General features: G+C 43.3%; 5 protein-coding genes, 1 long non-coding RNA gene and 1 pseudogene across 19 annotated transcripts in view; 4 read left to right on the top strand and 3 right to left on the bottom strand.

The window, feature by feature from the left end:
• The first annotated feature begins 99,570 nt into the window (after positions 1-99,570).
• FLT1 (fms related receptor tyrosine kinase 1) lies at positions 99,571-277,115 on the top strand. Of its 3 annotated transcripts, XM_060080177.1 has the most exons (30): positions 99,571-100,027; positions 127,482-127,578; positions 127,966-128,198; positions 151,584-151,708; positions 155,521-155,683; positions 155,790-155,926; positions 158,560-158,734; positions 159,734-159,851; positions 161,958-162,127; positions 162,480-162,639; positions 184,120-184,234; positions 192,678-192,786; positions 199,332-199,640; positions 204,308-204,454; positions 224,143-224,274; positions 234,840-234,946; positions 240,841-240,973; positions 245,836-245,940; positions 249,351-249,464; positions 250,917-251,005; positions 255,179-255,335; positions 255,768-255,865; positions 256,598-256,720; positions 258,687-258,798; positions 260,316-260,415; positions 266,065-266,170; positions 266,449-266,591; positions 268,465-268,549; positions 270,114-270,208; positions 273,022-277,097. In XM_060080177.1, exons 1-30 carry the CDS (start codon positions 99,964-99,966, stop codon positions 273,221-273,223), a joined length of 4,023 nt encoding a protein of 1,340 aa, XP_059936160.1. In that variant the 5' UTR covers positions 99,571-99,963; the 3' UTR covers positions 273,224-277,097. The 3 variants fall into 3 exon arrangements, with proteins under 3 accessions (XP_059936160.1, XP_059936161.1, XP_059936162.1); XM_060080178.1 differs by lacking the exon at positions 270,114-270,208 and having other exon boundaries at positions 99,572-100,027; positions 273,022-273,123; XM_060080179.1 differs by lacking the exons at positions 99,571-100,027; positions 127,482-127,578; positions 127,966-128,198; ... (5 more) ...; positions 161,958-162,127; positions 184,120-184,234 and having other exon boundaries at positions 162,549-162,639; positions 273,022-277,115.
• Positions 277,116-280,636: 3,521 nt separating this feature from the next.
• Positions 280,637-401,120, bottom strand: PAN3 (poly(A) specific ribonuclease subunit PAN3). Of its 12 annotated transcripts, none has more exons than XM_060080320.1 (21): positions 400,227-401,119; positions 388,741-388,862; positions 387,895-387,961; positions 385,998-386,068; positions 371,219-371,380; positions 348,783-348,933; positions 316,853-317,100; positions 315,683-315,739; positions 314,372-314,476; positions 313,497-313,554; positions 306,411-306,569; positions 305,734-305,850; positions 305,545-305,646; positions 302,001-302,166; positions 300,815-300,905; positions 296,186-296,325; positions 293,536-293,665; positions 292,731-292,795; positions 286,848-286,986; positions 283,452-283,581; positions 280,637-282,518 (listed from the first exon to the last, which is right to left on the bottom strand). In XM_060080320.1, exons 1-21 carry the CDS (start codon positions 400,654-400,656, stop codon positions 282,424-282,426), a joined length of 2,805 nt encoding a protein of 934 aa, XP_059936303.1. In that variant the 5' UTR covers positions 400,657-401,119; the 3' UTR covers positions 280,637-282,423. The 12 variants fall into 12 exon arrangements, with proteins under 12 accessions (XP_059936303.1, XP_059936302.1, XP_059936311.1 ...); XM_060080319.1 differs by having other exon boundaries at positions 306,411-306,572; positions 400,227-401,118; XM_060080328.1 differs by lacking the exon at positions 400,227-401,119 and adding an exon at positions 399,815-399,836 and having other exon boundaries at positions 306,411-306,572.
• Positions 401,121-401,438: 318 nt separating this feature from the next.
• On the top strand, positions 401,439-510,200 carry FLT3 (fms related receptor tyrosine kinase 3). The gene is made up of 25 exons (XM_060080300.1): positions 401,439-401,482; positions 401,882-402,048; positions 460,786-460,907; positions 466,398-466,600; positions 469,241-469,356; positions 473,107-473,236; positions 475,177-475,304; positions 475,630-475,769; positions 475,866-476,019; positions 477,024-477,192; positions 486,275-486,378; positions 487,070-487,178; positions 487,445-487,623; positions 488,622-488,728; positions 488,815-488,947; positions 489,037-489,141; positions 492,677-492,787; positions 493,801-493,954; positions 495,753-495,835; positions 497,835-497,962; positions 501,144-501,266; positions 503,102-503,213; positions 503,529-503,628; positions 504,097-504,202; positions 510,065-510,200. Exons 1-25 carry the CDS (start codon positions 401,439-401,441, stop codon positions 510,185-510,187), a joined length of 3,150 nt encoding a protein of 1,049 aa, XP_059936283.1. The 3' UTR covers positions 510,188-510,200.
• LOC132477766 (large ribosomal subunit protein eL29-like) lies at positions 499,396-500,988 on the bottom strand (annotated as a pseudogene).
• Positions 510,201-534,126: 23,926 nt separating the features above from the next.
• On the top strand, positions 534,127-539,522 carry CDX2 (caudal type homeobox 2). The gene is made up of 3 exons (XM_060080067.1): positions 534,127-534,664; positions 538,185-538,330; positions 539,292-539,522. The coding sequence occupies exons 1-3, from the start codon at positions 534,127-534,129 to the stop codon at positions 539,520-539,522; spliced, it is 915 nt and encodes a 304-aa protein (XP_059936050.1).
• Positions 539,523-546,713: 7,191 nt separating this feature from the next.
• LOC132477512 (uncharacterized) lies at positions 546,714-558,944 on the top strand. The gene is made up of 3 exons (XR_009530279.1): positions 546,714-547,014; positions 548,277-548,442; positions 557,379-558,944. It is a non-coding gene; the product is annotated as an uncharacterized LOC132477512 (long non-coding RNA).
• Positions 558,945-575,730: 16,786 nt separating this feature from the next.
• PDX1 (pancreatic and duodenal homeobox 1) overlaps positions 575,731-576,716 on the bottom strand; it is a 4,408-nt gene continuing 3,422 nt past the window's right edge. Inside the window, exon 2 of the mRNA XM_060080075.1 lies at positions 575,731-576,176. Within this exon, the coding sequence (XP_059936058.1) occupies positions 575,731-576,176 (446 nt within the window). The remainder of the gene's footprint in view (positions 576,177-576,716) is intronic.

Genomic DNA, 576,716 nt, shown 5'->3' with positions numbered 1-576,716 from the left:
AATGACTTCTTATTACTACATTGTGTTACTAAAGCTCACTCTATGAAGTTACTTTCATACCAGATAAATCCAGTATCCTCTACTCACTAGTAGTGTCTGGTACTGCACTAAATGTTTTTTGTGGATTCATTTGGCATGATTGTTATGGAGATTGGATGAGATGACCTCTCCATTTTACAGATGAACAAACTGACGCTGAGTGAGATCAAGTAACTGGCCCAAGGTTACACAGCTAATGGCAGAGACAAGCCATGAAAGCAAGCAGTAGGATTCTGAAGGCTTCACTCCTGACCACTGTACCGTAAACGCCCCCTCCTCCTAGCCCATCATGGTGGCAGCTGAACGCAGGCACAGACTGAAACTCAAATTCGAGTTAGATTTGACCCCAAATCAGTGTATTTTGAAATCAGATGACAGCAACCGCCCCATGTTTTTCTCCTGGATTGGGATCAATCCAGACATGAGTATAAGGACCAACTACGGTGGGAGGAAAGTCTTTGACAAGGAATCCATGTCCCACGAGGCTCGAAAGTGACTGAGGGCAGCTCGCCTCCCTAGGAAGGGGCCTGGCGCTAAAAGGAAGTTGTGTCTAACAAGGGAACGTCTGGAATTTTTCATGAAAAATGGCAGCCCACCCCTGGGAAATCTGTGTCATGTTCCATCTCTCCAAGACACAGATGAGATGCGCAGCGCTCCCACTGAAACAAGTACTGACAGGAATTCTGGGGGCAGGAAGAATAGCAGCGTCCACCATAGAGATCAAGATATGCCTCCAAAAACAACAGGTCGTGATTCATTCACTTGCAACGTGAAGGACACGCAGGGATGTTTTGGCTGTTAATGCCTGGCCTCACCATCCAGCTCCTACGGTGGGAACTCATCAGATCGCTCTGTGTGGCCTCCCACACTATCGCAGCCCTCATCCAAGGATATATGGAACTCGTTATGATGACGAACTCAAGTCCTGCTAAGGGTGGCAGGTTCCCTGAGAAGACCTTTAAAAGGAGCAACGTGGGCTTTCCCATCTCTCTCTCTGTTCCTCTTAGATTCTCTAAAGAAGAAATCAAAGAGACCGAAAGCAGGAAGTCGCCTTTATCCTGTGATCTCACTACATCCCACTTGGTGCTTCAGTGCCCCAAAGGGAGGCCTCTTCCCTGAAGTGATAAGAAAGATGCTTTTTGGAAGATCTGAGTGGCCGTTGGAGCTTAAGGCGGTCTTGTCAGCAGGATGTCGGCTGCTTGATCAGGGGCTTAAATCATAATCTCCAGGAGACTCCTGTGGCTAAAACTCTAAAGAGTTGACATGAGGGCAAAACAATTGAGGAATTCATCCTGCAGATTGGAGGAAAACAAGCGGATGCCTGGGAGATGCTGGGGCCAGTTCCCTTACAGCATCATGAAAGACTTCAACACCAGATTAGATATCCTTCCTGCCCTGTAACTTACTTTCTGGATTTTCTGTGAGAACACTGACATCTTTATCAGGCAAGAGGGACACAGGAGCATCAGTCCCTCAGAGGAAAGAGAGCCCATGAAAACACATCAGGATTAAAACAGATCAGGACAAGCCTTAATGGTGAAAACAAGACCTGCCTGTATCTGGTCCAAAGGGAGAGTCGGTTCGCGTGCAGCTTGTGGCACCACAATTCAGGGCTGATTGCCAGAAATCCTGTCACTGGTCCTCACGACCCACGGCATGAACTCCACGTATTTGAGAGCACGATGTTGTTGATATGCTTATTGTGAATATGTTGGTAAGAAACTGACGGCCAGTAGTTAATGTCAGGAAGCCAGATCTCCTTTTCAAACACAGCACCATGTTTTTATTTGTTTGTTTGTTTGTTTTTGTTTTTGTTTTTATGTGGTTCCACTGTTCCTCAGCAGCAGAAAAAGTATTTGGTTGAGAGTTGAGAAACCTGGGTCTGGTTTTGGTTTTGCCACCAACTGGATGAGCCTGTGCAATGCCTTGGGCCAAACACAATGGAAGATATAAAGATGAACAAGCCAAGGCAGCTGCCCTAAAGGAACTTGCATCCAAACTGAGGAGACAGGCAGATAAAAACCTGAAGGAGAGAGGGAGGGGGGAATGATAGATGCTCAAATGAAGTCCGAAGTGTTAAGATAATGCAAAGAAGGGAGAGATTAATTTCAACTGGGCAAGGCGCTTATGGGCATATAGGGAGGGCATTCTAGGTGGAGGAGATAACATTTTTTAAAAACCCACAATGAGATACCACCACCCACCCATTAGGATGGCTGCTATCAAAAAGTAGCTGGTGAGGGGCTTCCCTGGTGGTGCAGTGGTTGAGAGACCACCTGCCGATGCAGGGGACACGGGTTCGTGCCCCGGTCCAGGAAGATCCCACATGCCACGGAGCGGCTGGGCCTGTGAGCCATGGCCGCTGAGCCTGCGCGTCCAGAGCCTGTGCCCCGCAACGGGAGGGGCCAGAACGGTGAGAGGCCCGCGTACCAAAAAAAAAAAAAAAAAAAAATTGGTTATAAGATGGTAAGTTTTATGTTATGTGTATTTCGCCACAAAAAAGGCCCCAAAACAACAACAAAAACAAACAAGAGGCAGAGTGAATTTAAAGGGAAGGAAGAGTCTGGGAGCAGAGGCCTTAGGAGATGGACCGACAGGTAAAAGCAAATCAGGTCTGAGTCAGCATGAGCCACATCTTTTGCTCCGTGTTGTGCAACAGTGAGAGGGGAGAGGATGAAAAGAAGAAATTCCGACCAGGTGATCTCTGGGGAGAAACAGCTGTGTCTTGAAAATTACACAATAAACATCAATGGTCATGTTTAGTATAAATAAACGTGATGCTCTTTTGCTGTAAATATGGTATTTGGAACTCTCCCAAAGTCGTACCTGTTACTGAAGTTGGAGAGAAGCAGAAAGAGTCTTATTCCAAGTTAGAAAAGTCCCGTAAAAGCTGTGCCCCTTACCCATCACCCCAGACAAACATCTTTCTATCTGTATCAGGTGAGGATCCCAGGAAGCACATCGAAATCAGGATAATTAGAGGAGGGCTGAGTAAAGGAGCCCTTTACAAAGATGTGGATGGGGAATCACCAAGGATGGAGCGGTATTGTAGAGCAAGCAGTAGAGGTCGTTCCCATCCCTAGACCTGTAGAGTCAGGGAACGGGGTAGTTACTGGGTCAAGAAGGAATGAGTCACACGGCTCAGAGACTGTCCTGAGAGGTACAGTGACCTTTGGTGCACGGATGCAGCCAGTCCTAGGCAATCTCACAGGGAGGGAACCTGGGGAAAACAATACCCTTAACTCACTCCTCTTAAGTGAGTCTGGGTTTCTCCTTGGCCGAGGCCCAGCTGGAAGCCAGAGGTTAAGAAACCCATCTCTCTAATGGTATTCATTAGAGACACATCTAACGGATGTGTCCCTCTAACCTTAACAAATGCCAGCATCCCCTGGAAGGCTTGGCAAAGCACAGATTGCTGGACCCCACCCCAAAGCTTCTAATTCAGTAGGTCTAAGGTGGGGCTTGAGAATTTGCATGTTTAACAAGTTCCCAGGTGCTACTGATGCTGCTCATTTGGGGACCACATTGGAAACAAGCCCACACAGGTGGGCCTCCAGCAACAAATGGAGGAAGCCAGGTGAAGAAGGTGTCTGGGACGACAAGCAACCTGTTGAATGTAGTTAAACGTGTTCCCGGACCTCATGTTAAGTCTGCAAGCTTTGCAGGCCTCTGTTTCCTTGCCTATGAAGTGAGAGAGACCTGTACGCTCCCTTTTAGAGCATCCTGTGCTCCCACGGACACCAGGCTGCAGAACTGATTCCACGTTCTTTGGGTGACCACGAAGGCTGCTTTTGTTACAGGTGAGGCAGTTTCTCTCTCCGTAAACTGTCTAGTGGTGGAGTGCAGTTCACCGAGAGTGAGATGAGTTGTGTGGTGGAGTCTTACATATGTTTCGTACTTGTTTTTCCTGTTGGATGTAACACTGTTTGGGAAAGGATGTAAACATTTGACTTTTCCACAATATTTCCTTACAGATGAAAAGAGCTGTTCACTCCATCAGATAAACTATCTTCCAAAGTCGGGAGGCCCTGTTTGATTTGTGTAAAATCAGGCATCAAGGCGATCGTTTTAAATATAGCAGGAGAATGCACCTACTTAACAAAAGCCCAGTCAGTTTGTACTAATTTTGCCTATGAAATTACTGTACGCTATTTTGCCTATAAAATACTTTTCTCTTTTCAAGAGCTAATTTGTTAAAACCAAAAGACACCAGTTGTCCTCCTGGTCATAGGTGGCCCTGCACGTGTGAGACACGTATGTGCTTGAATGTTTACGTGTCTCCTTGTGGGTGTTTGTTTTTGTGTCCTGGATATTTGCAGTCATGCAGATGATAGATGGGCACGGCTGAAAGGGGCTGGAACATTCCCATCTGTTCCTGGGTTCCCGTTTTGTCTTCATTCAGTTTTTCAAAAGACATTTCTTAAATTCTTATGCAATGGCTGGTTAAAAATAGACTCCTTCTCAGCAGTTAGAAACTGCCACTTCCAGGCATCTTCATCTTTTGAACAATCATTTTACTTTCTTCTCAGGGTGTCTCTGACCCAGAAATTTAAGCTGCTCTTAAATTACTGATTCATGTATTCATTCACTCATTTGTGGCTAGGAAGTCAATCCATTTCTAAGTCATGGGGAAGAAGGCCGTTGGGAAATTTGTGTCCCAATTCCGACAAATAGAAGAGTGTCAGGTTTCTTCAGGGTAGATTTTTCACTGGGAGATTTCAGGGGCCTGGACCTGGGGAATAGCCTTTTCCTCCAACCTGTTTCATTCATTCAGCAAATTTTATTGAGCACCTACTGGGTCTGGAAGGCTGTATTGCTGTGCTGTTTGGGCTCCTGGTGAAGCAGACATAGATGTGTGTGTGCAGCATCATAATACAAGGTGATGAGTTCTTCCAATAGACTTTTTTTTTAACATCTTTATTGGAGTATAATTGCTTTACATCCAATAGACTTTGAAGGTCCCTGCAGAAAGGGACTGAGTTGGTCATTTCATAACTATATCCCCAGTTGCCTAGCACATACTGAGTGCTCAACAAATGTGTTCTGACTGGGTGCAGTTATAGAAAAATAAACCAAGAGCTGTGGAAGCACGGAGGAGGTACTGATGAATCCTGCCTAGGAGTCCAGGACAAATCCCAGCTCATCAGGAGAAGGGAGAACACCCTCACCCCTGCTTCCTAGGAGGCCTTTGAGCAGCCCGCATTCTATCTTTAAATGTTCTATTTGTTTTCTATATCTGTGAGTATGTTTGTATTTTGCTATATACACTTGTTTGTATTATTTTTTAGATACATAAGTGATACAGTATCTGCCTTTCTCTGACTTATTTCACAAAGTATAATATTCTCTAGGTCCATCCATGTTGCTCCAAATGGCAGAATTTCATTTGCTTTATGGCTGAGTAATATTCCATTGTGTATATATGTGTACACACCACATCTTCTTTATCCAGCTGTATGTTGATGGACACTTGGTTTGCTTCCATCCCTTGGCTATTGTAAATAATGCTGCTATGAACATTGGGGTGCATGTATCTTTTCAAATTAGTGTTTTCATTTTCTTTTGATAGATACCCAGGAGTGGAGTTGCTGGATCATCTGGTAGTTCTATTTTTAGTTTTTTGAGCAACCTCCATACTGTTTTCCATAGTGGCTGCTCCAATTTACATTCCCACCAACAGTGTAGGAGGATTCCCTTTTCTCCACATCCTCACCAAAGTTTGTTATTTGTGGCCTTTTTGATGATAGCCATTCTGACAGGAGTAGGTGGTATCTCACTGTGGTTTTGATTTACATTTCTCTTGATGATTAGCGATGTTGAGCATCTTTTCATGTGCCTGTTGGCCATCTGTATGTCTTCTTTGGAAAAATGTCTGTTCAGGTCTTCTGCCCATTTTTTGATTGGGTTTTTTGTTTTTTTGTTTTTGAGTTGTATGAGCTGTTTATATATTTTAGATATTAACCCCTTGTTGGTCATTTAATTTGCAAATATTTCCTCCCATTCCCATGGATGTCTTTTTGTTTTGTCAATGGTTTCCTTTGCTGTGTAAAAGCTTTTAAGTTGGGCTTCCCTGGTGGCGCAGTGGTTGAGAGTCCGTCTGCTGATGCAAGGGACGTGGGTTCGTGCTCCAGTACGGGAAGATCCCACATGTCGTGGAGCAGCTAGGCCGCTGAGCCTGCGCGTCCGGAGCCTGTGCTCCGCAACGGGAGAGGCCACAACAGTGAGAGGCCCGCGTACCGCAAAAAAAAAAAAAAAAAAAAAAAAAAAGCTTTTAAGTTTAATTATGTCCATTTGTTTATTTTTGCTTTTATATCTTTTGCCTTAGGAGACAGATCCAAAGAAATATTGGTACAATTTATGTCAAAGAATGTTCTGCCTATGTTCTCTTCTAGGAGTTTATGGCTTCAAGTCTTATATTTAGGTCTTTAATCCATCTCGATTTTATTTTTGCATATGGTATGAGGAAATGATCTAATCTCATTCTTTTATATGTCCAGTTTTCCCAGCACCACTTATTGAAGAGACTGTCTTTTCTCCATTGCATATTCTTGCCTCCTTTGTTGTAGATTAATTGGCCATGGACCATAGCTGTGTGGGTTTATTTCTGGTTTCTCTACTTTGTTTCATTGATCTATGTGTCTGTTTTTGTGGAATCTAAAAATAAAACAAACAGATGTATAAAACAAAACAGAAACAGACTCACAGACATAGACATCAAGCTAGTGGTTGCCAATGGGGAGAGGGAGGTGGGAAGGGCAAGATAGGGGTGTGGGATTAAGAGATACAAACTACTATGCATAAAATAGATAAGCAATAGGATATATTATACAGCACAGGGAAACATATCCACTGTTTTGTAATAACTTTTTTTAAACATCTTTATTGGAGTATAATTGCTTTACAGTGTTAACAAAGTGAGTCAGCTATGCGTAAACATATATCCCCATATCCCCTTCCTCTTGCATCTCCCTCCCACCTTCCCTATCCTACCCCTCTAGGTGGTCACAAAGCACTGAGCTGATCTCCCACTAGCCATGCAGCTGCTTCCCACTAGCTATCTACTTTACATTTGGTAGTGTATATATGTCCATGCCACTCTCTCACTTTGTCCCAGCTTACCCTTCCCCCTCCCTGTGTCCTCAAGTCCATTCTCTACCTCTGTGGCTTTATTCCTGGCCTGCCCCTAGGTTCTTCAGAACCATTTTTTTTTAGAGTCCATATATATGTGTTAGCATATGGTATTTGTTTTTCTCTTTCTGACTTACTTCACTCTGTATGACAATCTCTAGGTCCATCCACCTCACTACAAATAACTCAATTTTGTTTCTTTTTATGGCTGAGTAATATTCCATTGTATATATGTGCCACATCTTCTGTATCCATTCATCTCCCGATGGACACTTAGGTGGTTTCCATATCCTGGCTATTGTAAATAGAGATGCAATGAACATTTTGATACATGACTCTTTTTGAATTATGGTTTTCTCAGGGTATATGCCCAGTAGTGGGATTGCTGGGTCCTATGGTAGTTCTATTTGTAGTTTTTTAAGGAACATCCATACTGCTCTCCATAGTGGCTGTATCAATTTACATTCCCACCAACAGTGCAAGAGGGTTCTGTTTTCTCCACACCCTCTCCAGCATTTATTGTTTGTAGATTTTTTGATGATGGCCATTCTGACTGGTGTGAGGTGATACATCATTGTAGTTTTGATTTGCATTTCTCTAACGATTAATGATGTTGAGCATTCTTTCATGTGTTTGTTGGCAATATGTATATCTTCTTTGGAGAAATGTCTGTTTAGGTCTTCTGCCCATTTTTGGACTGGGTTGTTTGTTTTTTTGTTATTGAGCTGCATGAGCTGCTTGTAAATTTTGGAGATTAATCCTTTGTCAGTTGCTTCATTTGCAAATATTTTCTCCCATTCTGAGGGTTGTCTTTTCGTCTTGTTTATGGTTTCCTTTTCTGTGCAAAAGCTTTTAAGTTTCATTAGGTCCCATTTGTTTATTTTTGTTTTTATTTCCATTTCTTTAGGAGGTGGGTCAAAAAGGATCTTTCTGTGATTTATGTCATAGAGTGTTCTGCCTGTGTTTTCCTCTAAGAGTTTTATAGTGTCTGGACTTCCATGTACGTCTTTAATCCATTTTGAGTTTATTTTTGTGTGTGGTGTTAGGGAGTGTTCTAATTTCATTCTTTTACATGTAGCTGCCCAGTTTTCCCAGCACCACTTATTGAAGAGGCTGTCTTTTCTCCATTGTATATTCTGGCCTCCTTTATCAAAAATAAGATGACCATATGTGTGTGGGTTTATCTCTGGGCTTTCTATCCTGTTCCATTGATCTATATTTCTGTTTTTGTGCCAGTACCCTATAGTCTTGATTACTGTAGCTTTGTAGTATAGTCTGAAGTCAGGAAGTCTGATTCCTCCAGCTCTTTTAATTTCCCTCAAGACTGCTTTGGCTATTTGGGGTCTTTTGTGTTTCCATACAAATTGTGCAATTTTTTGTCTAGTTCTGTGAAAAATGCCATTGGTAGTTTGATATGGATTGCATTGAATCTGTAGATTGCTTTGTGTAGTATAGTCATTTTCACCATGTTGAATCTTCCAATCCAAGAACATGGTATATCTCTCCAACAGTTTGTATCGTCTTTAATTTCTTTCATCAGTGTCTTATAGTTTTCTGCATACAGGTCTTTTGTCTCCTTCAGTAGGTTTATTCCTAGGTATTTTATTCTTGTTGTTGCAATGGTAAATGGGAGCATTTCCTTAATTTCTTTTTCAGATTTTTCATCATTAGTGTATAGGAATGCAAGGGATTTCTGTGCATTAATTTTGTGTCCTGCTACTTTACCAGATTCATTGATTAGCTCTAGTAGTTTTCTGGTAGCATCTTTAGGATTCTCTATGTGTAATATCATGTCGTCTGCAAACAGTGACAGTTTTACTTCTTCTTTTCCAATTTGTATTCCTTTTATTTCTTTTTCTTCTCTGATTGCTGTGACTAAAACTTCCAAAACTATGTTGAATATTAGTGGTGAGAGTGGGCAACCTTGCCTTGTTCCTGATCTTAGAGGAAACAGTTTCAGTTTTTCACCACTGAGAACGATGTTGGCTGTGGGTTTGTCATATAAGGCCTTTATTATGTTGAGGTAAGTTCCCTCTATGCCTACTTTCTGGAGGGTTTTTGCCATAAATGGGTGTGTAATAACTTTTAATTGAGTGTAATCTATAAAAATACTGAATCACCTGAAACTCCTGAAATTGCTGAATCACAATGTAATATTGTAAGTCAACTATTCTTCAGTTTTAAAAAAGGTTCTGGGACTTCCCTGGTGGTCCAGTGGTTAAGACTCTGTGCTCCCAATGCAGGGGGCACAGGTTTGATCCCTGGTCAGGGAGCTAAGATCCCGCATGCCACATGGCACAGCCAATAAATTTAAAAAAATAAAATAAAATAATTTTTAAATCCTCAAAAGAAAAGGTTCTATTTATTTTGACAAACAAAATAGGCAAACAAAACAAGCCCGGATTCTGTTCTAAATATATTACTTCAAGCTGTCAAGGTAACAGCCTGAAAATGTCTTTACACTTTTCCATGTAAATTTTGCTCTTTGACAAGTTTCACCTGACTCTAGGGTGGCAGTGGTAGACTCAAGCCTCCTTTCTTATAACTTCAAAATTCACTCATTGTGATCGGAAGGGACCAGAGTGTTACCTTTCTGGAGAGAGTAGAGAAGGTACTAAACCAGCTGCTGTTCCTGCCTGCCTGCTTCTTCTTCTTCTTTTTTTTGGGGGGGGGGGGCAGCATCGGGTCTTCATTGCGGCACGCGGGCTTCTCTCTGGTTATGGCGTGTGGGTTTTCTGTCCCTAGTTGTAGCACGCGGGCTCCAGAGAATGTGGGCTCTGTAGTTTGCGGTACGCAGGCTCTCTAGTTGAGGTGCTCAGGCTCAGTAGTTGTGGCTCATAGGCTTAGTTGCCCTGCAGCATGTGGGATCTTAGTTCCCCAATCCAGGATCGAACCTGCGTCCCCTGCATTGGAAGGTGGATTCTTTACCACTGGACCAGCAGGGAAGTCCCATGCCTGCCTGCTTCTTATTCCCTTGTTATTTTTCCTTGGGAGTGGGGTGAGGGTGGGACAGAATATTTGGAGATGCAAGTGAACATGGTGAAAAGAACCATAAAGCCAGACATTTTATTTAAATAGGAAGAAAAAGAAAACTCCCAGTAGATTTACAGTCTTCCAGGAATTGCCCAATTCTGCATTAGGGAGGCAGGGCATTCTGTTCAGTTAATGGTGGGTCAGGGTGGGGATGGATGAGGTGAGAGGAGAGAGAAACTTTGTCTATTGGTCTCTTCTCTTGCTCTGACCTATCACAGGCTGAAATAAACTAAGGGACTGGTGGTTCCTGGACCCGTTTTACCACCTCTCGAGAGCCAATGGTTACATTTTCAGGAATTTTGCAAATTGGTTGATAAACCCATCCATTATTACGATTAAGCATACAAAACTTACAGTTAAATAAATTATATTAAAAACAAAGGTATGAAATGTGCAAAACTTGTAACTTCCTAATTATTTTACTACATTTTACCGTTTGTTAAGCTTTTGAGATGATTTACAGCTATTATATCTCTATAATGGAAATACCATATGATGACATATTATCACTTGTCTCTTTTCCAAGGCTACATTCAGTGATCTCATGTTGGTAGCTAGAAATTGTCCATGGTGGGAGTGTTTACACCAGAGAAATTGGCAAAGCGCTGCAAAACAGGGCTTTTTTCCCCCCACTAGAGAGTCAGTTGATAAATATTTACTAGCACACTAATGCAAGGTACCCTTTGAAGTTTCTTAGGCATAGACTGGCTTAAGTTTCCATAGGCCTTGGGGAGCTGTGGGCAATCCAGCGCAGCGATCTCTGATGAAAGGACAGGTTTCCTGAGCAATGCTTGCTGGACCATAATCTTAGGTCTATCACTTGCAGCCCAATTATTCTGTACTGGGGCATCATATCATTCTGTGGATGGAAATATACAATTATATAATCAAATAGAATATAATTCAGAATAAATTTTCAGCAGCTTTATTGAGATATAATTCACATTCCATACAATTCACCCATGTCAAGTGTACAGGTCAATGATTTTTTTAGCATATTCACAGAGTTGTGCAACCATCACCACAATCAATTTAGGAACATGTTGCTCACCTTCTGTGCCCATTAGAGGTTAGTCCCATTTCACCTCAGTCTTCTCTCTCCCATCCTAGCCCTAAGCAACCACCAATTCCCTTTCTTTCTCTATAGATCTGGGCATTTCATATAAATGACATTATACAATAGGTGGGCTTTCGAGACTGGCTTTTTGTACATAACAGTGTCTTCAAGGTTTGTCCAAGTAGTTCCATCTATCAGTATTTCATTCCTTTTTATTGCTGAATAATATTCCACTGTGTGGATAGACTACATTTATTTATACTTTCCTCAGTTAATGGCTATTTGGGTTGTTTCCACTTTTTACCTCCTCTAAATAATGCTGCTATGAACATTCGTGTACAAGATTTTTTGTGGACATACGTTTCCCTTTCTCTTGGGTGTACACATACCTGGGAGTGGAATTGCTGAGTTGTATGGTAACTCTACATTTAACAATTTGAGGAACTGCCAAACTGTTTTCCAAAAAGGCTATGCCGTTTTACATTCTCAACAGCAGTGTATGAGGGTTCCACTTCCCCACATCCTCCCTAACACATTACTGTCTGTCTTTTTTATATCAGCCATCCTAGTGGATGTGAAATGGGATTTCGTTGTGGTTGTGATTTGCTTTTCCCTAATGACTGATGATTTTGAGCATATTTTGTTGCTTGTCAGCCATTTGTGTATCTTCTTTGGAGAAATTTCTATTCAGATTGTTTTGCCCGTTTTAAATTGAGTTATTTGTCTTTTTATTATTGAGTTGTAAGATTTCTGGATACAAGTCCCACCTGAGATATGTGATTTGCAAATATTTTATTCCATGGTGTGGGTTGTCCTTCCACTTTCTTGATGTCCCTTGAATCACACACTTTTTTTAAATTTTGATGAAGTCCAATTTATTTTTTTTTCTTTTGTTGTTGGGCTTTTGATGTTATATCTAAGAAGGCTTTGCCTAACCCAGCTCCATGAAGAGTTACTCCTATGTTCTCTTCTAAGAGTTTTATAGTTTTAGCTCTTACATTTAGACCTCTGATACATTTGGAGTTAATTTTTGTGTGCAGGATAAGGAATGGGTTCAGCTTCATTCTTTTGCACGTGGATATCCAGTTGTCCCAGCACCATGTGTTGGAAAGAATCGTCTTTCTGTGTTGGACAGGCTTGGCATGGAATAGATGTTTAGGTGTCATCTTACACTTCCACTTGATGCTACCCCAATTCCTTTAAACATCTGTTTATCTTCTTTCATCGTTTCTGGCCCCATAGTTCAGGCACCATGGCCAGACCCTCCCACAGGTGATCTGTCTTAACATGGGCACTAGTGTATCTACAACCCAAAGAGAAGCCACCCTCTAATCTCCATGTGTATTAGTCAGGATAGACCACGCACTGTAACAAACACCCTCCCATGCATCTCAGTGGCCCAACACAATAAAGGTTTCCTTCTCCCTCTCATCCCATCCATTGTGAGTTGCTGGCAGGGGGAGGCATCCACACAGTCACTCAGGACCCAGGTTCTTTCCATCTGGTGCTTCTGTGCCCCTGTGGCCTCTTAATCCTTTTCCAGGTTGGAGGAGCTTGTGGGAGCTTGTGATACGCATCACTCCTGCCCACTTTCCATTCCCCAAAATTCAGTCACATCACCCAAGTGGCTGCAAGGGAAACAGAAATCAGACTTACGGTTTGCTGGGAGGAAAAGGAGACAGAATTTGGTGAACACACAGCAGTCTTCCATACCATCAATTTTAAGAATCGTGTGTAGCTGTGTGTTTACTTCTAACTTCTGTCCAGAACCATCCACTTCCAACCTCCTTCTTCCACTTTTGGTGATAGGGGAACATCTCTCCTCTCTGGAGGCTCACATTCAAGTCAGTGAGCCTGTGTGGAGGGAAGTTGCTGGTTTGAAGAAAGGTGAAGGTCTGTGTGAGCAGAAGAGAGGAGCAGAAGTGATGGGAGATGCAGTAGGACCTGAGATATAGGAGGGAGGGAGCTGATTTCCTGAAGCATGAGCTAAAGGGGATCTGAAACCTACATAAAGGCAAATCCTTGGGCACTGGGTATGCTAAGGTTACATTCTGCCTTTATGAACTTGGATCTAGCAAATGTCCATTGATTGAATGTCATAAATGTCAGACCGAGGGCTCATGAACAAATGTAGCATGAAGACAGAGGAGGTTTCGCCTCTTCAGAAAGAACTCCTGGGAATTAAATTTTATAGCCCTCTGATCCAACTGTCCTTTTGTCTCCTATTCATATGAATCACCACTTTTTCCTTGTCTCTACTATATTCTTCTGCTGAAACTCAAAACCTTTCTGTGACTTTGCCATTAATGGGAATGAAGAAGAGGCAGCCACACTGCTCCCAAAGGAGTCATGTATTTTATTTTATGTTTTAAAACTATTTATTATTTATTTTGGCTGCACTGGGTCTTAGTTGCGGCATATGGGCTTCTTAGCTGCGGCATGCGTGTGGGATCTAGTTCCCCGACCAGGGATTGAACCCAGGCCCCCTGCATTGGGAGCATGGAGTCTTACCCACTGGACCACCAGGGACGTCCCCAGAGGAGTTGTTTGAAAAATGAAGAGAATTTAGGTCTCTCCTTAAGCCATCTGCTGTCCAAGTTAATGAGTCCCAATCACTTTGGCTTTGGAGTGGCCCCAAGTCCCCTGCCCCTCACTCTAGGTTAGGGCCCTGAGCGTGAGCCAATGCCCATGGAAACAGTTTTGCACCCTCTGCAGAGGCTCACACTGCTACGAGCTCCTCAGGAGCCTCACCCACGGATGCCACCCGTCTCTTGTTATGGGTCAGTGATTTACTCCTTCCCTACTGATCTTGAATAATGTAGGCTGTGGTTGGGTGTCTCCTTTCCTCTACAGCAAGATCCTCTCTGTCCTTTGAACTCTTTCTCAGGACACACCCCTTACCTGAAACACTCCTTCACGTCTAGCTCAAAACCCCCCTCCTACCACTATACAAATAATTCCAAAATGAGACCTGTCTCTCAAAGCCTTTCCCAATAAGCTGGACCGAGGTGGTGATTTCCTACCCCACTCCGCACCCCCCTCCAACACCCATCTTGTCTGGACTTGCTCTGCACACAACCACACCGAAAACTCTTGCACCATTCCCTTATTCATCCCATTTCACTAATTAACACACTTGTTATTTGTCTTGGGCTGGTTGGCCCAGTCGTAGCTGTTAGTCTGAATCAGTGAGTTCCATCTGACACTGGAAGCTTTTAGAAGGGATCTTTGCATCCTTGTTTATAGCTGCTAATAATCACGTTCTGCTTTCAGGTCAATGATGCTTGATTCAGGTAAAAGATCCTTGATTCGGATTCGGGCCGAATACACGAAACATCAGAACTGAAGTGATGCCTTTAACTCCCATAGTTCGTATGTTAACTAAAGGAAGGAAAAGGAAAGCTGAGTGAAACCAGCATTTATTAAGACCCTTTGTCGTGTGCCCTGCTCTGTGTTTGGTGCTTTAAACATAGCGTCTTAGGGATTCTCACCTGAACCCAATACGGAATGTATCATTGTCCTCATTCTTTAGACGAGGCTCAGAGAGGCTACGCAGTGCACATAAAATCAAACCATAAGTTCTGGAACCAATATGCAAATCCATATCTGTTCAAATTTCTGTTCTTATGGCCACCCTAAGCATGTATAGCAGGTATTATTATTCACCTTACTTGCTTAGAATACAGAGCCTCAGAACTTCCTCTAAATGTATATGTTGATCACAAGGGAGAGAGGATGACAGTGAAAATCCATCTTTTCTACTAGAAGATTAATTCCAAATATATACTCTGCTGATGATGCGTGAGTGTTATAGTTTCATTTAGGTGCAAGAAAGATAGCAAGTGTAATGAAATGTGTATAGACATTGCATTTTCCCATATGTTAGTTCTAAATAGTATTTTCAGAGAAAAAAGGCCCTATGGATCCTAAGAACAAATTTAGGACCCAATTCTTTTCTACATGATGGTTAAAATGGATTGCTCTGGGGAAAGGTAACAGGCTACCATGTATGGACTAAAAAGCCGTTAAAGAGTCCTTTCTTTGCACACTGCTGGGCTTGTCAAGTTGTTTTGCAGCCTATAGCAGTGGACCCAGGGAGTGTACAGGGGTGAGAAAAGGGTTTTAGGAAAGATTCTATTAAGGCCACAGTGAAAGGATTTTGGCTTCCTGATTATCAGCAACTGAGGGCACACTCAGGACGTGTAGATGAAGTGTATTTTATTCCTGGTGAGGCTGTTTCTGTCATTGGTCATGTCTTTTCCTCCCAGGTCCACTTCCCTCTCAAACACCAGTTGGGAGGGTGGAGAGGTGAGGGGTCAGAGGACATGGAGCAATAACAACTCTTCTGACCTATTCCTTATGATTTCACCCTCAGATTTTCAAATTCTAAAAAATGTACTTGTTATTTTAAAGTTAAAATGATCTGAAACACTTAAGCTATCATTAAATTTTACATGCAGCATGAATGAATTTAGACCTTTTCTTGATAGCAAGTTTCGATAGGAAAACAGGAGGACATTGGCCAAGGACGGGGTCGTATAATGTGTGTATGTGGGTGTGGGCTCGTTTACATGGTGGAGGAAGAATCCCCAGCAGCACGAAAAGGCAGGTCCCAACGTACATTTGCTTTTCAAACCATTGCTCGAATCACATTGCCAGTATCCCATTAGTCAAAGCAAGTTGCATGGCCAAACTCAGAGTCAACATGAGAGGGAGCTATGCAAGGCCATATGGGTTCTGGAAGATGTGAGTCCTTAGGGGTCATTTCTGTAGCAATCTACCACACCATGCTTTACAGAATATGCTACATTGTGTTTCATGCTCTTTGTATGAGTGCCTTTTTATTTTGGAATCATGGGTTCTTAGTGTGCCTTGATGACCCTGGCAGCCAGCCTCGAAAATGGTCTCCAGTGATTCTTGTTACCTGGTTTCGATGTCCCTGTGTACCCCCTACACTGAATAGAGTGACCTGCATAACCAATAGGATATTGTGGCAATGAGAGTGTGTGACTGTGAAGGCAAGGTCAGAAAAGACCTTGCAGCTCTGTCTTGCTTACTTGGATCACTTGCTTCGGGAAAGTCATTCACCATGTTGTGAGGACACTCAATCGGTCGTGTGAAGAGGTCCACAGGATGAGTAACTGAGGCCTCCTACCAACACCCAACACTGACTTCCCAGTCACATAGGCGAGTTATCTTAGAAGCAGAGCCTCTGGCCCTACTCGAGCGTTCAGATTAGACTCTGCCCCAGCTGCTATCTTACAAGAGACCCTGAGCAAGAACCACCAGTGAAACCTTTCCCAAATTCCCGACCCACAGCAAGTATGAGATAAGAAATATTCATTGTTGTTTTCAGCCACTGAGTTTTGGGATCGTTTGTAATGTAGCAGTCGGTAACTAATACAATTACCAGCTAGCTTTATTTAGAGAAGAGTTAAAAGGTCTGAATTAATCTCTGTCATATTTTGATTACATAGAAAAGTTAAATTTATTTGTCTTAGATACCAAGCTTCCCTAAAGGTGAAATATAATTTGCCTTGTAGATAAAGGATATTTTAAATAAAAATTAAATTAATAACTGAAATTTACATCTTGTGCCAAACATGTCTAGCATCATGAAATGTATAGTTCCCTCTAGAAAATGAAAGTAGCAAACCTTTGCTTTACTTTTATGCAAAAGAGATATATTTTAAATTATAGGGAGCTAAGGAATTTAGCTGAAACAGTGTGGCCATGGGGACTTCTAAACTTTCTTCAAGCAAATCCTAGATATAAATATGGCTTGTGGGGATTCCCTTGGGAAATCCCCTAAATCCTACGCTACTGCTCAGTACATGATGTGCTCGCGATAAACAGCGTTGAGTCATTGGAGATTTAGGCAATAAGGCGTGGTATTGCTTTTCCCTCCTCCTCTGTCTCCACCTTCTTTTACAGTGTCAGGAAATGCATATACACATGCAAAATGGTCTTCAGAATTATAAAACTTGCCCCTATCTTAAAAGCTTTGGCTTTCAAATACCTGAACCATACAGTTTCACCTTCTTTATCTACAACAAAATGCAATTCACCTGACCTCTTCCTTCCAGGTACTGTCATAGCCATTAAAACGTAGCCTAACCTTGGAGGGCACAACAACAGAATTTATACCATAGACTTACTTTGATCGTACTATTAATGGTACAACCTCTTCCCCCATTTTATGTCTCTTTCTGTTTTTTCTTATGCTGCGTTTGAGAGAAATCCACCTTTTGTATCTCCAGTATCCTTTCTCCTCTTCTGTAGAGACTTCTAAATCTTGAGAAATTAAAAATCCAGTTAAGATATTTGTGGCTAAGTAACATAGATGAAATATAATCTTAATTATCTTACCCTAACTTTAGAACAGTCATACCTGTGTTTTCTTTTTAAGCTTCTGCAGCTTCATTTTAAATGTTTTTTTTTTTAGTTTTTTTTGTTTGTTTGTTTTTCTGAGCTGTTTTCTTTACTTTTGGTCTGGAAGCTACACATTCTGCACCTTCGGAGCTACTCTTTTCCTCTTTTCCCTGTTCTGACTTCAGGGAAGCTGGATACTTCAACTTTGTCCTGTTATTTTTCTTTGAGGGTGCCTTGGGGTTCAGTAATCTCTAGTTCGGAGCCCTCAGGTGTAAGGTGGGTCTGGATCTTTTCGTTTTACAGGTGCTCTGGCTGCTTCCTTATTGGACTCTTCATTCAGCCTTTCTTTTTTTCTTCTGCAGCACTATCATTCGTCCCATTTTACTTTAGCTACATCTATTTAAATATTAAGTAAATAACTCACTGGCCATTCTTACAACTAGAATGGGCTTCTTTTCACTGTCTTAGGGAATATACTAGGTTTTCTTGGTGCCTCTTCTGTAGATTATTAAGAAACTAAAAGGGTTCCCAAAAGTTTGTTACTGTTTATAACACTAAATTTTTTGTTTTTTTTCTTTTTAAGATCTGGACTTACCTAAATAACTTCTGCTGCTTGTTCTTTTGTTTCAAATTCCACAAAGGCAAATCCCACTGGACCTCCAGTAGACTTATAATATGGTATATTTATATAAAGAACATTGCTACATTTCCCAAATACTCTTCAATTCAGCTGTGATTCACATTTGTTTGGAAAGTAGTTCCTATGATAGATTAGAAGCAGTGTTAAATATGTAAGGACTTAGTAATCAACTATACCCCAATAAAATTTTTTTTTCCTTTTTTTTTTCTTTTCTGTGGTACGCGGGCCTCTCACAGTTGTGGCTTCTCCCGTTGCGGAGCACGGACTCCGGACCTGCAGGCCCAGCGGTCATGGCTCACGGGCCCAGCCGCTCCGTGACATGTGGGATGTTCCTGGACCGGGGCACGAACACATGTCCCCTGCATCGGCAGGCGGACTCTCAACCACTGCGCCACCAGGGAAGCCCCAATAAAATATTTTAAAAAATATGTAAGGAGGGCTTCCCTGGTGGTGCAGTGGTTGAGAGTCCGCCTGCCGATGCAGGGGACACAGGTTCGTGCCCCGGTCCAGGAGGATCCCACATGCCGCGGAGCGGCTGGGCCCGTGAGCCATGGCTGCTGGGCCTGCACGTCCAGAGCCTGTGCTCTGCAACGGGAGAGACCACAACAGTGAGAGGCCCGAGTACCGCAAAAAAAAAAAATAATAATAAGGACTTAGTAAGTATGTAGATTAAGCTTTTCACAAATCCTGTATCTTAGAAGGGAAATAAATTTTAACTTGAATATTAAATATATATAGTCTACATCTATACCCATATCTATCTTTATCATATATATACATACATATCTACCATATGCATATACGTACACATCTGTCTCCTAACCTGGCAAATATTTTTAGTGTCTGTTTGGGTTTTTTTGATATTTATTTGGGTCTTAGTTGTGGCACACAGGATCTTCGTTGCGGCATGTGGCATCTTTTTAGTTGAGGCATGAGGGATCTCTAGTTGTGGCATGCAAGATCTTTAGTTGTGGCATGTGGGCTTTTAGTTGCAGCGTGTGGGATCTAGTTTCCTGACCAGAGATCTAACCCGGGCCCCCTGCATTGGGAGCATGGAGTCTTAACCACTGGACCACCAGGGAAGTCCCCTTTAGTGTTTTATTATAAGTAGTACATGGAGATTAAGAACTCAACTTTCAGAGTCAAATGGAGGTGGAGTTTATGAATAAAGGAATCCTGGTTCCTTCATTTACTAAAGTAACTTCTCTGAATTTTGGTTGCCTCAACTCTCATCGGAGATAATAATGCAGACAATGCAGGATTGTTGTGGAGATTATGTGAGGTAACATCTACAAGGTACTTAGCCTTGTACCTGTGCTAATCAGTGGTATCTGCCGTTCTCTTCTTTGCTGGCTATGCTATGTTTTTTGACTCTTCCATGTGCATTAGTTTTGTGCTAGGAAAGATGCTTTCAGAGTAAGAAATTTATTCAGGTATTGTGCTGATGATCTGATACTAACTTTATGCTCCTGGGCACAATTACAACTCTTTCTATCTGTAAAATATGCCCCCCAAGTTGAAATATTTAATAATTAGAGATTCTTTCATAAAACATAGTCATTTAAAAAACCAAGCTTGGGGCTTCCCTCGTGGCACAGTGGTTAAGAATCCACCTGCCAATGCAGGGGACATGGGTTCGAGCCCTTGTCCAGGAAGATCCCACGTGCTGTGGAGCAACTAAGCCTGTGCACCACAACTACTGAGCCTGCGCTCTAGAGCCCACGAGCTACAGCTACTGAGCCTGTGTGCCACAACTCCTGAAGCCCGCGTGCCTAGAGCCCGTGCTCCACAAGAGAAGCCACCACAATGAGAAGCCCGTGCACCACAACAAAGAGTAGCCCCGCTCGCTGCAACTAGAGAAAGCCCACACACAGTAACGAGGACCCAATGCAGCCAAAAATAAAAATGAATAAATAAATTATTTAATTTAAAAAAAAGAAACCCAAGCTTATTCCAGTTGCCAGTTCTATGCATCACATGGAATCCAGACTCTCCCTACTTGGAATACTTGGGCAGGTAGAACTTATTTGCAGGCTCAGTCTGGCCATATCTTACATGGAGCTTTTTATCATATATTTATTCATTCAAGAAATGAAGGAGAGAAACACCAAGAAAATCAATGATAAAGAGTGGATATGCCCAACCTGATCCCAACCACAGCCCCAGTTTTGTCTTCTGTCTACAAGTTGCCCAAACATTGTCTAATGCCACCTGGATGTGGAGAAAAGAGCAAGAGAGGTGGCCAGGAGCAGGTGTGCCACTTGGGAAGCTGTATTTCCTCCATTTGACACAGAAAGGATACAAGGATTACCTGTGGGTTTTGTAGGCAGCTCAGTAGATGGCCAGACTTAAGCTTTCTTCAGGTACCTACCTAGGGTGGCTGTGGTGCAGACTGTGGCTGGGAGAGCCCACACTTGAGCTGGAGCCTGACCTCCATGCTAGGGAAGGTGTGGCAGAGAAGGCCAGCTGATGGCTCGTCTGGAGACCCCACAGATGTGTTCCAGAAGGCCCAGCATGCGGACCCTGCCACACAAATGGCTAGGCTGTGTGGAGAGGGAGGAGGCTGCCCTGCCCACCCTGCTCCATCCCCTGTCTGGACCCAGCAGGCCAGGTGCAGGGGAGAGGGAGAGAGAGAGAGGGTTTGCAGACCGTAGCCCCATCCCCTATACTGTACTGCTGGGGGAAGAGTAGAAAAGCTTTGAGTGGACTATAAGGTTAATATTTTTAAAAGAAAACTTTTAATTATGGAAAATGTCAGACATAAAGATAGACTGGAAAAGAATAGAGTAATGGCTCCCATCAACCAGCTTCATTGACTATAAGCTCACAGCCAATCTTATTTCCCCTATACCTTCCAACTTCCCCACCCCAAATTATTTTGAAGCAAGTCCCAGCTATTATACTATTTCACCCATAAATATTTTAGTATCTGTCTCCAGAAGATAAGGGCTTAAAAATAACCATTAGATTCCTAAACATTCTCAAACATTCCCTGATTGTGTCATACATTTTTATGGTTTATTTGAATCAACATCCAAATAACTCCATGCATTGCAATTGGTTTTTTGTCTTTTAAGACTCTCTTAATCTATGGTTTCCTCCTTCTTCTACTTTTTTTTTCTTTGCAATTTATTTATTAAAGAAACTCCACTGCTTTTCCTGTAGAGTTTCCCACAGTCTGGATTTTGCTGATTGCTTCCATGTGATGTTGTGTAGCATGTCCCTCTGTTCCTGCATTTTATGTAAATTGGTCATTAAACCCAGAGGCTTGATCAGACTTAAATGGGTTTGATTTTTTGGCAAGACTTTTTCATAGGTGATGGTGTATTCCTCCTCAGGAGGACTGTAATATCCAATTGTCTCTTTCTCTTTTTTTAACATATGAAACTTACCGTCTTAACCATTTTTAAGTGTACGGTTTAGGAGTGTTAAGTACATTCACACTGGTGCACAGCCAATCTCCAGAATTTTTTCATCATACAAAACGGAACCTCATGCCCATTAAATAACAACTCTCCACCCCACTCCCCCCAGCCCCTGGCAATCAGCATTCCACTTTCTCTCTCTATGAATTTGACTACTCTAGACATCTCATTTTCTTATTTTAAAAGGCTGGACTCAGATCCCAGAGGAGATTTATGTGTGAAGGATCCTACAGAAGAACAGCCAGGCTGCACAGAGAATGTGTAAGCACAGGCTGGCAAGACGTAGACGAGGGGACGTCCGGCTAAGTAAGAGCAGCATTTTGGGAATCCAGGGATAAAACAGAGACCACTGAGTAAATGGGATGCTTTCAGCTTGCAGCTGCCCCGGTAATGAGACAGGGAAAGCCAAGGACAGACTGGGAGAGGAGTTAGATTCCAATGTCCCACACAGAAGAACTAGCCAGTGGCTGTTGGAACACTTTAAGGAGCAGAGACATGCAGGCTGGCTTCAGCAGCAGCTGGAAAAGACTCAGCTGAGAGGGCTCAGCTTAATCAGCCGTTCCATTCAAACAGAGACTGAATGGTGAAAGAGCAGGTCGAAGTCCAAGACAAATGTTTCTTCCCATCCTGACTTGAAAGAGGACGCGTTGCTGGGGCCTGATGGTATGGCTCCAGGCAGTCCCTCTGTTTTCCAATAAGTGCTCGGTCCTCCTACAGCTGATAGCCAGGGAGGCAGGGCCGGGTGGCCCTTTCAAAAGAGAGGCTGCATCCAGCACACTGAGGCCAATCCTTCAAAAGGCTTGAAGAGTATCTGAAGTGCAGGTGCCCAATGTTGCAACCAAAGTCTCAGATTTTCCAATCCTGGTGCAATAACCTGGGAAGCACAACTGAGTTCCTTGGTTACTTCCTTAAAATCCTGTATGAAGGGGAGGTGGTGACCGGAGAATTCATTTGTTCATTCTGTGTACTCATATGGGAATGCTAATGTATGAATTTTAGCCACCACAACAAATGACTAACATTCAGTGTTGCAGACTGTTTTTTTCTTTCTTTTTTTTAATGAAGTATAATTTACATACAGTATCAGATTAGTATATCATTGATTCGATATTTATGTACATTTCAAAATCGTCACCATACAGAGTTATTACAATATTACTGACTATATTCCTTATGCTACTCATTCCATCCCCGTGACTTGTTTACTTTACAAGACTTTTAAATTTTTCATTTCTAGCGACTTACCCAGTTTCTCATCCCAATCATGCCACCTACTAGCTGTATGGCCATGGCCAAGTCATTCAACGTCTATGAGGAAAAGAAATAATACCTACCCTACAGAATTGTTTTATTAAGTGAAATTGTATATGTGAAGTTAATTTATTAACTGCATATTACCAAAAGTTTAGATTTTTTTTATCCTTAAAAAAATACATTTTATCAAATTATCAATAAAGTCCTCCAACAGCTTCCCATTACCCTAGAATAAGATTTAACCTCCTTACCTGGCCTAAGAGTGTATGTGATTTGGCCCCTGCCTAATTCTCTCGCCTCATTCTTTACCACCCCCTTGCTCACTTTCATACACAGATTCTCACCACACTGAACTAACTGACTTCTGTTCCTTAGTCATTCCAATATTGTTGCTGCCTCAGGGACTTTGCATGTGCTCTCCCTCCCACCTGGAAGGCTTTTCCTGTGGCTTGAGTCTCCTCCCCAGTCTGCTCTCAACTCGAATATAATTTCATCTGATCGTTCATCATATCTAATGCTGTCCCCTGACCTGTGGACAGTCTCTATCACAGTAAATGATTTTCTTTTTGAAATGATCTCTCTCTTATTTATGTATGTTTTACTTATCATTTATGTTCCCTACCAAAAGGGACGTAAAGACTAGAACTTTGTCTTCTGTATATCTCATCTAGAATAGTGCCTGGCTCATAGAAGGATTTTAATAAATATTTGTAGGACAAACTAATTACTGCTAGGGAAATTCTTTATTTAGACTTCTAAGTAGTGTCATTCATGGAAGCAAAATACATTTCAAACTTAATAATTTTATATCACAAAGAATCTGATTCTTCAAGCCTATACATATATATATATTTTTTTAATCAATTATATTTGTACCAAACATGTTAATTTGTAATCTACTTTTTTATCAATGGCACTGAATGTTTCTTTTACAACATCATTTTTCACAGTGACATGTGGATGTACCATAGTTTATTTAACCAATTCCCTGTGGTGTGCATATTGAGAAATGCTGGGTTAAAGGGCCACTGACAAATATCCCAAATTTCCCCCCAGAAAGACTGTGCCAATTTACATTCCTACAAAAGTGTAAAAGAGATCCATTTTCCTGAATGCCTTCCAATACTAAATTTATCATTAGTAAAACAAAACAAAATGTTTGCTAATTTGATAAGTGAAAAAAGTATCCCACTGTTGCTTTAGTTTGCACTTCTTTAATTACTTGAGTGTTTGAACTGGTTTTCTTTGCCTTTTTATCATGTTGTATTTCTTCCCGTATGAATTGTTGCACCGTTTGTGTGTGTGTTGGGGTGGAGGGTAGTTCGTTGTTCTTGTTGCTGATTTTCTATTGTAATGTTCATCTTTTGATTTGCAAGAGCTCTTTTTATGTTAAGGCAATTAACCTTAGTCACAAATTACAAATATTTTCCCAATATGTTGCTTGATTTCTAATTTTCATTTGGGGCCTGAGGCCATATAAATCTCTAGCTAGGTTTGTATCCTGGAACCTAAGCCAGCCAGGAGGGAAAGTTTACCTCAGTGATATCTAAGTCCCAGCCTAGGAGGCCGGGGTCCCTGGATAACACCAGGCCAGGCCAGGGAGTCTGAGATGTCAAAATAATTCAGGATGAAAGATTCCCAGGACAACCTCTAGAACAACTCGCTCTGTTTACTTACTGGTGGGCTTATGGACTACCCTCTGCCTCTGACCCAAGGTATTTAAAATTTAAAATAATAACTCTTAAAGATCCCAAGGAATGAAGCTATAATGGTGAAATAACAAGGAGTAGATATTTTTAAAAAGTTTTTTCCTAACTATCTTATTCACTTTTTTCTATAAAGCAGTCTTCCTTTGCCTTCTTATCAAGCCAATGTGCACTAGAGGCCAGATCTGGGGGGCAGACGTTCCTGGTGAGAAATATTTGGGAGTGTGTGTGTGTGTGTGTGTAAGGGTGTAGGGGAGGACATCACCTTCCATCTCCTAATTAACATGTTTTTTAATGAATTTATTTATTTATTTATTTTGGCTGCGTTGGGTCTTCATTGCTGCATGCGGGCTTTCTCTAGTTGCGGCAAGTGGAGGCTACTCTTCGTTGCAGTGCGCGGGCTTCTCATTGCGGTGGCTTCTCTTGTTGTGGAGCACGGGCTCTAGGCACGCGGGCTTCAGTAGTTGTGGCACATGGGCTTCAGTAGTTGTGGCTCGCGGGCTCTAGAGGGGAGGCTCAGTAGTTGTGGCACACGGGCTTAGCTGCTCTGCAGCATGTGGGATCTTCCCAGGCCAGGGCTCATACCCATGTACCCTGCATTGGCAGGTGGATTCTTAACCACTGTGCCACCAGGGAAGTCCTTTTTTTGTTTGTTTGTTTGTTTGTTTCTTTATCATCTAGTTGTGGCACATGGGCTCAGGGCGAACGGGCTCAGTTGCTCCACAGCATGTGGGATCTTCCCGGACCAGGGATCAAACCTACATCCCCTGCATTGGCAGGAGGACTCATAACCACTGTACCACCACGGAAGTCTGAAAATGATCATTTTTGATAAAATGCTTTTCCAATAAATACATACTGAAGTGAATGTCCCTCACCCAGGTGAAGCAGCCTCTCTGTGTAGCATGATTGTTAAACCCCACTGCCCATCATTTTTTTGGGCGGGGGTACGCAGGCCTCTCACCATTGTGGCCTCTGCCATTGCAGAGCACAGGCTCCGTACGTGCAGGCTCAGCAGCCATGGCTCACTGGCCCAGCCACTCCGCGACATGTGGGATCCCCCCGGACCGGGGCACGAACCCGTGTCCCCTGCATCGACAGGCGGACTCTCAACCACTGCGCCACTAGGGAAGCCCCCCCACTGCCCATCTTTTGTCCAAAACTTCTGGAAGACAAGTGAACCTCTCCTTGTTCCAATCAAACTCCTCTTGGGGTATAAACCTCCCTCTCTCATCCTGTCACCCATGGACAGCACTCCCGCTGCCCTGTTTTGAGCTCTTGGGACTAAATCCCCTCTGAGCCGTCCCACCTCTGGACTAAATGAAGGTTACCGCAGCCTTGACCTCCCACCCACCCAGCCCAGGGCTTACGTTCCCAAACTTCTCCCTGGCCCGCTTCCTTTGTAACCTTGTATTCATGTCTGTTGGTTCTGCTTTGTGTCAAGAGTGTCACAGAAGGGGGTAGAAGATGAGGTATAAGGTGCCGGGCAGGAGGAATGTGAGAAAATAAATAGCTAAGGCCCAGGAGTGATACTCCACCAGGTCAGATTCTGATTTCCTCTGCTCTCCGAGGTCTCACTGACGTTCCAGGGAACCCCTGGCTGCTTGGCGGGGGTCTTTCTAGGGCAGAAAACCTGGTGGCGTCAGCAAGATGAGACCTAGTGTGGTGAGGGACTGTGGCCTTTTCAGCTGCATGAAAACACCTCGGGGGCAGCGTCTCAGGCTAAATATGGTTCCCTTCCTGAGGCGTGTAGCAAGAGTCATCAGTGCTTCATAAACAGGGCGACATAAATGCTCGACATGCATGTTTTATTAAGAACGTGTGCTATGGCAGAGGCTGAAGTTTACTGTGTGCCAAGTATGCCACATAAATCCCCATCCTCACTATTCTGTTAACACGCTACATCCAGCTGTTTTAGGCTTGTTGTTGGATTTGCTAGTGTGCATCTATGAAGCTGGAACAGTGCTTCAGAACGCCAGACTTGTCATTAATCTATCTTTCCTTAATCACAAGGAGTTATTTAAAAATACAGATAGTATTCACTGTCCATGCTCCATTCCCTCCTTTTACTTGTCATTTCCTATAGAATCCAGCCCATCAGCCCCTGTTCATTAGGTATAAATGTGTTTCCAGTTGTGGCTCAGCAAAAACCTAATTCCAGCTGTTCGTTTGCTACTTCATTGGCTGTCGCTTGTGCCCTGGGGCACTGTGGCCTTATTTTTTTTTTTCAAGGTAAAATGAGCTATGTTTTGTGCGCTCATATTTCTCTTTTAGCAGACACATAGCAGGACTCCTGGAAGAGATACACAGGGACCTGCTGGAGCTTCTCTATTATACAAAGCTGTTCAGATCCCACAGAGCCGAAGGTTTCAGAACAATTTCGAAAGTGAAACGAACCTTACCCTCAATTGTACAAAACACAACTTCCCGTAGCAGGAATCAGAACCGAAACCACCTGCCGTCACACACAACATCAATTCAAAAGTATTTTATTGAGAAACTACTATGTGCAGATCATTAGTTGCAATTCGGAGGAATGTCAATTCGTAGAGATTGAGATTAGTAGACATTGGCAGGAAAAGAAAACCATTTTCCAATGTTCATCCTTCATATAAGCAGGTTCTACCTTTCTCAAGTTCTTTAGAATAGGAATAACCTCATAAGGGATAGTCCACAAATATTTCCCCAGTCAGCCTGCCCTGCTCCCTGGGTTTCTTAGCTGATCCTCTCATCTTTAGGGTCTGTCCAGGCCTGGAGAAAGAAACACCAAGAGGAAGAAGAAACTCAGGCTCAGAGCAGAGCGCCTGCCACCAGAACCTCATCCAATTCCCCATTTTGCGTATTCTTTCCTCATTTCCTTTGTACATTTTCCCTTAATCTCTTGCGTGTTTTCCACCCCCTGGCATTTCTAACAACTCTACCCCTCTCCCTGCCAAGAACATCGTCAGTATTTACAAAGTTTGCTGATAATGCCACAAGGGAAATTAGATTATAACAGAGTATCATCTGACAAACCAAGAGATTTCAAAACCCTAGCCAGCCAGACTCTCTTCTTAGAAATAATGTTTGTTATGATGTATTTTATGATCTCTTGGAGTTTATAGTATTGGGATTTGACTTGTAATTGCCCTGGAATTAAGTTCTGTTAATTCCAGGGCAGAACGGAACTTGTGGTATCAAGTTCTGTTTTATACTGTAGATTCCAGAAAACCAAAGACCACAATATATGGTTTTGGTGGCCTGCTTCGAAGAGTGACACAGGCACTTAGGTGCTAAATGCACGCTATTGGAGGATACGGTCCATGGGAAATTGGCTTAAGATAACCTTTATTCACCCATGTCTTGGTGGGTTAGTATAAGGAACGGTATAGGGAAAAGGTACTTTCATTTATTTGTTAACATATTTAATATGTGCTGTTTTTTGTAGAGAGATTTAGTACATAGCACTTAAGATGCAGAGCAGTCTGCTAGGACCTGAACGGGAGCCAATCCAAATGTCCTGGTCTCTGCACTCATGTGCCGGATTCACAATGGAGTCAACGCCAGGGGCTCAGACCCCGCAATGTCGGGCAGAATGCGACTTGTATAAATGACAGGGCTGGGAGGGGCCCCCTTCAGCTGGTGTGAGGAGGGCCAGCTATGCGGTTAAGGAGGCACGTGTCCAGGCCGAAGGCAGCGGAGAGGTGAGCAGAGGAGGCCCACGGCTGCCGAGGCCGGGCCTCAGGTGAGGCTGGAGGGAGGGCCCGGTGAGAGGGCAGGACAGGAGAGGAACACAGACAGGAGAGCCGACACAGGACTTGCCTGGTGACCTGTTGCAGAACGCGAGGATGAGGGAGACGGAAAAGCTTACTGGGCTCCGCTCATAGTAATAATAATATCCATAACAAGGGCCCTTTTTTTTTTTTTTTTTTTTGCGATACGCGGGCCTCTCACTGCTGTGGCCTCTCCCGTTGCGGAGCACAGGCTCCGGACGTGCAGGCTCAGCGGCCATGGCTCACGGGCCCAGCCGCTCCGCGGCACGTGGGATCTTCCCGGATCGGGGTACGAACCCGTGTCCCCTGCATCGGCAGGCAGACTCTCAACCACTGCGCCACCAGGGAAGTCCAGCAAGGATTCTTTATTGAACCTTTCCTATATACCAGGCACTTCACTTTCCATATATCAAGGCTAAGGGAATCCTGCTGCAGCCCCAGTTTACAGATCAGGACATTGAGGCCCTGGTCTCCTGGTTACTACATGTCTAAGCTGGGATTGAGCCTGGCAGGTCTGATCCAAGGCCGTGTCTTCTTCACTACGTCACGTTGCCAAGTGACTGTGCATGTGGTGGCTTCTGAGCGACACCGCCCTGTGTTATGGCTGTTTGTTTACACGCCAGTCTATTCAGCCTTTTATGAATTCTGCCCAGCGATTTGGTTTCTGCAATGTTGCTGGCTCTCGGTGTTTGCCTGGCAAACAGCCTGAGCATAGAGCAGCTGCCCCCGTGTTGAGTCAATGCTGATGTTCACTTAACTGAGAATCCCCGGTGAGCATCAGCTCACACAATACGCTTCCTATCTTTTCCCAAGCAAGCCCGGGAGGCCTTGGGGTGCCCGGATTCCACACCCTGATTTCGCATCGCGGTTCTCACATCCCATGAGCTGAGCACTGGGTGTTGATGGGGCTGGAGCCCTGGCTGCCGGACCCAGGCAGAAGCTCTTTTCTCTCCGTTCTGACTCCCAGGCTGCAACTGGTGTGAGGGCTTCCCTTTCTGTCTGTGGAGTGGACAGCGCCCACCAGGAACCCCTAGTGGACCCCCGCACAGGTGGGCCCTCTGAGGTGGCCGGGCCCTCACCGCTTGGGGGATGCATGTCTCCTCGTGCCTGCATGGCTTCTCTATCCTCAGGCAGCACCTGGCCTGCTGCGTCTCCTGGGTGCTGGAACAGAGCGCATCCATACCACCGTCACTGCATAATCCATCTCCCCCTGAACGGGAGCTCCTTGAGGGTTGAACTGTTTCTAATTTAGCTGAAAACCACAGTCCCGGCACAGGATTTGGCACTTAGTGACATTCCATACATATTTGCTGGCAAAACAAGACTGGAGTGTCGGGTGAGGTAAAGGGACATGCTTGCAGGCTGTTTGGATCTGGGCCACGAGAACTCTGGGGGGAATTCAGGCCCAGGGATGGAACTTTGCAAACACAAATATTGAGAGGATATCTGAACCACTGAAGAGAAAGCGGGTGAGAAAACAAGAGTCAGGACATCCCAGGACGATTCAGAGAGGGGAACGGACATGCAAACATTTCTGAATTTTTAGATTTGAAGGATTCCAAATAGAGGACAGCTGCAGGGCAAGGACAGGCTTTGTTTTCTAGAGAAGTTTAGTTAGAGCCGCACTGAACACATTTGCTGGAGACCTAGAAATACAAAATGAGTTTGAAGCCATATGAGTCAACACTGGGGGGAAGGGGAAGTAATATTTGAGCTCCCATTTGACCCCTGACTTTTCCTGTGCCTCTTTTTTTTGTTTGTTTGTTTTTGTTTTTTCTTTGGCCACACCACACAGCATGCGGATCTTAGTTCCCCAACCAGGGATCGAACCCTTGCCCCCTGCAGTGCAAGCTCGGAGTCCTAACCACTGGACCGCCAGGGAAGTCCCTCCTGTGCCTCTTTTTATCATCATCCTAATAACTCGGGGAGGTGATTTTGTTACTCTCATTTTAAAGACAAGCCAATTTAGTCTCAGAGAAATTGAACCATTACCCAGCATCACTGAACGTGAAGTCTGGTACTCCAGGCTTCAAATGGCTCCGTGCTCCTCTCTTTAAGCTCCCTTCAGCTGTCCGCCCATCCCTGGGAGCTGCTAAAGAAATCCAATCTCAGTTCAGCCCAGAAAAGAGATAGGACTTCGAAGTCCCTTGGAGCGGGGTGGGTAGGGAGGGTGGGAGGTTGGCTCAAGAAGGAGGGGATATGGGGATATATGTATACATAAAGCTGATTCACTTTGTTACACGGCAGAAACTAACACAACACTGTAAAGTAATTCTACTCCAATAAAGATTTTTTTAAAAAGTCTCTTGGGGATATAACCTCCTCTGCTCTTAGGTCAAATGCTTTCTTTTCATTATCAAAGCGATCTCGGCTTCTGAGTCTGTGTTTCCAGCCCCAGCAGACGGCTCTGTCGGCCCACAGAAGGTTCGTGCCTATGTTTTCCTGGCTCCATTGGACTCTCACTTTGCATATCCTGCTTCTTATCTTCTGCTCTTTAACAAGTGGCCTCTTTTTTTAATTAATTAATTTATTTTTGGATGTGTTGGGTGTTCGTTGCTGCGTGCGGGCTTTCTCTAGTTGCGGCGAGCGGGGGCTACTCTTCATTGCGTGGGCTTCTCATTGTGGTGGCTTCTCTTGTTGCAGAGCATGGGCTCTAGGCATGTGGGCTTCAGTAGTTGTGGTGTGTGGGCTCAGTTGCTGTGGCTCGTGGGCTCTAGAGCGCAGGCTCAGTAGTTGTGGCACACGGGCTTAGTTGCTCTGCGGCATGTGGGATCTTCCCAGACCAGGGCTCAAACCCGTGTCCCCTGCATTGGCAGGCGGATTCTTAACCACTGCGCCATCAGGGAAGCCCATAAGTGGTCTCTTGACCTTTCTCCAATTCTCTTGCATCTTGAGGGTGAAGCTATCAAAAAAAAAAAAAAAAAGACTCACTTATTTAAGCCATATAAAAACCTCCTAGAGTAAAGCAAATGCCTTTTATGAATAATCATATTAAAAAAGGAATTAATTTTATGGGATAATAAGTGCTGACATTGCTGGCCTGGGGATAACATAATAATCATGCACACACGCCCTAACCAAGGGGCACCATGGAGAGGGACGGCGACAGAAAGCCAGCGGCATCCCAGTACTGCTCGCAGCGCATGTGACAAACAGAGCTTGTCGCTAACCAGGGAAGCTCACGGGAATTGTGGTGTCCTGGGTTCTTAGTGAGGGTTCATCACTTCGACACTTTTGTTCCTGGACCTCTGGTGTCATTGCCAAGAAATCATTGCCAAATCCATTGTCGAGAAGCTTTTGGCCTATGTTTTCTTCTAAGAGTTTTAGGTCTTACACGTAGGTCTTGATCCATCTTGAGTTAATTTTTTAAATTAATTTATTTATTTTTAATTTATTTTATTTTATTATTTATTTTCGGCTGCGTTGGGCCTTCATTGCTGCGTGCGGGCTTTCTCTAGTTGCAGAGAGTGATTGCTACTCTTCATTGCAGTGCGAGGGCTTCTCATTGCCGTGGCTTCTCTTGTTGAGGAGCACAGGCTCTAGGCGTGTGGGCTTCAGTAGTTGTGGCACACGGGCTCAGTAGTTGCGGCTCACTGGCTCTAGAGCACAGGCTCAGTAGTTGTGGTGCATGGGCTTAGTTGCTCCTCAGCATGTGGGATCTTCCCGGACCAGGGCTCGAACCCATGTCCCCTGCATTGGCAGGCGGATTCTTTATTTATTATTTTTTTTGCGGTACGCGGGCCCCTCACTGTTGTGGCCTCTCCCGTTGTGGAACGCAGGCTCAGCGGCCATGGCTCATGGGCCCAGCCGCTCTGCGGCATGTGGGATCTTCCCGGACCGGGGTACGAACCCGTGTCCCCTGCATCGGCAGGCAGACTCTCAACCACTGCGCCACCAGGGAAGCCCCAGCAGGCGAATTCTTAACCACTGAGCCACCAGGGAAGACCCTTGTGTTAATTTTTGTATATGGAGTTAGATAAGGGTTCAATTTCATTCTTTTGCCTGTGGATATCCAGTTTTCCCAGCACCGTTTGCTGAAAAGACTGTCCTTTCCCCATTAAACGGTCTTGACACCCTTGTCGAAAATCATTTGACCATAAATGTGAGGGTTTACTTCTGGGCTCTCTCTAATTTTTCTTTTTCACCTCTACTGATTGGAAAATACAGCATCCTGTTTCTAATTCTTTAGTGGTTCTCAACCTGGAGTGTGTACCGAATGTCCAAGAAAACTTCCCAACAATACACAGGCTGGGCTCCTGAACCCAGAGTTTCTGGCTCAGCAGCTCTGAGGTGGGGCCTGAGAATTTGCATTTCTAATAAAGTTTGCAAATGATGTTGAAAATGCTTTCACTTTAAGAACCACTGTTTCAGGGCTTCCCTGGTGGCGCAGTGGTTGAGAGTACGCCTGCCAATGCAGGGGACACGGGTTCGTGCCCCGGTCCGGGAAGATCCCACATGCCGCGGAGCGGCTGGGCCCATGAACCATGGCCGCTGAGCCTGCGCGTCCGGAGCCTGTGCTCTGCAACAGGAGAGGCCACAACAGTGAGAGGCCTGCATACCGCAAAAAAAAAAAAAAAAGTAAAAAAAAGAACCACTGTTTCAGAGCAAAGATTTGTTAACTTTAGGGATTCAAGATATCTCTGAGTTTCTGATGAAAACTATTAATCACCTCCCTCCCCAAACTACACGTACCCATCAAATTGTGCATTCAGTTTTTGGAATTTGTAGTCCTTCCACCCAGTCCATGGATTCCCTTGGAATCCCGGTGGACCTCCAGTTAAGATCCTCTCCTTTAGAGGCTGGGTGTTTTATTGGGGGAAACGCTGGTATCAGGACACAGGCTCTGCAGTCTTAGAATGCTGCGATAACCTGAGCGTGCAACTCAGTTCATTCATTGATTGATTCCAACCCATTCATTCCATTTAGTGAGTAAATATTTCCTGAGCACTTAGCACGTGGCAAGCATCGTGTTAGGCACTGAGGAGAAAGTCCAGCCTCCACGGGGGGCACATATGTGGTGAGCAGCAGAGATGTGGACCCACAGGCAATGACGCCCCTCGTGGTCAGCACAGCCTCAGCAGAGGGACAGGTTAGTAAAGGCAGTCCCAAACGCTTCCGCCCCAGGCCCTATCAAGTCCGAGGGGCAACTCCTCCTATTTTGCGGGTCGAAGCTGATAGTCCAGCTTCCAAGTTGTGTGCTTCCCACAGCCCTCGTTCTGGAGTGTGTGTGGTTCCTTCTCCATTTGATCTTAGTGTCATGGGGCCAGATAAAGGAGGCACTCAAACAAGAGGGTCATGGAGGGACTTCCCTGGTGGTCCAGTGGTTAAGACTCCACGTTTCCACTGCAGGGGGTACAGGTTCAGTCCATGGTGGGGGAACTAGGATCCCATGTGCCACAGGGCGCGGCCAAAAAAAAAATTAAAAAATTTTTTTTTTAAAAAGGAGGTCGGGCTTCCCTGGTGGCACAGTGGTTGAGAATCCGCCTGCTGATTCAGGGGACGTGGGTTCGTGCCCCGGTCCGGGAAGATCCCACATGCCGCGGAGCGGCTGGGCCCGTGAGCCATGGCCACTGAGCCTGCACGTCCGGAGCCTGTGCTCCGCAGCAGGAGAGGCCACAACAGTGAGAGGCCCGTGTACCGGAAAAAAAAAAAGGAGGGGGGTGGTTATGGAGTTTCCCAGAGAAAGTGAAACCAAGACCCCATTGATGAACATAGACCAAGGGACATGGGGAGGGGGTAAATGTGTTCTGGGCAGTGAGAACAGTGTGTCAGAAGTCCTAACAGTAAAAGCCAGGTGAAAGCATTTGGGCTTTTTTTTTCCCTAAAAAGGGGATGTGAGCCCCTGAAGGATTTTAAGGAGGGGAGGGAAGAGGCAGGGCTGAGATCATGGACAGGTGTGACCAGTGCGGTTGCACAGGACGTGCACTTAGAAGGGTGCGGTTCGATGCTCTGTAGTTGCTGTCTTGGAATCCTTAAGAAATTTATCTTCGACTTTGTGTTCTGTAAATAAATGGACAACAGAGCGTGTCGGGGGGGGCTTGGAGCCTCTGCTCACATGCGGTCCCACCTCTTCACCCCTCCCTGTCTCCCAGCATGAGTTCTTGCCCACCTGCTCCCTGTCTCTTGGTGGGCCCGCCCTGCCTGACTCCCCTTCCGCATCCCTGCCCCCCCATGGCTCGTGTCCTCCACCTGGGGAGATGAGGGCAGGAGACCCTTCTTCCGCCGTCACCCTCCACCCCTGGCGGGGGCCTCGCTGCACACGTGTGAGAGCTTGGGTGCAGGTTCGTAGCATCTCAAGGCAGAGCGAGGCACTGGCACCCCACCTCGGGCTGGCAGCCCCACGGGCACTCTGTGGGCAGCCCAGATGGGCGTCTTGCCTGCCCTTGATCTGAGTACCAAGTACGTCCCAGCGTGGATGTCGCAACCCATTGGGGGTCACCATGGGCCATGGGTTGGGATAGCAGAGTCTGTGGGAAGAGGAGATTAACCTCCCAGCCCCAGGCTGGGGCCCTGCATTACCCTGGGCCCGGCAAGAGCTTTTAATTTCGTGAAGATGAACCCAGCTGCGACGTCAATGCTGTAGGAGCAGTGGGAATGCGCCAGGGAGCGGGAGAGGGGCCAGAACACAGGAGCCGCAGGGGAGTGACTGCACTGCCAGGGAGGCGCCCGAGGGTAGGAGTGCCCGGTGCAATGACATGGCTGCTGAACGGCAGCGATGGAGAGGAAGGAGTCAGGTGACCTGACTTCCAACTAGAGCAACGAGGAGAGGATGCTGTAATCCAGTCGTACGAGGAGGAAGACAGGACAAGGTGTGAGTGTGGGAAAGGGACGTGGTGGGAAAAGTGGGGATTCTGTTTTGGGCACAAGGGTTTGGGTTGTGTATGAACATGCAGCTGCCTTTGGGGTGTGTGAATCAGAAGTGAGGTCCAAGTTGAAGCATAGATTTAGGCATCGTCCGCGTACAGAGGATGATGAGGAATATGGGGCGTGTGTTCCCAACAAGAGGATTTTTCCAGGTTGCAGTTTGACCAAAAGGAGAGGGATGATCTTCTCTCTTCTCAGGTGGAGGCAGCTCATCCCTCCCCTTACCCGGCCCAGAGGAAGAGGTAAATGCCTGAGGGTTTTCCTATCTCCCTTTTGCCACGTTCAGGCCACCGTCCTCTACCTTCCCACAAAGAGGCTGATGTCCTTCACGGGGGCCATCCTCCACGACCCCTGTGGTCACCTGTCAGCTCTCACATCTGTTGAGAGTTTCTCTAAACTCACAGCGTGACCTCCACCTCCTGGGTTCTTGTAAATGATCCACTCAGCCCTCTGGCCTCGCAATACCTTGATTTTTCACGGCTCCGAAGCCCTTCCCGACGGCGGTACTCCGGCCGCCACACCTGTGGGCGGCTCCCCATCACCCTAACTCAGGAGCTATGAGACCTGCAGGGGGAGAGAGGGGGCCACGTGATTTCAATCTGAGCGGGGGAGTGGGGGAAGGGTATCTGGGGGATGGGCTGGAAGGAGCCCCGGGGAGAGTGAGGGCTAGGCAGGAGCTCAGGGATCCAGTCCTGAAGTCCAGACTTGATCCAGAAGGTTCTCACCTGAGTCACATGATCAGATCTGTGCTGTTAAAGGATTCCCGGGTTCTGTTTGGAAGTCAGGCAGCATCCTGGAAAGACTGAATGGAGGTGGGAGGCGGTGTGGAGAACGGGGGTGGGGGCAGTGGGCAATGGAGACCCTAGGGGAACGGAATCAGCAGTCCCCAGTGACTGACCGAGTACCCGATATGAGAAAGAGCTGGGCATCCGCGGGGAAGGTGCCCAGTTTGGGTGGGGGGCTCTTCACCAAGACAGGGCTGCAAGGATACCAGCTTCATGCTATCAGTCTCTCCTCAATCCACTGTCAGTGGGGTCTTATCTCCAGCACCACACTGCGTGTGCTGTTATCAAGGCCCCCAGTAACTGCCAACACGACAGTCCAACAGCAAGCCCAGGTTCTGATCTCACTTCTCAGGGGCACTGACTTTTACTGGCCACCCTGACCGATACTGGACAGAAACACCACAAACGTATCCACCATGTACCAGCCAACCCATCGCCTCCCTCCTCAAACCCACCGTTGTCTTGTATTCCCTTTGGAGCAAGGTACCCACTCGGGAACCACGATCCCATCAGAGCTCTGCGGGTCCCTCTTGTTCACCCCCCTCATCTCACGGGTCATGAACTCCTGTAGATTCCATCTCCCAAACGTGTTTTAAATCGGAGCCTCCTCTTCGTTCACAAAGCCGCCCTCCGGGTTCAGGCCCTCATCACTTCTCACCAGATTTCCGCCTTCCTTCCTCCTCTCCCTGCCCTCCAGTGCTTGCGCTCCACCCTGCCACCTGAATTATTTGTTTCGAATGAGAATCTGATTCTGTCCTGCCCTGGTTAGAATCTTTCAATGATTTTTTTTTTTTATAGCTTTCAAGACAAAATTCAGATGCCTTAGCTCAGCACACATACCTCTTCCTGATCGGACTCTTTAGCATCATCTCTTGACTCTTCCTCACACCTCAGCTACATAGAATCCTCTCCGTCCTCTGACCTCGTCATGCGCTTCCCTGCCTCTGTGTCTGTTACGATCCTCCTGGCTTGGAAAGTGTTTCCCACAGCTTTTCATCTAAAACCTAAATTCCATTTGACACCTACTTGTCTTTCCAAATTCAGCTCGAGTCTCAATGATCCAGAAGCCTTCTCTGAGTTAAATGCCTCTCTTCTGGGCCCCTGTGTCACTGAGGTATCCCTCTGTCACAGAGCTTACCAACAGCGCTATCTAATAGTTACTTACCTGTCTGCTTCTCTCTTAAGCTAGTTTTGTCCCCTCCACATCAAATGTAGCATCTGGCATATAGTAGGTGATAAATAATCAACTGTGTGGCAGGGTTGCTAACTCATGCCTGGCACCCTTTGATGTGTGGACAGAAACGTAATGACTTTGGTCTATAAATAACCTTATTTTCTCGGGCTGCCATCAAACGGTTATGGGGAAATTTTTAAGTGGATGCCTGATATGGGTTAAGGCTTTGTGCATCTGATCATTTAAATTATTTCCTTGGGGGCTTCCCTGGTGGCACAGTGGTTGAGAGTCCGCCTGCCGATGCAGGGGACACAGGTTCATGCCCCGGTCCGGGGAGATCCCACATGCCACGGAGCGGCTGGGCCCGTGAGACATGGCCGCTGAACCTGCGCATCCAGAGCCTGTGCTCCGCAACGGGAGAGGCCACAGCAGTGAGAGGCCCGCGTACTGCAAAAAAAAAAAAAAAAAAAAAGAAAAAAAAAAATTTCCTTGGGTCATGTTTTTGCTCCTCTTGCTCGGTGTCTCAGATCACCTTCCCTTCCCCCGGCTTCTTTCCCCAAGATGGCATCTGCTGTTTGGGGGAGGGATGTGTGGCTTATTTGTCCCATGAGACTGGGGGTAGGGGGTCCCCTGGATCCCTGGAGATATGCACACTGTGGCGTCCACTGGCCTGTGGTTAAAGTGCCTGTCTGGGAGCTATGGGATTAGACTCCAGGCTCTGTCTCCAGACTTGACCTGTGTAAGAGCCCTTTCCGTGACTGTAGCATTAACGGGGGTGGGGGGAGATGCAGAAGGACTGATGTCTTGAGAGGAGCGCTGGCCTCTTGCTTTGATGTCAGCTGAAGATACTTCTTAGCCTCCAGTGGCACCTGGCGAGGTTGCACCATTTCTCTACAACTGACAAGGAGAAGGTCCTTCATGCCAGGCAAGGAACTTTCCAGAGGCCTGGCTAGCTGCTTCTTCCTCTCTCGTTAACAGGGCACACAGTCAGAGTGGATTCTTCCTGGAGAGTCCTGCTCTGGACCAGCTGTCATCGGTGGACAGGGCAGGCAAGGGTGGGATGAAAAATCCAAGGAAGGAGTTCCTGGTCTCAATACTTCTAATGCTCTTCAAACAGCTACTTCCCATTAATGATGGGGATTAGGCAGCTGATAATTCCCTGTCTTTCTAATGTGAATCTTCCTAAAGGAGGGTAGTTGAATAAATTAATTTAAAAAGTGAAAATAAAATAAATAAAAAGTCCTTCGTCTGCGCGGTTGTCGCTTGCCCCGCTTACCCCTGGGCCTGAAGTCTGCTGCCTGGAGAATTCCTGACGTGCCCTTTTGCTACGGGCAGTGACCCTAGTGGTACCTCCAATGGACTCGATCTCCCCGTGTTTCCCATTGACTGCAGACACCTGAGTATCCTCCATAGGCAAGGTCAGGGGGTGCAATTCCCAAAACTCAGTCACTGAGCCTTTTGCCAGCGCTTCCCACGATACTTTCTTCCTCTCGGCCTCTCTTCTAAATATTCCAAACAGGAAGTATTTTGTCGGGCCTTATCTTCTGTGCGTTTGGGTTATTACGAGTGTGCTGAGGTTGACGGTGCCCTCTGAAAGCGGCTCTGCTTCCCCCAGAACTGTGACTCTGCCGCCCCTGATAGGACGCAGCGTCCCCGGTAGGAAGTCAGCCCAGCAACAGTGCGTGTGCTACTGTGCCCCCAGCGGTGTTTAATCTGTATAAGAAACACCAAAAACTTCCTGTTCCCAGGGGAAAGGATTTCACCTAACCTTCCCAATAAAATGTAGTAAATAGAGGTGTGAGTCATTTCATTGAGGGCCCTGAAGAAAGGGTCAATGAATAAAGACTTTTGTGAGTCATGCTGCCAGAAGAGAACCATCTAAAAGCGAGTTTCCACAAAGGTGATCTGGGATATGCGTTGAACATTTCCTCTTCCTTTAGAACATGTGTCAGAGGAAGTTCACAGCTCTGGTGTGCATGGCGCTGTGGGTGAACACCTGTTCCCGGGCCCATTGTTTACACCTTCATCCTTGTGGTTCCCTGTCTCGTGTGGGTCCAGGATCGCGTTGGAGCATCGTTTCATTCTTTGATTCTTTCTTGGTCCTGTAATGAGGCCCAGATTACCCCCTGCATCCCACCTCTGTGTGCCCGCCTCATCACACACGCATGACACATTAGGACTCGGTCATTAAAACCTGTTTTGGCACCAAAGAGAGGAAGACCCAGAAATAATGGGGAAGTTTTGAAAGATACACATGTATCTGAGGCTAGAACTAATCTTGGAACAGGCCTTGGATCTGCATCCAGAGATTGTCTGGGCCATATCTAGAAGGATGAAAATGCTGGAGTTCAGAAGAAAGGAAGAGAGAGAAGAGGGGGTGGAGGCTGAGAGAGGGACATTGCTCAAGTAGGAGAAGGATGCACTGGGACAAGGAGAGTGGAGCCAGAGCCTAGGAAAGAGCAGAAGTGCTGCAGAACTGGGGGTGGGGAGTAAAGAGGAGAAGGTGGCCAGGGCCCCTGCAAGCTGTGTCTCTCTCTGGGTGGATGCAGGTCAGGCGGACTGCGTTTGCCCAGAGTCCCACACTCAGGTCCTGCACTTGGTTTAATGCTCCGATGTCACCTCCTTGAAATTCTGAAACGGGGGCCTCTCATTTTTATTTTGCGTCCCACAAGCAACACAGCCAGTCCTGGGTGGGAACACTGAGGGTTTTGTCTGCACGGGGCAGAACAAACAGCCCTGATTCGCCAGGGACTGACCTCTTTCCTATCTGTCTGGTGAGCCGGGAAAGGGGAGCTCCTCCGCAGTTACCGTTCAAGGAAGTTCAAGGGCAACATTCAATTAGCAAAAAGATGCTTGAGAAAGATGCTGCTTAAAGTTTTATGTCATATCAAGGGCCTTCTGGCAGTACAGGATGACTATGCTGATGGTAGAATCTACCTTCAGTCTAGATTTGAATAGGTCATTTTTAAGAATTCCAGTAAGTACATCCTTTGCAGAAAAAATCCCCCAAAGAAATATTAACACGGTCTCTTTTTTTTTTTTTTTTTTTTTTTTTGCGGTATGCGGGCCTCTCACTGCTGTGGCCTCTCCCGTTGCAGAGCACAGGCTCCGGACGTGCAGGCTTAGCGGCCATGCCTCACAGGCCCAGCCGGTCCGCGGCATGTGGGATCTTCCCGGACCAGGGATTGAACCCATGTCCCCCACATCGGCAGGTGGATTCTTGACCACTGCGCCACCAGGGAAGTCCCTTCTGCTCCTTTTCTAGTGAAATCTAGAAACAGTAGAGTAATGATAAACTCACTCATACTAAAGTGTGAATGGTTGCTACCATTGTTTGAATGGGCTATCTGAACAAGTGTATTTATATTTTAATAGAGGATACAGGAATGGTGTACAACCGTGGCATTCCCAGAATTAAGGAATGCCATAGAGATGTATAGGGGAGGGAGGTGGGGGGAGAAGAGACATTTCAGGTAGAAAGGACCGTGCTTTAAAAACAAGAATCGTTCCTCTTTTGAATAAAATAACTGCTCAGTTGGGAGGGGGCATTCTCATAGGAACTGCCATACTTTTTCTTCCTTTTTACATGCCCCAGATGAACTCGGTGTACATTGGGAGAGACAGAGAAAGAGAGACAGAAAGAGACACAGAGAAAGGGCGGAGGCAAGCAATACAGGAATCTGAGGTGACTGATCCAACAGAAAAATCACATCTGAACTTCACACCCTCAGCGATGGCTCTGTTCTCTTCTCAAAGGAGGACATGGCCAGGCCTTCACATATCAGGGAATCAAGGCAGGGGGGCCCTCATGGCGGTCTGACCACACAGTTGGACTCTCCCCACCTTGGTCTGCTCCAACAGCCAGACCTACATTTTAAATCAGTCTTTGGCTTGCCTTGCATCCCCAAGGTATAAGGTGTCAAGACAAGTCATCCTCTTGGCTTTGAAGGAAGTCGCCTCGCCCAGCTGGCAATCGACCAACCAAGCAGTATTTACTGAGCCTTTCTTACACCCAAGGTCTCGGAGCAGTGTCAGGGAGGGACACGAAGAGAAAGAAAAGGAGCTAGCAACCCAGCAGGGGAATTAAGACACAGGCATACAAAGGGTAACAAATCCGGAGGAACAGAATCAGAGGGCTCTAGCCTCTGTTGAGGAAGAGGTCTCATCACCACCACTATCTTTAGAAAGCAGTAGAATTTACTGTGCCGGAGGTTATGCTGAAGAGCTAAAGTGAAAAGGTTCCAGATTTCCACTCATCCTAAGGTCAGATTTTGCATATTACCTCAGGGAGTGTCACAAGGTTACTTTCAAATTACCCAAGCAAGTAAATCACTTTAATCCACAATATAACATACATGCATATTTTGTACGTGTGTATTTACTTTCAAATTATCCAAGCAAGTAAATCACTTTAATACACAGTACAACACATATGCACACTTCGTGTGTGTGTGTGTGTGTGTGTGTGCACCCATGAGGAAATACCTCTTTACCCCCAATAAGAGTATTTTTTTTGGCTGACATTGTCTCTTAAGACATTAAGAATCTTTAGTTTGGGGGCTTCCCTGGTGGCGCAGTGGTTGAGAGTCCGCCTGCCGATGCGGGGGACATGGGTTCGTGCCCCGGTCCGGGAGGATCCCACATGCCGCGGAGCGGCTGGGCCCGTGAGCCATGGCCGCTGAGCCTGCGCGTCCAGAGCCTGTGCTCCACAACGGGAGAGGCCACAACAGTGAGAGGCCCGCATACTGCAAAAAAAAAAAAAAAAAAAGAATCTTTACTTTGTAATTATTGAACTTTATACTCCATACATTTATCTACATTTCTCTATACATATATGTATGTATATGCACCGTGCAGAGCAGTTATTAATCAAGGTAGCGATCATTATTATTATTTTAGATTTTCATCCTTTCACCAAGAGGGGAGCGACTCCCCTTAGGAAAAGGTAATACCTGCCTTGCAGTCCCTGCGGCAGCGTCCATGTGGAGTTTAAACGCTATCCTCTAGTTTCTCCCTCTTCATATTTCCACTACTGTCCCTCTACCCTCCCTCTTCTCAGGTGCTGTACTTTTCCCCCCACCTCATATGGTTCTCTTTTTTTTTGTTTCTGTTTACATCTTTTATCAGGGATGAGAACAGGAGGCTGAGAATATGTGCATGGAGGGTGGGGTGGGAGGGGATCTGGAGGGAAAGGAAGCTTTGGAAAGCTGAACCCTGACTCTGGCCTTGGGACCTGGCCGGGGGGAACCCAGTGGCTGCTCCAACATTAGCCTTAGGGTACCTTTAAGCTCATTTGACCTTCAGTTTTCTTAAGGTCATCAGTAGTCCCAGGGCCATCACCTGACCATTGAATGGGAGTTTCAGTTCAAAAACTCAGAGATGCAATGCTGTCTGTATAACTTAATTTTTTTAGACTGAATTTAATTTTGTTTCTTGCACCCCTATTCTGTTGGTGGTAAAAATGTAATCACTTCAGAGTAAACTGATTTGGGATTTCCTTTCTTTCTTTCTTTCTTTCTTCTTTCCTCCCTGCCTTCCTTCCTTTCTTTCTGGCTGCATTGGGTCTAGTTGCGGCGAGCGGGGGCTATTCTTCGTTGCGATGCACGGGCTTCTCATTGTGGTGGCTTCTCTTGTTGTGGAGCACGGGCTCTAAGCGCACAGGCTTCAGTAGTTGTGGTGCACGGGCTTAGTTGTCCCGCGGCATTTGGGATCTTCCCGGACCAGGGCTTGAACCCATGTTTCCTGCATTGGCAGGCGGATTCTTAACCACTGCACCACCAGGGAAGTCCTAGGATTTTCTTGATTGATTTAGTGTTCCCTCCCTACCCATGTACCTGGGGATAGGTCTGAGTTCAAGGGTGCTAACATGCCACGTCTTCAAGGAATCAGACCCCTGGTTATCATCATCTACTCATGCTGGCATCTGCCAAGATGCTCCCTCTTTCACAAAGTCCCCGGTTGTTGTCATCTCCCAACGTTGGCATTGGCTGCGATAATCATGTTTCTTATGGTCTCTGTTAGTGAGTCCATGTGGGTCATGCTTAGCCCTCATCTGCAGGTTTACTGATTCTCTCAGGTATCTCTTTGCCTCTCTCCAGGAAGGAGAGATGGCAAATATTTGGATGCAACACTCTAGGGATAGAGGACACTTGGTGGGGCTGTCTTAAATCTTATCCATGCAGATTGGCCAGGCTGCTGTTTTTACCTTATTGCTGCTCTACCCTACCAGCATGAGAGAGCCTCACCACCAAACCCAGTATCCTTGATATGGAAGGATATCTGTGTCTACAATCCCCTGACATACCTAGGGATTCTTTCATCCCCTGCCTCTCCCCTCCCTCTGATGTCTTCTCCCCTGCCCCCCCATATTTGGTCTGGATGATTCCTTTGGAGTGTAAAAACCCATTCTCATCTGATTATTCATTCTCCTAACTACGTCATTTATGGTACAAATGTTATATGCCCTAAGTCCTTCAAGATCTTGTTTTTTTTGAGACTCAAAACCCTTTTCTTTTATCTCATCTCTGCTATGAGACTCCAGATCTATTTTGAAATACAAAAGCTGAGTATGGCTTTACTTGTTCTCTCTACATTTCTGCTCTAACCTCTCAACGCTGAGGATGTGAAAACAGAGCCTCTTACTATTGTCTGATTGGACTGCAGGGGGGTCACAGAAAATACCAGAGAGATAAAAACACAGACAAAGCCATTGAACAAGATGACGCCTTCACACCATAGTGATGTTGAGAACTGCTTGCTGGATGAATGCACAGTGGATGCTAATCAAAAGGAAACATTTAGGGCTTCCCTGGTGGCACAGTGGTTGAGAGTCCACCTGCCGATGCAGGGGACACAGATTTGTGCCCCGGTCTGGGAGGATCCCACGTGCCGCGGAGCAGCTGGGCCCATGAGCCATGGCTGCTGAGCCTGCGCGTCCGGAGCCTGTGCTCCGCAGCGGGAGAGGCCACAACAGTGAGAGGCCCGCGTACCGCAAAAAAAAAAAAAAAAAAAAAAAAGGAAACATTTAAATTAATATATGAAAGGTCAACAGTGCTTTGAAGCAACCTCTACCAAAAATTCTAATTTGACTGCTTTATACTGAATGCAAGAGTTTCCACCTGTGTTTGCTCATTTAATCTCCTTAGATCTCTTTTTTAATTTAATATTTTTAGAAGGGAAAACTGAGGCCCAAAGAAGTTAAGCAACCTGCCTGAAGGACCCTATGGTGTGGGGCGGAGTAACAAAAGGGACCAGGTGTGGTTTGGCACAGAGCGGCAGATAAGAGAAACAGTATGAGATAAGCATGGAGGTTCAAAGGCTCTCTCAAAGCCGGAAGAACTTACCTGCCTCAAATCTTTGCATTGTCCTGCTCCACGCTTCTGTCCAAGAGTTGTATATTATTTCATTGCTTCATACACATCATTTTTATGCATGTTATCTAAAGCATTTTGAGAAATCTAATAAATTTTGTCTAGTCAGGAAAGTTTAGTTTTATTTCAACTTTTTCTCTAAAGGATTTAATTCAACCCAAAAGGACTTTTTTCACTAGATTCGTTTGGTTCAGGGAAAAAAAAAAGCAAAATCTGGAAATGAGAAGATAGCTCAAACATATCTACTAAATTGTGAGTACTGAAAATCATTTAAAAAAAAGAGAGAGAGAACAGGGACCCAGAAAATTTCCTGGTTCCCAATCCAGAACCCCTCCCATGACATCACACACCCAGAGCGGGTGGAAGAAAAGTTGGATTGGAGTTGAAAGTTATTACGCTGAGGTAAATCCCTTGGCTGGGCTGCCGGCCTCATCAGAGCAGCAGTGTTGATAGAGTGATATTTTTGTATTTTGGCAGTAGGGCCACTTGCCTTTGTCTGGGTTCTGTGTGCCAGTTTTCCCATAGCAACTCCATTTCATTCCCAGGGCTCCGTCTATAATCAAGCCATGTTTGAACTCCAAGTCACACCAAAATGAAGCCTTCTGGATGAGAAAGTGTGACGTTATAGAAGACGGAGCTGGGCAGCCAGACGCCCAGGAGACATTCCGGGGGCTGTGACCTCCTCCATGCTGGCCTCACCAACACCAATCAACCATGTAGGCAAGTTCCTCAAGCTGCTTGGTCCAGAAGGAAAGTTGAGATCAAATTCAGTCCTGAACTTAACTTCTCTATCGTGTACTAAAATAAGCTTCTTCTGTGACCTTCAGATTGACCCAGAATCCAGCCATCTTCTCGCAAACTCGGCACAGTCCCGGAGGGTAGAGGGGGAGATGGACAATCCTGAAGACTCTTTCTTGGTCAAAGGTGGGTCTGAGCCGGGGCACTGGGGAGATTCTTGGACTTGCTCTAACTCCACACTGGTGTAGCCCCAAGCACTTCTGGTGACCCCAGGTTAGCCCTACTCACCTTAACTTCCTGTTAAATTGTGTGCCTTCTGTCAGGGCAGACCTAAGAATAGAGTATATCCACTGAGATGTTTGATGGAAATCTGCCAGCCCCAGGCAGAGCTGACTCCAAATGCATCCACATGAGACAGATCGATCAGCGGGGAGCCTGATTTAAGAGAGCAGGATTGTGGCTTCTTGGCTAGGTTGGGGTGTCTTGCACGAGGAAGGGAAGGCCGCGTTTGCCAGGAGGCTAAGTGATTTGATCAAGAGAGCTTTCAGCTGGAGCGGAAGAGGAAGAAACGCTCCGGTAAACTGGTGGAACCAGTTGCTGTGGAAATGAAGGAGGAAGTATTCCCCCTCCCTAAGTCAGAGGAAGAATGAGCGCAGGAGGGGCCTCTGGTGACTCCCAGGCGGGGCGGAAGCCAAAACCACGCCTGGGAGCCGGTGGGGATGCTGTGTCAGTGCCCAGAGCAAGCAGAAGGGATTCCAGGCCATAAGACAGGACGGCCACCACAGCCTCATGGGTGTCACTGGCGATTGTGGGAGAGCCCTGTGGCATGCTGGCAGAACCGCGTTCAGTTCAGTGACCCACGGGAGGGGCCGACCACAGAGCATGACAAGAGCTCCCATCATGGGCACCTCAGAATGCACCTGGCCGCGGTGGAACTGTCCTCCTCTTCCTGATCTCCTATGTTCCTTATCTTGGGAATTGCGCCTACGCACCCTCAGTCCCTAAGCCAGGAATCAGAGGTCTCCTTTTCCCCTGATGGCATAGCTGATCAGTCACTGTGATCCACGACAGCTCTTTAATCTCTCCTCTACATCCTCAAAGCCATCTCCCTTCTTTCCAGACCTCATCCTTTTTTGCCCGGCCACTGTCCCAGCTTCCCAGGAGGTCCTCTGGTCCCCAGTTCACCACACTCTTGTTGGAGAAATCTTACCGAAATGTAAAAGCGATCATCATGTCCCTGCAGCTTAAAACCCTTCGCAGGCTCCTCATTGCCTTCAGGGTGAAATACACAAGGCCTTGGCACGGCGTTCAAGGCTTTTCACGATTCCATCCCTGCCTATCCCTCCAGGCTCACTTCTTATCTCTGCCGCGGATGCTCTGGTCATTTTTTTTTTTTTTTTTTTTTTTGGCAGCACTGTGCCACCGCATGTGGGATCTCAGTTCCCCAACCAGGTATGGAACCTGCACCCCCTACAGTGGAAGTGTGGAGTCTTAACCACTGGATTGCCAGGGAAGTCCCTGCTCTGGTCATTCTGAATGGTATGCCATGTCCTCTCCTGCCTCTGCATTTGCTCTCACCCCTGCCTGGTGTCTTTCCGTCCCCCACCCCACCGCTCAAAGTCTAAAATGCCTGTGGTCCTTCAGGACTCCGTTCATGTGCCGCATCCCCCAGTCTGGGTTGGAAACCCCTCCTCCGGGCTCCCCAGCCTCCTGGTTTACCTTTGCAGGCGCTTGTGCATTATACACAAGACTCTTGGCCTTTGGCAGCCCTTGTGGACGTGAGGATGTTGGTACGGACGCCCAGTCATGTGTTTTCAGCGCAGGTCCCTGCAGTACAAACTAAGTTCTCCTTGATGACCACTTTTCACTGGGAGACAAACCCTTAGTCACTCCCAGGTGCTGTTTCAGTGCCCACAAGTCCAGCTGCGGCAGGAACTGGGCTTTGGGCCAGGCTCCTCTGTAGCCAAGTGGCCAACAGGGCTTCCAGGATGGCAGTGAATTAGTCAGACTTCCCCATGGTCATCGGCAGCCTCAGAACAATGCACATCATCTGACCCCCAGGAGGAGAGCCTGGCCTGGGAAACTCACTGCTTGGCCAACCAGGTTTCTTCTTCCTGGTTCATCTGGTAAACCATCACAAGCCACTCCTTCCCAGGAGTGAGTTGGGGGACAGAGAGAAGTCAGATGGGTTCCTCCTTCATTTCCTTCCTGGAAAGTAGAGTGGGAAGGACCACTCTTCTGGGGAAACATGAGGAGTAGGAATAAATGTGTCCCCAACACACCTAGGTTCCAAGGGCCTAGATTTTACCCTCCTTAATCTCTGTATCCCTGGGCTTCATCATGGTGCCTAGCACATAGTAGTTGCTTAATAAGTGTTTGCTGAATAATAGAATACATGACAGATAGTTACTTGTGCGGTAAAGAGGTTGAGAAGGTGGGGCTCTAAAATCTGATTGCCTGGGTTCAAAATCAGGCTCTGTCACTTACTGTGTGACCCAGAGCAAACTGCTTCACCTGCTGTGATTATTTCAAAATGAATATAATAACAGTACCTATTTTTTAGGGTTGTGAGAACTAAACGGTTTCATGTATGTAAACCAATAAGACAAGGGCTTAGTATATAGTAAATGCTCATTTTGGTGTCAGTTTCTTGGAAGGGGTGTTGCAGATGAGATGCAAGTTGGTCCCAAAGCCAGGCAGTCAAGGAAGAACTCTTCTTAGTAAAAGGGAGAAAGAAATATGATGAAATATACATGTAAACATATACATGTATGCAGGTATATAGGTATGAGTGTAAATACATATGTAATCAGATTTTTAATACTCTGAGACTACGTCCTTTCTGCTATTTTGATATTAAAATGTCCTGTATTTCATGAAATAATCATGATAGTCAATGGTAACTGTTGTTTTTACAGTCTTGACAAACGAAAATCTATATGGCTCCCCCAGGTGCGTTTTGAAATGTTCCCGGTCTGTGAGTACAAAAGCCGGGGGAATACTTGGTTGCTGGCCGGAGCGGGGAGGGGGTCTCTCACTCATGATGTTGCAGAGTTGATGACAGTGGTTCCCAACCTAGCTGCACAATTAGCATCGGCTGGGGAGTTTTTTGTTTTTGTTTTTTAAAAAGCACATACTGTTCCCTGGGTCTGGCCCCCAGGGGTTCTAATGCAATAGGTCTGGATGCCAGGACTTCAAAAGTTGGCCAAGGAGAGCCAGGTGAGTGAGCTGGGACTACGAGCCAGACAACAGCCATTTATTTCCTTTTGCTGTTCTCTAATCAAATACATGCTCCTTTTTCTTTATTATTCCCAGGGTGGAAAATGGACCAAATAAAAACAAACAGGAGTGGGAAGTGGCAGAGAATGCAAAGAAAAAGTTTCAAAACATCTACCTTATAACTGATTAGCATTTTGAAACCATATCTCATCAACCACTTTCTCTCTTTATATACCACCTAGGTTTAGGAATCCCTTGATTCCAAATGACGTTTGATAAAGTCTCATTCTCTGCCTTCTTATTTCATCAGTAAACAACTTTTCATAAAAACAATAAAACAATACAAAAAGCACATCTCTCAAAATATTGCCAAAGAGTCTTTGGTATTTCTCTTCATGCCATGATTATGACATCATCCAAGACATTTGGTCACCCAGAAATGTCCTTCCTCTCCGCTTTTAAAATGCCTTGTATATTAAGATACATTTCTAATTATATTTCAGATAAGAGCCAGATGTTTTGAACATTTTTCTTTGAAATCTCTTCCTGAGTCTTGTTTAACAGCTCTGAGGAGGGGGTGGCATTTTGTCTCACCCTTCCCTCTTTCTGTTTATTTCCCAAAGATTTTAACATACTCACATATTTTTCCTGGGAATTTGTAAATTTGCCTGTAACAGAAAAGTGTTGACATCAATGGACCCTTCACAGCCTCAACTGTGAGGATGAAGACAAAGAGCGTTAATTTCGCAGGGCGTGTCATCACTAGGATTCCCTGTAACATTCTCAGAGTCAGAAAATAGCTTTGTGGCTGATCCCACCCCCGCTCTGTGTGGAACCCTGGTTTTCACCTTTCTTGTAAATGTCACAGGCCTGCTTCCTTTTAACACGGGCTCTAACTCAGGCCGTATCTTGCCTCAAGCATGAACACGGCGCCTGTCACAGGGAGGTGCAACATAATACAGAACGATTAGCCTCAGCTTAGAATACAAATTTCTTTCTCTCCTGGGATCTTGCCAAATCCCTACTGGCTGGAGATCACATGTTGGTCTAGATCAAGTTCCCACACCATGAACTATATTGAGCCTGAGGTTCTTACCTGCCAGGGCGGCCATGGCTGGGGTCTGAGAGTGAAGGGTGTCCAGCTAAGGAGAGAAGAATAGATATTGATGCTTCCGGCGTTTTCAAAGGTCAAGCCCGCTGCTGTGCTTCTCACCCCCAAGCAAGGTCGCTGAAAGGAGCACAAGATCAGGCAAAGGGATGGGAACCCCGTGGCCCTGGCCATGCTTGTCAGTTACTCCATCCAGAGGCGTTGTCCCGGAGGTGGGTCTGGAGAAGACGTTTACTGTGGCCTTTTCCTTTACTCACAGTAGCTGCCTGCAGAGGAAGGGTTCCGGAGGCTCAGTATTCTCTGCTCCCCTGGCTGGTGTACAGAGCAGGGGTGCTGGTCAAGTCTGGCGGTATTTTTCTCAGGGGGTGTGCTGGTACCAAGTGCAGTATGGCCCCCAGGGTATTTTCCATCTTCATCTTCTGCCTGGATCCCTCTTCCCCACGTCTTGCCGTGACTGGGATTTGAGACCCAGGTCAAATGCCAGCTCTGCAGGGCAGCTCCCCAGCCCCACTCAGCTGGTGGCTCCGCACCACTTACTCACGTCTCTCTTTGCACCTCATCCGTTGTAATGCAATTTTGGTTCATGGCTGTGACCTCACTGGGTTGTGGACTCCTCAAGGGTGAGGACAGTACATTTTCTTTGTGTCCCCTGGCCTAGCACAGGGACCAGCTCCTGGAAGAGGTGACGTATTTTCTCGGGGAGGGAGGGGTGGGGAGGGAGAACACATGGAGTCCTGGTGAGCCTGCCCCTCACTGAGCAGCCACCCTGCGTGGTGGGAGATGAGAAACACGTTACTGCCCATTCTCACCTGCTTGACCCTTTAAAGATGCAAGTGTTTTTCCTGAGTGTGATTCTGTGTCATGGACCCCAAACACAAGGCAACTACTTCTTTTGGTGTCAACAGAAGACACAGTGATCCCTTCCAATGCCAAAGGCAGGACTGGCTGTTAGGCTAAGAGAGGAGAGAACACTAATTTATGGGCAACTTAAAAGATTTTCTAGTGTAGTTCTGACTATTTATGAGTTTGGCCTGACATGTTCATTTGGGAACTCAATCCCACTATAAATAGTGATTGAATAAAAGCCTCTTTTCCTTTTTAGATTTGATGAACTGGGAAGGCAGGAGTGGGGGACAGACCAGAAAACTTTACTTACTGTCTTCTTTCTCTAGGGGAAAACAACAGAAGTAACAATAACGATACTCTAAATACATGAAAATTGTTTATTTAAAACATACAACCCTGCACAGGATGGTACTTTATCAGATATGGCAGGGTGGGATGCTGATGAAAACAGTCAGAACACATTCTTGCTACATACCTCCCAGCAGCAGGGGCCTTCCATCCTCTTTTTTTTTTCTTTAAACCGATCCTGCCTCAGGTTTATTTATACTAATAGCACAGGAGAAGACCAGCCCCCTCAGCCGCCCAGGGGTCAAACCAGTCCTTCCATGCTCACAGTGGCAGAAAAGACCTCTGCTCTGAGCCTTTGTAGGGCACTGGACACCTTTGGGAGCTGGAGCTGGAGCAGGAGCTGGAGCTGGAGCTGGAGCAGGAGCTAGAGCTGGAGCTGGAGTAGGAGCTGGAGCTGGAGCTGGAGCAGGAGCTGGAGCAGGAAGAGGAGCTGGAGCAGGAAGAGGAGCTGGAGCTGGAGCAGGAACAGGAGCTGGAGCTGGATTTGTAGCTGGAGCTGGAGCTGGAGCAGGAACAGGAGCTGGAGCTGGAGCAGGAACAGGAGCTGGAGCTGGAACAGGAGCAGGAGCAGGAAGAGGAGCTGGAGCTGGAGCAGGAAGAGGAGCTAGAGCAGGAGCTGGAGCTGGAGCTGGAGCTGGAGCAGGAACAGGAGCTGGAGCTGGAGCAGGAAGAGGAGTTGGAGCAGGAACTGGAGCTGGAGCTGGAGCTGGAGCAGGAACAGAAGCTGGAGCTGGAGCAGAACACGGAGCTGGGAGCTGGAGCAGGAGCTAAGCTGGAGCAGGAGCTAAGCTAGAACAGGAGCTGGAAGCAGGAGCTAAGCAGGAACCAGAGTTGGAGCAGGAGCTGAAGCTGGAGCAGGAGCTGGAGCAGGAACAGGAGCTGGAGCTGAAGCAGGAACAGGAGCTGGAGCAGGAGCTGGAGCTGGAGCAGGAGCTGGAGCTGGAGCAGGAAGAGGAGCTGGAGCTGAAGCAGGAACAGGAGCTGGAGGAGGAGCTGGAGCTGGAGCAGGAAGAGGAGCTGGAGCTGGAGCTGGAGCTGGAGCTGGAGCAGGAAGAGGAGCTGGAGCTGGAGCTGGAGCTGGAGCTGGAGCTGGAGCTGCAGTCCAGTCTTGGTTTGAGCCTTGTTCTTGCACTTTGCCTGCAGAGCCTGAGCCCCGATGCAGGCACAAGCATGCTTCCTGAGCTTGGGGTGGGCAAGGTAGGTAAGCTGGTTGAGCTTGTGGTTGATGCCTTTTGTGATCTTGTGCTTGGCCTCCTTGCGCTTTACAAGGGCCTGACAGCCTCAGCGCCTGCCCTCATGGCCTTGGCGTTGTTGGCCTGCATCTTCCTCAGGCCCGTGTTGTTGTGCTTCTCGGCAAAGTGCGTGTTCCTCAGGAACTCGGGGCCCAGCCCCTTAAGAGGTTCACATCTTCATGGTTGGGGTTCTTGATGCATTTCCAGGATGGGCTGTGCGTGCTGTGGTTCTTGGACTTGGCCGTGTCTGCACTGATGTCCAAAGTGCCTGGGACCAAAGAGAAAGAGGGAGACCACCAGGAGGTCCTCAACACTAAAGCAAACTTTGTTCCATGAACTTGTGTGTTAGTATAACTGAGGGCATTTGGTGCTCTTCAGATTTGCTTCCATTATCAGCAGTTTACAACCTCCCAGAGATGCTAAGGGATTGTGCCAGGATGTTTCCCCCCAAAAAAGGACTTTACCAAACTATCTCTACCCCCCCAAATTGTTTCCTTGGGCTCAATTTCCTTTTCTTCATTTGTTCCTCCATTCAACCAATGTTTACCGAACACCTGATACGAATATAGCTCGCTTAACCCTGCATGCACAGGTGTAAACAAGTCTCACAGGGTTCCTGAACTCATGGAGCTTACGGTGTGCAGGGGAGATGGACCTTAATTACAAGAATTACACTAGAGAACGAGGAGGGTGCTGTTAGGAAGATGGGGTGTTCTACAAGGATCACATGAAGCCCCCTTTCCCCCACTGAGTTTCTTTTATACCGTGGACAAAATGATATGCCCCTTGCAGAGTATGTGGGGTTTTTGTTTTGTTTTGTTTTTTGTAATGCTTACTAAGTGTAAAATATCTAACAAGTGCCAATCAATTTTACTATCATGTAAGAGCCAGTTTTTTTTTTTTGAAATGGAAATGTTGGCCTTTATCTTGGATTCTATAAAAGAACAATAGCTCTAAGAATTTAAGGAAGGATCATATCCATTTGTAATTCAAAGGTGTGACTAATCAGAACAGTCTTCTCAGGGTTCCAGCGGTGAGTAGAATCTTTCTTTGTTCTTCATCTGAGTCTCCAGTTTTTAAAATCCTTTTATCTATTCGCAAATTAGAAAGGCTAAATTGAGAAAACAGTGTAAACATTTGTAACGTGTAGTTGTGCCCGCTGCCAGTAAGTTAATGCACTGAATAGTTCATCAGAAAAATAGGCCCAATAGCTGCTTTTCTCCTCCACTTTATTAACTAGCTAACAACCAGCAGGTGAAAAAGTATCTGACAGGACCCTTGATTCTCTCTGCCTGTGCGGAAGGTGTGGTGATGTTCCAGCACGAATAAATGTGGTGGGGGGTTGGGCGGGTGCGTGACCACAACGAAGGCCACCCTTCCAGTCTGGCCGCCTCTCGTGATGCTGTGCTGCCCGGTCACGCCCAGAAGGAAGGTGCTGCCCCCAGGTCTGGACGGTGCCGCGGTGTTAGGTCCGCGGTGTTAAGATGCTTGTATGATTTAACATCACGCGTCCTTCGGGACAGCGCAGTGGGGTTGCTGGTTTCACTTCCTGGCTTTGGCTTTCATATCATGTAAATATCGACTGTTCATTCCCGCCCCACTCCCAGCCCAATTCCGTGATCGCTGCAGAGTCTAATGGGGGGACTTGGTTCTCTCTTCATGACGAGGAAGATGCATTTTCCAATCGACTTTTCTGAGGCTGTGTCTCTAGCCTGTGAACTTCACAGGTGTTTCTCAGTTTCATCGCTCAAGAGGGCTGGAGGTGGGTATTTCCCTTCCCCAGGTTGGTCAGGCTCTGGTTACCTAGGTTTCCCCTGAGGGCAGGCCTTGTTAAAAAGCACAGAGGACTCCGGGTGTATTTCAGCCTCATTCCTTTCCGCCTCCTCCTGCCAGAAGCAGCGCCGGGGGCTTTTCTCTGATATTCTCTAGGAGAACCGGGTAGAGCTCTGGGGACTAAAACTCCCCAATGCGTGGAGGCCCCCGGATGCCTCGGTGTCCCAGGAGTTTTCATCCCTCAGACTCGTCTTCACCGAGGCGCCGGCAGCTCGTACATTACAGCTCAGGTTTTCCACCCCAGCGCGGGTTCCCGAGAAAGTGTCTGCTGGGGGCTTCTGCTCAGGTAAGTTGTGATTCTCTGTGTCTGCCTCGGCGTATTTCCAATTTGGGGAGTGTAGCGGCTTCCCTGCATTCCCACTTCTCGTTCAGATTTAAGCAGAGCAGTTGATTTTTCGGTGTGTTCGGTTTTTTACTTGTTAGCATGGAGTGGGGTCTTTTAAGCCTTACATGCTGGGCGGGAAACCAAATGTCTCCAGGGGATTTTTCTCCTGCCTCTTGTAGCCGAAATCCGGCCTCTGTACCCTGGTACCGAATTGACTCTGAGACAGTTTTGGGTGAAGCAGAAAAGAATAGCTTTATTGCTTTGCCAGGCAAAGGGTGCCACAGTGGGCTAATGCCTTCAAAACTGTGTGTCCCACCTGGGAGGGATTAGTGAGTTGTTTTATAGTAATGGTTCAAAGAGGGTGTGATCAGTTCGTGGACATTCTGAGTGGTTGCTGGTGACCTTAGTGGGAGTCTGCATCGTCAACCTTCAGGTTCCGACCCGTCTGGGGTCACGTGCTTGTGGGCAGTAGACAGTTAAGGTCTTTCACCTGGTGGGGTTTCAGTATCTGCAAAATAACTCAAAGGTACTGTTCTGTGTGTCACTTGAGGGAGAAGAGGGACCCTGCCCCAAGGCTGCACTATTGTCTCTTGCCTGCTCCTGGAATCCCCTCCCTTCTCTGATTAGCAACGGTTTGAACCTACCCTCAGGGAGGCTGAATGAAGCCTATTTCCTGCAAACAAGAAAATGGGGACACGAAAAGACTTTTGTTTTTGTGCCCAGGAGCCCCACACAGTTCTGCTCTGTTTCACTGTCCACAAAGCGCTCTGAATAGACACGAGAATTTGAATAACTGAAACTTGGTAGTGCACTTCAGATAGTCTTCGCGATCTTCATGGTTCAGAAGAACTTTCTAGAAAAAGTGAATTGCGTACTTGCGAAGGGACTAAGTCCTGCGGGGTTTTGGCAGAGATGAAGTCTCAGATCATGGGGGTGGGAAGCCTTACTCCTGGTTGAGCCTTACACTGACTCGTATCTTAATTCCAGCTTGGTGTGACGAGGATGCCACATTACCAGTCCCCCAGTTTGGGGAGTTAGGATTTTCCCTTCTACCCCTCTAGGCCACCAAACCCCAAATTCAAGTTCTCATGGATTGCATGTGTCCTCAGGGCAAAAGCAGCTGCAAGATTCACTGAATCCTCCAGGCCCCTCTTTCCTACAGATTTCAACCTAGTAAATTCCTTACGATTGTATCTGAGCTTTTAAGAAGGTTTTATAAAAATGTACTTTACCCAGCAGTTTTAGTTGTTTTCCGTGGGAGGGCTCTTTTCAAGTAACCTATCGCACCCTGTTCCCGGAAAGGAAGGATACCTTGTTTGATTTTTGTAGTACAATTTATCCACCTGAAGTTTTCCTCCTTACTCTTGCTTACTATCTGAGGACTCCAACAAGATTATCCTCCCTTACATTCTGTCTTGATCACTTGTGTATCTTCAAGGCTTGACAAGTGTGCCTGGCACATGGTAGGCATCGAATAAATGACTGTGAAAGATAATAATGATAATAACAGTGAAATAATAATAGAAAAGACCTTAAACATGGGATGCATGCAGCATCTTAGCTGTCACCTCTGCACCAATCTCTGCTTTTCCAAATCATCTGACACGTGCTGGGAGATTTAACTTCCTGGAGCACCACGTGCTCTCAGCTTAAAATAGCTCCCCATTGCCTTTCCCATGGAGACCATATTTCTTAGCCTGGTATCCATATGAGTCTGGCCATAAACTAATTTTTTTTCTTTTTGTGTCCTGTGTTCTCCCCAAACCAGTCTACTTGGCATTTCCCAAACATGCCACGCATCTTCGCTCTCGTAATTCCTCTGCCTTGGCTGCTCTTCCCATTACCTCTTTGGGGATTGACATGTGCACACTGCTATATGTAAAGCAGACAGCCAACAAAGACCTACTGTAGAGCACAGGGAACTCTGCTCTATGCTCTGTAATAACCTACATGGGAGAAGAATTTGAAAAAGAACAGATATATGTAGAGGTATAACTGAATCACTTGCTGTACACCTGACACTAATGTAGCATTGTTAATCAACTACACTCCAGTATAAAACAAAAATTAAACAAACTCACTATTCCTGTGACACATCATTCAAATTACACTGCCTCTAAGCTTTCTTCTCTTGTTCCCTGGCAAGCAACAGTGCCCCTTTCTCTAAACCCCCAGAGTGTTTTGGGGTCTTCCTTATATCTCATCACATGTGCTTTGCATTACAACTACTTGTAACGTATTTACATGGATTAACGCTTCCCCCAAAACATTGATGGTGCAGACACTCAATAAATGTAAATAGAAAAATGGATCGTCAAAACAGGCTGAGATTGTGGATCTCAAACATTATCAAAACAAGGGAATCTGTCCACCACAGCCAGAAATACCTTATCTGTCAGGCTCTTAGAGATTTCTGAATATGGTTAAGTGGGGTCAGGAAGTAGCCATGCCCATGGTCATGTTATTTAAAATGATTATTCTGTAATTGTTGGACACCTTTTACAGAATGGTTGGGGACCTGGTGTGCTTTTTTTAAAAAGAAATTCTAAAGCATGTGGAGAATTTCATCAGAGGACTCTGTGTTGAAGGAAAATAAAACTAAAAGTTACTGCTAGTGACACCCACACCAAATTGACTCATCTTTTCTATCAGCTGTTCCTGTAACCTGTTGAATTTCTCATTTGTATTATTACTCCACTAAATGCCACCACCCTGGAAAACAGGAACCCAAGATAGCGTTTCTCTTGTTTCTAGAGGCTAGGTTCTAAAGATGGAAAATTCCAGGTTATAAAATTGGGCATTTAAAATCCTGTCTTCAACATAATATATTTTTTCCTCTGAAATAGGAGTTGGCAGCTGTGTTACCAATTATATTAGTGCAACAAACAGATTGCATTATCGTATTTGGTTGACTACTAAGAGTCTTCTAAGTCTCGGAATTCCCTGGTGGTCCAGTGGTTAGGACTCAGCGCTCTCACAGGCGAGGGCCTGGGTTCAATCCCTGGTCGGGGAAGTAAAATTCCACAAGCTGCACGGCACTGCCCCCCCCCAAAAAAAAAGACTCTTCTAAGTCAGAAAAATACTTGTGGTGGATGTATTCCCTCTGGTACTCTTTCAAAAGACTTACAGAAACATTAGGACTACTGCTAGATGTATTCTGACTAATACCAGTACATGAATCAAGAATATTTGATTGGTTAATGTTTCGTTTTTGGTTTTTTGGGTTTTTTTAAATTTAATTTTTATTCTATATTGGAGTATAGTTGATTTACAATGTTGTATTAGTTTCAGGTGTACAGCAAAGTGATTCAGTTATACATATACATATATCCATTCTTTTTCAGATTCTTTTCCCATATAGGTTATTACAGAATATTGAGTAGAGTTTCCTGTGCTATACAGTAGGTCCTTGTTGATTGTCTATTTTATATGTAGTAGTGTGTATATGTCAATCCCAAACTCCTAATTTATCCCTCCCCCTCCCCCCTTTCCCCTTTGGTAACCATAAGTTTGATTTCTATGTCTGTGAGTCTGTTTCTGTTTTGTAAATAAGTTCATTTGTATCATACTTTTAGATTACACATATAAGTGATATCATATGATATTTGTCTTTCCCTGTCTGACTTACTTCACTTAGTATAATAATCTCTAGGTCCATCCATGTTGCTGTCAATGGCATTATTTCATTCTTTTTTATGGCTGAGTAATATTCCATTGTATATATGTACCACATCTTCTTTATCCATTCCTCTGTCGATGGACATTTAGGTTGCTTCCATGTCTTGGCTATTGTAAATAGTGCTGCAGTGAACCTAGGGGTGCATGTATCTTTTCAAATTATGGTTTTCTCCAGATATACGCCTAGGAGTGGGATTGCTGGATCATATGGTAGATCTATTTTTAGTTTTTGAAGGAACCTCCATACTGTTCTCCATAGCAGTTGTACCAATTTACATTCCCACCAACAATGTAGGAGGGTTTCGATTGGCTAATGTGTTTAAACCTCCCTTTTGTTTAGGAGAAAAGTTGGAGGAATCAAAGAAAACCCCCTTGGAAGTAGTATGTTTTGAGTTAATCTGACAACTAAGGGAAAACAAATGCTATAAAAGAAACAGTCTTACATATCACAAATGGACAGCTTTAGGAGAAGAAAGCCAAAAAGGACATACAAAAGATATTTGAAATGAAATTTCAGAAAGAAAAACTCTCTAAGGCAGGAATGTCTTCGGCCCAGAAATTTAAACTGGGTGCCAGGAATCTGGACAAGAACCCAGGAGGTCCGAAGTGAAGGAATTAAGGGCTCAGTGACTGGGGGTTGCTGAATGATACTTGAGAGAATTTCAGTCTGCTTAGAGGTTAACTCAGGTTAATACCTCACAGGATCTCAAGTCTGGCGTCTTGTTGATAATGTTGGAGGTATATTGGTGTGGAATTTGTGGTACCCAAACAAGGGCGCGTGACTCAAAGCCACTCTTAACCACAGCCGCTGCCAGAAATCCAAGCCTCTGCTCACCCAGAATCACACCCGCAGACTGCTCTGCGCAGCCCCCATCAGACCCAGTCCCCAGCCAGGCCTCCTCTCCAAGCTTCTACCGCCGCCGAGGACCCTCCACTTTGCCCTCAGCAGACCCCTCAGCCCTGCCCCGCTCCTTCACAAGCACCTGGCGTCTCTCTGTCTCTGCCTGTGAAAAGCAACACACACACACACACACACACACACACACACACACACACACACACACACACACACACACACACACACACACACACACACACACACACACACACACACACACACACACACACACACACACACACACACACACACACACACACACACACACACACACACACACACACACACACACACACACACACCCTCTCCCTCTATCCCTCCCTCCCATCCTGAAGTTTACCTCCCGGCTGCCTCTCTGCCTGGCCACTCAACTCGTCCAGCATTTTTGGCCTCTTTCAGCGTTTGTGGAGATGACACATCCATGACGCTGGCCTCTCAGACCCTGATTCCTCAACAGACCAAGCGTCTGGGGAGCGGCCACCCGCCCCTGGGTTAGGGCAGCATAACTCCTCTGGGCTCTGACCCTACGTCCCTCTCACCCATCACCCCTCCCTGGCTCTCTGCTCCTGTTCAGACGCCCCCACAGGATCCTTAACTCCACCGGCACTAGCATCCTCTGGACGTGCACTGGGAAGGGGCTTCCCTCCTAATGGGGACCTTGCCATCCTTCCCCCAACTCACCCCCCACCCCCGCCTTCTCACCTCCCTTTTGTCCTGAACCAATGCTCTCCTTCTCCTCCTCAGGACCCCTCCCAGTACGCTTTATGCTGGAGATGGGTCTCCCTCATTCCTCAGAGTCAGTTGTTATATTTTCAGGGATTCTGCAAACTCTTTGACATTTTGCTGGTGACTTGGAATTGGCTGTGCAGAGACTATTTACACCCATACAGATGAAGGTTTCGGTTTCCAAAGGGGGTTTTGTTAAACATCTGTCAGCTCATCGCTGGTTTAGCCTGCATCCTCTTGCCGCTACCGATGACACGTTTCTCTGCTACCCGCCCCTCCCCCCGACACTTTTGCCCTCGTTTGAGCAAAACTTCTTGAGAGCTGCCCACGGTGTGACTTCCTCTCAGCCATTCACTCCTCAAGCCCACTCCAACCTTGCTTGTGTCCCTGTGAGAGCCGCCGAACTCCTCCAGATTACCAATCCAGGGGATACTTGCTCTGGTTTTGTCTGGCTTGACCTTTGCATCCATCTTCCCTACCCGCGTCCTCCTCTTCAAGCACGTGCTTCTCCCGGCTCCTCTGATGCTGCACTTTTCTGAGTTTTGCTGCTGCTTCTCTTGCTGTTCTTCTGCAGAATCGATTGCAGGCTTCTCCCTGTTTCCCTTAGACACATGCATGCCTCCTAAATGCTGGCTTCCAGCGTGGCTCTAGGCGCTCTCCTCTCCTCTGCCCTTTCTCCCCGCGTGACCCCCTCCTGTCTCATGACTTGCATGCTAAGCATTCCCAAAAGGATTCCTCAGACCGCTCCAGCCTCCCGACTGCTCGTCTCACTGCCCATTGACGACCCCGCTGGGAGGCATGTTTTGCTTTAAAGGTGATGTGTCCTAAGGGCACCTCTGGATTCCTTCAGCCCTGGTAAACCAGTGCCTCTCCCAGTCTCCGCATCTCAGTGACTGGTGGCACGGTTCAGCCATCTGCTCAAGCTGGAAACGTGGCCACCAGCCAGGATCCCTCCCTCATGCTCACCGCCCACGCCCGAGGCATCGGCAGGGCCTGTTGTTTCTACTTACGTCTCAGCCCCAGCCTCTCTCCACACAATGTTCTGAGTCACCCGCACGCCTCGCCTGTCTGTGCCCAGTGACCTCCTTACTGGCTTCATTTCCACTGCTGCCCGTGCTTAAGATCCTCTCCGCAAAACAGCCAGAGTAAACTTTTAAGAAAGAAAATCCTGGAAACTAAAACGGCTTTTTGGCCTAAATGGGAAGGAAATCCAAAAAAGAGGAGATATATGTATATATATGGCTGATTCACTCTGCTGTACAGCAGAAACTAACACAACGTTGTTAAGCAACTCTTCTCCAATAAAAATAAATTTTTAAAAAGTTGAAAGGAAAGAAAAATAAGCATATTTCAAATGCTTAAAAAAGTAAAATGGATTTTAACAACTTCAGGGATACACGGAAAAATAATTATTTCACTATGGAAATTGTCAATTGCAAAAAAAAAAAAAAGTATACAAAATTAACTACAGGGCTTCCCTGGTGGCGCAGTGGTTGAGAGTCTGCCTGCCAATGCAGGGGACGCGGGTTCGTGCCCCGGTCCGGGAGGATCCCGCATGCCATGGAGCGGCTGGGCCCATGAGCCATGGCCGCTGAGGCTGTGCTCCACAACGGGAGAGGCCACAACAGTGAGAGGCCCGCGTACCGCAAAAAAAAAAAAAAAAAAAAAAAAAAATTAACTACAAATACAACATTTTTAAAAATAAATTTTATTTATTTATTTATTTTTGCTGCGTTGGGTCTTCGTTGCTGCACACAGGCTTTCTCTAGTTGTGGCGATTGGGGTCTACCCTTTGTTGTGATGCGCTGGCTTCTCATTGCGGTGGCTTCTCTTGTTGCGGAGCATGGGCTCTAGGCACGTGGGCTTCAGTAGTTGTGGTGCACGGGCTCAGTGGTTGTGTCTCACAGGCTCTAGAGCGCAGGCTCAGTAGTTGTGGCTCATGGGCTCTAGAGCGCAAGCTCAAAGCGGTGGCGCACGGGCTTAGTTGCTCCGCGGCATGTAGGATCTTCCTGGACCAGGGCTTGAACTCGTTTCCCCTGCATTGGCAGGCAGACTCTTAACCATTGTGCCACCAGGGAAGTCCCAATATTTTCAGTTGCGTAGAAATGAACAAGTTTACATAAGATTTCAAGGGAGGGGGGTGGGAGGGAGGCTCAAGAGGGAGGGGATATATGTATACATATATCCCTAGCTATATTCACTTTGTTGTATAGCAGAAACTAACAACATTGTAAAGCAATTATACTCCAATAAAAAAAAAAAAAACGATTTCAAGAGAGAACATATAACAGAAAACTTGGACAGAAATTCATTTGATGGAAATTATTCATCTTTTAAATTGATAGAATTTGCATAGGTACCGTTTTATCTCCTTTCATTTAAAGAAATAATTTCTGTTACAATAATTTAGCTTTGAAATTGTAGCTGCCATTTTAAAAACAGCAGTACATGCAAGCAGAATTTCCAGATTCAAAGCTTAACAGGATTTTTGCCAAAGGTCACCAAAGCCTTTTGCATATAAGCTATCAAAATAAAGCTCCTGAATAAAAGAACTGCCTGAAATGATCTAATCAAATAAAAATTGTTCAACTAATGTTCATCCTTTGCTAGGATATAAAAAGAAAATTAAAATCTCAGAATGGTTTCATATACCTATGGACTTTGGTCAATTTACTTTTAAAAACAAACCAGCTACCCTCCTTAGCCTTTCCTGTACTAGCCTGGAAGTTTAAATGGCTTTTAACAATTTCAAGGATACATGGAAAAGTGATTCTCTTACCCTTGCTATTGTCAATCATTTTTCTTTTGAACTTGCAGAAGTTTCCCTATTAACACGAGAGACTCCAGAATCAAATAATCTTTTAAAAATGGAAAACAGATTGCTTTATCACAATGCCTAAAACCTTCTCATTACATCTCAGATAAGATCCATGTGGCTTTCCTACGAGGCCCTGCGTGCTCTGGCCTTTACCTTTCTCTCAACTTTATCCCATCCTCCTTCTTCTGGAACTCCACCAGCACCAGGCACACTGGCTTCCTCTGGGTCCCTGAGACACTCTCTACTTTTCCAGTTAGTGGTGGTGGTGGATGTGGTGGGGAGTTTTGGTTTTGCCTCAGGGCCTTTGCACAAGCTCTTTCCTCTGTCCAGGGACACATTCCCGTCCACCTTCTGCTGACTGCATCTCATCTTTCAGGGTTTATCCCAAATACACACCACCTTCCCGGAAAAGCCTGGCAGGCAGAGGGTCTTGTAGAGCAACATGAGCAGATAGGCAAATAGTCAGCAAATCATCTCTCTTTAAAAGTGAATCAGGGACTTCCCTGGCGGTCCAGTGGTTAGGAGTCCGCGATTCCACTGCAAGGGTCCTGGGTTGGATTCCTGGTCGGGGAACTAGGATCCCACAAGCCGTGCGGCGCAGCAAAAAAAAAAAAAAAAGTAAATCAATATCTTAAATTTCCTGTCTGGTTGGTAAAGTAACACTTCCCGTCTTGTCTCTTCATCAATTCCTTGAGGGGTGGCTTTGGCTGAGCACTCTGGGGACAGTGGTCATTGGCAGAGAAGCTCTGTGGGATCAGCTCACATTCTTTCAGCTGCCAGGGCCTTGCTAGCGTGTGCTTGGTCTTTCCAAGCTCTGCTTTCTCCCCTTGACATGTGTCAGTCAAGCCCCCTCTCTTGGGTCAGGTTCCCTGCAAGCAGATGGAATTCTCGTACAAGTGGTAGCTTGGGAGAGTGCTGGTAGGAGGGGTTTGTAGGGAGGTGAGTGAAATAGGAGAGGGGAGGGGGGCAACTAAGAAAAGATGTGGTTTCAGCTGAAGTCTCACCTCAGCCTCACCCCACAGACGCTCTGGAACATGCATGGCAGCAACGAGTTGGCCTCCTTGAAGCAGGGGGTCCAGTCTCCTTTTGAAGCAAGACGGATAAAACACAGAATGGGAGGAAATATTGAAAACCGTATATCTAATCAGGGGTTAATATCCAGAATATATAAAAAAAGAACTTCTACAACTCAACAACAAAAACAGCCCAATTTAAAAGTGAGCAAAGGACTGAATAGACATTTCTCCAAAGAAGATACACAAATGGCCAATAAGCCCATGAAAAGATGCTCAACATCACTGATCATGAGGGAAATGCCAATCAAACCATAGTAAGAGGCCACCTCACACCCATTAGGATGGCTACTATAAAAACCGTCAACAAAACAAAACCAAAACCAGAAAATAACAAGTATTAGCAAGGACTTGGAAAAATTGGAACCCTTGTGCACTGTTGCTAGGAATGTAAAATGGTGCAGCCACTGTGGAAAACATTTGGCAGTTCCTCAAGTAATTAGAAATAGAATTACCATGTGATCCAGCAGTTCCATTTCTGGATGTAGGAGGTATATAGATGTATAGATATTCAACAGAATTGGAAGCAGGGTCTTGAAGGGATATTTGTACAGCCATGTTCACAGCAGCATTATTCACAAGAGCCAAAAGCTGGAAGCAACCCAAGTGTCTATTGATGGATGAATGGATAAAGAAAATATGGTATATACATGCAGTTGAATATTATGGAGCCTTAAGGGAAGGGAATCCTGACACATGCCATGACATGGATGACCCTTGAGTACATTGTGTTCAGTGCAATAAGCCAGTCACAAAAGGATAAATACCATATGATCCCACTTATATGAAGTACCTAGAGTTGTCAGGTTCACAGAGACAGAAAGTACAGTGGTGGTTACCAGGCACTGGGGCAAGAGCAGGGAGTGGGGAGTTGCTATTTCATGGGGACAGAGTTTCAATTTTGCAAGATGGATAGAGTTCTGGAGACTAGTTGACTATCAAAGTGAATGTACCTAACATTACTGAACCATACGCTTAAAATGGTTTACATGATTTTAAAAAGGAATCCTGTGATATTGGTAGAGAAAAAAAGGTTGCAAAGTAGCAGGTCTATAAATACAAATTGGCATATTTTCTTAAAGCCAGCTGTACTCTTACAGTAATTAGTAGTAGTGTATTGTTTAAATTGGGGGGTGTTTTATTATCTATTCTGTAATAAATTTTAAAAGACAATTGCTAGATTAGAAACGTAGAAGGAGATTTCGATCCTTCGGGGTGGCATTTGCATTTTTAGAATCCTCAGCTGCCCTACAATGGGAATTTCTCCTGGGTGCAGTGCATCCAGCCCAGCCTTGCCCATGTAGACCTTCCAAACAACATTTGCATGTTTCAATATTGGCTTGGCTACTGGGTGTTTCCTGAATGAATGTCCCAATTCCAGATGAAAAAGACTTCCTCAGAAAGCTGACTTCATCCTGGGGGTTCCTCCTCAGGTGTCACATGGAGCAGGCGGGTTCCTTGGACAGAGAGCAGGGTAACTTGGAGAGAACCAGAACACTTACTCTTTTCCAATTTCACTTCTGTACAATCTGACTTCGTTGAAAACCAGAACTTCCATAGAGACTCATTTATCCATTCAACATTTATTGAATGCCATCTCCCTGCAAGCCACCTGAAAATAACTATTAAAAATAAGGACAGAGATTTCCTGAGTCCATTTTATTGAGGTATAACTTACATACAGTAAAATTCACCCTTCCAGGTGTACAGTTCTGTGAGTTGACAAATGTATATCGCATAGCCACCACCACAATCAAGATATAGGATATTTCTATCATCCCAAAGAGGTCTCTTGTGCCCCTTTGTAAACAAGCCCTCCCCTCACCTCCAGGACCTGGCAACCACTCATCTGAATTTTGTCCCTATAGTTCTGCCTTTTCCAATGTCAAGTAAATGAAATCACACAGTATGTAGCTTTTGTGTCTGGCTTCTTTCACTTAGTGTAATGCTTTTGAAATTCATATTGTTTCCTTATCAGTCCTTCATTCCTTTTTATTACTGGGTAGTATTCCATGTCTGGATGTACCACAGCTTATTTATCCATTCACTGGCTGATGGACATTTGGATTGTTTCTAGTTTTCAGCATGATGAATAAGGCTGCCACAAACATTTGCATATGGGTCTTTGTGTGGACATAAGTTTTCGTCTCTCTTAGATTAATACCTGGGAGTGGGATTGCTGGGTCATTTGGAGAGTGTATGTTTAAATGAATAAGAAACTGCCCAGATGTTTTTTAAAACAGCTTTTAGAAACACTAAACTCAACACTAAACTTCTAAAACACTTTTGCATTCCTACCAGCAATATATACAAGTTCAGGTTGTTCTGCATCCCTGCCGACCAGACAAAGCTTTTCGCAAATATCAGCACCTTAATTACTTCACACCTGCAGTAATCATGTTCATTATATCATCAGCAATATGTGGCTGTATCAGCAATATGTGGCTGTATCAGCAATATGTAGCTGTATCTTTAAACTTCTCACTCTCTAAGCGGGGGTTCAGAAATATACACTGCTTGGTTGTTTCCACGATGCATATTTGTCTTTATAAAATAGTAATATAAAAGTGCCTTAATGATCTCATTTGGTTTAAGAAATTACAGCAAGACAGAGTTAGCCCTTTAACAAAATAGAAATAGACAAATAATAGAATAGTACATGCTCAGTGTTAGAAGGGATCTTAAAAGCCTTCTCTCCAGCCCCACCCTTGTCCCCACCCCCACGGGACGCTTGAATCCATCCTACTGTGTTCCTGGCAAGGGGCCATCCAGGTTCGGCTGTAATCAGTTCTCTCTCAGGTATCTCCCTCTCCACTGCCCTCCCCACCCCCATAGCAACCAGGAGTCTGACTGTCACCAGAAGACACGGTCAGCAGAAATTGTGTCCCCTGTGGACAGTCACCCTTGCTTCAGGGCTCTTCAGCTCATTGGTCTCGTTTGGGGAATGGCTGCTGACATGATTCCAATACCTATTTTTCTTTTTTCACCTTCAGGATCCCTCTTCCAATCTCCTGGTGAGAATGGAGCCCCATGAAGGGGGCCTGGTTTAGGGGGGCAGAGACTTTGGCATTCTTGATGTTCCACCTCTTGTTTGTCCCAACGCCCCAGTCCGATCCCTGTTTTTATCTGATGTCTCTCTAAATATTTGAAAGCAGCTCTCACGGCTCCTAAAGGGCTTGCCTCGCATCCTGACTAAACGTCACCAGTTCTCTCAACCATCCTCACACACTGGGATTTTGAGTGTCCCATCCCTCCCTCTCCTGTCAGTCAGTGGATCTGGCCGGGTCTGATATCTTCCCAGACCAGGGAGCTCAGCACTGAGCCCAGAGCTCAATGGGTCCAGCGAACATGGAGGAGATTCTGATCCAGAGCCTTTACTTTTAATTCAGTTGAAGGTCACATTCAGTTTTTTAAGAGGTCTCTGGTGCTTCCCACTGAATTTACCAGCAGCTACAGTCTGTGTGGCTGGCTAATTACTCATATCTTCCCCAATCTGTATCTGCAGAATCAAACTCTGGGGGACTCAAGAGAGGGACCATACATGTTCTCATTATAGATTTACACATTGCCCCATTTCCTAGGGCTTTGGGTGACCCTGATGTTAAAATCAATTATGTTTACTATCTCAACTTTGTGTCACCTCCACATTGGATAAGCAGGTCTACAATACCTTTGTTCAACAATGAATATTTGTTGAGCAGCTACTATGTTCTGGGCACCCAGCCAGGCACTGGAAATACAAAGATGTATTGAACGGGGCCACTCTCTAGAGGTGCTCACGGTCCACAGTAGATGACCATGTTGTATACTACAGTGAAAGTTTCCCATAGGACCCCATCAGCATAGTCATCAGAACACCAGGCCTTCTGTCTTCAACCAGCCACTGATACATCTGCTTGCACCAGCATCCAACCCAGATGGCTCCATTTCCCCAAGCAGCTGGCATGAGAAAGCTTGAAGAACATCTAGAAGTCTGGATACACTGTGTCTGTACCTCATTGCTGAGTTAGGGGTCAGAGCGTTCAGAGGGACCAGGACATCAGTCTTCTATGAATGGGATTTAGTGAGTGGCCAGCCCACACTCTCACCACACCCCTCTGTCCTCCTCCCATTTTCCCTAATCTCAAAACATGACATAAACTTTTTCACATGGTTGTAAAGATTACTGAAAAGACAAAAGAGTATGCAGTGGGTAATAAGCTCCTGGAGTGGTCCAGCTTACATCAACAGGTAAATAATAGGCGTGGAGTAATGAATGAAATTGTATTTTAGGTCTAACCCTTATTCCAAAGTAATAAATCTCGTAATGCAATTTGGGCAGTGTCTAAGAGCCTGATGGAAATATGGGCCTGGAGCTGGACTTTTAAAGAGGTTCTGCTTGGGCCGTGGAGACTGGCAGTCTAGGTGCTACCTGACTTTTTGCAGGAAGAGGGGAGGAGAGAAGAGGCCCAGTGCCTTAGCACTGACTTTCAGAGGCCTGGACCTGGCTCCCTCACAGAAGGCAAAAGACTGCCTTGGGCACTCACATTCCAAGTGGGAGAAAGGTGAACCCTTTAAGTGTGCTTTTTTTTTTTTTTTTTTTAGCTTATTGAATTATTTATTTTATTTTATTCTATTTTATTTTATTGGAGTATAGTTGATTTACAATGTGTTAGTTTCAGGTGTACAGCAAAGTGATTCAGTTATACATATACATATATTCATTGTTTTTCAGATTCTTTACCCATATAGGTTACTACAGAATATTAAGTAGAGTTCCCTGTGCTATACAGTAGGTCCTTGTTGGTTATCTATTTTATATATAGTAGTGTGTGTATGCTAATCCCAAGCTCCTAATTTACCCCTCCCCCCAACATTTCCCCCTTTGGTAACCGTTGTTTGTTTTTGAAGTCTGTGAGTCTGTTGCTGTTTTGTAAATTAAGTTCATCTGTATCATTTTAAAAATCAGATTCCACATATAAGTGATATCATATATTTATCTTGCTCTTTATGATTTATTTCACTTAGCATGTTAATCTCTAGTTGCATCCCTGTTGCTGCAAATGGCATTATTTCATTATTTTTTATGGCTGAGTAATATTCCATTGTATATGTGTACCACATCTTCTTTATCCATTCCTCTGTCGATGGACATTTAGGTTTCTTCCATGTCCTAGCTATTGTAAATAGTGCAGCGATGAACATTGGGGTGCCTGTATCTTTTCAAAGTATGGTTTTCTCTGGATATATGCCTAGGATGGGATTGCTGTAGGTGTGCATTTTTAACAGCCATTTAATTGTACCCATGCAGCATTTGTAGTTCTCTGGTCTGGGTTTTGTTCTCATTTCAATTCCCTGGCCCCCATGCCCTCACCTCTGATCTGTTTACAAGAAATCAAGATGGAACCACAGATGTGAGGGTGGTTTCTGTAGCTGACAGCTCTGATCCCGAGGAGCAAACCTTTGGAAAAGAGTCGTTTCCTCAGGAAATTCTTCTTTGGCCTCCTCCTCCAGAAAACCCGTGGCATCTCAACCCCTGCTCTAGAAAGGTTTCCTAGGGTGCCCAGGAAACACGCTCCTTAGCCAGAAAGTGACAATTGCCAGTCGGTTTAAAGAACAACGTTTGCACCGTGTATGGTTTATTTTGCTTTTTTTTTTTCCCTTCGTTTCCACTGGAAGAAACCCCTACCGGGGAGGGCAGGGGGAAGGGCGCTGCATCTGATTTCTCTTCGGCCAAGGCTGGGGGAACTCTTTTCGTTCTGTTGTTTACTTACTTCTCCCAGCGTTTTTTGTTCAGCCCCGGGGGAAGCTGCGCCGCGGCTCCTCAGATGTTATTTATCTTTTCCTGCTAGGGACTTGTGACAGTCCAGGGTGTTGTGTATCCTGTGAGATTGTTTATCGCCCAGCCCATGCGGTGGCCGGAGCTGCCTTCTCACCAGCACTTCACGTCCCCAAACCCGGGGCTACGTGAGCGGGCGAAGGGCGGGGAGGTTACGTTTGGGCGCTGGCATGAACCCGCGTCCTCTGGAGCAACGTGTCCTCAGGCAGAGGCTCTGACCCCGGGGCGCCCAGGTGAAATTAACCAGACAGCCGCGTGTCTGCAAAAGTCACCGCCGCGCCGTCCAGCCGGGGGCCAGCCGGGGGCCGGCCGGGGGCCACCCAGAGGCGCAGCGCCCCGGAGCCGGGCCAGGCGCGCGCGGGGAGCTCTCTGACCCGAGTCGCCAGTGGGTCAGCCCTGCCCAGGGGCTCAGCTCTCGAGGGACATTGTACGTGAGAGGCCGCCCCTCAGCCTCGCCGGCCCCCTTGGCCGCTGGGCTTGCTCCGTGTAGAGTCACCCTTGGCTCAGGTCACGGGAGGAACACGGTTGGCACCGGGTGGGGTCGAGGATTGGGAACTTTCGGTTCTGCCCGTGACCCAGGCCGGTGGCAGGTTTGAAATGCGCCCGTAGGGTGGCTTTGGGCGGAGTCTTGCCTTTTCCTTTCTCCTTTCCATTTCTATCCTTTTGTCTTCCGTTTTCTTTTTCTTTTTTGTCCCCTGGGCGCCTTGGAGGGCTAGGTGTCTCTAGCCATCGCTGGGAGCGCGCGCCGCGGACGCGAAGGCAGGACAGAAAGGGGCAGCGCCCGTCTCTAGCAGCCTGACCATCCTTATACCGCACACACACGCGCACACACACACATGCACACTCACACTTACGGGGAGAGATCAAACGCGCACGGCAGCCCGAAGTCTGTTTTCTCAGGCGTCCTTCCCCCATCACCACATTGTTAGCGGGACAATGGGCTCCTGTGTCAGTCTTGTTGGCACCAGTTTTGTACGATGCAGGAAACAGCATTTCCTCTCGGCGCTGGAAAATTAACTTGGATCGTGCTTTTCCCTTTTTATGGAGAATCCACACACACCCCGGGAAACCCGAGCTCCCGGAGAGGGGAAGGAGCGGCAGCAGTAGACATCCCACAGTCCCGCCCGGGTCCGTCCCTTTCCCGCTCCGGCTCCGGGTCACCCGCCAAAGGAGGAAACTCCCGGCGCTGAACAATGAGATGGGGCTGGATGTCTCAACGGTGACCCTCCCGCTGGGGCTATCAGGACCCACTGTGCCAAGGCTCGCTGCCCTCCTGCGCCCCTTCTGTTTGGAAGGGGAAATTGGCAGAAGGGGACCCCGGCTCTGGAGGCACCGGCAGTCTGCTCCAAGCTGTGCAAGCTTGGGCCATGGGACGAGGTGCCTAGGTGGTCCCAAAATGCACAAAACGGAACAATTGTTAGGCCCATAAAAAGTCTCGTAAACATGATCCTAGTCCACTTGGTATTTCATCTCACTCTGCCCTGCATTCTGTATTGTTCCTTGGAGTAGCACTAGATTGCAAAACCAAGGAGGCGGTGTGCGGTGGGGTCTCCTTTGCCTGCGTTTATCACTCTAAATGTCACTAACCATGCAGACATTTGTGCCTCTCTTTGCTACTCCAGCTGCCACTGCCTCCCACTGTTCATATTTGTAGACTGGGAATACTAACAGCTGGCTACCGAACGTACCCGTAGAATCTATATGTGTACGTAATTCACATGCTCTTCTCTGCACAGCATGCTTGTGTATGCACACTCGAAGAACACGTACTACAGTGTGCATTTTAGTGACTGCAATACCACTACCATCTGGCTCTCCTCTACCCTGCTGTTGATGATCCTCTGTAGAGAAGGAAATGGAAACTCCATTTCAAATCCGTGGCGGGTATACCTCTGCCTCTCGTTAATCTTCTTTTGTAGCAAACTCTTCTAACATTGGATGTGACTTTAATTTTTGAACATGTTATTCCTCATCGAACTTTAAACTCTCCATTTTAAAAAATAGACTTTATTTTTTATTTTTTTTATTTTTTTTTGCTGTACGCGGGCCTCTCACCGCTGTGGCCTCTCCCGTTGCGGAGCACAGGCTCCGGACACACAGGCTCCGCGGCCATGGCTCGCGGGCCCAGCCGCTCCGCGGCATGTGGGATCTTCCGGGATCGGGGCACGAACCCGTGTCCCCTGCATCGGCAGGCGGACTCTCAACCACTGCGCCACCAGGGAAGCCCTAGACTTTATTTTTTAAATCAGGTTTAGCTTCACAGCAAAATTGAGCAGAAAGTACAGGGTTTCCCATACACCCCCTCCCCCGATGCGGTACAGACTCCCCCCCACCAGAGTGGTACCTTTGTTACAGTCGATGAACTTAGATTGACACATCATGATCACCCAAAGTCCACGGCTTACATTACGGTTCACTCACGGTGTTGTACAGTCAATGGGTCTGGATCCATGTATAACCACATGTATCTACCATGATAGTATCATACAGAGTAGTTTTACCACCCTAAAAATCCTCTGTGGTCCATCTGTTCACCCCTTGAACCCCTCATTTTTTGAGGGGTTAAGATCAAAATAGAGAATGTGGAGAAAGCGCCTTGAGGACTTTCTAGCCTATGGCAGCAGGATATGAATAAGAGTTATTGGAACTATTGATCTATTGGTGGCCCTGTCTTCTAACCCTCCAGGTTTCAATCTGCTCTTTTCCTGATCACCCATGTCCATCTCTTCCTCCTCCTCCAGCTGCAAGAGTTAATGATCTGTAAAACAATACTTCAATATTTAAATCTTCTAGGGAAGCACTAAAAGGAACCTTTGGGACTCTTTGTAATGTGAAAATCATCCTCTAATTGCTTTGCTCCTGGTTACTTCAGCTCTTACTATCCTCTGAGGTGAGCCAGGGCTGAAAGCCAAGGCTGCTTAATGCTTCTTGAATGAATGAATGCTTGACTGTACATTCTATTTTTCGTTTACATGTTATTTTATTTATAAGCTTAGAAAAGCGATTATAGCTTGCGGTCTACAGGAATAAATTTGGGGAGAAATAGACGGGGTGATCCCTAAAATGGGTGCATCCTAAACGCTCAACACACACTCTTTAATAATGAAGTTGGCCTGCTCCTATAGTTAGCCAAGAGTGGGGGAGACTTAGTGTGCAAAAAGCCCTGTGGTGCTGTGAGTTCACTTCTTAGGAGGGTCCTTGTGGCTTTTGCAGAATGCTTACTGCCCCCGAGAGCCTCATTGCTGTGGCTTTTTGATAGAGTGTGTGCCACTCTGAGTTGACCCTATTGTGGTTATTTTTCTTTTGATTTATGTGATCCCATTAGACTGTGAGCCCCTTAAAGGATCATCCTGATTCTGCAGGTCTATCACTGTTTCCTGCACCTAGAAACACATCAATAAATGTCTGACCATGACAATGAGAATAAGACAGTGACCCGTGTAAAACGAATGCAGAGGTCAAAAGTCATCGTGTAGCAAATTAGATGATGTCTAATGCCCTCCAGTGGCAGTTGTCCAATGGCATTCCATGGATGTGCTTCAAGGGACCAGTGGAGAAGGGAAGTTTCTAGGGACACTTCTCCTAGAGTGCTTTTATATTTGAGGTCCTACTGCTCAGGACAGTTTTGCAAACATCCCCCTTAGAAGAATGGCAGCAGCAGACAAAGGCAGATTGCCATCCCAGACCTATTAACGGAGGAAACATTGAAGGTTGAACTTTCCCCATCACCAACCCTGAAAACACCTTTCAGAATATGCTCTATATTCTACGAACCAGAAAGAAAATTTTTCAGAAAAGAAATGCTCAGAACTTGGAGAGAATGAGGAAGGTTTTAATCCTCTATCCTCTTGGATAGAAATAGTTGCCTGGGCCCAGCAGCTCTGATTTCTCAGGTTCCACTGGTCCACACGCTGTTGGGCTGTGGGCGTTTCCACCTTACTTTTTTGCTGTCGGCAGAAAGCAGGTGGCTCCCTCCTCCCACCCGCCCAGTCTTCTCAGAATTAGCCCGAATTTAAGCTAAACAAGTCGGGCTGGTTGAGTTGTGGATGTCTTTGAAAACCTCCAGCTGGGAGGATTTCAGGGCTCCTTGAGCGGCAAATGCAGAATGGTTGTCTTCCAATGGGCTGTTCATGTTGGCTTAACTCGTGTAGGTAACTATAGATGAATCTTTTCTTTTCTTCATGGATTACTGAAACATATCAGTCGAGCCGTTCCTTGGCTTTCCACTAAACTGAGTCTATGTGAAAGAAATTGATTCAGGGAGTTCACACAAGGCCTCTCTCGCTTTGTGAAGCAGCCTGCCTCGGCCTTCCACTTCCCACTCTGTTCCTGGGCTTTGGATCTGGTCCTCCCTAACCTGGTCTCCTGCCTGTGTCTAGGACGGTTGCCAGGTCCCTTTTCCCCAACTCGGGTCCCGAGGCTGGGACCTGGTCGAGAGCCCCTTGCCTACTCCTTCCTATGAAGTGTGTCCAGCCCGATTTCCCCCTGTGGTGCTCTCCCCACGTATCCAGGCATCCTTTTCCTTCATGCTGGGCTCCTTCCTTTATTGCTGATTAATTTCCTGGGCTTGGACTAAAGATGACTATAACCTGTGGACGCCCCTCTCACGTGAGCACCCATGGCAGGGTCGACTCTCCCGGCCTCTGCACCCCTCCTTGGAGCAGGGCCCTCCTCCTCTTCACTTGCTTCAGTTTATTGCAAGTATCCGACTGCACCCAGTGACAGCTGAAAACCTTTCTGAAAGGAGGCAGGTGTAAACTTTTAAAAGATTAATAGAGAGTCATCGTTATGACATCTGAAGAAAAACAGAAACGTGAATCACAGCAAGATTTGAGATACCCAGTGATGTTTGCAATCACCTTGCAGGTTTCAGTCTGCAAGGCTAGATTCCAGGTCTTTTTATTCTCTCCTGGATATTCTGCTCGCATCTTCAGCAAGCTGCCACCTGGTGAGCAGTGGTGACTTAGATTTTCAAATGGTTAGATTCGTCCACCATAAGAGCCAGTGAATCCAAGGGCATAGCATGGCTTGAATGAATTACGCATGTGAAAGAAGATGCCTTTAATATAGAAACTGTTGGTGTAGTGAGCATTCTTTTAAAATCTTAAACGTGAATCTTAAAGAGCAATATGATGACCCCCTGTTGGCAATAAGCTTTCATTTCTAAATGGCTCCACCCTGTCCTAAGTAGTTTGGGATCTAGAAGTTAATTTAAACTTATTGTATTCCTTATAGCATGATTTAACTAAATAAAACTTCTGGATAAAACATGGTAATAAATGAAATTCAGTGAGTCACCAATCTTCAGCTGCGTTCACACCCTGGTCTTATGTGAATACTTGAGTTGAAAACACCTTTTAACTCACCTGTAACCTTTCAGCCCTGTACCTACCTCCTACCAGCCTCTTCCCTTGTGTTAACTCCCAGTTATAATAACAGCAAGGCTGTTCTTCCCCAGGATAGATGGAACCTTTGCTATAAAAATGCCTCCTCTGGGGCTTCCCTGGTGGCACAGTGGTTGAGAGTCCGCCTGCCGATGCAGGGGACGCGGGTTCGTGCCCTGGTCCGGGAAGATCCCACATGCCGCAGAGCAGCTGGGCCCGTGAGCCATGGCCGCTGAGCCTGCGCGTCCGGAGCCTGTGCTCCGCAATGGGAGAGGCCACAGCAGTGAGAGGCCCGCGTACCGCAAAAAAAAAAAGAAAAAGAAAAAAGCCTCCTCTGCTTCTCCCTCTTGCCCTCTTTGTTTTCCTCCCAAAAGCTCTGAATGAAGAAAGAGAAAGGATGAAATGGCACGTGCAGTATGGCCACCTGGTTGTCTTCTTTCTAATCAAAAGAAGAATTTAGGGCTTCCCTGGTGGCGCAGTGGTTAAGAATCCGCCTGCCAATGTAGGGGACACAGGTTCAAGCCCTGGTCTGGAAAGATCCCACATGCCGCAGAGCAACTAAGCCTGTGCGCCACAACTACTGAGCCTGCTCTCTAGAGCCCGTGAGCCACAACTACTGAGCCCACGTGCCACAACTAATGAAGCCCACGCGCCTAGAGCCCGTGCTCCGCAACAAGAGAAACCACCGCCACGAGAGGCCTGCGCGCTGCAAGGAAGAGTAGCCCCTGCTCGCCGCAACTAGAAAAAAGAAAGCCCGCGTGCAGCAACAAAGACCCAACACAGCCCAAAATAACTTAATTAATTAATTAATTTTAAAAAAGAAGAATTTACACAGGGAACTATATTCAATATCCTGTGATAAACCATAATGGAAAAGAACATGAAAAAGAGTATATATATGTATTACTGAGTCACTTTGTTTTACAGCAGAAATTAACACAGCATTGTAAATCAACTATACTTCAATAAAATTTTTTTTAAAAAGAAGAATTTACATTTTGGCCACCTTTCTTAACCAGGCTCTTTGCCAAGTTAAGAACTTTGAAGCCAAAGTTCACGTTCAGGCATCCGATATGCCGAGGCACCCCTCTTCTCACATGCATGCATGCATGCTCACACACACACACATACACACGCATGCATACCTGTCACCCAGCCTAGGGCAAACCAATCCACAGGCTTGACTGAGCCAACAAGACACAGTCTCTTGACAGTTTAAATCATGAAGAGTTACAGGCAGAGAAGATTGACATTTGAGTCATGTCAGTGGGGAAGCCCCGCTGGGTACATCCAGCGGGCTGAGTCTGGTGCAAAGCACCTCAATGCCTCTCCCGTACTATTGCCCCAAGAGGCAAGCAGTTTCATCCCTGTTTTACAAATGAGGAAACTGAGGCTCAGCGCAGTTTTGTCCCTTGCCAGGATCACACTGCTCTTCCCTTCAGAGGTAGCCAGCTTCCTCACTCCCTGGTGGGCAAGAGAGGAAGATCCAGGCTCCCCTTGCTGAAGCCAGCTTTTCTTGGGCCCCACGAGATCTCAACTCCTACCACCCTCACTTCCTTTGCCCCCCCTTTTTTAACATGATCAAGTCATTTTGGTCTCAAGAGCGTCTGAAGCCTGCTTTGCATCTCAGGAACTAAGTATTCTTTTACATTCTCCTAATTTTATAGGTGAAAACGTTAAGTGAATTTAGGAAAGGACCTTATGAAAGGCAGGAGGTTCAGAAAAGGAAATTCCTGAGATAAACGCGAAGGTAACTGTTGCGAACACAGTGGAATTGGTATGAAAAAGACCATGAATCTGGATTACTTCTGTGTCACAGTACGTGTGCTCTACACACAGTGCAGCTCTGTCTGTGGTGGGATTGTTTTCCTTAAGTTGCTAAATTAATCATCACTTTTAGGTTAATTTTTTTCCTCTTTTCATTTCTGAGACTTCCCACGTATGCCCTCTAATTTTTTTTTAAATGCATAATGGCATTTCGTGACTTTTAATTGTATGGTAGTAATATCTAGTTGTACTTCTTTGGCAGACACTGGGAAATATTGAACAAAATTAGGCCTCAGAGTTCTGTGGATGCTAAAAATAGTGAAGAGTCAAGTTTGCAATACTCAAAAATTAGTGAGTCAAGAAGACGAAAGTTCACTTTTAAAAAATAAGTTTAAAATTTTTAATAGGTTAAAAAGTGTTTATAGGTTTAAAATTTTTTTAATAAGCTTTATTTTCTTAGAGCAGTTTTAGGGTCGTGGCAAAATTGAGTGGAAATTATAGAGTTCCCACTACCCTACCCTGCCCCCGCACCATGAGCATCCCCCGCCAGGTGGTACATTTGTTACAACTCATGAACCTACACTGACACATCATCATCACCCAAGTCCATAGTTTACATTAGGGTTCATTCTTGATGTTGTACATTCTGTGGGTTTAGACAAATGGATAAGGACATGTAGCCACCACCGTAGTATCACACACAGTAGTTTCACTGCCCCTAGAATTCTCTGGTCTCCACTCTTCATTGCTTCCTCCCCATAACCCCTGGCAACCACTGATCTCTTTACTGTCTCCATAGTTTTGCCTTTTCCAGAACGTCATATAGTTGGAGCCATACAGTACGTAGCCTTTTCACATTGGCTTCTTTCACTTAGTAAATGTTCATTTTTTTAAACCAGCGAAAGAATCTCTTCCTATCAGGCTCCTGTCTATGTATTTTGCTTCCAAAGCTTGTTCTGATTGCTTTCTTCTGCCCTCCGATGGCTGGACGCATATACCTACCTCACCCTTAGTGTCCCTGGGACGTTACCTCAAGAGCATTGAAATGGCACAGCTTTCTATCTTTAATTATATACAGTTTGATGGGACATTCATAATCAAAACACACTCTTGCCTGCACACCAAAAAAGGATGACAGGGACCCGCTAAGGGGGCGTTTGGGAGGTATGTCTGGGGGCCAGGGTACAGCAGACTCACTACTGCCGTTCCAGAATGATGAGTAATTTGTAAAAATAGTTCTGCCTGACATGCAAATAGAACCTGTGCTGAAAAATGCTGCCTATGCTCTCTAGATTCATTTAGTTAGAAAGTATTTTATTTATCTATTATACCCTGAAGAAAACTACTATAACATTTTTATTGTCTTAGATCTTGGCCTCAAAGATTTGAAAGCAGTTCTCCACCACAACAACTAGTGGCCCAAACCCCAGGTTACCTTAGGACTTCATGATTTAGTAGGATTGCAAAGCCGCCACGGGGTCCAGGGCCTCTTTGTCCAAGGAGCTGGACCCTTCAAACAGGGGTTCCCAGACACACACAGATGGTGGAGCTCCTGACTGTCACATAGTTCTTAGGGAGCACCGTGAAAAACATGCTAAATTAAACAATAAGTTAAAGAATGATGATGGTGATGGTCGTCATAGTTAACATTTATTGAGGGCTTACTATACGTCACTCATGGTTCTACTTGTTTTGAAGTTTATCCCATATAGTTCCCCCAGTGAGGTAATACTGCGCTACTATGATTATCCCCATTTACAGAGGAGGAAACTGAGGCTCAGAGAGGTTAAGGAATTTGTATCAGGCAGTGGCAGATGTGGTTTTGTGGGCCGCATGTATATGCAGTTTTAGAGGCCCCCTTTAAGAAAAGGAATACAAACACATGAAAATAAATTGAGACAGGCCCTTGGGTGAGGGGTCCAGAAGCTTAAGCTTCCCATATGATGGGCCTCTGGCCCAAGACCACCAACTAGGAAAGGAGAGAACCAGAGTGGAATCTAGGCAGCCTGGCACCAAAGATCAGGACTTTACCTCTATGAACACGCAATGTTAGGCTAAAGTTTCATGCCATCTCAGACTAGCTTATTATGTAGCTAGGTGAAAAGAGGTGTCAAAGTTATGAGAAAGAGTTGATATAAAATTTTTAAGGAGAGAGAAAGTTCCTATTAACTTTGTATTTTGTGCAAATTTCTGCTCAAAATCTCGTCCAATTCCTGAGTGCCAGAGTTTCACAAAAACATAGTTTATAAATCTTGACCTAAATGATTCAAGAGAAAACACATCCTGTTTCTTTTTTTTTTAGATGTTGGGGGTAGGAGTTTATTAATTAATTTATTTATTTTTGCTGTGTTGGGTCTTCGTTTCTGTGCGAGGGCTTTCTCCAGTTGTGGCAAGCAGGGGCCACTCTTCATTGCAGTGCGCGGGCCTCTCACTATCGCGGCCTCTCTTGTTGCAGAGCACAGACTCCAGACGCGCAGGCTCAGTAGTTGTGGCTCACGGGCTTAGTTGCTCCGTGGCATGTGGGATCCTCCCAGACCAGGGCTCGAACCCGTGTCCCCTGCATTAGCAGGCAGATTCTCAACCAGTGCGCCCCCAGGGAAGCCCCCTGTTTCTTTTTTAATGTCCAAATTTCTACAAGTTTTTAGGATTATACTCTTACGTAGAAAAATATTTTTAAATTCCCCAAATGTTATCATTTTCTATGTAGTGTGTAATCCTAAAATATATAGTAATTTGGACATTTAAAATATTATTTAAATTGAATGCCAATTTAAACTGAACACCAAGTTCAATAAAGAGTGTTATGGGGGTAATAAAAAGAAGGGAGAGGGAAATGGAATTGGGAAGATTTTTAAAGTGAATAGTATGTATATAGATGTTCATTGTATTATTCTTTTTACCCTTTTTTAAAAATTGAGATGTAATTGATGTATAACATTGTATTAGTTTCAGTTGTACAACCTAATGATTCGATGTTTGTGAAATGATCTCCACCCTAAGTCTGGTTAACATCCATCACCACACATAGTTACAAAAAATTTTTTTCTTGTGATGAGACATTTTAGGATCTATTCTGCTAACAACTTTCAAATAGGCAGTACAGTATTGTTAGCTATAATCACCATGCTGTACACTACATCCTCATGACTTATTTATCATATAACTGGAAGTTTGTACCCTTTGATCCCCTTTACCCATTTCTGGCAACCACCAATCTGTTCTCTGTATCTACGAGCTTGGTTTTTGTTTTTTAGATTCTACATATAAGTGAGGTCCTACAGTATTTGTCTTTCTCTGACTAATTTCACTTAGCATAATGCCCTCAGGGTCCATCCATGTTGTCACAAATGGCAAGGTTTCATTTTTTATGGTTGAGTAATATTCCACGTAGTATATATACCATATTATCTTTATCCATTCATGTACCAATGGACACTTAAGTTGTTCCCATATTTTGGCTATTACAAATCATGCTGCAATGCACATGGGGTGTGCAGATATCTTTTCAAATTAGTATTTTTGTTTTCTTCAAATAAATACCCAGAAGTGGAAATTGCTGGATCATATGGTAGTTCTATTTTTAATTTTTTGAGGATGGTATTGTCTGCATGTGGGCACTTTAATTCCTATGTGAGACCAAAGCAGGAGAGATGTATTTTGTTCAAAATTTAAATTTCCTTGACATATTATCTGATGTAACTTATCTGGTCAGTTTGTTTGGACAAACTCAGCTTTATTTGACATGACTTTATTTGACTCCTAGGATAGACGAGATCTTGGTATTCTGTACAAGTTGATGTAATATCCTAATGTACTTCAGGGTATTCTGGGCATAAAATGGAAGAGGTATTCGCAAAGGCCCTTAAGGGGCTGGGGAAGGAAAGTGAATACTGTCTGCATTGGACCTGAAAGTGGACAGGGACCAGGTATCTTCAGGGTTCATGAGTCGTCAGCTGTAAGTTCATTTGAGTAGCAGACCTGACGTGTATTTGAGGTCAAAATCCTACCATGTGTTAAAAAAATTACCATGTTAATAAGAGTATTCATCTGCTTGAAAAGACAAATGACCTAAAAAAAAAAGAAAAAAGTAGGCTCAGTTTTCTTTCCCTGTAAATTATGCCTATAGAGTTCTTGATTTGGTGTCAAGCATGTAAATGGTTGTTTTCATTGTTATCCCTAACATACTTTGCTATGGAAATACCTTTGAAAATATGCCTATACAACCGTTCAGAGCAAGGCATCCCATATGTTTACTACCAATGCAGAGCATTGATGTTTTATGGGACGGGCAGACCTATCTGTGGGATGGGCTGGATTGAGCTGGGCTCCCTCTGCTGCTTTTCTCATTAAGAACCAGGCCCTGGGGCTTCCCTGGTGGCGCAGTGGTTGAGAGTCCTTCTGCCGATGCAGGGGACATGGGTTCGTGCCCCGGTCCGGGAAGATCCCACATGCCGCGGAGCGGCTGGGCCCGTGAGCCATGGCCGCTGAGCCTGCGCGTCCGGAGCCTGTGCTCCGCAACAGGAGAGGCCACAACAGTGAGAGGCCCACATACCGCAAAAAAAAAAAGAAAAGAAAAGAAAAGAACCAGGCCCTGAAAAGTTTGTGCTGGGAGAGTTGGTGATGTGGAGATATACACTGCTGGTTCCCGAAAGCCGTGTGCCCTCCCCTCCCATCACGTGGTCCATTTTGATATCTTATGTTCCCCTTCAAGATAACACTTCATAGTTTTTGTAGCTTGATTTGGGATTAAAGTGTTGAGAGTGGGATTACTTTGAGTTGCTCAGTGGTGTATAGTCTAAGAGAAATAGCCCTCCAGGCTCTATACTGCCGGACTGGCCTTGGTCATAACATTTCAACCTTCAAGTTTCATGGTGAAGACATGATGGGAAAAGTCCATCCCACCTATTCGCAGCTTTATGGGTTTGAATCATGTCCCCATCACCTTCTTTCCAGCTGGAGGCATCTCTAGTGTCTCAGCCCATCCTCAGGGCCAACAGAGCTAGCTGGTTGACGAGTGTAGTTACCCTTCTGTGCAGGGCTGGCTACATAATTTGCAGGGCCCAGTGTAAAATGAAAATGTAGAACCCCTTTCCAAAAAGTATTAAGAATTTTAGGATGGCTACAGCAGAGCATTAAACCAAATATGGGCCCTTCCAAACGTGGGGCCCTGTACAGCTGCATGATTTTGCCCTCTGAAGTGGCCCTGCTCCTATGGACTTTCCTCTGATGCTTATACCTTTTGGGGGGCTTATTAACAGAGTTATTGATGATGGTAGTTCAAGTGAAAAATCATGTTTTTCAGCAGTGATAAATCCAGACTTTCTGTGTTGTTGTTGTTTTATTAATTCAAATACGTTTTCTGGTATTTTTGTCTTTCTGAGCCAATCAATGGCAATTAAAAAAATCTGAGTACATATTTTTCTATCCTCTTTATCATTTTACAGTGGAATGTTCTCTAAATTATCTCTAAGAATCCATAGCCTTTAAAATTATGGATACCGGGCTTCCCTGGTGGCGCAGTGGTTGAGAGTCCGCCTGCCGATGCAGGGGACACGGGTTCGTGCCCCGGTCCGGGAAGATCCCACATGCCGCGGAGTGGCTGGGCCCGTGAGCCATGGCCGCTGAGCCTGCGCGCCCGGAGCCTGTGCTCCGTAATGGGAGAGGCCACAACAGTGAGAGGCCCGCGTACCGAAAAAAAAAAAAAAATTATGGATACCAAAATTAGACACAATATTCAGATATGCCATGAAGGCTGACAGGCGTTCAAGACAGTGGAATTGATCAATCAATATGATTGCAACATCAAAATGTCTGATTTTTCTTTTTTTGATTTGCTGATATTCTATTTAGAATTTCTGGATCTACTGTTCATAAGTGAAACCAGTTATAGCTTTAATTCTGACATGTTCCTTTTTTGTTTTTGGAGTCAAGGTTATGGTAACCTTATAAAACAAATTTGATAGATTTCATACCTCTTCTCTTGATCAGTTTTATGAGATAGAGATGATCTCGTTCTTGAAGATTTATTAAAATGTACCTGGAACTAATGTGATTATACATATTTTGGGGATGGGGGTAGGTGGGAAGGAGATGGATTGGGGGGGCATTAATTCAGGCTTTTTAATGGTTATTGATCTATTTGAGTTTCCTAATTTTTCTTCTTAAGAAGTTTTAGTTGTTTAAAATTTTGAATTAAAAATAAAGAAAAACAAGAATCCAAAATTCTCTCACCATTTTTAATATTTTGATACATATATTCAACTATTTTTGAGAAAAAAGTCACCATGATAATTTGTCAGGATAATCCATGCAGAAAGTATAAAGATGAAAGTTATTTTTAAAGTTACTCCAAACCTCACCATTAAGAAATAACCATCCTGGGCTTCCCTGGTGGCGCAGTGGTTGAGAGTCCGCCTGCCAATGCAGGGGACACGGGTTCGTGCCCCTATCCCGGAGGATCCCACGTGCCGCGGAGCGGCTGGGCCCGCGAGCCATGGCCGCGGAGCCTGTGTGTCCGGAGCCTGTGCTCCGCAACGGGAGAGGCCACAGCAGTGAGAGGCCCGTGTACAGCAAAAAAAAAAAAAAAGAAATAACCATCCTTAATAAGTCAACCTTTTTTCCAGACAATTTTCCTTTTTTTTTTTTTTTAATTTATTTATTTGGCTACGCTGGTTCTTAGTTGTGGCATGCGAACTCTTAGTTGCAGCATGCCTGTGGGATCTACTTCCCTGACCAGGGATCAGAACCCATGCCCCCTGCATTGGGAGCGTGAAGTCTTAACCACTGGACCACCAGGGAAGTCCCCACACAATTTTCAATGCATTACAGACAGAGGCTGGATGGGTGATGAGTGGATGAATGGATATTTATAAATGCTATTTTTAGATAGATAGATAGGAATATTTATAAATACTGTTAGTTTTACTTGAATTTATTCAAAGAAAAAAGAAATTAAAGTAAAACTGAATTGCAGATGAGAGAGATTAATTTCTTCAGGTTTTCTCAAAAGTTAAGAACAGAATCTTTTTTTAATTAAGGTATTCGATCCATTGTGTTTTTTTTTTTTTTTTTTTTTTTTTTGCGGTACGCGGGCCTCTCACTGTTGTGGCCCCTCCCATTGCGGACCACAGGCTCCGGATGCGCAGGCTCAGCGGCCATGGCTCACGGGCCCAGCTGCTCCGTGGCACGTGGGATCTTCCCAGACCGGGGCACGAACCCATGTCCCCTGCATCGGCAGGCGGATTCTCAACCACTGCGCCACCAGGGAAGCCCTCCATTGTGTTTTTTAAATTACATTAAAAACTTTGTAGGTAGCATCAATGGACCCCCTGCCATGAGAGCAGATGACAATAATATCTTACTTCCTGCCACTCTCTTCCCCTCCTGATTTTTGCCCCAATTCACAACATTTACATTCTACTAAGTAGCATAATTCTCAGAGTTGTTTAGTATGTATGTATGTATATATGTGTGTGTATATATATACACACTATATATATACACACATATATATATGTCTTAAGTGGATTTAGTGTTTATCTTAAATCTTTTTACTGTGGTTTCCTCATTCCCGAGTTTTTATATTTGATTACTTTTTTTAATGGGCTGGATTTATTGTCAAGTCATATGGCTTTTCCATGAAGAGTCCTGGCATTGTGTTCCCCAAATTCTTCCATGTTTGAGAAACGTCTGCCTCTGCCTTTCTACTTCAAAAACATCCTGGCCTGGTCTAGTATCCTTTCCCATAGAACTCAGCCTGTTGTCTTCTCTCAATGAGGGAGAAGTGTGTGGCCAGTCTAATTTCTCTCCCTTATAAGTAATTTGCTTTTTGGCCTGAATACCTGATAAATTCTTCCTTTATCCTTAAAGTTCAATAGTTTAATTAGAAGTTGTCTCCTTGGTATTATATTGTATTATGTTTTCCTGGAACACGATTTGTTCTTTTGATCTGCAGAGTCAGTTCTTTCACAGAAATTTTTTTTTTTTTTTTTTTTTTTTTTTTTGCCGTACGCGGGCCTCTCACAGCGGTGGCCTCTCCCGTTGCAGAGCACAGGCTCCGGACACACAGGCTCAGCGGCTATGGTTCACGGGCCCAGCCGCTCCGCGGCATGTGGGATCTTCCCGGACCGGGGCACGAACCCGTGTCCCCTGCATCGGCAGGCGGACTCTCAACCACTGCGCCACCAGGGAAGCCCTTTCAAAGAATTTTTGTTCCATATTAAATAAATATTCTTTTTAATTTTTAGATTCTTTACTTCAGGGACATCAATTGTCTTAAGTTGGCATAACTTAACCTTTATTCCATTTCTATTAGTGTCTCATTAGTTGCTTTCATTTCTTTGTCTTTTTCATATATGTTAGTTCAAATAACTCATGACTTTCCTTTATGTCAGTAATTAGATTCTCAGTGGTATCTGTCTGTTCTTTCTGTTCCTAATTTATATGTTTATTATGTCATGATGTTGTTTGGGAGTTCCACTGGTTTCCTTGTGTCTGCAAACTCTTTTTAAATTTCATTTTGTTGTTTCAATACATTAGGATGGGCTAGGTTCTGCTACAGTAATTAGTTAACTAAAAATTCCCAGTGGCTTATCACATATAGGTTTATTTTTTTTTCATGCAAAGTCAGCTGAGGGCTCACCGTTTTCCAGCATAGCTCCTTTCTAAGAGATAACTCAGAGCCCAAGATATTTTCATCTTCTTTTTCCTTCCAGTTTTATTGAGATGTCATTGACGTACAGCGTTGTATAAGTTTAAGTGTGCAGCACAGTGATTTGACTTACATACATCATGATGTGATGACCACAGTAAGTTTAGTGATTGAACATCCATCATCTCATATTGATACAACAGAAATAGAAAAAATATATATTTTTTCCTTGTGTTGAGAACTCTTAGCATTTATTCTCCAATATACTTGCATCTTAAAGCTATACCACCGGCTTCTAAGTTGCCGTGGCAGGAGAAATGACAGCATAAAAAACTCCCACCTGCTGACCTGGAATTTTCTGGAATTGGCCTGAAATTGTCACACACCACTTACATTTATTTCTAGAATCTACACTTTTTGCACAGAACTAGTCAGATGGTTAGCATTAAGCACAAGGAAGGCAGAGAAATGCACAATGGCTATATGCGCAGGAAGAAGAAAACGACACAAGATTCGGTAAACACGTAGCATTATCTCTGCCCCATTTACCATAACATCCTTGAGCTCTTGTTTTACTGAATCCGTGGGTTTTTAAAAAGTTATTCTCTAGTGTAAAGAGATCAGGATGAGTTTTCTTCATTCATTTGAGTTGTCTCCGAACTTAAGTTCTTCACCAGTCTCGTGCTGCTCTGTCTGCTTCCTTCTTCCTTCTCTTCCTCTTTCTTTACTTCTTTTATTCCCCCCCTTGTTGTATATTTGCATAGTTGTCATGCTGGGGTTTTGTTTGTTTTTTTTCACCTTAAGCAATTCTGTCCAGACCTTCTATTTTCTCTGATACAATATGGGGGACTTTTTTTTTTTTTTACTTCTTTAACACTGTCTAAAAACAGTGTTTCTTCTCCAAATAATAGTTTGTGGTTGAGCATTTCATGTTATATTTTTAAAACAGGAATGAGGGGATGGTGGGAAGGGAAGAGTTTATCTGTGGTGATAAGTAGGATTTGTTGGCCCATGTGGTCCTTTGCTGTCTTCTGAGATTTTGTTTAGATGCTCATGCAGAATTCCAAAGACCCCAGGAGGATGTTCTCAGGTCTGGGACTCCTTGTGATGTGCTCCTTTGTTTGTCTATTGCTGCTATTTGTCAGACAGAAGAGCTAAAAGATGAAGACACCCACGCAGCTTGGTCCTCTCCAGTGGGTATTCGTGGTGGGTAGAGTAAGCATTCCTAGGGTCTCTCTGCTCACTGACAGGGTTTGGGTAGAGGGTGGGATGAGAAGTCTAGCCTTGCTGTGCTGCTCAGCCCTGCTCCAGAGTTTCCTGTCTCCTTGGCTACTAATATTTGAAGCGTATGTCATTAAGCTGTGGTTCCATCCTTGCCTCTTTGCCATTAATGCAGATCTGGGGGATGGTTTTCATGATTTCTTTTCTTTAGGTATTAAGCAAGGGAAATTCTTAGATACGAATCTCATCTGTCATTTTTAACCTTTAGTCCAATTTTGTAATTTTTTTCTATAGGTAATTGTCAAACTCATCTAAGTTTTCAAAGTGATGTGCATACTTTAGTTCAGAGTTTTGTTATGATTTTTTAAAGTTCTGGACTGTATCTGTCGATTTAGCTCTGCTGTGTGGCCCCTTTGTCACTACTAATATTGTTTATTTTTGTTTCTTCTCTCCTTTTTTCCTTATCACTCCTGCTAAAGAGTTATCTAGCTTTTGGCTTCAAAATAATAATAACAATAGAAATTCTACAAAAGTTTAAGACGTGTTCTCTATTCTTAGTGAACTTTTAACAAAGGTATGAACATTAGGAAATTAAGATTTAAATTTAATATTATTGACTAGAAGGTAAAATTGTAGTTTTAAGAATTAAGAAAGCTGGGGAGTTCCCTGGTGGTCTAGAGGTTAGCATTCGGTTCTTTCACTGCCGTGGCCCAGGTTCAATCCCTGGTTGGGGAAGTGAGATCCCACAAGCTGCGCGGTGCAGGCCAAAAAAAAAAAAAAAAAAAAACAACTAAGAAAGCAGTCAGGTAGGAGTAGTTTATTAACCTGCTTGGGTGGGCTGCCCTAACAAAGCACCACAGACTGGGCGGCTTAAACAACGTAAATTTCTTTTCTCTCAGTTCTGGAGGCTGGAAGTCCAAGACCAAGATTGTGTAGATGGCCATCTTCTCTCCCTGTGCCTTTACATGGTCTTCTTCTCTGTACCTGTCTGTGTTCAAATTTTCTCTTCTTATAAGGACACCACTTATATTGGATTAGGGCCCCCTCTAATGACCTCATTTAGCTTTAATTAAATAACCCTATCTCCAACTACAGTCACATGCTGAGACACTGTAAGTTAGGACTTCAGCATATGAATTTTGGAGGGACACAGTTAAGCCCATAACAAATAAATCAGGAGAGACTTTTGTAGTGGTTAGGATATAGGCTAAGAGATTCAAAAATATAGTGGCAAAAAAAATGTTATTTTTTCTCATGAAACAATCTAGAAGAATTAGGTGGTACAGGGCTTCTTCATTGTCATCCAGAGACCCAAGTCCCTCCTGGCTGTTGCCCCATCGTCTTCTAGAGAATTGGTCTCATCTCATGTTTGGAACTTGGTCGGCATTCAATGAGCACTTCTGGAATAAAAGAAGGAATGAATGAATGACATGGTGTGTTCTGGGGCAAGGAAAGGACTAGCTTAAAGGAAGTAAGAATCTTGATAGAAATAAATAAGCAGAAAACATGATGAAATATATATGTCTGACCAGATTTGAAGAGGCCTTAAAAGCCAAATGATACTCCAATAAAGATGTTAAAAAAAAAAAATCCAAAGGGAACTCACAGGGTATTGGAATTAAAAGGGATGAAGCAAATTCAACTCACTCATTTTATACAAATGAGGAAACTGAGGCTCAAGAAAGTGAATTAATTTACCCACATGGCTAAGTCATGCTATCCAGGATTCTAATTCAGTTCTTCTGATTCCAAGTTAAGGCTACTAGGAGGTATATGGATACTCTGTGGTTTTTTACATGGGAAGGACATGATGTATGCTGTGCTTTAGGAAGGCCAATTTTTATGGCTCTAAATGTGTCGTTCATCAATGACTATCCATATACTCACGGTGGCTGACATTGATTTTGCTCACACATAGGATAATTTCTGTCCTCTTGGTTGCTAACAGATCCCTGATCTTGTTCCGGTTGGTGGGAGAGAAAGAGATTCTTTGTTCTAGGAGACAGTGCCCTGCCCTGTGTGTGTGGTGGGGATGGGGATAGGGTGGCAGGGAATTCATCATGATTGTTCTAAGCCAATCATGTTAATTTCACTCCCCTTTGCCGATGATTGGTCTAACAGTTGACAGGTGACCCAGTCTGGCCAATGAGACATAAAGGAGATTTTGCTGGGTAGTTCCTGGGAGAGTTTTTCTCACCTCATAGATAGATAGAACCCAGCAAGGAGAAGACCTCTTTGCCCCACTCACTGCCTTGAATGTAGTTGCATAAGTCACCTTGTAACCATAAAGCAACATCAGAGATGGCAGGGCAGACAGACTGAGACCGCCTGCCTGGGTACTTTGCAACACTGTGGAATTGCTGCATCTGACCTGGAACTGCCTTCTCCAGACTAAGGGGTAATTGTTACTTTAATTAACTTTAGTCCTTATTGCTTAAGTCACTTGTAGTCAAGTATGCTGTTACTTGTAACCAAAAGCATGCCTAACTAGTATATTCATTATATTTGCTTTTTAAACAAGCACTTAAATGCCTAAAAACATCCTTGCAGTTCCCAATAGTTTCTCAACAAGAACGTACAGGATAAAATGCAGAACTGTACGTTCTAGAGGTGTGCAGGGGAGAGGGGCCTGGTTGACTGGCGTGCTCAGGGGAGACTTCATGGTACATGTGGCACTTAGACCAGGATGTGCACAGCAGGTGAGAGCTGAACAGGCAGGAGAGGGTGTCAGGTGCCTCAAGGAGAGGTAGCAGATCCCAGCATGAGCCGAGGATGACAAGTCTTTCACATGCCTTAGGGGACGGGATTGCAGTCTGCATTTAAATGCCTGCCGGAGTGTTACCAGCCTCCCGGGTCCCACGGAAAGCTGTGCTCTCAGTCTTCCAGGAAACCCTGTGGATGGTGGTTAATGGTGCCAGGCACGTGAGGAGGTGGGAAGCTCTGCAGCGGAGAAGCACCTATACAGTCTCCTTTCACCCCAAATCTAGGCTGTGCTCTTCACTGCGTGGGGTCCGTGTCTTCCTACTATACCTTCCTCCTGACACTGAGATCTTTGTCTCCTTTTGTGGTCATTCTTAATTTTGTTTATATATTTATTTTTTAAAATTTATTTACTGTTGGCCATGCACCAAGGGCATGAGGGATCTTAGTTCCCGACCAGGGATCAAACCCGTGCACCCTGCAGTGGAAGCACTGAGTTCTAACCACTGGACTGCCAGGGAATTCCCTGGTCATTCTTTTTTTTTTTTTTTTTTGCAATACGCGGGCCTCTCACCGCTGTGGCCTCTCCCGTTGCGGAGCACAGGCTCTGGACGTGCAGGCTCAGTGGCCATGGCTCACGGGCCCAGCCGCTCCGTGGCATGTGGGATCTTCCCGGACCGGGGCACGAACCCGTGTCCCCTGCATCGGCAGGCGGACTCTCAACCACTGCGCCACCAGGGAAGCCCCCCTGGTCATTCTTAATTTTAGTATCAGGGGACCAGGCCAATGGTCAGGAAATTTCCTTCACGGCCCTAGAGGGTTCTCTTAAGCTAACGGCGCTCCTGGTGTCCTGTTGCAAACTTCCCAGTTTCTAGGTGTGGTCAGGCTCCTAAAATCACCTAACAGTATCAATGATGACAAATAACAAAACCATGTTTTTCAAGTGATTCTTCATCTGTGAGGCATGACACCATGGCTGTAGAGGGAAACCCGGTCTCTTGTATGCATGTGTCATTGACTGAGTCCTGTGGCCTTAGCTGGATGCATCACTCAGTACTTTGAGGTTTCATTTTCTTCATTTATAAGGAGTGAATCATTGGGGCTTTTCTAAACTGAATTCATATAAGGGGTTGTTAATTACAGCTGCTGTTCTTTCTAGATACTGACATCACAGGATTCCTTCTTCATCCTCCTCCACCATTTTTACAGTGGGGGATTTTTAAGTCCAGAGAACAAATAAGCAAAGGCAAAAGCAAGCTGTAGCTTGCCTGCCAAGCAGGAGGAATGGTGGTCACAGGAGGGCCAGGCAGGCCAGCAGCCTTTTTGTTAAGTCCTTTACCTATGGATTCTTCCCGGTCCTTGAGTTCTGCCAGATCTTGTGGGATGACTGAACGGGGAGGGGGTGGGGAACATCCGGTGGGCTCGGGAGGGGACCACATCTGCTGTTACCCTAGCTGAGCCTTTCATGTGATCCTGATAACAGTTACAGCCAATTTCAGCTCTGCTGATGGCAGGTAAAGGAAGCTTTTATCCACACGTGTGGAATGCTGCAGGGCGACACTGGGCCCCCAAAGACCAGCTCCGTGGTGGTAGCGATGATTAGTGAGAAACTCAGGAAGGGAGATCTTGGGACAAGAGGAGGTTGGGGAGGCCTTCTCTAAGATGTGTCTCCCATCACTGCCAACCTTCGTGGATCAAGGTTTTTGCCTGTTAAAGGAGCAGGTTTTCCTATAGAAAGCTTAGGGTTTTACACCGGAACTTCAGTAGCAGAGGCCCATGGAGAGAGGGGATGGGCAGCTGGACCAGGGCAGGGTGGAGAGGAAAGGGAGCAGTGGAACCTGACATACAAGCTGGTCCCTGCAGGCATGGCTATGAGATGCAACAGTTACTCAGCAGACGGCCATCTGAGGATGGGGCCAGCAACTGGAGGCTGTCAGCATTAGAAGACACTTGAAATCAGACAAGAGGCAGGGTCTCAAACGATGCCCTAGGGTAAGGGGAAGTGGCTGTCCTCTAGGGACAAGGCTCGTAGGTGTAGACAGTGTGGTGGGCCATTTGAGGCCCAGTCCCGTGGGAGATCTGGAGCTTGAGGGCAGAAGTGTGGTCCACCCCCTGGGGGTAGGTAGGGGAGGACCAGTTAGGGATAGTGCAGGGGGCATGCCAAAGAAACATGACTAATGTCACAAGAGCTAACACTTACTCAGTGTTATAAATACACTATTACAAACGCTTTTCTGGATTTCTCTTTTAATCCTCACAACAGCCCATCAGTCCTGCTGATGTCCCAGGATAAGGGACTGGGGCCCAAGGAGGTTAGGTGGGTTTGCTCAGGGTCATCTATCCAGCAGGAGACAGAGAGCCCCTGGCCGGCTGGCCCTAGAGGCTGCACACATCCCCCCAGACTAGCAGAAGTGCTTTGCTCTCTGCTTTACGTTGCTTTCTGAGTGCAGGTGACCTCCTGCTCAAAGGTGGTGATCTTGACCTAACTGAGATCTGAGCTGACCTGCAGACAGATCCTTCTTCTTCCACTGAGTTATCAGATCATTTCATGATGATCCAGGGGATGAAGCAATGGGTCTTTAGGAACCAGCTCTCTCCTCCTCTATGATAAGCTTGGCATTAACAGACCAGAAGAGCTGAGGGGATTCTGGGGGTGGGAGTGGAGTCTAAACCATAAGCCCAAGGAGGTCCTGCAGATTCAGGTTCATTGTGGGCAAAGCACATCACCTCTCTGCCTGTTTCCTTAAAGTGAGATCAAGTGGTTGGACGTGGTCATCTCTGAGGTTCATTTGTACATTAATATTTTATGATTCTATGTGTTATCTTCCCCAGTCAGTCTTCTGGAATCTTTCTTTGTCCAACCTTAGACACTTCTTCATATGTTCTAGAAAAAATATCTTGCAGTATTGCCTTTCTGTTCCTAAATTGCCTAGGATGCTTGCCAACAAATCCTGTTTCATTTTGTTTTTTTAAAAACACATAGTTTTTAAGTTCTTTATATCATGAGAGGATTAAGCATGGGTTTCTATCCTTCCCCCCTCAGTTTCATTTCCTTTAGGTAATGGTCACCCACAACAATTTCTAAATAAATATGATGGAGGAGAAAAGAGATTTTCAAAGCTTGCGCATTTCTCTCCTCTCCATCATATACAGAATATTTTCCTGGATTCTCCTTTTAAAAAATATTCCTATTTTCTTTATTTTTCCTTCTTGATCTTGTTCCTGCTTATCTGTGTTACTTCTGAATACAGCAGTACTTTTCGAACCAAGTGTAGTTTTTAAACCATCAGTTTCCCTTGTGACTGCTTTGCACCTATTCATACCTCTTATCAACGAACATTGGATTTGCTGGAAACTTGTCCTCTTGACTGTCAGTGAAACCAAAGCTCTGGTCACCAGGTAACATTCACTGTCCTCCTTTTCTCTCTAGCTTCACTTTTTTTTAGACTCAGAGCCTAAAATTTACTTTGGGTTGATAGTTTGCATTTTTCAGTTTTAGACTAGGAAAGAAAAATGTATTTTATGAAGAAAACATTTTAAACATATACCTAAGAAGAAAGAAATATATATAAATTACATACCCATGATTCAGCTTCAATATTATCAACATAGGGCCTATCTCGTTTCATCTTTACTCCTTTTGGATACTTTTGAAGCACATCTCAGACATTTTATCACTTTATCTGTGATTACTTCAGGATGTGAAGAAAGGGAAGTCTATTTAAATAATAAACTATGTTTTTTAAATTAAATAACTTAAACTATTATTTATTATTAAATTATTATTATTATTTGGCTGGGTTTTAAATTTCATCAAGAAAAACCACCCTAGTATTTGACTTGTTGCTTTGGACATTGATCTGTTTTATGTCCAAAACCAAGATTTGTTTATCATATCTTGGCATCAACTTTTTTTCTCTTATAGAGACAAACGGGGTATACTCCAAAATACAGAGACAGTGATTCTGATATTTTTTATAGGTATTCTGAAGAAATTTTTAGTATAAAATTATAGAAACAAAGTTATTTAGCAGTTTAACATTAGTGGAAAGCAGCTTAATGATGTCATGTCTTTCTCAGAAGCAATGTTCTCAGTTTAGCCAGAACTTGATTTTATGGAATATTATTTTTTCAACAGAAAAAAAACCCCTAAAGCCACTTATTAAACTCAAGTCTTCCCTCCACAGTTGGATTAGGTGAGCTTGGGGGTCTAACTTTCTTACAAAATGACATATTTGCTAGATTTTGCGTCTGGTGTCAGATTTGCCAGTTTGCATCTTTGAAAGTTACAGGGCCACGTCCCTGCATTCTGGCTGACTGCTGGTTCAGATGGGCCTGTGGTCCAGGGCAGAGAGTGACTGGGCGCCTCCCTGACTTCTGCTGCTGCTGATACGCATGAAAAGGCATCTGGGAGGAGTCTGGAAGAGATCAGGAAGGAAAGGGATGGTCTTTCACGGAAGCGGCCAGCAGACCTGCCCAGAGGCTGTGTCTGGGTATGGCGGAACTCTGGATGAAGGAAGGGCTGAAGGTGGAGAGCTCTGCTGCTCAGCCCTGCTTACTCAGACATGGGAATCCAACTCATGGCATTTAATAAACTTCCTAGTCACAGCCCAGCCGTTACATAAAACTCAGACGTTATGAGTATATAAATTTGGGTCCAGTGTTAGGGTACAGCAATCCGATGATGACTTTCTACTTCCTTAAAATGTCTGGACCTGAGCCAGGCGATCACTTTTAAACCCTGTCTTGGCTCAAGGAGGAAAATAAAGTAGGCTGCTTTCCCCACTCACCTGAAGCTGGCTGAAACCAACAAGTCCTTCCCCTCCTCTCCCAGCAGCCTCCCCATCCTGGCAATGCTCAGTGATCTTAGAGTCCTCCCTGGAACCTTGGGGCTCTCCTGGTCTCCTCTGTCTCCCTCACCTCAGCCCCAGTGTTAATTTCTCTCTCCATCCCTTCTCCGAACTACTAACCAGAGCCACCTGCCCTCTTGCTCTCTCCTTCCCATCATTGTTCCAGTTCTATCCTATCGCCGCTTAATAGTTTGTTTCTTCCCAAATTTATTTAATAGTTTATTCCTTTCATTTGTCTTACTTCCCTTTAGTCCCCTATATGCTAGTCTAACCATCCTAAACCATCCTTTCCTAGGACTGGCAGGATGAAACACATTTCAATTTACCTACCAAGTAGTCAAGGTCCCTCAGCCTTACCTGCTGAAATTTGCCTCGCGGTTCCCTGACACCCTCCCTCCTCCACTGGCCGCCCCTGCCCCTCACACGTCCCCCCACCCCCAGAGCGGGCTGGTTTTGTTCCCTTCGCTCCTTGTCAGAATGCCCTCCCCTCTCTGCCCACACAAATCTGTTACTACCTTCAAAACCGTTTCCCGGGCCTCCCTGGTGGCGCAAGTGGTTGAGAGTCCGCCTGCCGATGCAGGGGATACGGGTTCGTGCCCCGGTCCGGGAGGATCCCATATGCCGCGGAGCGGCTGGGCCGGTGAGCCATGGCCGCTGAGCCTGCGCGTCCGGAGCCTGTGCTCCGCAACGGGAGAGGCCACAACAGTGAGAGGCCCGCGTACCGCAAAAAAAAAAAAAAAACAAACCGTTTCCCAATTCAGTGAGGAACAGTTCCTTTCAGTACTCACAACTGTATCTTGTTCTTGCTCTGGAACTGTTTTAATTGCAGTAGAATTGTTTCCTAATGTTTCATGGAGTCTGGCCTTCTCACATAAACGGTAAGGCTTTCTAGAGCAATAATTATATCTTCTATTCTACCGTCTTCAATAAGACTGGCCCTGGGTTGCGTATGGGTACAAAAAAAAATGTTTACTGAATGAGAGAATACATTTTTCTGGATTTTGTGCCACACGACACAAAACTTTTCCTTCCGATTGCTTAGCTAGGTCACTGTTGGATGAAGCTGGTGCAAGTCTCAAGTGAGGCAAGAATATTGACTCTGTGTGTGTGTGTGTGTGTGTGTGTGTAAAAGGGGCTTGGAGGGAGGAGAGGAATGGCTACCGAGCGTCTGGATGAGCCTAACTGACTAAAAAACATTCCAATGTCAAATTAAATGCATTTGGGGATTATATGTAATGGTGCAATTGAAATGTCCGGCAGTAGGATAACATTTGACAGCTATTAAATATAATAATTACAAAGGCTATATAGAAACAGAAAATTACAAGCACTCTCTAAGAAAATGACTAACATGAAGTACACCAAAGAGATCTCGGTGGGTTTATACAGATGATGGGGTTATGATTCATCCTCCAGCCCTCTCCCCATCTTTGCAACTGTCTAAAATGTTTTATAACTAAAAGAGTGTATTAAAAGTAATGTCATATTTTTTAATAAGAGTAAAAGTCAATAGCTGACAGTTATAGGCTGAGATAAAATTAACCTTTGGCAAAAGTTGTTAATTCTATTGATTAGATGACCACTGTACAGACTTCCTTAGCCAGCTACTTTTCCTTTAGGTATTAGTCCCTTCTCTGTTTTGCTTTTTCTCCTGCCCCAATCTTCTCTAATTATCTCCGTCTGGGCTTTAAAAAAAAACTTTCCTAAAATACCTTGAATAAAACTCACCTGTCTTATTACCTCTTGCTAGGACCATCAATTATTCCTGAATAATGACATGGTCTATGGTAACAAGCTAATATGCAGCCTCCCATGGTGATGATGCATGACACATCCATCAGGCGTCAGAGATAATGACACAAAGAATGCTTTGGTTTGCTTCATGTCTGCTGATTCCTCTCTCCCTTCCTCCTTCCCTCCCTCCCTTCTTTCTTTCCTTCCGTCCTTCCTTTATTCATTTATTCAGCTCTGCCCTGGTCAGTGATTTTGATGATGATGATGCAGAAGGCATATGTATCGTATTTTTGGGTAATCTGAAGCAGGACATATAGAAAATGCACTGAATTTTCCATATGCCAGAAGGATTTCAACAGGCCAGAAAGATGGACTAAATCAAACAAGAAATTTAATAGGAGTGGGTATAAGGGTCTGCAAGTTGGGTCACATCCAAAGCTGTGGTTGTCCAGTATAGCCAGATCACAGCTCCTGTGAAAAAGCCTCAGGGCTTTTAACCAACAGTGAGTTCCACAAGCATCCAGGGTACAAAGTGGCCCACAGAAAGGGCTCCTTTGATCTTAGGCTGCAGTAACAGAAGTATAGTATCCATGTCACAGTTCCTACGGAGGAGGTGCAGGGCTCACCAGGAGACCAGAGCTAGGAGACTGCCTCAGAAAGAAGCTGAAAGCCCGAATCAATCAAAACGAGATAAATGGCTGCAGCACCAACCTATGTGAGAAGCAGGTAGTCAGGGATGGAGTGAAGCACATGGGGCCAAAACAAGAGGAGTGAGCACGTCCATGGGGGCAGGCAAGGAACTCCATCAGAACCGATCAGCCCTGGAGAAATGGAACTGGGGGGGTGCCTGGCTGGTGAACTCAGCAGAGCTTGCCCAAGGAGGACTGTGAGCATGTGCGACTCAGATCTAGGAGCCTGAACTGTCAGGCGGAGATGTGCTGGGAACTGTTGTTTCCATAGAACACAGAAGGGTTTTATAAAGTCATTTGGTTCTTGTAACCAACCATACATATTTATGCTATGCAGTGTGTAGCCGTGGAGTATAGTTTTTCTTTGCTCTGAAGCCACCTAACCCATGTGGGGACGAAGTCCTGATTGAGACCTGGTGACTGCAAGCAGATCGGCTCTACCCTTGGTCCACCGTAGGAAGATGAGGCCCTGGGTTCCCTCCTGTCTCTCACAGGGATGCTCCCACACTATTGTTCAGTCTTGAATATTAAAGCTGTTGGTTTTACCAACAGTGTGCCTCTGAATAGGGGCTAGAAAGAATCCTCAAGAGAATGTTTGTAGCTGATAACAAGAGAGAATGTCTGGTTTTGCAGGAGATGAAACGTTCTTTTGTATGTGAGCAGGAAGCAAGCAGATAGTCTATTTCAATAGCTTTTTATACCCACCAGGCATGTTGAAATTGATCTTTTCCATCACTGTTATCTATAAAAGCCCTTTCGTTAGTGATTTAGTTGGAAGGGTGCTGTAGCCCATTCTTGCTCAAAGGTATTATCTCTTTTTTTTGGGGGGTGGGGGCTTGAGAACCATACCTTTACTTCCCACTAGTTTAGCTTAGATATTCATTTATCTAAATGCTAATATTTATCTGAGCTAAAATGAAATTAAGAACAAAACCTTGTGAGAACTTGTAGCATCTTGAGTTCTTTGTTAGGAGGCTAATGCAACTAACAAAGTAAGAAGTAAAGAAATTGCTGACTATAATTAAAACCCACAACTTTTCGAAAGAATAGTTGGGAATTTCTGGAAGACCACTGTTAATGCAGAATGATTTTGGTGTAAATTAAGTTAGATTCGACCGGGACTCTTTTAACCTTAAATAGTTGAGCAATATGCTAGTATTGTTTTTTTCTTCAATTTTATTTATTTTAAAAATAAATAAATTTATTTATTTATCTTTGGCTGCGTTGGGTCTTCCTTGCTGTGCACGGGTTGCAGCGAGCAGGGGCTACTCTTCGTTGTGGTGCACGTGCTTCAGTAGTTGTGGCACACGGGCTCAGTAGTTGTGGCTCATCACCTCTAGAGCGCAGGCTCAGTAGTTGTGGCGCTCAGGCTTGCTTGCTCTGCTGCATGTGGGATCTTCCTAGACCAGGGCTCGAACATGTGTCCCCTGCATGGGCAGGCGGATTCTTAGCCACTGCGCCAGCACGGAAGTCCCTATACTAGGATTGTTGATGGACGTCTGAGGTCATGAAGATTGTTTCAGCTAACCATCAGATACCCGTTGTGGCTTCACAAGTAACCTCGATGCAGAGTCATGTCTGACAGCCGGTACGTGAAGTGTTGTCTCTCAGATAGCATTGGCAGGGTTGTAGTAAACTTTTGTGGACTGTACTATGGACCGTTTTCCCCCAGGGTCAGCTAAGTGTCTCCCCTAAGAAGCGCTCCTGCGTTCTCGGACGGACCACCTCTTCTCTGTGCCCATCGTGAACCCAGGCTCCCTCCAGCACTGGGATCCTCACACTGTAATGTCGTGGCCTCTTTACGCGTCCACCTCCTCTCCAGACTCTAAGCCCGCTTCTTGGGAGAGAGCATGGGAGGGACAAGCAGCTCTGAAGTGAGGCAGGGGGGACACCTCGTTTCTAAGGGTGTGTCCCAGACTGTGACCGAGGCTGGGGGACCAGTTGTGAGTAAGATCCGCTGTCAGGGCTCTAACCCTGAGATACATAATTAACCAACTGTTCGCGGACTGATGCTTCGGTTTTGAAGGAATCAAGCTTGGGAGTAGGAGGAGCCCTAGAAAAGGTGGAGAAGCCCGCAGGCGCGCAAAGGCTCCGCGTGGTCTCACTCTCCTCGGAGCCGCGTGGGGCTGCCACTCCCGAGCCCCAGCGCCAGGTGGGCGGACGCGCTGTTCCTGCGTGGGGCTCCCAGCGGCGGGGACCTGTCCTGGCCCTGCCGCCCAGAGGTGTGGCAACTCCGGGTTGCCTAACCTTCCCCGGCGGGAGGCAGTCCAGTCCTTCAGGAAGAGTCCGCTGGCCCAGTGTTTAGGAGCCATCACGTTCCTTTTTATCGTGGCCATCTGACATTTTGCAGTAGAACTATTTTTCAAACCAGCGGTATTTACAGGGACAAGACTGGGCTGCTCCGTGGAGCCTAGGACGATATCAGCCTTTGAGGTAATGGACACATAATTGGGGAACGAGGTGGAATTAGTGTCATCGCAAATGATCTAGTACCTCATGTTAATTTCCCGGGGTTTTGTTCGGAGGGCAGTGGAGTCACTCATCTTGCGTAGCAAGCAGCCATCAGAAGGATTCTTTTCGAGCATTTAGGAAATAAAGTTCAAGTGCTCGGCCTTTAAAAGTTGCAGGAGCAGCTTCATGTCCCAGCTTTTTAAAAGGTATCATGATGTTATTGCTTGTTTTGCTTCTAGGAAGCCGAGGGTTTAGGAAGTGACTTGGGCGGGTGCATCTGTGAGGTCGAAAAAGACACAGACGCGCTCCCCAGAGACCTGAGCGGCTTCGCTGTCTTCCCGAAGGTGCCAGCCAAGCGTCCGGTCCCCGCGGGCGCTCCTGGCGCAGTCCCCTGTGCCGAGGGTGTCCGGCGCCTTCCTAGACGTCTGGGCACAGTTGGGAGAGTCGCGGGGCGGCGGGACAGCGCGGGAAGAGCAAGGAAGGAGGGAGGGAGCCGGCCTGCGCCTCGCCCCTCCGTGCCAAGGACACCGTCGCGGAGGCGCGGCCAGCTTCCCAGGGTCGGACTTTCCGCCCCGGGGGCCGGGCGGTGGAGGTCCAGCCCCGTCCCCTTCCCAGCTTCGGGCGGCCCCCAGGGCTGAGTAAGCCGGGCGGAGGGAGGCTGCAGGGATTTCCTGAGAGCTAAAGGAGGAGGAGGGGACCGGGACAGGAGCCGGGAGCAAGGACCGTGAACCTGCCCGGCGGCGCTCCGGGGCCGCGCCGCCCGCGCCTCCCCACGCGCGCTCCCTCCCCGCCCCCGCGCCCGGCGGCCCCCGCCCCCTCCCGAGCCGTAGGGAATCAGGTCCCGGAGGAAGAGGGTAGGTGGGGAGGCGGATGAGGGGTGGGGGACCCCTTGACGTCACTGGAAGGAGGTGCCGGGGTAGGAAGTGGGCTGGGGAAAGGTTATAAATCGCCCCCGCCCTCGCCTCCTCTTAATCGAGGTCCGCTGGAGGCTCGGAGCCCGCGGGATCAGCACTCCTCGCGGCTCCTCCCCGGCGGCGGCGGCGGCGGCGGCTCGGAGCGGGCTCCGGGGCTGGAACGCAACGGCCGGAGGACGCCGGGCTGCGAGGATTACCGGGGGAAGTGGTTGTCTCTCGGCTGGAGCCGCGGAGAGGGGCGCTCGGGGCGGAGGGCCGGAGCGAGAGGACACAGGCTCGGGCGGCTGCGGCGGGCGCCCGCGAGGAGCGCGGGCACCGGACGAGCAGGCCGCGTCGCGCTCACCATGGTCAGCTGCTGGGACACCGGGGCCCTGCTCTGCGCGCTGCTCGGCGGTCTGCTTCTCACAGGTGAGGCGCGGCCGGGGCCGGAGGCCGGCGCGGGGCTGGCGGGGGCAGGGGCGCAGCCCGGGGGGCCGGGTGCGCGCGGGGAGCGAGCTCGGAGGGAACCGGGGACACTAGTTGCAGTGGGCACGCCTGGGGCCGTGACGCCCTTTCTCCGCCGCCGGGCGGTCGGGCTGGGCTCCTCGGAGAGCAGCTGGCTGGGGTCCGCGAGCATCGCCGCGCTCGGGTCCGCGCTGGGGCTGCCCCTTGCGGCTGGAGTCGCTGATCCTCGCTGCCTGGCCACCTCCCCCAAGCCGGGGCCCCCCACCCAGGTTCTGGGCTCGGGAAGTGCCGCGCACCTGGACCTGCCTGACACCCAGTGCCTGCTCTCAGGTGGCCTGGCCGGGTCCGCGAGGCCCCCGGATCAGCGGCTCCTAGGACGCCCGCGTGGCTGCCCGCGGGCTGGGCTGAGGCCCGGCCTCGGCGATGTCGGGCACGGGCCGCGACGTCGCGCCTCCCGAGGGAAGGAGGTGAGCCCCTTTGGAGGGGATCGCGTGCCGGGCGGGAGCACACACATCCCTGAAGATGGCAAGAGCTGGTATCCTTCGACCCACTCTGGGCCCCCGAGCTCGCGTGTCCGGGGAACGTTCCGCCAGCGTCCTCTCCTCCCTCCCCCCTCCCGCTCCCCGCTCGCCGGCCGCTGGGCCTCAGCGCTGGGCGCGCATCCATCCGAGTGGAGCCTCTGCCCCGGGTCCAGCCCAGGTCGCCGACCTGAGTGACCTTGACCGACGAGGGCAGTCGAGGACCCAAATCCCGTTAAGTTTCAGAATTGCAAGCCTAGCCTTTAAGTTCCGAGAGAAGAAAGGGCAAATGATTTGGACCAAAAGGTGTGGTTTGAGGAATCGGTGAGGTGCGCGCCTTTGCTGGGCGTTAGGGACACTGGCGGCAGAACCTTCAGGGACCAGTAGGTTGTACCTGGTTAGTGTGGCCGTGGCCTCCACCGAGACGCCAAAACCCGAGGGCATTTAGGGACTCGGACTTGCTTTTTCTGCTCAGCGGGGCTCAGTGGCCAAGCCCCCTGGTTTAGTCCCCCTGGGCGCAGAGGGCCAGATTTTGGAGCGCCTGTCTCTTAAGCGTCGTGGAGGAAAGGTAAAATATGAAATAAAATACAGTAACGTATGTTATTGCAAAGATCCCTGGGTAGGAAAGTCCGTAGGGTTGAGCATATTTTTTTTAAATGCTTGTTAAACTCAAAAGTCAGTAACAAATGTTCCTTCTCAGTGGGAAGACTAATTAAAACACCTGTTTCTTAATAACAAGTAATAGTTCCACTTGGATGAAGCTGTTAAACCGAGAGGCAAGGCGAATTCGTACTAAATTGGAGAGAACTCGCTCTAAGTTGGAAATGTTGCTAAAATAACTATACGAAGTGAAGTACTGCTTTTCTGTTTCAAAACTACATTTGGGGGTTTGAAAAGTCATGTGTTTTGAAATACAATTGCTTGGAGCATTTAAGTAACTTGCTGAAGTCCATCGTCTATTATGTGAAAGTAAATCTAGGTAAATTACTGTGAATCCAGAACATGGAGGGGAAAGTATACGCTTTATTGGATTTTCTGCTTCACACGTAGACATCTTTATTTTGTTTCAAAAACTAGCAAAGTATAGTTCTGTTCGTGGTTCAAAGCAACTTACATCCGTGGAAGCTTTTCAGAAACGCGAGTGAGATCCTCTTATGATTCCTCCTAGATTTTATTTAAATGAGGCAGAAATCTTGGAACTCTTTTGTGATTTTTAAAAAAATGTTTTACGTGTGTTATAGGGAGAAAGCAAGACAAACATTGGCAAGGTGAGAACCTCTTCACCTGCCGGTTTAGGGAATGTTCTATCAGCTGTTTGGGGTCTGTAATCGCCAATCTAAACCACAGGCTTCTGCCGCGGGTTAACAGCTGCGTCACAGTAAAACAATCAAGTACCTGCTTTCTAAGCTGCGTCAGCGCTTTCAGACTGAACGAGGGGCTGCATGTCTGGGGAGTGGTGTCTAGATAGGGGCCAAGTTTCTGCCCTGTGGATTTATGAGGAGTTCAGCTTGCACCCATCACGGGCCAGCTCTGCTCACTGTTGGGTGCTATATAATTTTATGAGTTATTAATATTACGTGTGCGTTCACTGAGGTATAAAATAATCAGAGGTTCAGTAATACAAAAAGATGATGCCTTTCCCCATAAAGAGTATATTTACCTTCTTCTAAATACCCTGGGAAATAAAAACACTCCAATATTCACGTGCTTCCAAGTCCTCTATATTGCAATCTCTTCCCCTAAAAAGGATACTAGTCTTCCTTTCTCCAGCTCAAAGTCTCGTTTTCTTATTTTAAGGCAGCACACCCTCGATGAAAGCCGCACACCCTTTTTGTCTGCCCCCCTTTTTCTAGAGTTTTTGAGCAGCTGACATGTACAGTTTGCTATTGCTAATCGGAAGTGCTTCACTTGCAAATTTTGTGAGTGGAGTTAATTAATGATATAAAGTTAAATCAAAAGTGTACATGACAATGATCCCCATTTCCAAAATGAATGTACTAAATCTCTCAAAATCAAGCTAATTTCGCATAACAGTTTGTCTTTTCTCCAAGGTTTATAAAGCCACACTTTGGGTTGTGTTTTTCCGGAATTGTACGTTTGAAATGTTAATTCCGTAGCACGTTTGGTGGTCCACGTAGTTTTCCAAATGATGGATCACACTGCAGATAAATTGTAGGTGGTCACCTACTCTAGTTCCTCAATATTTTGACCGTATTTATTTATTTATTAAGTTTTTTCTGTCCCTGTTGAAAATTCTATAATAGGCTATCCAGTTTCTTTTCTAGGGAGCACTAAGTGGGTTTTGTGTATTCACATGTAAAATTCAGACGTTAGAATAGATGGTTATTTCTAGGGGCCTTTCCCAACTCTAAAATTCAATGAATGATTCCAAGAAACAGACTGAACACAGTGTCTGTTTTTCTCCCTCCCTTAACTGCATTTGCCTATAGAGTGGATGACCAGCCCTGTGATGCCAGAGCCGGGGCTGAAAGGAGGCTGAGCTGGCTTTCCCCTGCTGTCAGTAATCACGGTGGACTTTCTTTTTCACTAGTACAACACACCTAATTCCAACCGATTCGCTTGCTCTTTATCGGGTTGCAAGAACTAAGCTGTTAGAGGATGCCCAAGCCAGGATGAATCATGATCTTGGGCTTTTTTTTTTTTTTTTTTTTTTAACTAACAGAATGTGTAACTCTATGAAATAGACTCTATTTCATAACTCTAGTTCCATGGTCTCTTCTAAGGAGACCGGTCATTTAAAACCTGTTTGTATTTCTTGTTTTTTTCAGTTAATGCTTACTAGTTGCAAATAATACTTATTTGTTCCCCAAGTAACTTAAGTCTAAAAGAGTTTTCGATTTCAACAAGAATACTAAACCTCTTATTTAAACTGGAACTTATTTTATATGACTTTTTAGAACAGACCAAATAATCACTTTGTTTTTACCAAAACTATTTAGATATTTTAAATCTCCTTTGAATGTATATAATATAGAAGTTGAAAATGATATATCGCCTCCCAAAATGGTTTTATATCCACCAAAAAAAAAAGGTAATATCCTTGAGGAAGGTTACCCAGTAGATCACCAAGTTATGACTGATGTTTACTCTGGCTTGAGAATTCTGCAAAGCAAGAACAAATAATAGAGTAAATAGCTTCTGTAGTGCTTTAAATTGAGATGTGCATGCGAGTTGAGTGTGAGAGAGTGGAGAGTGAGGGAAGTTCTCTTGGCACCCGGGTGTTAAACGCAGAGCTTTCTGGTGTTAGGGTCTTGGTTCAATTGTACGGTCAGGAGTGTGTTGGATAGCAAGTGAATATCATAATTTTTCAGAGCATTTGTCATTGTGGCTAGAGGAGGAAGGACATTTGAAATAACACCAGGTTTAATTTTTAAGTAAAAATATGTCATTAGGAATGGTTAAAAACATCAGAAGCATTGGTTGCATTTGGTTGAAAACGATCTACAAGAACAGTCCATTCTGTTCCATTGGGCTCAGTACACTGGGGAGGCTTGTAAGGAATGACAAGAGCTCCTGCCAGATGCTTTCCAGGATCATTGTTGATTCCTCACACTCTTGGGTGCCTTGGAAATTGCATGCTGCTGATGACAGTACTGGATTTTATACCAGATTGAGGAAGGGGAAGGAAACGGGAGAAATGGGGGGTGATGGAGGGAGGGCTTGAAAGGAGAGCCTCTGGTTTAGTATCTGGGACTGCAGGGGGGTTTCATTAAGGAAATGGTTCCATTGAGTCTGCTGAAGATAGTGGACTAGATTTCCTGCATTGCTGCTGGGGCGGATGTCGGGGGATGTCAAGAATTCCTGGGGATTTCCCATCAGTCTTGGTAAAGCTGGATGCCTAAGAGCCATGTCTGATTATTGCTCCTTTCCTTGATTTTGTGCTCCTTGAGAGAATTGATCTCATTGCACAGACACATACACTGTGAGCGCTAGATGAAACCTCAGGGATCTAATCTACTCATTTCAGAGACGAGCAGTTCAGTGATTTTTTTTTTTCAAGCTCAGCAGCTGGCTGGTGGCAGACCCAGGAACAGAACCTGATGTTCATCCTGCAGAGAACATTTCTTCTTCGTTTTTGTATTTCCTCTACCCCAAACAGAGTAGAGATGTTAAAATATTGGTTGAATAACATTATTGCAGAGCTAAAATTTCATCTTAAATGCTGGCATTTAATCTTATTTCTCATTTTATTGAATATATTTAAGAGTCTTCTTTCCCACCATCAGTACACGAATAAGTTTTTCTTACACACATAAAACTAGGACCATATGAACATATTGTAGTGGTAGATATGTGTTTATATGCTCTTCTGTGAAAAAATCTATTTAAACTGCCTTTTTAAACATAATATGTTGTTCGTATTTTAATGCATCATCATTAATTTTTTACAACAGTCTTTTCAATAACTGCATAGCATTTCATGGTATGGCTATGCCATAATTTATTAAACCCAACTGGCATCTTTTTTTTAATATGAAAAAACTTTAAAGCCCATAAGGGGTATAATTAGGAATATCAAAATGATGGCTGCTTAGTAATATACTGAGAGATTTGGGGAGAGAACTAATTTTTCTTGTGAACAGTCGGAATCCTCCTTTTGAATGGCTGCAGCTTAAATAGTTGTGGCTTACGGTACTAGCTTCATCTATTCCCACTTCCCTCCACATACCCTGTGTCCCAGCCACACAAACTCTACCGCCGTCAAAGCAATAGCTCACCATTCTTTAGATGGGCCTTGCACTTTTCATGCTGTTTGTCTGCCTGCAAGACCCTTTTTCTCCCTCTGAATCTTTTCTTCCCGTGTCTTCAAAATTCAGCTTAGAAATCACCAGCTCCACGAGCTCCTCCTTAGAGCCCCAGACAGAATGACTGGTTTCTTCTACTCCTGTATGTCGCCTCCTCTTATAGCCCCTATATGGGTCCCTGTGGGTCCCTCCTCCCGTTCTTCTCACCTTGCATTGTTAGTATTCTGTCTATGTGGCTGCCCTCCCTCTTTGGGGAGGAGAGCCCGTGTCTTAACTGCTCTTACATCCCTGGCACCTACTGTCATGCCTGGCATGGAAGCTCTCAGTAAAGGTTGGAATGAATGAATGATGTAGCCACACTGTCCTTTCAAAGAAGAAGTCTTTCCGGGCCAGATATGACTTTATTCCAGGTTATTAGTTACTCTCGCCTGTCCATCGGGCCTCAGTTAGAGTGGATTCCTTAAAGAGGCTGTTTCTCAACAGAGAATATTTGTCCTCTGCCACGAGTGGCTAAGATCTAGGAAATCAGCTATGATTTCCAGCTCTGAGATACCCATGTCTTGTGATCCCCTCCTGTTTGGTCATGATGATTCCCTGGGGCTTCTGGGCCAGCAAAGCTAGGCTTGGGTCCGTGCAACATTTCTGTCCGAACCGTCTATCGGTATGGGGCCAGGCCCGTCACCTTTACTCCGCAGGGCTTTATACCATTTTTAGTGCTCTTAGATTTTATGCTTTGACTTATCCTCTCATAGACTCAAACCTGAGTCATTGGGTGCTGGGCTGTGTGGCAAATCTGAATGAGGGGGAGATACTCAGAGTCAAGACTCTGCTTTAATAGGAGCCTTGTTACAGGACCAGGCTAGTTGCTTGATTTCCTTCTTCCTTAGAATAGGTTCTCCTTAACTATTCATGCAAATAGATTCTTCTGGCAGGACCAGCCTACTAGGTGTGAAACATGTTCTGAAAAATCGGAACCCCCGATCCAGCCTCGAGCTGGTACCTCCCTTCCCCTACTCCCATCCCCAGCCCCAAACTTTGCACATGCTTCTCAAAGTGTGGTCCATGGCTCAGCATCCCCTGGCAACTTAACCAGTCAGGGCCTGTATATTAATAAGGTCCCCAGATGTGTTTTTGCACATTAAAAAATTGAGAAGCGCTGATTGCAGTAAAGGATTCTTAGCTCTGGTGTCAGGGTCTAGATCGTCTTCACCAGCATCCTAGTGATGACCTTGACCTGTGTGACCAAGGGACTAGACCTGGGCCAGCCAGGAGCTTCTTTCCGGCTCCCATACTGTTCTTGTGCCCTGTCTTCTGCTGGGACACCTGTGACCTGCTTCAAGACTTTTTTTTTTAAAACAAAATCTTAGACTTCGCTTGGACCTATAGTTAAAGCATACAGAGGTTGAGGTCTTGAAGAATACCGCGGTTCACCAAACCATGGGTCTTAGAAAATAGGGACCTGGTGAAAAATAGTACAATAAAAATGGCATTAAACAGATAGGTTTTAACCATAAATAAAAGTTTTACAAAGCATTTGCTTCCAAAACAAAGTCACTTGGTATAAAAACCAGGGAGGTGAGCATCCTTCTCTGTAATCTGTTGTCAGGGCGGCACCAGTGTTTCATCACGCTGTCCTGCCGCTGATGACACATTTTCTGTGCTTCTTGCTAGCTTGAAATTTAATGCACTTGCCTTCTTCCTCGTCTTATTATCGCAAATCTTGGCAAATGCTTTTGTCTTTTCACAGGTTACCACAGTGCTTATGGGTACTTTTTCTCAGCCTGGTCTTCTATCCTTCTGTTGAGCAGGTGGAGTGTGACTGCATTTCCTTTCAAACCACAGACCCTCCCACGTGGTCACCACAAGCAAAGCTATAACAATGATTAGGTTCTTTTGTGAAAGGAGGCCTGAAGTGAACCTTGGATAAATGAAAAGCCTTGTCTTCTGTTATATGCAAATATGAAACCACTTGTGCTCAAGGCCACCTTTGGCGGCCTTGATTAGTAATTAGTCTGCCAACTGAGTTCTGTGAAACCCTTTGCTTCTCTCCAAGGTCCCCAGCTTTGGTTCTACATTAGAACCATCTGGGGGGCTTTATTTCTAGAATCCTCTTGCCCTGGCTGCACTTCAGATCATGAGTTTTTGAGTGGGACCGAGGCATCATTCTTTTAAAGCCGCCAGGTGATTCCAATGGGCGGCGAGGTTACGGAACCTTTTTATCATATATCCAAACCACCTGGAGAGCTTGCGCTGCAGCACTGGGCCCGCCCCAGAGTTTCTGATGCAGTAGGCCTGGGATGGGTCCCAGAATTTGCATTTCTAACAAGACCCCAGGTGGTGCTGAGGCACGGATGCAGAGACCACTGCTTTCAGAGCCCCTGACCCTGGGCTCCACTGAGAGGCCTGGCTACCTGGGAGGCATCCGTCCTGGGGCCAATCTGGAAAAGGCACGAAATTAAATCATTACTAGACATCTAACAAGGTGGAGGAAACTGTATCTGTGAGGAAGAAAGGAACTCTTCCTCTCTTAGAATGAGAGGAATTCTGGGATAAAGTGCTTGGTATAGGCGGGCCTGTTTTGCAGAGCAGGGTGTGTGAGTTAGGAGCCAGAACTGGATTGCTGGTCTAGACAGGAAAGGTCGTAGTGGTCCTCCTTCCCTGCCTCACGCTGTGGAGCGCTCAGCCTTTCCTCTCTAGAAGTGTGGGCACATGACTACAGAGTCCTTTGGGAAGGTGCCATGCTACTGACCTGTCGCGGGCACCCACGCGCCTCTGGTCCAGCCCGGCTACCCTTCAGTAAGCCCTCTGCGAAGCTCTCGGAAGCTTTATCTTTCCCTCCCTGACCAAGCCTCTGTAGCTGGATTCCTCTGCTGGGGTCAGCGTCCCCACTTGGATGGCTGACTTCCACCTGTCGGAGCAGCATGGCTCTGCTGACTTCTGGGGATACGCCAGGGGTCTGTCGCCCTTGGTGAGCAAGTCGCTGCCACGTTGGAGACAGGGCTGGCCTCTCACTGGGCAGAATCGTGGTGCTGGGACCCTTCTCGTGAAACGCCGGGTGCCCCTTCCCTGAGAGCATCTCGGGGTACCTATAGGGCGTTGAAGGCCTCATATTGTGTGAGCTCTATTTGGACGCTTTCATGTTCAGATACAGAAAGAGCATATCCTTCACGCACGGCTGAATCAGTGCTTCTCAAACCTGAGTCGTGGTAGCATTTGTATCTGTCATCTCCTGCCACATGATAGGCTGCCTCAAAACGCAGTGGCCTACGAGGAGAACTCATTATGTCTCATGAGTCTGTGGGTTAGAAATCTGGACGCTGCTCAGCTGGGTGGTTTGCTTTGGGCCTCACCTGGGTCGCACATGCAGCTGTAGTCCCCTGGCTTTGCCCCTGGGACCGCGGCACTGGCCGTCGGGGGAGCCCACCCACTGCAGGCGGCCTTTTGCCCCCCAGCCGCCTAGCCCCCACCTCCTTACTGGGGGCAGGGGCCGCCTGAGAGGACAACAGTGGGTGTCTTAAGGCCTTTTGAACTCTTGCAGCATCACCTATGCCAAATTGGGACGGTCAGAGCAGTCCTAACTCAGAGTGGGGCGTGGCGAAAGAGATTCTCTCCAGGCGGGCTCGTTTCTTGAGGTACACACTGCTGTTTAGTACTAAACCTTTCTTTTCTTTTCTTTTTCTTTCTTTCTGGCCGTGCCACACGGCACGTGAGATCTTAGCCCCCCGACCAGGGATCGAACCTGTGCCCCTTGCATTGGAAGCACGGGGTCTTAACCACCGGACCTCCAGGGAAGTCCCTAACCTTTCTTTTCAGTTTAGATTTTGAAAAGATTCTGGAGTTTGGCCAAGAAAATGATAGTGAATAATGCCTTGGCCCTTCTTAACCTGTGAGCTAAAGACAGCTGGTCTAGTGGAAGAGCTTCCTATTCGTAACTCTGTTGATTAGCGGACAGAGGCCACAGTGAAGGTGGCTGCCAGGCTCTCAAGAACACCATGGCGGGCCTCCCTGGTGGCGCAAGTGGTTGAGAGTCCGCCTGCCGATGCAGGGGATACGGGTTCGTGCCCCGGTCTGGGAGGATCCCATATGCCGCGGAGCGGCTGGGCCCGTGAGCCATGGCCGCTGAGCCTGCGCGTCCGGAGCCTGCGCGTCCGGAGCCTGTGCTCCGCAACGGGGGAGGCCACAACAGTGAGAGGCCCGCATACCGCAAAAAAAAAAAAAAAGAACACCATGGCACCGGCATGAAGCGGGGGACAGCTGACCCTCAGATTGCGAGTGTAGGCAGTGGGCAGCTTCTTGGGGCTTAGATCAGAGGATCTCTGAGCATCTTCTGGGGGATGTGGTGAGGCTGTAAGTGTTTGGGGGGACGGGGTGGAGAGAAAGGAGGCAACTAACGCTTACGGATCGTCAGGACTTAGATTTATACATAGTATGTTGCTCAGTCCCAAGAGGTAGGTACAGTACTCTTATATTTGAGGAAACTGAGGCTTGGGTAAATTAAATACTTTCCCTAAGATCACAGAGTACCTAAGTATTTAGATAAATTAAATACTTTCCCTAAACCGGAATTATTTCCATCTGGTTCCGTCAGACTCCAAACCTCCCTCCTCTTACCATGCCTTAGAACCTAAGGGAAAGGAGAGAAGGGAGGGAGCATGGGTGAGAGTGTGCTGGTCTTTCCCTTCTTTCTAAACCGTTCTATCCTTGGAGCTTTGCCGCTTCCAAAGAATGTGAGACTCCACTGCAACTCTGGCCTCAAATGGCCTTGGGAGATTCCACTGCTGTGTGTGGCAGACACCATTAAAGGCTCCATTAAGACAGAATTTTCATCATGTGGGTTTTCTTATCATGGGTATTCAAGGCCCTTCCAAAAAACTCAAGTCAGAGAAGGAGCTCCAAAACCATTAAGAGCGTGACTTTATATAGGCTTCCAGGCTCTCCCACATGGGGCTTCGGATGAATTGAGCCTGCACGGGAGGGCGGATGAGGCCACAAAGGTACTTTGATTCTGGAAGAGGTCTCATCAGGTAGGTCCCCCGACAGGCTGGGCTGCCCTCTGCCAGGTTGTTTCTGGGAATCAAATGTCTACTTCTCTGTGCGCCTTTTAGATCCCAGAAGCCACAGTGGCCTGGAGCTTTTTCTTAATGAAGCTGGAGTAAAGGGGTGGACCCTGGTGCTTCATGAACTGGGGTGGGAGAGGACTCTGTCCTCCGGGGAAGGGGGAGGGATGTGCATACCCGGCGCTGTGAACCTCTTCCGAACCAGCCAGCGTGCACGCTTTTAACTTTCTTTTATGAATGGAAACCCCGAGGGTCCCATTCTTACCAAGTGACCAGGCCAGGGTGGAAACTTAGGTCTTTCTGATTTTGAAATCAGTACGCTTTCCACCAACATTTATCCAAAAGATCTTGAATGATAAAATCTAGGAATTCAGGAAAACCAAGGAGTTTGGTTTTCAGGGTTTAGAATACAAAGTTATTATGCCCCTGAGAAAAAGACTGCTGTCCAAGGGCATTGTCCTAGAGGGAGCGCCCATTGGTCTGGGATGGTCAGGAACACAGTCTCTGCTTTCCCTGTTTGACGGATAGTCCTTGTACAGTTAACAAAAATGGAAGCATTTCTTGAAGGCCTATTTGCTCTTTGCTAGATCATTCCCTTCAGGCATTCAAACGTACAAGAAGTCAAGAAAGAGAAAAAAGCATTTTATTTCTTCCTTGATCCTTACCTGGAGAGGGATAGTTTTTTTTAAATGGAAGTATAGTTGATCTACAATGTTGTGTTAATTTCTGCTGTACAGCAAAGTGACTCAGTTATACATATGTATACATTCTTTTTTATATTCTTTTCCATTATGGTTTATCACAGGATATTGAATGTTGTTTTCTGTGCTATACAGTAGGACCTTGTTGTTTATCCATTCTATATATACTAGTTTGCATCTGCTAATCTCAAATTCCCAATCCCTCCTTCCCCTGACCCCCCATCCCCCTTGGCAACCACAAGTCTGTTCTCTCTGTCTGTGAGTCTGTTTCTGTTTCGTAGATAAGTTCTTTTGTGTCATATTTTAGATTCCACATATAAGTGATACCATATGATATTTGTCTTTCTCTTTCTGACTTACTTCACTTAGTATGATAATCTCTAAGTCCATCCATGTTGCTACAAATGGCATTATTTCATTCCTTTTTTATGGCTGAGTAGTAGTCCATTGCATATATGTACCACATCTTCTTTATGCATTCATCTGCTGATGGACATTTAGGTTGCTTCCATGTCTTGGTTATTGTAAATAGTGCTGCTATGAACATAGGGGTACGTGTATCTTTTTGAATTATAGTTTTGTCTGGATATATGCCCAGGAGTGGGATTGCTGGATCATATGGTAGCTCTATTTTTACTTTTTTGAGGAACCTCCATACTGCTTTCCGTAGTGGCTGTACCAACTTACATTCCCAGCAACAGTGTAGGAGGGTTCCCTTTTCTCCACATTGAGAGGGATATTTTTTGATACCAGAATATGGCCATGTTTATCTGAATCTGAGAAAAATGCTGTTTTGCCACCTATAGAGGAGTTTTATCTTTTGTTCCAAGGAAACAGTAGAAAGTGTGGTCAAAGGGATACATGGCTTGGATGAAAGTTGTAAGGAGTGGTTATATATATATACAGTTTGAGTTTTATGATTGTTTTCTTTTTCTAAGTTGGCATTAGAGAAACCAAAAATATATGTAAACAGATGGAAAGGCAGTGATATATTAGAGGGGATTGCAAACAAACAGTTTTAAAAGGCAATGTAAACTTGTGTTATAGCATTTTGTCTATGATGAATGGTATTTTCTTTTTGGAAAACTCTGTTTAACTCTTTTCTACTTAATGTCTCCTGCTGGGTCAGATTTTTTTTTTTTTTTTTGGATCAGATTTTTGTTCTCTGTTGTTATTTGGAAATTTTTATAGCTTTGAAATCTCCATAGGGAATTCTGCTAGAACTAGAGAAGAAGGAAAAAAAAAAAAAAAGCATGGGAATTGAGTCATTGTATTGACCTAGAATGGACTTTGTGTACCTACAACTTCTTGGGGGTTAGGGAATATTTGACACACATCATTGGTGTACACATTAGAAGTGTTCTACCACTCACTCCCCTACCCCATTCCCTGTCCTCAGAGCTGGTAAATGAAAAATACCTTAAGTTCAGTATTTGCCACACAAAGTCACTTAAAAATGCAGGAAACTCTCATGAATGCTAACTTTCAAGAATTTCTAGTTTGCTTTAGCCCTTTTGGACTGGTCATTAAACTTAGTGATTCTACATCTGGGTAGGTGTCTTTTTAGGAGTAATAAAATTCTAAAGTGTGGAAATAGAGTTGTTGTTGTTGATTTTCAGTGTGCTTCATGGTGCAAGCAGATGGGCATGGGGTTGCTTTGCTGGAATAATTCACTCACCATTTTGGAAGAGTGTTAAGTAGAAACTTGGGAGGGGAAATGTCTTTTGAGAAATATGTTTTCTGACAGTGTTTTGGAATGCTGTATCTTCTGTGATTTCACGAGGGAAAGCATGGGCTGTATTGAATTTAATTCTCGTGATGTCAGTTTCATAACCAGTCATCATTCCAGGTTTATGTTCAACCTCTAGCATGAGTTCAGGCATGCTTGGAAGACCCTTTTATTTTAGAGCATTTTTAACATATTCACTTAAAAAGTGCTCAAGCAATTATCAATTAACCTATTATATTTTATTTCCAGATGGAAACATGGTTGTATCTATCGTGCTCTGTATTGACCATTGAGTGTCTTATTTTGTGATGTTAACTGTGAATTTTACTGAAATGACTCAACTATGTTAGTGAAGAATTCGTGACTCCCTGTACTCAGAAACGTGTCCTTTAAAAACAAAGTGTACCTAGCTTTGAGGTGATCTCTGTTTGTTGACTTAGATAATCTTGAACACGTGGTGGTATTCACCTAATCTGCTTGGTGACTCATGTCCTAAGGGGCCTCTCAGGACTGAAAGCCCTTCAAGAGGAAGGGCTGGTTTCTGCCCTGTCTTCACAGCTGTGAATCCAGGACAGTGCCTGGCATATAGTAGTCACTCAATAAATGCTGGTTGAACTGACTAGAGCTGTATCCTAGACGTCCCTCTGGGTCTCAGAGGCCTTTTAGGAATCTTGGTTCCATATTGGTTCGATACTGTGCGGGTATAGTGGAGGAGATTGGCAGAAATACGTCCAAGAGCTGGCAGGAATCCTCCCCACACATCTGAAGTGTTGTGTTCCTTCCTTCTGGGCCATTCTCTGGCTCCAATGACCCCTTTCTTATCCTTGGCTGAGCTGCCGTGTTCTCCTGATTCAAGTCTAGACTCAGAATTCAGATCTAAGCTGCCTGGCCACTACAGAAATGGCTCCCAAGAGATATTTCCTTTAGATGGACCCTCCTTCTGGGATACATTTAGCTGGTCAAGGTTCCCAAACAGCACAGAAGAAAGACAGTTGATTGGGAACCTTAATTTGTAGGTACAGCAACGCAGCCTAAACATATCAGGTGATGTTATTATTGCTGCAGTTGTGTTCGCCTTCTTGGATAAGAACATTTGCTTTGAAAACCATTTCCCCTTGGCTCTGGACCATCCATGGTGTAGGCTAGGAAGAGGAGAGAAGAGGAGGCACAAGTTAAGTCCTGGCTAGGACTGATCACATCTGATCATTTTCTTTTATTCCCCTCATTCTGTATCTATCCCTCTTCCATGATTTCAAAAAGCATAGTGTGGGACTTCCCTGGTGGCACAGTGGTTAAGAATCCGCCTGCCAATGCAGGGGATACAGGTTTGAGCCCTGGTTCAGGAAGATCCCACATGCTGCAGAGCAACTAAGCCCGTGCGCCACAACTACTGAGACTGCGATCTAGAGCCCATGAGCCACAACTACTGAAGCCCGTGTGACTAGAGCCTGTGCTCCGCAACAAGAGAAGCCACCGCAATGAGAAGTCCGGGCACCACAACAAAGAGTAGCCCCCGCTCGCTGCAACTAGAGAAAGCCTGTGCGAAGCAATGAAGACCCAACGCAGCCAAAAATAAACAATTAAATAAATTTATATTAAAAAAAAAAAGGCACAGTGTGACCTAGGCATATCTTCTAGTGAATGTTCACTTGCAGCTTTTTTTCCATAATAGCAACTGAAGTCAGGTAGACCCCAGACTTCAAAAAAAAAATTATCTGTATCTATATCTATCTATCTATCTATCTATCTATCTATCTATCTATCTATGCAAACCAAGGCATTGGAAAGAAACAATAGAGGTCTCTCAGCAAAGAGATCAAGGAAAGCAGAGCTGTAGAAGCAAGAGAATTAAGAGTAGCTGATAAAAGAAAACAGTTGTTTGCAAAGTAAAGTTGGGTTTTAGAGGGTTTGCAGATTTGAAGGAGAGAGAAACAGACCCTGGTGTTTCCTTCAGCAAACACACGCTCATTCTTCAGGTCTTACCTTCAGCATCATTCTTCTGAGAGAACGTCCTTCACTCCCTGGGCTGGGTTCCTCCCCTCCTCCCCACGCCTGGTACACTTCCCTCTGATCACCCACTAACATAATGTAATTTGTCACTTGTATAAAAACTAATTTATAAATGTAATATTACATCTGTCTATATATACTTATCTGTTGTCCAGCCTAAGTTATAAACCCTTCAAAGAAGCGATCTTGTTTGTCTTGTTTATTATTGTATCCTTCTGTTAGAATATGTTTGAAATATTAAACGGAAGAATAAATGCTGAGGTTACTGAGCAGAGAGGGCACCAAGGTGAGGGGGTGAGAGGAAGGGGTGGTGTCAGGAATGGAGTAGGGAAAAGGCCAGGATTGGCTGGCAGTAAAAGAGAGAAGAAGGATAGGTAAATGAGGGTGATGCATTCCCAGCCTCCTGGAAGCACGGGTGGGAGTCCAACCCTTAACCCACTCTCTTCATCACTCTCATCTCGGGGTTGGTGGTTTCACTTTGTGGGGACAGCTCCAGTATTGGGGACCTTACTAACTCTCTTCGCAGTGCTTCCTTCTGCTTTTTTTGTGTGTGTGTGGTACGCGGGCCTCTCACTGTTGTGGCCTCTCCCATTGCGGAGCACAGCCTCTGGACACGCAGGCCCAGCGGCCATGGCTCACGGGCCCAGCCGCTCCGCAGCATGTGGGATCTTCCCGGACCGGGGCACGAACCTGCGTGCCCTGCATAGGCAGGCGGACTCTCAACCACTGCGCCACCGGGGAGACCCCCTTCTGCTTTTATGTAACTTCTACTTCTCGGTTTTGGTCTTGTCCTCCAGAATGAGCTGATCCATAAGTTATTTTATTTTATTTTTATTATTTATTCATTTATTTATTTATTTATTTTTGCAGTACGCGGGCCTCTCACTGTTGTGGCCTTTCCCGTTGCAGAGCACAGGCTCCGGATGCGCAGGCCCAGCGGCCATGGCTCACGGGCCCAGCCGCTCCGCGGCATGTGGGATCCTCCCAGCCCAGGGCTCGAACCCACATCCCCTGAATCGGCAGGCAGATTCTCAACCACTGTGCCACCAGGGAAGCCCCCATAAGTTATTTTAAAGCCTGTGAGCTCGATGGCCAACTGATAACAGAAATTGGTGTTTGGTTTTATTTTTTCTTCCATCTGATATATGATATCCTGGATGATATTAAAAATGCTAATTCTATAATAGATTAATGAAACTGTGTGAGTAAAAATGACCCGAGAATTAAAACCAATATTCTCCAGGTTTTGGGTGCAAATTACTTTAAAGTCTGTCATGGATATTTGTAAGGAAGACCTGAATATCACATACTGAAGTGACTGAAAAAAACCTTCAGTCAATTATTTCTTTAAAAATTGAGATAGTTCTGGTGGCAGCATACTGCTTTTAATTGGTTCCTTTCCCTTCCAGAAGCCTGGCTCTCAGCAAAACTTGTATAACATTAATTCCATCTAAGAATTTACAAACTTAAAAAAAAAATCTTAAAAAAAAAAATCTTAGGAAGGCCAGCTATTACCATATTTACTGTGTAAGTTAAGTGAGTCTAAAGAAAACATGAAAATTAAAGCAAAGCAGAATTTAAAAGAACTGTTCCGTCAACACACCCATCCCATTGTGTGTGCAGGATTAATCTCCAAAATATGTGTAATGAAAAGCAGTTGTATTCCAAATTGTTTAATTTAGAAGGAAACTGATTTTGACAATAGAAACACAATGGTCAAGGACAGTGTTTAATGAGCCTTAGAAAGTATGCTAACGCAGCTTTCAAAACCTCAATTCCCCTATGATGGATAACTTTATTGCACACTCTTGGCTATTTAAATCTCAGGGGTCAGAGGATTTGTATATGTTATTGGTAACAAAGACGGAGATCTCTCAGCTTTCAGTGAGTGAATTTATAAGGCACCTCCTTTACAGACAGTCTAAAGTACTCCGGGAGAATGTGTTCTTTGTAGTTTGGACTACAGAAACTCTATCAGAATAAGCTTGAAATTAACATCAGGACTTTATCACACTCAGCCTTCCAATCTCATTTTATTTCTCCCGTATTTTTATATGCACAGCAAGTGGGGTTGTGTCCTTATTTGTAATAGGTTAGAAAGTTGAAGAATATACAATATAAAAAGAATTGACGAAACTTTGAGTTAGGGATAATAACGTTTTCATCCTTGTCTTGCATGGATAGCTAGAGTTTAAGGTACACGCTTTCCTGCCTGCCTACTTGCCAGCCTTTCTTCATTTTATGGTACAAAATTTTTAAGGCATAATGTTGGATTCGAAATTAAAACTTGGGCATGATAAATTTTTTTTTTTTTTTTTCCGGTACGCGGGCCTCTCACTGTTGTGGCCTCTCCCGCTGCGGAACACAGGCTCCGGACGCGCAGGCTCAGCGGCCATGGCTCACGGGCCCAGCCGCTCCGCGGCATGTGGGATCTTCCCGGCCCGGGGCACGAACCCGCGTCCCCTGCATCGGCAGGCGGACTGTCAACCACTGCGCCACCAGGGAAGCCCTGGCATGATAACTATTTTTTATGGTTACTTAATAGCATTCCAACATACAGCCCCACGATATATTCAGTTTTTTCCAGAAAGAATTGTGTGTGAACCTGAGGATTATCATTGTTACATGACAGGTTATACTCAATGTCTCAACTAAAATTTAAAAGTTCTAATTCCCGTTCTTATACTTTAGCCATTCTATGGCAACAAGCTCCTTTATTGAATCGATGAAATATTTCCCAGGTCTTCTCTGTGATGCTTTCCTTCCTAAAGGAACCCAGAGGGATCCATGTAAATAACATGAATTCCAGGGCCCTGCTGTCATTGTCTCCATAGATGCCCGGAACTTTGGCATTGAACAGTGATACGCACAGAGTATGTGGTCAAATGTTTTGTGGTAGAACAAAGCATAATCCTAATGCCACGTAGAATAGGGAAGACTTGAGATTTTAAATTGTGGGTTGCCTACATACTGTCCTATGCTTCCAGACGAGTGATTGATGGTTTAAAAAGAATACAGAGGATACCTTTGGCTGAACCGAAACTTGTAATCCTAAACAATTCAGAGGATAGAAGGTTAATATTAGGGCAGTTCAAACATTTTATCAATACGACTTCTATGCCTAATGATGCAAATTGCTCCAAATGCTAGGATGCACCGATTGATGAAAGATGAACAGCAGCAGAAAAACCCTGGTTGCTTCCAGTAAACCAAGTGTTTGTATATTGCATGTGTGTTGATTGAATCTCTGCGGAGTGTTCTTTTTTTTCAGGTGTTTATAACCTGAAAGTTAATGTACTCTGGCCTGAAATAACTTGTAAATCGACATGAATGATAGGATAGCGCTGCTGGTGGTTATAAGCCCTTCCGTGTGGGGTGTCATCAGGTCCAGTTTCCCCACAGTCCTCTGAACAGTAACATTGGATAAGAACAGGGCCTCCCTGGTGGCGCAAGTGGTTGAGAGTCCGCCTGCCGATGCAGGGGATACGGGTTCGTGCCCCGGTCTGGGAGGATCCCATATGCCGCGGAGCGGCTGGGCCCGTGAGCCATGGCCGCTGAGCCTGCGCGTCCCGAGCCTGTGCTCCGCGACGGGGGAGGCCACAACAGTGAGAGGCCCGCATACCGCAAAAAAAAAAAAAAAAAGAAAAAAAAAGAACAGAGGATGGTAGGGTGTCTGCTTCACATGTAGTGCGTTTTCCTGCTACTGGCAGAGAAACAGCCGTGCCGAGCCCTCCCTAATACCCAAAACCTTCCTCTTTGCGTTTTTACGGTATAAAGTGCACTGGTTCTGTTCATCTCCTTTTGTGTAAGCCGAGGAAAGCCTACCGTCTTCTCCACTGAATGCTTTGTGAGCTATGTCTCGTGCCCTGTCAACCAGATCTTGACCCTTGCTCCAAGCCGCTCAGATAACTCCCTTGACATTGTATGGTAAATTGAAATGACATCTTGTTAGACAGTTCTATGGAGGTGGCTTGTGAACTCATTCAATAAAAGGACATCGGTGTGGGAGTGTAGAGCATTTGAGGGGTAAAAAGGTAACTCCTCAGTCGGCAGGAGATTTCTCACTGACCAACCTTAATTAACTCTGATGTCACATGAAAAGGAGCTGTTCCTGGGTACAGGTCACTTGGAGGGTAGGCTCCTGATGGTAGCCGGTGACAGGCCCGATGATAAATGAACGTGCCCTGTTAAACCATGACCCTCCGAGAAGCCAGTGTCAAGGAAAAAGCTCAGAGAGGTACCCTGAAGACGTGCCCCTCATACACGTTGACAGTAGGAATGCCGATGTCAGCAGAGGACTTTTCTCTTGGTAAACATCTTAAACCACACAGATTTTTTTACTTTTCAATAACCTGTATAGAGTTTAAGGAAAAATGAGTGAAGTCCATCACCCATGCCTGGATGGAACCAAGACCATGGTCACTTCAGGGGCTAATACCATGGCGTCCTCTGTGTGCTGCACTGGAAAGCTGTTGGTGGATTTTGTTGACTGACAAAGTGTGAATTGTAAGCTTTAACACGAGCAAATGATTCAAGTAAACATATGTTTAGGGCTGTGCCACCTGTCCCTGCTGAAATTAAGCAATTTGTTCACTTGTTTTTTTACGCCTGAATTCAAGACATAAATACTATATAAATGACTTTTAAATTTTCTCTTAAGGCATGGAGATCAGGTGCTTCCTAGTTTGGATCTGATGACTTGGGGATTACTTGGGATAGCAGAAACTCTGAAGCAAGAAACCAGTGAATTCTTTTTTGTGGGTCCCTTTGATAATAAAAAGATGAGAAAGAAAATAGCAAGTCTCTGGGATTAGCAATTTGCCACAAATTAGGTGTATTCCTGCTGGAAGCAGCTACCTAACCATTCCGACCTTTGTGGACCCGGGACCAAGAGTACAGTTATCATAATCTAAAATATCCTACATCTGTCCATCTAGAAGTCACAATCTTATCTCCACAAGGGATTAATCAGCAGTGAGTCAGAGCTTCATGCTGTTGCCGAGTACATGTCAGTTTCTGAGTCCAAGCGTGGAAAGAGGTTTCCCTGTGTCTGAGAGAATGTACATGCCCCCTCTCATTTCTAAACCCACCTTCCACCACTCCTAAAACAAACTTCCCAGGGAGGAAGGCATGTTCCCTGTAGGCAGCAATGTATGTGTGCATGTCTTTACGTAAACATGCTTTCATTTCTCTAGATCCTTCCTTGATTTAAGGCCAGTTCTGGGAGGAAAATAACATTTAAAAAACTAACGTCGCCTCTCATTGTGGGACTTGCTTGAGTTACGCTGCTATCATACAAACTCCCATGGCTTTCCCACCTTTGATTTAGTCTGCTGGTAGACGGAACAGGAGCTCTCTGGTCTTTCCCCATCATGCTAGAAGTGAGAGAAAAATGTACGTTATCATGTCTTCAAGTAGAGCGTGGTGCCTGTCCCCCGGGTTGGTGGTGTAATCTTCATTTTAAGAGAGTCATTCTAACCGAACTGTTCAGTTATAAGGGACCCTTCATATTATCTGACAAATACTTTAATAGAGGCACAACACAGAAGTTAAGACCAAGAGTTAACTTCTTATTAAGTATTAGAGCCCTGTAGGCATTAGCACCTCAAACAAAAGTTTTGGAAGTTTCTGGAAATTTGGTTCATTTGCATTCTTAACCTTTTTCCCACCCTTGCCACCAACCAAAAAGATTCCATGAGGTTTAGTCTATGAGACTTAAGCTTTTAATAAGCTACATCTTGAGGAAAGAAAGTCTTCTTTCATTATGAATTATGTTTAATTAACCTCACACAACCTTGGTAAAGACTCGGGGTCTTAACATCAAATTTTAGAAACATGATACTTGGGGATTTATATTTAGATAAAGAGGTCATTTATCATGTAGGATTATGTACTATTGAAAACGTGGTATGTAAAATCAAAGACAGATGCCTCTCATTTGAAAGAGACCTAATATACAAAGCTTTGCATTAAAACCAAATCCATTAGAAATCAATAATTTTAATATTAAAGGAAATACCGAAGATTTCTTCCAAGAGCTCTAGCAACATAATTTTTACGTGACTCAATTTGTTAAAATTACAATTTAAATAGGTAAAATTCAAAATATGCAATTGGAAGTGATTTTAAATTAACATTAAATTTAAAAGATTGCAATTTGGGGGAACAGTGAGTTTTTTGCAATATGTTTGTAAATCTTTTAATACATAAATAATGTGTTATTGAACACGAAGTAAAAATTCTCTAACATCAGCCTTCTAAAGCTTTAAGCTGGAGAAACAGCTAAAAGTATAAAAATCTGACACTGATGAGGTTGTATGTACTACGACAAAGTTCAAAATAGCTCAATATGCAACTTAACTCTGATTATTTTAGTCATAAGGTTTGTTTTTAAAACAGCTTTATTGAGATAAAATTCACATACCACGAAACTCACCATTTTAAATTGTATAAGTCAGTGATTTTTAGTATATTCACAAGAGTTGTACAACCATCATCACTATCTAATATTAGAACATTTTCACCCCCAAAAGAAACTCCTGTTGTTACTCACTTCTGTTCTTTCTCCTCCAAGCCCCTGCCAACCACTACTCTTAATTTTCTTTCTTATGGATTTGCCTGTTCTGCGCATGTCATATAAATGGAATCATACAACACGTGGCCTTTTGTGACTAGCTTCTTTTTGGTTTTTAAACAAGAGAATATTATTTTCTCATGGTTCTGGAAGCTGGAAGTCTAAGCTCAAGGTGTCATCAGTTTGGGTTTCTCCTGAGGCGTCTCTCCATGGCTTGTAGACACCTGTCTTCTCTCTGTGTTCCTACATGGCCTTACCTCTGTGTGCACTAGCAGTGTTTTCCAGGGTCATCTATGTTGTAGCATATATCCATACTTCATTTCTTTTTCTTGCCAAATAATATTCCATCGTATGGATCGACTACCTTTGTTTATCCACCCATCATTTGGGTCGTTTCCACTTTTTGGCTATCACAGATAATGCCACTACAGACATTTGTGTACAAGTTTTTATTTGGACATATATGTTTTTGGTTCTCTTGGGTAGATACCTAGGAGTGGAATTGCTGAGCCATCTGCTTAACTCTATGTTTAACCATTGGAAGAACTGCAATCTGTTTTCCAAAGCAGTTGGACCATCTTACAATACTACCAGCAACATATGAGGGCTCCTGTTTTCTCACCTCCTCATCAGCACTTGTTCTTGTCTTTTTTATTGAAGCTATCCTAGTGGGTGTGAAGTTGGTATCTCACTGTGCTTTTGACTTGCATTTTCCTGGTGGCTAATGATGTCCAGCATCTTTTCATGTGCTTGCTGGCCATTTATATGTCTTCTTTGGGAAAATGTCTATTCAGATACTCTGTCAATTTTTTAAATGGGTTATTTGTTCTTCCAGTAGTTGTAAGTATTTTAAAATGTGATTTCTAACTTGTACATTGTTATTAATCACTGCGGATTTCAGAATCACTGACTTTTTAGGCCAGAAGGAATTGTAAAAATCTTAAGTCCAGCCTCCTCTGTTGGCAGATGAAGAATCTGAGGCTTAAGGTGACTGGCTCATGGCCACAGCAGAGCCAGTTAGTAGCAGAGCTGGGGAGATTCATGATTCCCAATCAAAAATAGAAAAACATAGCTGTTTCATGATTCCTGTTTGAATAAGGCCCCTTTCTTACAGAGAACAGCCCTTTGATTTCAATATAGTAGGGGTGAGGGGGTGTCATCTAGAAGGAAGAGGGGCTAACGACCTTGTCTTGAAGTTACATTTAACAGGTAGAACACTATTATTATTCAGATCAATAAAAAAGGCAGTTTTCTAAAGATAACTTTTAGTCAAACTTTATATAAGAGCCTGCTCTCAGTCTTAAAAGTGATGGGCCAGGCTGTCTGGTTCATAATGACCTATGGTGGGTGTCCTCTCTCTTAGTGTCCATCATGGTAGCTTTGAAGAGGTTTGAAGAAAGAACCTCAATCATTCGGGCTTTGATTTGGTTGCAAAATAAAGCCTTTTTTATTTACTTGGAATTTTACTCACGCTTCCCATTGAGGTCACAGAAAGCATTCCATTTCGCCCAATGAAGTACGGGTGGGAAATGTAGAGCAGTATCTTAGAACAGTCTATGTGTGGGCTTCCTCCCAGAGGTTCATCATGTGGGGAGAGAAGGGGTGTTTGTTTAAGAGCCATAAGGCTCTGTTCGCTTTCTACCTACCCAACAATACAGAACAGACAACGAGGGAAAATATTCAGACAAGCACAGTACAGAGTGTCATTGTTCAGTCAGTAAGTTCACGTACACATATTGGCTTTTTAATTCTCTTAGCCCACTGTGCTTGACCTTAATAGTTTTTCCTAATACAGAAGCATGTGATAAAGCCCATTTTCATAGTCTACACTTAGTTTGTTTTTGTTTTGGATTCTACATGTAAGTGAGATGATACCGAATTTGTCTTTCTGTGACTTATTTCACTTAGCAAAATGTCATCAAGGTCCATCCATGTTGATGCAAGTGGCAAGACTTCATTCTTTTTTATGGCTGAATAGTATCCCATTGTGTATATATACCACATCTTTATTCATCCATCGATGGACACTTAGTCTTGACTACTGTAAATAATGCTGCAGTGAACATGTGAATGCATATCTTTTCGAGTAAGTGTTTTCGTTTCCTTCAGATAAATACCTAGAAGTGGAATTGCTGGATCATGTGATAGTTCTATTTGTAACCTTTTGAGAAATATCCATTCTGTTTTCTGTAGTGGCTGCACCAATTTACATTCCCACCAACAGTACACAAGGATTCCTTTTTCTCCACACCCTCCCCAATTCTTGTTAATTTCTTGTTTTTTTGATAATAGTCATTCTATGTGTGACGTGATATCTCATTGTGGTTTTGATTTGCATTTCCCTGATGATTAATCATGTTGAGTATCTTTACATGTACCTGTTGACAGTCTGTCTTTGGGGAAAATGTCTGTTCAGATCCTCTGCCCATTTTGAAAATTGGATGGTTTGGTTTTGTCCCATTGAGTTGTATGTGGGTTTTTAAAATATATATTTTGATTATCAACCCCTTATCAGGCATATGATTTGCAAATATTTTCTCCCATTCAGTAGACTGCCTTTTCATGTTGATTGCATTGAGTTTTTTGTTTGGTTTTATTTAAATAGTAATTTTCCTCGTATAAGGAGATCTCTTTGACCCTCATGATTCTATCGTAGTTGACTTTGATGAAAACAATAGTTCATGGACCACCTAGTTTCCTGAGGGGACAATGATTCTTTTAAACGAGACTTTTAGGCTACCATGGCAAACAGTGGAAAGTTCTGATCCCCATCTGAGCTTCACAATGGGGGATCATTGTTAAGTTGTAGCACTCCACCCTTCAAAATGAAGTATCCTGTGGATTTATTTCTAAGTGGACAATGTGACTCTGAGCTACTCATGAGTCGAGCAAACAGAGTTGCTCATGGTGGGAAGAAGATATCAGATCTTGGATGTATGCATATTCACATCCTTATACACATCACCACCGAGATGGAGAAAGTGTCTGACACGCAGGAGACACTCAAAAAGTGTTAAATATTCATTACGCAAGTGGGTGTATGGGCATTAAACTGTTTCAAAGAAGTGTTTCAAGGCCTAATGACATTTCAGAGCAGTTGAGGAATAAATATCTCACTTTCCTTTTTCTTTATTAGTTTTCCTGTTAAACTGTAGTCTTGGTACTTCCGTTCATCTTTATGAGATTCTAGTTTCCTATTAACTGAAGGATGTGATGTCCCAAAGTGTCCAGTTACTTCGAAATGCTGTTTCCTGATACCTGTCCTTTCCTTTCTTTCAATCAACTACTTTTATCTAGCTTCCTTGTTCCAAGGGCAAAATTCATGATGTCAGCAGAGACAAATTCGATAGCAAAATATTTTTCTCAATATTTATCCCCCTAAGCTTTCCAATAATCCTATTTTTCTCTCATTGTCTTATTTAACCACTCAGTTAGGTGGTTTTCTTTTGGTTGGAGGCTGGAGTGGGGACTGCAGAGAGGGATGTGCAGTTGGCATATTTTTTGAGGGATATTCTCTACATGACACATCTCTTTCTGCTGGGATCTGGGTGGTTCTCTCAAGGTTTAAGATCCTCTCTGACAAGGGTCAGGAGTACTGGTGTTCTAGGGCACTGATAGAGAAAGAGTCACACAATTTGGAAACCAAAATAGCAACAAAAAAAGTGAAAAAAGTAGGAATCACCTCATACCAGGGAAGGAAGGCATCTTCCCCTTGGCCTCTCCTGGATGGGAAAACTCATTATGTGCACACAAACCACAGAGATACCTGCAAGTATTGCCAGAATTTTCCACAGGAAGCTTGGGGTGGACCTTTTCCAACCCACGAACAATTGCTCAGTTAAATCCCTGGAGTTCCATGCCACAAAGAAGGGCAGAGACTATTCTGGCCTGGAGACTTTTCAGGGCAGGCGTTAGTAACTGCTGGCTGTGGCCTTTGAAAGACATAGTGTTCTCCTGGATCACTGATTTTGAGCTACCCTGTTACTTCAGAAAACTCATAAACATGAGGAAGGTACAGAATTCTTCTTTAGGTACCTGAATGGGTCGACTTGTTCTGTGAGGTTATTTGATAGAACAAGGGGAGCTCGATGAAACGGTCATTCGAATTTAAATTTAGCTAATATTGAGCCATTTGCTCCAATCATAATTTGATACCAGGGCCTATTGTATATAAAAGTGACTTTCAAAATATTAATATCATCAGCAACACCAGCAAAGCAGATAATGTTCATCTAACATCTTTTCAGTTACATACCCAGCAAAACGTTCTCTGATGGGAGTGGGGGAGGGGAGTGATTCTGCTAGGTGTCGGTGACAGGGGCATCTGTCTGCCACATGCCAGGTGGTGTGCCCGCCCCCCAGACAACAGAGCACCAAGTCCCCATGCTGTGCCTGTGGACTTTGTGGCTCACACGTGAGGATGCCAAGGAGAAGCACATCCAGTAATGCCGAGGCACGCCGGCAGGAGGTGGAGAGATTAAGCTTCCAGGGCAGATCTTTCACTGAGTCTAGTTTTCTTTGCGATATTTGGACCTGAGAGAAACACTAGGGAGCATTGCTAGACTTCCCCGTGGAGTCTGACACGTGCAGGTCTGTGGTCTAAGATCCCAGTCTTCTGCTTTGGATTCCAGTTTGGAAACGTATTTTTTATGTAGAAAATATTCCCTAAGATCGGTTCTGCATACATAACTTCCCTGCTTCCAAGAATATCTTTTCTCCCTCCTGCTGACCCTTACCCCTGCTAATCCTGAGCCCCATCTCCTGCTTCTACCAGGAGTTGGGGGAGAGCAGGGGATGAGGGGAGAGCTCCTGATCAGAGACCTCTTCTGCTAAGTCGAGAGCTTCAGCAGAGACTGAACCTCTACGGCACCAATGGCTCAAAGAATTGTGGGTCTGGGGCTTCCCTGGTGGCTCAGTGTTTGAGAGTCCACCTGCTGATGCAGGGGACACGGGTTCGAGCCCCGGTCCGGGAAGATCCCACATGCCGCGGAGCGGCTGGGCCCGTGAGCCATGGCCGCTGAGCCTGCGCGTCCGGAGCCTGTGCTCTGCAACGGGAGAGGCCACAACAGTGAGAGGCCCGCGTACCGCAAAAAAAAAAAAAAAAAAGAATTGTGGGTCTGGGGATGTCAGAAATGGACAGAGAACCAAAGTTATGCAGTCCAGTCTGCCGTCTTACAGATAAGAGAACTGAGATCTGGAGAAGGTGATCTGGCCAGGGTCTCATAGCTGGTCCCCAGGATGGATACTGTGTTGTATGCAGATATTGTGTCATATGGAGATACTGTGTTTTATGGAGATATTGTGTCGTGAGGAGATACTGTGTCATGAGGAGATATTGTGTCATAGGGAGATGTGTTGATTTTAGCACACTTTTGCATAGCTGATCTCATTGTCTCACAACCATCCCCATGAAATATACTTGTCAAATGTCACGTAGGAGCAGACAGTTCCCTCTTTTCTCTTCCATTGTAGAAGGAAGTTGGAGATTATGTAAGACAAACCAAGTGGCTTCTAAAACTGATTTTGATTCTATAATTAGTTTTCCAAATGAGGAAACCAGTTCAGAAAGAGAAATGACTCGCCTAGAATATTATGGCTCAACTAATGACTGAAGTATGTCTAGAATCCAGGAAAAGTTCCATGCCTTGTATTCAGGAAGAAGATCAGACGGGCCTGTATAACCAGATGACCCATGTTGGTAGTTCAGTATTAGAAATATATTTTGGATGACATTGACCTTTAATCCTGAGAGTTTTTAAGTAGTTACTATATATTTTAATACGGTTGCACTTTGAATCATGATTGAATTTATTAGTGTTCTAAATTAATGGGCTTTTGAATATGATTTAGATCATTTGGCATAGTAGGATATACAATATTCATGAGCAAGAAGTCTTGGAATAGAAAAAATTTGTGAATTAAAATAAATTTGTATCAGATGTACCGTTTTGCCTATGCAAGTAAGTTAAAGATGAAAAGTTACCTTTTATGGAAAGATACACCTTTTAAAAAAAGATGAGAGGGCAATTTGCAAATAACACATTTCAAAAACTTTTTTTCCAGGATGTAGTTCAGGTTCAAAATTAAAAGGTCCTGAGCTGAGTTTAAAAGGCACCCAGCACGTGATACAAGCAGGCCAGACGCTGTATCTCAAATGCAGGTGAGTGACCGTGTTGGTTTGGGGACAATCTGATTGCTCTTCCTTAGGCAGAATCACTCCCTAGGAGAGTAGAAAGGTGGCCCCCCAGAGTAGACAGGTAGACGTCAGTGGTCTTCCGTCATCTGCCAAGTGCAAACCTCATGCATCCAGCTTCCCCTGGAGGGTGATTCATTCATCCATGGGATGGGAGGGAATTACTCACTCACAGGGAATCAGGGGAAGGGATGCCCCGAACATTTTGAGTTGTTTAAAGGCTTTTCTAAATGTGTTACTTTTCTGTAAAGGAAATGACTGTACTTAAGAAAAGACATCAGGATAGAAATGACAGCTTCAGAACGGGCCCCAGCCATGACTGACTGTGTTTTGTTTTCTTACCTGTGATTGCAGAGGGGAAGGGGCCCATTCATGGTCTTTGCCTGCAACAGTGAGTAAGGAAAGCCAAAGCCGGAGGCTGAGCATAACTAAATCTGCCTGTGGAAGGAGTGGCAAGCAGTTCTGCAGTACTTTGACCTTGAACGGGGCTCAGGCAAACCACACTGGCTTCTACAGCTGCAAATATCTCTCTACACCTGCTTCCAAGAAAAAGAAAGCAGAATCTACAATCTACATATTTATTAATGGTAAGACGTCCACTTTCTACATTCTCTTTGCTATAACTTTGCAGTGGGTCATAAAGCCACCTGATCCATTGGAAAGGGAGCTTTCCTAGTGACTGTGAAAGAAGTGGGCCAGGAAAGAGAGCCTACCCTAGCTGTTGAAACTTGTGGAGTGTGTTTTCCTGTATTTCCTGAGTGTCAGTTTCAACCAGAATTTTCAAGGACCAGTCAGTCAGTTGCATGCTCCCTTAAGGGAGAGACTCTTGTCTATTTTGTTCACCACTGTATCCATGGCACCTAGAATACTGTCTGGCACATCGTGGGATGAATAAATGAATGGCAGGCTTTTAGTTCTATTTCTTAATGATTGAGAAGCCCAAAATACAAGATTTTTGTCCTTTAACACAACTGCATTCTCTGATAGGTTGAAATTGTAAAATACTGTCCTATACTAAATTCATAAGCGTAATGTTGGTAATGTCACTTGAAGGTTACAAAATTAATTCCAGTTAATGATACTGTGTTATTTCATGTTCACAAAGCGAGTATTATAAAGATATAAGAGCAGGCACATGCCATTGCATAGTGAAAAGGGCGAAAGACAAAAAATGAATCATGTTCTGGTTATAATTTTTATAGTATAATTTTTTAGTTTTTTTGCTTCCTTAGAAAATGAAGAAATGAAATAATATTCAGAGGGAAGAAATATAAAATCCTTAAAGAAACATAAAGGGGCAGTAGAAATGGATCCCTGGAAGGAATAATAAGGAAGATGACTTGTCACTTTGTTCTTCCTTGTTTTCTTCCAGCCAGTTTCCAAAACTTGCGCAAGACTCTAGCCTTAGAGCTAGAGCTCTCACACATAGAGCAAAATCAGTAGGCACCTCAGGCACAAACTCAAGTTAAAAAAACAAAACAACCAACCATCAGTATCAGTAGCCTAAACACACATCCTGGGTCTTCCTCCCGGCGAGTTAAAGAACTGGGTCTTTGCATTGAAGGCAGCACCATAGACTTACATTCTGGCTGGAATCTTTTTTGAAATAAGGCAACTAGACAGTGTTTTACCTGAGCATAATGGGTCATTTTCCAGATTCAGGGTTAGTCTTAGACACAGTAGAACAGTAGTGTGATATTGGCAGTAACATACTAGCTCGTATCAGCCTGCTTTGACTGAGCCACTTTTCTATCCTGCTCCGCCAAACTCCTGTTTGTACATTTTGCACTTTTCCGGGGGGAGGGGGCGGGGTGGGCAGAGAACTGGAGGAGGCAACAACTTGCTAATTGATCGCCATCATAGGAATGCAACCAGCCCACTTAAAAATAAGAGGAGGAAGGAGGCCAGGGATCTTGGCTTGGAGAAGGCAGAGCTTGCCTTCTCCAAGAGGGAAGAGAGGGCGGGGTGGGGGGGGGAGCAGGATTAAAGGGAGAGACACAGACACAACGTGTGCCAGTGGCGATGGAAAAAGTCATGTGCTCAGACATCTGTTCTCTTTTTCTAGCTCCACATAGTAGGTTATGTTCTTCCTGGTGCTTGTGGAGGAAAGAAAATGCTTTTATTTCTGTCTCTCTAGGGGAAATGGGGGGGAAATTCATTTATACTAAAATTCTTATAAAACTTTCTCCTGTGGGTTTATTGGTCTGACCTTCCGAATCAAACACTTAAATGAGTAAAAGAAGACCATTTCTCTTTTTTTTCCCCTAAGAAATAACATTCGGTTATTTTCATCTTTCGCTCCTACATTACTCAGTGGGCCTCCTGGGTTATGGAGCCAGTAGGTAGGTGTGCAGAACCTGTCAACTTCAACCCCCTTTGAAAACAGAAGAGAAACTTAGCTGTTTAGAATTATCTCCACTTCCACTATACAATAGAGCAGATCTGGCAAGTAACGATCACTTTGGGTGTCACATCAATAGTCATTCTAAGCTCTGTGAGGGCAAGGTCCATGTCTGCCTTAATTACTTTTATCTGCAAAGTGCCTCCTGGGTACAGTGCCTGGCTCATAGCAAGACTTCAGTAATATTTGTCAGAGGAATACACGCAGCGATTAACAGGGCTGTGTGGAATACGCTGTTGAAATTGACAGTGAGGATGAATTTCAGGCCAAGCAGGAAAGAGCGGCATCACTAATTATCACTGTCTGGTATGAGGCTGGAGGGGGCGGTGAGTACTGGCCGTGGGGTCATGTATGTATCATGTCTGCTCTGTGGTAGTAGCCCACAAACATTAGCATAAAGGTACAAGTCCTCGTATCTCAAAACTCCCGCACAATTTGGTTGGGTAGAAGGAAATTCTCTATTTCAAAGACTCTGTTCTTGGAGACGGAAGGATATCAAAATGCACTGATTGTGTTTCCTAGGGCGTTATTATTGGAATACTATGAATATTATATGTGTTCATTGGGAAAATCTTTATGAGACGTGACTTTTAAATAGCCCTAATAACAAAAGATATTTGAATCAGTAATAGTGACCATAAGAGAGCACCTGAATGTTCTTTGTTTGTCAGTTAATTTGGTTAGCAGATATTTAGGGAACACTTGCTAGGGGCCTGTACCTGTACTGCTCTGAATAGTAACACGGATTTTGTTGCCTCTTTCCCAGTAGAGTGATACTGGTCTCATAATCACACTTTACTAAAATCCAAGTTAGCTATGATATAATTCATTAAGCAGCTGTAACTTTTCCAAGTATCCTAACATTTTATGCATTTCCTATTTTCATTCTTTTATTAATTTTGTGTCTGAGAAGATTTGGTCTCAGGCTTCCATTCTTATTGAATATTTACAACATTACAGGTTTAATTTTATTCAGGGGCACAAAACTGGTCTGGTTTCTTGTGACTCAGGATTGTCTATGGGACTAATAACTCCAACCAGTTCCTAATACACAGCTGTGACTACTTACTAGGTGTCAACTGGTTATCACTTATTTATTATTGTTGAATGTTTACTTTAGAACATGTTATTGTTTGTACGATTTCTGCCCCCTGGTAAGCATCTGCAGATGTGTTGGCGTTTCATTTTGGTTTTCTATAATGATGAGAAACACTATTAGACACCTCTTTAGAAAAGGCATAGATTTGTAGTCTGATAGGGTTCTGAGAAAAAGAATCAGGGCTGTACAGCTTTGTCTGCATGATACCAAACCGTGCATGTGGATTATAAGCGAACTATTATTTAGATGGTTCCCACCTGAGCACTGATTTGGACATAACATCTGATATGTATATGTAATGTACAGAAAAATCAATATCACGACTTTATCATTACAGCTTGTAGAAATCTACCAAACCTCTGACATAATGCATTAATTTCAATTTATTTACTCAAGTAAATAAATTATCAATTTAATTACTCAAGTAACTACATTTAACTACTTTACTTTAAAAACCGAAATATAACTACTTTAAAAACCAAAACATAAAACAGAAGCAATATTGTAACAAATTCAATAAAGACTTTAAAAATGGTCCACATCAAAAAAAATTCTTAAAAAGAAAGATCAAGCCAAGGGTATATCAGGAGAGGAAGATGATTGTCTTAGAATCAGTGTAATTTAGTGAGACAAGGCTCTACTTGGCTGTGGGACCTGGGATTTAAATTACTGGTAAATTTAAATTACTGGTAAGTTTAAATTTCCCTTAATATAATAACTTCTTACATTCGTGGTTTCTTTTCATTTAAACAAGTGGTTTTATTTACATTATGCTGTTCGATTCTCACAACGATCCCGTGAAGCTTTCTTCTCTCCATTTTACAAGCCAAGGGCCTAAAATCCACTTCACTTGAGGCCACATGGGGAGCGACGGAAAAGGGTTAGCAATGGAGTAAGGTGGTCAGACTTTCCCCTTCAGATTCTCAGTGGCGGGAGGAGACCGGAGGGGGCAAGACTGAGGCAGGAACACCAGGTAGGGCTGCTGCCAAGGTCACCGTTGTCATAGCTGTGGGAAAGGACAGAAGGTGATGGATTGCAGGGATGCAATCCACCTTGGTGAGCTGGAGGGTCGTGGTGGAAGGGAGGAGGGAAAGTGACCCTTGAGTTCTGTAGGGGCACCTGGGCACTGGTCCCAGGTCCCATAGCCAAGTAGAGCCTTGTCTCACTAAATTACACTGATTCTAAGACAATCATCTTCCTCTCCTGATACACCCTTGGCTTGATCTTTTTTTTTTTTTTAAGAATTTTTTTTGATGTGGACCGTTTTTAAAGTTTTATTGAATTTGTTACAACACTGCTTCTGTTTTTATGTTTTGGTTTTTTGGCCGCAAGGCATGTGGGATCTTAGTTCCCCAACCAGGGATCGAACCTGCACCCCCTGCATTGGAAGGCAAAGTCTTAACCACTGGACCGCCAGGAAATTCCCACCCTTGGCTTGATCTTGACAAATGGCTGTTGAATGAGAGTAACTGAAAAATGCTACATACATTTTTAAAAAATTGCTTTTGGGAAAATGAGTGGAATACCCCAGCAATTATAGCTACAAAATTCTGGGTCATAAGGAAAAACAAAAAGTACTCCTCGATGCTTTACTAATTACAAAACAAAAAGATGTTAGCTGAATGGTAATGCCAGGGCTACTTAGGTAGTGTTCATCCGCCTTGCAGAGAAAAAGGAACACATTTGCATTTCTTTTCTGACCTTTTGGTATAGACAAGAAATTGGCTCCAGATCAGCCTTTCTAAGTTAGAGGATTTCATTGCAATTAGTATTTTAATATATGAGTTTTGCCTGGTAAAGCAAGGAAACTAACCAGAAGAGATTTTAATGGCATCTCCAAAGTATTTAATACTTTGTCAGTGTCTCTAATTTGGTTAAGAAGACCTTGAACTTAGCCTGTTGAGTTCCCCATGCTTTGAAGTCAGCCTATACCCTTCCCCTCTCCAGGTCCAAGACTTTCAGGGCTCTTTAAGTATAATGTCTTCTCTTGAAGCGTTATAATTGAAAAGGGAAAGAAAAATGGGAGTCTGCGCTGTGGTTGAGTGGATATCTTCTAGTTCTTCCCTGTAAAAGAAACTCATCTCTTCTGCTTCTCTTTACTTGGTTGTTTTTCTCTCTACGCCTATTAAAGCAAATGGGTTGGAGCATTTTCACAACAGATTTTCCTTCCTTTGGTTCTCCTTTATGTATAAAATGAATGAGATTTGCATAGTAGCTTAATTTCAGGTAGAAAAATGATCAGACACACTGCGTATGTAATTGAAAAGTAGTAGAAATTCTAACAACCCAGATATCCTGGGAGAGAATGATCATTGTGCCTTCACATAAACGTATTTAGTGGGAAAAAGCTCTGCGTGGCTAGGGGATCTCCAACAAGTAAAAATACTAAAGGTGCAGATATTCTGAAAAGGATTCAACATACTCACTTGTTCAACACATCAGGTTTTCCTGAAGGGCTTTTACATAACTCTCTGAGATAAACCACTTTGGTATTATTTCTTCCATTTTATGTATGAGAAAACAGCAGCTGTGACCTGCTCAAGACAGAGCGAATAAAATGACAAGCCAGGATGAGAATCCAGGTCAGATCCCAAGGTTAAGACTGTTTCCGCTATGCTACAGTTTCAGCTATTGACTTCAAACTATGAACCAACTGTTAATCTTTGACAGTATACATTATACAGTTATTACATTCTTTTAAATTTCAAATTCAATGTTTTTTTCTTTCTTTTGAGGAATGGTAGGTTACATTGGTTTCAGAGTGTTTTTCTGAGTGATAGGCCTTACAGAAACAAATCCCGATCCCAGAGAGCTTTGTGTGGTTGCCTGATGGGGTCAGAACTTGTTTGGGCACACACTCTTTCACTGCTGCGTTCCAGCTCACGTGGCAAGGGAAAGAGACATCATTCTGTTTACCAGGATGAGCAGGGCTCTGAAAAATCCCGACCATCAATGGGCTGTGAAATCAAATTAGTGGTCTGTCATCAGCATTAAAAAAAAATAAAGCAGGGGAATTCCCTGGCGGTCTAGTGGTTAGGACTCCGCGCTTTCACTGCCGGGGGCCTGGTTTGGATTCCTGTTTGGGGAACTAGGATCCCGCAAGCTGCGGGGCACCCGCGGCCCCCCCCCCCAAAAAAGCAGAATAAAATGGAAAATATCCAAGTATATTGCAGAAAGTAAGGGTAAACATTTAGTGTTTAAATCTTTTGTTTCCATTTTATAAAATATGCAACATACATACATTATACTCACATATATGTAAAATACATATGAGTGTGTGTATGTGTTTAATGGGTCTGAAGTGAAATGTATTTCTTATTGTGGAACTCAGTACAGTAAGTTAAAAAGTTTCAATCTTATTAAAGTGTAAACAGGTAAACTTATTAAAATTTTAACAGGTTGAGACAGGTCATTTCTGTACTTTGTGTTTAAGAAAACAGCACCAGTCTTAAGCACCATGGTGTTTTTTGCACGCCACTCCTGAAACAGAGGCCTGGCGAGAACGTGGTCGTGGAAATAACCCCTCTCCTCGAGTTGATGTGGCTACAACCCATCATAAAATGTGTGGGTTTATGCAGTACACACTCCTCACATTCCTGACATGGGGTTTCCCAAATAGGTGTGACCCAGGAGGTGCGGTCAGCAGATGGCGTCCGTCTGTAGACATGGGTCACACACCTGCCGCCCGCAGGGCCCTCCCGTTCTGTGGAAGGTACGAAGAGCACAGTTGCGGCATCTTAGGCTTTTGGAGGCCCCTGGTTCCTTTCTAGGACCATGACTTAAAATAGATCTATGAGGATTTTAAAAGGTGCAGGTTGAACTTCTAAAAAGAATAGCTATTGCCCAGAAGCGGGTCTTTCCAGGGAGTGAAGAGGGCGCCTCTAATGGTCCTTACTGAGCCCCGCAGTAGAACTTACTGAGGTTGTGTGGATCGTTCTGCTCCAACACCACCTCCACTGGACTCCTACCTGGGTCCAGTGCACCACGGGGCGTGCATAGGGTGCTGGGGCAGCATTGCTTCACTGGGTAGTGGCTGAGCAGTGGTTGCCTGTTGCCCAGTTGCCACAGCGTGTGGCAAGTCCAATCAGCACGGCCATGAAACAAGCAGGGACGTTGAGGAAGAGAGGAGCGATCTGCAGATGTACTCAGAGTTTCCCCATCTGCACTTTTTCCCGGGTGGTGATAACAGTTCTAAGGTAGGGATGCACAAAGGGTGTCAGACCCCCAGCCCAAAGTGAGAGGAGGTCTCTGTGCTTTCAGTTGCATCACTGGCTGCCTTGTCAACACGCCACCTTCCATGCAGGTCAGAACCATGATGGGGAGAGAGAGAGAGGCTGAACAGATTCTCAAAGCCTCTGAAACATTTTCAGTGGCATCATTGTTGTATTTTTGTGGGAGAAACTTTCAAGAGAAACTATTTTTTTCCATTCATCAAAATTCTCCTCTGAGGAAAAGCAGGCTAAAACAGTTGACATTTTGTAGGAAGAAAACAAACAACAAAGAAACGGACTTAAAAAAAAGAAAGACCACTTAGCCATAGGTTGGCCAAGTTCTTTAGGTCTGGATTGCTTAGCACATTTATGATATTATCTGTTATTGCTTGGTTACTGTCCAGGGTCTTCTCTGGTTTTAAAAGTCAGTTTCAACAGGTACTCATCACCCCTCCCGCTGCCCATTGGAAAAGCTGCTCCCCTCACCTCCCCTACTCACTTCATCTCTATCCTCAATGCATGGCTTCTTCCACTTACTTTCTGAAACCTCTGCTTATTCTAGCACGAATACTCGCGTAAGAATTGCTTCCCAGAGTTTTGGTCTCAGGGACTAAGCCTGATACTGCTTGAGCCCAGAGTTGTTGAGAAGAAAGTGTACTAGACACCTTGTACCCCCAGGAAGCAGCCAATGCAGACAGGTTGGGTGGTAGATCTTCTTTGCCATCCTTCTCACATCATTGCCTGATGTATCTGCCCAGGAGACAGATGAACACGTTGGGGTGAACAGAGTTTGGACTCTCAGCCTTTGGATTACGCGTCTGGAAGCCCAGGTGGGTTTCCTAAAGTAGCAGCAGTTTGAGGCTGACCTGTATTTGCAGAATGCTACTTCACACGATCCTCTGTAAAGAATTCCTAGGAATTCTCTGGCCTCTCTGCATACAGCTTCATCAGACATCTAATACAAGGTCAGGTTTTGCTGGATTTTTTTTTTTTTTTTTTTTTTTGCATTTTGATGAAGTTGTGAAAAAGAGGAAACAAATATTGCTAGGATTTAAAATAGACACTGACGACATGGTTGGTTGGCGTTTTCCTTGGGAAACAGACCCCTCTATAGCCTGGTGCTGTGCTTCCTCTAAGGCTGAGGCATGAAGGAGACTATCCTGTCCATCACGGGGCGGGGGTGGGGATGGAGAACAGCTGATTAGGACCACAGGGCAAGAGTTTAGAGAAGAGGGACTTAACTCTTGTCCATTCGCCTTCCAGCTACGTGAAACTTTCATGGAAGACACTCTTGACATCTTGAGCCCTGGCGTTTCACATTCCCCTTCTAGAGACATTTTTGTCATTAGACACCAGGGGACCGTGAGGATAGGAGACATTTACACGTGGTTGGGACAGAAGCCGCTTGTGGTGGCGGATTTGTTGGAAGTCGGGAGTGTCGCAGCTTCTTTCTTTTTTTTTTTTTTTCTTTTTGCGGTATGCGGGCCTCTCACTGTTGTGGCCTCTCCCGTTGCGGAGCACAGGCTCCGGATGCGCAGGCTCAGCAGCCATGGCTCACGGGCCCAGCCGCTCCGCGGCATATGGGATCCTCCCAGACCGGGGCACGAACCCATATCCCCTGTATCGGCAGGCGGACTCTTAACCACTGCGCCACCAGGGAGGCCCGCAGCTTCTTTCTTTAGCCCTTGCCCCAAGCCCTGTGTTCACCTAGCGTGTTCCTAGGAGTTTCACCCTTAGCCCTTGGTGGTACCTGCCAATTAAATGTCCGGGGTCATTCCTTCAGAGAGAGCGTTTCCCGACACTCTCTAGGCTCCATACCAAAAAAATGTGGCGTGCCAGCTCTTGACAGCCACACAGCAGAGCTTTGCTCGCTGTAACACTATTCTGTGTCACCAGGCATTGAGTACAACTACATAAATCCTCAAAAATAATCAGAATGAACATACTCTTGACTGAGCCACTTGGACACAACCCAAGACCAGGAAAAATTAGTGACTGAGATAGAATTATGAAATCTCAAGATGGCGGTGAAGTCGAAATAAACATCCAATAAAATCGACCATATCCTCTCATTTTCCGCCCCACAGACAGAAAGTGTGAAAGACTGTCCATCAAAACTTTATGGGTTTGGGCTTCCCTGGTGGCGCAGTGGTTGAGAGTCCGCCTGCCGATGCAGGGGACACAGGTTCATGCCCCGGTCCGGAAAGATCCCACATGCCACGGAGCAGCTGGGCCCATGAGCCATGGCCGCTGAGCCTGCGCGTCCGGAGCCTGTGCTCCACGGCGGGAGAGGCCACAACAGTGAGAGGCCCGCGTACCGCAAAAAAAAAAAACAAAAAAAAACACTTTATGGGTTTTAAGGATTTTTAAAAAATCTCCTTCGTGTAATTTTTTTTTAAGAAAAATGAGCAAGGGACTTTTTCAGGAGAAATCCCCTCAAGCTGAAAAGGCTTTAAGTTTCTGACATTTCATAACTTTCTCTAACAACGGTAATGAAATGCCAGCCCCGCCTAGAGACAAGGAGGTGCCCTAGTTTTGATCTCTGTGGTCCTTGCAGTTTGGACACTCTTTAGTTTTCCTTTACTGTTTAAAATATTTGTTGTTTTGGCATCCAGTGCATTTTTGCTGGGTTGTGTGGGCAGTCATCTTGGCTCACTGACTGTGCTATTCACGGTTGGTGACTTCCTAGTGCAATCAATGCCCTCTCTTCCATCCTTCATCAAATATCAATTAATATGTTTTTTATTTTATTTTATATTGGAGTATAGTTGATGTACAATGTTGTTAGTTTCAGGTGTACAGCAAAGTGATTCATTTATACCTATATCTGTTCTTTTTCAAATTCTTTTCCCATTTAGATTACAGAATATTGAGTAGAGTTCCCTGTGCTCTACAGTAAGTCCTTGTTGATTATCTATTTTATACATAGTAGTGTGTACGTAAATAAGCTATATCTGAGACAACATGATCCAGGGTTCAAATTAGATTCAATCCCTGTTCTGATACATGAGAAGGCTTTGTCTTTGTACAGATTCCTTAATAACAGTTCACTCTTAGGTCTCACTGTGTGCTAGATGCTATCCTAGGCACCTGTATTGGTTAACGATTTCATTCTCATAACAACCTTAGGAAGCAGCGCTATCAGTTTCATCTCCTTTTCACAGAGAGGTTGAGTAACTGCTCATCTAACTACTCATGTAACTAGTACGCAGTGGAGAAGGCAGCAGCCCCCTTTCCCATCAGGAGTTTACATATACAAAGTGCTTAGTTTTAGTGTCTGGCGTGTCGTATGCACTGCCTACCTGTTCCTGCTGCTACTGTTGCTACCGTTACCATCTTCTGAGCCTCGGTTTCCTCATTTGTAAAACCAGAAGAGTGGTACTTTGTGCATTTGTCAGGAGATTCAGTGAGGTAATATCCATAGCACTGTGCCTACACTTATAGGGGGACCAGTCAATAGTAGTTACCATGGTGACAGGCACTGCGCTGGGCAGAGGAGGAAGTACAAAGATGATCCCCTTAACTGTCAAGGGTCTACAATTAGTGATACAAATAAAATAGTTTACAGCTAGCCGTATTGTAAAGCACTATGGGAAGAGAGAAGGAAGAGGGGCCTGGACCGAGGATGCTCTGCCGGGGACACCCCACCCCTCCCCACCCCTCCCCCACTCTTCTGCACCAGCGTTCTGGCACTTATTTTTCAGGTCTTGAGTTAAACAACACCCGTCCTGGGAAGCTCCTCAGGCCCCCCAGTCTAGGTTTGACCCCCTCCTCACGTAGGACTCACCTGTTCTGTGAGGAACAGCACCGACTGTCTTGCTCACCCTAATGGCTCCAGCCAAGTAGGAGGTGCTCACAGGTGTTTGCTAAATGAAACAAACATGAGGTTTTTTTGTTTTTTGGTGGGTTTTTTTTTTTGCGTTACGCGGGCCTCTCACTGCTGTGGCCTCTCCCATTGCGAAGCACAGGCTCCGGACGCGCAGGCTCAGCGGCCATGGCTCACGGGCCCAGCCGCTCCGCGGCACGTGGGATCCTCCCGGACCGGGGCACGAACCCGTGTCCCCTGCACCGGCAGGTGGACTCTCAACCACTGCGCCACCAGGGAAGCCCAAACATGAGGTTTTAAAATTTATATTAGTCTCACCTGGCCTCCTGGGCGTTAATGAGGAAACGAAGGGCACACGGAGCAAAGGAGCCAAATCGGGGGCAAAGATGCACATGTCACGTGACAGAATCACTGTCCAAAAAATGTTCAACTGACTAGAACTGTGACCTGGGATTAACCAAATGAGATTTGACAGGCAGAAGTGTAAAGGACTGTATTTGGCTTGCAAAGCCCGCTCACCACTGTAGGACTACGAGGAGGCTGCGGGAGGTGGCGTCTGCGACAACACATGCGAGAAAGACTTCAGGCGTCTAGTTGACGCCACGTTCACCAAGAAAAGGAACCCAGCCCTGAACTGCATTAACAAATCGATGGGGTTCAGGAGAAAGGTGGTGCTAGTCATGTTCAGTTTACATTTCAAGAGGGACAATGAAGACAGGAATTCCGAGCAAATTCCTTAACCTGTCCCCCAAACTTCATTTTCCTCATCTGTAAAATGGGTACCTGCCTCACCGGGTTGTGGGTGTTAAGTAATTTGACGGTTTTCTTATTTTCACTGGCAAGGAACAACTAAAGGAACAGAAATGTTTAAAAAAGTAAAGAATTAGGTGGGAAAATAGGAGACATGAGTGTGTGATTGTCTCCTTCAAAGTTTTCCTATGTGGGAAAGCGATTAAGCTTCATCTTTATAATCCTAGATGGCAGAGCTACTATTTAAGAATGAAAGAAGTCAAGACAGGCAGATTTCAGCTCGATGTAAGAAAACACTGTCTAACGTCTAAAGCTATCCAACAGTGGAACGACCTGTCTTGGGAGGTGGTGAGTTCCCCGTGCGTCTAGGTTTTCAAGCACAGCACAGGTGCTCACTTGGTGGGATTGGATAAGCTGATGCCCCAAGGCCTTTCCACTGTTGAGATGTGGGTAGGGCCTAGTGTGCACCTCTATCATTTATTGATCCCTGGCTGAGGTTCATTACCATACATCATCTCATTTCATCCTTGAAACCCAACGGGAAAAATTCTATTATCAGTCTCCTTCTACAGGAAAGTTGAAGAAATTTAATACCACATTCAAGTTTGGGTACTTTGTGTAAGCTCCCAAGTCAAGCTTCGGACCCAGGTCTGGTTGACTCTGAGGTGCCTGCTCTTGGCAACACGGTCTTGCTGAGCTTCCCCACCCATGACTCCCTTGGAACTTTGTGGGGGGGGCCATGGAGGGCAGTGATGGGCTGCAGACTGGAAGTGTGCGGGCCAGATGCAGCTGACATACGTTTTGATTGGCAGGCGTAGTGCTTTTCGCTGCCAGTAGTTAATAATTGGAGGAGTTCACATAAAAATCTGATTTCCTACTCATCTTTAAAAACTGGAAACTCGAGCCACGCTGGCCTGTATTCCCACTTGGCAACAGCTGGCTGCACAAGCAGGGGCTGCCCCTTCCAGACGTGGCCTCACATTCTCAACAGGCCACCCCCCCTACCGCCTCGCGTACGGCTACCCCGCCCCCTTTGCCTTCCCTGCCTCTCCCCCCGCCCCCCCGGAGGGATGTCAGTGTGCTGCTCCCAGTGTGGACATTTCACGTGCATGCATAACCAATCACAGGTTTGGGGGCAGGAAAGTGCCTGTCACATTTTCTAGAGGAAATTGAGCCCCAGAGCGTCGCAGGGTGGCAGTGCCTGACCTCAACAGAACCCTGGTTCCCGACTCCTACAGTGCATGACCCTGGAGGGAATGTTCTCCTGATGGGCAGCTGCCCTCTAGGAGAACCTGTGTCCCAGCGAGCAAGCACCCCCCTGCACTGGAGGATGACTGTCCGCTTGGAAGGACTTCCATCTCTAGGCTCCATAGGACAGGACTTTCTCTGGTTTGTCTGCTCTTGGTCCTGAGGTGGTCACAGAGGCCCCCCTAAAGGACCCCCAGCACCTTACAGCAGAGAGAGCTAAGCAGAGGGTCCAATGACTCAGGCTTGATGTTCATAGTGAGAATTTCTTACCAGTCTGTCATTTCCTATTTCTGAGCTCCTGCCAGAAGATCCCATGTTGTCCCTGTCTCGGTGCCATCTTCCCTTCCCTCCATGCTTCCTTCCTTCCATCCCATTGGTCGGGTATTTGAAGGTGTAGTTGTCACTCCCAAGTCATTCAGGAGGGTCAGGGCTGGATTTTGGTGTGGTGGAGAGAGGATGGTCTAGGACCAGGACACCTGAATGCAGGTGTGGCTCAGCCATTTGTACTATTCCTGTGCTTGTGGGAAGGTCTCTCCTTCTCTCTGGGGCTCAGTTTCCTCTTCTACAACATGAGAGTCAGTGTTGGGGTATCATATGAGTCCCTTAACAGTTTTACAGTTTTATGATTCAGAGGCAGAGCTGGGAATGATAGAACTTGGGACATGGCCCCACACCTTGGCAGTAGAAGAAGGAGTTGTGGTTGTCCGTCAGAGCTGCTTGCTTTCTCCTTTCCTTTCTCCTTTATTTCTGTCTCATTTGCTTCCTTCCTCCCGTCTTTCCTTCCTTCATCCATCCATCCATCCATCCATCCTTCCATTCCTTCTCCCCTCTCTTCCTTCTTACCTTCCTGCCTAGCTTTCTCTTTTTCTTTCTTTTCTTTTGAGGTGCTTTAATTGATCAAGATGAAGATCTGACTGATAACTGGGATAACTCACTAGGAAATGCTGTGTGGACCATAATACTCAGATACACCAGGCAAGTAGTAACCTCCCAGCTGAATGAAGGCAGAGATGTTTCACTATGCTCCCTGCTGACCTGGGGCTGCCAAGGGGAACTAAACTACATGTTTACAATCAAAATGACTTTGTCACAGGAGAAAATTCCTTTTTTTGTGTGAGTGGCCTCCTCGAATGCAAACGGGAATGGGAGAGAAAGGTTGAAAAGACCCAGAAGGTAAGGAGTTTGCACTGGATGATCTTCAGGAAAAGTTCCAGCTCAGGAAACAGTGGGTCACCATTTCTGAGAAAGAGCCCAAAGTTCTGTTTTCTTTCAAAATAAGCTTTTTGAGATACCATTCACATACCATACAATTCAGCTTTTTAAATTGTACAATTTAATTTTCTTTAGCACACGGACAGACATGTAGCCATTACCACATCACCAGTGTTCACATATATGTGCTGGCTTCTTTCACTCAGCATAATGTTTTGAGGTTCATCTGTGCTGTACCATGTATCAGCACTTCATTTATTTTTTTAATTGGGGTATAATTGTTTCATAATGTTGTTAGTTTCTACTGTACAGCGAAGTGAAGTGGAGTTCCCTGTGCTATACAGCAGGTTCTCATCAGCACTTCATTTTTTTAAATTTCCAAATAATATTCCACTGTATTGTATGGGTCTCCCACGTTTTAGCTATACATTTATCCGTAGATGGACATTTGAATTGTTTCCATCTTTTGACTATTATGAATAATGTTGCAATAAACATTCGTTATACAAGTTTTTGTGTGTATATAAGTTTTTATTCTCTAGGGTAGATACCGAGGGGAGGAAATGCCAGGTCATAATGGTAACTGTATGCTTAACGATGTGAAGAACTGCCAGACTGTTTTCCAAAGTGGCTGCACCATTTTACATTCCCACCAGCAGCTTATGAGGGTTCCAGTTTCTCTAAATTCTCACCAATAATTGTTATCATTTCTTTCTGTTGTAGCCATCCTAGTGCATATGAGGCAGTATCTCATTGTGGATTCGATGTGCATTTCCCTGATGGCTTGGGATGCTGAGCATCTTTTCATGTGCTCATTGATTATTTGTACATCTTCTCTGAAGAAATGTCTATTCAGATCCCTTTTCCATTTTTTAAATTGGGTTATTTGTCTTTGTTACTGAGTTGTAAGAGTTCTTCAACTTTTTGTTGTTAATATGTATTAATATATTTTATATAGTTATATATTATAAATATATATTTTATACTCTAGGCATATAATTTAGAGATATGTATTAAGATACATATATCTATGTCTAGATTTTAATGTATTCTAGATATATAAATATATATTCTAGATACAAATCTCTTATCAGATAGATACTTTTCAAATATTTTCTCGCATTCTGGGCATTCTCTTTTCACTTTCTTGGTAGTATTCTTTGAAGCACAAAAGTTTTAAATTTTGATGAAGTCCAATTGATCTATTTTTTTCTTTTGTTGCTTGTATCATATATAAGAATCCAGTGCCAAATCTGAGATCATGAAGATTACCTCTGTGCTTTCTTTTAAGAGTTTTACAATTTTACCTCTTAAACTTAATCCTTTGATACATTTTGAGTTCATATTTATATATGGTGTGACGTAGAAGTCCAATTCTATTTTGCACATGGAGTTGCCCTAGCACCATTTGTTGAAAAGACAGATCTTTCCCCATTGAATGGTCTTGACAGCCTTGTCGAAAACCAACTGACCATGGACTCGTGGGCTTATTTCTGGACTCTTAGTCTACCCCGTTGATCTATATGTCTGTCTTTATGCCAGTACAATCCTGTCTTAATCATTGTTGTTTATAGTTTTAGTAGTAACTCTTGAAATTGAGAAGAGCAAGTCCTCAGACTTTGTTCTTTTTCAAGATTGTTTTGGCACTTCTGGATCCCTTTCAATTCTGAATTTTAGAATCAGCTTGTCAATTTCTACAAAGAAGTCAGCTGGCATTCTGATAGGGATTGTGTGGAATCTACAGATCAATTTGAGGAGCACTGCCATCTTAACAATATTAAGTCTTCCAATTCACGAACATTGGAGATTTTTCCAGTTTTTTAGATCCTTAATTTCTTTCCACAACATTTTGCAGTTTTCAAAGCATAAGTTTCACACTTCTTTTGTTAAGTATATTCCTAAGTGTTTTATTCTTTTTGACGCTATTTTAAATGAATTTTTAAAATTTTATTTTCAGATTGTTCATTGCAAGTACATAGAGGTACATAATTCTTTTTTGTATGTTGATCTTGAATCCTGAAATCTGCTGAATTCATTTACTAGTTCCAATTGATAGTTTTTTAGTAGATTCCTTAGGATTTTCTATATACAAATCATGTCATTTGAATATAGAGAAAATGTATTCCTTTCAAATCTGGGTGCCCTTTATTTCTTTTCCTTGCCTAATTGCACTGGCTGGAATGTTTATTGCAGCAGTTTTCATAATAGCCATTATAGCCATTGAACCCCTAATGCAATGTTGAATAGAAGTGGTGAGAGTGGACAACCTTGTCTTGTACCTAATCCTAGGGGGAAAGCATCCAGTATTTAACCATTAAGTGTGATGTTAGCTGTTAGGTTTTTTTGGTGTATGCCCTTTATCAGATTGAGGAAGTTCCTTTCTATTCCTAGTTTGTTGACTGTGTTTATCATGAAAGGGGTTTGGATTTTGTCAAATGCTTTTTCTGCACCTTGTGAAATGATCATATAGGTTTTTTTATTGTATTGATATGGTATATTAATGACACTGATTTTTGGAGGTTAAACGAACCTTGCATTCCTGGAACAAATCCCACTTGGTTATGGTACATAATTCTTTTATATGTAATGAGTTTGTTAGGAATTTGTTGAGTTTTTTGCATCCACATTCATAAAAGATATTGACCTGTAGTTTCCTTGTGATGTCTTTGGTTTTGGTATCAGGGTAATACTGGCCTCATAAAATGAATTGGGAAGTTTTCCCTTCTGTTCTATTTTTTAAGAAAAGTTTGTGAAGAATTGGTATTATTTCTTTAAATGTCTGATAGAATCCACTTGCCATCTGGGCCTGGGTTTTTCTTTGTAGACAGTGTTTTGATTACTAATTTAATCTCTTTACTTACAGGTGTATTCAGGTTGTTTCTTGCTGAGCTAGTTTCAGTAGTTTTTGTCTTTCTAGGAACTTGTCCATTTCATCTGGTATCTAATTTATTGGCATACAGTTATACTATTCCTTTATAATGCTTTTTTTATTTTAGTAATGTTCGTAGTAATATCTACAGTTTCTTTTCTGATTTTTTTAGTTTGTCTTTTCTCTTGGCTTGTCTGGCAAAAGGTTTGTCAATTGTGTTTGTCTTTTCAAAAAACTAGCTTTTGGTTTCATGGAATTTTTTCTATTGTTTTTCTGTTCTCTGGTTTGCTAATTTCCACTCTAATCTTTATTATTATTTCCTCCCTTCTCTTTTCTTTAGGTTTAGGTTGCTGTTCCTTATCTAGAGTTCTAAGGTAGAAGATAGTTATTGACTTGAAATCTCTCTCCCTTTTTCAACATAGGCATACCGCTGTAAATTTCCCTGTAAACATTGTTTTAGCTCCATCCCATAAGTTTTGGTATGTTGTGTCTTTATTTTCATTCTCTAAGTATTTTCTAATTTTCCTTTTGATTTCTTTTTTGATTCATTAGATACTTAGGAGTGTGTTATTTAATTTCCAAATATTTGTGAGTTTCTCAAGTTTCTTTCACTTATTGGTTTCTAATGTCATTCCACTGTAGTTTAGAGAACATACTTTGTGTTATTTATATCCTTTTAAATTTATTGAAGTTTGTTTTATGACCTAGTATGTAGTTTATCCTGGGGAATGTTCCATGTGCACTTGAGAAGAATGTATATCCTGCTGTGATGGGTGGAATGTTCTGTTTATATCTGTTAAGTCTAGTTGGTTATGTGTTGTTCAAGTCCTCTCTTTCCTTTTCAATCATCTGTCTAGTTGTTCTGTCCATTATTGTAAGTAAGATATTGAAATCTTCATCTGTTATTGTTGAATTTTCTATTTTTCTTCAATTCTGTCAGTTTTTCCTTCATGTATTTTGGCACTCTGTTGTTAGTTGCATATATATATTTATAATTATTGTATCTTCCTGCTGGATTGACCCTATAATTACTACAAAATGCCCTCTTTATCTCTAGTAACATACTTTGTTTTAAAGTTTATTTCATCTAATATTAGTATAGCTATTTCAGCTTTCTTGTGGTTGCTCCAAAGCTCTTTTTTGAATTCTCAAAAGCTTTGATGGGCAATGAAAGTCAAGAAGAAATTGCCTCCTTTCTTTCTTTCTTTCTTTTTTTTTTTTGCTCATATTTCAAATGAACTATTTCACTAGTCAACAAACTGTCCTTGAGCACTAGGAATGGTCCACAACACAAAGACTTGCGCGATGTGAAAACTCTCATGTCTAGGTAGAATCCTTTTCATGGGATTGGTTAATTAGTTTCTTATCTTCTTCACTTCGTCCTCAATAAATTAAAATCACATCCTCCTTGAAAATAACTAGAAGTCCTCCTGACCAGGACTTATAGGTAAGGAAAATGAAATTAAAGGGAAAGGAAATCAAGAAAAAGTTTATGAAAATCATGGGAATGAACAAGTGCTAGGAAACAAGATGTTTACTCTTGAACTCCTCTTCAAGTCTGAAAAGCTCCCTAAAATCCTTGGGTCATTCACTTGCTCCAAACCCAGTAGAAGAACTCCCAGGCGATGCCATTGGGAAGTGGAGTGGCATGAGGATTGCCGTGCTGGGGCCTCTGTGTCTGCGTGCCCTGATGTGCCAGAGTGATGACAGATTTTAAAAGGAAAAAACATGTAATACCATTCTGAACAAGGATCCCTGTTTGATCTTTCCTTTCCCTATGTCCTAGCCTGCTTGTTGTCCTGAAAGATGACAGCCCAGCTACTCCCACTGGATGAGAAAACCTCATATTCTGTGCCAGTTTCCTGTCACTGCTTTGAGTTCTAAGAGTTCAGAGAGGGGAGGGTGGCATGACCTCCCCGTCGCTGGTGTTGGCATGAGTCCCTGGTGACAGTGTGTCTGCACCGCGGGTACACCGGCAATCTCTGGAGCAGCTCTTCCTCACTCTTTCAACAGCCAGCCAATTTGGTCTCAGGAAACCACTCTGCAGCGCTGGCTGGGTTTGGAAGTCATTTTTAATTCTGTGACAAAGACAAATGCGTCCTTTGGGAGTAGTAAGTGGTTTTACTGGTGATATTAATGGAACCTTGACCTCTTCTGTAACTGTGGTCCTACAAAACAAAAAATGTTTGTATTATAATATGTCAGGCAAGTTCATTCTTAGCCCTTCCTTGAAACAAATTGCAGAGGAAATATACTATTAATAAGCCTGGAGAATATTCTGTGTGTGGGTGTATGGGTGTGTATCTACAGGCATAAGCTCATTTGCAAACATAGCGGATTTAAAATGCCACGATTAACTGTGCTACAGATGATGTGTTTTGAATTGTGCTGGGATGGACACAAATCATTGAAGTTCTGATATTTCTGAACAGTGGGCCCAGTGCTAAAATTGGTATTGGCTTTTAAAGGCCAGTAGCTATCATGAAATTCAAGTGTTTGAGGGATCCAAAGTGAGCAAGGGAAAGGCACAATTCAAAGGCACGTTGCATTAGCCGCTTCTATTTTCATTTGGGGTTGGCATTCATAGGCCTAAAAATGACTGCGCTGAGGTCTACTGTTTCCTGCAGGAACTTTTTATGCCCGTGTCCTTTGTTGAAAATGGTTGCTTAAGGAGACAGTAAATTAAATGTGAAGGATTTACCGTTTGGTTACGTGAATTAAACCATTTCCTGGTGTTTGTGTTTACCTTGGGACTCACAAAGGAGACAAAAATATAGACTCACAGGAGGAAGGAAAGGAATGATCAAGTCCCAATAGTCCCTGCCTGGATGTCTAGCTCAGCAATTTTATTCAGGGGAGGAATTTCGTGCTGATAAGTGAATCTTTGTCTCTGTATAATTAACTTTTCCTCTCTCCAGATGCTACACCCACTGAGCCTTCCTAACAGACATGTAGCTACAAATGCGGTAGTTAATGTCTCCTTCTAGTATACTGGGCAAAACCGCAGTAAATCAAATACAAAATGTATAGTTTTCCTCAAGTAAAACTGGATGGTGCTTTAGAATTTGAGACTTAAAGGCAATAATTTTGAATCTTATTATAAAATAATACATGATCATCCTAGAAAATCTGACAAATACAGAAGGTAAATAAGAAAATAATAACGACCCATAACACTCAAAGATAATCATTGCTAACATGTTAGTGTATTCATTTTGCCTTTTTTCTATGCCATTATATGAATATAGATTTGTACTTTTTATAGTTTAGATCATGAGTATGATTTAGGATTTTCATATATCCTAACCGCCCTCTCTCCGTAAGTCCAAATCTCTCATAAGAAGAAGAAAATTAACGGCTAACACATACATAGTATTGTACTGTCTGCCAGGTACCATTCTAAGCACTTTACATGTATGAATTCATGTCACCTTCATAGTAACCCTTTGGGGCAGATGTTACAAACGGGGCACAGAGGGTAGAATGGTTTTCCCACAGGCTCACAGCTAGGAAGGGATGGAGCTAGGATTTGAACCCCGGTTATAAAGTGTGTGTGGTTTTTTTTTTTTTTTGGCCACACCTTGCGGCTTTCCGGGACCAGGGATTGAACCCGCGCCCTCAGCGGCAGTGAAAGCGCAGAGTCCTAACCACTGGACAGCCAGGGAATTCTCCTAAAGTGTGTGCTCTTAACCAAGATCTGTTGCCTCCCCGCTACCCATCCATCCCGACTCTGAGCCTCATGCTGGGCCCATCTCAAAGCCTGCCCCCACCCCAGCCCTGTCCCTCGGTGAGCGACCTCTCAGAATTCCTGCAACACTGGGTAGTGTGGCATAGCACATGGGAACTGAGACAATCATCCTATCTCTGAAAAACAGTTGCCACGAAGGCCCTTCCTATGATGGGGGGAGGCGGGCCCAGTGATGAGGGGATGGGGGCAGGGAAGGAGCCCTGGGCTGGAGCTCAGGAGAAACTGGCCTCTGGGCCTGGCTCTGTTCACAGGGAGACAAGGCACTATAACCTGTTTACGCTTCTGTTTTCTCATCTGTAAAATGACAGGGTTGGAGAGCAATTCATTCATGTGTTCATTCACTTAATACACATGAGGCAGAGATGAATACCGTCTGTTTCCTCTCCTAGGAATTCATCATCCCATGTGTAGCCAGAGAAGAAGTGTTATAAGTGCTGTAAGACGAGAGTCCTGGGGATGTTGGCAAAGCCGCTGAGACGGGCTGGGGCGCAGACGGTAGAAGCAGGAAGGGCTGGCCCAGCGAGGCTTCCCAGACGACCAGTAGGGATCTGTGTCTCAGGGCATCCAAGATAGGCTGTGGCGATCGGTCTCTCTAGGGCCCCCTCTAGTGTATGTCACGCTTTCTCACCTTCAGCAGGCTACAGCGTTGTCACTTCTGGGGGGGCGGCGGGGAGGAGGGTTTAAAACTACAGAGCTTTATTGTCTCACATTCTAGAAACTCAAGATGGCACCAGGGCCATGCTCCCTCTGAAGCCTGTAGGGGATCCTTCTTTGGCTCTCCTTACCTTCTGGGGGTGGCGATCCTTGGCAGCCGGCGATCCTTGACCTGCAGCTGCATCGCTCCCCTTCTGCTTTGTCCCCACGTGGCGTTCTCCCTGTATGTCTGTCCTCACGTGGCCGTCGTCTTATATGGACACCAGGCATATTGGATTAGGGTCCCACCCTACTTAACTGAAGTAATTCTATTGGCAGTGACCCTATTTGACTCAAATGAGGTCACATTCTGAAGTACTGGGGGGGTAGAACATATCATTTTGGGGGCGGGGACAAAGTTCAATCCATAACAATGTCTGCAGCCCCCATTTAGTCCAGGCAGCCATGGCCTCCTTCATGCTCTTGTTTTTCTCCACTTCGTTCTCCATTCGGCATCCAGGATGAGCTTCCTAAACCACAGCAAGCAGGTGAGGGTCCAGACAGAGAGTCCTCACAGGACTTCTCTCCACCTGGGCACAGAAGGCTGGAGCCAAGGGGAGAAGCTGAGAGCACAGTATCTCCTGAAGGGATCGTTGTCAGTGGCATCCCAAGGGCAAGGGCACAGTGGACTGTGAGAATGTTTCTGAAAGGATGCTCATTCCGGTCCCTAGAGGTATTGCAGGGAAGCCGCTCGGGTGGTTTGAGTCCTTCTGACCCCTGAGACTGGCAAAATTCTGTCAACTGAAAACAAGTGCACAACATGAGAGTTGTGAATTAAGTTTCATCTGGGGCAAAAATGAGGACTATAGCCCGGGAGGCAGCATTTCAGAGAGCTCTGAGAAACAGCTCCAAAGAGACAGGGGAGAAGGTGGGTATATATATGATTTTGGTGTGAAGAGGGAGTACCTGTGACCAAGCACATACTTTTTGCGGAAGCCTGCCTCTAGTCAGGAGGAGCAGACGTCACCCTGAAGAATTTTAGTGCTTTTCTAGATACAAGGAGATGCAAAAATTGGGCTCATAAAATATCTAACTATCTGAAGACCTGTTCTGCCAGTTTTCCCCAGAGCACAGAGCGCCTCATTCCTGATCTCCACCCTGAGCTCCTTTCAGGTGGTGTTGAAGTTCAGCAGCTGCAGCGGCTCATGATTTAATCCTTGTAAAGGTAGATGGCAAGTGCCAGTTTGTGGTCGGCAATGCCGTACTTTTAAGGGTGGTCTCTCGGTGATTAGGTAAAGCCCTTTCCAGACCTCTTTGTGTCACTTCCGCACGCTTTGCTGTTCGTAGATGTGCAGCGCCTGCTAAACAAACGGATGTCACATACACGTGAAATAAACGCGGTATTCGCACTGCTGCTCCTGCCTTTAGCCCGCCCCCTCCCCCGAAGTAGCTCGGACCTTCTCATCTTATTAGTGTGCCATTAAGCTCTAGAAAACAGCGAAGGCATGTGCTTCTGTCATTCAAATGCTAATCCTCTCTCCAACTTGACACCTCAGCTTGCTGCTATCCGCTGTCATCTGTGCTCCTAAGACAGAGGGCCCTTGTACCCGCCCCCTCTGACTTCTTACAAAGGCTCTGGAGGGCGCTTCCTGAGGCACTTAGCATAGCTGTGGAAAGCAGTTTATGCAGAATATTCACCTTTACTGTTCCCCCCACCCGCCAGGTCACAATTGCAAAGTAAGGCATCAGGGCTCCCTGATGGAAGGAAGGCTAAGACCTGAATAAGGAATTCGGTTTTCTTAGAGAAACAGAAACACAGAGCGCCAGATTCTAAGAGAAGAATGTGGATTTATGGGTTACCTGAAAGGAGAATGATGGAACTGCTGGTGCCCAATGCTGCCTTGCCAGCTGCAGTGTCTGCATGTTCATAATACAATCATTTATGTTTATGTGTTTTCATTTTCTTCTTGTTCAGATACAGGTAGACCTTTCTTAGAGATGCACAGTGAAATCCCGGAAATTGTAAATATGACCGAAGGGAAGGAGGTCGTCATCCCCTGCCGGGTTACATCCCCCAACATCACTGTTACTTTAAAAAAGGTAAAACTGAGCAGTGCTCCTCTCACAAGATTTTTACTGCAAGGGAGCATACTGAATTTTGAGTTGTTTTCTGTCTCTGGAATAGTTATCTAAGAGACATTTCGGCTTTCTCGGCGGACTTTTCTGTAACAGCTTTTTACTATGTAAGTGTTAGGCGTTATACCCCTGCGTGTACTTAAAGGGACTAAAAGGATAATGTCTTGAGCATAAATCTGTGTGAATAATGAAAGAGCTACAATCATGAAAATTTTTATGTATTGCCACAAATTCGAATGTCTGTAAATGTCAGAAAAACCAATTCTATCGTGTATACAAATTAATAATGCAGATTTTTGCTGAAGGAAGAACTGTCAGGCAGGGTACCTGACTCGCCAGGCATTTAAGAGCTCTCGCTTTGGTTTGAGTTGGGACGTTCCTTGTAACAAAAGGCTTATCTTCCGATGGGCATCCAAATTTAACCTCTTAGGGGAAAAAAAAAGCTATAAATGAGATTTTCTTCATATTATGTTATATAATTGTGCATGTAGAGAAGGAAAAAGATCCAGAGTGAAATCTAATAAAACCCCTAAAATGTGACATGCCAGCTGCAGTAACTTTAGGCCTGTGCTGAGTCTGAGAGTTGGATAAAAACTTCCCACATGGAAAACTCCAGTGGCTCCTGAGAGCTTAGAGCTTTCAGAGGAAAAGTGCAGGCTGTCCCCAGGCAGCACCGAGCACTGCCCATCACGCAGAGGTAGGGACTCAGCAAGGGTTTGGTGGTGATGGTCCTCAAGTTGAATGAGTTCAGAGTGATTTTCAGTATCACCTGTTGACCCTGAATCCTGAAATGTGATGAGGTGTCTCCCTGTCTCCTCCCCTTGCATTCACTCCCCCAAGTTGTTGATTTAAATCTTCAATATAGTCCATCAGTGACAGGTCTCGGCTTCCATCACAACTGGGTGTCATCGCCAGGAAATATAAAATTGTAGTATGTTGGAGCTGGAAATGCCAGCAGGGTCAAACTCACTTGGTGGAAGAAAAAACTGAGGTTCCCAGGGAGTTCCAGGGATGTCCAGGCCACAGGCCACACTGGGCATTGGAGCCCGTGTCCTGTCTTCTAACTCCATGTTCCTGCCATCCTTTGCTAACGGTTTAGTTTGCATAGGAGGCGGGGCAGAGTGGTTCAGAGCCGGGGCTGGGGCCACACCACCTGGATTCTTTCTGCACCCCCCACCCCCCGCCACTACCACTTAACCCGCTGGAGAATGGGCAAGTTATCAGACCTCCCTCCCTGCACATCAGAGTCCTCACTGGAGAGATGGGAGAGGTTACAGGGAACCTGTATAGCCTTACTGGTAGAGCCTTACTGAACCTGTATAGCCTTACAGTAGCCTTACTGTTAGGAAGGCTACCTGAGGTGCTCGGAAGGCCCTTAGGATCATGCCTGGCACAGGCAAGGCCTGTTCAAGGATTAGCTGTTCACGTTACGTATCCAACAGTTTAATGCCCAATAATCAATTTATTATCATGGTGTTTTCCATAGCCTGGCATTACCCCTCTGAGTCCGAGATGATAATTGGTCTGTGACTAATATGGAACAAACCATGAGGATATGAAACTTCTCTTTTCACGCACACCCCTTGCCTTTTCGCCCTAATGCAGATCGCTTGTCTGTTGGAGGAACTTTCCCAGACTCCCACCTGCAAACATTTTGGGAGGGAAAGCTTATCTTCTGTGTTTTCCCACCCAGATCTATAATACAAAAAAAAAAAAGGGAGAGAAGCATAACAGTCTAACCAGGATTTTGGTTTATCACATATATTTTGAAAATATTCTAACCTGTTACACATATATGCTGACATGAAATTAACAGAAGATCGTTTTCTCTCACTGTCCTTTCTCTTCTAACTTGCTGCTCCCGCCTTCTCCCATGCCTGCTTCAGCAGAGCCCCGGTCAGCTGGAGACAAGCCTCCCTGTTCAGCATTGTCTCCAGACTGCCCATCCGTCTGCCTCTTTATGACACACACACCGCCACAGCTGATGAGCTTTGTAGTCTTTTGCTATTTTAGCTCTTGTCAGCTAGAAATAAAGTGACTTTGTCAGTGAACTACAACTAGTGGCAGTAATGGATAGAGTAAGAGAAACACTTCAGAGGAAAATTTAATGTATTTTTAAGTTGTGCAGACCAAGTCCGTCAGCCAACCTTTCTTGTAGGTTCAGTATGTGGTTGTTTTCACATGTTTTTAAAGCATCCCAGATTTCAATCCCTGACTTATATTTTTCTGAGTTTTTCCTTTAATAGTTTGCACCAGGTTAGAAGGTTCTTTCCCCCACCACCACCACGGAATGCAGGGCATTCCTAAGTTTACAGGTAGCATCCTAATTTACTAAAACATGAAATGCATCCTTTAATTGCTTTCAGTTCTTCATAAACAGGATGCAATTCATGTCAAACCCACGTAACGCTCTGGTAACATACACCAATGCAGACATATTCACTGGGAGAGGCAACTAGTGCTTTTGGAATAGAAATCTCTGCCATCAGATCACAAATCCCAGTCAGATTCACTCCTTCCACAAGCAATATATATAAAGGATATTGTGGATAGAGTGATGTAAGGTGTGTGCTCTTTTTAAAGAAGAGAGAAAGGATTTGAAACTTCTTTATGGCAGTTAATGCTATGAATCTTTATAATCTGTTGTGAGGAGGTGATCTGATTTTTTTTCCCCCTTTTCCAGCTGGGGATGAAAGCAGTTGTCAGACCACTGCCCCTGGAGTTGGCTGCCAATCTGGCATCAGGGGAATTTGGCTGGGCTGCTCTATGAGACAGTGGCCCTTTACAAAGTCTAATCCCAAGGTGGAAGGTGTAAATTAAGTCCTTGATACATAGGAGAAGGCATAAGCAGAGAATCAGATCGTGGGCTCTTTACTTCTGCTCGGCCTCACTGTGTTTGGGAATACTTCTAGGGATTTGCGAGCACTTCATTCATAACTCTCTGGCCTCACATCCGTTTTCGGCTCTCTTCATGGTCAGGAGCCTCTGCTTCTGGGCGCCTCCCTTCCAGGTGCAGAGTCAGTACCCTCAGTCTTCCCCAGAGGGATAACCCCAGTGAGTGCCAAGTTAATGCTATGAATCTTGGGGGACCAGGAATTATGTACAGTCCTTTTTTTTTTTTTTTTTTGTCTTTTGCGGTACGCGGGCCCCTCACTGTTGTGGTCTCTCCTGTTGCGGAGCAAAGGCTCTGGACGCGCAGGCCCAGCCGCTCCGCGGCATGTGGGATCTTCCCGGACCAGGCCATGAACCCGTGTCCCCTGCATCGGCAGGCGGACTCTCAACCACTGCGCCACCAGGGAAGCCCTGTACAGTCCTTTTAAGACAGCCACCTCTAACAAATCATGCAAAATGAGAGGACAAGGTATGGCTTGTTAAAAGCTCCTGATGATGAGACCAAGAGGATAACCTGGCAGCCCTAATGGAAAAAATCCTAATTAATTTTCTATTGAGTATCAGACCAGTTTATTACAGAGATTCCCAGAGGCCAAAGTGATACGGGCACTCCCGCTAGAATTCTGACATGACCACTAGGTCTACCCTAGGTGGGTGCAGCTTGTTGCTAAGACTAATAACAAACTATCCTGCTTACTATAATTTGTCATAGTTAATGTATCGTTTCCTACATGCAAAGAAAACTAAACCAATTATGACAACCTGGAGTTTTTGCCTGCACTATTCTTAGTTGCGGTAAAAATTACATTTTCACAAACTATGAGGGAATCTCTTATCACAGCGCTAATACGATTTTGTGAAAGCATGTTTCTTCTTTTTTCCAGTTTCCATTTGATACTCTGATCCCTGATGGAAAAAGAATAACGTGGGACAGTAGGAAGGGCTTTATAATATCAAATGCAACATACAAAGAAATAGGGCTTCTGACCTGTGAAACAACAGTCAACGGACATGAGTACAAGACAAACTATCTCACGCTTCGACAAAGTAAGTGATGTTCCGAAAGCATGAGCATAAGCCAGAATACTCAAGGGTTTATCTGCTTGATGAAACGTTGATTTTTTTTTAAAAATGTGATTTCTTATGCTTGCAGCCAACACAATCACAGACGTCCAAATAAGCACGCCAAGCCCAGTCAGATTACTTAGAGGTCATGCTCTCACCCTCAACTGCACGGCCACCACTCCCTTGAACACAAGAGTTCAGATGACCTGGAGTTACCCTGGGGAAGTGAGTGACCTACTTTTCTATTTCTTCTATAGGACAGTGTTTAGTTTTAGCAAGTGAAATGCTAAACTGAGTTTTTGAAGTGGGAAAAGGCAGAATATTCTGACTCCTCTGGTAGTTCAAGTCAATCAAGAAGCTTTGGGTTTGGTGTGGGTGCTTCCCTTGCCTGACATTTCATGAGTGTGATAGGCAGAGATACGGTCTTTTGATGTCTGGAGGTTTTGTTTTGAAGTGTATAGGCTGGTATTTCTATTGCATGATTCTGGGTGGAAAAGGGGATTGTTTCATCCTTGGAAATGATTCTCTGGGATTTAGAGATGAGAGAGAAATTTATCACTACATGCCAGGCAGGGACTATCTTTTGTAAAACAACAACAAAAAGTTGTCGTCAGCGCATTAATTTAAGAGACTGGCAGACAGGCAGGCACCTGATGGGAGCATGTTTGGAAAAGATAATACAACCCAGCCATCCAATATTCCACTTGTTAAGTGACAAAGGAGCAATTCTGTCCTTCAGAAAAATGAGAAGGATGAAGGCTGAGTTAGGTTCCCATTCAGATTAAACATCCTTGCAAACAATCATTGTTTTAAAAACGTATAGGCGGGGAATCTCGGATAAACTGTTAAGAAACATCTGACGGTGGTTCCAGCCCCATTTCTTGTATGTCTGTATGATTCATGTGGCATATCCCAGGTAAATCACTTGTTACGTCATTCAGATGGCCCAATCATGAAGTTAGCTTATGATTAAATTATGTATGTGTAATTAAGATTAATGCATCAGTCCCGAGCTTTTTTTTTTTAATTGAGGTATAGTTGATTTACAGTGTTATCCTAGTTTCAGGTGTACAACATAGTGATGCAACATTTTTACAGATTATACACTATTTACAGGTATTAGAAAATATTGGGCTATATTCCCTGTGCTGTACAATATATACATTTCTTGCTATGAAAACAGAACAACGTAGCAACAAAACGGTACCACAAGTGCCCTGTAGGGACACATTGACTCATCAGTCATAAGGTGTTTTCTAGAAAATGGTATTGTTTCGTTGAAATAAAAATGCTACTACTTGTAGTAATATATTCTGGGTTTTGATGGAAGTCATATACTCTTAATACATGGAAAGAGGGAAGAAACTTGTACCCTGTCAGTGTTGCTACTCTAAGTGAGAGTGTGGTAATACATCTGCTGAGTGCCCATAACCTTCGAAAATGGTGCTGTGTGGAACCTGCTGTGATGGAAGTGGTCCAAAACGCTAACCACTAGCCACCTATGCCTAATAGCACGTGGAATGTGGCTTGCAGGACTAAGGAACCGAATTTTAAATTTTGTTTCATTTTAATTTAAATAGCCACATGTGGCTGCTGGATGATGCTGATGGCCCTGTTCTGAAACCCAGGGGGAGTTGTAGGGGTACCAAGGCAGAAACAATACCAATGTTACTCGAACCCGAGAAAGGAAAGCCTTCTCAAAGGGAGAAGGGCGAAGTTATAGCGACGTGAACAGAGTTGCCGAAGGTCCCTCAGTCTTTCGTGTAGGGCACGGAGTCTCTGATTTTTGATGGCAATGATCGATGTCTTCTCTGTGGTCGCTGCTGAGAATGGAGAAAATGGCGTAACATGTGTCTGTTCCAACAGGGCAGTAAAAGGACAGGTGGGTAGAATTTATCCAGCATGGCATACAGGAGAGCTAAGTTCAAGACCCAGAGATTAGTTTGGCCAGCTTCCAGAGTCTTTTTCCATGCCTCCTCACGGGGACGAACTGAGAGGAGGAAATAACATATTATGTGTTATAAAATGCAATGCTTAAAAAAAAAAAAAAAAGAAAGAAAAGAAAGGAAGGAACAATGAAAGGAAAAGGCACAGTGACCTCATCTTCGCAAAGCCAGGAGTGGGTCATTGTGGCCAGTTTAATACCGCTGAGCCTGAGGCCTGCAAACATGGGACAGCACCCCACCCCACCCCCCAGATCGCTGGCTAAACTTGTTGATGGCTTTGCAGGCCCCCAGACCCATTTAGTGGTATTTAGCAGATATTGGCAAGCCTTGCTCAAATAGGGAAATAATGAAACTAGGATCATTACGCCTTAATAGGTGTAGCCAGGAGTCATAATCTTTCCCTTCATTTCTAAAAGGAAGCAAAAGAAAACTCACGTGGTGATTTATTAAGAGAAACCCTGTGATTAATCCAGATACTAATCATGGCCCGAGTCTGTGTGTGATGCCACTGCCTAGAGAACAGGTCACTGGTTAGAGAGGTAGGTGCTAGAGGGCAGAGTTAGATTTGTACTCAGAAGACCCAAGTTCCCAGGCTACATTGGCCAGTGTTTCTGATGCTTCAATTTCTTCATCTACAATAAGGGCAATAACCCTGCCAATCTCCCTGGCTTGTGAGAAACTGTTGCGATATTTTGTGTGAAAGCCCATTTGAGGAAAACGAAGTGCTAAGTCAGTGATGCCACGGCACATGTTGGAAACACATCGAGACAGAGGTGTCGGTTCTGAGCATCTCGCTCTGGGTGGGTTTGCCTCTTAGTGTAAAATATTAGTCTGAGGAATCATCTGAGAAATGCTGTAACTCTGAGCGCAAACAATGACTCCTTCTACATTTGTTACACGTTTTCTTTCTAGATAAATAAGAGAGCCTCTATAAGGCAACGAATTGACCGACGCAATTCCCGTAACAATGTATTCTACAGCATTCTTGTTATCAACAAAGTGCAGAACAAAGACAAAGGACTGTACATTTGTCATGTGAAAAGCGGCCCGTCATTGAAATCTGTTAACACCTCAGTGCATATATATGGTAAGCAACCCATGCTCTGCTTTCTAATCATTGCAGGATTGGAGGGTTCTATTAAAAAAAAAAAAAAAAAAAAGTAAATTTTCTTTTGGCCAAGAGGTACACTGTCATGAACAAATACAACTTTGTCCCCCTCCGCCCCCCTGCCAAAGAGCAAATCACATTAATTGTTCTTTAAATGTAATACTTTTGCACTGGCTAGAGAATCTTTTCCTTACAAATTTATTGTGGCTAATAAGTCAGGTATTAGAATCTATATGAAATTCTTTATTTAGTGTTGCATATAAACAAAACAGAAAAATACAGTCCGTTTTACCTTCATTTTCTGGGAGAAATTTCTCAGGCACTACTGATTCAGAGAAAAAGAGGCTGTGATAAATTATTTAGAATTGATGCTCTTTCATCTCTGGTTTTATGCTCATGAAATCCTAATAGTTTTGCTTAGTTCCAGTAGGCAAATTCTGTAAAGAAAATACTTCACCCTCTTTAGAATCTTTAATAAACCTTATTTATTTCTACCACTGAAAAGAAAAACTTGTAAGGAACAGAAGCTAGGGGACCGTTCTATCAACGGCCTTTGATATTCTTTTGACTTTCTCCAGTTGATGTCTTATATCAAATTAGTTATTTTAGAAGGGCGTGGAACAACCTTCTCCCATGGTATTCACATTGGCCGGGTAGATTTTTAGAAGTATCTTTATACTTTTTTTTGTTGTTTCAATATAGGTGTTTAAGGTGTTTTACTTCTGTTGCCCTGCCCCTGGGTTTTTATATCCCTGGGACCATTTGATTTTGCAAGTATTAAACCAGTTAGAGTACTTCTAAGTGATTTTATTCGCTGATCAGCATTTGGGCTCACCGATGGCCTTGATCATAATTCAGCTCTATTTATTCATTGGTTGCACCCTCCTTGAATGAGGCAGCGTGTTGGCGTTTTTCGGTTTTCTTTTGTTTACATAAATGTAGTCTTTTCTAATGGATTTATCACTTCTCTTTTCGAAGATAAAGCGTTCATCACAGTGAAACCTCGACAGCAGCAGGTGTTTGAGACTGTAGCTGGCACGCGGTCTTATCGGCTCTCTGTGAAAGTGAAGGCGTTTCCCTCGCCAGAAGTTGTATGGTAGGATCACAGTTCTGTTCCTAGCAGCTTAAGATATGCTTTGTCAGTAGGAAGATGCAGGACCCCAGTGACTTGAATTCCTGAAAAGAAACAAAAATCAAGATAAGCTTCCCAGACAGCAGTGAAGAACTAAGAACTTGGGCTGGTTTCTGGGCTGGGAGGGGAGTGGGTGGGAAGGAAAATAATATAAATAACAGGCTGGAGCAAGGGATTCGTTTTCTGGGCGCTCATTTCAGTGTAGTCTTCACTCCCTGAGACTAAATTTGTGCCTCTCTAAACCTTCCTGTGATGTCAGCGTCCTCTGAATGGATTATGTTGAGCAACGATTAGGAAGCATCTCTAGTGTGTAACATGCTCTATTAACCCTGAAGAAGTGGGCCCTTGTGATGAGGATAATAATTCTCTTCTTATCGAAAAATAATTCTTTGAGATACAGCTGGGCTGAAAGTTCCAGTCTTGTTTTAAAATTAAACAAACATTAATAGAGACAAGACTTATTCATTGGCAGGGATGCACTCATGGCCCTACTTGAACTAATTAAGGGTTTTTTGGCTCGAAGTTTGCAAATTCAGAAACTCTTTAAGCGGTCTTTTTTAATGCGAGCCCAATACCTGCTGTAAAACAATGTAATCTGTTGATAATCTGCAATCATTTTGTTAAATCATTTTGAAACGCCAGGATCTTTGGCTCAAGCCACCACATTCTAAACAAAGGGTACAAAACTGATTAGGAAAACAACCCATACGATATAGAATCTCAACCATAGCTTGTTTTGCTTTCAGTATCATATGGCTGTAGCATTTGTTTTCAGTTTCCTCAGATCGTTAATAGGGAATTAAAGAGAAAATGAGACTTTGTGCTATACCCCTTCATGCTGTCGCAGTAGAAAGGAGATGTTTTTGTTTGTTTCATAGGAAATTTACTATTAAACTTTTTAGATATTATGAATGTACATTATTCCTGAATAGGAATTGAATTGCTCTGGGAAGTACATTCCCTCTTTCAGTATCTGAGAGTATCCCCAACTGTTCAACACTGCTCATTTCTTCAGTAGCTAAGTAGCAAGGACCTAAAACAAACCAAAAATATCAACCCATTTTGGAAAATACTGACTTGTTTAGAGGAAATAATTTCAAGGATACTAAAATGGGATTCGTAATCACAAAATAGAGCATAGGCATTTTAGCTGCTTTGGAACTGAGACCCACTAGTAATGGGAATTTGTTTGCATGACTAAGTAATACAAGCATGACTATGAACCAGTGCCGTTCCTAATATTACAGCTTTATGCAGAACACAGTAAATTCCTACTAACAGATGAAAAATGCCCATTGAAAGAACTGTCATTTAATGAAATCATAGAATTTTACAGTAAAAGAGATCTTTGAGAAACTCGGGGAAACTGAGGCTCAGATGGATAAGTTCAAGGCACACAGTGGGAGAGCCAGGGCAACCTTCCAAGCCCGACTCTCCGTTCTGTATGCAGCTGCATGGTATCTAGGCATTAAGTCTGTCGCTGCAGTTTAAAAAAATTCTTTTTAAGTTCATACCTTTTGTTTGAGTTCTTTGCCTTCACTTTTCTTCCCCAGGGGAAAGAACCTTGATAATCTTGGTTTCACTCTAGCTTATGAAAGGGCAACTGGTGTGACCATTTATATAACTAATAAGAACTCCACATGAGGCCACAATAGGAAAATCTATTTTTATTTTTATCTGGAGAAGTGATCTAGTTGATCTGACTCACAATGACCCTTGTATTGCTGATGGAGCCTCATGGAGAACTCTGAAAAACATCTCAGATGGAATCAGCCTGTGCTTCTGGGTTTATACTTAAGTCACAGTGGTGACCAGTGTCCGTGGGGGTACATTAAACCGTCACTTGTCTTTCTTTTGGCTTACTTCTTTGCCAATCAGCATGAAGTGTTTCCCAGTCTAAAAAATCCCACTGGGCTTTACTAAAAAGTCAGTGTCTAAATGTTTTAAATGAATATTGAGGATCCAAGGCTCAAGATGTCTAAACTGGATCTCACATCCTTAAACGGCAACGTTAAGGTGATACTGGAGAGGCAATGTGAAATGACTGACTGATCGTGCCCTTCACCACAGGTTAAAAGATGGGTTACCAGCCACTGAGAAATCTGCCCGCTATTTGGTTCGTGGCTATTCGTTAATCATCAAAGATGTGACTGCCGAAGATGCAGGGGATTATACAATCTTGCTGGGTCTAAAGCAGTCAAATGTGTTCAAAAACCTCACTGCCACTCTAATTGTCAATGGTAAGTTCACTGTTCAGACTTTCTTTTAGTTCTGGTGGGGGTGAAATTTGTGTCAAAAGTCAGTGTAACAAAGAAAGCAACATTTTAAAAAAATTGTTTTAAAAACCACTTATTCCCCATCTCAACTATTTCACGGTTGCTTGTTTTCTTCCATAAGCAATATGATTTTCTTTCTATCATGGTGGTCGGAATGTACATACTCTTTTCAGTTGGCATTAGAGTGACAGGTCCGAGGGTTCTGTCCATGCGTGTTTCCCTGACAGCAACCCCAGCGAGAATGGGGTCCTTCGCTGTGGTCCAGGAGGGAGTCATGAGAACGGCTCTTGACCTCTGTCCTATTTTCTCCTTTCAGTGAAACCCCAGATTTATGAAAAGGCCGTATCATCGTTTCCATACCCGACTCTGTACCCACTGGGCAGCCGACAAATCCTGACTTGCACCATTTACGGTATCCCTCAACCTACCATCACGTGGTTCTGGCATCCCTGTAACCATAATCATTCCAAAGCAAGGTAGGGACAGTTCGTTGCTTGAGTAACTTTCGAATACTTTTTGACACCTGGACTCAAGGGTCTTATGGGAGCTGGCAGGTGGTACGTGCGGTCCACTGGGGCCAGAGGCTTTCCTGCCTTGGGAAAAGGTAGGCAATATATCTACTCTTCTTCCTTACCCATGTCTAACCGTTTCATAGTTTTTCTCTCCAGCTTACAGTTTAAGGCTAGGAACACAGGGACAGAATGGAGGTCACCCTGTGAGCCATTCTTTGGAACTCAGGTTGGAACTCGCCTCTCTTGCTTTCCAACCGAGGACACCCAGACTTTGGCCCCACCACTGCATCAGTTACACTGGTCTCCCCGTTTCCCACTCTGTAAGCACCGAGTTTGGCATCAGATCTTCCCACTGCTGAAGATCATTACCTTTCCTAGGCTCTGAGCGTGCTCCTTCCTCTGTCGGAAATGAGCTTCCATGCATTTTCTGCTTCCTAAGAGGTCCTCCTCTGTCTTTCCGGGCTCAACAATGCCGTCACCTTCCCCACCCTCCAGACTTCTCATTCAGGCCCCCTTCTCCCTCTCAGCATGAACAGCACTTCGCTGACACCACTATCACGTCACAAGGTGTGCATACACTTGTCTTTTCTCTAAGCGAGGAGCTGATTCACACCTCTCTGTCTTTAGGGGCTGGCACCGTGTCTGGCACACACAGAAGCTCAGGGTGTATCTGCTGAATGAATTCAGCCCTGCCCTTGGTTAACTGTGCAGTGTTTCCTGTTGATGACCGAGCCCTGTTTGTTTGTTGTTTTCCATTACTGTTTAGTCTAGAGGACTGATACTAATGATAGTTCACAGGAGCAAATTTGAAGGACAGGAATAGAATTGGTAGGTGCAACTATCAGTCTATCTTACTATCAAGTAAGATAGTATTGAGACTGCTCAAGAATTATCATTAGGCCAAATATTTTCTTTATTGCTTTTAATTCCACTAGCAGAGTGGTTGGGAGAATTACAGTTTGTTTTAATTAGCTTGATAAAAAAGAAATGTGACGTAATTCTGGCACAAACAGAAGAGGCTATTTGGTTTTCTAGATTCTTCTTGCAATTTCAACTTGTCTTCATCGTGTGTTTTAGTATTTTAAGGCATATCATTCTGATCGTGAAAGTTACTGGTAAGTTGTGGAATTCCTGAGTAGTAGCTATTTCCACACACCTGATTTCTCATCTGAGTGAATCATTTGCTAAGAACAGAAATATCTTGAATTTGCTAAGAATATGCATATCTTGAATACCTTCTTTACCACTGTGATCGTTCAACCCCAAAGAAAGTGAGATCTACTGAGATTTTATATTATTTATTTTGCTGATTTGGAGATGGACATCCATATTTATGGACTTGTCCCTTTAAGTATTTGTGCTAACGTAACTTGCAAATAAATTTAAAATAACTAACTTAAGCTGTTAGGTTTGGATAAAGGTATAGAGTTGAATTTTTATGGAATAACAGCCTTTTTAAGGTATTCTTAAGTTTTGTTTTGACAATAGCAAATCTAAAATTTGAGTTCTGTTTGGGATTAGAGCTAGTAACTCTGAGAAAATAACAATTATGAATGATAGAACATAATATTATAAAGTTAGATTTGAATAATGCTAATAAAATATGGTTTGGGGAATGAGGTCAGCTGGAGCGAAACTTTGTAAACGTTACATCTCTCCTTCTGATTTCTTTGTGGTGTATGGGATCCTTCTCCCATGTTACAGAGTAAGCTTTCCGAGGCATGGAAAGATAGCGTATTCCTCTTGGAATTCTCTCAAAATTCAGAGCAGTACCTTACATCTTCAGTAGATGTTTGTTGGCCATTTGACTTATTCTCTTAATGTTAAAGGCATTCTTTCTTTTTCTTTCTTTTTTAACCTATCACAAGACAGATCAGAAATGAAAGCTTTAACTCTTTCAGTGGTGATTCAAATTGTTGCTTGAAATCATCTTCAGGAAATGTGCATATCCCTAAGAAGCTCTCATTTTTAAAGTCAGTAGACTGAGTAGCTTACCTGTGTCAGGTCCAGATTTGATGCTTGGTGGTTAAATCAGTACATTTAACGCAGAAATATTTTCAGAAAGATACATGGGACCTTTGTGCACTAGAAAGCAAATAGGAGAATTTGATTTTACCCTGCAGAGAGATAAAAGCTCAAACTGACAGGTAAATAATGAAGCCCTCGTTTACTACTAAAATTTTTCAAATATGTCTTTATATAAATCTATTTTACATACTTAATTTCAGTTGCAGACAGGAATTTTAGTGACATGAATAAGGGATGTTCAATTCCATGAATTTTAAAAATCTTACTTATTCTGGGTTACATAGTACGTATTTGCAGAGTGGTATCTGCGCATCATTGTCAAAAGAGACTAGGTGATTAATATATACACATTACTCTTGAATATGTAGAATAGTTCTTGGTATTTAAATTTGAGGCTCTAGTTAAGGGATCTATCTATATAAGGACCACAACCAAAGCATTAGTTTTGAGGTTAGAAGGTATATGTTTTCAGTAGCTCAAAATTATTAATTGGTTTAATATGGCCCACTGGTTAATGGGTCTAAAGTAAAGACGTTCAGACTTAAATTGTATAGTTTTCTGGAATCCAATAAATATATTTTTTTAAAACGATCAGAACTGCTCAACTAGTTCATCTTTGTGGGTATTAAGAGCCATAAATAAATTTAACGGAAACTTCCTCCTTTTTTAAAAAGAACATAACTCAGCAGCTTACCACATTTTTAAACTGTGGTTTCTGATTTACCTAGAATTTGTTCTCATAAAACATTAAGAATAAGGGTGGGGGAGGGGTGGTTACTTTTAAACTCATGTATGTAATGAGCTGAGGGGAAATAAAGCAGAATCTTTCCCTCCTTTTACTTTTCTGCAGATGTGGGTGGTAAAGTAGTAGAAGTAGACTATTTCTTTTGAATTTTTAAAAACATGAAAATAAGTTATTAATTTTCTCATGCTTAGCAGCTGGCAGCGACTCCTTAAATAGATTGTCCTAAACTTGCCCCACGTCAGCCTGAGCATAAACCCAGGGAGCACACAGAAGGATGGTGAACTTACAGTACCTTTCACATGTGTGTAGTTTACAGCTTCTGTTCATATGAAATAGAGGTAATTCCATATACTTCATAGAGAGAATATGAGCATCCAGTGAGGCAATGTATTTGGGAAAGGTACAGAGTGCCATGGACGTAATGCAAGGTTGTAATAATTATTGCTAGCATTAGGGTAAATGTCTCTCAATAAAGCTCTGAAACTTTTAAGGAACTTGAAAAGAATTTTCTGCCTACTGTAGACCTAGTTTCACAACAGTGAGAAATGTTTACCTAATATTTCTGAGAAGTGAACACAAACTGTGGAAAGTAAAATGTAATTTTGCCGTGTCTTAGAAATAGAAATCTCTAGTAGGTCTGGGTTATAGAATTGAGGAAAATGGAATTTATGATTTTTCAGAAGAAGAAAAAAGAAAACGGCCATGTAGATGAGCTAGGCAAAAGTGAGAAGAAGCTCAAGTGTATCAAGGGGGAATAAAGTGACTCCCCAGTTGGGTGGCCCGCCCCATTCATTTGTTTCCCGCCATAGGAGGAAGTGGTTCTGACCTGTGGGTTGGCCGAGGCTGGGATAGGGCAGAGCAGGACGTGAGCGAGCTGACCCCTGCTCGGGGAGCCCACGCTAGCCTTCGAGAAATTCACCTCCCCCTGCATTTTGAAGAACTAAGTAGGACTACTAACCGCCCACGCAGTGAGCTGGTCTTGATCTCATGGTCCTGGATAAGCTTTGCCACAGTGCTGGTCCAGTCTCACAGGAAACCTTATTCGGATAAGGTTGCCCACTCAACGGAGGATGGCCTGTAAAGGAACAAGGAACAGTATTAGAGTCTTTGGGAGGGGCCCCTCTTTAGGGACTGGAAGAGAGATGGATTTGAGGAACCCAGGAGGAATGGGGAAAGGGCAGTCTGGTTCTTTTCTATAAGGAGGTTTAAGGCCGGCAGTTTGGGTTTTAGAACAGACATTCTTTAGATCACGGGCTATTTTAATTCCCTCTCCCCATCTAACCATCACAAATTATCACTTCCAGGTCATAAATAAATTACAGTGATAGAGTTGCATATATTATTTTTTATATATATAAATTTATTTTTGGCTGCGTTGCTGCGTGCGGGCTTTTCTCTAGCTGCGGCGTGCAGGCTTCTCATTGCAGTGGCTTCTCTTGTTGTGGAGCACGGGCTCTAGGCGCGTGGGCTTCAGTAATTGTGGCTCGCAGGCTCTATTGCGCAGGCTCAGTAGTTGTGGCGCACGGGCTTAGTTGCTCCGCAGCCTGTGGGATCTTCCCAGACCAGGGCTTGAACCTGTGTCCCCTGCATTGGCAGGTAGATTCTTAACCACTGTGCCACCAGGGAAGTCCCTATATCATCGTTCTTTAATGGAAAAAATGTTAGGTGTATTAGATTCTTTGTGTAAGTCTCATTTCCTTCATCCACTATCTGTGATGACCAATAAAAATAGGTAGAGAGAAATCTGCTACTTCTCCCGTGTTGACATTGCCCATATCTTACAGTGCATTTTGCACATGGTCAGTATTCAGTCTGAATATACTGTCAACCGTCTATTATCACACAGATATTGATTGGGCACCAACCATGTGCCAAACAAAGACACGTAACATTTGTGTTTAGAATTTGTTTAATTACGTAAAGTCAGATCTATTTGGTGATTATTTATCCTCTCTCTATACGGACCTGCAGGATCTCTCTTCCACAGCCTCAGGGATAGAGACCTGGGAATCAAGGAAATGGGTTCTATTCTTGGCCCAGTCCCTGACTTCTGTGTGACCTTGGCCAGTTATTTAATCTGGGCTTCAATTTCCCCTTCTGTGAATGGTAACTGCCGTGCTTCCCCTTTCCTATAATACCCACTGAGTAACGAGTGAAGTGAGAAATTCACTTAAAATTACGTCTTCTTTCAAAGAAGCTTGAAATGGTTTCCTAGTTGTTGCACACTGTTTTCCTTCTGCTTCTTACACATTATAAAGCCACTGGACCTGAGGATTAACTCTGACGCTCAGGGCCAAATTAACAGAAACGAAACAACTGCTGAAAACAGAGTGGTCATAAGAAACGTCTTACTTGTGATTACGTATTCCGTGGCACAGAACTGACGCAGTAAATGTCAATAATCACCCATTAAGGGAAAAAATGCAGCAGCTCTTCCACCACTGGTGCCAATCCCTATTTTCCTCAGTGTCAACCTGGACGACCTCTGTCAGTTTGGGTCCAGCCCATACAGACCGAGGCATTATCATTCTTTGCCCCGTTAGCCCTAAAGCTTTGCTTGACTCACTTGGTGTTTTGCCAGTGAACCCCTTCAGAATGCAAAAAAACCTGTAGCTGGATTCTCACCTCAGGGAAGGTGGAGGGACTGGCGTATTCTTTATTACTTTCTTAGCTAAAATTGTGGGTTTGCTAAGAAAAGCCTAATAGGCATCCATGGAATCTCAAGGACCTGCTTCCAAAACCCTATAAAGTAAATCAGATTTTGGAGTCTCAAATAATTATGGGTTTAGACGTTTGATAGAAAATAATATTCCCTGTAATGACACTGTAAATCAACTAGACTTCAATCAAAAAAAGAAAAAGGAAAGAGAGAGAGAGAAAATAACATTCCCTGCCTCACACTTTGATTCCCCATTTCTGGAACACTTCCTTTGCTCAGCATGAGTGTGAGGAGACCACTCCAGGACTAAGTGTGCCAGGAGTTTCTGTGGGGGAGGGGTGGCAGGGGGTGGCCGACAAAATAAGGGAGGACAGGGGCATCTAGGAACTCCCAGAAGTTGCCTAATTGCATTTCTCTATTGTTTACGTCACCAAATTGGCAAAGAAAGGAAGGCCTGAATCATTAGGGATGTGTTAGGTCCAGATCATTTGAGGGAGACACAGTTTTGTGCATCAGTGGGGTTTGTAAAATTAACAGGGCAAAAACAAAACAATTGCTAATGGTAGTAGTTAATGAGAAATGTATTCAAGGACCCAAATTTAATTGACTACCAGCGTGAACGTCTACTCTTTCTATGCTGAAACAGTTTTGTATTGGATTTTCTGTCTACAAAATGAAAGTTTTACCAATTTTAGCATTGAAAAAGTCAACATCTCCTGGGGGCTAGAGGTAGGTCAATGTCTGAGGGAAGCTGTAATTTAAGCAGACCTTTTCTTTTGGAAATATGACCACAGTCTATACGTTTTAATATTTAGCACGCTCCTTTTAAGCATACGTACAATTTGTGTCCACGTCTCGTGTGTGTATGGGTATGCAGACTCAAACCAGGCAGGCTCCAGAGAATTTTAACTTGCCACATGCAAAACCCTGAATCAAAACGGGGACTTTGAAGATGACCACTTCCCCCCAAGCCCACTTGAGCAGGACTTTGAGCTTAAACAAACAACGGAGCAAATCTGGCCATCTCCGGGAAGCTTTCATCACAAGCCAAAAGTGACTGCTCACTTGCTAATGGGAAACGTCTTGCGTTCTGTTATATAATTACGAGATGAGGAAGTGCTTGCCACCCCGTGTGAGTACTCTGACAACAGCCCTTATTAAGACTTCATGCAAAGACCTGAGAACAGAGAGCGAGCTCGTTTGCCAGATGCCTCTTTGCCACTTTTCTACACTTTGCGAGATTTCTTCCTCTTTTCCCACTCTTCGTAGGAATTCAGGGAGTCCGATGAATAATTGTTCCTAATTAACTGTCTCCTGTAATTCCTATCAAACGTATCATTATGTGCTTAAATTAAACCAAAAGGCTGAATCATAGGAAGTCCATGCTGGATGGTTTTTAGAGGGATCTTTTGAGCAAAGTTCAGTGTAGTTTCCCAGGATTAGGAGGACCAGAAGGAAGTGGCACACAATTTGGGAAGATTGGCAGAACCTCTCCTACTGTCTTTGGCCCATATTCACAGATTTTTAAAAATTGAAGGGGCATTTTCATGACTGAATCTAGAAACTCCTGTCCTGACACAAGATCCTTAGTCATACATAAAGAGGAGAAATCACTTGTAAAACATGCACCTCTCCTTGGAAAACTGCATTTTAGTTATATCTCTATTGGCTTGGGAGACTGTTCCTTGAAATATGGACCTTAGTCTGTGGTTTATCATGTAACTTCACTGCCTTTGTAGGTGAAAAAGCAGAACCTGGTGGATTGGAGTAGAAGGAAAGGTGTGATGGATTTAGACTCTGGCCCAGGTAGTGCTTCATAATGAGCTTCAATACTTGCTTCTTCATACCTTCTCTAGAAGCCTTATGGGATGTTTGGTCACCTTGAATGCAGTTGACTACTTCATGATAATAGCTGTAAGAGACTTCATCAACCAGCCCTTTCTAGTGCCAACGTTGCGCGCATCCCTTTCCACATTATCCCTAATCTGGGCAGCAATTCTACATCATGGCCATAATTTCCCCATAAGGAAACTGAAGCTCAGAAAGTTATTTCTCAGGTGTTTACAGATCGTGGAGTAAGAGAGGCTAGGTAGGTTGGCATTTCAGAAGGTTACTATTCATTGGTGACCCATGGGACTCCTCAAGTGGATCGCCGTGGGCTCCCCGAGAAAGGAACCGAAATCCCCGAGGGGACAGGGTTAGGAGAGCACTGGCCTCACTTCTTGGGTTTACTCTTGTCCCCAGTGATCACAGAGTCCACTGGCTGAGTTAGAGTTGAACTGGGGCTGGAGAAGGAGGTTAGCGGCAGTTGGGGGAATTTGACTCCCATAGGACCGTCTCTTCGGGAGCCAGGGATGATGAGCTGCTGGTTCAGGCCCCAAACCTGCAGGTGGGAGGAGACCCTCTGAGGGGCTAGAAAGCCCAAGGGGATGAGCGAGCCTAAATAGGACCAACCTCAGGAGGACAGCAAGTCAAACAGTTAATTTGGCGCTTTTCCTATGGCCACTTTCCTCTCTGTGACTTTCCCACCATGCAGGCGTTTTTGATCTCTTGCAGGGAAGTCCCATTCCCTCTCATTCATTGTTCAGGATTAATTTTCTGGGTCAGGATTCAGCAAGCACTCAGCCCTCCAGGGGCCTCACAGAGCTCATGGAAGACTGATGAAAGGAGATGAAGGAGAAAGAGGGAGAGCTTACAGCTGATGAGTGCGTGAAACGGGCACACGGAGGCTGCAAACCTCAGCCTCAGTGTGGCTGGATCTAGTCACTCTGAACGATTCATTCGCTTAGAATTTAAGACATTTTGGGGGATTCCTTGGTGGCACAGTGATTGAGAATCTGCCTGCTAATGCAGGGGACACGGGTTCGAGCCCTGGTCTGGGAGGATCCCACATGCCGCGGAGAAACTGGGCCTGTGAGCCACAACTACTGAGCCTGCGCGTCTGGAGCCTGTGCTCCACAACAAGAGAGGCCGCCATAAGTAAGAGGCCCACGCACCACGATGAAGAGTGGCCCCCGCTTGCCAACTAGAGAAAGCCCTCGCACAGAAACGAAGACGCAACACAGCAAAAATAAACTCCTACCCCCAACATTTTCTTTAAAAAAAAAAAAAAAAAAGAATTTAAGACATTTTAAATATCGTATGATATCACGGAATCTAAAAAAAATCATACAAATGAACTTGTTTACAAAACAGAAATAGAGTCACAGATGTAGAAAACAAACGTATGGTTACCAGTGGGGAAAGGGGGAGGGATAAATTGGGAGATTGGGATTGACATATACACACTAGTATGTATAAAATAGATAACTAATAAAAACCTACTGTATAGCACAGGGAACTCTACTCAATACTCTGTAATGACCTGTATGGGAAAAGAATCTATAAAAGAGTGAATGTATGTATATGTATAACCGATTCACTTTGCTGTACAGCAGAAACGAACACAACACTGTAAATCAACTATACTCCAAGAAAAGTTTTTAAAAATTAAGAAAAAAGAGTTTAAGACATTTTAGAGGTTAAAAAAAAAGCTTGTTTTAGAGATGAGAAACTGAGGCTCAAAGATAATTATCCCTCACCTCACAGCTAGATAATGGCAAGCCCAGGACTAGACCCAAGTCTTGGAGTTCTGTTATTCCTGTTTATTCTTATTTCCACCACGACATTATAGAGTCCCCATGGGAAGTGCTTATAATCTGGTTGAATAAGCGAACCAACATGGTTTCAGTGGATGGCAGATGGTGAGCACTGCGGTTAAGGGGGAGCACTGTGGAGAGGGGAGATCTGGGTCCTAAAGGTGCTGGGAGGTCAGATGGAAAGGGGGAGGGACAGATGTGATAGAGGGACACGGGGAGAGGATGGTGGAGGAGTTGCTTGGAGGGTCACTGGCTGGCTCACTGGGATGAGGGAGGATCAAAACCAAATCTGGAAAGGGTGCTTCGGACCTGACGTAGACTTTCTTGAATGGGGGCTAAATAATTTGCCAGCCAGTCCTTCTGCTTGAGCTCGCCTTCCCTGGCCAGTGCCCCAGTACCCTGCTCTCTGGTTAGCAGGGTTCCCCGCCCCCCGCCGCCATTGTGCTTACAGCGTGATGGACTTGTACAGACTCGGGGGTGGGGCTCTTTCTCCTGTCCTCGGCCCGTGTTATGTGCACTGCAGCTCTGAAGCTCGCCTTCTAGGTCAGAAGGTCAAAGGCTCAGGTTTTCACTCAGGCCTTTTAAAAAGTTGTACAGCTGCTTATTATCCCATTTTTCTTAGGCCTTTCATGTTCCATACGCCTTGTCCTCAGCACTGAAAACCACATGAGATGATCATGGATTGCTACCTTATTGAGAAATCCTCTTTTGTGAGTGTGACAAAGTCTTTGGATAAGTAAGGTGAGGAAAACGAAAATGGGTGTTTAGAAGCTACTTAGCACCAAACAGAAGGTTATGGCCAAGTTAGAAGACTGCAGGGCCTAGGGTTTCTATTTTTATTTTCCTTAGAGCTGAAACTTTTTAAGTACCTGTCTCTAGGATAAGTGCTTAATCTGTGCTTTAGATGTATCATCTCATTTAATTCTAACAGAACTTCTACGACGCAGGGGACTATGGTACTACCATTTCCTAGATGAGGCACAGAGAGTTCCAAAGACCTTGTTAGGAACAAGTCCGTCACGCTGTAAGCGCAGTGGGTGGCCGGGGATGGGACCCTGGTAACCAGAGAGCAGGGTACCGGGGCACTGGCCAGGGAAGGCGAGCTCAAGCAGAAGGACTGGCTGGCATATTATTTAGCCCCCATTCAAGAAAGTCTACGTCAGGTCCGAAGCACCCTTTCCAGATTTGGTTTTGATTCTCCCTCATCCCAGCGAGCCAGCCAGTGACTCTCCAAGCATGTCACCACCCAGCACTTCATCTGTCACTGTGAGGCTTGGTGTTGTAGCAACTATGTAGACATTAAGTCGGATCATTTTTGGTCAAAAGCTCATGATCCAGAAAGCAAATATGCTTTGAGAAGCCTGTGTGATGACATCAAGAGCCACTTTTAAAAGGCATGAGGATGCAGAAAGGCCGTATAGTCTAGAGTTTAAGGCCGTGGGCTCTGGAGCCTGAATCCCGGCTCTGCCGCCTACTGCCGCCTACCAGCTGGGTGATTCTGGGCCAAGTAAACCACCTCTCTGGGTCCGAGTTTCCTGATCGGTACAATCGAGGTAAAAGCACTGACATCCTAAGGTTGTTTAGGGGAATTAAATGAGATGATATATATGAAGTACATAGCCCAGTGGTACTTAGCCCAAGTCTGTTTGCTAAAAGTTTTCCAATATTTTTGGTTGCTCTGGGGCCGCCCACTGCAAAGCTACTTCCCTCTGAAGTAGCATCAGATACACACAGGTATCCTGTGAACGCTGACAATCTGACAAAACGATCCATGCTGTCGGGTTCATGTTCTCCCAGGAAGTATGCTTGCATCTTTGGACAGGCCTTCTGACTATGGTGATTTACAGCAAAGAAATTAAGATGGGACCAGAAGTGATAGAATCTTCAGGTTATGTAGGAAGTTAGAGGAGCTGTAATATCCTGGACCTACTTGCATTTCTGAATTCTGCCTCAGCTATTCAAACCCTCATTGACCCACGTACTGTCCGGCCTACTGTAGCGCATGGGCTCTGGACATTTTACTTGCTTGTGCTCAGTTGTCTTCGGATATTTTTCCATGCATGTGACTTATCTCTTCAATAACCATATCCTCAATAATGGAAGGAAATAAATCTTGCACTTCTTTCAGAGGACATGATTCTACTTCTTAAATGGAACGTGTGTGAACAAATTAATTTTTATTTGAATCAAACAGTGCTAGTAATTGCCTAGCAAATGGTGCTAGTAATTGAAGACAAGAGAAGACCACTGCTGGTTAGTTATTTTCTGTTAGCCCAGAAGGTGCTTCTCCACATGTCAGCATCAGTGCTTGAGTTGAAACTGTCCACCACGATCAACTCGTCAGAGGCTGTGATGGGTTCATCCCAGGTCATTCATACTCCTCGCTGGGAACGGACAGCCCTGATGATGGTGACACAGCGCCTGGTTGAGGCGGGATGTGTGAGGTCACTGGAGGGTCAGCAGGGTCCCCTTTTTCAGCACGTTTGAGGTGAGTGACGGATGGCAGGGTTGGCACCCACGTGAGCTCGAGTCCATATCTAACGCGTCATCGGGATTCGCTCTGCTCGTCAGGCCGTAGCTGAGCGAGGACACGTGTGCGCTTCTGCTTCCCCGGGTCGTTAGACGAAGCCCTGAGGTTCTGATGATGAATAAGACCCAGTCCCCACTCTTAAGTAGCTCTCAATCTGGTCAGATAATCACGGCTAACATGAGTGACATGTCTGCCGTGGACCAGGCACTGTGCCGAGCATGCTACCCCAATGAACTCACTTAGCATTCACCAGCATGTTTGATGATGCACAGAGACCTTCTCTGAATTATTTCCCTTCTCTTTTTTTAATCCCTATAAGAAAACTGGTAAGACGTGGTAATGGGGCTTTGCTTCCTTTGAGTTGGCAATGTTAAAAACACATCCGTGCCCAGAGAATTCGAGGTGGTTCATAGAAAAGTACAATTAATAATTTAACAAATCTGGATGAAAATGGGGTAAGACAGAGATAGGGCCCACATGCTTTACATGTTAGCTGTCAAGAGAGAGAAAGAGACATGTAATAGACATTTGCGAGAAGGGGCCCATAAGATAAAAGCGTAGCAGGAGAAGTACAACTTCTCAGGGAGCTAAGATCCAAGCAGAATGACTTCTCCTCTCACCCTCTGTGTGCTGTAGTCTTAGCAGACGAACCCTTCAACCACATTTCTAGTACAGAGAGTGTCACAGGACTGGTAATCACCACCTCCCCCCCTGGTGACCGGTGGCATGACACCAATGTAGAATTTATTAAAAGTGATTCTGTGGGCTGACATGACCCAGTGATTTCAGAACTATGCAAGGGACTAAAAAGACTGTTAAGTCCTCTGATCAATTCCCTCGGACGATGATTCTCCCAACCTTGCCATCCAGCGTTCCATAACCAGACGGTTGCAAAACCATGATCTGAGCTCAGGTCTGACTAGCTCTAGAATTTCTGCTAAATGGGATTCCCTACCCCCACCCCGAAGGCCTTCTGGACCTTTCCGTACTGACCACCGTGTTAATAAGTAATAGGCGAACAAAACGTAACCATAGCTTGAAATATGCTTCACTGAGCGACTGGAGTTAATACCTTAAGACTCCTTGCATGTGTTAAAGGATGTTATTTGTAGCCACTCCTAACATTTCCCTGAAGGTTTTTTTATTTATCGAATCACCCTTCCTCTGCTGACCAGCCTTTCACTAGGGCAGAAAAATGAATGAAGAAAATGGATGGCCTCTCCGAGGCTCCTATCTGGGTGTAACCGAGTAGGTACCCACCCTTTGGTCTCCTAGTCACCCGGTGTGGGGTTGTCGGGATGCCTTGGCCCAGATTCCCTAAAAGAGAGCGAGTCAGGGGCGGGGGAGTCTCTGGGGCTCTTGGGGGAGGTGAGCAGGAGAGAGAGGAGGAAGGAAAGCAGAGGCTGGGAAGACAGGCCTTGTTCTGAGTGTGAATGGACCGCGGGGCCCTCGAGAGCAGGAAGCGGCGCAGGCCAAGACGCTCACGGAAAAGCTCTTATCTAAACAGAGGTGGCCAGGACGCTGGATCACCTCCACCATTGTCCCAGGAGCTGACCCCAGCCTTCAGTCCCCGAAAAGCCTTCTCCACTCCCCCGTCGCCATTCAGACAAGAAGTAGTTTTCAGTATGGGCTCCAAGGCGTCACGAGGTCTCTCCCTGGGCAAGAAGTCACCGCCCCTACCAACAAAATCCCCCCAGCCTGACCCTGTGACCAGCCTGGAGGCCCAGGCCCTTTTCCTGGAGCAAAAGGGGCAGGAACCATTCTGTCTAAACACGCCTTTTTCTGCCAGCATCCTCTGCTCTGTATTGTTTTATTTGTTTTAAGAGAATGTGAGAGGAGGGGAAAAGATAGTGTTGCAGGTTCTATTAATCTGATGGCTCAGACACACGATCACTAATGTTTTGACACGACACACGCAGGAGCGCAGGAAAGTTTACACGAGGCCCTTCTGCAGGATGGCGCACGGTGATGCGGAGCTGCCCGGTCGTGCCCTCTGGCACGGTTCCAGGTGGTCTTTTTTTTTTTTCTCTCTCCACTTTTTTTTTAAAGATGTTTTACAGCCTCGATTTGCTCTCTATAACTGCTCTCCCCCTTTGTTTCCTCCCTTGAAATGATTCAATATTCTTTTTTTTTTTTTTTTTTTTTGCGGTACACGGGCCCCTCACTGTTGTGGCCTCTCCCGTTGCGGAGCACAGGCTCCGGACGCGCAGGCTCAGCGGCCATGGCTCACGGGCCCAGCCGCTCCACGGCACGTGGGATCCTCCCGGACCGGGGCACGAACCCGTGTCCCCTGCATGGGCAGGCGGACTCTCAACCACTGCGCCACCAGGGAAGCCCGATTCAATATTCTTTACAAACAGATTCTAATCACAGTGAGCAGTGCAGTCGAATCCCATCACATGGAGTAGCAGAGTCCACACAAGTCCTCAGCTTTCATCATCCAAAAAAGAGAGAGAGGGAGATTATTCTGTGTCTTGGGACTTTGTAGAACTTTCTAGAGCCTCTTTTCCTCCGCCAAACTAAATGTGCTTCACCTATACTTTAATGTATGTACACCTTCCTTCCCAGGCGATGGCGCGGGCTCAGGTAGGCAACCATTGGGTGTAGGGCCCGGCTCACGACTGCGCACCTCCCGCAGAGGCCCCTCAAAACCAGCTGCTGCTATCAGTGTATCGGCACTCCTAACAAAGTAGGCTTCGTTCATCTCAGAATGTGTTTAGGAATCATTGCAGACGACAGGTTTAAGTTACCAGGGGGAAAAAAGATTGTAATAAAAGTTGGCTCTTTTATTTTCTTGCGAGATGTTTTCTAGTGCTGAAATTCATCAGCCAGCAGAAGGCCAAGATTTCGTATAATTTTAGCATTAAAACTCTGTAATGATGAGAACCCACCAGAATTTATGTAAAAAATGTCATGATAAAATATTCTCCTGCTCCCTCCCCCCTCCCCCAGAGGACCAGGGGCTACTTCTACTTCCTGAAAGCCAATAGTTTCCTTCTCTGGGTGTCTGTACCCGTTGGCTTCAGAGGAACCCCGGAGGTTCCTAACACGTGACTCTGAAGCACGGTGGTAAAGGTTTGGGTGGGGTGGTGGTCTTTGGAAGCAGAATTCATGCCGTGTGATGGACGAGCTCTGGTGTGGCAGCAAGAGTTAGGAATATCTGGGTTCTGATTGCAGATCTGTCTGCTACTTTCTCTATGAATATGAGCAAGACATTGGATTTTCATGAGTCTCAGTTTCCTTCTTGGTAAAGGGAGTTGTGCAATGGGGGTCGTGATACCTGCTTCACTGGGTGACCCGTGAGAACTAGTGGAGCTTACACGTGTGTAGCTGCTACCCCAAGTCTGGTACGTTAAAAGCAGCCCAGTAACAACTGGTTTCCCTTCAGCCAACCAAGAGCCCAATTTAGCAGAACAGAGATTTTGAAAGAAAGGTCAGCCTAACGTCATTTATCACAGGGTGAAAGGGGATCCTTCACCTCTTAAGATTCAGGTGGTAGAGGAGACCTTCTGGGATTGGGGTGGCTATTCAACTTGCTAGAAACCATTTGTGAAATGAGACTCTTACACTGGATAACTCCAGGAGTCCTAGGTCCCATAACACAGGTACGTCCTAGCACTAAATGGGCAACTTCTAGAAAGGCCGAGTGAAGGGTTGAACCATCTCAACCTGGTTCTTCAGAGAGTCTGTTGTTTTTCTCCCATGGGGGCCACTCCAGAGAAAACACAGACACTAGCCATCCATGGCTAAAGGGCACCTCTCCCCTCTGATTCCACCAGCTGCAACAATCCATCCTTTAAAGGAAGTGCCAGCTCTGCTTTTTGGGTTGGGGCAGGGGAAAGAAAGGCAGGAGGACTGCAGAAAGTGTGAAGATCAGAACTGTTCAAATCCAGCACCTAAGGAAAAGCACAGGTGAACACAAGAGGGTACCTATGGGTGCACGCTCTGCGTTGTATTCCCTGTGATGGGTTTGTAAAGGTGAATGGAACCTGAGGTCAGAAATCATGGGGTGACAAATGGAATGTAAATGGTCGTTGCAGACCATGCACACAGTGGGCACTCAGTACACTTGGGTTGGGTATCATGAGAGCTGTTTGCCAAATCTTGGGAGGAAGTCAGCCAGGTTATGCAAAAAGGGCTAAAAAAAAGACATTCAATCCCCATTGCAGTAATGGTATCTGTGTAGTGAATATTTGAGAAGCCTTTTCTCCCTATATACAAAGAAGCACTGAAGTATAACAATTTCTTTTTATGATGATGATAGAACACGGATATTATGTTACATACAGCATACAGGTTAAGTGCACAGACTCTGGAATAAGCCAGAACTGATTACAAATTCCGCCTCTGCCACCTACTAGCCCTTTAGCCTTGGGTAATTTACTTAACCTCCTTAATCCTCAATTTCCTTGTCCATTAGATGGGGGATGATAATACCTACTCTTCAGGATGTTGTAGAGATCAGTGTGATAGTGTGCATGAATCACCTAACACAGTACCTAGCGCATAGAAAGTATAATCCTTATCATAGTAGAATGTAATATTGCATAGTGTCTACCGTAATTATTACAGCCTATGGCTTGCCTGTTGGGACTGGCAGTCAAAATTGCCAAGACTCTAGGTTGGATCCCAGTGTTGGCTTTGCCTTTCTCTGTGGCTCCAAACTGTGTTTGGTCACAAAGGAGCCAGATACTTACGAGTGTGCAGGGAACAGGGCAAACCCATCAGCTCTACAGGGAAAAACCCAGAGCATGTAGGTCAGTAATGTCATCTGCATCCATGGAGGGTGGTGTTTCCCCACTATGTGTCGAGCAAAGCAGCCTGGTAACTTGGACCAGATGGGAGAGCCCCACAGATGTCTCCTACTTGGGAGTCAAACAGACAGACATGTCACATGGAGGGTCCCGGCTCCATGTGTTGGATCCATAATTGCCTGCTTTCTTTTAATTTTATTTATATCAATCTCTAGTCCAAAACTAATTTGTTTCAGCTCCAGGGCAATCGACAATGGAGTACACTCTTACCCCGGAAATTTTTTTTTCCTCTGGATGGTTATAAATACCTCCACGCTATTGTACTTGGCATGCTGTATGCAAATAGAGGTCAGAGTCCTAAAGCTCATTAGGAAAGGGATGGGGGGCTTGGAGCACAGAGAGGACAGCATGGAGCTGAAGCTGATAACAGTGGCCTTGTCCAGAATAGTGCCTGGGAGCTTTCTTATCTCCCTTTGGCAGGAGGTGCTGAGGACTTCCTGTGCGAAATCAGGAGCGAACGCTGCTTTCCTCTTGTTGTTCGGCTTCCTCCCCCCTCAAGACGGTTCCCAGCACAGCGATTATCTTTGCATCTTCAAACATGGCACAATCTACTTCCTGAAGAGCTTGATGTATTCTTAAGGGCTCAGGCAAATTCCCCTCCCCCTACCTCTCGTTTCAAGTGCTGTTATAGAGTCAGCCCCCTAAACGACATTCTATTTTTAAGGTTCCAGTGACAAAGAGGGAAAAATCACAGTCCCCAATATGGAAAATAGCCACAGAACCTGTCCTTTTCCATTTGGAGGACCTTGAAGCAACTCTAGTTTCCAGGCCGGGGCTTGTGCCGACAGTAGCTGCCCTTAGAGGGACGGGCGGGGGGTCGGGGGTGTATGTTGGCAGCCCGAGTGAACTCAGGCAGCCGACTGCGTTTCCCTCGGGAAATGCCTCGACTTGCTTCACTCTAACATATTTCTTTGCATTTCCTGACAACCAAGAGTTTGAAATTAAGACCTTTGTCTAAGGCCTCCCTTATCTTTTTCACTTCTTTGGGGAAAAAGGAATGAAATTACAGGCTTCTCTTTCAGATACGAGAGAACTTCAGCTCTTGGATGTCACAATACCAAGTACCTGTGTAACGTGTGTACATGTCACAGGTGTACACATATGTAACAACCCCCCATATACATGTTATATATATCCACAGACACAGACACACACGTTATATAAACCTATATGTGTACCCCATGTGTGTGAAAGATCTGAGATTAGACAGTAGTTCAAGGTATAGATGTTACGAAAGGTAGGACAAAATAACTTATTTTAATGATAAAGTTTTAAGGTCATGATATATTTCAAGTAAAGGAGAAAGTATAATTTCTCTTTGGTTCAGTTCCTTCTACTAATCAATAAGTTAAAATGTTCCCTTTTTTTAACCTGATGATTATAAGGAATAGCTAGTCAAAAATCGCAGAAATTCCTTAAGGAATGGTTTGTCCTTATGAATTCATTTTTATTTTAAATCTTATAATTTCACTGTAAAAACGGACATCTTAAAAACATTTGGAGACGGGCTTCCCTGGTGGCACAGTGGTTGAGAGTCCGCCTGCCGATGCAGGGGACACGGGTTCATGCCCCGGTCCGGGAAGATCCCACGTGCCACAGAGCGGCTGGGCCCGTGAGCCATGGCCGCTGAGCCTGCGCGTCCGGAGCCTGTGCTCTGCAGCGGGAGAGGCCACAACAGTGAGAGGCCCGTGCACCGCAAAAAAAAAAAAAAAAAAAAGAAAGGAAAAAAAAATTTGGAGAAATCTGATATATGGGCCAGATACAAACCACACTGTGGAATTACTGCTAATTCTGTTAGGTATGATCATGGCATTGTTGTTATTAGAAAACGTGCATAATTTTTAGACATGCACTAAATATGTGAGGCAAAATGACATGCTGTCTGCGATTTGCTTTACAGTATTTCTCAAAAGAAAAAGTAAAAAGAAATAAGGGATAGATGAAACAAATGTGGCAAACTCTTGGTAATTAGTAAGTCTGGGTGATGGGTATATGGGGGTTTATTATACTATGACTCTACTCATCAGTATGTTTGAAAATAATAAACAGTTAAAACCAATGAAAACTCTTACTAGAAACCACACATCAGTACCTCACGCCTGTATGTTTACAAATGTTTGTGGGGTGCCAGTTACATGCTTGGCCTTGGCGTAACTATGAAGACAGAGTGATCCCGTAGAGGTGGCCCGTGTTCCTTGTAGCTGCTTGCTCAGTGGGGCCTCAGAAGCACTGAATGCAAACTTAGAAACTGGTGAATGCTCTGGGGGAGAGGACATTATATGGCAGTGTGCCCCCCCAGGAGGGGAGACCACCCCAGAAGACTCCCTAGTTTCACATGCTGGAGTCCTTTCTCAGCTTGAGGACCAGACAGGAATAATTACAGAACTTTTTTTTTTTTTCTGATCATCACAATCCCTTCTCTCTTAACTTTTCTCTCACTTATTTCATCCTCTCACTTTCTTCTCACATAAAGTAGCCAAGGGCAACAATGACTTAAGAGCAACCACGCATTCTTTCTGGCTTGAAAATCTCCAGAATCTGCCCAAGACATGTACAGATTAGAGCCCAGCCAGCTGTCTGCTCACCACAAATTCTAAGCCAGAAGGAAGGAATATGAAGTGACACCATGAAAAGTTCACAGTGCAAGTAATCATACAAATAACCACTTCCCTGCCTTACAAGGTCCTCACTCTTTAGGCTGGGAGGTAGGAGGAAAGACTGCATCCAGAAGAGAGATACAGAAATGAACAGCATCAATCCATAAGGCGATCAGAAAGCAGCAAAGGCCATGAGGTGCCTGCAGGCACTCAGGCCAGTTCCTACGCGCACGTGTCTCTTAAGCTACCCAGTCTGGCAGGGAAACACCTTGGGAACCCACAGATGTTTTTTTTGAGGCACATAAAATAGCTCTTTGTATATTTGCATCATGTCCCCCCCCAAAATCCATATTTAAATCTCAAAGCCTGCTTTAAATGAATCAGCACTGGGGACTTCCCTGGAGGTCCAGTGGTTAAGACTCTGCACTCCCAATGCAGGGTGCCTGGGTTCCATCCCTGGTCAGGGAACTAGATCCCACATGCCACAACTAAAGATCCCGCCTGGCACAGCCAAATAAAAAAAAAAAAAAAAGAAAGAAATCAGTGTTCATTTTGTCATAAGTGGTAGAAAGCAAATCACCTGCAGTGTCCACTTACTGTGCACCTGCGTTTGTCATACGTGATGGTATAGAGCTAGGCTCTGGGCAGTTGACTACCTGTTGGAGCAGAACGTGCAAATGGAAATCATAGCACAAGTTAAGGTGGTCTAGCTACAGGTTCATCAAGTGGTTCTGATCCTGTGCACCGTAAGGGCTCACAGTGATCAGAATAAGCTGCTTGGAGGAGATCGGGCCGGTGGTGAGGGGCATCGGGGCAGGCGTAACTGGTGAGTGAAGATGAAGGGATCAGGTGTGTACACCCCGAGCCACAGGAAGAATAGTTCCTCGCTTTTCTAGGGTGTCTTTAATTTACAAAACCTCTGCCATTAAATTAGGTCATTTAACACATGTATAATCCCATGAGATTAACAGGGCAGGTATAATTTTATTTGTATGTTTCAGAGGAGAAAACTGTCATACAGCTAGAAGTCAGGGCAGCTCTAGGACTCAAGTCTTCTTTGAAGTAGCTGAACCAAACTGTGGTTTGCCTGTGAGGAAACGTGTCTGTAGCGGTAAGGTTGAAAAGGCAGGTGGGGAATGGACTTTGGATGGCCTTGACTCAGTCAGGAAGCCTGGGCTTTCTTCAATACAGTTGTTGAAGCTTTTGGAGCAAACAGGATTCCACTAAAACCCCAAATGCTCAGGGTGTTGGTCTGGTAGCAGTTTGTGGGTGTTGGCTTGGGAAAAGGCACGTTGAAATACTACTGCACTGCCTGGGTCAGAGTGGATGTAAGTGTCCTTTTTGTTGTTTGGATTTTTTTATTCATGTAGAACCTAGGATACACGAAACATAATAAATGATCCAAGTGACGACAAAAACACGACGGTCCAAAACCTATGGGACGCGGCAAAAGCAGTCCTAAGAGGGAAGTTTATTGCAATTACAGTCTTACCTCAGGAAACCAGAAAAATCTCAAATAAACAACCTAACCTTACACCTAAAGCAGCTAGAGAAAGAGGAACAAACAAAACCCAAAGTCCGTAGAAGGAAAGAAATCATAGAGATCACAGCAGAAGTAAATGAAACAGAGATGAAGAAACATAATAAATGATCAATAGATATTTACACCAATGATTTAGGTAGTAAATGGACAGGCACCTACTGATAATCAGGTGTTTGAAAGAACATACTTTCGGATATAGGTTGGAATCTCTCTTTAAAATGGTACTCCTCCAGCTAGTTTAAACAGTAAGAGAGGGAGATTTCGTGGACTTTTAGAAGCAAAAAAGATCTTAAACAACTTCAACACACATATTCTATAATTAAACACTTGAGGCCTGAGATGTTAAACAGCTTGCCATGATACTCCAAAACTTGAAAAGAAATAAGACTGGATTTAATAGCTGCTCCATGATGTGTGTTTCCATATACACTTAATCAGCCCTGGAAAAAATTAGCTGTATAATGGAATATTCTCATTAAATGCCAGCCTTTTATAGCTGTGAAATGCTGTTATCTCCTTGAGGTTTACATTCATTAACATAACTTCCGTGTTTGCATGTTTCTTCCACTAGGAACTAATTAAAATCTAGATACTAGATTTTTTAATTTATGCATTTTTATCTAGTATTTAACATTTAGAACAGGAAGGATATATGGAGATACACCGGTGTGGGTTTTTTTGTTTTGTTTTGTTTTGTTTTTTGCAGATCAGGCAAAATCTGTCTGCTGTTTTTAAGTTTTGAGGATGGATATTGGGGGGGAGGAATCTAAGGAAAAGAAGAAAATTGTGACTTTGTTATCTGAGGACTAATGGTTTTCATTTCACCGGTCACCATGGGCTAGACCATGCTGCAAAGCAACATAGTGATGGCTTACTTTTTTTAAAAATAGGTATGACTTTTGCTCCAATAATGAAGAGTCCTTTATCCTGGATCCTGACAGCACCATAGGAAACAGAATTGAGAGCATCACTCAGCGCACGGCAGTCTTAGAAGGAAAGAATAAGGTACTGTTTGTTACAATGAGCATATTGGGGATATTTCTTCTAGAAGCACACACTTGGCTCCCAGTTCTGGGTTTATTAGAGCCAGAAGGAATTCAAATGCTCAAGCAAAAATTCAGAGAGAAGAAAAGCACTAGTGTGTCTTTACGGAGCGATGCACTGAGGCTATTCAAACTGCTGTATACACCCAACTGAGCACCCGTCCCGAAGGAGTGAGTCCTTGGTCTTAATGGAAGAGGTAGAAATGCCTCTTGAACATCAAACTGGTCCACCTCAGTGGTTCTCAATTCTGGCTGCAGAGTAGTACACTTTACCAATTATTATTACATGTGAATCTTCAGCGTGGAGCCCAGGGTTCACAAAAGCTCCCTGGGAGATTCTAGCATAACCAGAACTGAGAACCTCTGACATAAATAAAGTGAGAGGTCAGTAAGCAAAAGCTAGTACAAAACTTTAGGCTAAAATGGAATGTTTCCATTTCACAAAATAACTTGTTTTCCCCTCTGTTTTCGCATGGGCGAAGCCTAAGTTGGGGTATACAAACACACACAGTGTATCAGATTCCCTGACTGAAGAAAGGCAAATCAAAACCACCATGAGGTATCACCTCACACCTGTCAGAATGGCTATTGTCAGAAAGACAAGGAATAACAAATGATGGTGAGGATGTGCAGAACCCCTTGGGCACCATTGGTGGGAATATAATTGGTGCAGCCACTATGGAAAGCAGTACGGGGGTTCCTTTAAAAATTAAAAATATAACTACCATATGATTCAGCAATTCCACTTCTGGGTATTTGTCTGAAGAAGACAAAAACACTAACTCAAAAGATATAGGTACCCACGTGTTCACTGCAGCATTATTCACAACAGCCAAGATATGGAAACAACCTAAGTGTCCATCAACAGATGAATGGATGCAGAAAATGTGGTCTATATACACAGTGGAATATTATTCAGCCATAAAAAAGAATGAAAGCTTGCCATTTGTGACAACATGGACAGACCTTAAGGGCATTATGCTAAATGAAATAAGTCCGACAGAGAAAGACAGATACTGTATGATCTCACTTATATGTGGACGAAAACAAATAAATAAGAAAACAAGCTCATAGATTGGTGGTTGCCAGAGGCAGGAGGTAGGCAAGATGGATGAAGGGGGTTAAGAGGTACAAATTTCCAATTCATATAATATATAAATAAGCCATTGGGACGCCATATACAGCATTGCGGCGAGAGTTAATACTGCTGAATTGCACACTTAAAAGTTGCTAAGAGACTAGATCTTAAAAATTCCCATCACAAGAAAGAAAAACCTTTGTACTGCGTGTGGTGATATATGTTAACTAGACATATTGTAGTGATCATTTTGCAATATATACAAATGTTGAAACTAATATAATGTTATTTGTCAATTATGCCTCAGTTTTAAAAATAAGTTTCCCTGACCTCGTCAGGGTCTAGGAGCCTCTTTTCTGCTCTTGGACATATTTTCTCCACTCCCTTAACCTCAACACTAGCTGATACCTTGTGAACCAGGCAAATCTCAGCAGATCTCAGACCTGGTGGTTTTCTTCTCTGTCGAATCAGTGAAAAATGCAACTCCAAAATCTGCTATTATCAGGCACAGGGGTAGTGATGCTTTAAGAAAGAAAAAAAAAAAAATCACATCACCCCTTGCTAGAATATCTACTTCTACATGCATATCTTGATTTGGAGTCGTCTGTTAATATGGGTATTATCTGCTTAAGCGTGGTCATGCTTATTTATCTGTTCAGCTATATTTGCATTTGAAGGCAACAAAATAGATGGCATCATTCTCCGTGTAGGACTTCATAATAACAAATAGCATCTGAATTCTTCCTGATGGAAAACTTTTGGACATGCGCTTATGTCAACATCATTTCTTTGGTGGGCCAGAGTGGCTATCTCCATTTTTTTTTTTTTTTAATTTATTTATTTATTTATTTATTTATTTATTTTATTAGTTTCTGCTTTATAACAAAGTGAATCAGTCATACATATACATCTGTTCCCACATCCCCTCCCTCATGCATCTCCCTCCCTCCCACCCTCCCCATCCCTCCCCTCCAGGCAGTCACAAAGCACCGAGCTGATCTCCCTGTGCTCTGCGGCTGCTTCCCACTATCTATCTACCTTACGTTTGGTAGTGTATATATGTCCATGCCTCTCTTTCGCTTTGTCACAGCTTACCCTTCCCCCTCCCCATATCCTCAAGTCCATTCTCAAGTAGGTCTGTGTCTTTATTCCCGTTTTACCCCTAGGTTCTTCATGACATTTTTTTTCTTATATTCCATATATATGTGTTAGTATACGGTATTTGTCTTTCTCTTTCTGACTTACTTCACTCTGTATGACAGACTCTAGGTCTATCCACCTCATTACAAATAGCTCAGTTTCGTTTCTTTTTATGGCTGAGTAATATTCCATTGTATATATGTGCCACATCTTCTTTATCCATTCATCCGATGATGGACACTTAGGTTGTTTCCAGCTGAGGTGATAAGATGATTAACTCCAAGTCACGCAGCTTAAAAGTGGCACATGAGAAGCTCAAACCAAAGTCTTCATTGCCAAAACCCAGGGCTCTGCCAACTAAGCCAATACAGAAATTAGTTAAGATGGTGATGGCTTGCATGATAATATCAGCAATCACTTGTCAAGGATTCAGGAAAAGTTTTTCTAACCACTGCAGTAAGCTGTAGGTGGCTTACAACTCTTTTTCTCAAATGCAAACAAACTGTAGTTTAAAACATTCCAAGATGTGTAGCTATTGATGAGACAGTTTAATGAAATACTTAGAAAAGAGAAAATTCTGTAAACTCAGAAGTTTGAGTGACACTACATTTTTGATAAAAAAGGAAATTGCCTCAGAGTAGAAAGAAAGTTAGTTGTCACAAAGTACTAGAAAATTTCAAGATGCCCTTGACTGTGCCAATTCATTTTGCCTTTCCCTGACCCTATCAGATGCTTGTACTGTTAACTGTTGGATATTAAAACACGAATTTATGAGCTTAATTCCAAAGAACTTCTAGTCCGGTTTGTGGTATTCTAGCCGCAAAAAAACATACAATAGAAAATAGAAAATGAAAAAGCTAGGTTATGTTTCTGATTAGCCTGAACCATGAAGTAGCCACCTGCCTCCATGACAAAACCTGGGTGAGATAAAGAATCTTCCCTGATTTTTTCCATGTGTGCTTGAAACGAATTTATTGTCTTGTACTTCTGTAGTTACACCAACTTTTTAAACAGAGACCTCCAGACACAGGTGGCCCTTGGGCCATCCAACCTGCAGAGCATGGGTTAAGGTCTCCCCTTTCTGTTGTGTGTAACCATGTGCAAATCAGTTCACCTCTCGGAACCTGAGTTCTCTCCTCCAAAAAATGGAGCTCCTAACATAGGACCTATCTTGTTTGCCTGTTTTCAAGATGATTGTCTTATATTCCCTAATGCAATCCCCCAAATTGATTGTGAGCATATGCAATAAAGACTACTTATTAAACAATTGTGTTGAAAAAACTTTTAATACTCCTTCTAAACGAAGTATGTGTATATACACACACACACACACACACACACACATATACATATCCTAGTAGTGACTGTAACAAATTAGACTTTGAGTTATTAATTTCATGTCCTAAATTTAGAAGACTTTACTAATTTTGCTTTTAGCATCTATTAATATATCTTTGTGTGTGTGTGTGTGTGTGTGAAAAACATCTTTCAGATGACAGATGGAAGTTTTGCTATCTCAGAATTCTTTGCATTGTTATTTCCTTTACAATTAAAACTGCTTTTCTATTCTGTTCAAGTTAAGAAAGCAAATGAAAGTCCCAGCTTAGAGCACACAGATGCTTTTCCCCACAGTCATATAGTCGGTGTGCCCGGGACCCTGCTCGAGCCATCAGTGGAGCGAGGTCCTGTTGGAGCACCTGCTGCCTTTCAGGGACTTGCTTCCCCCCGCGCCCCACCCCCCGTTGTGTTTTGTTTTGTTTAACCCAAGGGAGGGTGCACGAGACAATAAAATGCAGTCTCCTTATGGCCAGGTTTTGGCCCAGATCTGTGAGAAATGAAGTCATCAATTGGAGTTGCTAATGGCAAACGTGGAGCTTTGGTATGGTTTCAGTGGGTTTGCCAGACTTTGTAGACTTGGGGCAGGAAGTAGAAGGAGCCACACAGGAAATGCGTTTCACAGCATTAATTCTGTGAGGCTGGAGGATCATGACAATTTAACATCTTAGCAACATCTCCACTGAAATCGTTTTGAGGTTTAATTGAGAAATGTGTGTACCGTAAAAGACACGTCCATGACCCGAAGCATGGATGCCTCATCCCGGGAGTACAGCCTGGGTTCCGCTCTCCCACACACTCCCCGACCTTGTCCACCTTCTCAGGTTCTATTTCCCATCAGTTGGCTCAAATGCACCACCCTAGGATCATTTTAGATTCTTCCCTGACCTTTACATATCTGCTTTTATTTCTCCCTGAAACACTTCAAAGGAAACTGTAATAGAAACATCCGAGAATAAAATCTGTATATAGATTTTTTTTAAAGGCGGGTACTGGAAATTAGGCTGAATTACACATCATCCCATCCATTCTGTTCCATGAGGTTCAAACCACATTCCAGCAGTGAATCACTAATGCTTAGCGAAAGGAAAGGAAGGAAGGAGTATGAATAACTTCCAAATTTACAGTACCTGACGACAGTGTTCCCCAGCGTTCCTGGGTCCTACAGAAGAACCCAGAGAATGGATTTTAAGGGTCTGTTTGTAATATCTTAATCCTTGAGGTCCTCGCAGGGAAAACAGAGGCACCCAAAGTGTGGGTTCAGAACTAAAAAAACTGTGGCAAATGGAAACTAATTCTAGAATGGATACAAGCAGACAGCCTTGGGAATTTCTTTTGGTGTACCTTATAAAATATATGATGATAATTTCAAACACGCTACAGCTCAAATTCTTGAGTTTGAAATACTTTCTCTTTTCAAGTATTAAGTTGATATTTGCTGTTCCAACTGGTATGTTATTTCCATTTTTTCCCTCTTGAAACAATAGGATTTGGTCATGACCGCCGGGGATCAGATTTGTCCCCTTAACCCAAGAGGCTTCTGTCCTGTGAGAAGTTCTCTTGTGTCCAAACTACACCCACCTCCAACTCACACTTGACCTCCCTTTTCTGACTCTGTAGTTTATACTTCAAGTGTCATAGTTTTTTCATGAAAATAATTTATAGCTTAAAAATATACTCTAGAAAAATAAAAGTCCTCTAGAAATCAGATCATTTTGAATAACGTTGCTCACAGGATGTAAGTTCCAGCTTATTTTAAAATTTTCTTCTCTAATTATAACTTGTCCATTATCAATCATATTTTCAAACCATATAACACTGTATCAGCTTGCAACTTGTATAAAATACTAAAAAAAACTAGTATTTCTGTACACAGTAGCATTGAGCTTGTTGTAGTGACCATGTCCGCTCATTAAAGGAGGTATTCTCGAGAGAAAATCCAACTCCAAGCAGAGACAGAACTCTACCAATAGATCCGTACTATTAGAATCAAAGGCTTTGAAGGTGGCAAGCAGCAGTTTCGTGTAGATGAAGAGCACAGGCACTGGCGTCAGACAAACCTGGGCATAACTGCTGCTCGGGGCTGTCTTTGGTACCATGGATCTTAGAGTGAATCACTTAACCTCTATAGCCTCAGTTGCCTCTTCTGTAGAACAAGTAATACACCCACGTCACTGGGCTCCAGGGAGGATTAATTCAATGAGGTAATGCCTCACACACTGTCTGGCGCACAGCAAGGGTAACGTAAAGGTACCCAGAAACAAAGAAATAATGTAAGCTCCCATCCATGTCATTTTCTAGTTCAATTTTAATAGAAACTTGGGAGAGGTGAGTTCTGGGGCAGGCTCTGCTGGAGGTAAGGGGTCAGTCTTGGAAGAGGTCATTCAGGCAAAATAAGAGATTCAGATGCATCTGTTATCTCCATGGTTCATCGTGTGGCCTGGATTCACTTCACTTCTGTGGACCTCAGTCTTATTCTCTGATTATACAGAAATCCTGAGCTATCTGTTTTCGGAGTGTTGGAAAATGGCTACAGCCCTCCCCCGGTTGCCTGCACAGGCCTTAACTATGGCAGATGTGCACATCTGTATTGACTTGCCCTTGCCCCGAAACCCAGTTCTGGTTCTCAGTTGCCCGGCTCTCAGTGAAATCAAAATAATTTTAATAGAAATCCACATGCAACTTTCAGATTCAGGTAATCGTTCATAATTTCAAATGTTCAAGCCAAACAGAAGTGAGTTGTTCTCTTATTTACTGAGCAGCAATACATCTGAGAATCTAAATAAGGCTCTGCTGAGGCCCTTTAGGATAAACATTGAGCGCTAACTTCGTAAGGAAAGCTGTGCTTGAGCTGAGAGGCAAACAGCAGAGGGGCTGTGAGGTCTCCATGACTGTTACCCTTCTGACCCTGTTCATGCTGCTTTCAAGCATCTGAGCTCATCTCCTGAGAAAATTACAGGAGTCAGAGTCTCACTTGGTGATCTCTCCTGTCCTTCCACCTCTCACCTACAAGCTTCTCTTCTAGCTACTTTTTCCTCCACAACTCTGAAGTGGTGGGTGCAATAATTAAACAGCCATCCAGAATTTTTTTATTCCTCGCCTCTTATAATGATTAGTAATCCAAATAGAGAAGGGAGACACCTGAGCTCTCTCTCATCCTCTCTCCACTGGTTATTTGCCTTTGTGAGAGTGTTTCTCTGTAAAAGAGAGAATAATATATACTTGGGCTTCAAGTAGGGAAATCCTTCCCTGTGACCTCGAAGTAGTCCTTCAAGTTAAGAATAAGGGTTGTGTCATACTCCCCTCCGTCCCCTTTACGACGTCTGGGTGATGCCTTAACAAATAATCAGTATCTGCTACATTGAATGAAAATGCCACAAATTGGCAGACACTCATTTCCCAGAATTTCAGTAATACACAGAGGATATGTGGGTAGATGTACTTAAACAGATCTAACAAACAGAAAAGGAATCATCCTGAAATATCAACTGTACTGTAGTGGAAATTACAGAGAATTTGGAGCAATGAAGTTGCTGGCTAAAAAAACTAGGAGTATATCTTTTAGTCTGCCTGATCTGTAAAGACAGACATACTTTAATTTCTTGTAAGGGATATGAGAATACGAGTAAAGTGCCTACCGTATAACTTAGCAACTTAGAAAAATGTTAGGACCCTTTGTAGAATTTGTGTTACTGTCTTAGAAAGCCCGCTGTCACAGTTCAGCCTCTCTGTACGTATCACGTTAACCTGTAAGTGACCGGATCGCTCTCCTCCAGCCAGGACACCCCATTAGTCTGGAAGCATCAGCACAGCCTCTACAATTTCAGAGCTTATGACCAGTCCTTTGTGTCCTAGGAGATAGGCTGCAACGATTTATAAGTAACCGGATCAACCTTTTTTTGTAATTTTAAATATGAAAAACTTACTAGCTGTTTCATTTTTTTTTCATGTATAGTATGCATTACTTTTTTGAAAGGTTGGGTTAAATTTTAAAATTCTCAACAATTCATTTCCTACTACTAATTGTTATTTTTAAAAGCAGACAGCCATGCAAATCTTTAAGCTGTATAAATTTGTGGTTCTTTTTTTTGAGACATTACCTTTTGCAACATCATAGTTTGGAAAGTGCTTTCAAGTTCACATAGTTTTGACTCCTCCTGCCTCTTTAAGAGCTCATCTGCCAAAGAGCAGCACTAAAACCTAGGGAAATGACGTTGCTGTGTGAATCCATAATTTATATCTTCATTTTCTAGAGTAGGGATTGACAGACTGAAAAATTAAGTGATTTACAAACACCCGCAAGAGTCTTAGGGAGTTTCCGCCCCTCCGTCTGCACTATTAGGGCTGCAGTGCCACGTCCCAGAAAAGAAATGGTTCAGCCAGCCTTTCTCCTCTGTCCTTGCTCACTTAACACACCGGTTACAGAACCAGACGGCAAAGAAGGCTCCTGTTACCAAGTGCTGTTCGTGATCACAGGTCATCGAAACAAAAGGGAAGGCTTGGACCTCCCCCTCTCGTTGGCGTGGCCCTGACCACCTCATAGGGTAGGACGTGCTGTCCCGCATCTGGGCTTCAGGTCTGTAATTGTTACGCCAGCAGCACGAGATAAATAAGCCTGAAGCCCTCATATGAGTCGGATGTCATAGCCCCCGGTCTCCTGAGGACCTGCTTTCCTGTTGTTTTTCCATTCTTGCTGAGGCTCAGCAAGGGGAGAGTTTCTGGTAACCACCACGTGTGCAGTTCTACCTCTGTGGAGGCAGTGGAATAGCCAGATCCTGTCCCCCTCAGAAACATCTCAGGGGGTGTCCAGTGGTTCTTCGTCCTGTCGCTAAAGTTGCCTTTTCTTTTGCAGACGGCTAGCACCTTGGCTGTGGCTGACTCTAGAATTTCTGGAATCTACAGTTGCATGGCTGCCAATAAAGTAGGGACTGTGGAAAGAAACATAAACTTTTACATCACAGGTAAGCCACATGTCCTATATTCATGAAGACAGCCCAGTGACCTCAAGTCTCTCTTCCAATCTTGTTTGCTTTGAGTGCACTTAAGTGACTTTTATTTTTTTAAAAAAACATTCCATAGACTCGTCCAACTTTGAGTACCTTCATCCTTGCTCTCAGGAATAGTTTTCTACAGCATCATTGGGTCATTGGGTCTCCTAAAGAGTTATTTCCCTGAATTCCCTTTTAGAGCTATTTGTGTACGTCTCTTTCCTAGGCTTAATTGTGAATCTGGGATCTTGTCATGTTCATTTTTGAACACCCTACAGTCTCCAGCACAGGGCCTGGCACACAGTCGTTGTTCAATAATAGTCAAGGAAAACAATTATAATACATGGGATGACATCTTTGTAACCCAAGAGGCGAGTTGTTTCACAACTTTTTTTTTTAATTGATGTTATCGTTGATTTACAGTGTTGTGTTAATTTCTGCTGTACAGCAAATGTTTCACAACTGAATTTCAGCTTTTTGGCACATGAGGCTCTCCTAAAGAAATCTGAACCTGAGCTTGGTTGACCATTCTTAGTGTACTATTTTTTGGTAGCATTTCAGAATTTTTAACCTTAAATATGATGGTGTCTGCAAATCTTATAACTTCCAAGGTACACAAATGGCACTCCCTATGTCCCTCCATGGGTACAGGAAGGAAGTAAGTAGCTCAAAGTATAAAAACAATTGCCTGGCTCCACACTCCCCCAATTTTCTGAAAAAAACCTGGGCAGTTGGCCAACTCTCTGGAAACTTCACACTGCCTGGGGCAGGCTGTAGCAGTTGCCTTGAGTTCTCCAGAAAGAAATAGGTATGTCCAATTTCATGAGAAGTATGGGTTGCCAGATCACAGGGAGCCTTCTGGCAAGTTAGCTGACCCTCAGAGAAGCTGTGCCAGGGGAGAGATCCTTGGGTAGGTTCGCACAGAATGTCAGAGCCAGAAGAGACTTTTAGGGGGCTATAATTTGACATTATAGCCCTGCATTTTCCAGATGAGGAAATGGGGTTTAGAGAGGTGGAGAGGCACACGGGAGAGCCTCTGAAAACCAAGTCAGTCCCTATACCCTCAATATTCGAGAAGCGGAGATAAAATCATCTTTGCGTTCATTCCAAATAGGAAAAGGCCTTTTTTTAGAGAAGGATTCAGAGAGCAGTTTCACACATACTGATTCTTTAATCAACCTCAGATGATTTAGACTAATTAAGTTCAAAGGTTTGTGTTGTCCTTTATATTTGGGGGGGAAACAAGCTAACCCTAACCATCCAAGTCCACGGCCACTGTCTCTGTGATTTAGAGTACAAAAGATTGAGCCATTCCTGTTCTATTCTTTTTTTTTTTTTTTTTTTTTTTTTTGCGGTACGCGGGCCTCTCACTGCTGTGGCCTCTCCCGTTGCGGAGCACAGGCTCCGGACGCGCAGGCTCAGCGGCCACGGCTCACGGGCCCAGCCGCTCCGCGGCACGTGGGATCCTCCCAGACCGGGGCACGAACCCGCGCCCCCTGCATTGGCAGGCAGACTCTCAACCACTGCGCCACCAAGGAAGCCCCTCCTGTTCTATTCTTAATATTCAATACATTTGTACAAGTTTAATGAGCACCAACTATTAAACAGGACAGTTCAACTCTGTGTTGAGGGTTCAAAGAGATAGCAAGGAAGGCCCTGTCTTTCTAAGAAGACAGTTTGAACACTGGACACAAAGAAGAAATGTCACCTGTATCCTAGTATCAAAAGGACTGAGCAGAAGTAATGTGACAGATGAATTTACCAATGCTAAGCCAATTCCACCAATAAAAATATGTCAGCCACATACATAAGCTAACATTTTCTAGTGACCATTTTTTTTAAAAGTAAAAAGAAAAAAGTGAAATTCATTTTATTTCACCTAACAGATCCCATGTTATCATTTTAACATGTCATCAGTATTTTTAAAAATATTACATCGCTTCGGTTTTTAAAATCAGGATTGAAATAAGATAAAACTAATTGAATGAAATTCAGTTCAGTCACACTGACCATACTTTCAAGGCTCAGTAACCACAGGTAGCCCTGTATTGTACAGTGTTGCTCTAAGCCTCTGAGAAGGAAGCGGGACTTGAGGTAGTCCTGTGGGTAGAAAGAAGAGGACAGGCTGGCCCTGGCATTTTCAGAATCAAAGCAAGAAGACCAACAGAGGCCCACAGACTATACGTCTAACCACTTACAAGTTCTAAATCACATGGACAAGCTGTGAAATATGTTTTAGCCTCTGGTGGACAAAGATACTTTCATGATGACTGGGAAAGTCAGGCACAAATCTAGAGTTCTGGGACTACACAGACAGTGACAGTGACAGTGCCTGGCGGTGCAGGAGAAGCCCACCCCCTGATCACCCTGCTTCCCCTCCACTCCTGGCTCGGCCCTCATGGTAAGGGGCCGTATACTCCTGGGGATGGTCTCCCCAGGCCACACCTCCAAACTCTGTCCATCCCTCCCCCAAACAGTCTCCCTGGGCCCTATAAGTGTGCAGACTGACCGAGCGAAGGGGGAAGAGGTCTGAGACAGTCTGGAAGCAGACTTGGGATCATCTTTACAGGGAATTCTGGGGCCCCAGGGGCCCCACGAAAGATAAAGAGTGGGGGTAGCACAGGCTCTGTGTGGGCAGCCCCCCCCGCTAGACTCTCTCCATTGTGGGGAGGGGTACAGCCTGAACAGAGAGCCCCCTTGCCTGGGTCTGAAGGCAGTACTGGGAGAGGATGCCCTGACTGAGGGCACATCCTGCTCGTTTCCCTCACGATATGAGTCCCAGGAAGGTTCATCGATGCCCATTATTCACTGCAGCACCAACATCCAGCCCCCCCACCCCGAGTGTTTCATGGCTCCGGCCTGTATCTGTGCACAGCACGGCTGCTGCAGGGGCCCCAGCAGATACAGCTGCTCACGTGCGGAACTCAGGCAGAAGCCCCCCTTCACCTCCCACCATGTCGTCCAGTTTATAATCACGGAGTGCTTGATACCTTTCCTCATCCATCGAAAGGAGCGATGGGAATTCTATTTCCAACATACCTAACTCGAAGCTCACGACATTTCTCCTCCAGAAATTTAAGGGTTTTAATCTTAAAACGGAGCACAAACTCATCCAATCAAGTCCCCATTGCCCAGAATATAATTCTAAATTCTTTGCTCCCTGTTTTGAAAAATTCTAGTCTTGATGGGTAATCATAGATTACTTACATTCATTATTTCTAAAACTCTTCTCTTTTTCTTACTCAAATCTCTGTCTTGAGATTTAGCCTCACTAGAGATGAGACTAAATATTCTTAGGAATGTTGCAGCTTACATGACGATTTTCTGAAAAATGAATGTGTATTTATTTGTTCCATGCTTATACTCGACCTAGTGCAGGTCATGGTTTAAAAGAGCTGTCTACAATTTAACTGCTCAGAATCGAAAGATCTAGATTTGGATCCGTACTGATCCTCACTTCAACCATGCTGCCCCTCCTTTAAAATACAGTAACAACAGAGCTGCCTTCTGAACTGATGTGAACCAGTTTGCTATGGCCAGCAGCATCCTCCACGGCTCCTACTCCAACTCTGCCATTCACTTGTCCATAGTGTCTATTTGAAACGAGCAGAACTTTCTAGTCACCACTCACTTTTTCAGAGAATGCTATTTCTGTTCTCTAGTTGAAGTAAAGCCTTTATTTCCACCTGACAAAGGAGATACCTTTCATCCTTTTAATTTCTGTGCTTCTCTCTTTCATGAACTTAATTCACACGTTTGATCCAGTCAAGCCAAGATGTCCACCCCCAAATGGGCACCTCTGTAAATACATTACCCTTTCACCTAACCCTGGGTGGGATGTCTCCTGAGCAAGGGTGGCGTCTTCTCCACAACATCTAAGACGCCGTGGATGTGATTGTGTGTTAGATGGATGAGTATTAGTTGGTGCTACTGATGACTGGGCTGAATCTGCAACAGATCCTTAAGTGTGGGAATATTTCTTGTTTTCATTTTGAGGGTTAGAAGGCAATGCTTTCTTCGGTCTGTTTTTGTACTCAGGCTAAAAAAAATCGACATGAATTAAGGGAAAAATCCCTCTGGATTCATTACCTAGTCTAGGACATCTTATTTAGAACCTTCCATGGATCAGAATAGTGGAGGGGCTATACTGAGAAATAGATCATTTCTAAGTGCCATCTGACAACATAAACCAAATTAGCCTCCTAACAGTGTCCCCATATGAGAAACGGACCTGAAAACGGATTCGATTCTTTCTTTTCCTCTGTGTGTGTTTTTGCTGTTTTGCTGGCACTCAGCATGACTATGGGTGTGTTAGCAATTACTGAGGGTCAAACAGGAACAGCACTGCCTTATCTCCCTGGTTTCCCAATGTCACTAAATGCATTTTATTTTGAGATTCCTGGTGGTGCTTGGCAAAGATAAACAAAATCTTCCACCAGGAAACCTGTGAGCTATTTCCACAGGAAGTTTCAAATCACTAAAGTAAATAGAAACTCTCTACATGATCTCAGTGGTGTTACTTGGGACCCACTTGGGTTCTGACTACCAGGATGGAACTTCGTAAATGGAAGCCTACAGTCTTTTAAGAACTAATTTGATTGCAACCAGGGCACAAGACTCCTGCCCTAGTATCTGGGTAAAAGTTGATGGCTGATGTTTTACTCCTCATGCTTGGAAAGTGTCCCAAATATAAAAAGATGCTGAATTAGGGGGGCTATTTCTGACACCTCATTGTTATGTTAAAAAACTGTGGTCAGCTGCTTGTCTCTTCTGGCACATTCTTAGGTTTTCATTTTAGAAGCAGGAGAACTTCCACTGGCCTCCCCTTTCTCCAGTCATTGACAGCTTCATAAACCACTGCTACTCCCCGCTCCCAGGTTTCAGATGAATACTTTGGCATTTCTTCAGACGTGACACTTTATAATAAAGCCAAAGCCCAGAAAAATCAGAAAAACAAGCAAAGTGAGATTTAGGAAAGAGTTGATACGATATCTAATTTTGGACTATTGTCCCCTTAAGGTTTAAAGGTTTCTTTATAGCTTTGTGTGCAAAGGATAATAATAATAATAGCAGAACATAGCGCTTTTCATCTTCAAAGTTCTTTGTGAAATGTTGGCCCCAGTTCTTTGCTCAAGTACAGATATGCCGCTAGTCACAAGCGATGGGAGGGTTTTGAGAGCAGGCCAGTTCAGGGCTAGTAACGACCAGTGGTATTCTACAATCGTCTGGTGAGGTGGTCCAAAAGGAGACCAAGGAACGCTCAGGGCAGAAGCTAAATGATGGTCCAGGTTAAGAAAGCTGAGGAGGGGCGAGCTCGTGAGGTGTGGCTAGAGGCACCAAGAAGATGGAGAAGAAGGCTACCTGGGAATGACACTGGAGAAAATGACTTGCAGTGATGCAGTCCTTTTAGGAAAAGGTTTAATATGTTTTTTAAGAGCAGATTTGATTTAGGAACCTTCTGCGCCCACTTTGGAATCTAGCAACTCTTCTAGATTAGTTGTCCGCATTTTCAGAAGAAATCTTGCTCTTTGGGCTTCCCTGGTGGCGCAGTGGTTGAGAGTCCGCCTGCCGATGCAGGGGACACGGGTTCGTGCCCCGGGCCGGGAAGATCCCACATGCTGCGGAGCGGCTGGGCCCGTGAGCCATGGCCGCTGAGCCTGCACGTCCGGAGCCTGTGCTCCGCAACGGGAGAGGCCACAACAGTGAGAGGCCCGCGTACCGCAAAAAAAAAAAAAAAAAAAAAGAAATCTTGCTGTTTTATGTCTGAGTAGAGCAGTCACCATAAAAGGGGACCTGAGCAAGGACCCCTTGGTGCCAGCAAAGAGCAGGGAAGTGATGGGCCAGCAGCAGGAGGAGGATGCCATCAGTCCAGAGTTTAGGAGTAAAGTGTTAACTGGAGTCTCCTACGCAGACCTGGGACCTCCTGTTCTCAATTGTTCACAACTTAGTTAAATAAGTTTGGCTATCAAAGCACCTGTGGTTTCTAGTACAGACTCCTCTTAGAGTCCTTCATTATTTGCCCACTTACCAGGAGGAGTTCTGCACATGATAAAGCAATGGGTTATCATCCCAAGTTGTAAAAAAAAAAAAAAAAAAAAAAAACATTCCTTTTTTTTGTGTGTGTGTGGTACGCGGGCCTCTCACTGCTGTGGCCTCTCCCGTTGCGGAGCACAGGCTCCGGACGCGCAGGCTCAGCGGCCACGGCTCACGGGCCCAGCCGCTCCGCGGCATGTGGGATCTTCCTGGACCGGGGCACGAACCCGTGCACCCTGCATCGGCAGGCGGACTCTCAACCACTGTGCCACCAGGGCAGCCCCCCTGCCTCGCTTCTGATGGAACGAACTGAGTTGGTTCCTACCCGCCATGTCTGATCCGTTCCCCTTTAAAAAAAAAAAAAAGATAAATACCATCCTTTTAACGTTGATGCTGAATTTGTGTAGGAACAATCCTTAAGATCCTTGACTATCTTAGACACTGATGTTCCTATGCACTCAAGTCCTTTGTTCTTTTTTTTCCAGATGTGCCCAATGGATTCCATGTTAACTTGGAAACAATGCCTACGGAAGGAGAGGACCTGAAACTGTCTTGCACAGTTAACAAGTTCTTATACAGAGACATTACCTGGATTTTGCTGCGGACAGTGAATAACCGAACCATGCAGCACGGCATCAGCAAGCAAAAAATGGCCATCACGAAAGAGTACTCCGTGACACTCAACCTCCTCATCAAGAATGTTTCCCTGGAAGATTCGGGCACCTATGCCTGCCGCGCCAGGAACATGTACACAGGGGAAGAAATCCTCCAGAAGAAAGAAGTGACCATTAGAGGTGAGCACTGCAACAAAAAGGCTGTTTTCTCTCGGATCTCCAAATTTAAAAGCACAAGGAATGATTGTACCTCACAAAGTGATGTAAAACATTAAAGGACTCATTGCAAAGTAACAGTCGTGTCATATCATCTTGATTTATTGTCACTGTTGCTCATTGTCCGGCTCAGAGGAGAAGCTCCTCCCAAAATGAGTTTGGCCATGATAGGAGTAACATGGCGCCCCTGGGACCCCCAGCTGTGGGCGCCCCGTTCAGGCTGAGGGGTCCGCCCTCTGGGGCCGACCTGGTGCACGTTTGGATTTGGAGGATCCCTGCAGTGCATTCTCTGTGTTTCGCTCTTTGCTGTCTTCTCCTGCCTGATAGACGACAACTCGGGACTGATCCTTTCCTTCCACTTTAATGCCCGCCTCTTTGTATGTTTATGTTTCCAAGCTGCCAACCCTGAATAATTTAAACAAATGCTGGTGTCTGCCAAAGATGGACATGAATCAGTTCATTGGCCAGCTCAGAATGAGGACAGTTGCATTGGAGACTCTGACGGACCTCTGCCGGGTTTTATTTCGTACTGTTTCATCTGCTCTTGATTTGTAAATAGCACCTGGATGATAGCAAGTTATAATGCTTATTTATTTGAAGATGCTTTTTTTTTATATATATTAAGCACATTAATTTTAAACTGGAGCGTCTAAGATGGGCCCCAGAGGTGCAAGGTGTTGGTGTCATTCAGAGGTATTAAAAGCTTTATCACAGTATGAATTACAAAAGTCCACCCAGATCGAGCCCAGTTCTCTCCTGCAATCCCAGTAGCTAGTCAACAAGTCCAGTGGGTTTTCTCCTCACTGCCTTTGAGTGGACTACACAGCCATTGACAGCACCTGAACAAAAGTGGATCATGCCTTTGTTTTTCATATTTTTGTCCCTGGTTAAAGAACTTTATCCTGTCCAAATGGATGGCATTCAACTGTGTACCATGATCAGTTTATCAAGGAAATAAAGGCTCTTGTGACCAGAGGTTTAATGCATTCTTCTAAATGTCAATCTCAAATTTGTCCATTTAAAAAAAAGTCCACTTTCCCCATATGCAAATTTAATAGGATTTTTTTTTTCCTGGGGATTCATGGCAAAACTATAGACATAGAATTCAGAGTCATTTTAAAATGCACCCCATTTTCCAATCCAGAGAGATTTGTAATCTCTTGTTTTCAGCTTGCATTTGAGGGGAAAGTAACTTTTTCACCAATTTCATACGCATTGTTCTGTTGTTTTCATTTGTGATTGATCATTACATGTGACTTGCCTGAACTATTGGAAAACAAACTATAATGACCAAAATAGCCATGGCTGAGAACACAGTGGCTGGGCTGTTCAGTAGGAGGTGACAATATGATAGCTTTTCAGGCTTGGGAACTCACCAGACTGTTTCCTCCTTTAGGTAACAGACTCTGTCCCACGGCTAAACTTGTCTTTCACGTGGGAATTGCTTTTGTCAAATGTGAAGGAGTAAACAATAGCATTTCCCCAGAATGCCACGTTTATGGAGCCCCAAATGCTCTGAAAACAATTAGTAACCTGGAAGTTGTCAGCCCAAAGGAAAGAATAATCAATTGTATCTGGAAATTTTACCTATGGCTCTTTTGCCTGGCGTCTTTGTTCATTATAAGTCAGTGTGTTCCTTCAGGAAACTGCCATAGTACCAGAGGACTTGGGGGGGCGGGAGGCTCAATTTTTACTAAAGCTGAAAAAGCAAATGAAATGGTTTAGGGAGTACTTTGGAAAAACATGGTGAAATGGACATGCAAAACCTATCCTTTCCTAGGGAGGGGAGGGGTTTAGTAGTTACAGAAGATGATTTGAAGTACTTCCGAGAGAGAGTATTTGAAGAATTCCATAGAGTAATGAATCCTTCCAGAGAGCTTCAAAAAGGAAAAGAAAGGACTGGGTGGGTTTTGATTTTTGTTAGTTAGTCTTCGGGGTGTGGTGTAAGGGAAGGATAACGGGAAAAAGAGAAAGAACCAAGAGCCTGCTATGGAGAATGACTGAGGTGGGGTAGAGGGCGTGAGGCTGGTTCCTCGGTCCCCTTTCCAAATGGAGAATCGGAGCTACGTATTTGTGGGACCTGGCAGATCTCTTGGGCTCGAATGCCGAGACGTGAAAGGACCTGGTGGGGAGCCATCTTTGGCTGTTGACAACCAGCAGAAATAGTCCGTTCATTCTGATTTTCTCAGTTTGAAAGCTCCACTTTGTTAAACTTTGGAAAGCAGCTATTTCCATCAAATAACTTAGGTTTAAAAATATGGGTTCAACGTACCTTTCCTATTTAAAATGCCAAAATAGATGACTATAAAGTGGGAATTGATTAAAAAACAATTCCTTGGTTGATTGGTCATTTTGAAACTTGCCAAAAATGAGAACTTTTTTTTTTTTTCCCCAGAAATGGGTACAAAGAAAAAATCATCATACTGTATGTTTCAGACATGTTTATATGAACTTTGTATTTCATTGAGAATCCCCTGTTCATTCTGCAGCCTTCTGGCTGCTTCTCTTGTCTGAAGTTTGTGTAGTACAGAGAGGGCCTTTGGGAGTTCTGCGTGACGTTTATGTTAAAATAAGATGCTCTCTTTTATATAAGCATTGTTTTCAAGTACACCTGTCAGGGAAGCCAAATCCTGTCTGTGTTGATGATGTTACAGTTTGTAGCTATGAAAGTAATTCGGGTGTGGTAGGCCATGTATTCAGACTTCCTTCTTCTGATAAGACCTATGGACAATGATAGATTATTTTATCATATTTAATGCCTGGGAAACAGTCAATGTGCCAGAGGAAGCTATTACAAGTATAACTCAGTGAACTGGGTCTGTTCTGAGTTTTAAATGAGGTGTATCAAAGTTGGCTGTAAAAGATGCTAAATAGTAATATGATACTGTTCTTTATTCTCTTGTCATGTTTCACTGATATGTCTGGGGTCTTGACTGTGTAAAAATGTCAAAATTGTAATGATCAAGCATGTAAGAATTATCAAAATGGAAGATCTTGATACATGGCTGCGTTTTCAATTAGGGAAAACTATTTGACAGACCGGACAGAATGTAAACCCAGAACTATTAAAATGGGTCTGCCGGGGTGGGGGGGCGCAAGATAAGACTAGGAAAGCTACACTGAAACAGGCCAAAGGATTGTTGCTATCACGCATTTCACACTATATTTGACGAGTTTATAAATTAGCACTCCTTCAAGTCTGTTTTGCCTTCAGATTGCATTTTGTATAAAATGTGAAAAGACTAATGATAAGCTATGGAAATCAAAATTGAATGAGAAATCTGTTTCTCCTAACAGATAGTCACCCTGCCATGTCATGCTATGTCAACATGTTCTCAAAGTCATATGGTAATATAATTCTTAACCTGAGATTTCTCAATTGCTTTAATGAATGCTAATCCTGAGAGTTTCCCTGCAGGAATAAAAACAGAAAGGTTTGGGGACTCGGCAGAATCCTGCAGGGACATGGAATCAAAGCCATTGCAAGGTGTCATCTCTTAGAGCGTTGTAATCACTCCTAAGCTGCTTTCACAGTGTTAGTACAATAAGATGAGGAATGGTCAGAGAAAGCTCAGACTGTGTAATTGAAACCAGTGACGCAGAATGTGTAAGTGATGCCAAAACTATTTTGATTTCTCTTCCAGGATTTACAACAAGGTGGGGGGTAAGGATGACTTGAGTGGGGGGAAAGATTTCAGGAGTTGTCTTTACTCTTTGACCGTGGAAGCTTGAGTTACCAATCCAGCACCTGCCCAACTAGAATGTATCCGCATCAGCAGGACTGATTCCATAAAAATAGAGACACGTACTCACGGGGGCCTTGGGGGACTGCTGTCCTTCTGTGAGATTTTAATGTTGTAATGTATTGCATCCTGATGTATCAAAGCCATTTTGTTGTACTATATTGGTTGGCATTTTATTAAAATAAATTGTATCATATTTGTATGTTTTAAGAGAAAGTAATATAAAATACAATATTTGTACTATTATATAGTGCAAAAACTACCAATCTGTGCCTCTGCCTCTTGAATTAATCCTTTGTTCGCTTGCATGTGGGAAGGGATTGGAGCAAAGAGATATATCAATAAAGCTTTCAAAGTTCAAGAAATTCTCCCACTTGGTCTGCTGCCTTACAGTTTAGGTTACTGACAGCTGAGTGACACAAACATGCCCTCACATGTTAATAAAACACAAAAATACAAAATTCGATTAGCTCATTACTATAACTCTCTGTATTTATGTAAAAACTCACTACAAGCCTATATCCAAAATCATGTCTGTTTCCTTTCTAGTTCCTAAAATATCATGCAAAATCCTTAGGTTTTAGAAAAAGCTTCTCTCAAAGAAAGGAAGGAAACTAGTTGGCCAGGCAAAAACCTTGATACTGAAATCTAAAAATACAGAGTTGAGTTCTTGATTTTCCTCTGTGTTCTAACAGATTTCAATTTATTGTAGTAACTTAATAAAGAGGAAGCAGTATGCTAACCATAGAGGAGAAATTGAGGGAATAAAATATGAATGAAAACTTACAGTTTTGCTGTTTTCCTCTCTATTTTTAAAATGTTGATATGCATATATAATAAAAGAATAAAATTGACGAGTAGTAACAATTCCCTTTCTTTATTCACTAGATCAGGAAGCACCCTACCTCCTACGAAACCTCAGTGATCACACCGTGGCCATCAGCAGTTCTACGACTTTAGATTGTCATGCTAACGGTGTCCCAGAGCCTCAGATAACCTGGTTTAAAAACAACCACAAAATACAACAAGAACCTGGTAAGAGATTTTTTTTCCTTGTGTTTACTCTTTCTCCTCACCCTCTTCTTCCCTTAAAATTCCTATCACGTCCTTTCAGGATGTCTAGAACTACTTGCTGATAGACCTGCAAAAATGAATTGGGCTCTGGCTCATGCTTATATCACTTCCAGTGAGGGATACTGGAGTCAGTTCTTACACAGACCATATTCCTACCCCTACGGAAAGATCCTTCCAGAATCTGCTTTAAATCATGCGTTCAGGGAATTCCCTGGCGGTCCAGTGGTTAAGACTGCCAGGGCCTGGGTTCGATCCCTCATTGGGGAACTAAGATCCTACAAGTCACGTGGCAAAAAAAAAAAAATCGTGCATTCAGAAAGAAACGGTAAGAGCCCCTCAGAAAATGTTTCAGTTCATCTTGACAGCAGTGAAGAGTGAGGCATTAGTTCCTTGATTTGAGGTATAGCAGAGCTTTGAACGCCTGGCATAGATGAAGTTCAGAGTAGATTTTTAGTCTCCTTAGTTCACTTTATAACAATTTCAGTGATTTGGTAAAAAGAAGAATATTTTAAATTACATTTTATAATACTGGTAAAAAAAAGATCTAAATTAATGGTCGTGTTGATTGTCTTTCAACAAAAAAATATATTTAATACCAACTACACTTAAATCTGCAAGTATAAACACTATTGTGTGCCTCATGATTCCATGGTTAAATAAGAGTAAAATGAACTTAGTTATAATTTTGATTAGTAATTACATTTATATTAAAGATAAACTTGCCATTTATTTGCAACATCCCGACAACCTAAATCAAATAACCAGCAATATGGAGTCATCCTTCAATGCGAATCCTCAAAATGAAATCTCCATTTGAGTTTGATGCACAGAAAAAGGCTGTGGTAGAGCATCTCCCATTTTAACATATCTACAAATATCTCAGAAAGGCCTTACACTAAGCAGGTCCAAAACTGATCCCATCACATGATTTTCCTCCTCTTATACAGACATCATGTATCCATCATCCACAGTAGAGGTGGTCCCTCTCTTTCCCCCTCTTCCTCTAATCCATCAGGCTGAGCAGGTTGTACCTACGAAATGTGAACTGTGTCTCAAATCCATCCTTTCCTCTGCTTGCTTCTTGTCAGTCTCCTAGTTCAGGTACTCACTGTCTATGTCCTGGACATCTGCAGGAGTCTCCTCACTGGTCTCCCTACCTCTCTTTTCTCCCTTTGCATCTGTTTTCCACACAACTAAAATGGCCCAGCCCTGTTCCAAGTCTTCAAGTCTTCCACTGGCTCTCCATCACAGGACCCAGTTCAAGCATCTGACAAAGAAGGCCTTCAACAACAGGCCCTGCCTACTTCTTACATCTGAATGCTCCCCAGCCTTGAACTTTATTTGCATTCTAACAATTGCCAAACTCTTGTAGCTCGCGGCACATGTTATGCTGCTTCAGCCCCTATGCTTTTTTTGTTCCTGTGTCCCCTCTGCCTGGAGTACCTTCCCTTCATGGAATGCCGACCCATCCCTTAAGACACTGGGTGTTTTCCCTCCTGAAAGCCTTACTCAACCCCTGCAAAGAGGAGGCAGGTCCTCCGTGAGTCTTTTTTTTTTTTTTTTTTTTTTTGTGGTACGCGGGCCTCTCACTGTTGGGGCCTCCCCCGTTGCGGAGCACAGGCTCCGGACGCGCAGGCTCAGCGGCCATGGCTCACGGGCCCAGCCGCTCCGCGGCATGTGGGATCTTCCCGGACCGGGGCACGAACCTGCGTCCCCTGCATCGGCAGGCGGACTCTCAACCACTGCGCCACCAGGGGAGCCCTCCGTGAGTCTTTATTATCTAGGCGTATTTCTATTCTCTCTTACTGAGTTGTTTTATAAGTCACCGGTTCATGCGAGTCTGTATTATCTATGCATATTGCTACTGCCCTCTTCCTGTATTGTATCGTGAGTTCACGCGTATGCTTTCTTCCTCTGTGTTTATCATCATATCACGGCCTCATCCTGAGTACAGTGTATCTTCATGTTATTTGTATCTTGTCTTTTTGTCCTCAAAACCTGGCATAGTGCTTGGCAATCAATAAATGTTTCGTGAATGAATGAATGAATGGTTTTCATAAAATCTGATTCTGTCCTTAGCAAGTTCACTTGGTAGCACAAATGCCTAGACTCTGGGGGAGGAGAGAGGCTGCGCCGTAGAATTTTTAAAGCTAAAGGGCCCTTTGGAATATCTTTAGTTCCATGTGAAGAAGAGAAAATGGAGGTGCAAAGAGGTAAAGTGATTTGCCCAAGATGACACACTATTAAGAAAGGTAGTTTCATAGAAAATTCAGCCCTTGAAGGATTCTAGCAAAATAAAAGGATGAATGAATGTGAATAAATAATAGCTTGGGAAACAAGGTCTGTAATATGGTCCCCTTAGAGATTCAGAGTTCATGTTAGTATATTAAAGACCCAAAGAAGTCCTATACTGAAAAAATCAGGTAAACTGTGCTTTTAAGTTCTGTATTCCCCAAACTGACTTGATCACAAAATATATTTTGTGAAATGTCATAAGATATTGGATGGTTCTTTGAAAGTAGTAAATTTGACTTAAATTCAGTTTTTGTGCTTTGGATATGGATTCAAGAATTACAGTTGAACCAATTTGAAAGCTCATGACTGTTCTGGGATGAGAGGGAGAGACCAGGGAGTTACTATAAATGGAAAAATATTATGAAGTGTTGGGTGGGTTTGCATCCTAGCATTGTCCCCTCATGGGTCAGAGAATTTGGGCGACTCACTTATCTTTACCCTCTGAGCCTGTATTTCCTTATTTATAAAACTGAGATAATACCACAGAGGAATGTGGTATGGTTACAATGAGTTAATATAACTGAGCTGACCCATAGACATGGTTTAGTAAATACTATCTTCCCACCCACCTCAACTGTATAGAAATTGGCCCACGAACTGTCAGAATCTGTTGGAAGGTATCAGAGGGTTAATTAATAAGTCAGCTCAAATGTCAAACGACTCTAAATCTAACAGAGATGTCCTCCTCACAGCTTTCTTTGATCTTCTGAGGGCCAAAAGAAGAACACCTAAAAAGAGTTTTATATAAATTCTTATATAAAACCTTTCCTAAATATCATTCTAATATGCTATTATTAGCATTTATTGAGTTCCGCTCTAGTAAATTGTCAGTTTTCTCTCTCTCTCTCTGTTCCCTTTATTCACTCTTTAAAACTACTATAGTTTTTTTTGGAAAGGAATTTCTTAATTTTCTGGAGATAATCTCTTTCTTACATGTATTTATATGGTATTTGTAAAGTTTCATATGTAAGACTCCTATTTGAGGTGGCAGATTAAGCAGCCAATGCAACACCCTGTATGACTGTGACCCTTTTGTCCGTGTGTGTAGATACCTTCAAAAATACCACTTCTTTTATGGTTGCTTCTTTTTTCAAATCTATAAGTGAAGATTACAGATAACCAAAGTGATCATCCTTAATTAACTCACTGGTTGTTCCAAAGCTGATATGGAAAAACATCAAGATCACAGGCTGAAAAAGACTGAAAACTAGCTCGTTATAACCTAAGCCTTTGGAAAGCTCAACTGAGTTTTTAAAACCTGAGAATAAACTGTACATCCTTTGGAGACTTGAGATGCATCTTTTTATATGAAGCCTGGCAACTCAAAAAGAACCTATATACTGAGAGTATTTTGGTCACCTTGGATCATTGATAGGATCTGGCCCATTATCATTGTTTTTGGTAAATGACAACTTACTCAATTCCAAAGAAAACAGAGAAGAGAGTTAATGCTCTGGACAAGTGGCGATCAAACACCTGCTGAGAGAATTTAGGGGAGGGGAACTTCTTCTCTCCCTTCTCATTTCCTTTCAGGAAGACCTTTCTGTGGGGGCAGAGCCATTCTAGAGAAGAAATGCAATTTCTAGAAAGTTCTATGAAAGCCAAATAGTAAGTTCTTGGGACAAGGGACATCAAGCAGGGACAGAAGAGGTCCTAAGCATGCAGCCCAGGGAAGCACATGCTCAGCGGGGGAGGAAGCCCCCTCCCCAGGGCACCCACGGGCGGACTCCCTACTGCCAGCCACACAACCCAGCACACCTGCAGGCTTCCCAGGGCCTCGACTGCATGGCCCAACCCTGCTAACTCCCATCCACCCCCGTGACTTCCACCACAGCCTGCACTGGCTCGTTTTCTCCCCCAGCCTCTGGCCAAAGGAGCCTCCTTTCACATCCCAGAGCACATAATCCTTCCTTCTCTCTGATGTCCGCATTTTTCTTTTTCTTACAATCTGTGTCACGTCGTAGGGCACATCACTTAGCTGTTCTCTGGTTTGATGTATGCCCGTTAAAACCTTTGAAGATAGATATACTATCTTCATAGGTTTTCTTTATCGAAAATAATAATAAAAATGTACTGAGCACTCACCAGGTACCCAGGACCTGTTAGGAGTTTTACAAATGTCTCGTTTATTGATACTTTCCACGACTGTCATCTGAGGTAGGTACTGTTTTCAGCTGCATTTCCGGGTCTGTTTTGACTTTGCACACTCTTGTTAGGTGCCCAGTACTATTCTAAGCTCTTTACTAAAATTAATTTGTTTACTCCTCCTAACAATTCTATGAGGTTTGCTAAATTATCGTGCCTGTTTGGCAGGCTATGGGATGAGGAAGCAGAAACATAAGGGAAATAAGTGGCTCTAGGTCATAGGGTTAGTGGGTAGCAGACCAAGGTTTAAACCAGAAGAGCAACTCTGAAGCCTGGGCTCTGAACGCAGAGCACGTGGAGCTAAACGCTAGTTCCCATCACTCAGAAGAGAACAGACACTAGTTTTAAATGACCTCATGGGCATTAACAAGCATTTAAAGCAATGAATATTTTCTCATTTGCAACCCTTAGATATTAAGCTATAAAAACTATAGTTTATTTTTTAATTTTTATTTTTAAAAATGTAAAGCATAGGGCTTCCCTGGTAGCACGGTGGTTGAGAGTCCACCTGCTGATGCAGGGGACACGGGTTCGTGCCCCGGTCTGGGAAGATCCCACATGCCGCGGAGCGGCTGGGCCCGTGAGCCATGGCCGCTGAGCCTGCGTGTCCGGAGCCTGTGCTCCGCAACGGGAGAGGCCACAACAGTGAGAGGCCCGCGTACCGCCAAAAAAAAAAAAAAAAATGTAAAGCATATTAAAATATTCAAAGCATTTTAAAGAAGTGGACATGCCATATAAAAAATTAAAAATTATTTTGAACCAAAATCCAGTTAGTTTTAAAAGGTCCAGAGTTCATTCCGTATCAGCCCCACAGTCTTTTATTCATTCAGGAGACATCATTAAGGCACTGTTTTGTGTCTGGTGCTGTGCAAGGCTCTGCAAATACAGCAGTGAACAAGAAAATGAAAATCTGAATAAGCAAATATCTAAGGTAATCAGTTAGTGTATGTCTTTAAGTGAACACAGCTTCTTCAGGCAGCAGCCACGTGTGTCCTAACTTACTATCATCAGGACAGTGGGCACCAGAGTTAATGAGCCTAAAATTGGAATAAGGTGAATTAATAAATGGGACAGGTGGAAAATGTGGCTCCATCACAGGATTAAAAGATCTTTAATACATGAGATAATTGAAAAAATACATCCTTTGTACTTTAATTTTCCTGCTTCAACACTGAGCGTACAGTAGGTTCTCAATCATTCATTTTTAGTGGAATACATAGAATGGAAGAGAGATAAAGAGGAAATAAGAGGAAATACGCAAAGAGTGATAAAAGGTAGGAGAACCTCCAGATTAGACCCAAGTAAAGAAGAACTGGGAACAACCAGGAGGGACTGATAGGGTGCAAAGTGTTGAAAGAGGGAGGTGACTTGAGACATGTTTACTTTGAAGAGACAGGTTAAAAGAGAACGGAGCCACTAACGTGAGTATAATATAAAGGACCAGACATGAAAGGAAATGCGAGAGAACCAGTACCAGAAAAGCACCACGAGAGCTCTAAGTTGGAGACAAATTCCATGACAGTGGCTGCTTTGAGGATGGTTTGATTCTTAGGGGTAGACAGACAGGGAAGCTCCTTTAAGAAACATTCTTTCTGTTAGGCTAACCATTTTAAGGATTTGCACCCAGACTTGGAACAATGGAATAAAGTCACCCTGGAGAACATCTGACTCCCCGGAGTGTCTTCATAACTCCTCCAGCCACTTGCCCAAGGGACTGGCAGTTCCCCCAAAATGATCAAAAAAGTCACCTTTCTAGCTCACACTCTTCCCAGATTCTCCAGTGAGGTCCTAAAATGTGTAAAGCTGTGACAGAGCTGAGTAAGCACAGCAAGTGGGGCTGTTGGCCACTGAGTTCGTAGTGACACTGTAAGGAATCAAGATCAGTTTGCAAGGCAGAGGTGGCAGGAGGTGGGTCCAGCTTAGGTCTACACTGATGCATGCACAAACCATCTCCCAGATGGGGGTACAGAGAAAACGGGGTTCCTGACAAAAGCCATTAAACTGCTGAAAAAAGTAAACCCTTCTCTGAAAATATCTCAGAGAACAGAAGGCGATACTGACCTGAGATGTTTTTAGTAAAGCCCAAGAAACCATCATTGAAATTTCTAGAACAGCAAGACATTTTCAGAATATTTTAAGATTAAAGCAGTAGGGTTGGAACCACAAAGAATTTAGGAAGAATGAATTCCGTCTCGAAAGAATGAATTCCGTCTCACTCTCAATGTTCCTTCCTAAGTGAGATCTTGGTCCCTAGGACTATTTATCTAAGGATCTGAAAGGGGCATCTTTCCTGTCCTCACTGTGTCACTGACACCAAATATCTGTACCTGTAAGCGCATATTCAGATCAAGGTGACCTGCCGTCCTAGTACCTGGGGGACAGAATTACACCTGAAGTAATTCTGTAAAGTGGTTTTCGTAGATCTGAGAAAGATCCTGAGGAAGAGCAGGGGAGAAAGATCAGTGAGGATGTCGATGCCCCGGGATGATAAACGACCGTCACTCTCAGGCTATTTTTGCGTGATTTCCTAGAATAATAAAATTCAGAAATGTCAATTAACCTTTTGCAAAACTTGAATAGTAATTGCCTTTTCTTTCTCATGAAATGTACCCTTATGGTGCAAAATGGATTAAGAGACGCTGCAGGAAAGAAATGAGTCTAAGCATCCCAGGTACACACACTGCAGGAAAGAAACGAGTCTAAGCATCCCAGGTACACACACTGCAGGAAAGAAATGAGTCTAAGCATCCCAGGTACACACACTGCAGGAAAGAAGTGAGTCTAAGCACCCCAGGTACACACAGGGCAGGAAAGAAATGAGTCTAAGCATCCCAGGTACACACACTGCAGGAAAGAAATGAGTCTAAACATCCCAGGTACACACACTGCAGGAAAGAAGTGAGTCTAAGCATCCCAGGTACACACACTGCAGGAAAGAAACAAGTCTAAGCATCCCAGGTGCACACAGGGCAGCACAGGGGGAGCTGAGTGGGCTGCTGTTTATCACTCCCACTGAGGCAATGTGCTCACGTGATCGGCTCATCAGCCAATCACGTCATCCCTTCCTCTTCCATCTGTGTCTTTAAGGTAAGGGGTTCTAGGTACCCAGACCAAGAAGGGCCAAGCTTCACCAGTAGATACCCCAGTAGCTCTTCATCCAGAGCTCTTCTGCCAGAATATCTCAAGGTTTAGTTGTATCTCAGAACAACATAAGCATGAAGGACACCCTGAACAGAGCATAGAACCGAGGCTCAGCTCTTTTCTAAGGATAAACTTCCATTTAGAAGGTGAGGGGAAAGGAGTGGAGCTAAGGGGGGATTGGAGTTGGGGTAAGAGCAGGGAAAACAGTTCATTGGTTGGCACTGCCAGAGTTCAGAGCTACCAGCCCAACCCAGACAAGAGGACCCCCGACCCTAACCACAGCTCTAACCTGCTGAAAAACTGGAGAATTACTTCCTGCGATTACTTGCTAATGTTTGCCTGGTTTGGTGGGACTGACGCATGTAGGGCAGTGGAGCTGTAGGGTTTACATCCAGAAAAGTAACCCGTGAGTAGAGGCCCATTTTGTACTGGAAATCAGTGGAAGTTATTTATGGAGACTCAATCCTGACACCCCCAAATCTCTCTCTTTATCGTCAAGTTCCACCGTATTTAGGTCTTACATGTACATACATAGCATCATATCACATCCTAATGCTTTGCCCAAAGAAAACTACTTGGATGCCTTTTCCAGCCTATTATCCTCATCCCCATTCAGCCCAGAGAAGCCTCCCGAAAGCTGTCAGCCACAGCAAGACCCAGCTGAGGGATCACACATAAGCCAGCACAGACTCGTTCATAGAAACAACAAGGTCCCCTGCAAATTGTCTACGTTTGGTTGGGTGCCTTTTTAGAAGCCCTCTTGAATGTTCAAATGAAAAATTTAGAACGTAAGAAATGGGAGAGAACTTGTAAATGTGGGCATCGCTTTAGAAAGATCCTCTCCCTTTTTAAAAAAAAAATTGTGGGGCCTCCCTGGTGGCGCAAGTGGTTGAGAGTCCGCCTGCCGATGCAGGGAACACGAGTTCGTGCCCCGGTCTGGGAGGATCCCATATGCCGCGGAGCGGCTGGGCCCGTGAGCCATGGCCGCTGGGCCTGCGCGTCCGGAGCCTGTGCTCCGCAACGGGAGAGGCCACAACAGTGAGAGGCCCGCATACCGCAAAAAAAAAAAAAAAAAAAAAAAAAAAATTGTGGCAAAATACACATAAATGTTACCATTTTACCCATTAAAAGTGCACAATTCAGTGACAGTAAGTATTTTCACAATGTTCTGCAACCATCACCAGTATCTAGTTTCAGGACTTTTGCATCACCTCAAACGAAAACCTCATACCCCTTAAGGCTTTTCCCTTCTGACTGTGAATTAACCTCCTCTTTGACCTTTTCTGTGACCTCTTTGACACATGGAACTGTACTTTGAGCATGGCCATGACCAGCAGCTTGTTTTGTCTGAAGAGCAGTCGATGTTGGAGAGACCAGGAGCAGAGAAAAAGGAAGGGAGAGCGAGAAGAACAAAGAAGAGAGAAATAAAGATGGATGGGGATGGGGGAGGGGGAGGGCAGACTCTCCCAGGAGTCTTCCCAGAGACCAGCAGGGGCTGTGCCCTGTCCAAAGTCACTAACTCCAAAACTAAGAGCCATGGTCTGGGCTCTTGGAGTGGAAGGGGGTCTCCGTCCCCAATCCACCATTTCCTGCTTACACCGAAGCCTGGGTGACTAAAGAAAGAAAACTCAGACACTACCTGGCTAAGTTTTCTCCTCCATCTCTTGGCAAAATAATGAGATGAGGTTTTTCTATCTCACAAGTTCAACATTTGCATGGAAACCCCTCCTGCCCCCAAGGACAAACTTGAAACAGCTTAACCAGGATCTAAAGTGACACGTAGCAATGCAGCTGGGGTCACCACTCTGCCCAGTTCAATTAAGGAAAATATGCCAACAAATACACTCTCAGATAAGCTAATCTGTGAACTCAGCCCATCATTTGCATGACTAAATCGCTGCTGAAAAAGTTAAATCAAGTTCATTCCTCCTCCACCCACATTCAATCAAAACTTGATTTTTGCATAATTTGCTACTAAGATCTCTCTCCCTCCCTCTCCCTCATCTCCTGAAGGAATAGGTTTTGGTTTGTCCTTTTATTGCTTTAACCCACAACTGTAAATTGTTGTGAAGCATAGATCTGCTTTTCTTCAAAAATAGTTTATCATTCTATACATAGTCAATATTATAAAGTTTTGCAAATATATAAGTATTTGGACCCACAGAGCTTTTAAAGTTTCATTCAGTGGCTCTTTATTGATGGTAAAGAGGCCTACAATTTCATTATTAAAACTACTGTTATTTATTTTAATTAAATAAGTAATACATGAGTACATTTTCATTTTAAAAGCTCACATAGTACCAAAATAGAATAAGCTATAAAAATTTCCCTTATGGGGAATTAACACATAACTGTTTCACGTGTATTTCATCAAAGATTTTTCCATTTTTTACCCACATATGTGTATATATGCAAATGTGGGGCACAGATATATGTGAGGCAAATGATAGATGGGGTTCATTCATTCATTCAACAGCTGTTTACAGAAAGCCAGCTCTGTGCCAGGAATATAACTAGGTGCTGGAAACAAAACAGGGACCTTGAATTTCCACTCTAATGGAAAAGTACAGGTAATAAATTTAACAAACAAAACTACAAGCCTATAGCATACAATCAGTTAGTACTAACTACTGTGATGAACAAAATAAGGTAATGGATTACAGTGGGGCTATATGGGAAAGCCAGCATCTCTAAGATAAGGTTGAGTTGAGTTCATACTCCGTGTTTTATGACTTGCTTTTATCACAATATATCCTGGAGATCTTTCTATGCCTGTACATATTGTCTGCCTCATTTTTTTAAGCAGGCATACACTATAACATAGTATGTGTTCCCACAATTTATTTAGCTATTCTCCTAACGATGGAAAAATACCTTCTTGACTTTAACCTCTTGTGCAGTGCCATATTATTTCCTGCCTTAAAATGGTCATACATAGAAACGCTACTTTACTATCCACCAGAAGGGAACTTCAGGTGAATAGCTGTATCCTGCAGTACAAATTCATCCAACCTCATGGAAGGGGCTACGGCCAATCTGAACAAACCACAAGAATTTACTGGGGCGGGATGAGCGCATGTGTGTATATTACGTGTGTGCACACACGCACGTGTTTATAACTTATAGACATAAATAGTGAATAGCTGAGGTCTTACAGCCAATAACCGTAGCGTTAGCACCACTTGACATGTTTTTTAAGTGCCCAAATCATCTTGAACTACTTCATTGGAGCAACAGTAAAGTTCAGTGAAACGGCAAAAAAAAATGCTTTTCACTTTTAAGTGTTTAGAAATACATGTGTTTTTGGCATAGTTTCAAGGTGCTCACTTCAACCACAACCCCTTCAATTCAACTGGTTTACAATTTCTTAAGAGCTTTTAAATCTATTCTGTTATCATAACCCACTTTTGGAAGTTAAACTAGTAAAGCAACAGACGTTATCTCAAATGAAAGAACCTTTGTTTATGGCTTTTCCCTTATTCAGTGGTTGCATGGAGAGGAATATCATACAGCTTTTTCATCACTGTCCTTAATCTCATTCTTTTCTAAGAGCTTCTCTTCTTTCTCTTTTTCAAGGCTATAGAGCAAACAGTCTCACCACAGATCACATCGCCCATCAGATCCCCTTTAGACCATATGTTTTAAACATCTCACAACTCTCGTCCAACTTAGCACATTATTATAAGGCTGCTTTTCACCATGTCTCAGATTATTCCATACTTTACCAACTTTTTTTTTCTTACATCTGTAAAGGCTTTGCCACAAGGCTTGATCTTAGAGTGAAATTCTCAATAAAGAAGGAAGAAGCTGCATGGTGACCATTTGAAAACATAGGACTCATTCATCTTTTTAGTGCTATTTGGTGAGCCCATCATTCTTCATTTCCGAATTTTGTCAGCCTTTTAAATTTACTAAGCTTGGATTTCTCTTCCCCATAGTTTTCCAACCTCCAAAGTTTGACTGGATATGCACTATCTCCTTTGTGTTGTTTGTGGGAAATCAGTCAGACAACCTATCGCTAGTTTTCTTGGGTCACCTTTAACCATCCTGAATCCATATTTTCGCTCTTCTGATCCTTAATTCAGATACAGCTCTCAGCTAATGAATTCCTTTAAGAACTGCCAATCTAAAGGTATGATTATTTACTGTGTGCCTAGAACTGTATACATCATCATCATAGCTACCATTTATTGAAAACTTATCATATGCCAACTTCAAAGCATTTATCATTTAGTTGGTGAGCCAAGACTATCATAACAAAAACTACTTTTTTTTCCTAAACATAACACTCATTCCCTACCATGAGCCAGACATTTTGTTATATTCTAAAGAAAAGGGAAATGAGTAAAACTTAGTCCTTACCTTTGAAAAACTTACACATAACAGGTACAAAGTCAATTCAAAAAATATGCAACATGAATGGCATAAAATTCCATCAGATACAAATTAGCACCTCTGACTGAGGTGATCAAGGGAGGCTTCAGGGAGGAAGTGTCATTTGAATTGGACTTTGATGGGTGAAGAAGAGTTTTGATCACGATAAACTGTAAGTTTCCATGGGAATTGTCATCATTTTTGTGGTTGGAAATTATTTAGGTGATCCTTCTGGAAGGAAGCAGGCCTACAATTAAATTACCTCAGCAACACAAAGCAGAGCATCACGTTTATGAGTTCTACTTGTTAGTTCTAATAACTAACACCCAAAGGGGAAAGACGAAATTCAGATAAAGTGACTCTTCAAAGAACCCAATACGATATGGGGATATATGTATATGTATAGCTGATTCACTTTGTTATACAGCAGAAACTAACACACCACTGTAAAGCAATTATACGTCAAAAAAGATGTTTAAAAAAAAAAAAAAGAACCCAATGCCATTTTGCATAATAACAAAAATTACAACGTTATCAAGGAATAAATATAACTGAAGAGCAATATATTTAAAGAGAAAATCCTAAAGCTATCAAATGACGTGAAAGATGACCTAAGTAATGCAAAGATATTTGGTATTCTTAGTTGGGAATATTTATTATCAAGTTGAACCATTTTTGAGCCATTTTATAGGTCGAAATATTGACAATTTCATGTTTCGACCTAAAAATAAATATGACAATTTCCCCCAAATTGTTACATAAATTCAGTGGAACTCCCATCAACATTCCAACAGTGCTTTTTACAGAATTTGACAAGCTAAACCTGAAATCCATATTGAAGTGTAAAGGTCCAAGACAATTTTGAAAAAGGGACCATCTCACACTAAATATTAAGATGTGTTATCAAGCAATCATAACTTAAGTTAATCATGGTTTAACTCATGTGGGACAGATAAATAGGTCATTGTGAACAAATAGAGAGCCTAAAAACAGAACCACAGATATATGGGAACTTAGTAACTGACAGAGCTGGCACCAGAACTCAGTGGGGAAAGAACAGATTATTCTGTAAGTGAAGCTGGCGTAATTGGCTATTTATACAGTAAAAGTTAGATTCTTACCTCACGCAACAAACATACCCTTCTCCCAAAGAAAATCTACATGTATTAAACACCTAAGTGAGAAAAGGCAAAATTCTTTAATCAGATTTTTGGGGGAAGAAAGTATATAAGGGGAATGAATGGTTTATGATATCAGAATAGGAAATATTTCTTTAACAAGTAACAAAAAGCACAAAGGATAATAGAAAGATTGATAAATTTGACTTTGCATTAAGATTCTAAAAGCTTTTGTATTAAAAATTCACCATAGGGGCTTCCCTGGTGGCGCAGTGGTTGAGAGTCCGCCTGCCGATGCAGGGGACGCGGGTTCGTGCCCTGGTCCGGGAGGATCCCACATGCCACGGGGCGGCTGGGCCCATGAGCCATGGCCGCTGAGCCTGCACGTCCGGAGCCTGTGCTCCGCAACGGGAGAGGCCACAGCAGTGAGAGGCCCACGTAACGCTTAAAAAAATAAAAATAAAATAAAATTCACCATAAACAAAGTTTCAAAGGTTCATAGAATGGGCAAGACTTGTAACATATTTAACCAACAAGGGCTCAGGATCCCAAACATGTAAAGAACCCTAAAATCATTGAGAACAAAACAAATAGGCTAATAGGAAAATGTGCAAAGGACACAAACAGGCAATTCACAGGAAAAGAAGCCTGAATGGCCAACCAAAATGGAGAAAGATGTTCCACCTAACTAGTAATCAGGGATGTCATTTCACACCCAAAATTTTGCCATCAATTAAAACACCTGATAACACCAAATATTGGTGAGTAAAGGGAAAGGGGAGCACTTACTCATTGCTGGTTAAAATGTAAACTGGCATATTTTGGAAGACAATTTTGTAATACTTGGTAGAGTTGAAAATGGGTATATCCTATAACCCAGTACAAGGAGATACTGTATAACAAGGTACACATAGTTGAATCAGATGTGCATTGTGGCCTTCTTTGTAACATCAAAAAAACGTAGAAACTACCTAACTACCCTATAGGAGAGAAGTGGATTTAAAAAAAAAAATCTGTGGCTTTTTAATACAGTGGAATATTATATATCAGTGAAGTGAACTCCATCTACATGTGTCAACAAGAATATTAAAACACTGTTGAATAGAAAAAAGTCCAAGTTAAAAAAGGATATGTACCATATGACACAATTTATTTGGAATTTTAAAATCCACGAGCTTTGGAGAGAGGGAGGAGGAGGGGGAAAGTATCTATAAATTTTTGCAGCAACGTGGGTGGACCTAGAGATTGTCATACTGAGTGAAGTAAGTCAGACAGAGAAAGACAAACATCATATGATATTGCTTATGAGGAATCTAAAAAAATGGTACAAATGAACTTATTTACAAAACAGTAATAGAGTCACAGATGTAGAAAACAAACTTATGGTTACCAATGGGGAAAGGGGGGAGGGATAAATTGGGAGACTGGGATTGACATATACACACTAGTATGTATAAAATAGATATCTAATAAGAACCTACTGTGTAGCACAGGGAACTCTACTCAATACTCTGTAATGACATATATGGGAAAAGAATCTTAAAGAGTGGATATATGTATAACTGAATCATTTTGCTGTACAGCAGAAACTAACACAACACTGTAAATCAACTATACGCCAATAAAAATTTAAAAATTAACACTTCCATAAAAAGAGAGAGGGGTCTAAAGCAAATATGGCAAAATGCTGACATCTGGCTATCTTAACGGTGAGCCACATGGGTTATATTTTTTCTGCACTCTTAAAATCTTTGAAATTACAATGAAAAAATTCAAAACTAAAAAGAGAGCCCTCCTTAAAAGGTGAGCTCCACGGTAGACCAGAGCCTGTATCATAGTGAACAGGTTGCATCAAGGTAGCAACAGGTTAAGGCACTAAAGAAGCTAGGGGACGGACTTCCCTGATGGTCCAGTAGTTAAGACTTCACCTTCCAATGCAGGGGATGTGGGTTTGATCTCTGGTTGGGGAGTTAAGATCCCACGTGCCTCGTGGCCAAAAAACCAAAACATAAAACAAAAGCAATATTGTAACAAATTCAATAAAGACTTAAAAAAAAAAAGAAATATAGTTGTCTCCCCTCGTTTAAGTATGGGCAGAAGATTTGATGAATGGGGAAAAAAAATAAGGGGAGTGACTGGCCTGTTTATGTGAGAAGGGAAATAAGTAGCGAGAGCAGAGAATGAGAGAAGTGTGATGAGGTTTCTCAGGGGTCTGATGATGACGTATCCAGGTCTGTGCCTTTGTTGATGTGCAGACTGAGGCCAAGTCAGAAAGAAGCGCTGTGCTTGTTCGTTTTGGACACTCTCTCACCCCATCTCTCCTCCGCGTGATGGGAAGAGGGAACTGAGCCAGATGATGTCAGCTCATCAGCATCCCTGGCACCATCCTCTCACCTCTACAATTACACATCTGTCTCCTTGGGTGAAATCCAAGTCCTTTGACTTTATTTGATCATGCCGTTAGCCTTCATTTGGGATCTGAGTGATAGAAACTTGGTTGAGGTTCAGGTCCGCTGCAGTGGAGACCACTGTGGGTAGCCAGATCGCTGCTCTTCTAAACGTTCATTGCCCCGATCACCCACTCACCAGCCACACTTTCACTTTCTGGGAGCGCCACTTATACCCTATCTTGCACTTTTCAAAGCTTCAAAGCTCTCACTGAAATTATTTCTGTTGATCTTCATAGCAATACCATGAAATAGATAAAGCAGGGTTTTTTTGTTTGTTTGTTTTACAGATGGGGAAACTGCCCCAAAGGGATTAAATGATCTAGCCAAGGTTACAGGGCAGAGCTCTCATGTTTTTTCCAGAACCAGCCTGGACTCATCTCTGTCTATTCCTGGATGCAATAAAGCACCAATTTCTGTGGCTTGTTTCTACAAAGTGTCTGTTTCCATGTCTCCCCCCTCCACTTCCTTTCCCACCATCCACACTTGGAGCCTCATCACTCCTTGCCTGAATTACCACTGTGGAGCTGGACTTCCAGATACCACTTTTGCCTCGTTCCAGTCCATCCTGCATTCTCCTTCTAGACTAAACTTCCTTAAACATTGCTCTCGTTAGGTCATTTCCCTCAAAAATCCTTGTGACCCTCTCTTTCCTTCTCCACTGAATGGAAACTCCTCAGCTAGGATTTCAAAGCTCTCCTGAAGCCGAACTCACCTTTTCCAGTCGACTACTCAAAACAGGTGCTTTGAAAATAAAAATGGCTAAGAAACACATGAAAGAATGTTCCAAAAAAATACAAATTAAGGCAACCATCATTTTACTCTATCAAATCAACAACGTTTTGTGTTTTCTGTTTTTTAGATGCTACTGCTCAGTCCTGGTAGGAAAGTGATAAAATAGTCTCTTATCCTCTGCTGGTAGAAGCTTTAATTGGTATTATCTTTTTGGAGGGCAGTTTGATTATATGAATCAAGAGCTTTTGACCTAATAGATCTGTTTCTGGAAATCTCTCCTAAGGAAATAATCTGAAATTCAGAAAAATCTTTATGCTTAAAGATGTCATTGCACTAATATTTATAGCTATGAGCAATTAGATATAACCTAATACCAATCATTAGGGTACATACATATGATGAATGATTATATTCAAAGCATGTAAGAACATGGGGAATAACTTATGCTATGATACTGAGGGGGGGGTCAGTATGTAAATTTGTATAAGCATTAGGAGAAATCTTACCAACATTTCACTACTGGACTTGTTTCCTCTCTCCCAGCACACTATTTCACACCTTCTTCTCTCGCTTCAAACCTCCAAAATTACTTCCTCCTCAATTTCAACAGATGAGTACCTCTTGTTTATTGAGAAAATGTATCACCAAATTGTCCAGTCTATGTCCCTTTACGCTCTGCCGTTCTTCCTGTTAAAATGAATGAACTATCCCGACTCCTATCCAAGGCCAGTTCAGCCACTGAGTTCCATCCCCTCTCACTTCTTTAAGAATCCACTGCTGGTACTGTTCCTTCTGTTCGTTCTCTCTCTCTCTCTCTCTCTCCCCCTCCCTCTCTCCATAAACATGCTGTAAAGTTTCACATTTCAAAAACGAGTTCATTCCTTGACCTCGTGCTGGCCTCCAGCTACCCTCCTGAAAGTAACCCCCTAACCATCTCTCCTCCATCCCCTCCTGTCTCTAAGTGACAGTCATCATGCTTTTGTTCCCAGATGTCACTGAAACGGCTCATTGCCAAACCCAGTGGTTTGTCATCTCCCTTCTTCGTAGTCTCTCCGCTGCACAGAACGTAGCTCATCACTCTTCTCCATCATGAGCTCTTTCCTTGGTTCTAGGAATCACGCTCTCCTGGTTTTCTTGCAACCTCCCAGGCTACTCTTTCTCAATCCCTGCTGCTTCCTCTTTCTCTGATTTCCCGGGGCTCAGCCTTCAGGCCAGCTGTCGTCTCTCTCCGGACTCACTTCCCATGAGCTTTGTTTCCATTCCCCTGGCTTGCCATGCCTCCCGAATGTTGAGTTCGTGCAGCCGGCTCTAACCCCTACCTCCTCCCTGGGCCCCCAGTGAAACCTCACGAAACAGAACAGAACTCTTGATTTTTCTCCCTCAAACCTGCTCCCCCCGCCAGGAGAGGTACCACCACCCTCCCAGCTGTTCAAACTATCAACCCTGAAGTCAGACTTTTATTACTTTTTTTCCTGTACCACATGCTAACCCATAAGCAAGCCTTCAAAAGATCCCCAGCGCCCCCAATCCCTACCACTTCCTACAAACACAGTCACCCCAGGACAAAGCCACTGTATCTTTCCCTAAACAAGCTCCTTCCTGCCCCACGGGCTTTATATTTGTTACGCCCTGTGCCTAGAATGCCCTTTTCCAGGTCCTCACCTGCTCACCCCACATCCCAGGTCTCTGCTCAAAACGTCACATGCTCAGAGTCTCCTCAAAACAGCCCATCTAAGGTAGCTTCTTCACCCTCCTTAACTTGTGACCTCCTTAACCTGGTCTATTTCTTTCACAAACATTATGGCTACTTGAAATGACATTCTTTATTGGTACTTCTCCCAAACTATAATTTAAGCCCTTTGCAGGCAAGGACTCATGTGCCTTGCTTATTACCGTATCACCAGCGTCTAGACTAGTGTCCAGTACACAGCGGACCTCAAAAATAGCCATTATATCAATGAACAAGCTGTGTAAAAAAGGCCACTTTAAAAAGACTAAAGGAGAACTGACCGGGGGTGAGATTGTACGTTTGTCTGTCTTTTCACATTTTCTTTATGCTTTCCAATATTTCTCAAGTTTTCTATATCAGATATAGTTTTTTATAATCAGGAGAATACAAACTATTTCAACTAACAAAATACAGCCTCTGGTCTGGTCGGGCTCAATTTATTCCGGAACAAGCACTTGGTGCGTGTTCATTTCAGGGTCATGCCTTTTCTCAATGGCCCCCCTTCTCCCACACCTCTGATAACCTGACCTCAACTCAAGGCCCATATACTCCATGACACCTTCCCTGAGTGGTCTATTCTTACTGAGCGCCTCCCCGGCCACACTTTACATTTGATTGGGTCCCCTGGGCTACATGTACTTATTCTCATGCATGAAGCATTTTCTGTTTGCTGGTTTTGTGTGTGTGTGTGTGTGTGTGTGTGTGTCTCTCTCTCTCTCTCTCTCGCGGTGGGGAGAGAGAATGTATGTATGATGTGTTTGGTATGAGTTGATTGTCCCTCCTCGACAGACACAGTGCCTTAGCCTGCCCCTCCCTACCCGCCCAAGTCTTTGCCACAGACTAAAGCAGAGTCAGTACTCAAATACATGGGGACAGTCCTTGCTATTGAAGTGACTGGGTCTGGAAGCCGGGTGTTCCTTCCCTCACACCGGCTCCACAGTAATACTTAAACCTGCATTTACTGAGCACCTACTATGTGCTGGGCAGTTGCTATTCATTTTCCCATTGATTGAGTAGGAACTGCTTTCACTGTCATCTTAAGACTGAGGAAACTGAAACAGAAAGGTGAAGTAACTGGCCTAAAGTGACAGAGGTGTGCTGCTGAGGCCTCGATTAAAGCCCAGCCCAAGCTCTTTACCACTGGGACCAACGAAACGGGATTGGCTTTGACCTCTGAGCCACGAATGTGCTTTTTCCATCAAACTGCACGCTCTTGGTTGAGTCCCTTAACCTCCCCAGACCTCAGTGTCCACGTCTGAAAGATGGAGACGATAACCCCTTACGGGGTGGCTGTCGAGATAGGAATGGGGTGTCGGTCGTGCCTGGCACACGGCGGGCATTGAGGAAACGGTAGTTATTATTATTATTATTATTAGACATGCTACCTCCTTGATATGTGCTCTTTCAAGTTGGGGGCGGTAGCCCCATCTCGTTTCTTTCTGGCCTGGGTCAGATCAGCATCTCCAAAGTAGGGGCTCAGAGCTATAGAAGGTACTATGAAAAAGCCTGGAGGAGGGAAAACAAATCCGCAGCCCCGGCCCAGGTGAACCAGAGCTTGGATTTCCTCGTCTGAAGGCATACTGATAGGAAGAGGGTTGTGTTACAGAAGTGGCTGTTTTGGTTTGTCATCCAGGCTCACTAATCTAAACATCTCTCACTCCCCAGGAATTATTTTAGGACCAGGAAGCAGCACGCTGTTTATTGAAAGAGTCACGGAAGAGGATGAAGGTGTCTATCACTGCAAAGCCACCAACCAGAAGGGGTCCGCGGAGAGTTCAGCATACCTCACCGTGCAAGGTAAACAACTGCTCCAGAAAGCGGGAGAAGCTGCTCAGACACCTATTTCCCTGTTTGTTGAACCTTCCACCTCCCAGTGTCCCGCTGCCCCTCCAGTCTATTCCTTTCCCTGACCTCCTTTTCCCCCTCCCCGTCCCGCTGGGAAGGCCTGGCTGGTCCCCCTCCTGGCGAGGCTGAAGGTGAGGACACAGGCCACCGTCGGAACACAGTCTCCGTAGGGGACAGTAGTTCCCGGAAGACAGGAGAGCCAGCCGCTGCCAGAGCCATGACACTGACCCACAGAGAATGACCAGAGTGGCCACACCTGTGAGAAAGAAATCCAAGAAGGCAGAAGATGGGTGTAGAGAGAAAAAAAACCCACACTGGAAATTATCCATTCTTTTTCCAATTCCCACCAGTTACACATATGCTGGCTCTTCCCACCGTTTTCGTAAACTGGTTTTTTAACACGAAATAGGCTGCAAAATACTATCAGAGAGAAGCAACACATAATAAACAGACCACATGGAAGAAAAATATTCCAAGGGCTTCCTCAGACAGTTTTGTTGAGCAGCAAAACCTAAAGAGGCCTAATCTGACCGTGGACTCTGGCCATGTGGCTTCCATTTAGAACAGAGATTAGACCTCAATTTCAATTCTCCAAAGCCAAAAATCATCCCAGAAAACATAACATTTATAGCACCATCAAGTCTTCGAATTGGTGCCTCTTAGATGTATACACATCTATGGCTCGCTGAGGTTTTACATGAAGAGATGGCATTTCTTCAGTAGCCTATTTGCAAAGGCTCCCCAGTAGACTTCAGAATACCTAAGAATTTCTGAAGGAAATCTTGCAGCGGTTCCTGGTCACCATTATCCTCACCCCAGCGCACCTGGTCCTCCACATGCCTCTCCTCCAGCCTCAGCTCTCATCCCCCTCACACGCCCCAGGCCCCCCACGTGGACTAAACCGGAACACACCGCACTCCCCCTGGTCCTCTGCCCTTTACACGTCATTTTCCTTTTGTCTGAACAGCCTTCCTTCCCAACTTGTTCCCCCCCAGAAAATCCTACTCCCACCTTTTATTTTTTATCTTTTTTACTGAAGTACAGTTAATTTACATTGTGTTAGTTTTGAGTGTACAGCAAAGTGATTCAGTTATACATTATACATATTCTTTTTCAGATTCTTTTCCTTTAGAGGTTATTACCAGATATTGAGTATAGTTCCCTGTGCTCTACCGTGGGTCCTTGTTTACCTGTTTTATATATAGTAATCCTACTCATCTTTTAAAATTCACTTTCGCTCTTGGGTCACTTTCTCTACACCTCATCCCTCGTGTCTCACCACCATGCCCCCTGAACCCCGTGCCCCCACAGCACTTGGCATGGACCTTTAATACAACGCTCAGCGTTGTGCATTATTCACTTTTCTGGTCCAGATCACTCGAGAAATGTTCGTTGGATTAATCTCTTTAAAAACCACCAGTGAATGTCTGAAAAAAGAAACACATCACTATGTTGTTGAGGGCATTAGAGAGAAGCCGTATTAAATTAAGGCAACCACTTATACATTTGCCCAGGACTCTGCAGGATATGGACGTGCAAGTCACGATCCCTCACCTCTCTGTGTTTTGAAAACCTAGTGGGAAGGTGATTAAGGGGAACCGTTAGAACCAGATCAATAAACATTTTGAGCTCCTCCTGTGGGTAAGACAGAAACCCTAGTTTGTATAAAACAGACCACGCAGTGCTGCTGATAAGGGCTAAAGGACTTCCTAGAGGCCAAAAATGATATGGCGAGTGACTTGACCTCTGAAGGAGGCCTTGCAGGATGTCGGACTGGCCAAGTGGATGGGGCAGGAAAGAAGACAGCGAGTTCTGTGGCAGTTCTGGACCTCCCACACTGCTATCTCCCTTGGCAATGACAGTGTCTAAACAATTCTAACCATTTCCTACTGGCTAGTCCTTTGAATTTTCTGAGGAATTGGTACTTCTGTTTTTAAATTTATCTTACTGAAGTATAGTTGATTGACGATGTGGTGTTAATCCTACCATACAGCAAAGTGATTCAGTTATACGTATACATTCTTTTTCATATTCTTGTCCATTTTGCTTTATCACAGGATATTGAATATAGTGCCCTGTGCTCTACAGTAGGACCCTGTTGATTATCCATTCTCTACATAATAGTTTGCATCTGCTGACCCCAAACGCCCAATCCATCCCCCCCCGACCCCAAGGAATTGGTACTTTTGATTCATGACCTCTTTTTCCTCACGGGGCATTAATCTTCAATATCACTTAGAGAAATGGTCTAATCTACAAGGTAGCTGCAGACACTATATATACGACTCCTTCTTTTCACCCACTGTTGCCCCCAACAGCCCTGTTTTAAGCTCTTGTGTCTGCTTTTTGTAGTTTTTCTGCCGTCTCCTCCTTTGCTCTCTTTTGTAAATTTTTCTCTGCTCTCAGCGTGATGGCTGTATCCAGCCTCTCTGCTGAAAAACTGTAGTTGGCTGAGAAATTACCTGATCAGCCATCATCAAACCACACATGAAATATCTGTACCTATTTCTAAGAGAAGCATAAACAAACGAAGCCATATCCTAATACGGTAATGATAAAACAGTGCAAGGAAATGAGGATGTTTAGTCTAAAAGTGAGTCCACTTGGGGAGGACAGGATTGTTTTCTTCAAATATTTAAAGGGCTTTCAGACAGAGGAGATGTTGGCCTCATTCTCTGACTCACCAGAAAAGATAACCAGAACCAAGGAAGGGAGATGGTGGTAAAATTTCAAAGAGGCAGGTTTCAGCTCCACATAAAGATAGAATTTTGAATAGGAAGAATTTCTGAAAGTTGACAGTATGTGCATCTTGTGAATGAGACGCAGTATCTTGAACAGAAGTACTTTGGGCTCATTGAATAAAAATTTCATCCTTGGATGCTGTTCAGAATGGTTAAAGGCAGTACCTGCCTAATGATCTCATCACTGAAATTAGATTCTTGCTTCTGGAGTCTAAATCATTTATTCTTCTCACTCTGGTGGCTGTGAATTAGGTGAATCAAGCTTTAGACTTGGGCTTCTCTGGTGGCACAGTGGTTAAGGATCCGCCTGCCAATGCAGGGGACACGGGTTCAAGCCCTGGTCTGGGAAGATCCCACATGCCGCGGAGCAACTAAGCCCGTGTGCCACAACTACTGAGCCTGCGCTCTAGAGCCCGTGCTCCACAACTACTGAAGCCTGCGCGCCTAGAGCCCGTTCTCCACAAGCACGGCAATGAGAAGCCTGCGCACCACAATGAAGAGTAGCCCCCGCTCGCCACAACTAGAGAGAGCCAGCGTGCAGCAACAAAGACCCTTCACAGACAAAAATAAATAAATAAATTTATAGAAAAAAGTAAAAGAGCTTTAGACTTAATTTCCTAATATATGCAGTATAGACGCTTCACACTGACCTATCTTGTCAGGTTGAGTTTAGGAAGTGAAACCAGGGAAATAAGTTGTGTCTGTGGCTATGTTTAACATATTTAAAGAGGTTCACAAATTAGCCAGGAAGGAAACTGTCTGCTCTTTTTATTTCCTTTGAAAAAGGATTCTTATACTCATAGATAAAACAATGTGTTATTTTTGTATCTGAAAAGGATGAGCGGACTGGGGAATCAAAGTGGCTTCTTTAAATAATCACAGGTCTTGTTTGGTTTGGACTGCTCAGGAGCACACGTGGAGTGCTCAGAGGGGAAGTTCTAATATTAAAAACAACAGCAACAAAACTGTAACTAACCAAAATAATTTCGGAAATTAACATAGCACGCTATAGCCTGTGGAACTCAACGGGACTGTTACAGTGCAATGGTGGCACATTTTCATCCAAGGATTTAAAATCAACTATACTTTATCATTATTAGTAATAACCACTGTGTGTGTGTGTGTGTATATATATTCTTCTAACAGATTTAGGCTTTGCTCTTGAAATAATAGCAAAGCATTATAATAGCATTTATAATCACACAGGAGAAAGCAACTTGAAGCATAGTTACCATTTTTAACATTTTTTTGAGGAAGACTGATGGCTGCAAAAATCATGGGAAGCACAGGACTGCCTCAGGGCAGTCTGAATACTTCAAATGGCACCACAGGTGTGATTTGTAAATTTTGTGCCACAATAATCGCACATTAACACGTTTCAGGAAAGGACTCACATGGCAGGAAGGATACACTATGTTCTTTAACATCTTTAACAAAGTCCCAAGAGTAAAGAGTAAGAAAAGCTCAGAAGGGACTTGTCTTGGGTGTCCAGCCTTTTCTCATCACGCTTGGCCAGTGCTGAGTTTGCATCTCACCTTTCTGAGCCTCCTCTGATCTCTGACTGCCCCTACCTTAGCTCCTCTCTTCTTAAAGCCTGCGTGCCGCCAGTCCTCTCCCCCTGGCTCTCCTGGCACTAGGGAGGATGTGATAACCTAATTGACACGAAGATGTTGGTGACTGATGTCACTCCTCTCGTGGGTGTTGGCAGTTCAGAAGGGTTTCCCCAGGAGAGAACAGAGAGAGACCGACAGCTGAGCAGGCAGCTCACTAATTTCACATGGGAGGGCTGGGGGCGGGATGTGCGTGCCTTTGTAATTAAACCCAAGCAATGACATAAAGTTGGCCTTGATCAAGAATGCAAAAAATGGTGATGGAATTCGATTACAACATCTTATGCTTGTTGACCGTGTGGTCCACTGTTTTAAGCACATAACATGCATTAGCCTCCTTCAATCCAATGAGGGTTTTTTTTTTCCTCCTTACAAGTGAGAATCCGAGGCCCCGAGAGGGTTAGGACCCTGTCCAGGGTTACAAAGCTCGGAAGAGGCAGTGCTGAGAGAACTGGATCCCTGTTTAACCACTCTGCTCTCCTGCCTCTCAGCCTGGTGGGGAAGAGGCCCCACTCTGAAGCCAGGTGCGTCCCTGCTCGTGAGCCGTGCAACCTTGGACAAATGACTTCCCTCCTGGAGCCTCAGTTTGCTCATCTGCAAAATGGGTGTGAATAATGGCATACCAACCTTATAGGGTTGTTGCAAGGATTAACACATTTAACACCATATCTGGCATATGATAAAAACCTCTTCAATATTAGCTAACACTATTGTTTGTTAATATGATAAACCAAATTCCATTTCAACAAAACTTTCTGTATTATAGTTTTTCTAGACTTAGCCAGTAGGTCACACAAATGGTGTTCTGGACCACAAAATTCCTATTTGACCTAAGGATTTAACTTCCTGTGATAAAAATGTATTACAGAACTGATAGGATAGCAATTTTCAGTATCTTTACTTAAAATTACTCTTGAAATGTACTTCAGATTTAATCCGAATAGAGTATGCCTACAATCACTGTCCTTAAGAAGGATTCCAAGTTGATGGCTGTACACGAATCTATGTAGGTTCCTATAAACCTTCATAAATAGTATGAAGGCCAATTTTACTGTCCAATAAACCTTAGAGACTTACATAATAAGGTTAACTGGATTACTGGTTACTAGATGTTAAATGAAAGGAGGTAGCATTGCGTGACTGGCTCACATGGGAGGCCAGGTCTAGGTGTACTGATTAATTTTCTTTTCATCCATATATATTTATTGAGACTTTCACTAGGCCAGTGCTCAAGACGCAAAATGAACAAGAAACACACCCTCTTCTGTGTCCTAATAGCTTCATGGGCAGTAAACCCACATATACAGTTACCTCAAATTAAAACAATTCCAGAACCAGAGAATAACTCCTAAGCCAGGCTGCAGCGTCAGGCCAATTTCTCAGGGAAAGTAACGCAGTTGTTTGTAGAAAATGATCAGTACTTGGGTCAAAGTCTGATTTGTTTTAGAAGGAAAAGACAAATTGTGTTATATGAAATATGTTTGGATGAAGAAAACGATCTTGCACTTGAAGTCCAGAAAGTAATAAGAATGGAAAAAAAGGAAAAGGCGGGCGTTGGGGGGAGGCCTTCAAAGTAACAGCTCACACTGGCTTTAACCATCTCCCCGTAAGGTGGGGTGCTCTTGTCACTTCCACGTTTTAGGGATGAGAAAGCTGGGGCACAGAGTCCTTGGCCTCAGACATAGCTGCTTGTAGGGTCACATAAAGACCTCCTTTTCTGCAGTTAAGGAAGGCCCTGGGGCCAGGGACCCTGGTCTTTTGCTTGGGGAATTTCCCCAACTTCCTGGGAGGCACCACCCAGTTATACTGCACGAGCTGAGCTGCCTGATCCTGTTGCCTGTTGACTCAGGTAGTCTGGTACCACTCAGAGCCACATGTCAGGGCTGGTGTGATGTTGCCACAACACACAGCCCGGGCCCCATGCAGACAGAGCTGCCATCGCTAGCAGAAAGGCCCAGGACAGGACGGCAAGACACCGCCCAGCTGTACAGACTCCAGACAAGGCGCACCATCTTCAGAAATCAGCCCCTCCTCTGTCTGCCACCTGCCCTTCCTATCCCAGCAGGGATGGGATGAAGCCTGGGAGGGTAACTGACATGGAATGTTCTGGAGAGCCAGGTCAGCAACCTGAAATAAGAGGTACAAATACCTGACCTTTTCGAAACAGCCACCTTCTTGTCATCATGCCGTATAAAGATACCCTTGTACCATGTCCTGGTCTCTCACACACATCAGACGGGAGGGACGGCCCTGAGATCCAGTGCTAACTCCTATTATTGTCAAATCCCACCCACGTTCCACTGGCCTCCTTTGCCTGCCGTCTGCAGCTGGGCTATTTCATGCACCGACTTCATCAGCTGACACCAGCGAGGTGAAGCCGGGTGTAGTCCGGCCAGCGTGTGGATGTCTGACCTCTGAAAACACATCCAAGAGCTGGATGGGAAGAGATGCTGCTGACTTAAATTAATCTATAGCAGACTGTCCTAGTAGTTACTTTCCAAATAAAGATGGAGATCAAGTTATCAGACAAGATAGAGGTAGAGCCTAGATACTACATCTTACAAAATGAGTTTAGTTCTCGGTCAACCGTAATAGAACATGAAATAGACCTTTCCCTTCTCATTAATGTTCATCTTGAAGATGTTTTTAATGAGATGATTCCTTAAATGCCTAAGTGCACACAAACACATTTGCTCCCACTGCAAGGAATTCTGCCTGAGTAAGGACCGTGGAATTACTTCGGGGGGTCAACTTCCTGCCCCGGGGAATGCAGTGGGAAAGTTCCCACAATGAGATGGGGTCTCTCCCAGGGCATTCCGTGCAGGAGGCCTCTGCAGAGGCTTTACGCAGACAGTGCCGCGTCTTAAGATGCTCTCAGCATCTCCAGGAGCCCAAGGCCACTGTGCCCTGAGCAGGTCCCAATCAGTTTTTCAGTTCCACAAAACGTATTTGTAGCATAAGCAAAGAAATGTGTGCGTGCGTGCATGTGTGAATACAGCAAGGCAACATTAAACCTCTTACTGTGGGGGAGGAAATCCAAACTCACAAACTTGCGCTTACAGTTTTCCCATCAAGAGGACATACTGAGAGAAAAGGCAGTCATACTTTGAAACTTCTCAGTCTCAGGAGATTCAGGGGAAAAGTGACCACAAGATGCCAAAGCAGCCAATGAATCCAAATTCATTCACGCACTCACTCACCCAGCACTTTCAGGATGCCTACCTGCTACGTGCCAGGCACTCTTCTCCACACCAGAGATGCAACAGTGAACGAGAGGACCTACGTTCTACTGCTTTACGCAGCGCTTTGAACACACCCGTCAGTTCATACCTGAACACCAGACTGTGAGCTCCATTCCATGCCCTTTCACTTACCACCGTACACCAGCACTCAGAACAGAGCCTGGGACACGGGTGATGTTCCGTATATTTATCAGATGAATATACCTGAAAGGGAATTTGGCTCAGAACCCTTTGAAAGCTTCATGAAACTCTCTGGAGACAAAGCAAAGTATGATTTATCCACTTATTCACCCAGTTCGGTGAGTGGGGATAGAAAGATGAATAAGGTGTGGCCTCAGCCCTGGGAAGCCTACATCCCAGTAGAGAAATGGCTAAGGCCAAAGCACAGAGGTGCAGAAGGGCTGGTCTATTTACAAAACTACAAGTATTTTGATGTAGAGCACGTGGGCGGGCACAGCAGGAGACGAGGCTGAAGAAACAGGCAAGGTTGGGCACAGAGGACCTAAGGGCTTGGGCCTCTATCCTGACGGGGCTGAGGGTGGGTAGCAATGGTGGAATTTAAGGAGCCCCAGGATGGAATCCATGATTTGGCAAAAGATCACGGGCTGGAGCGGAGGAGAGACTGGGGACTCCAGGCTGGTTAGGAAGCTGATGCGGTCATTCCGGGGGACTTAGGGGGCCTTGACTTAGGTGGTGATCACGCGGAAGGACAGGCGGTGACAATTTCATGAGCCATGGAAGCAGAATAAGCAGGACTTGGGGATGGGCTGAAAAGAGAGAAGAAGCCAGATTCGCCCCTAGCCGTGGTGAGGACAATGGCCACAGGAAGTGTAGGTATGTGGTGGCTGAACGGAGAAGAGAGAAGAGGAAAGTGGCTTCGGTTTTAGCTTGTGTATTTGCTACTGTTGAGGGCAGACAACCTTCACTGGCTGCAGCTGCCCACAGCACAGAGTTGAAACCACAGGGATGCTCACAATTCTCTGTGGTCTGGTCCCGTCCTGCAATCTTGCATTATACTCCGTCAGTGCCCTCTTGTTTCCCAGTTCTGGGCCTTCACACATACCCTTCCCTCTGCCTATAATGCCCTGCCCTGCCTTCATCCCTGTAGGTCAAAATCCATTTCAAATGTCACCTCTCCCAAAAGGCGTCAGAGTTCCTCATCTCCAAACTCTTTGTACCTAGTTTCTTTGTATTTGCCTTAGCCTCCTGTTTAGGTTGTGAGTGAGCTGGAGAGGGACAGCAGCTTTCCCTTATTCACCTTCCCATCTCCTTGCCTGGGGCAGGACTCAGCACGTCTTTGTTGAGCTAAAACAAAGAGCTGGGACTTCCCTGGTGGCACAGTGGTTAAGACTCTGTGCTCCCAACGCAGGGGACCCGGGTTCACTCCCTGGTCAGGGAACTAGATCCCACATGCATGCCGCAACTAAGAGTTCTCATGCCACAACTAAGGACCCTGCCTGCCGCAACCAAGACCTGGTGCAGCCAAATAAATAAGTAAATAAATATTTTTTTAAAAAAACCCCAAAGAGCCCACCAGATGAAACTGTCATCCATGAAATGGGGATATTCTTGCCCCTACTTCATCGGGCATGTGTGAGGACTTTGCACATAAGAAGTGCTCAATAAAAAGTATCATCATCCACATCACCATTTCTTTTTCTTTTCTTTTGGCTGGGCGGCGCAGCACGCAGGATCTTAGTTCCCCGACCAGGGACTGAATCCCCGCCCTGTGCAGTGGAAGCGTGGAGTCCTAACCACTGGACTGCCAGGGAAGTCCCTCACCATTTCTAAAAGGAATAAGTTTCACTTGATCTTGGCCTAACTTAATACTAAGACTCTGTCTCCTTTTAATGAAGTTCAGGGAAAGGAACGTCACTTTAGAGCTCCTGGGAAAGTGTCCACTGGAATCAGGAAGCAGGGAACCACGGTTCTGGCCCACTGGAGCATTCCTTTACAAATCCCCAAAACTGTCCTCTCTGGAAGCTTCTCTTGGATCCTTTGGGTCTTTTCGGTCATGGAGAAACAGTGCTCGGCTTTTGATCTGTGTGATTCTGGGAAATAAGGTGATTGGGAAGAACTGGCTCTAGCTGGTACCTCTGCTGAGCTCGGCCCTGCAGGCCGCCTGTTGAGAAGCCCCAGACGCGAACAGCGGGACTGCTGAGCGCTGGCCTGGCTGCTCCAAAAGGAGTGAGCAGGCAACTGTGACAGTCCTGGGGTTTTATTTCTATTTTTAAAACCCACTTTGGGGCCTCCCTGGTGGCGCAAGTGGTTAAGAGTCCGCCTGCCGATGCAGGGGACGCGGGTTTGTGCCCCGGTCCGGGAAGATCCCACATGCCGCGGAGCGGCTGGGCCCGTGAGCCATGGCCGCTGAGCCTGCGTGTCCAGAGCCTGTGCTCCGCAACGGGAGAGGCCACAACAGTGAGAGGACAGCGTACCACAAAAAAAAAAAAAAAAAAAAAAAAAAAAACCCACTTTGAAGAATTTTGTGAGTCCCCAGGGACACTTATGTCTTTTTTTTTTTTTTCTTTTTCTTTAGAATGTCCTCTAAAACCCATTAGGGAGATCTCACACAGTCCAGATTTAGCGCTGCAGTGAGGTTTTGTTCCTGCCTCAATGTTTTTGCCCATTGTTAATTTCTCCTCTATTTCTGGGATTGTTTGCAAACTCGACAGCAAAATTTCTGGAAAGTCTTTTCATTTCCATGTAAGTTTATGATGATAATATCATGGACCCTGCCTGACTGAGAAAGTAAGAGGCTCTGTCCTGGAAGCCGATTCCTGCGCCAGGCAGCCGATTCCTGTGCCAGGCAGCCGATTGCATCCTGTGATGAAGCATTCCAGGTCACCGACCTTCTTCTGTCAAATCACAGACCCGGAGTTTGCGAGTTGCTGTTTAGCGCCCTCTTGGTGTTTTTATCTCTCCAGGAACCTCAGACAAGTCTAATCTGGAGCTGATCACTCTGACATGTACCTGTGTGGCTGCAACCCTCTTCTGGCTCCTGTTAACTCTCTTTATCCGAAAACTGAAAAGGGTAAGAACATTTCAGATGAAATTCTATGCTCCTTTTTGCATAGTCTTCCCAAATGCCTAGCAGCGCCGTTGGTGTAGTGACGTCATGCAAAGTGCCCACCAGAATGCCTGCCTGATGTCCAGAGCAGGCCCTGAACAGACGGCAGACCCTCTTCCTCCCCTCCTCTTCCTCCCTCTGGCCTGGTGAACACGGCAAATGCATTATTAAAATGTCTCTTGCGGGCTTCCCTGGTGGCGCAGTGGTTGAGAGTCTGCCTGCTGATGCAGGGGACACGGGTTCGTGCCCTGGTCCAGGAAGATCCCACATGCCGCAGAGCGGCTGGGCCCGTGAGCCATGGCCACTGAGCCTGCGTGTCTAGGGCCTGTGCTCTGCAGTGGGAGAGCCCACAGCAGTGAGAGGCCCGTGTACCGCAAAAACAAAAACAAACAAACAAAAAAACGTCTCTTGGGACTTCCCTGTGGTCCAGCGGTTAAGACTCCGCACTTCCACTGTAGGGGGCGCGGGTTCGATCCCTGGTCGGGGAACTAAGATCCTGCATGCCACACAGCCAAAAAAAAAAAAAGGTATCTCAACCCTAACGTGGGGTGTTCAGAACAAAAGCTAGAGCAATGAACAGATGACTATTTCCCAGACACAGAAGAGACATTTTTGATATAAAAAAGTCTTTCAATTAAATTCAACATGAGACCTGGGAAGCATTCATGTTCTTAACCTCACTCTCTGCTAAGAACCAAAAGGGAAAAAGCAAAATAAAGGCCCACCTGTCTTATCTCTGCTGTTCCATACTCTTTGCGCCCCATGATAAAATTAAGTTCTTTAGAGGGTGAGGCTCAGGTTGGAATTCAGGACCTCAGATTCCTATCATTGGGTCTGTAGCACAGTTTGCTTCTCTGAAGTTTAGTGGAGGAAAGAGCCAACCTTACTCACTCATTCATTCATGGCGCAAATATTTCCCGTGTGCCTGCTCGGGGCAGAGTGCCAGACCCTGTGTAGGGACCTCTGATAACAATGCAGAGCAAATGCTACAAAGCCGACTAAACAACACATAATGGAGGGGGAGTCTGCAGTCAGAGAGACAGTACACGTCTGGAGCTGGAGCAAGCAGAGGGGACCCAGTGAAGAGGAGAGGCTGACCCGGCGAAGAGGTGGGGATGAGAGACAAGGGGGCGCAGGAAAGCAGAGGCTGCAGTGGCTGCCCAGGCAGGGCCCTGTAAGCTGCGGGAAGGAACTCCCTCTGGTTTAGAAGTGAGAGGAAGCCTTCAAGGGGTGAGGTTAAGCAAAGGTGGGTGATGGCAAGGGTGAGAGATCTGTGTCTGGAAAGATGATTTCAGCTGTATGAGGAGAAAGGACCAGAGTGGGCAAGAGTGAATAGAGAAGAACCTGGCAGAAGACCTTGGTAGTCCAAGTCAGAAGTGATGGTCACGGGACTTCCTGGGTGGCGCAGTGGTTAAGACTTCCACACTCCCGACGCAGGGGGCCCAGGTTCGAAACCTGGTCAGGGAACTAGATCCCACATACCGCAACTAAGGAGCCCACGAGCTGCAACTAAAGACCCAGTGCAACCAAATAAATAAATATTAAAAAAAAAAAAGAGAGAGGGACTTTCCTGGTGGCGCAGTGGGCAGGGGACATGGGTTCTAGCCCTGGTCCAGGAATATCCCACATGCCACGGAGCAACTAAGCCCATGTGCCACAACTACTGAGCTTGCGCTCTAGAGCCCGTGAGCCACAACTACTGAAGCCCACATGCCACAACTATGGAAAATCGCATGCCTAGAGCCCATACTCCGCAACAAGAGAAGCCACCACGATGAGAAGCACGCGCACCTCAACGAAGAGTAGTAGCCCCCGCTCGCCGCAACTAGAGAAAGCCCACTCACAGCAACGAAGACCCAATGCAGCCAAAAATAAATAAATAATTTAACTAAAAAAAAAAAGAAATGATGGTCGCTTAGTCTAAATGATTAGAGTCAAGAGATATTTGGGAGATAAAAATCAACAGGACTTGGAAGGTATCAAGGCCTCCTCAATTTCTAGAGATGTATTAGCCCTTATTAGAAAGCTTTTTTTTTTTTTTTTTTGGCTGCACCACAGGGCATGTGGGATCCTAGTTCCCCAAGCAGGGATTGAACCCACGCCCCCCGCAGTGGAAGTGCGGAGTCCCAACCACTGGACCACCAGGGAAGTCCCTATTAGCCCTTATTAATGTGCCAGGTCTTTGTGGCACCTTGTGGGACGTTTGTTATGTTGTATCTCAGTTAATCCTTTAAAAAACACAAAGATGTAACTATATTATTATTCCCATTTTATAGAGAGGGAAACTGAGGCTTGGAAAGGTAAAGTAACTTGCCCAAAGTCACTAAGCTAGTTAGAGTCAGAGCTGAGTTTTGACCCAGGTTGTTTGACCTTAGACTTGCTATTCAGAAGCAGGAAGGTGTACTCTACAGTGTCGGTATGTGGGATGGCAGCCCTCCTCCACGGTGAGTAAGTAACCTCAGGCTTTTGTTGTATGGAGTGAGTGGCTTGGAGACGTGACAATGAAGGCCACTGCTTTCGAAGGAAAGGAAAGTTAAACAATGGGGTTTTGAAAGGGGAGGTACATCATATAGGGAAGCAGAACTAACAAAAGCAAAACTTGCCAAATCTGTAAGGGAGGTGCAAAGACTACAGAGTTCAAAGGAGGAGAGGGGGAGAAAAACTTCAGAGAAAGCCCAGCTTAGAGACACACTTTGAAGGCTGTGGCTGGAAGAAAAGCAGCAGAAAGACACAGCCCACCTGAACTCCTGTCCACTCCCCAGGTTAGGGGAGGAGTCTGGTTACCTTGCATAGAGGAGCCTAGTGGAAATAGAACTGGAAAGGCAAACTGGGACTAAATGGAAGAGGTCCTTTGTATTTCTAAAAATTTAGGAAATTTTAATGTCAATAAAAGGATGAGAGGGCTTCCCTGGTGGCGCAGTGGTTGAGAGTCCGCCTGCCGATGCAGGGGACGCGGGTTCGTGCCCCGGTGTGGGAAGATCCCACATGCCGCGGAGTGGCTGGGCCCGTGAGCCATGGCCGCTGAGCCTGCGCGTCCGGAGCCTGTGCTCTGCAACGGGAGAGGCCACAACAGTAAGAGGCCCATGTACCACAAAAAAAAAAAAAAAAAAGGATGAGAGCAAGAAGGTATCATATCAGTAACCGGATGACTATAGAATTCGAGAAGTAATTGGTTGTAGGAGGTGAGGAGGAGCAAGGTGTCAGGAATTATTTCCAGACGATTTCTCCAACCTCAGAGTAAATCCTCGCTGATAAGGGCTGGATTTTCTTTTTTTTTTTTAATAAATTTATTTTTTTTTGGCTGCGTTGGGTCTTCGTTGCGATGTGCGTGCTTCTCATTGCAGTGGCTTCTCTTGTTGCAGAGCACAGGCTCCAGGCATGCGGGCTTCAGTAGTTGTGGCACGCAGGCTTAGTTGCTCCGCGGCATGTGGGATCCTCCCGGACCAGGGCTTGAACCCACGTCCCCTGCCTTGGCAGGCGGATTCTTAACCACTGAGCCACCAGGGAAGCCCTGTATTTTCTCTTTTTATCCTCACCCTGCCTAGGCCAGTGTTACAACTTAAAGCTAACATTTATTCATACTTCCTATACTCCAGGCCGTACTTGCTTTACGTGGACTATTTCATTTGATATTCACAGCAACCCTATGAGATAAGTACCATTATCATCACTATTTTACAGGCAAGGAAACTAGCCTTAAAAAGGTTAAGCACCTTCCCCAAGGTTATATGCTGGTCCGATTCGAATCCAGCCTGTCAAATTCAGAGCCTGGACTCTGAAGCACCTGGCAGTGCAATTTCTATGCCAAGCACCTAGTGGCTGCTCGGCGTTAATGTCAATTGAAGGAATAAATATTTGTCAACCGAGATTCTACTTTCATACTTGTCTCAAAGCCCCTCCTGAAGTCTTGTTGGGTGTTGCCTCTCATCCGCCTTATTGAGATGAAGCACAGATTCCACAGGTGCCATGTGGGAAGACCACCTTCATGGCCTGCTGCCTTGCCTCCGTCACCCCTGCCCACCTTCCCTCACTTCCTGCAGGACCCAGGCTGTCCCTGGCTGGGCTCCAGCGCTTCCTGTGCTCTTGGAAGACTGGAGACCGTTTCTCATGGCCGTGGCTATAGCAGACATTGAAAGCTTGAGTCAGAAAACCTCTTCCAGCAGTGAGCACTAATGAACACCCAGCACCCTAGTGTAGGAACTTATATGCCTCTCTAGCCGCACAGCCTCGCACGAGCGTCTGACAGGCTGGGGCCCTCCAGTCTAACACCGCTGGCAATCGCAGTTCGTGAGAAACGTGCTCCCTATCTTTCTCCATTTTCCCCTCTTCGTGAAGGCCAGGCAAATCTTCCTGCCTTGAGCTATCTGTCACACATTTTAGTGATAATTTTTGTGAGAAAGAGACAGATTGCAAGTGATGGATGAGGTGAGCTGTGACAGCCCAGAACAGGGTGAGTCAGGGCCAAAGAATGTGGGCGGGTGTGAAATCGGGTGGATGGAGAGGTTCATCTTCTCTACTGAACTCTGATCCTGTTTAGGGAAGTGCATGAAAGGAAGGGCCTGAAACTCATTTAAATGGAGGGTACATAACTTCTAGGCAAGAGTTATCAAAACCTAGCATATATAGGCAAACATATTTCCCGTCTGTCCTGCCCACAGAAATGCAGTCAATTCTACAGTTAATTAATATTAACAGGGCATCACCCATTAATGTGAACCTAAGACACTAAATATAAAACCAGTTAGTTACGCATGATCTGAAATAAAGGGTGTTTTCCCGGCTTAATTTGCATTACCAAGATAAAACAAGCACTAGAAGGTAGATGCCACCTTATTTATTTGACCAGTGGCCAAAAGAACTTGGAATGTGACTGTGTGTAAGTCTTACCCCTTGGCCTTTGAAATAATCAACTTCTACTTCTTATTGAAGATAAATCTTTTTGTACATTTTTCCTTTTTTATTTTTATCTTTTTCCTGCGTCTGAGTAACAGTAATGTATGGTAAATATGAACTTGCAATATATTGAATAAGTTTGCATTTTACATGAATTTTAACATAAATATTTCAAATTCAAACTGAACAGTTTGGAGGAATCCAATACATCTGAACAGGGACTCACAAAATTTTGGTCACCAGGAAACTTGTGTAGCCTACTTGTTGGTGGATTCCTTTATTTCATTCTTTCAGAAGTGCTGACTTTTCAGTGTTTGTTAAGTGCTGAGCTCAGAACCCTTTTTCTTAAACTCCTCCAGGAAAATCTTATACTAATCTCACTATAGTCTTTTCAGGTTGCTGCAGCCACTAAGGGGCCAGGCCTTCTGAGTTTATTTAAACACTTCACGTGAAATGTGCCTCTCAACCATCCCAGGGATCCTGGGTTTACTTTGCCACCTCCGGCCTTTCTTGCAAATGTAGAAAAGCCACAGTCATGGAGCCCGCTGTTGACTCATCTGTCGTGTGTATTCCTGCATGTGGAGAATGGTCATGGAAAGCTATCTTTAGTCACAGTTTGGAATGATTTTATTAAAATGCCTTGCATTTTTTCAGAGGACTATTGCTTGGTTAAGAACAAGCAATAGGATCACAGCAGAATCTGAGTGCATTTGGCCTGAGACAGGACGGTGGAGCGGGTGCCGCAGAAATGCATCGTGGGAACAGTAAGGGGTTGCTTGATGAAAAGTGCACGCTCACGTGTGATGTGTCTATGTGTATGCAGAGGGTCCTTCCTGTTCCCCACCACGTGGTTTCAACCCAACGAACCAAAATAGCAGCCGATGTTGCCAAGTGTGGTTTCTTGAATATCTGGGTTTTTAAAGTTGTTTCCTTCTTGGTGACTTTGAGATCTCTTTATTTCTCAGTCTTCTTCTGAGATTAAAACTGACTACCTATCGATTATCGTGGACCCAGATGAAGTGCCCCTGGATGAGCAGTGCGAACGGCTCCCTTACGACGCCAGCAAGTGGGAGTTTGCCCGGGAGAGACTTAAACTGGGTAAAGTATTTGTACCATAGACTCCTAAACCCATAACCGAGCACCTACTACTTGCAAAGCACTGCGCTTTGAGGGACGCAGAAGTCGACTAGACTTGGGATTCTACCCTCCAGCTGCTCACAAACCAGCAAGGGAGATGGACACAGAGACAGAGAATTCTCTAGAATCCTAAGACAGAAGGTCAAGGGGACAAGGCAGCACCTGTTAATTCTTTCAACAATTATTAAGCACCTTCGCCGAGCAGCAGATGCTTGTCTAGGTGCTGGGGATGCAAAAGTGTTTGAGTGTCCCCTCGAAGGGACAAGGACACAGCTGTAAAAGCCGATGAGTGGAGGAGAAGGGGAGAGCTTAGTTCCAGCAGAGTCTTATAAGTACAGACACTCTTAAATAATGAAATTTTTGTGGATGAGAAATTGGTGACGTAGAACACAATTCAGGATGAGGAGATGCAGTAAAACCAAATATATGGTGAAAGGGTTGGTGCTCCGCAAGGCTGAGGATCAAACGCCCTCTGCACGAACCTATAAATTACATGCTTTGAATTTCCCGGGGTGTTTGAAATGTCCACACAGAGAAAAAAGCCCTTGGGGGTCATTTACGTGTCATTTATGAAGAGGGAGGATTGCTGTTTCCTAGGTAACAGGGACGCTGTAAACACCGGGCCAACGTGCTTTCTCTCCAGCTTACCCCCAATCTCCTCCAGCTCAGACAGCACAATGCAAATTAACCTCCAGCCCACGGTGCTACAAAACCACAGGAGCCTCAGATACTCTTGCCCAGATATTTGGATGGTGGCTTCTGAAAGTTTTCCACTCTCTCGTGTGTGTGCCAGAATCATTAATATTTGGAACTAAAAAAAGAGATCATGGAGCCAGTGGAGCTTGCTGCCCGAAGAGCCTGTTGTTCCAATTCACTCACATGGTCCCCCCTCCTCCACATGCAGACTATATTGGGGTAGGGGTGTGAGGGGACAGAGAGGGAGAAATGGCTTTTCTTGTTCTCTTGGGCCTTGAAATGATTCCACTTACATTTCTCCCTCCATGAGAAAGAAGACTTGGCCCCAAGAGTGCCTGCTGTTTGGCTTGGGGAAGAAAATTAGAAATCAGTAAAAGGCTGGAGAGACAGGCGAAAGCCAGCAATGGATGCCGACTGGGGGTGGGGGGAATCAACTAAATTTAGAGTAGTTCAGGGCAGGTGGCACACTAGATGAGTTCCTTCTGCAAGTCTAAATTATATGGCAGCTGGCCCAGCCCACCCCGCCAGTGACCTTGGCAGGGAACATGGGATAGTTTTCCCACAACCGTAAGCCATTCTCAGGCCACATTGCTTTCTCCAGAGTTATTAGTCACAAGCAGACATGCATCTTTCTGTATAGGAAACACGAGCTTTCTGTCCCATTTCTTCATTCCTTGGCCTAGTACCATTGTGATCCTTGACGGCACATCAAGGGAGAATGCTAACCCTTCTACCAGAATTCCCCTGGGGCCCTGTGAGTTTAGCGAATCCCATTTCAGAAGAGTCTCCTTGTTGAAGATCTTTTGGTTCTTTTCCTTCCTGGAGCTGCCAGATGCTATGATTTGGCTAATGTACGTGTGAGTGTCTTTGACGGATGAGGGTGAGTGGGTCAAATCAGCTAACTCTGCCTTTCAACACAGAGTGTGGCTGCAAGGGCCAGAGGAGTCCTTGTCCTACTCCATGGCCTGAGATTTATTTGGCTTAAAAAACAAATACATGGGCTTCCCTGGTGGCGCAGTGGTTGAGAGTCTGCCTGCCGATGCAGGGGACATGGGTTCGTGCCCCGGTCTGGGAAAATCCCACATGCCGCGGAGCGGCTGGGCCCGTGAGCCATGGCCGCTGAGCCTGCGCGTCCAGAGCCTGTGCTCCGCAACGGGAGAGGCCACAACAGTGAGAGGCCCGCGTACCGCAAAAAAAAAAAAAAAAAAAACATGACAGAAAGTAATCTGAAGTAACGTCTGGCAACTGAAAGTAATCAAAATTATGTCTGGATGGATGAAGAGGAAAAGCTGGTTTGATGGGCAGAGTTACAGTGGGTTGGAAATGTAGAGAAATACACAGACCGAACGGCTTCTGATTTCAGCTGAGTGTACTCTGGGTTACGACTCGCAGCCCTGGTGACAGAAGTCAGAACTGATAGCACCTGATAGACAGAGTGAGAGTTTAGGTCAAAGGTGTTGCTACCATTGAAATTCCTGAAACCCAGAAAGAAAAAAACCCTGTTTTGTTAGAGATGCCTCACTCAACCTGGGCGAGAATTCCGCTTCTATGCATTTATCACAGAAGCTGGGATAATGCCTGACAGTGCATCTTCCCATTGGAAAGTAAAGTCAGGATTACCTAAGGTGGGAAACCACACATGGAGTGTGGAATGTGGCAAGTGGATGGTGCTGCCTAGGGTAAGAGGAGCCCTGGATGCCCAAGAGGGACTCAGCCCCAGGCTGCCCTGCACTCTCCCCAGTGTCCCAGGGACCCTGGCCAGTCACTCTTGGAGGAGATTCCAATATCCTCTCGTGGTATGACAATGACGTAGCACTTTTCCAAGTTAGTGGCATTTAGGTGACACCAAGGAGGATTTTAAGGGAAAAGAAGGATCAGGCAAGATGGAGTCCGGTGTGACGGGGCTCCCCTGGCCCTGGAACTGCAGATCTGCCCAAGGATCGCAACTGCGCCAGATAATTAAAGAGGCCGTAATGGCTTCGGGCCGTGCTCGAGGGGGCAGTCAGCTTCCAAGAGAATAAATGAAAAGACAGGGAAGCCTAGTGAGTACTAGCGGCTTCTCCCTGGTCAAAGCAAAGTCCCCAAACACTTGTCAAAATAAAGTGATTTGTGTGGTGGCTAAGAAGGGAACGCATGGGGGCTGAAGCTGTGGAAAGGAAAAGGATGTCGCCTGCCCCAAGCGAGCAGGGGTCTGTGGACCCCGTGGAGAGCTGTCCCAAGACAGAGATGCTCTTCATCTGTCTCAGACTCAGGACACTTTTCGTATTAGATGGTAGAAGGCAGTGCAGGAGAAAAGGTGTTCTTTTACCCTACAAAAGCAAGGGATAAGCCTCTCACCAAAGCGCACCGATGTTTACAATCTGGAGAAGGTATCTGCCAGTGTTCTTTCTATACGTGATTTCAGGGTCCACCGGAGGCTCTTTTATTTAAACGAGAACTCCTGACCTTGCTATTTCTTGGATGCTTTTATCTGAAGAAGGGAGCAGAGACTCTATCCCTGTCCATGGAGCCTGTGCTCTGGGAGGAGGACCTGATCAGCCACGACAGGTGCACATGTGACCAGGGGAAGCGTGTCGCGTCACCCGTGTCTCCTCCTAACGCAGAGCGCGTCCCCGTGAGACCCAGGCGGGGAGACGCCGCTGATGTCACTGGGGACGGAGCTCTCCCCACCTCCTCACTGGACGTGACCTCGGGTGGGGGTGGGGGAGCTGCACATAGAAGTATAAAGCTTCTAATAGGATGAGGGAGCAGGAAAGCTTCACTACCAATTTTCTAGGAATCTTAAAACACAAACAACAAACTGTGTCCTTTGGGGGAAGGGACTGGCATCTGAGAAAGATAGGAAAGAAGGAAGGGAGGAAAGCTCACTGAAGGCACGTTATCAGAACAGTCTGAGCAAGAGGACTTGGTTGGAACTGGAGGCTCTGTGTGGAAGTAACACTCTCCCCACCAGGACTTACTTTTGACCAGAGGCATTTTGTTGGCTTTCCCACAACCCCCCACCTGCCGCCAGAAGAACCAAAAAAAAAGGCGACTTCTTAGGCTCACTCTTTATTCTGCCGTATCACACTTGAGTGTGCAGTTTCTCTAGGTTGTACTCAGCAACCTGTTTCCTGATGGAGCAGAAGGGAAGCCCTGATAGAAAAGGTGGCGGAGGTGTTCTGGGGGCAGGGGTGGTCCCTCCTCATCTCTGTGCACCGTTCAGGTGTGCAACTCACGGGCTCCTCTGGTTACCCGGGACTGCGTGAGACGTGCCGTCAGCATCTCACAAATTCCCAAATGCAACTCTTCATTCTGCACTAATACACGGGGGACCCAGATGCACCAGGCACCAGGCCAAGTTCTGGGAAGATTCAGACATGGTCATTGCCCCTTTGAGTGAAGTTGTCTCATTCAAGGGTGAGAAAAAAAAAAGTGTTTAACAGTCATTACGACATAACATACCGGGTACCGTGAATGAGACCTCACTTTGTTATTGCATCTGGCAACCACCTCTCTGTGGTTGAAACAAATTACTACCAGTGGTTGATAGGCCCATGTTTGGAACCGTGAAGGTGTATAATCATCATGTAAAGACACGTTGGAAATACTGGGAATATCTTGCCTGGCAAGGAAGTCTGAGAAATGACTTAATTATTTTTTGGTAGCTCTGAAGCATCATTATAACCAACAGCAGTAACCCCCCTTCTCAATTTCCTCCCTTTGCTGAAAACAGATCAGAAGAAATAAGCGTACGTGGCAAGAAAAGGGGCTTAGGTTAAACATAGGGAAATTTTTGTGGTAATAACCTTATTAAACAATGGAAAAGACCACTCAGGATGTGGTAGCCTCTCCCCACAAGAAGGACTTTGTAAAAGAGGACACTGGCCATCCACCTGCACCAAATGCCTCCTAGGGGCCTAGCCTAGCTGTGAAGGGTGAGGACAACGCAGAAGCACAATAAAGAGTGGAAAGGAAGACACCCCAGAGATGTGTCCTGACCCTTTTGGGGTCAGTTCATTGGAGATTCCATTCAGAGCTACATGCCACACATACACACACAGGGAAAAGGCCCTTTCTTTCTGAAAAAACACTTAAACTCACCCTGCTGGCTTGGCAAACAAACCAACGTCTTCTTTTCATTGTAGGCAAATCACTTGGAAGAGGGGCTTTTGGAAAAGTGGTCCAAGCATCTGCATTTGGCATTAAGAAATCACCTACATGCCGGACGGTGGCTGTAAAAATGCTGAAAGGTATGGATGGTGTAAGTTTGGCTTTCAGCTCACCCATTACGTTCCCTAAATGCTAGCACGAGTTGGGTGTGACCTAGGAACAGACAGAAGCCATTTCTGCTCTGGCCACAAAACTTGCTTCTGCTGGAAGCCCCTTGACCTCCGGAGCTTTAGATGATACCAGCAAGAGCTCAGAATAAACCTTGTAAAGGAAACAGTCCAGCATTATCCATGGGAAAATGATTTCCGTCTCCTCGGAGATCTTTCTCCTACCACATCTCAGATTTTTCTAGACTACCGGGACTCAAGCCCACAGGAACCACAGATACGGAGTTTTGGAATGATCCACTATGGCGTTATGACGGCAACTTAGCTGTACGGCATAAATCTCAAAGGCTTAGCTGGGGCTGGACCTCACTGTAAAGTAAGAATATGAAGCTAGAACAGTTGAGTTGATCAGAACTTCTGGCTATTTTATAGTGTCAAGTCCCACCCATTAAACATTTCCTCTTTAGAAATAAAAACAAAACAAAACCGAAAACAACAAACTATCTTCCTATGTTGAAGATACTATCACCCTGTGAAGCACTGGGAGGTAGGGCCGAAGCACACGGTGATTTACGACCAGCACCCTTAGACAGAGTGAAAATGAAAAATGACTGAAAGTCACGTCAACCAAACATCGCCAAGACTCATAGGTCCTTTAAAGCATAGAAAATGCTTCACTGTGATGAAATTGTCATGTTACTTCAATGCATTTTGAGCTTCCCAAACCAAAAAGAACCAGGACTAAAAACCCAAAGGGCAATTTTCAGCTTTCCAAAGTCTCTAAGATATTGCCAGGGGATTTTGAGGCATAGAAAGCTATGCGCCCAACCAAGTACGTAGCTAGCAAAGGCTCCAGCAGAAAGGCCCATGTGCTGAGGGAGACTTCAAAGCCTTCATTTTCATCCAGCAGTGACACCGTCATTGTAAAAAGTCCCATGTAATAATATTTTCCACGTCAAAAGGCTGTTGAGTGAAGGCTCTGATAAAACTCTGCAACGAACCTGACAGTTCTACTCTGAAAGTAGCCAGGAAAAGAGCTTTGCATCCACAAAGCAGGCCTTGTTCAATGTCAACTACCCAGATGATGGTGGGCATCTCTGTGAGAATACCTGTAGTCCAGCACCCCCCATACCCCACCTCCCACCCAGATTCTAAAGAGAAGAGGCATCAACGTGTCTTCTATGTGAGAAAGCACCAGACTAGGTACTTTACTTTAGTAGCTTGAACCGCATGAAGTTGCCACTTTTCTTATTTTTCTCTCTACAGCCTTTGTGAGGTAGATATTATTATCCCAACTTGCAGATGAAGAAACATGGCCCAGAAAGGTTAAACAGCCTCTGCAAGGCCACACAGCTTAGCAGTGCAAAAAGAAGGGTTTGGGTGCAAGGCTCTTCCCCCCCCACCCCCACACCTCAGTGCTACAGAAGGGCTGCAGAGGCCCAGCCTCCTAGAAATAATCCATTGCTCCAAAATCCTGAAAATGATCCTGGCCTGTGTTCTGGAGGCAAGCTAGTATATCCAGCCTTGAGATGAGTTGAAACTAAATCTGGAAGCATCTGTTTCCTCAGCTAGTTTTGTCTCCCTGCTTACTACCACACACCATCTCTAGGAGAGGCAAGTGGGCTGCCCATGCTTGTCTACTGTGGGTCCAAGATAACCCAATGGCCCTGCCTATAAATGGAACAGTGTGAGCAAAAGAACCTGGTTTTCCCTCTGTGCTAAAGGGGCATTAATGCGTGGAGGGATGAACTTGAGGGGGAAATTCTGACTGGCAATTTTTTTTTTTTAAAGGGCCAGAGAATGTGTTCTATGCAATACAGAAATAGGGTGTGTAGTATCTGTATAAATGCTTATCTTTTTTTTTTTTAAGCCATCAGACTTGATTGAAAAAGACTGCCAAATCACCCACTATATAACATTCCTAAAAAACTATTTTCATTCAAGCTTTCTTGTTTAAACTGGTTGGCCATCTGTTTCTAGGAGAAACTGGAAAGGCAGAATGTCAAACAAAGGCCATGAGTCAGAAGCTCTTTCAAAGTGCCCTTGAGCAAAACCTTTAACCTTTTTGGGCCTTAAGCCCATGTCTGAAATGAGAAGAGTACTCATGCTGTTTATTTGTCTAACAAATATTTGTTGAGCATCTGTTGTGAGCCAATCCCAATCCCACTGGGAGGCTTCTAGAGTTTATCTGGTTATTATTAACAAATGATTTGTGCTTATGAAATACCATGTTGGTATCTACCACAATGTGAAATGCACATCCTTCACATGCACAAATGCAATGTGAAATGCACGACCCATTTCCAGGACTGTCCTGCAGAAATACTTGCACATGGGTACAAAGATCACAGGCTGTTTATTCCAGCATATTTGTAATGGCAAAAACAAAAACAAAACAAAACTGTAGACAGTCTAAATGTCAGGAATGCCATTAATCAATTTAAAAGAATGGGGAAAGTCTATGACATTTAAAAGGGGGAAAAAAGCAAATTATATATATCAAATTTGCTTTTATATTTTTATATATGATCCCATTTATGTAAACGAAAAAGACCTTTGATTGGGTACATATATCTATAAATGTGTAGAAAAAGCTCTGAAACTCTAAATGATTAACAGTGGTTACTGCTAAAAAGGTGAGTTGTGGTGGCTTTCACTTTTCACTCTATAAACATCATATTGTTGAAATAGTTTACAGCAAGCTTATGACTTTTTTTTTTACTTGTAAACATAATTAAAAATTTTTAAATGCCTTAGAAGTTAACCAATAAGAACAAACAGACAAGACAAACTTAATTTAGGCTTTAGACTCTGCTAATTCTTAGATTGACATTGTTTATCTCTGAGAATGAAGTTGAAGTCAGATGCTTATGGATCCTCATGACTTAGAGATAACCCTGCAGACTCCGGAGAGGAAAAGGTTATAGAGAGAAAATAACACACGGCAAAGATGTTTACAGAAGTGGCCATTCTGCCCTCACAGGCCCCTTTGTAACTTCTCAAAGCGGGGGAAGTGAGAAAAAGAGGTGAGGTGTGGGATCATCCCCTGCCTGCAAAGTTCTTGCTGGGCCTGGTTCTGACGCAAGGAAGCCTTTGGTGCCCAGCTCCAAGGCAGCACGTCACTGAACAGGACGAGGTCCACCTAGAGGAAACGTCCAGTGACTCACCCCACCACCGCTCTGCGCCTCACTGTAACCAGGACCGTTTTGGCTCAAGAGGGTGGGAGGAATGAATACAGGCTGGAGGCTGGCCCTTCTGCAGACTGTGGAGAAGCCAACGCAGTAAGGGCTGAGCACTGCCTAACGCAGAGGGCAGGAGGGCCGCCCCAGAGGAGGGAGCCCCACTGTCCTGTTGCCTTGACTCTCCCCTTGCTCCTTACACAGAGGGGGCCACGGCCAGTGAGTACAAGGCCCTGATGACCGAGCTCAAGATCTTGACCCACATCGGCCACCACCTGAACGTCGTCAACCTGCTGGGAGCCTGCACCAAGCAAGGAGGTAAAGGGGAAGGGAGGGCCTGGCCCTCTCCCGGCTCACACGGCCTGGGCGAGCTCCCTGCCCCGAGGCCCTTCTCCCCACACTGCTTCTCCCCCACCTCCTGGCACATGGCCTGGTAATAGCCCAGAGGAAGCAGCCTGTCTGCTGATGGAAGGTGCTCCCATCCTGGAAGTGCCTTCCCTGGATACTTAGCTTAAAGGTTCTGAACAAAAGGACTCCCTCTGAGACCTCCTTCCACAGGCTCGAGGTCAAGTGCAGGGCGTTTTTCTCATGATGACTTGGGACGAGTATGACGGGAGCCAAGGTAAATGCACAGAAGGTTAGCGTCCCTTGAAGCTTCATCCAGAGGAAGGAATCACTCCTGACAGGGTCCCAGGAGGAGGTGTGTGTGTGTGGGGGACACGGCCTTCGGACAGGCCGTACCCACAGGGCCGAGTGCAGGGACAGGGTGTATTCTGACTGAGGACTCGCAGACCTTCCCATCCTCCCCTAGGGTGCCTTTAGTACTCCCAGCATGCCCCAGGACAGGGCCCACATGCAGAAGCCTCTCCGGGGCCACTTCCGCTTTGACCTAGAACCGGAAGTTGTCCTTCCCCTGTGGGCCTAGAGCCCAGCGGGTGAGCGGTGGGGATGGCGCCTTCGGGGAGCCCAGGGGACCCGCAGTGCAGCTCGGGGGTTTCCTTTCCAACCCTCTTGCCTCTTTTGACTAGGGGTCGCCAGACGATGGCCGGTCAGCCTGGGAGCTTTTACTTTGACCGTTTTTAGTAGTTGGGTGGAGTGGGGGGGGAAGAGGAATATTCTGTGACATGGGAAAACGACATGCAACTCAAATTTGTGCGTTCCTGAAGTTGGATCGGAGCGCGGTCACTCATTTGGTTGTACTGTCGTCTACAGGTGCTTCCCGGTCACAAAGGCAGAGCTGAGTAGTCGTGTGGCCTACAAGCCTGAAATAGCTACCGTCTCTCTTTCTTTATGAGTCTGCTGATCCCTGCTTTAGACCTTACAAGCCCTGGGGCAACCTCCATGCAGACACCCCCAGGTGGCCATGCAGCTGGGGGTCAGGCCAGACAGGACCAGGGAGGGAGGGGCTGGTGTGACAGTGTCCTGAGGCCAAGGGGCCAAGAGGGTGGCTGGCAGTTAGAGGTCGAGCCCTGACCTTGGCCCTTCCCTGCCCCTCCCCACAGTTCTTTCTCTCCTACTCTTTTTTTTCTGCTTCTTCCCCAGTCCGACCCCCCACCAATTGTCTCCTTTCCCTTTTGTATTTTTTTTAAACCCCTTCTCAGGTCCAGCTGAAAACAAAAACAAAAACAAAAAACTCTCTCACCCCCAAGTTGCATCCCCCAGACCCCGCTAATATAAAAACAAGTTGGTTTGAGGTTTCTCAGGCCCACTGATGGCTGGCAGATGGCTGGCTGGCTTGGTGTGGCTGAGCATGTGTTGTTTTGGCTGCAGGGCCTCTGATGGTGATCGTGGAATATTGCAAACACGGAAATCTATCCAACTATCTCAAGAGCAAACGGGCCTTATTCTTTCTCAACAAGGTAAGGAACTTAGGGGTTGGAGGTTTTTCAAGACAGCAGTGAGTTTCCATTTAGGCTGTAGCAGCATAAAGCAAGAGAAAATATTTTTTCCATTGCCAACTAAAGAATGTCACTAGCCATCCATCCAGCTCTGCAAGGATTTGAGTCATGAGCCACTGCAGTCGCTGACCTTTAACACACCCTGAAAGGAGTTCAGGGGCGGAGATCAGGAATGAGGCGCTCTGGGAAAACTAGCAGAACAGGCCTTCAGATAGTTACATATTTTCAGGAGAAAATTTTTTTTTTTTTTGGAACCTGGATTCTTGCATCTTCTCATACTTAGAAAAGCCCCGAAACCATTAACTAAGATGTCTGTTCTGCGTAACTAGCCGCAACCTTCTGCCAAGATGTGTGCTTGGTTGCACGTCCCCCCTTCACCAACATCACGTATATGCTGACCTCCCCCCCACCTCTTCAGAGCAGTTTCTCAGAGCTCTCTGAGAGGCTGCTCCCGGGCCACAGTCCTCAGAAAGACACTGAATAAACCCAACTCACAGCTTTTACGTTGTGCATTTTTTTCAGTCGACACCATTAATGACTGAGCTTAAAACACAATCTCTGCTTTTTTCCTTAAAAAAATTTTTTTTCTTTCCACGCTAATATATCACACTCTTTTTGAGGTGAGCACAGAGAATATTCAAGCCCACTGTATGCAGTGATAATTAGAGATTAACATTTACTAGCCATCTACGTAAATATCAAATCATCTTGATAAATTTCTCTGTCTCCTTCTCTCTCCATAGATACTCAGACATGCACAAAGCACTTAGTCACTCATTTCTTTTTTTTTTTTTTTTTTTTAATTAATTATTTATTTATTTATGGCTGTGTTGGGTCTTCGTTTCTGTGCGAGGGCTTTCTCTAGTTGCGGCAAGTGGGGGCCACTCCTCATCGCGGTGCGCGGGCCTCTCACTATCGCGGCCTCTCTTGTTGCGGAGCACAGGCTCCAGACGCACAGGCTCAGCAATTGTGGCTCACGGGGCCAGCTGCTCCGTGGCATGTGGGATCTTCCCAGACCAGGGCTCGAACCCGTGTCCCCTGCATTGGCAGGCGGACTCTCAACCACTGCGCCACCAGGGAAGCCCAGTCACTCATTTCTTAAAAGATGACGGCAAGCGTAATTGTTTCCATTGATTAGATTAGAGAAATTAGGACTCAGTCAACCGAGAGACTTTATAGTCGACAATAGAACAGTGATGGGGCCAGAGAAATCATTTTCTTCCCTCCCTACTGCCTTTTCTCCCACTTCCCCACGCCTTCACCACCCAAGTCACCCCTATACACATACTGAACCAGCCTTACCCACTAAAATAAAGCTATGTAATAAAAGGAACACAAGGGTCTAAGTCCTGAAGGCAAACAAAGTTTAAAAGGGATTACTGAGTGAAGGAGAGTTTAATAAACCTTCACCAACGTGACCTATTTCACCAATGTTGTGTCCTTCTCTGGACTAGAGAAGCCCACGAGACAATGATTTGACATAATTAACCTGTAATCAGCAGTGTAGGTGATGAATCCATGTAGCATGGTGGTTTAAGCGCTCAGACTCCAGGATCAGACTGCCTGGGTTTAAATCCTATCTCTGCCACTCAAGAAATCTGGGACCTTGGGCAAGTTACTCAGTCTCTCTCGGTTTCAGTTTCCTCATTTATTAAATGGAGATAATAATAGAACCCAACTGACGGAATTGTTGAATCAAATTCTGTTCATCACTCCATAAATGTTAATTATCATCATCATTGATCCACTGAGATAGAAAGATTGGGTGAGTCTGACTTACCGCCACTGATGTATGTGATCTGTATGACGGATAAGGTGTACGACACCCAAGAACGATGCCCATCTCTGTCATGCGAGTGAGATTCTCACGTGGCAGACAAAGAAGACCCACCGGACAGCTGGCCCATCCTCTCAGCCTCTGATCCAACCAGAGACACAGGTTTTCTACCAGACTGGCAACATATACGCAAGAACACACTTCCCTATTTTAAACCATGCCCTCTAATAATGAGACTCTTGAAGCTCAAAGGGATCTTTGTGACCAGCTAGCCTACACGCTCACATTACAGATGTGCCCAGAAAAGTCAAGTGACTGGCCTTAAGGACACACAAGACAAGAGGTGAAGTCGAGGAGAAAACCCAGCTCTCCTGACTCCCCCTGCAATGCTTTTTCCATGCACTGCACTGGGTAAAGAGGGGGAAAAAAACATAAGAAAAAGTGGAGAGTGGAGCCCTGGGCTGAGAGCAGTACAAATTCTCCTCAGTCCTGAAATCCTGGGAAGCTTCAGGAAGAACTAATCCAGCAAGAATACCCCAGGGACCCTGGCAGGATGGAACGTTTGGGTTCGTGCGTCCTTTGTTTGAAGAGCTTGCTTCCTTCTCTGGCTAAATTTAATGATTCACCTCCCTCTTGGTGGAGCTTAGTGTTTTCGTGGAAAACACATGGCTGTATTTCATATTTGGAACCTAAAGGAAAAACCAAACGGCTAAACAGAAATGGGATATTTTATTTTCCAAGTAAATTCACTAGGATCTTTAAATATTATTTGTAATAAATTCACTGTATTCTGTCAGAGTCCCAAAAGTTCAGTAAATCAACATTTACCAGAAATGGTTACCAATAAGCAAAACTAAATATATACTGTTGATTGGGAGTCAGGAAGGGGTGAAGGGGTCTGAGTTACGGTCCTTGGAGTCACGCCAAAGACTCGAGCCCTTTTCACCCCAGCATCTTTGCCAGCCCCCTTCCGCTGCTGCCTTCTGTCCTGGGAAGGGTCTTGTGGAAAATAAAATTTCTGTCCCCCGCTGAGCAGAATCAAGTCTAACTGCCTCGGGGACACATAATAACCAAGAGTTACGATCTCCACCTCCACTCAGGTGGGTCCCCTGGACGGCAGTCGGGGTTCCCTCTGACTCCCCTTCTGCGGCACAGGAGGGTCTCTTTTCGGGGGGCAGGAGCCGGGGACCCTCCCCGCTTCCAGGGTTTGTCAGGCTGAAGCAGCCTCCACTGTCCTCTGCTTGCTCCCACGGCGCCCTCTAGTGGAGGGACCATTCCCACTTTGTGACACTTCCAGGAAAAGCCAAGGAAGGATGGAGAGTCTGGTGAATCCCAAGCCCTGCCCCAGCGGGCAGGTGGATCGGGGGACACCACTGAACCCCAGTCCCTCTCCGACCCTGTCTGGCACTGCCATCTAGCAGGACTGAGCTAGGTACTCGGTCGAGTCATGAAGCCACTGGGAGTGCTGTTTCTGGTGTCACAGTGATGAGGTGAATTACGAAAAGGTGATAAAAATCTTTTCTGGTTCCACCCAGAATCACCAACTCCTTTCCCGTGAGTCAAAACATAATAAGATGATAGAGCTTTTCCGATGAGAAAAAGGAAACCCAGAAAAGCAAGGTGGTTTGTTCAGGATCACATGGTCAATGAAAGAGCCAGATACACACCAGGGCTTATAGAGGCCCAGTCCAGGGTGAAAGGCCTTTTCTACCTTTGTTAGCATTAAACTATATCTTTGTTCTGAATGGAGGGGAGAAAAGGAAACATTCATGCTCCCTCCTTCTCCAAGGAAACCAGAGAAATTGGTAACTGCAGCCTTCTCTTATTACTCCTCCCAGGGATTACAAAGGCCCCGAGTTGACTGGGGATCCTTTTCTGTCATCCCATATCATCTTTCACAAGATGGCGCACGGCATGGAAAAGTGCTCAAGGGCATAGATTGGAGTTGGCCGAACCTGGGTTCAAGCTTTGCCATTTACTAGCTGCATGTGACTTTGATTACCTGACTTCTCTGAATGTATTCCTCCGTGTATTACAAGCAAGAACCACTTCATAAAATTGTTGGACAGATTAAAAGAGAAAATGTACCAAAGATTCGTAGTGTACTGGCTCACACCGAGTAAGCGCTCGGTAAAGAGAAGCTGCTGTGGATATTCCTCTATCCTACCCAAGTCACTGTCACGGAGCCCAGTCAAGAGCAGAATAGACTCCACAACCCCAGGGGAAGCCAGGCTACTCATTTACTATCCATTGTGTCGGATGACATTCTCCTAATGCAGGCGAGTGCCAGCTTGAGGGACCAGTCTCCCCGTTCCTGTTCTGTCCCTTTCATCTGTGTCTTTGTTGGTCTGTTAAAGGATGCAGCCTTACACGTGGAGCCTAAGAAAGAGAAAATGGAGCCAGACCTGGAGCAGGGCGAGAAACAAAGACTAGATAGTGTCACCAGCAGCGAGAGCTTCGCAAGCTCCGGGTTTCAGGAAGAGAAAAGTCTGAGCGATGCTGAGGAAGAGGAGGGTAGGCATTAATTCCTTCCTGTCCTACAGTCTGAGATATTTTTACAGCATACTGTGCATCTCTGAAATTTTTTTCTTATTTATCACCCTAATAAACATCCGTGGGAGACTCGAAGCGTAATGTCCTGGGGAGATAAGATTTGAATTTAGATTATTTACAGAGTTACTAATTTTGACAGGGAACCGTCCAATTGTCTCCCCTCCGGCCTTTCTGTCTTAATGGATCATCCCCTGCCCCCCATGCTTGGGCAAAATGGGCTGGAGGCCTGGAAAAATCTCGGATATTCATGTTGAAACTCAAAAATGCTCTCGAAAATGAACTCTGATCTACTTGTTGGTTTGTTTCGTGTTTTGCTAACATTGTTCCAATAAACTGGGATTTGGTGGCATAACAAGAGCCATTACACACAGTTACGGTTTTAATGCTTTCCAGATTCTGACGATTTCTACAAGCAGCCCATCACTATGGAAGATCTGATTTCTTACAGTTTTCAAGTGGCCAGAGGCATGGAGTTTCTGTCTTCCAGAAAGGTCAGCCTCACTCTTTACTGTTTTGCTTCTTCACCAGGCCTGGTCGTGTGGATGTTCACATGGGCAAACACACACCTGTGCTATAAATCCACTTTTCCTCGTATTTGCTTGTATGTGTGTCCTTCAATGTAGAGTGAACTTCACAACACACGACCTAATTTATCCTGATATGAGTGAGGAAGTTGGAGAACAGTGACTCTTGGGTACCAGCAGGTAGAACTTAATCCCAGGGGAAAAGTTCGCCAGGTTTCAGACTAGATGAACCTGGACCCTGTGCTCCACAACGTCGTCTGGCGTGTTTTCAGAGCTGGCCAGACTCTCAGAGGACACGACTCCATGGGAGGGCATCTATTAATACATCCCAGGGGGGTCCTCCCAGGAAACTCCAGCTAGATCATGATCTGATCTCAGCAGCTCAGGATAAAAGGTTTTGGGGAAGTTGTGCTCCCTGGGAGAGCCCGATGGCCGGCTCTGTTTCCCCGATGCTGTCCTGCAACACAGTAGCAAAGGGGATTCGGGGCCTTTCTTGACTTGGGGGCCTCCGGGGGTCTGTATTGGTAGAGAAGCGCTTCCCGTTTGGGGCAACGCCGCATGTATCGGGAGCCGCTCCCTTCACGTAAAGGAAGCGTGCAAAATGGATCCCCGAGTTCAGAGGGAGAACCCAGAGAAGGCGCAGGAAATCAGCCGATGAGATCGAGGACGTGCACTGATCACGCCGCTGTTTTATTCTAGTGCATTCATCGGGACCTAGCAGCACGAAATATACTGCTGTCTGAGAACAACGTGGTGAAGATCTGCGATTTTGGCCTTGCCCGGGATATTTATAAGAACCCCGATTACGTGAGAAAAGGAGATGTAAGTCAGTCGGACGTTTCTGGGGCTCATGTAGGCCCGATCGTTTCCAAACCACAGACCAAGGCCCTCGGCAGAGGTCGCTGAAAACCAGCACGCGCTTTCTGTGGAGACGAACGGTCCGCGTGCACCGTGGACCCGAGGGCCCTCGCACGGGGCTCCGGGAGGCCACGGTCCCCTCCTCCTGTCCTTCCCCTGTCCCTGCTCGGCTCCTGTCCTTCGGGCCCGGAGCGCTGTGCAGTGGGCCCCGCGGGGACCACAGCGTCCCTTCCCCTTTGACCCCTGGGGGAGCTCCCTGGGCCGCTGGAAAGAACAGCCTGGACTCTTCCCCTCAGATAAACCCGGGTGATGGATTCAGCAGGTGCACACATCTCAGGAAGGGCGGAGGCAGGCGTCAGGATGACCTTGCCGGGGAGGAAATGGCGTCCCTCCCGGGTTTGCCTTCAGACCCAGCAAGGTTGCCAGCTCACACGGGCCTCCCCCCCCGGCCTGTTTCTGAACATAGTGTTAGTTTTGCTTTTGCGGGTGACCTCCTGTGCCCGCTCTTCTCTGGCCTTTACCCTGAAGGCTTAATGAAGCCTGCGTCTGGGCTCTGACGACTACTCCACAGTCGTGGTTCTCAAACTTGAGCGAGCACACACATCACCTGGAGAGCCTGTTGAGCTCAAAGTCTTGGGTGGAGCCTGAGAATGTGCCTCAGCCGGTCCCAGGGCTACACTTTGAGAACCACTTCTCCACAGTGTTTTTCCTTTTTTTTTTTTTTTTTTTTCTTGCCGCACTGCGAGGCACGTGGGATCTTAGTTCCCTGGCCAGGGATCGAATCTTCACCCCCTGCTGGAAGCACGGTGTCTTAACTGCTGGACCACCATGGAAGTCCAACTCTTTCTTTCTTTCTTTTATTTATTAATTTTTTGGCTGCGTTGGGTCTTTATTGCTGCACACGGGCTTTCTCTAGCTGTGACGAGCGGGGGCTGTTCTTCGTTGCAATAAGTGGGCTCCTTCTCATTGCGGTGGCTTCTCCTGTTGCAGAGCATGGGCTCTAGGCACGCACGCGGGGTCAGTAGTTGTGGCTCGCGGGCTCTAGAGCGCAGGCTCAGTAGTTGCGGCGCACGGGCTTAGCTGCTCCGCTGCATGTGGGATCTTCCCGGACCAGGGCTCAAACCCGTGTCCCCTGCATTGGCAGGTGGATTCTTAACCACTGTGCCACCAGGGAAGCCCAGCCCCACTGTTTCTTTTTATAAAAGGAAAACAACAAGCTTTCCTTGAGAGCCCCGATTTGCAAAGATAGCATCTACCCATGTGTCAGTCTGTGCTTCTTTTCTGTCCATCCGTGTCTCTTTCAGCCTCTCCCTGGCCCTCCCCCCTCTTTTTCTCTGTCTCTCCACTAGCCCAGGCTCCCTGTCAATCCCCATCCCTCTGAAGTGTCCGGGCCTAACTCACTGGAGTTCCTGCTTGAACACCAGCCACATGGCGTCCTGAATACTGTCCATCAACTTCCTTCTTTCTGGTGCCTTTGCCGACTCCCCCCATTCAATCACCTTTTAAATCCTGTCTTTTTTTCTTTTTTTAATAGGAACGCCTTTCCAAATCCTTGTTAAGAAAAATTCCAGGAAATTATCGATTTTCAGGATGCCTCCTACTTCAGATCACTCTTTCCCAGGTCCCTGTAGACTGTGAGCTGTTGTGGGGAGAAGGATTTCTTACAGAGTCGGAGTCAGGACATGCTGGGCTCATAGGAAGGGCTTACTGAACAACTGTTGCCATCACAGGAATCGGTATAGCACACAACTCTCCCTCTTTCAGCGTTAGCACTGCATGTTATGAGTTTCCTCCATGCTGGGAAACCATAGCTGCTCTAGGAAATGACTTACAGGCCAAATGTTATCTGGGAGGTGACCCCATGGGCACATGGGTTGAACGTGCTTTGTGGTCACGTCCTCCTGCTCAAGGCCCCCTTGCCCTTTTCCAGACTCGACTTCCTCTGAAATGGATGGCTCCCGAATCCATCTTTGACAAAATCTACAGCACCAAGAGCGACGTGTGGTCTTACGGAGTTCTGCTGTGGGAAATCTTCTCCTTAGGTAAATCTGGGGGCAGGACGAGAGCAGACAGGCCAGAACCGAACGCCCGCCCCCTCCGCCGAGTGTCCACGGGCAGATCAGCATCTAAAACCCACGTAGGCTCAGGCGAGTGGTGTGTGCCCATGCGCCTGGGCCGCAAAGATGTTCGTAGGGCCGTGAATGAGGTCTGACCAGGGTGAGATCTGCAGTCAGGCTTATCTTCAGCCAGGCTGGCTACTCCTTCCCTGTCCTTGGCCCCCTTCTTCTAATTCCTCAACCTCCCAGATTCCTAACGCCCATTCCTCTTCCCTCCCCACGTCCTCGCTCCCCGCAGAATTTCCCAGGAAAGACCCAACAAACACAGGTCCACCCGTGCCTCTGACGTCAGCACAGCCAGCCCCAGACACTGGTTTCTGCAGCATGAGCGGCAGGAACGCTGGTTGTATTCACCTTGCTTCCACCAACACCCACTGCGGTGGCCGGAAGCCTTGTCCAAGGCGCCCGAGCACACAAGTGCACCTGGAGCCCCCATCTGCTTGCAGACATGCACCGATGCTCCGAGGCCTCCCAAACACTGGGTCTAGCCAAGAGTCTTTCGGACTTTGCCAGAAACTTGCCTTGCAGAGCAAATAAAAAGTCACCCAGTAACATCCCTGGTTTCCTGTAATGTGTGAAAACCATTCCCCTGCTTTCGATGACAGGCACCTGTTGCTTCCAGTCTTTGAAAGCAGCTTGGCGGCCACAGTGGCCCCGCGGTGACACACGGCCAGCACTGCACGCCGCCCAGCTGCTTCCTCCTGACAGCAATCACTCGAAAGTGCAGACAAACAAATGCTGAGACAGACTAGGTTCGAGGTCCGGAACAGGGCAGATCGGGAGGGCTGCTACCCCCGAGCCCTACCTCAGCCACCAGTCCCTCCGAGAGGGACGGTTACGTGCGATCCTGCCCAGGAAAACTGGCAACAGGCAGAGTCCCGGCTCCTCTGGGCCCCCTGCAAGCCCCGCCCCACAGCAGCCAGCCCAGTCCCGCAGCTCCTGGCCCCCTTCCCTCGGGCCCCTCACGGCAACCGCTCCCCCAGTGCTGTGCGAACCTTACACGAGGGTAGTGAGTTAAAGACATTCTCAATGAGGTGTGAGTGAGCCCCCAGTGACCGCCTCCGAGTCTACTGGCTTGTTAAAAAGCAGCTCATTAACTCAAGGAATGAGTCTCTAAATGATGGGCTTTCTCTAGGGTTCCTTGTAGGGAGAGGGGAGGGACCCCTCAGGTGCCACCCTTTCTCCTGACCCAACAGACCAGAGCAGCCATGGGAACGGCCTGCGGGCATCTGACACCCAGCACCAGGGCGCCAAGCAGCCAAGCCTATCGCCAGCAAGGATCTGCTGAGCTGCCCTGGGGCGTGCGCTGTGCACTGAGGTCCATTCCCATCACGGGGAGTTCACTACCCAGCCCTCACCTGGAAAGGAGGAAAGAGACAGGGAATTGCCCCCCGGGGCGTTTCGTGCCCTGAGGCCATAACGTGCCCTGTGTTCTGGTACAGGTGGGTCCCCGTACCCGGGTGTGCAGATGGACGAGGACTTCTGCAGCCGCCTGAAGGACGGCATGAGGATGCGGGCCCCGGAGTACGCCACGCCCGAAATGTGAGTCCCTGTCACCTCCAGCCCACGGCTCCCCCCCGCCAAGCCGCCTCAGGAAGGGGACATGCTGCTGACGTTCAGAGCCCCCGTCCTGGGAGATGCAGAAGGCTCTCCTTACTCCAGGGTCACCCCTGCCGAGCCCCCTGGGGCCCAGCCGTGCCGGGAGCACATTCCAGAAGCGAGGCGTCACGTCCTGGACCCGTCCCTACCTAGGGCTTCTCTCCACCCCCGACGTAGCTGGGAGCCGAGGTTAGGAACGCAGCTTCTAGCTAGGAGGCCGGGCACCACTGAACAGCCCGCCCGGGAAGTGGAGGCCAGACCCCGTGCCTGCTCACAAAGTGGGCCCACGGGCTCCGCAGCTGACCGGCCCTCCAGCCACACCCGGGACCCCGGGGGGCTGGCTGGAGTGTAGGGGGAGACGTGGAGGAGAGGAAGGGGGGTCCGGACTGGGTAGGAGCCCTGCTCCCCAGAGGCCCGCGTGGGCAGCGAGGCACCTTCAGCCTGTGCGGAGCCGGGGCTGCTGCTGGCGGAGGCCCCTCCACTCGGACCCGTGGCTCTAGGAGGACGGGAGGCCCGCGGTGAGGGCTGTCCACCTTGGACAAATGCTCGCTCGCCTCTCTCTGACTCTGTCTTCCTGACGCTCTGTGGGTGTTTTGCCCTGAGGCCTGGGCAGGAAGGTGATGATCCCGGCAGTTCTGTCAGGCTGCTAGACCAGGACTCGCCCCCCGTCCACGCTCGCGGTGGTACCACCTTTGCCGAACCGACAGGGGGCCCTCCCCCACCCACCCGCACAACTTGGGGCCGTGAGGAGCCCCTCGATGGCCTTTGGGAGGAGTCGGAGGGAACGAAGGAGGTGTGCGCTTGGCCAAAGTGCCCTCTCCTTCCTCCACGACCCAGAGACAAGCTAGGTCAGACCCGGGACCAGGAGGACAGGGGGCTCGGGCCACGGAGACGGGGCTGGCGAGCGGCCTGAGTGCAGAGGGGAGAAGGGACCCGGCCTTCTTAGTCGTACATGGTGTCCTTGCCAGCAAAGCACAAGGCCCTTCTGAGAGCTGGAGACACGGCTAGATTAGCCCCAGGCCTGCGCTGGACTGGAGAGAGATTTTAAAGGCAGGAGAGTTCTTAATTGCTCACTGCTTTTACGTGGTGGAGAGGGGCAAACACCAGGAGGTCTGGTTTAAAATGAGATGACTTTGCACTTTACAGTTTTCTAAGTGTTTTCCCCCTGCCACGGTCTCGTATGAAGATCCCAGCCCGCTTGAGGGGCAGGCAGACGGGAATTTTCACCTGAATTGGATGAGTGATGAAACTAAGCCTCTGAGAAGTCTCGTGATTTGTCAGCTAAGTAGAAAGGAGACAGATTTAAAGGCGGTCCTCTGGACTGAGCTCCCTAGATCACAGGACTGTTAAATTAGGAATATACCCCATGTTCCTTAGAAGAAATGTCTCTCTAATATGTCCACTCATGCTTTGAATTAAATATTTCCTTTGACTTTTCATATAATCTGAAAATCACAAGAGCAAGTTCCCAGTGACTAACAGTAATAATTGCAGTCATTAACAGCATTTAATATTTATTAGTTATTTAGTGCTTATTAAGCATCAGGCACTGTCTTAAGCACTTTAACCTATTAATTTACCTCATTCTCATAACAACCCTATAAAGTGGCTGCTGTTATTATCTCTGCCTTACAGATGAGAAAACCAAGGCACAGGACACCTAAGTGATTTGCCACTTTGCCAATTAGTTAAGCAAACCGAGTCTGAGTCCAGAGCCCCCAACACCACGCTACACACCTGCAGGGTGTGTTTCCAATTCTTATCCAGGTTCCGGTCCAAAACAACTCACATCAACTTTGGGCCCAAAACTCACTTGGACTTTATCAAACCTTCAAGTCTTTATATAAGGTAGCACTTGTACCCCAGCCCATAGAAAGAAGGATGGTTCCTCAGTTCTAGGGAGTTTATTTTAGAAACTATAAAAAGAAAGAAGCAGCTTTGTGAACTGTTTGTTGAGAAGTCCAGAATTCAAACCTCCAGCGTCTGAAAGCTGATGGAGTCATTTCCTTCTTGTTGTTCCAGCAGCGGGAAGGCCCCGGTGAGGAGGAAGGGCTGCTCTCAGAACGAGGGCTCTGTGACCTGAACTTGGTCTCAGTGGGCGTGTGCCCTTGGGAGCGTGGGTGATAGCTTGGAAAGGAGGCTTTTCGCACAGTCCCCTCACCCCCGGCTTGTTTTCTAGAAGGGCTGTGGGGTTGGGTGTAACTGATGTCTCTTCTCTTTATTCAACCTGTTTACTTAGTGATGTAAAACGGTTTAACGTGAGTCACTCATTCCTCGCCCAGAGCCTGTTTAATCAGATGTCTTTCAATAAGGGAAGAAATAATGAATGTTTTGATTTTTTTTTTCTTTCCCTTTGGTGTTTGAGATGATTTGCACTGAGTTTTAGGCAAGAGGAGTGGAAACCAGAAGTCAGAAACCAAGAATCAAAATAAAAAACAGCAAGAGTCGCAGGTGGTCCCTTCGGCTGGTTTCAGCAGAGAGGCACCTGGGAGAATCCTGCTCACAGGCCTTGCATTTCCCCCACCAGCTGCCTCTCAGCAGTGAAGTGATGCTGGTCGGGATAAGCCTGGGGCCCCTGCTTGACCAAATGCTCCCTACTCTCAGCACCCCTCCTTTTTTTTTTTTTTTTTTTTTTTTGCAGTACGCAGGCCTCTCACTGCTGTGGCCTCTCCCGTTGCGGAGCACAGGCTCCGGACGCGCAGGCTCCGCGGCATGTGGGATCCTCCCGGACCGGGGCACGAACCCGTGTCCCCTGCATCGGCAGGCGGACTCTCAACCACTGTGCCACCAGGGGAGCCCCCCACCTCTTTTTTTTTTTTTTTTTTGCCTGGTTCAAGCTTTTCTTGCTTTGGCTGCCTTGATATAGAACATCTGTGTATGTATTTACTGTTCTTCCAATGGCCTCTGAGAAATCTGTTTCTTGCTAGAGGCAAGGGAGCCTTAGACAAGGTAAGGCAGACACAGGCCAGCCTCTGCCACAGCCCATGCCCCTGGGATGAGGATCCCAGACTCGAGTCTCGTGACCACCTGCCTCTGTAGCGTGCATTTTTGTACCTATCTCAATAAATTAGTAAGATGTGTAAACGGACCTTAATATGAGATCCGCAGGGGACTGTCTTATGCTACTCTAGCCCTTTGGTCACTAGCAGGCTGGCCCGGGTTGCCTGGATGGAGCATGTGCCTTGAGCCCTCACTCTAAGGCGCTGCTCGTCAGGGAGAGTTAAGGGACCTGTCCTGTGTCCCCCAGAGAGCAGCGATGACAGCCCAGAGTCCCAGCCTCCTTGGTGTCTATAAGTTGAGCCCCAATGCAGTGGTACCTGACACCGGCCCACATAGCACACTCACCCAAGGGCCCTCACTGCTCTTAGAACAAGTCAACCCACAGCCCGCCCCTGGGATTTAGGTCAAACAGGTCCAGTAGATGAGACACAGGTGGGAGGGATCCAGAATTATCTTCGGAAAAGAGTCTGGACCCAGAAGTTTGGACAAATGGAGGAAAGTTAGCAATTCAGACATGTGATCTGTATGAACTCCTGTCCATCCCTAAACAAAGACTTAAGTACCCAGCAAGCAGATATCCTATCAGAAAGGAGGACCTCAGCTCCACCAGCCAACTATGAGGAGAGTTTGCTTGTGAAGACCAGTGCCCGTGGAAAGTTCTGAAGACCAGGTGGTGCTCCCACCCCCTTGGGTACCTAGAACTTTATCCTGGGGTTAAATCGGAGCCTTTGGACACACACACCGCACTGTTCTGCCTCTTAGAATTGTTTTTACTGAATGGTATTTTTTGCCATTGAGACTTTGGCCAGCATTGAAAGACAATGCACAAGACCATCCCACGACGTCGTGATTACCCGGATGACAATGATGCAGTTGCGAGGTGTCTACAAGAACCTCCTTTCAGATTTCAGTTCTGGGAATAGCCGTACTTCTCCCAAGTAGCTGGCTTATTGTTAGCTTCCGGCTCATGTGCCTCATTTAACTGGTTATTCCTTCCTTTCACCAGCTGCCTGGAAGCTTAGAGCACTGCCTCTGTCAGACGACTCAAGATCATGGCATACACTGTGCGTGTTCACTGCCTGCAGTTTCACCTTTTTTCACTGTTATTTTTATATCCTTCCTGATACTCTGCTTTTCTTTCTTTCTTTTTTTTTTTAACCTTCCTATATTCTTCCTGTCTGTCAGCCACCTCATAGACTTTGACACAAACTAGGGACAGCCTTCAGAGACGCTCGGGGCTGTGGGTGCCGCCTGCAGGCTCACCTCTGAGAGGTGACAGCAAGGCCGCGTCACCTCGGGCGCATCCTGGCGGCGCCCAGGTCCCAGCCGTGTCTGCAGTCTGCCTGAGGAATCAGGGATTCACGGAAGGAGCGGCATGTTCTCCTCTAGGAGATTCAGTCTGACTTCCTTCAGCAGACATTTGCCGAGTGCGCACAGGCAGGCCCTGGGTTAGGTGAGGGGTCTGGAGAGGAGGTCCCTGCCCGCGCAGGGCTCCCGGCCGGGTTCTGACCCAGATCCAGAGCCCAGGCCCATTCAGATTTTGATCCCACCTGGTCAGAGTCCTCTCTAGTCTAGGGGATCTCCCGAGAGAAGAGACGACTTACAATCCACATCTCGAGGAGAACAAAGAGCGCAAAGAGAATAGCTCCTTAAGCCAGTGTGTGTACAGATGCCTGGCAGGTGGTTTGCCCAGAAGGAGCAGGTAGAGACCTCCACTCCCTGCAGACGTGACTGAGAGAGGAGCCCGATACCCTTCGGACTAAAATGTCAGGAGCATCACAGAGGAACCCTGTTGACATTTAAATCCCGGGACAAGAGTCGGCTTCTGGGACACTAAGACAAATGGTTTCCTATCCAGAAGCCAGCCTGTGCTTTTGCCTTGTGTGGGGAGAGGCCAGTCTGTAATGGTGACTTTGAAATGCCGGGGGTGGGGCCATCAGCCACGCGGAAGGAACTAGCATACGGCCCGAGGAGCTCCCCACACTCTGTGTGGACGTCCACCTTTTGGAAGTGATGTGGGTCGTGTACACAGTGCCTCCCCCTGCCCACCTCCACTGCTGAGCTCGACAAGGCAACTGTGAGGGGTGAGACATCCCATGTGCTCATGCAGGAGCCCAGGGCAGCCTTCATCCCAGCCTGAGAAGGTCCTAAGACTGCAGACTATTCACCCGTGGATATTTGTGTCTATATCCACTTCCCACCTTTAAGGACACTGTCCTGCTTTGCACAGTGAGGGGAGGACATGATACTTCATGGCCGAGTGACCACTGGCGTTTCCCCCCAGACAGCTCGGCTTCACTCAGAGCTCAGCACGCCCTCCCCACAGCAGCCTGGGTCGTCATGGGCTCCGGGGGGTTGGTTTGAGAGTCTGCCTGTGTAGACGTGTTTTCCACTACCAGCAGGACCTGGCCCGAGCAGCCTTTTTATGTGTCGTGGCTGCGTACCCACATCTAAAAGTGGAGCAAACACTACATACTACGAGAAGCATCATCTTTATACCCGTGACAACACCCATCCCTTGGCCAGTGTGTAGGGCAGTCTATGTACTCCCCACTGCTCCCCAGCAACCTCTGCTGTGCTTTCACCCAACAGCTACCAGATCATGTTGGACTGCTGGCACAAAGACCCAAAAGAAAGGCCAAGATTTGCAGAACTTGTGGAAAAACTAGGCGACTTGCTTCAAGCCAATGTACAACAGGTAAATTTATCTAGAATATCAGGCCAGATGCCTTCAATATAAGTCAAGGGAGTGTCTTGTTTGTCTGTTATTTTAATGGCTATTAATAGCTGAGCTCATCAGTAAAGGAAAACACTGTGTGTGGGGGGGTGTGGGTGTGTGTGGGCGTGTGTGTGCAGACTTATCTTCCCCAAACACAATCAAGATTGTGGAAATGACATAGTTGAACTGAAACAGTGTCCCACAGAAACAGGCTGAAGTAGAAAAGCATGCGACTAGACCTGTCTTTGGTGTTTTAGGATGGCAAAGACTACATCCCACTCAATGCCATACTGACAGGAAACAGTGGGTTTACGTACTCAACTCCTGCCTTCTCAGAGGACTTCTTCAAGGAAGATATTTCTGCTCCAAAGTTTAATTCAGGAAGTTCTGATAATGTCAGGTAAGATCTTTCTTCCCCAAACTTCATTTTTAAAATTTTCAAACATAAAAAAAGCCCACCTCCTAAACCCAAACACACATTTTACCTTATTTTGTCTATGTACTCTATACGTGTGTATGTGTGTATTTTTCTTTTTGCCAAACCTTTTGAAAAAGGGCATAAGGCACTGTAACACCTTCCCTCTAAATACTTTGGAATACATCTTGTAAGGGATATTCTTCTGTGCCACCACACCAAAAATTATCACACCAAAGAAAATTGATAATCCCTTCATACTATTAAATTTTCAAATTTCCATTATTTTCCCCCAATATCTAATGTACCTTTTTAAAAAGCATCACCCAATCAAGAACACTTTGCATTTTCTTTCATTTCTTTAGTCTATCTTATTCTAGAAGAACTCCTCTTTTGTTCCCCCCAATGACCTTGACCCTTTTTCATGATACCTTCCATAAAATGCAACAAACTGGATTTGTTTTCTTACCTGACAAACTAAGGTACCTCTCGTTAGCCTAGAGGAAATTGGAGAAGGTGTAAGGGAAGGAAGATGTACTGAGCAGCCGTGCTGGGTGGGGTCAGCACCTCAGTCCCAGCAGTGACACGTGTGTCACACACACTCAGTGCTGATGGTTAGACACGTGCTGTGTGGGCTGGCACCATGCTGGGCTGTTTGCATACATCACCTCCTTTAATGCTCAAACCAATCCTATGAAGTATTCCTGTTATACAAGTGGGGACATTAAAGCTCCATAGAGGACAGCTCGCCAAAACTGTGCGGCTCGAAAGCCGCAGAATAGCACTTCTAACCCAGGTGTTCTGACACTCCCTCCCTGTCCCCGTGTAGTCAGGACTCGTTTCAGGACTTTTAGACCATCCTGTGGGCCTTCTAGCATTTTTGTCTGCAGTCGGTACACTCCTAGGGCTCCAACCTCAGCTCAGCCAAGCTTGGCAGGTGACTAGGGAAGAGCTGGAAAGACGGATGGTCTGGGATAGGCCTGGAAGAAGTCCAGTGGCCGGCCCAGATTTGCGGCACTGGGTCACAGGTCAGCGGCACGATTCATACTTCACAACCAGCCCAGATGAGTCATCCATTGTTTTAAAGATGAGAAAAGTAAGCGTGGATTAAATAAATTAGCAGGGGCGGATTGGGTCAGACCTGGGGAGGAAGGTGTCAAAGTTACACGGGCCCTTCCAGTCTGTTGCTTAGCCTTGGGCCCAATAGGGAGCTTGCCTAAGAGATGGGGCCTTCTCAGTGGTGACAGGGCCTCAGGTGAGGGGGCGCACAGTGGGTCCCTCTGCCGGCCCCTCCTAACAGATCAACCAAAGCTCAGCAGGCAGTCACAGGGAGCTCATCCAAATACCAACCCTTCCTCCCGATCTGTGATCGCAAAACTGGATACACAAGACTAGCCCTGGTGCTTGATTATGCCACTGAATCAGCTGTGTGACCCTGACGGGTCATGTCCTTTCAGAAGTAGCAGCTGTACACGATGAAGCCACATCACCTCTCTGGGCATCATTTCCCATTTCTTTGTAACATGGGTGTTTAGACCAGATGACGACTCAGGTCTCTTCTCAGCCCGACACCATCTGGTTCCACGGGGGACCAGAGGCCTGACCACTACCACGTCTCTCAAGGGTCCCTCTGGGGTTTTGCCCAAAACTATGCAACGTGGATTACCAACCACGGGAGAAAGTAGCACCACTGTCCGGATTCCCAGGGAAACAGCCAGAGAATTGCAGCCTCAAGAGGGATGAGGTGACTCCTAGTATCTGGGTTCACCTCAGCTGGGATGTGGTGCCCATGGTCTCCTGACTAATCAACACTGGATGCATTTTCCTGTCTTGATTATTCTTTCTGCTTCTTCTTTAGATATGTAAATGCTTTCAATTTCATCAGCCTGGAAAAAATCAAAACCTTTGAAGAACTTTCACCAAATGCCACCTCCATGCTTGACGTAAGTAACGGAAGTAACCTACTCAGGCACCCCATCCAAACACAAACTCCGGTCGTCTGGTGGCTCTAGGTCTACGGGGGCCAGTAATCAGTAGTGGCTGGAATGACCATTTCAGGGGGGCTGAGAACAAGACATAGAATACACAGAGCTAATTTGAAAGTAATTCTGTAGTTTGAAGATGAGCCAGGATTCACTCCAGGGCCCATGTCCTTGCCTGGGCGTAACTCAGTCCCCTAGGAAACCTCACTGTGTGTTTCTAGCTTCTTGGCCATCAGTGATGGAACCTTGCTTTCAGAGCATTAGAGGAACTCAAAGCTGTGTGAGTGGCCGCACCTTCGTGGTGCGACAGAGAGCCTTCTCCCACGAGCAGCTCTGAGATCCTGGAAGAACCTCCTAGGCCTCTGCTTCCTCCCACGAAGGTTCCAGAGCTGAACAGCCCTGTTCCCACCCAACCACGCAGGGCAAAGTGATCCGTACAGCCCAGCAAACAAGAGGCCTCAACCAGCTTGTCCCTTTAAAAGATCTGGGATGTGGGGCTGAGAGAATAAGGGGAGGAGAAGGAGGGCTGGACAAGAGACACGGCCGCCGCTGCATCTCAGGGCCGCTCATGGAGTCGTGACCCAACAAAGGCCTATAAAACCTACTGTGGTGTGAAGGTGATGACCACAAACAGCGTGGCCTTGAGACCTAGCACAGTCACCGCTGAAAAACACCAAAACCTTCCAAACACACCAGAGAAAGAGGAAAAGATTATTTAAACACCAAAAAAAAAATTACAAATAAGCTGGTGAATACAAAGGCAAAGTGGCTGGAAATTTTGGTTTGCTGCTTAGAGACACTGGTTTTAAGTCCAAGGAAACGATATAAAACAAAACATGGAAGGCTTCTTTGACCCTCAGCCCTGCCCACCTGAGTACCTCGGGAACTGGGGCAGGCCCCTTGCTGAGGCTCCTTTACTGACGGATAGTTAAGGACACAGAGCCACGGGGGGACTCAGGGTGGCAGCAACCACGTGTCGGGTCCACTCACCGGAAACGCCGTGTTAACAGTCAGGAGGACCCTGCATAAAACTCAGTGCTAAATACGAACCAACAAGGAAACAGAATGGCTGGAAACCATCACACAGGAGGGCCTAAAAATTCTGTAGAATCTTCAAGAAAAATTAAACCGGGTCTTTATAATTTCTTTATAATTTCTCAGAGTCTTTACATATCATTGCCAAGTCGTCCGCCCAACCATCCTTAATATATTTAAGCAATCATTTGCATAAAAGTTGACTAGGAAAAACGCTCACCTGGTACCCGCAGTTTTCCCTTTTGTTTACATTTGCTTTCTTCACCGTCAGGAGAAAGGGCCTCAGTCACTGGGCACAGGGATTTCTTGTGACTGACAAAGTTCAGACTTGCCGATATGGAGACAATGCTGTGTCTTCACAGGCAGGGAGTGTGGAAGATGAGGCCAGAGCCTGGAGTGACCTTAGATGCGCATCCCAGCATCACACCCCGATTGGCATGGGCCCCTCCAGGTCAAGCAAGAGGTGTAACCTTTTCCTTCTCCCCTTCAGGACTACCAGCTGGACAGTGGCACCCTGCTGGCCTCTCCCTTGCTAAAGCGCTTCACCTGGGCCGAGAGTAAACCCAAGGCCTCACTGAAGACTGAGTAAGGACGCTGGGGGGCTTTGACCAGTTCCCGGAGGGGCGAGAAGGAAGATGCCGGGGGAGGGGGTTTCATGGCGATACTTGAGGGCTACCTGCCGTCCTAGACCGTAGTGTCCAGGCCGTGCAGAAAGCACTTTTTCCTCCCCAGAAGGACAGGAAAGAGGGCATAAAATCAGACACCTGAGCGCCATGTTCTGGGAAGGAAGACTGGGATTTAAGAGAAAACAGAACTTGCTTCACGGGCAAGGACAGGCAGTCCAAGCCCATGAAGCACAGCCCCTCGGGGGAAAGGAGCCCGATGTCTCCAACTGTCAACAGTGCGCAGTCAGAGGGAGACCTGCTCACAGGGGCGGGGAGGGGACGCGCACCCCTCACCATCCCGGGCCGGTAGCAGCGGCACAGGAAGGGCCCAACTACTGCCGTCCAGTCCTAAGACTCGCCCTCCTGACACCCCAACCCTTCCAAGGGAGTGCTCATGTCCTGCGGACCCTGGCGTTCCTTCCTCCACACAGCGGCCAGTGGCAACGCCGTCGGAAAACCTGGGCTCTCGCTGGACCTTCCAGGGCCCTGCTTCCCTCGGTGCTCGTCTCTGCTCAGGGACAGTGCTGGACAGGGCAAGGCCGGGCCTACCAGGCTTGCCTTCCCTTCCCGGTTCAAACGCCTGCCCCTGACTCACCCGCAGGCGGAACCGTTCTGCTCCCCTTTTACCTAAATCAGGGCTCTGCTGACTTAAAGAGCCAGAGGGTAAACAGCGGCTCACCTCTGCCACTTACAGAAGCAGCCGTCCACGGTACACGAGCAAGGAGCTGCAGCTGTGTCCGGCCACCTCTCCCTACAGAAGCAGGCAGCCGCGGCCAGGGAGCACAGGAAAATATGCTTAACCTCATTAGTCATCGGGGAGATGCAAGGCACGTGAGACAACCCTGCCCGCCTGCCCGCATGGCTGGAATCAGAGTCAGTGCTGGCGGGGAGATGGAGCAATTAGAGCCCTGTATGCTCGCTGGTAGGAACATGAAACAGTGCAGCCACTTTGGAAAACAGTCTAGCAGTTCCTCAGAAGGCTAAATAGAGTTAAGTCTAGGAACCAGCAGTTCAACTCCGTAGGTATATACCCCACGGAAATGAAAACTTACGTCAACAAATGTTCATAGCAGCATTATTCATAATAACCAAAGGAAGAAACAACTCGAATGTCTATCAGTTGGCGAATGGATAACTAAAATGCATATATCTGTACAATAGAAGGAGATTTGTCAATCAAAAGTATGAGGTACCGATACACGCTACAACATGGATGAACCTTGAGTTAAGTGAAAAGAGCCGGTCACGAAACAGTACGATTCCATGTATATGAAATGCCCAGAATAGCCATCTGTGAATATAACAACCATTGGGCTACATGCTTTAAATAGGTAAATCGCATAATAAGTTATATGTCAATAAATCTGTTGCTTAAAACAAACAAAACACAAACAGGTGGCCAGCGCACGGCTAGTTTGCTGGCCCTGATCCAAGTAAGTCAAAGGGTGGCCACAGACGCCTCTGAGCGATGGGGCCCACAGCGCATCAACCCCAGGGAGCTGGAGGGCCGGGAACGTTGGGGCCGAACACCTGCGCACGCGTGTCCTCTGCGGCGCCCCCCCCAGGGGCCCAGAGCCGCGTGCCGGGCAGCTCAGGGGACACCGCGGGGAGTGAGGGGAGAAGCGGGACCCACGCGCTTTTGTTTCCTGCTTTAAAACACTTCCAGAAACACTTTGAAACACTTTCCTGTGTGAAAAAAGGAAAACCACCCATAGCACCCTCTACTCGGAGACTAAAATGTAGAACATGGATCAAAGGCTGGGCGCGCTAATGCAGAGCCAATCAAACAACGTCGTGGCTCCCGGGGTTCTCATTCGCATCCCAGCTGTTAAGCCCACCAAACACGGGAGGACAAGAGAAGCTCCGATGCCCGGCGCGGCGTCCTGGGCTCCACGCGACGCACGGAAGCCAGCAGCCAGTCCCCTCCCCCGTCACCCTTGCCGTGATACACCGCCCTAACTGGACACGCCTCTCCTCTGGAGCACAAACAGGAGAGGGAGACGGACGGCTGGGCTCACCTTTCTGTAGGACGTTCTAGTAGTTTCTCCAGGCGGCTGTAGCAAACTTCCACAAACTCGGTGGCTCGACACAGGAGTTCCGGAGGCCGGACGTCCAAGATCAACGTGTCACAGGGCTGCGCTCCCTCGGGAGGCCTCGGGGAGGACCGTGCCTCGCCTCCTCCAGCGGTGCTGCTGACCCCGAGTCTCCTCGGCCCCACCTTCCCGCCCCTCCTGCGTGCGCCGTGACGCCCCCCCAACCTCCGCCTCTCTTATAAGGACGCTTGTGATTGTGCTTGAGGCCCACCTGGGGGACGCAGGCCAGGCGCCGCCTCCGCAAATCCTTTAGCTCAATCGCAGATCTTGCCGTGTAAAGTGCTATTCACAGGTTCTAGGGATTCGACTTGAATATTTACGGGGCTGGGGAGCGTCTCTGAGCCAATCACAGGAGTAGGGGAGGGCTGGACCCAAGCCTGCGGGCTATTTTCCACCAGCAGTTCTGGGTTTGCCTTAACTAATGCTACCCTCGGCCCCGGCCCGCCGGCGGAATGACCCCCAGCTGGTGGCAGAGAGGCTGTGCGCAGCTCCAGAGACCCGGGCAGAGGGCGAGGTGGGACTCCACAGCCATGAACCCCAGGGCGGCTATGAGCAAACGACCCACCAAGGGGTGGACTTGAGTGTGCTCAAGAAATCAACTTTGTACGGTTGATTTTTTTCCTTTCTTTTCTTTCTTTAGCTTGAGAGTAACCAGTACAAGTAAGGAGTCGGGCCTTTCTGACCTCAGCAGACCCGCGTTCTGCCATGCCAGCTGTGGGCACCTCAGCAGAGGCCGGCGCAGATTCACCTATGACCCCTCGGAGCTGGAGAGGAAGATTTCGTGCTGCTCCCCCCCGCCGGACTACAACTCCGTGGTCCCGTACTCCACCGCACCCGTCTAGAGCCCCACTCAGCACAGGCTTCTTTCTAGAACCACGTGTGTATTTATACCCCAAGAAAAGTAGCTTCTGCCAGTATTATGCATATATAAATCGACACCTTTTTCTTTCCACAGAAGCCAGCGGCTTTTGTGTGACTGTTAATAGTGCTTTGTCTCTTTTGACTAACAAGAATGTAACCCCAGATAGAGGAATAGTGACAAGCCAAGAGCACCACTGCCAACCCTCGCGGGACTCAGAGGGTAGGAGAAAGCCTTCCTCAGCCCCAGGACTCGCCTCTCCTCTCCGGGACCCCAGGCCCGCCGGGCTCCGGGTGGATGAGGACACACACCTGTCACCGGCCTGTGCTGCAAAGGCGTGGCTCTGGGGCCCTGCAGCAGCTGACACGGCCTGGGAGGAGGAGGGGAGAGAGGAAGAGAACAGGACAGGGCGCAGGGACGGAGTGGGATGGGGACAGTGCCACCGGGTCCACGTTCGAGAACCAGCTGGGAAGCAGACAGGTCAGGGGGTGGGCGGTGAGCGGAGGCCAAAAAAGGCCAAACGTAGTTTTTGAAACGACCAAGCACATTGCACCACCTCAGCTATGGGACGGGTTCTGTGCCTCTTCCCAGACGGGGCACGGCTTTCGTCTCCAGCGCTGAGTGGAGCTCGAAGCCAAGCCCGTCCCCGCGCCGGCCCCCCAGCAGGACACGCTGACCCCGCCCCCTGAGCTGGGCGGGGCGGGGGGTGCCGGGTGGGGGGGGTCGCCTCTCCCCACGCGCCGCTCCCAGGAAGCTCAGCCCAGTGAGTCTGGTCGCCACGTTTTCAAAGATACTGTCAGAGTCCATCTGGAGTATTAACATCTAGTCAAGACACTTAACTCGGTTTTTGGTATTAACCTGTTTCGTACAGTTAGTTATAAAAGGAAGCTGAGGAGAAGGAAAACAGTCTCGTGGAGGTTTACTCTAGACCCAAACTAGGATAGATGGAGAAAAAAAGAGAAGGCGGAGTGAAAACCCCATCTCCACGCCAACCAGACCAACTCCCGAAAACCATGGCGACCCGAGGACACAAGTCAACCAGGTGTCCTTCTTATTCGGTGGAGACCCTACCCACGCTCACCTCTTAGACAGAAGAGCATTGACCAATGTCTACTAAGCACTTTATGCTCCTTGAGGAAAAAGGTGGTATGTAATTTATGCAAGATACTTCTAGAATTGGGACTCAGGATACTAGTTAATGAGCCGACAATAGGAGAAAAGCCTCTTTTCATCTACTTCGGGCCTTGCCTTGGGTCTGAGGATGATGGAGATAGGGAGACAGGGTACAAAAGGGTGCCTACTTCTCAGGGTCCAGAGGCCCTGGACCCCTCACTGGCTCTGCGTGATGCTGCGTGTTTAGGATGTGCACACCTTCTGGGGCCAGTTGGAGCCAGACAGGCCACAAGGAATCACGGCTCCTGGAAGAGAAGAGGACGCTTCCCTTCTTAACTCTAGAACCTGAGACGGAAGCGATAGACGGGCCTGTGCTTCCTGCCCCGTGTCCCACAGTCTTGCTTCAAGGCTCTTCGTATGAAGAGATGGGAGAGCTGGAACGTCCCCAGCAAGACGTAGTCGGCTGCTTCCGGGGGCGGGGACTCTGCTGGAGGAGCCTCTGGCCAGCCTCCAGCAAGAGCCACGTGCAGACAGAACCGGGCCAGGGCCAGGAGAGGGGCGCCTTCCTCCTCCTCTTCTTCACAAGCCCAAGAGCACCTGTGAGCCCTGGCAACCGTAGAAATCAGGTAACCAGGAGGAGGTCAAACAGGGAAATTACAAGAAGACCACAGTCGATTCTCCTGTTTTCTCACATCAGTTAAGGATCCAGCAGTTAGTGAAAACAAAGAAAAACCTTAGCTATACATATAATGTCTTGATTTCAATCATCTAACTCTTAATCATTAAGAGGCCTTAGTAATACCATCTTTCCAAAAGACAAAGAACACGTTAGACTATGTTAATCCGGCTTCCTCAGAGACTCGGGTCTGTCCATCAGTCCGGTTTTATCTGGAGTCTTTTAACATAGAACGAAAACTGGAAGCTGGGAGGAATGAGTGTATCCAGTGGTGAAGGGCTTGTCCCAGACGGGTTCGTTGAAACAGCACTGAAAATGCAATCACTAGCGGACTGATGGTATTATTAGACCCATTTGACATTTCCAACAGAAATGGCTGGCCTGAACAGTGAGGGGACAAGCACTCCCTCTCAGGACTTGTGAGATCACGGACACGGAGCAGCATGGGTAGGAGGGGACGGGAACCACGCGCGAGCCGGTATCTAGCTGGTCTAAGAGTGACGCTCAGGCCCGTGGAGCAAGTGGGTCCAAACCCTGAGAAGGTGACCTCGGCCTTCTGGCTGCGCCTCGCTTCCCAGCCCCTAAGAATGCCACACAGGAAACAACCACATGTCGGCCCCTTTTAACTGATCAAAGGAGCGTGTCTTTGACCGACAGTGGTAGTAACTATATGTATATTTGTGTGTGTGTGTGTGTGTGTGTGTGTGTGTGTTTTGTGCAGAACTATTTAAGGAAACTGGAATTTTAAAGTTACTTTTATACAAACCAAGAATATATGCTGCAGATATATAAGTAAGACAGAATCTCGTCCTACATCTCTAGTCACTATGAATGTACTTTGTATGCTATCTTCATATAATAAAATTAACTTACAAAAACATCCATATATTTTCCATTTTGCGTATAAATGAAAAAAGGGGTCTTGGTTTCCCTGGGCGGGGGAGTGGACAGGTGCTCTGGGAGAGCTCATGAAATACCAATTACTAATCCGGCACAAGAAACAGAAAGCGAGCGCCACTGAAGACGAGGCACGGAACTTCTACCAGTCCACAGATGGCTGCTCTGAACAATCGAGACACTGCGAACAGTAAATCAACATCAAAATATAAAATGAAAACGATCACAAGGAAAATGTACAGACAGCGCGAGTGCTGGCTGCAGACCAAAGTCCCCTCAATTAAAAGAGGCAGGCTTTCCCGAACACTAACATTACCATAATCACAGAATGTGTGTGTGTGTGTGTGTGCACATGCGTGTGGGTGTATATTTGTGTATTAGAGGTTGTGTGCTGGGAACCATATGAAATAACTAGGCAAAGACACGAGAGCTTCCCTAAGAAAAGGACACTAGCTACGTATTCTTCAACTTTGTTTTGTGGATCATCACATCCTAGAAAGAGGAACCATTCAGGTAATCACTGATAGACACAGAACAAGTGACCAACACACTGTCGTAGAAAGCGGTCATATCATCACCGTCCTAATAACATCATGAGCAAACCAGATTGGAGAAACACTTGCAGGGAAAACAGGCCTACTTTTTTTGGGACAAGGCGAGAAAAAGGGGTAAATGAATGACTAATCTCAATAAATTTGTGGTTATTAGCTGAAGAGGGCAAGAAGCATTTTATCTTCGAGAATCTGAAATCCTTTAAAAATGTTACTGGTTTTCTTAACACAATAGTCACTAATTTAGGCAAAGGATTTGAAGAATGCTCAAGGAATTGGTGTCACGTCATCGTTTAGACGTTTTCTCATGACTCTAGAAACTTATTGTACATTTGGGAACTGAGTTTTTTCTTTCGTCCAGCAGCAGGATAGCCCAGTAAGGTTTATTGGACTTCTCAGTGTTAAACGTATTAGCAGACTTTCGGATTTCAACAGGCCAGGAAATATTTCAGAAATATCCTGGGTCCCAACACAGGAATGACTATAGCCTTCTGTTTTTTGAACTAAAGACATTTAAGAGAGAAAACAAAACAAAGTAACCCCCCAAACCCACTAGATGCCACTGATGTTCTATTTCTTGATCTGGGTGTGGTAAATAGGTACGTTCACTTCATGATCATTCACTGAGCTGTACCCTTACGTGCAAACGCGTGTGTGTATGCTTTTCTTCAATAAAGGATTATTAAAATGAAAAAAAACCCTGATTGATTACCACAACTTTTCAGAGAGGAAAAACCCATTTTAAAAAGAGTAAGGGCTTAGACTCAAACACAGCAACTGAATTGTATGTGCCAGGAACTATTCCAAGTGGTTTAGAGAAATAAATGCATTTAATTTTCAAAGCAACCCAATGCAACAGGCACCATCAGTATACCCTTCACATCAATGGGACAACCGGAGGAGTCACGAGAACTTCAAACTCCCATCACATCTGCCCACCTACCAGCAGCTGCACCCACTCTGCCCTCCCGACTCAGAGCACCTGGGGTACACGCAGCCCCTCCCTCTCCCCAAGGCCATTGCTCCAGCAACTCACCACCACTCACCCCTGCCCGTCTTCCCTTTTCCACTGGATCACACGAACACGCTAGTACCTCTCCCATCTGGCAAAACCAAAAACCCTCCATCCCTGCTTTTCCCCTCCAGCTACCACCCCATTTCTCTTTTCCTCTTCACGGCAAAATTCCTTGAAAGAGCTGTTTCTGGTTCCTGTCCTCCCACTCACTGAAAAGGAGCTGCCCCATGGGGAGCTTATCCAGGACGCCATGTCGCTCAACTCAGTGGCCATTTTCAGTCTCCGTCTTAACACCTTGACCCTTATTCCTGGAAACACCTTGATTCTAGGACATCACAGATTTTTCTTCCCACCTCACTGGTCATTTCTGCCTCATACTGGCTTTCTTTTCTCTGATCCTTGAACAGTGTTCCAGGAACCCCAGGGCTCTGCCCCTGGACCTTTCTGCTTCTCAGTCTATACTAACTCTCTTCATGCTCTCAATCAACCTCAAGGCTTGAAATGACATCTATATGATAATGACTTGCAAATTACATGTATAGGCCAGATCTCTCCCCCTAACCTCCAAACTCTTATGTGAGTGCTAAACCAACATCTCTTGATGCTGGAGCAGATTGTATTTTCCAAAAAATAGCTGCAACAATACCTCCCATCCCACATGAGCTTTGGCAGCGTCCTTGTCACTTCCCCATCCAATTCCTCTCCCCTGGAATCAGAGCGGGCTTTGTGACTCGTCAGCAACAGAATGTGCCAGAAGTGACCCTGCATGATTCCGAGGCCAGGTCAGAAAAGATCATGCAGCCTCCACCCGAGGTCACTCATTCTCCAACCGGTCCCACCAGACACGCAGTAGCCAGAGCTGGAGAAGCCTAAGCCTCACGGAGAGGCCACGAGTTGGTGCCTCCATTGACTGGCCCCAGCTGAGTCCAGTTCATGACCTTCAGTTCAGGTGCCAGGTCGGGTGATTGCAGCCCCCGTCCCCCTGGCACTGGAGTTTTCCCTGCTGAGGTCCAACATAATGGGTAGAGCTAAGCCATCCCTGCTGTGCCCTGTCCTAATTCCTGACCCACGGAATCCATGAGTTAAAATGGGGGTTGTTTTACGCCACTGAAGTTTACGGCCCGTCGTCACAAAACAGTAAAAAACCAGAACAAACGTGTACTAAACATCTTAAACAGGCTCCAGACCAAATTCCCAACTGTCTTTCCTCACTTCCCCGTGCCAACCCCCTCCCTTCCTCCCTCCCTCCAAAAACCCCTTTGCTTCTACAATCATCCCTTTCAATTCAGTAGAATCCTCCATCCTGTCAATATTGGGCCCAAATCTTCACAGTCATTTTGAGTCCTCTCTTCTTTCTTACTCCACGTCCTAGAAATCATAAATCAGGACATGCTCTTGGCTCTACCTTTAAAATATATTCAGAATCCAGTTGCTTCCCACTGCCTCTACAGCTATCGCCCCGTCCCCCTACCCCAAACCCCCTAACTAGCAGCCCGGTGATCCTTTTAAATGCTGTGCTATGCTATTCCTGCTCACAATCCTCCTCGAAGCTTCCCCTACAGGAGTAAAAGCCAAAGCGGTCTTGGAATGGTCTACAAGACACTCCACCTCCCTTCCCCATTACCCTTTCTGACCTCAGTTCCTGACGATTCTACTCTGGCCATGGGAGCCTGCTTGCCGTGCCTCAAGACACTCCCCGCACATTCCCCGGCCTGGAATTCTTTTCCCTCAGACATCTGCATGACTGGCTCCTTCTCTTCAAGTCTTTGCTCAAACACAACCTTCTCAGGGAGACCTACTACCCAGATCGTCCCATTTGAAATTCTACCATCACCCAACTCCCCACACCTAGAGTTGCAAGATGAAACACAGGATGGCTAATTAAATCTGAATTTCAGATAAACAAATGATCCTATGTCCCATGCAATACTTGAGACACACTCATGCTAAAAAGAAAATTATCCACTGTTTATCTGAAATTCAAATTCAATTTTGTGTTGTCTATTTTAATTTGCTAAATCTGGCAACCCTATCCACGTCCTTTACCCTACTTTCCTTTCTTTCCATAACCATTACTACCTCTTAACTACTATATACTCCTTTTCCCTGATAGGATGAAAGCTCTCTAAGAGCAGAAATATTTGTCTGTGTGGTCAGAGTGCCGTTGGTTCTTAGAACAATGCCTGACACATAACAGGCATTCAATAAATACAGGCAGACCTCACAGATGCTGCTTTTTCTACAGACTGAAGGTCTGCGGCATCCCTGCATCAAGGAAGGTCTACAGGCACTGTTTTTCCAACGGCAACTGCTCACTCACTTCAGGGCTCTGTGTCACGTTTTGGGAATTCTCTTAGTATTTCAAACTTTTTCATTATTACTATATTTGTTATAGTGATCAGGAACCTCTGACGTTACTATTGCAAGATTACAACTTGCTGAAGGCTTACATAATGGCAATATTTTAAAATTAAGGTATATACTTTTTTTTAGACATAATGCTATTGCACACCTAATAGACTGCAGTATAGTGTAAACATAACTTTTGTACGCACCGGAAAACCAAAACTTCATGTGACTCACTTTATTGCAATGTTCACTTTATTGCAATGGTCTGGAACTGAACCCACAATATCTGAGGTAGGCCTATATTTAATGAATGAATACCTAGTTTCAACAAATATTACCATTTTGCCATATTTTCCTTTTCTACCCTTCTATTCGGAATGATGTTTCTGGGGGTGGTGGTGGAGAGGAACCTTCACCTATATAGTAAATTAACCGAGTCTGAATCAAAGACTAGCTAGATGTCATTCCTTTCATATAAGTACGTCCTCTCTCCTAAACTACACTGTATGCCGTGTACTATTTAGAAACATTTCAGTGTAACTGAACATTTTGTAAAGAACAAGTACTTAAAATACTTATCTGCATTTTTAGTGCCTAGAACAGATCCAAGTTAGGCATTTAACAGATATGTGGTAAATTAACAAATAAATCTGCCACCATTTTATCCAAAGACCAAAAATTCCTCCAAAACACATATGAAACGTTTGGCCTTTTAAGTCCCAATCATAAAACAAACATCATCTTGTTAAGTGAACTGGTAGCAAAAAAAAAAAAAAAAGGACCATCTTCTCTCTGTAATTCTTTATTAAAAATACTGCTGTACACATAGAGACTGAAAACAGGATTAAAGATGAAAAACCCACATTGGGATCATGACATTAGAACTTAACATACTGGTGCTTTTCAGGGAAGTTGTTGACATCCATATCACAGAACCAAGGTCAAAAGCAAAATACAAAGGTACCCTCAAAAATATTTACAATGAAGTAAATACATTAACAGATTTCAAAATAGGTAACAAAAAACTGAAATGACCAACGTCACATGATTTCAAGGGTTGTCCTTTCTGTGCTTGTATCTGTCATAACAGGAAGGTGTGGAAGTTTATATCCTTCATTTGAGTACTTTCAGATATTAAAATCTTCCTATGGATTAAAAAGACTAACTGTTAAGACAACCTGTTAAATGGAATTACACTATGGAAAAGAGGGCTCCCCCAAAAAACACCTAAGCAGAACTAAGAGTTCTATTGAAAACCATTCCCAATAAAAACTAAATGAAAAATAAATATAAAACAAAGCTTAAAAAAATACGTATTACCTGACACCAACTGTTTTCTGGCTGACAATATTTACTCATGAAAACATATCAGCTGTCTACCTTTTTATTCAAACCAAGTCCTGAGGTTACTAGGGGCTGAAGCAAGCTAGCATTTACGATGCAAACACTCTTGGGTTTGTGATCTGAGCCGGCCTCGCAGAGGGAAGTTTGCTGGTCCACACAGAGTGAGAAAATCAAGCCCTATTTTACCCCTGCCCTTCCTTAGCTTTTGCAAAACATTGGTCCACAAATTAAATTTTCAAAAAGTTCCCAGACCCCGAAACTAAAATAGATGATCCCCTTTCATTTTCAAAGAAAACAATATTGGAAAAAATCTCCAGCCCGCTTATAAATTAAGCATTTCATATTTCTTCTAGAATACAAGTAGTTCTTTTTTGTACAAAAGAATTACAATATGATTTGTCAAAAAACATATAAAAAGACAGCTGCTCTTTGTCAAATACATGAGCTAATAATGATAAAAGACTTTTGCATGTTAATGTCTCCAAGTTCCTGTTCCTTTTACATAAAAAAAGAACATTATGGTGGCAAATGTTAATTATCCTTTGAATATTGAGCACTATGTTCTTTTAAAATCCATCCTGATCAAATGCAATAACTGATTTTCTTTTTAACTCAACAACTGATGCTACCAAATGTGGACTCAAACACACTTGTTAAAACATGTAAAGCGTGTCTCTAGTCTTCAAAGATTTTGGGTGAAGAGGTGCTTTTTCTTGATGCAAATCTCAAGGCAGAGAAAATCATTTTAAAGCTTATAAAAAGTGGACAGAGAAATATTAAAAACTTCTCTGAAAACTACAAATATGTATAGTTATTAAAATTGAAGACTGTAACATCAGTTGCAAGTGCTTGGAAGTCTTTCCTGACCTTTTGAGTTTCCACATTTTCTTCATAGTTGCATGATGAGCACCCAGTGCTAGCAAAACATTCAGTGCTGGGAAAGGAGATAGAGTCTTCATTACTGTTTTTTATGAAAGAAAATTCCTATGTATTTGGCAGTCTTCAGTATCAAAGTATAGGTATTTCATTAACTAGAAATTCCATGAATACCCAAGTTTGGCGACAACTGCACGTCCAAATGTTAAGAAAGTTAAGAGGAGGAAAATTCCAGACTTTTGAGACTGACTTATTCAGGAATATCCCACATAGTTATTATCAAAAGCACTATTACTTTGGGCTAAGCAGTGACTGCAAAGGCACAGCAGATTGTTTTCCCTCCAGATTCAGGCTGTAACACTTCAGAAAGCTCCTGACGCCAGACCACCGCTGTGTTTAGTTCGTCTTCTGAACAGTGTCTCTGTATCTGTATCCAGTGTAAAGTACCATAATAAAGCTGTGGTTCAAAGAACAGAACTTTATACAAAAAAGCAAACTGGAAAAAACCTAAAGCAATATACTCCTGAACTTCAGGCCTTTAACACAATTTCTTATTTTTTTTCTGTTAAAAAATGGCATAAATGTAAATGTATCTGATTAGCAGGGAAACAAACGCCTTTTAAAAAAAAGGCTCTGGTTGAATTTGGAGCAAAGAGCTCTGTGTGCTCCTTCAGTTCCTGTTCATCTAACCCTCATTCAGAAAGGATTTAAATCAGCTAACAGGGGAATTCATACCCAACAAGTCACTGAAATTTTTGTGTGTTCTTAAAAATAAAACAAAACAAAACACACACACAAAAAAATCTCAAGCTGAACTAACAGTGGGTGGCATACAGAGCTTGCATACAATAATACTCTTACAAGAATTATGCACTATACTGTACTTCCATGAAATCATTTACCTGGTCCCTTATGTTATTCAGGGCAACCCATCCCCAAAAGAGCAAATTCTGCACCCCTCAGTGACAAAAATGCTGCCCAGCCTTGTTTCCCAAAAACCTCCTTGCAAATAGTTTCCCTTAATAAGTATACAATGTGGCAAAAGTTCAAAGATCAGAAAAAAGTCTTTAAAAAATTAAAATTAGTGCATATACAAGTGGAAAAAACAAAAGCTGGAACATCATTCCCCTAACGGTGCTCCTTAATCTAAAATAAACTCTTCACAGGTGTGGCCCACCGGCAGCCACAGCTCAAGGATAAGTGAAACATTCTTCCTTTCAAGTAACAGCGCACCTGACCCAAGTGCAAGCAGCTCTGCTCATCTTCTGCTTGTTTCCCAAACGTGAAATGAGATGATGAGAACAGTTCAGCTGTAGTGCAATTTGCTATTGGTTAATAAAATCCTCGGCCATATCCCGCCTGTTTTTTTTAAGCAAATACTACAACTGACCATTTGCAGCTGCAATCAGTTCTTGAAAAGTATTTTCAAAGCATCGCTTTAAGTCACTGTAAGTCACCACAAGTACACTCTTCTCATCTCTGGAAATGAGGCTTATTTTTTCTGGCACACCAGCATCTAACTGAAACAGACAGAAACACAACATATGAAGTTCAAGCCTATTTTAGGACAACATTTGCAACAGTGATATACGAAATATTTTTTTAAATGTTGTCACATTCCCCTCTAGATATTCATAAATATTTTGCACACACTTTTCAACTCAGATGCGTTTTTAAAAAACATTGTCCTAGGGACTTTCCTGGTGGCACAGTGGATGAGAGAATCCGCCTGCCAGTGCAGGGGACACGGGTTCAAGCCCTGGTCTGGGAAGATCCCACATGCTGCAGAGCAACTAAGCCCGTGCACTAGAACTACTGAGCCTGCACGCCTAGAGCCCGCGAGCCACAACTACCGAAGCCCGCGCGCCTAGAGCCCGTGCTCCGCAACAAGAGAAGCCACCGCAATGAGAAGCCCCCGCTCGACACAGAACACTGCCCTAGGGACTTCCCTGGTGGTCCAGTGGTTAAGACTCTGCACTCCCACTGCAGGGGGCGTGGGTTTGACCCCTGGGTGGGGTACTAAGATCCCACATGCAGCGCAGCGTGGCCAAAAAATAAATAAAACACATGCAAAAGTCATTTTTAAAAAAATTTAAAGAAACATTGCCCTATGTTGCTGCCTATTTTATTTTAAAACTTTATTATTATTATTTTTATTGGAGTATAGTTGCTTTACAATGTTGTGTTAGTTTCTGCTGTACAACAAAGTGAATCAGCTTTAAGTATACATATATCCCCATATCCCCTCCCTCTTGGACCTCCCTCCCACCCTCCCACCCCCAATCCCACCCCTCTAGGTCGTCTCAGAGTGCCAAGCTGAGCTCCCTGCGCTATACAGCAGGCTCTCATTAGCTATCTATTTTACACATGGTGGTGTGAATATGTCAATCCTAGTCTCCCAATTCATCTGTCACGTTTAACATTTGTGTATATTATATTCCATCCAGTTGATACTCCATAATTCAATTATTCCCTCAACATCTTCCAATTCCTTGGTATCATGAACTACAGTGAAATGAACATATCTGGCTACTTAATTTTTTTCTTCTATAGAATTACTTCCCTAGGAGAAACACTTAAAAGTATAAATACTGAATCAACAAGTATGGGTAATTTTATAGCTTAATACATACAGCCAAATTGCTTCCCAAAGGACATCGAACACCACGGATTTATGAGTTGTACCAATTTACCAGTAACTCCATATCAAATGAGTGCCTTGCTATTTTAATTTACATTTTTTATTAATGTTACCAAACATTTTCATACATTTACTTTTGTTATTTCCATCTGTGTGAATGCCAGTATATAATCTTTAACAAATCCTTATCTATCAGGATTTGGCAATAATATTTTAATGAGGTCTTTATAAAACATAAGTATGAATCCTGAGTCCATCTAATAACTTCTCGTTAGGATGTTCACTTTACTTTTGTTAATTTTCAATGTACATATTTCCTTTTTTCAATAATTCATTAAAATACGTTTAAAACTAATTCTGAAGGCACAACCTTTCAAATCATTTTACCATCTAATTTCTGTCATCATTTCCACCAAAATAATCTATGTAAAAATTTAATTTTTTTTTTTTTTGGTGGTATGCGGGCCTCTCACCGCTGCGGCCTCTCCCGTCGCAGAGCACAGGCTCAGCGGCCATGGCTCACAGGCCCAGCCGCTCTTCGGCATGTGGGATCTTCCCAGACGGGGGCACGAACCCGTGTCCCCTGCATCGGCAGGTGGACTCCAAACCGCTGCGCCAGAAGGGAAGCCCCCAAAATTTAATTTTTATATCATCAACATGGCCATCCATCCCTTTTAATTCATTACACACCTTCCAAACTTAAAAAATTGTCACATATTCAGATTTGGGATAAATTTTATTTACTCCTATTTTATGAAATGAAACAGAATTTTCTTAAAATTTTCAGTTATCCTAATATTCATTAAATAATCTTCATTTAAGATGTCTGTCCATGGCTTATTTCCACAGGATCCACCTGTCAGTGTTTATTCTAGTTCTACATATTTTTAATTACTGGTGCTTTGATACTATGGATACTGTTTTCTAAAATCTGGTAGAATTATTCTCCACTCGTTGCTCTTATGAAAAATGTTTTCCCCTTAAGGGAAAAGGGCAAATGAATATACAAATTGTACCAGGTTAGCTCAATGATAACATACAGTCTTGTTCTGTCTTAATGTAGGTTATTGACAATACTCTCTAAAGAGTTTTAAGGAGATTCAAACACGGCAAAGTAGTGCTTAAAAATAAAACACCACCATGTTTTACCTGAAGGGTTAGCACACTGTACGCCAACAGCTCTAAATCACCGTAGGTATTTTCTCCTCTAGTCCTTGTAATTTAGGGACAGTTTAGACCAGGGGTCAGCAAATGTTTGCTATAAAGGGCCAGATAGTAAGTGTTTTAAATTTCAGGGCCATATAACAACACAAGCCTCTGTCTCATATTCTTCTTAGTTGTTTTTGCTTTTACAATCCTTTAAAAATGTAAAAACTATTCTTAGCTTGTAGGCTGTACAAAAACAGGCAAAAGGATTTGGATCACAGGCCAGTTTGCCAACCCCTGATTTAGATATAAACCTATACACAAAGGCTAGGATATACTTCTGGAGACCCATTCTCTCTGTAATTCCCAGTGATTCATAAGGAAAATGCACTCCTCCCTTCCTCCATAAATCGCATCTCTTCTGGCCCTTTCAAAAACACAAAGCTCACCTCTCAAAATTATGATACATCTCTACCTACTCACTTCATCTAATCACTTCTAATTACCCATTTATCACAGCTGGGTCTAGTGATATGCCCAGTACTGCGTTTTCACTATTATTAACACTTGATTAACACCCACAGCTGAGAGCACATGAACTAAGAACATGCAGGACTCACAATGACTGAGAAGAAAGGAATTCAACTTTTAAAAAATATTCAAACACAAAATACTGCTTTGTTTGTTATAACAAACTACACTTGGTAAATAAAAGAGAGTGGGGCAGGGGTGTGGGAGGCAGTCCTTTTGTGACATTTTATCACAGCAGAAAGATCCACAATGAAGAATTCTGAAATTATTCATGTAGGCATTAAAAAAAATCCTCCCATTCTAAAAATTGTTATTAAGTAGGTACACCTAATAATTATTAATAAAATGTCTTATATACTATAGCAGACTACATCTTAATTTCTTAAGTCTCTTAGTATTTGTAGAAGATGCAGCTCTATAAATTGTAGGTAACAGCATTGTGATCTTAAAAGTCCAGATACAAATTACCTTGTTAAGACAAGAAATGATATGACTGAGGTCAATCCAAGGAGCGCCCGCTTCTGTCACCTGATGAAAAAGATGATCCCTAAAGAGTTTCAACAGATAACGGTCTCCAGTCTCCGACCAGGTAGGATCCTTCTGAAACCTGGGGGAAGGTAATATTTTACCTCAATAACTCATGTTGTATACCACAGGGCTATATGTTTATACTTCAGACTCAAAACTAGTTTAATTTTTTTGTTTCCTACAATAAATCAGAAAGTAGGGTTTGTGTGTAGTTTTTTTTAATCAAATTTTATGTCCAGATTGCCCATAGATTTTTTAAAACTAATCTCACTGAACATGAAAGTATATGAATACCACTTGCCACTTCTCAAGGCAATCACCCCCCTTACACATTCCTATTTTATAATCACTTCCTTATTTAGGGCCCTACCATTAGATAAAATGAGGAAGAAAGCGAATGTCTTCAGATATCTTTAGAAATAGGTTGAAAGAGATTATCCTTTTCCTCCTCCACCCTGAGGTCATAGGGTAGAGAGAGATGGTCAGATAGGTGTTCTGCTTTGCTGGGAGCATAAAACAGGGAAATGTTTATGAAGCAAAAGGGGGGTAGACTCTGGTTTCCTACCATCATGGGATGATGTGAAAAGTGAGCTGCTAAGAACTGGAAAACGGACCAGATGATCACTGTTTAAGTTTTCAGTGACCCATGGAACTTACAGGCTAGTGGGGAAAACAGACCTTCAAATAGTAATTGCTTATTTAGAGAATGCTGTTAAGAAGAAGGGATATGGTAGAGAACAGAAACCTGAATTCACCTGGGAAAGCAAGGAAGGCTTCCTAGGGAAGGAGTGGATGCTCTTCCCAAAGAAGAGTGCCCCTTAGTCGGAGGTATCAGGATTTGCAAAGGACAGAGCAAGGGGCACTTCAGAACCTTAGGAAAGGTCAGTGGAGCTGCACGGGGTTGGGGGAGAGAAGAGAAGGGAAGAGCGAGAGCAGAACCGGAGGGGTGCAGAGTAAGGACAAGGAGGGGTAAGAGGAAAGCCAGGCAGAGGCAGCGCTAGAGGGGAGGAGGACATTAAAAGGCAAGAAACACATCTGAAGCAAGGATAAAAGGGAGAGGTCAGACCATGCAGCCTTAGATCACATTTAAAAATTAGATCTGCACTCTGAGAACAAGGAGGGGGAAGCCCACCACAGTCATGTATCTGGGTTCATACAACAAACGGAAGGTGGAAGATCCTTTTCTGGAGAAGCTGACCTACCCAAGGGAAATACTGACATTTGGAAGTCTACCAACAACAAACAAACACCATACGTTAACAACATCATGCTGCTTTATCACACATTCTATTATATAATCCCTGCCTCCACAAGGAGCTTCCCACTAGCTTTTAAGGATGTCATTTTTAATATGAATGAACAGCCAAGGATCAGAAATCCTTTGCAGAATAAGACAAAACAAAGCAAACTGTTGTTTCCTATGAGATATTGCAGGGAACAGAATAAAAGTTAAATAAATTAAAAAAAAAAACCCACTCACTAAAAATCTGTAATTGACAGCCTCAGAGAAAAGGAATTAAATGCTATAAGACAGAAACATTTAGAAAGCAGAAAGTTGTTGAAAATTTAAAATATGATAGCAGAAATTCAAAAATTCAGAGGATTAGGAAAAAACCTTTTAATTTTAGACAAAATTGAGATTACTGCCTAGAAAGCAAAACAAAAAGATACAATACAGAAAATAGAAGAGAATATTAGAAAATCAATTGCAAAGGCCTAACAGCTAAGCAATGGGAGTTCCAGAAAGAGAGAAGAAAAGTTTTCAAAGAAACAATAAGACAACTTCCAAGAACTAAAAGACATAAATTCCCAAGATTAAAATGCCCACCTGTTGATTCACCAGACTGAATCAAAAACCCACACACACCACAGCACATCGTTGTGAATTTCTGCACATCAGTGTTTAAAAAAAAAAAAAAATCCTAAAAGCATGGGGAGTGGAGAAGGATTTGGAAAGAAAATGGCTTTGAGTCTGTCTGGAAGTTAAAAGACAATGGAGCGACGCTTCAAATTCTGAAAGAAAACTATCATTATTATTACTTAACTATGTACTACAGGTACTAGCTAACACAATCACTCAAGAGGAATCAAAAGTATAGAAATTAGAAGGGAGGAAGTATACTATCATTATGTGAAGACAAAACTATATGCCTGGGAAACACAAAAGAATTTACTGAAAAACTATCCAAACACTAATGTACCAAGGTTCAAAATTTATAGAAATCAATCATTTTCACATACAACAATAACAAGGAGTCTAAGAAGACAGAATGGGGGGAAATTCCCATTTATAATAGCAACAAGAAAAAATACCTAAGAACAAACTTAGTGTGCTATAATTATATGAAGAACAATGTAAACACTGAAAAGCACTAAAGCAGACATCAGCAATACAACCACATGTCATTATCTTGGTTAAGATAACTCCACATCTAAAAACACAAATGCTCCTTAAGTTTACTAATAAACTTAATAAAAATACCATCAGGTTAAAAAAAATTTTTTTAACTCAACAAGCTGATTCTAGAATTTATACAGAAAATTTAAGTTTTAGGAAAACAACAAAAAACAATAAAATGGAGATAAGAAAGAGCTAACACTACTAGATTTTAAAATGTCAACATCATGATAGTGTGAAAGAGGTGCCGCCTTAATAAACCAGTGGAAAAAGCTAGACTAGTCCATAAACAGTTTCTGGACCACTGGGTAGTCAGTCGTCTGGGGGTTGGGGGTGGGGTGAGCTGGATTCGTACCTTACATCCTATATAAATTCTGAATATATAAAAAACTTTAACAGGAAAAAATTGAAACCTTAAGTATTCCAGAAGGAACTACAAGATTATCCCTTCACAATCTTAGAATAGAAATACCTTCTAACTTTGAAGGTAGAAATACCTTCTAACTTATGACTCAAAATCCAAAAGTACAAAAGAAGTTTGATCAATTAGACTACCATAAAAATGTCTACATGTGAAAAAATTAAGCAGAGTCAAAAGAAAAATGACAAACTTCAAAGAAAATGATCACAAGGGGTACATCTCTCTGGCTCCTGTACATCAAGAAGACAGACAATCCAACTGAAAATAAAAATGGGCAAAGGATCTGGAGAGACAGAAAAGGAAATATAAATGAATCAAAAAGATAGGCAACATGCTCATTATGAGTAAATACCAAAAACACCTGCACTGAGATTCAACGTCTCATCTATCAGTTTGTCAAAAATCGAATTTTTTTTTTTTTTTTTTGCGGTACGCGGGCCTCTCACTGTTGTGGCCTCTCCCGTTGTGGAGCACAGGCTCCGGACGCGCAGGCTCAGCGGCCATGGCTCACGGGCCCAGCCGCTCCACGGCGTGTGGGATCTTCCCGGACCGGGGCACAAACCCGTGTCCCCTGCATCGGCAGGTGGACTCTCAACCACTGCGCCACCAGGGAAGCCCCAAAAATCGAAATTTTGAAAGAAGTGTTGTTGGTGAAAGACTCTCATGCACTGTGCCTGGTAAACCCGTCTAAGGGCCATCATTACAGTCACAAATTACAACCGGTGCTGACCTAACGATCACAGTCGAACTCGTATTTGTGCACACACTAAATTAAGTATGTGTAAGTCAGTCCCTGCAGAATTGCTTATACTAGCAAAAGGCTGAAAACAACTCAAATGCCCATCAATAAGGAACTGGAGAAATAAATTACAGTGTATCTACAGGACGGACTATTACATGGCCATAAATTATGAGGAAGCACAGCACAGTGGTTAAGAGCATGGACTCTGGGACCACCATTCTGTCTGGATTCGAATCCTGACTCATATGTGACCTTGAACAAGGTTTTTAACCTCTCTATGCCTCAATTTCTCTGTTAAAAGGGAATACTAACAGTACCCAGCACCACAGGGCTGTTAGGAGGATTAAGTTAGGTCATATCTGGTAACTATTGAGAATAGTGTTGAGCATACGCTAAACACATCTAAAGAGAAAGATTTCCAAAATATATTGTTATGAGAAAAAAGCAACAAACAGAACACTGAACATGGTTTACAATTTGTAGATAGTTAGAAGTGGGGGGAGAGGGGTGATAAGAATACACAGTTGTAACTTGGGAAATACGTGCAAGAGACTAATAGAAGACTGGTGGGAGGAACTGGGGAGACTGGGGGTGTCAGGTATGAAAGATTTTTTATTTTCCACTGCAAACCCTTTTCTACTTTTTAAGAAACTGGTTCACATAAAATCTATTCAAAAGATTTAATTAATAAAAAGAATTTTCCGAGGACAATCTGGAATTATATGCCCAATCGTACTATCAATAAAGTATTAAAGTAGAATAAAGATATTTTCAGACTTTCAAAGACTCAAAAAACTCACCTTTCTCAGGAAGGTACTGAAGGCTGTGCTTCATTAAATCAAAAGAATAAACCAAGGAAAAAAGCAAGAAACGGGGTAAGCAACACAAAGGGAGAGACAACGAGAACAGCACAGGGAAGCTCAGGTTCTAAGTGAGAGTGTGAGCAGGCTTGAAGCCAAGGAGCCCAGAGAGAAACAAAGGGCAGAGGCTCCAGGCGCAATTTCTCTAAGGGGAGGAAAAAAGGGGAACTGAAAGGTTACCTATTTTTGACCATATGGAAAGGTATTTTAGAACTCTGGCAGAGAGTCTGGAATGAACTGGTGGTAAATATTTTTTCACTTGTTTAGTTTTCTATATAAGACAATAATTAGCATCAGGAAAACAAAAATCTAAAAACAAAATACAAAAGAAAGGAAATAACAGCCATGATTTACTATGCAAGGCAGCTACGAACAATATTTACCTTGTTTTAACAATGCCAACACTGAATAAAGATTTATCTCAAAATTCATGGGTTAAGCGGTACAATGTGTGTGTACTTAGTTAAGGGAAGGGGGTATGAGAGAGAAAGCCTCATCTTCCACAGGACAAAGTCATTAGCTGAGTTACAAATTGAAGAAAAATTTAAACACTGAAGGAAAAATCAAGGAACAGCACTCTAAGCATATACTTTTTTAAATAAAAGAGATAAATGCCAGAAAGAAGCAGCTAAAAGTCTTTTTTAAATGGTTCAACATATAGTCATGTTCTCTTCCTGGAAAAATCATCAGGGAAAATGCTAATTGAATCTTTTAACTTTGAAGAACGCTACGTGAAATGAACTTAAACTTGGTGGTCAAAACATTCTCCCAAGCAATGATATTTATCTGTCACCTATCTCTATTAACAGAGGTAACCATCCTGAAATGCAACTTATACTACAGTCCCAACAGCTGCACTACTGTTCTACCTGTCTTGGACAGGTAGAACGCACAAACACCAAACTTGCTTCTTTCTTGAACATATGGTTAACTTACAAACAAGGCAGAACTAAACAACAAATAATGTAAGATGGTGATGCCTTTCCAGTGTCACTGATACGACAGCTAGAAATAATGCACTTTAGCAGAAGAACGGCTAGAAACATCTGACGTATCTAATCTGACCAAGGTAACCTGAACTGAACAGGCTTCAGAAAGGAGACAGGGAAGAAGCAGTACTGACAGGAAGAAAAGGCACCCTCGTGTGCAAACCACAACAGAGATTTCTAACACAAGTGTATTTTCTGTTCGCATGTGTGTGTGTGAAATCCCTAAGGACAACCACAACATATGCTGTGGTTAAAAAAACACACCCTAATGGCTAACAATAGGCTTGAGGTCACTTTACATGAGAATTTTTCTTTTTCCAAATAAAACCAGTAAGAACAAGGTATACTCATTCTTGTTACGCAAAATAGTGCCCTTGATTGAAAACACATTGTAAAATACTGTAAATCCTTACTCCGGCCTCTCATTGATTGTTCCCAATTTTGCTAGAAGCCTAAACAGTCTTCCATTTTGAACCTCCTATAAAACATTTTGAAAAGAGAGAGAATATTAATGTTCCAGCTAACTGAATATAAAAGCAAATGTTTACAAAACTGGTATCCTGTACCAATATTACCTTTAAACAATAAATCTTAATATCCCCACCTTCTGGTTATACTTTTGAATACAACATGTCCATTTCATTCAATAGTAATACTCAAGAAGATTATGCAGCTGTCCATTTTTTCTTTCTTTTTTAAAAATTGTATTGGATTATAATTGATGTACAATGTTGCGATAGTTTCAGGTGCACAGCCAAGTGATTCAGTTCTACATACACATATATCCATTCTTTTTCAGGTTCTTTTCTCGTACAGGTTATCACAGAACTCAGAGTAGAGTTCCCTGTGCTCTACAGCGGGTCCCTGTTGGTTATCTGTCTTATATATACACAGTAGTGTGTGTGTGGTAATCGCAAGTTTGTGATGTATTCCTTGCCCCCTACAGATGTCCATTTTTAAGAATTATTAAAGTAATTCACATTAAAAAAAAAATCAAGATTGTGTCTCATGACTGTAGCAAAGCCGCAAACAAAAAAGAACAAAACAAATGCCCAGAGGACCTAAGAAATCAAAATACGGAACACTAAGTTTGGACAAAAATATCTGCAAACAATCTTAGCCAGCTGTGTACCATATTCAGCACAGTAATTACTGTTTTATATCTATTGATACACACAGATGCAGGTGTGTACACACTCCTTTAACTACACACTTTACCTTTGCAAGGTCTTCCTCTATGACATCATTTCTCATTTGAGCAGCATCCAATTGAGTATAAAATCGAGCACCAATCATGGGCATGATGTCATTTACACTTCGCATCCTGTTTTGGTCAGTCAACAAATATCTAACCAAAATAGAGAAGGATCACTTGAATGCCAACCACGCAATTCACAAAACAACACAACCCCCAAGCACACGGGCACTGCTGCCGCCAGCATGTTAGTGTGCACAACTTCGAAAAAAATTTTTTCATGCAAGTGGAGTTCATTTTTAAAGCTTAGTGATTATATTTCTTTCCTCTGGAAAGCTTTAAGAGCCAACGGAAAAAACTGTAAAAATGTCTCTTTCTCTAAATGTTTTACTATTATGAAAATGAGAAGGGAAAGCTGGGTAGAGTTAGACTTACCATATTTCCATTCTCAAACCCTTCTTTACAACAGTGGGAGATGAAAAGATTGTTACAAATATTTTGGGAGGGGTGAAATGGGGGTGATTGTAGGTGGGGAAATTTTTCCATTGCTCTTCAAAAATAGTTTTTGAAACTAAAACTAGGTCTTCCATTTTGATAAGTTAAACAAGCCTCAGCTTTTTAGGAAGCTGTCTCCTGCTCTGTGACCTCATTTACCACCTGTCATGGTGTATTTATTTCTGAGAAATCTTCATGCACTAACACACATCAGAAAAGACCAAATCAATTTCTTCTATCATTATAACTAAGGCAGAAAAATATTACACGTTTCAACAGGCCACCTGTCAGAATACAATGATTGTCAATCATCTGTTATTATTTATTCTGATAGGTAAGCCATGTCCTAACCATTCTCACCAAAGCAGCCTCCTAATCTTTCATTCTCTGCTTATGTTCGACCTTATTTTCTCCATAGGACTTATCACTATCTGCAAACATCTTACTTGTTTATGTTTATTAAGTCTTCCCCATTATAATGGGTGGAAGCTCCAGAAGACGGGGAATTTTGTTCATCTTATTCAGAAGTGTCTTCAGCATCTGACATACAGTAGGCATTCTTTTGTTGAATAAAGGAACAGTTATAAACTCATGTGGATAATCTATGTCTTAGCTATTCATCTGTAATTACTGACATATTTGTATCTAACTATGTGTAGTATATGTATACTAACTATGTATAAGCTATGTGACTTCTGGGAAGTTGCTTTACATCTTCAAGCCTCAGTTTTGACATGTCTAAAATGGAGCTAATAATGGTACCTAATTTATAGGGTTATTGGGAGAATTAGGTGAATTAATTCATATCAATCAGTTCAAAAGTGCATGATACATTGTTTACTACTCTGTATATTTTAGCTATTGGTTAGTATGAAAGTATGACCTTTTTGTTTATTCATTTTTTATTAAGGAACATTTCATAACATTTGTAGAAGGAAAGAGAATTATATGATGAATCCTCATGTACCCATTACCCAGTTTCAATAATTATTAACTTATGGCCAATTTATTATATTTATATCCTTTACTCTCACTTTTTTAAAAAAGGAAAATTATAACTTGAGATTATTTAAGACATCCTAGGTATTGTAAGCTACAGCTAGATATCACTGCTGTGATAATATATGAAACAAATATTTCTATTTAAAAGAGAAATCAACTTATTTGATTATTAAAAGGAACCAGGTAACCACTGGCTTCCAGTGCCGTCACCTGCAGGACACTTAGGCCAGTGTAACAAAGCACAGGTGGGCAGCCCCATCCTCCATCCCTCAATTCCATACCACAGGGCTAGTCCAAAAAGAAACTGGATCATCCAGGGTTACACAGAAAGATCAGAAGGAACAGCTGGAAGCTAAAAGAGACTGAAAAGGATCAATAAGCTCTAATTGCTTCTAGAACATCATAGAAAAAAATTTCAAAAGAGACTTCCTAGCATCTGTTCTCTTGAATAACTTATAATAAGGGTTATGGTTGTCCATCCCCTGGAATCCCCGATGTTAGGCACATCTTAGACTGTTGTGACTGCAGTCCACAGTGGGCTTCTCTTAAGCCAAAATCATTTCAGACCTATGCTCACGGATTCCCTGGAGTATGAAGACACAGGAGGAGAAAGAAGCATAGGGACCCTTATACATGTGCTTTCTGGAACAGGTGGTTGGGGCCACACAGCACATGACCGGGCTGCAGGTGAGGTTATATGTGACAGCTTTTACAAAGATACTGATCTCTCTGGAGAGCGGCGCTGTCTAATAGGACTTTCTGAGATGATGCAAATGTTCTATGTCCACGCTGTCCAGTATATTAGCCAGAAGCTACATGCGGCTTCTGAGCTCTTGAAACGTGGCTGGTGCAACTGAGGAACTGAATTTTATATATTACTTAATTTTAATTCATTTAAACTTAAAAGGTCATATGTAGCTCACAGATACCAATGCAGCTTTAGAGGGTCTAGCCTTTCGCCAAATGTTTAAAACATCAATAACTAATTTAAACACACTGGTTTTTGAATTTACTCCAAGAAATACATACTTAGCAATAAAAACAAAGAAATTAAAAGCTGTTTAATTATGTTTTGCCTGATTTTAAATAGTGGAAACTAAAATAAATAGAATCACTGTTAAAAGGCCCTCATGAAAAATCTGTCTTATCTCATATGATCATTATATTAAAACTTACAAAATCAGATTCTTCAGGTCAGAGGAGTAGTTGATTGTCACCAGTTCCATGGCTTTCTGTAAATTCTCTCGCTGAATTCCTGCCAAAGAGTTGCAAGCCAAAGCCAACACAACTTTTCCTAATGATATCAGATCTGCTTGCTGACATGAAAGAATAAATATAACTTTTAATGTTTCTTTTATAGGTACAAATTTAATACACTGACACTAGTGCCTGCATGGAAAAAGCATCTTTACAAAGAAGCTGAAGAACGCAGCACAGGGTTCCCAGGTATTGGCGCTTATCAGTCACCTGGGAGCTTATTAACAAGACCAATTCTGAGCCGCTCCACCCCAGATTCTCATTCAGGAGGTATGGGAACAGGCCCAACATTTTTAAAGCACCCAGGTAATTCTAATGAAGGTAGTTCTGGGGGGTACTTTAAGAAACATTACCTGAAGCAATTCACATGCCAACTGCAGAACTGTTGCTTTAATTTTTTTTTCTAAATTTTTATATTTAAATAGAGCTTATATCCTTACTATTACAAGAAATCTGAGGATGGTTACCATATAGTTAGTTGCTTTACAGTGGTCACTACAATTCAAGATAGGCACTTGTCTCATTTTCCATGATGCACAAAATATAGTGAGAGTTCATTTGAAGAAAAGTAATTCCCTTATTCCAAACACAGCAGCAGCATTACCTGATTTCAGAGTACGTTCCCTAGACACTGACAATGTTGCAAACCCCCATGACATTCCATCTGCTGTTGTTTCCAAACAGACCACTTTTATACTATAAAAGATCTTTGAGCTCTGTAACCACCTGATTTCCTACCCTTTGTTTGTTTGTTTGTTTTAAAGATTTCCCACTCTGAGGCTTTCCTTCAAAAAGAATTTTTAAAAGACAGCTGGCTGAATTTAGGTAGGCTCTCTACCACCTATTAAAACGTCGGGAAACAGAACAGTCACCCCAAGTGGCCCTGCTTGGCAGGTGAACTATTAATGATCACATGCCTAGGAGACAATGGAGTAGTTCAGAGTTCAATGAAATCATCTGAAGTCATTTTTATAGAAAACTTACATAAATCTTCACAAGCTGAGATCTCATCTGAATTATTGGATACATGTTTATTTATGGAATATTGGTTTAGTATAGGAGTTTTCAAACCTAGTTTTACATTAAAATTCACCTGAGAAGCTCAAAAAACAAACAAAAAATCACCCAGTGGCTATCCCTTCATCCTCTTCTGGTGTTATTAGTCTGGGGCAAGATCTACGTATTGGTATTTTTCAAACCTTCATAAGAGATTCAGATATGCAGCCAGGGTTGAGAACCACTGGTTTCGTGGAAGTTTATAAATGGTGTATTTGCAAAATCAGGTGAGTATTTCAAGGCAATCACTAATGAAACTTTAGGACTATACAGCTATCCTTAACAACATTCTACCCAAATAGTAAAGAACAAAAGGAAAACAAACTCCATTATTAACATTAAAAAGTTCAAATTTAAAAATTTATCCAAATCTAGCACGTATGAATCTGACACTCTGAGCCTAAGATCTTATAATCAGCGGAAAAACTGATTAGACAAACAACTTTGAATCTATCAGGAAAAGAGATGCCAAGGATTCATGCCAGAGAAACTTTGAAACTTCATTAGTGGCAGAGTTAGGGGCCCAGGCTGGCAGGGGGGAAAGTGACAGGGGGAGGGGCGTGAATACTGTGGCGTTTCTGTTCTCTGGATGGCTCTGCCGTGACTGAATTCAGGAAGGGTTCCTCACGGTCATTCTCAAGATCAAGGAAAACATTCACAGTTATATTAATGAAATCCTAAAAATGCTGATTGAGAGAAATCAGTACACGTAAAAGCTAACTGTAAATTTCTACAAGTGCTTCAATCCAATGTCATCAGCAAAGTTAAGCTTGTTATTGTTTATTAAGTATTTCAGCAGCATGTAGCAACACACAGCTTCCCAACCCTTAAACAGTAAAACCTTCAGTTTAGCTCCACCCTGAATTGATGCTGTAACTAAACCTCCCACCTAGAACATTCTGTTATTCCCTATTATGAGACAGGAAAACCAAAGTGCAAGACAGCTGGACTGTTATGGGTTTAAAAAATAAGGCCATCTGATTCTGAGTGTAAACGCCACCTTTCTGAAGCTGACTCAAGGTGGGAATACCCACTTTTAGAAATAGAGTATACATGTCACATAATCCAGACTAAATTAGAACTGATCTTTTTAAATAAAAGAGGTTAATGAAGTCCTGCTTAATTAAGAGAGTTTAACATCGTAAAAACTCAGTAACTCTCCTTTCCTTATTTCCCAGCTAAATAATTTTCCATTTGTTATTTTGCTTCTTACCTCCATCTGGCTTTGCCCCCCATTTGTTGAATTCTGGAGGTTTACCCCCCAACTCATTTTCAGTTTCTTCCTGATTCTTGACTTCTTGATTTTTCTCTGATTCTATCTATGGCTCTATTTATGTCCATTTTACTGAAAGTCAGTCTCTATTCACGTGTCTCAAACAGACTATGAAAAATAGACTACAAGAAACAACGCACTCCTTTCTCATGTACCCTCTTCTCTGTAAAATCATAATCCCCCGTTTGGGACTACCTTTAACTCTCTCCTTTACCTTACTATAAGCTATATGGAAAATCTACACATATATACCCACTCCAAAAAAAAAAAAAAAAAAAGGAAAGAAAAGAAAACCTGATACAACTTTTACCGCTGAAAAATAAAGGGAGGGTGACAACTGGTTGAAAAGTAGCCTAAGTTTACAAATGAAGGCAGTTCCTAACTTACCAATCAGTTGCCCCAAATCCTTACTTTAGAGTTATTTGTTTTGAAACTCTGGGATTATTTTTTCTTATGAAGAGTTGTTTTTCAAGATAACTAACTACACAACCCATAATATAACTCCAATAACGGACATTTGCAAATAAAAAATGGAAAACAACACTGATGTGATACTCACAGAAAAACAACAACTAGTCTTATCTTATACGAGTAATTAAAAAGAAAAAGGAACTATTCAGAATAGAAAAGAATGAAGAGATACCGTGAGACTGCACGTAAAAAACAAAACTGGAAACATGGGGTTTCCAAATACTTGCAATAGAGGTTGATGGCACTGGTTCTAAATAATGTCTGATTTCTCTTTAAAAGTTTAGTATTATTTTCATGGATATATAAAGATCACTAGTATTTTAACAGTCAATAACCAGTCACTTTCAGGAGCACAAAGAAGAAAAATTTTCAGAGCCAATTAGTTAGGCACTAAGTATAAGACAGAAGATAAGCAGGAAAACAGCTAAGAAACAACCAACCTGGATAAGAAAAAGGGAGCAAATTCCCTTCTGCAGAAGAAAGCTGCTAGGGCTGGGGGCTGGGGGCTGGTGGGGGGGTGGGTAGCCAGGTTCTTCCATGGAGAGCCCACTAGATGGCGCTACCAACCAGAACAGCTTGGCTGCTGCTGGGGGTAGGTGGGCACCAGCAGAGGGGAAGAAGCTGTGAAAAGGCTGCATACAACTGAATGTGATGAGTGGCTCTAAGTCTGGGGACTGCACTGTCCACAGTCCAGTAGCAAAGGAAGAGGTTTATGCATGAATCAACTGTAATACTAAAAACTACCTGGACTCTACTTCTCCTTCTGGCCTTTCCTTTTGTTCTGAAATTGTGTCTCATAAAGTGAACTAAAATCTTGCCAAGATTTAAAGAAAAGAGAATGAAATGAGAAGGACAGTGGGAAGGTAAGGTATTCTCCTCCTTGTTTCTCCATGTAAACAAGAGATTCTGCCTTACATCAATCCTCTGTAAGTTAATAAATGTTCAGAAACAACAAAGATTTCTTTCATGAAAGAAACTAACATTGTCTTAAAATGACAACTGCATACCCTCCAAAAAATATGAATACAAACTGAATGATATGAAATATTTACTTTAAATAGCTACAATTCTTGCACAGGGTAATCAAAGCAAAAGCAACTACACTTAACGCTCCTTGCAGAGGTAGGTTCTTACTCTGCTACACATTGTGTTGATCAAATAAAAACTAAATAGCTAAGAACAAAATGGGACCTAAGTCCACAATATTATGATGAAGTCAGACTATAACCAAATTCTAATAATGTACAAGAAGTGAGTGATAGGCTTTGGTTAAGCAAAAGAAAAAAATCATTTAGAAAACAGCAATACAAAAATTTTCCTTTGAAAATAAAAATTTTGGACTGATAGTGGGACAACTATTCTAAAAGTAAAAATAATAGGTGTGATTTTAACACACTAAAAAGTGAAAAAAAAGTAAAATGTCATTTAATATATTTCATTCAGCTGACTAATTAATGTTTTAATCTATGCTGAGGACAAATTTCCTTGTCAAATAAATGCATTTTCATTCAAACAGCTGGAGTCTCTGACACTGTCATTAATTCTGTATATTCCAACGTATAAGGGCTCTACACTAAACACAGCACAGTGATTAAGAAAATACACATTCAAAGTTTGCATAGAGACCACCCCCAGCATAAACTGAAATCTAGACTTAAAACCCTGAAAAACTTTAAAATAAACAAAATTTATCTTTAAAAAAAAATCAAGCCTTAAGTTATTACGTATCCATGTTAATTCTTACTCACCTGGTATTGAGCCATTAATGCCAATGGATTATTATTCTGACTGTTATCAAATGTTAAAACATCAAAAACTCCAACACAATTTACTCGCAACCTTTAAAGACCAGAAAATTTAAAGAAAATAATTAAAATGAGATTTAAAAAAAATTACATACTACTGGAAATGGAACATTTCTTATGCTATGAGGAGGGCTCTCAGAATCCTCTCCAGTCTCACCTCCTGTCCTCCCCCCGCCCCCCGCCATAACCTCTATCAATCACCATTTTAGAGATGACATCACAGACATCAAGTTATAAAAGCCTATGGTTATAAAAGTCAGGAATGGATAAAGCCAGGACTATAACACATCTTTTGACTACCAGGCTAGTGGTCTTTTCACCAAACCGAGCTGCTCCTTTATTAGTTATTCATGAAAAGAGAACTGGTTAGCTTCTTAACATGTACTAGGCACATTCAAAGCATTTTATATGTAGTAATTCATTTGATCCTCTCAATAATCTTATGAGGCAGGTACCTTACAAATATGGAAAATGGAGATAATAATAGTACCTGTCTTACAGACTGCTGAACACATAGATGTTAAGTAACTAACAGAGCCAGGATACGAACCCAGGTAAACTGGTACTAGACCTTGAGCTCTTTATGCTATGCTACCCAAGACAACTCTCAAAATTTCAGCAACTCAAATAAAACTCTAGTGAAGTCAAGGTCTGTGTTACTTAACCCTTTATCACTGGTTCTCAAAGCATGAAACCCAATCAGCAGCAACAGCATCAGTCACCCAGGAACTTGTTAGAAATGCAAATTCTAAGGCCCCGCCCCAGACTTCCTGAATGAGAACACTGGGGGTGGAGCCCAACAGCCTACGCTAAGCCCTCCAGGATACTGGGACTCATGACAAAATTTGAGAGCCACAGTTGTACACAGAAAAGTTGTACTGATACTGTTTGATACCCCCCCAACCTTAACCATACATACCTCCCAAACCCTCACAGGATCTTGGTTAATAACCAGGCATCTTATTAAGAATTCAACATTTTAAAAAAACCTACAAATGAACTCAAAGTCACGGCAGTTCTTCTGGATGGAATATATGAAAAGGTAGAATTAAAACAAATCATGCTGTGTTTACTAAGCTGTCATAGGTTAGATGCTCAATAAAGAAGCCAAAACTCAAAATGCTAGTACCTTGTTTTGCCAGTTATCAGAATCTTTGTTGGGTCCATAACTCGACATGCCAAACCTGCTGTATGAATGGTACGCAATGCAGAACTCAGCTGGACAATATATGCCCAAATAAGAGATTCTGGCAATAATCCAGCATGCTGTCTGGGCAATGGTCCATCGTGCTGACCTATAAAAGCAAATAAAAAATGGCATCTTCATTTAAATAATTAACTAAAAGACTAAAACATGCAAACCAAGAAGAATTTAAGAAACAAACCCAAATTTTCTTACTTATGATATTATACCTTTACACTGTTAGCAGCAGCAGAGCTCTCACCGAGCTTCTCTTTTCTGTGACCATTATAATTATTGCACAAAAATTATTTAAAGTAAGAATTTATACTTAATTATGAGTCAAATAAATGAGTTCCGATTAAAAACAGGAACTGCAGAGATTATTTTTCTTAAAGTGTGGCTAACCCTTGCCTGTATTACCGTTCAGGTGCGTGGGAACTACACACCTGTGGCTTGAGGGGAACAAAAGTCTCTCCCGTCATTTGTGTTGAGTGTTTTCTTATGCTCCTCATACTGCTCAGCCTCCCCTATTACAGCCGAGTCAGTCAGACGAAATGACATCCAATTCACAGAAAACATAAATGTAAAACACTGAATGTCACTTATGTGTAATGAAGAAACACAAAAATAATCTGGTCTACCATGAAAAGTAATCCTTTTGATTCAATCAACTCTTGTTAAGTGCTTCTTGATACTACTTTCTGGGTCACTGTTAATCAGCAGAAAAGAAGCCATACAAATTTAATCTAGATTTTGTAATTATTTCAGGGAATATGACTTTATAAAACCAAGTGTTCACATGGTTGTAAACAAACCTTTTCTGAATCAGTTATAAAAGCAACACAGTTAAATGGTTAATTGTGGAGATAATAAATAGCAAATAAGGAAGAGCAAATACAAAATTCAAAAACTGCTATCCCTCAATTTAGACAGAACTAAAGATAATACCATCTGGAAAGCAGTGATAGATGACTCAAAAAGTAGCTCTAGTGATAAATGTCAAGACAACATCAAAGACAACCACGCAGAGTTTAAATAAAACTATTTAATAAGTGTGGTAATAAGGAAAAGAAATATTTATAGCAAATATTTATAGCTACATATTTATAGCAAATATTTAGTGCATACCGTGTGCCAGATTCTGTCTAGTTACTTTACCCACATTACGTCATTGTAAACCTCTTATCACAATCCCTATATGGTACGCTATTATTATTGCCACTTTCTTATTAGTATATTTATTACAATATGTGATTTTTTTAGTTTGTTTTCAATTAACAAATTAAATAGTATAAGAAAGCATTATACTTCCATTTATGTCTCTATAAGTTTATACAAACACTGGCTCTTTTTTCCTTCTCTTTTTAGTATTCATATTGGGAAAACAGAGGATTGCCTTGTATTATATAAATTGTTGTAGGGTTTCCGTGGTGGCGCAGTGGTTGAGAGCCCGCCTGCTGATGCAGGGGACACGGGTTCGTGTCCCGGTCTGGGAAGATCCCACATGCCGCGGAACGGCTGGGCCCGTAAGCCATGGCCGCTGAGCCTGCGTGTCCGGAACCTGTGCTCCGCAACGGGAGAGGCCGCAACAGTGAGAGGCCCACGTACCGCAAAAAAAAAAAAAAAAAAAAAAAGATACTAATAAATTGTTGTAAATTAAAGTATATATGGTACATTTAGGGAAGTTACTACCATTCAAACAATACTAGAAAAAGAACTGATTCCTAGGAAAATGTAAACATAATATATCAAATAGCCAGAAAACACCAAAAACAGAATTAAGATTAAAAAAAAAAACTGGAAAGGAGTGCTATAAATCAGAGGGTTCCCAACAGGGGTCCGTGTTGCGCCCTCAGGGACATTTGGAGGTACCTAGAGATATTTTTGGTGTCACAACTGGAGGAGGGGCTGCTCCTGGCATCTAGTGGGTAGATGGCAGGGATGTAGCTGAACACCCAGCAATGCCCAAAACGGCCCCGCACAAATAATTATCCAGCCCCAAATGTCAGCAGTGCTGAGGCTGAGAAACCCAGCTGTAAATTAAAGCCAACAGTCACTTCACAGGTGTTATTACTAAAATAAACTTGAACAACTATAGCTATATTCATCTGTAGGGAAAGTTATACCACATCCCCTTCAACAAAATTATGTATGTGCTACAGATGACATGGCAAAAGGAAACAAATGACCACACTATGTGACCAGATTTTTAATGTGAAACAGCCATGTAACCACAGCTTTCTTCTTTCAACTGTCAGAAAGCACAGTTACGAGTAAACAGAATACATTTTTTATCCATAATGCCAGTTCTTAAAGGAGTCATGATCCAAAAGATACTGGAATGTGGACTCAAGTCTTCTCCCTCCTTACTTCCTCTCAGGATATATTCAGGAAAATCTTTAACCAATTAAAAACCACTGCAAAGAATGTAATGTTTCTTTCCTGCCTCCATACAAGAAAATGATACATACATTTTCCTTCCCCCAAAACATAAACTAATTAATAGACACCACAAAATGGATTTATTTTTACTCTGAAACAACTTACCCTTTAATAATCATTTGTTAGGATGTAATTAAAATATTTTGGTTCTTTGCAATATTTGAACTAAAAAACAATTCTTTTAGTAAATATTAGAAAGGGGCAAAAAAAGAAAATATTCCCCATTTAAGTAAAAGTTACCTGAAAATTTATTTTGAAGACTAGCTCCTTAAGGAACACAGAATCCCACCTTCAAGCAAAAGCATTTGTTTCGGGAAATAATTACATATTGATAAATGACACACAGTCACACTGGAGTATGCAAAACAAAACAGAGCACAACAAAAAACCAAGACTGGAAAGAAATATACCAAGAGATGTGCTTTGGGTGGTGAAGTTACAGGGATTACTTTTCAATTTACTGAATTTTCCAAACCATCTTTATTCAGAAAGCATTATATTATTATTACTTTTTTTTTTTTTTTTTTTTTTGCGGTACGCGGGCCTCTCACTGTTGTGGCCTCTCCCGTTGCGGAGCACAGGCTCCGGACGCGCAGGCTCAGTAGTTGTGGCTCACGGGCCCAGTTGCTCTGCAGCATGTGGGATCTTCCCAGACCGGGGCACGAACCCATGTCCCCTGCATCAGCAGGTGGACTCTCAACCACTGCGCCACCAGCGAAGCCCCAGAAAGCATTATATTTTTTAAAGAAAAAAAATTTTAAGAGGAAAAAAAAACCTTTTATCGTATTCTCAGCTACTTAAATTTCAGGTATTTACATGAGTCTTTCATAACCCACCTTCATCTCAGTCTATACATGTACATAACATGTTATTTCCTAACTTGTTACATATTGACTCTATTTCTTTAAGGTATTTTTTTTTAAATGCAATAGGGTCTTTACGCTGAATGATTACAGGGCTAAATTTACATGTATTTTAAAATACAAAACTACTCTTCCAGAGAGCAAAGGCATCTGTCAAACACAGCTTGCCTGCATCGTTTTCTTACCCCACTTTCTCTTTGTGAAATAGGCATCCGCATTAGGGTCATTGAAGTGTCTGCTCATCATAGTCTCTCCTCCAGCGTGGAAATCATATGCAAACACAAGAGCTTAAAATAAAACACAAACACTCATTACTGCAATCTGGCTTCAAATAATGAAGCCCACTAGCAAAAAGACCATTACAAGTCACTCACAAGGCTCTGCAAAAGCTTTAGTGGTAAACACTTCACGCAAGGTCACGATATTTGAGTGCTGGATTTTCTTCCACATGTCCACCAATACCATGCACTTTGTGTTAACAAGACGAAAACCTGAAAAAGAAAAAATTTTCTGCTAACCTGCAAATGACATCTCCCCCTTATTTCATCAGAAATGTGCAGAGGGCTTCCCTGGTGGCGCAGTGGTTAAGAATCCGCCTGCCAGTGCAGGGGACATGGGTTCAAGCCCTGGTCCGGGAAGATCCCACATGCCACGGAGCAACCAAGCCCATGTGCCACAACTACTGAGCCTGAGCTCTAGAGCCCGTGAGCCACAACTCCTGAAGCCCGCACCTAAAGCCCGTAATCCACAACAAGAGAAGCCACCACAATGAGAAGACCACACACCGCAACAAAGAGTAGCCCCCGCTCACAACTAGAGAAAGCCCGCACGCAGCAACAAAGACCCAAGGCAGCCAAAAATAAATAAATTTAAAAAAAAAGAAATGTGCAGAAAAAGCCATGTTATACATCACTTATGAAATACTAATTTCCAAATGAAATAATATATGTATTATCCTTTAAATTCATGTTAAATAAACTCATTTAGGAATCTCTGAATAATCTTAGCCTCACTAATATGCTCTTAAAAGAGGATAATTTATCTTCCTTACCATGTATCCTCCGAAGGCAATAAGGCAGATCATCTTTGCTATTTACAGCTTTGTAGCAGGACGTAATGTATCCAAAATTACTTGATTTCTGTATCCGGTTGGGCGGTGGCAGTGGTTCTAGAGGGAACAGGCTATGGTAGCTGTCAACTTCTGTAGGGACTGCTAGAGTAATTCATAAGAAGATGACTTTAACTTGCAGACATTCACAAATCTCTCAGATCTCAAAGTAATGAAGAAGAAACCAACTCTATAAACCAGATATCAAACACACTGTATTCCAGAACAGTGTCAACATTTATAACAATTGTATAGGACACATTCGTCTCACTATCAATAAAAATAGGCATTATAAAACAACAAAAGAACAACTAGATTTCATGCACTCAAAAATATTTGTCTTTTATAATAGCACACCACTCTTGTTTCTCAGCTGTTAGAAACAATTCACATTATCACTTACGAGATACTAACCATTTCTGATTCTGATGTAAAATAAAAATCAAGACAGTTTTTGTCTTTAAACATCTTATTTTGTACAAAACATATTTAGACAATGGTGTTAAGTATATGAAATTCTTTTTTAAAGAAATTGAAAACAAATAACAATAAACTGGAGTGTATATGTAATATGTCTGTGTATGTATATTGATTTATAAGTACAAATATAGCAATCTGTATCAAACTCTCAAACCATTCAGTGGAATAGCGCAGTTTGAATACCTAGCAAAACACAAAAGAAAAAAACTAAAACAGCTTTACCACTATGCCTGCCATGTTCCCCTGTATTTCCTATTAAGAAATACAAGTGAAACGTCATTAAGAAATTCCAGAAGACAGGTTAAAAATGACCCCTCTGCCTTTACCAAATATTTACACTCATTATCTCTTAGTTCGTGAAACAATTCTGAGATAGGATTCCCTATTTCATAAACAAGAAAAGTGAAAATCACACATCTAGAGAGGTAGTTGGGATGCAAACCCAGGATTCTGATTCTGTAATCTTGTGCTCTTAACCCCTAGATGGAATTTTGGCCATAGTGAAAAACAAACATCAATTCATTGTTAACTTTCAAACCAAGGTAAAGGCACGTTCTACTGAAAAAAGGTGGTATAAGGGAAGTATACACACAAGTGAATATAGCTGCAACTTTTGCCCATTTACTATTTTTTATTTGAACAATCAGTTCAATTTCCACAAAGAAACAAATGATGAATAAATGTTGTTTCCTAGTTTTTTGATAAGGAGCACTTAATAAGGGAAGTAATTAATTTCAAATTAGTAAAAATATATTGAGTATCCACTATGTATTAGTGAACACATATTAATGAAATACGGGTTCTTATCAAGAGGCTTAGAGAAAAAGGATTGAGATTTACATAAAACAATACAGTACCAAGCAAAATAGCTTTGAAAAAAGTACAATTCACCATGGCGCTGGTTCTTAAACTCTAGCACCCTTCAGAATTACCTAGAGGCTTGTTAAAACACAGTTTGCTGGGTTCCATGTCCAGAGTTTTGAGTCAGTAAGTAGGTCTAAACCAGGGCCCAAGGATTTGCAATTCTAACAAGTTCCCAGGTGATAATGAAAAGCTGCTGTTGGGTCAAGTGCTTTGAGAACCACTACACATGTAAATACAAAGCCATGGAAAGGAAAGCCAGTTCCAAGGATATTAGGAAAGATCTTACAGAAGATTTGGCATGTTTACTACAAAATGATGGATGAGACTGCTTCCAGTGAGCTAAAACAAATGCAAAGAGTGGTGAGACAGCTAACAGACCAACAACAAGGACTTGAAATTCACTACACCAAACACCGGTACTCAGAGCACCCGTGTGACAGAGAAACTGAGTGGGGGCCACAATGAGCTAAAAATCTTATGCTCTGAACTCCTTTCTCCCTCTGTCTACTTTTAAGCAAGTCATGAATTCTACACACTGAAGGAAAAAAATTGTGCTTCAGTGGAAAACAGTGCACTGTCTAAAGGATAACCCTCTGGTGTCTGATTCTGTGGAAGATATTTTACACCCCTGTAAGCTGTAAATAACTGATAAATACTGCACTGCAAAATAATTCTCGTCTATAGGCAATTCTGTCTGGTGAAGGCTCGACGGACTTCCCTCCTCCCCTGTGGAAAAGACAGTTTGCACATTTGTTTCAATATTCCTCATCTATGATGTGTCTTGTAATATAGGATTGGCTCCCTCACAACTTAAATAAAATCTTTAGTACTTTCTCCTTTTTATATCTGTACATCCTGATTTTAACCTTTTTTCGGAAAATCACCTTTTAACCCTACTTTTCCCAGTCTACTCTGAAATAATCATATGTGGCCTAATATTAACCTTGAAAACCAATTGTCTTAATAGACAGGAATATTCATTTATTGTTCTGCTGTTCTTTGTTTCTAGTTCAGTTTAACAAATGCACAAAATTAAGTACCAATAAAGGGAACGGGGTGCCTCAATCACTGTTTGGCATCAAAAATCAAAGTAAAGAAAACCAACTTGGAAGATCCCAGACAAATGCACTCCTTAGTTTAGCCCAATTTTTAGTCTGGGGCTCAGTTCAACCAAATAATATTAAAAATAATGATAAAGAAAATTTTAGTTTCTCTCCTCTATTCAACCTAACATCCCCTCAAAGAACATAGAGAATGATAGACTGGATCTAAGATACTGAATGTCTGAGGTTCACCACGGTAAACCTATGGCAGAGTTTCTCAAGCTCAGCACTAGTGACATATTGGACCAGATAATCCTTTGTTGTCGGGGACTGTCCTGTGCACTGTAGGGTATTTAGCAGCATCCGTGGCCTCAACCCAGTAGTAGCCAGTAGCACCCCGCTGCCAACTGTGACAATCAAAAATGTTCCAGACGTTGCCAAATGACCCATGAGGGGTAAAATCATTCCTGGCTGAGAACCACTGACCTACGGGAAATAAATTATGATTTGAGTTGAGAAGTACTAATTTGATGGAAGTATGAAGAATGGAAAGGAAAAGGGAAAGGAAAAAGTCAGTAAGACCAACATTAATAAATGAGTCAAAATGAGTCAGAGGTTAATGGTAAACATGAGACATGAAAAAGATCAAAGTGAGAGCAGCGACAGAAAAAACCACTTATTAAAACCTTGTTTGAACACGGGCGCACAGAATTGGATTAACCACAATCTTTAGTTTGTGACACTCAAATCACTAGCTCATGTCTACGCATGGCCTGCTTTTATTCAGTTAATTATTCTTAATAATATGGTAAGCATCTGCAAACTTGGCACACAAAACGAAGGCTCACACCTTGACCTGAATGGTCATCTAAATACATGGCTCTCTACCAACCTCTGCCTTCCTTCTCTCTCGTCCTTCCCTTTTCTTTTTTTGGCGGTACGCGGGCCTCTCACTGTTGTGAACTCTCCCGTTGCGGAGCACAGGCTCCGGACGCGCAGGTTCAGCGGCCATGGCTCACGGGCCCAGCCGCTCCGCGGCACGTGGGATCCTCCTGGACCGGGGCACGAACCCGTGTCCCCTGCATCGGCAGGCGGACTCTCAACCACTGCGCCACCAGGGAAGCCCTCGTCCTTCCCTTTTTATATAGTTTCATTATACCTATATGTATTCCTCAAAAGTTTATTATGTATATGTATACACATGCATTTATTGATAATGTAAATACATATATAAATTTCAACTTTATAAAAAGGTATCATGCTCTATGTAGTCTCTCGCAGCTCACTTTTTAACTTAATATTACATTACTGAGATTCTTCCATATTGCTGCTTTCTTTATGAAGTGTACTTTCTTCATTTAAACTGCTGTATAATATTCCATTGTCTGACAGTATCAGGTAATTCCCAACACTGTCCTTCAAGATGAGCGTTTGGACTGATCAAAGTTTCTGCTATTGTAAGCAGTGATATTATGGATACTTTATACATTTTCTAGTTAAAAATATATAGTTTACTTATATCTAGGAGCAGAACTGCTAGATCACAGGATACACAGATATTCAACTTCGGGAATTTTCTGAAGTGATAACACATTCACCAATTTATACAACCAACAGCAATGTACTGGAGAACCTGTGGATCCATATCCTAATACTGCACATGGTCAGACTTTCCAATGATATCTTATTTGTCTTTCCCTAATCATCAATGATGTTAAACATTTCTTCATAGATTTTTCATTGTATGAACTTCCACTTTCTTGAAATGCCTATTCCTACCTTTTGGCCATTTTTCTGTTTTGTTGGGGTTTTTTTCAGGCTCTTACTAATTTGTGGTTTTTATTTTCTTTGTCAATTGTGTAAATATCTTTTTCAAGTTTTTTCTTTACTATAGGTATCTTTGGAGTGTTTTTAATTTTTTAAAATTAATTAATTAATTAATTGAATTTTTGGCTGCCTTGGGTCTTTGTTGCTGCGTGCAGGCTTTCTCTAGTTGCGGCGATCGGGGGCTACTCTTCGTTGCGGTGCGTGGGCTTCTCATTGCAGTGGCTTCTCTTGTTGTGGAGCACCAGTTCTAGGTGTGTGGGCTCAGTAGTTGTGGCACTCAGGCTCAGTAGTTGTGGCGCACAGGCTTAGTTGCACCATGGCATGTGGGATCTTCCCGGACCAGGGCTCGAACCCGTGTCCCCTGCATTGGCAGGCAGATTCTTAACCACTGCACCACCAGGGAAGTCCCTTTAATTGTAATTCAGTAAAATTTATCAGTACTTTCTTTAAGAGTCAAGGATCTTTGCCTCCAGTATAGGAAATCTTTCTCTACTGAAAGATGAAATTTACTCATTTGTATTTCATAGTACGAATTTTAAAGTTTTGCTTTTGACATTTAAATTCTTAATCTATTTGGAACTGGTTTTTGCATGTGGTTTGAGATCGTGATACAATTGTAACAATACAATCTTTTACCATAAAGAAAACCATTTTTCCAATGCCTTCCTGTCCCCACTGATTAGCCACCTCTATCACAGAATGTATCTAGCTTCTCCCTAGTCTGTTCCAGTAATCAATTTGTCCAACCCAGTGCCATTATGACACTGTTTCAGTCACTACAGACTCAAACCAAGCCTCCCCTCCCCAGTACACCCAGAATCCTAATCCTAATCTTCAAAGTGCTTCAGATAGTCTTGGACCTTTACTCTTCGATGTATTTATCATATACTATGAAAAGCTCTGCTATGCTGTAATATAATAAAAAAATAAAACCAAATCTTGATTAGAAGTGTGGAACTTTCAGCCAATCCCCCAACCTTCCAGAGAGGGGAGAGAGGCTGGAGACTGAGTCAATCACCAAGAGCCAGAGATTTAATCAACCATGCCAAGACAATGAAACATTCATAAGAATTCCTAAACAGAGGGATTCAGAGGGCTTACAGGTTGGTGAGCATGATGAGGTGCTGGGAGGGTGTCATACCTGGAGAGGGTATGGAAGTTCCCCACACCCTACCCTATCCCCACACTTTGCCCCATGTATCTCTTCCATTTGGCTGTTCCTTGAGTTGTACTCTTTATAATAAGCCAGTAATAGTTTACAAAGTGCTTTCCCGAGTTCTGTGAGTCATTCCAGCTAATCGCCGAACCTGAGGGCATGTTGTGGAAACCCCCAAAATTTGTAGTTGGCCAGACAGAAGTTTGAGTAGCCTGGGTACCCTATTTCAGCTGGCATCTGAAGAAGGAGTGGTCTTATGGGACTGAGCCCTTAACAATTAAATTGTTAGGACACGAATTAGGTGTCAGAAGTATTATGAGTAAGAACAGCTCATGTGCTTTGACTGAAATTATACTGAATCTGTAGATCAGTTTACAAAAATTGACAACCATTATGGCCTCCTATTCATGAATGTCGTATTTCACTCTCTATATTTATCTTATTTAACACCTCTTAGTAAATCTCTGCCACTGATATCTTACACATCTTTTGTTCTATTTATTCCTAGGTACTGATATTCTGAAGCCATTGTAAATAGCATCTTCTCTTTTAATTTTTTTTTTTTTTTACCCTAGCTAGGGCCTCAAAGACAATGCTTAATAATAAGGAAAATTCCAGCGTGAACATTTCAAAGGCTATGACAGGTAAGTTTCCTGCCCAGTCTTAAGACATAACAGCCAGACAGACATATTCCTTTGAATTCTTTAGCAATCAAGAAGATACACAGTGGACTATGCTGAATCTGTGATTACAACCAGGTGTTTTGAGATTATCGCTACAGCAAATGTATTCCTACTGTATTATTTACGAAGTTTTCCTAAATTACACCACATTTCATTGTGCCTATACCGAGTAAGCCAGGGAAAGAGATTTTAATGCTCTCTGAGAAACGTCATGGTACAGTCAGAAAAACCGAGGTTTCAATCCTGACTCAGTCAGATAATTACTAGCCACTTGCTCTTAGAGGCAAGTTACTTAATCTGCCTGCTAAGTTCAGTTTCCTCATATGTAAAATAAAGGTGATATTATTAGTATCTATACCACCGGAGTTTTGTGAGGAAAAAACGTACACACAGAAAGCCTTAGCACCCTGTCCGGCACGCCGCGGCCTCAGTAATAATAGCACTCACCTCCCCACCCCTACTTAAGTACCTATACTTCATTGTTTCCGAAGATCATAATATTTTAGTGCACGATGAGGTAAATCACCATGAATTCTAAAACTACCTATTTTTTGGATGAACTAGAATCTTGTCACATGTAGAATTCTTTGAAAAAAAAACTAGATCAGGGCCTCCCTGGTGGCGCAGTGGTTGAGAGTCCGCCTGCCGATGCAGGGGATACGGGTTCGTGCCCCGATCTGGGAGGATTCCATATGCCGCGGAGCGGCTGGGCCCGTGAGCCATGGCCGCTGGGCCTGCGCATCCGGAGCCTGTGCTCCGCAACGGGAGAGGCCACGACAGTGAGAGGCCCGCATACCGCAAAAAGAAAAAAAAAAAAAAAAAAAACTAGATCAATGGCATCTTGGAATTCTTCTTAAGTAGGTTTCAGATATAGTCATAAAATAGTAATTAGCTAGCTTAAGGCATAAAAACATGTAGGACTACATAAAGATTATACTCTCCTTTAAAAGGAAGGATCAGTCAACTTGCATTTTACCTGGCATATCTGCTTGATCAATCTGAGCCATTGTTATTAAATGTCTGTTAATCAGCTCCTAAGAAAAGAAAATAAGTATATTTACATCTAAACACAACTTCTGAAATCTGGACTTTCTATTGCAACTGAATAGCCTGAGTACTAATATTTTTGGCATGTATACTTTTTAATGTTGATATCAGGAAATAACATTTCCAATAATGTGAAATGTCTAAATTCCAGTCCTGGATAGACCTGCCCATAGCTAAGGCTGGTTTCAAGTAGCAGTGCTATAACCCAGAGCATACGGCTAGCTCTGTGGCCAAGCTCGTCGATAATTCACTCTACAAACATTATACTGGTGCAACTCACTTCTGTGAAATAAAAACATTTCTGAGAATTTAAGAGTAAAATAAAATTCTACATATCAAATAATACCTGTTTAACACTGACAAAAAAACTAAATAATTTTATAAAACCTACTTTACAGAAAATATTGAGCTGCCTTAAAATGAAGTTCATTTCTAGGCCAAACTACTTATTAGCCAACTACTACAGATATTAGCAAAAAGTTGTCTAGTGGTTAGAAACCATTTATATTATTTATTTATATACTTCAGAGACCTTCCAGTGCACAGGAGGTGCCGTGCAAAAAGGTGGCCCATTTAAATAGCTACTCCATGTTCTACATCCGAACACAGTTACTTGCAATTTTCTTTAAAAATGGGTTTCCTTAAATAAATATCAATTAGTCTCATAAATTCTAAATTCTATCTTCTTTAGTACAGCATACTTGATTAAATAATACAATTTGAAAGGAGCTCTGTTCTTTCTCCAGTTCTTTGCTAAAGCACGACAGACATTAAGTATTTCCACTCCGAACTCTGAAAACATACCTGTCGGAGTTCATCAGCCATGAAGAAGGAAGGTGCATTTGCTTTTGGTTGCATATAAGCAACATGAGGTGCAGTTGGAGGATAAATATGGTAGTTTGGAAAAACCTGAAAGATAGGAAGGGGGAAAATATAATGATCAATTTTTCTCAATTGATAAGCTTTATCATTATTTTGATAAAGTTTTAATCTTTAAAGGACAGTGACAAATTGATACTTTTAATCTTTAAATAATAGTGAATTAAACACCTGAGAATAGCTGTTATTAGTACACCTTCTGAATGATTTCATTTTTAAAGTAATCTTTATTGGAATAACAAATTTTTAAAAATCTAATGAGAAAGGAAACATTTCTTCAGATACAGTAAAATTTTAGCTCCAATGAGAGGCAAAAGGAGCTCTTTGTGAGTTATTTTTTTAAGGCAGCTGGAAGAGAGGAAGAAAGCAGATATTAAAGGTGCTTGGGCACAGTCAGATCATGTAGTAACTCTGCCGTGGATGCCCAAAGAACTGTCCTCTTTAAGGGTTTCTAGAGACCAAACTAAACAAAGTGTTATCTAGATACTTAAACACTTCAAACTAGAACAGAAAAGAGGACCAACATACTCTGGGTCAGCAGTGGAGGTGAACAGAAGGGTATGACAATATACCTTCCAACCAAACTACAACAAAGTTACTGAATTCTGCTTCCAGCTTCTTGTCTTTGCCTCTTCCAATTGGAATCTTCTCACCACCCTGCTTTTTTCCCTTTTTCCTCCGCCTCTCCTTCCCTTCAACTGGTCCACGATACAAAAAAATCAAGTACGTCCTAAAATATCTTTTGTTTTATTCTTTCATTTTTAAAGCCAAAACAAACATTTTCTTTTCTCTTTTAAAAATGAATTCAGTTGATTTCTGTTGCCCTCATGTGACTATTCTGCTCTGGACCTCAACCAGGAAGTGATTTTGCAATACTTGTAAGGTTTCCTTTAACCCATACCTGAAGGGAGAATAGTGCCTCCTTTTTCTTGCCTTGGTTTCCTTACATCAGGTAGTATAGTTGGGCTTGACTACCTCAGGTTTACCAGGAGCATATTTTTAAGAGTGGTTTGAAGGGTAAAAACATTACAAAACTGTGCCACATATAATCTCCACAAAAACAGCTGAGACAGTTTTGTGACAAAAGAACCTCTTCATAGATTAAACTAACTTTTTTCTACAAATATGATAAAATAAAAAACGTAAATAATTATAAAATATAATAACCCCTCCCCCCAAAAGTAAAACATTGATGGAATTCTTACTTGAAAGAACCAAGGAAAGTCTCTACTCTACCTCAATTATTTGACCTTCAGTTCGGCAAGCTGTTCTGTGATAACTTTTGAAAGATCTCTGACCAAAAACAAAACAGAACAAAAAACTATTAGCTATTTTATTATTTTTTAGAAAGCATTTTACATGATTTACAAGTACTTCTATAAATGTTTTCACATTTATTTCTCATATGATGGTCGTGTGCTTCACCCCATTTACGATCGGGGGACCAGTCTCAGAGGTACTAAGATTCAAGAGTCACAAAACAATGGTGGAACTGGGACTCTTCAAGAGGAAAAATAAAAGTCTGTTGTCTTTCCACTCAAACTGCCTTATAGTAAAATATTAAATATAATCAAAATAAATCATTAATTTAACTTATGGGGTCAAAATCTGCTTACCAAAATCCAAACATACTTTTCATCTAAGCCTGTCAGTTATGATTTTGTCAAATATCTACAGTTTAGACCAGCATTCATATTTTAATGGAATTTGGCTTTCTTACTCATGAGATCTTCATCTACTACTTATTTTTCTATAGTTAATTAATTTTTGAACATGGACAAAATTATGAAACTAAAAGTGTACAATTTATGGAACACGATGCTTCCCTCTCAGCCCCTCCCTCCCCCATAGTCCGTTGGTAGCTCTTTTCTTACCCATAATCAGGGCTCCCTGAACCTCCTCCCTCCTTACCAGTGACCCATGCTGGAGGCCTCCTATCACTGTGTCCTCCACCATCCAGAGTTCTAGCTATTAAATCACTGCCTCGCCTGAGCAAGCATTTATCATCGGTTTGCTTTCAGCAACTACTGATAAGAATCCATCTACTTCTCTAACTACAGAGGTGAAACTACCTATATCTATAAACAAAAGTCAGCAAACATCAACTCCAGCTAGCACAAGTACTAGGTAACCCCGTAAGCAAAACACGCCATAAAGTACTGAACTAGAGCTTAAATATAACTTCTGATTACAAGCAGATTTGTCCAAAACTAGAGATATTATTAATGCAGAAACAGATTACTTTGAAGAGGTAAGAAGAGATTAGAATTATCACCTAAGTCAGAAAGTAATTACTTTTTCACATCACAGCATAAAGATACAGGCCTGGGTAAACCTCCTCGTTAATCTCATTACTAAGGAGCTGTTCTAAGAGCCCTCTCTTTTCTCCTTTAAATGCAGACATACCATTCCAGTCAAAGGTGCTGGAGTTGTGTCTGTATAGAAGTAAGTCGTCCCACCGACAGTTTCCTTTTGGATCACCTGACCAGAAGATGGAGTCTGAGAAACAGGATTATTAACAGGTGTAGAGGCACTAGAAGGCACCATGTAATTTGCTGGATTTGGAGTGTGACTTCTTCTTCTGGGAGCAGGAGAAGTGTGTGGAGTGATCTTGGGGGAGTGAAGAGGGGAAGATCCAGCAGACAATGACATTCCTGAAGAAGATGTAAAAATGTTTCTTAGAAAGCAAAAATTGGTTTCAGAGAAAAAAATCTGGAAAATAAAATGCAAACGTTCATTTGGAAGAAACAACTTTAGCAAAATTCTTTAAGTTCAAAAATAAAAGACAATTTTATCTTGTTTCAGAGAAAGCTCTGATTAAAAGCAAATGTAAAGAATTTCTTTTTTTCAAATATAGTCATTCCCAAATAAATTAGGATATTTACTGTAAGAATACGTCTCCTCCATGTCAATGTTTACATGAGAAACTTCAATAATAAGGATTACTGATAATTTAATAAATTAATTTAATCAAAAAGTGAGAAATAACTGGGACTCTATAAAATTATGCCCTTTATAAAAGCCTTTCTTTAATAAAAGGCATAATTCCTTTTTTGTAATGAATCATTTAAAACTATGGCTATTAACAATACAAATATCACATATCCCTAAAATATTTTAGTATCAAAAAATCAAATTATTTAATGAGATTTATTAGATTTCTTTTGGCCAAATACTACTAACAGAATGGTTTGAAAAAGCAAAAAAAAAAAACTAAGTCTAGTCTTAGTTGAAATACAGGGCTGCTTAAATACCATATTTTTTTTAAATCAAGAAGGTGTACTGTTTTGATGCCTTTTGTCTTTAAATAGGCATAGGCTATATAGTAGACAACTGAAAATTTCTGCAGATGCATACTCTGCTCTAGTGCGAGTTTTACCTAAACACAACTAGCAAGAAACCATTGTATGCAGAGCATCCTCTATCATGAATCTATGGTGGAGAAAGGGAAAGGACAATTGTCTTCACCCTTCAGGAGATTCCAAGCTATCTGAGAAAACAAGACCAGGTCACATGTAAAAGACATAAAGTGGCTTACAAAAACACTCAAATATAAACTAATATACTGTAAACTACATGCCTAAATTCAGATGAAATGCAAATTAAGTAAAACCAGGTACAGTTAATCAAAGGCTTAATGGAGGTGATCAGTTCTGAGCAGAGACTGAAAATGGTTTCTCGAGCTACAGTTAGTTACACTTCCTGAAAGAATTAGCTTATCCAGGAACTATTTTCTGGCTATTTGGGGAACAACTAAAAAACTTCACCTGAAGTAATATGCCATCTCACAATTCAAGAAAAATGTTACCAAAATGCTTCTGGTCACAGAAATATGATTAACAGGGTTATGAATTTCAATTGCTAAGAATTCATAAAACACGAACACTGTTTTTTGAAAAGATCTAGGTGAATAAAAATAAGGTTGAGAACTGAGATAATACTTATTTTTACTCTGGATAGCCCTCTGTATTTTCTAAAGAGCCCTGACATAATTATTTTGTCTGATTTTCTGAGCAACTAAGGTAGGTCAGGTAACAAGCACCGCAGTACAGATCAGAAATTTACACATAGGGGGTTTGTTATCTGACCAAGGACATGTGTGCACAGCCAACAGCAAAGCCAGGCTTCAAACCCAAGTCTCCAAACTTCCAGTTTAATACTCTTCCTGTTATAACACAATGTCTACTGCACTGACATTAAAATAGGCCAGGAATTTCGCAAGTATGTCTTAAATACATCTAAGAGAAACTTTAAAAGTCTAAAACCCTTTAGAAAAATACTTATAAGGAAACCAAGCTATTATATTAACATATGAGCCTAATTTTTAAAAAACTTTTCCAGAGTTCTGTGTTTTTTCTAACTCTGTATATTATACATTTAATTGTAGGTCAATCCATACTGCAAAAACTGGGAGGATTATTCAACTATTTTCAAAAGATACATACTCCCTACTCATCTAATATGAAATGCATCTACAGTTTTCCTAAAGCTAGTCTCTAAGCCCTTCCAATATAAAACTGGCCAAGTCACCAAAAGTGAGTAAATTTGTTTACTACCTTTAAATTAAATAACAGCAGCAAATACAGCTACCAATTCTTAAGCACTTTCCATATGTCAGGCAGTAATAAAAGTGCTTCACATACACCAGACTATTTAATCCTCACAACAACCCTGTGAGGTAGGTATATCAACAGTCACCTCACAGAGGAAGAAACTAACTTAAAAATAATTTTTAAAAATTTATTGTAAGGGCAAATACAGGTTACTGAACAAAAGAATCAAGATTGAAACTCAGGTCTATTTGATTCCAAAGCCTGTGCTCTTAGCCAATATTCAATACAGCTGCCCAACCCCTAAGCCATACACTAGAGAACAGAAAGGGGGTCCATTACACTTAGGAGCATTAGTGTGACAACTTAAAGGACGTGTGTGTGTGGGGGGGGGAAGTGGGGTGCAGCAGGAGAGCAGGGGAAGAGTCTGACACCAGAGCAGGCGTACAAGTGAAACAAAAGTAGAATCTCTCCTTAGGGCTAAATACGTGGAAAAAGACTACCAAAAACAATCTAGTAGAATTTACAGGTTGTAAGTTACAAGCTTTCTCTTCAGAATTTTCAATTTTGTGGCTATTCTAGAACAAAGTTTCAGCACTGAAATTTGAGTTAATATATCTGAGCTGAGGCTGGCTGGCATGATCTAAACACATACAAAATAAAACATGTAAAACAGTAATAAGGATCACCACCCATAGGGTAACAGAATATTTAAATTGTATGGGAAGCTAGAAAGGAAACTGACCTCTAAATTACTGAAACATCCAGCCACAAAAGGCATAGCTTTGTGCCACTAAACTATTTTGCAAACATGTTAAAGAACTGAGTAAAATACACACGTATCTGCTTGGAGAGAGTTATTCTGTACTTGGTATTGTGAAGATGATAACCACAACACACTTAGTATTAACTGCCTGCATGTAACACTAAATTACAGACAGCACAAAGGAGCAGAACCTTACTGCAGAAATCAGTAACTAAAAATAAAGGTGAAGTAAAGTCGACAGATTCAGTTTCATCTCTCTCACATGTAAATATTCCTTTATAAGTTCCATCTTCCCTTATATGGGGGGGTGGAGGCAGGGGTGCTACTTGTGGTTATTACAACAGTTTGCTATTAATTAGTACACGATCACTGGAACACTTAAGCAAACATAGCAACACACTGAGGATACCATGAGAGACAAACTAGAAGAATGAAAATCTGTACTTTAAAGAAAATCTGAATTAAAAATATTTCATTTGTGTATTTATTTTTTGCATTACTTTTGTAATTAACTCTTAAAATGACATTTTGGTGAGATCATATACAATAATTACACTATAATTTCTTATTAAGTGAATATGCAAACTGAGATATTTAAGTCATGTATAAGTTAATTGTTTTAGAACATTCGAAAAAATCCTTCTTAAAAGTACCCAATTCAAAGAAAAGTGAGGAACAATACAGAAATGCCCACTGGACGAATTAACCAGAGCAATGAACAAAATAAAGAAATGAAATTTTAAAAATTTAAGGTTAACTTATGAAGGTAAAAGTATCAGTGTTTCTGGATGACATAATTCTATACCTGAAAAACCCAAGGAAACAAACAAACAAAAAAGACTTGTAAATAATGACAGAATGCATAAAGTAAATGGCTCCAATATTACAAAATACCAAATGAACATCGTTCCTAAATACAAACATCCACTTAAGATAATCGTATTTCTGGGAAATCAGAGACTGAGCTAAATAAAACAAATACCCTCCCCCTCAACCCCAACCAAAATTATGAACACATAGAACTGTGCGATAAAATACAATACCCACATTTTAAAACATAGCTGAAATCAAAAGAATAGCAACAAAAGCAAAAACTCCAAGAGCAAGAAATTAAGGCAAAATTTTGAACTAGAGATTATACTGTGGGAACTTTGGAAAACCACATCCCAGGCCAGATATAGTGTCTACAAGTTGAGGCTTCCAGGTTCACACAGGCATATCAAACATGGCCTTCAGCACATAAAGTGTGGAGAATGAAATTCAAATCCCAGTGTAAAGCCAGGAGTCTGGAAAAGCTGTACCATCAGGCAATGGTGGAGGAGAAAACTTCTACCTGTCAGCCCACAGGCAATAGGTAGACTTGTTGGTGGAACAGAGATGGAGGAAAGGAAGAGGGCTGGGGGGGTGGTGGGGGGGCGGGTGTTAGGAGAAATGCCTGCACCATGCACAGGTGCAGGAGAGAAAAATACCCAGGAGATTCTGTGTGATAGGGATCCCAGTGGGTAATTATAAAACTTAAACTGCACGGGCAATGGACACCTGGGTAAAGCAAACACCAACTATTTCGACAAACAAACATGATCTACAACCCACAGCACACGTGATCTCTCCCCAGAAAATAATCCCATGTGAAAAGAACTCCCAAAATGAGAATCAAATATGCACAATACATTGAGAATTAGCACCCTGAAAACAATGAATCCCAGATAACAGAACCCTATAAAGGGGATTTTAAAAAAACCTACAACTAAAATGATTAAGGACATGAAAGAAGTGACAAACATTTGTCCTTCTTTTTTTTTTTTTCCGGTACGCGGGACTCTCACTGTTGTGGTCTCTCCCATTGCGGAGCACAGGCTCCGGACGCGCAGGCTCAGTGGCCATGGCTCACGGGCCCAGCCGCTCTGCGGCATGTGGGATCCTCCCGGACCGGGGCACGAACCCATGTCCCCTGCATCGGCAGGCGGACTCTCAACCACTGCGCCACCAGGGAAGCCCCATTTGTCCTTCTTAAACGGAACTATATTCTATAGGAGTAAAAATGATAACCATTAAAATTAAAGGAGAAAAAACTTAACAGGTGAGTTAAATAGCAAGGTAGACACAAAGACAAGAAAAGTAAACCAGAGAAGAATCTAGAAACTTAGCTTGGAAAATATAAAAGACTGGTTAAGATACACAAAAGGTAGAATGAGAAGGCAAATTTCCAGGATAAAGAAAATACTGGAGAAGCAATATTCGAAGAAAAGCTTTGGGATATTCAAGAACTAGGAAATCCTCATTCAAGAAATCCTAAACAAGAGTTCTGAACAGAATAAGTAAAAACAAATCCCTTTCAATCAATCAGGTGAAACTGTTGCCTGCCAAAGATAAAGAGAAAAACCTTAAAAGCTACAAAAGCAAAAAAAGACAAATTATCTTTAAAAAAAAAAGGACAATTACATTAACAGGAGACTGATCAGCAACACTAGACAATGAAAAAATATGCTCAAAGTAAGGAAAATAAATGTCATCTTAAAGTTTATACACAATTTGCAAATGAGGGGAAAAATAAAGACATTTTTAAGGTCATTCACATCTCCTTGGTGAAAGAACAATTAAATGATCAACTTCAATACAGAAGAAAACTCCTTCCCCAAAAAGCACAGAATAAAAGAATGTATGAGAAATCTGAATAAGCACTGACAGTGAAACAATTAGGCTGAGATAGGTTCAAGTCAAAGTGTAATTAAAATTCTAGGTTACTGTAACACTGAAAGAGGGCAGGAAGGAATTCAACAAGTTCATACTGAGTAAAGCATACATGGTAAAATTCTAGGGGTGACCATACATAAAACCAAAACATAGTACATAACATCCAACCTTTACCCTACACCGTATACAAAAATTACCTCAAAAATCTAAACGCAGGAACTAACCTATAAAGCTCTAAGAAAACCAGCATATACTTCATGATCTTCAGCTAAACAAGTGTTTCTTAAGTTGACACCTAAAGCACACATAACCAAGGGAAAAAGAAAAATAAATTAGACTTCACTAAAATTTTTAACTTTTTGTACTTCAGAGGAAACCATCAAGAAAGTGAAAAGCCAACCCATAGAACGGGAGAAAATATTTACAAATCATATATTCAATAAAGGTCTAGTATATAGAATATAAAAAGAACTCATAACTCAACAACAAAAATAACCAAATTTTAAAATTGGCAAAGGATTTGCATAGACATTTTTCCAAAAAAGATAAACAAATGGCCAATAAGCACGTAAAAAGAAGCTCAACATCATTAGTCATTAGGAACATGCAAATCAAAACCACAGTGATACCACATTATACCTACTATGAAGGCTATAATCAAAAATAAGAACAATAACAAGTGTTAGTGAGGAAGTGGAGAAAACGAAATCCTTAACACATTGCTGGTGGGAGTGTAAAATAATGCAATCACTTTCAAAACAGTTTGGCAGTTCCTCAAATTGTTAAACACCAGCAATTCTACTCCTAAGTATGTTACCCAAGGTAACTGAAAACATTATCTTCACACAAAAACCAGTACATGAATGTTCAAAGCAGCATTATGCATAATAGTCAGAAAGTGGAAACAACTCAAATGTCTATCAACTGATAAACGGGTGAACAAAATGTGATCTCGCCTATACTGTGGAATACTATTCACCCATATGAAGGAAAAAAATACTGATTCATGATATAACATGGATGAAGCTTGAAAACATTGTTAAGTGAAAGAAGCCAGAGACAAAAAGGCCACACGTTGTATGATTCTATTTACATAAAATGGCCAGAAGAGGCAAATCCATAAAGACATAAAGTAAATTAGTGGTTTCCAAGGACTGAGGAGAGGGGAAAATGGGGAGTGACTACTAATAGGTAGGTATGAAGTTTCTTTTTAGGGTTATGAAAATGTTGTGGAATTAGACCATGATGATGGTTGCACAGCCTTGAGAGTATACTAAACACCACTGAATTGTACACTTTAGAAGAGTGAATTTTACGATATGTGAATTACATCTCAACAAAAATAGTTAATACCTAAATTATTGCTGCAGGTGAGGGGAGAAGGATCAAGAAAACTCCATTAATCCAGTGGGTGTATGGGGGTGGGGGTGGGGGAGAGAGGGAGTGTGAGAGTGTGTGTGTGTGTGTGTGTGTGTGTGTGTGTGTGTGTGTGTTGGAGAGGGGGGAGAGACAAACAGATTGCAAAAAACAAAATGCCACTTACATTAACTAGCAATAAAAACCTAAAATATCTAGGCACAAACTTACCTAGAATGTGCAGGACTTACATGAAGAAAAAGGTAAAACTCTACTGTCAGAAACAAAAGATAACTTGAACAAAAGAAAATAAATACCTGTACCTATTTGTTGCAAAAATGTCAATTCTACCCCTAACTAATCTAAAAGCATAATGGTAGCTCAATAAGAAAACCAACAGAATTTTTTTAAATTAGCCAAACCGATTATATCCATTGGAAAAATAAGCAGTAAGATAGCCAGGAAAATTACTAAAGTAAAGCAAGTACAGAGGAAGAAAAAAAAAAAAAAAAAAAAAAAAAAAAGAAGACTGAAAAAGTAAAAGGAAGAAAAAAGTACTGTATAAGGTCACTGGATACTAAAAAAGTGATGAAAGCTATAGTAACAAAAATATTGGATAAAGGCTCCCATGAACAGTGGGTCAACACAACAGAATAAGCATGAAACTTGACCCCAAATATATATGAAAAAATAAGCATAAGATAAAACTTCAGGGGAGGAGATGGACAGTAGTCAGATATGCCAACTTACTAGCCATCCCTAAATGACGGATTGAGTAAAGAAAAAAGCAAACAAATGGTTATTTAGATAAAATAAATAAAAGTGAGTCACCCTTCCATTCATTACACCCATTAAAAAGACAAATAAATGTTCAGATTTAATATTTAAGAGTTTAAAACAAAAAGTATCTCAAAGAACATTTTTTTAAATATAATGTTATGAAGACATACAAAACACAAAGGTGAAAACAGAATTTAACTTCTTCTAAAAATAAATATTTCTACACAGCAAGAAAAGATATTTGCAACACTTAGTAAAAGGCTAATCATATTATATAGTTCTTAAAATCATTAAGAAAATAGAAAGCAACCAATAGAAAATGGACAAATTGTACAAGTAGTCAGTTTGCAGAAAAGAAAATTAAATGCCTCAAACATATAAAAAGGTGTTAATATTCACTGATAATTTAAAGAGATGCAAAGTAAAGCCAGCGTATCATTGGCTCAGATTGGCATAGATTGAAAAGTTTATTTAGACAATTATTAAAAGGGTGGGTGGCATATAAATACTGTCATACATTTTTAGTGTCGACTCTTACAATCTCTTTTGGAAGAAAATTTGGCAATACCTATCAACTAAAACCTTTTAATTGGCATGATAATGATAAACAATTCAAACTAAAAATGTCATAAAATGAAAAATAAAAGCTATAAACTCCATTAAATTGTATATTTTTGTCTTGCTCATCTTTGTGGCCCTCAGAAGTCACTGAATAAATGCCTCATGAACAAATGCTAAGGTTGCTCTTAAATCCCTTCTAGGAAAAACAAATGTAATATTTTCTTCTCTCAAAGAATTTTTAAAAAGGTGTCCTCTCAGATACAAATGTATCTAAGATGCCAGAGCAAAGATCCCCCTAAATATGAAAACATTAGAAGCATCCCTTTTAAAATCAGGTACAAGGGCCTCCCTGGTGGCGCAGTGGTTGAGAGTCCGCCTGCCGATGCAGGGGATACGGGTTCGTGCCCCGGTCTGGGAGGATCCCATATGCCGCGGAGCGGCTGGGCCCGTGAGCCATGGCCGCTGGGCCTGCGCGTCCGGAGCCTGTGCTCCGCAACGGGAGAGGCCACAACAGTGAGAGGCCCGCATACCGCAAAAAGAAAAAAAAAAAAAAAAATCAGGTACAAGACAAAAATGTCAACTATGACTTCTTCTGTACAATCCCATACTAAAGGCCCTGGCCAATGCAAGAGAACAATAGAAAAAAGATTACAAAGGAAGAGATTATCATCATTATTTGCAGGTAAGTGTTCAAATTTTATATATATATACACACACACACATATACATATGTATATATACATATAAAAGAATCTACAAATTATTAGAAATAGAATGTCTCAAAGTAACCAACACACAAATGTCAATCACATATTTTCACACTAAGAATAATGAACTAGAAAATTTTTATTTTTGAGACGCCAAATTATAATACCAACAATTACCACAAATGTGTCTCAGAATATCTTACAAAATATATGTAATACTTGAACACGGAAAATTATAAAACTTTGTGGAAAGGCATTAAAGAAGACCTGGAAAAAAGAACTGGAGAGAGAGCCCACGTTCATGGACAGAAAGACAATACTGAAATCGTGACGATCCTCTTCGATTCATCTAAAGATTCGATACAACTTCCCTGAAGGCACCAGGCTGCTTCACGGAGCCACAAGGCTTCAAGACTGTCCCCTCCTCTGGTACACTCATCAACAACCCTCCTTGTCAACACCGAGCTCTCTAAACCCCACCCTCACAGTAAATTCCAATTCAACTTCTGAAAAATCTTCTTACTCTATTAAAATCCTCCTGATACTCATGTTTAAACATTATTCCCATCATTTTGTACTTTATCTTTTGCTGCAAGTAGCACACAATGCAAACTGTCTCTTTGCAGGGGAGAACTGTGCCTTAATCCTCTCTGTATTCCCAACTACACACGTAATGGCACAGTGCCGGCACACAATACATTTATCGAAAAGAAAGAGGTGAAAGTTTCCTCGTCTTGGTACAGCAATAGCTACAAGCAGGAAGTGAAGAGTGCCAACACCAGAATTAACTGAGTTTAACAAGTTGGGAGGAGAAAAGCAAGTGTTCATGCTATCAAGTGGCACAGATGCCAGTTGTCGCTATTTAAAAGCAAATGTGAAACAAGCAAATGTGAGAGAAAGAGAAGAATGTGAAGAATCTGAGGTGAAGGACATTCTTGTAACACAGCAGTCTGATTATTCTAGTGCTACTCTTTCCAGATCTACATAGCCTGGGTAAACCTAGATTACACTAATGTCGGTAACTAAAATTGTTAATGCTGTCGTAACTAAAGTTGTTAACTTTAACAAAGTTCCAATAACCACATTAAACCCTCAGTAATAAACTGTCATGTATGGCTACACTGAAGAGAATGGTTTAGATTAGAAATCACCAAAATATATCTCATACTGAACAGATGAATGAATTAAAGACAAACAGAGGAAGCGTTATCTTCTTAACCATAGGGCCAATATTTGGGGCCTCATCCAAGAGAAAATCATAGCAAGGAATGTATATGATCATATCCAGGAATACAAAAAACGAAGTTACTACTAAAGATATATTTCTTACTTTATTGATTTTTTTAAAACCAAATTCCCTAATCACACCCCCTCCCAAATAAAACAATGCACAGTTTATAGCCCAAAAAACAGACACTAAGTTTATACTCCTAAATTCTAACAGGATCTTAAACATATAATGAATTAATAAATCTTTTTCCTTGATATTGCTTATGATAACTTAAAGGGTGGGTATAAAAGGTCAGCTCCAAAACTGAGGTCAGAGCGCTTTTCTCCCCTTCCCTCTGCCACTCGCTCTTTCAGCGAGTCAGAGACAAGCTTTATTTCCTAGTCCATTTCTACCCACTAGCTATCTTAGCAGGAGGAGAAAGTGAGTTTAAAGAAAGTGTTTAATTGTAATCATTGTCAATTAAGTCTGTATGTCATGTCATGGAGTTCTCTGCAATTTGATGCAACCTGTCAGACAAATCCCCAGGATACTCTCGACAGCTATCCTATATGCAGGACAGACTTCTACTGCGTAGAACTTTCTGAAATAAAATGTTAAAAATTACAGAACAACATCAGAAATGCATTAAATTCTCTGTGTGATGTTGATGACTACTGCATAAATAAAACTGCTTTAAAATACAATCCCTGGGGCTTCCCTGGTGGCGCAGTGGTTGAGAGTCCGCCTGCCGATGCAGGGGATACGGGTTCATGCCCCGGTCCGGGAAGATCCCACATGCCGTGGAGGGGCTGGGCCCGTGAGCCATGGCCGCTGAGCCTGCGCGTCTGGAGCCTGTGCTCCGCAGTGGGGGAGGCCACGGCAGTGAGAGGCCCGCGTACCGCAGGGAAAAGAAAAGAAAAAAAAAATACAATCCCTACAGTTTCTCAGTAAATTTAGTAACAAAGATCCTTGACTGGTGGTGGTGGGGTCCCCCAAGACCACTTCCATGTTCAGAAAGTCACTGGAACTCAGCACAGAGTTGCACTCGCGACTAAGATCTACCACAGCAGTGTAGTAAACGTACACATCCAGATCCCAAGGGGCAAAGACGCAGGTGGAGACTAGAGGGATTCACATGTGGGCTTCCTTATGCTCCCTTCCTCACGAGGGGTCACACGGCCCACTCTTCGTCCAGGAGCACAAAGGCAATATATCTGCTCAGAGAAGCACCCAGGGTTTTTATAGGTGACTGGTCACTGCCTAGCACACACCAGAGTCCCACACTCCCGGACGGAAAGCATGTGAGCAGCACAAACCACACTGTTTGCACAAAGAGTCTAGGAATAGTAAACCACCCTAATCAGTTAGGGAAAAATCGGAACACTCCCCAACTCCGAGGTCCCATACATCAGCCCAGGGCCAACCTTGCAAGCAGGCTCTGTTAAGGACACTATGTTAACTCACTTCCGCACACATACCTTAAGTTGTCTACTACAATACAGCCACCACTTTTTCATAATTCTGCTCTATAGTGTAGTGAATACTGTTACACACAAATATAAGGGCAAATGTTTTGTTTCTTACATCTAAACATACCTCAGGGAAGAGGGAGGAGGGGGAAAAGTAAGCTTTAAGTTAGGGCAATGGATTTATGTTGATTCCACTAAGTTTTGTCCATACACATTGAGAAAAATTATATAATTAGAGATGTACCCTCCGTGGCTAGGAAATATAGCAAAGAAAAATTCAATATAGTTCATGTAAAAAGGAGCTGAACCTATGTGTTTCATCAGCTCCTTTTGTTAGTATCTAAACTATCTAAACATACACCGTAAAAGTAAATATATATGTTATAGCTTAACTAGGATTTCAACTACTAATGTTAATAGAAAAGATTTTCTAATATCATTAGTTGGAATATTTTAATTTCTAGTATACTAAAATTATAGAAGCCATTCAAAATGTTTACTTACGTAAAAATTAGAGGGGAATTCCCCAGTGATCCAGTGGTTAGGACTCTGTGCTTTCACTGCCAAGGGCCCAGGTTCGATCTCTGGTTGGGGAACTAAGATCCCACAACATGGCCAAAAAAAAAAAAAAAGGGGGTTGGGACTTCCCTAGTGGCTCAGTGGATAAGACTCCGTGTTCCCAATGCAGGGGACCTAGGTTCAAACCCTGGTCAGGGAACCAGATCCCACATGCATGCCACAACTAAGAGTTCACATGCCACAGCTAAGGAGCCTGCGTGCTGCAACTAAGGAGCTGGCAAGCCACAACTAAAGGAGCCCTGGAGCCACAACTAAGACTTGGTGCAACTAAATAAATAAACAAATAAACAAATAAATAAATTAAATTAAATTAAAATTAAAATTGGAAGTATATGAAACAAACTTTATTCTTCATAAATAACTGTTGGACTTCTGGAGTAATCCTAAAGAGGATCATCTGGCTATGGCTTGGTGTATACATCACAAAAACAGCTGCTTTCAATTTCAATAGCTTAAAAACTATGCACAGCCTTTGTCTCAGAAATTCTAGCTCTGGAAAGTACCCTAAAGAAATAGTCCTAAATCCTGAAAGACATTTATAGTTAAAATAAATGTATATAGGGACTTCCCTGGTGGCACAGTGGTTAAGAATCTGCCTGCCAATGCAGGGGACACGGTCCGAGCCCTGGTCTGGGAAGATCCCACATGCCGCAGAGCAACTAAGCCCGTGTGCCACGACTACTGAGCTCACGTGCCACAACTACTGAAGCCCGCGTGCCTAGAGCCCGTGTTCTGCAACAAGATAAGCCATCACCATGAGAAGCCCGTGAACTGCAAAAAAGAGGAGCCCCTGCTCACTGCAACTAGAGAAAGCCCACACACAGCAATGAAGACCCAATGCAACCAAAATAAATAAATTTATAAAATAAATGTATATATACACAGAGCATACACATATGTGCTGCTTTTTAAATGGTAACACTATAATTCAACATTTTAATAGATAAAATAAGTTTTTAAAAACTGAATGCAATTTGAAGGATAGAGAAAACACTATCAATCTGAAGTCTATTAAGGTGGTAAGAATGGTTTTAGGAGAAAATAGCTCATTATAAGTGATGTTCTACGATGTACACTAAATTTTTCCCATGACACAATTATTTAATTCAGTTAAGAAATAAAGAAAAGCTGTTTGAAAACTTAATAACTTTACCTTTAAAACATTTCTTTTAAGTTTACGTTCTGAATAACCTTCAGCATATGTTTGTTTGCACAAATATCATCTTCACTGCCTTGTAATAAAATACACCAAGTTTAAAACCCTAAATTTAGAAATCCTTAGTCAATATTTTGCTTAATGAAAATCACCCCATTGAGCCACACTTAAATTCATATCATTACCTACTTAAATTTAAAGATAAATAAGAAGCTACTTTATAAACTGCCAATAGTTTGAACAGAATGTTTTACAATTTCCAATTTTTAAGCCAGAAGTAGACTAAGCTTCTCCCCTTTCTACAAATTAGACAACTGGGGCCCGACACAGCTCAGGCACATAAACTCAGTGAAGGTAGTAATGAAGCTAGAATCTAAGTCCCTTGAATGCTATTACAACCCAGTGGAGCACTCTATGCTGTTGAATTTAACCCAAATTTAAATCCCTAAAGGCCAATAAAAATAATGCACCTAGAAGAAAAAGTTATAAGGAGAAAATGTGATTAAAGGCATAAGAATTGTCAAATTTCAGAACATATAAAATATTAAAGGAGGGGAGGATGGTACAACCAGTTCACAACATTTCTCTGTTCAAGTTTCTGGATTTTTACAATAAGCCTCAAAACTATACTGTCAATCCTAAAAGTTTAGGTACTGTGAAAAGAAACAAGTCATAGGAAGCTATGTATAACCGCTACAGACAAGGGTGCTTCAGAAAATCCTTGAATTTAAAGACAATTAGAATTAGAATTTAAAGACTTAGTGTTTCTGAAGATTCCTAGCAACATGAAAGTCTGGGTTATTTTCTTTATTAAAGGTTTTTTTTTAACTTTATATGTCTAATGATATTAACCCCCCCCCCACCGCCGCAAAGGCTATTATTACACTAATGGGATGCATTTTATAATAAATGGCATCTAAGAATCCAGGGACTAAATGGCAATAATCCGTCAAGATGTTGCCATTAAGTAGAAAAATGTAAATATTTTACTAAATTTTATTTGGGGGACATTTTACCATCACTTTTAAGTCACAAACACAGTTAAGAAAACTTTAAAAAGTGGACATAAGTAAAGATTTAACTGAGACAACCATCATATAGCCATGCTCATATTTTAAATGTGGATCTAATCCTCAAATAGACTGTACAAAATAAAACAAACCACTATCCAAAAAGCAACAGGATTAGGAAGTAAAAGCTAAGATAATATTAGTCTTTACAGTCTTTACTTCTTTCCCCATAATAATTCCATCATTCAATCAAATTCAGCTTTGTAGATAATCATCAAAACTGGCTAAAACTGTTATTAATCAAAAGTACCAGGCTTAAGGTAATAATATTCATGCAACTAATGAACCTAAAGCTGAAATGTATAAAATCTCATTTGTCTAAGCCCAATTTTCCAAATTCTGACATGATGAATGATCACTTCCACTTCTAGCCTAAACAATAATCAACTCAAATATTGACTAGGTAAAATTCCCATTATTCCTATATATTTTAAATCATACTTTCAAATGATTAAAATAAAATTAATATATTTATAACCCTTTAACTCTTAAACCACAAAATTATTTGTTACCACACAGATGTATATACCTTTGGCCAAAGTATTTCCTGTATCATGTCACACCCTGTTTTTAAAAGCCTCCAAAAGGACAATCCACAGTATTCCTGCCTAATTTATAATGGCCTAGAATATTAGGATAAGAAAAGCTTCCTTTCTTTCTTTAACATGAGCTTAAATCCCTCATGTTTCATATTAAAAAATCCATTTAATTAAACATTAAAATTATCCTCATTTCCTTGAAAACTGAAACTAAAAAAATAATGTAACCTTTTAAGGTAAAAATTGTTAATGATCAAAATCACAATATTAGTCATAAGCCACTATAAAAATTATTCACTAATCTAGTAAAATATACACTAATCAAGTTAAGTTCAATTCAATCCTAAAAGTTGCAAGCCACAAACGCAAACTACCTTTGCAAAGATGAAACAACCCAAATGCCAAAAGGTTTACTGGAGAGAAATGTTTATAAACCCCATGTGGAAAAAGGATAACTTGGATTCATAAGTAGACTGCTAAAATCCTATGCTGACCTCTCAGGAGCATACTAATTCTTGCTGGCAACAAATAGTAAAATTTCTACACTTCAAAGAATTGTTTCATTAAGTGTGGTGATAAAATGAAAACAAAGTCAGTAAGAATATTGATTGATGTCAATTGCCAGAACAGATTCCTTCACAAACCCTGTTTTCACAACAGCAACCCCTTATGATTAGGGGAATTAAAAGTTGCTGAACTCAACAATCCCTTCAGTTAAACAAACAGACCCCTCAGAGCTGTCCAACGCTGCCCAAACTATCCATCCTTTAGTCGAATCAGTCAGTTTCATGAATTGTAGGATTTATCTTCAAGTCCAGTGCTGACTCAGAGGGTAGCTTGTTCCCTAGAGAAAACAACCAACAAAAATCAGAACAGCTACTGCTCATAAGCTCTTTCAACACCCAAGTGGAAAGGACAACTTAATGGGTCCAAAAAAAATAGTTCAACTTCCTTTCAGCTACAGGAGTAGCCAATAAACTGAAAGCATCTATATGCCATAGGCAGTTCCTGGTTAAAGCTTTCACTCAGTTACAGTAAGAAATGTTAAAACTAAAAAGCTTACAAGAGAAGCTATCACACACACCATAGGGTTTCTCACCCAAGAAGAAATGTGCAAGGACTATAAACGGAAAGTATTTCAAGGGCCAAAGCTGTTATTTTGTTTTGTTTAATCTGTGAAAAGCTGCCTTTCATGTGCGTGCGTGCGTGCGTGTGTGTGTGTGTGTGTGTGTGGAGTGGGGGGAATTAAATATTTCCACCCAGAAGTAGTCTGCATGTCTAGGGCACTAGCTTTGCTTATGGCCATACATAAAAAACGAGTGAAATGTTACTTAGTTCCCTAAACGCAAGGTCCTCATATTCACTAGTCAGAGAGAATATTCTGAATTAAAAGATAAAAAGAGTAACATGTTCTGTTTCAAGACATGCAATAGTGAACTGCCTTCCCTATTATTTCTAAAAACCAAAAAATCAACATGTACAGCCTTAGAGCCTCAAAATGTACCACAACAAAACGGGGCGGGGGGCTTTGCATTTCATGAGTTAGGGGTTCTGTCTACAAAAATATGTTGTTATGAAAAAAAGAGGGAAAAACCTCCATAAGAAAGGCAACCAAAGAACTCAAGCTACTTTCAGAAACATTATTTTGCCCTTTCCGGCGCATGAGGCTAACAGCTTTTCACAGAACAAACACTCCTCAAGACCACCTCCAGAGGGAGGCGTGGGGGGGGTCAGCACTACTTTCCTTTCTAAAACATTTATTCTGTATTTATTCGTGTGGGGGAAAATTCCAATCAAAATTTTTCCCTTGTCACTTCCAAGCTATAATACGGAAAATTCTTGATTCTCCACCAAGAACCTCAGTGCCTCAGAGCTCAAATGTATGGAGGAAAAACTAGCAGTGACTACACACTGTCTGGAAAACTACTCTTTTGAATATAAGCATCTGACAGGTTGTGGGGCTTTTGGGTTTGGTTTTATCCTCTTTTTTTTTTTTTTTTTTTTGCGGAATGCGGGCCTCTCACTGTTGTGGCCTCTCCCGTTGCGGAGCACAGGCTCCGGATGCGCAGGCCCACGGCCATGGCTCACGGGCCCAGCCGCTCCGCGGCATATGGGATCCTCCCAGACCGGGGCACGAACCCGCATCCCCTGCATCGGCAGGCGGACTCTCAACCACTGCGCCACCAGGGAGGCCCTGGGTTTGGTTTTAAAGCCTTACTCCTTCCTCATTTTCCCAGCCTCTCTCAGAGAAAGGAGAGTTAAGTCCCACTGTAGGTAATGAATGGTACCTGTCATAAACTATCTGGGGAGGATTCACCAAATGGCCACTCAAATCACTCCCTGTAGTCTGTGGTTCAGGTGAGACAAACAGCAGCCCTCCCAGCTTCCTTAACCTGAGCACCAGTGGATTGTTTCCCATCAAGAAGCAGGGCTCTGTGCCGGTGCTTTTCAATCTGCACTAAGCAGAACCCTAAGCTTCCAGAAATGCTTCAGGGCTCTGTAGACTCTTGATTTGAATTTCATCTGTTTTTTTCACTTTTAGTAATTCAACAATAAAATTACAAATGCAGATCCAAATTAGCATGCATTCTTTTTTTTAACATACTAGAGATCATCACCAACATACTTAGCTTGTGTTGGGTTAGGGTATTCTCATGGAGGCTCAGAATAAAGCCTCTCTCCCGTCACCCCTCTGTATATACATGGATCTTTCATTAGGAAGGCAGTGACTGCAATCATCTTTATTTAAATGCACACGCACTCAGAGAAAATTGAACAAAAGGGTGCACAACTTATTCATGTGAATCATGATTTTTATGTTACTATATGACAGAAAATACAGAAGAGGAGACAGGAATGTAAGACTAATTACTGTCCTTCACCCACCAATTTCAAATTACTGGGTTCGACATAATACCACATAGACTTGCTATTCTCACTGAATAACTTCATGAGTAAGTTTAATAAACCTGACCCTGTAAATGCCAGTTTTATCTGCTTTATATAATTTTAGATTTGGAGACTACATACAGACTTCACAAGAGTTCTGCTGCTTTAAAAAAAATGTTTGAAAACCACTGTTCTCTAAACCCTAATTAAGCTTTGGTATGCCTGGCTCACAGGTCCTCTAGGGGCAGAAATGGTAATTAAGTCTTATGTTTCTGATGCCTGCTGAGCTGCAGGTGCCTGGTATCGAAGTGCTCCCAGCCAGCTGTCCAGTCCTGTCTCCTCTCCCCCAATCCTGACAACCCTCAAGAAACAATGTGCCATGGACTTATATACACTACTGAATGTAAAATAGCTAGCTAGAGGGAAGCAGACGCATAGCACAGGGAGATCAGCTCCATGCTTTGTGGCCACCTAGAGGGGTGGGATAGGGAGGGTGGGAGGGAGACGCAAGAGGGAGGAGATATGGGGATGTATGTATATGTATAGCTGATTCACTTTGTTATAAAGCAGAAACTAACACACCATTGTAGAGCAATTATACTCCAATAAAGATGTTAAAATAAAAAAAAAGAAACAGTGTGTCAAACTCAGGGGTGCTAATGGCAAAGAAAATTGGTAACATTTTAAGAAAGAGACACCAGGTACTTCAAAATACATGACATTTTATCTCAGTGCCATTTTTCATTCATTTTTCCAAGTTCCTGCCCAATCTAACCTTTTTCACTTGCCTAGCAATTTTAATTTGAAAATCCCACTCTTCTGGTATTTCAGAATGGTGGCTCTCCACATCACGCAAATGGCAAACTTCAAAACTATTTCTTTGAAAAGATAAATTAATAAGAAACTCCACATAACAAAAGCAGTGACCAAGAGCCTAAGGTAGGGAAACAGAACCATCTATGTGACCTAATGAATGATAGTAGTTTAAACTGTCATGTGGAATCACTGCACACTGGTACCAATGTATAATTTGTCTAAAAAAACAAAAATGCCAGTTGGCAAAAAACCTCGCCTTGGGCTTCCCTGGTGGCACAGTGGTTGAGAGTCCGCCTGCCGACGCAGGGGACACGGGTTCGTGCCCTGGTCCAGGAAGATCCCACATGCCACGGAGCGGCTGGGCCCGTGAGCCATGGCCGCTGAGCCTGCGCATCCGGAGCCTGTGCTCCGCAACGGGAGAGGCCACAACAGTGAGAGGCCTGAGTACCGCAAAAAAAAAAAACCCTCGCCTTATCCTATTCCCTCCAGGCGAACTCTGTGGACTCCCCTACAATCAGTATTTAAGGGTAATGCCTGTTCCAGCAGGACCCTGCTCCAAGCCTATGGCTCGGTACTGCACCTGACGTTTTCTTCACATCTGTCTTTACCTAATTCAGACTGAATTACTTTATGAAAGTTCACTAACTGAGCGAAAACAATTCCCTATTATGGTAATAAACTGGTTAAAACAAACAGAAAAAAAAATAAACTTCACAGATTCTCAACTGTCTGTGTTAAAAATGTTTAAAGAAATCCTATCTATCCTTTAAAACCCATCTTATGGGTTTTCCATGAAACTTCATCCTGGATAACCTCATTCGAATCAGATAAAAATCTCATCTTCCTACAAATTTTCTGGAATTCTGAACTTTTTTTTTCTCTCAAAGGGTAGATGTCAGAATCTCCTGTGAAATCTTTAAACGTACAGACAATGGCAGTGCTCCAAATGTGGGGTTTCTGACTTCATAAGTCTTACATGGGGACGGGGAAGCTGTATATGCAAAGCACCACAGGCTAATCTGCAACTACATATGAAAGCTTACCGGAACCACTGCAGGAGATCAGGCACTGAGCAAGGTTCCAGGAATTCAAGAAATAAGATCTAGTTCTGATCCCATGAAGTTCATACTTCACTCATAAAGCCCACGATAGTGCTTAAAATTTTTCAATTTTAGTGTTTACTCTAGGTCTCCATGTGTGATCACAATAGTGGATAAAATGATAAAAATGCTTCCAGAAGAATTTAAGTGAAGGAAATAAATAATACAGACAAAAATTTAAGAACATTAAGAGATACTGAAAATATTATAGAAGCATAGAGATGGAAGACAGTAATAATGACTTCAGAAGTAGAAATGGCTTTGAAAGGGGGAGAAGAAAAAAAAAAAAAGAGGCATTTGACCTAATCAATGAAAAACAGGCAAGATCTCAAGAAACTGAAGAGCCTTCCAAGTAGAGGAAGGCACAGAGATGGGAAAATTGCTGCCATTTTCAAATACATATTCTCAAATAGGATACGTATTTTATATCAGAGGAGGTCCTCCATGAAGAAAAGAAAGCTGGTAGTCATTTAATAGTCATTTTCAATTATTTTAATTCTAAAAATATTTAATAAGCAGGTAGACATAGTTCCTTCCACAAGGGAGCTTATATTCCAATAGGCATGAAGAGGACCACTCATTCTAATACAAAGAAAAATGCAAGTTCAAATTGTAGTAAATTCTAAAAAGGAAGTAAACAGGAGAACACCATGAAAAATAATGATGGGAAGTTTCCTTTACATTAGTCAAAGGCCCTTCTCTGGGACCTTTAAGTCACTTTGTAAGTGACACCTAAGAGAACAGAAGGAACCATCTATGGAAAGAACAGGAGAAACAGTACATGCAAGAACATGAGCCAGAAAGGAGCCTGACATATTTGAGGAAGACCAGTATGGTTGGAACTGAACACACAATGGGAAGAGTGAGAAGGTGAGATGAGGGAGTACGTAAGACAGATTATACACCGTAGTAAGGGACTTGGAGTTCATTCTAATGACAACTAGAAAGCCATACTGTGATTACTTTTACTTTTAGGAAAATATAAAGAAAAAGTAAAATATGTTTACTGATTTACAGTAACATTTCAATTATTAAAAATTGTATTTGATTAGAAGTACTAATATTCTCTCTTCATTACATTACACAATAAAAATAAGTTTCAAACACACTCCAAAATGCTTTCTTTACTTATTTTTTAAAATATAAATAACCTTTAATAAAAGCCATGTGGACCAAACCAATATAAATGCAACTCAGATTCCACCTCTGATTTCCCCCTCAATATCTAGAGAATTTCAGCAACTGACTTCTATAAGCATACTTCATTTTAGTTGAATATCTACCTGTGATAAAAGGTATTTGGACTACCTGGATATCAGAAACACTGTAAGCATTAATAAAACTATTAAGTGTCCTAACGCTTCCTCACAAAATTTATTTAATCTCATTGACCAAATTTAGGTAAATTCTAAGAGTTTAACCCAAGTTGTTATCAGCTACATACTCGTACACAATATTTGATGGAGACCACAGCCTGCACAACTATTTCGCTTTGCATGTCTACACACAGTAATCCTCCATTGGGCCTAACTTCAGCCTTACCTCTATCAAGAGCCTCATTTCCATATGAGTTTTCATTAATTAATTCAACAAATGTTAGAATATTATGTGTAAACTACAGTACCTAAACCTCTAAAAATGTGAATAACTTGTCCAGATTTTTACCTGTCTTAAAAACAACTGAATTACAACTTTAAGAACTACACCCTCTGGCCTGTATGTTAGGTCACTTACTTGGGTCACTATATTTGAAGAAACAGAACAGTGACCTGCTTGCCCCCAAACTTGACAAAATTATCAGAATTAATAGGATCTTCTCTAGCCTCTGCAATGGTGTCAATCTCTTAAATCATAACACGTACATTATTTAAACAAAGAGTCAAAACAAAATGGGAGGAGGACAGGTGTTAGCTACCAAACAAACTCTTCTGGATCAAAAGAACCATTTTTCTTCTCAAGTGACAGTGAATGTTTATGACTAAATGGTATGCTTCATTCATTGATAAATTATGTTGTATTGTTTATGAACAATAAACATACTCCAAGACAACCATGTCTGATTATAAAAAGTTATAGTCACAAAAAATAAGATTAATATTAGTTAACAATGTAATTTTAACTTTAAATTTCTTTCCAACAAATAAAAGCTAATAACAAATTAAGAAGAAAAATTAGTCTGGCTTCAAAAAATGTTGTTATTGAATCAATAAACACTTCTTACTTCTTTAACATTAATAACAATTTAGTTGACCTTTACATAAAAATCTTAAAAAATACATATTAAAACGTAACATGCAAATAAAAGATATCTGATTACTAGTTCTAGATCCATGAGGTTTAAAATTTTAAACAGCCACGGTACATATGCTATGCATCTTTCAGACATTCTGAAAAATTTATGAGATGTATCAATAATTGATTTACATTATGTGTGTCCCATGAGCATTACTAAGGTAGAAGAAATCCCTGTGGCCTCCTTTCACTTAAACGGTATTTGTGATCTTGGCTGAGCTTCAGGAACCCCTGTAACAATTAATTCAATGGTTACTTATCTGATAACTTCAGTTACTCAGTACACAGACTCGAACCAGAAAAGCGAAATCAGCCTCAGCCAAAGAATAATTTAAAGCCCCATGCACCTTCTTCACAGGCAACAATTCAAGTCCTTGACTCAAAGTCTTTTTCTTATTTAAAGAAAGCAGCAGATTAGGAGAAGAAAAGGGTTGTAAGAAGAAAGAGGAGAGAAGGCAGCACAGAGCATTAAGTAGAGCAGCAGTTCTCAAAATGGAGTCCCCAGAAAAGTCAGCAGCATCACCTGGAAACACATTAGAAAAGGAAATTCCCTGGCTCACCCCGACAGACCTACAAAATCAGCAGCTCTGGGGATGGGACCCAGGGGGTGCTGGGTTTTAACAGGTACTCCAGGTGATTCTGACAGACTCAAGAACCACTGTCCTAGAGTTAGGAATACTAACAGCACAACAGAGTCATCAATAAAAAGCCAGTAAGAACGCACTAACATGGTTCAAATAAACTTGTCTGAGTATGTCCATTCAAGGTACTACATTCAGGCACTTTAATAGACTCAGGGAGCAAGAGAAATTACCTCCAAGGAGTTATAATCTAATTGAGGTAGGAGGACAATGGAAAGGGTGAAGAATCCAAGTAATTACGTAACACTGAAGCAAACTGCTCTTCAAACTCTGTTACCTAAAAGGTAGCAACTGTATTCCGGTTCACTATAATCACTTGAAGCACATCAAACTGAGCATGAGTCATAAAAGAAAAGTTAATGCTGTGTGAAGCAACAGAAACTACAAATTTTGGAAATCTTTCTTTGAAAAATTGCTGAGAATATAAAGTTTTGACAATGAAAGCCATAAAGCTTCTTATATCCAAAAATTCAAGTATGATGGAAAGCTTCATTTTCCATGATGCTAGATAAATCGGCTACTATAGCCGTTTTGGTGATTTCTTTAAAGTAGATACAAAAGATGCAAATAAGATAATGTCCCAATATGTATTTATATGAGATAACCAGGGTCAACTTAAAATTCTGCATCCAAAGAAGGCTGGAGCATTTAGGCCAGATGCTTAAAAAGATGAAAGTGTGGATTTTGGTGGACAGTCATGGTTGGAGAAACTTTGCAGACAATTTCCAGGTTTGTCCATAACAACTTCCCACTCAGGCTCCTCCATGCTTTCACCCTTCCAGCTGACTGGAGAGATGCCTAGAAGCCCGCTGACCTGGGTCCTTAACTACATGGAGAACAGGATCCCAGAAAACCTGAAAAATCTGTCCTGGACTGTTACAAAAAAAAGAAATAAATTTTTGTCATGTGAAGCCACTACATTTTGGATCTCCATGTTTCAGCAGTTTAGCCTACCACATCACAACAGTGGGCAATAAGATTATGGTCCATAGTAACTATGGCTTAGGGAGCATTTTGGTGACAACAATTATATTAATATCCTATTGATCTGTACTGTTTTCTAAAAGGTACACCCCCCCAAAGGGACTGTTATTTACTAGTTATTATTTATAGGAATACCATTCTAAAATCTGGATAACCACATCACAAATATGGGAAGATGTTCATGAAATCATAAGAAAACATCTCATTTCAGAATATCAATGTGTAAGAGATTCATGACTAAAAAATAAAAAACTAAATATTATCACCATCAACATGTAGTCCACATCTGACTTTCTGCTAGTATATATGGTTGGATTTTACATGCCTGTGTGCACTGGGGGTTTTAAAGGGATACATCTCTCTGATTCCTCTCCTTTTACTAAGACCCTGCCCCATGCCCTACTGTAGGGTAAATGCACATCCAAAAGGCAAAAAGAGTAAGAAAAAAAGATGACTTTCACATATGAATATGACTAGTCAAGCTGAGAAGAATCAGGGAAAATTCAATAAAAGAGGCTGCCACCATTCAGTTCATTCCTACAGAATTAGAGGACCATTCCTATCTAGACATGTTACACACAGCATAGTAATTTTGTCCACACAAACACTCTCTCTCTACTAAGTACCTACAATGCACCACTGAGCCAAAAGGTGAAAGAAGAAATGATCCCTGGAGGTTTCAACCTATTTGACTCAAAGGAAATAAAAAGACTGACTTCTAACTCTCCACATCCAGCTGAGAACCAGGAATGTTCTTGGGCATTCACGAATACATGCTGTCTCTCCCTGCCTATCAGTTCATTCAGGACCTCTACAACACTCTGATTCACCCCAGACCCTAACCTTACACTGCTGAAACAAACCCCCCCTCACCTGTACCTGCGATACAAAGGATTTTCTATTTACACATACTATGTCAAGGAAGTCCATATACCTTTTAAAGTCCTTTTTAAGTCTAGTATCAACACAAAAATCAAACTCTTCTCTCCTTTTTGCTACTTCTCATCACTGTTTTCATTTCTGTCTCCTTTTAGTGTACCTATCTATCTCCTATTGATCAACATGTCACAAAACAATACTATTTTAGATTAGAAAGACTTTAAAAATTATCTAATATTATCTTCTTATAGAAATGAAGATGCTAAAGCACAGGAATCAAACAGCATGCTGAAAGCTACATAGCTACTTTAGTAGAAGAACTGGTACCATGTTCCAAAGGCAATCAAGTCACGATCCAATGAAAGCAGCCCCCAAACAGCAGGAGGTGCTACTACAGTTGTAGATCACTGAACTTATAGTTGAAGGGAACCCCTACCCACTCCCATCCAGCCCTTACCTCTCAGTTAAGGCACAAGTTAGCCAATACATGAGATTGAAACAGGAAGTCCACAATAGAAATGCTGAAACCTAACAGGACACGTTAACCAGGGATTCCCCAACCAGCAGAACAATATCCACTGGCAGCTACTTTAAGCCTTACCTGGCAGGTCTCCAAGCCAGCTGCGGCAGCCACATCCCCCTCGCGCCATTAACGTCTCGCCTCAGTGTCCTAAAATTCCCAACCAGGAAGGAAATATAGCCAGCAGGCACTCCCAACCCAGTTACGGGTCTACAGTTCTACTGTCAGTAACCTTCCCTGGGACGTCACCATCTGTACCCATAAACATGCATACACCGAGCAGCCCCCATCTAGGATGAGCTCAGTATTACAGGGCCTTCTTCACAAAAACCTCAGGGACCCCTGACCTTAACTATAAAGTTTTCTTTTATTTTTTAATGTAGAAAGCAAGCCCCAGTTAGAAAACCTGGACATGTTTGAGTGATTCTGCTGAATATACCTGAAAAACAAAGTAGTTACAAAAAATGGAAACATGCAATTTAAAAATAATACAAATATTTTGACTGGTTTTAAAAATGTTTTAGCATCTCAAAACACACAGCAACTCTAGTTCTGATAAAGTTAAACTTTCAACAGGCATATTTCTGTTCCTCATGTGACAATACACCTATACCCTCTTGAACACTTGCAGTATTTAGGAGTTCTTCAAAGATGTTTACGGGATCATTAAAATTCACTGTAATTAAGAGATACCCACCGATTAAATTTTTTTCTCTGAGATAAAAATGAAGCTTAGTTAACTGAGCATTTATTAGGCACCCTCTTTATGCCTAAATTTGTGCTAGATAAGAAGCAACTCCGTCCCTTCTTAAGGAATTTGTAATGTGCTTAGGAAATCTAGACTGACATTTAAAACAGTTAGAAGAATACTTTAATGGTAAACTACCTCTACTGCTATTAAGGGTAAAAATAATTCAGAGAAACCAGTTCAGATGGAAATATCAAAATAAACTCATGGTAGGATTACCTGACGGTCCCACAAAATTCATTTAAAGAAAAATAATTACAAGGAAAATCTGTTTAGAGTTACATCATATAAAACAGGGAGATGTTTTAGAATTACCTAAGTATTTTGTATAATTTTTATTTTCAATAATGATACTACTTAGTAAAACATAAAATAATCTAAAATGATAGCTTATAGTTTTTATGCCTTGAGTGATTTTAATGTAGAGCCTAAAATACAAAGAGAAATTTGAAATATGAACTTAGATATTTACCATCTGCAAAACCATAGCTTCAATCCATTAGCAACCTATTTTCCCAATGGTACATACACTCCTTAGCTGGATATCAGAGTAGTAATACAGGTATGTAGACATATCTGAGGATTTAATTTTACCCACACTAGTGTTACAGCATTATGACCTACAAGAGGTTCCTGATTTTTGACTTATACAATTTATTAATTTTAACAGTATTTTCCCAGTTTGCCCTCTCTCTTGTTTGCGTCAAAAACAGATCAGTTAGGGCCTCCCTGGTGGCGCAGTGGTTAAGAGTCCGCCTGCCGATGCAGGGGATACGGGTTCGTGCCCCGGTCTGGGAGGATCCCATATGCCGCGGAGCGGCTGGGCCCGTGAGCCATGGCCGCTGGGCCTGCGCATCCGGAGCCTGTGCTCCGCAACGGGAGAGGCCACAACAGTGAGAGGCCCGCATACCGCAAAAAGAAAAAAAAAAAAAAAAAAAAAAAAAAAAACAGATCAGTTATATGGACACACACATACATACAACTAGTCTAAAAAAACAACTGAAAGGGCTATCATGTAGGAAAGATTTTAATTTATTCTATTCAAGGAAAAGACCTGGGACTAATGGATAAAAGATACACAAGACAGAGTTTAGTTCAACAAAAGATCTAATTTTCTTTTTTATTCAAACTATTAAAATGTACACTGGGCTGCCTTGGTTAGCTACTTAATTCTTTATTACTATAAGTGAAAAAGCAGAAGCTAGATGATAATCTCTCAGGAATGCCACCTCTAAACTGGCACAAGGCTGAACCATGGAAACCCCAAAGGTTCCACCGAGACCAATGACCAGTGTCAGATTACCGCATCGGCCAACTAGCATGCAACTGAAATGAATGAAGCCTCCATTTCTTCATTATGATATAAAACATCACAGAATCAGAGAACTTTATTCTTTAGCACAGAACTTTAAAAAAAAGATCACCTTTCAACATTAGAGGTATAAGAATATTTTTAAATAGTACATTATATATATTAAAAGTTAAATATTTTTCAACAAGAATGATGGATAAATATTAGTATGGTTTTTTTTTTTTTTTTTTTTTTTTTTTGGCAGTACGCGGGCCTCTCACTGCTGTGGCCTCTCCCGTTGCGGAGCACAGGCTCCGGACGCGCAGGCTCAGTGGCCATGGCTCACAGGCCCAGCCGCTCCGCGGCATGTGGGATCTTCCCGGACCTGGGCACGAACCTGTGTCACCTACATCGGCAGGCGGACTCTCAACCACTGCGCCACCAGGGAAGCCCAAGAATGATGGATAAATATTAATTTTCCCTTTTCTTTTCCCTTCCTCTTTTCCCCCATACCTTGCCCAAGCCAAAAAATAAAGAATATAAGCCAATTTTATCTATCAATTTGGCACTCGCAGGAATATATAAGAAACGATTAAGTGTTTCAAAAAACTGGATCTAAAAATATACTTTAAAATTTTTCTAAAATATTATGATTAAATTTTAATGAAGGAATACAATTATTTAATAATGATAGGTTTAGTATAATAATTAGATGCTTCTCATCAAATCAATCATCTGAGATTACCATAATAATTTACAATAAAATATACTAATGGTCCAAAAATCTGCACCATTCTCATCTTGAAGGAATGAATATTTGAAAGTACTAAAAAGTCACGTATGGCTCTCTTTCTCATTTATAAATCAATGATGGCATCTTCAAATGCAAGAACTCCCCTCTACCTCTCCCAAGTGTACACACACAATCAAGCAGAACAAGAGATGCTCAATTCCTGAGTCACAACTGTGGATTAAACCACCAGATGACATATTAGAACACTACCCAGAAATGTACACTCCTGTTGCTACCTCTCTTAGAATCACCTTCAAACAGACTATGGCCAAGACTGAGGTAATTAAACTTGAAGTACACCAAGACTTAGCTTACCAAGTCTACTACCACATCAAAATACTCTCAGGAAAAATTCTGATAGAAAACCATTTAGCAATTAGTTCTCATGATAAAATTATTTTTCATGGCACAAAAAAATTAAAGTATAAGCTGTCTTTTCACATACTTAGTATAGTCATATTTTCATTTCTAAAGGCTATTCCAAAAATGTTTGCCTAAAGCTAGACCTATTAGAAAAATATATCTTTATACATTACTTTAAAGGTATTGTTACTATATCACACTCAGGAAATAAAATTTTGCTAAGGGTGTGTTAAACCAGTGATTCTCAACTTTTGGAAGGCTGTGGTCCTCCAAGAGGATAATAAAAGCTGTGACCAGAGAAAAATGTGTATTTACAAATTTAAAATATGTATATAATTGTAGGGGTTCTCAAAGACAATTAAGCCCAAGTTAAGTGCCATACCCCAAATACTAACTCTTATATAACTACCTTCGTAGAAGACACTTAGAAATACAGCTATAGTTCTCCAGTTAAATGTGCGGAAAACAACTAAACCTATAGCTCCTTCATTTCTTAAATTAAAATAAAATGTATATACAAGTCAATGGAAACTTAACATGTGCTGCATATATTTAACACTTTCAAATACCTTTTAAACCCAATTAGCTATTTAAATTCAAATAATTTTTGTATAAAGTTTTACTTCTTGCATTACAACTTTTTTTAAATACAAATCATGTTTTTAAAGTGATCAAGTTTTAGAGGAACCTGATTCACTCAGGATCCACTTTGTTCCACGCATTACGTTTTTCTTCCTTACGATCTGAGGAAATAGAAAATCTTAACATCTACTCAACTTTGCTCAAATATTTTTACATTTTTGGTCGAAGGATATATTTAAATATGTATTTTTTCACATATAATGAAAATGACATTACTCCAGTTTACATCTGAGTGCCAAAATATTTAAGGTTTCATATTTTTTAGGAAAACAATAATTTGACATATTTTCAAGGGTACTAATTTCTGGAATAGAAGTTGAAAAAAAGAGAAAATAAAACTTTATAACTGAAAATTATCACTAGGTTACACCTATAGTAGACAAGGAGGATTAAAGATCAGTTAAATCACCACTAAGGCAGGTACATAAACTTCTATGACCTTTCTTATTCTACAGTCTTAAAGTGAAAATACCAAGAACCTCTCCTAGGCCTTGAAAAAAATATTTATGGGTAAGAAGTAATGTAAGACACTGAAGGGATGAAATGTTTTTCTGGAAGTACATAGACTTAATTTTGTTTTCCTTTGCTCATCTCCACAGAATGTTAAGCCATTAACTAAAAGGAGAAAATATGGAGAAATAATAAATGCAAAACCATTAATTACTCCAGTATTTTTGGAAAATATTTTAGCCTCGTTGATTGCCATTTGAATAAAGAACAATTTTTAAATAGTTGGTATAAAGAATTCAGGAATACATTTAATATAATATACTATACTGACCTATTTCCAATGGTTCCAGACAGTAATTACTTTCATTAATAGGAAGCAGAATGACCACTTTAATGTTAGGGTTATGTAGAAGAAGAGTAAATAGTTTTAAATTAATTCATTTCATCCTAAATTTAGGTTGTGAAATCCAATTGGGACCAGTGAAACACCTACCTACACACAAGTTAATAACAACTGGAAACCTTAAACAAATACCACAGCATTAACGGATTTTGTAATTAAATGTTTTCAATATCTAAAATTCCCTTTGACATTTTAAACTCCTCCAGTATTTAAAAAGCCCATCTTTTAGCCTGAACTAGTCTGATCAAAGATGTGAACAAAATATTTACTTATGAGACAAGGGAAAATGTGCTGTTAGGCCAAAATCAATTGGTGCTTAATTAAGAAAGCCAAAGGGTTCTGACTGGCGTATGGGTTTCGTTACTGTGGGTGCTTTATAAACACTGCTCTGGAGTCTGGACGATCCCTAAGGAAGTTCAGATGTACAGCTGACATGTAGATTATGCTCATGTAAACAATGTGAACACATTGTGAACACATTTCTCAATGGGAGAAAATCATGGCAGCATATTACTTACAAGGAAAACTTTAAGGCTACCAGGGATATGCAGTTCTGACACTGCTCTCTAGGGAAGAATGGAAAATGTTTACAAATTTAACTGAACCTGAAAAGAGCCAAAGTAGAAAAAAAGGTAAAGGGACAAGTAAGGGGGAAGGAGTTGCAAGGTATATCTCAAGGCCCTCCACACAAAATTATCTTAAAAGTTTCACCAGAAAGGTATGTTAATTCTTGCTTATGTTTAGTTAATAAAATGATCAACTGCTCATTGGGGTGGGGGAGGATGAGTGGGAGATGAGTGGGAAGGGAGGGAGGGAAAATGAGATGGAGAGAGGGAAAGAGGGAGGGAGACAAGGGGAGGAGGGAGAGGTGAGGGGAAGTAGGCATTGATAAAATCCTTGGCAACACAAGGTTATTAAGCCTCTGAATACACGTGACACTTTATACACTAAACGGGATGCTCTGTTCCATAAAGGTATCATTATCTTCTCTCACTCTTCTTCCCAAAAAGGTCCTTGATTCCATTATCAGTATCAAAACCAATGATTTATCACCATTACTGATTAGATTAAGCCCTGGAGGCAGTACTAGGCTGATCTAGACAGATCTTTTGGCTTCATTTAATGTATATAAATTTCCCTTTGTTTCTGTTTTTTTAAACATTCAGGACCAAGTGATGATTTTCCAGTATAGGTTCCAGAAACATAATCTGGGTGGGTAGCTCAACCATTTCACAGACACAAGACAACCTGCTCAGCACTTACTATGAATTCAATATAATTCTGCATACATTACTTGTCTAATTAAGGTACACAGCAGTAGGAATGGGTGACGTTAATGATCTAAGAAAACTTTCATATTTTGCTATGTGTTTATGTTAGAAAGCAGAATACAAAATCTGCATGAATTTTTAGATAAAAGAGGGGACCTTCTAAGAAGATAGGGTTCTCAAACGGTTACTGTGAACTACGCCTCAGGATCCCTGAGGTATAAGTGCATTTCTTCAAATTCTTCTTCTGCCATTTTGGGTAAACTTGGAAGAAGGTGTTGAGATGTACTGTCTTCCCTACCTCAATGACCCCTAATATTTCATATTTCTTTCCTACCATTGTTTATAATACTTTACCCAATGTGAATTACTGCTACATTTATAATCAACCACCTGGAAGGCAATACATCTAAACTTTTATTTAAAATGATATAAATTATTTTTTAGAAATTTATTTCAAAAGGAGGACCTTGACACTCTTACAGAAGTTTTTGAGTGAAAGAGCATTATCATGAACTTTAAAAAATAAGGAAATACTATGGCCCAGATAGACTTATTTTCTCAATAACCATTTTCTCCTTTAAATTTATTTTTGTGTGCTTTTAAACATCCTTATATTTAATTTTTGTTCATATTTAAATTTTGCTTTAAAATTTTCAACTACACATTTGGACTATGGTACCAAAACCTAGAACATAAAACTCATAATGTGTTCAAATATGACTCACTGAAGAATACAATTTCAGGTCTGGTAAACTACCAGCAAATGTGCTTAGAGACTTGCTATCTGGAACTCACTGGAAACAGTTACTCAACTTACCTGGGGCTAATCCAGCAGCAGCAGCAGGAGTCCCCATGGATGGGTGAGAGAACACTTGAGAGAAGGCAGACGCATGTGCCTGGGACGCGTTACTGAGCCTGGAGGTTGATCCTCCTTTGGGAATAAACTCGCTTGCAGTAGGATTTGGTGTCTATTTAAAAATCAAATATAGTAAGTTAACACATTTTAAGCCCAAAAAGACACTGAATCTACTAGGCATTATTCCACACTGCTCTATTTACTGAGTAAAATATTTTATTGAAAGGAATTACAGTGTTCTTTAGTTTTCATATTTTGGGGTGGGATAATTAAATTTCTTGAAGAAAAATTTTCATCAAATTTGAGGGTTTTAATCATTTCATTTGCAGAATTTAACTTCAGAACATGAATATTTGCCTTTATTGTCAAATATACATCATTACCAAACTATCCTAACACATTTTAGAGAACTGGGAGGTTGAAACTGCCTCAAAACTGAGCCAACAAGTTTCAAATTTAATGTCTTTAAACCACTTCTACCAGGATAAAGGTCAAAACTGCCTTTATTCCAAAATTAATCACTTCCTTCTTTATAAGCACTTAAGACATTTCCCCAATAATATGATACCAAGTATTTAAATAACAGTAAAGACAAGAAAAGCACTTAAAAACAAGGCAAACACACGAGAGGACTCAAGATATAAGAAAAACATAATAGAGGCTCCAATGTCTGCTAAGTATTCATGTAACTTGTTATATTAAAAAACATTTTACTATGAGATTACATGAAAAAAATTTCCTCCCAGTTGTACAATGCCACCTTTTATCTAGTCAAGTGGCATGGTACCTTTGCCTTTAAGAATGACTAGCACGTTACAAGACTGCAATTCAATTTCACAAATGGTCTATATTTTGTCCATGTGGAAAAAATGAATATCCTAAATATTTTTCTGAAATTGTGACCTACATGCTTAAGTATAATGAAGATTCAACACATTGATATTTGAATTCAACTTCCAAAAGGGTCGACCAAAGAAATAATTTAGTATGTTCATACTTCAGCCCACATTTTCTGTATACATATAAGCTAAGTTTAAAATACACTGAATCATGATGCAAAAAAGTTAATCACTTGAAGTATTTTAGAACTGATCATTAAAATGGAAAAATATTTCCATAGAAGGCATAAAATAAAAAGATGGACTAATTACTGTACAATCCAAGAACAACTTCCCTACTTGATATGAATGACATTTTAAACTCCTAGGTTAGAGCTCAAAATACTAAATTTGGAAAATAGCAAGTCAAGAGGCTAACCTCATTTTAAACTCTAAAACAAATGATATTTTACTAGTTACGTTCCAGCTAAAATTAAATGCAAAGTAATAAAATATAGAAAAAATGTTAACCTGTGCTTAACTACAATATACTAGATGTACAGAGAACCTCTTTTACTGCCATATCTAAGACATAAAATTCTGAAGGAAAAAAAGAATCAGGCCTGAACCAAAACATATTTTCCAAAGAGAAAAAAAAAAAGGCCTCTTCTGTCACTTATGTGTCTATTTTAAAACCTTCCAAATTTAAAACACTGGCATCTTCTTTAAAAGTACGGCCAATTCCTTAATTTCTGGAGTAGAAAATAAGCTAACGCATTTTATTGACGTAGTAATCCCTAGTTATAAAAGAACAAAAGGTTACCAAGAGGATCACTTCAGAGCTAAATCAGTGTGTACTAGTTAATGCTGAATCTGTTTTAGAAGATGAAAGTCAAGATAAAATCAATCAGATAACTTGGTAAAAGAGTTCAAAACGCCTAGGAAAGATGGAGACTTCAGGATTACAACATTACTAAGAGACAGCAAATTTAGACAAAGAAATTAATCTAATCTAATCCCGAGAAACAAGTATCACCCAGTTTCCATTTCATTTATACCTTACATTTACCTTGAATAAGAGACTTTTGATTTCAAAGCTGAGTTTCTCTAAATCAAATCTATTTTAAATTAGTCTGAAAGACTATTTTTAAGGGATCCTATAAAGGAGAAAAAGGAGGGGGAAATCTATTCTACCTCCCCCAAATAATTTATACATAAAATGCCATTATAACACATTATAAAGGTCCTTCAAATTTATTATGATGGAAGTTATTAAAATTAACTATGAAAATGTATACACTGAACTGCAACTTTTAGGGACTCAACAACCACAGATCCAAAAAACCTACCAGCAATGAATTTTAATTAAGAAGTGAAAAGAAGGGCCTAAACCCCTCCCTCCATTTTTTTCCTGATTTAAGATGGCAAGGCATTTCCCTTGACTGGGTGGTTAGAGAGTTTGTTTTATTTCAGATGAGTTTATTTGAGATGAGAGAAAAGGTTAAAGAATTTAAATGGCAGAAAAAAGAATCACATAGTAGGTATAACACAAAAAACAAATTCTAGGAATAAGTGAGTAGCGCTAATATTATTAACAGTTAATAAAAATTCCTCTAACCAGATTAGAGAACTATTAAAAATACTTAAATAATGAGAAATTATAATAATGAGAATACTTTCTCATGATAAAATTGTTAAAATAAGAACTATAATAAAAAGATGCATTCTTAAAACCACTTTAATATAACTGGTTTGTAACATATATAAGGGTTTTATAAAGCAACAAAATAGCATAGGCACACACCTTTAACATGTTAAAAGAATACTTTTTTAGAGATAGATAAGGCAAAACTGGTAACTAAAACCAGTATCACATGAAAATGACATCTCTGTTCATCAGAAAATAAACGATTGGGACTTCCCTGCTGTCACAGTGGTTAAGAATCTGCCTGCCAATGCAGAGAACACAGCTTCGAGCCCTGGTCCGGGAAGATCCCACTTGCCACAGAGCAACTAAGTCCATGCGTCACAACTACTGAGCCTATGCTCTATAGCCCGTGAGTCACAACTACTGAGCCTGCGCTCTAGAGCCCACAAGCCACAACTACTGAAGCCTGCACGCCTAGAGCCCATGCTCTGCTACAAGAGAAGCCACCGCAACGAGAAGCCCGCGCACCGCAAGAGTAGCCCCTGCTCGTCGCAACTAGAGAAAGCCCATGCACAGCAAAGAAGACCCAACACAGCCAAAAATAAATTAAGTTTTTTAAAAAAGAAAAAGAAAATAAACAATATATATATATATATTTTTTTTGGTGGGTTTTTTTTTTTTTTTTGTGGTATGCGGGCCTCTCACCGCTGTGGCCCCTCCTGCTGCGGAGCACAGGCTCCGGACGCGCAGGCCCGGCGGCCACGGCTCACGGGCCAAGCCGCTCCGCGGCATGCGGGATCTTCCCAGACCGGGGCACGAACCCGTGTCCCCTGCATCGGCAGGCGGACTCTCAACCACTGCGCCACCAGGGAAGCCCTAAACAATATATTTTAGCTTTAGGAGGCGAAGGTTACATCTAGAAAGAAGAGTCAAGGACTCGGGTTATATAAATTTGTCTAACTTCAACAACACTAAAGAGAATGCAATAAATGAGAAAAGGAATAGTGAAAAAGAACACCAAAGTTTTATTACTCCCACCCTGTGACTTAGATAATCCCATCATAACTCTCTAAATATGTTCCTATAATATTAAATTTGTGGGTTTTCTAACATACATATATTTCTATTCATAATTTCTAATTTCTATTCATACTTTATTTAATTTATTTTTATTTGTTTATTTTGGGCTGCGTTGGGTCTTTGTTGCTGTGCGCAGGCTTTCTCTAGTTGCGGGGAGCGCGGGCTAGTCTTCGTTGTGGTGCGCGGGCTTCTCATTGTGGTGGCTTCTCTTGTTGCGAAGCACGGGCTGTAGGCCTGCAGGCTTCAGTAGTTGTGGCTCGCAAGCTCTAGAGCGCAGGCTCAGTAGTTGTGGCTCACGGGCTTAGTTGCTCCGCAGCATGTGGGATCTTCCCAGACCAGGGCTCGAATCCGTGTCCCCTGCATTGGCAGGCAGATTCTTAACCACTGTGTCACCAGGGAAGCCCTCTATTCATACTTTAAGTCCTAATTTTCATTCGTATCTGAAACAGCTCTAAATGTACATTTGGGAAGAAAATCAATGTTTATGTCAAACAGCAGACATTCACTCTGTGAGAAGTTATCAATAAAAATAGAGTTTTAGGTTCTCACACACTTAAATTTACACCACTCTCACAACCAAAAGAACCAAGTGCATTTTATTTAGTGAGTTCTTCAAACCGACATCATCCCCCAACATTTGGATATGATTCCTACCTGTACTCTCCAGAAAGAAATATACTAAGTCAAGAGTCCTGGCCTTTAGCTTAAAAAGCACTGTTGTAATTATTATCATTATATTTTAAATGAAATAATAATTAATGTTTCAATTCAGGCATCCCAACCAACCAAAATGATAGTGTTTCCTATTTTACCAATGACTGATAAAGGTTTTTTTTTTTTCACAAATGAAGTAATTTTCTGATGAGGTTTCTAGCTCAAGATTAATACAAGTTTAAGCTTTTCTACTATCATATTATTTCTTGGAAACTGTTACTTTTAAAGTCTAATTCAGAATTTAATACTCTGCTGGACTCCACTACAATCAAGAGTACTTATTAAGAACACAATAAATTAGTGCCATAAATTAAGGGACTAATTTAATAAACAGTGAAACAAAATAAAAAGTTCAGCCATTAATTTTTAATTAGGTAGAATGACAGGAAGAGGTTTATACTGAATAAAAACACAACACAAAATATTATGTAATATTTCATTGCAAATATGCCAAAAGGTCTGTAAGAAAAAGAAGGTTGTCTTAAGGTAATGTGACGAATGACTGAGGAATCACTGCTATTCCTGAATATTGGTCAGGCTTTTTAAATTCACACAGTAACCTCATAAAACCATACAATACCCTCCTTAGTAAAGCTCCTTGTAATGAGCTCAGCTTGCTTTACCTCTTAATAGCTTCATAAGCTGCTATCAGTAATCTTTCTACTCTCTGAATGAACGTGAATGACCTGGTACATTTTTCTGAACAGCTTTATCTAGATATAATTGACATATAATAAACTGTACATATTTAAATGTAAGCTTTGATAACTCTTGACATAGGTAGACCACCATGAAACCACTACCCAAATCAAGAAAATGACTGCATTCCTCATGCCCAGAAGTTTCCACAGGCCTGAATGAAATCCCTCCCTCCTGTTCCTCTCTGCTCCACTGCTTGGGACTCCAGGCAACCACCGATAAGCTTTTTGTCACTATACACTAGTCTGTATTTTCTAGAATTTAATATAAATGAATCTTACATACATATGTAGGTGCTGGGTTCTTTACTAGCTTCTTTCACTTTGCATCATTAAGATTCATCCTTCTTATGCTTTCTTTAGATTTAACTTGTTCTTCTTTTTCTAGTTTCTTAAGATAGAAGCTGAGATCACTGATTTGGGAACTTTTCTCCTTTTCTAATACAGGCATTTAGTGCTACAAATTTCCCTCTGATTACTGATTTAGTGGCATCCCACAACTGTTGGCATGTTTCATTTTCATTCAGTTCAAAATACTTTTAAGTCTCCCTTTCTAATCCCTCTTTGACACATGAGTAAGTCAAAAGTGTGTTATTCAGTCTCTGAATACTTGAGGATTCTCCAAAGATCTGTTACTGGTTTCTAATTTAATTCTCTTGTGGTCGGAGAACACATTTCTATGACTTGTACCCTTTTAAATTTATTGAGACTTCTTTCAAGACCCAGAATTGGTCTGTCTTGGTGACCAATTTCTATGTGAACTTGAAAAGAGTATTCATGTGGTTGCTGTGGGGCACAGGGCTCTACAAGTAAACTACCAGAGCTGCTCAGGCCTCCCATCTCCTTACTGATTTTCTTCCTCTTCTAATTATTGAGAGAGGAGTACTGAAATCCGTATCACCGACTATTTCTCCTTGCAGTTCTACTAGCTTTTGTCTCATATATTTTAACTCTGTTTTTAGGTGCATCAACATTTAAAAATGGCATATCTATGCTCCTAATGAACTGTCCCCTTTATCAAATGACCTTCTGTATTCCTGGTAATATTCTCTGCTCTGAAATCTACTTTTTCTAACATGAATATAGCTATGCCAGCTTTCTTTTGACTAGTGCATGGTATAACTTCTAATCTATTTTCGTGTTTATGTTTAAAGCAGGTTTCTTGTCAGCTTCATATAGTTAGCGTTTGCTCTTTTTCTTTAATCCAATTTGAAAATCTCTGCCTTTTTATTAGGATGTCTAGAGGACTTATATTTAATGTGATAAGTTCAGGTTTAAATCTATCTACCATGTTGTTACTTATTTTCCATTTCTTCCACCTGTTCTTTGGTCTCCTTTTCTGTTTTCTGCCTTCTCTGGGATTAAATGATTTTTTAAATTTTCATTTTACCTCCTCTCTTGGCTTGTTAGCTATAACTCTCTCTGTTCCGTTACTGTAGTGATTACCTTAGGTTTTACAGTACGTATATTTAACTTATCACTGACTATCTTAGTCTGCTAGAGCCATAATAAAATACCACACTGAGTGGCTTAAACCAGCGGTCCCCAAACTTTTTGGCACCAGGGACCGGTAATGTGGAAGACAATTCTTCCACAGACAGGGGGAGGCAGGGGGATGATTCAGGCGGTAATGTGAGCAATGGGCAGCAGCAGATGAAGCTTCGCTCGCTTGTCCGCTGCTCACCTCCTGCTGTGAGGCCCGGGACCTAACAGGTGGCAGACCAATACTGTTCCGCAGCCCAGGGGTTGAGGACCCCTGGCTTAAACAATGGAAACATATTTTCTCACAGTTCTAGAAGGTGAGAACCCAAGATCAACGAGCCAAGAGGGCTGGTTTCTCCTGAGGCCTCTCTCCTTGGCTTGCGGAAAGCCATCCCCTTACTGTGTCCTCATAGCAACAGGCCTTTTCTCTGTGTGTGTGTGCAACCCTGGTATTTCTTCATCTTCTTCTAAGGACACCAATCATATTGGATTAGCGTCCATCCTTACAACCACATTTAGCCTTAATTAAATCTTTAAAAGCTCACTTCCATATACAGTCTTTTTTTTTTTAAATGAATTTGGGGAAGACACAATTCAGTCCATAACACCAACTATCACTGAATTTTAAACTACTTAGGATAGAGTGTAACAAGCTCACAATGTTATACTTCCATTTCTCCCCTCCCAGACTTTGTGCTATTATCATCATATATTTTATTTCTACATATGCTATAAACCCAACAACACACTATCACCGTTTTTGCTTTCAACAGTCAACTATCTTTCAAAGAGACTTACAGAACAAGGGGGAAGGTTTCTTATATTTACTCATGTAGTTACTGTTTCCAGTGTTCTTCATTTCTTTGTGTAGATCCATAAGGTATTTTCTTCCTTCTGCCTGAAGTACTTTCTTTAATATCTATTAAGTACACATATACTGCAGGTGAATCCTTTCAACTCTTGTATGTTTAAAAAGGTGTTTATTTTGCTTTTTAAAAAATATATAATTTTGAAGTAATTTAAAATTCACAAGTAGTAGTATCCTTCACCATCTTTCCCCAAAGATATCATCTTACATAACTAGAGTATATTTTCAAAACCATAAAATTAACACTGGTGCAATAAGTTTAACTAAACTGCACATTTTATTCAAAATTTCACAAGTCTTTAAATGCACTCAATGGATTACATTCTTGCATTTTTCCAAAGAACGGAATTCTAAGTTGACATTTTTTTTCTCTTCCTATATTTTAAAGTTATTGTTACACTGCCTCTGGCTTGTACTGTTTCCAACAAGAAATATGCTATCACTTACATCTTCGTTCCTCAAAAATGAATATTTTTCCCTTGGGCTGTTTATCTGGTGTGCCTTGGTGCAGTTTTTTCCCCGCCATGTTTCCTTCGTGCTTGTTTTCATTGAGCTCCTAGATCTGTGGGGCTTACAGTTTTCATCCAATTTGGAAGATATTTGCCCACTGTTTCTTAAAATACTTTTTCTGTGTGCCCTTCCCCCACCCTGCTTCAGTGACTAAAAATACAAGTGTGTTAGGCTGCTTCAAGTTATCCCATGGCTCACTTTTTCTCTATTTTTTGGATAGTTTCTATCACTATGTCTTCAAGTCCACTAATCTTTTCTGATGCAATGTCTAATCTGTCATTAATCCCATCCAATACTTTTCATTTCAGACAAAGTAGTTTTAAATTTTAGAAGTTTGATTTGGATTTTTTTTTTTTTTTTTTGCGGTATGCGGGCCTCTCACTGTTGTGGCCTCCCCCGTTGCGGAGCACAGGCTCCGGACGCGCAGGCTCCGGACGCGCAGGCTCAGCGGCCATGGCTCACGGGCCCAGCCGCTCCGCGGCATATGGGATCCTCCCAGACCGGGGCACGAACCCGTATCCCCTGCATCGGCAGGCGGACTCTCAACCACTTGCGCCACCAGGGAGGCCCTGATTTGGATTTTTTAATAGGTCTTCCTTGTCTACACTAACATGTTTAATCTTTCCCCTAGTTTCCTGAACACATGGAATATTGTTATAATAACTCTTTTGATGTTCTTGTATACTATTTATGTATTATAATTGATTACATTTCTTCTCCTTATGGGTCATATTTTCCTACTTCTTTGCATGGCTGGTAATTTTTGATCAAATGCCAAATATCGTCACTTTCATCTTTTTGGGTGCTGGAGATATATATATATATATTTAAGAATGCCTTGTGTTTTTTTTTATTTTTAATAAATTTATTTACTTTTTATTTATTTTTGGCTGAGTTGGGTCTTCACTGCTGCACATAGGCTTTCTCTAGCTGCGGCGAGTGGGGGCTATTCTTTGTTGCAGTGCTCAGGCTTCTCACCGCGGTGGCTTCTCTTGTGGAGCACAGGCTCTAGGTGTGCAGGCTTCAGTAGTTGTGGCGCACAGGCTCTAGAGCGCAGGCTCAGTAGTTGTGGCGCACGGGTTTCGGTGCTCCGCAGCATGTGGGATCTTCCTGGACCAGGGCCTGAACCCGTATCCCCTGCCTTGGTAGGCAGATTGTTAACCACTGTGTCACCAGGGAAGTCCTAGATATATTTTTATTGCTATAAATATTCTTGAGCTTTGTTCTCCATTGTCATTAAACTGATTAAAAATTAGTCTGATTCTTTCAGGTCTTGCTTTTAAGTTTTATTAGTTAAGACTAGGGCAGCATTTATTCTAAGGCTAATCTGGACCCACTACGGAGGCAAAAGACTTCCCATTACCCTACTTAATGCTTCATGAATTATGATGCTTTCCATGTTGGCTTGTGGGAATAGGAACTATTCTTGGCCTTGTGTGAGCTCTGAGAATTACTTCCTGTAATCTTCTCAGGAATCTCTTTTTCCAGTTCAAGTGACCTCCTCACTCATAGCCTCTGATAAGTACTCAGCTGAAGATGCAAGGAGAATCTCTGTAAGTGTCCAAAGTTCTATGTATGAGCTCTCTCCTCTCCAGTACTTTTTTTGTGAGCTATATCCGGCTTGGCCTCTGTAAACTTCCAGTTTGGTCTCCCTAATTAGATAGATCACTAGGCTCCACCTGAGTTCCCACTCCAGGCACCAGGCTCAGAAACTCCCCCCACCGAACAGTGAGCTAAGGTAATCATGGGGAGCTCACCTCATTTGTTTCCCATCTATCAGGGATCATTGTCTTTCACAGCCTGATATCTAATGTCTTGAAAACTTGTTTCATATATTTTGGTCAGTTTTTTTAGCTGTTTCTGGAGGGAGGGTAAGTCTAATCCCTGTTCTTCCATCTTGGCCAGAAGACAAATTTCGTGGTGATGTTTTCCAAACATAAGGTATTCCTAATTTGAGCTTAAGTTATAAATATATAAAATTTAGCCAACTCCTTGTTTTGGCTAGATCAGACACCCACTAGTAAAGAGGTGTTTTGCAACTATTAATTCAAACTATTTATGAGCAAATCAATTACTTCCCTATAAAGCTGTTTTTTCAAGTTTTGTTGTGCTTTCTATACAATCTCTTTCCTAAACAGATAAATTATGTCACAACTATCTTTCTGATAATGCAGTTATCTTTGAAGCATCAAGTCAGCATCAAGTCATGGAGTCTATTCTACATCCTAAATATTTCTCAAATTCAACTACTTCTACTCATGTCATTGTCAGTGCCCTAGACTAGGCTACCATCATCCCAACAGACCAACTTGACTCAAGTCTTGCACAACTCAAATCCATCTTCTACTTTCAGCCAGGATAAAAGAGAGAGAGTGAAGCAGAAAAAGAGAAGGAGGAGGAGAAAAAGGAGGGGAAAATGGGAAGAAAGAGAAGGAAAGTTTTATTTAATGACTTAATTGCTGAAATCCAAAGACTGATCAGGTCAAGTCTCCACTGTCCTTGACTGAATTGAATTAAATCATTAAAAAAGAGAGAGAGATAAAATGTGGATACTAACCTTAGCCATATCTACTTTTTTCCAGAACGTATGACTCCAATCTCCCATCTTCACTACTATTCTTCTCTCTTTAGAGTGACAAAGGGGCCTAGTTTTGGACTAATTCAAAAGATTCATGCTCAAGGTAGAGGGTTGTATGTATGTCTGTGTGTGTCTGCGTCTTGGCAAGGGCAGAGAGCAGTGAATTATTTGGAAAGGTGGAAGAGAGGATACTGATAATGAAGGAGAAAGGCAGGAATAGGCAAGAATTTTGCCTTGATAAAATTATCTAAAAAGGCATAAAAAGATGAGACTTACAGACATAAAGAGCAGCACTATTCAGAGCGAGTTTTACTCGTCTTCAGTGTTCATGAATAACACAGAATAAAGAGGAACAGGGTGAGACAGAAAGGAGAAGTCAAATGGCTAACCAGAACCTCCAAATTCATATTTCTACATGTTTGGTTTTTTTTTTTTTTGCCTTAATGGGTTGTTATTTCTCCAGATTTCAAGCATATCCAAATACGGTCAATTTAAAATTTATCACAATATACTCAACTTCTGGGCTATTCAGAAACTTAATATTTTAAGACCAGTCAAGTTTCATCTTATAAAAGTTAACATATAACACTACTACTAAAAAAACCCCAAAACAACAACAACAAAAAACACGACTACTATTGTGAAATGAGTCTAATATCACAATTTACAAATTTTCTGAAGTAAACTGGGCCTTCTGATAAAACAACCCAATAGAGGAAATATGATTCTTTAAATAAATCAGATTCAAATTGGTGGGGACAGTGAAGTAAAGTTGACTACTACTGTTTACAAGAGATTCACACCATTGTTCTTTTAAATAGAAGTTCTCCTACTAATAATCTGACTATCTTAAGGGCAAAGTGGCATGTGTATGTCAGAACCTGCCAGATGAAAATCAATTAGTAATAAGCTTTATGTTATGGTAGAGTTAAACAAAAAAATTTCTATGAACTCAGCTTAAAGTCATTCTCTCTATATAAGAGTGTGAAACTATAAGCACATTAACTTCCAAAGATGCTCATTAGTTCATCTTTCATAAAGTTTGTCAGAAATGGGTAACACTATTCTTGAGAATAGTTTGATACTATGTATCAAAATGAAAAGCAAGCATATCCTTTGACCTAGTATTCCTACATCTAGGAATTTAGGCTAAGAAGAAAATCACCCAAGTAGAAAAGATTCCATTTAGCACAGTTTTTTTAAATGACTTTTTTTTTTTTTTTTTTTTTTTTTTTTGCGGTACGCGGGCCTCTCACTGTTGTGGCCTCTCCCGTCGTGGAGCACAGGCTCCGGACGCACAGGCTCAGCGGCCATGGCTCACGGGCCCAGCCACTCCGCGGCATGTGGGATCTTCCCAGACCGGGGCACGAACTGGCGTCCCCTGCATCGGCAGGCGGACTCTCAACCACTGCGCCACCAGGGAAGCTCTAAAATGACTTTTTAAAGTGGTGGGGGGGAGGGATAACTAAAATATCTATCAATAAGGATCTGGTTATGTGGATTATGGTATATACAATAGTGTGCAGCTATTAAAAAATCATGTGAATTGATATATTTTTATTTACCATGAAAAGAGGCCAATACCACTATTGAGAAAAAATAAAGTAAAATTAGGCTACAATACAGCAATTATACTAAATTGCTTTTTGTAAAATGGTGTGCATATGCCTAAGAGAACGGGTTGGGCAGGGAGGGAGGCAGAGGGAGAATGTGTGTACGTGCATGTGCACCGGTGTGTAAAAGGATTCTAACTAAAGATGCTCACTGAAGTGCTAAAAGAAGATTCTATCTCTAGGTGAGGAAATGGGACATTTTTGCTTCCTCCTTTGTACTTCTCTGTAGTATGTGAATTTTTTTCAATAAGCATATGTAACTTTTACAAAAAGTTTTAATAAAGTTTGTTAAGATTTGTAAATTATGAAGCCACTTACACTACTCCCTTTTCTTTGCATATCATCATCACTGAATGGAGTGGTATTAAGAATTCAGAGAATATGCAATATTCAAATTGAGACGAGTAGAACCAATGTATATAAAAAAGCAAAATCTGTATCTGGAGGATAGAAGGCATTTAAAAACAAAAACAGAGGGGCTTCCCTGGTGGCACAGTGGTTAAGAATCCACCTGCCAATGCAGGGGACACGGGTTCAAGCCCTGGTCCGGGAAGATCCACATGCTGCGGAGCAACTAAGCCCGTGCGCCACAACTACTGAGCCTGCGCTCTAGGGCCTGCGAGCCACAAAAACTGAGCCTGTGGGCCACAACTACTGAAGCTCGCGTGCCCTAGAGCCTGTGCTCCACAATGAGAAGCCACTGCAATGAGAAGCCCGCGCACAGCAACGAAGACTAGCCCCTGCTCGCCGCAACCAGAGAAAGCCCGTGCGCAGCAACGAAGACCCAACGTAGCCAAAAATAAAATAAATAAATTTAAAAAAAAAACAGATGAAATGCTTGCTCTTCCATTAAAAGTTATTCACATGTCAAAGTTCTCCAATAACAGTAATCATTAACCATCACAGAGGTATTCATTAATTCTTAATATTACTCTTCCTATTTATGTGTCAATTATTGGGTTGGCCAAAAAATTCGTTTTTCTGTAAGATGTTAAGCAAAAACCCAAAATGAATTTTTTGGCCAACCCAGTATCTCAATAAAGTTGGGAAGAAATATTACTCTCCCTAAAAGAAGCAAAAATATCCATTTAGGTCAGTTAACGAGTAGTCCAGGAGACAGCAAGGCCATCACCACATTCCAGAGAGGCAATGATTACTTTACACAGCTATAACTATCTTGTATACCTATGTACATCTTCTATCCATAACTATATATCAGTAAAATCTATTTTTTTTTTTTTTTTTTTTTTTTTTTTTTTTTTTGCGGTATGTGGGCCTCTCACTGTTGTGGCCTCTCCCGTTGCGGAGCACAGGCTCCGGATGCGCAGGCCCAGCGGCCATGGCTCACGGGCCCAGCCGCTCCGCGGCATATGGGATCCTCCCAGACCGGGGCACGAACCCGTATCCCCTGCATCGGCAGGCGGACTCTTAACCACTGCGCCACCAGGGAGGCCCTCAGTAAAATCTATTTGTCACGTTGCATAGTAATATTTACTTGGAGGCATTCTCTCTAACCAAGAATCCTGCCACATTTAACCACAAAATTTAACATATACTAAGATTTTTCAAACATTTTTCCATAATGATATTTTACATCATGAAACTATACCAAAGGAAAACTTAAGAAAATGTACAAAACTTAAATTCAGGACTAAATTTAGCCAAATACTCATCTCACCAGATAATCGTTAATCCAGGTTAATTCATTCAACTAGTTGAATAGCTAATAATAAAAGACAATGTGCTGGGCACTGTTCTAGGCACTGTGGAGAACACAATATTTGACACATAGGCACTACGTTCTAGAAGTTCACAGGCTGGCATTTCACAGGTACAGAATGTACCCTGAACCCTATTCCACACTCCCAAGAGCTCAGAACATCCATGTATCAAAAAAAATATTAACTACCTATAGTGTGCCATTCACTGCTAGCCTGTAAGTTATATACACATTAATTACAGCAATGTGAAGTGCTACAGAGGAGTGAACAAATGCTTAAAGCTGTCTAATTAGGTCATAAGACCATATGCTTGAATCGAATCCTAAAAGACAAGTTTGCTGAGTCAAGGCAGAGAGAAGAGCACAGCAAGCAAAGAGAATGTTCAAAGGCAGAGGCAGGAAGAGCACGCTACTCTTCCTCGTGCTGCAAATTGTTCAGCAGGTCTGCAGCAGCAGGCATCCAAGGTGCCTCTCTAAGAGACTTGGAGTGTATTCTAATGACAGAGAACAGATGACAAAGATGAGAAATCAACCAAGTAGTGGTGTGAATGAAAAGACCAGAAGCAGGAAACCAGGTAAGAGACTACAATAGTAATAGTCCAGGTAAGAAGTGGAGGTGCGCCTAAACTGCACTTTGGTAACATTAAAAGTGAAGAGAGGGCTTCCCTGGTGGCGCAGTGGTTGAGAGTCCGCCTACCGATGCAGGGGACACGGGTTCGTGACCTGGTCCGGGAGGATCCCACATGCCACGGAGCGGCTGGGCCCGTGAGCCATGGCCGCTGAGCCTGCGCGTCCGGAGCCTGTGCTCCACAACGGGAGAGGCCACAGCAGTGAGAGGCCCGCGCACCGCAAAAAAAAAAAAAAAAAAAAAAAAAGTGAAGAGAATTCCGAAGTAGCACAATCACAGATCTTAGTGGCCAAAGAATGTGGCAGATATGGAAGATGGAAGAATGAAGAAGAACTCACAACTGGGTGATATCAATAACCAAGACAGAGAGTGGGCATATAGCTGTGAATAAGTGTGTACAGATGTGTGTGAGTGAAAGAACAGGTTTGAAGGAAAAGATATAGTATTCATTTTAGACACACTGAGTTTTTAAAGTCTTACACCATATAGATGAAGATGCTCAGAAGCAGGTAGTGTGTGTGTGTGTGTGTGTATATATGTATATATATATATCTGGGAGTCAAATGTGACTAGGGAGTAGCTGAAGTAATGAAGATAAGTGAGATCACCTAGGGGCACTGCGTGCAAAGACAGAAGAGTCAAGGACAGAGCTTGGGAGAGTTCCTGAGGGCACGGCAAGGGACACGAGGTCCCTGAAAGAGACTAATAAAGAACAGTCTCAGAGCTAGAACAATAGTTTCAAGGAAAGAGGAATGGACGACAATGTCAAACGCAGTAGAGGTCAAGTAAGAATTGTGACTTTTGGTAGTTAGGTAAGCTTACTGAAAAAGAGTCCCAATAGAGTGGTGAAAGCGAAAGGTAAAACTCTGGGAATTAAGGGATGAATGAAAGGTGAAAAAGTAGCAACAAGTAGGAAGCAGTTCTCAAATTGTATCACACAGTTTCCCAAATGTACTGACCACAGAATATTTCCTCATGTAGCACTCCTTGGTACTGGAAGACCAAGCTAGGAAGAAGACATCAATGTCAAGGGAGAGACTGTTTAAAACTGAAAAGGGATAAATAATGAAATAAATTGCTAGAGGGACTAAAGACAGGTTCTGAAGGATATAGTAAAGGAACACCTGTTTGTCTGCAACCAAAGGAAAAATAGTGAGAAAGGGTGTAAGTGAAAATGTTGTACATAGTTAGAAAGCCAACATATGAAGCAATTCATTCTCAATGACCTCTTTTTTCCCTCTTCTAAAGAACACAAGTCACTACTCAAAAGTGACAGAGGGGATGAACAGGTCTGAGGTCAATGGTAAAGGTTTAGAATAGCAGCTGCAGAGAAGAGGAGAAAAGAAGAGGATCTGGGATGGGCTGTGGGTGAGAAATCAGAACTTACATAGTAATATCATTTTAGCTGCCCCACCGTTCTATAACTTTTCAAAGTCCTGAGGAACTCTGAGTAGATGGACTGAAGCGTCACTCTTATAAATTCCAATCCACTCCATCTAAAGCCCAAAGGATCTCATTTCCTGGGGCATAGAGACTAGAAATCTCCTGAAATAACACCAAAATTCAGGAAGTAACTAAAGACTGAAGCATATCCAGTGAGTTTCCAAAACCTCCCTGGGATCTTAAAAGTAACAGTAACAAGCAACTAGAATTCACAGCAGAATTTGTGGGCCAAAAGATTTTAATGTGAGCATTCTTACAAATTAAATACTTATAAGAAATGCCATTTAATCAGACCACAAGGGGAAAAACACCATCAAAAGAGATGTCAACAAGTATGAATCTCCTAATACACCCAACAGTTCAACAGTTATCATTCATTTACATCACTCTGGGGGTAAACTAAAACAACAGTAATACTAATAATTTATGATTCATAACTCTACTATTTCCAAAGGTCTAAGACAAAATGAGACTTACATGTTACATAAAGTCTTTTATATATATATATATATATTTATATATAAATAAGACTTTATGTAACATGTCATTACTTTTAGGTACATCTTAACCTGCAATACTCTGAGAAGTTTATAAAACCATGCATTTCCCATCCTTTCATTCAAGTTGACATCTGATTGTTACATGAAGGATGGGAACACATTGTTATCCCTTCAAAAAAAGCATTTTTAAAGTAATTTTTTAAACTATTCAAATGAGTCAGCATTAAAATGAGAGCCCCAAGAGACACTTAATGTCACTGCCTCTTTCCATATATACCACAATGCCATGCACATCTGATATAAATAACTGACAGCACCCTAAATAAACAGAAACAAAAACCAAGTTTAGGAGGGATGAGGTCAAACTGGAGGAATGGACATTTATTTAATATCTACTATACAAATAACAGATTCAAACAGAAATTTGAATCCTCACAGTAATTCTAAAAGGTAGGTGATAAAATAGTTCAATCCTGAACGGCATTTGAACCGTAATCATAGAACCAATGTAAAATCTCGAATTCACATGCAGATTGGTCAGGCAGAGGAATGGGCAATCATCTGGGCAGAGACTAAGGAAAGATGAAAGTGAACTTGCACTTCAGTGAAATAAAGAACTGCTGAAGCAGAGTTTCAGGTGACCTTCCATCTACCACCTGCTTGGTGTTTAGACTGAGACCATGAGAAAAATACAAAACAGAGGAGCTTTGTCACATAATAACACTGTCAAGAAGTAAGACTAGTACCAGGCTCAGAAGACCGAAAAATATCAAGAATATTTCTACAATGTTAAATTCTGAATTAAAAAAGAAAAAGAGAAGATCCTCTAACATTTCAAAAGAAATCACCACCCTATTTCTAAATCAATTGTGATAATTAAACTAAACAACAGTAATATATGATGGCTATAAATCCCAGACAACCTATGATCAATTTTTGAAAATATATAAAATTCTTAAAATAAACTACCACAAATTTCACATATTGCCTAAGAAAATAAAATTAAACAATGACATTTAGAGACAAGCAAAATACCTTAAGGGTACAAAAATAAACAATACATGCCTAGTCACACATATTTACAATTCAGTTGGAAAAGACAAACAGGTAAACAACCAATATAAGACATAATGAAATAACATTAAGTATTGTGAAAAGAGTAAAAAAAAAAAAGAACTTTTTTTTCTTTGAGGTGTTTGAGCAGGTATTTACAGAAAAGGTAGCATTTGAGCTACTCTCAAAGGAAAGGGGGGACTTCCCTGGTGGCGCAGTGGTTAAGAATCCACCTGCCAATGCAGGGGACACGGGTTCGAGCCCTGGTCCAGGAAGATCCCACATGCTGCGGAGCAACTAAGCCCGTGCGCCACAACTACTGAGCCTGCTGTACTCTAGAGCTTGCGAGCCACAACTACTGAACCCATGCACCACAACTACTGAGCTTGCGCTATAGAGCCTGCGAGCCACAACTACTGAAGCCCGCGTGCTTAGAGGCTGTGCTCCGCCACAGGAGAAGCCCGTGCACCGCAGAGAACAGTAGCCCCCGCTCGCCACAACTAGAGAAAACCCACATGCTGCAACGAAGACCCAACGCAGCCAAAAAAAAAAAAAAAAAAATTAAATAAAAATAAATTTTAAAAAAAAGGAAAAGGGAAGAAAGTTTTTTAGGCTCAATTAACAATGGTACAGAGATAAAAAGGTACAGAGAACTGACAATGTATTTCATATTATATGAGGTATGAAAGATTCCATATGATTAGAATTTAGTACATGTGGACAGTTAAAGAGAGATAGCCCTAGAAAGGCTGAACAGATCCTGAAGGAATTTGACAAAAATTATTCAGAAGATACACTGAGGGTATATATGTCAGTTATGTTTAAAAACAAAAAGAAAGAAAAAGGAAAGGAAAGGAAAGGATAAAAAGATACCGTGGAATTTTAAAGAATGAGGATTAGAGGCAGACAATATAGCAGGAAAATCTCAGGATATAAAACTTAATAGATCTGGGCTAGAATCCCAGCTCTATCACTTACGAACAATAAGCCTTGTCTAAATTGCAATTTCCATATTTTTCAAATGGGGATAATATGTCACTATTGTGGTAAAGACTTAATATGATGGCAAATGTAAATTGTCCAATGTATCATCTTTCAATTAATGGGTAGTCAAACCTCAGTAGTTTCCTTTTCATAATAAATGGTAGAATATGGGAGAAGACAGGGAAGAAATGAAGCTATGTACTCTCAGTGACTGGGAAGATGATAAAGCCATTAACTAAAGAACGAATATAAAGAGAATATAAAAGAAGCAGTAGATTTGGAGAAGAGAAAAATACACTGAGTTCTAGACTTGCCAAATTTGTAGTGATAGAGGGATATACATCTACATGCAAAGATACCAGAAGGCATGAAAGATTTGGGTCTTGAACTGAGAAGACAGTTCTAAGAGAAATAAAAATTTAAGAATCTTAGGCATTCACAGGAAAGCAAAGAACAAGTGAACCAAGAACAGGAGCTCACAAACAGCAGGGATGAAACAGAGTCAAGAATGCATGGTGGGGACTTCCCTGGTGGCGCCGTGGTTAAGAATCCGCCTGCCAACACAGGGGACACGGGTTTGAGCCCTGGTCCGGGAAGATCTCACATGCCGTGGAGCAACTAAGCCCATGCGCCACAACTACTGAGCCTGTGCTCTAAAGTCCGCAAGCCACAACTACTGAGCCCGTGTGCCACAACTGCTGAAGCCCACGTGCCTAGAGCCCGTGCTCTGCAACAAGAGAAGCTACTGCAATGAGAAGCCCACGCACCTCAACAAAGAGTAGCCCCCACTCGCCGCAACTAGAGAAAGCCCGCGCGCAGCAATGAAGACACAACACAGCCAATAATAAATAAATAAATAAATAGGCAAGCAAACAAACAAACAAGAATGCATGAGGAAAGAGCTTCAAATAAAAAAGTGGTCAGCAGTATTAAGTACTGGATAAAACTGTTGGATTTGGTGATTCAGGAGACCTCTGACAAGCTTTGGGATTTGTTTCCAGCAAAATTTTTGATAACACCAAACTCTAAGCACTGAAGGAATAAATGGGTTGTAAAGAAATCAGAGAAAAGACTAGAATCTATTTCAAGGGTCCCCAAGTGGGAACTCCACAGAAGTAGTAATGGAGACCAGATGGGTATGATCAACATTTCAAACAGCCATATGAAAAATAAATTTAGCCTCCACCAAGCTACCTCCACAATATAAGAAAAATATTAAATTTCTTTTATTCTCTAATTAGCATATTATATATTTTAGAATGAAAGCATGAATTACTGTTTTACAAATGTCCTGTGTTCAGTAGACAGACTCTTCCATATCACAAGATTCTTGGTAGAAAATAAATAAAAAGATTATTAAGTACTAAAAGGCTGGGAATCATAGGGCTCTTGAAAGAAATCCAGCACTGAAGAGAATAAATGCAATCATGAATGATCCAGGTAGAAACTTTCAGAGAAAGTTTCTGTTGCTGTTTTAAGGTTTTTGTTAGTTAGTTGTTTGCTTGGGTTTTTTTGTTTTGTTTTCAGAAGTGGAAAAACTTGTTTTTCCAAAATTTGTTTTCCAAAAAGATGTTAGGTCAAGATAAAGAAATCAGTGTAAACAAATATTTAAAGTTCCAGAAAGAAAGGCAGTTAAATATCACTGAGAAAATAAAAAAGATGAATCATGAAGAAAAAAGACTGACCTTACAAATACTGTTATGCATAAGCTACAGACCATGTCTGGAAAACTAAGTACCCATTCTCATCCTCAAAAAAAGCTGTCCTACAGAAGTTCAGTTAACCATTTAGACAATTACATCAATCATAGCTCTAGTACAACTCGAACTATGTTACACAGAAGTGAAGAGATTCTGAAGCCTGACAAACATGGGTTCAAAATTCTGCTCCTCCACCGACTACCATTTAACCTTAAAGTTACTTAGCTTCTCTGAAGATGTTTCTTCATTTAACAATAACAACCGTCCCATAAGAGCCCAAAAGAGACAATACATGTAAAGAGCTTAGCACAGTGCGTGGCACAAGGTAACCATTTAAGAAACATAGCTATAATCACTAAAATAAAATATAGATAAATATTTTTCTAACCTTAGGATTTAGAAGACCTAAGCTTTAAAGGAAAGGAAACAAATGAAACAGGAAAGATTAATATATCTGGCTACACAATCCTTTAAAATTTTTATATGTGAAAAATCTTTAAAATATTTGAAGGTAAACATAATACAAAACTAAAAAGCATAGGTACAGAATTGACTTATATAAGTTACTTTTCTCATACAACAAAAAGATAAAAACCCCAATAGAAAAGAAAATTGCACTGACATACTCTTTGCTCTAAATAAACAATACCAGGTACCCAACTTAGGAATCCACAAAGACAGTAATGGACACCGGGTGGGTATTTTTCAATGCTTCAACACATGACTGATAGTGTAAGGCTTTCTTACCCCTCCAACGTCACATCAAGCTAATAAGGCATTCCTTACATCCTTAAAAAAGAACTATTTGAACTATCTGAAACACAAAATAATATTAGTATTTGAAATATTAGATTCAGATAGCATCAATTCAATCTTTAGCACACTGAATGCAAATCTGTTACTAGCTTTTTAATTAAAAATAAAGCATAATCCTAGCATATATTATTTAAACGAACCTAATGATTTTTTCAAGCTATGCTAAAGAGAAGTACCTTGAAACTGCCCCTGAGATACAGGGGACAGTGGGGGGCGGTCAAGTGGCCGTACCTCTGCATCATTCGTGTTTCCCCTGCAACCTACATGCACTTCCACTTCCACCTGTATCTGTCCTTAGATAACTGGAGCCCAATTTATTTTCAGACTTTCTTTTTAAAACTGAAAAATAATTCTAACAATCCACATCAAACCTCTCTCCTGATCTCAAAAAGAAAAATTCAGTAAACATCCTTCATAAAGGATATGTCCATTATGAATTCTTATTCATAATGGACATATCCCAAACTTTCCACGGAAATTTTAAGTATTTGATTATGTGGACCACCCCCCTCCATTTCCCTATTTTTCCTTATATTTAGAAAAATACTATGAAATTTTCAGTTGAGACAAGTAACACGTTTTGCAGTATTTTGGGAACAACTTCTTTATTTCTGTGCCCAAGGTAACACAGATACTGCTATGGCATTAACACTAAACAGACCAAAATACTGTGGAACCCCCTCGTAATACAAAGTTGCTGACAGAAATAAAACCAAGTTGTTGACTCTGTTATATCTTTTCTGTGTGTGATATGTGTATGTGTGGTTATAGGCTTTTGGCTAGAAATATATTTTAAAAATATCAATGTACTCAGAAAGTTTGGGATGAAAGATATTCTACTTCCAGCTAAACTGAAATTTTGGTCAACAGAGCTATTTTATACAATTACCAATTTCTTTAAATGAGACTATAATAATTATAATCCAAATTAAAATGGAATATAATTCAAATTATTTTGTAAGTACTTCAGATTCAGAGTCATACAAAAGCTAGCCTTTGAGTTATAAAAATTCATTTTCATTAGCACAGATAATGCAAAAGACTGAAATGTATAATAACTCTAAGACAACATACTATTGAAGTTGGTTTTACAGCCAACACTTGACAAGTTTACATACAATTTTTATCTCCTAGTAAAAATGTACAAAAAGACAACATGTAGAGCTTTCTATTGTTCAGACTCCAAATAAATGAGATTTTCTGTAATAAATTTTATATGACTTTTTAATGTAGTACAACTTTGTGTATTAAAAATAATTAAACTTAACTAAAAACAAAATCCAAAAGGGAAAAACTAAATTAAATGGAAGAATAGGAAAATATACTACAAGCAGAGAAAGTTCAAAAAAAGCCACAAAACAAAAACATTTAGTTAGTGAATGGGCCACTACCCTTACTTTGATTTAAAAAAAAAAAAAAACAAGAAAACAAAAAACCTAAGTGTATCAGCTAAGTCATCCAATCTCATACACACCACCCCACACGGACACAGAAAGCAGCCAAAATATTCACTTTTCAAAAATGTCTAATAAAATTATTTTTACCTGTAAATTGTTTTCTGTGATTCTGTTCCACCAAACCATATTGATGGGTACTCCTGATTTACACCTGTCAGCAAGGCAGCCAATAGGGTTCTTTGCTTTTCGTGCCTTTGATCCCATCGGAACTAGCCTCTCCTCCAGCATCCCCAGGCGATACTTCCTTGGCTAGGAAAAAGAAGGAAAGAAACCAGGCCACTCCTAACATCCCCCATACTAATCTAAGCTAACATAACTAACATACAGAAGATATCAAGAATGGTGGAATAGGAAACAAGTAAAATTTCTAAGACACTCCCTCTAATGTCTTTAGCACCACCCCCCATTCCCCATCCCCACCCCCCAGTACGCACACACCTCCAAAATAACCCATAGTCCTAACAACAGTATTACATAAAACAACAACTGTTTTAGTGAAATACATTATAATCTGAGTTTAGTGAACAGAAATTAACTTATCAGCAAAGTAAATGCTTTGCAAATTTTTTTCCACTGGCACTTACCTATTCTCACTGCAATATGAAGAAATGGCTTCAACGGCACAAAATACAGGTAAAAAAATTTCTTCACACCATATCTTTTTCTGCTCCCCATCTCACTACCTTATTTCCTACTGAGAACCACCCCACTTAGAAGAAGCAGCTAATTTCAAGGAATGGATTTTTTTTTTAATTTTTCAAATTCTATGCCCATTAGGGCAGAGTACAAATTGATCTATCTTAAACAGGCATTGTACTCAGTGAAACTTGTACTCAATGAAAAACAACAATCTCAGACAAAAAAAAATACACAAATTTCATTGGTCTTATAAATCTCAGTAATTTGAACAGATTGATACTAAGTAGCCTAGTAAAAGCACTGATTCATTGGCTAATATTATAATAAAGTTAGTAAACAATCTTAAAAGTGATTGGCAGGGATTTTTTATACATGAAGGTTAATGAACAGTTTCCACCATTTTACTTCTCGTAATTATAGCAAATTTGCACTAAATTGCATCTTAAAGGGAATTTGTGTATTTTTTTTTCCCTTTAAGGAATACTGGTACATTCTTGGGAAGGTATCTAATTTAAGATCTAAAATAAGAAAATCTATGTTTACTCATTGCTCTGTCTTAAGACTGCTGAAGCAAATAGTTGAAATTAACATTCTTCAAAAATTAAACTTGCATAAGAAAGGAAACTAGACTACCCATCTATCCAATAATTATAGAAGTGGGTGAAGTTTCATGAAGCTAAAATATTTCCACCTCTATGCAATCTTGAACCAATTCAATTACTCTCTGTGTCTACATCACAAGCAACTTTTTTTTTTTTTTTTTTTTTTTTTTTTTGCTGTACGCGGGCCTCTCACTGCCGTGGCCTCTCCCGTTGCGGAGCACAGGCTCCGGACACACAGGCTCTGCGGCCATGGCTCGCGGGCCCAGCCGCTCCGCGGCATGCGGGATCCTCCGGGATCGGGGCACGAACCCGTGTCCCCTGCACCGGCAGGCGGACTCCCAACCACTGCGCCACCAGGGAGGCCCACAAGCAACTTTTGAGAATGAGAATAGAAATATACCCTTTAGAACCAAATTATAGATGAAAGAATTTTAAAGCAAGTTATTTTTAATAACATAGCTCACAACTATAAGGCTTTGACATATAGCAAAATTAATATAGCCTTAATTAAGCCTTCACTAATTTAAAATTTATATTTTAGAAAACGTCTGGGCTAAAGATGATCCTATCAAAAAAGTTCAACACATCAAAGAATATTTATTTAAACAAAATCACAACATGTCAAATAGGTTCTATATATATAAGGACATCTAAATTCTAGTCATACATTTGAAAGCAAGAAAATTATTGCTTTAAATGTTCTTCTGTTATTTAGAGCCTTCACAAATCCTGACTTGTTTTTGAGCCAGTTATTACCTTAGTGAAATTTATTCTCATAGTATACATTAAGCAATATAGAAAAAAAGGTTTTAAATAAATCCAATATATAATTCTCCCTCCCCAGCAGCTCTCATTATATGTTTCTTGTTTTTCCAAAAAGGAATTAGTTATTCCTCTCCCTCCTCCCCATCACCCCCAAAACCTATAATTAGCCCAAGACCTTTCCTCTTAGGTAGAAGAGATCCCCAAACTTGTCCTGCTACAGATTAAAGTTTCTTCAATAAATAGCCAGAGAGTAAAGTAATCCAAAAGTAATCCAAAAGTAAAACTTTCTATGTGATACTGAATGAACAGACCTAAGGTATCAATACCATTTAAATACCATTATAAGCAAGAGAAGACAAATGACATCTGAAAAGAGATGGCAGCAATACAGAGCATGATGGTGAGCCGAAAAGATTACAGACAGAAGTCTCATTGCACAGAATGTAAATTATGGTAAAATCTCATCTAAAAGCTAATTTCCAAATTATGTGAACTACTATTTATTCCTTGAAGGAAAAATGTATTTTCAACTAAACATGAGAACCTACTTTGTATCAAGAACTGTTCTAAGTACTTGGAATGCAATGATGAATAAAACACACACCTTTCCCTCTGAAAGAGGACATAACCTAGTGGTTAACAAAGTCATGCAAACAGAACACACTCACTGTGATATGAAAAATGCATATATAATCAAGGTACCAATTGAACAGAAGCAAAGAAGCCTTCACAGAGAGGATGAAAGCCTGAGCAGTGTTAAAGGAGGAGTGTTTCTAGACAGGAAACAAAACAAAACGAAATAAAACAAAACAAAACAAAACCAGAGTGAGCGAGAGAGAAAGATGTATTTGTAGGTTAGGAAAAATGCACATGTAGAGGCATACAGGCACTCTGTTGTCAGTTAAGGGAAAACTACAAGTTTTCAGTCTATCATTATTAGAGGACCAACCGTGAGAGCAAAAGATGAGGCTTGAAAGCAATAAAAAAACCCATGAATTGTTTTGTATCCTATGCCAAGGAGTTTGGACTTCACTCCATGGGCAATGGGGAACTCTTGAAAGCTTGTGAATGAGAATTAAACTGGAAATAGGTAGATAAATCAATGGTCTCTGACGATAATCCAGGTTGGGGTTTCCCAAACGCAGCACTACAGACTTTGGATAATTCTTTGCTGTGGAGGGCTGTCCTGGGCCACTGCAGGACGACTAGCAGCATCTGCCCCAGGTCGTGACACCAAGAATATCTTTGATGTTCTGCAGGAGTCAGGGGACAAAACTGTCCCCACCCGAGAATCACAGGCGTAGTCGAAGGATGGGAACTCCAGGAAACTGCAATGCAAATAGAAGGCTAAGGCGTGGCTGGGGAAAGAGCTGCTAGCTTAAAAACAATTATCGGTGATTAAATGACAGTAGGGGCTATGGGAAATAGAGAAGTCAAATGGAAGGTGAGGAAATAAAGGGCAAACAAAATTTTATGGGAAATGTTTATTTTCTCCAAAGCCTTCTGAGTCCTACAAGATCCAAACCCCTCCACCAGAGCAAACAAAAGCACAAGCCCTCTTCCCTTCCCCTTAGCTTCCAGCAATCCCTTCCTAAACCAATCTTGAGAATGTGCTGGTCAAAAAAAAGGTATGTTTCCTGGTTGATCCTCCACTCTTTGACAGCCTCCTTGCCAGTCCAGCCTGCTGGTTATTATGAAACGGAAGCATTTTGCAAAGTCATGTCCTGTTGGTAAGTAACCAGCTTGTCTGCTCCACCTCCTAGTAAGTCAACATTGTACATCAAAATTCCCATTCTCTTTTTGTTCCTGTGGTAAAATATCCAGCATAACATGTAACTATTTTTTCTCTCTCTCTCTAATGTATACAATTTTTACTTTAAGTCTCAAGATTCACTACAAAACTGATTTTTATCATTCTTCACAAAATCTAAACAGCACAATAAGACAGTAGTTGAAAATAGTTCTACCCTTTTTATTGGGCATTTAAAAAATAACAACTTAGGGCTTGAAAAAATTGGAGAATGTATTCTAGACTAGCACATCTCAACTGTAATGAACATATACTCTTCTAGGGATCTTGTTAAGATAAAGATGCTAATTCAGCAGGCCTAAAGTAAAGCATGAGATTCAGCATTTCTCAAAAGCTCCCAAGACGACTAGTGCGCTGCTGGTCCGGTGATCACCCTTCCAGTAATAAAGTTCTAGAGAATGTTAGGGAAGAGACCTGGATAAGAAACTAGTGGTAAAACAGAAATTGGGGCCACCCCCCAAAATAAAAAAAGGACAGGGGTTCAAATAATTAACATCCCACTCCTTTAGCTTGCCCTAAATGCTCAGAGCCTTCAAGATCATTACTCATAGCCCCCAAAGCCCTGGCTCTTCAAAAATCCTTGCCCTAGTCCATAGAAGACCAATCCAATGGTTTAGGACTAAGGGAAATCCACTCTCATTCCTAACAAATAAGATAAGTCTCCAGACTGTGTCAAAAGAAAGAACAATAAAAGCTAATTTTTAGGACTGTTTTATTTCAAAACCTTAAATGCAAACACATTGTTTTTCATTCATTCATTCACTTAACATTTCAGCATAAGGCTTTTTGCCCTCCCTAGATGACCTAGAGGGGTGGGATAGGGAGGACGGGAGGGAGGCTCAAGAGGGAGGGGATATGGGGATATACGTCTGCATATGGCTGATTCACTTTGGTGTACAACAGAAACTAACACAGTATTGTGAAGCAATTACACTCCAATAAAGATTTTTTTAAAAGAGAGAGAAATACAGTGGTAAGATCTATTCTCTTCCCCTAAAAAGTTCAGTCTAGCAAAAGAAAAATATATAAAAACCACTGCTCATATAGAAAATGTTGTTATAGACCAATGTTCAGAGCACAATTCTTTTGGTAAAATTGCAAAACAGCATCATCTCTACAATACTTCACATTACAGGCCTTGTTATTATATATCACAACCTAATCATTAGTTATAAACTAGAGAAGTCAATTGTTATCCTAGCACAAAAAGTTTCCAATGCCCTGAATTTTAAGAATGCCCTCTGGGGCTTCCCTGGTGGCGCAGTGGTTGAGAGTCCGCCTGCCGATGCAGGGGACGTGGGTTCGTGCCCCGGCCCGGGAGAATCCCACATGCAGCGGAGCGGCTGGGCCCGTGAGCCACGGCCGCTGGGCCTTCGCGTCCGGAGCCTGTGCTCCGCAACGGGAGAGGCCACAGCGGTAAGAGGCCCGCGTACCGCAAAAAAAAAAAAAAAAAAGAATGCCCTCTGAACATCAAAAACAGAATAACTGTGTTTTCACTATTTATACTCTGAAACAATGAATGATGATTTAAAGCTACTATGAATGGCACTTTTAAACAATTTGTATTTTATTAATCAAACATCTTCAAATACTTGGAAAATAGTTGTGCACATATATGAAATATTGATATTATCTCCCTTTAGACAATGTTTAATGAAATGTACTAACTCATTGCCTTTTGCAGTTACAACTCAGCAACCTACCTACCTCTTGACACTTCTAAGGGTCTGAGGTCCACTAACAGAAAACTCTGGCCTAGAATTTACTGTATATTTATTTGAAAATGAATTTTCATTTCTCTTTTACGACCTCTTCTGACGTACAATGGTTTTCCCTCAATTAATTAAACACCCTAACGGTTTAGGGTATTTGTTATTATGAGAACTAAATACAAGATTACATTTCCATTAACCGTCAGTGGTTAATGTAAAACTCACTAGGAAAAAATAGACTCCAAACTGATTAAAACCATTTGAATATTTTAAATCAAATAAATAAGCTAATTTCCATATAGACACAGGGAACTACCTCTACTTAATTTATTAGTTAATTAGGTATGTTAATACACCTGGATTTTTAAAGGCTCTCACACCTAATCAATTTAGAATAGTAAATCTAAACCTATAAGTGATTGTATATTTGGCTCCAATCAATTTTCTCGAGTAAAAGGTTCAAAAATCAAAAACAAAAACAAGCCAGCCTCAAAGATTATGTTGTATTTTGTCCTGCCATTCATTAGCAGTAATTGTAGGTTTTCATGGAAATATATTAGGTCCCTTAGGTTTTCACTGTTTAAATAAAGCCAATTATAGGATGGGATGGTGAGCAGGTCTATAGAAAGTGGGTCTACAGAAAAACAGACTGTCATTGTTAAAGACTCACGGGCAGGTAAACATCTATAAATGAAAAAGATCTTTTAATCTATGGAGTCAATACAGAAATCACATATAGGTTGAGCGGATGAAAACAGAGGATGCTGCTAGGTAAAAAGTAATCTAAATTATGTCAAATATAGCAGAACAGGATTTACACATACAGAAATGTTTTTTAAGCTCTACTGAGTCTGATCCTGGGAGAAGAAGCCCACTATATTATCTACATACATTTAAGAAAGTCTACAAAGTAGTCATTACTTCTGTTCTCAAAACCTCAATGTTACAATGGAGTTTTATGCCACCAAAAATGAGATCAGTTGTTAAGCAAGGTCACATTCAATTTCTAAAGACTTGGAACACCAAACTACAACTTCTTTTATTCTTTTGCTTTAGAATAGAACCAGAATACAAGATGTAGAAAAACAGAATACCATGCCAAAGTTATTAAAATCTTCTAAGTGCAAGTGAGTAATGTTGTTTTAAGTCATGAAAGTTATCACCTGTAATGACCATAAAAAATTTTATATGAATTTTAGTCCCTTATCAAAAGCAACCATCATGCTAAAATGCCTATTTGCTTATTAGCAAAAGGTTCCCTTTTGATTTATTTATATGTGTACCCTTGCTTAAACTGAATCTTGAAATGAAGCAGAGTATCTTCAGCAATGCTCTTTACTATGATTGAACTTAAAGTAGGTAGTGGTTAATCAAAGATAAATAATCTTACACACATCCAGAAACAGATAAACATGTTTTTTAAAGCAGCAGAAGACTGCAACAACAACTACAATTTGACAAGCACAATGCACTATGCCAAGCACTTTATAGCCATTAATATATTTAATACTCAAAATTCTGTGAGATAGGCACCATTATAAACCAACTTTACAGATGAGAAGGGTGGGCTTAGATGAGATCCAAATAACTTGCCTATAATCTCAAAACTAACATAAGGTCAGGCTCCAGAGTTTGTACTCTTAACTCAATTTATCCCACATTCTATAGTATTCCTTAACATGTTACAATCTTAACATTATTCTAGCTAATTCTAAAATGACCAAATACGAATTCCTAAATTAATCAATCTCTCTTTGACTCTAATTGACATGGATGGGATCAATGAGAAACAGTAGCTACAGAGACTTCATTAAGCCACTCCCTCCTCCCCACTTTCAAAATGCAAGAACATATCTTGGGAATTAAACAGAGTTAGGAAAAATTACATAGTTTTGGTTAAATTTAGCTTAAAACTTAGGCTAGCATGTTTGTGCATGAGAATTCTAAATTGACCTTTACTAATTTTTTCCTGACCCCTACTTCCTAGGAAAACAGGGACGAACCACCAGTAACACCAAACTCTTAATATCAGCTACTACACTTTGTAAATACAGTGCCCAGAGTAGAGTGTAAAGAAGCCAACCAGAATATCTCAGAATGATCTACTGGTTCCCAGGTCCAAGTGGCAGATGCAGCATGGTTTCATTAAACTACCATTATTAGGTAAGAACCAACTCAAAATCCCCAAAGCTAAAGCTAAATAATGACTATAGTCAACAGTATTACATACTGTATACAAAAGCCATTCTGTTTCAGTTCACGTGTTTAAATACGGTAGTGTGTCAAACACAAAACAACCATACACACCTAAAAAAAAGCCTCCAAAACAAAAAACTCTCACGAGATCTTTTTAAATCAATCAACAGGACAAAATTCCCTTGTAATCATAAATTTTGAAGACTCTTGACTCAACAAGAGCAAGTTGTCACTGCACACAAAGTACGAATTAAAGTAGAGAAAATACGTGGCTGAACTCCTAATTTGTTACAACAAAATTTAATCTGTTCTTTCCAAAGCACACCTTTATCTCAACACAATTCTGGAAGTTCACCCTGGAGGACTCTTCATTTAGGAGGAAAATAAAATTAACTTTTTCAAAGTTGAGCCCTTTTCTATAGGAACTATCATATTGTTAAACAAGTTTCAATCTAATCTAATCCATCATTTTAAGAAAAGAATAGACTGACGGATTAAACAGTAAGAAGAACGTCACATTTAAGTCTGACAAAACAGAGAAGAGAGAGAATGTAACTGTTTGCTAAAGGGAAGTTGATTACTATAGATCATTAGCAATAAAAATGATAGTGGATTCAAATTACATAAAAATAATGACAGTCCTTTCAATATAAAATCACCAACTCATCAGACAGGGAATTACCATGTTATTTTAACAAAATGAGCTTAATATTCTATTCTTTTTTAATGTACTTAATAAAAGATAATCAGAGTAATAAGTATGACATTTCAAAATTGACAGCATAAATTACGTGTGAAATTCAAGACCAAAAACAAAGAAGCTTAAATGTCTAATAAACAAAGAGTTTACAACAAATTTAAAAAGGATATCCCAACAGTAAAATAAACGCATAGGACACCAAAGAAACACCAAAGGTCAATAAACATAAAAGAGAAGCTCAATAGCAGCAGTAATCAAATTTTAACTATGAGGGGTTTTTGACTATAAAATGACAAAGATATGAAAGATTTTTACATCTCAGTGTTTTCAAGGCTGTAGAAAAACCAGCACCCATGAGTAGAAATATAAATTTGTGCAACATTTCTGAAAAGTTAGCTATCAATTATCAAAAGTTTAATTGTATATTCTTGCCCTAGAAATTTATACTGTTTACAAACTTACACTGAGATAATCACATAAATGGAAAAAAAGGCAGGCATAAGGTCAATGTTTTATCTCCTCCTCTGCATGTTACCAGTGGTCTCTCTCTCCGCTACCTCTTCATTTTTTACCTTATAGAAGATCTTACCCTTCTATACTGTCCTAGAAAAATTTTTTTCTCTGAAACATAACTAAATATTATCTATCTTATTCCAAGTAAATTACTTGATCTAACTTCCATTTCCCAATCTGTAAAATGGAAAAAAATAGTATCTCTCAAAGAATTGTTGGGGTGACTAAACGATAAAATGAAATTATAAAACATTTAATTTTATAAAAGTATTACCATATTACCTGAAATGGATACAGAAGATCATTATCAACATAAATAAAATCAAGTCTGCCACTGCATAGTGAGAAAATCCCAGATGTATTTTCACCAAATTTGAAGGATATGTTTGAGAAGCTACCAGCTATGTGGGGAGGAGGGGCCTGAACACCTCAAAGAAAAGATGGACATTCTCAAAGCAACTATAGGAGAACAGCTTTTCCAATGAACAACTCTAATACAGCCTGATTCAGAGTGAGTAGCAACAGACATTTATTTATTTAATAATAGTTAACAATTCCCAAACAAGACCAGAAAGGTTTGGCTAGCACCATGTATTACCAATAACAGCTTCCGTTTACTGGGCATTTCTCATTTAGTCCTCATAACACCTCTACATGCCAGGTACTAAGGTATTATTATTCTCATTTTGCAAATAAAGAAACAGAAAGGTTTAACTAAGCTTAAAGACACAAAGACAATCAGTGAAGAAACAGGGATTCAATTCAGACTGCCTGGCATCCAACTCCAAACCCTAAAACCTTGACCATTATTCAGTGCTACTGGGTTATTACTATTCCCAACTCTTTAAAAACTCACCATGAGCTCTAAGCAAGCTATAAACAGGAACCGTGATGCTCCCCTGCCTACGGAAACTTGGACTCCAACAATTCTACCATACGTATCTCTAAATCTAAAGCCTGTGCATGTTCCCACAGCATGGGCAGCAGAGGTGAATAGAGGTTCAGTCATCTCCAGTAAAAGAAGAATAGCTCTGAGTGTATTAATTTGGAATTCTAAATACAATTTTCCATAAAAACATTCCTGCACAGTACTCACGGGTAAAAGATACGGATGTGGCTGACTTGGAAATCTAAATACTAAGTAAAACAGTATTTGAGTACATATATAAAATGTTTTAAAATGGTGTTATAGGTGAAGTCTTAGATTGTGATTCCCATTATGATTTATTTTTCAACATCTTCCCCTTTTTCTCCTCACCTTTCATTTTTTCCCCAAGATCAATATTTGGTTCCATGTCCAATCAATATTTGGTTCCATGTTTTAAAATGAGCCTAGCCATCAGAAGGATTGCGGAAAGATTTACATCCCAGGTTATCTATGTCATAATCCTATTAATTTCTCCAAATTTACTTTAGCTTTCTCCATAAAAGAACTCTACCATAATACTCACCAGTTTGTTATTCCTATTTGGTTCCCTATGTAAAAGTAAATAATGTAAAAGTCATCTTTTGAAGACATTAGAACAGAAATGTACACAAAAATTTTTAAATGTCAAATTAATCAGAAATCATACTATATATATAGATCAGTAAGTTTTGTAACACAGATGATACAAAAGGGAAAGGATGCTCTTAAGATTTGAGAACAGTGGGGAGGAGGCTCCAAACTGAGCTCAAGCAGAATCATCCAAAACTAGGCCTCCACCAGCTACATTTCCTCACAAATAAGCCATCAGTAGATAAGCCAGCCTCTTTTGATCCCACTTCCCTCATCCTGACAAAGAGCTTTAAAATCAAGAACAGAAGAAATAAACATGATACTTCACAAGTCTTTTGTCCTCTAAACCCAAAGAATTTAACTTGTTATTAAAACCTAAAAGATTTACAGAAGTGAAAATCTGTCATCCCATTATCAGAAATAAAATGCAAATGCCCAGGTAAAGCTGTATATTGACTGAAACATCATACTAAAGTACAATTAAAACAAGAAATTTAAATGACAATCACCGGAGTGTTTTTGCCTTAATGTGGGGAGGGGAGAAAGCTAAATAGGAAAATGACTAGACAACTAAAAAAGAGGGCAAAGAAGGACCAAGAAATATATAAAAAGGGAAAGCCAAGATTGCCAGACACAAATTTTGAAGGAACATTTGTCTCAATCATCTGTGGTTGCACAGCTTAGCAAGAATAGTTAGCAAGATGTCATCATGTTATTTATGAATATCTGTATCTCTACATCTAACTTTGTTATAAAGATACTTTGTTCCCAGAGGATTTCTGACCGAAAACTTTACTGCTGTCCAGACCACATTTGTGATTCACAGTGACTCTCAGGTCTTTTTCTGTCATACCAGTTCTCGGCTTTATCTACCTTGTCGTTAAGGTTTCCTTATGCACTAATGTCTAACATATTCACTCCCACTTTCAACAGAACTCCATCTCCAGTGTTTTGGGGGGGCTTACGTCTCCCACTGAGTATATAGCCATAATTCAATTTCTTCCACCACCACCCCTGGCCAACAATAATCGTACACATTTTCAAATAAATGTTACTTTTATAAATAAAAGTAACAAAAGGTTACTTTTCCTATCTATATTTATGTATTTCTAATGTAGAAAATTTTTTAAATCAGTGCTTCTCAAATATCAACTATGAAAGATCACATTTTTAAAAAATTTCCTATGCATCATAGTCCTATATGTTCATAAAACAAAAATGAATTACTAGAAAAATGATGGCACATTTGGATGTTGTGGCATTATCAGATTGTTATAGAAGTTTCTAAACATTTACTTTTAACGTTTTAACTTATCTCCCTACAGACAGGAAACAACTCACCGTCTAGCCCCAGTCACTAGACACACTATGAGCATCAGTGCCCTGAGGCACATATATTCTCAGTATACAGCTCTTCAGGAAATTTTCCACATATTTAACAATAAACCAACCCAGACAAATGGCTAGCAACCTTTTTCTATATTGTTTTTCACATCACACATTTTACTTCAACAAGTCCTTATAGATACAAGGCCCTCAGCCACAGTTTCTTAGCTTATCTGTGATAGAAGAGAATTTTTAAATTTACTGAAGATCCTCACTCTTTACTTGTAATCAAACAATCCCTTCTGCTTAATATGTTTGCTTCCCCATATTCCTCACCTTCAAAAACCACAACTCAAAACTTCTCCATAAACTCTTCTGGATCTAGAGAATTCTCTGCTACTTAGCAATCATCACACATTTAAATTCACACTGATTAATACACTGCTGTGTAAATGTTCTCTAGTAGATTCATGCATTGTCTCTTGAATTAGATTTGAGGAAAGCAAGAAAAACATCAGTCCATTCTTTTTAAATTTCTCACGCAGCCCAGAGTAAGACCTGCCCACAGTTAAAACCTCTGACTCATCAGATCCAAATAATTCACACACCCCACAGGCAAAAAGCAGCATTTGCAGCTCAGGGGTTGGCCCAACTGAGATTTTCAGAAAATAATTTATTTAACTAGCCATGAAACAGTAGTAAGTATGGCCTAACTACCTGTTTTCTGATCTCATTCTGAAATAAAATGTCACTGAGTTATCATGATAGCCTGCTTAGATCACCTGGAATTATGAGTGAATATTTACATAAATTTGAGGTAGTTCCACTAAAATTACATTATTAAACAAACGTTATAAATTACTACAACAAAAGAATAATAGACGGAGGGTGGGGGGGGTGAACTGGGAGATTGGGATTGACATGTATACACTGATGTGTATAAAATTGATGACTAATAAGGACCTGCTGTATAAAAAAATAAATAAAATTAAATTAAAAAAAAAAGAATAGACAAAGTCTCCATATGCCTTCAATTCACAGCATGCAATACTCTCATACCAAGAGTATTTCTTTTTTTTTAACTAAGAGTATTTCTAATACAAAGGAATTTTAAACCTTCTCAACTCAACCATTAACAAACAATTTAAAAATATATGCAACCTGTACCCACAAAGATTCCTAATTATGTAGCCCACTATTGGAAAAAAATCTCTATGTCCCTACATATTATTTTAAATATAAATGGGAAGAAAATATGGTCCTTCAAAGATATACTATATGAATACTGAGTTTCTAAGTAGAGGCTGACACGTAGGTCCTTTCAGTTTAGCCAAACATTGAGTTTTAGAGATGAAAGACACCATAGCAATTATCCAGGCCATGCTCATCATTTCACAGACGTGAAGATTACAGCCTAGAAGGTTGTCCCAAGGTCACAAAGCTAGAGATCCAGGACCTCAAAAACTGCAGCACAGTGCTCACTTCACTAATCTGCTTCCATTTGGATACATTCTAATATCTCTCCAAATACAGATGTCACATTTGTAGTAATATTTCCTTCTATTATTTTCCTTTACTAAAATAAACTTTAGAAGAATGGGTATTATAATCTTCTTTTTCAAATCTCTGGGGCTCTTTACTATTTTGTCAAAAATTAATGTCAACAGCTCTAAATCACATATTTCAACTTTAAGATGCAATCCACTGAACCCCCATAAGTATTTATTTGCCATTCTAGTCTTACTTTCTACTCATACATCAGAAATGCTACTTATCACAGTTAACAGATTATTATTTTTTTTAATGTGAAAAAGCTACTGGGGGACCCTTAAGACTACTTAAGGGCTTTTTATTTTCCCCTACACTAAACAGCTCCAAATAACCTGACTTCTAGGTTGTACCTGCCTTCCAGCACTTCACTGCTTCCTTCCATATTGAAGGTTTTGTCTACTGTCACTTCTCACTCACTTCTCACTGCTTGTGTCCAACTCTATTCCACTTCTACCCTAGGGATTTAGAAAATACATATTCCCATTTCTGAGACTAGTATGAAAAGCAAAAGTAAATGTGTTCTTGGTGACAGCCTGTAAGGAAGTCTATAAAACCAAACCCATACCTTTTAGTCTACCAATCTTAGCTGCTTAAAAGCATTTTGTAATTAATTACCTCCTTGTTCTCATCTATTTTCAAAAAGGAGATAATACTAGGTACATGAGGTATTGATATAATTCATACCTGACCCCACAGTTTTATTTTTGTCTAGAGAACATCTATCTAGTATTCTTGAGATTCATTTTATACTACCTTCTGATCAGAGACTTCCTTAAAGCACCTTAAGCTTACATCAGTTTTCTAAAATTAATATTTTCTTTTTGATCTTTCTCCTATTACTTAGGAAACTGAATTAGTTATAACTTTATAGTAATTTCCGCCAAGATTTACAACCTCCTGAACATCTTTAGCTGCCACTGATCCTAACCAAAATTAGCACCGTCTCTAGATTATTATTACTGTTAACATAATGATTCTCAGTAAGACTCAAAGGCATCAAACTGTAATAAACTACTATAAGGTACTTCAAAACGATTCATGGTCTATCAACCTCAATTCCAAATAAAACTAAATTAAATTTCTAATATAAAGAGATTTTAAACTGTTTTTAAACAGTTGGGCCAATTATGAAAAGCTGAAGATTTTAAGTTTGCCTTGTAATGAGGAGTTTAAATTAGGGGAGAAATCTTTGGTATTTAGACAAAGCAGTCAGAAAATAAAGTTAAAAGATGATTAATATACCTACAATGGGTCACATAACATCTAATTTAATGTTGTAGTTGCTGTTATCTTAAAAAGAATGTATTAAGATAAAGAAAATGAGCAAAAATAAGAAGGATTTCATCCCTTCACATAAAATGTCTCTATTTCATGCACAGAGATCAAATAAAATTCTGCATATAAGAGATATACACCAAGGAAAATGGTTAACAAAAAGCAAGAAAAACATTACAGTCCTCCCCCACTTATGAGAACACTGACCATTATGTAGGTAACATCCCAGTATCACCCCTATGTTCCATTTAGTTTCACGTAAGTTTCCATCTCACCTACCTTTCTTCTCTGAGAGATGTTGAGGGCACCAAAGTCATTAAACAAGGATGAAGCAGGTGAAGTTAGAGGATCTGGAAGGTAAGTTATATAAGTTTCCACACAGACAACTCAGGAAACCTATAAATCTAATAAATGTTTAACTTGAATGCTTATAAAGTAGTAAAAAAAAATCATATACCACAACAATAAACTTAATGCGTCACACAGTGGGTGTTCAAATATTTTGTAAGTGAATGAAACACAAACTGGAGACTACTTCATTCAGCCAATAGTCAGTACACATCTATTCAGAAGCTATACGAATTAGAATGCATCTATTTGCTGAGAACCAAAAGAAAATAAAATAGAAAAAAAAGGTGATCTTACCCATGTTATTAGGAATGTGTTTATGAAGGAAGTCTACCTGTAGTTTGTGTTCTTGAGACCACCAAACCATAAGAAAAATACAAAAGGGGTAGGGGTGGCACGGAGAGTAGTCAAACATACTCTGAGCGATAGGACTTGGATATTAACACTTAGGCAAGACCTTAAAACCATCTACCCTACAGAATATTCCATATTTTTAAGTTTATCACCACATATTTGATATTCTTACTAAAAAGATAAGGTAAATTAAGTTTTTAAAGATGAAAATATTAAATGTTTCAAAACACAAACATGAAATCCAAAGATTTTATAGGTTCAAAGCTCTATTACTCTGCAGCCAGAAGTTACAAACAAAAGTACACCTCTAAATTGTTTCTCACTTAACAAATCAGAAGAGTTTCTGAAAAGGAGTGCATGGTATACACTGAAATATTTTTGTCTTCATTTCTGAGCTTTAGTTAGTCCTATGTTTCTCATTAAATTATCTGTAAAATTCTAAAAAAATATAGTAAATGTTGTCATTTAAAGGAACCTTAAATCTCTCCATAATGCAGTACATATAAATTGCTGCTTAATTTCTCTGGTTTCTTCTACCTGGATTTTCACAGTCTAGTCCTTCATTAGAATTAACATTAATTTAATATAACTAATAATGCAAAGAGAAAGAAGTTAATAAAATAGTAAGACACAAGATTTTTATGTAATTTATACATTCAAGACTATAAAAATAGGTATTATTCATCCTTTACGCTACCTTTGATAGCATTTAAAAGTCAGCATATAAACTCTATGGGAATGCCAAAAATATTATAAGGCTACACATTAGTTTCTAATAATTTTATTCAATATTAAAATGTTGCTATCTTTTCCTACAGCAAAAGAAGAAATTTCTAAGTAATGAGGGAGGTTTGATACACACACATAAAAATGTCTATCTCAGAAATAATCAACATGCAAAGTCTTATTCTCATCATTATAAATAACTGTTTACATTTTACCAATATAGAATATTAATAGTTACATATTTTTTTTAAAAACCATTCCTGAACATTTATTTTTAAAAATAGGATACAGAAAGATACAAAAGAAACATTTATTTTTAAATTAGAATATGAAAAGGAAATTCTGTATCAAAAGGCTTAAAAATGTCCATAATCTTTGAAACAGTAATTCCATGTCTAAGAATGTTTCCAAAAGAAATAACTCAAAATATGAACACAGATTCATACTGGACTTTAAAAAAACAAAAGTAAATTATGAAAATAAACAACAGGATTCAATTTATAATGACCGAGAAACACTCATGTTATAATTTAAAAGTATATTTAATGCAATCTCAGGTATTATTATGTACATAAAGTATTATATATTATGTGTATATGTATGTATATACTCGTTATCTGAGTGTGAAGATAACAGATCATATTCTTCCTTACATCTATCTGTAATTTTCAAAATTTCTACCATGGACATATTGTTTTTAGAGTCAGAAATACATATATCTGTAAGACAAAAAGGGACCAAGTCTTACCATGGCCTGCATATGGCTTGGCACTGTCATTTAGAAGGCTTGGGGAGCTGCTACTATTAGTCATTCTCTGAAACATAAAATATATATACATAATATCATTGAGGAATACAGAATAAAGAATATTCAACCGATTAAGTTAAGACTGACCCTCTTTGCGTCTTCCCCTCCAATCCATCGTTCACATCAGTGACACTCTAATCTTCCTATAAATGCTGCTGCTTGGATTACAATCATCTATGCAGAAACTTCGAAATACTCTCTATAACACATCAAATGAAAAGTTTACTCAATGGCCAGGTATTTAAAACCAAAGTCACAGAACTATTTTGAATTGCACTTCCATAACTTTTTAGCCTGAGCAAGACACAACTACTAAGTTTCCTTGTCCATAAAATATAAACTCCAGTATCCATCCAAGAGGATGTGAATGACTGTAAGTCTCTACTATTCTCTCCCAGCGCATATTATCCTTCATACACCTCACAGATTCTATAAAATTAGGCTCTTCTCTCTTCTCTAAATATGCCCCCATGCTTTCTTAACACACTCCACAGCCTCTATGGTCTCACGATCCTGAAAGGCCCTCATTCCACACTCAACAAAACACACAGAGGAGTGAAACCAGTCTCTTTCTATCCATCCTCTACATTCTCCAACTCCACCCTTGAAAGCTCACCCTGACTCCAAACCTACAAGAGACGGCTCACCTATATCCCACCTACCTCATCACCTCCTAAAATCCCACCTCCCACTCAACAAAAGTGAAAACAAATGAAGACTCCAGATGTCTCCATCCTCGGAATAAACTTCAGTGTTTAGTGCCATATAAATTCATACCAACAATACCTGCATCAAGGGATACTTTGTTTCTACAGGGCTTCCAAATCCATTAACTCCAATAAAGCTGGTGCTGAAATATGAATCTGTGAGGCTGGTATCAGTTAAAGCACCTCCATCTATTCCAGGAACTGAAAGAGAAGGAAAATTCAAGTATTTAAATTATTTAAAAGCACAAAACATTGATGTAGTTTCTCTGTTCCCAAATAAGTTTTAAAGTCTCAAATCTGTCACACTTGTTTTTATTTACCTGTTCATAACAAAAGGCAGAACCAAATAAAACTGTCTCAGCTCTAAAAATGTGTTCAACAATGCTCAAGTTGAAATTTTTTTTCCCACAGAGATAGCTATTTATTTTATATTAGTTACCTGAGAGCCACCAAGCACAACATGAAGAAACAAACCACACTTGCATTTCTACTTTTCTCATCAAGTTTTTTTCTTTAACTTTGCAAGAGGACAGGAGAATATAAACCACTGCAACTTCTCCTGTGAATCTTCATATGCTAAACACAGACAAGTTTCTCAGGACTGTTTCTCATAACACATCTTAAGAAACAGACCAGCAGTCTCATATTAACTCATAACTCAGTAAGCCAATTCTATGGTGGGAGCAATGGGATAGAGCTGAGGGGTACAGACAAGCTTTCTGTCGATTTTATGGTAGAATAATACAGAATCATTGTAACTACTAAGACAACCCATCATATACCAACAAAGGGATGGACAATGTTTTAGATGCTATTTCCTGGTAAGTACAGTTCATCCTTGAACAACACAGGTTTGAACTGCATGGGTCCAATTATACACAGACTTTTTCTCAATAAATATATTGGAAAAATTTTTGGAGATTTGTGACAATTTGAAAAACTCAAAGATGAACCTCGTAGCCTATAAATATCAAAAAAAAGAAGAAATCGTATGTCATGAATGCATAAAATATATGTAGATGTGGATACCACTCTATCCTTACATAGGCATAAGGTGAGTGACATTTAATATAAAATTAACGTGTTAGTTTTCTGTTTTACAACTTTGCTTTCAAAGAATTACATTACCGTACAGTATGCCTCTCTCCAAACTGGAGAAACTATTACAGGTGACATAACCTATCATCACAGGTTAAGTGTTTTTCTTTAAATGTAACATTTCCAATACTGTATAATGAATATGACTATAAAAATTTTATAATGATTCATTTATTAGTATATAGGCTAGGCTATTGTGAAGCAACCATATCACTCTCACTAAACTACCATAAAGCAATCATACTGCTGCTTCTTCATTATCAGTGCAGGATACCTGTAAATAAATATGAATTTCTTTTTCACATTATCTTTTCATTTTTGATGTCTAGTGTTAGTAAAACATATGACACTTTGTATCGTATAAGGCAACAGTGATGTAGGTACAGACAGAAAGTGGTTCACCTTGTAAGCATACAATGTAAATTTATATCGATAAATACAGTACAGAACTAAAAACATATTTTCTCTTCCTTATGATTTTCTTAATAGCCTTTTCTTTTCTCTAGCTTACTTTATTGTAAGACTACAGTATATAATACATATAACATAGAAAATATGTTAATCGACTGTTTATGTTATTGGTTAGGGCTTCCCAGTCAACAACAGGCTATTAGTAGTTAAGTTTGGGAGCAGCCTGAGGGACTGGAGTTCCATAGACCATGCTTTTAAAAAAAAAAAAAAAAAAAAAAAAAGCCCAGCTGAAACTACTAAATGGTTCTCCTCTGCCAACTAGGACATCACAGACAAGATGCTGGCAGTGCTCATCCCAAGGGATGAAATCCAAACTCCCTAGTCAGACATTAAAAAGCCCTCAACAATCTGTTCTCAACCTATGATTCCAGTATTTCCTGAAAGTGCTGGGTTTGAGACTCAACTCTGCCACTTACTAGCCACAATGTCTTAGGCAAAATGGTTATAAAGTAGAGATGATACCATGATGTAAAATGAGCCTCATACCATCTACCCTGCAAACTTCCACAAAAAGTTATGAAAAACAAAGAAGCAGTATCTTAAAAGTTCTTGTAAAAATCCTGATGGTTGCACAGCTCTATAAATTTACTAAAAGTAACTGAATTGTACATTCACAATGGGTGAATTTTATAGCATGTACATTATATTTCGATAAAGCTCCTTTTTAAAATCGGTGGAGAAAAATGAGATTACTCAATAAATGGACTTAAGACAACTGGGTATCCATCAGGGAGAAAACTGAGTACCTTACACAGATATTTCCAAAAGATCAAAGATTATAATGTCAAAGTATATATCTACTATAAAAAGGTCTTACAATAATCCTAACATTACTGAATTCTCTCCTCCAGTCAAAATGATAAACTCACTATATTTTAAAGGTCCACACTTCATCAGTTCTAACACACACACACACACACAACTCTATGTTCTTCAAGACCCAAGTATAATGGAAAAAAACCAAAATACTTAAGTTAGTCATTCAGTTCTAACCCAACTCTTGCCACTCACTAGCTGAATGACCTTGAGCAAAACCCTCTAAATTTCATTCCTTCATCTGAAAGAGGAGGCAATCCCATCTCACTCACAGGGTTGTGAAAGGGACTCAAGTGAAGTAACCTATGAGGAGTGCCTAGCACCCTGTCTCATAGGTAATCATAAATGTTATTTTCCTCTTCTCTTATCTCTAGAATGTATACCCCAATTATTCCAAGTTGTGTTTAACACACAACTCTACCTCTTAAGATACTGTTTATATCATTCATGTGACAAAATTTTTTTCCTTTGATCTCTTACTGCTGTCTTCAACTACTTAAACATTTAAATTCTTACCTGTTTCTGAACTATCTACCCATCTAAATTATCTGTAAACTGAGATTTGGGACTACTCCTGGTATTTTTCTGGTATTCCCTACTCTACTAGCACATTTACATAAACACTTATTTACAATTAAGCCCTTTTTTAAAGTAGATATTTTTAAAAGTTGATAAAAGATACAATAGATTTTCACAACCAACTTCTGTAAAACACCCCATGCAAATGATATTATTGCCTCCGTTTTTCTGATGAGGCAATGAGACTCAAAGACACTAGACTGACAGCACAGTGGATGCAGGCCCAAGAAACAGGGGCTCCTCGACCACTCAGCACTTGCACCATCCTTTTCTGCACTGTGGAATGAGCACAAACTTTTAGCAAATACAACTGTTCATAAGGTCTGTTTCAGCTAGTTGCCAACTACTGATCTTTGACAGCATATCTAACCTAAGTCTTTTTTTTCTTCCTCTGTAAAACAGAAATGACACCTACTTTCCAGTGTTTTATGAGAATAAAAGGCCGGGAAGTTTGTACCTCTTGACTATCTTCACTTACACCCCTGGACCCCTGCATCTGGCAACCACCAATCTGTTCTCCACTGTATCTGTGAGTTTGGCTGTGTTGGATCTTTGTTGCTGCGCATGGGCTTTCTCTAGTTGCGGCGAGCGGGGGCTACTCTTTGTTGCAGTGCGCAGGCTTCTTATTGCGGTGGCTTCTCGTTGCGGAGCACAGGCTCTAGGTGTGCGGGCTTCAGTAGCTGTGGCACGTGGGCTCAGTAGTTGTGGCTTGCAGGCTCTAGAGCGCAGGCTCAGTAGTTGTGGCACACGGGCTTAGTTGCTCCATGGCAAGTGGGATCTTCCCAGACCAGGGCTCGGACCCGTGTCCCCTGCATTGGCAGGCGGATTCTTAACCACTGTGCCACCAGGGAAGCCCCGAGCTTGGTTTTTTTTTAAGATTCCATATGTAAGTGAGGTCACACTGTACTTGCCTCTACATAGTTTTTTTTTTTTTAATGTAACAAGTTTAAACCAGATTACTGAAGATTCTGTATGTTCCTTAACATATGTGTACATTATATTTTGTGTTAATTTATATATAAGTATACATAATACGTTAAGATATAACAGCTTAGGGCCATCATTTTTAATAGTAAAAGACCGTAAACAATCTAAACAGCCACTAAAAAGAGTAAGGTGTATTTTTATGTGTGGATGTGGAAGAAACTAGAAGATATGCAGTTTGCTGAAAAAATTCAAAGTGCATCAGGCTTCCGTGTGTGCACACGTGTATATGTGCTACAGATAGGGAAATATAAACATGAGTCACAGTACAGACAAAGAATATTTCTGAATAGATACATAATAAATTGGAAACAGTGACTGTCTTTTGGAGAGGGATCAGGGAATTAAGGAAGAAGGGAGACTATTTTTCACTGTGTAGCCTTTTGTGCTATTTAAATTTTTAACCTGTGCATGCAGTACGTTTTTAATTCCAAAAGCAAGATACTGTTCCTAGTTTTCTAAAGCTAGAACTTTTAATAGTAAAAATATAATTAAAAACTAGTTTTAGAAAAATAGGTACAACATCTTTAGTTTTTTTAAAGAAAAAGCAAGATACCAAAAAAGACATCAAAAAAGGAAGAGGTTCTATCGGAAGAGGACTATTATCCACATGCCAATTAACTCAGCCAAGATAAATGAGCATGTCCTTCCCTAAACTGAAGTTAAGCTGCTGAGAGGTCAGTGATTTTAAAAGCTGTTGGGAAGGGAAGAGGATGAATTCTAAAGACTGAAGATAAAATAATTCGTTTTCTAGAACATAAACATTTAGAAAAACACAGAAACATTTCAGAGCTTTTAGACATTTTATTTCAGAAATTTTAGACATCATGTACTCCATACCCCTTTCTCCTATTTACAGATAAGGAAATATAGTTCCACATGGACTAAGCTGCTAGCCTAAGATCAAAGTTACTTGGTAAGAGAGTATTAAAATCAAAATCTCAGGACCCCCAGTCCAGAAATAATTTCTATATACTGAAAGGAGACACAAATATTTTATGTATCGATTTGTTAACAATTATATGATAACAGTACATAAAACAAATATTTTATCACATTCCTTTGTATAGTTTCAGCTCATAAACTACCTTATAAACAGAATATAAAGTTAATATGGAAAAACAAATGTAAGAAATACTGCTCTAAAACTTGAGTGTGTGTATGCGTGCCCATGCTACGGACCTGACCTGTTTCCCCCCCAAAATTAACATACTGAAGTCCTAACCCCCAATGTGAGTGTATTTGGAGACAGGCCCCTTAGCAGTAATCAAGGTCACATACACAAGACTATTCATGATGATGAACCCTGAGCAACAAGATGAGATTGGCTTACTCTGACTTTATACACTGCTGTTCCAATGAAAATTTTTACAAAAAAGTTTATAGCTTTTATTAACTTAAAAACTAAATTAAATAAATTAAATTCAACCTTAAAATAGATTTTAAAAATATTTCTAGGTGCTGTAAATGTTCATACCTTTGTACACAAAAGCACATATACCTATAGAAAAGCAAACAAACAGACAAAAAAAAAGCTGCTCCAAAATAAAGATAGATATAAATTTTCCAAGTTAAAAAGAAAAAAGAAAAATTCAGCAAGAAAAACTCTTGATATACACAACTTGGCTGAATCTTGAGGGAATTACTCTGAGTCCAAAAAAAAAAAAAAAAAAAAAAGCCTATTCCCAGAAGATCACATGCTATATAATTCCATTTATAGAACATTCTTTTTTTTTTTTTTTTTTTTGGCCATGCCACGGCTTGAGGGAATCTTAGTTCCGGGACCAGGGATTGAACCCAGGCCACGGCAGTGAAGCACGGAGTCCTAACCACCAGACCACCAGGGAATTCCCTATAGAGCATTCTTTTTTTTTTTAATTTACTTTTTATAAAGGTCATTATTAGTCATCCATTTTATACACATCAGTGTATACATGTCAATCCCAATCTCCCAGTCCATCCCACCCCCACCCCGCCCTATAGAACATTCTTGAAATGACAAAATTACAGAAATGGAGAGCAAATTAGTGGTTGCCAGGGATTGGTAGGGAGAGTTACAAAAGGGCCACTTGAGGGTGAGAGAGCTGTTCTATGTCTTGACTGTGTTGGCAGGCACAAAACATACACACGATAACACTCCACAGAACTACATATACACACGTGTGCACACACAAGTACAAATAAGACTCAGAAAATCTGAATAAGGTAAGTGGATTGTATCAATCAATGTGGTTTTGACACTATACTACAGCTATGAAAGGTATTACCACCGGGGGAAACAGTGATGGGACAAAAAGCTCTTTCTGTATTATTTCTTACAACTGCATGGAACTCTACAATTATCTCAAAATAGGAAGTTAATTTAAAAACAGAAAAATCCTATAAAAGGGCAAAAATAGGAAGATATTGTTTTGTTTTGGCAATCACGTATCTTCTTTAGAGTCATTTCAAATGCACTTCCATGCAAAGCAGTCTTTTACTTGTTAACTGACTCTTACCTAGACTTAACTTTAGGACAACCCTTGTTGAGTACTCCTCATAAAGCTCTAAGCCCTCCTCATAAAACTTCTCAAGATCTGACTTTATCTTATACACGTGTCTGTACTCCCCACTGGAATGTAGCCTCCATCAGGGCAGACTTTTGTTTCATTCAATGTTGTATTCCTATCACCCAGATCAAAACTTGCCACTTTGCAAGCACAATATTAAAGGAGTGAACTGAATGGTAGTCTTTCTTGTCTACTTTGTGTATTGTCAAATAAAAATGTTTAAATCTGTACCAGCTATCCTAAAGGCAAATTCCCAGTACTCACTTTTCTGTTAGCTGATTCGGGTTTGTGGGATGAAAAGTATAATCCTGGTTTAAACAGAAACAGTTTTGCCATACACGTTATCATACACTTCAAAGTTTGTATATGAACTTCAAGTTATCCCCTGCTTTCTTTCATTTGGACAGACAACCCCAGTTCAATAATCTGTAGCTATTTTACTGGTCTTGAAAATATAATCTCAAAAATTGGGAGGTAAGGAAATGTACAGGCTAATTGTAGAGTTACTACTAGTAATATTCAATAACACCAGCAACTAAGCCTGAAACCTCACTATGTGCCAAGCAATGCACTGACAGTGTCACCTGCGACCCTATCACAACTCTTAAGTAGGTATTATTACTACCTCCATTTTTTTAAAGGAGAAAAACTGAGGCTTAAAAGTTAAAAATTTGCCCAAGATCACAATGCTAGTAGATAAGAGAGCCAGGCCCATCTTAGATGTGCCTTATGCCAAAGCCTTCATTACTAACTAAATTAGTAGAACTGAAAATAAGTCTAATGTGGTAAAATAAACAAATCTATTGGGTTTCAAATTAAGTAATGTGCATGAAATACAAATACTGGTGTAACAGTTTAGCTGCTAAAAACTGAGCACCTTGAAGATGAAAAGTCTAGCTGGTTGAAAATATTAGAATTACATCTTTAAAATGTCAAGAATCAATAATCCAGTTGAACCCAAATCAAACCACATTTAAGCCTTCAAAGATCCCAAGTCCAAAAGAAATAAGAAATGTCAAAAACTTAAAGTAAATGCTTTTTTAAAAAAATAAACTGTTATTTCCCAAACAATCCTGAATGCCAGAACATGTACTACCACACTGCCACATCAACAGAAGAGCTGGCAGTGAGGAAATGTACTACTCTGTAGAGATAAAAAGTAAGCAGCAAAAGATAGTTCCTTTACAAGATTGAAACACCACAAGATTGAAACACCATACAGAGAAGAAAAAGCCTCTCTGCTTCAGTTTTCCAATGCTTGCAAAATAAGGATAAAATTTTCTTCTTGCATGTACCTCTAAAGTTTTAACAGAATGTGAAACACTAACAAAACAATTCTGCAAATGTGAAGTGCTAAAGCAAGGGTCAAAAACTCAAATGCCAAGAGGAGCCAGGCATAGAAAAGTCACCCAGTCAGTAATAAGGCAGAATGGAGAGTCTTGCCCCACCACAGACCTAACTCCAGCATACAAAAGAGCCGCCCTTCAAAGGAAGCCAGAAATCTGTATTTCAGTGTTAAACCTTCTGATTTTTTAAATGTTGTCAACTAATTCAATTACAATCCACACACATGCAATTAAAAACATAAGATTTGGGCCTCCCTGGTGGCGCAAGTGGTTGAGAGTCCGCCTGCCGATGCAGGGGATACGGGTTCGTGCCCCGGTCTGGGAGGATCCCATGTGCCGCGGAGCGGCTGGGCCCGTGAGCCATGGCCGCTGAGCCTGCGCGTCCGGAGCCTGCGCGTCCGGAGCCTGTGCTCCGCAACGGGGGAGGCCACAACAGTGAGAGGCCCGCATACCGCAAAAAAAAAAAAACAAAAACATAAGATTTGCCACCAAAATGCCTAAAAGTATAAGATGGAACACCAAGTGTTGGGGAGAATGTGAAACAACTGGAACTCTCCTACTCTTCTAGAGGGAATGTAAATGTGGTACAATCACTTAAGAAAACTGAAGTCATCTACTTAAAGCTGAACATCTGCATGCCCTATTACAAGCCTGCAATTCCACTCCCACGTAATTCAACATAAATTCGTAGACTTGAACCAAAAAACATGTTCAAGGGTGTTCAAAACAGTGCTCTTCTTAATAGACAAAAATTGGCAACATTCCATTGCCCACTACCAGTAAAATGAGAAAATAAAATGTGGTATATTCATACAATGTAACACTACACAAGAATGAGACTAAGAGACTGTTCTTATATAACGTGAATGGACCTTACAAATATGCTGAAAGAAAGAAGCCCACAAAAAGAGTACATACTACCTGATGCCATTCCTATAAAGCTCAAAAAAGCATGAAAAATGAATCTACAATGTTATAAGGTAGTGCCTGAAATCAGTAGTTACCTCTGGGAAAGGGTAGTGACTGGCAAAGGGCAAGAAGAGCAAAGCTTCTGGAAGGTACTGATTATGTTCTATTTCTTTATCCGAGTACTGTTATACGCTATGTGTTCATCTTGTGAAAATTCCAAAACTTATGATTTGTATACTCTTCCCTAGGTATGCATACCTCAAAAAAAAAAAAAAACTTTTAAAACACACACACACACAAGATACCCAAGGAGCCCAAAGTATTTCTGCAGGCAGACCCAGCTTATCAGAGCAGATCTGTTTGACCTCTCAGCTAAAGAAATACTCTACATTTTTACATTTAAAGAACAGCAAAGAAAAAATAAAAGCAAAATAAAATTGTGTCAGTGACTCTACATGATCAGGTCAGCAACTAACAAAATTTACATTTCTCCTTATAGCAACACCTCTTAGCGTGTGTTGTCTATTTTAACTGCCTCATACACTTAATTAACAAGTGTCTCAAAAGATACAGTATAGGGCTTCCCTGGTGGCGCAGTGGTTGAGAGTCCGCCTGCCGATCCAGGGGATGCGGGTTCGTGCCCCGGTCCGGGAAGATCCCACATGCCGCAGAGCGGCTGGGCCCGTGAGCCATGGCGGCTGAGTCTGCGCATCCAGAGCCTGTGCTCCGCAACGGGAGAGGCCACAACAGTGAGAGGCCCACGTACCGCAAAAAAAAAAAAAAAAAAAAAAAGATACAGTATAAGAACACAGTAAAATGTAGAAAGTAGACTAAAAATTAAACAATTAAGTGTAAAAATTCAAAGCAGCCATTAAATCACCGACACAATCCTCTTCCCTGATTCCTGAACACCTTGACTTGCCACTCATTGATAAGAGGCAATTTTATCTCATCCAAAAGGAGTCACAACCTGTACCACTGAGAGTTACCAAGAAGCCTACAGCAGAAAAGAGGAGCCTTAGGCTTCACCCAGTTAAGTTAAAGCAAGCCCTACAGAATCCAACTACATAATGCAGCTACTTAATCAAATAACTGTTAAATGACTAAACGTTAATTTTAAAATGCCTTCTTAGCACTAACTGTCTGTCCTCTCAAGACCCTATATCCCAGTTATTTTCTGTTCCTGAGATATGAAATGATCCCCACCTTTGAGTCACTGCTAGTGTTTCTCCTCCACCTTCCTGTTTCCACTTGTTTACAGCCTGTCCTAACTTTCATGTCCCAAATCTACCACCTCTGTGTATCGGAAAATCCTAGAAATATCACATATTAAATCAAATACCTGCATTTTTTAAAGTGTCTCTTCCTGTAGGTAACAAATACTGTTCAGTTTCATTGATTACTAATCAAACATAACTCGAATTAATTTGAGCCGTAACTCAAGACATACAGCAAGTTTACCTTGAAAATGCAAAGTTGCTGCTCCAAAGTGATAAAATTCCACCAATCAAGTAACCATTTTGACAAAACATTTTAAGTTACAAATTAATCTTCTTAGCATATCACCCTCACCAAATATACCTGCACTAAAGTAAAGCCTATCGCAGCAAAAGAAACAATCTTTAACACACACACACATCTCTCTGGGAAGACACTTATAGTCCTCATAGAGCAAGTAGGTGCTAAAGCATCAAGCCAAGTACATAGTCCGTTTACAGTTTAATTTTTAAAAAAGACAACAATGTTCTGACATTCAAGTTAAGTAGCCTATCAAATGATTTTCAGATCTAAAATCAGTTTAGAATTCCCAAGAAAGCAGGACTTTCCATTTGGTTTAGAAATGCTCAACAAACTCAAAAACAAAAAAGGAAAATCTGGCACCTCTACTTTTTCCTTAAGGGCGACATTCTGTAAAACAGATTACACTCACACTTATTAGAACTTCAAACTCCACTCACTAACGGCTCAAAAGTTGCAAGGCAACAGATAATGACAGAAAGTAAAAACAATGCAAACAGTCCTAAGATATCCGCATTCAAGTGCTCAGTCGCACACAAAGGTGCGCTGCACATGACACGCTTTCAAGGCTCCACGCTAAGGGTTCGCCTGGTACAAAGCAGTAGAAGATGAGATCCCTAGTGACACCCTGCAAACTTCTGCCAGCTTTCAGGAAAACCATGCTGAAATGCAAGTCCTGTGAAATCCCTACTCGCAACTCCCCACTCAACCTCAGCACACGATAAACGCGGCTGTCCGTTCGCTCTTCATCCTTAGAAAGCATTTCCTGCCTGGAAAACCTTTCTCCCAGAAGCCTTGCACAAACTTTTTCCGCTCGTTCAACCCACTGCACGAAGCCTCAGAGCCCGCCCTCCCATGCCGCCCCCGACCCACACACACCCACCCAGCGACCTCAACCGTCGGCCGACTCCACTCCACACGGGCACGCAGAACACGTGTGCCCGCAAACCCAGCCCCTTTCCACACCCCCCGGAAACGACACCCCCTTTCCCGCACACCGCACGCCACAGCCCATCCCCCTTCCTCCCCGCCCCCACTCCACCACCCCAGTCCACCACCCACGTTCCCAGGAAGCCAGCCTCCCCTCGCTCCCGGGCTCGCCGAAGGCTGTGGGGAGGGGAAGCAGGAAGACGGAAGGAGGGCTCGGGCCTGGCCTAGGCTTCTCAGAGCGCCGAGGGAGGCGGAGGGGGGGACCCGCGGGCCGGGCTCGGTCGCAGGGCCTCGTCCGGCCCCGGGCCTTCCCTCCGCCGCCGTCCCGAGGCCGAGGCCGCCCTCCTAGCCCGGACCACACTCACTTGCCAGCCGCGGTCCGTCGAGGACCCCGCTGCCGCCTCCTCCACCGGCCGCGGCTCCTGCCCCCGGGCCCCCAAGGTCCGGCTTTTTGGGCCCCGGGGGCGGCCCGGCTCCCCCGCCCGGGACCGCTCCGGGTGGAAAGCCGGCCACGGGCGCGCCCGCCAGAGCCAGGGGGACGCTGTTGCTATGGAGGCCGAGGCCCGGGGCAGCTCCGGCGGCCGGGTCCTCATGCAGGAACTGACACTCCTCCCCGTAGAAGCAAGTCTTATCCTTGGCGTAGTAGCGGCAGTACTTCAGCTTCACTCCCGCCGCCGCCCCGCCGGGGACACCCCCGACCCCAGGCGGGGCCACCACCGCCACTGCCGCCGCCAGTGAGGAGGAGGAAGAGGAGGCGGCGGCCGAGGGGGGCGGGAGGCCGCCGCCACTGTTCATGGCAACGCTGCAGCCTCGTCTTCCGCTGCCGCCCGAGGAGCCGCCGCCGCCACCATAGACCAGGAGGGAAAGAAGACGCTGCCGGTGCCGGAGAAAAGCCTGGGCGGGTGGGTCTGTCCCGCTGCGGGAGCCGGAGCCGCCCGGGGAGAGGGGGGGAGGGGAGGGAGGAGGGGGTAGGAAGGAGGGGAGGGGGAGAGTTGGGATCCTCTCTCACTCACTCACTCTCTCGTTCTCTTTTCTTAAAGGGGCCGCGCGGGACGACGGGGTGGGCGCGCGGGCCCGGACGGGGACTTCGAGGGCGCGGGCTAGGGGAGGGGTAGCGGCGGCGGCGAACGGGCGGGGAGGGCGGAGGGGCCGGTTTATTTTTAAATTCTGCCTCCACTCGCTCTCTCGCGCTCTGGTTCCTCCGAGTTGTTTATTCCATTTTCCTCTTCCTGAGACGGCCGTCGCCGGTGCGCCTGCGCGTCGAGGCGCAGGGGCTTGTGGGTAGCGGGAGCGCGAGGGCAAGCCTGGCCTGGCGTTGGGCCCCCTGGGCATCCGCGAGCCGGCGGCGGTTGGACGGGCGGACCGCGGCGGCGCTCCCCGACGCCGAGCCGGCTGGGGAAGTTCTCACGAGGCGAATGCCTTCCCTTTTTCGTATATCCTCTTATTTATAAAGCCAGGCGTCATTTTTTAATGGAAACGACGAAATTTACAGAATGTGATTGTCATTTTGAGGGGCCGCACCTGGGGCCGGAGCCCAAGCCCTTGCTCTGCTGGGAGAGTAGCTCCGTCTGTTCGTCATGCTTCCGCACCCTCGCTTTTTCCCCTCCTCTTTTTCCTTCCCGTTGAGGGTGATGAGAACTACAGGACTGATTGCCTAAAAACTCCTGGGCCTTTTATTCCAAAAATCGAACCTGAGAAGGTTGATTTAGGCAAACCCCCAGCTGAGTGCAGCACCTGTTTTCTCTATTTATATTACTGAAAGCCTTCAGTAAAATATTATGAACAATGAGATGCCACCTGGGGACACCGCTGCCTAGGCAGCACCAGAAGGTTTCCCTTAAAATCGCGCTGGGTTTCCTTTCTCCAATCGGCCTAGTCTTGACTCGAAATTCATTTTTAAAAGATAGTTTTTTTTCCCTCACCGATCTCTGATGTTATGCTCCGCTGTATTTATTTTAAAAAAAAGTTTTCAGGGATTTTAACGAGTTGCTATGAAGGGAAAATAACTTTAACGTTTTAGTTTTTCTCCACTGCGAAAGGTTTTCTCAAAAGGCAGTTGGAAGGGGGGGGGTTTGTTGGCAGAATTTGAGGAATTGTGGCAAACAGAAGAGGTCACAGAAGAACGGATAGAAGCAAGTGTACCACACTGCAGAAGGGGGGAAAGTGGATTCCGTAGACCACAAACGGGTAAGCCTGGTGACGTTCCTTAGCTAAATTCGAAGTAGTAATAACATTGTATTGTGTCTTTCTGTTTAAAAATATTTCCACATGTATATTTATTCAACAAATGTTTATTAATGCCCATCACGTGTACCAGGAACTGAGCTCGGAGCTGGGGAAGCAAAAGTAAACAAAATGCAGTCTTGTCTGAGTTCACATGGCTTGTTTACTCTCTCCTTGGGGAGACACATGGTACACAGGCCATCACAAATGAGTGTCTTAGGTGCTGACCTTGTCACACTAGCTATTAGGGGATATTAAAGATGTTGGCTTCCTGGAGAAAGCTGATAGCTTAATAGCAGGACTTGAGAACATCTGCTTTGAATTGAGACAGATCTGAGTTTGTAACCCAGTGGCGACGCTTAAGAGCTGTGTTACTCTGGGTAAGTTGCTTCACTTCTCTGTGCCTTATCTGTAAGCCAGGTAAGAATACTACCTACTTGGTAAAGTAGAAACTAATAATGCATATAAAGTATCCCATGCTTAGTAAGGATTCAGTAGGTTGTAGCTATCACTATTAGTATTGCTGCTCCTAGTAGTCAGCGTGTAAGAGTGCAGGAAAGAGCCTTCCAGGCAAAGCAGACAGCTTGTGCAAAAGGCCTTGAGGTGAAAAAGAGCTTAGATTGTTAGAATGGTGACAGTGGAGGACCATATCACAAAATCCTTGAGAGGCATGTTAAAGGATTAAACTTTTTCTTGAGGGCAATAGAAAGTTATCACAAGGTTTTAAAAAGTCAACTAATAACATGATCAGATGTCCCTTTTGATTCTCATAAGAACCCTATGAGGAAAGTAAAGGTGGGTTATCACCATTTTATAGATGAACAAACTTAAGGCCTGGAGTTACACAGAGTTACCAGCTTATCCTTGCAAAGCCAGGACTTGAACTCAGGCCTCCTAATCACAAAACATGTGCTCTTTCCATTGCGCATTTTACCATTTCTAAAATAAGCATATGTGTCTCTGGATGACTTGGAAAGTGGTGTCTGTGGTGAGACAACCGATTCATTAAGTTCACGCCAAGTTAAGCATATCATTCCAGCAAACCTTTATTGAGAATCTACTGTGTATTATGTACCAGGCAAGTTCTGTGCTAGGCTCTGCTATGAGAAGTGTGTAAGATACAGCCTTCGTCCTCAAGAGTTACCAGAATCATGAGAGAAATACCAAAGATAAAGTAAATCATCCTTCAATACCACATCTGACAAAGTTTTCTATTAAATCCCTGTGAACAAGATGGAGAAAAGTAGGCTAATATCCTACTGTAGTTAGGTGACCTTAGTGCTCTTTGATTAGTCAATCAAAATGTTGATAAAGCTGGCCTTGGAGCTCCTTGAACAATATCCAAAGAGTATTAATAAATTGACGCATGTCAGCATGGTCTTTACTGTCCTGCTTTGAACTCTGTCCTTAACCTATTTTTATTGAAAACCATGTTTTCTACTGCATAGATGAAGAATAGCAGATCTGCAATGTGTTGTTGCAAAACCAGTGGAGACAGATAATGTGATAAGGGACAGGTTAGGATTTGTAAATCTCCATCAGCGGAAAAAATGGAGCAGTGCTAACAAAATGAAACCTAAAATGAATCGGGGCAACAGAGCCAACAGGCTCTTCAGTACAGAACTGATGGGACTGCCTCAGCCACCGCCCACCCTGCACCCTCAAAGCAAGTTAGCAGTGTTTCCTCAGGAGCCTTGAGAATGTGCATCACCTTTGAACTATTCTTGTTCTACTTGGCAAACAAATCCTAGAAGGTAGCCATAAATAACAAGTCTTATGCTACAATGTTCTTGTTACAGTATGACTTATGGAAGCCAAAAGAGAAAAGTTGCAAACAACCTAAATTCTAAAACCAAAGGGAATGGTTAAACAGTGCACTCTTCACAGAGAATATTATGCAGCCATTAAAAAGCCATGAACTGTGTAACAGTGCTTTATGAGGCAGTGTAAGTATTTAACATGATACAAAATTGTATGTGCTGGGCTTCCCTGGTGGCGCAGTGGTTGAGAGTCCGCCTGCCGATGCAGGAGACGCGGGTTCGTGTCCCGGTCCGGGAAGATCCCACATGCCGCGGAGTGGCTGGGCCCGTGAGCCATGGCTGCTGAGCCTGTGCATCCGGAGCCTGTGCTCCGCAACGGGAGAGGCCACAACAGTGAGAGGCCCGCGTACTGCAAAAAAAAAATTGTATGTGCTGTTTTATTGTGATGATGTAAACATAAAAAGCCTAATAGAAATAAAGATTAACTGTCGCAAACATTAACAGTGGTTTTGCTAAGATGACAAGATGACAGAGTAGGTTCTTCCTATCTTTCCTCTACTTCCCAGATCTGTATCATGAACATATATTATTTCTATAATAGAAAATAAGCATTAAAACTTTATTGTAGGGGCTTCCCTGGTGGCGCAGTGGTTAAGAATCAGCCTGCCAATGCAGGGGACACAGGTTCAAGCCCTGGTCAGGGAAGATCCCACATGCCGCGGAGCAGCTAAGCCCGTGCACCACAACTACTGAGCCTGCACTCTAGAGCCCGCATGCCACAACTACTGAGCCCACATGCCACAACTGCTGAAGCCCATGCGCCGAGAGCCCGTGCTCTGCGACGAGAGGCCACCACAAATGAGAAGCCTGCAAACCACAATGAAGAGTAGCCCCTGCTCGCCGCGCACAGCAACGAAGACCCAACACAGCCATAAATAAATAAATAAACAAACTTTATTGTAATTTAATCATAACCTTTTCCTTCTATGGAGTGAGTACATGGTTGTTAAATTGTTCTCTGTATTTTTGGTTTCATTTTGTTTTCAATAAATTTTGTGAAGACAAGCTGGACATTTGTTGGCCGTTTCTTTAAATTTTCGCTAGTCCTGTTTCATGGAAGACTGATTTAACAGCATCTTAATTGATATTACACAAAGGAAAAAGTTCTGTTATTGAGAGTTTGGGAAACTCAAAACAACTTGAAGTCTTTCAGAGCCTTTAATATGTTGATATGTTGTAATTATCGAAAAGCAGGATTTTTTTTTTTTGGACCGGCAACCTGCCGTTTTTAAAATAGAACATTTATTGCTTAGATGGTTTGATACAGAACAGCTTCTCGTTTTGAATTTGGAACTACTATACAACTGAATACAAAGAGGAACAAAAAGTACCAAAACCGAACTTGTGATTCTCTGTTGATGTGGCATAAACCAGTTTTGTACATAATATGTAGCCGCAGGTTTGTTTGTTTGTTTGTTTTGCGGTACGCAGGCCTCTCACTGCTGTGGCCTCTCCCGTTGCGGAGCACAGGCTCATGGTCGCTCTCAGCGGCCATGGCTCACGGGCCCAGCCGCTCCGCGGCATGCGGGATCTTCCCAGACCGGGGCACGAACCCGTGTCCCCTGCATCGGCAGGCGGACTCCCAACCACTGTGCCACTAAGGAAGCCCTGTAGCAGCAGATTTTAAGTTCCCTTTAGGAAAACATGAATTCTATACATTTTTTATTCTTTCCTGTTTAATGCGTGGGCTGAAATCACTAGGATCAACTTCCTTCTGGAGCAAAGAGAGTAACAGAGGGTGGAAAGAACGGTGAATCTTTATGAAACCAGCGTCCGACTATCACACAGCCCCAGGGCTGGTTGAAGAAACAGCCCTTAGGGTTTTTTTTTTTTTTTTTTTTTTTTTTTCTTTTCTTTTTGCGGTAGGCGGGCCTCTCACTGTTGTGGCCTCTCCCGTTGCGGAGCACAGGCTCCGGATGCGCAGGCCCAGCGGCCATGGCTCACGGGCCCAGCCGCTCCGCGGCATATGGGATCCTCCCAGACCGGGGCACGAACCCGTATCCCCTGCATCGGCAGGCGGACTCTTAACCACTGCGCCACCAGGGAGTCCCCCTTAGGGTTTTTTTATTTTGTTTTCACAGCCGGGAGTTTCATGTAGTGATTGAATCTCAGCATTGTGTCCATAAATGAAAGAAACGTGCACCTCAGAAAACTTTTCAGAAGATCCATATAAAAGCACGATTTAATACACAGAATTTACGAAAAATTTTTACCACTTTTTTCAGAACGGTTTTTCTTTGAGAAACATTGTCCTAGTCATCTGCTTTCTCATTTTCCCTATATTTTAAAATTCGTCCACCTTCTTCAGTCCCCCATCGCAACCCTTGTACCTTGCTTTCTGTTCCGTACAGCCACAGAAAGGAGACACCGGCAAAACTCACCAGAACAGGGGCTCTTCTTCCATCCAGGACTAATCCTTTCACTCATGCGCTAATCCTGCCCTAGCATTTCCTCGGGAATCTAGTCGTTCTCCGTCCAGTGTCTTCTCTCTCTTGACCCTCTTCTTAGGATGCGAATATGTACATTGAAATACTTTTTAAGGCATTTATTCTTTCATATTGTGAACCTCTTGTAATCAGAAACAGTAATGTTTTTGTCCTTGTTTTTATTTTATTTTATTTTTTTGCGGTACGCGGGCCTCTCACTGTTGTGGCCTCCCCCGTTGCGGAGCACAGGCTCGGGACGCGCAGGCTCAGCGGCCATGGCTCACGGCCCCAGCCGCTTCACGGCATGTGGGATCCTCCCGGACCGGGGCACGAACCCGCGTCCCCTGAATCGGCAGGCAGACCCTCAACCACTGCGCCACCAGGGAAGCCCTGTCCTTGTTTTTAAAAGTTTCAGAAACAAACACTGCTGGTAAGAGGGCTAACTGACACAGCCACATTGGAGGGCAATTTGGCAATATCTATACAGTTTTTGAATATCCATTCTCTCCGGCCCAACAATGCCACTCTTGGTATCTCCCCTAGAGAAGCACTGGTGTGCCCAAGGAGGCATACGTGCAATGCTCATTTGAGGCGCTGTTGATAACAGTGAAATTGGAAATGACCTAAATGTTCATAAATGGTCCTATATGCACCATTATTCCCCAAGACCTATTGTTGAATGAAAAAGGCATGATGCAGGTAAATATGTGGAATATAGCACCTTGTATGTAAAAATCATTATATCCTATAAGGATGTGTATAAATGTGTACAGAAAGAGCTGGAAAGAAACATTAAATTGCTAACAGGATGGGGATTGGGAGGAGTGATCAAAGGGCATTTTAGCTTTATCTGTAATGTTCCAGATATTACAAGAATATATGCCTGCTTATGTAATTAAATTTTTATTTTTTAAATTCCCATTGGGCTCCTTCTTTTGCTCTAACTTCTCTTCACAGGCAATTTAATACTTGAATCATCCATTCATCTCTTAATCGAGATTAATCTGATATTTGCCCTTGCTATGTTAAAATATTTTTGTTTTTTACCAGAGCCACTGCTGGTATTAGTTAGCAGATTTATTATGTACTTTTCAGCTATTTTATATTTCCTCTAGAATATTCAGCAGCGTTAACCCTTTTCGCAGCACTCCTCTCTCTCTTGGCTTCCAGTCACCCCTTTCTCTTGTTTTTTCTCCTGCCTCTGCCATTCAGTGCCGCCTGCAGGCACTTGCAGAAATACTTGTGGAATATATTTCAAGTAACTCATTTATTATAATTCAAGACAATGCACGGAATATCCTCTGAGCTTTTAGCTTGTGTTGTGAACGCAAAATGTAATGTTAATGAGCCAAAAAGGTACACTGGATTTGGAATTAAAATGAGGTTTGCAACCTGGTTCTTACTACATTATACCCATGTGGCTTTTAGCAAATCTCCTAACCTCGCTTAGCTGCAGTTTCCTAATTTTTAAAATGGAAATAATCCCTACTTTATGGGGCTGTCCTGAGAATTGAATGATACAATGAGAACCTCATGGTGAAAATAATGTCTCTGCCACTGAGTAAACAAAATTTTTATTTGCAAAGTAATTTTAACCACCTTTCTGCATAGAAGGGATTCTACTTCTGACAACTTTTATTACCTTTAATATTCCTTCTTTTAGCACTCTCTCATGCATCCCTTTACTTACATGATGATGATATTGGCAAGTACTATAATGATGCCTCACATTCCACAGTGTTTCACAGCCTACAAAAGCAACCAGGCATGTTTTTCACTTCTCCCCAAAGTCCTGTGAAACAGTTAAAATGAGGATGTTAGGTTAATACGGGGATTCTGAGAACTTGAAAAGATCTATAAAGTTCTATGATTTGCCCCCAAATAAGTCCGCTTAGGCTCCGCGAGCTCCTCTGTTCTATGATCTTTCTCCTGAATTGCTACCATCTCATTCGAGTTTGGATCCTCTCGTTCTGGATGTTCTTACTGTTACCTTCATCCCACCTCAGGATGAAATATATTTCCTCCTCATCCTTCATTGAAATGCATCAAATCCATATTTCATTTCCTTAGATTCTCTGTTCAAGTATCCCTCAAGCAAGTCCAGGATGTTGAAACCCATAATTACATACTAATAGGGAGGGAGGGAGGGAGAGTAACTTCCGAGATTCTGTGTGCTCTAGCACTAATGTTCACAAATGCAGCCATTTTCCTGGTTTTAGATGGAAGAAGTGGGAAGTACGATGAAACAATGAGATTTTGTTTTTTCTCTTTGACCTGATAATCTAAGTATTACTTTCCAGGTAGTCATATTGGCAAAAGCTAGGCTTACTCTACATTATAAGGTGTTTTTGAGATTTACTTAAGCACTCTAATCAAATTTCTAAAAATATCCTCATAGTAGCAATTCTTCATTTTTAAGGGAAGATTTGATTTTTGGAAATGACCCAAAGTTATCAGAGCCAGTAATGGGAAATAATAAAAATTACTGAGCCAAGCCATGTCATTTGTGATTAAAGATAATGATGTCAATATAAATAAAGCCAGTGTTCTTGTGTGGTTCAAAAGCTGATGCTGAAAATAATTTCATAAAAACGATGGCAGCATTATTAGAATGTAAATGTGTAATCTTCCCACATAACTGTAATATGTGTTCTAAAAGGAAAGTACTGATTTGATTATATAGTCATCTTTGCTTTTTAAAAATTGTCTTAAGAGTCTTATTTTTCACACATTTCATATCCCCTAAAAACACCTTTTGTAGGCAACTGCCTACTCATATTAAGGCTAAAGAACCCTTCATTCTTGAGCACGCTTTACTAATAGTAAATCTTCGGTCAATTCTAAGTCATTTTCATGCTAATAAAGATTACGTCCAACACTACAAATAATCCATCAATTATATTTGCTCTGGGATATACTGTGAGAATTGTATTTTGTCTGGGTGGCCTCCAGTGACACTCCCCCAGCAGCAGATTTGCTAGAAGCTAATTTTAATTTGTATTAAATACCAATAATTGGGGGGGGAATGTCGTATTTTGTGAGTAGTTAGTGATTGTATTAGTGATAGCAGCCCGAGTTTAAAAAATTCTCCCTCAAGACAATCTAGAGTGGGAACCACACATGGATAAGTTAGAACTATTTCTGAATCCCAGAAATGAAATTTACTGCCTTTATATATATCTGTAAAGTCATAAGTCATCTTATGCTTCAAGTTCTGCTCTATAATTCTATACAAGGTTATTAGCAACTGCCTAGTGCTAATCTTGTTTTGACAGATTTTTGGTGCACTAAAAACAAAAGCCTTGGGGACTTCCCTGGTGGTCCAGTGGTTAAGGCTTCGCCTTCCAATGCAGGGGGTTGCGGATTCGATCCCTGGTTGGGGAGCTAAGATCCCGCATGCCTCGCGGCCAAAAAAAACAAAACATAAAGCAGAAGCAATATTGTAACAAATTCAGTAAAGACTTAAAAAAAAAAAAAAAGCCTTCCCATTTGTGGCAGCTACAAATAACTGGTACGTTGCAAGATTTTTTAGTGTGTCTGTGACATTCTACTAGAAGAGATAGTCTTTCATCACTGTCATACATATATACTTGTATGCATCGTATAGATTTTTGGGTCTTTGTGGTAGTAAAAGCAATTTGCTACTTTTCTTTACAAGTTTTGAAGGGACTTAAAGACACACATTCTTATTGCATTCCTGTGCAATACGTTAAAATCAAATACAATTTTAATATTAATTGTAACTTGGAAATAACCCCAATAATCAAGTATACCATTGTTATCATCCCATACAGCTACCACCAGCCTTACAGAAGGTCCTTCAACTTAGCTAAGGCCACTGCCACCATTTCTGTTGATTAAGCAAGCACCCCTACTCTGGAAAACCACTTTAATATTTCTACGATGCATAATACGTCCATTATTATAAGTTTAAAGCTGATAGTTCTATATTAATAATTGATTTTACTGTATCAAATATTAGATACCTGTTTCAGTGCACCTTTTTAGTTTATACTCTTCGATGAAAAGCTTTAAATTAGGAGATGTACTGAAAAATATATGTATTAAAGCAAGAATCTTTATGAGATATGCCATTAGTACAATTAAAATTAAGCTCCTGGAAGCAAGAAACTGTCTTTGGCAAGACTGTTAACCCCCTCACATTACCTAGTACATAGCAAGGATCTGGGTACAACAGTTTATTTAGGAGTTTTGATGTTTGGCTAAATGCAAGCAAAAAGAAGACAAGAATGAGACTATTAATATAAAGTATAGAAAAATTAAGACCAAAGCATTAAGTGTGAAAAAGAGGAATATTATGTAAAGATAAAAGGTGGTAAACTCCACAAAATAATAATAATCTTAAACTTCTAGGCACCAAATAAATACTGAATACAAAAATCCAAAAGCACCTAACAATACAAGAACTTGGTTAAAATCACATACACACACACAATTATAATGGTAAACTTCAATAAACCTCTTTCAGAATTTAACAGATAGGGCTTCCCTGGAGTTGCGGTGGTTAAGAATCCACCTCCCAATGCAGGGGACATGAGTTTGAGCCCTGGTCCTGGAAGATCCCATGTGCCATGGAGCAACTAAGCCTGTGCACCACAACTACTGAGCCTGTGCTCTAGAGCCCACAAGCCACAACTACTGAGCCCACATGCCACAACTATTGAAGCCCATGCGCCTAGAGCCCGTGCTCTGCAACAAGAGAAGCCACTGCGGTGAGAAGCCCGTGCACCACAACAAAGAGTAGCCCCCACTCGCCACAACTAGAGAAAGCCCACGCGCAGCAACGAAGACCCAACGCAGCCAAAAAATAAATAAAAATTAATTAATTAATAAAAAAAATAATTTAACAGATAAGTGGACAAAAAACAAGGATATTAATATATTAATAATATAATCAACTGGCTTGGTTTTTAGCCAAATATAGAACTTTGTACCCTATTACCAAAGTATGTGTTCTTTCATGTTACTTTCATGTAACCATGGAAGATTTCAAAAATCATATACTTGGCCATAATCAGGAATCAAAAAAATTGGAAGTAAAAGGATGGTAAAATGTATATAACACAAACACAGTCAAGAAAAACTTCTAGAGATGAAGGGCATTTCATATTGACAAGTTAAAATCACCAATAAGATTTAACAACCCCAGGGAATTCCCTGGTTGTTGGTCCAGTGGTTAGGACTCCACACTTTCACTGCCGAGGGATGGGTTCAATCCCTGGTTGGGGAACTAAGATCCCGTAAGCCATGTGGCATGGCCAAAAAAAATAAATAAGATTTAACAATTCCAAATTTGTATGCATGTAACATATACTCAAAATGTGTAATGAAAATTGTCAAAACTAAAAGGAGAAAATAGACAAATCCACAATCAAAATGAGAAAATTTAAACATGTATGTCAATAACTGATAAACTAAGCAGACAAAATCGGTAAGAAAAATACAAATTTTACGCACAAATTTGACCTGTTAGGCACTGTACTTCCAATTGCAGAATATAAGTGCATACAGAACATTTATAAAACTGACCATATGCTGAGCCATAAAGCAAGTCTCACTAAATTTCAAAGGACTGAAATCATATATAGACTCTAATCACAGTAGAATTAAACTAGAAATTAATGACAACATCAAAATACAGTTAAACACATAATTAAAGGGAGAAATATAGCCTTAAATGCATATATTAGAAAAGAGGCTGAAAACAATGATCTAAGCAACCATTTCAAGATTTAGAAAAAACTGTCAAATTAAGCCCAAAGAAAGTAGAAAACAAAAATAGAAACATACACATAATAGACTCAATTGTCAAGAATTGATCCTTTGAAAAGACTAATAAAATTAATAAACCCTTTGAATAGACTGATCAAGAAATGATGGGGCTTCCCTGGTGGCACAGTGGTTGAGAGTCCACCTGCCGATGCAGGGGACATGGGTTCGTGCCCCGGTCCGGGAAGATCCCACATGCCGCGGAGCGGCTGGGCCCGTGAGCCATGGCCGCTGAGCCTGCACGTCCGGAGCCTGTGCTCCGCAACGGGAGAGGCCACAACAGTGAGAGGCCCGCGTACCGCAAAAAAAAAAAAAAAGAAAGAAAGAAAGAAAAGAAATGATGAAGGCACAAATAACCAATATCGGGTATGAAAGAAAGGATCTTATTACAGACATAAACAGATAAAATATTGTAAAAAAATTAATAAACAGAAGCCTTGATTAAATAGAGTCAGGAGCCCAGAAGGGGGAGCTTTCATACCCTACAACAATAGCAGAGCCCAACAGGAAGAAGAAAGAGTCCTCTGCTTTCCTGGCAAAGACTCAGCCAACGAAAAGCCACGGACTGTTATACGTTAGGCCTCCCAGCTTCCTTTCCCCTCTGTAAAAAGTCTTCTTCCCTTGCCGTGTGGGGACTTGCACATGACTTGCCTTGATTGCAGACCCTGAACTGCAATTCTCTTCTGATCCTGAATAAACCCATCTTTGCTGGAGAAATATCTGACAGTCTATTTGTTTCAGGTCAATAATACATAGAGACATAACTTGATGACAAAAATGTGAAATTTTTGATCAAATGGGAAAATTCCTTAAAAAATTATCAAAACTGGCAAGAGAAAAAGAAAAGCTGAATAACCCTTTGTCTTCTAAAGAAATTTAATCCAAAATTTACCCCAATGAAAACTGCAGGCCCAGATAACTTCACCAGAGAATCCTATCAAATATTTAAAGAAGAATTAACACCAACATACACATTTTTCCAAGGAGCTGAAGAATTCTTAAATCTTCTTAGGCCAGCAGTTTTGATACCATGCTAACAAAGCCATTACAAAGAAGAGACATTAAAAGCCAATCTCACTCACTCACATAGATGCAAAAATCCCAAATGAATCTAACAATATAGAAAAAGGATAATAAAAGATGGGCATACTCAGGAATGAAAGGATGGTTTAATGTTGAAAAATCAATGTAATCTACCACATTAACAGAATAAAAGAAAAATCATCTTAATTGCAGAAAAAAATTTGACAAAATGTTTTCTAATGCCCATGATATTTAAAAAAAAAAATCCATAGCAAACTAGGAATGGCAAGGGTCATATTTAACCTAATAAATGGTATCTATAAAAAAAAAAAACCTATAGCAAACAGCATAGTTAATGGTGAAATATTGGAAGATTTTCCTCTGAAATCAGGACATGGCATGCCCATTATCACCATTTACACTAATATTGTACCAGAAGTTCTAACCAGTATAAAACGGGAGAAAGAGGGCTTCCCTGGTGGCGCAGTGGTTGAGAATCTGCCTGCCAATGCAGGGGACACAGGTTCGAGCCCTGGTCTGGGAAGATCCCACATGCTGTGGAGCATCTAAGCCCATGCACCACAACTACTAAGCCTGCGGTCTAGAGCCCACAAGCCACAACTACTGAGCCCGTGTGCCACAACTACTGAAGCCCGCACACCTAGAGCCCATGCTCTGCAACAAGAGAAGTCACCGCAATGAGAAGCCCATGCACTGCAACGAAGAGCAGCCCCCATTCGCCGCAACTAGAGAAAGCCCACGGGCAGCAATGAAGACCCAACGCAGCCAAAAATAAATAAATAAACTTATTTTTTAAAAAAACAAAAATGGTTCTCAGTATGCATATGCTAGAAAGAGAAGAGAAGGGAAAATAAAAGAAAGAAAAGAAAAAAAAGAAAACAAAAGTGGACACCAATGTCTTCAGAGCAGCAACTCAAACCATCACCTTGAGATTTCCCGAAGACTAACTCACAGGACGGACATAACTGTTCCACCCGCAAGGAGAGGATAAAGAGGTACCTACCTGTGAGCAGTTAACACCTCTGTAGTTGAAGATTTCAGGCTCTGACCAGAGGTAGTTTTACTATGAAACTAATGAAGGGGGCTTGCACAGGGCCCTGCTAAGGCCTTGGGAGGGACCCAGTCATGTGTTCTCATGGTCACAGGTATGTGTACAATTACATGGTTTAATCACAACTGGTTAGAACTTTTGTCTGTCTCCACTCAGGCTTCCCCTTGTGTTGGGTCATGTTGGGGATGTTGATTTGGGGAGACATTTATGCGGTTTGGGTTTAGTGGAATATGCTTATGGGATTCATAGTCACTTCCATGTATAGTGAAGTTGTCCATAGTCATTCAGGTTATAGGAATGGCTTCTAAGAGGACTCCTACCTCCCCATGACAACTTACCGTGAACCATGACACAAGGGTGCAGGACCAGAGGGCGGACTGCAATACAAAGCATGCAGTATCTGGGGACTGGAGGAGAAACAAGACTGAAAATGTGTAAAGCTGCAGCCTAGTCTGTAGAAACTTCTTCCAGCCATCGAACATGTGAAATCATAAGCTGGAGGCTTTGCTTCTCATCAACACCTAGTCGAAATGGAAGTCCTCTCCTGTCAGGAATGTGTTCAGTAATGCAACATGTACAAGCACAAGCAAACCATTTTTTAAAAAGTGGGAGTGGCACAACATAGAATTTGTCAGAATTCCTGTGTTTGTAGGACAAAGCCTAGAGCAGTATTACAAACAGCAAGCATGTCTTGTGTGAAGTTATACACTTTCTGCTTCTATATCTAACACGTCTTTTCCTGACAAAGTCTGAGGGTTCTAAACAAGATGGCATGCAACATTGGCACCAAAGCAGTGAAACAGCGCTGAAATCTTACTGCTCATATGTGAAAGAAATTTCATTGAGATTTTCCCAAATTTGACAATGGTTCTAAAAATTCATATGGCATAGTCATGAGTTGTGATGCAGACATTTTAAACTATTAATAATAAAAAAACTTGATAGACCATGTTTTATAAGACTCAATTATCTTTCTCTTCTCTCTATAGAATATGATTTTCTAAAAGTAAAGAGGCAATCAAAAATTATGTAGCCAGAAAAGGTAGGAAGAGGTAATATATGCATGTGTCAGGCAGTTAATTATTAATTAATTAAAATAATTTTAAAGTAGAAATAAGATTGTCTTGATTTTGTGACATCTCTGGTATTTGTCAACTTTTTTAAATCTGCAATTTGTTGTGATATCTTTTCCAGTTCTAAATAAATATTTACTTTTGTGCCTAATTCTATGTTTATAAACTTGTACTTTTTAAAAGAATGTTCCCCAAATTATATATGGGGAACAGATCCCCCCCGTCAAACCTGGATCCTTCCTTTGGCTCTGACGGCAAGGGGAAAAAATACCCCAGGACCTTTAGTTTAGGATTCACTTAGAAAGTTCTTGATATACATACCAGAAAAAACAAATGGATAAAATAATGAGCCAATGGAAAGGGAAATGGAAAGGGAAACCTTCTCACTGCTGTACAGTTTCTTGCAGAGTCATGAACACACTTGGACAGCATATGTTCTGGGCTCTCTTTGCTCCCCACTCTGTACTGTCTTCCTAGGTGATCTCACCCAGCAGTCTCATGGCTTAAATACCATCCATAGACTAGTTACTCCCAAATTTCTCTCTCCCATCCAGACTTCTCTTCTGACCTCCAGACTTGTATATCAAGATGCTTACCTGACATTATCACTTGAATTTTCATAAACCTTTCAACCATACAATATCTAAAACTGCACTCTCACTATTTCCCCAAACTTCTTCCTCTGCCAGCTTTTCTCATCGTAGTAAGGGGCATCTCCAACACCAGTTTCTTAAGGCAGAAACCTAAGGGTCATCCTGAGCACCCTTTTCCCTAACTCCCTTCACCTTACCTTCAAAATACATCCCATCTTTCCTCTTGCCCTTCCCTGCCACACTACTTGTTCATATCGCCGTCATATCTCTCCTAGAAGACTGTGTTAGCCTCCTACTATATTTGTGCAATCCATTCTCCAAAGAGCAGACAGTCAACATTTAAAAAATATAAACTGTCAAAGGGTACAAATTTCTAGTTATAAGATTAGTATGTTCTGGGGATCCAAGAGTCAATGTGGTAACTATAGCTTACAATACTACATACTTGCAAATTGCTAAGAAAGTAGATCTCAAATTTTCTCACTACACAAAGAAAAAAGTTGTAATTATATGTGAGGTGATGGATGTGTTAACTAACCTTATTGTGGTGATCATTTTGCAATATATGCCTGTATCAAATCATTGTGTTGGGTGCCTTAAACTACCTACAGAAATATACAACTTCATTCATATATTTTAGAACATCTCTATATTCTATATTCAAAAATTATTTTGTGGATTGGATTATTATATTCCATCAAATATATGGTAAGATACACTGTTATTTGACATAATACTAATGAAAACTGTCTTCTTATCAATTAGAATTTTTATTTTATATTCATAGAAAGAGCTCTTTTAGACTTATTTAGACCTAGGGGTTTATTATATGCACTCTTGGCATACATAGAAAGGTAAATATAAGCAAAATTATTTGGCTAATTTTTCCTAAAATTTCTTCACTTTTATAGCCCAGCTCTTCTGAACCACTTTCTGACTCAGAACTGTCAATGTCTGTGGTTTTTCCACATACCACTTCTTTAAAAACAACAAAAAAACCCAAAAAACTCTGGGAATTTAGATTTAGATTTTTAAAAGAAAAATATTCTGTCTGCCTATTTAATTTGAACCCCTAACCCATAAATCAACAAACATTTTTCTCAGAAAATAAATTACCTGCTGAAAGCTGAGAAAAGTTATCTGTCTGGCTAAACATAATTAAAATGTCAAAGATGAAAAATGCACAAGTATCAGGTAAGTAACTAGTGGGGTGGATGGAATTTTCTATCATTGAGGGGGAAAAAGTTTGGAGCTAGTAATGATACTATGACATATATATATGTCCTCAACTTTCATGGCCAGCTCAGCTCTAGATGGTTGGTTTTTAATTTCAGAAAAGAAAAAAAAAAGAAAAACAGAAAAGAAAGAAAAGAAAATAGAAGAAGAAGAAAGAGGAGTGGAGAAAAGAAGAAAGAAGGAAGGGGGAAAAGGAGGGGGGAGCGGAAAGAGCAAAGACCCACTGCATTTTCTAAGCCTTAACCCTCTGCTTTTATTTGGAAACTCAGCCTAAGGTTCTATTAATACTTGTGTAGACCCCTTCCCCTATTTACCAGAAGGACAGAAATAGCTTTAGCTTTAGGAAAGAAATAGCTTTAGCTTTAGGAAAGTAACTGAACTGAGAAGATGACCATTCAGTACTTCCTTGCTGTTAAATATCCAGAAATAGCATATGTGTACTATCAGTCTTTTGCAGTCTATCAGGTGTACACTGCACCCCAATCTAAAATGTAAACTTCTGACTTATGTCACTGGAACCATGGAAGATGGAATGTATGGGGGAGGGGGCAGGGGGTGAGATCTGTGTGGTTTAGAAATATGCAAAATCAATTTAGTAATTTTTTGATAGGAAGGTAATATTCCTATCAAAGTGTTATTAAAAGTTATTGCCATTTTAACTCTTAAAATGACTTCATAATTCATTAGTCACTTTGGTTTTCATCGCCGGTGGAGAATTTTAAATCCCCGAATTATCACGAATCAAAAATACAAATAAATGAGTGTCATCAAAGAATTTAAACATTTCAGAGGGACTCTCTGATGACTCAGAGTTCAAATTCCACTGTGCAGAGAATGCTGTCAGTCTTCAGGTTATTAATATAAGTAAAACCACATGAAACTGAAAATACTCTGGTTGTTAACAAACTGATAACTATTGCTAACAATTCTTTTTTTCTGGAAGAAATTTCAGACAGTCTTTTGGTTTAACTCATGACTAATTTTTTTTTTTTTTTTTGGCTGCGCAGCATGTGGGATCTTAGTTCCCCAACCAGGGTTCAAACCCGCACCCCCTGCATTGGAAGTGTGGAGTCTTAACCACTGAACCACCAGGGAAATCCCCCTGCAACAATTTACTGAATGCCTACACTGTACCAGAGCTGTGCTGTGCAGTTCGGTGACCACCAGCCACTTGTGCGTGCCTACTGAGCCCTTGAAAGATGGCCAGCGCAATTGAGGAATTAAACTTTTAAATGTCTGTACTTAATTTTAATTAACTTATTTTTAAGAACTTATTTTTAATTAACTTTAATTAAATTAATTAAACCTTAATTAACTTTAATTAACTTAATTTAATTAACTTATTTTTAAGATGATACTCAATTCAGTTATTAGAAAACTTTGAAGTATGTTTGGAACAATCTGGGTGTGTAAATATACTTTTACAAGTCTACATTTTATGAAATGCAAATACAATTCGAGTATTTATAAATAAAAACTTAGCATCCAAATTGAGATACACTGTAACTGTGAAATACGCACTGGATTTTGAAAACTCAGTACAAAAAAACCTCACTAAAATATCAAGTTATTTTTATATTGATCACATACTGAAATAATATTTTTGATATTTGGGGTTAAATAAAAATTATTGAAATTAATTTCACCAGTTTCTTCTTCATTTAAAAATGTGGCTACTAGGGACTTCCCGGTGGTTCAGTGGTTAAGACTCCACACTCGCAGTGCAGGGGGACTGGGTTCGATCCCTGGTCAGGAAACTAGATCCTGCACGAGGCAATGAGGATCCCCTGTGCTGCAACTAAGACCCAGCGCAGCGAGATAAATAAATATAAATAATATAATAGAAATATAAATAAATATATATTTTTTAAATGTGGCTACTAGGAAATTTCAAATTACATATGTGGGTTGCATTCTATCTCTATTGGACAGCTCTGTGCTGGAGACCTCTAAGATAGAGTGAAAGACGATTGCCTCTATCCCTTGATCTCAAGAACGCCTACGGCTTCAATTTCAGTTAGCCTGAGCCATTTGTTCTTCCCACCTCCTTTAGCCATCAGTTACATCACATCCCAACCAGTACACAAATATGAGCTACTGGGCCTAAAGATGGAAATGTGGATGAATCAACATGAATTCATTCATCCTACTAAAAAAGGTCAGCCCAGAGGAAATTTTATATTGATGCTAGAATAAAAATATAATTTTGATATATGATTACTAATAAATTCTCATTGTTCTTTGTTTTCAACACACTCCAACTTTTTCTCCTTTAGGAGAATTTAATGATCTCCTGCTTGACCAAAGTCCCCTACATTTCTCAATTCACTTATTCAGGTTTCAATATAGACTAAGAAACAGCCGTGTATTAGTTCTCTATTGCTGCTTAACAGATTACCACCCCCCACCCCAAATTCAGCAGTTTCAAACAAGGAGCAACTGTTAATCTCACAGTCTCAGGGTCAGGAATCTGGGCGTGGCTTAGGTGCGCTCCTCCCCCTCCGGCTCAGAGTCTCCCACGGATGCAGTCCTCCTAAGACCCAAGTGGGGGCGTGGGGGGGGAGTGGCCCTCTGAACACACGTGTCAGGCCTCCCTTAAGTCCTCACTGGCTCTTGGCCAGAGACACTGGTTCCTTGTGGATGGACCTCTCCGTGGAGAAGCTAAGTGGATTCCCTCAGAGCCTGAATGAGACGGAGAGAGGGCAAGCAGGATGGAAGCCTCCATCATCTCCTAACCTAATCCCCGAATGGCGTCCTATCACTTGCCATTTTCCACGTGTTAGAAGTGAGTTATTAGGTCCAGCCTACACTCAGGGGAGGGAGGCGGTTATTACACAAGGAGCTGGGGATGATCCTTGGGACCATCTTAAAGGCTGCCTACTACGGGGAATAAGCTGGTTGTGAGCCATTTGAACTTTAACCAAAATTGGTTAATGATCCCTTGAATAATCGAGACTGATTCGGAGCAAAGTCCTTAAAGTGACTCTTTTTCCATTGTTAACCATAAATCTGGAGGTGTAATCAAACGTTTTTGATACCTGGTGTGTATAGTATTGCAGTCGTAACTGACTGAAGACATTTGGTTACTGTCTGCTGGAACACTGGGATTTTTTAGGATTATGTTTATGATTATTGAAAAAATAAACCTGAAGTATATGAAATATGATCCATCCCCTAAAATTTTAATAGCATCATTAAAATTCTCCAAAACTTTATTTTATAACTCCATAGACAGAAGTGCCCAGGAGTGGTTTTGTCCATAGGGGAGTAATCCTCAATCACCCTTTAGACTTTTCTATGTTACTGGCAAGGTTTCAGTATTTCTGCTGCTTTTCCATGGCGCGAAAACTAGTGCTGCTCTGAGAATAACACCCAATTCCCATTTTAAATTAAAGGACTCATATAAAATTGATCACCCCCCTCCTTTCATTTAACTAACTCATCTCTCACTGCACCCCGACAGGAGTTTTCCATTGTGACCTGAGTTATCCGGTGATCTTTCCCTGCAGGGCCATCACATAGCAATCGTCCTGACTGATAATAGATCCTTTATACTGCTTTCTATCAAACCGTATTCTTCCCTCTCCTTCCTTTAAAAGGCTGCTGAAGCTCACCTTCCAGACTAACCCCAGCAGAATTTTTTTTTTTAAGTACAGCTTTCTGTCTTTGGGTTTTTTGGTTTGTTTGTTTGTTTTTTAATAATTAATTTTTATCAGAGTAGAGTTGCTTTACAATGTTGTGTTAGTTGCTGCTGTGCAGCAAAGTGAATCAGTTATACATTTACGTATATCCACTCCTTTTTAGATTCTTTTCCCATATAGGTCATTACAGAGTGCTGAGTAGAGTTCCCTGTGCTACACAGTAGGTTCTTATTACTCTGTTTTATGTATAGTAGTGTGTAGGTGTCAATCCTAATCTCCCCAGCAGATTTTTAACCACAGAAATCTAATCAGACTTGAATTAAGGTGCAGACCAGGGAAGGATTGGGAGTTGCTATTAGATTGGTGTATTGAAATCTAAGATTTCAGAGGTGGAGGACTGTCGAGGTGTAACCTTGAAAATGGACTGGTTCCTTTTAATCACAGTGGTTGGCAGCAGTGCTGTCAATGTCCTTTGAGGATGGATGGGTGTACATCATCACGATCACAGCTGGATGGAGAGGTGCAAAGAGATGAAGAGAGTCACTAGATGGGGTGCAACTTGATTCAGGAAATGAAAGGTTATGTAAGACGTTCTAGCTGGAAAAGAGTGGCAGTGATCAAGAGGAATACATAATGTACTGGATTTTTCTTTTAAACCCCAAAACCAAAAACATGGTTTGAAGAAGTGATCAGCCAAATAAAGACTGGCCTGTGTGAGTTATTCTGGAAGGTGCACCCAGGCTCTCATCGCCTGACACCAAATCAATAACCTGTGATCCTAAGTTTACCTGTCACAGCCAGCCTGAGCTTCTCTTAGTCAGATAAGAAACCTTGCAACTCTGAGACCAGACTCTGGTCATTCATTCCTGGAAAAACACCACAGAAATGACACTGTGTTCTTCTCAGTACATCCCATCAAGAGACATGCCATGTTGACCTGTCCTATAGGTGATGTTAACCTTGATCACCTTGTCAAGTTGGTGTCTGCTAGGTTTCTCCTCTATAGAGCCCTCAATTTCATCACTTTGTAAATTGATTCGTATTTTGTAGGGAGGTGTTCTGAGATTGTACCACTATTCTATTCCTTATCAAACACCTACCACCCGCCTTAGCATCCACTGATGACTTCTGTCTGAATCCACCGGCTCTATGAAGACTGCCAAATGTTAACGCTTCATAACATGAAACGTGGCATCATCATAGGCTTTACTGAAGCAAAGTTTTAAGGAGGCCATTGTGATCCTAATGGGAAGGGGACAGTGATGGTGGTAGTGGGGTGATGGTAATAATCTGGGCAAGACAGTTGTGAAAATGATTGGCAACTGAGGGTAGAATGGAGGGAGGGAACATAGTAAAAAGCTATTTAGGACACAGCTCCTGATCTAGATCTGGTGACGAACTGAATGTGAAGATTTAAGAGACGTTACTACGAGGGTGACTGGTGACCAGGGCAGTGTGTCTCAGGAGGAGCACATTTTGGTTATTTCGAAAATGGGTGTGTAGTTGGTGAGGCAGGTATAAACTGCAGGTGGAGAACCTGGAATCTTTGGCATCGAGATGGTACTGGAAGTAGATGAGATCACCAGGAGGGCAGAGAGGAGAGAAAAGATTTTAACTCAATGGAACACCAGTGTTGCAGGAGAGGAAGAGGAGGTGGAGCCAGCGAGGAGGGTTAAGAAGGTATTATCTGAGTGGTAAGACAACTGAGACAGAGGCTGTAGTTAAATAAGACAGCAGATTAGCTGGCTACCACCTAAGAGAAGTCTGAAGGAATAGAAACTAAGACTAACAAGTTTTGCATGGGCGTGGAGGAGAGTGGGGAAAGATAAAAACCAAAGAGCCCTGGGTAGGCAGGGGACAGCACAAAGACCCCAAGTGAACAGGTTTGTGTAGGAAGAGTGGGAAACCCACAACTCATTAGCATTCCCTTTTCCTCCATCAACTTCTTGGCGCTGAGCTGGGGCCGCGCTTTTTATTCCTCCACAGCCCAAAAGAGTGTTTCCTTTCTTCCATCGTCTGCTCTCTCCACTCAACACCCAGACCCACAGAGGAAAAGAAAACACCACGAGCTTTACCGTTACTATCTTGTTACCAAACACAAACACGTTTATAGTTTTAAATATTTTACTTCAAGAAACTACAAGAGAAATAAGAACAAAGCGAAAAGTGAGTGGAATAGAGGGACAGAACTCTGCAAAAATAGCAGTAGAGCAGTTTGTTAGTTACTGTCTTCTTTGAAATGTAAAGGGTCTAGGACAGCTTCCTCTCAGCCCCCTTCTCTGAGGACCTATGAGGTGCCTGGGGTAGTTTCCTTTGTTGGGTTGGGTCCTGAATCAAATGATTCCTTTTTTAAACCCAAGGTTACTTCTGCTGCTGACTCTTGCACGCATACAATTCTCAGTTTCTTTCTTCCTTTTTTTTTTGTTAAAAAAAATGTATTTACTAAGATTAAATTCTCATACCACCAAAGTCACTCACTTGAAACTTACAATTCAGTGGTTATAGTATATTCCCAGAGTTGTGCAATCATCACCATGACCTAAGTTAAGAAAATTTTATCACCACCCAGAAAGAAACCTCAGACCCCATTAGCAGTCAATCCTCATCTGCAATACACACCGCCTGCACCCCCACACCCTGGCCCTAGGAAACCACTAATCTACTTTTGGTCTCTATTGATTTGCCTATTCTGGACATTTCATATTAATGGAATCATATCATATGTGGTTTTTTGTGACTGGTTTCTTTCACTTAGCTTAATATTTTTAAGGTTCACCATGTTATAGCATCTATCTTTCATTTTTTTGGTCAAATAATATTCCATTGTATGGATACATCAAAATTTTGTTTTCCCATTCATCATTTGATGGGCATTTGGGTTGTTTCCACTTTTTGGCTATGATGAATAAAATTGCTAAGAACATTCACGTACAAGTTTTTGTATGGACATACGTTTTCATCTCGCTTGGGTATGTACCTAGCAGTGGAACTGCCAAGTCATACATAGTCAAACACTATGTTTAATCTTGTGAGAAACTGCCAGACTGTTTCCCAAAGCAGTTGCAACATTTTCAGTGTCCACCAGCAATGTATGAGGATTCGGGCCTCTCACTGCTGTGGCCTCTCCTGTTGCGGAACACAGGCTCCGGACCCGCAGGCTCAGTGGCCATGGCTCACGGGCCCAGCCGCTCTGCAGCATGTGGGATCTTCCCAGACCGGGGCACGAACCCGTGTCCTCTGCATCGGCAGGCGGACTCTTAACCACTGTGCCACCAGGGAAGCCCGAGGATTCTGATTTCTCTACATCCTTACCAACACTTGTTAACCGTCTTTTTGATTCTCAGTTTCTTCTGATCAGAACTTTCTGCTCTTCTGTCTGGATGGGATTCAGGCCCCAGCTAAACTGCCCTTCTATGCTTTAGCAGCCTGTGGTACTCCTGAGCCCTGTGGACAAGAAAAGCAAGTCCCTTTTGGGAATTCCCTGGTGGTCCAGTGGTTAGGACTCAGCGCTTTCACTGCAGGGGCCAGGGTTCAATCCCTAGCCAGGGAACTAAGATCCCCACAAGCTGCACAGCGTGGCCAAAAACCCATAAAATTAAATTAATTAATTAATTTTAGAAAGAAAGAAAGAAAGAAAAGCAAGTCCTTTTTTTACCTCTAAAAATTCCACTGCTAGGCTTTGGGCCAGCCTGCACTGACCTGGCCTCCCTGTCTTTGCCCTTCCTGAAGTCCTCATTCCCTGGTTCCTTAGGGGGCAGGGGGTTAGGATGCTATCCTGCCCTCCCCCACCAAGTAGTCCCCTTCTTCCCCTTGCCCCTTCAGTGTTGTGACTCCTCCAGGTCCTTTCCTCTTTGCTGGATGCTGGGCTAGGAGAGTCGCTTTCAGTCTTCCTTGATATGTAAATGAACCTAAGCTTGCTCCCTCATAAGCCCCTTCCCACAGGCTCACTCTTTTCTATTCCATTTGTCTGACGTATGTTAATTAGCTGGGTGTTAAGACTTTCTTGGTTTGCTAAAACTCTACCTCTCTCCTTCAATTTTGTTTTTATTTCCATTATTGTATGTACTGTTGGTTACTGACTTCATGACTTCCCCCTTAAGCCTAAAATCACTTAGCAGAGCATTCACAAACTTCTCAGATTTGGGATTCAGATTTATATTATTAACTTTTTGGCTTTACTGAAGTGTGATGAGAGAGTGTAACATATTCTTTCGAGATTAATTTCTGTGACCTAGTATATGATCAATATTTTTTAAGTGACATGGAAGTTCAAAACGGAGATATTTTCTCTGCTAATAGGATACGGATTCAAATAGGTATGTAAACTTCTTCCTTGTTAATTATGTTGTCCAAATCTTCTATATCCTTAGTTACTTTTTTTTTTTTTTTTGCCTGCACAGCATGGCACGCGGGTATCTTAGTTCCCGGACCAGGGATTGAACCAGCATCCCCTGCAGTGGAAGCTCAGAGTCTTATCCACTGGACCGCCAGGGAAGTCCCCTTAGTTACTTTTGACAATTTTAGTTGGGCCAAGTCGTCATGACAACAGATGACACCATCTTCATAACTTGTCTTCTTTCCATGAAATCCTTGCTTTGACCTCTTTTTTTTTTTTTTTTTTGCGGTACGCAGGCCTCTCACTGCTGTGGCCTCTCCCGTTGCGGAGCACAGGCTCCGGACGCGCAAGCTCAGCAGCCATGGCTCACGGGCCCAGCCGCTCCGCGGCATGTGGGATCTTACCGGACCGGGGCACGAACCCATGTCCCCTGCATCGGCAGGCGGACTCTCAACCACTGCGCCACCAGGGAAGCCCATCCTTTTTTTTTTTTTTTTTTTTTTTTTTTATTGCGGTATGCGGGCCCCTCACTGTTGTGGCCTCCCCCGTTGCGGAGCACAGGCTCCGGACGCGCAGGCTCCGGACGCGCAGGCCCAGCGGCCATGGCTCACGGGCCCAGCCGCTCCGCGGCATATGGGATCCTCCCAGACCGGGGCACGAACCCGTATCCCCTGCATCGGCAGGCGGACTCTCAACCACTTGCGCCACCAGGGAGGCCCGGGAAGCCCATCCTTTGACCTCTTGAATCATCCATCTCTCCCTGCTTCAGGATTTATGTTCTTATTAGACTTTGGAATGGGAATAATGGTACCTAACTTATGGGATTGTAATGAGAATTAAGAGAGATAATGGTTGTAAAGTGATTAGTACAATGTTTGGCACATGATAGGCATGCACACGGTAGCAATTATTATACTGAGGCATAATGGGTTAAAGGAGAATGGATTCAAGCCCATCTGAATTCCATTAGCCTCTCACTAGCTGAAAGACCTTGGGTGTGTCACCCAACAGCTCTGAGCCTTAAATATCTTTCTTTCTTTCTTTTTTCAGTTGGGGTATCGTTGTTTTACAATGTTGTAAAGTGAAGTGAAGTGGAGTAGCAAAGCGAAGTAGAGTTCCCTGTGCTACACAGCAGGTACTGAGCCTTAGACTTCTAACTGGAGAAACCATTCCATCTCATTCCTAATGACAAGCCAGAGATAGCCAGTTTGCATTTTGGTGTACTGCCTTCCAGTCATTTAGGGATACGTGTATATGTATATATTTGTTTATACTTTAACCTAACACAGGTTATACTATATAGTTTTGTATCCTTTTTACCCTAAACTCTTTGAAAGCATAATTTTTTAAAAATTGAAGTATAGTTGATTTACAGAGTTGTGTTAATTTCTTCTGTACAGCAAAGTGATTCAGATATATATATATATATATATATATATATATATATATATATACACACACACACATATACACATTCTTTTCTATTATGGTTTATTATAGGATATTGAATATAGTTCCCTGTGCTATATACACTAGGACCTTGTTGTTTATGAAAGCATAATTTTTAATTGTTCCCATTTTTTGTGTTAACTTCTAAGTCATCCATGTTATATTTCTCTGTAAAACAAAATATACACTTGAAATCTATTCAATATAGCAGTTAACAACTAATCTGTAGAAGAATCATATGAATTAATTTCTAGGCATTGATTTTGAAACCTATCTATTGTGTGTTAGATTGCATTCCCCCTCACCTATCCCCCAAATATTTTGGAGTCCTAACCCCCTGTACCTCAGAATGTGACCTTATATGGAAATAGGGTTTTTACAGAGGCAATCAAGTTACAGTGAGGTCATTAGGGTGGGTTCTAATCCAATATGACTGGTGTCCTCATAAAAAGAGGAAATTTGAACACAGAGACAGATGCACACAGGGAGAACATCATGTGACGATGAAGATAGAGATCAAGGTGACACAGGAGAAGCGGAAGAATGCCAAAGATTTTCAGTAAAGCCCCAGAAGCTAGGAGTACAGAGGCATGGGACAGATTCTCCCACAAGGCTCTCGGAAGGAAACTTACTCAAATCTCTAACCTCCAGAACCGTGAGACAATACATTTCCATTGTTTAAGCCATTCAGTTTGTGGTACTTTGTTACAGCAGACTTACCAAACTAATACATTCTGTTGCCAGGAATTGTAAGGGGATGATTATTTTAAAATCATCTTAGACATAAACAGTTATCACAAAATTCTGCCATCAGAGGTTTGCAGTTCACCTGTGTGCCACCAAGTTTGCATCTTGGAAACAGTTCCCAAGGTTATGCTATAGTTCATCTCATTTAGGTGGGTTAGTAAGATGACAGTACAGAGTAGCTGATGATATCTAAGGAAGGATAGTTATCTTCTGCACGTTCAGGATGACTTCACTAATCCATCGTTTCAAAATCTTTTTCCCCCAAATCTTTTTATTATAGAAAATTTCTAAGAGAAGTATAATGAGCTTATGTCACTGTCACTTAGGTTTGATATTACTCACACATGGTCAGTTTTCATTCCTCCACTCAAATCCTCCACATCAAATAATTTAGAAGAAAATCTCAAATTTTCTGTCATTTTAAACAGCTTTTTTGAGATCTAATTGCCAAGCCATATAGTTCGCTTATTTGGTGTACAATTCAATGGTTTTTAGTATATTTACAGAATTGTGCAACCATCACCATAATCTAATTTTAGAACATTTTCATCATCCCAGAAGAAACCCTCTACTCATTAGCTGTCATTTTCTATTCCTCCCTCAACCTCCCCATTTTATATCTTACCCGTAAATATTTCACAGGCACTTCTACAAAGATAGGAACTATTTTAAAAATACGTAACAATATCATTAGTGAACATAGAAAATTTTGAATAATAATTATTTAACATCAAAGATAAAATCTGTGGTCACATTTTCTTGATTATTCTATACGCATTTTTCACTTTGCTTAAGTCAGAAGCCAAATAAAATCCTCACATTGCACACTGCAATTGCTTGATATATCTGTTGGTTTTTTTTAACCTAAAGGTTAACCGTCTAACTCTCTCTTTCTCTTTTTTTCTTACAAATTTTGTGGAAGAAACCAGGTTATTTGTTCTATAAAGCTTACTAGGGCCGGGAATTTTCTGACTGTATCCTTATGTCATTGTTTACCATGTTCCACAGTCCCATGTGTTTCCTATAAATTGGTAGTTGAATTTTAATGGTGTTTTAATCTGATTCAAATGTTTTTTGTTTGGATAAGACTTCTTCATAGGTGGAAGTGTTGTGTCAAACTGCCTTATAAATATTCTTTTACTGTGAAATACATCATACTTACAGCCGTGTATAAAAATAATTATATATTTTAAAGAAGAAGAATAAAATGAACAAGCACCTATCACAAAGGTTAAATAGCAATAGAGTACTGCCAGTACCTTCTCTAATGAAATCTTTCCTCACCCCATTCTAGGGGTAAGCACTATCCTGACTTTTGTGATAGTTATTCCTGACTTTTGTGATAGTTATTCCTTCACTTTCTTTATACCCCTTATGAATATATTCCTAAAGAGAGTATTGTCTGGTTTGCCTTTATGTCTGTTATTCTATGACCTGCTCTTTTCCCCCCCTCAACATTATGTTTTTGAGATTCATCCATATTGTGTATGGTAACTGTAGCTCATTCATTTTCACTGTTATATAATATTTCATTATGTGAATAGACTCTAGCTTATCCTTTTGTTAGTGGACATTTAGATTGTCCCCAGTCTTTTGATATTACAGACGATAACTCTATGAACATTCTTGCTCATGGTTCCTGGTGCTTGTGTGCAGAGTTTCTCTAAGGTGTATGTGTGTCCAGGGGTGAAACTGCTGGTGTAAGGTGTGCAGATGTTCATCTCCAGTAAGTGATGGCAAATTATTGTCCAAAGTGTTTACACCAATTTAGACTCCCACTAGCAGTGAACAAGAGTTACCCATTGATTCGAATTCTTGCTAATGCTTGGTATTGTCAGATTTTGCCAATTGGTGGGTTCAAATTCTCTATTAATAAAAGATGTGTAAAATTGTACCATGTATTTGATATTTCAACTGAATTCCCACGAATCCTATTAAAATATTCCTTCTGCTTGTCCCTTATTTTCAGGAAAACAACGCTTTGTATTTTAAGTGACATTAAGGCATTTCACCTATAGATTGTCGTTGAAAATATGTAAAAATTTTTGAAGGGGGAGAGAGATTTGTGTAATTTAAGGGCTGGAGAGATATTCATGAGATGAAGGACTAACTCATAGCTATGCAGCAGCTAAGCATTATGGTGGTAAGAATCTATAGATAAAATAGATCCTTTGTAGAGCCAATGCAAGACCCTCCATTCAACCCAGAAACAAACTTACTCTTCTCTCTTCTGTTTCTTCTTTCATCTCATTCCTCCTGGCTGCTTCTTGCCACAAGCTCTGGAACCAAAATTTTACACGAGGGTGTGCATAACTAGACGAGCAATCTAGGGCTCCAGATAATGTAGGGCTACTTCCTTAGAGTGTTTCTGTGACAAATAAATTGGGTATCATATTAGATATGGCTCTCAGCACACTTCCAGGAATGATGGGCATCACCTCACCTTCTAAATGTTAGCTTAGGGGGAGGAGGGGTGGGGGAGGGATGGGTTGGGAGTTTGGGATTAGTAGATGCAAACTACTACATATAGAATGGAAAAACAACAAGGTCCTACTGTATAGCACAGGGAACTATATTCACTATCTTGTGATAAGCCATAATGGAAAAGAATATGAAAAAAGAATGTATATATATGTATAACTGAGCCACTTTGCTGTACAGTAGAAATTAACACATTGTAAATCAACTATACTTCAATAAAATAAATTTTAAAAATAAATAAATAAAATTTAAAACAATGTTAGCCTATACCTCATACTCCAAAATACTTCAGTCCATAAAATTTGCTCTTTCTAGAATTATTTTTCTCCACAAATTTCCAGGGAAAATCTAGAGTACATAGAAACCATTCTTATTTCTCCCCTTTTACTACCTCTCCTCATGGTTTTCTGCCTTGTGTCTAAGATTCTTTGAAAAAGCAGCAATAAATTTTGAATTGATTTTGTGTCCTTGAACAGTGCTCCACCCAAGCTGATTATGTTTCAAACTTGTAATCATTAGTTTCTTTGAAAGCAGTAATCAAGCTGTAAATAAAAGGTAATGCCTTAGATCTTGGCAATTGGAAGGCTTGCTTCCAATTTACCACTTTTCTTCCCATCACCAGCCTGCTTCACTGCTTTTATTTGTTCATGTCTCACTGAACTCAACGTTTCTTTCTCTAGCTCTGTCTAACCTAAGGTAGGTGCTTAAAAAAAATTTTTTTTTTTTTTTACTTTTCATTGTGGTAAAAATGCACGTAACATAAAATTTACCATCTTGACCACTTTTAAGTGTACAGTTGTGTTAAATACATGCACATTGTTGTGCAACCGATCTCCAGAACTCTCTTCATCCTGCAAAACTGAAACTCTGTCCCCACCAAACAACTCTCCATTCCCCCTCTCCCCAGACCCCAGTCCCAACCCAACCACTCTTTCTGTCTCTACAAATTTGACTACTCTAGGTAACTTATATAGGTAGAATCACAGCGTTTGTGTTTTCGTGGCTGGTTTATTGCACTTAACATGTCCTCAAGGTTCATCCATGTTGTAGCATGTGCGGAATTTCCTTCCTTTTTAAGGCTGAATAACAGTCCAATTGTATGTATATACCATATTTGTTTATCTATTCACCTGATTTTGTTTATCCATTCATCTGTGGATGGACATCTGCGTTGCTTCCACCTTTTGGCTATTGTGAAAACTGTTGCTATGCATATGGGTGTAAAGATATCGTTTCATTAACCTGCTTTCAATTCATTTGGGTATATACCTAGCAGTGCAATTGCTGGATCATATGGTAATTCTATTTTTAATTTTTGGAGAAATTGTCACATTGTTTTCCATAGTGGCTGCACCACTTTTAAAGTTTCTGTTATGCTCTAGGGAAGAAAATTATCCTACTCTAGACTACAGCTGAGGAAAAGGATTGTATGGCCAAGAACGTGCAGTCAATTATCACGCTTGATTAGAACATGATTAAAATAATTAAAAGCATGGAATTCCTAGAACCTGGAGACACATTATAAACCATGTGGTCTACTGCACTCACTTACAGGTGAGTAAACTGGGACTTTGAGAGAACAAGTGCTTGGGAAGGTCAAGGGCTGGTTAAGGGAAGAATCAGAGCCGGCATCCAAGGCTTTCCAATCTTCAAATTATTGCCATGAAAATAATTTCAACTTGAAATATTATGTGAGGAAGAACAAGAATTACCTGATGGTTAATTCAAAACATCCCCTGGGATGCACTGTGTGTTCTGCTTTTGTTTCTGTGGCTGTTTTTTAGCCTCCCTGATTGCCTTGGTTGACATTGAAACCGAGCCTGTTTTTCTCGCTGCCGCTGTGGACAGCGTCCTAGGCATCCTAGGAGATGGAGGGGGAGACAAAGAAAATCGGTCCTTAGTTAGGATCCACCGGGCGTGGACCCCGACCCTCTGCTCGCCTGCGCACCAGCCAGAGGCGCCCGAGTGTGGCGCGGAGGTAGCTCCCATCCTGCGGCCTCAAAGCCCCCCGCGCGCGAGTGGCTGGCTCCCTGCAGAGTCCCCACGCTCCGGGACCCGAACCAGGGGGTTCCGGGACGCCCGGGGGCCAGACAGCTCTGGCCGTGCCTCCCCCAAGCCGGAGCCGCGGAGCCCCTGCGACTTCCCTGGCGGAACCGCGCCCAGTCTCCCCCGCCACAGTCGGGGGGCCCCGGGCGCCGCGGAGCTCGGGCTGCGGACCACGGTGGGCACGTGGGCTCGGCCGCAGCGCTGCGCCAGGCACCGGCGCCCCGGCACAGCCCCTGCCGGTGGGGAGAGGGATCCTCCCCCCCCCGTCTACTTTGCACCAGTCCGAGGGAATTTGCGGTCGGTGACGCGCATCCTTAAGCGAGCCACCTGCAGCGCGGGGCGCGCCGCCGAGGGCGGCATCGCAGGGCTGGGCCGGTGCGGCCTGGGGACCCCGGGCTCGGGAGGCCATGCCGGCGTTGGCGCGCCTCGGCGGCCGGCTGCCGCTGCTCGGTAAGGCCCCGCTCGCCCGCTCGAGCCCCCGCGGCCCCCGGCCCCCATCCCGCGCGGGGACCGGGCGCGCGCCTCCTCCGTCCCCGCCGCCGCGCGCCTCCCCGCCCCGCTCCTTCCCTCGCTCCCGCGCCCCTCCCCTCTTTCGCGCCCTCCAGGCTCGCCCAGAACCCACCCGCGGCCCCGGCCTGGCCCACCCCGCGTCCTCCTCCCCCTCCTCTCGCGTCGCCGCTCCGACTCGGGCCGCGGTACCCACCGGCGGCCCCGACCCCGCAGGCGGCCTCGCCGAAGCGCAGCCCGGGGCCGGGGCCGGGGCCGGGGCCGCGGCCGCCCCGCCCGCCTCTCTGGCTGCCCGCTCGGCCCGCGCGCCCGGGTAGTGGGCCGGCAGCCTGAGTCTGCGGCCCCGAGCTGGGCGCCGGGGGGCCGGGACCTCGCATGCACCGACCCCGGCTACCGTAGACTCCTGGGTGGCGTCTTCAACTCTTCTTTTGAGGTTTTGATTTAGGGAGTGAACTCTGATGGGAAGATGCGCCCGCGTTCTCCCCCAAAGCGAGTCATCTCGGGTAACGACCCCCAACCCGCCGAATGTCGGTTGGATCAATGAATAGTTACTTTGGAAATATTATGCAAACGGGATTTACATCTTAAAATACTAGCTACCCCCTCCTCCTGTACTCGATTTTTATCCCGGCATTAAACCCCAAGGGGCTTTTCAAGGACTCAGCTGACTTGAGTATTCAAATATTCTGGGTAGCACAGTTGTTACTGGAAGGAAAAAAAAAAACACCCTTTAGATCCAGTTCATCTATTTGGAAAAACGAGAGGGTTGATTTGCGTTTAGGGTGAAGGAGACAGAGTCTTGGGAGCCAGGGAGGCTCTGGTCCCGGTTCTAGTTCTGCAGCCTTGGGGGACCAGCCCTCACTGCCCCCGGCCCGGCACTGTGCTCTGTCCAGTGAGGGAGTCCGGCTGTGACTCCTCCAGCTCCAGAATCCTAGCAGTCTGTCTGGAATCCTCTGTGGTACATAAAATATTTGCAGTATGGACGTGCAGGAATTATTTCCAATAGATTTTGTTTCAAATAATTCAGAATTATAGAGTTTAAAAATGTAACATAAGGGGGAAAAGAGTGGAAAAACATCTTGCATTTCCTAAACATCTTTGTTAATGAGAAATATGTACATTTCAAATGTATGGTACAATATGTTTTTCAGAGTCTGTTACGAAAAGTTAGCTTTCTGTTATGTATAACATTAGTGGTAAGTGGATTTTTCAGCAGCATACAAAGGCTTTCGGAAAGTATAAACATTAGTACATGAAACTATAGTTAAGCTGCATTGAATTCTTTTATATTTAGGGACGATCTCAGAAATTCCTACATCTCTCCAGATTTTCTAAATTAGGTATAATTCACATAGAGCAAATATGCGCACATCTTTTTTTTTTTTTTTTTTTCCTGTACGCGGGCCTCTCACTGCTAGCAGGCCTCTCCCGTTGCGGAGCACAGGCTCCGGACGCGCAGGCTCAGCGGCCATGGCTCACGGGCCCAGCCGCTCCGCGGCATGTGGGATCGTCCCGGACCGGGGCACGAACCCGTGTCCCCTGCATCGGCAGGAGGACTCTCAACCACTGCGCCACCAGGGAAGCCCTGCACACATCTTAATAGTACAACTCCATTAGTGTTTGTGTAACCGCGTAATCATTATCCGATCAAGACACAGAGCACTTCTAACTCCGCCCCCTCTCAGATTATATCCCCCAAAGGTAGCCACTATTCTGACTTCTGATACCATGGTTTTGCCTGTTTTTTGAACTTCATGCAAACCAAATCATTATGGTTTTTTTTAAATGTCCAGCTTTTTTCACTCAACGTTGTGATTATGAGATTCAACCTTGTTCTTAGTAGCAGTGTTGCTGTTTTTCCCATTGCTAGGTGCTATTCCTATTGCTAGGTGCTGTTCCTTAGTATGAATAGATTATACAATTTAATTATCCATTATTGTTGAAGAACATTTTGGTTGTCTCCAATTTTGTGTAATGAAACGTAACACAGCTGTGAATATTCTTTTACCTGTTTTGGGGGGACAGAAACACCCATTTCTCTTTGGATGATACCCTCAGGTCGAATTCCTAGATTATAAGGGAAGGCATATGTCAGTTTTGGTAGGTACTGTCAAACAGTTTTCCACAGTGGTCTTACCAATTTACATTCCCACTAGCAGTGTATGGGAGCTCCGGTTCCTCACATCTTTGCCAATACTTGCTATTACAGATTTTCTTGAATGAAGAAACACAAAGTGAGAAGCTTAAAAATGAGGACTTTAAACGTTTAAAAGCTTTACATTCCTTGAATTTTTGGATGCCATCCCCATTTCCCTTATATTGTAAACTCTACCTTTTATAAATAATGATGAGGTTTTCTAAGTAGTATTTAAAGAATGGACACATACTCTCCATGGCCTTAGCTGCATTCTGTGCTGATGGTGGCTAGGAGGAGGAGGATTTCAATATTTCAGTAACTGATAACTATTTCTCTCATTAGTGTCAGAAAATTCTATCCAGAGCTTTGACCTGCACATTTTAGTTGGCATCTTTGCCCTTGCTGCTTATGTTACTCTTTGCCTTCTTGTGAGCTGGTAGCCTACAGGGAACCCATTCAGGAGGAGGGGGAGGGAAGGGATGCTATGCAAAGATTGGTTTGAATTGGATGGGACACCAGACTTGGTGACCTGGTGTTAAGGTCTCCTTCAATCCTAAAAGTCTTGGTTCTAATTGTTACCATCATACAAATTTAGATTTGGCTATTCATTTCTTCTTGGGTACTTCACATGGATCTGTAGTAAATTATCCTCTTAGGTTTAATTATGAACTACTTGGCTCTACTTTTTATAACTAAAAAGACACTTTCACACATTCTTAGTTATCAGTAAAGATTTTGTTGGTGGTGTTATTGACGTCTCCTGTTGTTTGACTGAAAAAAGTCAGGTAACGACGAGATATTAATTGTGGGGGAGGAAGACTTACTTATATTCCAGGGAAGACTTAAGAAAGAGGAAGAGGAAGCCTGCATGAGAAAGAAAAAAATTTTTTTATTTGACAAACTTTTATTGAATACCTATTTCAGTGCTAGGCGCGTGGGGATACAAAGATGAAAGAGATGGGGAGGGGAGAACTTACATATAAATAGTTAATTCCATTCTATTTTAAACATGCGTGGTCATCGCCTTTCCCCAAGAACACATTTCAGCACAGAGCTTGCTTTCAGTGAGTTAAGCCTTCCAGCACATTTATCGTGATCACTAAATATCTGTGGATGAAAACAGCATGCTTCAGCGAAGGAAGCTTTGACCAGGTCACAATAGGAATCCCAGGGTTGTTGTCCCCTAAAACTACTTAAACATGGATATACTGTGTTTAGCGGTTGTGGGAAAGCAACGGCTCTTCCATTTAAAATAAAACAAATGGGCTGTTCCAGAGTGAAACATGGCCATTTTTTTTTTTTTTTTTTTTTTAGGTCCTAGGAAGAAGTAATTTTCCAAATGGTTCTTGGAACAAATTTGTGGACTGCATTTTACTCCCCAGGGAGTATCCCTGCTCAGCTGAGAAGTCCACAGGATGGCTCAGCTTCATGACTTTCTCCACAGTTCTTTTTATTCCCCTCATCTGGTCATTCTCTAATGAAACTCACAAAGCAATGTGACAAGATTGCTATCTTGCTGGATCCCCAAGTAGCCACCAGATATTGCCTTAATCTTTGGGTCAAGATTCTGATTTGGGCAAAAAAGCAAATAATCTCAAAAGTATTTTATCATTTTTCTTGATTTTGAAAGGCATCTTGGAGAGGACAGAAATAAGAATTTGCAGAGGGGAAATTGAGGGGCTGAAAATTAGCTTGGCCTGCTTTGTCATTGCTTAGCTTGGTCTTGCCACTATGCTCCATCCTTTATTCACTCTGAAATAGCAAAGTCTTGTGAATCTCACAGTAGATGGTTTGCCTGAATAGAGCTTTTGGTTTTCATCAGATGACTTTGTGATCTTAATATTTTTCCATCAAGATTTCTAAAAAAGCCTTAGCTACTTCTTAGTTAGGTAGTCATGGTTGTGTGGCCAAAGGTTTTTCTGTCTTTGGGGAGTCTGTGAGCTTTACACATAAGTGATTGAATTACCCCTGTGGCTGGCTCATCCTTGGTTCTCAAGTGATGAAAGCTTTTGTAGAACTCTGATGGTCGTTAGTTGGAATCACGCAATTCTGTTCGATGGGTCCCAACACATGTAGAGGAAAGTTAAAAATAATATAAAGTACACACACAGTGTTCTTTTGTGGCTAGAGGAATTGCATAAGATCCTAAAAGAGGAACTATTGTTATTTTTTAGGTTAAACAGTAAAAATATTTTTTCACTGCTGTCATTGTAAGTCAGTTGGTAGCCAAGAATCCTCCATAAAATTATTTACAGTCTACTTTAAAACAGGATATTGTCATTATTTCTTTAAACCATTGTGTTTTGATTTTAAGACATCCACGGAATTCAGTCTTCAACTGCTTTGCTAGTTGAGTTACGGTGTTCCTAATGTTAGGGGTTCTGTTCTTGGAAGTGATGCAGGTGAATATGTCAGGACTGGCCACACAGTTAGGAAACATGAATTCTTTATTCTGGCAGGGAATGCCTCTACACTTAAGTTCCTCATCTGAGAAAAGGCGATAAGCAGTGTCTTACTCCTCCATCAGATAATACCTGTAAAGTGCAGCTGCTTCCCTTGTTAGGCAGGTGCTTTGCAGAACAAAGCGTCAGAATTTAGAGTCACAGGATTTTCCTCCTTGCCTTCTTAGACCCTTTGGAGCACCGTGTAGTCCAGTAGGTGCCAGACAGTCCTGGTTTCTGCTCAGTCTAATGTTAGGGGCGTTGGTGGGAAAGAGTAGGCATGTAAAAGGAAAATTGCAGTGTAATTTTAGAAATAAGCACCGAGGCTGAGCCTCTAATGCAGACTGAGAAAATAAGGCAAGGCCTCCAAGAGGAGATGATGCCAGACCCTTGATTAGAAAGGTAAGGCTTGACAGGGAAAGGGGAGGATCAGGGCATTCCAGGCAAATAGGACAGTGAGGAAAATGGTACAGAGGTCAGAAACACGGAGTAGACAGAAACTGTAATTCCATCCTGGTTGCTGAGGCACAATGTCTGAGGATAGGGGAACCCTCATTTAAAAAGCGTGAGGGGGCCTCCCTGGTGGCGCAGTGGTTGAGAGTCCGCCTGCCGATGCAGGGGATACGGGTTCGTGCCCCGGTCTGGGAGGATCCCATATGCCGCGGAGCGGCTGGGCCCGTGAGCCATGGCCGCTGGGCCTGCGCATCCGGAGCCTGTGCTCCGCAACGGGAGAGGCCACGACAGTGAGAGGCCCGCATACCGCAAAAAGAAGAAAAAAAAAAAAAAAAAGCGTGAGGGGCTTCCCTGGTGGTGCAGTGGTTGAGAATCCACCTGCCAGTGCAGGGGACACAGGTTCAATCCCTGGTCCGGGAAGATCCCACATGCTGCGGAGCAACTAAGCCCGTGCGCCACAACTACTGAGCCCGTGCGCCTAGAGCCCGTACTCCGCAACAACAGAAGCCACCACCATGAGAAGCCCATGCACCGCAACAAAGAGTAGCCCCCGCTCGCCACAACTAGAGAAAGCCCGTGTTCAGCAATGAAGACCCAATGCAGCCAAAGATAAATAAGTAAATATTAAAAAAAAAAAACAAAGTTGTGACTTAAAAAATTGAAACCTGTTCAATGGGTAGCTTTCTTAAAAACAAAATTCAGAGTTGCCAGGGGCTCCGTGTGTGATGTGTAAGGAGTGTTTTAGTGATGTGATAAAGGACTTGGATATTATCATGTGGTCCAAGAGTCTCTGGGTGGAATTCAGGGGGTCCGTTGCATCCTTCACGGGGTGTGTGTGTGAAGGTTAATTGCTTTCATCAGATTTTTCAGTGGGATTCGTGATTCAAATGGTAAGGACCAGTGCTGTAGGTTGTCGAGGGGTTTGAGGGAGATGCTTGATGTGTATTTTACTTTTTTTTTTTTTTTTTTTTTTTTTGTGGTGCGTGGGCCTCTCACTGTTGTGCTGACACTATCCGGGTCGGGGTGGAGAGGGAGTAGGTTTAGGAAGGAAAACAGGGAGTTCAGTCTGAGAGTAAGGTTCCTGGGGGCCACCCAGACATACAGCCATACACACAGGAGGTATGAATTTGGAACTCCTGAGCAAATAGACTGTGGTTAAAATCATGGGAATTTACAGAGAAAGAGCATAGACTGACGGGCAAGGCTGAGAGCTCCCCAGGTGTAAGGAAGAGCACACAACCTCTGCATCTTCCTTGTGACCAGCCCCATCCTGAGGCTACAGAGGGGCCCCACCCTAAGCTGCCTTGTTAGCATAAACTCTGGAGTGCCCTGAAGGGGCCCATTATGAATAACAACAGACACTCCTATCCCTCAGGGAATTCCAAGGATTTTAGGAGCTTTGTGCCAGGAATCAGGACTAAGACCAAATATATTCATCATACCATGCCGGTCTGCTGCCCTCTTTTGCCAAATGAGGAAAGTGGGGCCCAAAGAGGTTAAACGACTTGCTGAAATCCAGGGTTATCCCAGCAGGTAACTCAAAGCTGGACTTGGGACTCAGATCTTCAAGTCTTACCCAGTTCTCTGCCTCACAGGAGACTTGACTTGGAGGATTTCACAGTGAGGTGTCCTGACATTCTCTGATTTGTTTTATAATGTCTAAAACCATCACTTTTTCAGTGGAGTAGACTTTACTTTTGCCTAAAATTTTATTTTAGATGGGGGCCAAATTTCTTTCTCCACTTATCCCCCACCCCCGACCCCCACCCCTCAGGAGCTCTCTTCTGATTCTAAAGTTGTCCTCAGACTTCCCTGGTGGGCCAGTGGTTAAGACTCCATGCTTCCACTGCAGGGAGCACAGATTCGATGCCTGATCAGGGAAGTTCCGCATGCTGCGAGGTGTGACAAGAAAATAAACAAATAAATGAAGTTGTCCTCATTGCTCAGGATATGTTTGGAACAAGACTCTGGGAAGTGCCACCAGGGTTTTGGAACGGATTCTCAGAAAGAACCTTAATATCAGTGGGAGAAAATTCTTCCTTTGGCTTTTTTAAAAGTCAGATTTATTGAGGTATACTTTTCATATAACAAACTTTACCCTGTTTACTGTATGGCTCTATGAGTTTAACCAACACATACAGTCACATAACTACCACCATTATCAAGACAGAGAACATTTCCATTTCCCCCAGAACTCCCCTTATGCCCCTTTGTAGTCAACCCTAATGCCCATCCCCAACCCTGGCAACTAGTTATCTCTTTTTTTGTCCCTATCATTTTCTCCAAATTTTCCAGAATGTCATATAAGTGGGATTTTATAGTATATAGACTTTTGAGTCTGTTTCTTTCACATAGTGTAATTATTTGAGATTAATCCATGTTGTTATGTATATCAGATCTTTTTTTCCTTTCTATTGCCGCGTAATATTCCATGATATGGATGTGCCAAAGTTTGTTTATCCACTAACCAGCTGAAGTTCATGAGTTTGCTTCTAGTTTCTGGCAATTATGAATAAAGCCACTATAAATATTTGAACATAAGTCTTGGTGTGAGCATAGGTTTTCATTTCTCTTGGGTAAATATCTTAGGAGTGGTGTTGTATCACTGGAATGTATGCTAAGTAAATATTCAGCTTTACAAGAAAGTGCCAGTTTTTCAAAGTGCTTGTGCAGTTGCTCAAATCATTGTCATAACTTGGTATGGTCAGTTTTTTTGTTTTTGTTTTTGAACATTTCTAACGGGGGTAGCAACATGTCATTGTGGTTTAAATTTGCATTTCCCTAATGACTAATGATGTTGATCACCTTTTTGTGTGCTTAATTGCCATGCTATGTTTTGTTTGATGAAGTGTCTCCTAAAGTCTTTTGCCTGTTTTTTATCAGGTTGTGTGTTTTGAAAATATTTTCTCCCATCCTGTGGCTTGTCTTTTCATTTTTTAAACTGTGTCCTTTGAAGAACAGAAGTTATTAGTTTTGATGAAGTCCACTAGTGGAGAAAAATTAGCCCTATACTAAAAACTGCTCTGGTCTCACCTAACCAAGCTTAAAAGCAAGACTTGAAGGGATCAAGTGTTTACAGTGAACTTAACTATATCTCAGAAAAAAGTTCAAGAATATTTAACAGAACACAGAAATATCTGACAGCAGGTAAAATTCACAATGTCTGGCATCTTGTTACAAATTAACAGACAAACAAAAGATAAAAATTCAACCCATAATAAGGAGAAAACTCAAATATCCAAAGGAGACCCATAAATGGCATAGAATATAGAATTACTAGACAAGAACATTAAAATAGTTGTTATAACTATATTCCTTGTATTCCTGAAGCTAGAGGAAAGCGTGTACATGTTAAGTAGGGAAATAGCAAATATGAAAAAAATCACACAAATTAAACTTCCAGAGGTAAAAACTAAAATTACAGTGGTTGGGGTTAATAGATTAGATATTGCAGAAGAAAAGATTGGTGAACTTGAAGACACAGCAGTAGAAACTATCCAAAATGAACAGAAAATAGTCAAAGTAAAATGAACAGAGAATCATTGAGCTACATGTGGACTTAAGTTGGTCAAACATACATGTAAGTCTGCTGTATGAATGTATCTGTTTTCTCTGGATGCATTTAAGATTTTCCCAGACAACAGCAAAAATGAGCATGAAGACTTTCTTTAATGAGCCCCAAATAGGGGCTTTGTTGAAAGTGGCTACTTGCTATGACAAAATACTATAAGTTCTCTAAAAGAGGTTGATGATTTTAAAATTGGTTGGCAAATTCAATTTTGTCTTTAAAGTACTACTGACCTCTCATTCTTCTTTGTCTGGATTCCTTCTCAGCCAAAAAATCCTTTTGTTGGCAAATACTCAACAAGCCTGATACCTTGTGTGATACAAAACATTACATGTATAAAATGAGACATTTATGTGTGTTGTGATGAAAAAGTGATTCAGGATATACATGATTAAGAATACACGTCATTTCTAGCAACAATAAAAAGAAGGTTTTCTCTTTATCACTGGCTTTAAATAGCTTGATTATAATGTACCTTTTGCAGTTTTCTTCCTGATTCATATGCTTGGGTTTTGTTGGGCTTCTATCATTTGCATCAGATGTAGAAAGAATTTTCTCCATTATTTCATCAAATATTTTCTTCTGTCCTCCTTTCCCCCATTTTCTCCAAGAACTCTAATTACATGTATATTTGACCACCCAAAGGGAGTAAAATATAAGACTTAAAAAAATTGTTTAAATTGTTAAGATAATTGATTGCTTACAGCAAAAATAATATCAGTGATTTTTTTTTTTTTGGTTGGCCGTGTAAAAGGGGTTTCTTTTTTTTTTTTTTTACATCTTTATTGGAGTATAATTGCTTAACAATGGTGTGTTAGTTTCTGCTTTACAACAAAATGAATCAGTTATACATACACATATGTTCCCACATCCCCTCCCTCTTGCGTCTCCCTCCCACCCTCCCTATCCCACCTCTCCAGGCAGTCACAAAGCACCGAGCTGATCTCCCCGTGCTCTGCGGCTGCTTCCCACTAGCTATCTACCTTACGTTTGGTAGTGTATCTATGTCCATGCCTCTCTCTCGCTTTGTCACAGCTTACCCTCCCCCCCCATATCCTCAAGTCCATTCTCTAGTAGGTCTGTGTCTTTATTCCTGTCTTACCCCTAGGTTCTTCAGGACATTTTTTTTCTTCTTAAATTCCATACACATATGTGTCAGCATACGGTATTTGTCTTTCTCTTTCTGTCAGTGATTTTTAAGGGGTTTAAAACTCCTGTGGAAGTACGCTGTATGCCAGCAATAGCACAAAGCCTAAAGAGGGATGAAATGGAAATACACTATTGTAAGCATATACTGATACTATTGTATTCGGATATCATACATGAGGTGGTATAAGAGCACTTAGAAGTAGACTACGATAAGATAAAGACATATACTATAAACCTCAAAGCAACTACTAAAATAAAAAAGCAAAGCATTATAGGTAATGATCCCAGAAAGGAGATGGTGTGGAACCATAAAAAATACTCAATTATTCCCAAAGGAGGCAGAAAAACAGGAAAAAGGAAAAAAGAACAGATGGGACAAATAGAAAACAAAGAATAATATGGTAGATTTAAACCTAAGCATATCAATAATGTCATTAAATAATCTACATATCACAATTAAAAGGCAGAGGTAGGGCTTCCCTGGTGGCGCAGTGGTTGAGAGTCCGCCTGCCGATGCAGGGGACACGGGTTCGTGCCCCGATCCCGGAAGATCCCACATGCCGCGGAGCGGCTAGGCCCGCGAGCCATGGCCGCGGAGCCTGTGTGTCCGGAGCTTGTGCTCCGCAACGGGAGAGGCCACAGCAGTGAGAGGCCCGCGTACAGCAAAAAAAAAAAAAAAAAAAAAAAGGCAGAGGTAGTCAGATTTTATTAAAAAGAAAAAAAAAAGCAAGACCCAACTATAATGTTCTTAAATGAAACCAAACTTGGATAGGAAGACACAAATCGGTTAAAAGTGGAAGGATAGGGGGAAAATTCCATGCTAACACTAATCAAAAGAAAGCTGGGGGCCTCCCTGGTGGCGCAAGTGGTTGAGAGTCCGCCTGCCGATGCAGGGGATACGGGTTCGTGCCCCGGTCTGGGAGGATCCCATATGCCGCGGAGCGGCTGGGCCCGTGAGCCATGGCCGCTGAGCCTGCGCGTCCGGAGCCTGCGCGTCCGGAGCCTGTGCTCCGCAACGGGGGAGGCCACAACAGTGAGGGGCCCGCATACCACAAAAAAAAAAAAAAAAGAAAAAAAAGAAAGCTGGAGAAGCTAAAATACTAGACAGAGTATATTTCAGAGCAAAGAATATTACTAGGGACAGAAAGTCATTTCATAATGCTGTAAGGCTTGATTTATCAAAAGGACATAAAAATCCTAAATATTTATGTATCTAATAACAGAGCTTGAAAATACATAGATCAAAATTTGATTGAATTGCAAGGAGAAATGAACAAATCCATAATTAAGTTCAGAGAGTTCAACACTCCTTCAATAATTGATAGAAGAAAGAGAAATAAAGCATTAAGTTGTAGAAGACTTGAACAACAGTATCAACCAGCTTGACCTAATTTACCTTTAAAGAATACTTAACAACAGCTGAATATAGGTTCTTTTCAGTTGCATACAATACACATCAATTTAGACCATATTCTGGACCATAAAACAAGCTTCCATAAATTTCATTCCTTTATTTATTTATTTTTATTTTTAAAAATAAATTTATTTTTATTTTTGGCTGTACTGAGTCTTTGTTGCTGCACACAGGCTTTCTCTCTAGTTGTGGCAAGCGGGGGCTACTCTCTGTTGCAGTGCGGGAGCTTCTCATTGCAGTGGAGCAAGGGCTCTAGGCACGCGGGCTTCAGTAGTTGTGGCACACGGGCTCAGTCGTTGTGGCTCACAGGCTCTAGAGGTCAGGCTCAGTAGTTGTGGTGCATGGGCTTAGTTGCTCCGTGGCAAGTGGGATCTTCCTGGACCAGGGCTTGAACCCGTGTCCCCTGCATTGGCAGGCAGATTCCTAACCACTGTGCCACCAGGGAAGTCCCCATAAATTTTAAAAGATTCAAGACATACAAAGTGTATCCTTTGACGGCAGTGGTATTAAATTAGAAATTAATAACAGAAAGATAAATGGAAAATCCTTAAATATTTGGAAACTAAATAACACATTTCTAAATAATACATGGGTCAAAGAAGAAAACAAAAGATAAGTGAAAATGTATATTGAACTAAACGAAATGCAAGTTATCAGAATTTGTAGGATGTCTCTAAAGCAGTACTTAAGAGGAAATATATTAAATTATTAATTATTAAATGATTAGCAGCATTAAATTATATTGCTATAAATTACTAGAAAAGAATAAAGATCTCAAATCAATGATCTCAAATCTAAGCACAAGCAAGAGGGGAAAAATAACAAGTTAAACCCCATGTAAGGGACTTCCCTGGCAGACCAGTGGTTAAGAATCTGTGCTACCACTGCAGGGGGCATGGGCTCGATCCTTGATTGGGGAACTAAGATTCCTCTTAGCGTGTGTTGCAGCCAAAAAAAAAAAAATCATGTAAGAAACAAAGGAAGCACACATGATCAGAGTGAAAATCAATTAAATGGAGAAAAATGGAGAAAATCAGTGCAGCCAAGAGCAATAAAATTGCTAAACCTCTAGCTAAATCGATCAGGGGAGAAAAGGACACAGATGTCTAATATCAGGAGCAAGAGAGGCAACAGCACTACAGAATCTATAGATATTAAAAGGATAATATGGAAATATTATTAACAACTTTATACTTTGACAACTTAACATTTAATGGAAAAAATTCCTTGCAAGACACATACTACCAAAGCTCATCCAGGAAAAATTGATAACCTAAATAATGCTATGTCTGTTAATAAATTGAATTTGTGGTTAAAATAGTCCCACAATGAAAATGACTGGAGCACATGCCTTCACTGGGGAATCTACTAAGTATTTAAAGAGGAAATAATACCAATACTGTACAGATTCTTCCAGAAAATTTAAGAGAATATAATACTTCTCAACACATTCTATGAGGCCAGCTTTACCAAAACCAGAAAAAGACATTACAAGCAAAAAACAAAAACAGGGCTTCCCTGGTGGCGCAGTGGTTGAGAGTCTGCCTGCCGATGCGGGGGACACGGGTTCATGCCCCGGTCCGGGAGGATCCCACGTGCCACGGAGCGGCTGGGCCTGTGAGCCATGACCGCTGGGCCTGCACGTCCGGAGCCTGTGCTCCGCAGTGGGAGAGGCCACAACAGTGAGAGGTCCACGTACTGCAAAAAAAAAAAAAAAAAAAAAAAAAAAAAAAAAAAAAACACATAAAAAACAGTGTAGGGCCTCCCTGGTGGCGCAAGTGGTTGAGAGTCCGCCTGCCGATGCAGGGGATACGGGTTCGTGCCCCGGTCTGGGAGGATCCCATATGCCGCGGAGCGGCTGGGCCCGTGAGCCATGGCCGCTGAGCCTGCGCGTCCAGAGCCTGCGCGTCCGGAGCCTGTGCTCCGCAACGGGGGAGGCCACAACAGTGAGAGGCCCGCATACCGCAAAAAAAAAAAAGAAAAAAAAAAAAAAAAACAGTGTATACAAAAGATAATATATCATGTCTAACTGGTGTTTATTCCAGGAAGTCCAGGTTGGTTAATATTTGCAAATGAATCAATGTAGTTCAGCATACTCACAGAATAAAAAAGAAAAGCCATTAAAAACCAAAAACAAACCTGTACGATTATCTCAATAGATACAGAAGAAGCCTTTGACAAAATTTAACAGCCATTCCTGATAAAATTTCCCAGCAAACTAGGAATAGAAATGATTCTCCTCAAACTAAGTAAAGGTATCTATGAAAAACACTTAGGTAACATCATACTTAACATCAAATGACTAAGTATTTTATCCTAAGATTAGAAATAAGGCAAGGATATCCATTCTTACTACCTCTTTTCAACATTGTACTGGAGATTCTAGCCAGTGTAATAAGGCAAGGAAAAGGCATCCATATTGGAAAAGTAGAAGTAAAACTGTCTATTTGCAGATGACATTAATCATATACATATAAAATCCTATGGAACCTACAAAAAAGTAACGATAACTAATAAGCAAATTCTGTAAGTTTGCGTGTTACAGGTTTAGTGTAGAAAAATAAATTGTGCTTCTGTAACAATCAGAAATTGAAAAATATAAAACAGCACAAAAATATGAAATAGAGATAAAGATAGACAAGATCTGTACACTGAAAACTCCAAAACATTGCTAAGAGAAATTAAAGGAGCCCTAAATAAAAGGATATATACAATGTTTATGTACCGTATGACTCAATACTGCTAAAATGTCAGTTTTGCCCAAATCAATATAATGATTCAATACAATTCCTGTCAAAATCCCTATAGAACTTTTTGCAGAAATTGACAACCTTATTCTAAAATTCATATGGAAATGAAAGAGACCTAGAATACCCAAAACAACTTTGAAAAAAAGAACAAAGTTTGAATATTAATAATACTTGATTTCAGGGCTTATTATAAAGCAATAATAAGACAATGGGGAATTGGCACCAAGATAGACAAATAGATCAGTGGAAAAGTATAGGAATTCCAGCAATAAATCAGAAATATGGAATCAATTTATTTTTGATGGAAGTTTAAAGGTAATTCAATGGAGAAATCATAATCTTTCAGTATATGGTGCTGAAACAATTTGCAAACTCATTTGCAAATACAGTCATATGAACAACTTTGATTCATGTATCATACCACATAAAAAGTTTACTCAAAATGGATCATAGACCTAAATTTAAAACTAAAATGTAAATGTAAAAACCTACATGTAAAACCTAAAACTGTAAAACTCCTAAGGGAAAATCTTTCTAACCTTATATTGGACCAAGCTTTTTTTAGGTACAAAACCAAAAGCATAATCCATCAAAGAAAAACTGATAAATTGGACATCTTCAAGATCGAGTTTCAGGTCTTTAAAAGACATGTCACAGGTTGGTAGCAAATATTTGTCAATTACATATCTGATGAAGGACTTGTATCCAGAATATACATTTTTTAAAAACTCGAAGTTGACTGTGAAGGAAGCTCCTGAGCTCACCTCTTCCCATGGACACACCAAATCTACAGCTACACATGGAACAGTTCCTTCTGAAGGAAATCCAGAAACCAGCTAAGCAACTCTTACACATCAGGCATATGAGAAAAAAAAAAATTGAAATGGATAGAAAAGACTGAGACACAATCTTGCCATAAGTCCAGCCCCCAGCACAGCAACATGCGATTGGTAAGGAACTCACAACTTTAATTTTCTCCCTGAGGAGTGAAGGGTTTGGACCCGGCATCTAGTGTTCCTATTATTAGGACTTCCATCTGAGGGACAGGCCCCCAAAACACCTGGCTCTGAAAGCCAGTGGGGCTTGTGTCCATGAGACCCACCAAAATCTAGCAAACAAAGAAACAGTTTGTAAAGGTCTGCAAGGACTCCTTATGACTATACCTGAGGCTCTGGGCCGAGGCAACCGACATAAACGTCCTTCCAGTTTCTTCCTTAAAGAGGCCTGTTTTTTAAAAAAAATTTTTATTGAAGTATATAGTTGGTTTACAATGTTGTATTAGTTTCTAGTGTACAGCAAAGTGATTCAGTTATACCTGTAAGTATATACATATTCTTTTTCAATTTTTTTTCCATTTTAGGTTATTGCAAGATAATGAATGCAGTTCCCTCTACTATACAGTAGGACCTTGTCATTTATCTGTTTTATATATAGTAGTATGTATCTGTTAATCCCAAGCTCCTAATTTATCCGTGCCCCTCCTTCCCCTTTGGTAACCATGAGTTTGTTTTCTATGTCTGTGAGTCTGATTCTGTTTTGTAAATGAGTTCATTTGTATCATACTTTTAGATTCCACATATAAGTGATATCATATGATATTTGTCTTTCTCTGTTTTTCTCTGACTTACTTCACTTAGTAGGATAATCTCTAGGTCCATCCATGTTGCTGCAAATGGCATTATTTCATTCTATTTTATGGCTGAGAAATATTCCATTGTGTATATATATGACATCTTCTTTATCCACTCATCTGTCAGTGGACACTTAGGTTGCTTCCATGTCTTGGCTATTGTGAATAGTGCTGCTATGAACATTGGGGTGCATGTATCTTTTTGAATTATAGTTTTGTCCAGATATGTGCCCAGGAGTGGGATAGCTGGATCATATGGTAGCTGTATTTTTAAGTTTTTTTTTTTTTTTGGCTGCTCCACTCAGCTTGCGGGATCTTAGCTCCTTGACCAGGGATAGAACCCAGGCCCCCAGCAGTGGAAACATGGAGTCCTAACCACTGGACCACCAGGGAATTCCCTCTATTTTTAGTTTTTTAAGGAACCTCCATACTGTTCTCCATAGTGGCTGTATCAATTTACATTCCCACCAACAGTACAAGAGGGTTCCCTTTTCTCCACACCCTCTCCAGCATTTATTATTTGTAGACTTTGATGATGGCCATTCTGACTAGTATGAGGTAATACCTCATTGTGGTTTTGATTTGCATTTCTCTAATAATTAGTGATGTTGAGCATCTTTTCATGTGCCTGTTGGCCATCTGTATGTCTTCTTTGGAGAAATGTCTATTTAAGTCTTCTCCCATTTTTTGATTGGGTTGTTTGTTTTTAAAGAGGCCTATTTTCAACCTGAGGGTCAGACTCCTAATTTAACATACATCTAGGAACTGACTGCAATTCTGCCTGAGACTGGGGAGGCTGGAAGCACCATCTACATGTCCCCCCTCTGATATCTCTTTGAAAGGAGCTTTTGCACATATCTGGAACCCTGGCCTTTGTGACTGCCATGCAGAGGATACACCCCCTTGATCTGGTGGCCAGCAGGTCTTGCATTTGTGGGCCCCACTGGACTGTAGCAAACAAAGAAACAGTTACTAACTGGCTATCCTTTATGGCTCAGTGCAGAGAGAGCAGACAGAAACACTAGCTCCCATTCTTTCTCTGCAAGAAGTCTGCTTGCATACTTTAAAAGCCACTGCCTGAACATCCAGCTTCCAATCGCTCACTGTGCATCTAGGTGCTGACTGAGATCCTCCCCTTGGGTACACTGACAAGTCATGGTACACCCTCACTCGTGGGAGACAATAAGCACAAAGGAGGCAATTTGAGAGACAACCAAGAGCTAAGCCTGGACTGAAAGATAAGATTTATCTTCTACAAGAGACCACTCTGTGAATACTGGGAGAATATGGCTGTTTTATCTAATTCACAGAAACCAACATGGAGAATTAAGGGAAATGAAGAAAGAAGGGAGTGTGTTCCAAACAAAAGAACAAGATAAAACTCCAGAACCAAACCCCAGTGAAATGGAGATAAATGATTTACCTGTAAAGAGTTCAAAATAATGGTCATAAAGATGCTTACTGAGGTCAGGAAAACAATGCATGAATAAAGTAAGAATTTGCATGGAGAGAGAGAGAGTTTAAGAAAGTACTAAACATAAATCATAGAGCTGAAGAATACAATAACTGAACTGAAAAATTCAAAACAGGGGTTCAACAGCAGACTAGATGAAGTGGAAGAAAGAATTATTGAAATCAAGGACAGAGCAGTGGAATTCATCCAATCAGAGGAGCAATAAGAAAAAAAAAAAGAAAAAAAGAGTGAAGACAGTTTAAGGGACTTTAGGGACACCATCCAGCTGAACAATATTCATATTATAGGGGTCCCAGAAGGCACAAAGAAAGAGAAAGGGGCACAAAGTTTATTCAAAGAGATAATGGCTGAAAAATTCACTAATCTGGGGGAAAGAAACAGACATCCAGATCCAGGAAGCCCAGAGAGTTCCAGATAAAATGAATCTAAAGAGACCCGCTAAGACACATTATAAATAAATTGTCAGAAAGTGAAGACAAGGAGAAAATCTTAAAGACAGTAAGAAAGAAATAACTTGTTAGATACAACGGAACCCCTATAATACTATCAGCAGAGTTTTCAGCAGAAACTTTGCAGGCCAGAAGGGAGTAGCATTATATATTTGAAATGCTGAAAGAAAAAACTGCTAACCAAGAATACCTGGCAAACCATACTTCAAAAACAAATTTTTTTTTTGGCTGCATCATGTCTTAGTTGTGGCATGCAGGCTCTTCATTGCGGTGCACGGGCTTCTCTCTAGTTGTGGCGTGTGGGTTTTCTCTTCTCTAGTTGTGGCACTCAGGCTTAGCTGCCCCGCAGCATGTGGGAAACTAGTTCCCTGACCAGGGATCGAACCCATGTCTCCTGCATTGGAAGGTAGATTCTTTACCACTGGACCACCAGGGAAGTCCCCTGTCCTTCAAAATTGAAAGAGAGTTTTCCACATAAGCAAAAGCAGAGAGAGTTCATTACTACTAGACTGACTTTACAAGAAATGTTGTAAAGACTTCTTCAAGCTGAAATGAAAGGACGTTAATTAGTAACAGGAAAATATATGAAAGTATAAATCTCACTGGTAAAGATAAATATGTATTTAAACTCAGAATATTCTAGTGTTGTAATGGTGGTGGGCAAATCATTTGCAAATCTAGTATGAAGGCTAAAAGACAAAAGTAGTAAAAATAACTATAACTATGACAATTTGTTAATGGATACACAAAATAAGAAGACATAAATTATGATTCAAAAATATAAATTGTATGTGTGAGGGGAGAATAAAAATATAGAGCTTTGATATGTATTGAAACAGGTGGTTATCAGCTTAAAATAAATTGTAATAAATACAAAATATTTTATACAAGCCTCACAGTAAACACAAAGCAAAAACTTATAATAGATACACAAAAGATAGAGACAGGAATCTAAGCATACAACTACAGAAAAGCATCAAGTCACAAAGGAAGAGCCAAGAGATGAAGAAAGGAACAAAGGAATTACAAAACAGCCAGAAACAATGAACAAAATGGTAATAATAAGTCCATACCTATCAATAATTACTTTACATGTAAATGGACTAAATTCTCCAATCAAAATATATAAAGTGACTGAATGGAAAACAACAGCCAACTATATGCTGCCTACAAGGGACTCACTCAGTTTTAAGGACACACACAGACTAAAAGGAAAGGGATGGAAAAGGATACGCTATGTACATGAAAACCAAAAGAAGGTAGGGATAGCTATACTTACATCAGATGAAATAGACGTTAAGCCAAAGACTGTAATAAGAGGTGAAGAAGGTTATTATATAATGATAAAAGGGTCATCCAATAAGAGAATATGACATCTGTAAAAATTTATGCACCTAACATAAGAACACCTAAATACATAAAGCAAATATTAAGAGACCTGAAAGGAGAAATAGACAGCAATGCGATAACAGTAGGGGACTTCAACACCCCACTTTCAACAAAGGATTGATCATCTAGACATAAAATCAATAAGGAAACATTGGACTTAAATTATGTGTTAGACTATAGGGACTTAGACATTTATAGAACATTCTGTCTAACAATAGTGACTATGCATTCTTCTCAAGCTCACTTGGAACATTCTCCAGGATATTTCTGATCACATGGTATGAAACTAGAAATTAATTACAAGAAGAAAACTGGAAAATTCAAAATTACGTGACAATAAAACAACATGCGACTTAACAACCAATAGGTCAAAAAGTAATTGAGAGAAATTTTTAAAAATATCTTGAGACAAATGAAAATGGAAATACAACATCAAAATTTATAGGATGCAACAAAAGCAGTTCTAAGAGGGAAGTTGATAGCAATAAACATCTACACTAAACAAAAATAAAGAGTGCAAATGCACAATCTAACTTTACATTTCAAGGAACTAGAAAAAGAACAAATGAAACCCAGGGTTAGTAGAAGGAAAGAAATAACAAAGATCAGAGCATAAATAACATAGAGACTAAAAAGAAAATAGAAAATATCAATGAAACTAAGATGTGGTTTTTTGAAAAGATAAACAAAATAGACTAACCTTTAGTTAGACTTACCAATAAAAAAAAAGAGAGGGCTCAAATAAAATTAGAAATGAAAGAGGAGACATTACAATTGATACCACAGAAATACAAAGGATCATAAGAGACTACAGGCATACTTCGGAGATATTGCAGGTTCAGTTCCAGACCATCACAATATAGCGAATATTGAAATAAGGTGAGTCACACAAATATTTTGGTTTCCCACTGCATATAAAAGTTATATTTACACTATGCTGTAGTCTAAGTGTGCAATAGCATTATGTCTAAAAAAATGTACATACCTTAATTAAAAAATGCTTTCTTACTAAAAATGCTAACCATCTTCTGAGCCTTCAGCGAGTTGTAGTAGTAACATCAAAAATCACTGATCACAGATCATCATAACAAATTAATAATATCAAAAAAGTTTGAAATATTGTGAGAATTACCAAAATGTGACACAAAGACATGAAGTGAGCAAATGCCGTTGGAAAAAATGGCTCTGATAGACTTGCTCAAGGCAGGGTTGCCACACCCTTATTAAAAACGCAACATCTGTGAAGCACAATAAAGCAAAGTGCAATAAAACAAGGTATGTCTCTACTATGAACAATTATATACCAACAAAATGGACAGCCTAGAATAAATGAATAAACTTCTAAAAACATACAACCTACCAAGACCAAATCATGAAGAAACAGAAAATTTGAACAGAATTAGTAGTAAGGAGATTGAATCAGTAAAAAAAAATAAAGCTCCCAAAGAAAATCCAGGACCAGATGGCTTCACTGATGAATTCTAACAAACATTTAAAGGAGAATTGTTTCAATCCTCTCAAACTCTTCTAAAAAATAGAAGAGGTGGGAACACTTCCAAACTCATCTTACGAGGTCAGCATTACCCTAACACCAAAACCAGAAAAGGACACTACAAGAAAAGAAAATTACAGGCCAATATCCCTGAACACAGATACAAAAATCCTCAAGGAAATGTTAGCAATCTAAATTCAACAGTACATTAAAAGGATCATATACCATCATCAAGTGGGTTTTATTCCACAAATGCAAGGATGGCTCACCATCTGCAAATCAGTCAATATGATACACCACATTAACAAAGTGAAGGATAAAAATTATATGATCATCTCAAGAGATGCAGAAAAAGCATTTGATAAAATTCAATATCCACTTATGACAAAAACTCTCAACAAAGTGGGTATAGAGGGAATGTACCTCAACATAATAAGGCCATATATAAAAAGTTCACAGCTAACATCATACTCAATGGTGAAAGCTGAAAGCTTCTCCTCTAAGATCAGGAACAAGACAAGGATGCCCACTTTTGCTACCTTTATTCAACATAGTACTCAAAGTCCTAGCCAGAGCAATGAGGCAAGAAAAATAAATAAAAGACATCCAAATCAGAAAGAAAGGAGTAAACCTGACTCTATTTGCATATAACATGATATTATAGATAGAAAACTGTAAAGACTCCACCAAAAACCTGTTAGAACTAATCAACAAATTCAGTAAAGTTGTAGGATACAAAATCAATATAAAAAAATCAGTTGTGGTTCTATTCTGTGGTTGTTAGAATCTATGTGGTTCTAACAACAAACTTTCAGAAAAAGAAAACAATCCCATTTACAATTGCATCATAAAGAATAAAATACCTAGGAATAAATATAACCGAGGAGGAGAAAAATCTCTACACTGAAAGTATAAGACATTGATGAAAGAAAATGACTAAGACACAAATAAATGGAAAGAATTTGTCTTCATGGATTGAAAGAATTAATATTGTTAAAATGTCCATATCATTTAAAGCAATATATAGATTCAAGGCAATCTCTATCAAAATTCAAATGACATTTTTCACAGAAATAGAAAAAAAACCCCTAAAATTTGTATGGCACGTAAAAGACACTAAATAGGACCACATCAAATTGAAAGCTTTTGCACAGCCAAGGAAGCTATCAACAAAATGAAAAGGTAACCTATGGAATAGGAGGAAATATTCACAAATCATGTATCCAAAATATATAAAGAACTCATACAACTCAATAGCAGAAAAAGACCCAAATAATCTGGTTAAAAAATGGGCAGAGAAAGCGGACAGACGTTTTTTTTAGAAGACCCTCAAAAGACCAACAGGTAGATGAAAGGTGCTGAACATCACTAATCATTAGTGAAATGTAAATCAAACCCACAATGAGGGAATTTGCTGGCCATCCAGTGGTTAGGACTCCACACTTTCACTGCCAAGGGCACAGGTTCAATCCCTGGTTGGGTAACTAGGATCCTGCATGCCGCATGGCCAAAAAAAAAAAAAAACAACAACCACAATGAGGTATTACCTCACACCTGTTAGAATGACTGCCATTAAAAAGACAGAAGATAATAAGTGTTGGTGAGGATGTGGACAAAAGTGAATCCTTGTGCACTGTTGAAGGGAATATAAAATGGTATGGCTACTATGGAAATCAGTATAGAGGTTCCTCAAAAAATTAAAAATAGCACTACCATATAATCCAGGAATTCTACTTCTGGGTGTATATCTGAAGGAAACAAAATCAGTATCTCAGAGAGTTGTCTGCAGCCCCATGTTTATTGCAGCATTATTTACAGTAACCAAGACATGGAAACAACTTAAGTGTCCATTGATGGATGACTGAATAAAGAAAATATGGTGTATACAGTTGACCTTTGAACAACGTGGAGGTTAGGGGCACCGACTCCCTGTGCAGTAGAAAATCCGAGTATAACTTTTGTCTCCCCCAAAACTTAACTGCTAATAGCCTACTGTTAACGAGAAGCCTTACTGATAACATAAACAGTTCATTAACATATTTTGTATGTTATATGTATTACATGTGGTATTCTTACAGTAAACTTAGAGTAAAGAAAATGCTATTAAGAAAATTATAAAATAAAATACATTTACAGTACTATACTGTATTTATCAATGCTGTAAGTTTCTATTGCCTGTTTACATGATGAATCATCTGTCAGCACCTACATCAATATTGTCTTACATGTTACAAAACACTATAGGTGTTATACGTATTACTAACACTACACATCAAAAATGAAAAGATGGGGAAGTCCCTGGCAGTCCAGTGGTTAGGACTTGGCACCGTCACTGCTATGGGCCCGAGTTCAATCCCTGGTCAGGGAACTAAGATCCTGCAAATCGTGTGGTGAGTCAAAATAATAATAATAATAATAATGAAAAAGAAATTTGTATTTACTTATAACGATTCCTGCACTGATAGTGAAGAAGCAACAATATGACTGCTTTATGATAGCTTAGTGTTAAGTGATATGATTGCTCTTCATGTTTGCCTAGTCTATTTATATATATACTTTTATAATTTTTTAAAGTATTTATTTATTTGGCTGCACTGGGTCTTAGTTGCGGCAGCTGGGCTCCTTAGTTGCGGCTCACCGGCTCCTTAGTTGTGGCATGCAAACTCTTAGTTGCGGCATGCATGTGGGATCTAGTTCCCTGACCAGGGATCGAACCCAGACCCCCTGCATTGGGAGCATGGCGTCTTAACTACTGCTCCACCAGGGAAGTCCCTAGCCTATATATTAATGAATGAATTGTTATAAAAATGTTACGGCATACAGCATTACAGTCATGTTCGTAATACAATATCGGAAAAATTGTTATTTTTTTACAAAACCACTTACCTGTGGTGACAGACTGATATGCAATTTCTCCAGTTACAATAGAGAGGCATACAGTATGGTAATGTAATTCTTTGAAAGCAAAATTATAAAACAGTAAGAAAACTAAACATTATTAATTTTATATTAAATATCACTCACCTTATGCCTACGTAAGGATAGGCTATCCACTTCAATACAGGTCTTGCACACAATGGTCTACACCAGGGGTCCTCAACCCTGGGCCGCACAGCAGGAAGTGAGTGGCGGGCAAGCGAGCGACGCTTCCTCTGTATTTACAGCCGCTCCCCATCGCTCGCATGACTGCCTGAGCTCCGCCTCCTGTCAAATAGGCAGCAGCATTAGATGATCATAGGAGCGGGAACCCAAACCCTACTGTGAACTGTGCCTGCGAGGAATCTAGGTTGCTCGCTCCTTCTGAGAATCTAATGCCTGATGACCTGAGGTGGAGCTGAGGCGGTGAGGCTAGCGCTGGGGAGCGGCTGCAGATACAGACTATCATTAGCAGAGAGGTTTGACTGCACAGAGACCATAATAAACAATTGCTTGCAGACTCATATCAAAACCCTATCAGTGAAAGGCAAGTGAAAACAAGCTCAGGGCTCCCACTCATTCTGCATTATGGTGAGTTGTGTAATTATTTCATTATATATTACAATGTAATGCACAATAAAGGTAATGTGCTCAAATTATCCCTAAACCATCCCTCCCCTCCCCTCCCCCCCAGCCCCGCCCCTGGTCCATGGAAAAATTGTCTTCCACAAAACTGGCCACTGGTGCCAAAAAGGTTGGGGACCACTGGTCTACATGATGAATATGTAGGTGATGATGGTGATGGTGATACAAAAACATCTCAAACAGTTAGATTTTCACACGAAGATACACACATACACAGGAGATAAGTTTATTAACTGTAGGACATGATGATGATTTATTATTAATTAAGTAGAAGTAGATCATCATAAAGGTCTTCATCCTTGTTGTCTTCACGTTGAGTAGGCTGAGGAGGAGAGAGGAGGGGAGAAGTTGGTCTTGCTGTCTCAGGAGTAGCAGAGCTGGGGGAGGTAGAGGCAGGAGAGGTAGGCACCCTTGGTGTAATTTTACAGAAGTACATCGTAATTTATCTCTGACTTTTTTGCTTCTTGTCTCTAAAAATGTTTCTATATGGTGCCAACCCTTCTTCCACCATTTGCTTTAGTTTCAGTGCTTGTATCATAGAAGGATCCACGTCATAAAAGAAGTCAAAAGCAGTGCTGAATAATTAGAACTCTCCTGCCAGATTGTTCCGTGTCAATTTGGTCTCTGTCACTGCTTCTTCTGTGTCTGCTTCCTCATCGTGTGGCTCTGGTTGGAAGCGCTCATCTCCATCAGATCCTCTTCTGGGAATTCCTCGGGCATGGTGCCTATTAGCTCTTGAATTTCTCCAAGATCCGTATCTTGAAACCCTTCACCTCCCACCTCTTTTGCCATATCCACATCTCTTTCATGATTTCCTCGGTTGGCTCTGTTGTAAAGTCAGACACACAACATCCAGACACAGTTTTCTCTAGCAGGAATTTATTGTTTCAGGCTTGATGGCTTTCACGGCTTTTTCTCTAACAATGATGGCATTTTCAGTGGTGCAATCCTTCCAGACTTTCTAGATGTTCTCTCTGTTGGTGTTCTCTTCCATAGCGTTGACAATCCTTTCCATAGAGTACTGTGTGTAATGAGCCTTAAAGGTCCTTATGACCCCCCAACCTAGAGGCTGAATTAGATGTTTGTGGGCAAGTAGACTACTTCAACGTCTTCAGTGTTGAACTCATGGGGCTCTGGGTGGCTAGGGTCATTGTCCAGTATCAAAAGAACCCAAGGCAGTCCCTTACGGGCAAGGTACTTTTTGTCTTCAGGGACAAAGCATCGATAAAACCAATCCAGAAAACATTACTCATTGTCCAGACCTTCTTGTACAACCAAAAGACAGCTTGTGTTTATCTTTTCCCTTCAAGGCTAGTTAGCAGCTTTACAGGTACGGGCAGTCCTGATCATAAATCTGTTGCTGAACCCAAGTTGGTGTGCCCAATGCACAGTGAGGCCCCATATATTTTATGCATTCATGACATACCTAACTTTTTCTTATTTTTCAGTATTTTTAGGTTATGCAGTTCGTCTGCGAGGTTTTTCAAATTGTCACAAATCTCCAAAATTTTTTCCAAATATTTATTGAACAAAATCCATGTATAAGTGGACCTGTGTAGTTCAAACCCACATTGCCCAAGGGTCAACGGTATATATACAATATTATTCAACCATAAAAAAGAAATAAATCCTGCCATTTGTGACAACATGGATGCACTTTGAGGGCATTATGCTGAGTGAAATAAGTCAGACAAATTCTGTATTAATCTCATTTATATGTGGAATCTGAAAAAACAAACCAAACTCAGAAACAGAGAAGAGACTAGTGTTTGCCAGAGGTGGGGGTAGGGAGTGGGAGAAATGAGTGAAGGTGGTCAGAAGTACAGACTTCCAGTTATAAGATAAATAAGTTCTAGGGATGTAATGTCCAAGATGGTGACTATAGTTACCAATACAGGTTTCCCCACTATCTGAAAATAGAGCATTCCTGTGAAACCTTTTGGAAGCTCAGATGGTGTAAAGTGAAGAAGCTATTACCTTAGGGACACATCTTGCAAACAGATACACAGAATAAATGGAGATAAAGCACAGATGCTCACAGACACAGTACAAAGCTATGATGGCTTGATGGTGAGATGCTGAGCGTAGTTTCTGGGGAAAGAGCTTGGCGGTTCCACTCTCCTTGCTTGGGGTTCAAGCCACCCCTATAAGAGCTCGCTACCAAACAAACTCTGATGCTATTTTTGCTTTTCACCTTTTTTCATAAAAGCAAAAATCCTCTTCAGATTTCTTTCAGTTAGTGAAAACAGGTGCTAATGCAGGTCTTTTGTAAAAGTGAAGTGGCATAAAGTGAACTTTCAAAAAGTGGGGGCTACCTGGACTCTATTATATATTTGAAAGTTGCTAAGAGAGATCTTTATTTAATTATTTATTTGTTTATTTGTTTTTTTTATTGGAGTATAACTGCTTTACAATGTTGTGTTAGTTTCTGCTGTACAATGAAGTGAATCAGCTATATGTATACCTATATCCCTTCCCTCTTGGACCTCCCTCCCACCCTCCCCCCCATCCCACCCATCTAGGTCGTCACTGAGCACTGACCTAAGCTTCCTGTGCTTTATAGCATGTTCCTGCTAGCTATCTATTTTACACATGGTAGTGTATTTATGTCACTCCTAATCTCCCAATTCATCCCACCCTCCCCTGCCCACATGTGCCCTGCCCACTGTGCCCACATGTTCATTCTCTACATCTATGTCTCTATTCCTGCCCCGCAAATAGGTTCATCTGTACCGTTTTTCTAGATTCCACATATATGCATTAATATATGATATTTGTTTTTCTCTTTCTGGCTTACTTCACTCTGTATGACAGACTCTAGGTCCATCCACATCTCGAGAGTAGACCTTCAAAGTTCTCATCACAGGAAAAAAACTCTAGTAACTGTGTGAGTTGCTGGTTGTTAACTGAACTTATTGTGGTACTCGTATTACAATAAATACATATATCTAATTGTGATGTTGTACACCTGAAACTAATACAATGTTATATATCAACAATATCTCAATAAAACTTGGTGGGGGGCAACTCTCAAAACTCAATAATAAGAAGATAAACAACCCAACTTTAAAAGACAAAAGATGCAACAGACATACTACCAAAGAATATATAGGATGTCATACAAGCATCTGAAAGGATGCAAATGCAAATTAAAACCATGATGAGATATAATATGCCTCTTGGAACGGCTAAAATTAAAAATTCTCATCCTACCAAGCGTTGGTGAGGACATGGCACAACGAATTCTCATGCACTGCCGATAGGAATGGACAGTGATGCACCCGCTTTGGAGAACAGTTGGCACTTCCTTAAAAAGGGACACAGACACCTCCCATATGAGTGAGGTATTCTACTCCTTGGTATTTATTCAAGGAATATGAACTCATACATCCAAACCACGACTTTTATACCAATGTTCATAGCAACTTTATTGGTAAGATCCCCAAAGTAGAAACAATCCAAATTCTATCAACAGGTGGATGAATTGAAATGTTGTGTTGTATCTATATAACAGACTACTCCCCAGCAATTAAAGGGAATGAACTGCTGATAACAGGCATACCTTGTTTTACTGCATTTCGCTATATTGTGCTTCACGGACATTGCATTTTTTATAAACTGACGTGTTGTGAAAACCCTGCCTCGAGTGAGTCTGTCGACGCCATTTTTCCAAAAGTATTTGCTTACTTTGTGTCTCTGTGTCACATAGTGGTAATTCTCACAATATTTCATTTATTCAATAATTATTTAAATTATTATTATATTTGATATGGTGGTCTGTGATCAGTGATCTTTGATGTTATTACTACAATTCACTGAAGGCTCAGATGGTGGTTAGCATTTTTTAGCAAGAGTGTATTTTTAATTTAGTAACTGTGTATTTTAAGAGTGTATTTTTTGATTAAGGTACATACATTGTTTTCTTAGGTATAATGCTATTGCACACTTACCAGACTACAATATAGTGTAAACATAATGTTTATATGCACCAGGAAGCCATAAAGAAGAAAAAAATGGCTGGTATACAAATAATCAGTTCCTCAGTTGCACTAGCCTCACTTCAAATGCTTAATGCTAAATGCAGCTAAGGACCACCCTATTGAACAGCACTAAGGAATATTTCCATCATGCAGAAAGTTCCCTTGGAAAACACTGCTCTAAGGACCTCCACTCCTGGTTGATAGTAAGACTTATCTTTTTTTTTTTTTTTTGCGGTACATGGGCCTCTCCCTGATGTGGCCTCTCCCGTTGCGGAGCACAGGCTCTGGACGCGCAGGCCCAGTGGCCATGGCCCACGGGCCCAGCCGCTCTGCAGCATGTGGGATCCTCCCGGACCGGGGCACGAACTCGTGCCCCCTGCATTGGCAGGCGGACTCCCAACCACTGCACCACCAGGGAAGCCCCAAGACTTACCTTTTATGAAATTATCTTTCCTACACACTTTCCTGTTGGCCATTTTCCCTTGATTACATTTTGTTTTGTTGTAAGACAAACACGTATTTTCTTTTTAAGGTGTGCATGGATCAACATCATTGTCTTTATTTTGTTTTACAGTTGTTTTTTCCGCAATGATATTTGAGACTCTCACAAATCAAGATCTGCCTGTGATCAAGTGTGTTTTAATCAACCATAGAAACAATGATTCATCAGTGGGGACATCATCATCGAATCCCTTGGTAAAGTAATATTAAAATGACAACTTTAGCTATTTTCTCTAGAGACCATACTTTGTAAGCTATTGACACCTGCCATGGCTTATGGGCTTTTCTTTTTTATGTATTTAAGTATACTAGGTACTCATATCCGGTACAGATGATCGTCTATACTCATTGCTACCTGGCACTCCATTCCATCAAGAGCCTTGTTCTCTTTGGGTTTAGATTCAGGAAGGACAGTGATACTAGAATGAGTGAGAAACAGGAATTTCCCTTTCTCCTTAAAAAGAAGCCAGGCTTCTCTCTCAAGCCTGAACCCCTAATTTCCAACTGTCTCCTGGATTTAGATAAGTAGATTTTTCCATTTGCTCACTAAGACACACCTGTATAATTTATTTCATTTCTATTTCCCCAAGCATCTTCTTGTTTTAATGGATTTCTGTTTATGGCCCTGTCTAGTTCCTAGGCTTGAAAGCTCAGCTTCCTTTTGGACTGCTTCCTCTCCCTTGCCCTCACATTCAGTCCGTTACCAAGTCTTGTCAATTTCCTTTCTCTCCTAGTTCTCCTATAACCACCTCATGTTCCCTAGTCCCCCTGCCACTTCCCTAATTCCAGCCCTCACAGTCACAATAATATCATAAGTGGCTTCTTCCTTCTACAGTTCTGCTCAGATAGGGCTGCCACATGGGTCTTCCTGAAGCAGGGCTACATCCTTTACAGCCTGGCTTGGTCTTCCCACGGCTTCAAGTGACATGCACGTCGCTCCACAATCTGGCTCTGACTCCAAGTTCCAACCTTGTTTGTCATTACTCTTCTTCATGCTATTCATCTATCACAGCCTAGCTATTTACTCAAATGAAGGAAGCTTAAGTGATCGAGAAGTGAAAATATTAAAAGTCTATATACAATAAAAAGTGAACATAAATTAGCCAGTTCTATGGCTTTTATCCAGTTAAGGATTCATACAGATATATAGTCACTCTGTTTTCTTTAACGTAAGTATAATACATAGACACATGCCAGGATGCCCTGGACACCCCCCCACTTCCCTCCCAAAATCAGGGATATTGAATATATTCTCAAACTTTAAGCAGCGTGAAATAGGCGTCAATAACAACCTTCTACCTGCATGTCAAACTCCTGATTTTTTTTTTTTTTTTTTTTTTTTTTTGGCTGTGCCACTTGGCTTGCGGGATCTTAGTTCCTGGACCAGGGATCAAACCCATGCCCTTGGCAGTGAAAGGGCAGAGTTCAGTTCCCTGGACTGCCAGGGAATTACCCTAAAACTCCTGATTTAATACATGATTCTTTTTTATGCCAGAAGCATGGTTGGTTTACCTTTTTAACAGATATTGGTGTCATAACACATTGACTTATTAATAATTAAGGCATTTTGCATACATAGTATTTTTGTGCAGACAAGAAAAAATTTAATATTATTTGCTATGAGAATTTATTCTTAGTGTCTTTTATTTAGTATTTATTTATTTATTTGGCTGTATCGGGTCTTAGTTGCGACATGCAGTATCTTTTGGTGTGGCCCACAGGCTCTTCGTTGTGATGTATGGGCTTCTCTCTAGTTGTGGCATGGGGGCTCCAGAGCGCACAGGCTTAGTTGCCCCATGACATGTGGGATCTTAGTTCCCCGACCAGGGATCGAACCCACATCCCCTGCATTGGAAGGAGGATTCTTAACCACTGGGCCACCAGGGAAATCCCTTTAAGTGTCTTTTCAATGTGAGAAAATAGCTGCACACATTTAAGTGTTTTCTTATAAAACACAAGCTTTTAAAAAAAATTAATGATGATTGGTCTCAGTTCCTAGTATTAAGCGCTGCATTGTGTTTTATGTAGTATAAATTATATTCTTATGCAATATTCAGGATTGTATTAAGACCTAGTAGTTCTTAAACAACATCAGACAACAGTATTTGTTATACAACACCAGAATACAGTATTTGTGTGCAGTTCTTTTTGTCTTTGACCTTATAGTGTCCAAAGCATTATTTTCCAAAATTATTTCTGCTCGTTCTTTTCTTTCCCACCACCTTCACTCTGGTTATGTTAGTTATTTGTGATACAATTAACTTCACTTGGTTTGTATTCCATTTTGAGTTCCTCCTATATCCTGGTTGGCTTTAATGGTTTACTTTTTTGAGTATGTGAAACATGACTATGGTCCTGAAAGCTAAAGCTATGTACTAAAAGATATACTCAGAGAAGTTTCATGCCTACTACCAAGTTTCCAACCTTTTCCCACCTACCTCCTGAACTTCACCAGTTCCTTTAGATTTTTTATATTATTCCTGTGTTTCTTGTGCACAAATGAGCAGATACATGTGTATTTTCTTAATCTCCTTCCTTCTTCCACGAGGGGTAGCATACTTGAAAGTAGATACTTTTTCCTTTAGCTTTCTTCACTTAACAGTCTTTCCAGGAAATCACTGCAAATCCGTTCATGGAGCTTGTCCTCATCCTTCTTTATGTCCTCCATGGTGTGGATGGACCGTAGTTTATTCAGTCAATCTCCTATGTATGAGCATTTTGGTGGTTTCTAGTATTTTACAGTTATAAATGATGGTGCAGTTAATTGCTGGGGATATAGCCCTCAACAGAGGATTGCTGGCTCAGAGGGTGAAGTGCACAGTAGTTCAGTTAGGTGTTGCCGAATTCCAGTTCCCCTGCACAAGGGTTGCACCTGTTTGCATTCCCCCAGCAATGTGTGAGAGAAGCTGTTTCCTCACAGACTCCCTGAAAAAATGCATTGTCATACTTTAAAATTTGTGCCAGTCTGATAGATAAGTGATATCTCAGTGTTGTTTTGAGTTTTTCTGATTATGAGTGAGCTTGAACATTTTCTCATATGTTCAAGGGCCATTCTTTATATCTTTTTTATGAATTGTCTATTCATTTCTTTTTCCCATTTTTTCTTTTTTTCCCCCCTTATTGTTTATTTATTTATTTCGGCACCAGGTCTTAGTTGCAGCATGGGGGGATCTTCATTGCAGCGTGCGGGATCTTTAGTTGCGGCATGAGGACTTCTTAGTTGCGGCATGTGGAGTCTAGTTTTTCGACCAGGGATCAAACCCCGCCCCCCTGCACTGGGAGCGTGGAGTCTTATCCACTGGACCATCAGGGAAGTCCCTCTTTTTCCCATTTTTCTACTGTCTTTTGGCTCTTGTGTCCCTCAAATGTTAAAAAAATTTTTTTTTTCCTTTTTATTGGCCGCGTTGTGAGGATTGCAGGATCTTAGTTCCCTGAATAGGGATTGAACCTGGGTCCTGGGCAGTGAGAATGCGGAGTCCTAGCACTGGACCGCCAGGGAATTCCCTAAAAAAATTATTTATATATTAGGGATATTAGCCCTTTATTTCCTTTATCTGTAATACGCATTGCAAATATTTTCTTCTAGCATGTCAGGTTTTTGTTTGTTTTTACTTTTTTTAATAACTCAATTTATTTTAAACTTTATTTATTTTTGGCTGTATTAGGTCTTTGTTGCTGCGCTCGGGCTTTCTCTAGTTGCAGCGAGTGGGGGCTACTCTTCATTACGGTGCACAGGCTTCTCATTGCGGTGGCTTCTCTTGTTGTGGAGCACAGGCCCCAGAGTGCATGGACTTCAGTACTTGCAGCACGCGGGCTCAGTTGTTGTGGCCCGAGGGCTCTAGAGCGCAGGATCAGTAATTGTGGTGCACGGGCTTAGTTGCTCCGCGGCATGTGGGATCTTCCCAGACCAGGGCTCGAACCCGTGTCCCCTGCATTGGCAGGTGGATTCTTAACCACTGCGCCACGAGGGAAGTCCCTGTTTGTTTTCACTTTATGTCCCTCTTTTAAGATCCAGCTCAACTGCTGTACTCCAGTGAAGCATTCCCACCCCCACTATCCCAGCCTGGAAGTCACCTCTCTCTCCTCAGAAGCTCCAGAGCACGTAAATGCACCTTTCAGAGTAGTTGGTATCTGTTTATGGGGTGCATCGTATTTCACTTTTAGTTATTTCTTCCTATTAGAATCAAAACTCAAGGACAAGGTCAGTGTCTATTTTCCCCTAGTCCCATTGCGCCCAACAGGTGGTCTAGCACTTATCAGATATTGACTAAATAACTCGCCAGATACTAACTGAAGAAATGAAAAAATAAAATCAGAAATGTGGCTTATGGTCAGTAGCAGAAGAGCTGCCCTACCCTGCTCTTCACCTGCAGAAGCTTGTGTGTGTGTGTGTGTGTGTGTGTGTGTGCATACACACGTGTGAGGGCTACACTATGTGTCGGGGGGTAGGAGGTGAGGGGTCCAGCAGCAGAAGTTGCTAGAACACTGTTCTCTCAATATATCTCAGTTATTTAAAGCAGGCAAGGGGTGTGATGGTGGCAATGAGCCTATGGGGATGTCTGCCCAGAACATACTGGGTTGGCCACAAAGTGTGTTTGGGTTTGTCTGTAACATCTTATGGAAAAACCTGAACGAACTTTTTGGCCAACCCAATATTTTAGTTTTTAAGCTCCCTCTAACACAGATACTAATCTACTATTACTATGTAGATGCTTATCTGCATACCAATAATCACAAAAACATATACCTATGTATTCTTTTTTTGTTTTTGTTTTTGTTTGGCCGAGCCACGCGGCTTGTGGAATCTTAGTTTCCTGACCAGGGATCGAACCCAGGCCCCCGGCAGTGAAAACACAGAGTCCTAACCACTGGACACCACGGAGTTCCCTATACATATGTGTTTTAATTTTATGATTATTATCTGTATATTAGTTTGTGATTGTGAGGGCTGCCATAACAAAGTCTCAGACTGGGTGAGTTAAACCACAGAAATTTATTGTCTCATAGTTCTGGAGGCTAGAAGTCTAAAATCTAGATGTCGTCAGGCTTGGTTCTTTCTGAGGCTGTGAGGGAAGGATCTGTCCCAGGCCCCTCTCCTTGGCTTGTATGGCCATCTTTATGTTCACAGGGCGTTCTCCCTGTGTGCTTGTCTTCTCCAAATTTCCTCTTCTTATAAGGACATCAGTCATAAGATTAGAACCCACCCTAATGGCCTCATTTTGATAGGATCACCTCTGTAAAGGCCCGGTTCTGAATAAGGTCACATTCTGGGGTACTGGGGGTTAGGACTTCAACATATGAATTTGGGGGACTTCCCTGGTGGTCCAGTGGTTAGGACTCCGAGCTTCCACTGCAGGGGGGCACGGGTTCAATTCCTGGTCAGGGAACTAAGATCCCACATGCCACATGGCACAGCCAAAAAAAAAAAGAATTGGGGGGAACACAGTTCAAACCATAACAGTCTATAAAACATTTTAGAAATGCAGCCTAAAATTATCTGTCTTTTCTTTAGAGACTTGTAAGTTATAGGCATTTTGGTCAGATGTATGATCCTCAGTGGGTTATGATGTGCTTGGCTGTTGTGTGCCATATGTCAACATGGGTTTATTTGATAAAGCTTCCAGCTAAGAAGATGCATTAAACATGCACTTGTAGTAAATTCACATTATTTTGTCTATGGCATAGGCATCAGAATCCCGGGAAGACCTGGGCTGTGCCTTGAGGCCCGAGAGCACAGAGGCAGTCTACGAAGCGGCCACCGTGGAGGTGGACGTAACTGCGTCCATCACTCTGCAAGTGCTGGTCACCACTCCGGGGAACATTTCCTGTCTCTGGGTCTTTAAACACAGCTCCCTGAATTGCCAGCCACACTTTGATTTACAAAACAGGTAAGCAGGGGCGGGGCAATGTGCAACCACAAGGATTTTTGGAGGAATAGTTTCTTGCCATACAGAGACTTTCTTGCTTCATTTAGAGTTTCTTTTCCAATCTCTGTACATGTTCACTGTAACTCTTATTTCCAGTGAAAGAAAATAAACTAAAAAATAGCTAAGGCATGGATACATGACCTTTTACAGTGGTCACAACCCATAGGACAAATAACACAAAAGGTGAACCCCAGTGTAAACTGTGGACTTTAGTTAATACCAGTATTGGTTCATCAGTTGTAACGAATACACCACACCTATGCAAGATGTTACTAATAGAAAAGCTATGTGTGAGGGGTGGGAGTGGAGTGAGGGTGTATGCAGGATCTCTCTGTACTTTCTGCTTAATTTTTTTTTTTCCTTAAGTTTTCCATAAACCTAAAATTGCTCTAAAAAATAAAGTCTATTCATTTAAAAACTTATATACAGATGTATAGGTATATTTAGGGCCTAAGAAAGCAGTGATGACTGGCAAAATGTAAAACAAATAGTGAAGAATATTTGCGATTTTAAAGATGGCTTGTTTTTTAAACTGGATTTTGTCTTAAAGGTAAAAACTTAGGAAGTTTTCATTCCGTCCTGGTTAAAGTAGCAAGGAGCTTACTAGTTAAAGCAGTGAGAAGCTTCTTTCTGGGAAATCCTTGGGGAAGAACCCTTGGCTTTACCTAGTTTGTTTCACAGTATGATGAGCAGAATTGCAACGATATGTGATATCCACAAGGCATTTTAGTAAGAAATTGATCTGTATGTGGGGAACGTTGGTCTCACCATCCAGAAAGACATCGTGGCCAAGGTTTGTAGATTGACCACCAAGCCTGTATCTAACCCTGGGCTGACTGCTGCCCCCTGCTGTCCGAGACCAGGTGGGGCAGGAAGCAAGGGGCACGGGCCATTGAAATGGCCACTTACTAATTCTAAGGTGCTTTATTCTCTAATTCTTGGGATGCTCAGGTGCCCCGAAGCTGTCGAAGAGCCACTGTCTTTCTAGGAGCAATGCAGGAATTGGCCCCTCAATGACCCGAAGGGGGTTCCATGCCACCTGACCGAGACACGGGAGAACATCTGTGACTGACTTGTACCAAGTATTCACATTTGTGTCTTTAAGGTCAAACCAATGTTTAAGTAATTTTCAGGACAGTAGCTATAATTCTGAAGTTTGGTTCTAAATCTTAGAGCACATTCGTTTTCCTTTCCTCTTTTGAGGCCATAGTACTCGCTTCTCTTTTTTGCTTACTTTTATCTTCGGGTTAAACCAAAGGCAATCTTCTATTAAGAATTTTGGCTTAAAGAAATGCTCTGGTAATCTTATTAAAAGCTGATGCCACAACAGTTCTTGTTAGATTGAGGCCAAAAAAAGCAAAGTAAAAAAGTAGGGTTCTTTTTACTCTGCTGAGAGGTTGCCTTTTTGTTCTAGGACAGGCAGCCAAAATCATAGGTCTTATGTGGATTAGTTAACTTAGTACCAAAACATTTTTAGCCACTTCTCCATAGTAAAGAGTTACAGAAATTAAATCTGGGCTTAGACTCATAGCCAGACAGATTGCACACCTAAGCTTTGATAACTGTCTTAGAGTTTTGTATGACATGCCCAAGAGTTCTCACGTGATACCAGGAGAGTGAAGGTTCAGAGGAAGAAAGCACATCCCCAGGGTACCTGCATAAGCAGAAAATACATATATTTCTTACTAATTTACTGCCTATATGAATGCAAGCACAAGTACTCTGGAACCATGCTGCTTGGAGCTCTAAATCAGGGCTGTTCCAATATCATGTGCCCTTGGTTCACCTGGGATCTTGTTCAAAGGCAGATTTCGATTCAGTAGGTGTGGACGGGCCTGAGATTCTGCACAGACTCTCCCAGCTGATGCCCATGTTGAGCAGTGACGTCTAAAGGTCAGAAAGTGTCCATTTAAATCCGACACTACTCAACAGACTGCTAGAGAGTATTCTAAGCTCTAAGGAGGACAGGTATCACCAAACACACATCAAAGTGGTTTCTCTGAAGAGAATGCCCCTAGCCAAATTTATCTTTACCAAGTATCTGAAAAGTTAGAAATACTCACATTGAGACATCTCTCCTTTGTGATATGTCAGTGTAATTACTACCTTATAGGAAAATGCTTTGTGTCTGACTTTGCTTGAATTCTTTCCTCTAGAGGGGGTGGGAGGGGGGCACAAAACGTGACTGTTCTAGATGTCAGCGAGTCTTGCTTGTACCGTCATCTGGTTCTGCACAGGGGGCACGGAGGCTGGTGGCCGGGTGGCTGGCAGATATGCCTGTGGAGGGTGGTTTGTCATTGGCAGGAATGGTCCACCACTGCCAAGGAGGGCGTCCCAGCAAGTTTATACGTTTTTGGTAGGAGTTTTCCCTCAAGGGGCTTCGGCAGCATGAGGTGAAGGTGCTCACTCCCCAGGGAGGGACTGGATAAAGGTCAAGGTGAAGCGAACAGGGCCCAGGCTGAGCACCGGCACCGGACAGGAGCTGCGTTCTCCACCGAGGTGGATCAGAGCCGCCCAACCACCTTCTGACTCAGTGTGAAATCCGAGGGTTTTTGTTTCACACGTTTTCCAGATTAACCAGTTCTCTTTCTTGTGTTTTAGAGGAGTTGTCTCCATGGTCATTTTGAAAATGACAGAAACCCAAGCTGGAGAATACCTACTTTTTATTCAGAGTGAAGCTACCAATTACACAGTATTGTTTACAGTGAGTATAAGAAGTAAGTGCCGTTTGCTACTAGGTATTCTCCATATTCTAAAGGAGCAGTTAGAACCCAAGAGCTCTTACCAGCTTTCCCAGACACATGAACCAGGTTTCCCTCGATACGTAGTTGAATCAATTGGACTCACTTCAACCACCCCATCACCTGTTGAGACCTGATGTGATCCACGGATGGTGGGAGTAAGTGCTCTTCAGAACCCAGGGCATCCTCTATTTTCCGGCTCCCCTTTTTTTTCAGCGACAGATGGATGACAGGGAAGAAGTGGAAAGCATTTTGATCGTGGAGTCAGAAGACCTGAGTTCTTATTCTGGATCTGATACGACCACCTTGGGCAGGTCACGTAGTCTCTCTGAGCCTCAGTGTTCTGATCTGTAAAATGGGGATACCCATACACACCTCACAGGATTGCAAGAGCTTAGAGCTATCCAACAGAGCGGTCTGAGGCGATGAGAACGTTTGTCTGCTCTGTGCAGTAAGGTAGCCACTGGCCACATGTGGCCGGTGAACACTTGAAAGGTGGCCAGCATGACCAAAGTCTTCATTTTATTTCATTTTAATCAATTAAAAATTCCATGTAAATAACCACATGGACCTGGTGGCTCCTGTGTTCATCCAAACACCAGATCGCTACGCAAACCATCAGGAACAACGCGGAAGTTCTCACTCAGGGAAGCAGCTGTGCAGTTGGCTGAACCACCATCTGCATGTCTCCTGGCTTCTCCTTCTTTCCACCCACTTACGCACAGGCCTGCGGTTGTGTGGACTCAGCCCTGTACCCACTGGCTGCTTTACCCCACATGACAAAGGGGGACTAGAGGTGGAGGTGTTCACATGGGTCCCGCTACCTTTAGGGGCCAGGGCAGTGCTCCAGAAACTCTGGGTTTATCCATTTTAAAGCAAGCTCCCGGGCTACGCCTTGGTGTGTCTTGCCAGGCGGAGGCTGTGGTGCACGTGTGTCCAGCCCACAGAGGTGCGTGGCTCAGGGGGAACCACGGCTCCCCTTGGCCGAGGCTGTTCTGCACCCACCATCGCAGGTGAACGGCTTGCTAAGAGGTATGGAAACAGGCACGACAGCCCGAGGCCGAGCGTGGCCAGGTCCACACTCTGGGCCCCACTGCACTGGGTCTCTCACTCAGAGCTGCGAACGGAAGAGCACTTGTGGCCATTTCGATTCCCACAAGTGTCATCTGACCAGGGCTGGGGACAGGTGTTAGGTTCCAAAGTCAGCCTGTCAGGCAAAAACCCGGCAAAGTCAAAATCGGTCAATATTTGTTTTGAAAAACCCTTCAATTACTCTGATATTTATAGGACCAGAGCCCTAGAAGGTCAAAAGTCAGGAGGTACCTCTTGTTTCTCTTTGATTTTGGTCTTCTTCCTTGTCCCCTCCTCAGTTCCCGACCCCTCTCTGTGGGACAGTAAATCCTCAGGTTGGAAGAGAATAAGAGATTTCTTGCTCTCTCTCTCTCTCTTTTTTTTTATCAAGTGTTTATACTTGAATTTGTATAAAATAAATGGGCATCTGCTCTCTTTATTTACGGTAACTTCTTTTCACTTAAGATTTACAATGTAAAAATAGCACAACAATCATTCAAGTAAGTTGTAACTGTTTTTAACGTGCTGCTGGGTGGTGGGATTCAAAAAAATCAGGTGGGGTAGACTTGGCAACAGTCAACGTGAAAAAGAGGAAAGGGTTTAGTGAACCACAAGTTCACTATTAACCAACAGTATGGCATGGTTGCTAAAAAAGGAAATCTGAACCTTGGCAGTGTTCATGAAAATGTAGTGTCTGGGTTAAGGAAATTAATGGAAAATTACTATTTTCAGTTCTACAGTTTTTTCAGATGAATATTGACAAAACAGAGCAACCAGAATAGTGAGGATCTTAGAATTCCTTGAATTAGGAGCAGCTGAGGGAATTAAGAATGTTTAGCAGAGAGAAGGAAATATTTTTGAGGAGAGAAGAAGATTGATTGCAGTGTAACGTAGAGGAAACCCTTCTGGCATGAGTCAGGAAACCTGGGCCAACTAGTTAAAATGCCTTCGATGGTAATGATATCCCTTGACCTCCGCATTTGATTTTAAATATTTGAAGGATTTTCATGGGGCAATAAACTTCACTTAAAAAAAAAATTGCTCTAGAGGGTAGAATTGAGACCAATGGTCAGCAATTACAGGGAGAGAAAGTAAACACTACCAGAAAATGGGAAAAGATGTTTGGAAGTCACATAATCAACAAAGGATGAATAGTCATAATAGGTAAAGAACTTCTATAAATCAATAAGAAAAAAACCAGTAGAAAAATGAACAAAAGACATGAGTAGGCATTTCACTATTGTCAGTAAACATATTAAATTAATAACTGAGACATGCAAATTAAGGCCACAATGAGATACCATTTTATACCCAGGAGATTGTTGCAAACAAATTGTCATTATGTGTAAAGCAAAAGTGCTCACACTATATGGACCAGCAGTTGCACTCCTAGGTATATTGTAAAGAAACTTTACACACCTGCCTCACTAGGAATGCACAGAATGTTCATAGCACCATTGTTGGTGATACAAAATACAGGAAACAACCCAAATGTCCACTGCAAGAAAATGGACTAATAGATTGTGATATATCCACCAGTGGAACACAATGTAGTGGTAGCAAAATGAATTAAGCATAGCTACATGCAAAACCATGGATGAATCTTAAAAACATAAACTGAAGTTGTGAAAGACTGCATATTGAGTGATGCCATATGTTGAAGCTCAAAAACGAACAAAACAAACCAATATATTGTTTAGGGCCACACATCTATGTGGTGCAATATGTGTAAAAGTATGAGAACGATAAACAGAAAATTCAGGATAAAGTTAACCTAGGCTTGAGAGACAAGGAGAAACAGCACAAAAGTAAATTCAAAGATATTTGTTATTATTCTGGTTATGAAGTTGAGCATGGGTCCACGGATATTTGTTTTTATTATTATGCTTCAAAATTAACCCTTCATGTATTCTTTGCTATGTATATACATATATATAAAGGATTAGATACTATTTTAAAACAACTTATTATAAGGAGGAAGATTGAAATTTAGCATGGGAAACTTTCTTTGGGAAAAAAAAAGGTTTGTTGAAAAATGGGAGGATCGACTCTGGGAGGTGATGAACTCCTGTTCCTAAGGGGTCCAAGCAGAAGCAGAGTTTATACGTTAAGGGAGGGGGAGGGGGAGAAGGGGTGAGGGGAGAGGTGTGAGGGTCCAATGTGAATAGGGGGCTAAACCGAGCCTCTCAATTCTGTTCCAATTCTACCTCCATCCTACTATATTTCTGCCTAGTTCTAGATAAAATTATGGGAAGAAAGTTGGGTCCGAAACTATATAAGTATGTGTTATTAACTTTATGTTATTTCTACTTTTCTTTTTCCCATGCATATTGATATTTGTGTTTTTACATGGCTTCACTCCACTACGCTTTAGTTGTTTTTGGATTCATGAAATACCCAAAGACATTAGCTACGAGAATAAATGCTAAAGTTAGCATTTCAGCCAGAGTTGAATTTAATATATTGCTGAGGAGGGATATGTTATTATGTCTATTTGGTGTGGAGCAAAAGACACCGCTACGGCACAGAAGCTTAACTTTTCTTAAAGGTGCAGAATTCTTCTTTTGAGGAGGCTGCTAAGACAGTTATTTTTTTTAATGTTTATAATATGAAACATGTTTAATATTAAAATGTTAATCATTTATGATGCTTTAGATACACTGCTTTACACGTTAAGGAGACCTTACTTTAGAAAAATGGAAAATCAGGATGCCCTGGTCTGCATCTCGGAGAGCATTCCAGAACCAACTGTGGAATGGGTGTTCTGCGAGTCACAGAGTGACAGGTATGTATGACACGTGGAGAGAGAACTGCTCTTATGACTTTACTTTTTCGATCTCTTTCTAGTATAGTTGACATCATACTGTCTGTGCAATTTATCACCCTGTTAACAGGAAACGTTGGCTTTTTAAAGAACGATTGGTGTGGGCTTCCCAGGGAGGATGGCAGGAGACACCTTAGTGAGGAGCCCTTTGGAGCTCCTCGTCTGTCACGTCACTGACCTGTAGGACCCTCCCTGGATATCACATGACACGAATAAAAGCCCTTTTAAGTGAACCGATTGTCGACTCCCTGAGCATTTGGTTGGGGAAAAAGAAAGGTCCAGATTTTAGTGTATAATTCCCTATAAGTAAGAAATCCCCTGTGAATAAATGTTTAATTTGTGATTATGACGTTTACTCTGGAAAAGCAGTTTAATATGATTGTTTAGGGATGTAGAATCTGCCTGGGTTTGAACCCTGCTCTGCTTATACCTGTGTGGCCTTGGGCAAGTTACTAAACCCCTCCCCGCCTCATCAGAAGAATGGGAGTGGGAGCAGTACTTACCTTAATACAATCGCTCTGATGAGTAAATGAACTGGTACATGTGAAGCACATAGAACAGTGCCTGGCAGATAGTAAGTACCATATAAACGTTTACTTTTGTTTTTCATGTGTCATAGCTAAGTGTTCACAAAGTAACGGTTCATGCCATTTGAACCAATTAAAATTTACTAAACAACTTTTATTGAAAAATGGAACTAAAGAGAAGGAGAAAAAGTGACAAATCAGGTTACCAAATAATATGAGCAGGATCCCAAATTTTAAACGAACAAGAAAAAGAGATTACCTATAGATATGTAAGTCACATGTGCACAGAAAAGAGAAAGATTAGAAAGCTACACACAGCAAAATAGTAACTGTTGTTATCTTATGGTGGTAGGAATATGGGCAATTTAATATTCTTTTCTTTGGGTTTTTCTGGATTTTCCAAAATAAACATAGTTATTGTTTTCTTATAATTAAAAAAAAAAAAAACTCAAGGCGTGATGCATAAACAAAGACGAGAATACATTTGGCCAAAGTGATAAAGAGAAGAAATGTGACTATACACAGAGTCCAATAGCCGTAGCTGCTTTGGGAAAGGTGATGGTTAAGGAGGCGGGAGAGGGGAGGTGGTCCCTCAAATCTCGAGACGTGGCTGACACCCCTCAAGTGACACTGCCCTCTCCTCTGTGAGCTCCGGGGACTCTGGGGACATTTGCAGCTGTGGCCTCTCTCCCTCTCACTGGTTGTCCTCTTCAGAGCTTCAGAGAAAGCATACTTACACCTTGTTAAGCTGTATTAAAACCTAATCATGCTTTTCCTTTTCTCCATTTTCTCTTTTTTCCCCCTTTTCCGTTTTTTCTCAATTCTTCCATTCTTTCTCTCTCTTTAACAACCAAGAGGTCACCAAACACAAAGCCTTTTCAACTGTTTTATTATGTGATTCTCTCTAGTGTTATTCTAATTGGGTGAGATGAGGAATTGCTAACTAGTTGTGAATCCGTTTGCCTTGTGACCTGCCCCTGTCTTTCCTTTCGTATCAGGCTCTTAAAATCTAGAACCTTTAATGTGGTTCTTCTCCTGAACATTCATTTGTAATTTTAAAAGATGTTTAGTCACCTGATATTTATTTTTTTAATAGATCTTTACTGGAGTATAATTGCTTCACAATACTGTGTTAGTTTCTGTTGTACACCAAAGTGAATCAGCCATATGCAGACGTATGTCCCTATATCCCCTCCCTCTTGAGCCTCCCTCCCACCCTCCCTATCCCACCCCTCTAGGTCATCGCAAAGCACCAAAGTCTGTCACACAGAGTGAAGTAAGTCAGAAAGAGAAAAACAAATAACATATGCTAACCCATATATATGGAATCTAAAAAAAAAAAAAATGGTACTGACATGTATTTTTAAATTGCAGCTGTAAAGGAGAAAGTCCAGCTGTCATTACAAAGGAGGCAAGTGTACTCCATGAGTTATTTGGAACAGACATAAGGTGCTGTGCAAGAAATGAGCTGGGCAGGGAATGTACGAAACTCTTCACTATAGGTAAGACCAGAGTATCATGTCGTTCTGTTTTCAGTGACTGTTCCTTAGAGATGAGCTGGGACTAATCATCACCCCTTAGGTCCTTACTCAATTTCAGGCATTCTATAGCTCCTTCAGGCCATTTCCAGTGCAACATTTAGATTTCTGTGAGTGCCCATTTCTTCATAAGAGCCTTGTCAGTCTCTGAAAGACTCTTTTATTTTGAGATGGTTGGTAACATTTGAGACGCCATCAAAATCTTTGTTCTGCAGAATGTTCAGGATATATTTTGTGATGAGGACAAATAATCACTATTTTTCTTACCCGGGGTGTTTTTGTCTTCTAGATCTAAACCAAACTCCTCAGACCACACCGCCACAATTATTTCTTAAAGTAGGGGAACCCTTATGGATAAGGTGCAAAGCTGTTCATGTAAACCACGGATTCGGGCTCAGCTGGGAATTAGAGAATAAAGCGCTGGAAGAGGTGAGAGGATGAGCTTGCATCCTGAAAATGCAGAAAAATGAACCAAGAGTCCAGGTGGAAATCACTCCATTCAAACTCTGTTTTATTAAAATCTAGGGCAGCTACTTTGAGATGAGTACCTATTCCACAAACAGAACTATGATACGGATTCTGTTTGCTTTTGTATCATCAGTGGGAAGAAACGACACTGGCTATTACACTTGTTCCTCTTCAAAGCATCCCAGTAAATCAGCTTTGGTCACCATCCTAGGTAATGCGGGCTGCGCACGTAACCTGTACTCATGTTTTTAGTTGTTTTAGTGTGGAATGTAGGGTAGGTACTGCAAATTCTGCTTTCAGTATAATGTTAGTATCAAAAAGCTGAGAAAGAAACTGAATTAGGGGAGTTTTGTAAGTACAAGTGGCCCCTTCCATTCCTTTTCTGGTTAAACCAAGCCCGCTTGAATGCCACTGTCTTTGCAGGCAGCACGTTGTAATGTGACCCTCTGTTTGTGGATTTTTGTCTTCCAGTAGGCTGGAAGTTTCCTAAGGACAGGAATAATCTCTTCTATCCTATAGTCCCAGACCTGGCAGAGAACCAGACACAAACTCAACCCTTATTAAGCACTTGTTCTAGGAACTACCTGAGGACTGCCTCTCAAGGGTAGAGAGCAGTGGCTGAGAGGGCGGGACACGCACTTAGATGCATGGAAGTTTGGGTGGGCTCTGTAGGATCTGACGATAATCACGCTTTACGTAATCTCGGAGTAGGTGGCAGCCTTCAGCCATCATGAAAATGCTAAGAAATGAAGGGATTCTCTTATTCAACTAATAAGGAAGTGTTCCCTAGGGAAACCTTGTGAATACCTCTGGCTAGACTATTCTATTTGTGACCTGAGATTATTTTATGTGGGATGTGTCACGAGGGGGCCGTTCTGGCTGAGGACAGGGATTGTCAGTGGGTCCCTCTGTGTCCAAGGTTGGCCATGGACTGCGGGAAGCCCTTCAACCCCTTGAACTTGTCAGCAAAATCTATAGGTTTATTTATACATTTCTTTGGGAAGAGTGTCAATTATTTGCATCTAATTCTGAGAGGAATCAGAAGGTGACATGCTCAGGCTTATAAACGGGGACAGGACTCCTGCGTTTCTTGTTAAACTATCAAATCTGAGTTTTCTTGCATAAAACTGATGAATAAAAATTTATTTATCCTCTCAATATATTTCCTCCATATGAATCTCATTATCTAACTTAAAAATGCATTTTTTTTAACAGAAAAGGGATTTATAAACGCTTCCAAATCAAGTGAAGATTATGAAATTGACCAGTATGAAGAGTTTTGTTTTTCTGTCAGGTTTAAAGCATACCCACAAATCAGATGTACGTGGACCTTCTCTCGAAAATCATTTCCTTGTGAGCAAAGTGGCCTGGATGACGGGTACAGGTGAGCAAACTCAGCCCGGGACACATCGTCACTCTCAGCACAACCCTTCTGGTTGCCCTCGAGAAGAGCGGTTTTGTATTATAAGTTTATGTGCTGTGACGTTGACATTGAAGATGAGAAAGCAAACAGCAGATGTGAGGACACAGTAACAGCTCCTTAATCAGTTCAGATAGTGTAACCCACGGCACGAAAAATGGAAAGAATCATATCAGTTTGAGTCTGGCATTTTCTGAGTCACCGGATTGTTACTTCCTATTTGAGGGTACATGCTATTGGTACACGGAGTCTCTCTCAGCCCGTTTGCAAATGACTGAGGAAGTAAAACCCCTTAAAAACAGGAAAACACTACCTATAGGTATGTTGATTTAAGTTTTCAAAAATAAATGCAGAAATAGCCCAATGATGAATGCTGAAGGAAAATCTTATTTTCCTGGGGAGTTGTACAACTGCAGTCAACTTTCTCTTTGGAAAATAAAAAAAGAACTCTCTTTTTTTTTTTAATTGAAGTATAGTTAATTTACAATGTTGGGTTAGTTTCAAGTGTACACTACAGTGATTCATTTATACATACATACATACATATATATTCTTTTTCAGATTCTTTTCTATTATAGGTTATTACAAGGTATTGAGTCCAGTTCCCTCTGCTATACAATAGGTCCTTGTTGTTTACCTATTTTACATATAGTAGTGTGTATATGTTAATCCCAAACTCCTAATTTATCTCTCCCCCCCAAAAAAAAACAGCTCTTCCTTGTATTTCCTATGGCTATGATACCCCTTATCTCTTAAAACTAATCCTAGGTAACAGGTTTTCAGGATAGACTATGAGCTGAGAGGTACCTGTCATCTCTCCAGCGAGGCAGGGGTCGAGAGTCAATCACTGATGCTAGACAACGGGTCCATAAACCAACTGTATAGGAATCAGCTGGGTAAATGTTAAAAATGTGGATTCCTGACTCCCATTCCAAACATGCTGAACTAAAATTGAGGCACAATCCCCAGATTCTGCATTTTTCTTTTTCTTTTTTTTTTTTTTTTGGCTGCACCACTTGGCATGCAGGATCTTAGCTCCCTGACCAGGGATTGAACCCACGCCCCCTGCCATGGAAGCACGGAGTCTTAACCACTGGACCGTCAGGGAAGTCCCCCCAGGTTCCACATTGTTAATGAGAACCTCTGGTGATTCCCATCACAGGTCTGGATCTGTGCTGTGCAGTACAGTAGCTGGCAGCCACATAGGGCTATTGGGAGCTTGAAATGCAGCTGGTCCCAATGGAGATGTCGTGTGGCTGTAACGTGCACAGCAGGTTTTGAAGACTTCGTATGACAAACAAAATGTAAAATATCTCAATAATTTTTGTCTTGATTTTATGTTAAAATGACAATATTTTAGGTATATTGAGTTAAATAAAATCTATTATTACCGTTTACCCCTTTTTACTTTTTAGATAGCTAATTGGAAACTTTAAAATTACATAAGTGGCTTTTTTTGTATATATATAAATTCATTTTATTTATTTATTTATTTTTGGTTGCGTTGCGTCTTCGTTGCTGTGCGTGGGCTTTCTCTAGTTGCGGTGAGCGGGAGCCACTCTTCATTGTGGTGCGAGGGCTTCTCATTGAGGTGGCTTCCCCTGTTGCAGAGCATGGGCTCTAGGCGTGCGGGCTTCAGTAGTTGTGGCTCACGGGCTCTAGAGCGCAGGCTCAGCAGTTGTGGCACACGGGCTTAGTTGCTCCGCGGCATGTGAGATCTTCCCGGGCCAGGGCTGGAACCCATGTCCCCTGCATTGGCAGGCGGATTCTTAACCACTGCGCCACCAGGGAAGCCCGAAGTGGCTTGTTTATATTCCTATTGGATAGCACGGGTGTAGGTGAAGAGTCAGAATAAGCTCTTTTCATCTTGATTCTTCTGTTTGTTTCCTGATGACTGCACTGTTCTATACCCCAAAGTGACTTGTAACTGATCCTTGTTTGCTTTTTTAAGAAGAGCTGTAACACAGGGTTTGCATGGCATTGTCTGCCCTCTCACCCAAACCTCCTAATGTTCGAAGCATTCATTTTTCAAGTAATTAAGAAAGCAACCTTTGGACGGACACATAGTCCCCTGATTCAGGGACTCTCAACAGCAGGCTGTTGACATCCTGGGCCGGGTAATTCTTCATTCTGGGGGCCTCTCCTACGCATGGTAGGATGTTTAGCAACGTCCCTGGTCTCCACCCAGTGGGTGTCAGTAGCACCACTACCCAAGTTGTGACAACCAGAGATACCTCCAGACATTGCCAAAGTCCCCTGGGGTTGAGAACCACTGCCTTGGAGGGGTCACCCGATTGTCATAAGCCCTTATGCTGAACCATCAAACTTTTGAAAGTAGAGGGCAGGGAGTCAGCCCCTCTCCTGCGAGTTGAGTTGACTTCCTGTGTTCAGGCTCTCAGTGCTGTCACTTTCCCCATCCTTCTGTTTATTGTGACCCCCTGTCAGAGAAGCTCTTAGTTCTACAGGATTCTCTTTTGAACCTGACTCAAAGAGATAGGGGATCAATTCAATTTAGTTCAACATATGTTCCTTTCATGTCTTCTTGATGGTCTCAATGCCGTAAGGGGCTACAAGCGTGAATAAGGTGATGTCTCCCCCCAACCCCCTCAAGTTATACAGGCACATTTAAGTGCCAGGGGCCACCTGGGAGGTCATGGCTACTTGTGCTGGTGACATCTGGCACAATTCTTAAGATTTGACAGACTCACTGATTAGAGGACTGTGTCTCTGATCTATGGGTCTTGGAGCAATCTAGTGGGCTAGTTAATCTGGTTTCATCCCATGCTCACACTCTGCACCCCTGACCCCAAGTAGTTATCTTCTGGAGGTAGCTAAATGAATAAATCAGGGCAGATCCTGATTTCTATAGTGATGTGTACCTCTCATTCTAAGTTAACCTCTTTTTGTGTTGAATCCCAACAGTGAGTTCATAACCTCCACTGCAATAGGTGCTGTCATTTCTCTGTCTTTGTACAATGCCTCATGCAGTCAACAGCTGTTTAGTAAATGGATGAATTCATCATCACCCCTAGAAAGCAACTCAAAGAGCATAGCCTGGGCCAAAGATAAGTCAGTGGCATACTCTTTGCACTGCAAGGACCATGACACTCACCACAACACTTATCACTCAGTGTTTATTTTATTTAAAAAGTTCCTGAAGAACTACAGTATTAATTGGTGATAACGATGCACTGGGTGTGATGGGCTACTTGCCAAGGTGGCAATGGCAAGGTGAGATGGAGCCTCCTTCATCATGAAAAAGATGCTCAAAATGTTGAATAAGAGATGAACTACAGGGGTGGGGGATAAATTGGGAGATTAGGATCGACATATATACAATACTATGTATAAAATAGACAACTACTGAGAACCTACTGAGAACCTCTGTGTGTAGAGCGCAGAGAACTCTACTCAATGCGCTGTGATGACGCATTGGGAAGGAAATCCAAAAAAGAGGGGATATATGTATAAATGGGAAGGAAATAGGTATAAATATATATATGTATAAATATGTATGTATATATGTATATATATATACATATATGTATAAATGTATAAATATATATATATGTATAAATGGGAAGGAAATATGTATAAATGGGAAGGAAATCCAAAAAAGAGGGGATATATGTATATGTATAGCTGATTCACTTTGCTGTACAGCAGAAACTGACACAACATTGTAAAGCAACTATACTCCAATAAAAATTAATTAAAGAAAAAAAAAGAAGAGCTACAAAAAAATTGAACACAAGTGCTCTAAGGTCATCTGCTCTCCACATGAGGCTCTGTGTTGTGATAGGGGATGCAGACTAAATTCTAACCTGAGTTCTTTTCAATTTTTTGTTATAAAAATTTCCAAATTTACTAATAAACTAAAAAAATAGTACAGTGAGCATCCTTTACCCATCACTTAGGTTCAACAATTTAGTCGAACTGAATTTTGTTTATGAAGTACGGTATTTTCATCATGGGGCAAGAGAGGACTTTATAAGCAAAGTGACACCAGTTTTTATTTGTAACCGAAAGGTCTGTGTAATAACAGTACTACCGAAAAAGCTTTGGTGTGGTCAGAGCATGTGTGCCAGAAACCGTGCAGCTTCCCCACCTTCACAGCTTCGTTTCTCCAATTTACTTCCTCAAATATTACACCAAAGTTTATTAGGGCTTCCCTTTATGTGTTTACATTTTATGAAAGTATAACTTTCCAGCAGTCCTGACAGCCCGGTCTTGGGAAAAGGTTCTAGAATATTTCATCTTTTAGTTTGCCTAATTTCCTATCTCTGTAGACTTACTTATAAACAAATCTGCCTTAGCTTTTCCTAGTTTCATGGTTAAACACACACACACACACACACACACACACACACACAAAACAACTTATTAGGATGTTATAATTATTTAAGTAATTTCTTCTGAAAGAGTCTCCTTAGGCATGCCCAATCCCTGTATTTTCTTTTTTCCCTGAAATATTTAAGAAGTTATGCCCACAACAGGCATTAACTGAGCACTTATTGGTACCAGTGGTGTGGTGGAGTCCGGGTTCTGGGTGGTGAGACATATTCCTTCTTAGGACAAAGAGAAAAGCAAGCTCTCAAGTCAATAAATGACATGTGATCACAGGAGTGTATTGAGCTTCTTTAGGAGGACTCTTTTGGTTCCCTGAAGGAGATGAGCCCTGAGTGTATACAGAAAGGAAGGAAAGACGTTTGGGGACCGTAAATAGCGGTAAATAGTGGAACCTCCAACCAAACCCTGCCCCCTCAATTGTAAGGTACTAACCACATCGTGAAGCCTCCCTGAGACCAAAAGAAACTTCCTTGAGCCCTGCCATGTGCCGATGTGCAAAGTCCTTTATACGGATGATCTCATTTGATCCTCATCATCTCATTTTATTAAATGTGGAAACAGGCTATGCTACTTACTCCACACCTAGGGCAAAGTCAATACCTTTCATTCACTCTTATTTTCTGAAATTGCCTTTTAAAAAAATATAGAAATAACACCCATAATTCCACCACCAGGAATTATATTTCAGACTTTGTAACCAACATGATAGAAACATATAAGTATAGGTTTTTGTACAAACAGGAAATTAATTGTGCCATTTGTCACCTGATTTTTCACTTTAAAAATATCATCTCTTGGGGCTTCCCTGGTGGCGCAGTGGTTGAGAGTCCGCCTGCCGATGCAGGGGACACGGGTTCGTGCCCCGGTCCGGGAGGATCCCACATGCCGCAGAGCGGCTGGGCCCGTGGGCCTTGGCCGCGGAGCCTGCGCGTCCGGAGCCTGTGCTCCGCAACGGGAGAGGCCACAGCAGTGAGAGCCCCGCGTACCGCAAAAAAAAAAAAAAATCATCTCTTGCTGTGTTAATAAGTACATTATTATTATTTATATTATCATTTTAATGGCTTACCTTATTTACATGACCACTTTTTTTTTTGTGGTACGCAGGCCTCTCACTGTTGTGGCCTCTCCAGTTGCGGAGCACAGGCTCCGGACGCGCAGGCTCAGCGGCCATGGCTCATGGGCCCAGCCACTCCGCGGCATGTGGGATCATCCCGGACCGGGGCACGAACCCGTGTCCCCTGCATCGGCAGGCGGACTCTTAACCACTGCACCACCAGGGAAGCCCACATGACCACTTTTATGGTGACCCAGTATTCCTCTTTTTAGAAAATTTTATTTTGACTAACTCCTGTTGATGGGCATTTACTTTAGTTTTTTTTTTTCTTTGCATCTTTATTTTAATGTGATTTTCTCACTTAATGTATACCCTAGAGTAAGGGTTCTAAATGTCTTTTTTATTCAAAATGATTCCCGGACTTCATAATCCTCATAGTAATGATGATCTAACACATTTATCGTGTTTACTAGGCACTGTTATAAGCAGTTTATACAAAACCGTTTTAATAAAAACTCAACAAAAACTTCTCCTCTGACAACCATATAAGGTAGATACTATCCTCGTTTTACGGATGAGGAAACAAGCACAGAGAGACTCAGTGACTTGCCCACGGTCACGCCACCGGGCAATGGCAGAGTTGCCTGCGAAGCCTGTGTTTTTAACCATGACTCTGGTACTGCCTTTTGACACCAGCTCATTTCAAAAGTGTGAGACTCTCATACCTAGCGCGTAAGAAAACAGCAGAGCAGGCATGTGCTTTGGTTATTTAAAAAAAAAAGTGTGCTGCCTTATGAGATGTGCTGTGCTTCGCTCTTGGGTTTTTAATGATCATGTAATACTTCCCCAGGCTTGTGGGCTCCCCTGAAATAAAATACAAATGAGCATGGTATTAAGTAGATTGATATAAAGTCATCAGCACCTCTCCTGCCCCCTGCCCAGCTTTCTTTGTTTAATTCTGGACAGAAATGTGTGCAGACTGGGTTCAACTTCAGCCAGGCTGTACCCCCTCCATGTCCTGCAGTCTGAGGGGGCAGGATCTGCTGATGGGGGTCTCCCAGTCCCCGGGAAAGTCACTCACTCCTGCCAGCCCCTCACTCTCCAGTTTCAGAAGCTCCCAGCTTCCCCAGTCTGTGCTTTATTATTCCCTGTTTTCTGGTTTGACTTTTATCATCCCTTGCTCTTTGAATAAAGGCTTTTTTATAGCGAAGTTACTCACTGAGCTGCTGGAAAGTCCTGCCCCTTTTCAACTCCCCAGCTCTGGGTACTAAATGGAAAAGAAAAATCACCTGCATTTTGCTTGTAACAGAGGAGAAATCCCTTCTCATAGTTGTAGTGAGAATACATCTTCTTAGTCACCAAAGATATTTCAACTGTGAACTCCAGTTTCCTGATCTCCCTTCTCATGACCGCTGGCCATTTTCAGAAAAACCCCAGGGAAAAAGGAAGTTTGCAACTCCCTGGCACTAATTGGTTAGTCCCCTTGGAACTTCCAGGGGAGGGTCGGCGATGCAGTTGTTGCTTTTGCTGGGATTAACTGCCATAAACAGGAAGACAGGCGGTTGAGAAGGATCTGGATATTCAATTTTGTGTTCAGGCTATTTTTGTGACTGATTTCCTACCTGGAAGAATGAGAATGTTTCAGATGCTCTCTTGTCTATCCCATGGCAAGTCATGCTCCATTCAGACAGCACAAAAGACTTAGGAGGGAAAGCATTTACAAAACAGATTGGTCTGCGTGATAATCAATAGTTGTATAGGTAATTTCTTTTTTTAATGTTAATTTTTATTGGATTATAGTTGCTTTATAATGTTGTGTTAGTTTCTGCTGTACAGCAAAGTGAATCAGCTATATGTATACATATATCTCCTCTTTTTTTTTGATTTCCTTCCCATTTAGGTCACCACAGAGTAGAGTTCCCTGTGCTATACAGTAGGTTCTCATTAATTGGTAATTTCTTTATCAAATTGATTGGTGCTTTTGGCATGGTCCCCGGCTAGCACACTGACTTCTTTTTTATCTCTTCTCTTCTTCCTTTTCAGGGTCTTTGGCTATTGTCCGGTGAGAATTACATTTTCCCTTTTAGAAGCTCACATCTTTCTCTTCTTGGACCACTTAAACTCTGCCTTCATAAAGTCTGGAAATCACATGTACCTATACTTACTTTTCTCCCGAAAGTTATAATTTGTCTTTCCCGCAATCTTTCTGTCATTTCCACTTCACCAGCCGTTTCCTTCTGGTTGTCCAGAAGTAGGTCAGGATAAGAAATTCCCCTTTCTGCTTTTTCAGCCTCCTTGTTAACAAGGCAAACAAAAAGCTTGTTCAGTGCTCACTTGATAGGAAATGAAATCTCCCATCACTATACACAGTCAGAATTACCTTTAAGCTTCCGAGTTAAGGATGTATTTGACATTGGTGTCAAATAAACCTGGGCTCGAAATCTTCTCTATTGATTGCTAGGTGTGCGGTTTGACTCTTAGGAATCAGCTGGGATTCTCTTCTCTCCTTCCTCTTCGCGTCCAATCCAGCACCTGCTGTTTCTTTTTGTCCTGGTGCCTCTTGGGTTGGCTCTTTCCTCTCCCTCCCCATTTTCCCTGCCTTTGACAACACTCATCTTTTCACACTCTGAACTCTCAGATCTGAACTTTTACTTCTCCTCTCCTAAGATTTCCCACATTATACTGTAGCTGCTCATTACTTGTCTGCCTTCGCCACCAAACTGTAAATTCTGTGAGAACAGAAACCTAGTTTTGTCAACTCACTGTTGTATTCCCGATTCCTCCCACAAATAGCCTCTACCGTTGACAGGAGAGAGAATGAGTGAATTCATGACTGAATGAATGACTTCCTAGGTTACTTCAACAGCGACCTCCAGGCTTCCCCCCAGTAAACTTGCCTGCTGCCATCACTCTGAACTAAGATACTGTTCATAACGTTCCTCTCCTGCTCAGGAATCCACAACATCTCCTCCCTGCTTTCTCCATCAGGTGGAAATACTTAGGCTTGTTTTCCAAGGTCCCGGATCAGTTGGCGCCACCCTGCCCATTTAGCCCTCTGTTCTGCTACATCCCACCCCGCACCTCTGCTCTAGCCAAGAAGCCTCCCCGTTTCTCTCCTTGTGGCCTTATGAGTTCCTGTCTCATGGCTTAAATCATGCCGTTGCCCCCGTGCTTGGATGTCTTTACTTTCTCATGAAAACCAACTCACCTCTAAAGACCTAGCTCAATGCCTGCTTCTATGAAGCCCTCGGAACTTTTCTCACGACACTGGCCTCTGCCTTCTTTGATCTTCTACGGGCCTTCGGTTTAATGTTTTCACTCTTCCCCATAGGCAGGTTTTGTCCACCCACCTGGATTATGATATCTCTGAGGACCGGAGCCGTATTCATAGGTCTTTTGCATCCTACATAGCTCCTCCTGTTCACATTTCCTGTGTATACATATACTTTTTCTTTCCTTTTTTACTTCAAGTAGGCTATATAGAGGTGGCCTAATTCAGTATCTTCTGAACAAGCCTTAGATTCCACTGAACTTGAGAGAGTGAGTGTCTTCAGGAAGACTTACTCCCATGCACACCATTATTCATTTCAACATCTCCTCAAAGAATCTGGCTAAGTCTGTCTTTTATTCTTTTTCCAACAGCGTATCTAAGTTTTGCAACCATAAACACCAGCCAGGACAATATATCTTCCATGCAGAAAATGATGACGCCCAGTTCACAAAAATGTTCACGCTGAATATAAGAAGTAAGTGAAACTGTCAAGAAATTTTATTTTACGCTTGTAACTCCTTAGTAATGTCTTAACTCGGATCAGAAAGAGATAAGCCATGGCTTAGGGAAGGAAGGCTACAAAAGTGTTTTGACATGCTGAAGTGTTTTGAAATTGTACTTTCATATCTACTGGCTTGTTGATACGCAGATCTCTTTCTGGGTTCGTCCTTTGAAGCTAAGATGCTGATTCCATATCCTCTCTGAAGGTGCTTTACTGTGTGACTTTATTGATTTTAGTACCTTGAAAGGTCCTGCCAAGGAAAGGCCAAAAGTCATACTACCTGCCATTTAGTTGTTTTAATAATCTTTGTTCCTCTGGTCCATAAAACGATGAGAGTCCATTTTGCTGGACGTTTTGCAGGTGCTTCTCCTGAAGCTAAGACTCATTTTAGGGTGCTCAGTAGATGGAGGTCTACACCTGAGCTCTCTCCAGGAGGGGTCTAGCGGTGGAAAAGGGGGTGCTCCCCAGAGAAGTTTAGGGCTGCCTGCACAAAAGGTGACACAAGGGGAAAGAGGGCCCCCTCTTTGAGTCACCCTGCATGACACACGCTCCCAGGAGCACAAACTGCGTAGAGTACGTGAGCAGCCTATATGAAGCTGACTTTGAAACCCTTTCTGGAAAGCACTGTACTTCATGAGCTTGATTTCCCTGTTGTTTTCTACAGGGAAACCTCAAGTGCTCGCCGAGGCATCGGCAAGTCAGGCTTCTTGCTCCTCTGACGGGTACCCGTTACCGTCTTGGACCTGGAGGAAGTGTTCAGACAAGTCTCCCAAGTAATGAAGACACTGGCCCCTCTTGTGTTAGAAGAACATAAAACTCTCTCTGACATGTTGACTGTTTCTCATGAATTCAGTTTAAGAAGAAACAATGAAGCCTTTAAAATGCTTACCTTCTGAGTCGACCGTAATTCTAAATGGTCACAGATTGTTTCTGATAACCTTTCATAGATGTCTCTTGTAGACCCCACTAGAGAAACCCTCACTTCCAATTCGACGATAGCCCCGCCCGTCTAAATTCTCCGTCTGCTGTTTCTTTTCAGCTGCACAGAAGAGATCACAGAAGGAATTTGGAATAAAAAGGCCAGCAGAAAAGTATTTGGACAGTGGATATCGAGCAGCACCCTGAACATGAGCGAGGCCGTCAAAGGGTTCCTGGTGAAGTGCTGTGCATACAATTCCCTCGGCACCTCGTGTGAAACCATCCTCCTAAACTCACCAGGTAGACAGCAGTTGATATTGTAAACACGCCACCTTCAGGAATTCCCTACTAGAAGTTAGTCCCTGTCGTTCGCTTTTATTGGGGGAGTTTTACAAGAGTGTGTAGGTTCAGTGTGTAAGACGAGAGGCTTTTTGAGTCAGGCAAGAATCCCCACTGAACATACATGTTTTGTAGTTCAAGGGCAGAGTGACTTCTACTGACATTATTGTGACTCAGGAATTCAAGTGATGTGGGTAGCACCATAAGCTCCCAGGATAATGAACATCTACCAAGAAATCCAGCTCTAGGGAAACAGATTTAGTAATTTGGAGTCTCTACCACTTTCCATTTTGGTTAGTCTCCTTATTTGCCTTTAGCTTGCCGTTGTATCATTTTTGGTTTGATATTTAGAGCCCTCCTAAATTAAGCAATTCTGAAACCTGACCACCTACACTAATGGTTCAAAATCACCAGCATCCCCAAACTAACTTCCCCACATTCGTATGACAGCTTCATAGTGGGAACACAAATTTCTTTTTTTTTTTTTAATTGAGGTATAGTTGGTTTACAAAGTTGTTTTAGTTTCTGATGTACAGCTAAGTGATGCAGTTTTATTTAAATATATATACATTCTTTTTCAGATTCTTTTCCATTATAGTTTATTACAAAATATTGAATATAGTTCCCTGTGCTATACAGTAGGGCTGTGTTGTTTATCTAGTTTATATATAGTAGACGAACATCTTTTTTTATCTGACTTTCACATCCTGTGGGTTTAAATAGATGTAATTCTTAAAACCCCTAGTAAATGATTTTTTTAAATGGGTTCAGTATCGTTTAAAATTTTCTGGGAAGGAGTCGTTCTTTATATGAACATGGCCTGATTTTCTGTGGGGATAGCGTATTAGTCGAGGGCTTGTAGGTTCCGCAGACAGGATGTGAGACGCTGTAACGAGCATTCTGCTACAGTATCCACCGGGAATTCTCATCCACTGCTCCTTGATGCTCTTCCCTTGCAGGCCCCTTCCCTTTCATCCAGGACAACATCTCATTCTATGCAACAATTGGCCTCTGTCTTCCCTTTATTGCTGTGTTAACCATGCTAATTTGTCACAAGTACAAAAAGGTAAAAGCAAAGGTAAAACGTCATCATTGTGTCCCATTTCTGAAGAACTCTCTATGGTTAATCGACTCATTATTTCATCTCTGAAGCAATTTCGGTACGAAAGCCAGCTACAGATGGTGCAGGTGACCGGCTCTCTGGATAATGAGTACTTCTACATTGATTTCAGAGAATACGAATATGATCTCAAATGGGAGTTTCCAAGAGAAAATTTAGAATTTGGTAAGAATCAGATGTTCCACATGTTTCTGTCGAGTTTCCTTCTTGTTGGAAAATCTTCAACATGCACTCACTCACCACGTGTCTTGCAGGGAAGGTCCTGGGATCGGGTGCTTTTGGGAAAGTGATGAATGCAACCGCCTATGGAATCAGTAAGACAGGGGTCTCCATCCAGGTTGCAGTCAAAATGCTGAAAGGTATGGTTACGTCAATCAATAGCCACAGCGATGCACAAAGAGGGGAGGTGCCGCCTCCCACCTCCTCTTTTCCATCATTGCTCTGGTAACTGCTTGCCATCCTTCAAAGCTACAAAGGGAGCGAGTTGGGGTGGGTGTCAACTAAGTCATGAATATAAAATACGAGTCGTGAACACAAAACTCCACCTCTTCTTCCTCTTCTCTCTTTGTTTAGGTTTTTTTCAGCCTCAATATTTGGGGATACCATTGCTACAGGCAGCTGTGTGTCTTACATTTCGACACAGACCCTGGATAGAGGAGGGAATCGGCGCCTTCTGTACCACTTCCCACTGATTTCTCATCCGCTGCCACCCGGCTCTCCCGAACCTCCTCCCCTTAGTATCACTCACTTAGCAATAGCGCCCCCAGCAGACTTTGGCTAAGCGATCAGTGACCACCACCTCCACCATCACCGTGAACCAAGCCTAATGGGCATTACTTGAATTTTTAGCATAAATTGGCACGATTGTCTGTTCCCTCCATCTTTATTGTGCTTTCTTCCTTTGGTTTCCATGTCACCATATTCTTCTGGTTTCCTCCTACCCCTCTGACTGCTTCACAGTCCTTTGCTGGGCCCTCATCTTCTCACCCAGCTTCTCACCCAACAGAATTCCTGAAGACTTGCTCCTGGGCCCCTTTCCCTTTTCACTCTGCACGCTCATGGGCTGTCTCAGCTTACCCGTGACCTCATCCCATGTACCAGTGGTTCTCACGACTGCACCTCCCTTCTGAGCTTCAGGTTATGTCCAAGTGCTTGGACGTCTCCAGAGTCCCTTGAAGTCAGCTTATCCAAAGTGGACTCCTCCAACCCTGGCTCTCTGTCAGCCCTCCCTCTCTCACTGATCGGTTGCGAGTACCAATGACCGGCCATGTGCCACCCAGGTAGGCCAACCAGAAACCTAGGACGGACTCATCCTTGAAACCATCCTCATTCTAATTCCCTGTAGGCTATTCCCGTCAGGCTTCCTGCCTAGTGCCTCTTGAGTTGATCCTCTTTTCTCTTAACCTCTGTTACTACCACCCGGACCAAGTCTATCCCTTCCGAATGGATGCACTAGCCTTCCAAGCAACTACCCTATATGGACTCTTACCTCCTTTTGGATTCTGAAGCCCAAGTGATGGTTATGAAATGCAAAGCAGAGCGTATGATTTTCCTGCTTAACCTTTCCAGTTGCTTTTAATTTCTCCTGAACAGTCCACACAGCCCAGCACGACGTGGCTGCAGCTCGCCTTTCCCCTCTCACCCCAGTGCTGCAGCACAGCCGGCTCTCAGTTCCTCTGGAGCACCGTGCTCCCTCCCACGTCAGGGCCTTTGCACAGGTCATCCTTCCGCTTCCGCTTCCCCTTTCACGTCTTTATCTCCTGCTCCTCCTGTAGATCTCAGCTCAAATACCACTTGCTCAGGGAAGCCTTCTCTCACGCCACAGATGAGCTCAAGTTCCTTGCTAGATCCTATATCCCAGCTCTCTGTGGGCTCTTTTCCCCCGTAAAGTTGATCACAACTACAAAGTCCATATTCGTTTAAGTATTTAACTAATGTCTTCGCTGCCGCAGTAGTCTGTAAGCCTCATGAGGGTGGGTCTGTATGTTTTGCTATGCTGCCCTCTTTCTTGATCTTGGCCCATCCTGTTTTCAGGATGGCATGTTCTTCCTCATCCTTCCCACTGTGAATTCACCTGGTTAACTCCTGGTTTCCCTCAGGTCTCAGCAGAGACATTTGGTGTCCCCTTCCCCACCCTCCCTCAGGCTGGGTTAGGTGTCCCTCGTCTGTAGGACAGCATCCCTACTTGCATTTGCCATGTGGCATTTATTTTTTATTTTTATTTATTTTTGATTGAAGTATAGTTGATTTACAATGTTGTATTAGTTTCTGCTGTACAACAGAGTGATTCAATGATACATATGTATACATTCTTTTTTATATTTTTTTCCATGATGGTTTATCACAGGATACTGATTATAGTTCCCTGTGCTCTACAGTAGGACCTTGTTGTGTTTCCATTCTACGTATAATAGTTTGCATCTGCCAATCCCAAACGCCCAATCCCTCCCTCCCCCACCCCCCTCCCTCTTGGCAACCACAAGTCTGTTCTCTATGTCTGTGAGTCTGTTTCTGTTTCATAGGGAGGTTCATTTGTGCCATGTGACATTTATGACACTATATTGTACTTGTTCATTCACCTGCCTCCCCTCTCAAGGAGGCTCTAAGCTCCAGGAAGACAGGGGCTGTGTCCTTCTATCATTTATTCCCCCAAGGCCTGACACATTGCCTCATACACAGCAGGCACTCAATAAATACTTGTTGAATGAATGAATGAATGAAAGTCAGGTAGTGGTATATGAAAGTGCTTTGAAAGAGTTAAGCACACTGTAAAAATATATTCTTTTGGTCATGAGGAACAAGACATGGACAACTGAAAGCCACGAATCCCTATAAAACATGAGGCAGTGGAATACCTGAGGTACAGTGGGTCCCAGTGCACACAGTGAAGGATGTCACTCCCAGGCCAAGAAGCTGGAAATTAGGATGCCCCTGAGAGCTCACACAAGTCAAAACAGATGACATCAAAGCTCTGGGAAAGCCACATAAAGGCTACATGTCTTCCAGGACAAAATAATGACACCTGGAAATAGCTAATCAAATCTCCATTGAATGTAAAGAAAAGTTACTCTATCTGTAAGAAAGAATATGTTAACAGATGGGGGGGTGTGCCTGGAGAGGGAGGCCCAGTGACCTTGCCCTCGCCTCTAGGGCTCCAGCACCCTCCCGGGCAGGGGTGTCCTGACCACCTGGGCCCATTGGCCTCAATGACAGGAGACCTTTGAGTTCACCAATAAGTACCTCCATGCTCTACTTCTAAGCAAGATGATGAATACAATTTGCCAAGCTCTCTAGACTTACTCCAGGGAGAGTAAGTGGATACATTCTAGCCTACCCAGCAGTTCTGTTCCTCATGATCAATTAGGGAGTCTCTTGAGAACTTGGTCAGTGGGACTTGGTCTTCTTTGACCTTCTCACCATGGGATCCACTGACAAATTTAAGATTCTAGACCTGAGGGTCACAGGCTGGAACCAACCACCCTCGCTGACATTCCCATCTTGTCACTCTATAACTTCAACAAATAAAAGTGTCAAAAAAAAAAAGTATGTTTCTCCCTTCAGCATATTTATTAACTTCAACTGTGGAGGAAAATCATGTATTATTATTATTTTGTTTTATTTTATTTTTTAAGGGTCAATTATAAAGATTTTTATTTTGTAGGTAGAGGAAAGTCCAGTAGAAAGGCACATTATTTGGTTCAACTTTCATGGTACAGTCTTTGAAATTCTGCCTTAAAACATAGGGTATTATTATTCAAAATGTATGTATTATTGTATGTATTTTAAAACTTTTATGCAAATCTACTCTGAACTGAGGAAAATTTTAATTTATTGAATAACCTAAAATACCTAATTTACTTCCATTTTACATTTGTAATGCCCTGCCATTGACAGAAAAAGCAGACAGCTCGGAAAGAGAGGCTCTCATGTCTGAACTCAAAATGATGACCCACCTGGGCAGCCATGAGAATATTGTGAATCTGCTGGGGGCTTGCACCCTGTCAGGTAACCAGTTCCCACTAAGAACACCTAATCAAAAACGTTTTAGCCTGAAGACATAAAGGGCATTTGTTCTCGTGTTTCTCTCGTTCTCTCAGTCACAGGGTGGACCCCCAAACCCAAGTGGGATAGGACACACCTCACTCTAGAGTCAGATGGGTCAGTGTAGACAACGCCTGTCTTCATCGGGATGAGCCACATATTCTAACCTACTTAAAGGGACTTCCCTGGTGGTTCAGCGGTTAGGATTCTGGGCTTTCACTGCCTTGGCCCAGGTTCAATCCCTGGTCGGGGAACTAAGATCCTGCAAGCCCCGTGGCACAGCCAAAAAAACCCACAATAATAATAACAACGCTGCAAGTACATTTTGTGGTGTCTCTCTACCTGCTCAGAGGGTGCTTCTCCCTGTCTGTGGAGCTGACCCAGATGCAGTGCTGAGCTGCGCAGCTTGGCCGTGGCCCTAACTGAGCTGCTTCATGTAAGGCGTAGCCAAGGAGGGGTTTCAAACTCTATTCTCCCAGAATCCAACAGAGCATGTGCTCTGATTCTCTCACTTCTGCCTAGAAGCACCCGAACCCTGTGCCCAAGGGTCATTCCTTCTGGGACAGCCAGCCGGGCACTGGGACAGAGAAATAAAGAGAAAATGGATTTAACAGGTGGCTAGGGATGTATTTCTCCCTCCTTGGGTAAACCACAAATCAGCTTATATTTACCAAGTGCTCACAACGCAGTCAACATATTATTCCCAGTTGCAAACTGGAGAAGTTAGGTGGCCAGTGGTTCTTGGTGAGGCCACACGGGCCAAAGTGGAAGGCAACAAGAGACAGCCTTCCAAGGAGTTTGAGCAAAAATCTGAAATTGAATTTAAAGTCCAAGAGGAGGTAGGTTTAGAGAGATCTGTACTCTCCCCAAGTTAGGGGAGAAGGGAGTTCTTGTAGAGTATGGTTTCTGCCACACAGATGTCTGAAAAAAATTATTTGGTGTCTGTATACCTAGCATTAAAACTGTCACTATTTCAGGACCAATTTACTTGATCTTTGAATATTGTTGCTATGGAGACCTTCTCAACTATCTAAGAAGTAAAAGAGAAAAATTTCACAGGACGTGGACGGAGATTTTCAAGGAACATAATTTCAGCTTTTATCCCACTTTCCAATCACCCCCTAATTCCAGGTAAGAGACTGGGTCACAGTTTCATAATCATACATTACAGAACAGACAACGTATGATGGTTAAACACACCCCACTGGCCAGTTTCTAAAGGCCATCCTCCAGCATTTTGTGTGGTCTGTGGGTTCTAAAACCTAGAAAGGTCTCTTATCTTTGTTATAGTTTCCCTGTTGATTTGAACCACGAGGCTTTCCCTTTCCTACAGCACAGGTACTGCAGCTGAACCAATTCTGTCCACAGGCGCCTAATCACATCCTAGACATATACTCAGTTTTAGGAAAGGTGCATTATTCAATATGTCAGGCCTCCTGGCTGACACATGGGTATTGATAGAAAGAATGAACCCCTTTCCCAAAGCCCTTGATATATTCATAGAAAGTAGTGCAGGTCCTGGGAGTATTGCACAAAAGAGCTCTAAATGCATAAATCGGATTTTTAAAAATTAGGATGGATTGATTGACGTAATGATGGGGACAAAATTAAGTAGTGGTAACATTTGTCTCTATGCTCTGCCTTGTATGTTCTGCCATCTGTGGGATCCTGAGTGACTCTCAGTCCCAAGAGGGCTGTAGCTTTGGTGGGATGCTCGTCCTCATCTTTGGAAATTTCCTGCTAATTACCTGAACATCATAGCTCGATGACACCCTTCTCTGAATGAATTCACAGGCACTCTGATAGAATGAGTCCTCAAGCCACAGTGCATCCCCTAGTTCCCTCCTACATGAAAGCTCTCCCTTTTTCTAAGCGTGGATTTGTCAGAGACTGTTAGCTTTACTGGGGGACTTTTGGAGGATCCGTTTGAGATTCCTTGTGTTCTGAGCATGTAAGTTTCAGCTCACACCTCTGGCCTTTTAATACTGAGACAGAGACCAGCATCTTAACACCAGGGACCCCATGGAAACCCCATGCATGTCTTTGTGCAGCTGCCCTTAATCATTTCACACCAAACTTCCCTTTTACACTCGTTTCTCAGTTCATATTCCCAAACTGAGAGGATTCTATAATGTCATCCGAATTCTAGAACAGAGAATCTGTGTGTGACCAGGACTCTGTGGTTAGTGACAACAATGCTGGTCACTCAGTGCCTTTGATTCATTCCAGTCACTGGGTATTAAACACACTGAAGCAATTACTTTTGGAATATTTGTGGTCTGAAAGCATTAAGCTATTTTCTAAAGATGTGGACATTGTAATTGGGGTCAACTATTATGCTGGAATAAACTGAATCATTGTCTGTATATAATGTATACAAAATTCCTCAGTGAAGAGTTCTATATTATACACAGTAAAAGAGATCTTCCTTATTACTGTTTATTAATTTCACAGGAAAAGGGAATGAGCTTTACAAAGGCCAACTTGGAAAAAAAAAGGATGATGAAACACTAAAAGTCTCTATAGAAGATCTATAATACATGGACTTTTATAGGGAAAGTCACACTCTTTGTTAGCGTCGTGATTTCAGCAAATCATATTTATCTCACCCAGCCTAGCTTTTCTTTTATAAAATGTGACTTTGACACCCAGCTTGTAGGGTTGTGGGAAGGACTGAGTGAGGTCCTCTTTGAACCGTAAGATTCCATACAGGTAACAGGGATCACTCTTATCCTTGTTCGACAGACAGGCTCAGTTACACAGATGTGTTTAATGTCCACACACACTAAAAGGACTAGTTGATGCCATGCTGTTAATTTAAAAGCCCATTTATAATTGGAATTCATTTATTTGATGAATTGTAGTTTTTCTAATAAAATGTCTACTCAGAAGAAGAACGTAAATAATGAAATAACTTTTTTTTTAATAGTATGCCTGGTTCAAGAGAAGTCCAAATACACCCGGACTCAGATCCTGTCTCAGGGTTCAATGGGAATTCATTTCAATCCGAAGGTAATATTTTATTCGAAATAGTAGCACTTCCAAATAGAAATGGATACAAGAGTTCTGTGTTAGCTATTTTTAAAAAGTGTGTAAATGCAAAAGCATGTTTATCTTTGCTAATGTCATCTATAGGCTTTATTAATGCATATTTGCTTTATAGAATTTTTAAAAAATAAATTTATTTATGGCTGCATTGGGTCTTTGTTGCTATGACTGGACTTTCTAGTTGTGGAGAGCGGGGGCTACTCTTCATTGCAGTGCACGGGCTTCTCACTGCAGTGGCTTCTCTTGTTGCGGAACACGGGCTCTAGGCACGTGGGCTTCAGTAGTTGTGGCTCGTGGGCTCTAGAGCGCAGGCTCAGTAGTTGGTGGCGCACGGGCTTAGTTGCTCCGCAGCATGTGGGATCTTCCCAGACCAGGGATCAAACGGTGTCCCCTGCATTGGCAGGCGGATTCTTAACCACTGCACCACCAGGGAAGTCCCAATGCATATTTACTTTAAAGGTAGTGAAAAGCCACCAGTTTAGTAGTGTGAATTTTTTTAAGGAATTTTGCCTTAAATTTTTTAAAAATTTTATTTATTTATTTGTTTGTTTGTTTATGGCTGTGTTGGCTCTTTGTTTCTGTGCGAGGGCTTTCTCTAGTTGTGGCAAGCGGGGGCCACTCTTCATCACGGTGCGCGGGCCTCTCACTATCGCGGCCTCTCTTGTTGAGGAGCACAGGCTCCAGACGCGCAGGCTCAGTAATTGTGGCTCACGGGGCTAGTTGCTCCGTGGCATGTGGGATCTTCCCAGACCAGGGCTCGAACCTGTGTCCCCTGAATTGGCAGGCAGACTCTCAACCACTGCGCCACCAGGGAAGCCCTAGTAGTGTGAATTTTATGTCGATGTTTCTACTAATAAACACTGAGAGCTATTTTATTTGATCAGGTTATTCTTTTTAAAAGTCATAAATTGGGACTTTCCTGGCAGTTCAGTTGTTCAGACTCTGCGCTTCCACTGCAGGGGGCATGTGTTCAATTCCTGGTTGGGGAACTAAGATCCCACAAGCCACACAGTGCGGCCAAAAAAAAAAAAAAAAAATTAACTAGAAGAACATTAAGGACTTGCCTGGTGGCGCAGTGGTTAAGAATCTGCCTGCCAATGCAGGGGACACGGGTTCGAGCCCTGGTCCGGGAAGATCCCACATGCCGCGGAGCAATGAAGCCCCTGCGCCATAAGCCCCTGCGCCACAACTACTGAAGCCCGAGCGCCTAGATCCCATGCTCCGCAATAAGAGAAACCACCGCAATGAGAAGCCCGCGCACCGCAATGAAGAGTAGCCCCTGCTTGCTGCAACTAGAGAAAGCCCGTGCACAGCAACGAAGACCCAATGCAGCCATAAATAAATAAATTTATTATAAAAAAAAAACTTTAGTGGTGTCACACACACAATGAGGAGTTTCATTCCCCTTTAAAAAAAAAAGAACATTAAGTGCACAAACAGTTCATAAAATGTAGTAGATAATTGGTAATTCTTTTCCCAGTGTGACAAAACTACCTAGTGCAAAAGAAACCCCTGACTCATCCCAGAGAGCTGGAGAATTCACTCCTCTAACCAAAGAGAACCTTTAGGTGACACTTCCTGGGCTGAACAGTTCTCTGCATAAATAGGTTAGCCCTGGTGCCACCAGGAAGATGATGTCGTAGTTCCATTTGTACATGAGGTGCTTACAGAGATTTATAAGACAACTTCTTTTCTTTTTTTTAATTGAAGTATAGCCGATGTACAATATTATATAAGTTACAGGTGTACTATATGGTGATTCACAATTTTAAAGGTTGTACTCCATTTATAGTCATTATAGAATATCAGCTATATTCCCTGTGTTGTGCAATATATCCTTGTAGCTTACTTTATACATACTAGTTTGTACCTCGAAGTCCCCTTCCCCTATCTTGCCCCTCCCCCTTCCATAAGGCAACTTCTTTGTATTTTGGCAAAAATGAGGACCAGTTGTATTTTACAGATGAAATTGAATACGAAAACCAAAAGAGGCTGGAGGAAGAAGAGGACTTGAATGTACTTACCTTTGAAGATCTTCTTTGCTTTGCATATCAAGTGGCCAAAGGAATGGAATTTCTGGAATTTAAGTCGGTAAGCTCCTTTTAAAAAACGAAACTCACAATACCAACAACAAGAAGATAATTTTGAAGAAGAGATGTGGGGTTTTCTTTTTTTCTTGTTTATTTTAACTTGCAGCTCCTTTCCCTCCCGTTCACAGTTGGAGTCACCTAGGATGTTACATGGGCTCTTGGCTAATTATAGTATAAAGGTCAGGGATCCCTTATAAAACGATGGTTATCACAGCCCTCCCAGACGGTCCAAAGTCCCTGAAGCTTCCCGAAGTCCTCAGGAATCCCTCCTCAAAACCAGGTGTAGCCCTGTCGGGCAGTCACTTCAGGTTGTTTAGACTGTGTCCTACCTTTGACCCAGGGGGTGAGCGGAGGCTCAAATCCCGGGTGCCCTTCAGGCCAAGCCAGCCGCGCAAGGCACCGGTGTCTCTTTGAGAGTTTGCTGTGGGCTGGCAGCAGCCTGTGGGTCTGCTAATCCCAGGTCCACTGGGGCTGTGATGTGAAGACCTCAGGGCCCCCTCCCACCGTGGACTCTACCCCGGTTTTGCATTCTTTCTATAATATTCTTTCAGTCCTGCTCTTCTCTGACATTTCAGACGTCTGCTGCCTGTGAACCGATTTCCGCCATTCGTCTGGCTACTTCCTGTCCTCGTTTTCTTCCCTTCCTCTACTTCTCTTTATTTCCCCAACGTTTTCCTCTCCTTTTCCCTTTGGGCTCCTAGCCTCTTCCTCTCCCTCCTCCACTGCCCTCTCTTGGCCTCCTCTCTCCTCTTTCTCCCTGAATTTGGAAAGAGTAATTTCAGCTGTATTTTTCTTTTTCTTTAAAAAAGTACAGTCTCCAATATAACGTATTACATCAATTATATCCCAGTTTTAAGAAAAGATTAATGTGAAATAGATCAATAGCTTTGAAGAACAAGAAAAAAATTCTATTCAGGAGAGCAACCAAACCATGAAACAGGTTAAGATAAACAAGAAACACCTAAGATCTGTTTCTTTCATGAAGAAACCTGTGAAACTTGATTAAAGGGCACAAAGGAAGAGCTGAATAAATGAGTTCTGTTTTGTTCATATGGGAGAGATTCACCGTTTAAAAGAGAAGTCAGTTCTCACCAGATTAATCTGTGTATTTCTCACAACCCCAGTTAGAATCCCAAGTTTTTTTTACACTCATGGATATTGAAAGTACGTGTTGCTGTCTTTCATTTCTCTCTCCCTTTCTTTCTTCCTTCCTTCCTCCCTCCCTCCCTCTCTTCTTTCTTCCTTTCTCTCTCTCTCTTTTCTTTCTTTCTTTCTTTCTTTCCCTCCTTCCCTCCCTCCCTTTCTTCCTTTTTACTGACAGATCCTGCCTCAGGTTTATTTGTACCAATAGCACAGGAGGACACCAGCCCCATGCAGACAGCAGCCCAGGGGTCACACCAGTCCTTCTGTTCCCACATTGGCAGATAAAGGCTTCTATTCCGGAGCCTTTGTGAGGGCCTAGGTATCTTTGGGAGCCTGAGCCGGAGCCGGAGCCGGAGCCGGAGCTGGAGCTGGAGCCGGAGCCGCAGCTGCAGCCTTGGCCTTGGTTTGAGCCTTGGCCTGGGACTTTGGCCAGCAGAACCTGAGACCCTTGGCGATGCGGGAACGTTTCTTGAGCTTGGGGTGGGCAATATAGGCAAGCTGACTGAGCTTGTGGCTGCTGCCTTTGGGACCTTGGGTTTGGCCTCCTTGGGCTTTACGAGAGCCTTGACAGCTTCAGCAGTGCACACGTGGCCCTGGCGTTGCTGCCCTGAATCTTCTTCAGGCCCTTCTTGTTGTGCTTCTTGGCAGAGGGCATGTTCCTCGGGAACTCAGGGTCCACCCCCTTAAGAGATAGTTGTGATCAGGGTTTCTTGATGCCATTTCCGTGCCATTCTGGGGACTGGCTGTGCGTGCTGTGGTTCTTGGACTTGGCCACGTCTGCACCGGGGCCCACAGATCCCGAAGCACCTGGGACGGAAGGGAAAGAGCCGCCATCTTTACTTTTCTTTTCCACAGTCGGGCGTCCTCGTACTTGCTCAACACTGAAAAGAATCACTGTCTCAGAATCCTTCCCCACCCCAGTCCCCGGACACTTTCCTCTCCTCGTGTTTCCTGCCGGCTGTTGGAGTATGTCTCCTCTCTCACCTCTGCGTCTACAGTAGCACTGTCGCCAGTTTCTTTACAGACATTGAAAGCATCTGCCTAGACGGTCCAGCCCGGTTGCTGCCTGTAGTTAAGTAAATTCTCAAACTACTCACGATTGGAGGTCAAGGGGCACTGCCTTTTCTCCCCCTGGGCTTGTGATAATAAGAATGTTTTGAAGTTTATCTGGTTTCTTGCAACTCTCCCATTTTCCCTTTAGGCCGTCCCCGTTCTCTAATTGCGTTAAGTGGGGGCTACTCTTCGTTGTGGTGCGCGGGCTTCTCATTGCGGTGGCTTCTCATTATGGAGCACGGGCTCTAGGGCGCACGGGCTTCAGTAGTTGTGGCCCACGGACTCAGCAATTGTGGCTTTCAGGCTCTAGAGCGCAGGCTCAGTAGTTGTGGCGCACAGGCTTAGTTGTTCCACGGCATGTGGGATCTTCCTGGACCAGGGCTTGAACCCGTGTCCCCTGCATTGTCAGGCAGATTCTTAACCACTGAGCCACCAGGGAAGTCCCTGTTCCTTTTAAAATCTTCCTCTGTGGAGTTAATTTTCTTGCCAAACCACTCGAATTAAAGTCACGTCATCTCTCAATTCAGGAACTGTTTCTAATTCCACCTTAGTCAACCTTCCCAAACTTCTAGTATTTTCCCTCTTTTTTTAATATTATGCCAGTATATTGCCAAAGGTATTTTCCCATCAGAAAAGACATTGTCTCCACCCCACAGAAGAGTGCTCTGAAAACCCCTTGAGAGGCCCTGCTGCTGTGTCTCTTATTTATAGCAAGATATGCACCTTGCTAGGGTTGACCTGCTTTCTCAGAACCCGGCCCCTTTGGCCTCTGGGAATGTTCCCTAAGCAGCACCAACGGCTGAAGAATTGTTCACGCACTTAGTTACACATCGTGATGATTGCTCAGGGCCCAGTAAAGATAAGACACCTCGAGGAACTACAGTTTTGTCATCTGTAACTCCTACTGAACTTGAAATGAGAAGAAAGATTATACTCTGTGATAATCTACATCATGGTAAATAACACTCCCAGTTTGTTCCTTCTAGTGTGTTCACAGAGACCTGGCCGCCAGGAATGTCCTTGTGACCCACGGGAAAGTGGTGAAGATCGGTGATTTTGGACTGGCTCGGGACATTATGAGTGATTCCAACTACGTGGTCAGAGGCAACGTGAGACTGCTGCTTCTTGTGTAGTTTTATCCTGTTATTTTGTGTTTTTGTCATCACTGCTCTAAACATCTGCGCTCACTGTAGTGCATTTGTGATTTATGTTAACCTCAGAAAACTTCCTCCCAGCAGTTTGCTCTCTTAGGCTTCAAAGCTTTTTCTGCAGCTTCACGAAAATATTCCATCTGTAATAAAAGTTGAGCAAAATAGCATCGCACCTATCAATTAGGGGCCTTTGAGTGCAATCCACACTTTAAAAAAAAAATCTCATTACTTAAAACTTATTTCAGTTCCTTAATCTATAAAGTGACTATTGAGTTATGCTTTCAATTATGGGAATAGGTAATCGTTACAAGACAGCATTTTAAAAATACAAGTAAATTAAATATTAAATATACATTTTAAAAAGGGACAGTATTTAAATCAAATGTTAGTTAATGAATATTTGTCATCCTCTTACTGTTACACAGGGAGACCTAAAACATCACTGAATCTACTTGTTAAAAAAACCTAAGGACACATGTGTCACTTATAAGAGAACTACTAAAAATACCAGATGATAAAATTGTGTGTAGTTGAAAGAGTATGGTTTTTAAGAATTACAATGCCTGGATTTAAGCCCCTGTTGTTCTTTTTGGCTGTTCATTTTTGTGATTTCTCTCTGCTGTATTGCCCCTACTTGTGAAGTAATAATAATAACAAATGCTGGTATTGTGCTTACCATGTGCTAAGTGCTTTTCTAAGTGCTTTACGTGTGTTGACTCATTTGGTCCTCAAAGTACCCGTTTGTGGTTGAGGAAACTGAGGCACAGAAAAGTCACTTGCTCATGATTACACAGCACATGGGGTAGAACATGAACGGTCTGAGCCCCACGTCTATGCACGAGCATGATGCTACAGTGTTTCCCATGAAGGAGTATTCACTTACCTCATAGCGTTTATGGGAATAAACCAACCAAACTCCGTTGTCCAATACATGTTGCAAATCAAATTAAACTGTGTTCCCAGTAGAATCAAACACACAGCTGATTTTGGATCTATGCTTCCCTCATTGTAGCTGCAGTCTTAAATAGGATGAACTAATAGTGGCTATGAAGTTTCTACCCTACTAGCTGGTGGTTTCTTAAGCAGGAAAGGGAATTCCATTTGGAACCATGATTAATCCCTTTAATGAATCAAATTAACCAGACTAGCCTGCTTGATTCTCCCAGCTCATCCTTTTGAATAGGATTTAAAACAGGGTATCTTTCTTGAGCTTTGATTTTACTTGGCAGATTAAATGTGCACCGTTAAGGGCTCTCAATCCCTGAAAAAGAAAATACTACAGAACGCTCAGCCCCAGGAACCTCCCCGTCCCTGTGTCTTGATTCTAACCTGAGGCTGTACTAATTCAAAACTCCCCTTTCATGCTACTGAGAATTACTAAAGCCACAGAAACCGCCGGGTGTCATTTCTGGAAGCGATGACATATGCTCCCCCCATCACATTCTTGTGGGTGGCATTTCCACTAAAATTCTTCCAAGAAATGCCTTAACAGAATACTCCACTTACCCCTGGGGAAGTGCCTGGCTACTCAGCAGGAAGCGAGTGTCTACTGTGAAATTTACCAATGCCAAGTGCAAGCTTGGGTTTTAAAGAAATAAAATTTGTTTAAGGCTACTATGTTACAATATTAATTTGAAAGTGAAAAAAAGGCCACTTGAGGAATATGATTTTCTCAAGGAAGCATTAAGTGTGGCCTTAGGGAGAGAATAAAAGTGATCACCTAGCTAACGAGAAAAGAAGGAATGCTTGTACGTGGAAAATTCACCACTGATCTCTGCTTGGATTTTACACAGGCCCGTCTGCCTGTGAAGTGGATGGCTCCTGAAAGCTTGTTTGAGGGAATCTACACAATTAAGAGCGATGTCTGGTCATACGGAATATTACTCTGGGAAATATTCTCGCTTGGTAAGACTTGCAGTTCCGTGAGCCCAGGGCTTCTGCACTCCGCCCCCTCTGCACTCCTCCCCCACTCCTAAGTCAAAGGGCGGAAGAAATGCCATGACCCAGAGCCCGCCTAGTCTTACTTCTGTGGCAGCCTGAGCCCCTTTATTTTTACGTGCTGGTGTCCGTTGGTCTGTCCTGCCTGCCAGAACGTGGCTTCTCCTGCCCAGCACCACAGTGCTGGCCCAGGGAGCCACAATCCATCGTGTTTGCCAATTGAGTGAATAAGAAACAACTGAAGGGTGAGTGGATGGTTATATGCCCTCTTGTTTTTCTCAGGTGTCAATCCTTACCCCGGGATTCCAGCTGATGCTAACTTCTACAAACTCATCCAGAGTGGATTTAAAATGGATCAGCCATTTTATGCCACGGAAGAAATGTAAGTTTAAGTCAGACCGTAAAGTGGCTGAAATCGGAAATGTACAGCCTGTCTAGTTGCAAACCCATGAGAAAAAGAGTAAAACTCTTTAGTGTGAAGTTCCCATGATTCCTCTTAAGAAAAGGAAAGAAAAGAAAAGCAAAGAAAGGAAAAGAAAAGGAAAGGAAAGAAAACTCTTCCTTTTGGTTTCAGGGATTTCTGAACATAACTGAATGTTTTCTGGGTTTCAATTCCTTTACTTGAGGGACCCTTCTCCTGAATTCTGGTTCACACTGTATTTGTCAAAATGCATCATATAGTTTGTCCTTTCTCATATGAATTCAAAATCTAAGCTAGTACTTGCCTCAGGACAAACATGCCACAAACAAGTATCTCCACAGCAATAAATGGTGCTTCGTTAAGTGGAAAGTGACCCATTTTGCTTCATTCAGATTTCCTAACTTGCTTCTTCTTCGGTTGTCTTTACAGATACTTTATAATGCAATCCTGCTGGGCTTTTGACTCTAGGAAACGGCCATCCTTTCCTAACCTGACTTCATTTTTGGGATGTCAGCTGGCAGATGCGGAAGAAGCGGTAGGTAGCAGCACAGCATCTTATAAAGTATCGTTAGGAAGGAAAGAACTCTGGAACTCAGAACACTCATTGCTGATTTCCTAAGTGCCAAAGGTACCAAGTTGCCTTCCTCATCACAACTGGTCTAGGTTGCTCTTTAAAAGTTGTATGGGGTCAAACTCATAATCCTAAACTCAAAACAAAGGGCCACCCATTCTTCATCAATATAATTAGATTAAGAAAAGCATTCAGAAAAGTAAAGCTCCTCTTGTCCTGAAAAAAAAAAAAAAAAGTTGTATGGGGTTAGATATACTTACGGATAAGTGTTTTTAGGGGGAAAGAAAAAAAGAAAAACTTTTCCTGAAGATTTTAGCCAATTGATTAAGAAATTAAATGCTTTTAAGTGACCAGTGCTGAGGACCAAACAAATAAATAAAACGTAATCCCTGACTCCAGAAGCCACTGACTTTACCTAATTCAACATGAAGGTTTTGTGTGGAATAATCATACAACTCAATCATGCAATCGAGTGGAAAGAGCATTGACCTGGAGTCCTGAGAGCTTAATACCAGCACTGGGCCTTAGTTTTCTTACCTGTAAAATGGGTTGCTAAGCTAGATGACCTTTGAGCTTTGGGAACTGGGAATTACTTTGCTGACTCTCACCCTTAACAGTACCACCTGATGTAGTTAGAGGAGCCATCCCCTAGACCAAGTGAACAAAGGAACCTGGAACTCCCAATACCTCGGTTCAAATCTTGGCTCCATTGTTTGCTTCTGATATGAGTTAATTAAGTCACTCAATCTTTGGGGGAGGGGTGGTCTCAGTTTCCTTATCTGAAATATGGGATTAACAAATCTTTGTGGATTTGTAAGGACTAAATAAGGTGATGTATGTGAAAAGACTTAGCACATGGGGAACACTTAGCAGGTGATAAATGTTAGTTAAATATGAATCTGAGTCTTTAAATGGATTGTCCGTCCACTTTTTCTACATTATGAGGAGTCCGTTTTCAATTCTGTAGTCTTTCCAGAGACCTGTGTGGATGGTATGTGTCTTCTCCTCCTGTTATGATTTTTTTTTAAATCACATATGGAAATTCAGCATTGTCAGGGAATTAGGACAAATAGGAGAGCTGGAAAGCCCCCAGGGGACTCACAGGCTACAGAGCAGATGACTTGTAAACAGTTAAGGACACTGTAAAATAAACCGAAAGCAGAGTTTTATAGAAAAACAAGTAATGAGTAATTTTTACTCGTTGGGCAGTTGGGTGTGGCTCCATAGCGGTGTTATTTGAGCTGAGCTGTGAAGACTGAGTGGATTTTGGCTGCTCACTGGGGGATGGGGGTTAGCAGGGTGCTCCAGGCTGGGTGAGTAACATAAATAAAGGTTCAGAGCTGAGAAAGTAGAATGGAAAATAATGGGTTGTAACTAAAGTATAGGGTGAGTGGGGACATGTGAAGGAAAACAAGACTGCAGAGCTGGTGTGACCAGCAGGGAGGGTCCACGGCTGCTGAGGCGCCCTCGGCTTTGTTCAGGACGACCTTGATCTGGCCAGAGTTCCCCTTTCACATCCCCACACCCACAGGACGTCCCAACCCGCTTCCCTCTGTTCGAGGGGCCCCAGAGGTATCAGGCATGGATGAATTGCAAGATCCCCGTGGATGAGGATTCAGCTGAGGGCATCTGTGCTCCAGGACCATCCTCCACGTTTTCCCCAGTCTCCTCCACTCCCTGCCCCTCGCGATGGAAGGTTCCTTTCCCTCCCAGTATCAAAGGCGCTGAGAGCACGCTGAAACACCTTTAGCTAAGTTAGAGGACGGGACCCCTTGGGTGAGATGAGCACCCCAGGAGGAGCCCCTTACTCCTGCAGGTGCTGTGGGCTCAGTCCAGAAGCCTGGGAAGCAGACACTGGGTTTCGGTCCCCACTTGCCGCTTGGCTGGTCACCTCTGAGGCAGGCACATCCTGCACAGCGATGCCAGGCAGCTCCACCCACAGTGGGCAGGCCCCTGCCCTCCGCCTCTTCTCTTCACATCTCCTAACATGTCACGTCCAGTCTCTTGGGTGGGAAAACAGGCCAGCATGCCTGGCGCAATCTTTCCTTGCACCCACGTGAATGGTTTTTGTAGAATCTCTGTCTCGGCTTCATTTACAGACCAGGAAGGAAGATGGTTCTTGGAGGACAAGTGAGACGGGGAGGGAAACACATCTAGAAATTTCAGGTTAACACTTTAGATCTAACCCAACCCTGATGGTGTGGAGTGAGAGCAGGGAGGTCACTGAATAACACGCTAAGGCATTATTCAGACACTGATGAACCAATGAGATTTTTAGAATGGACAGACATGCTTCGATATCTGTCTTTGATAAAGACCCAGATCACTAGGTATGGTGACGGATATTAACTAGATTCTTGGGTGATTCTTTTGCAATATATACAAACGTGAATCACTGTGATGTACGCTTGAAACTAATTTCAAGTGTAACAACATGTCGATTATACCTCGATAATTTAAAAAAGAGCCTGATCAAATAGCTTCCCCTCTCCAAATTCTTCCCTAACTTCCGATTTCAGGTTCCTTCTTCTGAATCCCCTAACACTTTGTCTGTCCCTCTACATGACACTCAAGTCATGCTGTGCGATAGTTTTGCTTTGTGGGTCTGTCTGCCTCATCACTAGATTTGATCCACGAGGGCTAGGATGATGTGCTCTCATCTTTACGTCACCTGATGTCACCCCATTGTCCGGAGACAGTAACTGGCTATTAAATAAATGAACGAATGTCAACGTGAGAGTAGGTTAGTGACCACATCTGTTTTGTTCTCCATGGTATACGCAGCTGTAGCATCATGCTTAGTTCTCTCAGCTGTAAAATGTGCTGCTAAGCTACATGATCTTAAGGGGTACTAAGCAAATATTCCTGGATGGAGGGAAGGAAAGGATGCATAAAAGTACGTTCAGGAAAACAAAGGCAAAAGAGAGAAAGTAAGGACACGAGTTAGGGTCGTTCCCTGGCGGTCCAGTGGTCAGGACTCGGCACTTTCACTACCAGGGCCTGGGTTCCATCGCTGGTTGGGGAACTGGGATCCTGCGTGCCTCGGATGGCAACAGCAACAGAAACAAAGAAGGACACCGGTTAGGAGGTGACTGCAGCCGGAGAGGTGAGCAGACAGGGAGTGAAGAGATGATGAAGTGACAGTGGGATGAGGGAGGCACAGGCATGCCTTCTGCTTCCAGAAAGGCCCCTGAACTCATGCCATCTGTCTTCTCCTATCAGCCCCTATAAATTATGGGAAATATATACATTTTAAAGATAGAACTGGGGCTTCCCTGGTGGCGCAGTGGTTAAGAATCCACCTGCCAATGCAGGGGACACAGGGTCAAGCCCTGGTCCCGGAAGATCCCACATGCCGCGGAGCAACTAAGCCTGTGCGCTACAACTACTGAGCCTGCGCTCTAGAGCCCGTGAGCCACAACTTCTGAGCCCACGAGCCACAACTACTGAAGCCCGCACGCCCTAGAGCCCATGCTCTGCAACTAGAGAAGCCACCGCAATGAGAAGCCCACGCACCGCAGCAAAGAGTAGCCCCACTTGCCGCAATTAGAGAAAGCCCGTGTGCAGTAATGAAGACCCAACGCAGCCAAAAATATATAAGTTTATTAAAAAAAAAAGACAGAACTGAGGCCATAATGACCTCTGAAAGCAAGAAGGAGATCTTTGTGGACCAGAAATTATGGAAAATCCCCGAGACAATGAAAGCAGTTAAGACTGAAGAAGGAAAACCCAAAACAGAGGCTTCTTTGAAAAAACAAGGCAAAGTGCTTTCCTAAAAGGGTGGGAAGAGGTATAGATTCTGCAGAAGCTCTGTGGCGGGAGCAGCCACACTGTGAAATAAATACAAGAATAAAATGGGTGTTAAATATGTAAATATAACCACTGGTGAAGGAGAAATATAATACATAAGCTCAGATTCAGCAGAGAAGAAAAAAGGGACCCTAGAAAACATCAACCTAACAAAATGGAAAAGAGAGAAAAAAAAAGAATTCATGACAATAGAAAAGACAAAATGGCGAGGATTAGTAAGCTCATTTAAGGAAGAGAATTTCGGGCTTCCCTGGTGGCACAGTGGTTAAGAATCCGCCTGCCAATGCAAGGTACACGGGTTCGAGCCCTGGTCCGCGAAGATCCCACATGCCACGGAACAACTAAGCCCGTGTGCCACAACTACTGAGCCTGTACTCTAGAGCCTGGGAGCCACAACTACTGAGCCCACGTGCCACAACTATTGAAGCACATGTGCCACAACTACTGAAGCCCACGTGCCTAGAGCCCGTGCTCTGCAACAAGAGAAGCCACCATAATGAGAAGCCCGTGCACTGCAAGGAAGAGTAGCCCCCCCCCCTCGCAGCAACTAGAGAAAGCCCGTGCACTGCAACAAAGACCCAATGCAGCCAAAAATAAATAAATAAATAAAATTTTTTAAAAAAGAAAGAGAGGGGCTTCCCTGGTGGCGCAGTGGTTGAGAGTCTGCCTGCCGATGCAGGGGACACGGGTTCGTGCCCCGGTCCGGGAAGATCCCACATGCCGTGGAGCAGCTGGGCCCGTGAGCCATGGCCGCTGAGCCTGCGCGTCCGGAGCCTGTGTTCCACGACGGGAGAGGCCACAACAGTGAGAGGCCTGCGTACTGCAAAAAAAAAAAAAAAAAAAAAAAAAAAGAAAGAAAGAAAAGAAAAGAAAAAAAAAGAAAGAGAATTTCAAAAGTGGGTATGAACCATCTTCCACATCTCGGGCCCTGGAGCCCTGGTAAGGCTCTGGAGAAGAGCGTTCCCGGACCCAGAAGATAGGAGTAGGAATAAGTAAACCTTTCTGCAGGGTAGGCTGCTGATGTGACTCACAACTCAAAAGTGCGTCCTCTCTGGTCCAGCAATTCCACTTCCCTCATTTATTCCAAAGGCAGACAAGGTCACGTGTGCACTTTTCAGTTTATGTGATACAACCAATCCATCAAAATTTAACTATGGTACATCAGTACTGTGGAACCCTAGGCTGCCGTTAAAAAGATGAGACGTGCCCATGTGTGGTAAATAGTGAAAAGATGTAACACATGTAACATATGAGCAACGTATTTGTAATTCAAAACAAGGTTCTACAACAGAACCTACAGTCTGAGCCTCCTGACGCAAAATTGTGTGTGAACAGCAAGCTAGCTATAATGGTGACTTCGGCTTTTTTTTTTCTATATATCTTTCTATATTGCTTAGTTTATCTATATGAATGTGTATTAACTCTATAATGAAACAAAAAAGTAGAGCTGTTTTCATTTTGGACAAAAATTTTTAAAGTCACTAAACTCTCAAGTGAAAACCCAGTCAATTCTCTGTATTTACCGCATAAAGAACAGATTTTTTTGTGGCCTTTCTCTGAGTTTTTAAAAAGTTATCTTATTGAAGTATAGTTGATTTACAATGTTGGATTAATTTCTGCTGTATAGCAAAGTGATTCAAGTATACATATCTATACATTCTCTTCCATGATGGCTTATCACAGGATATGGAATATAGTTCCCTCTGCTATACAGTAGGGCCTTGCTGTTTATGCATTCTCTATATAAATGGCCTTTCTCCTTTATGGTTTTTCTGCATGGCCTCAGGATTTCTAGATTGAGATTTTACATCTAAAAGAAGAAACAATTATGAAATAAAATATTTGACTATGACTTGATTTCTCCATTAATAAAAGGATGAAATTTGCTTTGTCAATTAATATGTAGAATATCCTCTAAGATCTATGCATAATAAAAGTAACAATTGCCATGTAGGCATGTGACACATAAGTCTTCATCAGATGGTAATAAGTGTCCTGTCTCTCTCCCACATGCAGATGTATCAGAACATGGATGGCCATGTTTCGGAACGTCCTTCTGTTTACCAAAACAGGCGACCTTACAGCAGAGAGGTGGACTCAGGGCTACCCTCTCCACGGGCTCACAATGACGATTCCTAGAGAAACAATTTAGTCTTTAAGGACATCATCCCCCCGCCTACCTTAAACAGGCTGTAGATTACCAAAACAAGATTAATTTCATCACTAAATGAAAATATATTCTCAACTGCTGCTTTGCTGGACTTTTCTCTAGAAGCTCTCTGTATTTACTCTTGTTTCCAAAGGGACTTTTGTAAAATCCAGTCATTCTTTGCACAAGGCAAGAAGAGCTGATAATTAACTTTATCGGAGCATCTACCTACATCCACAGGCCTTCCCAGTCTGGCTTGAGTGAAAATTGTGTACCTGAAGTATAGTATATTCTTGTAAATACATAAGACAAAAGCATTTTGCTAAGGAGAAGCTAATATGATTTTTAAAATCTATGTTTTAAAATAATATGTAACTTTTTCAGCTATTTAGTGATATATTTTATGAATGGAAATAAAATTTCTACTATAGACATGTTCGTTATTGAATTGTTTACATGGTAGATTTAGGGTGAGACTTAACTGGAGTCACGAACCTACTGAAACCATGTCAGTTGTTTTGTTTGTGCCTGTGTGTATTTTTCCTATGGTGATGGCTAATTCCTTTGTCATATTTTTGAAAGGCTCTATGACTCCTGCCCCAGACTGTGTGAAGAACAGCCGATGTTCATGAGCTTTACAAAAAAAGGTGTCATACACTGTGTAGACTTCCAGAGCCTACTTTCATTAAAAAAAGACAAAAAAACAAAAACAAAAAAAAACAACATTATGCTAAGATTCACTCATGATATCACACGGAGCTGTGAATATACAATTACTACTATTTATTCATTTTCACATGATATTTGAAGTTTTAGGGGTTGGGTGGTGTGATGGGTTCACAGGTGTTCCTCACTGTATTATTATTTTTTTAATTAATTAATTAATTAATTTTTTGGCCATGCCATGAGGCATGCGGGATCTTAGTTCCCCGACCAGGGATCGAACCCGTGCCCCCTGTATTGGAAGCACGGAGTCTTAACCACTGGACCACCAGGGAAGTCCCCCTCATGGTATTTTACTTAATAACATAATTTTTGTATGTACCAAATATGATATTTAAAAGGCAATATTTTCTTAGGAGGGATGGCATTTATTTTATTTTTTAAATTTATTTTATTGAAGTATAGTTGATTTACAACGTTGTGTTAATTTCTGCTGTACAGCAAAGTGATTCAGTTATATATACACATTCTTTTTTATATTATTTTCCATTATGGTTTATCACAGGATATTGAATATAGTTCCCTGTGCTATACAGTAGGACCTTGTTGTTTATCCATTCTCTACATAATTGTTTGAATCTGCTAATCCCAAAATCCCAATCCAAGGAAGGATGGCATTTAAAATCCTTTTAGGGGAGCAGGTAGGGAGGGAAGGATTGGGTGTTTCGAGCCCCTGCCGCCGAGCCCTTGTAAGAATTTTGCCAGTAGGTGGCGCCCTGGGACTACTGTTTTCATTACCGCAGCCAGACTCCAGGACTCCAGCCTGTCCCTGGACAGACAAATTGTAAGAAGCAGAATTAAAGAAAAGGCCAATCAGTTGATTAGAAGGAAAAATAACCCTCTATGCAGACAACGTCAATTCATTTATTCACCAACCGTGGGAATGATGGTGCATTTTATGTGCATTATTTACACATTCCCGACCGTAATGGAGCAGCCTGGGGTCAGATTCTTTCCGAGGACCAGGTATTTACCACTCTATTCTACACCGTGCATTCACCTGCGCAGGGAATGCGCTTTTGAGCTTCTTCTTGGAGCACCTTCTCTGCTTAATGTTATCTGAGCCTGAACTGGCTTCCTATACTGAAAACAAAGACTGTTTCCTAGAGATTCCCAGAATTAAGAAAAACACCCTGAGGGGCTGGCCTGCAGCAGGGAGATACCTGGGTGACCTCTTATCACAGCTGCAGCACTTCTTCTCCCACCACAGCCGCTCGTGTTCCTTCCTGATGGAGCTTCTCTCTCTTCAGCTCCTCGTGAAGGACCTTCTCAGGAACAGATTTGTCTGAACTCGCCTGCCAGGCCCACCGTCGTTTTTGTCAAGCATAAACGACGTATCAGAATTCACATGTGCTACTGTCTGTACCACAATCACCATCAGCAACAGAAAAAAAAGGAGGAGCTCTTATCACCGAAAAAAACACATCTTTTTAGCTCCTGGAGACCCAACGTGGATTAAATTTCAAATTAAAGAGGCAGAAAAGTCTTTGATGATTTTTTTTTTTTTTTTTTTTTTGCGGTACGCGGGCCTCTCACTGTTGTGGCCTCTCCCGTTGCGGAGCACAGGCTCTGGACGCGCAGACTCAGCGGCCATGGCTCACGGGCCCAGCCGCTCCGCGGCATGTGGGATCTTCCCGGACCGGGGCACGAACCCGTGTCCCCTGCATCGGCAGGCGGACTCTCAACCACTGCGCCACCAGGGAAGCCCCTTTGATGATTTTTTTTGCACTAAAATATACATAGTATAAAATTTACCACTTTATGTATTTATTTATTTTTTTGCGGTACGCGGGCCTCTCACTGCTGTGGCCTCTCCCGTTGCGGAGCACAGGCTCCAGACGCTCAGGCTCAGCAGCCATGGCTCACGGGCCCAGCCGCTCGGCGGCATGTGGGATCTTCCGGGACCGGGGCACGAACCCGTGTCCCCTGCATCGGCAGGCGGACTCTCAACCACTGTGCCACCAGGGAAGCCCAAAATTTACCACTTTAGCCACCTTATAAATTGACGTATAGTTGATTTACAATGTGTTAATTTCAGGTGTACAGCAAAGTGATTCAGTTGCATATGTATGTATATATACTCTTAAAAATTTTTTTTTATATTGGGATATAGTTGATTAACAATGTTGTGTTAGTTCAGGTGTACAGCAAAGTGATTCGGTCAGTTATATATATGTATATATATTCTTTTCCAGATTCTTTACCATTATAGGTTATTACAAGATATGGACTATAGTTCCTTGTGCTGTGAGTAGGTCTTTGTTATCTATTTTACATATAGTAGTGTATATATCTTAGCCATTTTTCAGCGTGCAGTTCAGTGGCATTAAGCACATTCACCCTGTTGTGCAACCGTCACCACCATCCGTCTCCAGAACTTTCTCATCTTCTCAAACTGAAACTGTCCCCATTAGATACTAACCCCTATTCCCTCTCCCCCCTCCCCCAGCCCCTGGCAGCCCATCCTACTTCTGCTTCTCGGAATTTGGCTACTCTCGGTACTTCATATAAGTGGCATCGTGCAGGATATGTCTTTTTGTAACATAATGTCCTCAAGGTGCGCTTGGATGAATTCTTTATATTGTATTAATTTGTTGATAACACACTATATTCCAGAGCTGTGCTAAAGGCGTCACATGGATTTTCTCATTTAACAAATTGTGAGGTGGTAGCTTGTTCTGTGGCAGTTTAATGGTGAAACAGAGACGTAAGCCTAAGAAGGGTTAAGTCACTTACTTAGATCCGCGGAGACACTAAATGCAGGCCTGACCCGTCACCCACGCTGGCCACCTCCTCACCATCTCACCATCCACTTTGGCCCTCTGGCCTCCTTCTGCTAGGACTTCATCTTGCTTTGGCTCAGTCCTCAGCCAATGAAAGGAGTCTGGTAACAGCAAGATCCCACGAGTTCCAACTCCCAATTTGCTTCAAATTAAAAATGCATGTGTAGGGGCTTCCCTGGTGGCGCAGTGGTTAAGAATCCACCTGCCAATGCAGGAGACATGGGTTCGAGCCCTGGACCGGGAAGATCCCACATGCCACAGAGCAACAAAGCCCGTGCACCACAACTACTGAGCCTGAGCTCTAGAGCCCACGAACCACAGCTATGGAGCCCACGTGCCACAACTACTGAAGCCTGCGTGCTTAGAGCCCATGCTCTGCAACAAGAGAAGCCTGCACACCACAACTAGAGGAAGCCCACGCACAGCAGCGAAGACACAACACAGCCAAAAATAAATAAATAAATAAATTAGTTTTAAAAATGCATGTGTAGGAAACTAATTTGCCTTCCTGGTATCTTATTGAGAAAACTTCTGCATAAGCTCTGCTTGTGAAAAGGTAAGGGCTACAGTTGAAGGGAGCAGATACTTGAAATGTTTCAACGAAAAAACTAAATAAAAATTTGTGCCTATTTAAGAATTTTCTGTATGTACTGCTAAAGGTCTCTTAAAAGAAAAATTATAATGAAGTCTGATATAATATATTCAGCAGCCAAAACATAAGAATCATAGCTTGTATGGTTAAACACAAATTACGAGGCTACAACTCTATATCAATTAACGTAAGAAAACAATAGCTTTATCGATACATAATTCATATGCCATACAATTTGCCTGTTGATAGTGTACGATTCAGTAACTTAACTTTTTGCTTGGTTTGCTTGGATGAAAATTGCCTGACCTCTCGCCACCTTACATTTCTTTGATTTGACTGGGAAAGAGTCAAAGAGGATTCATTGAGCACCAGAGTGCTTCAGTGGCCTGGCTTGCCAGGTTCCGTATCAGGAATTTTTAGTTAGTTTTTTTTTTTTGCTGGATGTTGCTTCTCTATCCAGGACTATTTAATACCTTAACCTTCTGTGTCTTAAAGGTTTCTCTGTTAGTAGTGGGCTATTTGGAGTTCCTACTGTTATGCAATAGATAACACAGAATAAAAGCTTAGGCTCCTGGTCTCCTGTCAGTGGCAAGGCCCTTCCCACCGTGGTATCAGCATTTCCATGAGCAGAGCAGTTTCCACTTGCAAATGCAGATGTCTATCTCTCCCGCAGCTCTCAGAGGACCTGAGAACCGCCAGGCTCCAGGCCCAGGCTGGAGCGCCTTGGGGGAGGGAGACCGTCCACATGCAGAATAAGAGGAGAAGGTAGGTAAGGGTCGCAGGGGACGAAGAGCAGTGGAGCCTGGACCCCTTCTCCCTTGGTTTCTGCTCTGCCTTCTGTTCCCCGTCATCTGCTCATCCGAGAGCCCGGGACCAGGGAGGGAATAAGGCTGAGGGGGAGGCGCTAGACAGACCTCGCCTTCTCTTCCCCACGGTTCTGTTCTGAATTGCGATGCTGCATGGTCAGCGCTGGAATGAACCGAGGCTGAGGGAGCTGGTGGAGGGAGAAGGGCAAGCAGTGGACGTTGGCCGTTAACTGGGTCTGTGGAAAACCTGCAGGGACGGGGAAGGGCTGTGTTGACTCTGGTGGCAGAAGGGAGAACGGAAGAACACTCTGTGGCTGGTCCACTGCAGAGACTGTGCACAATGTTATATTGGCCGACACCTCTGCAGTGTTTTGTAACAGGAGCACTTTGGTACGTTAATTCACTTCATCTTTGCAAAAATCCCATGAGGTCAACACTCTTTTTAGCCCCGTTTTACAGACAAAGAAATTGAGGTGCAGAAAAGTTCGATAACTTGACAAATGCCAGTCTGTAGGGGGCAGAGCCTGGACCAGAGCTCTCCCGGGTCCATGCCCTCCACACTGGGCCCTTTGCCTGAAACTGCAAACACACTACAGGATCCAGTGTGTTTTCACATACCTATGTGAGGTATACGATATGCAAGTGTTAATCATATATCTATACCTTTTTTCATATTTGAAGACATGGCCTGTAGTGGTGGTACTTCTGGCCCCAGATTTACCCACTTTGAAAAGCAAATTTCATCAGCTTCTTTTCTGTCAGCCCTTCAATCATGACCCTTTGGCCCAGGCAGTCAGGGTGAGACCTGGGATGGGAAACGTCACAGAGTCAGGACAAAATCTGTGGCTGCTGATAGATTGTCACCTGCCTCTCACAGACTGTGCGGGCCAGTGACTGATATATTAATGCTAATGTGGTTGCCCTCTCATGGAATTTTTTTTCTTTTTTTTTTTAACATCTTTATTGGAGTATAATTGCCTTACAATGGTGTGTTAGTTTCTGCTTTATAACAAAGTGAATCAGCTATACATATACATATATCCCCATATCCCCTCCCTCTTGCGTCTCCCTCCCACCCTCCCTGTCCCACCCACTAGGTAGTCACAAAGCACCGAGCTGATCTCCCTGTGCTATGCGGCTGCTTCCCACTAGCCATCTATTTTACATTTGGTAGTGTGTATATGTCAGTGTTACTCTCTCACTTCACCCCAGCTTACCCTTCCCCCTCCCCGTGTCTTTAAGTCCATTCTCTACGTCTGAATCTTTATTCTTGTCCTGCCCCTAGTTTCTTCAGAACCATTTTTTTTAAGATTCCATATATACGTGTTAGCATACGATATTTATTTTTCTCTTTCTGACTTAACTTCACTCTGTATGACAGACTCTAGGTCCATCCACCTCATTACAAATAACTCAATTTCGTTTCTTTTTATGGCTGAGTAATATTCCATTGTATATATGTGCCACATCTTCTTTATCCATTCATCTGTTGATGGACACTTAGGTGGCTTCCATGTCCTGGCTATTGTAAGTCCTCTCATTGAATTTTGATTCAGATGAAAGCCAGTGTGGAGTTAGCATGACTCTTGGAAAAATGTTTGCATTTTCAGTTCTACAGGGAAATAGCAGCAATATCTTTATATTTTAAAATTCTGACCCCTTCTTTCCTTTGACTTTATCTTCCACAGTATTTTTTTAATTTTATTTTTTTAATTGAAGTGTAGTTAATTTACAATGTTGTGTTAGTTTCAGGTGTACAGCAAAGTTATTCAGTTATATGTATATATGTATATTCTTTTTCATATTCTTTTCCATGATGGTTTGTCACAGGATATGGAATATAGTTCCCTGTGCTCTACAGTAGGACCTTGTTGTTTATCCCATTCTCTATATAATAGTTTACATCTTCTGACCCCAAACACCCAGTTTTTCCTTCCTCCACGCCCTCCCCCTTGGCAACCGCAAATATCTGTGTTCTCTATGTCTTCTTCCACAGGATTTTTGTTTTGAGTATACATAAAAGGTATCAGGGTGAGAAATTTAATCTATGTGGTCATCTGGTCAACTAATTCACCCCATGGTGTTTATTACATGCCTCCTGAGGGCTCGGTTCTTGGCACCCAGGACGCAAGCAAACCAGACACACTGTCTCCAGGCTCATAGAATTCACTGTGGCTGAGAGGTGATACGAAAATCAATACAATAAGCAAGGTGATTTCAGATAAGGATAGATATATTCAGGAAGAAAATAACACATAACGGTGTCTGGGCGACAACCGAGAATGGGGCAGAATGCTTCCTTAGCCACTGCTGCTTGTTGAGTGAGAGTTTATCAGACACTTATTGTGTGAAACATTTGAAATGCAGAGAAAGAGCAAAACGTACTACCTGTTCTCCACAGCAGTAGCAACAAGACGGGACTTGGAATTTCAAGCGGGTCGACTTGTGACCTGCCTGGGTTACCAGGGAAAACTTCCCTGGGATAACATTGACATTAAAATTCTAATGGCACCAAAAGTCTATCGGGCTTGAATGCTGAGAGTGAATGTGGCCCCTGCCAGCTTAGGTGGTGGGAAGAGTTTGGTTGGACACCCTCACCCCTTTGCAAGACCTCTGCTCCCTGGATTAGAGCCTAAGCCTGTGTTTGTTGATTGCACAAGTACTCTGGATCGGCTTCTCCCAGAGGCGTTTAAAACATGCCAAGCTGGTGTTGCATAAAAAACAAGCGTATGCATTCAGCAAATATAACCCTGCCAGCAGAGACGCGTCTCTCACTCACCCGGAGGGGAGCCCAGGTCCTGCCGCCGCCAGTGGAACACAGGCGATGGACACTGAGAAGGTCAACTCCATGGACTCTGGAGAATTTGTGGATGTGTTTGGGAATGTCATCGAGAGATGTCCTCTGATTGCAGCCGCCGTTCGGTCCCAGCGCCCGTTCTCTGACTTGGAAGATTTAGAGCGGCACTTTTTTGCCTTTACTGATGCTCTTCCACAGTCAGGTAAGGCTTTGGTGTTAGACACTGAGATTCTCAACAGAGGGATTTCAGATATGCTTATCAAAAAACAATTGGGGAGGGATCACGTGGATTTTTTTTTTAGTTTTTAATTTTAAAAGTTTTAATAGTTTTTAAAGGTTACTTTCCATTTAATTATTACAGAATATTGGCTGTGTTCCCCAATTTGAAGTGTTGTACACTACGTCCTTGATCCTATCTTACCCCCAATAGTTTGTACCTCCCTCCCTCACCCTATATTCCCCCCCACCAAAGGTAACCACTAGTTTGTTCTCTGACCTGTGAGTCGGCTTCTTTTTTGTTATCAAAATAATTTTAGATATTTGAGACCAGTTGCTTATCGCTGGTATATATATTTAGCTCTCTTTGCTGTAAGGGTCAGTAAGTTCCTTCAGACTCTGTGAATGAGAATCAAGCCCTTGCAGTGTTAAGCGGAAACTGGAGTGAGAGAACGTTCGTTGGCTCAGGTAACATGGCTGTTAAATACTAAAGCTACGGGGTTACCAGGAAAGAGGGACAGGCAGCGGTCTCAGGCCTCGCAGCGGCTCAGGGGCCAAAGGTCAGGCTGGGGGCCCACCCTCTCCGCCGGCCGTGGGTTCGTTTTGGGAATGTCCTGTATGCAACAGAGAAGACAGCTCCGTATCAGACTATCTCAGCAGCCCAGGGGAAAGAGCAAACGGCTGACATTTTTGCCAGAAAGGGCCGGTTTGGACCAGATGGCTGAGGAAAGTAAACTGCCTCAGATCAGCAACTCCCTGGGGGAGTGAGGGGGAAGAAGACAAAAATCTGAAGGACTCCCTCTGCAGAAAGGGAAAGACATTGCTGATGTCTTTTGGGTAGAGAGAGAAAAGGAGGCACTTGTGTGTGTGGAGTGGGGAGATGAGGAAGTTTCAGGCCAGGCCACCCCCGGGTGACCCGGAAGGGCGCACGGCCTCACAGCGTCCAGAGGCCGAATGTTAGCGGCCATTGCCTCCTGGGCTGTCTTCACGGTCCTTGGAGAAGCCTGGATGGGCTGAGGGGACGTCGAGGGGACGGGCTGCCTTCACAGAGGGGCTTCCACAGGGATCTGGGCTGAGAGAGAAGCACTGTCTCTTCTTTTCCAAACACTCCTCACCTGTGCGCCCCGGGCTTGGACACCGGGCATGGTTTCTACTTGTCAGGGGATTCTCCCAAATAAGGAACTCATTTTAATTCACTATAGGCACATATAGATTGAGGGGAGGCTAGGGGGATAAAATCAAGCTGACAGGAATGTGGGCGCCCTGGTGATCCTCACCCACTTCTCAGGGCCTCTCGAAGCCGAACCCTCAGCCGCCCCGTTGGCCTCAGACACGAGGGAACCTCTGAATCCTGACCAGTGTCAAAACCCCACACCACCCCGTGGAGAGGGTGTTGGGACTTGATAAAGGTTTGCTGAGTGAATGAATGAAATTGCTCCTAAGAGGATTTTGAAAGATGATCAATCTTGGTATTACCCCTTCCCCACACATTTTAACTGGGATGACTTTAGTGGCAGGTCAATGGGACAAAATAACTGGAGAGAGTTTGGACCACCTGGGTGTTTGTTTGCGTCTATACTCGACACAGGTCTTTGTTGGGACCTCCCTGCTGGTCGAGCCTGCTTCTCAGCCCTAGGCTGGCATCCACACTTGCCTCAGGCAACTGGGAGCACAGTCTGTCTCTAATCACCTTGCCCCGTATCTAATCACCTTCATGGCATTAGACAGCTGACACTAGCAGCAGAAATAATAACAGTCACTAAAATGCAGTTGACCCTTACTCTTGCTGTTTCAGGCACCTTTCCAAACACCTCACATTTAATTCATTTAATCCTTGTAATAATCCTATAAAACAAGGATTATCATTATTATCCCCCTTTTACAGATAAGAAAGCTCAGGCACAGAGAGATTAAGTAACTTGATCAAGGACACAGCTAAAAAGTGGCAGAACTGGGATTCAAAGCCTGACACTCAACCTAACAGCTTTTGAAGGATTTTCCAGAGAATCAAAAGCAAAATCTAGAAACAGTTTCTAGGGGTTGTATTTACTCATTCACTGATTTATTCAATTAACATTAATGCTTGATGTCCCAGACTTTTTTTTTTCTTTTTACTTTTTATCCTTTTTTTCCCCACCCCCGGCCATGGATTCAACCAGGGATTGAACCGCGGCCGTGGCAGTGAAAGCGCCAAATCCTAACCACTAGACCACCAGGACACTCTCTGGTTTTTTAAATAATCAAGCAAAATGGGATTCACTGCATAGTCTAGCTTTACTCCTGGAATAGTAAGCAACAAACTGGGTGTAATAGAGTCTTTGAATCCTAAAACTGAAAGGGACCTTAAAGAGATATTCAGGATATGATGATCTAACTGGTCAGGGACTTGTTTTAGATGATCTAAGAGAACCCTCTACCATTAAAAGAAAACTGGAAACCCTGTTTCTAGAGGAAACTAAGGTTGCCAATCCATTTAGGAGACGCTATGATGATTATTGACCAGTAGGTGGCAGTCCAGGACTAATATTTAGCTCCAGCACTACTTGGCAAAGTACCCTTTCAAGCCAATCAATTCTAATTCCCAAGCCAGAGGAATGGCATAGTAAAGGGAAGAAAGTACACACACACACACACACACACACACACACACACACACACACAGGGCTAATGACGAACCGATTCAATACGGATTTGTGTTAAAAATCAAAGAGCAATAACACTGTCATAACAGAGTTGATCATGCACCTCTTTGTGGCGTTTCAGAATTGCAATAATTCCATAATTCGTTATTTAATACTTATTTCAGAGCACAGTTGTTGGAAGAGTCAAAGAGTCGGATACTAATAGTTTCCTTAAATGTCGGCTATAAGGTATTTAGATGAGGCTATCAAAATGTGTTTGTTCGGTCAAAGACTACATAACACTCCTTCCCCAGAGTGGTGTGTCAGTCAATAAACACTTACTGAATGCCTGCTGTGCCCAAGGAATTGCCACAGGCACTGGGGATAGAGCCTTGAACAAGACAGTCCCTGCCTTCAGTGAGCTTACATTCTAGTGAAGTGACACAGGATTAGCATAAATTAATAAGATCATTTCAATTCTAGAAACTATTAGAAGAAAATTTGTAATAGGGTGGAAAATGTGTAATAAAAGAGGTCTTTCTTAGGAAGTGATATTTGAGTTTAAAACCAAAAGTTGAGAGGGAAGCTGTTGAAGATCTGGGACAAGGCCACCCTAACACAAGGAACTTGAGACTTTTGACATTTGGGGGGCACAGAAAGACCAAGGTGGTTGGAGAATGGTGGAGAGTGGAGGGACAGGAGGAAAGAGGGGTCAGGCAGAGGGACCGTGTGGCTGGATTCTCAGGATAGATTTTAGTTAGAGCCAACAGGTGTTTTTGATGGATTTGCTGGGGGAAGGCAGGTCAGAAACAAAGAGGAATTAAGGATAAGTCCTACGTTTTTAATCTGAGCAACTGAGTGGGTGGTGGTCTGTTTTCTACAACGAGGAGGAGTTCGGAATTGAGAGGACAGGATGGAGGATGGGAGCTTGGTAAGTCTGAGATGCCTAGCAATCATCCAGATTAAAATGTTGAGCGTTCAGTTGGCTCATGACAAAGGAACTCAGTGGAAAGCTGTGGACTAGACTAGATCTGGGTGTCGTGAAAGAATTGATGGCATTTAAAGCTATGGGACTAGATGAGAACGCCTGGGGCATCCGTGTGAATGCAGAAGGGAAGAGATGTGAGTACTGAGTCCTGGGGTACTTCGGTGTGAGTGGTCTGGCAGAGCAAGGACCAGTGACGAGAGTAGGTAAGCGGTGGTCATCTCCCAAGGGGAGAGGGCCAACCATGTGACATGCTCCCAAGAGGCTGAGAGAGACGAGGACAGAGCGCTGGTCACTGGCCTGAGCCGTCCATCATCTGTGACCTGATGCGTACAGAGTGGTTGGTGGGTGCGGCTGGAAGCTTGATGGGGTGAAGGGCGGGAGGAAGTGGAGATGCTGAGGAGACAGTTCCTTCGAGGAGTTTTGCTGCAAGAAAGAGCAGAGAGGCAGGGAGGAACTAGAGGACAACGGGGAATCAAGGGAGGGTTTTACTTTTGTTTACGGAGTGAGTGGCTCTAGGGAGTGTTTGTGTGCTGATCAAGACAAGGCAGTGGTGGGACTGATGTTTGAAATTGTAACCTTTGAGATGGAAGGAGGGGCTGGCTCCAAGAACCCAAGTGGAGCGGTTGGTCCAGATGATCCATTGCACCAGGAGGGAGAACACACCAGCTGGTACGGTGTGGGGATCCTGGTGGACTGTGATAGGCTTCCAGGCCAACCACCTACTCTTCAGTGGCCGCCACCGTCTGCCCTGTTCTCCTCCTGTTGAAGCAAGGAGTGTCAGCTCTGTGCCGGGAACTCTTCGAGGTGCATGGTTTGTGGTCACAGCAAATAATGCATGTCCACACCTGCATCTCCAGACGTGGCACGCCAGTGGCAGAGGCAGTACTCTCTCAGACTTTAGGAAGAAAAGGCAGCACTGAAAGGCCGCGAAGCACGGGCCACTGACCGAACCCGGCTAGGCTTAGGCATTCCAGGTGGGAGGACCGCAGGTCTGAGGCAGCGAGGTGGCAAGTACCCAGGTGAGGTCTCCAGCCTCCTACTAGGGTTTAAGGCCACGGCTGGGAGTGCCTGGGTGATGCAGCGCTGGGAGGGAACCAGGGCTGTGCCGCAGGCCAGTGCTGCTGTGCCAGTGCCCTCCTGGGCAGGACTCAGGGGTCAGTGATTTGGGGCAATAAAGATGGAGTCTTTGGCTGAATGAGGTCAGGTTCTATTTCTGCGGAGCTACCACTCCCTGCCTGACTCCCACCATCTCCTTTTATCTGCAGCTGAGGGCCGCGCGCGCGCGTGTGTGTGCGTGTGTGCGTGTGTGTGAATCCTCTTTTCTAGTCTCTTCTTCTCTTGGCTTTGTCTTCCCAGCCTCCTTTCTTTCCTCTTCCCCTCTTCTCCCGCAAACAGTGGAAAACACATGCTCAATCCTGGGCAAACATTAACCCCAGGTGACATTTTCAAGAGGGGAGACAAGCCCAGCGGAGTGAGAAGTGGGGTGCCAGGGCCGGGGTGCTGGCGGCCCTGCCCCACGCTGGAAAGGAGGGTCTGGTAGGGGCGGCCAGGGGACAGACCCCACCCCTGCCGGGCCCTCCGGGCCGATAACCGCGTCCTCCATGCTGGAGCTGGGCCTCTGCAGAGTAAGAAACGGGGAAGGGAAGCCGAGAGAGGGAGGCCTGTGAGAAGGCGGGGTCTCGGGCCCCTCACCTCCTCACCTCGAGGCGTCTTTGAAAATCTGAATAAGTAAGGATGAGGCGCGGGGCGGGCCTGCGGTTCCGGCCTGGGAGCCGCCCAGGACTCGCCTGCCCAGGACCCCGCCGCCGCCCATTTTCGCGGTCCTGGCTGGGTGGGTTCGGATCGGTTTCGGGTGCTGCTTGGCCTCAGGCCTGGGAAGCAGCCCGGCACAGCCACCTCCCGGCCCAGGGCTGGGGGCCCCCAGGCAGGGAATTTATCACTTACATTTTCGCAGCCCCCCGGATCCGCTGGACGTGGGAAGTGGGAACCAACCACTTCACCTTTGCAGTGCCCCAGGGACAGGGCCCAGGAGAGGGGTTCTAAAACGGTGGTGTTACAGAGATGGGATTATTGGTGACATGAGTTTCGTTTTCAACTCCCCTTAACCTTGAAGGGGCAGCCATTGCCCCGAAGCCAGTGGTTTTGAGCCCAGGATCCTGGGCAGGCAGCTCCTGGCTCAGTGACCTTGGAAAGGTCACCTACCCCTTTCTGAGTCTCCCTTGAATCCTCTCTTCAGTGTAGATGTTCCCCCCAGTTCTCCCACCTCTCAGGACATTGGTCCACGATTAGATGGCACAATCCCAATCATTCTTTAACTGGGCAGAAACTGCAAGATTTAAGCAGGGGAAGTTTATACCATAATTAAAGGGAGGGTTAATGATCTCCTTTTCTAGTGGAGCCCCAAGCCTGTCCCTAGCCCCAGGGTCAGATGCTTCCAGCCACATCGCAGCCCAGTTACACTGAGTTTACTAGGACACATAATATGGCTGTTTATTGAACATTTGCTAGCATTAGGTGCTGTTTGGGTAAATGAATTGTCTCTAATCCTCACCACTACTCAGCAAGTTAGGTGTCATCAGCCTCCCTGTACAGATCCGGCTCCCTGCTTACCACATCTGAAAACTTGCCCAGCCCCAAGAATTCTAATTCTCTCTTTAGAGAGCTAAGCATAATGATTGACCGGGGCTCAGGAAAACCTCGGTGGATTAGGACTTGAAATCCCAGGTATCACACCAGGGGTTTCCAGTTTTAGGCCAATGTTAGGAGATTAGGAGAAGCTCTCTTCCGAGGAAACGTTATTCTCTGGGAGCTCTTTGAGATTTACAGTGGGAGAAGGGAAATGAGCCTCAGAAACGGTGCGTGGTGAGTGGGTGCTATTTTCCTAAAAGGTGGAAAGCCCCTTTCATTCAAAGGGCCATAGAATTCGGCTGGAAATGGGTTTCTTGGCAGTTAATCATCTGCAAAACTCTTTGGATGCCTGATTCCAGAAGCCCAGAACTCACACTTAGGGTCACAATTCCTGGGCATTTATTCGCCAAGCCCCACGGATGTTATTCCCATGGACCGTCCCCGCCCTTCTCCTTTGGAACAGAGCGAAACCCATTCCGTGGCTTTTGCAGGAAGTCTTCAGGCCCTTGTGTCCGGCCCTCTGCGACATCAAAGCCCCCCTGAGAGCAAAGGACTTTGAAAAGATACGAAACGCTCGGGCTCCCTTATCGCGTCCCTGCTCCCTCCCGAGCAAGTCGTAAATTCCGAGCCTCTGCGGCCTCTCCCCACCGCTCTTCTCGCTCCAAGGTCTCAAAGGACAAACTTGTCACTTCCCGCCCCGCCCCTGGGTCCCGGCCGAGGCCGAATGAAGCGGGGATGGAGGGGCGCGAGGTTTGGGATGGGATGGAGGGACGGGTGCGGGGGGCGCCCCGAGCCTCCTGACACCCCTAGTTGCCCCTCCTCACGTCCTGGGACCCGCTTCCCTCGGGGCGCGGTACCGCGCTCCCGCCGCGTGTCTGTGCTTCTCCGCAGGCCAGGAGGGCGTCCTGCGCTGCCACCCGGACCTGGCGGGCCGCGAGCTGCAGCGGGGCGAGCTCAGCGCCGCGTCGCAGCGGGAGCAGAGCGCCGCGGGCCTCACGAGCCTGGGCGCGGCCGAGCGGCTCCGGCTGGCCGAGCTCAACGCGCAGTACCGCGCGCGCTTCGGCTTCCCCTTCGCGCTCGCCGCGCGCCTCAGCGACCGGGCGGCGGTGCCCCGCGAGCGGGCGCGCCGGCTGCACTGCCCACCGGCGCAGGAGCTGAGCACCGCACTGGGCGAGGTGAAGAAGGTCGGCCGCCGGCGTCTCGCCGACCTCCTCGGGAGCCACGCCGCCGAGCCGTAGCGGCCGCGCCAGCCAGGGACCCGGGACGCACGTCGTGACGCGCGGGGGTCGCGGGCGCGCGCGCTGCGCTTGGAACAGCGTCCACACCCGCGCACAAAGGCCGGGGAGAACCGAGGCAGTCGCACGAATAATAAGCCCTTTTGTCCACCTACCCGCATGCTCACGCTTTGCCAAAATAGATAGTTTCGTGCTTTGCGGCCCCCCCATCCCCGCGCCGCTCCCGATTTATCCAGCTCACTGCTCCAATACTTCACTCCCTTAGCGGCGCGCTGACACCACCAGCTTTTGCGGATTCCAGGGCGCTAATCCACCTCTCTCTGGATCCTCACCCTCTCCTGCCAAACCCCAGGCGCAAAGGAAAACGGACGGAAAAGGAAGCTTTTATTCCGCAGCGGTTTGTCTGTTTCTTTTTTCTTCTCCCACCTTAGTTGCTGCACGCGACATTTACATGTGAGTGGAAGCGCCTCTCTGGCTCTGGGACACGAACAGGAGCCAGAGCTGGGACAGCAAAGCGCCGGGGAAGCAGCGTGCGGGGGGACGGCGGGCAGGAGAGAGCCCCGCAGGGGCCGGCGTTGCGGAGGCGCCCCGTGAGGCAGAGAAGGCTGGGAGCGGGGGCTCTCTAGGATGGACGGGCCTGAAGGTCAGGGCCAGCGGCCTCCCGTCTCTCCTGGAGGTGGGCCCAGGAGAGCTGGTTTGTCAGAGTCCCTGGAAACCATAAGTCATTAAACATAATTTTTAAAATAATTGAATAACACTCATTGAGTAGTGCTGGATATCCGCCCCCACCCATGAAGATGGGACCCCATAGCACTGATAAAGCGGTTGATGAGGGAAGATCTGTGCCCATAGAAAGCTTTCTGGCCAAAGGAGGCCAGACTGGGCAGCTCTGCACTGGTGGCCAGAAAGTCCACTCACACAGGAGGAGCCCACCACGTTTCTCCCCCGCGCCCCAGCCAGCCAGCCATTTGCCCTGGAAGGTCTAACGAACCCCGACAAATGCTCCGTAGGCTTCTGTTGGCAAAGGAGAAACAAGCCATGCCGTCCTCCCCACCGCAGACGGGGTAAGACGTGAAGGCAGAGCTGGCCCTTTTGAAGACAAGAGCCTCCACGAGTGACCAGCCCGGGTCTGAGGGACAACAGCAGCAAGAAAACCTTTCCGTAAAAAGCGGTGTGGCCGCACCCTTGGTTGGGGGCTAAATTCCACAGAGAGAAGCCACTGTGGTAGCACAGGAATTTTTTAATCACGGAAGCCCACTCCCCTTTGCCATCTTACAGACGTTGCCCGCTAGTGGTGAGGGTGAAGGCCAGAGGCTGGTCAGCGTGGTAGGTAGGGGAGCCAGGAAGTGAGCTGTGACCCCACCGAACCTGTAGAACAACTCCGGGGCCTCCCCTGCCAAGGGCAGGCGGGTGCCAGAGCCTGCTCTGGATGTAGGAGCACCAGGTGCACATCACAAAGGACCTGGATGCAAAGTTGGGGCCCTTGGGCCTGGGGCTAGACGCCGACCTCCCTCCAGCCAGGGTGACTTGGGGGCTTTCCTGACACATGCACGAAACCTGCTGCTTGGCGAAGAGGGTTTTCTGGTCCAGGATACAAGCGCCAAGGGCTGGGCCTGAGACTGAGAATAATACACTATATTGAAGGTACCTTGCCCAGACCTGGGGTGAGTCCAGCTCTTAGACAGATGGAGCCCAAAATGCAGAGTCTGAGCTCTTGACGTAAATATGCTCAAGCTAAGATAGACAGGGCTCCCCAAGGCAAGACTCTCAGCCGTATTTTTAGAACGAGAGGGGATGCGATCTGGCCCTCTCAAGCACGATCTGTGTCTCCAGTTACACAGTTACCTTTCAAGGGCTCAAAGCTTGTCGGTGAAATTGTTTATTTCTGCAGGAGGGGATCTGGGTGGGGGAAGACGCTAGATCCGCCCCTTCAAAGGAGCTGGGGGAGAAGGGGGAGTGCCTCTTCCAAAGCCCCGGGCGCTCGCAGCCGCGCGGGCGGGAGGGCGCGGGACGCAGACGTGGGCGCCGGCGGGGAAGACCCCGGCAAAAGCCCCCGGGGGCTGCTGCTTTCTTCTCGGTAGGAGCAGAGAGGCCAGGCCTGCTCTCCTGCAGGCGGGTTACCTGAGGCTGCCGAGGTCTGGCAGGGAAGTTTGTTTCCTGCCACATCTTTGCTCAAACAGTGACTCGTCCTGGGCTTGTGTCGGCCTCGGAGATGTCTTCTGGTTTCCGCGCTCCGGTGCGCAGGACGCGGGAGACAAACCCCGACGAGCGGGGACCGCGACCGCGGACTCGGACCTCAGCGTGCGCGCCAGCCTGGGCGGCGGCGTGGCCCGGAGCGCGCCCAGAGATGTCGGGGGAGGGGGCGCAGAAGCGGTGGTGTGGATTCCAGGGTGAATAATTAATACTTTTACTTACTAATTCGTTATGAAAGCACGATGGCAACTCTAAGAAAAGTTGGAGAGCAAGAAGCTGATTTCAGCTCCTTTCAACCCCTCCACGCACGCTGCCTTCCGAGATGGGGGGCTGCTTCGCCGACTTTCACTCCCCCTTAAAATGTCCAAGGCCAGCTGGAGAGCAGCCCCCCCTCCAGAGCGTGCCCGCTGGGAATTCCCGAGCCCAGTCCCACTCACCTATGTTACCGGGTAACTGAATGGGGGCCTCCTTTTCGTCACCCAGACAGGTACGCTTTAGGGTCTGGGTGTCCAAAGATGTGCACGGACACGGGTGAGGGAAGAAAGACAACCCAGTTCTTGGTATCACCTTCCGTCCTTTTAAATTTGACACATTGCCAGAGTCCAGCCACAGGATACGAGTTCCGATTCAAAAATAAAGACGAGCTCTTTTTCGGAAAGTATTTACTGTGGGACAGGAGTGGATGGATACCTTCGCTGGCAGTTGGAGAAAAATCTGGATGGAATCAATGGGAAACTCAGCATTCAATAAACTGATGAAGCACAGTTAGCAGGTGCCTGTGAAAGGGAGGAGTAACTAGGACGCCGAAAGCAGTCAGAAGTGTGACAACAGCGGAACCTGGTTGTCCTGCGACCCTTTGGTGTGAGTGGTGGGGAGTTTGGGTTCCGGCAAGGATGCCAGTTGGTTTGGGGTTGAGGAGGCAGTGTTTCTAGGGCGGCACCAGCAGCCCTGTAGTAATTTACATCTTTACAGAGTGCTCTGAGTTACAAACAGTGCCCCTATAGTAGCTCACTTAAGGGCCGTGACTGAGACAGCCAGCTGTGTGACCTTGGGAACGTCGCCCAAACTCTCTGGGCCTCAGAGTTCTCCTTTGTAAAATGGAAGGGCTACAGACACTAAGTCCTCTGTGCCCCCTCTTGGGAGAGTAACTTCCCAACGGGCTCAGTGACTCAAGGAGAGCGGAACCTTTATCTGAGCCACTTCCTTCCACCACATAAAGCCTACTGCGTAGGGGTTCCTAGGAACATATTTTCATATGACAAACAAAGGTCACTCTAGGCACGAGACATTGGGGAGTGAACAAACGGTCACTCCACGTCAAAGCCACGTGAGAACATTTAGGTGCTGCTGGCCTGGGGGCCTCTCCTCCCCAGCTTCAGGGTTTCCCTCTGGGGTGAGATCCCAAGGGCTCCGTCTCAGGGCTCTAAATCATGCTCTGTGCTCATGCATCACACAGCACTAGAGTGTGTTATACAACAGCCACACTGTGTCCAGAGACTGATTTTAGGGGGGGAAAGAAAAAAAAAAAGGAAGAAAATGTGCAACCACCATGTATTCACATAACTTTCAGCCAGTGAGCAAAACCAGATTTCTGCACCCAAATATCAGCCCCTTTCCTGAGGCTTTTTATTTTCCTAGACCTCCTGGCTTTGTGGGGAGGAAAAAAAAGTGTGTTCCTTGCTCTGCATGAGAAAGCTTGCTGTTTTCTCCTCTCTCCTGCACCCTGAGTGTTAAAACTCTAGTCCACCAATGACCTGCCACAATTCCAGGGACTTTTCCTCCGGTAGAGAGGCCCAGAGACTCAGTTTGCTTGGGGGAAAACACTCTTGACTCCACTGGGTGGGAACACATCTGCTCCTGTGAACGGAGCCTGGACAGCTGTGGGCAGCTGCGGCCCCTCCCTGCTGTTCAGGATGGACATGTTTGGCTCCTTTGTGACCTGATGGGGCTGAGCAGGCAGTGGACTCTGGGGAGGCCCACAGAAAGGACACTGTGATGGATTTCCTTCCCAGAGATGTGAGCCGAGCGGGCTGTGGCGTGGCAGGGCAGGGTGTGTTGGGGTCAAACCACCCATTATAGAGCCTTCCTTTGTGTGAGGGGGTTGCCGACTGAGTGCGGTGGCCCAAGAACTCCCTGACTCCAAATTAAGTAGAGATTGAGTCGTTTTTCCACATCAGTGTAGACTGCCAAGGTGAACAATTTTATCAGACAACACTCTCTTCCTTCTCACCCTTCCTTAATTATCCTGGGAATTCAGGTCAATGCAGGGTGAAGGCTTCCTGTGCAGGGGAGGAGAGGCAGTCTGCAAGGGCTGCGTTATTTGGATAATTTCTTTGACCTAAAAGGGGCTTCAGAAACTAGGTTTGCATGCTAAGGTGGATACAGACAGCCTGCCCTATCAGGGTTACAAGGGTCACGGGTGCCCCCGTTCCAGGAACCACAAATATGGGGAAAAGCAGGGTCCCCCAAGCTGGAGCAAACACTGGGGACCTTTGAGCAGGGAGGGAGGCCTGTCAATGATCTGTGGATTCAAGGAGTGTCTCATCTGCCTGGAGGAGCAGCCCGCCCCTTCCGGTGCCTCCTGCCCCCGCCCCCCCTCTGTGCCCCTGCCCTTGCCAGCGGCCGGGGTCCTGGAAGCTCCGACCCTCTCCGAGGAATGTGGAGGGGCCGCTACACTGTCAGTAACAAAGAGACGGCCTCTTGATAACCCGAGTCGTGGCTGTCCCTGGAGTCTTCCGGACCCTTTATTTACCTGGGTCTCTTTCTCCCCACCCTCTCCTGCCCTAAATAGCCTGCTCAGGCTCTGGCTCCATGGGGTCACAGCTTCAGCCCCAGCTCAACCCCACCCCCAAGCGTCCCAAATAAGTTTGCCTCTCTCCAGAGCAATTCACTGAAGCTGCCCTGGAGACAGAGGTAAGGGCTGGAACAGCCCTGAGCAGTGGAGTTGGGGACGAACGTCCAAGGTGGTTCTCAGCTCGGGCCAGGGCCAAAAGGCTCTGAGAAAGCTACCACGCTCCTTGGGTCTCCACTGGGGGCCCTGCTGCCGGTGGCACCTGCATCCTTCCAGGCCCCCACCCCTGCACCCCGAGGCTGGAGGAGCTGCCTCCCCTCCCCCATCTAGAGCAGGTTTCCAGAGGATAGGCAGGTCACAAAGAGCTGTCAGAGGCTAAGCCGTGGGGATGAAAAGACACCCTGGCTGCCTTTCCATCAGCCACCTTCCACCCCTCTCTGACTGCTCCCACCACCCTGCCCCTGCAGGGACCTAGATGGGTCCTCTCCTGGCTGAGAGGGCAACCCAGAGGTGAGGGGACATTTCCACCCAAGGGGCTTGTCCAAGGACATTGTTGTTGGCTCCTCTTCCCTCACCCACAGCCCAGGGCCCAGGACCATGGGTGGGACCATGCTACTGCCATGGGGGCCCATTTTTCCATGAAGGAAACCACTCAGTGTCCTTTCTCCAGCCCTCACACCCCGCACCCCCAAGTGAGTGTGGGCCTCACTGAGATCTGACCAGCTCCAGGGCCTGGCGTGACCCCTGGGGACAGATCAACCCTGGCCGCTCCCAAAGCATTTGGGCAGGCCGGCCAGAGCCCTTTCTCCAGGGCAGAGCACAGAGACACAGCTGGAAAACCGGGACAATTAGCCAGCGGCCGGCGGCCGGGCCATAAAAACGCAGGAAGCGGCCACCGCAGGGCGGAGGGGATGGCTGTCCCCAATAAAGTGATTGTTCCAAAGAATGCCCACATTCCGAAGACACAGGCTCAAGCCTGGGCCTTGGCTTCCAGAGCTGGAGGCTTGGGAGGGGGTTGTGAGGGGCGGAAAGAGGGATTGTGTCTCCCAGGAAGAGGAGGAAGATGTTTGCTAGATCAAAAGTCTGCAGTGCCCACCACTTAACCTCCCATATCCCCGCCCCATCAGGACTGCAGACGCCCACCCCCCTTGCATCCCTCCTCTCCATTCAGTGATTTGGATTCTGTATTGGGGTTTGCAATTTGTTTCCTATGTTATTTCTCAAGAGGTCTGATGACACCCAGCTGCCCTGGCTGGGCCCCGGGGGCCCACAGGGATGATCTGCCCCAGTCTCCATCAGTTGAGTGGCCAGTTCGCTCCTCCCCGCCCCAATTTTAACCTTCTTCCTTAGGAAACACAGAGGATGGGGGACACCAGCAAGTAGGAGATCCCAGGGCCTGATCCTGCTTGGGCCTGGCTTCTTTGCACTCTGTGGCGGGGTGGGTGTCATCTGTAAAATGGAGAACATGACTATGCCCGCTTTATTCCCGATCCAGGGAGGTGAGAGGGTCTAGGGACACAAAGGACACTGGAAGGAGCTCCAGAAATGACAAGACGAAGTGACAAATGCCGGAGAACTCTCGGCGGTGAGAAGCGACAGGGCAGATCTGCAGGAGAGGGGCTGCGCCCCACTGGTTCCCAGAGCGCTCAAAGCCGCCCAGCCAGCCTGCCCAGCCCGCCGCCCCGGCTGCTGCGACTCTCAAATCCGAGTCTGGCAGCGCCGTCTGGGCTCGGAGAGAAGGCAGACGGGGACCGCCGGCCCACTCCCCGAGGTCGCCAAACCGAGATGGGCGCCTGAGGGAGCAAGTCCGGTTGCCCTGCGCTCCTATCTGTCGTGGGAGGCCCCGCGAGCCAGGCCGCGCAGTACAGGTCCCCAGAGCCACCACTTCCAGCCCCTGCCCCTGGGACACAGCGCTTCAAAAACCAAGGAGGATCCTTTGTCAAACCTTCCCCACTCGGGGCTTTTCAGGAGCAATCGTTAGTGATGGCCCGGGGTTCCCTTCCCATCCCCTGAAGATGAAAAACAATTTTCTCCGGAGAAATGTTTTATTTTGCAAATGAGAAAGTGATTTTAAGCCATAGGTATGATGTATGACACAAATACCTAGGTACATATTAACAGAAATTCTAGACTCCCTGTTCCTTGATTTTTAACCACGTATTTAACTATATAAACATATAACTGTAACTTGCTTAATTTTCACAAACAACAAACACACCAGCACCCTGCTCAAGAAACAGAACGTTACCAGATCTCTAGCAAAAACCCTCCTGCTCCCCTGCATTACCGCCCTCCACTAGCCTGACTTCTACCACCCCTTTCTTGGTTTGCAGTTAAGACTTTTGAATCTTGAGTGTAAATGCTTTAAAAAATTTCTAATTGCTTTAAGAACTTCCCTGGCGGTCCAGTGGTTGAGAATTCCCCTTCCAGTGGGGGTGCGTGGGTTCGATCCCTGGTCGGGGAGCTGAGAATCCCACCTGCCTCGCGGCCAAGAGACCAGGACATGGGACAGAAGCGGTATTGTAGCAAGTTCAATAAAGACTTTAAAGATGGTCCACATCAACAACAACAACAGAAATCTAAAAAAAAATTTAATTGCTTTAACTTGAATCCCAAATGTGAGACGAGCTCGGAGATGCAACCTGCAGCTAGGGTCTTAATTTATCTCGTGTGGAGGGCCAGCGGTTTCCTTGGGGAAGAAAATAAATGATCAGAGGTGACAGTTGTTCGGGGCGCGCAGTCGTTCTGGCCAGGGGCGCAGAGCGGAAAGGAACCGGCCCATTTCTCCTGGCTCGCCTCGTCACCACCCGCGTTGGCCAGAAACGTTGTCATCAAAGCAATGGCTTCCCTTTTCTTTTCTCTTTGGGATGGAAGGAGCTTCTTGACCACCACCCCCCGCTTCCCTGCAAATGCAGAAACACGACTCCTTAGTCTCTAAACCCAGATACCCACCAAGATAGCTCTTTCCCCCTCTCTTTTGCAAGTCTGATTTCATTCTTTGAACCTGTGATTGGAGGTTAAAGTGCACCAGGTTGGAAGGAGGAAGCTCTTAACAATAAAGGTTTGAATATTTAGCTGTGATGGGTCGCTGCCCTCTCGCGAGCTTCCCCCCGCCCCTTATCTTTTAAAATGCAAATCGTGTTTCGGGGGGTTGTGCGCCGGGTGCGCGCTGCGCCTCGACGTCTCCAGCCATTGGTGTCTGTGTCATTACTAATAGAGTCTTGTAAACACTCGTTAATCACGTAAGGCCGCCGGCCCGGGGCTCCGCACGCCAGCCTGTGGCGGGTCTTCGCCTCCTGTGCAGCCTAGTGGGAAGGAGGTGGGAGGAAAGAAGGAAGAAAGAGACAGAGGGAGGGAGGGAGGGAGGAGACAGGCCAGAGGGAGGGACCGCCTCAGAGGCAGAAGCGCCGCGAGGAGCCGGCGGAGCACCGCAGGCCGGGGCGCAGCCACCCGCCGCTCCTACGCCCCCTCGCCCCTTGCCCAGCGCGGCCCCCGGCAGCCTCCCGCGTCCGTCCCCGGGCAGCATGGTGAGGTTTGCCGTCGGGCCCTCGCCACCATGTACGTGAGCTACCTCCTGGACAAGGACGTGAGCATGTATCCCAGCTCCGTGCGCCACTCTGGCGGCCTCAACCTGGCCCCGCAGAACTTCGTCAGCCCCCCGCAGTACCCGGACTACGGCGGCTACCATGTGGCGGCCGCCGCCGCCGCCGCGAACTTGGACAGCGCGCAGTCCCCGGGGCCGTCCTGGCCGCCCGCGTACGGCGCCCCGCTCCGCGAGGACTGGAACGGCTACGCGCCAGGGGGCGCGGCGGCCGCCGCCAACGCCGTGGCCCACGGCCTCAACGGGGGCTCCCCGGCCGCCGCCATGGGCTACAGCAGCCCCGCCGACTACCACCCGCACCACCACCCGCACCACCATCCGCACCACCCGGCCGCCGCGCCCTCCTGCGCCTCGGGCTTGCTGCAGACGCTCAACCCCGGCCCCCCCGGGCCCGCCGTCACCGCCGCCGCCGAGCAGCTGTCCCCGGGCGGCCAGCGGCGGAACCTGTGCGAGTGGATGCGGAAGCCCGCGCAGCCGTCGCTCGGCAGCCAAGGTAAGCGCGGCGGCGCCCTGCCGGCGGGCGGCCGGGGAAGGCGCGGCCTCGGCCTCCGGCTGCGGGGCTGCGAGTGCCCGGTGCGGACCGGCGTCCGGGGCGGTCTGGGGACTCCGCGCCAGGGGGGCGGGGCGGGGCGACAACGTCTGGGGGCTCCGGCCCCCCCCCGCCCCCGGCCCTTGCGTCTGGGCTGGCTGGGGTCGGGAGTGACTACTGTGGTCTCGCGAACCGTGTTCAGTGTAGGGCAGAGGGGACGCTTCCTCTTTCCTCCCGTCCCTCATTCATAACGTCCTTAGACTCTTGGGAGAATCCGGCGAAGGTCGGCGGAGCGCGGCTGCACGGGAGCGGTATCGCCCTCCTCACTTGCGGCCGCTCGCACTCGCTCGGTGCGCGGCTTCCCTGGACCGCCCCCAGGCCGGGCTCTAGACCGTCTGTGCACGCCGTCCTTGCCCGTCCGGGCCACTCGGGATGAGTGGTGGTCTGGGGACCAGGAGGGCGGCGAGGCTGAGCGTGCGACCAGATTTGGCCATTCGGGCCAACTCTGGGCATCGGAGCTCCAGCGCGTAGGGAGACCCGGCAAAGCTGCTGAAGCTGGAAAGAAGGTGTTGGCCCCAGGAGCTAAGTAGGGAAGGGAGGGGGGCGCCCGGGTCTTTGAACCTTTGATCTGCAAAGGGGTTATTTCAATCAAAAGCCGGAGGGCTGGGACAAGACACCCCGGGACTCCCCTCATTTCTGCAGAGGGAGAAGGAGAGGAAGTCGTGGTGCAGATTCAGCCGCTGCTCCAGACACGGATCATTTATCTGGAACCCTCCTTTCCAGGGTCTCCTGTGTGTGTGTGTGTGTGTGTGTGTGTGTGTGTGTGTGTGTGTGTGTAGGCGTGCAGACGTTCAAGAAGCTTGCTCCAGAGATGTCTCTGCAAAGATCCTAGGTTTGCCGGACTGTGTTGGCTCGTAGGTTCCGGGTCTGCCCCTTCTGGTGTCGGAATGTGTGTCAAGGTGGGAAGGAAGTTCAGTAGGTGTGGTGAGAGAGTCCTGTTGGGTCCCTTTTACTCCACGAAGTCTTTCCCAGCCTTCTGCACTTCCGCTTTTTTCTCTTCCCTCCTTTCTGGCCCAGCCCGGCCCGCATGCAGGTTATGGACACTTTGCAGAGGTTTATAGCCAATTACAGCCGTATAAATCAGAGCAGCCGGTGGAGGCTGTCTCTGGGCCTAGGTTTTTGCGTCACTGGGCACATGACGGGACCGACCAGGTGGGAAATGCGGCGGCCCGGGGAGAAGGCCTCAGGGCCGACCTGGAACCTCGGCTGGGTCCCTTTCCCAAGAGGAGACACCCTCGCCTGCACAGAGCGCGCTCCAAGGAAGGCTCTTTGCCACAGAACCTGCCTGGGGCGCAGCCGGCGGGGCTGGGGCGGCCTAAGGGAGACCCTTGGTCAGTCCCGGGAGAGTGACCGCGGAGCAGGGGCGGGGGGGGGGGTGGAGAGGGAGGGGAGCCGCAGGAGCCCAGGCGGCGGGGTCAGCAGATGAGAGGCCGCTGTGAAGTCCCGCGCCGAGGTGGCAAGACCGCAGTCGGCGCCGGGCGCCCTTGTGATGTTAATGTGGGGAGACCGCGGCCCGCGGGCCGGAGCCCGACTCCTCTGCGGAGTGTCATCTGTCAAGGGGCGAGGGGGGGTGGTACTCCGCCCGGCCCGCTTTGATATACACCTTCCCAGCCCTGCCATTGTCTCTTTTAGGGCCCGGAAAGAGGGTGGTGACTTTCGCAGTCAATAATGAATTCTGACAAGTCCCTCTCATCTCTCCCCTCTTCTAGTCCCCGCCTTGGTTCCCAGGGGGTGCGGGGCGCCTCCAAGGCCCTTGGGGCGCTGGCCGCGGGGCGCACAGGGGTCCTGGTCACCGCGTCCCCCGGTCCCTCTGGGATACGGAAAGGGCAGCCCCCGAGCCAGAGCCGCTCCCAAGTACCTCAAGGCCACTATCGCCGCTGGAGAGTTCGGCTGGGAGAACTTTGCGCCCGGCTCTCCTGCCCTGGAGGTCGTCCTTTGTGGCTCCAACCTGGCTCCGGTGCCAGCCCCGCGTTATACTATCTGCGTGACCTAGTCCGATTCTCAGTTTGCTCATCTGTACGAAGGGGCCACTACCGCTGGCAGCTCGAGTGGGTTGGAGGCTGCAGCGCAGGCTCCCAGGACGTGTCAGTTCCCTTTAATTCCTTCGCGGGCGCAGGGTCGGGGCCGCTGCGCGCATTCAAATGCTTCTGCTGGCCGTGTTGATGTTAATGCGCCTGGCGGGGAGGGGGATGAAAGCCCCGCCGCCATTTGCTCAGTAGTGGTAATTCAAACAGAATGCGGTTGTTATTAAGGCATTGAAAGAGCTTTTCTTTGATAAGATCGCCTTGTCCTGCATTGTTTGGGGCTGTGTTCTCCTTTCAGCGGCTTGGGGGAGCTCCCTCTGATCCGGCCTGTATCTTCCCAGGGCGCTTTTGTTGTGGTTTGCAAAGGGTTTTACCTGAACAAAGTCGGCCTGCGGGGCATTAAACACCTCCGAGCAACTCCCAGACCCTTTAGATCTAACTGTAGCACCGGGCACAGGGCGATTGAACCTGTTCTGCTGGGAGAAGACCCCGACCTGGGGCCGAGTGGGAGAGAACAGCTCCTGAGCGGGGCTCCACCGAGGGCTGACCTGGGACAGACCTGGTGGAGACACCAGGCTCCGGCCTGCCACGACTTGGTCGCGCTGTTTGTCAAGGCCCTTCAGTAAAACAATCAATCCAAGGTTTAATATGTTGACTCAATCCAATGAGCATAGATCACTGGTCAGGATAGCTCTGGCAGGGTTTGCAGCAGAAATAAATGGAGGATTAAAAACGAAAGAGTGCCAAATGCCAAACCAGGTTCGGCCAGGTATAGAGTGTCCCCAGAGAGAGGGATTATCTGCCTGCCAGACCCCGGCTCAGAATTCCTTCCACCCGACAGATAGGGCTGGGGCGTGTGTGTGTGTGTGTGTTTCTGGTGACTTGAGGGAACACGTCAGCTACTGCACCCCCTTACCACTTCTAATAAAACAAACAAAGTAACACCCCACCACCACCACGAACAACGCATATCCACAATCCCAGCTGTTTTTAGGGTAGGCTTCTATCTCTGGTAGGCCTGAAAATCAGAGTATTCCCAGGACTCTGGTGCCTCTGCCCTGCCCTCTTTTCCTTTGGGCCTCACCAGCTCAGGTACTGTATTTGGTTTACAAAACCGGTGGTGGGGTTCTGCTATCTTCTGCGTGTATGAATTTTACATTTTTCTTAATTTTCAAAAACTGCTTAATCCCAAGACCAGTTTAGTTGTCCCGAATAGCCCCATACCCTCCCCCCAGGACCCTCTGGGGGGGTCTTGTCAGACTCAGCAGGAACCAGCCAAACCGTGGCCCCCCAGGGCGGTGGAGGAAGAGAAATGGCTCTTGGGTTAGGGAGGTTTGTCATTACCCATGACTGATGAGCTGCCTTGCCGTTCTCAGTGCTAACTTCGCCTTCCTCCACAGTGAAAACCAGGACGAAAGACAAATACCGAGTCGTGTACACGGACCACCAGCGTTTGGAGCTGGAGAAGGAGTTTCACTACAGTCGCTACATCACCATCCGGCGGAAAGCCGAGCTGGCCGCCACGCTGGGGCTCTCCGAGAGGCAGGTGGGAACCCTCCAGGGCCTGGTCACTGCCTGGGGGAGTCCAGTGAGGAGGGTTAGAAGCCAGGCCCCAGGATCCACCTAGTTCTGTGGGCAGATTAAAGCAAGAAGATGGAGAGCATTTTCCTTCCAGATGCTTTTTATAAAGACTTCTTCCCTCTCTAGTTGTCTTCTTTATATATATATATATATATATATATATATATATATATATATATATATATATAGTTGAATTTTTTTTCTATTTTGGGGGACCTGGGAGGTACAAGAAAACATTGAGTATAGTCTAATCCAGAATTCTATTTGGGTCAATAGAGACGTAAAGGCTTACTCTCTCTGTACCCAGCATGGTACCTGGGCAAAAGAATTAATATAAGACCCCAATCCCTGCCCATAAAAATTAGAGGGTTGAGGCTTGGCTCCTGAACACTCTGTGTGGTCTGGGAGGAAAGAAAAAGAAAAAAAAAAAAAAGGTCAAATTTGCAGTCAGGAAACCCCACATTAAAACTCATTCTCAGCCCCAAGGTGAGGAATATTACATTTCAGTTTAGCTTTGAGAGGCCAAAGGTCGTTATTTTGAAGTACATCCAGCCCTGGCCTCCTCTTGCTTGGTGTGAAAAGGACCTGGCAGTTTCTGTTTTCCTTGCTTCTGAGACTCTGAACTTTTCCAGTAAAGTTGTAGATAAAGGTTGCTGTGGAAAGAAACCTGGGGAAAGAGGAGGGAGAGGGAGGCTCTTCTCTCTCGAGGCTGAATTGGGCTTGGGCAGGGCTCCCACAAGCACTGCAGCACCGGGCCATTACTGGATAGTCCATGAAAAGCTGTGCGAAGGGCTGGGCTCCTTCAGGTCCAGAGGGCACTTCTTTGGCCGGAGAAGGTGACACCGGTATTCGTGCCGTACACTGTCCCTTTTGTCTTTCGCAGCCGCTTCACCGCCTTCTGTTTTTCTCCGCCTTTGCATTTCCAGGTTAAAATTTGGTTTCAGAACCGCAGAGCGAAGGAAAGGAAAATCAACAAGAAGAAGCTGCAGCAGCCGCCGCCGTCCCAGCCACAGGCTCCCCAGCTGCAGCCAGGTCCCCTGAGAAGCGTCCCGGAGCCCCTGAGTCCCGTGTCTTCCCTGCAGGGCTCGGTGCCTGTCCCTGTCCCTGGGGTTCTGGGGCCGACTGGGGGGGTGTTAAACCCCACTGTCACCCAGTGACCCACAGTGGCCTGCGGTAGCAGAGCAATTCCAGGCTGAGCCATGAGGAGCATGGACTCTGCTAGAATCCTCAGGAAAGACCCCTCCCCTCCCACCCACGACCGTTCACCAACCGACCTAGCCCTGCAAGGAAAAATGGGGGCCTGGGGGAAAGACAAGTGTGGTTGGAGGCCTCAAGGAAGACGTTCTCCCAGATTTTGACTTTTTCCGGTCTCTTTCTGCCACTGAAGAGATGGGAAATGACCACCGGGGCTTCCTTTAAGACTGGCAGAAACACTGCCTGGACTGGCTAAACAGACCTGCCTTTCAGCCCCTTCCTCAGCTCTTTGCCTCCAAAATCTGCAGGATGCCTCTCCGGTTGGAGCTGAGGAGGGAGAGGGGCTCAGGGGACCGCCAGGGATGGAGCCAAGATGGCTGCTGTCCACTCACTGCTCTCCAAGGACCCGCTGGCCCCTCTTGCCTCAAGGACAGGCAAGGTTCAGACCGCAGAAGCCAGAGGCAGCTGAAATGGAAACCTGGACCCACTGAAGAGTGCAGAACCCCCAGGTCTTTGTCTTTCTTCTCTTCCCTTCCCAGGCCAGGAAAGGCTTGGCTGGTGCATGTGCAGTGTATGGTGTGAGGGGGAGGTTACTGGACTCCAGGCCTGACGAGGGGGCCCGAGACAGGGCCTTGTTTAGAAAGCCTGTCACCAGAGCTTCTCTGGGCTGAATGTATGTGGGTGCTATAAATGCCAGAGCCAACCTGGACTTCCTGTGATTTTCACAATCTCGGGGCTGATGAAAAAGGGGAGTTTTTGTTGTTGTTGCTGCTGTTTGGGTTATTGGTCTGTGTAACATCCAAGCCAGCATTTTAAAAGCCTTCTGGATCCATGCGGAGAGAAGTGATACGGTGAAGGGAAGTTGGGGGGGGTGGTATTTGAACACAGTTGAATTTTTTTTTTCTAAAAAGAAAAAAAGAGATAAAGGAGCTTTCCAGATTTCAGATTCTGTCTTTATCACCTTCAGATTTTGTCTGCAATTATTATTAGTAGTAGTATTTTAAGTAATGAAATATCCTCTCTACTTGCCAACTAGAATTAGGAAAATCAAGGAGGGGCGTGGAGAAGGTTATCTAGACAACCTCATTTTACCCCAGAGCGGCAGAAGCCTGAGGGAGCAGGTTCTGAGACCTACCCTGCCCCCAAGCCCGAGCCCAGCCTCGGATTGTGGAATGTGTGGTTCTCCTGGGGGTGCCTGTGGGCAAAATGCACAGCTGAGCGCTCAGCTGCTTCTCAGCTGGGGGAATGACGGGGAGTGAGGGTGAGAGAGCCCGCTCACAGCGTCGCGTCGAGTCCACACTGAGGGCAGTCGCGCACACTCCCTTCATCGGTGAGTCCCTTCTCCCCAGGATGCCTCCCCCATCCAGGTAAACACAAGCATTCAAGTACGAATGTTCGATTTTCGATTTCCCCAAGGCAACGTTTCCACGAATGTGGTCTCCAGTATATCGGTTTCCGTGAGGCCTTTCTGACTCCACCCCTTGCCTTGTCCCGCGCTGTTTCCCTTCCCCGCTCCTCCCTCCACCTCCCCCCACAGACAAGAATTCGAGACCCAGAAAAAGAAGATCCTTTTAAGTGATGGTTGCTTGTTATCTGGCTGATCCGCTGGGGACCGGGCTGCTGCCCTTGAGGTTTCTGGTCCTGGAAGCCGCCGACCTGGGCGCTCTCGGCGGGGCCTGGGGAGAAGGGCTTTGCCCTCCGTTGCGGTCTTTCCCACAGGCCGCCTGGAGTCCTAATCAGCGCCTCCACCGAGGGAAGGGGTGCCCCGAGGGTTGGGCAGGATGAGTGGAGCTGCGAGACAGAAACAGCCCCTGGAGCATCTCCCCGATTCCGCGGCCCTTCCGGGTGGCGCCTTTCACTCTGGGATTGGGAAAGGGCTCCGGGGCTGGGCCCGCGGCTCCCGAAGTCAGAGGGAGCGGGCCTGGCCCGCCTCTTGGGCAGGAGGCGGCCCGGCCGAGGCGGGAGCCGCACCTGGGTCCGCGGAGCACCGTGGGGTCCCCCGGCGCCCGGCGAGGGGAGGGCGGTGCGGACCCCGCGCCCGGCCGCGCCCGCGTGCCCGACCCCGGGCCGCCGCCGCGGTTGCTATGCGTTGCTGTGAAACGCCTGTCAATAAACCCTGTTTGGACAGTGGAGCGAGAGCACAAGGGTTGTTTGCTTAGTGGTTAGAGGTTCAAAAGTCGGCATTGTCCCGCTGCAAGCGATTACAAGTTCTTCCCCTTCCCGGGGCTCGGCCCGAGAGCGCTGACGCCCGCGCGCGGCGCGCATCCGGGCGCGGAGGGGCACTTGGCTGCTCTCGAACCTGCCAGCACCCTGCTCTGGGCGGCGAGCGGGCCGCCGGCCACCAGGCCGCGGAAAAGGCCAGGAATGAGGGCCCCCGCCGGCAAGTGAGGCCACCGCGCCTCCGACGCCAAGGCACCACCCCTGGAGCAAGCCCGGGGGAACGCGGGGACAGGGCGCGAGCGGGCGGCGCAGCCTGGAGAGGCTTAGGGAGGTCGGCGCCGGACACCCGTGTTTATTTTTAACGACAAGACCTAGCGGCTCCTAGCGCCGCCCGCACCGTGCCGGGGGTCAAGGGGCCCCAACCCCTCGGGCCTCCCGGTGCCCTGTCCCGGGTTCGGGCCGCCAGGGGGCGCGCGCGCGCGCTGCTCGCCGCCTCTGGAGGAAAGGGACGCAGTTGTGACCCAGCTGCGAGGTGCAAACTCCAGGGAGTCTCCGACTCCGCTGCTCCCAGACCCACGCGGCGAGCCTTCCCCGCCACGGTCCCGGACCTGTTGAAACTAAGTACAAACTAGGTCAGGTGCAGAAGATTCTTGGATCTGGTGAATGTTTAAGAAAAACAAATTTGGGGGAGGGGAGCTATCCACTAGGAGTCTTTTTGGGGATTTCCCTGGCCATCCAATGGTTAAGACCCCGCGCTTCCACTGCAGGGAGCGCGGGTTCGAGCCCTGGTCTGGGAACAAGATCCCGCACGCGGCAGGGCGCCCCCCCCAAAAAGGAGGGTCTTTTTGCACAAGACGTTTCTTTTAAAAAAATTCAGAAATATGGATACGATATTAATATAAGGAAAGAATGTACCAGTATTGTGGAACTCATGTCAAGAAAAGGGATATATGGAGAGAAAACAGGCCTGGTCTTTTTTTTTCCTGTAAACAATTCATAACTTTATCATATCCATCTAATAAAGTTAACAAGATGGACTGCTAGTGGAAGCAATGACCGTTTCAATGAGTTTCACTTCTTTCTGATACTATCTAGCAAGAGGCCTCCGACTAGAAGGCCTCTTACTAGATAGTCAAGTATCTAGTCAGGAACACTAATCTTAAATAGAAATCTAAATATATAAACAGCAGTATTCTGGCTGTTGTTATTCACAACCATCCAGGAAAAGATAAGAGAAGGCAACAAGCAGAAATAAAGAAATCTCAGCTACAGAATCCTTATATGTTTTTAAGAGCACTATTTGCACCTTGTTTTAGAAATAGGCTGCTGTTTGTTAGTTTAAGGACCTTGGGGAGATCACAACCTCGCAGCCACAACTTCCTCATCTGTAATATGGGGATCAAATGAGGTAATGTAAGCAAATGCAAGTTACAGTGTACCCTTATGAACTCCTCCTTTTAACGATGAATCATCGTCTCTGAAGGGCTCAAGGGTGCTTAAAGTGAATTTTTGAACGAGGATGATTTCTCAAATCATTAGAGAATAACTCCTTCCAGAAGTTTTTCTAATGTATTCAGCTCTGCTTACTTTGTCAAAATAGCCTCAAGTCTGTTGTCTTCTGATTTCCAGTGCCTAGGTGTCTGCACAAAATCTCAAGTGGCAAAGCCCTAACATTCCAGAGGAGATGAGTTACTGCTCTGCATAGCTTACCTGCCCTTTTATCTCCCAGGAAAGATACTGTATCCCCGAACACTTCCAGTTGTATTTAGGAGACTCAGATTAGTTGAGGTTGTAGTTGGGAACCTCACTAGCCATCAGGATCCTTTAACCCAAAGGAGGCAGAGAGGCAGATACTCTACCTAGATGGTATTACGAGGTTCTTTATTTTGAAGCAATTTCCATTTCAACACCTCAATTCCGTACTCTTCCGGGAGCCGCCCCAAAAAGCTGCTGCGGATTGAATTCTTCAAGGCTGACTCTTCCCTCGAAGTCATTTTAAGGCAAGCATTTTCTTCTAGCCCCCATAATTCTTCCCTTACATTAAAACTATAGCAGCAGATCTTGTGTTAAATTAGTTTTGCTTTGGAGGATAAGGAAAACATACCTAAATAACGTAGGTTACCTGGAAATATTTTAAATTAACATTTAAAGTATATTCTTGAATCCCATTTAGACTATACAATCTTCCAACCCCCATAATTCTCACATTTAGTCTATTTTTTTCTTTCTCTTTTTGCCTCCTCCTCTTCTTCAAGAGATGACTATGATTTTAGGAAACCAAGCAGGTTTTACTGATAACTGGGACAAGCCCAGTGATACTGGGCCAGAACAATCACTAAATATTTTCTTTACTTAGCTACAAACCAGAGGGAATATATACTTCTTATATCATTCATTTCTTGAAGGTTATGAAATTAGATCTAGGAAAACCCCCTCAAATTCCAAATAAGGAAAGTAGAATCTGTCAATTCCAGAGATTATAGCAACATTTACCTTGACATTCTTCTTGGAGGTATCAGTTTAGAGAAGCTGGGGGCAAGTGTGTAGGTGACCTTTTGGGTCTGTGTCTCTAGTACCCAAACATTTGTTTTAACAACAGCTCTTTCAAATTGGAATTTGTCACTAACTTCAGTTTATATGGATAATATCAACTAAGTTGCCAGAGGCCCAGAGTTAATGACCAGTTTGTTCTTTCTCCAGGATCTTGGTGATTCTGTGCTAGAGATCTAATCCATAAACCAAAACACAACCAGTTTTGATCCAGGAAGAAGAGTTCCCTGGGATTCAGTGATGACCAAACTGTCCCTTTACACAAACACACACACACGTACTTAAAAATAATATTCAGGTCATGTATTGGGTCTATGCCTCAAATAATTTTATTGGTAAGTAGGAACCTAGGCATTTCATGGCCCCCCACCCTTTTTTTCACAATCAGTATCAGCACATCTTTTTTTAAATTTCATGTCTTTTAATATTTGTGTTTTAATTTCTAGGAAAGAAATTATTTTCTAATTGTTCATTTGTTATCTCAGAACTTTCAGGACAGCCTGCTCTCATAACACTTTGTATCTGTAGTATGACAATAATAGGTTTTATACAAGTGGTAGTTGATAAATTCTTCTCCAACCTCAGGAAAGCAAATGATGAAAAACAAAGTAGGAGCTAAAGTCACTGTAGTGTAAGCATACAATGGCTTGTTGGGTGGCACTTAAATAATTTTAACTCACTGACAATTAGTAGAATCAGTGACAAAGATTAAGTACCTAAACCACAGATTAGGAGTTGTTAAAAATGGTGTCGCCAGGCTCTGTCTTTTATTCATGAAAGATACAGTATATGTTCTTTCACTTTGTGTATCTAATATATTAAAAACAACAACCACAACAAAACTCAGTAGATCTAGATTCTATTTTCAGCCCTCCCTCCATTTTCTAGGCACAGCTATGGTAGGGTGTATGTGCATTGCCAGAAGCAAACAGAAGAAAGACACACCTAAGCCAGAACCAGGGACCCTTGTCCAATAAATAGCAATATAGAAGCATGCAGGAAGGACAAAAAGAGACTGGTCGTAAGGAATCCACACATATTTAAAAAAATAATAATGTTCCCCCTCAAATCACTTTATTGAAATAATGCAAATTTCAGAAATCCAAATTCCTCTAGTTATTTTCATGTGTTCCTGTTATAATTTTCATCGTGTCTATGAATTTCATATAACCATCTTTATACTTTTAGACATCTGCTAGTGATATATTGTTAAAAACAACAGACCCTGTTTCAGAGTGACAGTTCTTGGTCATGATCTTCAGCCCACAGAAAACCAACAAGCAACATTTATTCCTCATTTCTAGGGTGAGAGTCTTGAAATGCACCTACAGTGTTATGATGGCTGCTCTTGGGTGGACACGTGGCCAGGACGGAGAACCACAAGGCCAAATGACCACACAATCGGGCCGTCACAAGCTGTTCAGGGAGCAGATTTTTAGATGGGCTTGGATTGCTGCACAAAGCTGGGCGCTACGTTCTCAAGTGTAAAGCCAGACAAAACAGACAGGCAGCAAGCTGCTCCCTTGGCGGGAACTTTTAGTTTGCCGCCACCTCACACCTCTATCTCGGAGAAACTACTGCCTGGATTCAAGTCTTTGAATGTTTTAGACAGAAGAAATGAAAGCATGCTTTGCTCATGTTCAGACAGGCCGGTTGTCTACAACAGGGCTGGGGGGAGGGCACTCGGCCTGGTATCGAGGCGTCTGTGCGCGGCCCCAGCCTGCAGCGAAGATGCCGCTCAGGTGGCAGCGGCCTCGCCCCTCCCCCTGCGGCCTGGCCCACGGATCAAAGGACCGGACTCTCGCCACGGCCCTCAGGGCCCACCGCCCAAGCGCCACGAGCCGCAGGAGCGCGCCGCGGGCGCCGGGGCGCAGGGGTCGCGTCTCGCCCGGCCTCGGACGCCGCGCCGGCTCCTCGCCCGACGGGGAAAGGCCGCGCTCGTCTCCGGGCAGCCTGGCGCCTCCCGAGGTGGGAGCGCAGCGAGGCCCCCGTGGCAGCCGCGCCAAACTGGCGGGAAGCCCGGGGGGGCCGCCGCCGTCTGACGCCCCGGAAGTCGCGCCTCGAGATCCCGGGCACGTTCCTTTTCCTCTTCGGAGCAGCTTGGTTTCCACAGCTTCTTTTTGTCATCACGGTTAAACGTACTCTGACTTTTTCAACGGCGTGCCCCGCTATGGGCAGCGGAGGTGCCGGGAACCGGGCCCCGGGCGCCCACGAGCCCCGGCGAGGAGCGCGGCGGCGGCTCCCACGTCGGGCTTGAGCGCCGCGGGCGTTGGCGGCGGCGGCCGGGCGGGAGGGAGGGACTTGACTTTGAAGGGGAAGCGGGAGGTCTGCGCGCTCAGCTCCACTCCCTGCCGCCCTTCCCGCGGCCGAGCTTGCGCGAGGTGCCCGGCAGGCGGCGCTGCTGCTCCGGCGGAGCGGCCGGGTCCCCGACCGTCCGAGGACTGGAGAGCCGGAACCAGCGAGGCGGAGGGCGGGGAGCGGCGGGGGCAGCCGACGGAGGCGCCGCAGGAGCGGCCCCAGGGAGAGCCCGCGGCTCTCGGCTGCTTCTCCCTCTTCCCCGCCGAGGGCGAAGGGCCGGGGTCCACGGCAGGAGGTGTCGCCTGGCCCAGCGGGTGCGAACAAGCCCACCCCTTTGCGCCTCTCCCGGCCGCGCTCTGGCACTTCCGACCTCAGCCGCCTCCCTCCGTCGCCAACAGGCGCGGCCTGCCCTGAGGAGAGGCCACGTCCCCCTGAGCCGGGGGCCCGGTGGGTGCCCGCCGCCCTCGCACCTCGTGTCGCCGACAGACATCTCCCTGACCTGCCCCTCACCAGACTCCAGATGTCGTCCAGCTGAAACGATTAGTGGCGGTTTGAGGGCTGATCCCCAGCCTGGGCCCGCTTTGCGGGTGGGGGAGGGGAGAGGGCGGAATCACTCTTAATCTCGCCTCACGGCTAAATAATTTACTCAAGGTTTTCTCTTCCTGCCAATTCCCTTCCCTGCACCCCTGCCCTTGGCTTCCTGCTTTGTGAAGCCCCAGGAAGAGAAGGGCCAAGTCTTAATAAAAGTTAATATTAATAGTGGTGGAGGCGCCGGCAGGTGCTTCTCCACACCTCATCTCCCCCTCTCGCCCGCCCCCCCCCGTCCTCCTCCAAGCCCGGCCCCCTCCTCTGGGTTTCCTTTGAATATTGGAGATGGGCCTTGCTCTTGGAGGGACCATTTCGGAAATCAGGGCGCTGGAGTGAGAAGCCTCGGTCCACGTGTTCTGTAAACCACATCCTCCTGCAGTTGCCGTGAGCGCGGAATGTGGCAAAGGTCGGGCGTGCACACGGTGCGCGGGTGCCGCTGCAGAGCACGGGGTCAGATAAGCGCGCAGGGGGAGTCGGCAGGTTGGACAGGAAAGATACCCGCAGGAAGGGGACGGGCTGAGCAAACTCGCGGGGGTGGGGGGGTGGGTTGTGTTGGGGGGAGGGGCACAAAAGTCAAAAAAGCAACAAACCAATACTGTAAAAAGAATACCTAGTAACGCCAGGGACCTGTTGCCAAGGACCTGTTTTCCTAACGCGGGGGCAAAGGACTCAAAGAGGTTGTCCTTCCCATAGCAAAGCCTAGTCTGGTTTAAGTTTTTATGAACGCACGTTGAGGCCTTCCACGGAACAATTCCTTCCAACAAGTTTGAACAATGCAGAGGGGTGGAAAAAGTTAAAAATTTGCCCCTTCTTTCAGTCCCATCCCTCTGGGGTACCAGTGTTGACACCCCGGTCCATATCATCCCAAGAATTTTTTGTGCTTAGACAAATGTGTAGCACTTATCTTGTTTTTTCCTTTTGTCTCTCCTTAAAAAAGAAGGAAGTCATACTTTTCGTTTTGACTTGCTTTTATCAGTTAATAATATATCATGGCCATTTCCCCAGGTCATTCCATATAAACCCAACTGACTTTTTAATGGCCACTGCATTTTATAAATTTGGGTATACCAGAATTTTATTCATTTACTCAACAATTTCTTTGAATGTTTATTATATTCTAGGTGCTGGGAAAACAACATTAAGATCACAGATAAAAATCCTTGTTCTTGGGAAGCTTACATTTTAGTGGGTAGAGACCGAAAAGAAACACATTTATTCAACTGCTTTTCTACTACTGATGGATTTTCATGTTGCTGTCAGCATTTTGCTATCATAAGTGGTCCAAAGGTAAGCATCGTTTTACATATATCCTTTTGTATCTTTGTATTTTTAAAGGATAGATAACTCAAATAGGAAATCCTAGGTCAAAGAAAATGCTCAATTTAAAACTTTTTTTCACCTTTAAACTTTAATAAATATAGGCATTGCTTTCCAAAAAGGTTTAGCAATTCACAGTACCGCACAGGTGCCTGTAAATGAGTTCCCCTTTCTCCATGGCCTCTTTGCACTAGAGGTTATTGCTTAAATTTTTGTTAATCTGATGGACAGAAAATGGTAACTAACTTAATTTTATGTTCCATGGTTTACTAAGCAGGTTGAGCATATTTTCATATTTTTTTGGCATTTGCATTTTTTGTGATCTGCTTGAGTCTATTGTTTTCTAGTAAACAGAAGGAAAGGAAACAGAGGGTTTACACATCCCAGGCCTTGTGCTTGATTCTTTAACTTATTTCATTTAATCTTGGCAAAAACCAATACCCAACCCTATGAGATAGATTATGACCCATGCCTTTCTGATGTCGAACACCATGCTATTTCACCCATGGTTGAGTCTGCCCTCTGAATGTGGTAGACTTTCGAAGTATAAAGGCAAAGTAAGAATTATAAGGGGAATAGTAGCGGTCAGAACCGTCATCATCAAAACTTAAAAGCAAATTAAAAATGACAAAAAAGCCTTTGCTACAAAAAATGTCAGAGGATTATTTTCCTTAATATATAAAAAATTCAGTGCAAAATGACAAGACAAATACCAGACTTCTAATGAAATATCATCAAATAACATAACATTTAAAAAAATCCAGTACTCAATCTGGTGATGGTATGATAAACAGGCACCTCCTATACTGATGAGACTGTAAATTAATATATTTTTGAATGGCAATTTGGCACTATTTTAGAAGTCTTAAAATACACTCATTAAGTTTAGTAATTTCACATCTAGAACTAGTCTAAGGAAATAATCAGAAGTAGGGAGTTGGAAATAAGTGTCTGATATTAATATTTTGGGTAACTAAACTATGGTATACCCATTCAGTAGAATATTACATAACCATTAAAGCTGCTATTTTCAGAGTGTTTAATGATCTGAGGAATACTTATTCCTTTTGTCTCATAAAGAATGTATACAGTATGATGCAAAAGAATATACACGTACAGTATGATCTTTTGCATCTATGTATCTATGTATTTATGTATCTAGGCTGAAAAATGGCCCTCTGAAAGACATCTATAGCCTAATTCCTGGAAGCTGTGACTGTTACCTTGCATGGCAAAAAAACCAAACAAGCCAAAAAAGGGACATCAAAATCAAAACCAAACCAAAACACCAAAAAGCAGAAAAGCAACAATCCTACCCCAACCAGTTGTTACAGATACGATTAAATTAAGGATCCTGAAATGGAGATATTACCCTGGATTATTCATGTAGGCCCTAAATGCCACCACAAGTGTCTTTTTTTTTTTTTTTTTTTCTTTTTGCGGTATGTGGGCCTCTCACTGTTGTGGCCTCTCCCGTTGCGGAGCACAGGCTCCGGATGCGCAGGCCCAGCGGCCATGGCTCACGGGCCCAGCCGCTCCGCGGCATATGGGATCCTCCCAGACCGGGGCACGAACCCGTATCCCCTGCATCGGCAGGCGGACTCTTAACCACTTGCGCCACCAGGGAGGCCCCACAAGTGTCTTTATAAGAGAGAGGCAGGGCTTCCCTGGTGGCGCAGTGGTTGAGAGTCCGCCTGCCGATGCGGGGGACACGGGTTAGTGCCCTGGTCCGGGAAGATCCCACATGCCGTGGAGCGGCTGGGCCCATGAGCCATGGCCGCTGAGCCTGCGCATCCGGAGCCTATGCTCCGCGACGGGAGAGGCCGCAACGGTGAGAGGCCCGCGTACCGCAAAAAAAAAAAAATAAATAAATAAATAAAATAAATAAGAGAGAGGCAGAGGTAGATTTCACACACACACACACACACACACATACACCCCCCCACACACACGAAAGTGATATGAAGGAGCAGTGAGGGATTTGATGTTGGCTGGAGTGATGCAGCCACAAGCCAAGAAATGCCAGCAGCCACCAGAAGCTGGAAGAATCTAGGATGAGATATTCTCCCACAGTCTCCAGTGTGGCTCTGCTCACATACTGAATTCAGCCCAGTTTTGGACTCTGGCCTGAAAACTGTGAGAGAATGAATTTATTGTTTTAAGCCAGCAAATTTGTGATAATTGGTTACAGCGCTCACAGGAAACTAATATGGTGGTGTTTCTATTGCTGTATAACGACTCCACACTCAGTGTCATACAACAAGCATGTCGTTATGTCCATGGATTCTGTGGGTCAGGAACCTGGACAGGGTACAATAAGAATGACTTGTGTCCACTCCACAATGTCTGGACCCTCAGGAAGACTTGAGTGGCCAGGGCAGAAATCATCTAGACGCTTCTTTTTTTTTTATTTTAATTTTAAAATTTTATTTATTTTTTTGGCTGCACCGCACAGCTTGTGGGATCTTAGTTCCCCGACCAGAGATTGAACCTGGGCCAAGGCAGTGAAAGCGCCAAGTCCTAGCCACTGGACCGCCAGGGAGTTCCCTAGAGGTTTTTTTTATTCACGTATTTGGTGCATAGGCTGAAAGGACCCCAAAGTTGGGATCATTGTGGATTGTTAACCAGAGCCCCTCTTCCGTGTGGCTTGAGCCTGCTCCCAGCATGGAGGCCTCAGGGTTGTCAGACTTTTTACATTGTGGTTCAGAGCTCTGAAAATTTGTGTTCCCAGTGAGCAGGCGGGAAGCTCTATGGCCTATTATGATCTACCTTCAGAAGTCACAGTGTCATTTTTACCACCACTTTTTTTTTTTTTTTGCGGTACGCGGACCTCTCACTCTTGTGGAGCACAGGCTCCGGATGCGCAGGCTCAGCGGCCATGGCTCACGGGCCCAACCGCTCCGCGGCATGTGGGATCTTCCCGGACCGGGGCACGAACCCGTGTCCCCTGCATCGGCAGGCGGACTCTCAACCACTGCGCCACCGGGGAAGCCCACCACCACTTTTAATCTATTGATTGAAACATTTACAAACCCTCTCAGATTCAAGAGGAAGGGAATAAATCCACCCCTCTATGGGAGGAATGTCAAAGAATTTGCAGCCATATTTTAAAGCTTCCACAGTTAGTTCCATGCCCACAAATTATTTACATTCTCCATGTCCAAGTTCTCACCTCCTAAAGTTTTATGTTACTTACTAAGGCATTGGGCTTAGGCTTAGGTGACAGGTCTCCTAATATAAACCAGGTCCAGGTGGATGTCAGGCACCTGACTTAAGCTCTTTGGGTATATGGTCCTGCTTGATCTGTAAACTGATGAATTCAAGAGACAAGTTTTCTGCCACTCCTCCCTCAAATAAACCCAACATACAGCAGTAGGACGAGTGTAGGATAACTGCTAAGATACTCCTGTTCCAAAGTGGAGAAAACAGAAATGCACAGCAGTCATTGGTTTTTATGAATTTTGAAATCCATCCCAGTATGTGATGTTCGCTTATTGATTAGAACTCTGTTCTGCTCCCTGGGAGGGACTGTCTGGGACTTTCCCCTCTGTCCTGTGGGTCTTTGTTCCCATTCTCTGAATCATCCTCCCTTCCCCCATAAAAAGTAGCCAATGATTGTAATTATTTTCAGTCTGCCTTCTGCCTAAGTTTGGGCAGCCGAAGGCCTCATTTCATTTTTTTGTTTGTTTTGTTTTTTAAAATATTTATTTATTAGTTTATTTATTTGGCTGTGCCGGGTCTCAGTTGCAGCATGTGGGATCTTCGTTACTGCGTGTGGGACCTTCGTTGTGGCATGCAGGATCTTTTAGTTGTGGCATGTGGAATCTTTAGTTGTGGCATGCGAACTCTTAGTTGCAGCACGCATGTGGGATCTAGTTCCCTGACCAAGGATCAAACCCAGGCCCCTTGCATTGGGAGCACAGAGTCAGCCACTGGATCACCAGGGAAGTCCCTCATTTCAGTTTGTACCACCTCTGTTCCTCTCTATTCAAGCTGACACAATTCCCTCAAAATCTCTGTGGATTTCTCATATCGCAATTTATAAAAAACCTGCTCCGTTAGATAAAGTTGCCCACAAACCTCTGAGATTCCTTGTCTATCTTGAGCCCCCATATGGCTGTCGTGTAGCAACGCCTTTAGATCTTTAGAAGGCCTACTGTTTAACAGAGATTGCTTGTAAGGTTTTCCCTGAAATTCTTAGAAGGCAGAAGAGTTCCAGAATGTGCCATCTCAACATGTGCCACTTTGGCTTGGGCCGTAGGCAGCTGAGCATCAGCAGATCCAGGGAGAGTTCTCTGTCCTTCCCTTTCCTGCCTAAAAGTAGGGCATAGAATTCCCTTTGTGAAGGTGTCCTCCTTCTCCTGTACCGGGAAGTGGAGAGCAACTTCTCTCACTGGAGGTGGGGAGTCAGCGCTATGATGAGCCTGCACAGACACATCTTTTACTAAAGTGACCGTCAGTGGCCTTCCGTTTGCCTCATATTTCCTAGCCGCCTCCCACATGTATCATTTCTCGAAGCCCAAACCTCCTTTCCTTTGTTTACATGGTATACAAGGCCTTGAGTCTAGTTACTTCTTTGAGTTTCACTTCTTTTCTGTGAACTCCCATGCAGGTAAAATATTAATAAAATGTGTGTTCTTTTTCTCCTGTTCACCTGTCTTTTGTCAGTTAAATTGGAAGGCTCCCAGGTACTGAGCCTAAGAGGAAAAACATTTTCCATCCTGACAAGGCCTTTTGTCTAGTCGAGTCTATGAAGCAGCACCTGTACCTTTCTTAGGTGCTAACAGAGGGCTTTAAAGTCCTGCCCTTGGCTTCATTTTTATTCTGAAAACACTTTTTTTTCTTTTTTCTTTTTCCTGTGTCCTGGATTTGCTCTTTGCTCAGAGAATCCTTTGCTGGCTACGTTCCAGTTGCATTTCCTCTTAATCCTCACTGATAACTGAATGGTGCATTCTTTCTCTTCACCCTTTCACATCCTCTATAGGCAGCTAGAACAAGTTGGTGGCCCCTTTAATATCCCATCCAGAAACCTCCGCAGCCAGATGACTGAGCTTATTAAGTACATTTCCTATTTTCCCCGGTATCCCAGGTGACAGCGTTGCCAAACGTTCTGCCGATACCTAACATGTATCTCCTTTCCTTCAGCATCCAATAACATTTTCCTCACTTTGTTCAAACCCTCACCATCAGCTTTCCCAATGCCTGCCTGACTTCTCCCTGCCAGCCAGTTCCCAAACAAACACCACATTTTAGGCATTTTGATGGCAACAGCCCATTTCCAGGTACCAAATTCTGTCCTGTCATCTATTACTGTGTAGCAAACAACCTCAAACAACAACTATTTCAATATGTTCATGGATTCTCTGGGGCGCAGGAGCTGTCTTTTCTCCACTGCCTGGAGCCTCAGCTGGGCAGTATTGAATGGCTGGGGGCTTCTTTATTTACATGTCTGGCACCTCATTTGACATGGCTCAGCTGGAACTGTTAACTGGAACCTCTGCATGTGGCTTGGGCCTCCTCACAGCTTGACAGCCTCAAGGTCATCAGACATCTTACGTGGTGGCTCAGGCCTCCAAGAGCATGTGTTCCCAGCAAACAGTGTAGATCATTTTGCAATATATACAAACATTGAATTATCGTGTTGTACACCTGAAGCTGATACAATGTTATTTCAATTATACCTCAATTTTAAAAACAGCAGTTCTTCTTTAATATCATCGAATATCTAGTCTGGGGCTTCCCTGGTGGCGCAGTGGTTGAGAATCTGCCTGCCAATGCAGGGCACATGGGCGCGAGCTCTGGTCCGGGAACATCCCATGTGCCGTGGAGCAGCTAAGCCCGTGCGCCACAACTACTGAGCCTGTGCTCTAGAGCCCGGGAGTCACAACTACTGAGCCCATGTGCCACAACTACTGAAGCCCACGTGCCTAGAGCCCGTGATCCACAACAAGAGAAGCCACCGCAATGAGAAGCCTGCGCACCGCAACGAAGAGTAGCCCCCACTCGCCGCAACTAGAGAAAGCCTGGGCACAGCAATGAAGACCCAATTCAGCCAAAAATAAATAAATACATTTATTAAAAAAAATTAGTCTGTGTTCAAAGTTACAATTGTCTCATAAATGACACAAATGTCCTGTGAATGTTTTTATTTTATAGTTTTGTTTTTTAAAAATGAGGTACAAAAAGGTTCACAAATTATGATCCATTGCTATATCTCTTACAGCTTCATTAATCTATAGTAGAGATTAACTCTTCAGTCTCTTGGGTTTTTTTAATCTTACAATTTAGTTGTTGAAAAAAACAGGTTTAGGGGACTTCCCTGGTGGTGCAGTGGTTAAGACTCTGTGCTGCCAATGCAGAGAGCCCAGGTTCCATCCCTGGTCAGGGAACTAGATCCCACATACATGCCACAACTAAGAGTTTGCACGCCTCAACTAAGGAGCCTGCGTACCACAACTAAAACCTGGCTCAACCAAATAAAAACAAATAAATAAATATAAAAAAAAAAGAAAACAGGTTTATTTGTCCCATGGAGAAGTCTATATTCTGGTTTGTTGATTATATCATCACAGTATATACTCATATTCATAAATATATAAATATATTCTCCCTTTCTGAGATAAATGATAAATGGATGTATACTATACACATAAAGAGTTATTTTGAAAACATGATTGTAACTGTGGCTGAAAGGAGGAATCCAAAGAGGTCTCCTGAAATTTCACCAGAAATTGTATTAAAGAGGACCAGAGCATAGAAGTGGTCAATTAAATGAAAAGTATAAAGAAATTCATGGAGGATGTTGGCATCAGGGGAGGGAAAAGAAAAAAGGAATCAAGTGCATTGGGAAATTATAATCTAACAATGAAAAACCAGGGCTTCCCCGGTGGCACAGTGGTTGAGAATCCGCCTGCCAATGCAGGGGACACGGGTTCGATCCCTGGTCCGGGAAGATCCCACATGCCGTGGAGCAACTAAGCTCGTGTGCCACAACTACTGAGCCTGTGCTCTAGAGCCCGTGAGCCACAACTACTGAGCCCGCGTGCTGCAACTACTGAAGCCTGCGTGCCTAGAGCCCGTGCTCCACAATGAGAGAAGCCACTGCAATGAGAAGCCCGCACACCGCAACGAAGAGTAGCCCCCGCTCGCCACAACTAGAGAAAGCCTGCGTGCAGCAATGAAGACCCAACACAGCCAAAAATAAATAAATAAATAAAATTTAAAAAAATAATAAAAATTAAAATTAAAAAAAAGAAAAAGAAAAACCAGTAAGAGGCATGAAGGACAGGATGGGAAGAAGGGAGATGCCAGTTGCACTGAGTTCATTGATGCATTCATTCCCTCAATGAGTCATTCCCTATTTACTGAGCACCTGTCCAGCACAGGGCTATATTTTATGTATTATAGCACTCATAAAACTATTAGAGGAAAGTCAAAATGGAAAAAGGAAGTATGTGGAAAAGAAACGTGGAAACTCTTTATATAGTTTCCTGGATATTTGTTTGGCTTAGCATGTCCCAGAATTAGGTCAGAGGAATTGGGATGCAGTCGGCTTTCTCAGATGATGGACCTTTGTCAGGGTTGATATGAGAGGTGTGACATCCATGCCTGGCAACCCTCAGAGGCAGAGCCTTCAGTTTTAGGACTTGAAAACTGACATTTGCAATGAACAAATTTAAGAAATTTTTGCAAACTTTATGAATTTATTTTTAAAATATATCTATTTTTTCCACCCAAATGTGACACAGTTATTGTGAAAAATACAAACCATCAGAAACATAAATTATTAAAAGTGTAGCCACCCAAACCACTAGTGTCTACTAAATTTTTCTAGATTCATATTATTCTTTTTCTCTACTTGCAAACATAAATTTCTGAACTTCTTGACACAGAATAATTTCTTCCTTGGAAACTAGCTAATGACAGCTAACATTTATTGAAAGAAGCTAAATAATTTGCCTCAGGTCACACAGCCAGTAAATAGTGGACCAAGGATTCAAACCCAGACAGTGCAGCTTTTAGAACACATGCTGTAAGGGCTTTCTAGAGAAGTGGTATCCAATAGAAAGAGAATCCAAATCTCATATGCAATGTAAAATTTTTAGTAGCCATATTAAAAAGAAACAGCTGGAATTGATGTTAACATATTTTGTTTAACTCAATATATCCAAATTACTATCATTTTAACATGCAAACAATATGAAAATTATTAATGAGATATTTAACGCTGTTTCACACGAAATCTAAATTTAACATACATTTTGCACCTCCAGCACATATCAGTTTGGATTAGCCAGATTTCAAGTGCTCAGCAGCCATGTGCAGCCAGTGGCTACTCTACTAGACAATGCGGGCTACGGAGTTTGAGTTGTTCATTCACAGATGTTGACTGTGGGCCCACTATGTGTCATGCATCATGCTTGGTGCGGGGGAATCAGTGGTGAACGAAACACAGGGCTCACACTCTAGGGGAGGAAGCAGAGGAAAAGCAGTAAATAAATCAAGAAGTACACACCACAGGGAAGTCATGTGATTGCGATCATTGCTATGAAAAAAGGAGAACGAAAGAGAGAGAGGGAGGGGGAGAGAGAGTAAGGAAGGAAGGAAGGAAGGGGAAAGGAAGGAAGGAAAAAGAAAGGAAGGAAGGAAGAACGGAGGGAGGGAGGAAGGAAGAGACATGTAAAGGGTTACTAGGGGGCCTACTTTAGGTAGGGTGGCCAGGAGAGATGTTTTTGCAGAGGTGACATTGGAATAGAGACCTCGGTGACAAAAGGAGCAATAACAATGACAACAATAAAAGGCCAGTTTTTGCGGAAGGTGCTGCTGTGAGTGCTTTCCATACACTAACTCTGTAGCTTCACAAAAAAACGGATTAGGCTGGGTCTATTATTATCTCCATTTTCCAGATGAGGAGACCGATGTGCAAGAGGTGAACTAAATGGCCCAAGTTTACACAGCAACTGGGAAGGAGCCACTGGAGCAGACCCAAGGAGGAAGAGCTGTCCGGGCAGAAGAATTCATGTGATGCCTTAGGGGGACAGTAGCGGGCTGACCAATGGCCCTAAACATCGCCAGGTCCTAATCCTGGAACCTGTGGATGTTGCCCTGCAGGGCGAAGGTACTTTGCAGGTGGGGAAGTTCATCCTGGCTCATCCGGTGGGCCCAGTGTCATCACGAGAGTGCTTACACGTGGGGGGAAGAGGGAGATTTGGCATCACATACGTGATGCCTGTGGAAGCAGAGGTTGCTGTGTTGGGTGGAAGGGCAGGAACCAAGGAGTGCAGGCCCTGCCGACAGTTTAGACTTCGACCTTAGAAGTGTAAGACGATAAACTTGTGTCGTTCAAAGCCACTAAGTTTGTAGTAATTTGACGGCAGCGATAGGAGCCACCCGTGCGTCTTTTCTCTGTGCTCTTTCTGGCCTCCAGTTCTTCTTCCTGGCTCTTCTCTCTGCAGAGAACTCCCTCCCTTGGTCCCCTCTCTCCAGCTCGCCTTCTTCAAACTCTGCTAAGATTCCCCGGAATCCCCCAGGCTTGGTGTCCCCTTCCTCTGTATTCCTTGAACACTTCGTGTAAATCTGTGTTCCAGCACTAATCACACTGTATTATAATGTGCCCTTTCACTAGTCTGATTCTTGCTTTTGATTTGATGTTGGATTTCTTGAGAGTGGGGATCCTATATTTTGCCTTTTTCTATCCCCAGTAATTGGCACAGGGTCTGGTAAAACTGTAAGCAGTTCATCCAAGTTTATGGAATAAAAACCAACAATTAAACAGAAAACTGCAATAAGGAATCACACCATACGAAGTCCCATAATAAAGGCGATTCGCTCCACAGTCCTGGGATTCTCTGGCCAGGGTCTAACAGACACAAAAGAGTGGGACTGTGTCTTCCTGTCCCCACACCCTCACACCCCCGGAGCCGTCCCCTTCCCTCCCCAGTCAGTCTGACCTTGACCTGTCTGAGTCATCCTAAGTCCCACAGCTTCCCCAGTGCTGTGCACTCTGACCCCAGCCTATACTGGTTGTTGAGGCTAAGAGCTCAGCCAATGATGAATGAGGTGGAGAAGTGTTTAGGGCTTCTGAGAGCTGCCCCAGCTGTAACTTGATACATCTGTTGCACTTTCTGTAGGAAAAGCAACAATTTAGTCAATGTTCTTTTAAATCATGCCCATTTCTTCTAGACATAAAGTAAGGTTCAAGTAAGAAAAAGATTTAAAAATCATCTGTAATCTCTCTACCCACAGTTAATCATTAATAACATTAAAAATAGTATTATTAATGTTAGAATGAGTACATTGCTAATTAATATATAGAATGAAGAAGAACATAAAGTGAAATGTAAAAGAATACCCACTTCCACTCCCCAGAGTTAACTACTATGAATATTTGGTTGTACTTTTGTCTAGCCTTAAAAAATATATATATAAAGCAACTAAAAAAAAAAGCAACAGTATTATAAACAAATAATAAAAATTCCACAAAACCTACTAAGATGAATTCCATTTCTTTAAAAAAAAATCTTAGTCTTGTTTTTACAAATGGCTAAACTACTCTAGTGGCAGACGTGCTTGTAATTGTACATGAGCCTTATGGTCTCTCAAACCCTCTCAGATACTCAGTGTACAGGATTAAGGAGGACTATCGCAATATGTGTTTGGTTACCCATCGAATACCTGCATTTTATAAATGGTGAAAATAGCACAGCTGAAAACGAGCTCTTAACCTGCCTTTACTAGTTACTGGCTGAACTAAGTAAAGAAACCTGGAGTCTTGAGTTTCTATTTCTGGTCTCTGTTCCTCATCCCTGAGGAACTGACAGCTACATGGCACCATAAGTGACAGCCTGGATAAATAAACAGTACGTGTGAAGTGCTTTTATTTAACCTCCAGAGTTAAATAAAGTTCAAGGTGAAGCCATAGAGTTTACCTGTCAACATGGGCCTAGTTTTGACTATTTTCAAGAATCTGGCCTTTGTGGCTGATTTATTTTCTTTAAACATGCTTTATGTTTCCAGAATCAGCTACAAGGCTGGCCTTGGAAAAGCAACCTCCTTACTTCCAGGAGAAATTGGTTTGCAAAACAGTTTGAAAAGTTAACATCTGAAATGGATTCTGTATTTGTCTATTTACTTTCATAACAGGGCAGAAGATACAGACTCCACAACGAACAACAGTGACAACCTTACAAAAGTCACTCTCGTGTTCCACCCTTGCCAGGGCTCAGTTCTACGCTCAGATTTTGCTCTTGGGAAATTTTTTTTTTTTAACCATATATTTACCATTTCCTTCCCAGCATCTAATGCAGGAAAGGGTCCATAACAGGCCTATAATTGTAGGCTAGACTGAATGATTGATACAGTAGTTAATTTGTATTTTATTTTCATCCATTCATTCAACAAGCCTATCCTGAAGACTTTGCACTTGCCAGGGCATTGTGTTAGGGGCTGGGAAATGCACACGTGAGGTCCATTGGCCTTCATCACCCACCTCTAACCTTGTGAGTCTCCCCTGTTTAGCATCAGCTGGAAGCGGAAACCTACATTTCCCAGAAGTCTTAGCAGCAAGACTTCCGGGTGCAGTTAAGGTTCTGCAGTCACATAATGTCTGGAAGACAGAAAGAAGGCAGAAGTCATTCTTCCTGTGATAGTCGTGGCTGACTGATTCTGGCAGATGTGAGTATTTCCATGGCCAAACTCCACATTCCACTGTTTGGCCATCCTCTTCTTGGATGCGGGGCAGCTGTGGAAAGATCAGCAGTTTCCAGACCTCTGATTACAACCATGGTAAAATGACCCTGAAGCCAAAGGTCTAATGGTAGCTTATACTCCAATGACTTTGTAAATGCTGAATCACCATTTGCTTGAAATACCTCAAGTGGTTTCTATTTTCATACTGAATCTTTTCAGATGAAAGAAATAAGTAGGATTGCCCTTAAGAAACTTACCATCTATTAGAGGGGAGAGACAATGCAAGATGATTAGGGAGATAATAAAGGTATGAATGCAACAGGTATTATGGGAGTATAGAGTGAGAGCAGGGCCTGGTGAAGGGGTGTCCTAGGTGTCTATTACTGCACAGCAAACGTAGGGGTCCGTGCCTCTCACAGTTCTCTGTATTGAGAACCGGACTTGGCTGGGCAGTTCCGCTGGCCTTATGCAGTTGCAGTCAGATGGTGGCTGGGACTGGGGTTTTCCAGAGGCTCCACGGAGACACTGCGATGCCAGGTCCTCCCTCCGTCTCCACATCTCCCAGGGCTTCTCCTCTCCACACAGCCTCTTCATGTAGTCTCGCCAGCAAGGTAGCTCCCAAAAGCACACACAAGTCAGGCCTTCCTTTAGGCCCAGAACTGGCGTAGCATCCATTTTGCTGCAGTTTTCTGGTTTGAGTCATAGACCCAGCCCAGGTGTAGTGGGCAGGGACTACTCCAAGATGCAGAGACCAAGAGGCATGATTTATGGGGGCCATCTCAGAAACTAGCTAGCCATCACAGAGGGACACTCTGGAAGCTGGGGAAGGTTCATGGAGAACGTCCAGTGGCTGATGAGCTAGCAGGCTTGAGAGAGGACCCAGGGCCTGGTCCAGAGCCCAGCAGAGCTATCACTCAATAAACCTCAATGTGGGGAAGGCTGGAGGAACAGAGGGAAGGCAGGCAGGCACAGAAAGGGTAAGTCGGTAGCCCTTCTGGTTTAGAGGCAGCCCAGTGGGTGAAGGACCTGCACGTATACTCATGGGCTCAGAGAATGGAGGTCCCTGAGGGTCCAGGCTGGGGGACTTGGACGCGACCCTTCAGATGGTGGAGGCTACTGAGTAGCTCTGGGTAATGGAGGGGCACAACGACATCCCCATATTAGAAAGATCCCTCTGGCCTGAGCGAAGCGAAGGGGTGGACGGGGGAAAATGGAGCTGGAGGTAGTGTGACCGGTGAGGCTCCCGCGGTGGGGCTGGTGAGAAAGGAGGCGGGTGTGAGGAAACCATGGTGGTGGGGAAGCAGAGGCGGAAATAGAGTGGAGACGGTCCTGGAGGGGACAATGAACAGACCCAATATTCTATGATTTATGGTGTGACTAAGAGGATTTGAATACATATGAGGACATTTATCTTAATAGGGGGCCTTTCCCTCTGTGTGTGTGTGTGTATGTATATATATATATATATATATATATATATATACACATATATATATATATATATATATATATGTTTTTTTTTTTTTTGCGGTATGTGGGCCTCTCACTGCTGTGGCCTCTCCTGTTGTGGAGCACAGGCTCCGGACACGCAGGCTCAACGGCCATGGCTCACGGGCCCAGCCGCTCCGCGGCATGTGGGATCTTCCCAGACCGGGGCACGAACCCATGTCCCCTGCATCAGCAGGTGGACTCCCAACCACTGCGTCACCAGGGAAGCCCTCCCTCTGTATATTTTTATTATAAAATAATACATTATATAAACATACACGTGTATGTGTGTATATGTATGATACATATATATCATATATATATATGATTTAAAAATAAACACAACATAAGGAATAGTACATTCCCAATGCTTCTGAAGTAAAACAAAATGTGAACTTTGTGTAACATTATGTTTTAACTTAATGATCCAGATTTCCCCCCATCTCATTCCTTAATAACATGTCTTCGGAGACAAAAGACACCCTGTCTTTCTTCACAGGGATCCCATCTCACCAAAGCAGTATAAAAGCATAACTTCAATAACAATTCAAACTCAAAGTCCAGGCCTTAATTGGATAAGCCAAGTAGTCGGATATTTCCATATAGATAAACTTTAAGTCTATATGGGGTCTCCAGGGAGCCAAGAAGGGATGCTCAGCGAAACTTTTGGAAAAGACGAATGTAAGCCGCACAATTTCCCCCTCCACGGTTCAGCCTTACCCTTAAAACACATTGACTTGCCTCCTGGTCCAAGATCTAGTCAGGAGACAGAAGAGAATCAAGTGACTCAGCAGGGAGAGGAATCAGGTCCATGAAAACTGAAAAGGTAAGAAGGGCCACTAAGGTGTCCAGGACGTAGTAACTGCAAAACCCAGCTACCACCCTAGGGCTGGGGCGACACAATAGAGGTTGTAAATTAAAAGACCTTAGAAACCTGAAGGAGGCGGCCCCTGGAGCTGAGACTCACACCTCTGAGGGGGGGCTGCCTGCCAACAGAGGTGACGCCTTTGTGAGGTGGTTGATGCCTTGAGGCGGTGCTGACCCTGGGAAAAGTGCAAACTGGATTACGCCGCTGCTCATGGAATGAACCGCCACTATCAGAAGACGCCTGGCCCGGCTCTCAGGAGGTGAACAGGAAGCAGAAAGGAGGAAACAAGTCCTGCCTTCAGCCCTCAAGCCTCCCTGCAGCACCTCCTCCTGACTGGCAGACCTGAACCAACAGCCAGATGCCGAGGGAGAAAAGCACTTTTCCTGTGTCGGCTCAGCTCCTGCATCACTAGGCAGAGTGTGGAAGGGTGGGTTTGACGACGAGAAGTAAGAGCTTAACCACTGTAGCTGGAGTGAAGAATAGTTGACATGAGCTCTACCCCACTGCCCTGCTCTCCCTCCTCTTTCATTTTTAGCCCAACTTTCTCCCTCCAAAGAGAATTTGAGTCACTTTCCAATACAGGCACATACTTAATAGGACATTAAAAAAAAAAGGCTTAAAAGAGATAAGAAACACCAAACACCAATTCAGAACAGTGTTTTCCAAACTTTGTATGGCAATCAAAGTAGAAATATATTTTATACTATGATTTATTAGACATATACACACATAACTGAAAAAGTTTCATGAAGCAATCCTTATCCTCACTATGCACAATGCACTCTTATATTTTCTATTTTATTTTGTTATAAATTTATTTATTTATTTATTTATATTTTGGATGTGTTGGGTCTTCATTGCTGCGCGCGGGCTTTCTCTAGTTGTGGCGAGCGGGGGCTACTCTTCGTTGCTGTGCACGGGCTTCTCATTGTCGTGGCTTCTCTTGTTGCGGAGCACGGGCTCTAGGCGCGCAGGCTTCAGTAGTTGTGGCACGTGGGCTCAGTAGTTGTGGCACGTGGGCTCAGCAGTTGTGGCTTGCAGGCTCTAGAGCGCAGGCTCAGTAGTTGTGGCGCACAGGCTTAGTTGCTCCGCGGCATGTGGGATCTTCCCAGGCCAGGGCTCGAACCCATGACCTCTGCATTGGCAGGAGGATTCTTAACCACTGCACCACCAGGGAAGCTCCATAATGCACTCTTATATTTTCTATTTCATTTTATTTAATTAAAACAAATTTGATAACAACCCAGGACACTGACATCATCAATGGCTAATACGTTGCAACCTCCTCTTTTAAAAATGCTGATTTAGAGGAAGAAGAGATACAATGTTTTATAATGACATATAACATTGAGGGCCCATTTCCATACCAAAAAGTACTTTTCACATACATTATTTAACCCTCACAACAATCCTGTGAGGTGGGTATTTCTCCCAATTTACCAATGAGAAAACAGACTTAAAGATACAAAGTCATTTGCCATGTAGTTCAGAAGAGTGATGAATGGTGAACGCAGAAATGGAAGCCCACTTTTTCTGATGGAAAACCTCAGTCTTCCTCAATCTGCTTTGCCAGGCTGAGAGACACAGTTGAGTTTAGTTTTGAGCTTTCGAGCAGACAAGGCAAACAATACCTTGTACAGTGTTCACTGTCTGATGAAAGTAAGCATGCACATTTGTCTCAACAAACTTCCTTCTTGCACTAAATCTCAGCACATGGGTTCCACAAGTGGGCTATGTATAATAATAAGTATTGTTTTCATCTGTGGCTTTTACAGAAGGCACCAACTTATGATGAAAAAATTTTAAATACAGACTCTTGGTAACAGTGGTGGAGACAGCTAGCTGTCCCCAATATCCATTCTACCCTTCCTCCTTTAATGCTGTTCCCTCCCATTAAAAACATTTTTTAGTTATTATTTTATTTATTTTTTGAATTAAAAAAATTTTTAATTTTTGAATTTTATTTTATTTTTTATACAGCAGGTTCTTATTAGTTATCCATTTTATACATATTAGTGTATAGAGGTCAATCCCAATCTCCCAGTTCATCCCCCCCACCCCCCCACCACTTTCCCCCCTTGGTGTCCATAGGTTTGTTCTCTACATCTGTGTCTCAGTTTCTGCCCTGCAAACCAGTTCATCTGTACCATTTTTTCTAGGTTCCACATATATGCGTTAATATACGATATTTGTTTTTCTCTTTCTCACTTACTTCACTCTGTATGACAGTCTCTAGATTCATCCACGTCTCTACAAATGACCCAGTTTTGTTCCTTTTTATGGCTGAGTAATATTCCATTGTATATATGTACCACATCTTCTTTATCCATTCGTCTGTCGATGAGCATTTAGGTTGCTTCCATGACCTGGCTATCATAAATAGTGCTGCAATGAATATTGGGATGCATGTGTCTTTTTTTGTGTGTGTGTGTGGTACGTGGGCCTCTCACTGTTGTGGCCTCTCCTGTTGTGGAGCACAGGCTCTGGATGCGCAGGCTCAGCGGCCATGGCTCAAGGGCCTAGCCGCTCTGCAGCATGTGGGATCTTCCCGGACTGGGGCACGAACCCGTGTCCCCTGCATCAGCAGGTGGACTCTCAACCACTGTGCCACCAGGGAAGCTGGCATGTGTCTTTTTGAATTATGTTTTTCTCTGGGTATATGCCCAGTAGTGGGATTGCTGGGTCATATGGTAATTCTATTTTTAGTTTTTTAAGGAACCTCCATACTGTTCTCCATAGTGGCTGTATCAATTTACATTCCCACCAACAGTGCAAGAGGGTTCCCTTTTCTCCACACCCTCTCCAGCATTTGTTGTTTGTAGATTTTCTGATGATGCCCATTCCAACTGGTGTGAGGTGATACCTCATTGTAGTTTTGATTTGCATTTCTCTAATAATTAGTGATGTTGAGCAGCTTTTCATGTGCTGCTTGGTCATCTGTATGTCTTCCTTGGAGAAATGTCTATTTAGGTCTTCGGCCCATTTTTGGATTGGGTTGTTTGTTTTTTTAATATTGAGCTGCATAAGCTGTTTATATATTTTGGAGATTAATCCATTGTCCGTTGATTCATTTGCAAATATTTTCTCCCATTCTGAGAGTTGTCTTTTCATCTTGTTTGTAGTTTCCTTTGCTTTGCAAAAGCTTTTAAGTTTCATTAGGTCTCATTTGTTTAGTTTTGTTTTTATTTCCATTCCTCTAGGAGGTGGATCAAAAAAGATCTTGCTGTGATTTATGTCAAAGTGGGTTTTTCCTGTGTTTTCCTCTAAGAGTTTTATAGTGTCCAGTCTTACATTTAGGTCTCTAATCCATTTTGAGTTTATTTTTGTGTATGGTGTTAGGGAGTGTTCTAATTTCATTCTTTTACATGTAGCTGTCCAGTTTTCCCAGCACCACTTATTGAAGAGACTGTCTTTTCTCCATTGTATATCCTTGCCTCCTTTGTCATAGATTAGTTGACCATAGGTGCGTGGATTTATCTTTGGGCTTTCTATCCTGTTCCATTGATCTATGTTTCTGTTTTTGTGCCAGTACCATATTACCTTGATTACTGTAGCTTTGTAGTATAGTCTGAAGTCAGGAAGCCTGATTCCTCCAGCTCCATTTTTTTCCCTCAAGACTGCTTTGGCTATTTGGGGTCTTTTGTGTCTCCATACAAATTTTAAGATTTTTTGTTCTGGTTCTGTAAAAAATGTCACTGGTAATTTGATAGGGATTGCATTGAATCTGTAGATTGCTTTGGGTAGTATAGTCATTTTCACAACGTTGATTCTTCCAATCCAAGAACATGGTATATCTCTCCATCTGTTGGTATCATCTTTAATTTCTTTCACCAGTGTCTTTTAGTTTTCTGCATACAGGTCTTTTGTCTCCCTAGGTAGGTTTATTCCTAGGTATTTTATTCTTTTTGTTGCAATGGTAAATGGGAGTGTTTCCTTAATTTCTCTTTCAGGTTTTTCATCATTAGTATATAGGAATGCAAGAGATTTCTGTGCATTAATTTTGTATCCTGCTACTTTACTAAATTCATTGATTAGCTCTAGTAGTTTTCTGGTAGCCTCTTTAGGATTCTCTATGTATAGTATCATGTCATCTGCAAACAGTGACAGTTTTACTTCTTCTTTTCCAATTTGTATTCCTTTTATTTCTTTTTCTTCTCTGATTGCTGTGGCTAAAACTTCCAAAACTATGTTGAATAATAGTGGTAAGAGTGGGCAACCTTGTCTTGTTCCTGATCTTAGTGAAAATGGTTTCAGCTTTTCACCATTGAGAATGATGTTGGCTGTGGGTTCATTATATATGGCCTTTGTTATGCTGAGGTAAGTTCCCTCTATGCCTACTTTCATAAATGGAGGATTTTTATCATAAATGGGTGTTGAATTTTGTCAAAAGCTTTTTCTGCATCTATTGAGATGATCATAAGCTTTTTCTCCTTCAATTTGTTAATATGGTTTATCACATTGATTGATTTGCATATATTGAAGAATCCTTGCATTCCTGGGATAAACCCCACTTGATCATGGTGTATGATCCTTTTAATGTGCTGTTGGATTCTGTTTGCTAGTATTTTGATGAGGATTTTTGCATCTATTTATTTATTTTTTTAATTAAAAAACAATTTTTAAAGAATGGTGTTTTTTAAAAATATATATTTTATTTATTTATTTATTTGGTTGCACCAGGTCTTAGTTGCAGCTCGCGGGCTCCTTAGTTGCGGCTCTTGCCAGCTCCTTAGTTGTGGCACTTGGGATCCTTAGTTGTGGCTTGTGGGCTTCCTTAGTTGTGGCTTGCTGGCTCCTTAGTTGTGGCATGTGAACTCTTAGTTGCAGCTTGCATGTGGGATCTAGTTCCCTGACCAGGGATTGAACCCGGGCCCCCTGCATTGGGAGCTCAGTGTCTTAATCACTGTGCCACCAGGGAAGTCCCTTTTTAAATTAAAAAAAAAACTCCTCCCATTTTTAATTAGACAAACGACCATCCAGAATAAAGACTACACTTTCCAACCTGCCACCCAGCCACGAGTTTTCATGTAACTAAGTACTGTTCATGAAGTGTAAGCAGGTGTGGTGTCACTTCCTTGAAGTGTCATTAAGAAAAGGGGATGGTATTCATTTTTTATTGCTGCAAAGACAAATTACTACACAGAAGCACAGAATAACAAAAATGTATGCTCTCTCAGTTTCTGCAGGTCAAGAGCCCCCCTTTGGCTCAGCAGGTTTATCTGCTCTGGGTTTCACAAGGTCAAAATCAAGTTGCTGGCCAGCTGAGCTCTGCTAGGGAGGCTCTGGGAAGAACTTGGGTTGCTGGCAGAATCCAGGTCCCGTGGCTGTAGGACTGAGGTCACCAATTCCTTGCCAACGATCACCTGGAGGCATCCCTTAGCTCCTGGAGGCCTCTCTCCAGTCCTGGCACGTGGGTCCTCCATCCCAGAGCCAGTAATGGCACCTGGAATCCTCTCACACACAGAATCTCTCTGACTTTTCCTTCTGCTGAGCTCTTGGATTCCGGCTGGAGAAAGTTTTCTGCTCTTAAGGGTTTGTATGATTAGATTGGGCCCACCAGATAGTCCAGGATTAAGTTAAGGTCCCCAACTTAACTACATCTGTAAAGTCATTTTTGTCCTATAACAGAACATACCCACAGGTTCAAGGGATTACGAGGTGGACATCTTTCAGGGATCAGTATTCCACCCATCATAGGGGCCTACCCTTCTTCCTTTGTTTCTTCCCTCCTGCTGCTTAGAAAGTGGGTGTCATAGCTGGAGTGCCCTATGGGACCGTGAAATGAGGGGCAAATGTAGGGGTAGCAGAAAGGGAAGTCAAAGTAACCTGGGCCCCAGGCAATTCTGAAGCAGTATTCCAGGCCTGAATCACCTGCCTCCAGACTTCTGTGTAGGAGAGAAATTAACTTCACTCTTCAGCCTCTGCTATTTGGGGTTTCCAGTAGTCACAGCCAAACCTAACCACACAGTAACATCTAAGGAAATGACTTATTAAGGAGGTTAGGGACAATCACCTATTTTGGGGAGCCTATGGACCCCTAAACGAATTCCACTTTGTAAAGAGACTTTCTATCTTTGGTCAACAGACAATCCCTAAACTAGTTCAAACATGTATACCTTTCATATAAAGCTAGTTGAATTGGGGCATCAGTGCTGTCTGAACTGTAACTTCAGCATGACTGGCTTTGCCTCTTTATTTGATGGAGTTAGTAGTTTATTTTTGCTTCTGCTAGGTCAGCACCAATGTTGTTTTTCAGCCCAGACACTCTCTTGTGAAGATACAGGACAATACCTAGCTACCCCCATCAGAGGGAGGATCTGAGGACCCAGACTAAAGGGCACACATTCATTTTGTGTCACTTGTTGTCAGCTCTGAGGTCTTCTGAGCGAAGTGCCGTCCCTGCTCTAGCTAGACGAGAAAGACCTCAGTTTTGTGTCACTTGTTGTCACCTCTGAGGTCTTCTGCGTGAAGTGCTATCCTTGCTCTAGCGAGATGAGAAAGACCTCAGTTTTGTGTCACTTGTCAGCTCTGAGGTCTTCTGAGCTAAGTGCTGTCCTTGCTCCAGCGAGATGAGAAAGACCTCAGTTTTGTGTCACTTGTTGTCAGCTCTGAGGTCTTCTGTGCGAAGTGCTATCCTTGCTCTAGCGAGACGAGAAAGACCTCAGTTTCTGGAGGAACCGCCCCACCCACCTGTGTATGTGCTCTTACATACATGATTGTATTTAACCCTCACTCAATCACATGAGATCGCATTTCGGTAATTCACAGGCGAGTAGACAGGCTCAGAGGGATTAAGTTATTTGCCCTTGTTCAGAAGACCCATAAATAGTGGATGCGGATGGAGAAGTTAAACCCTTCCCAGAGCGCTGAGAACCAGCACTGTTAATTTCTGTATTTGTCCAGAGATCCTCCTCTCTCTTCTCCACTGGATCTCAGGACAACAGGCGTCATGAAAGTTGGCTTGTGCTTTACAAAGTCTGCGTGTTTGTGTGTCTCTTCATCTAGAGGAGAAATAATCTGTACTTCTGGTCTAGAAAATTAGACTTTCAACATTAAATTAAAATAAACCTGCATTTATTTATTGCAATAAATTCAATTGTACAGTATTTTTGATTTGTTTTTAAATCTTGGAGATTATTTTGTACATTTTATTGTGTTTCTAGAACACTGAAGTGGAAATAGTTCCATGTAATATAGCAATTTCAAATTGGCAGTATATCCAGACATATCCAGATGTGTGAAACTTCTGAATTTTTTAGAGCATGTATAAGTAGGAGAAATGATTTTTCAAACTCTCATTACCTTGGACATAAGACTAATTGAGAATTCAGGAAAATATTAGAATTTATTCAAATGGTATAAATTACAGCAAAAACACAATTTTGTCTGTGTAATTATGACTAGATGTGAGAGTTCAGTGTATTCTTTAATGCAGACAAGAATCTTGACTGTATGCTGATGAAACAGCATATATTTAAGGTATTTATATGTTCTGTGTTTAGGGAAAGACTAAACAATTCAACTTGAAAGTGAATTATAAAATATTGCTTAAGGCTAGAGCGATCTATGCTTTCAAAAGCCATAGCATTTCACTTATAGAGAAAAATAATTTTAGTTAAAAAGGAATAAAATGTTATTGTCCATTCTATCTCATGATATATAAATGTAGCATACTTTAATATGGGAACCTGGCATTGGCAGGTAATCCCTAGGTAGCCTCAAAGACCTGTATCAGTCACTTTCACTCTCTAAACAGCTACTGGTAGCTACTATTTGTAGAGCTTGACCTCTTCTTCCTACTCGGAGTCACCCACAGATCCTTTCCCCGCAGCTGTCCACAAGCTGCTACAAGCTGTCCACATGTAGCAATTTTCTGAAGGCTGGCTGCCAGCTGAGTGGCTCCATCACTCCCAGTTCTTTTTCAGGGAAGCCTTTCTGCTTCCTGCTGCCCTGCCTCAGTTTCCCATTAGGTTTATTGCTCCCCCATCTAGCTTGTCAGAATGGCTTTGAGTAAAATTTGATTTAGTGTTAACCCAGAACTTCCCTCTTCTGACCCTTCTAAGTACTTGATTTTCAGGAGGGTTTCTAGGTGATGCTGTTGAAGTATGAAAGACCTCAGTTGTGAACTTTTTTCTTAGAAAAACAATTTTAATTCCTTATGCAATCGTGCAATACTTCAGCAATCAGCCAGCTTCTACCAAAGTTCCAACTTGTGTTCTTCTAAAGACAGCTTTTCCTGCCTGCAAACACTGTGTCAACACAAAGAATTGAGACAGTTACCTGAGTGGACAGTTTTCATCAGCAGCAATGTCATCAGGCCCTTGGGAGATGGCTGCGCTGGGCGGGGAAATAAAAAGAGTATATAGTAAGGTGTCCGTGGTTCCTGCCTACACACTGATCATTGTCACCACTGCAGTCCACATAAGACATACCCTAAACACATGCACACAAATGCACACAGGCCAACAAGCAAACCCAGACACACGAAGATAGACTCACCCTAAGACACACACACACCTACACAGAAACCCAGATCTGGGGAAAAAGAGAAGGAGGAAGAGAATGGGAATGGAAGAACAGGCAGACTTCCCCGACTTGAAAGGGCAGTGCCATACTTAGATTTCATTCAAACTTAAATGCATTGAACGGAACTAGTTGAAGGGGACGATATGGAGAGAGTGACGGCCCTGGACGCAGGGCCAAGATTAATCTGGGAAATCAAAGCAGCCTTTGTGGTTCAAAAGGAGAAATTTGGGGAACCTGAGTGACTCCTATGGACTCTGATCAATTCACCGATAATCAGTCCAATCTCCGACTGGGACGACCATCAGGCAAGCAACTGTACGGCTTCCAGAGGTGTCCGGCACAGACAGTAAGAGCCCAGTAAACCTTGCTGGATGCATTCAGGCGCCAGTCCCGGATCGAAAGGGGCAAGTGAACTGCAGATGCGAAACCCGTTGAAAACAATAGGCAGGACCTGAAATCACCACCAACTCAGACGTTGTTGTTGCGTGGTATGAATTTGGCTTTTAAGGTGAGAACGTCTTCGAGTAACCGTAAGCAAAACGACAGGAAGGACTTTATCGCGAAAGAAAGGGGGACTTTGTCGGGCACTCTTGCGGCCGGACACCATGAGACCCGACGCTGTGCACGAGGAGGCCCGGGATCCTTGACCCCGGCTCCGGCTCCCCGTGGCTCCTGGTGTTGGATGTGTGTGTGGCGCGGAGGCCGCGCGGGATCTTCCGCAGCCCGGGACTACAGTCGTGGGCTTGAGCGCGGACAGTGCTGCAGCCGCCTGGTCTGCGCGCGCTATCGGCGCCCGGCGGCGCTCCACGATCGTACCTCGCCGCGGATGGAAGATTCCGGGAGGAACGGTGGGGTTCGTGGTCCAGCGGGGATGCCCTTCGGGGAGTGGCGGACGTGGAGACGCCGGCGGGGAGACGGGGATGCTGCGGCGCTCGGGCCGGCGCGCGCTCGCTGCGGCTGCGCTCTGCATTGGCCGAAAACCCGTCTCCCTCCGCGCCGAGGCCGCTTTCTCGGGCGTTCGCCGTGTGCGTCTGTTCACTGAGGCCGAGGAGCGCGCCGTGCCCGAGGAGCAGACGGAGGCTAGCAGCCCCACAGCGGAGGTGGGTACCGCGGTCACCTCGGGTTCCGGCGCCCGGCGGTAGCTTGAGTGGCCGAAAGAGGCCGGGCTGGCTGATTTGTTTCGGGCTCCAGGGAGGTCTCACTGTTCAGGACTCCTCACTCGAGAGTCTGGGCCGCGCGCGTGGGCGCGGCTGGCAGGTCCGAGCGCCCCAGCGCCCCGTCCGCCGAGGGTGGCCGAGCAGACTCGGAGACGCGCACGTCCAGCCGCACGCGGGTCGCCCGGTGGGGCCTGACCTGGACCCAGCGGCCGGAGGGGTCGGGACTACGCGCTCCGTCCCGCTTCGGGTGAGGCCCCGCGTGGCTCCGGCCCGAGCTCGGTCGCCCTCTTTCCTCTCTTCCGGGCCCATCTGGCGAGCCGGGCTCCGCTCTCCGCCGCCTCCCTGGGTCTCCCTGGGAGACCGGCCTCTAATGGCAACTACACTTCGCCGCCGCCACCACGTGTCCTGGCGACTGTGCGCCAGGTCCGGTAATACATTTGAAGGACATCATCTCATTTCGTCCTTGTGCTGAGCCCATTTTATGGAAAGGGAAACGCAGAATTCAGGGATTTGTTCCAGGGCCCGCGTAGTTAAGGGGTGGGGGGACCGAAAGCCGGGCCTCTTCTGCGCGGAGGCACCAGCCCCGGCGGCCGGGTCCCCAGCCCAGCAGAGCGGCAGAGCCGCACGCCGGCCGGAGTCTGACCGCGGCCTCCGCCGCCGAGCCCGGCCCCGGGCGGCCCGCGCCTCTTCTCCTCGGGTTGGCGAACCCTGGAACCCCCAGCGGGGAGGCCGCGGCGCGCGGGGAGGCCCGGAGCCTCGGAGAGGGCGGCGGCTTCCGCGTGGAGCCCTGAAGACCTCCTTGGCTTCCGAGGACAAGCCTCCGCACCTCCACCAACCGGGCGGCCGAACTCCAGCAGGTAGGTCCTCCCTCCACCCCACAGCATCAGCTTCCCTGGTGCCAGATAAGGACAGCCTCTCCTGGTGAAGGATGCTGTGGGCAGTCTGTTTATGAGGAAGGGCGGCGTTAAAACCAGGACGCGCTCAGTAAAGATCAGTGGTTGTATGAACAAGAGGAGGTTTGTCAAAGGAGAGGGGCTGCAAGAGACTCGGGAAGCCTCTGCAGCTGCGATTCCCCAGCTGCTTCCGAAAATGATGATGATAATAAAACAACCAATATTTGTGCAGGGATAACTATTTCTAGATACTGAATTAAGCGCTTTACATGTATTCTTTGGTTTAAACCTCACAAGTCTATGAGGTGGTATCCACTTTCACTATACGGATGAGAAAACCCAGGCAGGGGGAAGTGGAGTAATTTTATCAGGGTCACGGCTGGTATTTGAGGGACCCGAGGTCTGAACGCAGTCTTGCTAGACTCCAGAGCCCAGGCGGGTGTGCAGAGCCTGCAGGGGCTCACAGCCCTCAGCAGCTGGGAGACGTCTCGCTGATGAGGAAGTTCTCCTTTCTGATCCACAGAACCTTCTTTTATTCGGAGGGGCGTTATGACTCGATTTCTCTCTCTCTCTCAAGAAAACCGCACAGGGCTTCCCTTGTGGCGCAGTGGTTGAGAGTCCGCCTGCCGATTCAGGGGGCACGGGTTCGTGCCCCGGTCCGGGAAGATCCCACATGCCGCGGAGCGGCTGGGCCCGTGAGCCATGGCCGCTGAGCCTGCGCGTCCGGAGCCTGTGCTCCGCAACGGGAGAGGCCACAGCAGTGAGAGGCCCGCGTACCGCAAAAAAAAAAAAAAAAAAAAAAAAAAAAAAAAAAAAAAGAAAGAAAGAAAACCCGCACAAAAAACCATAACAACAAAAACCAAAAAGCAGAAGCCAAAACCACCAACAAAGCAAAAACAAACCCTGCATCTCTTTGCAAACGAAGATAATAGCGGCGACTCTTGGGAGTGAGCCGTTGTCTCGGAACCGGTGGAAACACTGGGGAGGCGCCTTCAGGCGTGCACTGGGGCTGTGCTGCCCGTCCAAGGGCCGCGGGGAGGAGCAGGGTGGCCCGGAGGTTGGAAGCCCACCAAGTCGGGGCCTGTGTGCCCCTAACACAAGACACTCTTGGCCCTCAGGCTCCAGGGGTGGAAACTCATCCAGAGCAACACTTCATTCGGAGAAGCCCCCGAAAAAGTCCTCGCCTGGACGGCCGCTTTGGGTGTTTCTCTGCCGCCCTCGGTGCGGGGCCGGGTGGAAGCTTCGGCCCTGCGCTTATTCATCGACAGCCTGCCACCCTCCGAACCCCCCCGGGAAATTAATTCATTTTCAGAAGTGACTCCTAAATTTACAAAGAAACAAAACACCCCAAAATCCACCTGCTGATACGCTTTCCCAACCTAAAACCCAAACGTGGTGTCTAGGTTTTCCCTGGTTAGTGCCCCCCCCCAAAAAAATGCTGCTTTAATTTTTTAAATGAATTGGAATCATTGCACTGAAAGGAGGGTTTGATACAAAGCAAGCGGAATCAGTTTTCTTCTCTTTCCACGTTATCTGTATTTATTAAGCGTTTTCCACAAACATCACCTGAACACGAGGCTCAGACCCTGAAACAAGCAACTGACCTGGAAACCACAGACCTGTTTGCAAAGAACTGTTAGGTCATTTAAAAACTTTAAATAAAAATAACCATCTTGCCTCAGATTCCCCAACCACATACATTTTCATCATCTCTAAGGATGAGGAAGTCATACCCTGTGGATAGTTTCCAAGGTGGGTCAGGCCACCCTGATTGTCCCCACACAGTCTTCCCCGCCCTGAGATCAGGAACCACATCCCCATCTGGAATAGAAAGCTCCAAATATCTTCAGTGTAGTGAGTGCTCAGGGGCCGTCTTTCTTCCCCAAAGCCTTCGCTCCAGGCCCATCTCCCCTTGCCGTCTCTGGGAGTTCTGGCACACGGGTGTACAGCAATGCTGCCGCCGCTCCTGCACCCCAGCCCTGCCACTGCCTAGCCATGCTTGCAAGACGTTCTTTTCTTCAGAGGAAAGAGGTGGAGGCTGAAGGATGTGCACTGGTGAAGGATGTGGTTCTGCTAGAAGGATTATAAAAGAAGAAGAGGAGAAGGAGGAATTATTCTATTCCATGGGCATTGATTTCACTAGGTCTTTGAAACTTCAGATGTTTCCTTTCAGTTATTTCTAAACGTTAAGGCAGAGGCTGGAGTAAAAATGGCTCTGTTCCCTGAGCAGGTTGAGGCGCTCCATCCAGTTTGCCTGCTGTGTTGGGGACGGTTCCAGTTTGTATAGTTTCTGTTGTCTTTTGAAGAGCCGGCTTCTCTAAAGAGGTCCACGGTTCTGGAGTGATGGCACCTGCACGGCAGCACAGACGTTGCCAATCCAACAGTATCACCCAGAGAGGCCCCGGATATTTCAGAAAACGTCTCTTCTCCTTCCAGAAGGTGGGCCAGCGTCTCCCCACCGCGCCCCAGTTGCCACTAGGCGCCTCAGAGCCCGGGCTCTCCCCTCCAGTCTGGGGTGGGCCGCCCAGCTCCTGCCCCAGCGAACGGCCTGGACCGGTGGTCACACCCGGGGTCCTGGGTCCGCTCCTCCCTCCTTTGCGGGTGGTTGATGCCACCCGGCAGGGAGGAGCCCCATCTCTCACCGAGATTCTTTCGGTCGCAGAGGCGCCACACTGGAAGGCTGAGGCGACGCGCTAAGGCCAGGCGGCAGGCGGCCCTCTCGGGCGGCGGCGGGGACCGCGGGCGGCACAGCACCCCCGGGGGGCGGCGGGGGCGGCAGCGCCAGCAGCTCCTCGCCCGAGGTCACTGCGCAGTCCTGCTCGGGCTCCGCGTCCCTACCGCCCACGGCCACGGTCCCGCCGCTGCGCTTCTTGTCCTCCTCCTTTTTCCACTTCATCCGGCGGTTTTGGAACCAGATCTTGATGTGTCTCTCGGTCAAGTTCAGCATGACGGCCAGCTCCACCCGGCGCGGCCTGGAGATGTATTTGTTGAACAGGAACTCCTTCTCCAGCTCCAGCAGCTGCGCGCGAGTGTAAGCGGTGCGCGTCCGCTTGTTCTCCTCCGGCTCCGCTGCGTAGGCACCGCCTGCGGGCGACACAGCACGTGAATGTGGTCCCTGATCCCTGGCTTCTCCTGCCTGTCCCCACCCGTGCAGCCCAACCCTTTTGCCCCAATCCTATGAGCCCTGGCCCATTCCCAGCCGCTCCGGCCACCGAGCTCAGGCCCTCTATCCGAGAGCCCAGTCTGGGGCACGCAGCCCTTCCCTAGTAAGGTTTGCCTTTTCTTGGAGGTCAAAGCTGCATGGGTTCTTTCCGTGGCTCTAGAATGTGTTCAACGAGTGGTTCTAGAATGTGTTCACTTAAGCACTGTTTGGGTTGGTGCTGATTAAAATGCACATAATATCTAAACCGACTGGATTCTACCAAGGCAAAAAAATGTCTTTAATACAGTACTTAAAAAAAAACTTTCTGACGATGACCCACAGTAACAAATACATTTCAAATCATCACCCAGTTCACACACTGATATGTATAACTGCCACACAAAAAAATTTAGGACCTTAAATCAAACTTTACCACCTATGATGCTATCTAATTTCTCCTATTGTTTACTGTTTCATTAAAA

The sequence above is a fragment of the Mesoplodon densirostris genome, chromosome 17 (assembly GCF_025265405.1).
Source record: "Mesoplodon densirostris isolate mMesDen1 chromosome 17, mMesDen1 primary haplotype, whole genome shotgun sequence".
Lineage (NCBI taxonomy): Eukaryota > Metazoa > Chordata > Mammalia > Artiodactyla > Ziphiidae > Mesoplodon > Mesoplodon densirostris.
This window is presented reverse-complemented; position numbering and strand designations above follow the sequence as displayed.

Bases quoted from the DNA above. Each gene is read 5' to 3' on its own strand.
- FLT1 (XM_060080177.1), top strand. From the start codon at position 99,964: ATGGTCAGCTGCTGGGACACCGGGGCCCTGCTCTGCGCGCTGCTCGGC. The intron at 199,641-204,307 runs GTGAGCACTGCA...TTTATTCACTAG, and splicing joins GAAAGAAGTGACCATTAGAG to ATCAGGAAGCACCCTACCTC. The intron at 249,465-250,916 runs GTAAAGGGGAAG...TTTTGGCTGCAG, and splicing joins AGCCTGCACCAAGCAAGGAG to GGCCTCTGATGGTGATCGTG.
- PAN3 (XM_060080319.1), bottom strand. From the start codon at position 400,656: ATGAACAGTGGCGGCGGCCTCCCGCCCCCCTCGGCCGCCGCCTCCTCT. The intron at 300,906-302,000 runs GTACTAGCATTT...TGGTCTTTAAAG, and splicing joins CTGATAACTGGCAAAACAAG to GTTGCGAGTAAATTGTGTTG. The intron at 293,666-296,185 runs GTAAGTTTTAAT...TATTTTGGTTAG, and splicing joins GACCTGAAGAATCTGATTTT to ATATTTGTTGACTGACCAAA.
- FLT3 (XM_060080300.1), top strand. From the start codon at position 401,439: ATGCTTCCGCACCCTCGCTTTTTCCCCTCCTCTTTTTCCTTCCC. The intron at 497,963-501,143 runs GTAAGCTCCTTT...TGTTCCTTCTAG, and splicing joins AATTTCTGGAATTTAAGTCG to TGTGTTCACAGAGACCTGGC. The intron at 501,267-503,101 runs GTGAGACTGCTG...GATTTTACACAG, and splicing joins ACTACGTGGTCAGAGGCAAC to GCCCGTCTGCCTGTGAAGTG.
- CDX2 (XM_060080067.1), top strand. From the start codon at position 534,127: ATGTACGTGAGCTACCTCCTGGACAAGGACGTGAGCATGTATCCCAGC. The intron at 534,665-538,184 runs GTAAGCGCGGCG...CTTCCTCCACAG, and splicing joins GCCGTCGCTCGGCAGCCAAG to TGAAAACCAGGACGAAAGAC. The intron at 538,331-539,291 runs GTGGGAACCCTC...TTGCATTTCCAG, and splicing joins TGGGGCTCTCCGAGAGGCAG to GTTAAAATTTGGTTTCAGAA.